The sequence below is a fragment of the Hemitrygon akajei genome, chromosome 10, assembly GCF_048418815.1.
Source record: "Hemitrygon akajei chromosome 10, sHemAka1.3, whole genome shotgun sequence".
In the NCBI taxonomy this organism is placed as follows: domain Eukaryota; kingdom Metazoa; phylum Chordata; class Chondrichthyes; order Myliobatiformes; family Dasyatidae; genus Hemitrygon; species Hemitrygon akajei.
This window is the reverse complement of record NC_133133.1, coordinates 43,949,090-44,525,805: the sequence shown is the minus strand read 5'-3', so window position 1 is coordinate 44,525,805 and position 576,716 is coordinate 43,949,090. Positions and strand designations below refer to the sequence as shown.

The 576,716-nt window shown below is 41.2% G+C and overlaps 1 protein-coding gene and 1 long non-coding RNA gene across 7 annotated transcripts; one reads left to right on the top strand and one right to left on the bottom strand.

Annotated features, from left to right (window-relative positions):
- The first annotated feature begins 186,006 nt into the window (after positions 1–186,006).
- Positions 186,007–211,854, top strand: LOC140734334 (uncharacterized). Its single transcript, XR_012100524.1, has 4 exons — positions 186,007–186,421; positions 204,383–204,524; positions 205,985–206,157; positions 206,583–211,854. It is a non-coding gene; the product is annotated as an uncharacterized lncRNA (long non-coding RNA).
- A 44,111-nt stretch (positions 211,855–255,965) lies between these two features.
- On the bottom strand, positions 255,966–555,612 carry nlgn3a (neuroligin 3a). 6 transcript variants are annotated; one of them, XM_073058140.1, is made up of 8 exons: positions 554,830–555,612; positions 441,542–442,288; positions 437,520–437,579; positions 374,866–374,925; positions 370,611–370,760; positions 314,528–314,713; positions 287,090–287,879; positions 255,966–257,958 (listed from the first exon to the last, which is right to left on the bottom strand). In XM_073058140.1, the coding sequence occupies exons 2-8, from the start codon at positions 442,032–442,034 to the stop codon at positions 257,103–257,105; spliced, it is 2,595 nt and encodes an 864-aa protein (XP_072914241.1). In that variant the 5' UTR covers positions 442,035–442,288; positions 554,830–555,612; the 3' UTR covers positions 255,966–257,102. The 6 variants fall into 6 exon arrangements, with proteins under 6 accessions (XP_072914241.1, XP_072914244.1, XP_072914242.1 ...); XM_073058143.1 differs by lacking the exon at positions 370,611–370,760; XM_073058141.1 differs by lacking the exon at positions 437,520–437,579 and having other exon boundaries at positions 554,830–555,611.
- Positions 555,613–576,716: the final 21,104 nt, after the last annotated feature.

Below are 576,716 nucleotides of genomic sequence, written 5' to 3'. Positions count from 1 at the left end.
TCATTTTCAAGCAGGCATAAAGGAAATGCAACCAAATCAATGAAAGACTGCAATGAATGTGTAAGAGATAAACTGCAAAAACAGAAAAAAGAGAAAAAGAAATAATAATAATAAAAAAAGATAAGCTAAAAATATTGAGAACATGAAGTGAAGCGACCTTGAAAGTGAGTCCATAGGTTGTGGAAACAGTTCAGTGATGGGGCGTGTGAGGGTGAGTGAAGTTATACCCTGTGGTTCAAGAGCCTGATTGTTGAGTTGTTGAACCTGGTGTGTGGTTCCTGAGGCTCCTGTACTTTGCTCCTGATGGCAGCAGTGAGAAGAGAACATGGCCTGGGTGGCGGGAGTCCTTGATAATGGATGCTGCATTCCTGTGATAGTGCTTCATGTAGATGTGCTCAAAGTTGGGGAGGGCTTTACCCATGATGGACTGGCCCATATCCACTACTTTTGTAGGATTTTCCTTTCAAGGGCATACCAGGCTGTGATGCAGCCAGTCAACATAGCTGTCAAAGTTTTAGATGACATGCTGAATGTTGGCAAACTTCTGATGAAGTAGAGGCATTGTGTGCTTTCATCATAATGACACTTACAGATATCTGAAATGATAACATAAATTTAAACTTGCTGACCCACTCCATCTCGGATCTCCTGATGAGGACCTCAGAACCTTTGGTTTCCTTCTCTTGAAGTCTACAATGTACTTCTCTTGGTCTTGCTGGCATTGAATGAGAGGTTGATGTTGTGGCACCACTCAGCCAGATTTTCAATCTCTCTCCGATATGCTGATTCATCACCACCTTTGATTTAGCCTATGGCAGTGGTGTTGTCAGGAAACTTAAGTTTGGCTTTAGAGCAATGCTTACACTCACAGTCATAGTATAAAGTGAAGTTGGACTTCTCAAAATCAGGTTACACCAGAGAAATTCATAGATTTGTTGTATACAGAACTTACTGTTGAGGAATTACAGGCCTAAGCCAATTTTCACAGCAAAATTTTTCAGATTGCACTGTCAGCACAGAGAAGGAGATAAAAGTTTTTGTTTTGCTGACATTACATTTGGCAAGTTCCTACGCTTTGTGTGCATCTCTAGGTACTACCTTCTAGGATCAGTTTGCATGTGGACTTCAGTGCAAAGCTATCACAAACGCCCATTGTCACAAGAGTATTTGTCATTTCAGCCAGCCTGTGACATTGCTCTGACATTGAAAATTATCAAAATATTAGCATCCCATTTTGACCAAACTAGAGCACCATTAAGAGGCACCAAGAGCTGATACAAGTTTCAAAACACTAAGTGAGCCCTCTCCACTTCATCAGCAAACACAGGCTTCTTAAAAACATGCATATCCAACAATTGCCGTGTAACGCAAACATGTGTGTTACCATTGTGCTGGAATTTCCCGCAGACTTTATCAGCAAGATGAACAATTATAATCAGAACAGACCTTGCAGTGAATAATCTAAAGAGCACAATGTACTGTTCATGCACAGAATATGATCAACTGCAAATAAACATTGAACCTGAGGGAAAATAGCTCAGGTAATGTCCGAACAATATGAATGAGGGGAGACAGAAATTATCACAAGATGGACTTGACACGAAAAATCATGTGCATGCAGCTGGACACTAAGCCATCTGAGTCAATGGTGAACATCCGATTGCACATCCAAAGAGAAGATTATAAGAGGTCACTTGCTGCCATTACATATTCGTCTCTTCCTAGGAGGCAGAATTCTGTTTGGGAGAGATTCAAGTTCTAGTGAAGCAGTAGAGAAAAGATACTCAACCTCCAAAACCAAGGAAATGTTCCACAACTTTCAGTACAGGAAGTCTGATAGGTGTGCTCCTATGTTTACGGAGGCTTATTAGTAGTAAGTAAGTGGCACTAGAAGTTTTCGCAGATCTGGGTGACTTCTTCAAGTACATCCATGAAATAACTTAAATCTCCTGTTCTCATGTCTGTTTTTCTTTTCCTTTTTAAGTTGGCTGGGTCCCTGTGGCAGTCCATGATCTACAGCTACTCTCAAACAGAAATCTTCATGGATGGCGGGTTTTAGCTCCTCGGAACCCGTTGAGTGGGCTGCATTTCAGTATCAAGATTGGCGCCTTCGGGATGTGGCCTTGTGCGACCCTGTGGATGACCTGATTCCTTGCCAGTGTCGCTGACTGAAGCGTCACGGGAGATTGGAACCAAGAGAGCGAGAGAGAGACAGAAATTTCTGCTGATTCTCGAGTGGGGAGAAATTGAAGTTAGCAACGCTGCAGGCTATAATGTGGCAACAGCTGTTGCAGGAGCGATCTCTCTGTCCCCCTTGTTAGTGAGAGACAGGGCCTGTGGGACGTCGAGGTGTTGGGATGAGCAGTAGTTTTTGATGGACTATATATTATGGTCTCTGGGGACTTGCTATTGCTTGCATGGTGGGTGGTGGTGGAGCTGATGCTTTCTGCTGGAACAAATGAGGGTAAGTTTGATGCTTTGCTGCTGCTTGAGCGTGGGACTGAGGAGGGAGGCTTTGGGGTTTCAACACTTTTCTGTCATTCATTCTTCAGGTGTTTTTTCTCCCTGTTTTGTGGATGTCTGCAAAGAGAAAGGATTTCAGTCTGTATCCTGCATACATTCTCTGACATTAAACTGAACCATTGAATATACACATGGAAATAGAAGCCACACCCAGTTTTCTTAATCATCAACATATGTAGAAGGTGGCTGAAAGTAAACTGCATTGTTTGGAGTGTCATGTGTCGTGTCACAAATAAAGAAGAATGACTTGACAGTGTCTATTGTAGCCCATATTGAAGCAAGATGGTGAAGCAAACACTAAGCCATGGTAAATGGCAGTATGAAAGGTGAATCATGTCATTATTTGCTGCCTTGTTTGGAAGGAAATTCTTCAGTAAACTGGATTTATCCTTCATATACCAGCAGTTGGTTTAGATATAGAATCAAGAAAAACCACAAAGGCTGCACAAACATCATCACTTACCTACAGAACTTCAAAAATACTAGGCAATGGAATACCTTGACAATCAAGTTGATACTCATGGTCTGCCCCGACCCAAAGCAAAGTACTGCTATTGTTAACATAACTGGACCAACTAAAATGGCAGAACTCAGATCATTGTTGGATTTGTTGAAATAATCATTCAACTATGTCTGGACAAATAACAGTTGAGGCCAAAAATATATTAATGATGAAAGCATACCATCACTTAATTTCATATTTATGGTCAATGGTTCTCAGCCAATGAATTTACTTCTGAGGAATGGTTGGTGCTATATAATATGAAATATAATGGTTGATTAGAGACAGAACAGTGTCATTTTATTTATTTTTGCCACTGTAAAGTGTACTCGGTGAATAACTGGCAAATACATGATAGAAAAGGAAACTGAAAAGGAAAAAAGATGATGAGGGAAAAAAGATGAAGAGGGAAAAAAGAAGGTATTAAAACTCCCAAACCCATTTAGCCTTTTAACAACAGTTACTGACACAGTAACACTGATTTGGCAAGTTAAATTTCCTCTAAATGACATTAAATATTTGGATATTTGATCAATGTTTTCATCTCAACTGGCAAGATTATTTTATTCTGTATATGCTTTTTGCTGGATCTCATAGTAAAATAATTTCACCTCACATTACTTAAAAAAAAATTGACCACTTTTCAGAAGTATACTCATTGGCTGTAAACACCTTGAGAAATCCTGAGGAATCATAACATTCTACATAAATATAGATATTATCTTTGTTTGCAACACGAGTGAATCTGCAGATGCTGGAAATAAATAAAAACACAAAATGCTGGCAGAACTCAGCAGGCCAGACAGCATCTATGGGAGGAGGTAGTGACGACATTTCGGGCCGAAATCCTTCATCGGGGTGAAGTAACATGGAATGGTCAAGGGGGGATAAGAAGTGGGGGGAGGGATAAAGTAGAGAGCTAGGAATCTATGGGAGGAGGTAGTGACGACGTTTTGGGCCGAAACCCTATGGGAGGAGGTAGTGACGACGTTTCGGGCCGAAACCTAGCTTTATCCCTCCCCCCACTTCTTATCCCCCTTCGACCATCCCATGTTACTTCACTCCTGATGAAGGGTTTCGGCCCGAAACGTCGTCACTACCTCCTACCATAGATGCTGTCTGACCTGCTGAGTTCTGCCAGCATTTTGTGTTTTTATTATCTTTGTTTGTTTTCTTTACATGTGGGTGTGTGTGCTTATTTGACCAATGTATGTTTAATGACAGGAGTCAGGCAAGGCTGTGTGATGTCGATGATAGTTCTTAACCTGGTGATTGACTGGGTTATGAGGCAAACAATGAAAGATAAGCAGAGAGGCATGGCTGGAGTCTATTCTCTACTTTAGAAGACATTAACTTTGTTGATGACCTCATATTCCTGTCACATACACACGAGCACATGCAAGAGAAAACTCCACATCCGTGAGCCGCTGGGGTGGACAGGTTAGTCTCAGAATCAGCCAGAGAAAGACTGAGACCGTGACCCTCAATGTAGTCTCCTCCTCCTGTCAAGGCATATGGCATTGACTCACCCAACACCGACAGATTCACCTACCTGGGCAGCATCATTGGCAAGATGGAGGGACCAAGGACAATATTGAGTGCAGACTCAGAAAAGCTAGAGATGGCTTCAGATCAATGAGCATCGAATGGGGATCAGCCAAGTACAACAAGCACACGAAGGTGAAGCTGTACCAGTGCAGTGATCTGTCCAAACTCTTGCTCAGAGGAGGTTTACAAGGATGATTTGGGAATGAAAGGGTTATCATACAAGGAACACTTGATAGCTCTGGGTCTGCACTTGCTGGAATTTAGAGGGACAAAGGGGGATCTCATTGAAACCTTTCGAAAGTTGAAAGGCCTAAACAGAGTAGATGTGGAAAGAATAGAAACATAGAAAACCTACAGCACAATACAGGCCCTTCGGCCCACGAAGTTGTGTCAAACATGCCCCTACCTTAGAAATTACTAGGCTTACCTATAGCCCTCTATTTTCCTAAGCTCTATATATCTATCCAAAAGTCTCTTAAAAAACCCTATCGTATCCGTCTCCACCACCATTGCCGGCAGCCCATTCCATACACTCACCACTCTCTGAGTAAAAAATTTACCCTGACATCTCCTCTATACCTACTTTCAAGCACCTTAAACCTGTGTCCTCTTGTGGCAACCATCTCAGCCCTGGGAAAAAGCCTCTAACTATCCACACGATCAATGCCTCTCATCATCTTATACACCTCTATTAGGTCACCTCTCATCCTCTGTCACTCCAAGGATAAAAGGCCGAGTTCACTCAACCTGTTCTCATAAGGCATGCTCCCCAATCCAGGCAACATCCTTGTAAATCTCCTCTGGACCCTTTCTATGGCTTCCACATCTTTCCTGTAGTGAGGCGACTAGAACTGAGCACAGTACTCAAAGTGGGGTCTGACCAGGGTCCTATATAGCTGCAACATTACCTCTTGGCTTCTAAATTCAATTCCATGATTGATGAAGGCCAATGCACTGTACACCTTCTTAACCACAGAGTCAACCTGCGCAGCTGCTTTGAGTGTCCTATGGACTCGGACCCCAAGATCCCTCTGATCCTCTACACTGCCAAGAGTCTTACCATTAATATTATATTCTGCTATCATATTTGAACTACCAAAATGAACCACTTCACACTTAACCTGGGTTGAACTCCATTTGCCACTTCTCAGCCCAATTTTGCATCCTATCAATGTCCCGCTATAACCTCTGACAGCCCTCCACACTATCCACAACACCTCCATCCTTTTTGTCATCAGCAAACTTACTAACCCTTACTAACCACTTCCTAACCATCTACAAACCATGAGCAAACTTACTAACCACTTCCTCATCCAGGTCATTTATAAAAATCACGAAGAATAAGAGTCCCAGAACAGATCCCTGAGGCGCACCACTGGTGACTAACCTCCAGGCAGAATATGACCCATCTACAACCACTTTTTGCCTTCTATGGGCAAGCCAGTTCTGGATCCACAAAGCAATGTCCCCTTGGATCCCATACCTCTTTACTTTCTCAATAAGCCTTGCATCGGGTACCTTATTAAATGCCTTGCTGAAATCCATATACACCGCATCTACTGCTTTTCCTTCACCAATGTGTTTAGTCACATCCTCAAAAAATTTAATCAAGCTCGTATGGCATGACCTGCCTTCGACAAAGCCATGCTGACTATTCCTAATCATATTATACCTCTCCAAATGTTCATAAATCCTGCCTCTCAGGATCTTCTCCATCAACTTACCAACCACTGAGGTAAGACACATTGGTCTATAATTTCCTGGGCTGTCTCTACTCCCTTTCTTGTATAAAGGAGCAACATCCGCAACCCTCCAATCCTCCGGAACCTCTCCCGTCCCCATTGATGATGCAAAGATCATCGCCAGAGTCTCAGCAATCTCCTCCCTCACCTCCCACAGTAGCCTGGGGTACATCTAATCCGGTCCTGGCAACTTATCCAACTTGATGCTTTCCAAAAGCTCCAGCACATCCTCTTTCTTAATATCTACATGCTCAAGCTTTTCAGTCTGCTGCAAGTCATCACTACAATCACCAAGATTACTGAAGTAAATTATTCATTAAGTACCTCCGTGATTTCCTCCGGTTCCATACTCACTTTCCCACTATCACACTTGTTTGGTCCTATTCTTTCATGTCTTATCCTCTTGCTCTTCACATACTTGTAGAATGCCTTGGGGTTTTTCTTAATCCTGTCTGCCATGGACCCTTCTGGCTCTCCTAATTTCCTTTTTAAGCTCCTTCCTATTAGCTTTATAATCTTTTAGATCTCTAACATTATCTAGCTCCCTGAACCTTTTGTAAGCTTTTCTTTTCTTCTTGACCATATTTATTACAGCCTTTGTACACCACAGTTCCTGCACCCTACCATAACTTCCCTGTCTTATTGGAATGTAGCTATGGATATTTCCTATGGTGGGGGAGTCTAGGACAAACGGCACAACTTCAAAATAGAAGGACATCCATTTAAAACAGATGTGGAGAAATTTCTTGAGCCATAGGGTAGTGAATTTGTGGAATTTGTTACCTCAGGCAGCTGTGGAGATCAGGTTGTTGGGTATATTTAACACAGAGCTTGATAGGCTCTTAATTGGACATATCATCAACAGTTATGGGGAGAAGGCAAGAGAGTGGGGCTGAGGAGGGGAAAAAATGATCAGCCATGATTAAATGGTGAAGCAGGCTCAATGGGCCAAATGGCGTAATACTGTTCAAAGGTTTAAAGGTCAAATTTAATGTTAGAGAATTAATGAATATAATATACATCTTGAAATGCCTTTCTTTGCAGACATCCACAAAAACAGAGAAGTGCCTCAAAGAATGAATGACAGTTAAATGTGAGAATGCCAAAGTACCCCCCAGCTCCCCCCCATGCACATAAGTGGCAGTGAGCAATATCCCCCCACCTCCCATTGGCAAAACAAAAAGCTCGCATTGGTACCATCACCGGCCCCAGGCGTGTGCTAAGCAATAGCAAAGACACAGACCAAAAGTACCCCAAAGGCTTCGCATTTTATCCAACATTCGACAACCCACAGGTTCTCTCTTTCCCTAGCAAGGGAGAGGGAGGTGTCTCCCATTTTCACAGCGAGCCAGAGACATAACAACAACCCGCTGGTTTATGATGTTAAAAGTCAGTTTCATCGCTTTTTTCCAGCTCTGTGTCCAAAGATCGCAAAGACCTTGGGTCTACGGGCCCACAGTGAAAGATTATCTGGCCTCCCTGATGACGCACGAGTCTCCAGCCGTGACACTGACCCTCGATCCGCCCGTCTCCAGAGCCCCAAGATCTTTGGTTTCCGAACATGATCGAGACTCTGAGGCCAAACCCTTGGCAGTTCGAATAATGGCCAGTCATGGAACCCCGAGAACGGGTCCCATTCCCGCAAAGAACCAAAGCCTGTGTGTAACTCCAGGTCAAGGTCTTCCAAAGAACCCTGAAAGGGAAAAATAAAGATATTAAAGGTAGAAATAGAGGTGTTTCCAAAGATGCAAGCAAAGGAGTCACTATTAGGCATCATCATTCCTCCTAAGGAATGATGCTCTTATGGTCTAAACATTTGTTCATTACCAGCATATTTAATATATTATAAGAGAGTAAGTAAGTTTCACCAAAGAAAAACAAGTTGTTTTACTAAGAACTTTGACTCAGTAAAACAATTAATATGAATTGCAATTTTATGGGCCAAGGTTAGTAAATTTTACAGATATTAGCAGAACACAACCTATGACAATTAGTTAATTCTTCCCAGCCTACACAGCCCGAAGCAACAGACAGTGATCCTGGTACCATGTTTACCAATTTGCTTTCTCTTTCACCTTTTATTGACCATTTTCTTCAATATATTCCCAGTCAGCTGAAAATAGCAGTTGTTTTGCTTTCATTACATTATCCCTGAATGGAAATTCTTCAAATACAAATTACAACAGCAGACATCAGCAAGCTATACACTTAGACTTATCACAGTGGGAGGGCTCCATCCAATCCTATCCTAACTCAGCATCAACACAAAGCTCTCTTTCAGTTTGTGTTCCAGGGACAAAATACTGCTGATTTCCCCTTCCTAAGAATGAAAAACTTAAGACTTTACTTTTTGTCTCAATCTTCAGCAGAGATCTGATCAGACAAGCTTTCTACCTGCTAGCAGCAAGTTCTTTGCCTTTGATGCCAATAAGCAGATTCCTGAATCAGAATCAGAATCAGGCACTAGCATATGTCATGAAATGTATTATTTTGTGGCAGTGTACAATGCAATACGTAAAAGTAAAAAAGTTATAAACTATAAAATGAAATATATATTTTTTAAAATTAAATTAAATGAGATGTGCAAAAGGAGAGCCACATAAGAAAAAAATAGTAAGGTAGTGTTCATGGGCTCATTGTCCATTCAGAAATCTGAAGACGGAGGGGAAGAAGCTGTTTCTGAAACACTGAGTGTGTATCTTGAGGCTCCAGTACCTCCTCCTTGATGGCAGCAATAAGAAGAGGGTATGTTCTGGGTGATGAGGACCTCAGTGATGGAAGCCACCTCTTCGAGGCAACAGCTTTAGAAGATGTTCTCGATGCTGGGGAGGCCAGTGCACATAATGAAGCTGACTGAGTTTGCAACTTTCTGCAGCTTTTCCTGAAAACTCCTTAATTTTTTTTTAAGATTTTCAAGTTGTATTTGCTCAAGAGCTTTCCACTAGATTAAATAAATGTTCTCTTGGAGTCAGATACCAGAAAGAACATTACTGAAAATTCCAATAAACTAAATATACAGTACAAGACATAGAACTTTTGCTTTCCCTTCTCTTCATCAATTGCAGTCCTTTGTGGCCTTGAAATTATTGTTGTTCTTATATCTTCCTGGTCCTCTGAAATCATGTTCTGTTCTTGCATATTGAGTATGCATATTGATTAGGTGATCACTCACTCATAGTGCCTATTTAAATATCTTAGATTTGATGTCTGAAAATCTGAATGATTATGGAAGGATTCCCGTCCCATATTTGAAACTTGCTCTTCCCAGTAGTTTTTTGAGAGATACAGCATGGTAACAGGCCCACCAGCCCAATGAACACATGGCTCCCAGTTACACCCATGTGACCAATTAACCTACCAATCTGTACCTCTTTGGAACGCAGGAGGATAGTGGAGCACCCGGAGGAAACGCACACAGCCACAGGCAAATGTGCAAACTATTTACAGATAGCAGTGGGAATTGAACCCTGGTTGCTGCGGTTGTAATAGCATATGCTGACCATGTTGCCCCAGTTATGACAGAAGGTTGGAAAGGTGCAAAGAAATTTCATGATAATAGAGTAGAGACACAAGAGACTGCAGATGCTGGAATTTGGAGTAAAAAACAAACTGCAGGAGAGATGCAGTAAGTTAGGCAACATCTGAATTATCTACATTTTGGGTTAAGACTCTGCATCAGGACTGAAGATGGCGAAGGATGACTGCAGGTATAGAGATGAGAGGGAGAGTGATACAGGGCTGGTAGGTGATAGGTGGACTGAGGAGGGGCAAAGGTTAATAGGCAGGAAGAACCAGTTAGGAGAAGGGAAGAAATGGAGTTGGGAGACAGGGATTATAGGTGGAAGCAGACAAAGGGAAATAATGCAGGTGGGGTGGGTAAAGTAGGGACAGAGGCTGGCAAATCAGAGATGAGAGATTCTACAGATGCTGGAAATCCTGAGCAACACACACAAAATGCTGGCGGAAATCAGCAGGGCAGGGCGAGAGAATAAACAGTTGTGTCATCAGAATTCCGTGGCAGTGAGGGGAAGACAGAAATGAGTGATGGGTCTGGAAGGAAGGAACTATGAGAAAGGAAGCAAAAATGGGTGTTCTGGAGGTGAATTATAAGAGAGAGAGCGGGAGGGGGGGGGATGAACATGGGTTCACTCAAAGGTCAACTATGAGGTGTTCTTCTAGTTTGTGGTGTGCTGGTGTGCCTCACTCTCGCAGTGGAGAGGGCCAAGGATGAACCTAATGCTGAGGCTTTATAAGGCATTGGACAGACTGTGCTTGGAGCATTGTGTGCAGTTTTGGCTCCTTTTCTAAAAATAGATGGAGAAGATCCAGAGGACGTTTACGAGAATGATCCCAGGAATATAAGGGTAAATTCATGAGGAGTATTTGATGACTCTGTCTTGTACTCACTGGAGTTTAGATGTATGAGGGGGGATCTCATTGAAACCTATTGGATATCGAAGGCCCTGGATAGAGTGCACTTGTAAAGGAGGTTTCCTATAGTGGGGGATGATATACTCTATGTCCTCTGGTCCAAGGGTGTCAAAGGTTGCAGGAGAGAAGGCATGAGAATGGTGTTGAGAGGGAGAATAAATCAGCCATATTTATCAGCCAATAAATGAGCAAACTTGATGGGCTGAATGGCCTAATTCTGCTCCGAGGTCTTAATGTTTTATGGTCTAAGGATGGACAGGTTGGTGTAGGCATGGGAAGATGAGATGAAGTGGCATGCAGCCAAGTGAATCTACATGACTTACCTCGTTAAGTTATGTTATAAAATATCTTTGGTCTTTTAGGTTATAAAGCGTCTTTGATCTGCTATCAAGGTTTCAATGTGGTCATCCTCCTTGTTGGTAATACACTCAGACTTCAAAATGCTTCATCTTAAATTTACATGTGGTGATACTAGAAGCTGTTACAACAACAATGCTGGATATTACATCTTTCCAATTCCTACCTTTCTCCATGAAGATCTGTGTAGTTCATACTGTTCATGTACTGCCATTCCTCTGTCTTTCCCTGGACAGAGTGTCACTTGGTGACAGTGCCCCTCCTTTTATAATAAGTCCATAACATATAGGAAACAGTGAGCAATGATAGAGTCAGCAAGTTTTCCGCAATATTGGCTTGATTTAGGTAATGCTAGAAACAATTTATCTTCAATATTGCCAATGGATCCATGAGGATGGTACACTGTGAGCCCAACACCTGAATTCAGACCAGCGTTTTGCAGTAGAAACCGAAGACAAAATCTGTCAGCAACTACAAAGATATGTTATGCAGTTGCAATATGCTGGGTGCATAAATACCCATTCATCACCACAAGTAGACTTAATACTGAACTTACAGAGGAAATCTCGTGATCTAAGGCTGGGGTTTGTTGTGGAGGGAAACCTAGGGATGGCTGGAGGGTTGGTAATTTGATTGCTGAAGGTGAAGGGGCAAAGACAATGAAGGGAGTAGAGGGTAGTATTGCAATTGGAATGGAATGTTAATTGAGTTACAGCATTGCAAAACAGTACAAAATAAAGAGTCATGACATCAAAAGTCAACTGTTTATTTCCCTTCATTGGTGCTGCCTGACCTGTTAAGTTCATCCAGCATTTTATTTACAGTGTAATCTTTAGTCAGGGAGAGTTTTCAAGTTAAAGCCCACAATCATTTTTTTTCTGGCTGGGTGCTTGCTTTAGGAGGGAAATCAGAAGTAGCTGTGTGGGTATCATTGATGTTTGCATTGGTATCTTAGTTGTCGGGATTAAATGTCTTATTGCAACAGGTGCAATTTTGGGGTTTGGTCAAATACTGTACATTTGGAGGCTGGGTGGATTTTGCTACTATGGGCTGGGACCCTCTGAAGTAATTCCCCTGAAGTCATGTAGCAATAGTTTCTCAAGCAGAAGTGAAAATGCTGGAACTACGCATTCAGACATATCATTGAACTTCTCGTGTCCAGAATCTTGGACTATTAGATGATTGGTGGAGCCTGAAAGGAAAACCACAGATTTTGTGATCTATGTATAACATTCATGATTATTATTCATGCTTTACTTTTCATAGAAATTGCATTGACTAAAGCTCAGAGTCTTGATATTTTATAATCTAATTTCTATGCAAATGTGAGTAAAATTGGTGAATTCAAGACACAAATGGACAAAGATATGGTTCAGGTTGGAGTCTGAACTAAACATTCCTTGTTACAAATATTCAGAAGAGATAAAATAAGAGAATAAAGGCACCAATGGCAAAGTTAATTGAATATTCTGTTATAGTGTTGGATCATAAAGGGATTTGTGTAAAACCTGTTTATTTGGAAATATGGAAGAATAGTTATTCTATTGGGAGTATATATGCAGCCAAATAATGAAAATGAGATAGAGGAAGAGATATATAACCAATTTAAAGTAATTCCATGAAGAAAAGAACTACAATGTGATGTGATTTTAATTATACACAGATAAACTATGTACAAGCAATATAAATGCCGAAGTAAAGAAGTTGCCCATAGTACTACTACTTCTGTTTTCTTGATTCATTCTTCTTGCCTTTCTAATATTCTTAGATGTGGAAGAAATGTAAGAGGACTGGAAGATTGCCAAGAGGATAAAACAAGTGACTACGGGCTAGTATATCAGCATAAAATCAGTAACGGCAGAAAAGAACAGGAGGTCATAATACAGGATATGATTAATACTCAGCGAGATAGATGGGTTAAGTGAAGGAAGCCACAAAGAGTTCTCCAAAGAAATACAAAAGCATATTAAAGGCAATGCAATACATTTCATGTGCATGATATTTCAAGTCATTTCCTAAGGTGCCACATAGGAGGTGTATTTGTTAATTTTATGGGCACAGTGTTTCATTGTAGATAGTAGTCAGTGAAAGATTAAAAAGCAACCTGGTGTATATTAACCGTAACTTACCCGAGGCTGATGCTGGTATCAATGCTCTTTCAATATATATATATAGTCTGCAGTTTGGGTGTTTCACAACATGCAGATATAAAGATGACACGTGTTTGTAAAGAAATCAGAATGCACATAAACTCAGGTACACTACCTCATTATTTTCCCCATTTTGCACTACTTTTTAAATTTAATTTTGATATATATTTCTTATTGTAAATTATAATTTTTTCACGATTATGTTTTGTGATGTACTGTCGCCGCAAAACAACAAATTTCGTGACCTGTGCCAGCGATGGTAAACCTAATTCTGATTCTACAGCTGAAATGACATCTATGACTTTGCTGATGATTTAACTATTGTTGGCAGAGGTTAAAAGGCTTTGGTGTTCTAACGCTTTCTGTCATTCATTCTTTGCGTTTTTTTTCTGTTTTGTGGACGTCTGTGAAGAGTAAGGATTTCAGGTTGTATGCTGTAAACATTCTCTTATATTAAATTGAACTATTGAAGCATTGGTATTAAGCACAGTATTAAGGGGCTACATGGACTACATGGGCTACATCAGAGAAAGAGAAAGTGAAAATTGGGATGTTGGACATAGGATGCTTAAAGACCTTGGCCTTGATGCATTTTATGCTATCTTTGAGCTGACCATTAGGACTGCAATGTTTTAAACCACCATAAGTATTCAACTGGAAGATAGTGGGAAACTTTGTACACTATGATATTCAACAGTAATGATATTGAAATCAGAAGTCTGACTCACTGAATTCCATAAGTAAAATGTGAATCATACCTCAGGCATATTCTGGGTTGACGAGGTCCCCTGAGAAGGATACAGCTACATAAATTAAAGATGAAACTGAAATTTTCAGTGTCAGCTTTCAGTTGTCCTGTTTCTTCTTCCTCATCGTTACCAATACAGGTTTGCTGACATGCTCAGGTCTGAGGAAATCTACCTCCATCAATTCTACTTGATTGGGGAGGCAATAACAGAGTTGTTTGAAAAGAGTGCAAATAGTAATTAATGTTCCCATAGCAGTGAATGGTGATTCTTCAGGCCCATTTCCAATTTCCACTAGGCATCAGCCTTTTCAGGTAGCCTGCATTCTGTAAAGTGCATCAAATGAATCAATGCCATACTTTTCACAATAATAGATCACCTGTTCACTTTCATAATTAAACCAACATTTGAACCAGGCCGTTAAATGTTAGTTTGATCAGATTCTCAACATTTCAGGTGTTATTATTTTAAACACATAGGCAACAGGACTCTCCAAACAATCACACTACCCTACGAACCACAAGATTTTAAAATTAATTTAATTATCAGGTGAGCAACTATAACAACAAAATATTAAATAGATCACAATTAGATCTACAGGCAATATCATAATGCTCATAATTGAGTCAAATAAGTTACCAAATTTCACATCACATTCTGGTGATAATAAACCTGATTCTGATTCTGATTCACTCAAGCTGCCCAGATGTAAAGGTAGTAAAGATGTAATGATGGAATTTAGGTGATTCAACCTAACTTTTTTTTACAAACTTTTATAGAACTCTGTCTATCCTAAACCTTCCATATTTTTCATTTCACCAAGTATTATTAAGAATTCTATTAAGCTTCTATTTTTGACCTTCCAAGCACTGTTTAAAAGTGCAAACATTGAAATTAGGACAGGACCAGAGATGGTCTGAATGGGTGTCAAGTTTCATGCTCTTTTTTATTCAGACTAATAGTTAGAACCTGGAAATCTGAAGGCAGCATTTTGGCTACAATAACATTTCCCCAATTTTTCTCCATCAGAGAATATGCATCCATTGTGAACTATCAGAAATTGTACATGTCCTCAAATTGTACTTTCAGGAAACGGTTACAAAATTTGACACAAACCTACATTCAGACTGGATTGCCAGTTCCCCAAGGGTCCTCCGCTATATTATATGAAGTATAATGAAGTGTAATATTTATTTAGAGTATATTTTGGCTGCTGTATTCTGATGCAATGCTTACATTTTATTTTACAAATTGGTAACATTTTGCCACTATGCTCTGTTGCCAGATCAGTACCTGCTGTTTCCTTCGCTCTATCTGACTTCAGTCATTGTTTTGTTGTTCCTTCTTGCACATTGTGATGCATCAGGTGGCACTTTTGCTGTTTCTGTAACACTTCACCCTTTATTACGAGGCTGAGTTGCTAGCTTGACACTCAACCCAGCATGGATGGAAAGCTGGCAAGGAGCCTGCTGGATTTGAACATGGGACTGTTCCCCTCGAATTCTAGTGCTGAATCCACTGGCCAGTCCAATCATCGATTTATTTAGGGTTAAGTGACTCCCATCTGTTGCATTTCAGATAGTATGTAACAGAGTCCTTGAGTCATAGAACTCATTGCTCCAATCAGTAATTTTTATCATGCACAGGACTATCATTGGAAAGCCAAACACAGAGTCTAAGTCCAATATAATAATCAGACTAAATAATCATACTTCATAATGAAAGACATCACCCACCCTGAGCATTCTCTCGTCTCCTCTCTCCCAGTAGGCAGAAGTTACAAAAGCCTGAAGCACGTACCACCACGTTCACAGACAGTTTCAACCCACTGTTATCGCTCTTGAACAGGCTTATTGTTTGATAAGATGTACTTCAGCCTCACAATCTACCTTGTTATTATAACATATTTAAAATTTCAGTAATTTTGAGTAATATTGTAAATATGTTGTATGATTAAGTATTCTTTGTTTGTTTACATAATTCATTACAGGTTATTTGTAAGAAGTACATGAATGGCATACGTCATTATGTCACCACATCATATGTGAGCTCCTTACTAAAAAAAGTGGGGGGGGGGAACAAAACATATACTAGACAAGTGTCCTGGCTCCTGTGTTTTTCTTTCAATTGATTTCTAGAGTTAGAAAACGTAACAGTGGCAATGAGGATGTTCTAAGATGAACCCAAGATGACTACCTACCTGTAGAAGCACAGCAGGTTTTTCTTTAGAAGGGGAAGAGACATTCGAGTTAAATAAAAAAGGCAGAAAATGGACAAAATTAACAAGCAACGAGTATGAACATGGGTTCATAAAGAGTGAGTACTGGGCAATAATAATAATAAATTAAAAAAAAGCAGAAATGGAAGGCTACATTGGAGTGAGAGATATTTGATTGGACAACAGATAACATATAGTTTGCTTAAAATTTTAACTGCTCCAACCAAACCAGCTGAAATGAGCTTTGCTGATATCATGAATTTAATACAGGAACATTTTGAAAAAAAACAATTGTTGATTGCAGAATTGAAAGCAAAAGGAAGAGAGTCAATTTCAGCTTATGTGACTGAATTGAAGAAATTACCCAAGCATTGTCAGTTCAGTGATGAGCTTAATAATGCACTGAGAATTAATTTAGTTTGTGGAAACTTACAGGAAAGCATTTACATTTAAAAGTGCTTTCTAACTGAAGCACAATTCAAACTTAAGAGAGCAGTTGAAATCTCTGTATCAATGGAAACAGCAGATGATGATGTAATTGAGTTGCAGTCGAGAACAAAAGTGAACATGAACAAAATTAGAATGTCTAAACAGAAACTGGCTGGTTGAACAAATTGTGCTACCATTGTGTCATGGGCTAAAATGCACCAGAACGATGTAAGTTTAAAGGCAAATCTTGCAGAAAGCAACATAAAGTAGACACATAGAAAGAGCATGTTGAGCAGACACAAATAAATGGGCTGCTCATGGAAGAGAAAAAGATAAAAAGTCAAGTTGCAGTTTCAAAAAGAGCTCTAATCTGCATGTTGTTGATGTGAAATCTGATAATGATGAGAGTGATACGGGTCAGTGTAGCCTTGAGATTTACAATATGAAAACTGAAAACACAAGCAATATAGCTTATACCAGAAATGAATGGCAAATTAAGTAAAATGGAATTGGACACTGGCTCAGCTGTTCCAGTCATTCAACAGAATGCATATGAATAGCATCTCAAAGGTACTGAACTGAAGCTTGCAGATATCCAATTCAGAGCATATATTGGAGAAAAGATAACTCCTATGGGAATGACTTCCTTTACAGTGAAATGCAACAGCCAACAAGTTACATTGAGCTTGTATGTGGCAAAGAAACAGGAGGGCCAAAACTATGGGACTGTGATTGGCTAAGACAACTAAAACTTGATTGGCGATCCATTCACCATTTGCATGCCACATCCCCAGCAATAGAGTCAACTGATAGCGAATTAGGGAAGATACTGGATGACGCCACATCAGTGTTCAAGGATGGCATTGGAAACTCAAACATATCAAAGGTAAAATAGTGTTAAATTTTACAAGGCTCATCCTGTTCCTTATGCCTTTGTGGTTAAGAAAGCATACGGTGCATTGTCCTTCATCAATCGTGGGACTGAGTTTAGGATCCGAGAGAGAGGTAATGTTGCAACTGTATAGGACCCTGGTCAGACCCCACTTGGAGTACTGTGCTCAGTTCTGGTCACCTCACTAGTGGAAGGATGTGGAAACCATAGGAAGGGTGCAGAGGAGACTTACAAGGACATTGCCTGGATTGGGGAACGTGCCTTATGAGAATAAGTTGAGTGAACTCTGCCTTTTCTCCTTGGAGGGATGGAGGATGAGAGGTGACCTGATAGAGGTGTATAAGATGATGAGAAGCATTGATTGTGTGGATAGTCAGAGGCTTTTTCCCAGGGCTGAAATGGCTAACACAAGAGGGCACAGTTTTAAGGTGTTTGGAAGTAGGTACAGAGGAGATGTAAGGGTTAAGTTTTTTTACTCAGAGAGTGGTGAATTCGTGGAATGGGCTCCCGGCAATGGTGGTGGGAGCAGATATGATAGGATCTTTTAAGAGACTCCTGGACAGGTATATAGAGATAAGAAAAACAGGGATATGGGTAACACTAGGTAATTTCTCAGGTAAGGACATGTTCAGTGCAGCTTTGTGGGTTGAAGGGCCTGTATTGTGCTGTAGGTTTTTTGTTTCTATGTTCTATGTTTCTAGGATCCGTAGTGACATTAAGGTCACCGTCAACCCAATACTTAAAGTCGATCAATACACTCTGCCCAAAATAGAGGTTATTTTGTAAACTTTTCTGGAGGGAAACACTTCAGCAAAGTGGACTTAGCTGAGGCCTACCTACAGATGGAGATGGAAGAAGAGTGCAACCTGTTTCTCACCATAAACACTCACAAAGGGCTTATTTTTGGAGTAGCATCTGCACCTGCACTCTGGCAGAAAGATCTGGACCAGGTGCTGCAAGGCTGCTCAAGCACTCAGTGTTACTTGGTTGACATTATTGTTACCAGTGAGGAAGACAAGGAACATCTCCAACATCTTAAGACAGTGTTAAAAAGATTAGAAGACTGTGTGCTCAGTGTGAAATCTTTAAATGAAGCATCACCTGCTGTAGTCACAACATTGATGCACCAGGATTATACAAGTGTGCTGAGAAAATTCAAGCAGTGGTGGATGTCTGATGGACACATCACAGCTGTGGCCCTTTATAGGATTTGTCAATTTGTCAATTACTGTAAAATGTTCCTGCCAAACCTGGCTACTGTGCTTCACCCCTTGAACTCATTTCTACAGATCAGGAAGAAATGGCAATAAAAAAGCAGTGTGACGTGGCTTTCCAAAAGACAAAGAGAACAATGACATCAGGCACCGTACTCACACAATATGATCCACATCGTCCAGTGAAGCTTGGCTGTGATGCCTCTCTTTATGGTGTAGGTGCATTCATGTCACATGTTATGAATGATGGAAGTGAACATCCATAGCTTATGCCTAGATTGACAGAGAGGCCTTGAGTCTGGTTGGTGGGGTGGAGAGGAGGGTAAAACATTTTAACCAGTTATTTGTACGGGAGAGTTTACCATCATTACTGATCATCAACCGCTGGTGTCCATTTCCAATCCGCAGAAGGGTGTTCCACCAACAGCAGCAGCACAAATGCAGAGATGGGCTCTGTTTCTTGGAGGACACAATGTCAAGATCAAATTCAAGAAGACAGGTAAGCTTGAGAATGCTGATAGATTATTCTGTGTACTCATGGAAAAGGTATGTTAAGAGTATACTCCTCTTGATGTATTCTCCCTAATGCAAATCAGAAGTCTCCCGCTTATGGTAGAGATAATCCAAAGCAAAATCAGAAAAGACACCATATTGTCTCGGGTCTAAAATGGCTGGAATGGACAGTAGAAGTGCCAATTCTCCTATTCTTACCAGTGCCGGGGCGAAATTGCCCTTGACAGGGGTTGCCTCAGGTGGGAGCTGTGACTGTTGTACCATCCAAACTACAGGCTAAGGAGTTGGAGGAGCAACAGTACAGTACCTGCTGAGTAAAAATGGAAGTGATGGCTCAAAGCTTTGTAATGTGACCTGGGACAGATCAGTAGATCCAGCAGCTTGCCATGCACTGTTTGGGATGCCAACACATCCAGATGTCAAGAGCAGCACCTCTCCATCCCTGGGAATGGCTGCATCACCCTGACAGAGGATTCATGTGGATTTTGCCAGACCATTAATTGGCACAAATTTCTTGGTAGTAGCGGATGCAGCTACAGAGTGGCCAGAAATATTCCCAATAGCCTTCACTATAACTTTGCACACTGTTAATGTGTGGAGAAGCCTCCTCTCGAGGACTGGTGTTCCAGAGCACTTAGTCAGTGACACCATGCCACAGAGTGCTGTGAAACAGTTTCAGTCATTCGTGAAAATTAATGTACTAAGACATATTACATCTGTACCGTACCACCAGTTACAAATTGCTTGGCGGAAAGGTATGTCCAGATTTAAACAACATAGCGCGAGCAATGTCAGCAGAACACACTACACTGAATCAGAAGCTCACCAACTTCCTCCTTGTGTATTGCAGTGCAGCACGAACCTCACCCAACAACTCACCAGCTATGCTCTTTCTGGGTCAAGCCTTGCACTCACACTTGAATCTCCTCAAATACAACCTCTGAAGGAGTATTCAGGACAATCAGCTGAGACAAATTGAGGGCTCCTGAAACAAGAAAGTTTGATGTTTCACTTCTGGACAAGCAGTGCTGGTGAGGGACTAGAGAGAGGATCAACAGTGGGGACCTAGAAAGATTAAGGACAGAACTGGACCACTTTCCTACACAGCAGGGCCTGTGTCTGCAGTTGTCTGGAGATGACATATCGATCCATTGAGGAAAGCAGGGTCAATAGTTAGAGAAGAAAGGTGCTCAGAGCTGTCAGCTCCACTTCCTGCAATCCCAGAATCAGTTCTTACAACCACCAGAGAGGAGGCCCCAGAATCTGTGGTTGTTTTACAGCCATGAGTCTCACCTGCCAAGCAGAGTGACCCATCTTGTCTGGAAAGACATTACCCCACAAGAGTTAGAAATCCTCCACAGTGATTCAATCTTTAGACCTGAAAGGGACAATTTAGAATTTACTATGCTGTTGAAGACTATATAGTAGCTGTATTTATATGGTATCGTCATCAGCATCTACATGACTTGAGAGATGATGGTGTGACCCTTTTTCTCGAGCTTCTTGGGGTTATTTGCACTTTCTGTAGTGGCTGTACAGCCATGCTCTAGAGTGACAGTCTCTTTCACAGCAGCTGCAGGTGAAGGAGGAAGCTGCTCTGGCTTTTCTTCTGGCTCTCTTGTTGATGAGCATGTTGGTCCTTGCCACCTCAGCACGTTGTGCACCGCTTTTGACTGCAGCCCTCCATGCTGTCCGGTCTTCATCTGTTTTCTCCCGTGTGCTGAGGTCGATGCTGCCAGCTCATGTCAAGCTTGCAGACTTCCCTGTAGCGGAGGCATGGTCTTCCTCAATCAGCTTGCAATGCAGCATGTCCCTGGTCCATCCGTTTGACATGGCCCAACCATCTGAGGCATCTGTGGCTGTGTAGAGCGTGGATGCTGGAGGTGACAGCCTGCTACAGAACCTCTGTGCTGGTGATTCTGTCCTGCCAGGGGATACACAAGATGCACCTGAGGCAGCGTGGCTGGAATGAGTTTAACCTCTTCTCTTGACTGGTATATGGTGTCCAAGCCTCGCTGGCGTAGAGGAGTGTGCTGAACACACACACGCCTGGTACACACTCTTCTTTGTCAGCTGTCTGTTGTCTCACACTCTCTTGTTCAGTCTGGCCATGACAGCTCAAGTCAAGTCAAGTCAACTTTTATTGTCATTTCGACCATAACTGCTGGTACAGTGCATAGTAAAAATGAGACAACGTTTTTCAGGACCATGGTGTTACATGACACAGTACAAAAACTAGACTGAACTACATAATAAAAAAAACCACAGAGAAAGCTGTACTACAGACCTACACTGGACTGCATAAAGCGCACAAAAACAGTGCAGACATTACAATAAATAATAAACAGGACAGTAGGGCAAGGTGTCAGTCCAGGCTTCGGGTATTGAGGAGTCTGATAGCTTGGGGGAAGAAACTGTTATATAGTCTGGTCGTAAGAGCCCGAATGCTTCGGAGACTTTTCCCAGATGGCAAGAAGGAGAAGAGATTGTATGAGGGGTGCATGGGGTCCTTCATAATGATTTTTCCTTTGCAGATGCAGCTTGTAATGTAAATGTCCATGATGGCGGGAAGAGAGACCCCAATGATCTTCTCAGCTGACCTCACTATCCGCTGCAGGGTCTTGCGATCTGAGATGGTACAATTTCCGAACCAGGCAGTGATGCAGTTGCTCAGGACGCTCTCGATACAACCCCTGTAGAATGTGATGAGGATGGGGGGTGGGAGATGGACTCTCCTCAGCCTTTGCAGAAAGTAGAGACGCTGCTGGGCTTTCTTTGCTATGGAGCTGGTGTTGAGGGACCAGGTGAGATTCTCCGTCAGGTGAACACCAAGAAATTTGGTACTCTTTACAATCTCTACTGAGGAGCCGTCGATGTTCAGCAGGGAGTAATTGCTCCATGCCCTCCTGAAGTCATCAACCACCTCTTTTGTTTTGTTCACATTAAGAGACAGGTTGTTGGCTCTGCACCAGTCCGTTAGCCACTGCACCTCCTCTCTGTAAGCTGACTCGTCATTCTTGCTGATGAGACCCACCACGGTTGTGTCATTGGCGAACTTGATGATATGGTTCGAGCTGTGTGTTGCAGCACAGTCGTGGGTCAGCAGAGTGAACAGCAGTGGACTGAGCACACAGCCCTGGGGGGCCCCCGTGCTCAGTGCGATGGTGTTGGAGATGCTGCTCCTGATCCGGACTGACTGAGATCTCCCAGTCAGGAAGTCTAGGATCCAGTTGCAGAGGGAGGTGTTCAGTCCCAGTAGGCTCAGCCTTCCAATCAGTTTCTGAGGGATGATTGTGTTGAATGCTGAACTAAAGTCTATGAACAGCATCCGAACGTATGTGTCTTTTTTGTCCAGGTGAGTTAGGGCCAGGTGGAGGGTGGTGGCAATGGCATCACCTGTTGAGCGGTTGGGACGGTATCCAAACTGCAGGAGGTCCAGTGAGGGGGGCAGCAGGGTCTTTATGTGTCTCATGACGAGCCTCTGGAAACACTTCATGATGATGGATGTGAGTGCAACGGGACGGTAGTCACTTAGGCAGGACACTGAAGACTTCTTCAGCACGGGGACGATGGTGGCGGCCTTGAAGCACGTTGGAACAGTGGCGCTACTCAGGGAGATGTTGAAGATATCAGTGAGATCATCTGCTAGCTGGTCTGCACATCCTCTGAGCACTCTACCAGGGATGTTGTCTGGTCCTGCAGCCCTCCGTGGGTTGACCCTGCACAGGGTTCTTCTCACGTCGGCCACGGAGAGACACAGCACCTGGTCATTCGCAGGAGGAGTGGACTTCCTCACCGCCACGTCATTTTCCGCCTTAAACCGGGCGTAGAAGTTATTCAGCGCATTTGGGAGGGAGGCGTCACCTGCACAGTCAGGTGATGTCGTCTTGTAATTGGTGATGCCAATTTATTTTTTTTTCAATTAGTTTTCAGACACCAGGTCTGAAAGGCCGCTGCTGCCGTGCCGTGCCGCCTCGTGCTGCAGCTTTGGCCACCTCGCTGTTCACCTCTGCTTCAAGGGACAGCGATGGAGCTGGCTATAACAGGAGAGCAATCATCAATGGTGATGTTTGGGGGAGATTCTGCACCCTGGGTCAGGACGTTTGTCTTCTTCAGACTGATGGCTAACCCAGATGTTGGAGTCCACCTTCAGTGTGGGATGTCAATGCTGCATCATCTGCAGACAGCATCTCCCGGAGAAGGGCTGTCGTAACTTTAGTCTTGGAGCGCAGGCCAGTGGCATTAAATAGCTGTTGTGTGAAGGTCCTCGGTGCAGTCTGCGAAAGCATAGTGAAGGAGCATGGAGAAGAAGATTCCAAAGAGCGTCGTTGACAGGGCACAACCTTGTTTCACTCTGCTGCTCACGGGAAAGGCATCAGAAGTTGCTCCATTGAAGCAGACAGTGCTGTGCATGTCCTTACGGAAGGATGGTATGATGCTGCACAGTCTTGGGGGGCGGGGCAGCCGATCTCTGGCAGGAGTTTGAAGAGTCCACTTCTCATGATGAGGTTGACTGCCTTGGTCAGATCAATGAAGGCGTGTACAGTGCCTTCTGCTGCTCTCAACACTTCTCCTGCAGCTGGCATGGCGAGAAGTTCATCTCCACTGTAGACCTGCCTGCTCTGAACCCACACTGGGACTCTGGGTAGACTCCGATGCAAGGCTCAGAAGTGGTGCCCAAGACAGGCAGGCTGCTGCCCCTTGTTTCTAGCAGCTCTGAGGGAGTTGCATGTGCTGTGCAGGGGTAGGCCAGCAGAGCTTTTCTCTTGGCCTCAGGCGCTTGCTCCACTCCTTCCCACTCTGCTTTGTAGCAGTCTGCATTCTTGTGCTCCTTGTTTCCAAATGCTGTAATAGCTGAGGCTGTAGATGGCATCACTGAGTTGGAGTCAATAGAGGTACTGTCACCAGGACTGTTTTTCAAAGGCATCTGCGAACTGCTGTGCTCTGTCAGAGTACGCTGTACAGCAGGTGTTGATGTGAGATCAGCCCTTGGTCTCGGAACGATGGAGTCTCTTTGGCTTCTGTCCCACTCTACTGACAACAAGGGAGTGGTCTCTATCAGAGTCTGTACTGTGGCAACTGCGAGTGCCAAGAGCACTGCTCAGGTCCCTACTCCTGCTGATGGCAAGGTTGAGTTGATGCCAGTGGTGGGTCCCTGGTTGTCTCCAGGAGACCTTGGGCTGTTCCTTACACTGAAAATCCATGTTGGTGATGCACAGTCCATGATGGCAGCACACTCTAGTAGTCTCTGCCCTTTCTTGTTCATCTGGCCGATGCCATGATGACCAGGGCAAGAAGGCCATGCCTTGTGGTCAGCTTGTACTCTAGCATTGATGTCTCCCAGTGGGTACAATCCTTCTGTGCTTGGGATCCTGGATATTGCCTCATCCAGAGCCTTGGAGGACTGGTCTTTGGACTCTCGTTAAAAACAAGGTGTTGAGGCCATAGATGCTCAGGAGGTATATGGGGCCAGAAAGCGTTGATGAACTGAGAGCAAGGATCTTTTTGGCTCCACCTGTTGCTAGTTCCACGATGGCCAAGAGAGAGTTCTTCACTACAAAACCAAGCCCATACTGTCTTGGGTCTTCATGAGAGAGACCCTGCCATTAAAAGTGTCACCGGACTCTCTGACGGAATCTTATCAACCAAACGTGTCTCCTGGAGGCAGGCGATGTTAACGTTCATCCGAGTGAGCTTCCTGTCAGTGGCTGGTGTTTTGTGGGCATTGTCGATCTGTTGGATTTCGTCAGTCAGTCCAGGACACAAGATCTGGATGTTCCAGCTTGTGAGACAAAGAGCTGGCGTCTTCCTAGTTTTAATCCTTCTACCTGGTGCAGACTCACAGCTTGCTTGCTGAGTTGAACTCTGAGCCCCACAGACTCAGTGAAGCAGGCAGGCAGTGGAGGGACAGCACCTTACTGGCTGGGGGCTGCCCAACTTGAGGCGGGCGGTAGCTGCCCAGTGAGATGCAATGACCATCAGGTGGCCCCCAGTGCTCGTTTACTACGCCAATCAGATGCGCTTGTAACCGATAACCGCCATGTCCCGTGTTGTGCTGATAACTTGCGACATTGATGGAGTGTCCTCTCCATTGTGACATGGGCTTGGGTGAGGAGATATGGGGGTCTTGGGCTGCTCTGATGTCAAGACCACCCCTCTCGGGGTCGCTGGCAGAGTCCAAAGGAAAGGAAGAGCCAGCCTGTCTGCAGGAATTATTGGAAGGTGACGTAGTAAACCATCCATCCAACTTAAGACTCTACTCTGGATCTATAGTATATTGTGTGTATACATACAGTACTGCACAAAGGTCTTATCCATACATACATATTGTTAGAGCGAGTTTGTAAATCTGGCAGGCAGAAATGATGTTGGAGATGGCAAGGGAGGAATGCTGCAGGATGGGTGTGTTACTGGTGGCACAGAAGGAATTCCAAGGGTCAGGGGGTGGCATAGGTACAGAAACACCCAGGAAAAGCCATTTGATTCTAAACAATTGGTTTATTGATCATTACAGAATTTCTCTCTGATACTTCCTGCTCTCTCCCCTCACCCTTCCCCTTTTCCCAACCATGATTCTGCTCTCCTTGCTCCCTTCCCACTCTTAGTCTACAATAGAGACCCATATCTGAATCTAATTTATCATCACTCACATTATGTCATGAAATTTGCTTTTTTTTGTAGCAGCAGTGCAGTGCAATACATAAAATTATTATAAGGGCTATGCAAAAGTCTTAGGCAGCCTATGTGTGTGTGTGTATATATACACACACACACACACACATATGTAAGTATGGATGTATGGATAGGTATACGGACAGGAAAGGAATGGAGGATTATGGGCTGAGTGCAGGTAGGTGGGACTAGGTGAGAGTAAGCGTTCGGCACGGACTAGAAGGGCCGAGATGGTCTGTTTCTGTGCTGTAATTGTTATATGGTTATATGTTTTATGGTATATGTACACACATGTATATATGCACATGTGCTTAATACATTATTATAGCACTGTACATATATAGTGTAAGATGACTAGAGAGCTATACATTACATATTTGAGTTGAGACACATTCTATATGGAGCTGGAGTTTATAATGAGTAGGGAGGAGTGTAGTGTATTTAATATTCCAGTAATATTTGAGTAATATTGTAAATATATTGTTTGAATTTTTTGTTTACATAAATAATTCTGGGTTATATTATTATGCCACCACATCATATGTGAGTGTCTCACTGAAAAAAAGGGGAAAAAAGAAACTAGGGTATCCCAGGTATCCCAGCTCCTGTCTTTCTCTTCTGATACATTTCTGCAGTAATAAAACAAAACAGATCTGATCTTGCACATTATCATTTATCTGCACTGCACTTTTTTGGTATCTTTTACACTTCATTTTGAATTATTATTGTTTTACCTTATTCTAGCTCAATGTATTGTGTAATAACTTGATCTGTATGAATAGTATGCAAGACAGGCTTCTCACTGTATCATGGTACATGTAACAATAAAAAACCAATACCAATACCAATGTCATATTTTCTGATTTTAATGCAGTTTCACACACATAGCTTCATTCTTGAAGAGTGGAATCAAGCATAATCCACGTCTTTAGCATGTCTGTGTTTTTCTCATTTAGTTCCTCTCTCTCATCTAATCCTGAAAAAAATTCAAGATGCCAGTCTAAAAAATGTATGACATTACCTTGCTTGTTGTGTTTTTTTCTGTGCCATGGAATCTTTTGACCTCTTTTCGGACCTTGTCTTCTTGAAACCTATCTCTTTGTAAACTTGTTTTCTATTTGTCATTAATTTCCAAAGTTTTTCAAAAAAGAACATCAATGTTACCATGATGAATTTAAGTCAGAAAATGCTGTCTGCATATTTTCTAGAAGCTTTCAAGCTTCTGGAAGTAAACTTCAAAGCTAGCTTCGAAGTAAGACATAAAATTGTTATAACTGTGAATCACAAGTGAGAGCTCAGTTAGATTTCACTGTGAATGATGTTGGTACTGACACACATCATGTTGGCAGATCCAGAACTAATTAAAGTAAAGCATGGCTAGTGCATGTAATGCCAGCTAAGATGGTTCTGACTGTATGAAATTTGTACAGTATCCATATGTCTATAAGGGTAGCCTTTCGACTCTGGCTTCCTCATGCATCCTAAAAAAGTGTGGGTTGATTAATTGGCCATTGCAAATTGCCTTCTTCTGCAAATGAGTGGTGGAATCTGGTTGTAGTTGATGTGAATGTGGGAAAATAAAATGGGTGAGGATAGAATTAGTGTAAAAATGAGCACTTGAAGTCTGGTACAGGCAGGCCTTTTTCCATGCTGTATCTCTTTATGGCTGCACGACACCAAAATTGGTAGCGGTTCCTGTTAAAAACTTCTTTCTTAATACTGAAGAACTTATAGTCCTGAGTCGTTTTCTCTGCTTCTTTGATGAACGTGCATTGTGTAAACTCTTTGTTAGGACCAAATCAGATATATTTTGTACACTTAACTCCACAAGACCAATCCAAATGTTGCTGTTGCTATGGAAATATAAAGTGAAAGAAATATACAATATTTCAGGAATCCATGTTGCTATGGAGATCAAATCAATGGGGGTACTGGATTGTGTTAGAAGTTTGAATCTGCCACAACTGCAGTGAGTCATGTCCCTTGAATTTCTATTTTGAGTCATTGCTACAGAGAACTGCCACTAGAAACCAAAACGCTGATGTTTTGTTTCTGGTGGAAAGTCACAATTGTAGATGGAGATTGAAAATCATCATCTCTCTTCCAGTAGAACTGGTTAAAATGAAAACAATTAACTCAGCCTTTCCACTGACTAGTGTGAAATTTAGGCACAAAAATCTTTGGTCACAAAATATAAAATAATTACAAACTTTTTTTGAGGATCATAAGCATGATCTAAACTCTTTAATAACCGAATGGGAATGGACAGCATTACTTGTAATTGCACAAATCATTAACAACTTATCAATAGCTATGAAATCTATGAACTATGAAGGCTTTCACCATATGAAAACTTCACATCTCCGAAATTGCATTTTCTAAAGTCCTCTGCAGCCTGTCTGTATCCCCAATTGTCAATACCTTTTTGCTGAGAATTATTCTTTGCAACAATACTTGTTTTATGTTGTTTTGTTGCAGTATCAAATACATTCCAAATTAAACTTTACTGTTACTGGACTTGAATGCCTTGAAGGCCAGCTATACACATAATTATAGAATATAGGTCTATTGAATCTATAAACAAGTTTACAAACTCATGCATCCAATAACATTTATTGCCCTTCAAGAATAGTTGCTAGGAAACATAAAAGCAGTCCATTTTGCAGGAGACAAAAGAGCTGGCAGATGATGGAATATTGAAGAAAAAAGAGAATGCTGGAAGAATTGAGTGAGTCAAGCAAGTTGATGAAGGTGATGAGATAGAGGCTGGTAGGTAATGTAGAACCAGATAGCAGATAATAGGTGGGTGGAACCAGGTGGGGGAGGTGTGGGAAAAGTGAACAAAGGGAAAAGAAAACTGGATGGACAGATGAGTGTGTATGGGACAAGAGCAACATGGATGTGGGATACCTGAAATTGGAAAATTCAAAGTTCATGCTATCTATCATGCCATCTATAAGTGGGCTGATGTCACAACTATTGTTGGCAGAATTTCAGATGGTGATGAGAAGGTGTACAGGAGCGAGATATATCTGATAGCTGAGTGACATTGCAGCAACAACATTGCACTCAATGTCAGTAAGACCAAAGAATTGATTGTGGTCTTCAGAAAGGGTAAGATGGAACACACACCTGTCCAACATATTGATGCAGCTACAAAGAAGGTATGACAGTGGCTATATTTCATTAGGAGTTTGAGGAGATTTGGTATGTCACCAAAGACGCCCGCAAATTTGTACAGATGTAGCATAGAGAGCGTTCTATCTGGCTGTATCATTGTCTGGTATGGGGGTGGGGGGAGGTGGAATGCTCAGGATCAAAATAAGCTGCAGAAAGTTGTGAACTCATTCAGCTCCATTATGGGCACAGGCCTCCCCAGCATCCTTGACGTCTTCAAGGAGCAATACCTCAAGAAGGTGGCATCCATCATTAATGCCCCCATCACCCAGGACATGTCCTCTTCTCATTAGTACCAGTAGGAAGGAGGTACAGAAGCCTGAAGGCACACAGTCTGATTCAGGAACAGCTTCTTCCTCTCTGTCAACATTCTGTTAATGCCCCTCCTCCCCTTCTTACCCCATCCCTGACATATTTAGTTGTTTGTTTTTTTCTCTCTCTCTGTCCATCACTGTCTGTTCTCCATCTCCCTCAGGTGCTCCTCTCTCCCCCTTTCCTTCTCCCAAGGCCTCCCGTCCCATGATCCTTTCCCTTCTCCAGCTCTGTATCACCTTTCCAGCTCTTAGCTTCATCCCACCCCCTCCGGTCTTCCCCTATCATTTCACATTTCCCCCTCCCCCCCACTACTTTCAAATTATATGATGTGCCTGTTTTGTGACAATACCGACTGGAATAAGTAAGGTGCATTCTTACATGGAGAAAGGCCTGACATGTCTTTCCTAATCTCCTTGAAGCTCCTTCTTGACTCTGGTGATTTATTTACACAGCAGAACTAAGACAAGGATGACAAGGTGAATGAGGAAATAAAGAGAAGCTAATGCCAGACACTAGGAGCTCAATGCTGCAGAAAGCCTAAAAATGTACGAAGTATAGAGGTGAAATTACAAGGCAGCATGACAAATTAGTTTCAAACAAAATCAAAAAAGGTCTAAAGATATTTTATAATTTATCAAGTGAAATTATATCAGAAACAATAGGGCTGATTAAGGATTAAAACTGAAATCTATGTGAGGAGGCAGAGGTTCTGGGAAAAAATTTCAGTGAAAACTTTGTGGTTATTTGTATAAAATGGAAGAGATATGTCAACTGTGAAAGTAGTAAAAGAAAGAAAAGCATATAGAAAACATGTTAAAAGAGGAAAAATTAAAGGGTGGAGCATCTTTGGATAAATCTATACCAGGCAATGAAAAGAAGAAATCACAGAGTCTGACCCTTATTTTTCAATTATTACTTGTGATAGGATTGCTGCCAAAAGTGATTGGAGGAATGCTAACATAATACTATTCTTAATAAATAATGCTAAGTAATTTACTGGCTCATTAGTTTAACTTCGGTGAAGGTCAAGTTATTGGAATCAAATCTGGGTTACAAAGACTTTCACTTGGCAAGGTAGAGATTAATGAAAGAGAGTGAAAATGGATTTATTAAGGGAGAGTTCAGTCTGACTACCATTATTGATTTTTTTTATGAGGAGGTGACAAGGTTAGGAGATAAGAGTGGTGTATTTGATGTAGTTTACATGGATCTTGAATGTCGGTTACAAAATCTCACATGGCATGCTAGCCAAACAAGCATAAATCCATGGGATTCAAAGGAAAGTGGAAAAATGCCTCAGTGGCAGAATAGAAACTATAAGAGTTGTAGAATGTGTTGGTGCCTGGTGCCTGGAAAGCTACTTCCATTGGATTTCCCAGGGTTTATTTGCACTTGTCTTTTATCTGTGTTAGCAAATTTCTCTACCTTTTTATTCATCTCTCTTTTGCTTGTATCATTTACATGTTGTGGCCTTTTTAGCATCACTCAGACTTCACAATATTAGCTACACATTACACTTACAACAAAGCTTAAATGGCCATTCAATGGCTACATCATTTTAATGTATTACCAATCATCCCATTTCCCTTCTCTCCCCTCTCTGCTACTTAGACTAACCTGCTTTGTCTGCTTATCCATTGTCATGGTCTTCAACCTGAAACATTAACTGCTTCTCTCTCTGCAGATGCTGCTTGACCTGCCGAGCTTTCGCACCATTTTCTGTTTTTATTTCATATTTCCAGCATCGCTGTCTTTTTATTTTCAATACTCAGCCCATATTCCAGCAGTGTCTGTATTTACCCATCACATTCTTATATGTCATTGCCGGCCAGAATGTACTGTCGGACACCATGGTATCTCCAGCTTGTTATATTGGGAACATCGGCATATGTGAATGAGCTGAAGAATCATTCCTAGCAATATAACGGAGGGGCAAATGAAGATAATATTGAGAAAACCTAAAATAATGTGGCAAACAGTACACTTAAGTAATTCTTATGATTCTTAAATAACGAAAGGTGAGAGATATGCAGAATTACATCTATCTAAGCTACAGTATATGTTTAGGACAAAGAACCAGACACAAATTGAAATAATTAATGAGTGAATTGCTTCATTAAAGGATTTATACTCATATTACCATTTTGCTACCTTTTTAGACTGCACCTTCATCAACAGGTTTGTGTGTGGACTAGTAGATGAATGAATTTAATCAAAGCTATTGAGCACACAAAACACGACACTTAAATTTGCATGATTATTTTCTGAGTCAATGGAACTACACTGAATAATGCAACAAAATGTTGTTTTCTACTGCTATGATTGCATTGAGAGATCCAAAGAAATACTGAAGGCGGCAGAACGGTGTCTGAGGTCTAGTGGTGAGACAATTTCCGTCAGTTGCTATCACTATAATAGATATCACTCTCCATAACCTTGTCAATTTAGAATAGTCAAGTATTTCAGTTCTCCAAAAACTGATCCATTTTGACAGGTTACATTGACCTTATCTATGCCCCTAATGATATTATATATTTCCATAAAATTACCCCTCATTCTCTTACACACCACGGAAAAAGTCCCAACCTGCTCAATCTCTCTCAATAGCTCATCCCCTTAAGTCCCAGCAACAACGTTGTAAATCTCCTTCGTACTCTTTTCAGTTAATGACATCTTTTTTATACCAGGATGACCAAACCTGATCACAATATTCTAAATGTGGCCTCACCAATGTCTTGTACAAATGCAACATAACACATCAACTTCTATACCGGAGGTCCCCACCCTGGGGTCCACGCCCCCCTTGCTTAATGGTATTGGTCCATGGCATAAAAAAGTTTGGGAACACCTGCTTTATATTCAGTGGCTTGATTGATGAAAGTCATTGAGTCAAAAGCCTTCTTTCTCATCCTGTCTACTTGCAATATTACTTTCAAGGAACCATGCACTTGAATTCCAAGATCCCTTTGTTCTATGATGCTCCCCAGGGTACTACCAATGATTTTTAATCTCTGACCCTGATCTGTTTTCCCAAATGCAACACCTTTCACTTATTTGGATTGAACTCCATTTGCTATTTGTCGACCCACTCATCCAGCTGTAATCCTGATAACATCAATAACATCACCCATTTTAATGTCATCTGCAAAATTACTATCCATTCCTTGTGCATTCCCATCTAAGTAATTGATACAGATGACAAATAGTAATGGGTCTAGCACTGACTGCTGGGAAAAACCACTAGCCACAGACACCCACAATCCAAAACAAAACTGCCATTGTCCTCTGATTTCTACCATCAAAGCAATCCTGTATCCAATGAGCCAGCCCTTCCCGGATTCCATGTGACCTAACTTTCCTGAACAGCCTACCCTCTGGAACCTTATCAAAGGCCTTACTAAAATCCAAATAGTATACACCTACTGCCTTGTTCTATTTGACCTTCTTGGTTCCTTCTTCAACAAAAACTCAGTCAAAAAATTCATGAGACATGATCGCCTATGCACAAAGCTGAGCTGAATATCCCTAATCGATCTGTCTTTCCAAATGCATGTATATCTTATCCCTCAGAATCTCCTCCAGTATCTTACGTAACCTTAGATGCTATGTGTCTTGGTCTATAGTTTCAAAGTTTCAGTAAAATAATTGTCCAGAGGAAGAGTTTTAACCTGAAATTTCAACTGTCCATTTCTTTCCATTGATGCTGTATGATCTGCCGAGTTCCTCCGGCACTTTGCTCAAGATACAAATGGACTAAGCTTTAGAGACACATTATAGTTGAGAATTAAGGTACCTGGCACCACTATAGCATAGATATAACAAAAGGGTCCCTTTGTCTCAAATTTATGTGCAGTAGCACAAAGCTACCTGAACGGCAGCATCACTAAAGACAGCCAGGGTCAGATCTGATGGGCTGACAGTCATATTTCCATCTTGTCTTTATATCAAAAATGTGGAAAACATAGTGGATTTTTATTTCAAGGGAGAATCTCATTACTGATCTCTTCCACATGGGTAATTGTATTCAGATTGAATAAAGAGTCACTGGATCCATTCTCTGACTGGTTTTACATCCATAACAGTACAGTATGTGTAGCACCTTTCAAAAAAAAAGTGTTGATTATCATCCAGTGCATTGACAAGTGAACTGATATTTCTGCAGGCTGTTAGATGATAAGCCATGACACTCCTCCAAGTTCAGATGGATACTGTCGATGAGAAACGACAGCAGAGTGTAAACCTTCCTGTCTACATACATGCCATTAACACCGCGTTACTGTCAAAGAAAATTAGACGGTGATAAAAAAAATCAATACCTCTCTGAACTGATTATTGCTTGCACAGGAAAAGCATTGGTGATTCTAGCAGCAAACAAACTTTCAACATCAGTGATGGTTCAGCAAATTTGAGTTTCCATCCACATGAATGGGGCCAGAACTCGGAATTAAATGTGGTAAAGCCAATGTCTATTCTTTTCCCATTAGAAGCAGGAGAGGAGGAGAAAGTTTCATGCCTTCAATTTCTTGATACAAACATTAATCAAAGTACTGGGATTAACAATGTGGCCAAGCACCTCCTCAGAAAGGGAAGTGAGGAAAATTAACTGTCTGTTTTTAGACATGTATAATATTCAAATGCCAGAGTTAGCTCGGCTAGACCTTCGGCCTGAGCTACCAGGTCGTAATACTATGGACATCAATTAGTTATGGAATATTTAACTTAAGTATCAGTCCACAGAAAGAGAAACAATAGAAAGGCAGACTAAATGAAGACTTAGTTTTCATCTCTTTATACCCGTCCGCCACCTCATCTGGAAGGTTGTATTAAAGCTCCCCCCCCCAAATTAATTATTCTTTGAAGGGACTGGTAATTGTCCTCACACCTCACCATCCAATTGATCAAGGCAAGAGGGCTTTCTGGAATTTTGCAGCAGAGTTAGAATGACCTCTTCCCTCTCTCACCATCAGCAAGCTATATCATTGATAACTCCACCCTGAGACTCTTTGACTGCAGTCAGTGAAGCCATTGAGGATTACAGCCATTGAGGGATTGAAGGCTCCAAACAATACCAACACCATCTGAGGAAGATCAACCTTTGTGATCAGCAGAGAACTGGACCCTGGTGAAACCTGTTCTGTCCCTCAGGATCTGAATTGATAGATAGTACACCGAACTTCATCAATAAGGGTATTGAATATAGGAGTTAGGACACTATGTTGCAGATGTATAAGTGAGGCTGCAGTATCCCAGCTGAAGTGATGTCCTAATCATTTACTTAGATCAGTGAAGGTGGATCGTGTCTCTGTGCTGTCAGCTTGCTTTCCCATAAGCACCATGTTGTATAGAGGATAACCTGTGGAGACTGCCACAAGGACTACATCAGAGAGATTGTCACTTGTTTTCGGGAACACAGACTGGCAGTCTGGAGACATGATCCACTGACGCTGATCTTGGTACATGTAGACTGAGAAGAACATCACAGAGGTTCTGGCACAAACAAACATGAAGCAAGTATGGGAATTTGTAGAAGTGTGGTTCTCTTCTAATAAACCTGTAAGCAAACGTATTGAAATAGACGCCATCTATGAACCCCTTAGAGACAAAGGAATGCGAGCCAATAGAATTCCAAGGTCAACTGAACCAAGGTAGCCGATCATGACCGAGGCAAAAGAATGGGTGCCTGTATAAACGTGAGCACACCCAGAGAGAAATACCAACAATTGTGCACTGAGGATGTCACCTTGATTGGTGATTACACATCTCTAAACTAATTGCCAAGCACGGTGAACACCACAACATCAAATGCCTCAACCCGCGCTACCAATATTCACCACCAATATAGGGGGCATATATTTAATGTGAGAGTGGAAGACTTAGAAGGGACTTGTGGGGTAACTTTTTCCACACAGAGGGTGGTGAGTATATGGAATGAGCTGCCAGAGGAAATGATTAAGGCAGATATGATAGTATCAATTCAGAAGCACTTGAAAAAGTATATGGATAGACAGTGCATTTAAGGATATGGGTCTAATGCAGTAAATTGAAACAAGCTGAGGGAGCAATCTGCCTAGCATGGACCAGTTGGGACAAAGGACCTGTACCTATGCTGTATTGCTCTATAGATTTATACTCTCCAAGACAAAGGTGTGTGTGTGTGTGTGTGTGTGTGTGTGTGTGTGTGTGTGTGTGTGTGTGTGTGTGTGTGTGTGTGTGTGTGTGTGTGTGTGTGTGTGTGTGTGCGTGCGCGCGCGCGCGTGCGTGCGGTGCAGTTGCTTTTGCACTGGGGTCTGACTCTGACTTGTATCCTTCTGCTTTCCTCAGGAGTATTTGATATCTGGGTAAAACACACCTAAATGGATATTAGACCAAGTAGGAGCCATAGCAATATTGTATCCCATGGTACATCTGCACAGAACTGTCATACTTGTATGCAAGAATCCTAGCTTCATGAAAGTCTTACCAGCAAAAATTAAAAGACTGCTTTTCACATTGCAGCCTGTTTTGGAGACAGGTCTCGATGAGAACCAGGTGTGCCGCCATCAAAGGGGATTAGGAGAAAATAGGAAATTAACTGTCGGGACTGTGACACAATCAAAGGGAATTAGGAGAAAATGGGGTATTAACAGTTGGGACCATGACAATACCTTTCCCGCCCCCCCCAACCGGAGTCTCCAGGTAAACCACCAGGCTTGTCCAGATTGTCACTATGGAAATCTCTGATGAGGAAGGGGTCTAAGATGAAGGAGCGGGGGATCTAGGTGCACTCCTCAGGACCGTATCCCTCCCATTCGACCAGGTACTGGAGACCCTTGCCTCGGCGGCGCACATCCAGAATTTGCTGGACAGTGTAAGCTGGGTAATCGTCAATTACCTGGGCGGGTGGAGGAGGTTCAGCAGGAGGGCACAAAGAGCTGACAGACACGGGTTTAAGTTGAGAGATGTGGAAGGTGAGATGAATGTGCATAGGTCTGGGCAGTTTGAGTTTGACCACCGAAGGGTTGACGTTGCTCTCAATTTCCAATGGTCTGAGGTAATGAAGAGCGAGTTTCTTGGATACATTCTTGAGGGGGATGACCCTTAAAGAGAGCCAAGCCTTCTGACCAGGCTGATAGCTGGGTGCAGGAATTCGGTGGCAATCGGCAATCCTCCGGTTGCGGTCAGCAGAGTGGAGCAGGGCATGTGTGCATCCTCCCAGACCTCGCAGCACCAGCGGAGATGGGCCTGAACTGAAGGCACAGTGATGTCATCTTTGTGGGCAGGAAACAGAGGGGGTTGATAGCCGAGGGAGCATTCAAAAGGAGACGTACTGGTGGTGGCGTTGACCAGGGAGTTGTGGGCATACTCAACACAAGTGAGATGGGTGCTGCAGGATGAAGGGTTACTGGTGAAAATGCAGTGCAGTGCTGCTTCCAAATCCTGATTTGCTCACTCCGTTTGACCGTTAGTCTGTGGATGGAAACCAGAAGACAGACTTGCTGAGACTTTGAGGGCTTGACAGAAGGATTTCCAGACTTGGGAGATGAACCGGGACCCCGTTCAGAAACAACGTCAGAAGGAATTCCATGAAGGTGGAAGACGTGTTGGACAAAGCGGTCAGCTGTTTCACGGGCTGTAGGGAGTTTGGGAAGGGCTATGAAGTGCACAGCTTTGGAGAAGCTGTCCACCGCGGTGAGTACAGCAGTGTTACCATGTGAAGGGGGTAGTCCAGTGACAAAATCCAGAACAATGTGGGACCAAGGGCGGCCAGGGACAGGCAGGGGATGAAGCAGCCCAGCAGGTGGCTGATGGGAGGCTTTTCTGCGGGCACACACAGTACAGGCAGAGACGAAAGAGCGAATGTCAGCATTCATGGTGGGCCACCAGAAATGTCACTTCAAAAGAGACAGAATTTGACCGATTCCAGGATGACAAGTGAACCGGGAAGACTGCCCCCACTGGAGAACCTGAGACCAGACAGAGTCAGGCACGAAGAGGCGATTGGGGGGTCCATCGCCTGGGTCAGGTTGAGTCCGTTGGGCCTCTTTAACTATGGACTCGATCTCCCAGGTGAGGGCTGCTACAACACAGGATGGTGGAAGGTTGGTATCAGGGTTGGAGGGGTCATCCTCAGAGACGTACTGACAAGAGAGAGCATCTGGCTTCCCGTTCTTGGAACCAGGAGAGTACGTGAGGGTGAAATTGAAGCGGCCAAAAAGCAGTGCCCAACGGGTTTGGCGGGAGTTAAGGCGTTTATCTGTCTGGATGTATGCCAGTTTCTTATGGTCTGTCCAGATGATGAATGGGTGTTCTGCTCCCTCCAGCCAGTGCCTCCACTCCTCCAAGGCAAGTTTGACGGCCAGTAACTCCCGGTTCCCAACGTCGTAGTTCCGTTCAGCGGGGAATAGATGACGAGAGGAGAAGGCGCAGGGATGGAGCTTTTGGTTGGGGACGGAGCGTTGAGAGAGGACCGCTCTCACCCCAGAGTCAGAGGCGTCGACTTCCACAATGAATAGGCGAGAGGGGTCAGTTTGGACCAGGATGGGAGTGGAGCTGAAACGCCTCTTCAGCTCTGAGAAGGCTGAGTCCGCTTCGGGGGTCCAGTGGAAGGGGGTCGCAGGAGAGGTGAGCTGAGTAAGAGGCGCTGACACCCGGCTGTAGTCCCTGATGAAGCGACGGTAGAAGATGGTGAACCCCAGAAATCGCTGGAGTTGTTTGAGTGTTGTGGGTCTTAGCCATGCCACCACCGCCCAGATCTTCTCAGGATCTGCCCTCACCTGCCCGCTCTCAATGATGTACCCCAGGAAACTGATGGAACGGGCATGGAACTCACACTTCTCTGCCTTAATGAACGGTTTGCTCTCCAAAAGCCGCTGAAGGACCTGACGGACTTGATGGGTGTGCTCCCGAAGATTCCGGGAGAAGATTAAGATGTCGTCCAAATAAATGAAAGTGAAGTGGTTAATAAAGTCTCTAAGGATGTCATTTATCAGAGCTTAGAAGACTGCAGGGGCATTGGTGAGACTGAATGGCATGACCAGATATTCAAAATGGCCAAGAGGGGTGTTAAAAGCTGTTTTCCATTCATCTCCCTCCCTTATCCTGACTAGGTGGTGGGCATTCCGCAAGTCCAACTTAGAGAAAATTGTGGCTCTGTGAAGGGGCTTGAATGCTGAGTTGATAAGGGGTAGGGGATCCTTATTCTTTATGCTGATGCTGTTCAGGCCCCGGTAGTCAATGCAGGGGCGCAGTGAGCTGTCTTTCTTCCCCATAAAGAAGAAACCCGCGCCTACAAGGGAAGATGAGGGTCGGATAATGCCAGCCACGAGGGAGTCATTTACATAAGTTTCCATGGCTTCTCTTTCTGGTTGGGACAGGTTGTACAGTCGACTGGTGGGTAGTGAGGCTCCAGGGAGAAGGTCAATTGCGCAATCGTAAAGTCGATGTGGAGGCAGAGAAAGAGCCCGTTGCTTGCTAAACACTTCTCCCAGATCGTGATGCTGTACGGGAACCTTGGACAAGTCAGGGGGCTCAGAGGTGGACGAGGTCGCAGTGACCTCCACTGGGGAAAGGGCTGATTGCAGACATGTGGAATGGCAGAACGAACTCCAGCTGACTATCTTCCCAGTGGACCAGTCGATGTGGGGGTTATGACGGCTTAACCAGGGGTAGCCAAAAACTACAGGGGCTTGAGGAGAGAAAATTAAATGGAATCGTACCTGTTCCCGATGGTTTTCGGAGAGAAGGAGGAGCAGGGGTTCTGTCCAGTGTGTGACTCAGGCCAGGAGTCTACCGTCCAGTGCCCGGGCTTCCAAGGGGGTGCACGATGGCTCACAAGGAATTCCAGGTTGGAAGGCTAAGTTTTTATCCATCAAGCTTCCCTCTGCGCCAGAGTCCACTATTGCTAGCAGAGGCAAGGACTGTTGGTTGTAACACAAAGTGGCTTGAAGCTGCATCCGGGGTCAGGGGATGAAAGGGAATGTTGTCTGGCTCACCAGGATCCCCCTGCTACTTCCTTTTGGCCAAAGGGGGCAGGTGGCAAGGAAGTGACCGGACTGGCCACAATATAGACACTCACCCGCTCTCAGTCTCCGTAATTGTTCAGCGGGAGAAAGGCAGTTCTGTCCCAGCTGCATGGGTTCTGCTCCCGGGGTGGTGGAAACGACAGGACTGGAGCTACTTGGGGTGCAGAAGGAGGAGAGAGGCTTGTTCAGGCGGGAGGCGGTAATGAGTGCCGTGGAGTGACCAAAGGTGGTGGACGACCAGTTCTTTCTCTTTGGCGTTCTCGGAGGCAATTGTCCAACTTGGTGGCCAGGGAGATCAGGGGATCCAGGCTGTCGGTGTCATCTCTGGCTGTCAACTCGTCCTTCACCAGGTCGCTGAGTCCATTGTGAAAAACCCCTGGGGTGACTCATCATTCCACCCCGAGTCGGCCACTAATATTTGGAACTCCACGGAATATTCTGCAACACTGTGGAACCCCTGGCGGAGAGTGAGTAGACGCTTGGCTGCATCTTTCCCACGGACGGGGTGGTCAAAGATCTTTCTAATTTCTGTGATAAAAGTGGTGAAAGAAGAGCAGATATGTGGTTGGCTAAAGCACTTCCCCATAGCAACCCCATTATATAAGCAATCTTTGACTTATCTGTGGAGTACGTGGACGACTGCTGTTAAAACACCAGGGAGCAGTGAAGGAGGAAAGCCCGGCACTTCCCCAAATCCCCAGCACAGTGCTCCGGTTCAGGTACGGGAGGCTCTCTGGGCGGGGGTGTTGGTGACCCGCGGGAGGTTCCTGCTACAGGCTGTCTGGGCTGGCTTGGCTGGGTTCCAAGAGTGGGTTGAATGAAATGAGTGGGGACTCAGTCCGCCTGATCACCGACCTGCGTGACGTGAGCAGACAGGGAACGGACATTCTCCATGACCTCTCAGAGGGGTTGGTCGTGCTGTCCCAGTATAGTACCCTGGCTGGCGAGGGTTTGTTGAAGGGTGTTTGTGTCCGCTGGGTCCATGATGGCCCGGTCGTTCTGTTCTGGAGAACAGAGCAAACCCAAACGCAGGACACTGGCATGGAAATTGAGTCAGGGTGCAGACGAGGGTGTGGGAGTGGCTGGAGCTGAACGGCAAACAGGAGGGAATGCAGGAGAGCAGGAGGGAGGCAGAACTTACCTTGACACGGAACGTAGAAAGGCAAGCGGTAGACACGGAGAGAGAGAGTTACACAGGTAAACCTCGGTACTGAAGTAAAACTTAGTATACACAATCCTAAGCGGCTGGGAACGTTAATTACCAAACTGGCTGAAACAATGATCTGGCAATGAGTGGATGCTAAACTGGAGTTTTTATGCTGCAGGTCTTGATGAGAACCAGGTGTTAGAAGAAAATGGGAAATTAACGGTCAGGACCATCACACAATCAAAGGGAATTAGGAGAAAATAGGGAATGAATGGTTGGGACCGTGACATTAAACTTTAGCCTTTATTCCACCCTTATCCCAGACTGATTTCTATCCCACTGTGTCCTTAGACCTTCCTCACAATCCACAACTCCACCAATTTTTGTATTATTGCAAACTTATCTCCTTTGTATCCTTCCATTAGGAAGATAATGAAATGTCAGGTCATACCTGCACTTCTAGAAAATACATACCATGAAATAAAATCTCTCTGGATTTGTACAGTCTGCAGAAGATATTCAATCTGAAAATGAAGTAAAATGCATAAGATTATACTCAGCCCTGTGACTTCTTCATGGCCAGAAAATTGACAGCTCATTAAATAAGAGCAGGCTACAGGAAGGTGCCAGTGAGTATTTTTTCAGACCTGCCATTGTAATATCCATCAGTGTTAAATGTTTACTATAAGTGGTGGAAGATTTGATTGACTTGGTGCTCATGTTCACTCAGAGTGTCAATAACCACAACCTTCCATTTGTCTGAAAGGATATTGAAAATTTACAAGAGTGGGTGAGGATATAGCAGATGGAATATCATATGGAAAACTGTGAAGTCATCACTCTGAATCCAGCTTAATTTCACCAAAATACTCCGGCAGAATATTTGTTATCTGTCGCAACAGTTCAGTGCAATACATAAAAATGCTACAAATTACAATTAGGGGAAAAATATATATAATTAATTAAATAGTGCAAAAAGAGAGCAAAGTAGTTCTACTTTGCTCTCTTTACTCCGGCAGAACAACCTGGGAGAAGTCTGGAGTGGGATGAGGACCATCACTGGGTTCCGGCAAACCAACAACAGAGGAGCTGAAGGCAGTGTGGACAGGGCCAACAAACTTAACCTGTTCTTCAATAGATTTGACACTGTGGCCCCTGCCCATCCCCCACATGATTCATCTGTTGTCAGCCCCCAACCAACACATACTCCACTCTCCCCTCCTACCCCTCCTCACAGCCCCCCACCCTGCTCTCGTGACTACACCCCTCCCTCACCTGTTACCACCACAGTGGGCTTCACAGCTGAACAGGTGAGAAGACAGCTGAAACGTCTCCATCCAAGAAAGGCTGCAGGACCGGATGGTGTCAGCCCCACGGTGCTCAAAGCCTGTGCCCCCCAGCTATGTGGAGTACTTCACCATGTCTTCAATCTGAGCCTGAGTCTCCAGAGGATTCCTGTGATATGGAAGACGTCCTGCCTCGTCCCTGTACCGAAGACACCGCGCCCCAGTGGCTCCAATGACTACAGACCGGTGGCATTGACCTCCCACATCATGAAGACCCTGGAGAAACTTGTTCTAGAGCAGCTCTGGCCTATGGTTAGGCCACACTTAGACACCCTCCAGTTTGCCTATCAGCCCCGACTAGGAGTTGAGGATGCCATCGTCTGTGAGGGTCATGCTTTTTGACTTCTCCAGTGCGTTCAACACCATCCGCTCTGCTCTGCTGGGTGAGAAGCTGACAGTGATGCAGGTGGATGCTTCCCTGGTGTCATGGATTATTGATTACCTGACTGGCAGACCACAGTACATGCGCTTGCAACACTGTGTCTCAGACAGAGTGGTCAGCAGCACTGGGGCTCCACAGGGGACTGTCCTGTCTCCCTTTCTCTTCACCATCTACATCTCAGACTTCAACTATAACACAGAGTCTTGCCATCTTCAGAAGTTTTCTGATGACTCTGCCATAGTTGGATGCATCAGTAAGGGAGATGAGGCTGAATACAGGGCTATGGTGGGAAACTTTGTCACATGGAGCGAGCAGACTCATCTGCAGCTTAATGTGAAAAAGACTAAGGAGCTGGTGGTGGACCTGAGGAGGTCTAAGGCACCGGTGACCCCTGTTTCCATTCAAGGGGTCAGTGTGGACATAGTGGAGGATTACAAATACCTGGGGATACGAATTGACAATAAACTGGACTGGTCAAAGAATTCTGAGGCTGTCTACAAGAAGGGTCAGAGCTGTCTCTATTTCCTGAGGAGACTGAAGTCCTTTAACATCTGCCGGACAATGCTGAGGATGTTCTATGAGGCTGTGGTGGCCAGTGCTATCATGTTTGCTGTTGTGTGCTGGGGCAGTAGGCTGAGGGTAGCAGACACCAACAGAATCAACAAACTCATTCGTAAGGCCAGTGATGTTGTGGGGGTGGAACTGGACTCTCTGATGGTGGTGTCTGAAAAGAGGATGCCATCCAAGTTGCATGCCATCTTGGACAATGACTCCCATTCACTCCATAATGTACTGGTTAGGCACAGGAGTACATTCAGCCAGAGACTCATTCCACCGAGATGCAACACTGAGCATCATAGGAAGTCATTCCTGCCTGTGGCCATCAAACTTTACAACTCCTCCCTTGGAGTGTCAGGCACCCTGAGCCAATAGGCTGGTCCTGGACTTATTTCCACTTGGCATGATTAACATTATTATTTAATTATTTATGGTTTTATATTGCTATATTTCTTCACTATTCTTGGTTGGTGCAGCTGTAACGAAACCCAATTTCCCTCGGGATCGATAAAGTATGTCTGTCTGTCTGTCTGTCTGTCTGTCTGTCTGTTCTATTCTATTTAGAGATACAACCTGTTACAGGCACTTACAGCCCTTCGAGTTGCACCACCAGCAACCCATTGATTTCACTCTAGACTAATTACTTGACAGTTTTTTACAATGACCAATTAACCTACTAGATGATACATCTTTGGATTGTGGGAGGATACCGGTGCACCTGGAGAAAACTCATGCATCCACAGGGAGGATGTTTAAACTGCTTACAACCGATATTGGAATTGAACTCAGAACTTCAACACCCCAAGCTGTAATAGTGTTGTGCAACTTCTCTGCTACCGTGGGGCCCTAGTGAGGTGTTTTCATGGCCTGGTTCATTGTCCGTTCAGAAATCTAACAGTGGAGGGCAAGAAGCTATTACTAAAATATTGCATATGAGTCTTCTGGCTCCTGTACCTCTTCTCTAATGGTAATAAAAAAGAAGAGAGTGGGTGATAGGGTTCCTTAATGATGGATACCTCATTTTTCAGGCATTGCCTTTTGAAGATTCCTCACTGTTGGGGTAGTTAGTGGCCATGATGGAGCTGGCTGTGTTTGCAGTTCTCTGCTGCTTTTTCTGATGCTGTGCAGTGGCCTCTCCATATCAGATAGTGATGCAACCAGTTCGAATGCTCTCCGTGGTATATCTGTAGAAATTTGTTTGTCATTGGTGACATACCAAATCTACTCAAACTTCTAATCAAATATAGCCACTGACATGCCTCTGTTGTAACTGCATCAATATGTTAGGTCCAGGATAGGTCTTCAGAGACGTTAACATCCAAAAGCATATTAGATGTTACTTTCCAGGCCTGAGAGTCTTATAGCCTACCTCAGCTCTCTGACACAGCAGCATGACCTTTCCAGAGAATCTAAGTTGTTTTTCACAAAGTTAAATTTCTAATCAATATTCCTTACTTAGATTCTTATTGTAAACAGGTAATCAATGAGGTCTCGTAGGCCCATGTTTAATCAACGTAAGACAAGGGTCATGTTAATTGGGGTGGATCAAAGCAGACAGCACTGGCTAAATTATTTGCACCATTGTGACAGAGTCTAAGGAAGCTTGCAAACTAGACAGGTTTTGCTACTTAGTACGTCAAACATCATCAAAGGTATAGTTGATCAATTTATAATTGGGATATTTGTGTACTGAAAGAGCATTCAATTTGAGTGAATGGGATCCCTTTCTGTAGAAGCCTCTAGACCATCAGTGTAAATTACTGTGTCCCAGGAAATGTATCTAAAAAGCATCATAGAACCATAGAACTATAGAACACTACAGCACAGTACAGGCCCTTCAGCCCTCCATGTTGTGCCGACTCATATAATCCTTTAAGAAAAAGAACTAAACCAAACTACCCCATAACCCCCTATTTTTCTTTCATCCATGTGCCTGCCCAAGAGGCTCTAAAATACCCCTGATGTCTCCCCTAAACTTCCCTCCCTTAATTTTGTACATATGCCCTCTGGTGTTTGCTATTGTTGCCCTGGGAAACAGGTACTGACTATCCACCCTATCTTTGCCTCTCATAATCTTGTAGACCTCGATCAAGTCCCCTCTCATTCGTCTACGCTCCAAAGAGAAAAGTCCCAGCTCTGCTAACCTTGCTTGATATGACTTGTTCTCCAAACCAGGCAACATCCTGGTAAATTCCTCTGCACCCTCTCCATAGTCCGTATATTATCATATACAGATAATATTAATTAGAAGCAAAACTGTATAAATGTTAGAAAACATTGGGGATTGTTAGGAATGACATTTTTTAAGAAAGGAGAGAGAGAGAAAACAGGGAATTATAGACCAGTTAGCCTGACATCAGTGGTGGGGAAGATGCTGGAGTCAATTATAAAAGATGAAATAGCAGCATATTTGGATAGCAGTAACAAGATCGGTCCGAGTCAGCGAGGATTTACAAAGGGGAAATCATGCTTGACTAATCTTCTGGAATTGTTTGAGGGTGTAACTAGGAAAATGGACAAGGGAGAGCCAGTGGATGTAGTGTACCTGGACTTTCAGAAAGCCTTTGATAAGGTCCCACATGTGAGATTAGTGGGCAAAATTAGAGCACATGGTATTGGGGGTAGGGTACTGACATAGATAGAAAATTGGTTGGCAGACAGGAAACAAAGAGTAGGGATTAACAGGTTCCTTTCAGAATGGCAGGCAGTGACTACTGGGGTACCGCAAAGCTCGGTGCTGGGACCGCAGCTGTTTACAATATACATTAATGATTTAGATGAAGGGATTAAAGGTAACATTAGCAAATTTGCAGATGACACAAAGCTGGGTGGCAGTGTGAAATGTGAGGAGGATGTTATGAGAATGCAGGGCAACTTGGACAAGTTGGGTGAGTGGGCAGATGCAGTTTGATGTCCATAAATGTGAGGTTATCCACTTTGGTGGAAAGAACAGATTACTATTTGAATGGTGTCAAGTTAGGAAAAGGGGAAGTACAACGAGATCTAGGTGTCCTTGTTCATCAGTCACTGAAAGTAAGCATGCAGGTACAGCAGGCAGTGAAGAAAGCTAATGGCATGTTGGCCTGCATAACAAAGGGAGTTGAGTATAGGAGCAAAGAGGTCCTTCTGCAGTTGTACAGGGCCCTGGTGAGACCACACCTGGAGTATTGTGTGCAGTTTTGGTCTCCAAATTTGAGAAAGGACATTCTTGCTATTGAGGGAGTGCAGCGTAGGTTCATGAGGTTAATTCCCAGGATGGCAGTACTGTCATATGTTGAAAGACTGGAGGGACTGGGCTTGTATACACTGGAATTTAGAAGGATGAGAGAGGATCTGATTGAAACATATAAGATTATTGAGGGATTGGACACGCTAGAGGCAGGAAATATTTTCCCAATGTTGGGGGAGTCCAGAAGTTTAAGAATAAAGGATAGGCCATTTAGAACGAAGGAAAAACTTTTTCTCCTAGAGAGTTGTGGATCTGTGGAATGCTCTGCCTCAGAATGCAGTGGAGGCCCCTTCTCTGGATGCTTTCAAGAAAGAGTTAGATAGAGCTCTTAAAGATAGTGGAGTCAAGGGATATGGGGAGAAGGCAGGAAAGGGGTACTGATTGTGTATGATGAGCCATGATCACAGTGAATGGTAGAGCTGGCTCAAAGGCTCCTGCACCTATTGTCTGTTGTCTATTGACAAGGAGAATGACAGAAAATGGGTGACAGAAAAAATTACTGGAACTCATTGCTCAGTCTTTGTTTTCTGTGATGGATGACTCATTCATCTCCAACTCATTGGTATGTTCTTTTAGTTCATGAGAATTGTACCTGTGTTTGTAGTTTATAAATCATTCGTAGTTCAGAAATTTTCTCTATAAATCTGAAATTCTTTTGCATTTTAAATGTGTGTTAAGAGCTATTTTCTAAAATTAAACACATAGCCTTTAAAATAAAATAAACTGTTTTTAAACTACTTTGTCAACTGAAAGTATGTCCTCCTTGGTAGGCAGGGAGCACCCACCACTCAAACAGTGGGTTTTGGCATCTAGACTTTGCCACAGAGACTAGACAAGGAATTAAGCTGGTAAAGTAGGTTGATACAGTATAACTTCCCTATAGTGAGGTTACCCGTTGATACCTATTTGGATAGGGCTTAATATCTCCTTTTGAGTTTAGTGCTTTGTGGACAGTGAACCCATACCACCACATGTGATCGTCTCACCCTTTCCACTAGTAACTCCTCAATGAGGACTGGTACATGTTCCCTTGACTTCCTCCTCCTTATATCCACAATCAGTTCTTTTGTCTTACTGGCATTGAGTGCAATTTTGTTGTTGCAACATATCTCAACTAGCCGGGAGAAAACATTTCTGCACCCAAAGAGTGAAGAATCTTTGAAATTCCCTATCTAAGTATGCTGTAAAGACTGAATTGCTGAGTGTATTCCAGATAGAAATGGGTAGAATTTATGATCTTAAAGGAATCAAGTGAAATGTGGCAAGTTCAAAAAAGTGATACTGAAGTAAATTGCCAACAATAATCTTACTGAATTGTGGAGCAGCATAAGAGACCAAATGGCCTATTCCTACATGTGTACTGTATACATCTGATCTCCTTATATTTCCAGAAAATAAAACTGGAATAACCTAAATGAATAAGAATAAGCACAGGGGACAAGGTGATTCCATACTACTTTCGCAGATCCTGGCTTGTCAGGCTGGATCCTGGCTGTGGACCAAGCTAGTGAACCATTACATTACAAAATCTTCCCTTTCTCATGTGTGATAGAGGCGGAAATACTGTTTTCATTTCAGTTTTCAACAACAGCTATTTCTATTTGATTTGTTTTTCCACTTATATTGTGCTATTTGATCAAAGGAAAATAGCTTGGCAATGCTGAATTTATATCTGAAGTAGCTGCCTTTCTGGAAAAGCCTCTCAGTCAGTGTCCCTACTGAGTTCCAAGATCAGCAGAAGCCTTATGTTGTATCTCAAGAGCAGCTGGGGAAGCAGCAAAGAGTTAACGTAATTGGAAGGACAGAGAGGAGGGCAGATGGCTGCTTCCAGAAATTCTTGATGCACTTTTCAAAGGAACTATTTTAGTTAAGAAACAGGTTTGGTTGTGAATATTTTATGGTCTCCACAATTGTGTAAAAGGCTCATGAAATATGCATTGTGGACCCATTAAAGAACTAAAGAAAGATGGGATATTTTGTGCTGGTGTTGAAATAGCACTTGGTTCATGCAGGGATGGGGATACCAGTTACTCACTACCCCTATTTCATGGAAAATGTATGCAAAATAATACACTTCTAGCTCACTTGCCTCATTTCAACAACTTGACCCCAGCCAAAGGAAGGCAAATTAACCTCCTGATCCAAAAAGGGAGAGAGGACTGTCAAAGACAACAATTCACTATGAGACACCGGACATTTATTTTTTAAATCTAATTGGTGTCAAAAATCTACTCTGAGATATTGACTCTGCTGAGGCAACAAAGAGACCATGCTACTCTGCTAGAGGGAGCAAAAAGCATTTTATGTGCAAGCCTCATAAAGGTTAGAGGGCAGATAGCACTAGTGTCTCAGGTATGGTACATAGGAGCGCTCTGTTCTTTGCCTTGACCTCTATTCTAGGATTCTGTAATCTGCTGGCCCTGCCACGGTTCCAAGACAATTCAAGCCTCTCACCAAAGCATTCACCTGTCTTTCACATGGTACCCTCTCCTCCTCAGTTTTCCTTTGGTAATCTGCTAACAAATTGTGGTGAAGAATAAGCAGGCATCCAGCCAAAGTATGTGCTCCTGCATTGTTCCAAACATTTTGGAAACTCTTAAAGCTCAGCAACCAATCTTTATCCATTTTCTTTTTTTAAAACAATACTTAATTATAGATCAGACTTTTATATATGTTGGGGTATTGGGCAAAGTAATTCCTCTCATGCAACCCCAACTTTTCACCATTTCCTGTTATTAGAATCCACTCATCGCTCTGGGTCTCGTGTTACTAATAGATAGATTGCCTTTTTCTCTTTCTATCCATCTATCTTCGTTAGATTTTTGCTGTCTAACTGCTGTAAGTATCGATCTGTTTTACTTTTGTTTCTGTTTCTTTTCTTCAGAGATTTATATTGGTTTCCTGCAAGTTTCTGAGTCTGTGTGCTTAATTATGTCCATTCTTTGCTTATTTTATTCCTTCTTTAACTTCCTTTAATTCACCATTTCTCTTTACCTTGCCATACTTCCCCTTGCATTTTGTTTTGATTTTCTTACTTTCTTATCTCTGTTTAGATGTCCTTCACTTCCTTTTGCATCAGATATTTGTGCCTCATGATCTATGAGCGCATGCATAACTATCTGAAATTTTTTCCTTTTTGAATAGCTAGGTGTCATGAATATCTGTTGCGTCTTCTGGGGTCTGAGCCTTTTACTTTTTATAAGGCATGTGTTTATTAGTATTCAGGTGTTTGTTTGTGAGCGTGTGCACTTGCATATGATGTTCATGCTAGCTTGTGCAATAATGTGTATTCAATCTTCAATGCTTTATTTTGTATGACAAGACACACAACCTACTCTACCTACCCATACGGTAGGTGGGAATTGAAATATTTATTACTGGCTGTCTGATCCAGGGATATAACAAAACAGAATATCTTATTCTGTGTTGATCTATTTCTTTACTTGAATTGATAAATCATGGTACCTTAATGTAATGGCTGATGTTATCCCCTCTCTCTAAGTTATGCCCACACTATAAATTCATGACTAGCTTGTGTACCAATCCACCAGTGATCTGGTGATGCTTATCTTTTGATGATTGGCTTGGCCACCCTTTCATGACTTCTCAGTTGAGAAGTTGCTCCTTTAAGGACAGTATTTATTTTCTGTCTCTCCAACTTCCCATTCTCCAAACTTGTTGGAGCAAAGGTTTTCAGTTCCTCTAGCATTTCATTCATCTTCATTCCTGATCCTTAAACGTTCATCACAGAGTCTTTTGATTGCTAATGGAATGAGATATGTGTGAAAGCCTTTATGTCGCAGCTGACTTTCCCCTTAATGTAACTATATTCATTCTTGTAATGTATTTGGAATAGCTTTACTTTCTCAATTGTTTCTCTCAATCACTTTGATCCAGAAATTTTCTAATACATGGACATTTCAAGGTCACCATTTTTATTGTTGGTATATTGCAGACGAATTCAGTAGCAAGGGTATCAAGTTCAACTATGAGGCCCTTGCACATTATCTTTCATGTGTCTGAGGGTGGGATTGAGGTGGGGTGGAGATGGGTGCAGGGTGCTGAGTTGGTGGTATTCTGATTTGAGAGAAGATGCAGCTGGGAGATGACCAGTGGATTCTGGTCAGATCTGATTAGAAATCTTGAAGGCACAAGAGACTGCAGATGCTGGAATAAACTACTGGAAGAGCTCAACAGGTCAAGCAGCAACCGTGGAGGCTAAGGCATGATCAATATCTCGGGCTGAGTCCCTTGTATCAGGACAAAGCTGGACATTTGAAGTTCAATCATAGTTTAGGATTACGGGGAGGTGGGGAGAGTGTGATGGTAGGTTTATAACATCAATATAGTCTGGAGAAGGGAGACATTGTGAAGAGGGAAAAGAGGGAACCTGGAGTCTGATTGTGGTTGGATGGACTGTGGGCTGTTGATTGGGGCCTGAGGCTCACGAGAGTTTGCTGACTGGGACCTGAAGATGGGTAGGTGGTAAAAGACCAGGCATGTCCGTGTCATCATCCAAGGATCATCATGTATGGGTTGTTGTAGACATAGGGCATTCCTATGAGATCCAGTAAATGATTAACTTAAATGCCTAACTCCGATTCCCTGCATCTGTCAAGGATCTAGCCGGGTATGCTGACTTTTAAATATTGCTGCAACAGAGGCAGAAGTTTAATTAAAAGCTAATTGCTCTGGAATGGTTCCAATTCTGAAGGAATACTGCATGGAGAATGACAGCATTCTGCAGGGACCTGATCGGGAAATCACGTCTTTGCGGCAAGTGTGATTTGCAACCAGAAGCGCATGGTTAAGTTTCTGAAACAGTGAAATATTTCTTATTATATTTCACTTCTGAGAAAATTGATGTTTTATTCACATAAGTTCATGTAAAAACTGTACTCTGCACCTGAATTCTCAGGCCACAAAGTTCCCATCCCCTACTCACGACTGCCAGGACTGATCTTTGGCTAGTGAATTTGGTTTTGCACTGACCTTTGTTCGGGTACTCCTGGTCACTTTTGTTTTGACTTCCAAGTCAAAGTTCCATGTTGATATATTGGGAAAAGTAGTACTGTATCCCAGAAGTATGTGGAACAGGAAGGTCATAACATCAATCAGTGTGTAAGTTTCATCTGAAGTCAACATGAAACTCAGAGATGCAGTGAACACCATGTATTGAACTCACACAGAAGATTCAGTGTTCAGCAAGATGGAGAACCTCCCCTCAACTTATTCCCCCCCTCCACCTCTTACTTCATACCCTGCTCCACCATATCTATTTCCTGTCACTCATGATTTTTAAAGGTATCATTAGTTACCTGCGGATTTCCTGCTGATTGGTTCATGGTGTGTTCATTGGAGTAAGTCGGCTGTTAGCTTTTCTCCAGACTTTCTAGTCTAGCAGCTCCAATGACAAGACTGGTTTTGCAGATAAAAGTGAACCTCCTGGGCGGTCTTCAGCAGGATGCTATCGGTCACAGATAAGGTTGCCCTGGTATTAATTCCATTGGGAGTGCAGTGTTAGAGGGGATGAAGAAAGGCATGTGGAGTACTAAGACTATAAGATGACGGGCTCACAACACAAAATGGTACCCATCAAGAGTGCTTGTAGGGACGTTTTTTAAGTGCTATCGTATATGCCTGGAAAATTTCTGCCCTCAGTAGGTAGAGGAGTTCCTTCCTCCTCTTCGTCTCCCACAGAGGTCTACAGTGCTGGAACTGGATGTCTGTTTACCCACCGTCAACCTTGTGCAGTCATGACATACAGAAAGCTGCTTCTAACTGTCGGTTCACTTACAATGCATCTCCCTATTTAAAAAGTCTGGCTTTAATCAGTGCAAGTTTGATCTCCCTCTAGCTGTTATTAAAGCTGATTAACATGGCAATAAATAACATTGTGTGTGCTGGGTGTTCTCTGGCATCATGATACTGTCCCGCCAACATAAATTTTGTACTGGTCAAACTGACACAGGGTTAATCACATTTTGTGATCTAAGCACTTGCTCTCAATCCCCTTTTGGTAGTAGACTCCATAAGATTTGCATTCCTCTTTTTTATTAATTTTCCTTAGATGTTGCATTCCACTGTCTCTCTGCTCTGTATCAATTATTATTTTCTACCTGTACTACCCTTGTGGTCTCTCCCCTTTATCTCTTTCTTTATCATTCTAGTTTACCATCATCTTCTCTGTCTTGTTCTGTTAGAAGCTGTTTCAGCTGATTGTTTTGTTCCACTTTATCTTTCCTGAATATGTATTTTTTTGTTCTCCATTTTTCTTTCTCATTCCGTGATTGCAGCTCCTTTGTTTGAGAAAGGTAATGAGGATAAACCAGGAAACTATAGGCCAGTGAACCTGATATCAGTGTTAGGAAAATTAAGGGAGAAGATTCTTTTGGACAAGATTTTCTTGTACGTGGAAAAGTATTAACATTAGGCAAAGCCAGCATGGCTTTGTGCAGGGTGGTCCTGTTTACAAAGTTGACTGAGCATTTTGAGCAAATAATGAATACGACTGCAGAGTGTTGGGCCGTGTCAGCAAAAAGTCCCCCAAATTTCTACTGACCAGTTGCATCGCCATCTGGTATGGAAGCATCAATGTACAGGACCAAAAAAATTTCAGAGGACTGCAAACTTAACCAGCTCCTTCATGGGCACTGTCTTCCCCACTATCGAGAAATCTCATCACCCATCCGATCAAGCCGGTGCTTATGAACAATGCCCCTTCGGTTGACATCTTCTGGATAGATTATGAAACCAGATATTTCCCTTCTTTTATGCCTTTTACATTTGTTTTTCATCTAGGATGTGCTTCTGGAACTGTTAAAATCTGTGAATGCTGTTTGGAGATCATCTTTGTGCTCCAGTGCTCTGCAGTCTCTGGGAGGCTGAGGCAGCATGTGCGACCCTCAAAGCAGGCAGGCCGTGCCGGATGCCAGCCGGTGTTCAACTCCACTTCGTCAATTAACGCTTCCGTTAATGGCGATCAAAGCAACAAGGGAGATTGAAGCATCAAGGCGAATGTGGAAGTTTGGAAATCGTTTGGGTGCTTCAGCGCTCCGCAGTGTCCGAAAGGATTCCAGGAAACAGAGGTAGTATGCGTGAACCTCATGGAGGGCAAGTATTAGGACAGGATGCAAGCTGATGTTTGACTCCATTTTACTAAATAAAGCTACCATTGTTCAGTAATTAAAGCAATGAGAAAGACTGAAACATCAGGGCAAGTGTGGAGGGTGAGTGCCAACTGCCTATCCTGTGATTGCTGAGGATCACTCTGCTGCGCTATCAGAGACAGGAGAGCCTGCTGCTCTGCCCAGAGAATGTTACCCAGATTTTCTGCGTTTTAGATATGGACCTGGACTATAGACTTTTTATTTGGTTTTATATGTGTTTGAATTCACCCGATCTTTCTTGTTTTTTTTTGTGTGGAGGTTGGGAGGGAAGGATTTGGGTTTAGCGTGCCTGATCTGTTTTTCAGATTGTATACTTCGATAATAAATGAACCTTTGAACCTTTGATCTTCAAAAGGCATTGCCTCAAGTAGTCAGCATCCACATTAAGGACCCTCACCATCCAGGGCATTCCCTCTGCTCTTTGCGACCATCAGGGGGGAGGTAAAAGAGTCTTGATACACGCACTCAACATTTTAGGAACAGTTTCTTCCCCTCTGCCATCATATTTGTGAACAGTCCATGAACCCATGAACACGTCCTTACCACTTTGCTTTCTTTTGCACTACTTATTTATTTTTTATATTTCATGTTGTGGTTATAATACACGTTTGTATATATTTTACGCATTTCACTGTACTACTGCTGCTAAGCAATAAATTTCATGACATATGTCAGTGATAATAAAGCTAATTCTGATTCTTCTTCAGTGGATGTTGCCTGCATCAACTTTAGCAGAACATTTGGCAAGATCTCATCATAGTCTGGCCCAGAAAATTAAGTCACATGGATTTCTCTGCAAATTGGTAAATTGGAAATAAAATTGGCTTGGTCATTGAAGACAGAGTAGTGGTGGAGTGTTGTTTCTCTGACTGGTGTTCTGCTGACTCTTCTGTTGTTTGTGATGTATATAATATGTTATGATATGGTAACAATTAATATAGAATTGAGACAATTTTTTCTTTATAAACAAATTAAACATTTATTTAAACTCTGCTCAACAACAAATGAAAAGTAAACAAACGACTAACTTAACCGGAAGTTAGCTGCTATACAGCAACTTGAACAGTTCTTAAAGCGATAAATGCAAACACAGTTCTTAAAGGTGGTAAATGCAAAAATCCAAATTATTTACAGTCAACTAGGAGAGGCTTTACTGAAGTAATGAATTCCTCGACGATGTGACGTTACTGCTGATCCTAGATGAAATATGCCTTGCTCAAAGGATTTACGATGAAGGAAATTAAAACAGCTTAAAAGAACTGACCTTCTCCTTGACGAATAACGCTGCACCCAGCCCTTTCTGCTTTCACAATGCAGGGGCTATATCGGCTGCAGCTTAATACCTTCTGAACGAGGATTAAACAAGGTCAATCCCGTATTACTGCCAACGACACCAACTTTACTCGATCCTTCAGGTTTCCGCACTTCGACAAATCTTCACTCTCCAATACTTAGATTTTAAAATTAAATCAAAGATACATCGAACGTAACTGGCAGTGATTTTACAAACTGCTGGTACAGCTTACAATAGAAAGTAAAACTCTATTTTAAAACAAAACTATGTCATGAGATGAATACGCAGCATAATGGAGTCTGACAGATTAAACTATGAACTGACCTGCATCACAGCAAGACTTTCCCCTTTTATACCTGTTGAAACAGGCCATCACATGACCTCACACTGGCAGGAAAATTACATCATGTGACCTCACACTGGCAGGAAATTACATCACCCTACCATCACAAGACCATTACATCATGCTCACCAGATACTCAATTACATCATGGTCATAAGACAGTCACAAGATACCCACAGGGTATGTAACAAATATGCATATATAAATAGGCCAAAGGACCTGTTGTGTGCAGTAATGTTCTGTTCTATGTCTCTCTCTCTGTTTTTCTTTGCATCTCGTTTTCTTCTCTGTTTTGATGTGGTAGTTGACTAGCTTTTATTGATGCTTTGCCTGACAGGATATGGTGTGCTGCCTGAAAATGTGAAACAAATCAATCAAACAACACAGCAATTAGCCAATGATGGAGTAACTGGCCTTACAGATGGAGAAGGCTTATTGCCAATATTAGTTACACTCTCTACAGTTCAGGTAATATTGCACAGCATCATGTGTATGTGTATATATCAAGGAAATTAGAGATATTATTTGTGAGATATACAACCGCAAGCAATATAAAACAAAGAACTCATTGAACGTTTTCTTTACAGTAATAGGTATCCTGTGGCAATTCGGCACTGGCTGCTTATTACAGTATCAATCAAATGGTATCAAGTATGTTATTAAAGTATCATGCACTGACATGGTTAGCATGTACAATTAATACAATCAGGGTTTATGCTGCAGAAATATTCAGAGTAACTCTTAATGATATGTGATGCTGAGCAGACTGAGCTTGGTTTTGCTGGATTGTGAACAAACCACATGCTATTTGCATTCTGCTCAGTCCATATATAAAATGGGGTTAACACGTGGTGAAGATATGGGCTGGTTCAGCTCGCTGATCCATGGCGTTCACTCAGCTTTGTGCTGAACTTTGTGGACTGCAGTTCAGAACTCTATTTTCTTGCATTTATTGTTTTCATGATTTGATTTTTTTCTCTCTGTAGATTGGCATTTGACAGTATTCTTTTTTTAATGTTTTCTTTTGGTGTCAGTTTTGTGACTGCCTGTAAGGACGTGGACCTCAAGGTTGTATAACGTATACATACTTTGATAACAAATGAATTTTGAGCTTTAAATTGCAGTTAGGATTGACGTAAATTATACTAAACTCGTAAATAAGGTTATGCTGCAGAAAGGGAAGATGATTTTGAACAAGATGATTTTTAAGAGCAAATTACTATTAGTAAAGAGCAAATAGTAATTTGCTGTTCTAACTGGTGATAAATAATGTGTTTACCTAAACTTCCAAAAAAAATCTAACAAACCTCATTAGAAAATATCATTACATTATGTAGAGTGATGAAATTAAAAATATTTATAGTTGTATGCTGAAAATAGGGAAACAATGGATAACTGCGAGGTGAATGTGATGAAATGTATATTGACTGCTCCAGTCATTGTTATTTTCAATTTCTTGAAAGTTTCAGTGCAGAAGGTAATTTGGTTCAAATTGGAATTGTTAGAGTTGGATGTTGAAATTTGTGTGAGAAAATAACCTATGATCAAAAATAAAGTTTAACTAAGATCTACAAATAGGCAGAAAAAGAGAACATGTAATAAAAAAGACTAAAATGATTCATAATGAAAGGAAAACACTTATATTCACAAATGATACATAAATAGCTAAAAGTGAAGTTGACAGATTTAAGGTGTTTGCTGAATGATAAGGAATTCAATACTCCTGATTTCCTAATGAATATTGCATGATTTGGGCAATGATCAGCTGAGCAGAGACGAGAGCTGGGCTAGGGAGTGACTTTCTGCCATTACATTTGGTGGACAGCAAATCTTCAGCTCAGTACTAAACCTGTGATGTATGCAATTTTTTTCTGTCAGTTCTGCTGTACATGCAACAATTATGCACTTATAAAGTAGCTGCTGACATTGCTAAGAATGCAGGAAGCATAGAGGTAAATAAGAGGAAGAACAATATATCTTAAGGATTGACCAGAAGCTTATTTTCCAAGTTTTTCAAGTTTATCTTTTACTCCTGACATTTGTTTCAGTTTGGTACCTTTTGTTGTGGGACTTCCATTTAACTCTGCTTTCCCAATCCTAAATGGTCGAAACTCCTCACATTTGCAACTGAGATACCTAATGTCCATGGCAATTTTATCCCTTATTTATTAGCTTGCAGCATGGTTCATAGGAAATCGGAAACCACTTTGCATTAACTTACTGCCACTGGAGGAAGGGAACTTCATCACAAGTGCATGGATCTATATCAGGCATGACTGCAAAGCTGCATTGAGCCTGGTTCAGTTTCAGACATTGGCATGGAAACTAACGGATTAGATAATGCAAAAGTGGATTAAATGGAGGTATGACTCTGTTCTCCCCTCTGAACAGAAGTTTTGTTTGTACAGTGCTAAATGTCAGTCTGCATTTCAAGCCTTTTTCTCGTAAAGTCATCAGCACCAACTGTTATCTGATGAAGACGGTCTTCACCTGCTGGGACTTAGTTGCAAAGTAAATCCTTTTCTTTTGCACTAGAATGAATTTTGTTTCGATTCAATTCACAGCAAGGATAATCACTGATTAAGCAGAGAACATCTCTGCTTCTCTGCTCCTGCTAGATAGGTTATAAGGAGCTGAATGATCAGCACAAGTCAAATATGTAGCATACATCTGGATGGATAACAGTTTTGTGTAAGACCAATGAATCAGGAGATATTAGTTCTGGTAAGAACATTTTTGATCTATATTCTCAAAACTATTTTGAACTTCATGAAATGAATGTAAAAGAAAACTAATGAATAATTAATTTTTTTGTTATTTCCTTAAACATTAACAATAGAAGTTAAATCCATAACTTTATGTAAACAGGCTTTACAAACTCTCTGTTATATTTCTTAATTATGTTGTTATTGATTCTCAGACTCTTGAGCTTTCTAGTTCAAAGTAAATTTATTATTGAAGTACATATTCAACCCAGGGATTCATTTTCTTGTGGGTATACTCAATAAATCTATAGAATAATAGCTATACCTGAAACAATGAATGATCCCCCAACTTGGGTGTTCAACCAGAGAGCAGAAGACAACAAACTGTTCAAATATAAAAACAAACAAAAAAATAATAATAATAATAAATAAGCAATAAGTACTGTATCAAGAACATGAAATGAAGAGTCCTTGAAAGTGAGTCTATTAGATATGGGAACATTTCAAAGATAGGGCAAGTGATGGTCAGTGAAGTTATCCCCTTTGGTTCAAGAGCATGATGGTCGAGGGGTAGTAACTGTTTCTGAGCCTGGTGGCATGAGTCCTGAATCTCCAGTACCACCCTTCTGATGGCAACAGTGAAAAGAGAACATGGTGGTTGGGGTCCCTGATGATGGACGCTTCTTTCCTGTGATAACATTTCATGTGGATGTGGTCAATGCTTGGGAGGGCTTTACCTGTGATTGACTGAGCCATATCCATTACTGTTTGTATGAAGACATACAAAAAAGCTGGATGATCTCAGCAGGTCGGGCAGCATCCATTGAAAGAAGCAGTCAATGTTTTGGGTTGCGTCCCTTTGTCAGGACTAAAGAAGGAGGGGGAAGGGGCCCTATAAAGAAGGTGGGAGGAGGGTGGAAAACCAATCAGAGGAAAGATCAAGGGGTGGGGGAGGGGAAGCAGGGAGGGGATAGGCAGGAGAGGTGAAGAAGGAATCTAAGGGGAAAGCACTATGGGTAGTAGAAGAAGACAGAGTCATGAGAGGTGATAGGCAGCTAGAAGAGGAGACAGAGTGAAAGTGGGATGGGGGAAGGGAGAGGGAGGGAATTACCAGAAGTTGGAGAATTTGATGTTCATACCAAGGGGCTGGAGACTACCCAGACAGTATATGAGATGTTGTTCCTCCAACCAAAGTTTGGTCTCATCATGGCAGTAGAGGAGGCCATGTATGGACGTATCCAAATGGGAAAGTGAAAGAGAGTTGAAGTGAGTGGCAACCGGGAGATCATGTCTGTTGTGGCGGATGGAGCGTAGGTGCTCGACGAAGCAGTCCCCCAATCTGCGTCGGGTCTCGCCGATGTAGAGGAGGCCGCACCGGGAGCACCAGATGCAATAGATTACTGCAACAGACTCACAAGTGAAGTGTTGCCTCACCTGGAAGGACTGTTTGGGGCCCTGAATGGTGGTAAGAGATGAGGTGTAGGGACAGGTGTAGCACTTACGCTTGCAGGGATAAATGCCAGGTGGGAGATCTGTGGGGAGGGACGTGTGGACCAGGCAGTTGCGGAGGGAACGATCCCTGTGAAAAGCAGAGGGGAGTAGAGAGGGAAAGATGTCCTTAACGGTGGGGTCCTGTTGAAGGTGGCGGAAGTTGCGGAGGATAATATGTTGGATCCGGAGGCTGGTGGGGTGATATGTGAGGAAAAGGGGGACACGGTCCCTGTTGTGGTGACGGGAGGATGGGGCTGAAGTGTGGGAAATGGAGGAGATGCGGGTGAGGGCATCATTGATGATGGCAGAAGGGAAACCACGATTCTTAAAGAAAGAGGACATTTGGGATGTCCTGGAACGGAAAGCCTCATCCTTGGAGCAGATGCGGTGGAGACGGAGGAACTGGGAATAGGGAATAGAATTTTTGCATTTGGCAGGGTGGGAAGAGGTATAATCAAGGTAGTTATGGGAGTCAGTGGGTTTATAGAAGATGTCAGTGGACAGTCTATCTCCAGAGATGGAGAATGAGAGATCGAGAAAGGGGAGAGAAGTGTCCGAGATGGACCAAGTGAATTTGAGGGCTGGGTGAAAGTTAGAGGCAAAGTCAATGAGATTGACGAGCTCAGCGTCGAATTCTCCAACTTCCGGTAATTCCCTCCCTCTCCCTTCCCCCATCCCACTTTCACTCTGTCTCCTCTTCTAGCTGCCTATCACCTCTCATGACTCTGCCTTCTTCTACTACCCATAGTGCTTTCCCCTTAGATTCCTTCTTCACCTCTCCTGCCTATCCCCTCCCTGCTTCCCCTCCCCCACCCCTTGATCTTTCCTCTGATTGGTTTTCCACCCTCCTCCCCACCTTCTTTATAGGGCCCCTGCCCCCTCCTTCTTTAGTCCTGATGAAGGGTCTCGACCTGAAACGTTGACTGCTTCTTTCAACGGATGCTGCCCGACTTGCTGAGTTCATCCAGCATTTTTGTACGTCTTGATTTGACCACAGCATCTGGTGTACTTTGTGTTTACTATCTGTATGATATTCTGGTCAAGGACATTAGTGCTTCCATATCAGGCTGTGATGTAGCCAGTCACTATACTCTCTCCTACACAGCTATAGAAGTTTGACAACGTTTTACATGTCATGCCAAATCTATGCAAACTCCTAAGAAAGTAGAGATGCTGCTGTGTTTCTTCATGCTGAGTCTAGGATGGGTCCTCTGAAATAAAAACAAAGAGGAATTTAAAGTTTCTGACATTCTCCACCTCTGATACTCCAATGAAAACTAGCTCATGGACCTCTGGTTTCCTTCACTTAAAGTCGATAATCAGATCCTTGGTCTTGCTGATGTTGAGTAAGAGGTCATTGTTATGGCACCCCTCAGGCAGATTTCCAATCTGCCTCCTATATGCTGATACATTCCCTCTTTTGATTTGGCCTGCGACTGTGGCGTCCTCAGAAAACTTGAGTATGGCATTAGAGCTGCGCTTAGCCACACAATCTCAGTGTAAAGCAAGTAGAGCAGGGGGCTAAGCACACAGCCTTGTGGTGCACCTGTGCTGATGGAGATCATGGAGGAGATGTTGTTGCCAATCCAAAATGACTGGGTTCTGGAAGTGAGGAAATCTGGGATCCAATTGCACAAGGAATTATTGAGGCCAAAGTCTTGGAGCTTCTTGATTAGTTTTGAGGGGATGATGATATTAAATGCTGAGCTGTGATCAATAAGAAGCTTCCTGATGTGTGTATCTTTGCTGTCCAGATGCTCCAGGGTTGTGTGAAGAGCCAATGAAATGGCATCTGCTGTGGACCTGTTGCTCCAGTAGGCAAAGTGGAGTGGATCTAAGTCTCTTCTCGGGCAGGAATTGATATGTTAGATCACCAGCCTCTCAAAACACTTCATCACTGTAGATGCACTGTAAGTGCTACTGGGCATCGAGGAATGGCACCGCACTCTTCTTGGGCACCAGTGTAACTAAAGCCTGCTTGAAGCAGGTGAGTACCTCAAACTGACAAAGCGAGAGGTCAAAAATCTCAGTGAACTTTCCAGTCAGTTGATCAGCACAGGTCTTTAGTACTTGGCCTATCTTACCTCATCTGGGCTGGATGTTTTTCATGGGTTTACCCTACTGAAGGCTGCTTGCATGTCAGTGTCAGAAAATAAATCCCAGGATAACCGGGAGCTGTGGGAGCTTGTGATGGATCCTCCATCTTCTGACATTCAAAGTGAGCACAGAAGTCATTAAACTCATCTGGAAGCGAAGGCCTGCTGTTGCTTATGTAGCTTGATTTAACTTTATAAGAGGTTAAAGTTACAACTCTCTTATAGCATCCTGTATTCCAGAATAATTTTAATATAAAAGTTTTAAATCTTTTTATTGGTATAGTTGGAAGTTGTCTAAAGTTTCAGTATTCCTCTGGAGGATATTGCTGCATGCAAAAACTCAGCTTTACCTTGAGTTTTATTTGCACAAAAGATTGCCTAGATGTTCATCTAGATTGCCTGATGAATTTTAAGGTACTGGCAGAATCTAAAGCAACCAGGACCCTTGTTTGGTAGCTGGAAAAGTGGATGTGGGCAACATGTGGACAAATGTGCAAGCATCTCCCTTCAAGGAGCTCCTAACCAACATACAGCAGGTAGTCAGGCCCAAAGTTACTCTTTGGAATTAGAAATGAAATTAGCATTGGTTTAATGTTACGTTTGGAGTTAGAACTGGAATTGGAATTGTTGTGTTATTGTCACAAGTGCCATGCTACAGTGAAAAGCTTGTCTTGCATATCATTCATACAGGTCAATTTGAGGTAGTACAAGGTAAATTAATACAGAATAAAGTGCAACAGCTACAGAGCAAGTGTAGTGCAGGTAGACAATAAGGTGCAAGGTCATAAGGAAATAGGTTGTCAGGTCAATAGTCCGTCTTATTGTACAAGAGAACTGTTCAGTAATCTTATCATAGCAGGATAGAAGCTGTCTTTGTGCCTGGTGGCACATACTTTCAGACTTCTGTATCTACTGCCTGATAGGAGAGGGGAAAAAGGCGAATGTCCAAGCTGGATGAATGTTTGATGATGCTCACTGCTTTACTGAAGCAGTGAGAAGTATAGACAGAATCCAGAGAGGGGAAGCTGGTTTCCATGATGTGCTGAGCTATGTCCACAACTCTCTGCAGTTTATTTTGGTCATGGACAGAGTAGATGCCGAACCAAGCAGTGATGTATCTGAGTAGAATGCTTTCTCAGGCGCATCAATGCAAATTGGTAAGGATCAAAGGGGACATGACAAATTTTGTTAGCCTCATTAGGAAGTACAGGCACTGATGAGCTCTATTGGCTGTGCTTTATTGACCATATATCATTTTTAACATATTCTATATGATGTATATGGTTTGGAAACAGAAGAAAATGGCACAATCAATACCTGTCAGGTGTGTGAAGACTGAAGCTCCATTTCTGAATTCTGGGTTGAAACCAAGCTCTTTGCACGTCATGTAGGATGTTTCATCTCAATGGCTGCTGTCAATGTAGCCAGAATTGGTCTGAAAATTTCTTGATTACTTTATAGTGTTACGAACCCCGTAACTGGGTCACTTACCAGCAAAGATAGAGAGGTCCGTTGAAGTCTGATGGTACTATTTTTAACAGTATTTATTGGTAAAAATACACAAAAATAATATCAATGCAAACATACAGATACTATACGTCATCAATACTAGATCTAAAAGTGCGGGTATAATAATAATCAATAAGAAATAGCTCTATCGTTGTCTAGGGGATAATGTATTGTCCAATGGAAATATAAAAGTCACTCAGTTCATTCAGTTCATACAGGCTTCAGCCTTTGGGGACCACTGGGTTTTCAATTGTTGGAGAGAGTGAGAGATTTTGAGAATAGAAACTTGCCAGCTTTCCTTTATCTGCTCTTGATCCGTATTTGTCCTTTAGCGAGGCCGTTCCGTGGAGGACTTGTCATCCGGGCAAGGATGTACACACACACAAGCCTCCACCGGTCTCATACGTTTCTCCTGGTGTGTCTAAAGGGGTTGTTCCCCAGACCCTCTTTTATCCTTACTCACGGGGTCTCAGATGTCAATCAGGTTGGGATGATGCAATCCCTCAACCAGCCCACTCTGGTCATCCCCTGAGGGCTTCAATGAATAGTACAGTACTCAATACACAATTCAGTCTCCAAGAGACAATGGCCATTATCAATGGTTCCGCCTTGCGGAGGCCAGGACACATTCCAAAAACCTGTGTATTCTGGACGTCTCTCTCTCATTTCCTGGGTTCCAGGCCTGAATTAATAGCGATCTTGCGATTCTCAAAAAGGAGGGGGCTACTTTGTACCCTTCGGCCCCTCAGAGTTGTGACACATTCTTAACAATAGCATCCACCAAAAAATAAAATGCTCATGAAACTAGAGGAACACCACTCCATTTTTCAGGTATATCAATGCCATTGAAAGGAAGTCAAGATTTTCCACATGTACCAGAAGTATAATTCGAGAATTACACCATCATATTCTATCCATTAGTTTTTCAAATAGAGAAACACTCATCTTCACTGTATTGTTCAACAATTCTCAAATGTCAAACCATATGGAATGTTAATTGTATCTCAGAATGATAATGCTACATTCATCAACAGGGGTATATTCAATGGATTATTGTTGATGAAGTCAGTGTGATGGTAAGATGGCAGTGAAAATATGATGAAGATGAGATGTTCAGAATTAAATTAATGAAGTCATAGAGGTATCTGGGATATAATTGTACCAATCAGTATGATATAGCGATGATGTTCAGTCACATAGGTTCAACACAGAGGTTCACTGGACAGTGCACATTTGGGAATTGGTAAAAACATTCAAATTATAAGTCATGGAGGAAAGGACAGTAAAAGTAAATTCTCAAGATGATGAAGATTTCAACTAGAATTGGTGTTGAAACCTTGAATGAAGATTTTGTAAGCTGTAAAAGAAGACTTGCTAGAAATGATATATATGAAGAGTGTGTGTGGGGGAGGGGAATTGCAATTGAGGGTCATGTAGTTCTCAAAGGCTGTGAAGCTCCTGAATTAGGCTCCACTGGGAAGAAGAAGAAACAGAGAGAAGAAACAGAGAAAACCTACGGCACAATAGAGGCCCTACAGCCCACAAAACTGTGAACAAAAAATGTATTCAAAGTTTTCAACATAACTTTATTATCAAAGTACATAAATGTCACTTTATACAACCCTGAGATTCATCTTCTTGCAGGCATACTCAATAAATACAAGAAACACAATAGAATCTTTGAAAGACTGCACTAATCAGGGCAGACAACAACCACTATACAAAAGACAGCAAATTGGGCAAATAAAAAAAGAGAAAAATACTAATAATGAATAAATAAGCAAGAAGTATTGAGAGCATGAGATGAAGAGTCCTTGAAAGTGTGTGACAACACTCTATATGGATGTGCTCAATGAAGGGGAGGGCTTTATGTGTGATAGACTGAGCTGTGTGCACTACTTTTTGTAAGATTTTTGCAGACTGTTAGCAGACCGTCAACATACTCTCCACCACTCATCTATAGAAGTTTAGATGTCACGCCAGATCTTTGCAAAATTCTAAGAAAGTAGAGGTGCTGCTGTGCTTTCTTCATAATTACACCTATGTACCGAGTCTTGCCTTACTCACTCATTAATGTTGTACACCATTGAAATGTAAGAAGTTGAGCAGTAAAACTGGGTGTCAGTTTAATACATTTCTCTCAGTATGTTACACTACAGAATGTTGAGACACTTTGAGGAAGATCTGTCCATTCCACAACTTCCTGTCATAGTAGCTTGATGGAATCCTAACCTGACTCATAGTATATATGTTATGATTGATTTATAGTGACAGTTTGTATTGGTAAAATAGACCAAGGTGTGCAAGGCTTGCTATCATGTGCTGTGCATTCAATTGATGTTGATATTTTTGTAATGTTTCCTAATATGAGAGATGACAGTTCTATCAAATGAAAGATTTTCTGTGGTTTTATTTAGTAACAGCTGTGGTATCTAATCAGAGCCATAGCCTCAAAGACTGACACTTTTTTAGACATCTTCACTCATGATTGTTGCCAAACAGGAAGTTACATAAGGGGTAACATTTGACTTTGAAAGTTGTGCAAAACAGTCTCTAGAGAATAGGTTGATATGTTTACACTCTGCCCAATCTTTCTCCAATGAAATTAAAGTCAAGGCAGCAGTAAAATGGGTTGTTATAGCCTGTTTTATACAACTGTTGAAATTGAATTTCACTCCTGTTCAGTAGAGTATAATTTAATTCAAAGGTTTGCAATGACCTCAAACCCCAACAATGCATTGTATACTAGCCTTCACACTGAAGAGTGTGTCAAATAAACTTACAAGCTGAAGTAAGAAAGGTCAACAAATTCCTCCCCAGCAGCTCTGTTGCTGTCAGAGTGAATCAAAAATTCCACCTAATTGACAATCATGCCACTGACCCCAAGTATATTTGTCTCAGTTATACTAATTAGAGTATTTCTAATACTTTTGCTCCTAGTAGAGATTTTCACAGCATTTCTGTGGGACTGTGACATTATTAGAAATACATAGGATTTAATTGAATATTGCTTCAAATATTTTATGAGAACATGATGCACGATTGACCCATGCCTTTTTGAATCAGTGTAGGACAAACGTAAAAGTTATGCTTCTTCCTAATTGTTATCATAATATTTAACTGGTGCAAAATCAATGATTGTAAACCTTACAGCCTTTTCTCAGGGCTCAATTTTGTGAGGACTACAATCAATTCAAGCTAGCTGCCATTGGTTGATGGCTTGCTTACACTGCATTGAGACCCATTTATACAACTGCTGCTGGAAGTCATTGGAAAGATTTGAGAAACACGATAAAAGCTGTGATGGGATACAAGGCAAATGCAGCTAACTCAATTCTCCATCAGAGCTCTACATATCATAGTAAATAAGGTGAAACTGAGAGCAGAACTGCTTTAATTGGAGGGGCATGGGAAGCCATTCAATTCATCGGTGCAAAACTGAAAACCCCATCTTTTCCATTTCAGATGATTTTAATGCAAAGAATGAACTTTTAATTACTTAATATTCTGAGCAATGTTCACTCGAATTTGTAATGACAAGTGTGTGCAAAAATCTTGTGCTGTGCAATTTTTTGCCCAGTGACAACAACATGTGCGCACTGAATTTTATATGAAGGATTTTCTTGCCAGAGCTTTTGCACACCGTCCATATGTGATTTGCTTGCTAAATGATGCTTTAAAAAGTCAAGTTTCAAAATATCACTCCTCACTTGCAAATTCTCCAGCAATTTTTACATTGCATAAATACATGCTGCTAACACCAGATTCTGTATTGTACATAAATATTTCTCATAGCTGCACGTTCCTGACCCCATGAACTTTCAGTGTAGCAGTTTCTACTGTTTCATTATGCTATTCGCTTGAAATGAACTGGCAGTTCTTTTGTGCTTCACGCCCTTTGCTTCTTTTTGAATTTGACTTTGTGAATCAATAATGTCTTCAATAAATACAGTATACTGTAAATTTGCCAGTTCTAAAATCTGCAGACCAATCATCACAAACTTCACATTGTCAACACTGTCCATATCAGAAACGGCAAAAGGAAATGTGATTGTGTACAATTATGAAATATACTTAACTTGCTAAAGAAGTAGAGGGTGACAACCTTTTGTATGCAGTTTAAATTCCATTGTGTGTAAATAGCAAAAGATGTGTACGCGCACACCCGAGAGGGAACATTGACCCAGAGGCATCCTCAGCCTTTCATAAGCAATGAAATATTTTTGATGCATTGTGAGTGTTGCAATATACAGAAACACAGCAATCAATTTTCAGTTAACATAGTTCAGAAAATAAAAACGTGAGAATTTGGAACTTGTCTATATGGTAAAGCACAAACTAAAATCTTAGAAAGAGGCAGCACTAGCAGAGCAAGAAGTCATCTTCATTTTGCCATCAATTATTTTACATCAGAATTGAATCAGAATGGTTCATGCAAGCTTAAGTACTAAATTTATGGTAAAAAAAAATTTCCTTAGCTACTGATGTACCTGTAACATGCTGAAAAGTGCAGAAATTTTCTCCTAGATTCCCTTAAGTTTTGCTTATCAGCCAGTTGAAAATAAGAGTTGTTTCTTGTGTGGATTGGTGTCTGTGTAACCATTAATCTTTGCTGGTATCTTAAAGTATCCAGAAACCTATCTGATCCCCTAGTTTCTTCAAGCAATGCCAAGCTGGCAATGAAATGGGCCTGGATTATGGGACTGTGCTGTGGGGAGACAGTCAACACTTTGAACTTTACTATGTAAATCTGAAAGCCAACCCCACACTCAGAGTTAAAGGGCAGAATCTGGAAACAGCTGTTACTAATTTCCTGCATAGGGTAATGTAATTGGGTGAAATGCACATAATTCACAACCACCGATATTCAGTTGGGGTTTCACTTTCAGACGCTGGTCTGATGTGATGATGTGATTACATAAAGATTTTTAACACATTTTTGTGTTTAGGTTTTGGAGTTCAATAAAATGTGTTACGGATTTCATGACACATAAAACGCTTCGTTTTATTTGCGAAAGCCTACATTAGTGACCCCAAGGCTCTAGGACAATTCCAGAGTTTTTCAACGTGTCGGCCAATGCAGACACCTTGAAACAGCCAGAGTTTGGGGAGCAAAATGCCACTGCTTGGGTCATGCAAGCTGAGGCTCAATTCACGCTTCGAGAGATCCCTGCTGACAGCACCAAATTCTACGATATGGTAGCATTGCTCAGCAATACTATGGCTGTGAGAGTGGTGAGTCTACTAGAACACCCACCTGAAGGCGATAAATACTGATTGTTGAAAACTCACCTTTTACAGACTTTTGGACTACTGGAGTCTGAGTGCGCCAAACAGTTGCTCTCTTTAGCGGGTCTCAGCAATGCTAAGTCATCAGAGCTAATGGACCACACGCTGTCTCTCCTGGGAAATTACCATCCTTGTTTTATTTTTAAATAACTTCTCACGCAGCAAATGCCTGATCAAGTTTGCATAGCCTGCGCTAATGCACTCATGAAGGAGCATAGGGAGCCTGCTAAAATGGCTGATCGCCTATACTCAGTTGGGCAGCAGAACACCATTTCTCCTCCTTTCTCTACCTCAATAAGCTTAGTCAGCAAGGTCCTGTTGGGGCTCAGAACAGCTCCAAATGAGGAGCTGCAATCATCCATGGCAGAGTTGGTATGCAGGCAGCTGATTTCATTTCTGATGCCATGACCACCTGGTAGGCCTCTCGACAGCATTCCACCCTCCTCACTAACTTCAATCCCTTTGCACCTGTTCCTACCTCCCATCATGGCGTACAGCACTCTTAGGTTCTCGTTAACTTACATCCCGCCTCATTTGTTTTTGGCCACCATGATGCACATTAATAACCCCCTAGGCCTCCTTATGATGGCCTGTTCCATGCTTTGGAATGGGGAGGAAAGACTTTTATCATAGATAAGAGGGGTAGATCTGAATGTATTTTGGTAGATCACCTTAAGCCGGCCCACCAAGATTTGGAGTATTCTGCTGCCATGCCCCTGGTATCACAACATGACCATGAGTGTGTCAGTGCACCTCTGGAAGAGCCAGAGGCACCTGCTTTTACTCCACCAATGGAACACGAGGCCCAAGTTGGTTGGCTCATCCAAGCTCCAGACTGGCTTGCAATGCCAGATTTGGTGAATTCTGGGAAGGTTGGGGGCTCTGTACGGTAATGCATTTGGGAGAAATGTACATAATTCACAAACACTGACATTCAGTTGAGGTTTTACTTCCAGAGGCTGGTCTGACGTGGTGACATGATTACATCAAGATTTTTAGTGTACTTTTATGTTTAGATTTTAGAACTCAATAAAATGTATTACGGGTTTCATTAAACATACAACAGCTCACTTCACTTTATTTGTGAAAACCTAGACCTGTTCCACCGTTGTTGCAGCTTTCTCAGATAAAATGACTACTTTGTTGTGAGCTTCAACTAACAACACACTATTTTTAATAAAAATATTAAACCCTGTTAAATCAATATTAGCTAAGCTTGCAATGCGGTACTGAGCTGCAATCACAGCTGAACACACTCTTTGAAGACATGGTCGTGGTTCTGCTAGTCTTCTATTTCTAACCAGAAATCTATAACAAAATACAGGCTTCATTTAGAGTCAATATAGTAACTGAGTCTAAATGTAGCCAATAGTCTGTCAAATGATTGTTGCACAGATTACCAATTGATCCAATGATTTAAAGCTTAGAAGGTGTCTTGTGAAGTATTTATTTATTTATGCATGGGATATAAACAATGGTTGGCGTGATCATCTCCAATCGTCCCCGCTAAGGTAGTCTGCCATAATCATAACACGTTACATGTGTTGAATGCTTAGTGCTGAAAGAAGCTACACAATCTAATTTCTAAGCTTCGATTAAAAAAAATTAAAAACTCAGCATATTGAATATTTTCGGAAAGAAAAGATAACAGCGACAACAATCCTAAGTTACTGAAATACTTTGGAAATGGAAGTTATAAAATCAACAACCAGCCTTTAGTGTGGTGACTCTATAGGAAAGCTGGCAAAAAAAATATTTTGAATCTGTGATAGAAGAAGATAATAGGACCAGTGATCAGAAGCTTGGTTAAAGAGGTTCTGTAAGTTCTATAAATATTGCAGTTAAACTGCAACAAATGCTGCAAAAGTGCTGAAGAAGAAGGACAGGGGCAAGGCACAAATTATAGGTCAGTTAGGCTTAGACTGGTTGGAATAATACATTTCAACCAGTCTACGACTAATATTTACTGAATCTAGTGACCGCTTTAAAACTACATGAGTTAATCAGAGAGCGAGTCAGAATAGATTTGCAAAGGGAAGCTTGTGCCTGGCCAATTAATTGAATTCTTTGAGGAAATCTATAATGAGTGGCTAAATTGAATAGAAAATGTATTGCACACATGAATTTTCAGAAAGAATTTGTTAAAGTGACATAGAAACGATGTTCCTGGAATGTATGCAAATTGTATTGGAGGGAATGTAGCTACATGGATGGAGAAGCAATGACGATAGAAAAAGGGGTGTAAGTAAATTATTTTTTTCATATTGCTGTGATATGCTTAGGAATATGCCTCATAATACTGCAGTCTTTCAGTTTGCCCTTCTTTTAATGACTGATGTTACCAAATTGTGAGTTATCAGGAAAGTGAAAGGATGGAAGACCTACAGAATTATCAAATGGTTGGCAAGTGCATTGAGATATGCAATGAAGAAAGAATTTGATTTTATTAAGTGCCTCTGTGAATCACCTCAGGGTTTTTTTTGTTACATGGAACAGAAGTGGATGTTATCAATATTAAATTTTTACACTAATGTCAAGCTCTTCTTTAAATACAAAAGCCATGTAGAATATCATTCACTTATTAAGAAATCAGTTCTTCTATTACTGAATGATCCTTCTTGCCAATAAATCTGATGATCTGGGTTTGCATGTACCCTCCCTGTATGTTCCACTGCTATATCTAAAATGCATGCCACTGCTGCAGTGATAATTGGCAAATTACTTGAATACTTACTGTTGTTCAAAGGATACAATGGCAAAATAATTTAAGCTGGTGGTTTTGGGAGTGCCAGATTGATTGCAGATTCCCCTGCAGAAGGGCAGCTCGCTGAACAATCATTGCTCTTTTGTTAACTAGAGGAACATTTTGCAAGACTAGAAGATTCATCAAAGAATATAAGGTTCTTCATCTGCAAACATATCTTGGTACCTGACGTTGGAAGTACACCTGACTTCACTCTTTTCCTTTTCAACCCTGTTGTGACTGTGATCGAAGTCACCAGGGAGACATTGAAGCTTTTGATATAGAAGCTTTTATTCATCACAACCAATATTCTTTTATGGTAGAGTCTCACAGACTCATAAATACACCACTTTTTCACACCCTGTACCTATTGAACCTTAATATCAAAGGTACAAGCATAACTTTACTGTAACTCTCTTATCTTCAGTTGGAAATTTGCTATCTCTATCTTCTATCAAACCTGATGTCGCAGGCATATGAGGTATCTTTAAATATGTTACAGAGTAGCAGTATAAAGAACAGCGCCAACACAAAGGCCTGTTTAACTCCACTGGTACCTGTGAATAGTTTAGATGACTTGTCTGTTGACAACAATGTGAGTGAGCCTGACAAATCAATGGCTTTCTTAAAATTCTGCTATGACTTTCTATGGTCCCTCAAATGCTTTTCTCATTTCAATGAAAGTCGTAGAATGTTTTCTGAAGCTGAGGCAGCGCAACTACCATGTCCTTTCTAGGAGCCATACTGATTCTTAGGCACTAATCGATTTAATGTATTTCACATGGTGATTCAGCAGAATTCTGGCTAGAATGTTACTGGCTTTGTATCTGTTGCAGGATTTTGGTTGTTTTTCTGGCTTGTATGATAGGTTGACAATGATACCTTTTATTGCTTCAGATTATTCACAATGACCAGACATATTTAGCCCGTTTCAATGCCATAGTCTTCAAACTTTTACTATTGTTACAGCAACTTCTAATGCTTTGAAATTTGACAAAATGTCAGTTTTATTTATACGTACACAATGCTGGAAGAACTCAGCAGGCCAGGCAGCATCTGTGAGAAAAGAGTAGCCAATGTTTCGGGCCGAGACCCTTCATCAGGAATGGGGGGGAAGAGAGGGCCGAAGCCCAGTAATAGAGATAGGGGAGGGGGTAGGGCCTAGAGGCGCCAGGTGGAGAACCAATCAGAGGAAAGATAAAGAGGGGAGGGGGAGGGGATAAGCATGAAAGAACTGTAGAGATAAAGAAGCAGAAAGTTGAAAGGGGAGAGAGGCAGAGAGGAACCTAGGATAGGGGGAGGGAATTACCAGAAATTGGAGAATTCAATGTTCATACCACCAGGCTGGAGGCTACCCAGACGGTAGATGAGGTGTTGCTCCTCCAACCTGAGTTTGGCCTCATCATGGCAGTAGAGGAGGCCATGTATGGACATATCTAGATGGGAATGAGAAGCAGAGTTGAAGTGGGTGGCAACCGGGAGATCCTGTCTATTGTGGTGGACGGAGCGGAGGTGCTCAACGAAGCAGTCTCCCAGTCTGCGTCGGATCTCGCTGATGTAGAGGAGGCCACACCGGGAGCACCGGATGCAATGGACAACTCCAGCAGACTCGTAGGTGAAGTGTTGCCTCACCTGGAAGGACTGTCTGGGGCCCGGAATGGTGGTAAGGGGGGAGGTGTGGGGACAGGACTTCTCAAATGTCCTCTTTCTTTCAGGATCGTGGTTTCCCTTCTGGCGCCATCAAAGATGCCCTCACCCGCATCTCCTCCACTTCCCGCACTTCAGCCCTTAACCCATCCTCCTGTCACCACAACAGGGACAGGGTTCCCCTTGTCCTCACCTACCACCCCACCAGCCTCCGGATCCAGCATATTATCCTCTGCAACTTCTGCCACCTTCAACAGGATCCCACCACCAAGCACATCTTTCCCTCCCTACCCCTCTCAGCTTTTCGCAGGGATCGTTCCCTCCGTGACTACCTGGTCCACACGTCCCTCCCCACAGAACTCCCACCCGGCACTTATCCCTGCAAGCGCAAATGCTACACCTGTCCCCACACCTCCCCTCTTACCACCATTCCGGGCCCCAGACAGTCCTTCCAGGTGAGGCAACACTTCATCTGCAAGTCTGCTGGAGTCGTCTATTGCATCCGGTGCTCCCGGTGCGGCCTCCTCTACATCAGCGAGATCCGACGCAGACTGGGGGACCGCTTCGTTGAGCACCTCTGCTCCGTCCGTCACAACAGACAAGATCTCCCGGTTGCCACCCACTTCAACTCTACCTCTCATTCCCATCTAGATATGTCCATACATGGCCTCCTCTACTGCCATGATGAGGCCAAATTCAGGTTGGAGGAACAACACCTCTTCTACCGTCTGGGTAGCCTCCAGCCTGGTGGTATGAACATTGAATTCTCCAATTTCTGGTAATTCCCTCCCCCTATCCCAGGTCCCTCTCTGCCTCTCTCCCCTTTCAACTTTCTGCTTCTTTATCTCTACAGTTCTTTCATGCTTATCCCCTCCCCCTCCCCCCTTTATCTTTCCTCTGATTGGTTCTCCACCTGGTGCCTCTAGGCCCTACCCCCTCCCCTATCTCTATTATTGGGCTTCTGGGCTTCGGCCCTCTCTTCCCCCCCCCCCCCCCCCCCCCCCCAATCCTGATGAAGGGTCTCGGCCCGAAACATTGGCTACTCTTTTCTCACGGATACTGCCTGACCTACTGAGTTCTTCCAGCATTGTGTATGTATTCTTTGATCCACAGCATCTGCAGTTGTATTTTTGTGTCAGTTTTATTTCTGTTTCACTCGGTGTTGGAGAATTAATATTATGGAGGATACTTTTATGCCTCCTCAACTACCTTGTTGCTTAACTAGGGGTTTTGCAGTCGACAGTTCTTCTGATGTAATTGAGGGATCTCCCACCTGAGCTGTGTGTTGGATAATGGATCTCCCACCTGGCAGTGTGTGTTGGGTGAGGGATCTTCTGCCTGGGTGATCTGTATTGATTGAGGGATCTCCTGACTGAACTGTCTCTATTGGGTAGTATATGGTGTCATATACATATTTTTCTAATAAATTTACTTTGAAATTCATGTCCACCTGCCCCTCTTAATCTCTACCGATAACCTTCCTTACTACTTGGAGTATTGCAGTTGGAGTTTTGTGAGCAGTTTTAGGTCCCTTATTAAAGAAAATGTGTGCTGGCATTGGAGATGGTCCAGAGGAGGTTCCCAAGAATGATCTCTGAAATGAAAGGGTTAACATATGGGGAACATTTGACGGCTCTGATTTAAGGCAGAGGTGACAGATCCTTGATTAACCAGGACATGAAGAGATAAGGGGAGAAGGCAGGAGATTGGAGCTGAGAGACAAAATGGATCAGCCATGATGAAATGGCAGAGCATAGTCGATGGGCTAAATGGCCTAATTTTGCTTCTATGTTTTCTGGTCTTAATTGTAGCCTACCTTCTTACGTGCTGACTTCTAAATAGAGCTTATTATTTATTATTTACCATGTCTCACCAGGTCAGTTCCTGGCTTGTGTAAGGGTTCTGTTTCTGAGAACGGCTGATAAGTCGATTTCTCTGTAAGTCAGTAATGTTCACCATCTATTTTTATCCATATACACTTGCTATAGTTCTTTCATTTCAGTGAATGTTCATCTTAACTCTGCCCATGATGAACTATATATTGTATTCACTATCAATGAATATCACAAAACATTTTATGATGATAATGATGATATTATTACTAACAACTTGAACAGCGCTTTACACTTGAATGGGAGAAATAGCATGGAGTTGGATTTCCAAGTCAGGACATTTGTATGCAAGGAGGCCTAGTATTACTTTTGTTAAACAGTTCTTGATGACTATGTGTGGTAGAATCAAAAATATTGGAAACAGCTCATTTCAGAGAAAATGTTGGTCTCATAATCAGTGTCAAGATCAAATGGTTGTATTAACACCACCAGCAAAGTCTTAAATAGAGTTTATCATCACTGTGGATGGCCAGATACTGTAGCATATGGACCTTGGCTGACTGCTGCCACATACATGTCACACTGTTAATAAAATCATTACCACAATTGCCAAAGAGTTGTAGGCTTTGGAAAAACATAGAAAATCATGCAGGTGACAATAAACACAGCATAATTTTATTGCAAGGAGTATCATGAACAAAGCAGATGAGCTTAGAGCGTGGATCAGTACTCGGAGCTATGATGACGTGGCCATTACAACGACTTGGATGGCTCAGGGGCTGGAATGGTTACTTTGAGTGTCTGGCTATAGATGTTTCAGAAAGGACAGGGAGGGAGACAAAAGAGGTGGGGGTGTGGCACTGCTGATCAGGGGTAGAGTCACGGGTGCAGAAAAGGAGGAAATCATGGAGGGATCATCTACGGAGTCTGTGTGTGTGGAGGTTAGGAACAGGAAGGGGTCAATAACTTAACTGGGTGTTTATCATAGACCACCCAATAGTAACAGGGACATCGAGGAGCAGATAGGGAGACAGATTCTGGAAAGGTGTATTAATAATAGGGTTGTCGTGGTGGCAGATTTCTATTTCCCCAATATTGATTGGCAACTCCCTAGAGCAAGGGGTTTAGATCGAGTGGAGTTTGTTAGTTGTGTTCAGAAAGGTTTCTTGACACAATATGTAGATAAGCCTACAAGAGGAGAGGCTATTCTTGATCTGGCATTGGGAAGTGAACCTGGTCAGGTGTCAGATCTCTCAGTGGGAGAACATTTTGGAGTTAGCGATCACAATTCTATCTCCTTTACCATAGCATTGGAGAGAGATAGGAACAGACAAGTTAGGAAAGCTTTTAACTGGAATAAGGGGAAATTGGAGTAAGAGGCTATCAGGCAGGAATTTGGAAGCATAAATTGGGAACAGATGTTCTCAGGGAAATGTACGGAAGAAATGTAGCAAATGTTCAGGGGATACTTGTGTGGAGTTCTGCATAGGTACATTCCAATCAGACATGGAAAGGATGGTAGGGTGCAGGAACTGTGCTGCACAAAGGCTGTTGTAAATCTAGTCAGGAAAAAAGGAAAAGCTTACAAAAGGTTCAAAAAACTTGGTAATGATAGAGATCTAGATGATTATAAGGCTAGCAGGAAGGAGCTTAAGAATGAAATTAGGAGAGCCAGAAGGGGCCATGAGAAGGCCTTGGCGGACAGGATTAAGGAAAACCCAAAGGCATTCTACAAGTATGTGAAGAGCAAGAGGATAAGACGTGAGAGAATAGGACCTATCAAGTGTGACAGTGGAAAAGTGTGTCTGGAACCGGAGGAGATAGCAGAGGTACTTAATGAATACTTTGCTTCAGTATTCACGACGGAAAAGGATCCTGGCAATTGTAGGGATGACTTACAGCAGATTGAAAAGCTTGAGCATGTAGATATTAAGAAGGAAGATGTGCAGGAGCTTTTGGAAAGCATCAAGTTGGATAAGTCATCGGGACCGGATGAGATGTACCCCAGGCTACTGTGGGAGGTGAGGGAGGAGATTGCTGAGCCTCTGGTGATGATCTTTGCATCATCAATGGGGACAGGAGAGGTTACAGAGGATGGGAGGGTTGTGGATATTGTTCCCTTATTCAAGAAAGGGAGTAGAGATAGCCCAGGAAATTATAGACTAGTCAGTCTTGCTTCAGTGGTTGGTAAGTTGATGGAGAAGATCCTGAGGGGCAGGATTTATGAACATTTGGAGAGGGATAATATGATTAGGAATAGTCAGCATGGCTTTGTCAAAGGCAGTTTGTGCCTTACGAGTCTGACTGAATTTTTTTAAGGATGTGACTAAACAGATTGAGGTAGGGTAATAGATGTAGTGTATATGGATTTCAGCAAGGCATTTGATAAGGTACACCATGCAAGGCTTATTGAGAAAGTAAGGAGGCATGGGATCCAAGGGGACATTACTTTGTGGATCCAGAACTGGCTTGCCCACAGAAGGCAAAGAGTGGTCTATCTATCTATCTAGACGGGTCATATTCTGCACAGAGGTTGGTGACCCCTGGTGTGCCTCAAAGATGTGTTCTGGGACCCCCTACTCTTTGTGAATTTTATAAATGACCTGGATGAGGAAGTGGAGAGATGGGTTAGTAAATTTGCTGATGATACAAAGGTTGGGGTTGTTGTGGATAGTGTGGAAGGCTGTCAGAGGTTACAGCAGGACATTGATAGAATGCAAAACTGGGCTGAGAAGTGGCAGATGGCGTTCAACCCAGTTAAGTGTGAAGTGGTTCATTTTGGTAGGTGAAATATGATGGCAGAATATAGTATTAATGGTCAGACTCTTGGCAGTGTGGAGGATCAAAGGGATCTTAGGGTCCGAGCCCATGGACACTCAAAGCTGCTGCGCAGGTTGACTCTGTGGTTAAGAAGGTGTATGGTGCATTGGCCTTCATCAATGGTGGGATTGAGTTTAAGAGCTGAGAGGTAATGTTGCAGCTATTTAGGACCCTGGTCAGACCCCACTTGGAGTACTGTGCTCAGTTCTGGTTGCCTCACTACAGGAATGACATGGAAACCATAGAAAGGGTGCAGAGGAGATTTACAAGGATGTTGCCTGGATTGGGGAGCATACTTTATGAGAATAGGTTGAATGAACTCAGCCTTTTCTTCTTGGAGCAACGAAGGATGAGAGGTGACCTGATAGAGGTGTATAAGATGATGAGAGGCAATGATCGCATGGATAGTCAGAGGCATTTCCCCAGGGCTGAAATGGCTATCACAAGAGGGCACAGTTTTAAGGTGCTTGGAAGGAGGTACAGAGGAGATGTCAAGGGAATTTTTTTTTTTACACAGAGAGTGGTGAATGCGTGGAATGGGCTGCCGGTGACAGTGGTGGAGGCAGATACAATAGGGTCTTTTAAGAGGCTTTTTTGACAGGTACATGGAGCTTAGAAAAATAGAGGGCTATGGGTAACCCTCGGTAATTTCTAAGGTAAGGACATGTTCAGCACAGCTTTGTGGGCTGAATGGCCTGTATTGTGCTGTAGGGTTTCTATGTTTCTGTAAAGTCTAGAAAACCATTATGCTGTCATCCTTGATGTGTGCTTGTAAAATAAAATAAAAACACTGCAGGTCCAACAACAACAGTGGAAAGAGTAACCGAGTTAAAGTTTCTGGTCAAAGACTCTTCATTAGATCTGGAAAAGAGTGAGAACGCAAGTTTGTTTTAAGTTGCAGAGAAAGTGGAAGGATGGATAGGAGAAAGGGGTAAAGTTAGGATTATCATGGGGATAAGCTGTTGATGAAGTGATCTAGTTGCTGAGTTATTAAGGGTAGTTACATAGAAATAAAATGAACAAAGAAACTTAAGAGATGTGCGATGATGAAAGGGAAACAGAACTAAGTAATGGCTTGGAAAAGCACTGCTGCAGAGAATGCAGGTCAGACCGTGTTAATGCAGAGAAACTGAACCATTAATATAGCTGGAAGACCATGGGAAAAACTGGCTAGTTCTGACAAAAAGAGAGTCCATAAGGCTGCACATGTGCATGTGAAAACTTGTTGGTGGACAGATGCCATGCTATAAGCCAAACAAACTTCATAAAACTGATGGTAGGGAAATGATAAAGATAAGATGATAAGAGAAGGTCCAGGGTGAATTTTTCAAGGAGTCTCTCAAGTCATTCTTGAAGTAATTCAACATTGATGTAGTGCCAGGGAAGGTTTTGCTCGTGATTTTTCCACCTGGAATTCCTTCATCCATTCCAGAGCTACAGTCAATGATGTTTGCCGAGCTGAGCCAACTTAAAGTGAATATCAAAACCTTTCTTAAATGACAGCTAGGGAAATAGTAAGGCAATTCAGGGACCAAAGGGGAAGTATCTGTGGAACCAGGGTGGATTTGTGGTCTCCTGAATGAATACATCATGTTATAGAATATAGAACAAGGGTTTCAGCCCATGATATCTATACCGAACATGATGCCAAATTCAACTAATCAGCTCAGCCTGCAGATGATCCATATCCCTCCATTCTCTACAGGCTCATGTGTCTGAAGGGTGCTATTGTACCTGGCAGTACATTTCAGACACTTACAACTCTCTATATAAAAAACCTTCCTCCCAAAACTCATTTAAACTTTCTCACTCTCATGTTAAAGCTATGCCCTCCAGTATTACACACTTATACCTTGAGAGAAAGGTTCTGGCTGTCTAGATGGTATGTCTCTCACAATTTTATAAAGTTCTACCGTTCTCAGCCTTAACATTCCATAGTGAAACTATGGAGTGAACCATTGGAGCTGTGGACTTTGTTAAGGATCCTGCCATTAACTGTATACATTCCCCTTATATTCCACCTCACAAAGGGCAAATCTCATATTTGTCTAGGCACAACTTGATCTGCTGTTTCTCCTCCCGTATCAGTAATATTCTTCCTGCCGAATCCTTCAACAACCTTCTTTACTGTCTGCAACTCCACAATTTTTATACTGCCTGCTAACTTACTAACCAATACAATTACATATTCATTCAAGTCATTTACACAAACACGAGAGTTTCAGCACCAATCCCTGTGGACCATCACTGGTCACAGGCCTCCAGTCAGGATAACATCCTTCCACCACTCCCCTCTGTTTTTGCTAGGTAATCTAATTCTGAAACCAAAGTATCAAGTCACCATAGGATGCATGTATCTTAAGCTTCCTGATCAACTTACAATGAGGGATATTTTCAAACACCTTACATGTAGACATAATTCCATGCCCTATCCTGATCATTCACTTTGGTCATCCACTCAAAAAAACAATCAAATTTGAAAGACATGACCAGCACTACATCAAGCCATGATGGCTGTCCCTAATTAGACTATCTTCTTCCAAATAGTAATAAGTCTTATCTCTAAGAATCCTGCAAGATGGGCAATATAAGATGGCTCTAGTGAGCCATAGCGACATTCTGTGGGCTGCATACAATACCTCTAAATATATCTCTTTTGAATTACTCTCTCTGCAATCTGCAGCAGTGTACTTTTAAATTGACTAAATGAACTACAGATTTCCCCATCTTCAAAAGAACTCAGTAGACTTAAGCAGGTATGGCACTTTAAGCGGATGAAGGTTCATCGTCATGGCCAAAGCATGGCAGAAGCGGGGACTGCAAGCCAGGCTGATGTACAGAGGAATGAGGCTCCCTCTACCCAGTACCTTGTTAGAAAATGAGCAGTTGCTGGAGAACAAAAGTGATGACCTGAGGGCAAGATTGGTGTATTGAAGGGAAATGAAAAACTTCTGTGTTTTGAGTTTTACTGCAACATTTTACCACCAGCAGCTGACTGTAAGTGGCACTTTCATCTGCTTAAAGATGCTGTACCTGTTTGCTTGAGTTAAGTCTGCCAATTTCTTCTGAAGATGGTGAAATCTGTACTTCATTAAGTCAATTTAAAATTACTTTGCTTAAAGGGAAATTACGTGCTTGAGAAACTGCATGATGCCTTCTCCAAAACGAAACAATCCATACTGACACATTTCCTATCATAGTCAGGGATTTCACTCAGGCTTGTTTGAAGAAATCCCTGCCATTTACCATCAGTATGCCTACTGTTCCATACCCAGACCACATTTTGGGAAATCTGATATTGGTTCCCCTCCAATTCAGGTGCCTCCTGTGCCACTTGTCCAGGTTCCACCTGCCCTGATCCATATATCTGAATCATCTCCTTTTTCCAATAACACACACAAAATGTGGAGGAACTCAAAAGTCCAGGCAGCATCTATGGAAAGGAGTACAGTTAACGATTCAATCCACGACCCTTCCGCAGGACTGGAGAAGAAAAAGCTGAGGAGTAGAATTAAAAGGTGGGCTACTGAGTCCCTCCAGCATTTTGTGTGTGTTGCTTGGATTTCCAGCATCTGCTGATTTTCCCTCCTTTCTCCACCAATTCCTTAGCCACATTTGGAACTGCACTGGTTTTCTATTACTTGCCTCTCTATGCTTCACTAACAGACCTTTGAAAGGTGACCACACTTGCAGATACTCTCTTAACTTTCAAAGCTCTTTTGATTTGGGGACCAATACTTTAGATCAGATTTAGATCCACATGTTATTCTGCTATTTCTGAAATGTAAGAGGGGGAGATCTCTCTTGGTGAAATTGTTAACCTACAACATGTTGTAGGGAATTTAAGGGCGACTTCAAATTTACCACTTTTTTCCCAGGGCGGAAATGGCTAATATGAGAAGCCATAATTTTAAGGTGAGTGGAGTAAAGTATAGAGGGATGTCAGAGGTAAGTTTTTTTACACAGAGAGTGGTGGGTGTGTGGATTACCCTGCCAGGGGAAGTGGTAGTGGCAGATACATGAGGGGCATTTAAGAAACTCTTAGATAGGCACATGGATGATAGAAAAAAAGAGGGGCTATGTAAGAGAGAAGGGTTAGATTGATCTTAGGGTAGGTTAACAGTTTGACACAATGTGGAGGGCTGTACTGAGCTGCAGTACTCTATTTTCTATGTTCTATTTTCAGCCGATCAGAGAAGGCAGGAATGGTTTGTAAAGGACAAGTCATAGGCAAGGAAGCAAGATACATATTAAGAAAAGGCAACCAAGGTACCAGAAAGAGGATTTTCTATGGATATTATTAATATGCACTTCCAGAAAGCATTTGATCAGATCTCTCAGAAGAGATTGCTAGTTAATTGAAATGAAGGCAAATGTTTGACCTGGATTTGGTTGGCTGTATGACAGGAGACAGATACACTTGATATTTCTGAGAATTACATTCTATTTGCCACTTTTCTGCTTTATTGACCAAACCATTTACATCTTGCTGAATCTAAATTGTTCTCGGCTCTTTGTCAATCACACAGATAATTTTTGCAACACTTGGAAACATTATTTACCATGCTTCCTTACTTCCATTATAGAAAGAAGGAACTGACTGTGGAACTATATGGAACTCTACTGGTTTAGACCATAAGACCATTAGACATAGGAGCAGAATTAGGCCATTTGGCCCATCAAATTTGCTCTGTTATTCAAACATGGCTGATCCTTTTTTCTCCTCCTCAGCCCCACTCCCTCGCCTTCTCCCCATGATTGGTTTTCCAATCATGATAGCTCTCATCAACCATTACTTGGCCATTGAGCTAAGTTAGGGTCTAATTTGCCGAATTCTTTGGATCTCATAGGTTTTCATTCTCTGAGCATCCTGCCACATGGGATCTTATCAATTAGAGGTAAAATCCATGTAAATTACATCAAATGGCTCTCCACATTACATCCTCAAAAATTCAATTGTTAGTCAGGCACAACATCTCTTGAACAAATCAATTCTGACTGTTCCTGTGCTTTTGCAAATGAACATCTCTTGTAATGGATTCCAATAATTTGCCCACAGCTAAAGGTAAACTAACTGCATGCAATTACTTGGTTTACCTCTACCTCCCTTTTTAAGCAATGGTGCAACATTGGCAGGACTCCAAACCTGTAACTCCTGTAAACAGCGATGATTGAAAAATTGTAATCAGAACTTCTGTAATTTCTTCACTTGTTTTTATTGATTAAGGCTTGGACATATTCCAGTTGAGTGTTACAGGTTTTGCATTTTCAAAGATGTTAACGATTGCAATACTTCTTATTTATTGTCCTATCCAATATTTCATAACTGCTCATTGGAATTACAATAGCAGTATCATTTTCCTCTTTTCTAAAGACAGTAAAATATCAATTAAAAACCTTACTTGCCTCTACACCTGTATACCATCTTAATTCCTTACCCTTGTTTCTTTGTTATCCCTTTCCTTTCAACTACAGTACTTATAAAAAAATCTTTTGATTTTCCTTGTCACTGCTTTTCCCAAGTCACTTTACTTTCCTAATTCAAATCCTATAGTTTACATGTTCTTTTAGTCTTCCTACATATTAAACTCTGTTTTTCACATAAACATCTTTATTTTGCTTTAGTCTACTCTCAAAGGCTCTCTAAATACAACAGTCTCACATATGTTTTGTGGGAGTACATTTATCCAGGATTCTTTCAATTTCTTTTGTAACTGAAAAACTCTTCTCGGGCTTCCATCTGGGTTACTAATATCAATTTTAACTGACATTTCATTGACAATCTCCGCCATCTTTATCAGGGATGTCATCCCTAATTCTTGAACCCTGATGAAGATGGCAGAGTTTGTCATTGATGCATTGGATAAAATTGTTCCCTGCACCTGGTTGGAAGCTCGAGAAAAATTTATTCATCACGTACGCCGGGGAAGTACTAGATCCTTTTACCTTTATAAATGTTTTCCATTCCTCCAAGACTGCCTTACATTTAAGTAGTTAAAGTAACAGAACATGGCCTTTATAGACAGAGGATTAGAGTGCCAAGTATTCTAATTTTTGTTATGACTTTGTGGTTCCTATTACCATAGGAATGGCCTAATGGAGAACAACAGATTCTACATGACTTCTGGGATTAGGTTATGAGGATAGATGAGACAAATGCTTTCTCTGAAATCCTTCAGGTTAAGAAGTGACATAAGGAAAACGTTTTCAAAGAATTAAGATAATCTGTTTACGTAGATGGACAGTAACTATTTCTGCTCATTGAAGATTTGAGAGTTGTAGTATCAAGGCAAATGATTAGGCTAGGCTTATGAGGAATGAAGTTACAAAAAATTCTGCACTCAAGGACTGATAAAAGTTTGCAACCCTCTTAACGCTATTTCATAAAGCTTATTTTTCATCATGTCAATTTTAAAAAAGGTTTCAGGCTATGAAAAATAAAACAACTCTTCATTCCATAATATTGAAAGATGAAAGATTTAGAGTCCAAGATTGGAGTTATCCCTTATCTTTCCTGTGGTTTACTTTGAATGAAAAAACTTAATAAATAGGAGTAACAGTAAACCAAATGGTTCTGCTATTCTTTGACATCATAGTTGATTTTCTGCCTTAACATCATTTTCTGATACTTAGCCATTATCCTTTGATTCCATTAATATCCAGAAATATATTGATCTTCTGTCTGTTTTGAATGAACTCAAATAATTGGACTCACACAGCATCCAGCATGATGAATTTCAAAAATTCATGATTCTCATGAAAGGTAATCCCTCCCTGCCTAAGTGTCTACCCCTAGTTCTGTGACCTTGTTGCTGAATTCCAGATCCTTCAACTAGAAGAAACACCCTTCTCTCACTTTTCTAAACTAGGCAATGCACGCTTAGGCCATTCAATCTCTCCTCATGTGGCAAAACCAGCATTTCTGGAGGTAGTCTCCAGTCTCTATAGCATGCAGATTCTTTATAGGACAGGAATTATACAGCTCTCGTTACATGCACGTGCAGTTCAACTCTTTGAGTGATTATGCAGGAAGCTTGAAGTTAATAACTCATTTCCTTCTACCTTAGGCCATGAAATTATTTATCACTCCTGCTGTCGACCACTTCTGGAGGTCCAAAATGCTGACTTCTACAAACAAGGGAGCGTATGCTCCACGACTGCTGGGCTATGTGTGTAAATGTAGGAGGGGACTATGCTGAAAAATAAATGCGCTACGTTTTCTAAAATTGAGTCCTTCTACCTTAGGCCACAAACTTATCAATCACCCCTTGTATTACACAATCTAACATTGTTTTAAAAATGCAAAATGCACAAAATGCTGGAAGAACTCAGCTGGCCAGGTAGCCTCTAGGAAGAGTACAGTCGACGTTTTGGGCTGAAACCCTACACAGGGCTCTTGTTTGTTTTAAAATACTATTTTTTTCTGTTTTGAGTACAAAGTGGATAAGTGAATAACATTATGTAGTATACCATATTAACCAACTACTACATAGACATGCACAGCATAATAAATTTTAAGTTGGCCCATTCAGGCCTAAATATTCAATCACTGTTGTGGTTTTCTTACTATTGTGACTGTGAAACAATGTCAGATTCTGGGGACTCTTCCATGGTGGTTGTAGGAGTTGACTCTTGGTCTGCAGGAAGTGTTTCTGCAAACTTCTGACTCAGCATTATTACAGTGTGTTCTGTTGACATTGCTCACAGAGTGTTCTGTAGACTCTGGACAAACCTTTCCACCAAGTCATTTTGTAACTGGGTGTAGATGCAATATGTCTTACTCCATTCAGTTTCAGAAATGTCTGAAACTGTTCCACAACTGCAGTCCATTGTGACCAATAAGTGATTTGGAAATCCGATGCATGTGAAGAGGCTTCTCAACACATCAACAGTGTGGGAGGTTGCAGTGGAGGCTATTGGGAACTCCTCTGGCCACACTGTAGCTGTATCCGCTACTACCAAGAAATCTAAGCCAATGAATGGTCTGGGAAAATCCACATGAGTCCTCTAACCAGGGAAATGCAGGCCATTCCCAGCGATGGAGAGACACTGCTCTTGGTCTCTTCTGGACATGTTGGCATATCAATCAGTGCATGACAAGCTGCTCAATCTGTTGATCTATCCCAGGCCACCAGACTGAGCTTTGAAACAACAATTTCATTTTGACCATGCCTAGATGACTGGCATGTAGCTCCTCCAACACTTTAGCTCTCAGCTTGGATGGTTCAATAACTCTCAATCTCCATATACGGCAATTTCCATCAAGGGCTGTTAAAAATAAGGGAACTGGAGTTTCTGTTGCACATTTCAGCCATTTTGAATGGCCATCTAGACCTGAGACAATGTGGGGGTGTTTCTGGTTTCCCTTTGGATCATCTCTGCTGTTATAGGGCAACTTTCGGTTTGCATTAGGGAGAATATGTCAAGAGGAGCATCCTCTTTGAAAAATTTTCAGGCATTTCCTTTTCCGAGGGTAAACAGGAAAATCTATCAGCATTTCCATGATTAATCGTCCTCTTGAATTTGATCTTGTAACTGTGTCCTTCAAGGAACAGAGCCTATCTCTGCATTTGTGCTGCTGCTCATAGAACGTGTCTGTGAATTGAAAATGGACATTAGTAGTTGATGATAAGTAACAAAGGTAAACTCTCTCCCATTTAAGTACTGGTTCAAACATATTATTGTCATGGTCCTGATTGGTGATTCCCTGGTTCCTTTAAATTTCCTTGGTTTGTGTCACGATCGGGACCATTGACTCCTTGTTTCCCTTTATTCTTTGTGTTTCTTAGGTTCTTTAATTAAAGGCACTTGAGTCTTATCTGAACTGGCGGTATTTAGTTTCCAGCTTATAGCTACTCAGCGCGAGATCATCACTGGACATCACCTTACGTCACGGAAGCAAGTGCGAGCAAGTCACCTTGTCGGAACAACCCAAGTCACAGATCCAGAGCAAGTCAAGTCTTCTCCCTGAAGCAAGTGCCAGTAAGTTGCCTCTCCTCGCCGGGGCCAGCCCGTTAAGTTACCTAGCCTGAATGAGCCGCTAAGCTACTTCGCTGGAGCGGGTCCGTCAAATTAACCCGTCGGAGTGAGACAAGGGCTGCTGTCTGTAGTTCCTGGGCTGCATCGAGAGCTTGCCGCTACTTTCAGCCATTTTGTGTCAAGATAAAGAACTGTCTATCATTGCGTGGTTTTGTCTCTTTGTGTTCTTGTCTCCACTGAGTAGGTCTGCCCGTTTGCTGCTACTCTGAGTGGAGGATAGGCTCTTCATGTTCAGTGTTCTGTGTCCTGCATCCAGGAAGAGTCCCGGCTCTGTGTCCTGTATCCAAGAAGAGTCCTGGCTCTGTGTCCTGTGTCCAAGAAGAGTCCCGGCTCTGTGTCCTGTATCCAAGGAAGAGTCCCGGCTCTGTGTCCTGTATCCAAGGAAGAGTCCCGGCTCTGTGTCCTGTGTCCAAGAAGAGTCCCGGCTCTGTGTCCTGTGTCCAAGGAAGAGTCCCGGCTCTGTGTCCTGTGTCCAAGGAGAGTCCCGGCTCTGTGTCCTGTGTCCAAGAAGAGTCCCGGCTCTGTGTCCTGTGTCCAAGGAGAGTCCCGGCTCTGTGTCCTGTGTCCAAGAAGAGTCCCGGCTCTGTGTCCTGTGTCCAAGAAGAGTCCCGGCTCTGTGTCCTGTGTCCAAGAAGGGTCCCGGCTCTGTGTCCTGTGTCCAAGAAGAGTCCCGGCTCTGTGTCCTGTGTCCAAGGAAGAGTCCCGGCTCTGCGTCCGGTGTCCAAGGAAGAGTCCCGGCTCTGTGTCCTGTGTCCAAGGAAGAGTCCCGGCTCTGTGTCCTGTGTCCAAGAAGAGTCCCGGCTCTGTGTCCTGTGTCCAAGGAGAGTCCCGGCTCTGTGTCCTGTGTCCAAGAAGAGTCCCGGCTCTGTGTCCTGTGTCCAAGAAGAGTCCCGGCTCTGTGTCCTGTGTCCAAGAAGAGTCCCGGCTCTGTGTCCTGTGTCCAAGAAGAGTCCCGGCTCTGTGTCCTGTATCCAAGAAGAGTCCCGGCTCTGTGTCCTGTGTCCAAGGAAGAGTCCCGGCTCTGTGTCCTGTGTCCAAGAAGAGTCCCGGCTCTGTGTCCTGTGTCCAAGGAAGAGTCCCGGCTCTGTGTCCTGTATCCAAGAAGAGTCCTGGCTCTGTGTCCTGTGTCCAAGAAGAGTCCTGGCTCTGTGTCCTGTGTCCAAGAGGAGTCCCGGCTCTGTGTCCTGTGTCCAAGAAGAGTCCTGGCTCTGTGTCCTGTATCCAAGAAGAGTCCTGGCTCTGTGTCCTGTGTCCAAGAGGAGTCCCGGCTCTGTGTCCTGTGTCCAAGAAGAGTCCTGACTCTGTGTCCTGTGTCCAAGAAGAGTCCCGGCTCTGTGTCCTGTATCCAAGAAGAGTCCTGGCTCTGTGTCCTGTATCCAAGAAGAGTCCTGGCTCTGTGTCCTGTGTCCAAGAAGAGTCCTGGCTCTGTGTCCTGTGTCCAAGAGGAGTCCTGGCTCTGTGTCCTGTGTCCAAGAAGAGTCCCGGCTCTGTGTCCTGTGTCCAAGAAGAGTCCTGGCTCTGTGTCCTGTATCCAAGGAAGAGTCCCGGCTCTGTGTCCTGTGTCCAAGAAGAGTCCTGACTCTGTGTCCTGTGTCCAAGAAGAGTCCCGGCTCTGTGTCCTGTATCCAAGAAGAGTCCTGGCTCTGTGTCCTGTATCCAAGAAGAGTCCTGGCTCTGTGTCCTGTGTCCAAGAAGAGACCTGGCTCTGTACCCTGTGTTCTGGGTTCAAAGACCAGGCTCCGAGTTCCGGGTTCCAAATCCAGGTTCCGAGTTCCGAGTTTCAAGTCCGGGTCCCGAGTTCCTAGTCCAAGCCCAAGCCCTGAGTCCCATTCTGAGGCTATGCCCACACTAGACCGGATAAATCCATAACCAAAGCTTTTTCTCTTTGTTTTGACCCTCCGTCCACACTGAAATGACGTTTTCCTCCCCCGAAAATGGAGCTTTCCTAAAATGCCCTCCAGAGTAAATTTGAAAACACTGCTTGGGCAAGAGTAGTGTGGATGGGGTAACCGGAGATCTTTAGAAGTGCTGTCATGACAGATAGCGGCATTTCATTGTTTTCCTGAACGCAACCCCCACACAACCTAACAATTTCAGAACAGATGGCAACAAGACTGAAGTCAGAAGAGTTAGAAATGTACTCACCAAATACTTTGACCCCTGATTTAGTGAATAAATAAGTATACTCACTTTGCCCTGTTTTCTGTCCTTGCTCGTATGAAGGTGGTTTACCTATTTATGCAAGAACTTCTCTGACAATAGGTGTGCAACAGCCTAATGTAACATTATATGGAAATACAAGATACCACTGATGCAGACATGTTTTATACATTTAACAAGATGCTTTATTAATGCAACAGAGTTAGTCAGTTTTTCAATGTTCATCGTCAGCCAGGTCATACTGTCCGTGAACTCCCTGTCAGTTGCCTCCATACACTCCAGTATTTGTTCTTTTTTAGTTTTAAGTCTGATGCACCATCAATAACTCTCGGAGACGGGAGGTGAACGATAGGCTTTTATTAGCAGCAAAAGGGAGCACGGCATCTCGGAGACTGAGGGAGGAGCAGTGCCTCCAATCGCCTTTATACAGGGGTCTGTGGGAGGAGCCACAAGAGCAGTCAGCAGAGGGGCGTGTCCAGACAGGTATATGTAGTTCACCACATTCACCCCCCCTTTGTTTTAAAAGGGAGTCCCCACGGGGCAAAGTTTCTTACAAGTATATTTACAGGTTAAGTCTATCAGGCGGTTGAGTCTGTCACTGCGATCTACGTAGCACCGGTGGTGATTGCACTGGTGATGGTGGTTGTGCTGGCTCCGGTCTGACTGGAGGTGCCAGCCCGTTAGGCGTCAGTAATCCCTCATGCGTGTGCGTGGCGCCCGGTACGGGAGTGTCGTGAGGAGTCGGTGTAGGGCTTGGTGTGCGCGGTGTCTCATGGGTATGTACATTGATGGGTACAGGGTTCATAGTCACCATGGAGTGTTCGGGGTAGTGGTCTGCTGCTCCTGCGGGCGCCAAGTCGCGGACGGAGACCGTGTCCTCCCACCCATCAGGTAAGACCACGTAGGCATACTGGGGGTTCGCATGAAGTAGGTGAACCCTCTCGACCATCGGGGAGTATTTATTGCTCCTCGCATGTTTCTGGAGCAGCACTGGCCTGGGGACGTCAGCCAAGCCGGTAGGGTGGTCCCAGTGGCAGACTTCCTGGGAAAAGAAAAGAGTCGCTCACGAGGGGTGGCATTGGTGGACGTGCATAACAGGGAGCAGATGGAGTGGAGTGCCTCGGGGGGGGGGCCTCCTGCCATCGAGAGACCGGCAATCCTTTTCACCTAAGGGCTAAGAATGTGGCCTTCCACACAGTGGCATTCTCCCTCTCCACCTGTCCATTCCCCCGGGGATTATAGCTCGTGGTCCTACTAGTAGCAATACCCCTAGCCAGCTACCCCTGGCTCAGCTCGTACTCATAAACGAGGTCCCTCTATCACTATGGATATAGCAGGGATATCTGAGCAGGGTGAAGAGTTGGCACAGGGCTTTTATGACGGACGTGGCAGTGGTATTGGGGCAGGGGATGGCAAAGGGGAACCGTGAGTACTCGTCGATGACGTTGAGAAAGTAGACATTGCGGTCAGTGGAGGGATGGGGGCCCTTAAAGTTGACACTCAGTCGCTCAAAGGGGCGGGTGGCCTTGATAAGTTGCGCCTTTTCAGGACAGTAGAAGTGCGGTTTGCACTCAGCGCAGACTTGACAGTCCCTGGTCATCGTCCTGATGTCCTCAAGGGAGTACGGCAGGTTCCGGGCTTTCACAAAATGGTAAAGTCGGGTGACCCCCGGGTGGCAAAGATCTGCATGGAGGGCGTATAGCTGGTCGAGCTGTGTGCTGGCACACGCTCCCCGGGATAGGGCATCAGGGGGCTCATTGAGCCTTCCAGGCCGGTACAGGATATCATAGTTGTAGGTGGAGAGTTCTATTCTCCACCACAAAATTTTATCATTTTTGATTTTGCCCCGCTGTTGGTTGCTAAACATGAACACAACTGAGCGCTGGTCGGTCAGCAAGGTGAACCTTTTGCCGGCTAGATAGTGCCTCCAGTGCCTAATAGCTTCCACTATGGCCTGGGCTTCTTTCTCCACCGCGGAGTGCCGAATTTCAGGGCCTTGAAGGGTATGAGAAAAGAACGCTACCGGCCTTCCTGCCTGATTGAGGGTAGCAGCCAGCGTGAAATCGGAGGTGTCACTCTCTACTTGGAAGGGAATGGTCTCGTCCACCGCATGCATCGTTGCTTTGGCAATGTCCCCTTTAATGCAGCTGAAGGCCGCGCGGGCCTCGGCTGAGAGGGGAAATGCGGTGGACTTGACCAGGGGGCGGGCCTTGTCTGCGTAGTGAGGGACCCATTGGGCGTAATAGGAAAAGAAGCCCAGGCACCGTTTGAGGGCTCTGAGGGTGGTGGGGAGAGGGAGTTCCAATAGGGGGCGTATACAGTCGGGGTCAGGGCCAATGACCCCATTCTCCATGACATACCCAAGGATAGCAAGTCGGGTGGTTCCAAACACACACTTGTCCCTGTTATAGGTAAGGTTAAGAGCTTTGGCCGCTTGGAAAGATCGTTGGAGGTTGGTGTCGTGATCCTGCCAGTCGTGGCCGCAGATGGTGATGTTATCCAGATATGGGAACCTAGCCTTCAGTTGGCACTGGTCCACCATCCGGTCCATTTCCCTCTGGAAGACAGAGACACCATTCGTGACACCGAAGGGGACATGCAGGAAGTGATAGAGCCTGCCACCCACCTCGAAGGCGGTGTAGGGGCGGACCTCCGGGCGGATGGGGAGCTGGTGGTAAGCGGATTTCAGGTCTATGGTTGAGTACACCTTGTACTGAGCTATCTGATTGACCATATCCGCGATGCGGGGTAGGGGGTACGCTTCAAGCTGCGTGAACCTATTGATGGTCTGGCTATAGTCCACGACCATCCTATTTTTCTGCCCGGTCCGAACAACAACCACCTGGGCCCTCCAAGGACTTGTGCTTGGCTCAATGATCCCCTCCCTGAGCAGCCACTGCACCTCCGACTGAATGAAGGCCCTGTCCCCCGTGCTGTACCTCCTGCTTTTAGTTGCCACAGGTTTACAGTCGGGGGTCAGGTTGGCGAACAGCGGTGGGGGAGGGATCTTGAGGGTGGAGAGGCTGCAAGTGGTGTCAGTAGCGCGGCTGTTGGCATGGTGTTGGGTGGGATGTGTGGGTCGGTGTGTGTGTGTGGTCAGTAGTGGGGTATGTGACGAATTCCCACAGAACTGGGGATTTCTGACAGTGATTGGTGGGAGGGGCCTGTCATACTCCATAGTCACACTTTCGAGGTGGCTCTGGAAGTCCAGCCCCAATAGCACAGGCGCACACAGTTGAGGCATGACCAGTAACGCAAAGTTCCGATATTCTGTGCCCTGCACCACCAATGTCGCTACACAACCCCCCCAGATGTCTGTGGAATGCGATTCAGAAGCCATGGTGACCTTCTGGCTTACCGGCCGTGTCATGAGTCCACAGCGTTGCACTGTGTCCGGGTGAATAAAACTCTCAGTGCTGCCCGTGTCAAACAGGCAGCTAGTCCTGTGCCCCTCCACCAGGATGTCCATCATTGACCTTGCGAGCTGGTGTGGAGCGCTTTGGTCGAGGGTCACGGAGGCCAGAGTTGAATCGCTGTCTTGGTGCCCGGTAAGCACCGGTGGGTTGGGGGCAGGGCGAGGTGGCGCCAACAAAGATGGCCGACCCCATGCCTCGCAAGCGGCAGGCAGGCAAGATGGCAACCCCCATGCCTCGCACGCGGCGCTGCTCGACCCTGCTCGCGGTTTGGACTTACAGGCCTTGGCGAAGTGGCCCTTCTTTCCGCAGTTGGAGCAGGTAGCTTCTCGGGCCGGGCAGCATTTTCGGGGGTGCTTCTCGAGTCCACAGAAGTAACACTGCACGGACTTGCGACTGGCAGCAGCCATGGTCGACTCGCTGGCGGGTTGTGGGGACTTCACGGCCTCACGACTGGCAGCAGCCAAGGTCGATTCAACAGCGGGTTGCGGGGTCTTCAGCGTCCATGGGGCCGGCGGGAGATCGCGCGCCTGGACAGTGTCAGCGTTGTGCAGAGCAGCCTCCAGCGTGTCGGCCAGCTCGATTGCCGAATGTAAGGTAAAATCAGCCTGTTCCAGCAGCCGCTGGCGCACGTACACTGACCTGATCCCTGTAACAAAGGCATCTCTTACTAGCAGCTCCGCATGCTGTTCCGCCGTCAGTCCCCTGCAGTCGCAGGCCTGCACGAGTGTCTGTAGGGCCCGGACAAACTCAACGCTCAACTCTCCGGCCTGCTGCCGTTGCGTCGCTAAGCGATGTCTGGCGTAGATTGTATTCACCGGCCGCCAGTCTTGTCTTTTGAGGGCATCCATCGCACCCTGGTAGTCTGTTTGGTCCCTGATCATGGAGTAGACCCTTGCACTGACGCTGGAGAGGAGAATCCTGCGCATCGTGGCAGGATCGGTCACATGAGTCTCCTCCAGGTACGATTCGAAGCATGCTAGCCAGAGTTCGAAAGCGTCGCCGGCTTCCTGGGATTGTGGGTTGAGATCCAATCTGTCTGGTCATAAAATGCTCTCCATGTTTTAAAATTGCTGCTGATAAAATTGATGCACCATCAATAACTCTCGGAGACGGGAGGTGAACGATGGGCTCTTATTAGCAGCAAAACGGAGCATCTTGGAGACTGAGGGAGGAGCAGTGCCTCCGATCGCCTTTATACAGGGGTCTGTGGGAGGAGCAACAGGAGCAGTCAGCAGAGGGGCATGTCCAGACAGGTATACATAGTTTACCACAAAGTCCTCCTGTGCGAGAGCCAACAGCTGTCCATTGTTTGGCAATTTCCTTTTAAGTTTTTCTAGTCTGTTACTGCACAAACGCGCACTTTCACTGTGAGATTCAACACCAAACATGTCGCTTGTTTTCTGTAGATGTATCCTGCGCATGCCCAGTAGGAGGAGATTCGCCCAAATACCTGTTTTAATGTGGATGGAGGTATTTTCAAAAACGCTTGGTGTGGACGCCTATCGTTTTTACGCAAAACAGGCGTTTTCAAAATTATCCTGTCTAGTGTGGACGTAGCTTAAGTCCTGGGCCTGAGTCTGAGTCCAGCCACGCTTATTCCCGCTTCTGCTTTGCTTATGCCTTGATTTCCCCCGAACAATCCTTGCTTCTCGGCTTTCCTCGTAACCATTAACAAACTCTATTTTGTTAACGCTACAAAACATGTTTGTGTTCTGCATTTGGGTCCACTCATGCTCCTCACGTGTGAGAATTATATTCCAAACCAGACTCAAGGCCTCTCTGTCAATCTCAGCATAATGTCTCTCTGCCGTGTTGAGGGAACATAATGCAAAGGCAGCGGGGACACTCACTCCCATCACTCATAACTTGTGACAAGATTGTGCCTATACCATGCAAGGTGTCACAGGCAAGCTTCAATGAATGAAGTGGATCATAATGTGTCAGTATAGTGTCTAACATCACCATTTCCTTTACCTCTTTGAAAGCTATCTCATGTCCGTTGCCATTTCTTCCTGATCTGTAGTAGTGAGTTTGAGGGGTGGAGCACAGTCGCCAGATTTGGCAAGAACCTGCTATACTAATTGACAAATACTAAAAAGGATTGCAGCTGTGACATGTCCTTTGGTCTTGGGGCATACACTGCTGCTTGAATTTTCTCAGCACAATTGTGTCATTCTTGTACGTCAAGGGTGTGATCACAGTAAGTAATACTTCATGCTCTGAGCCCATAATCTTCCAATGGTTATTACACAGTATTGAGACTTTGGAGTTGTCCCTTGTCATCTTCACTGGTTACAATGATATAATTCAGGTGCCTTGTAGCACCTGATCCATAGCTTTCTGTCAGAGTGCAGGTGCAGATACTATTCCAAAAATAAGCCTATTATAGGGATAAAGACCTTTGTGAGCATTTATGGTGAGAAACACTTTAGACTCTTACATCTCCATTTGTAGGTAGAACTTAGCTAAGTTCACTTTACTGAAGTGTTTCCTTCCAGAAAGGTTTGCAAAGATGTCCTCTACCTTGGGCAGAGGATATTGATCCACTTCCAGTACTGGGTTGGTGGTGACTTTAAAATCACCACAGATCATGTCAGACTCACCCTTCCTGGGACCACTGCTATTGCCTATGGGCTCCAATTTACCTTGGAAAAAATTCCTTCAGCCTCCATGCGATCTAATTCACTGACTAATTTTTTTCAATGATGATATCAGGAACCAGGCTGCCTTTGTAAAACTTGGGTGTGGCATGTTCATTTTGCACTATTTTACCCTTGATATGTTTGAGATTTCCAATGCCGTTCTTGAACACTGCTGTGGTATCATCCAGTACCTTTCTTAATTCACTTTTAGTAGACTCTATTACAGGGGAGATGGCATGCAAATGATGGAGGGATGCCCAGTCAAGTTGTCATTGTCTCAATCAATCATAGTTCCACAATGCTGGCTGTCATGTTTTTACCAGATACAAGCCCAACTTGGCTTGTTGGTTGTTGTATTTCACTTTTACAAATGTCATTCCCACAGAAGTTCTCTTTTTGCTGGCCATGAAGGAATTAAAATATAGAAGAAAACATTGAACTCAAATGAGTCAAGGTCAGTGGAAGTAGACAAAACAAATGTCTTTGTCCTCGTTGTGTGCTTGAAAGAATGGAGGCTGCCATTTTGTGAAGGTGCTCTTTAACCTCTATTATGATATGGCAACAATGAATATAGAATTGAAAGAGTTTTTTTTATAAACAAATAAACATTTATTTAAACCCTGCTCAATAAAAATGAAAAAATAAACAAACAACTAACTTAACTGGAAGTTAACTGCTATACGGCAACTCGAACAGTTCTTAAAGCGATAAATGCAAACACAGTTCTTAAAGTGATAAATGCGCAAGTCCAGATGATTTATACAGTCAATTAGGAGAGACTTTCCTGAAATAACGAATTCCTTGATGACATGATGTTACTGCTGATCCCAGCCGAAGTATGCCTTACCCAAAGGATTCACGATGAAGGAAATAAAAACGGCTTGAAGGAACTGACCTTTTCCTAAACGAATAACGCTGCGCCCAACCCTTTCTGCCCTTACAAGACAGGGTGCAGGTTACTCGGATGCAGGTTACTATCTCCGGAATGAAGATCCAATAAGGTCGATCCTGTATTACCGTCGACGATACCAACTTTACTCGATCCTCCGGGTTTCCGTACCTTGATAAATCTTCACTCTCCAATACTTAGACTTTAAAATTAAATTGAAGATACATCAAACATAACTGGCAGTGATTTTCAAAACTGCTGGCATAATGACAATGTACCGTACAGTAAGAATCAAAACTCCACTTTAAAACAAAGCTGCGTCATGAAACCAAATACACAGCATAACAGAGTTTCGGGCATCTTAAACGACATCCCAACAAAAACTCCTGTGTCACAGCAGCCTTTTCCCGCTTTATGCCTGTTGAAAACAGGCCATCACATGACCTCACACTGGCGGGAAAATACATCACCCCACCATCACAAGACCATTACATCATGCTCACCAGATACTCAATTACATCATAGTCATGAGACAGTCACAAGATACCCACACGGTACGTAACACCTCCATGTTGAGAAATGTTTGATGAACTAATTCTTGCTCTGGGATAACTTGATAAATTGATTAAACAAATAAATTTAACATGGACGAAAGGAATATCTGCTATTGACTGGCTGAACCTGAGATCAGTCTCAGATAAGATCTTTATTGTGTGCAGCTTATAAACAGCTGTATACAAGCTGTTTTGCAGGTTATCTCATTATCTCAGTCCAGAGTCTGAGTGGCCTGATTTGACTGATCTGAACCAGAGTTGAATAGAAGTCACCTAAGGCATGAATTTCTGTAGCCCTTCGTTACATCCAATGAGAATCTGATACAGGTCAGTCAGATGAGCTCGAGCCAATCAGATTGAAACACAACATTTGAACTGATGAGGAAAGTCTCTAAGAATGAAGGGCTTCAAACACAAAAGGGCGTATTTCTGGAGACTGACTATTGCAAGAAAGAACTCCATGCAAGGGCCTGGGGGAAGAAAGGATTGATTGTTTGGCCAATGGGAGATTTCTATTTCAGTGTTATAAATTGGCGAAATGGTCCGAGTGAGTATTGGCACAAGAGAAACAGTAGAATTCATGTTTTAAGTTGATGGCCTGGGGTCAACATCGTTGTTTGGGCAGAGACAATAAAGTGTAAGCTTCAGTTAATTAAGAGTTGCATAGTGAATTACCTAACCTAGACCTATTGTTGTGTAGTCAACAATTTTCCACTGGAGTTATATTTTCTCCAGTTTAAGTTCTTAGTTGGATATCTGGAGGCTTCAGTTCAGTATCTTTGATATGCTGCTCAAGCTCATTTTGTGGAACAACTGAAACAGCTGAGCCTGTGTCCAATTCTTTTTTAATTAATTTGCCATTCACATCCTGTGTAAGTTATATTGCTTGTTTATTGTATGTTATCACATTGTAAATCTCAAAGCTACTCAGTCCTGTGTCATTTTCATCAGTATCAGATTTTTCATCAACAACATACAGTTTAATACTCTTTTTGAAACTGCAACTTGACTTTTTATCTTTTTCTCTTCCCTGTGCAGTACATTTATTTTTGTCTGCCCGCCCGACATACTCTTTGTCTATGTCCTACTTTGTTGCATTTTCTGCAAGTTTTGCCTTTAAACCTGCATTGGACAAGTGTATGTGAGCTCCTGCCACAATGGTAACACAGTTGAGGGAAGCAGGTTTCTGTTTGGACGCTGCAAGTTTGTTCATGCTCTCTTTTACTCCTAAATGCAACACAATTGCTACTCTGTCTGCTGTTTCCATTTGAAAGAGCAATTTCAACTGTTCTTTTAGATGTGAGTTGTGTTTCAGTAAGGAGCCATTTTTGAATGCATTTTTGTAAAATTCCACAAACTAAGTGATCTCTCTGTGCATCATTAAGCCCATTATTGAACTGACAATGCTTAGGCAATCTCTTCAATTCAGCCACGTACTCTGAAATGAACTCTCCCTTCTTAAGATTCTGCTTATGAAACTTAAAGTGTTCTTCAATCAACATTGGTTTAGATTCTGTATGTTCATCATAATAGCAAACACTCATTTCAGTTGGTTTGGTTGGAGCAATCAAACTTCAAAGCAAATTGCATAAATTTTCACCTAATGTGCTCAGCACAACTGGTACTCTTTTCTCATTGGTTATTTCACTTGCTTTAAAATACTGCTGAATTTGTTCATTATACATAACAGTTATTTTTTGTGTAATCAAGCACATCTATTTTTCCAAAGTAGCAAGCCATTTCTGCTTTATTTATTTTTTATTATTATTAGCTGGTACTCACTATTTTTGAAACTTAATTTTGTTCATGTTGCTGCCTTTTAAAACTTAAATGTCTGTCCCTGTCCAAAGAAACATTTGCTGCACTTTTTTTTAACACGAATGTCTTGCTGAGCTTCACCACTGTTATGTTCTGTAACTCCAAAACATAAAGCTAATCAAATGGAAGACACAGTAGACTGGTGATAAACGTATGTACTGCATTTCTAGTTCTAGCATGGCAAGCATATATGACATGGTGGCGTCATGACATATGCCATTCACAGACTTTTACATATAACTGATAATGAATTATGTAAACAACTAAGAATGCCTATTCAAACAATATATTTACAGTATTACTCCAATAATTCTGAAGCATTAAATACACAACAGGTATCACCTCAAATGAATAACTGCTGTTACCTGTCCTCACATCTTGTTAGCTGCTGAAGCTTTTTTTTTCACTCAAGTGAAATGTGAAACAAATAAGCAAACTGAATTTAAAAGAAATCAAAAACAAACTGAAGTAGGTGTCAGAGAACTTTAAGAGGTAGAAGTAGCAGTAAGTCATTTGACCCTTTGTCTTTTGATAAGATCACAACCGATCCTTTACTTCAAGACTACCTTTTCACAAGTACAAGCAGAAAATTAATTGGAAATTCAAATAGCAGAAAAATACATCATCCATTTATTTGCAACTACTTGTCTCTTTAAATGGAGCTTCAGTGGTTTTTGGAGAGTAATCCAAGTAGATATTACTAAGATAGGTGCTGGATAGGATTCTGTGTTCCCAGGCAAAAGCAGCATTGGAAACCTGACGAAGTTTTAGAACTATAGTCTGCATAGGTTCAGAATGTTTCTGTCTGTTCCTGCCTCTGTCTACTTGTAAAATTGTATAGTAAAGGTGTCAGTAGGTGGAAGATAAACCATATTCTATTAGTAATTTAGTTTCTCACTTGTCTCATTCACATAAGGCACAGTAACTAACATCATGTACCATTTCTCATTTCAGACATCAGTTTTCCTGGAGTATCTTCAAACGAAAATGCCACTCTAGGTCGAGGTACAGCATTCATTCTAAACAGCAAAACTTAGAAGGCTGACAGTTCAAAAAAATTACAAACAGCAGAAAAGCGATCCTGAATATAATCTATGGACCATTACCATTCCTTCAAGATTACTGAGTAAGTAAATACCCTTTTCAATTTCAGAACTTGCTCCAGAGATTACAATTTGCAATGGCATTCTGCATTTCAGTTTGTTTTCTTCGTGTAAACTGAAATGGCTCTGGGGACATACAATGAAAGCAACAGTTACAACAGAGGGCTATGGGCAGCAGCTATATAAATATTCCTTCAGATCTTTTATAGGAATAGGCAGCTTTGTTGTGACCTGTGTACTTTGAAAATGTCAAGACTGGTTCAATATAGCAGGAGTCATCCAACCCAAGGGAGATTCAAATACTGGGTAAGTAGAATTGGGAAGATTTTAGGAATGTGGAAAAAGAACCTGAGACAGCTGTAGATTAAACTATTTTTGTGACATTCATAAATACACGCCTATGTCTTCTAACCTCAGACAAGTACATTTCTTTCTTGCTTCTGAAACTACAGCTCCTTGGATGGAAATGGTGTTGGCTCATATTCATATGATCACTTCACTTAGCTCCCGCAGAACTGGGTTGAAGGAGCTTTTGAGCAAGTTATGCAGTGAACAGAAGAGTTGTAACTTGACCTTGACCTCTGTTGCACACATTTTTGATTGGGTCGAGGGGAGATGAAAGTATGAGGACCCAGCCATCAAGTCCAGAGAAGCACTCTGTCATGGGTTTAATTGGCTTTCAAGGTGAAAACACAAAGGTATAGAACCTTGATTTCTACTTCTATTTCTTTCCTTGTTTCTCAGAGGAGAATCGGGTTTTCCCAGAATGAAACACTATAGTCTCCATTTCCAGATCATTTCGAGTAAATCTAGAAATCCAACCTTATAGGTCCTGGAGTAATGCAGACTTTCACACCTAACTCAATGTTTATGTTGGCAATGAATATGATTGGACATTATACACATTATAAGGGTTTGGAATGGAAATCTGTGAAAACCACAATTTGCCTAGCTTGAATTCAACGAGTTGGTGATTTGCATAGATGGATTGAATATGCTTTGCATGAAAGTTTTCATCTGAAACATTCACTGTTGACAAAGATGCTACAGGTCAATACCATTCTGAAGAAACTTCAGATCTTCACTGCCTAGTAGAGAAATTAGCCTGAATGGGAAGATTATCAAAGCTTCAGGTCTAGGTCTCTGCTAAAGGTATACAGTGCCTATAAAAAGTATTCACCCCCCCCCCCCCCCGGAAGTTTTCATATTTTATTGTTTTACATCATTGAATCACAATGGATTTAATTTGGCTTTATTGACACATTGACAAAAAAAGATACTTTTGTGTCGAAGTGAAAGTAGATTTCTACAAAGTAATCTAAATTAATTACAAATATAAAACACAAAATAATTGATTGCTTAAGTAATCACCCTCCTTTAATATGACATACCAAATCATCACTGCTGAAGTCACAGAAATAGTTAAATGGAGATCTGTTTTTGGAGACCTGTGTGCAGTCAAAATGTTTCAGTTGATTGTAGTAACAAAAATACACCTGTAGCTGGAAGGATCAACTACTGGTGAGTCAGTATCCTGGCAAAAACTACACTATGAAAACAAAAGACTTCTAACAGCTTCACAGAAAGGTTATTGAAAAGCACAAGTCAGGAGATGTATACAAGAAAATTTCCAAGTCACTGAATACCCCTTGGAGAACAGTCATGTCAATCATCAAGAAATGGAAAAATGTGGCACAGCTGTAAATCTGCCTAGAGCAGGCCAACCTCAAAAACGGAGTGACCGTGCAAGAAGGGGACTAGTGAGGGAGACCACCAAGAGACCAATGCCATCTCTGAAGGAGTTACAAGCTTCAGCACATGCATCAACTGTTGCCCAGGTGCTTCACCAGTCACAGCTTTATGAGAGAGTGACAAAGAGAAAGCCACTGTTGGGGAAAAAAGCCCACATGAAATCTCAGCTATGGTTTGCCAGAAGGCTTGTGGGAGACTCTGAAGTCATCTGGAAGAAGGTTCTATGGCCTGACAAAACCAAAATTGAGCTTTTTGGCCATCAGTCTAAATGTTATGTTTTTCAAAAGCCAAGCACCGCACAGCATCAAAAACACGCCATCCCTACCGTGAAGCACAGTAGTGGCTGCATTATGCTGTGGCTTGCTTCACTGTAGCAGGCCCTGGAAACCTTGTGAAGGTAGAGGGTAAAATGAATGCAGCAAAATACAGGGAAATCCTGATGCAATCTGCAAGAGAACTGCCACTTGGGAGAAGATTTGTTTTCCAGCAAGACAATGACCCTAAGCATCAAAGTCCAGACCTCGATCCAATTGAGAATTTGTGGCTGGACTTGAAAAGTGCTGTTTACTCCTGACCTCCATGCAATCTGACGGAGCTTGAAACACAAAATTACAACTGCAGATGCTGTGGATATAAGAATACGTACACGAGGTTGGAAGAATTCAACAGGTCAGGCAGCATCCATGAGAAAAGAATAGCCAACGTTTTGGGCTGAGACCCTTTATGACGGAGCTTGAGCAGATTGGTAAAGAAGAATGGGGAAAAATTACTGTGTTCAGATATGCAAAGCTGATAGACCTATCCACACAGACTGAAGATTGTAATTTCTTCCAAAGGTGCATCTACTAAATACTGGCTTGAATTGGCTGAGTACTTATGCTATCAATTATTTGTGTTTTATGTTTGTATTTAGATAACTGTATAGAGATGTTTTCACTTTGACATGAAAGAGTCTTTTTCTATTGATCAGTGTCAAAAAAGCCAAACTAAATCCACTGTGATCCAATGTGGTAAAACAATAAAATATGAAAACTTACAAGTTGAATACTTCTTATAGGCACTGTAGGTCCTACTTAAGAACTTAATGGGATACATCACCTTTCAGCTAGCATGAATTCTGTTCTTGTCCAATTCTGCTTATTAAAAGCTTGATTAAGACTTTTCCCCTTAAATTGGGATAGACTCAGCTGTGTTTTTGTGTCTGAGCAAAGATGCAGCATACTGAATGCAGCTAATTAGATACAGAAGTTGGTAGGCACTCTGTGTAGTAGAGTGAACACAGTGGGTTATCATCTACTTAAATACACACTGGCAATTACTGCTGTCTTCAAGGGCCTTGTGGAACATAAATAAATTTTACACATTTTATTTTCAAAGGCAGTTTGAATTTCCTTTCATAAGCAATAATATTCTTGTTTTAATCTACTTTATATTTGAAGCTTTAAAAAGTTCTTTATAACTAAAGATTTATAAGTTAGAACATAAAGCAAAGCAAGGAAATAATAGGGCCTGTTAGCAGACAGAAAGGTCCTTTCTGTGAAAAAGCAAAGAATGCAGATAAAATTATTCATGAACATTTGAGGTGCCTTCACAATAGAGGGGCTTAAACCAATATTGCAGTTAACGAGGAGGAATATAGAATACTGCATTGTGAAAATGCAGTTCAAGAAGAAGAATTAACCATTTTTGCATCATTGGAAGGAGATAAGCCCCCAAGTCTGTTAAAAGAAACTCAAAGGAGGAAATTATGGTGCTTTGACAATCATTTTTAATCTTCCCCTGCCATGGGACTGGTGGCGGAGGATTGCTGATGTTGCACAGTTGTTTAAGAAATAACAGGGATAAACTAAATTCTTTCTGGCCAGCTGGTTTAACCTGTGGCAGGCAAATTATTGGAATCAATTCGAAGGGTTTAAAAAATTTGTCATTTGGAAAACTGAAGATAAACCGAGAACAGTCTGCATGGGTTATTATGGTAAGGTCCTGTATGATTAACTTGATTTAATTTTAAAGGTGGTAATAGAGACATTAAAGCAGTTCACTTTGTGTAATCTGCTTGGATTTCAGCAAGACTTGCAACTGGTTTTGACGTGACAAGCTGACCAAACTTGTAAACGCCAATGGCTTCAAGAAAAAATGGAAAAGTGGATTTTAAACTCAGCTGGAATTGCTAGTGAGTTTCATTTTGTATTTCCATAAGATCATAAGATATAGGAGCATAATTAGGCCATTTGGTCCATCAAGTCTGCTCTGCCATTTGATCACAGCTGGTCCATTTCCCTCTCAACCTCATTTTCCTTTCTTCTCCCAGTGTCATTTCATGCCCTTACTTGTCAAGATTCTATCAACCACCGTCTTAAGTACACCCAAAGACGTGGTCTCCAGAGGCACCTGTGGCAAAGGATTCCACAGATTCACCATTCTCTAGCTAAAGAAATTCCTCCACATCTCCATTCTAAATGGGCGTCCTTAATTCTGAGATTGTGTCCTCTGGTCCTAGACACCCCCATGACAGGAAACAACCTCCCCACATCCACTCTATCTAGGTCTTTCAACATTCAATAGGTTTCAATGAGACACCCCCCTCACTTTTCTAAATTCCAGCAAGTATAGGCCCAGAGCTATCAAATGTTCCTCATATGATAAGCCTTTAATTCTCAGAGTAATTTTTGTGAACCTCCTTTGAACCCTATGGAATGTCAACACATTAGTTCTTAGATATGGGGCCCAAAACTGTCCACAATACTCCATGAGGCCTCATCAGTGCTTTATAAAGCCTTAGCATTACATTGTTTCAATTGACAGTGACTTGCTACAATCACACTACTACAAAGAATGCCAACCCTCTGTCTCAAATCAATTCCGTTCAGTGGCAGGTTAATGGGTGCTTTTCTATCCAGAGGTGTTCCCAAGTGCTCACAACTCAGCCTCTTGCTCCTGTGCTTTGTTGGAAATGCCAGTATTTGCTGCCCATCCCTAAATGCCGATGACAAGATGATAATGGGCAGCAGTCTTCAATTGCTGCTTCCTTCTGGTCAACCCACACTCACCATTCCATGAAATAGAAAGTTCCAAGATGTAAACCCAGCAACAATGAGGTGCAGAGAGATGACAAGGAAACACAGCAGAATAGTAGTGAGTGTAACAGCAAGTTAACGGTGAAAGAGAAACAGAAATTATGGCAGATATATTTAAATATGACTAAAATTATCAGTGCCTAGTTACGTGACGAGTGAATAAAACATGCCTGTGTAAGTGATTGGTGGCATGGTTTGCATTGTACATTTGCCTTCGCTGCAGGTGTGCTACATGCCAGTGATACAGATAGTCTGCTCAGCTGGGCAGAAATGTGATAAATGGAATGCAGTCTGGAGAAGTGCAATATAGTGCATTTGTGGACGTAATACAAATCGAGGGAGTATACAACAAATGAGAAGATATCGGTTGGTGTAAAGAAATAATGGAGCCAATCAGACTGTTAAAATGCATGCAGGCTGCTTTCTTTATTAGCTCAGGTACAAAAAGTAAACTCAGCAAGATAAGGTGTGGCAAGAAATCGAACGGCTATAAGACCTCAACAGTTCAGCTGGCACGTAGAGGGAAAAGGGCAATCAGCAGTTTGGGCAGAGACCCTTCGTCATCTGTTTGCCCATTTCTCCCCAGAGTTGCCGCTTAACTCACCTTGACCTTTCAGCAGTTTGGTTTCTTTTAGCTCTGGATTCCAGCATCTGCATTCTCTTATGTCACGAGATTGTGTGTGACCAGTGTAGAATCCAAGTTAGATCACAGTTTACATATAGTGCACATTTCTGGTGATCAGATTACAGGACTAATGAGCTTGTTTTGGAGAGAGTGTAGGGAGCATTAATAAGAATGCTAGCAAAACTGGAAAAATTTAGAATAAGGAAAGATTGGTACCATGGGGCTATTTTCTTTGGAACAGAGGAAACTGAGGAGAGAAAATTGAGATGTACAGAATTATTAGGGGCAGTTTTCTTTAAGTTGGACAATCAATGTCAGGGCTGCGTAAAAAGAGCTACCTTTTAATCAGGATGGCGATTGAGATTTCAAAGGCAGAATTTTGAGGCAGTTTCTCTGAGTTGAGGAATAACCAATCAACAACAGGGATTCATCAGAAAGGTCCAACAAAATAACTCAAGTGCAAGCAGAACAGCCATTCTTTTGTGTGTGTCAGTCTTTAGAATAGTTTTGGCTCATCAGGGTTAGGCAGGATCAGGCTTGGTAAACTATCTGGCAACTTCCGCTTTTTGCTCTTATTTCTATATTCCTCATCTGTTAGGGCATTGTGGTTTAGTGAGAATGGCCCCAGGGGCAATGTCTTGTACAGTGTGTGGGGTGTGGGACGTCTGGGAGACCTCTTGTCGCCCAGGTAAACACATCTGCACCAGGTGCAATGAGTTGCAACTCCTGAGAGAATGTATTAAGGAACAGAAGCTGCAGCTCTATGACCTTCAACTCAGATGGGAGAATGAAGAGGTGATAGACAAGAACTACAAGGAGGTAGTCACCCCTAGATTGCAGGAGACGGATAATTGGGTGACTGTCAGGAGGAGGAGGGGAAATACACGGCCAGTTCACCTGTGGCCACTCCCCTCAATAATAATCATACAACTTTAGATAATAGTGAGGGGGAGCCACAGTGACCAGATATCTGGCACTGAGTCCGGTGCTGTGAATCAGAAGAGCAGAGAGGTGAAGAGGAGTGCAGTGTTGATAGGAGATTCCTCAGTCGGAGGAACAGAGACGAGGTTCTGTAGGTGTGATAGAGACACCCGGATGGTATGTTGCCTCCCTGGTGCCTGGATCAGGGGTGTCTCAGAATGAGTACATGGCATTCTCAAGGGGGAGAGCAAACAGCCAGAAGTCTTGGTACGTTTTGGAACCAATGTCATAGGTAGGCAAGGTGAGGATGTCCTGAAGAGAGACTTTAGACAGCCAGGTATAAAGCTGAGAAACCTTCAGGGTAGTAACCTCTGGATTGCTGCACGTGCCATTTGCCAGTGAGGGTAAGAATGGGATGATTTTACAGATAAATGCATGCTGAGGAACTGGTGCAGGGGGCATGGGTTCAAATTTATGGATCAGTGGAATATTTTTGGGGAAGGTATGACCTGTACAAAAGGGATGGGTTGCACTTCAGCCTGAGGAGGTCAAATATCCTTGCGGGCAGGTAGGCTGGAGTTGTTCAGGTGGGTTTAAACTAATTTGGCAAGGGGATGGGAACAGGAGTAATAGTGCTCAGGACAGGGTAGTTGGTTTACAATCAGAGGCACTGTGTTATGAGACCCATAGCAAGGAGAGGCTGATGATAGGGCAGAATTACAGTCAACAGGATGAGTTGCAGTATAAAAGCTGGACAAAATTGAAAAGGTTGAACACAGGACAGAAGGTGTTATATTTGAATACATGCAGTATATGGAGTAAGGTAGATGAACTTGTAGCAGTTACAAATTGGCATGTACAATATTGCAGGCATCACTGATTCATGGCTGAAAGAAGATTAAGCTGGGAGCTTAATGTCCATGGATAAACATTGGATTGAAAGGACAGGCGGGAAGGCAGAGTGGATGGTGTTACTCTTGGTGTGGGATTCCAAGAGAGGGAATTTCTTGAATACCTTGATTGGCCTTATCTTAAATAATAACAGGGCAGCCTACAGAGAAGAAGTCATCACCCTGACAGTGTTGTCAAGAAAACAACCTCTCCTTCAATGTTGCAAAAACAAAGGAGCTGGTTGTGGACTACAGGAGGAATGGAGACAGGCTAACCCCTATAGACATCAATAGATCTGGGGTTGAGAGGGTGAACAGCTTTAAGTTCCTCGGCATAAACATCACCAAGGATCTCACATGGCCTGTACATACTGGCTGTGTGGAAGGACTTCTCTGTATAACTGAGAGCATCCTGATTGGCTGCAATCTGCCAGGTATGGAAACTGTATTTCATTCAATCGCAGGACTCTGCAGAGAGTGGTGCAGACAGTCCAGCGTATCTGTAGATGCGAACTTCCCAGTATTCAGGATATTTACAGAGACTGGTGAGTAAAAAAGGGTCACTGGGGACCCAAGTCACCCCAACAACAAATTGTTCCAGCTGATACCATCCGGGAAATGGTACCACAGCAAAAAAAAAAAAGGACCAACAGGCTCCAGGACAGCTTCTTCCACCAGGCCATTAGACTGCTTAATTCACACTGATTCTATTATATTTCTATGCTATATTGACTGTCCTGTTGTATAAATGATTACAAATTACTATAAACTGCACATTGCCCATTTAGACTGAGATGCAATGTGAGGATTTTTACTCCTTATGTACGTGAAGGGTGCAAGAAATAAAGTCAATTCAATTCGATACCTTTTGAGTTTTTTTTAGAGCAGCTCTTGGTTGAACACATTGGGGATCAGCTGTTCTGGATTAGGTGTTATGCAATGAACCGGAATTGATTAGAGAGCTTTAGGCAAATGAACCCTTAGGGGAAAGTGATCATACTATGATCGAATTCAGCCTGAAATTTAAGGAGAAGGTGAGGTCAAAAGTATTGGTATCACAGTGGAGTAAAGGGAATTACAGAGGTTGAGAGATGAGTTGGCCAGAATTGATTGGAAAAGAACACTGACAGAGATGACGGCAGAGCAGCAATGGCTGGAATTTTTGGAAGCAATTCTGAAGTCACAGGATATACTCTATACTGTACATCCCAAAGAGGAAGAAGTATTCTAAAGGCAACATGACGCAACAATGGCTAACAAAGAAAGTATAAAAGCCAAAGAGAGGGCATATAAAAGAGCACAAATTAGTGGGAAGTTAGATGACTGCGAAGCTTTTAAAAACCAACAATAGGCAACTAAAAATGTCATCATAAAGGTAAAGATAAAATATGAAAATAAGCAAGCCAATAATATTGATGAGGATACCAAAATTTTCTTCAGATACATAAAGTGTAAAAGAGAGGTGAGCGTGGATACTGGACTGCTGGAAATTGATGCTGGAGAGATAGTAATAGGGGACAAGGAAATGGTAGACGAACTAAATAAGCAGTTTGCATTTGTCTTCACTGTGGAAGACACTAGCAGTATGGTGGACGGTCCAGGTGTCAGGGGTCATTACTAGGGCGAAGGTTCTAGGGAAACTGAAAGTTCTGAAGTCAGATACATCACTTGGACAAGATAGTGTATAGCAGAGAGCTCTGAAAGAGGTGGCTGAAGAGATTGTGGAGGCATTAGTCATGATCTTTCAAGAATCATTAGATTCTGGAATCTAGTGATTCTTGGGGGAGTCCAGAACCAGAGGCCACAGTTTAAGAATAGGGGGTAGGCCATTTAGAACAGAGTTCAGGAAAAACTTTTTCACCCAGAGAGTTGTGGATCTATGGAATGCTCTGCCTCAGAAGGCAGTGGAGGCCAATTCTCTGGGTGCTTTCAAGAAAGAGTTAGATAGAGCTCTTAAAGATAGTGGAGTCAACGGATATGGGGAGAAGGCAGGAACGGGGTACTGATTGTGGATGATCAACCATGATCACATTGAATGGCGGTGCTGGCTCGAAGGGTTGAATGGCCTTCTCCTGCACCTATTGTCTGTTGGAATGATTCCGGAAGGCTGAAAAATTGCAAATGTCACTCTACTCTTCAATAAGGGAGAGAGGCAGAAGAAAGGAAATTATAGTCTGTCCTCAGTGTTTGGGATGATGTTGGAGTCGATTGCTAAGGATGAGGTTTCCGGGTACTTGGAGGCACATGATAAAATAGGCTGTTGTCAACACGATTTCCTCAAGGGAAAATCTTGCCTGATAATTCTGTTGGAATGTTTTGAAGAAGTGACAAGCAGAATGGACAAAGGAGAATTCGTTGGTGTTGTGTACTTGGACTTTCAAAAGGCCTTTAACAAGGTGCTGCACATGAGGCTACTTTACAAGCTATGAGCCCATGGTATCACAGTAAAGATTCCAGCATGGAAAAGCAGTGGCTGATTGGCAGGAGTGTGGGAATAAAGGGAGCCTTTTCTGGTTGGCTGCCAGTGACTAGTGGTGTTGGGATTGATTCATTTTAAATGTCAATGATTGGATGATGAAATTGATGGCTTTGTTGTAAAGTTTGCAAATGATACAAAAATAGGTGGAGAGGGCTGATAGTTTCAAGGAAGTAGAGTAGCTATGAAAAGACATAGATAGACTACGAGAATGGGCAAAGAAATTGCAGACAAAATACAGTAGGTATATGGGAATTATATGGTCGTGCACTTTGGTAGAAGAAACAAAAGGGTTGACTGTTTTGTAAATGGAGAGACAGTACAAAAATCTGAGGTGCAAAGGGACTTGGGAGTCCTCCTGTAAGATTTCCAAAAGGTTAATTTGCAGGTTGAGTCTGTGGTACGGAAGACAAATGTGATGTTAACATTCATTTCAAGAGGACTAGAATATAAAAACCAATATGTAATGTTGATACTTTATCAAGCGCTGGTGAGGCTTCATTTAGAGCATCGTGAGCAGTTTTTTGCTCCTTATCCAAGAAAGAATATGCTGAAACTGGAGATGGTTCAAAGGAGGTTCACAAAAATGATTCCAGGATTGAGTAGCTTGTCATGTGATGAACCTTTGAAGGCTCTGGGTCTGTATTCACTAGAATTCAGAAGAATGAGGGGGACCGAATTAAAACTATCAAATGGTGAAAGGCTTTGATAGAGTGGATGTTGCATATGGTGGGAGAATCTAATTCTCCCACCATAGGAAATCCTCAGAATAGAGGGATGTCCTTTTAGAATGGAGATGAGGAGGAAGTTTTTTAGCCAGAAATTGGTAAATCTGTGGAATTCTTTGCCAAAGGCAGGTGTTAAGGCCAAGTCTTTTTGCATATTTAAGGCAGAGGTTGATGGATTCTTGATTGGTCAGGGCATGAGGGGATACAAGAAGAAGGGAGGAGATTAGAGCTGAGAGGGAAAATGGATCAGCCATGATGAAATGGCAAAGCAGACTTGATGGGCCAAATGGCCTAATTCTGCTCTGATATCTCGTGGTCTTCTGGTCTTATGGAATCAGAGATAGGAGAGATCTATCGCTCTTAATAGGTGAATCAAGAACTAGTGGGCATGGATTTAAAGATGAGATAGGGGAATATTTTGTTTATCCACAGGATGATAGAAGTCTAAATCTTCTGCTGAGAAATGGCAGAGCCTGGAACCTTAATTATATTTAAATGAAGTTGAATGAGTTTGAAGATTCATGACTTGCAAGGACATACAGCTAGCTGATTAAAAGTGTGGCTGTTTTTCATTGGACATGAATATGATGGGCTGAAGGGCTTCCAGAATCAGAATCAGATATCACTGGCATGCGTCATGAAATTTGTTGTTGTGTAGCAGCAATACATTACAATACATAATAAATTACAGTAAAAAGTGTATGTGTGTGTGTGTGTGTGTGTGTGTGTATATGTGTGTGTGTGTGTGTGCGTATATATATATATATATGTGTGTGTGTGTGTATATATATGTGTGTGTGTGTGTGTGTGTGTGCGTATATATATATATGTGTGTGTGTGTGTGTATATATATATATATATATATATATATGTATATAAAGTAAGAGAAAATAAAAGTCATGAGATCGTGTTCTAGGGTTCAGCGTCCATTCAGAAATCTGATGGCAGAGGGGAAGAAGCTGTTCCTGGACTGTTGAGTGTGTGCCTTCGATCTCCTGTACCTCCTCCCTGACAGTAGCAATGAGAAGAGCGCATGTCCTGGGTGATGTGGGTCCTTAATGATGGATGCTGTGCTTTGTGAGGCATCGCTCCTTGAAGATGCCCTGGATGCTGGGGAGGCTAGTGCCCATGATGGAGCTGACTGAATTTACAACTTTCTGCAGCTTATTTCAATCCTGTGCAGTGCTCCCTCCCGCCCACCCCCATATCAGATAGTGATGCAGCCAGTTAGAATGCTTTCCATGGTACGTCTGTAGAAATTTGCGAGTGTCTTTAGTGACATACCAAACCTCCTTAAACTCCTAATGAAGTGTATACTGTCATGCCTTCTTTGTAATGGCATCAATATGGTGGGTCCGGGGTAGATCCTCAAAGGTTGACACCAGGAACTTGAAATTGCTCACCCTTTCCACTTCTGATCCCTCGATAAGGACGGGTGTGTTTTCCCTCCTCTTACCCTTTCTGAAGTCCACAATCAATTCTTTGGTCTTTACTGACATTGAATTCAAGGTTGTTGCTGCGACACCACTCAACGGGCTGATCTATCTCTCTCCTGTATGCTTTCAGATCACGATCTGAAATTCTGCCAACAACAGCTGTGTCATCAGCAAATTTATAGATGGCATTTGAGATGGGCCTAGCCACACAGTCGTGGGTGTACAGAGAGTAAAGCACACATCCCTGAGGTGTGACAGTGTTGATTTTTAGTGAGGTGAGCATGTTATTTCTGACCTGTGCAAACTGTAGACTTCTGGTGAGGAAGTCACGGATATAGTTGCGGATTGTAAAACAGAGGTCCAGGTTTTTGAGCTTTTTGAATAGAACTGAGGCAATGATTGCATTATACACTGTAGTCAATAAACTGCATCCTGACTTGAGTATTAGTATTGTCCAGGTGATCCAAGGCCACATGAAGAGTCAATGAGATCCCATCCACTGTAGACCTATTACGGTGAAAGGAAAATTGCAGTGTGTCCATGTCCTTGTATAGGCAGGAGTTGATTTTAGCCACAACTAACCTCTCAAAGCACTTCATCACCGTAGCTGAGAGCGCTATTGGATGATAGTTGTTAAGGCAGCTCACCCAGCTCTTCTTTGACACTGGTATGATTGTTGCCACTTTGAAACAGGTAAGAACTTCCGTCTGTAGCAATGAGAGATTGAAACTGTCTTTGAACACATTTACCAATTGGTTAGTATGAGTTTTCTGAGTCCTACCTAGTACACCATTAGGTCCTGTCACCCTGAAAGGATTCACCCTCCTGGAAGACATTCTGTCTTTCTGTGTGGTAAATTTTCTTTGATTTTTGTGATGCTACCTCAGTCTTTATTGTTTTGGGGGAAAGAATTTGATTTGTATATGTGGTTTACTTAATTAATTGCAGGACATTTTTACTGATAACTCTTTGAGATACAGTGCCTATAAAAAGTATTCACCCCCCCCTTAGAAGTTTTTTTTTGCTTTATTGTTTTACAATATTGAATCACAGTGGACTTAATTTGTTTTTTTGACACTGATCAAAAGCAAAAGACTTTCGTGTTAAAGCGAAAACAGATCTCTACAAACTGATCTAAATTAATTACAGATATAAATCACAAAATAATTGACTGCATCAGTATTATACTCTCTTTAATCACTGGTGCAGCCACTTGGTTTCGGAAGACACATAATTGGTTAAATGGAGATCATCTGTGTGTTTCAATAGGTTGTAGTAAAAATACACCTGTATCTAGAAACATGCTGCTGAGTCAGTATCCTGGCAAAAATGAAACCAGAAAGACAAAAGAACACTCCAAGCAACTCTGTGAAAAGCTTATTGAAAAGCACAAGTCAGCAGATGGATACAAGAAAATTTCCAAGTCACTGAATATCCCTTGGAGTACAATTATGGCAATCATCAAGAAATGCAAAGAATATGGCACAGCTGTAAATCTGCCTAAAGCAGGCTGTCCTCAAAAACTGAGTGACTGTGCAAGAAGGGGATTAGAGACGGAAGCCACCAAAAGACTTATTACAATACTGGAGGAGTTGTAAGCTCCAGTGGCTGAGATGGGAGAGACTGCACATGCAACAACTGTTGCCCGGGTGCTTCAGCGGTCGTAGATTTATGGGAGAGTGGCAAAGAGAAAGAGAAAGCCACTATAGACCAAAACCCATCTGAAATCACGGCTAGAGTTTGTCAGATGGCATGTGGGAGACTCTGAAGTTAGCTGGAAGAAGGTTCTATGGTCTGATGAAACCAAAACTGAGCATTTTGGCCATCAGACTATATGCTATGTTTGGCGTAAGCATCCCTACCCTGAAGCATGGTGGTGGCTGCATCATGTTATGGGGATGCTTCACTGCAGCAGGCCCTGGAAGGCTTGTGAAGGCGGAGGGTAAAATGAATGCAGCAAAGTACAGGGAAATCCTGGAGGAAAACCTGATGCAGTTTGCATGAGAACTGCGACTTGGGAGAAGATTTATTTTCCAGCAAGATATTGACTCTAAGCACAAAGCCAAAGCTACACAAGAATGGCTTAAAAAAACAAAATTAATTCCTGGAGTGGCTAAGTCAGAGTCCAGATCTCAATCCAACTGAGAATTTTTGGCTGGACTTGAAAAGGACCCCATGCAATCCCCCTGCAATCTGACAGAACTTGAGCAGTTCTGTAAAGAAGAATGGGGAAAAGTTGCAGTGTCTAGATGTGAAAGCTGATAGAGACCTATTCACACAGCTGTAATTTGCTGCCAAAGGTGCATTTACTAAAAACTGACTTGAAGGAGTGTTTAATAATTGTAATGAATTTGGATCAATTTGTAGAAATTTGTTTTCACTCTGACATGACTGAGTCTTTTCTGTTGATCAGTGTCAAAGAAGTCAAAATACATCTATTGTGATTCAATGGTTGTAAAACAATAAAGCATGAAAACTTCCGGGGGCGGGGGGGGGGTGAATACTTTTTATAAGCATTGTAAAAAAACTAATTTGCATGAAATACTCATAGCAACTATTGTTCCAATACTATGTAGAAATGACCATTTGTGGGTTAAACCTAGAGTTGGTTGGTTTTTAAGCATCATTGTGTGCTTTCTGTTTTCTGGAGCAGAAATAAACATGTGGTATAATAATCATGATTTAATAGCCTAATTACTAATGTTGAACAGTGTGTGCTAAATGCCCTAACCAGCTGCCTTGAACTCTTCAACAATTGTGTGCAATGAGAGGCACCTGTATTTTTTAGGACAAGATCATAACACTGCATTGTGAAAGAACAGAAAGCTATCTTCTGGTGTTGAAAATATTAATGTAAACATTAGAAGAGAGAAACAAGATGAGGAAATTTCTGGAATGATGGTTGTATAAATTGGAGTAAAGCATCAGGGCAGAATTTGTGAGGTGAAAAAGAAAATAATCTCACATTATGTAATACCATTCAGGTCCCTTTCAGAACATCCAGAAACACTTTACAGTGAGTTACTTTGAAGTGAAATTGTAGTAGTTGTGCAGAGTAGTTAACAGTAACCAAAATGTGATAATAACCTGATAATCTGTTTTAACAGAGATGATTGAGGGATTATTATTGGCCAGAAGGCTGAGGAGAATTCTTGAGCTCACTTTCAAGATAATGCCATGAGAACTTTAATGTCTACCCAAACTGTACAATCTATATTTGAAATGTTTGAAGAAAAATATCAGACCAGTAGCAATTGGCTAAAGTTGTTCAGCAGTGATGCTATCCAAACAAACATCTGCCACAAGTAGACAGCAATAAGCTATGGCATTTTGCCCTGGCATTCAAAAAATGCTTTCCTGTTGAGTCATTCTGATTAGGAACAGAAGGTCAAACATTGCAGCTTCAGTGTGAGAGAATCAGACAAATCAATGTTTTGATGAATGGGGTTTTTTTGTGTGGAAGAGATAGAATGGACAAATGTGTTTGTCAACCCATGGGATAATAGCAATTGTTAGCTAGGGTCTGTGTAAAAAAAAACGTAAATATTACATACATTATGATTTCAGCAAACTTCTAACTTGACCAACTCGACTTTAATTAGGCTGGATGACCTTGAAACTGTTTGGCTATCTAACATGGTATATGATCTTTTACTTAATAAAATCTGACAACTATATTTTTCTGTTTTCTAGACAATCTCTAATCAAAATGAGGAGAGCCATTCTAGTGAATTAATCAATTATAATTTTACTCTATTATAACCCTCCCTCCTATTTGCCAGACCACCTTCACCCATTTTGTCCCCAACCCCCTTGAAATTCCACCCACCCACCATACACAAGATCCACACAGTCTTCTGGCTCCAAACACTGCTCACCTTTCCTCTAATAGATTCCATTTTCACCCCCTTTACTAATCAGAATCCAACACTGGTGGTGCTTTTGTTTCCTCTTATCTCCCACCACCTGATGTCACCTACCCTCAACCTCTTCATCTCCATCTTGGTCTATCTGTCCTTCTGCCACCCCTCTTTTTTTCTATCTCCTTGTCTGGCTCCATCCCTCACTGACTTGCCACTGTCACCCAACTCAATCTCCACTCACCCTGCCCCTTACCTGTCTCTCATCTTACACCCCTCCTCAGTCCACCAATTGCCTCAGACTCCTTTCTCACCACTTCCCTTCTCTTCATTATGCTGGCCGTCTTGACACTCTGCTCTCAGTCTCAGTGCAGGGTTTTGGCCTGAACCATCAACAATCCCTTTCCTCCTACAAATACTACTCAACCAGCTGAGTCCTTCTAGCAGGTTGCTTGGTGCTCCCAATTCCAGATCTGTAGTCACCTGTATCTCCACTCAATTATATAGTAACCTAACCTTCATTACTTTGGGCTATCGATTATATCTATGAAAAAGAGTGGGAAATAGGCAAGTAGGAAGTTAGCCTGGGACCATAAAAACTAATACCAATTTGCAAATGAATTTCCAAGTCCTAGTCTTTCCTACAGAATGACATGAAAGACATTTCGTAATAACCAGATGCTTTAGTGATCGCCTCAGGCTCCTCATTCTAGGCAGTTACTCCCAGGTTGCATAGTTCATTACTTTCTTCTCTGGGGTGTAAGTCCCACTCCAGTGGCTTAAGCACAAAACTCTTAGCTGATATTCTCATGCAATAAAGTGAACCCCATGTTATGGAGGGGTTGTGTTCCTAGGAAATGATCCATATAATGATTTTCTGTAAAGTGAGCCTTTAGATCCCTTTGAATACTGTACCTTGTTGTGTGGAGGTGCATTCCTATCATAAGTTTTGCCCTCAACAATAATGGCCCCACAAATGTCCAGGGGATTCTGATGGTATTGTATGTAGAAGCGAAATATATGCAGAAATGAAAGAGAAGAGAATAAACTGGAAATGGATGTTACATTCTTTGATAAAGCATTAGTTTAGGATTATCAATAGAAGAGATTGCTTCCAAGTTTCCAAGGCAAAATCATTAAGGGGCCTCCCACTGTGAACAGATGGCCTGTGATTTTTGGAAACTTACACAGTTCACTGTATGCATATTATGCTTATTTATTTACTCACCAATTCTCTAAGAGTGAATCTCATAGTTTTGGCAGTATGTTGTGAATCCGGTAAGGGTGAATTTCTGTTCCCTAAGCAGCCATGAGGTACTAAAAAGAAGGTGTCCATCGTAGACGGAGGACCAGCTATGGGATTGGTTCGAATTGGTGGAGTGACCCACGTTCAGGAACTCATCAGTGGATCGGAACAAATATGCCACTGTTTTCAGAGACATTATAAAGACACTCGTGGACAAATGTGTTCCAACAAAATCAATCACAGCCTTCTCCAATTAAAAGCCCTGGATGAACCAAGGGATCCACAATCTGCTGAGAGCTAGATCAGGGACACTCAAGTCTGGCGTCTAAAAAAAAAGCACAGGAGGTCGAGGTATGACCTCCAGAAAGTCATCTCATATAGAAAGTGGCAATTCTGGACCATACTTAAATCACAGAAGAATGCTTGACAGCAGTGGCAGGGCTCGAATGCTGTAACCTCCCACAAAGTGGAAACCAAGTAACATACGTGACAAAAATGTTTTTCTCCCAGATGAGCTCAATACATTTTATGCTGGCTTTGACCAACAAAACACAGAGGCACATTCACAAACACCCACAGCCCCCAAAGACCTTGTGCTTTTAGTCTCTGAGGTAGATGTAAGAGCAACATTCAAGAGGGTGACCCACGGAAAGGGTCTGGCCCATATGGTGTACCTGGCTGACTACTCAAAACCTGTACTTCTCAACTGGCTGGAGTGTTCACCTTAACCTTAACCTTAACCTCCCGCGTCAGCAGTCTGAGATACCCACTTGCTTCAAGCAGACTTCAATTACACCGGTGCGCAAGAAAAATGAGGTGACCTACCTCAGTAACTATTGTCCAGTAGCACTTACATACATCCAGTGGTGAAGTGCTTTGAGAAGTTAGTGATGAAACATATCAATTTCTGCCTGAGGAGTGATATGGATTCACTTCAATTTGCCTACCTTCACCATAGGTCTTAACAGGAGATGCATTTCATTGGCTCTTCAACTCAACCCAAGGACACCAGGACAGTGAAGATGCATATATCAGGATGCTTTTCGTGGACTACAGCTTCAACACTATTATTCACTCAAAACTAATCGATAAGCTGGCAAAACCTAGGCCTCATTAACTCCATGATAACTGGGTTCTTGATTTCCTCAGACGGATTCCATCAGTTTGGATTGATCTCCTCCACAAGCACCATCAGCACAGGTGCAGCACAAAGCTGTGTGTTTAGCACTTTATACTTATGACTGTGAGGCTAAATACAGCTCCAATGCCATATATACGTTTGCTGATGACACCACTGTCATTGGCCAAATCAAATGTGGTGATGAATCAGCATATTGGAAAGAGACTGAAGATCTGGCTGCATGGTGCCACAATGACAACCTATCACTCAAGGTCAGCAAAATTAAAGAGTTAATTATTAACTAAGGGAAGAGGAAACCAAAGGTCCATGAACCAGTCCTCATCAGGGGTGGAGAAGGTCAGTCCCCAGTGTTATCATTTCAGACGATCTGATCTGGGTCCAGAACATATCTGCCATTGTAAAAGTGGCACAGCAGCATCTCTAGTTTCTTAGAACTTTGCAAAGATATGGCATGCAATTTAAAACTTTGACAAACTTCTGTACAGGTAGGTGCCAGGCCGGTACAGCAGGCTCCTCCAAGTATCTACCCCGCTAATGGGAGCCGCCTGCCACTTGTTCCCAACATCTTCACCTGCACCCTATTTAGACTGGGCTCTCATCCACAATCCTTGTTCACTCATACGAGCCATCCAGCCTCAACCAGTTGCTCCTAGCCTTCAGTTACCGTGCTGCCTTATTGTGTTCGGGACCTCGAGAACTAGAACCGCAAAGTCCTACTGCACGAACCTGTTCCCGCCAACAGACCTGACAATCACATACATGTGTCAGAGGCTGTGAGATATGAGGCACTTCAGTGGGCCCACTCCTCACCCTTCTCTGGCCATCCAGGCATGTGATGGACTCTGGATTTTCTGCAAAGTTGGTTCTGGGATTGCAGATGTATGTAAATTTGTCTCTACCTGCATTCAGTGTGCCCAGTCCAATTCCTCCAACCAGTGGCCCTCTGGGCTCCTGTGGACCCTACTGGTCCCTTGATGGCTGTGTTCCCACATCACCATGGATTCCATCATGGGTTTACCACCTTCTGATAGAGCCACGGTGATCATGACAGTGGTGGTCTGGTTCTTCAACATGTAGTTCACCTTCATAGCTTCCCTCAGGACATTGTATTGGACCAGGGGCCACAATTTATCTCCTGCTTCTGGTGAACCTTCTATTCCCTCTCCCACACACCTCAGTGAGCTTATCTTCTGGCTACCATCTCCAGTCCAATGGACAGTCAGAAAGAGTCAATCATCAAGTGCAGATGTTTCTGTAATGCTTTGCTGCCACTAATCTTTCCACATGGAAGAAGTATCTGCTCTGGACTGAGCTGTTCCACAGTCTACACACCTCGTCTGTCATGATTGTGTGACCCTTTGAAGTGCCTTATGGCTAACAACTCCCATTGTTCCCCACAAAAGAGTCAACAGTGGAGGGCTCGTTCATCAGGGCCTGGTTCGCTTTAGCCGGAATGCTTGAAGAGGGCATGGAGGACCATCCTAAATGCCAACCATGCCTACTACTGCCAGGATAACTGCCATTGGCCCCCAGACAGACTAGTTTGGCTCAGTCCATCATGGGTAAAGCCCTCCTCACTATTGAGCATATCTACACGAAATGCTGTCGCAGGAAAGCAGCATCCATCATCAGGGACCCCCACTACCCTGGACATGCTCTCTTCTCACTGCTTCTCAGGAAGAAGGTACAGGAGCCTGAGGATTCCCAACACCAGGTTCAGGAACAGTTATTACTCCTCAACCATCAAGCTCTTGAACAAAAGGGGCTAACTTCACTCAATTTCACTTGCCCCGTCATTGAAATGTTCCCACAACCTACAGACTCATTTTCAAGGACTCTTCATCTCATGTTCTCGAGAGTTATTGCTTACTTACTAATTCTTAGTAATTCTTTCTTTCTTTCTTGTATTAGCACAGTTTGTTGTCTTTTGTACACTGGTTGAATGCCCAAGTTGTTATGGTCTTGCTTTGGTTCTGTTACAGATGTTGTTGTATTTTGGATTTATTGAATATGTCTGTGAGACAATGAATCTCAGGATTGTATATGGTCACATACATGTTCTTCAATCATAACTTTACTTTTAACTTTGAATGTTGAACCCACCTGATCCTGTACTTCCAGAACTTAGGATGATGGCAGGTGGTCCAGGATGGTTCAATGGCATTGGAGATGGGGTGGGATGTGCAGTTTTCTTTAACGGTGTGATTTTCGGCTGATTGAGTGATCTGGTGCTTTGCTGCCTCCAAGGGAGTTTGGTGAGGATGCAAACGGAGTGTGCAGCCTGGAGGCCTAGAAGCCTGGATATGAGGTGCAAGCCTACGATTGAATCCATTTCTTACCAATCTTGCTGATTAAAGTGTCAAGCCAGATTGAAATTAATGAGAATGAGAGCAGAAGTTGAGCTGGTGTTCAGCACCATCTGCCAGCATTGGACCGGTCTCCTGTTCATTTCAGCTGGAGGATGGTCCCTGCATTTGAAAGGTGTCTCTCTCCCTCTTGCTTGGTGCTGCTGGAGTTTTATGTCCTGGGCAAGGTTTAATTAACACAGTTTGTGATTTGGACTCTGTAGATCATGTTATGATGTGTTTGTGGTTCCTGGTTACTCCTTTTTTTAAATTGCCATTTTGTCTATTTTAATTGAGCTGGACTGGCTCTGCAGCCTACAGTTGACAAATGACACAGTGCTAAATTGTACTGAACTGAAATAAACTGAACATCCCTGTTTGAATGACTTTGTGGTTTGATGTTTTATATTCTGTGTTTTTTGCTCTATTTTCCTGTTCGCAAAGTTTATTCTTTTCTTTCTGTGTTGGGTGTTTGGTGTTTTCTTTGAATGTGTTTCATGGTGTTTCGTGGCCTTCCGTGCGAAGACAAATCTCAGGGTTGTATGCAGCATACGTACTTTGCTAATAAATGTACTTTGAATCTTTGGTCAGCTGGGAAGGGTACAGCCCAGAGGAGAGATCTTGGGTGTGTTTCAAGTTACATCTTGGATCCATCGCTCATTGAGAAATTCCACCAGTCCTATCCGGATCACCCTGCGATGGTGGGAGCTGTCTGTATGGGTGGGGGTGGTGTCCTGACAGGCCTGCACATACCTCCTCCCAGTCTCCACCAGCTACAAGGAGTTACCTGCCACTCATTCTCAAATTCATCTCCTGCAGCCTAGTGAAACCCGGCTCTCATCCACAATCCTTGTTCACTCGTATGAATCTGCCAGCTTCATCCAGTTACTCCTAGCCTTCAGTTACCTTGTTGCCTTGTTATGTTAAGTTACTATTCTCTCTTGTTTTGTGGCCACTCGTGACTTGTTATTTATCGGTTCATTGTTAAAGTTATCACTCACTGCTTAATCGTCTCTGCCACTCTGCTTTTTGGTCAAGTCTCCTTTACATTTAACAATAGATGCACGGTGTGGAGTATACTGACTTGTTGCATCATGATCTGGAATGGAAACCCCAATATCCTTGAATGGAAAAGCCTACAAAAGGTTGTGGATCCAACCTAGCCCATCACAGGTAAAGACCTCCCACCATTGAGCACATCTATAAGAAGCAATGCCACAGGAAAACTGCATTCATCATCAATGATCCCCACCATCTATCAGGAAAGAGGTACAGGACCCTCAGGACCCACACTACCAAGTTCAGGAACAGGTATAACCCCTCAACCATTAGACTCCTGAACCAGAGGGGATAACCACTCACTTTCAAGGACTCTACAACTCAACCTCTCAATTTTTATTCCTTAGTTATTTATTACTATTTTTGTTTTTTTTGTGTTTCCACAATTCATTGTATTTTGCACATTGGTTGCTTGCCTATCCATCTTTGTGTGCAGTTTTTCATTGGGTCGATTGCATTTCTTTGTAATTACTGTGAAAACCCACAAGAAAATGACTATATGTACTTTTGATAATAAATTTGCTGTAAAAGTTCTCACTGGCAATAATGCTGTCTTTGAATGCAATATTACACCGGGGCCTCTTCTGCTCTATCAAGAAGGTATAATCAATTCCGGTAGACTGGTTTAAAAAAGATTCCCTACAATTGCGTCTGAAACTTCTTGCCAATATTTATTCTTAATTACAAAGAAACGAATTACTTGGCTGTTAATACACTGCTGTTTCTGGGAGTTTGTTGACACAATTGGCTACTGTATTTTCTCTGCTATTATAGTGATACACTTTAAAAAGGACTTTATTAGCTGTAAAATGCTTTGATAAATGCTGTTGTAATGCAAGTTTTCCTTTACTTTCCAATTCTGCTCTCAGTAGATATGTTGAGCAGGTACAGAGCAATTCCTGACTATTAGTGTTCAAATAGATATTTTAGTTTTAAGTGTGGACTGGTAAATATTCCTATGAAAGGAAAATTAGAGAAGGCAGAAAGGATCAGCCACTATGATCACACAAAATTTTACTGAATTACAATGAAGTTAACTATTTCATATATAAAATCGAGAGGCCACAAAATCTGAGCAGGTTTGCACTGAGACAACCAAAATATAAAGGAAATTTATGATTTGCATAAGGAATTGTTTAGTTAAAGATACTAGTTTGAATACTGTATGACACATTGACCACTAACACAAAAGAAAGACTCAATCCCAAAGCACCAGTCAAAGATGACACGGTTAATTGGTCAATATACTAGATTCACTTTAATAGAGTGGAAATCTACTCAGGATGAACTCTTCTCCTCTTAGTTTGCATGCATTTATGTCTCAACATTGAGTCTCTCACAGCTTTTCTCTGACAGTAGAGAAAAACAAAATCGCTCTCTGCTTCTCAGATTAATTCTGTTGCATGTTTACAGATTTCATTAAAGATTTGCCAGCCTATTCTCTAGCTCTGAGTCTGTCATCCTTCATCAAAATTGCTACCTGGAATGCGGAGTCTCCCCACCATAGTGTATAGATTTTCAGATACGCTATCTCAGGACTCCATAAAGAAGCTGTTTTCTCTGGGAGGTGTAGCAGTATGTAGACTCCCCGTCTCAGCCTGAGATGGATAACAATCTTGATAGCTAATTCATTTCCTCTGAGAAGCCTCACCAAATTATGATCAACTCTTTGTTTCAGTGGCTCCAGGCTTTTTATATCAAACCAGAAAACCATGCTGGCTCTTTGGGAATTAATCCATCCTATCCTGAGGCAAATTTTATATTAAAGGCATATTATATCTTAAATCAAATAAACCCTGCAGAAATCTTAGACTATAACATGGACCAATTATACAGCAACTGTCAACTAGCACAATTTGCATTTATAGAACACCTTAAGTATAGTAAAAACATTTAAAGTTATTCCACAGGAGCATAAGAAATTTTGTGATAAGATAAAACTATTTATCCTGAGAAAATTATTGTTGCTAGGTTGCTCAGTCAAGAATATATACTTTAAAATACAAAATGCGCATTAAAAAGTGATAGTGCTAAATACATATGTATAATAAAACCATATACTTACGTACTTAAGCAGGAGAAGTTGGAGAGTCTTATAGTCACAGGGAGAAAGGGTCTCTGTGATGGTCAGTGGTGCACCTCAGTGGAATCAGTCGGTTACTGAAGATGCTCCTCAGTTTGTTCAGTACGTCATGGAGGGGGTGAGGGGGATTGTCCGAAATGCTCCGTTGCTTCTAGCATGACTCCAAGTTGTCATGCAATGAAGGCTATGGGTAACCCTAAGTAACTTCTAAGGTAAGGACATGTTCGGCACATCTTTGTGGGCCAAAGGGCCTGTACTGTGCTGAAGGTTTTCTATGTTTCTATCTGAATCATTGATGTACAGCATAAAAAGAAGCAGTCCCAACACCAACCTCTGTGTTACACCACTAGTCACTGATTGCCAATCAGAAAAGGATCCTTTTATTCCCACTCGCGCCCTCCTACCAAGCAGTAACTTTCCTGTAATACTATGTGTTCTTAACTTGGTAAGCAGCCTCACGTGTGGGACCTTATCAAAGGCCTTCTGTAATTGCAAATATACAACATCCACTTCATGCCCTATATCTATCCTACTGCAATCTATTCAAAGAATTTCAACAGGTTTGTCAGGCAAGATTTTCCCTTAAGGAAACTATGCTGTCTTTGTCCTATCTTGTGCAGTGTCACCAAGTTCTCCATAACTTCATCCTTAACAATCAACTCCAATATCTTCCTAACCACTAAGATTAGTTTAACTGGTCTATAATTTCCTTTCTGCTGCCTCCTTCCTTTCTTAAAGAGTGGAGTGGCATTTGTAATTTACCAGTCCTCTGGCACCATACCAGATTCCAATAATTTTTGAAAGACGTTTGTGGTCCCTTGTGTGTATCATGTGAAATCCCTGTCACAACATGAATTAGTTAAACTGGTTATCACTGAGACTGAATGTTTCTTTGGTGTTATTTTCCTCTTGTATGGAGGGATGAAGTAGGACAGAGAATTCCAACAGCAAAGATGCCTATTTACTTAGACCATAAGACCAAAAGATACAGGAGTAGAATTAGGCCATTTGGCCCACTGTGTCTGATCTGCCATTTCATCATGGCTGATCCATTTTTCCTTTTAGATCCACTCTCCCCCTATTCCCCTCACCCCACCATATCCTTTCATGACCAAACAAGAATCTATCAACCTCTGCCTTAAATATTCAAAAAGACTTGGACTCCACAGCTGCCCATGGCAACAAATTCCGCCGCAGATTCACTAATCTCTGGCTGAAGAAATTCTTCCTCATCTCCATCCTAAAGGGACGCCCCTCTATTCTGAGGCTGTGTCCTTTGGTCCTAGACTCTCCCACCATAGGAAACATCCTCTCCACATCCACTCTATCAAGGCCTTTCACCATTCAATAGGTTTCAAACGGGTCACCCACCCTCCCCACCCCCACCATTCTTCAAAATTCCTCAACCCTCAGAATTCAAAAGCAAAGCCACCATTCTGGAAAAAGAACTGGATAAAATTAGTGGTGAAACAATGGTATCCATACAGTAGTGCTCCAGAGCAGAATGCCCTTGACTTTATCCTGCAGTAAAAGTCATGGTACCTGTGCCATGAGTGAGACAGGGTATTACCGGGCAGCTCTGTAAACATGACCAATCGGATAAAACATGTTCAAAGGGAAGCGAGAAAGCTGACAAAAACCTCCTTTGCCCACCCTGTGTGAATGAGCTGCACGTTGGTTGAGATCCTTGAGAAATTCCCTTGTGTAAGGGTTAATTTGATTTTGAATAATTATTGTCATCCTATATGGTGCAGCCCTAATGCATATTCTCACCCTGCACCACCCAGGGTGGAAAAAGGCAGTTTGAAAGCCATGGTATGGTACTATGCAAAAAACATGCTGTGCATGTTTAGGCTTTTATGTTTCTCCAGGTGTCTGATAAGTTTAACATTAACTCCTAACAGGTTTTGGAATTTTTGTGCACCTAATAAAGGAGTGCCTTGGTGGAAGTATGTTGGGATCTTGTAGGGGTGATCTGGCCATGGAGAGCAAGCCAGTGTGCAGGAATGAGTTAGGGGCACAGCTGTATGTAGGGGTGTGCTCATGTAAGGCTTCAAGCTGATCGGACAGGTCAAATCCACACCAATAAAAGGGACCATTCATGGATGACAGCTCCAAGCTCGTAAACCAATGAGGCGAAAGGGGAGTGCCAACTTCGCGTATGAACAGACGAGTGCATTTTGCATGTTGTTAGTTTTTTGACCAAGAAAGACACAGAATGATCTAAAAAGTGTAACCGTACTCATTGGTGCTAAATAAAAGTTTTGACATCTCTACCACTGGACTCTAGCGCTTGATATAACAGCAGACCTAACAATCTGACACCGAGCCATATATGAGGTTTTAGAGCAGATGACCAAAAGCTTGGTAAGAATTGTAGATTTGAAGGGGTATCCCAGAGAAGGAAAGGCAATGCCTGAAGAAGGGAGCATTCATGATTCAGCAGCCTCACCAGCTGGACATGACTTCTTCTCATTACTACCACTGGGGAGGAGATACAGGAGCCCAAAGAACCACTGGCTTGTTCTAGTCATTCTATATCCACAACAAGCAGATCTCTAAAGAAGTGGAGAAGAGCAGGGGGCTGGGGGAGAGGAATTCCAGTGTTTTAAGATTTCAATAGCACAGCTACCTATTGCGTTGCATTTACCATGTGAAACACACAAGAGAACAAAATTATAGGAATGCATTAAAAAATTACAAAAGGAAGGATCTGAGAATAAAGATTAGAATTTTATAATTAGAACACAGCAGCTTGTTAGTGAAAAGCAAAATCTTCAGTGAGTTCAGGTTTATAAGGACTGGATTTCTTTGATGCCACCAATTATCAGAATGCTGTCAAGTGGAAATAAAGAGTAGGGTTATCCTCTGCAGGTGAGCAGAGGCACAGGCAGAGTAGAGGGAGACAGAAATAAACAGTCATGGTGATGTTACAGGCATATTGTGAGGAGCACATTTCAGAATCAGATATGGAATCAAGGATCCATTCTGGTTCAACTCTCTGAGAGTTTGCATAGAGAAGAATGGGTCCTTCACTGGAGAATGGAGAGTTCTGGTGAAGGGTTTAGACTCAAAACATCAACTGTTTATTCATTTCCATTGATGCTGCCAGACCTGCTGAGTTCCTCCGGCATTTTGCGTGTTACATTGAATGGAGTTTCTGTTGGGAGCTGAAAGCAACTCAAGAAGCAAAGTTGAAATTTAAAAAAAATATTACATTCAAATTGGTCAATCATCCACCAAAATGTTTGAGGCAGTTCAGGGGGAAAAAATTGTGTTCCCTGCAGTGACCTGATATAAAATAGAATTGACCTAAATAATAAAAATCTGGCTCTATAGGACAGATTGTTTGAGGTCAGGTAAATGCTGAGGAGCTTTGACCATCTGCCGCCAGTAATACAATCATAAATGATCATGTACAATTTTCAATCCATTAACTTTATGGACAATTTCTCAACAGCTTTCCTTCACTAAGTAGTGTGATTTTATAAAACTACCCCCAGTTAATAATTCCGTTTTGATACATTCAGAGTGAAGTCCAAGAGGTTTTGATGCCCACATGCTGATCCTCATTCTGTTAGACCATCTTCCTCAAAGGTCTACTGATAGCAATCTATTACTACTGCGCCATTCATAAAAATAAATTTGTTGGATTTGACAAGAGGTAAAGCTGGTACTGGAGAGTCACCTTCTGTCAAAGCTGTGTGATAATTCAACAATCAATAAATGTCGCTGACATTAAAAAAATTATTAAAGGTGATGTAAATTATTTAAAAAGTGAAAACTACTATTTTTAAATGCAATAATAGATAATTAAAACACACTTATATTATAAAACCATAAGGCATAGGAACAGAATCAGTCCATTTGGCCCATTCTCTGCCCTGCCATTTCATCATGGCTGAGCTATTTTCTCTCTTCACCTCATTCTCCTGCCTTCTTCCTATACTGTTTGATGCCTTTACAAATTAAGAACCTATCAACATCTGCTTTAAATATACCCAATGATTTGGCATCCACAGCTGACTGTGAGTCCACAGATTCACTACCCTCTGGCTAAAGAAATTCTTTCTCATCCTTGTTCTAAAGTGATGTCCTTCCATTCTGAGTCTGTACCCTCTGGCCCTGGACTCTCCCACTATGGGAAACATCCTCTATATGCTCTACATGTCCACTTTATATGGGCCTTTTAATGTTCAGTATGTGTCAATAAGATACCCCTCATTCTTCTGATCTCCAGCGAGTACTAGCCCAGAGCTACCAAATGGCCCATATATGTTAATCCTTTCATTCCCACGATCATACTCATAAAAACTTAAATATTGAAAAATAATTAAGAGGAATAATGTTATGTAAAATAATAATATATTTTCCCTATAAACGCCATTGACATTAATGACACCCCTTTACCTGTAGCTTTCATTGGCATGGCTGGGTGGCGATGGTTTCCTATGTAACTGCTGGCCACTTTTGGGAAGACTTGCCTTGTTATTAGTTGGTCTCTTAATGTAGTAGCTTGCCTTCTAGCATGACAGCTAGTGAATTAATTTACAATCAATTCAACATTTCTGGAATAAATTCTAATATTAGTGAAAGCACCTTTGGCATCATCAAATTGTCAAAATACCCACCTGGTTCACCTGTCTTATTTATTTATTTAGAGATCGCGTGTGGAACAGACTCAAAAACCACAACATCCAACAACCCACTTATTTAATACAAATCAATTTACAATTAACCTACTAACTGGTAGGTCTTTGGTCTGTGGAGAGAAACCAAAGCATTCAGGGGAAACCCATACAGTCCTGGAGAGAGCATTCAAACTCCTTAGAGACAGCGCCAGAGCTGAACTCCAAACTCGGGAATGCTGGAGTCTCGCTAACCGATATGCTACCGGGGTGTCTCAAAGGAAACCAGCTGCCTCAATTTGGTCAAGATTGTCAGTTAATTTGGATCCACAACAATGTGCTTGGGTTTTATAAGGCTGAAGAAATGACCTAGCAAACATTCAGTTTTATCAAAACCACCAGTCACTTTCACCATGCAGTTACACAGTTTGCATTGCTCAAAGCAAATGGGGCACCTCCACTAAGTCTCTAAAGCAATTAAAGCTGGGCAATAAATGCTAGTCTTGCCAGTGATGGCCATGCTCTGTGTATGAATTAAAAAATCCATCCAAATGTTCTAGTTATCAGGGGCATAAGAAGTTTATATAGATTGATTTAAAGTAAATTTGCAAGAATCTACAATTTCTGCCCAAAGCATTGGTAATAATGGTGGAAGCTATCATATTGGATCTGTGAGAGGTGTGCATCTGCTAAATTAATCAATTTTATTTCCGTACTTGATTGAGTTAGTAAAAGAATAATATATCCTCAAAGTCTTCAGTAGCTGCCAATATTTTAAAGCACAGATTGAGGCAACACCATAGGTGTTAGAGACTGAATAGCACAGTTATACTTCCTTGCTAATATCTGCTAGCCCAGCTGAGTGATAAAGTAATTCCTCCACAATCTCCATCCATCACAATATTCAGGAAGACAAGAAAGGTTCACAAATGAATAGATGAACCTGACAGTGACACTGAGCCTTGCTCATCAGTAAGACATCATTCTTTGACTGGAAGCACCAGTACAACAAACATAATGTCAGCAAATACTTTATCAATGTATGTAAGTCTTGATGTACTTATGTTTCAGGCGGAATCCATTACTAAAGATAAGCAGGAAGGTCACCCTTTCAGAAAGGCCTTGTTTTTGTTCTGTTACTTATAGACACTGTTATTTGAAACCATAGGAACAAGAATGACACTATTAGTTTTTGAAATAGCATTCTCTTCTTGAAAATTGTTTGGCAACTTTTCATTATCTTTGGAGGAATATGATTCAAAAGAGCTGTGTGTATACTGTAAGTATATCTTTCAGTATGCTTCCCTGTCTTTGTGCCTGCCTCTGTTGCAGGTAGAATGAGGGTAATAGGATTAACATGATTAGTATTACACATTTTGTGTAATTATGAACTATTTCCTGGCTTCAGGAGGTGCCCTCATTGCTAACGATCAGTAATTGCTGGATTTTGGCAGAACTACCTGAAAGTGCTACTAATAAAATTATACGATATGCTTCTAACTCAGTTATTCCATGTCATAACCATCAAACTTAAATTGTTAAAGCAGCCACAAATCACCACTTTTACCACTCACATCAGGCTTCTGGATATTTTATAGTCATATTCCAAGGCCATTAGGATGGCCTGAAGTGCTGGGCATTTATATTAATAAAATCAATTATGGGGGATTTTGCAATTTGGCAGATGTTAACTTTGAGTGAATGAGAACTGGTGGGATTGCAACTAGTGGTGCACTTTATGAATTTAGTCAATGGCTAATCAATAAGTAGGTTAGAGCTGTTTAGTGAGGTTGAATCTATACAATGACTTCAAGTGAAACTTCCTGAGTGAATGTTGTGTCATTACTTGTTATAGAATCATGATATGATTCATAATCTAAAATGCATAGCTGCCATCACAGCTGGAAGGTGTTTGTATTTTCAATTTGTGTAACAAATGGCTGCTTTCCCCTGGCTCTTTTGAAATGGTTCTGAGGGTTTAAAACCCAGCAGTGAAATTAAAAAAACAGGAAATGCTGGAAGCACTTATCAGGTTAGGCAGCATCTGTAAAAAGAGATAGAGAGTTAAAATGACAGAGCATTTCTCAGGGACACTGAAATCAAGCATGTGTTCCCCTCATGTTACACATTGAAACCCAAGTGATTGCCTAGAAGAAATTTTAAACAGAAATCAAAACAGCATTAGCAATAGAGCCCAGGTTTCTGCACTTTGATGAGATGGAGGATCAAACACCATGGGCAGAAGTTTCATAACAAAGATACAATAATCCTTAAGGAGGAACAAGCAATGGCATTCAGAAGTAGAGCATTGAGCAACAGAGATGCATTATGCATAAATTGTGGAGATACTGTCATCTTTGGTGTGGGGATGTTTCCTCAGCAATCGCACAGGAAAACTGTACGATGATCAGAGCGACAAAGCAGTCAGCAGTGATCTAACACTGCCTCCTCTATTGAACAATATGTTATTTGTTATGGTCTTTGCTTACAGGAGATCTTCAAGTGTTGCATCCTGCTTCATTCTAGTTGTCCGTGTGTGCACATCTTTCATTAGCCATAACTGCTCTGACTTGAGATCAATGGCTTGCTTCAGGAGGACATTAAATGTTGCTAAAGTGTCACTGGTTACTTATATAGCACGATCTTGGCATAGAGGTATCCATCAAGTATTCCCTTAATAGAATTAATTATGTGGTACTAGGTATATTCTCTGAATTTGATGTCATCTCTGTCCCTGAACAGTTGATCTTCTGCACTACTTTTTGATGTTTTGATGAATACTTTCAATGTGCATTATTAAAGCAATGATTTTCCAGTCAACATAATGTGCACTTTTCTCAAACGGTATTTCTTTACCAGCCACTGAAGTTGCTTTTTAGAACATTTGCAGCATTTTCATTTTCTTGGCAGTGTATTTCCTTTTTGTCTGTTTCAGTGTTTTATTGCGTGTACTTCCTTCATGGTCCAACATTCCAAGCCTATCTCTGGACAGTTTAAGAGATTTGCATGTATACAAGCACAAGCAGACAGGAAGCAAAGAGTGGGAATAAACGGGACCTTTTCAGAATGGCAGGCAGTGACTAGTGGGGTACCGCAAGGCTCAGTGCTGGGACCCCAGTTGTTTACAATATATATTAATGATTTAGACAAGGGAATTAAATGCAGCATCTCCAAGTTTGTGGATGACACGAAGCTGGGCGGCAGTGTTAGCTGTGAGGAGGATGCTAAGAGGATGCAGGGTGTCTTGGATAGGTTAGGTGAGTGGGCAAATTCATGGCAGATGCAATTTAATGTGGATAAATGTGAGGTTATCCACTTTGGTGGCAAGAACAGGAAAACAGATTATTATCTGAATGGTGGCCGATTAGGAAAAGGGAAGGTGCAACGAGACCTGGGTGTCATTGTACACCAGTCATTGAAAGTGGGCATGCAGGTACAGCAGGCAGTGAAAAAGGCAAATGGTATGTTGGCATTCATAGCAAGAGGATTCGAGTACAGAAGCAGGGAGGTTCTACTGCAGTTGTACAAGGCCTTAGTGAGACCACACCTGGAGTATTGTGTGCAGTCTTGGTCCCCTAATCTGAGGAAAGACATTCTTGCCATAGAGGGAGTACAAAGAAGGTTCACCAGATTGATTCCTGGGATGGCAGGACTTTCATATGAAGAAAGACTGGATCGACTGGCCTTATACTCGCTGGAATTTTGAAGATTGAGGGAGGATCTTATTGAAACGTATAAAATTCTAAAGGGATTGGACAGGTTAGATGCAGGAAGATTGTTCCCGATGTTGGGGAAGTCCAGAACGAGGGGTCACAGTTTAAAGATAAAGGGGAAGACTTTTAAGACCGAGATAAGGAAAAACTTCTTCACACAGAGAGTGGTGAATCTGTGGAATTCTCTGCTACAGGAAACAGTTGAGGCCAGTTCATTGGCTATATTTAAGAGGGAGTTAGATACGGCCCTTGTGGTTAAAGGGATCAGGGGGTATGGAGAGAAAGCAGGTACAGGGTTCTGAGTTGGATGATCAGCCATGATCATACTGAATGGCGGTGCAGGCTTGAAGGGCCGAATGGCCTACTCCTGCACCTATTTTCTATGTCTTCTGGAGTTAACTTCGTCTCACGGAGTAGCTATTTGTTCTATTTGTGGAGACCCACATCCCACAAATAACCGTTTTTTTCCTGATGAATTCAAGATTCAAGTTTGTTTATCGTTATTCTTCAGTACACAAGTGTAAAAGAGAGTGGATGTTACTCCAGATCTGATCCAGCATTTATTCTGGTTTATCTACCACAGCCAGTTCAGTATTGAATGTGTACCAATCCTTCCGTCCTGAAGAAGAGGCTTGGCCCAAAACAGTGACTGTTTCCTCTGTTTCCATAGATGCTGCCCGACCTGCTGAGTTCCTCTAGTATTTTATGTGTGTTTCTGTTTCTTTATTGTCCCATTTCCTTAAACATCTTACTAACTGAGAAGTCCAGCAGTATGGGTATTTATGTTTTGTCCACAGTGCTTGAACTTGATAGAATTACAGTTTCCTATCTATCAGCATGCGCACGTAATACTTCAGTTTGAAGTATTATGTATCCAATGTTTAGTATTCTGATTGTAGCATGGAATCTGCATTTTATAATTTCATCAACAGCACTTCTGATAACAGTCAAAATTCAATATTCAAGATTCAAGATGGTATAATGTCATTTCCAGTACACAAATGTAAGGGAAAGCAAAACAGTTGTTACTCTTGATCTGACACAGCCAAAAAAACACAGTAAGATGAAGACATAATGAATATAAATATGTAAGATAGCTTATTTACATAGATTGATTGTATATCCATAAAGTGAGACTTGGCGCATGAGTGTCTATATAAGGTGACTGACAGGAAATGATAAGGTAGTAGTGTTGGAGGTGTGGTGGGATGGGTTAGTGGGTGGAGGTGTTGATCAGCTTTACTATTTTGGGGAAGTGGTTTGAGTCTGGTCGTACAGGCATGGATGGTACATAGTCTCCTCTCTGATGGGGGTGGGACCAGCAGTCCACGAGTGGAGTGGGTGAGATTTTTCAAGAATTTACTGGATCTTTTACAGCACTTTTCCATATATATGTCCTTGAAGATGGGTAGGCTGGAGCTGGTAATGCGTTGGGCAATTTTGACTGCACATTTTAGAGCCTTCCTGTCTGTCATGGTGCAGTTTCTGTGTCATGGTGCAGTTTCTGTATCATGCAGAGATGCTGCTTGTGAGGATGTTCTCTACTGCTCATCTGGAGAATGACATGAAGTATAGATGTGGATAGATCATCTCACTTCAGCCTCCTCAGAAAGTAGAGGAGGTGATCAGCTTCTCTGATTTCATATAATGTGTTTCTGGGACCATGAGAGATTGTGTGAGATGTGCACTTCCAGGAGTTTGAAACTGCTTGCAGTTTCCACTGCTGTGTTGCCGAAGTAAAGGGTAGAGTCAGAGTGCTGTGAGCTCTCCTGAAGTCAATAACAATCTCCTTTGTCTTCTTGACGTTGAAGAAGAGGTTATTTGCCTAACACCAGCTCTTCTACCTCCTCTCTACAGGCCATCACATCATTGTTGGTGATAAGCCCCACCACTGTTGTGTCATCGGTGAACGTGACAATGTGATTGCTCGGGTGTCTGGCTGTGCAGTCAAGTGTGAGCAGAATGTATAGCAATGGGCTCAGCATACGGCCCTAGGAGGTATCCCTGTTGAAGACAATGGGGAGGGAGGAGCGGTTGTGCATCCTGAATATTTGAGGTCTGTTAGTTGGGAAGTCCAACCCCCAATTGCAGAGTTGTGTATTTAGACCGAAGAGTCAGAGTTTGTTCACCAAGATCTGTGGGACAATAGTGTTGAATGCTGAATTCAATTCCAGAAACAGCATTCTGACATAAGTGTCCTTGTTTTCTCGCAGTGTCTGGACCAGGTGCATGACAGATACTATTGCATCTGTGGTAGTACAATTCTGTCGGTAGGCATATTGGTGAATGTCTAATGTGACAGGAACAGAGTTCTGATAAGTGCTGTTACCAGCCTTTCAAAGCACTTCACAATGATTGGCATCGTGTCATCAGGCAGTAGTATAGTGTTGAAGTTGTAGACTTCTTTGGTACAGGGACGATTGTGGATGAATTGAAGGACATGGGGACAGCAAACTGGATGAGTGAAGTTTTGAAGATGTCTATGAACTCGTCAGTGAGCTGGTCCACACACTCCGAGCACTCAACCCGGAATGTTGTCAAGTCCAGCAATCTTAAAGGGGTTGACTCTCTACAGAGTCCTTCTCACGTCTGATGCTGTTACAGATAATGGCTGCTCATCTGGAAGATGGCTACCTTTCGTGGCTGATGTTTTGTTGCATGCCTTGAAGTGTGCATAAAAGTTGTCAAGGAGGGAGACGTCCTTGGTACAATTGGCCTTATTTTTCCTTGAGTAGTCAGTAATGCCTTCGATGCTCAGCCACATATAGTAAGCTGGGGATCATTATCGGACAGGTATTCTTGAACTTTTGAGCATAGACAGTCTTAGCACTCTTGATGTCTAAAATGAGGTTGCTTCTGGCTGCTCTAAGAGCTGGTCAGTCACCAGACTTGAAGGCAGCATCCCAGGCTTTTAGTAGGGAGTGCCCCTCAGTGTTTGACCAGGGCTACTCTGGTTGGTCTGTGGGATGACCATTCTTGAGGTACCAATGTCGTCTACACACTTACTGATGTAATTAATGACAAGTGAGGCATATTTCTCCATGTTTGTGTCTTCTCCTTTTGTGGCAGCCTCCTCAAATATCTGCCAATTAGTCCGCAAACAGTCCTGAAGCTTAGAGATTGTCTCATTAGTCCATACAGTGATGGTCCTCTTGACTGGTCTCCCCATTTTCAGCAGTGGTTGGTATACTGGGATTAACATTATGGAGATGTGGTCAGAGAGGCCACGATGAGGGCATAGGATGGCTTTGTAAATCGCCCATTCACTTCATAATATGTTAGTAAAAACTTATTAAAGTAACAGGTAAGATACTTCATTAAGCAAACTTCAGAGGGCTAAGAAAGTGTTTTTATTGTGTGCCAACTTGCATGCAGACAGACAACTTCAGTCAAATTCTACACTGAAACAGTGCACTAATAACATCAGAAAGCAATTGGTCACATGTTACAGTTTTTAATGTGGTACAACCAACATTACTATGTCACAGAATGAAAGTGCTAAATTTCTTCCTAATACTTCAATAATTTTCAAAATATATGGAGCACTAGTCTATAAAGAAAAGCAATTACAGGGCCCAGTTTTACAGGCTCCAGCTCATCAGTGACTTTGCAAAGATTCTGATCAAAGCACAGTTCTCTCTAAACCTCTGTGTTGCAGCTTGAGTAGGAACAAATGAATATAAACAGACACATCTCATAGATAAATAAAATTGTCAGTCTCAATTGAATTCATAAGTTTAGAACATGTGAAACAAGTGATGTTGATCTAATGCTCACACCCACATGATGAATACAGTGAATGGTTGTCTGTCTTCTTGATTCCTGAGCAATCCCAAATGATTAGTCTGACTTGTCAATCTTATTTATTTTTGCTACTTGGTGAACTATGTGTCCAACACTTATATGAAGTCCAATTAAAAAGAAGCTGACTGCTACTACCAAGTGTCTTTGATGCCCTGATGTGGTAGTTGACACATAAATAGAATGGAGGAAGCCATGTATTCCTTCTGAGAGGGCAGTTAAATGCCAAAGCCAAAATAGAGATGGCAATGTAAAAGTCTTCAATATTATTCCCATGTAACTGTCACATATAGTATCCAAGACATCTTCAAGGAGTGGTGCATCAGAAAGGTGATGTCCATTATTAAGGACCCCCAACACCCAGGACAAGTCTTCCTCATTGTTGCCATCAGAAAGGAGGTACAGAAATATAAATGCACACACTAAGTGATTCAGGAACAGTTTCTTCCCTTCTGCCATATGATTCCTAAATGGATATTGAACCCATAAACATTACCTCAACTTCTTATATCTGTTTTGCACTATTTTTAATTTAACAATTTAATATAATCTATACTTACTGTAATTGATTTATTTATTTGTTCTTTCTGTATAATCATATATTGCATTGTACTGTTGCTGCTAAGTTACGAAATCTTACGACATATGCAGGTGTGTTACCACGTTTGGATATGGCCCAAGTGCAGAGTGAGAGACACTGAAGCAGGTCGATAGTCCACAGGCTTTAATATGAACAGTGTTAAAGGGAAAATAAACAATAAACACTAGGCCAAACTGGGCCGTTAACTAAAACTCTCAAAAGGAACACAAAGCCTACACTGTGACTGACAAGAACATCTAAACATTAAACGAATACCGCTGGTCTTCAGAGTCAGTTGACTTGAAAGTCCAACATCTCAGGGAAGGCCGAATGCAAAACAGCAGCGAAGTGTTGCTATGCTCTGTTCAAATCTCGACAAGCACGACGACAACAAGTACGGAGTTAAATACTATCACGATTAAATAATAATTAGCTGACACGTGCAAATTCACAAGTATAATTGCCGTATCTACTGCGCTTTCGAATCCATGGTTGTGACAGGGCCCCCTTCTCTAGACACAGCCCCTGAGGCGCCACAGACCTGTGTCCGCTGGAAGTCCCGGATCAGTGTCTTGTCCAAGATGTAATTCGCTGGGATCCAAGCACATTCTTCTGGGCCATACTCTTCCCAGTCCACAAGGTACTGGACCTTACCGCGTACCTGGCGAGATGCCAGGAGGCGCCACACAGTATAGACAAGGGAACCATCTGCCAGGCAGGGAGGAGGGGGAGGTGGGGTGACAGGGGCCAGGGGAGAGGTAGCAACCGGCTTGAGCTGGGAAACACGGAATACTGGGTGGATCTTCAGTGATGCTGGTAGACGCAATCTATAAAACATCTTCTTACAGCCTTTTCCACTACAAATGGTTCCATGTAGTGCGGTGCCAATTTCCGGTTCTCGATTTTCAGGGGAAGATCCGTTGATGCCAACCAGACCTCCTCTCCTGGCTTGAATGGCCTTACCTGTTGACGGCGCCAATCAGCTGCTGGGAATGCTGTTTCTGGGCACGCAGCAGAGAAGCCCTGGCTCATCTCCAGCTGCGCTTGTAGCGCTGGATTAACTGTTCAGCAGCAGAAACTCCTACACTGATCTCCTGATCAGGGAAGAGCGGGGCTGGAATCCCTTCTGGCATTCAAAGGGGGACATACCGGTGGAGGACGACTGGAGGTTATTGTGGGTGATATCTGCCAAACCAGTTGGGAGCTCCAGGACGTGGGGTTGGAAGAGGCAAGACAGCAAAGGGTTGTCTCCAACTCCTGGTTCACTCTCTCAGCCTGGCCATTAGATTGGGGGTGGAAGTCAGACGAGAGGCTGGCTGTGGCTCATACGAGAGAGCAGAAAGCCTTCCAAAAGCGGGAAGTGAACTGTGGTCCATGATCAGATACTACGTCTTGAGGAAAGCCATGGAGCCTGAACGCATGTTGAACTATGAGTGTGGCAGTCTCATGAGCCGATGGGAGCTTGGGGAGGGCAATGAAGTGGGCAGCCTTGGAAAATCGATCCACAACAACCAAAATGGGGTTGTTTCCATTAGACAGGGCAGACCAGTGATGAAATCTACTGAGAGGTGGGACCAGGGGTGGTGGGATACAGACAGTGGACTTAACAGACCCGCAGGACACTGGTGTGATGTCTTGTTCCGAGCGCAGGTGGGACAGGCAGATACAAAGTCATGGACATCCTGGGACATAGATGGCCACCAAAATTGTCTCTTTATAAACTCCTGACTCCATTGAATTCCCAGATGTCCAGCCAGACGGGAGGAGTGACCCCATTCCAACACTTTAGAATGCACTGCAGCAGGGACAAACAGCCGGTTGGGAGGTCCCCCATCCGGGCCTGGATCTGATTGTTGGGTGGCCCTCACCTCTGCTTCTATTCCCCAGATCACTGGAGCAGCGATACACAAAGAGGAAGAATGGGCTCTGGATTGGCATTGTCCTCAGATCTGTCGAACTGCCGGGAGAGAGCGTCGGCCTTTGTATTCTTGCTGCCGGGATGATAAGTGAGGATGAAATTCAACCGTGTGAGGAAGATGGCCAACCGGACTTGACGTGAGTTGAGTCTCTTAGCATCCTGAATATAGGAGAGGTTCTTGTGAACTGTCTATGCCAAGAATGGATGCTCTGCCCCCTCTAGCCAGTGTCGCCATTCCTCTAGGGCCTCCTTGACAGCCAGAAGCTCCCGGTTCCCAACGTCATAATTCCTCTCGGATGGAATCAAGGGAGTCGAGGGAAAGAAAGGCACAAGGATGCAGCCGGCTATCACAGACGAGCGCTGAGAGAGGACAGCTCCAATGCCGACATCGGATGCCTCCACCTCGACAATGACTGGCTGAGATGGGTCTGGGTGTTGCAGCAGTGGGGCAGCGGTGAAACGTCACTTTAGCTCTGAAAATGCTTGGTTGGCATCGTCCGTCCAATGGAATCCTGCCGAGGTCTTCTTGGTGAGTGCATTAATTGGAGCCACAACAGAGCCGAAATCCCGGACGAAGCGGTGATAGAAGTTCGCAAACCCCATGAAGCACTGTACCTGTTTGACTGTAGACTGTTTGGGCCAGTCTGCAACTGCCTGAACTTTACTAGGGTCCATTTGAACACTGGATGGGGTAAGTATATAGCCCAAAAACGACACCTGGTCTTTATGGAAATCACATTTTTCAGGCTTGGCATACAGGTTACTTTCAAGAAGGCATCTGACTACTCTCTGGACCTGCTGGACGTGCTCCTGATGAGAGTGGGAATAGACAAGGATGTCATCTAAATATGCAAACACAAACTGGTTCAACATGTTCAACATCCGCCTGGAGCATCTGGAGTTGGCCAGACCAGAAGGTATCACCAGGTATTCATAATGGCCATTCGAGGTGCTGAAAGCCGTTTTCCACTCATCCCCTTCTCTTATGCGAATCAGATTGTAAGCATTGCGCAGATCCATTTTGTTGCTCCCTGGAGATGTTCAAATGCAGACGCCAGCAAGGGAAGTGGGTAGCGATTCTTCACAGTGATGTTGTTCAGGAGCCAATAATCGATGCAGGGACGGAGCTTGCCATCTTTCTTGCTCACAAAAGAGAAGCCCGCTCCTGCTGGCAAGGTTGATGGACAGATAAACCCCAGGCTCAATGCCTCCTTGATGTATTCCTCCATGGCCACCGTTTCAGGATGAGAGAGGGGAGGACGAGTGCCAGGTAGGAGGTCTATGGCACAGTCGTATGGCCGGTATGGGGGCAGGGTGGTGGCCTTACTTTTACAGAAAACCTCAAGGAATGCACATATTCAGCCGGAATCCCAGACTGGTCCACATCCTTAGCTGACACGGGAGGGGATCCATGGAATGGAGCTTCAGCTGGACCCAGACAGGTAGACAGGCATCCCGGTCCCCAATCTTGGCGTACCTTCAGAGACCAATCCAGCCACGGGTTATGTTGGGATAACCAGGGGAGACCAAGTACCAATGGCAGTTCAGGTGAATTAACCAGACAGAAAAATACTTCTTCATGATGGTTGCCTTCGAGCACCAGTTGGAGGGGTTGGGTGGAAAGGTTGATCTGGCCAGTTCCCAGAGGTTGACTGTCCAGCGCCTTTTCTCTTAATTCCTGAGTTGGAACTCCACATCTCTGAGCGAGAGGGATGTCCACAAGATTCCCGGCTGCACCAGAGTCAATAAGTGCCTTAAGTTCATGGGTCTGGGACCTCCACGACAAGGAAGCTGCGAGTATTACAGGATTAGGGGAAGCTGACTGAAGAGAGAACCAACCCATCAGGATTCCCCTCCCCGCTGATGGGTATTCTCTTTCACTGGATGCTTGGAGCATGCCGCCCGGAAATGTCCTGGATCACCACAATAGAGGCAGGAACCTGTTCTCCGATGCTGCTCTCATTCCTCCTGAGACAGGCGCATGCACCCCACTTGTATAGGCTCCTCCGTGGGTTGGGTGCTGGGTGGTGAGGGAGGGGGAGAGGGCGAGGAAAGATGGTGATCTGGTGGCGGGTAGGAAGTTTGAAACATTCTTTCCCTGCGCCACTCAGTTATCCAGTCATCAATACAAATAGCCGGATTAATCAGGTTATCCAGACTATCCTGCTCATCCCAGACAGCGACCTCATGCCGGACCCCTGCATTCAGTCCACGCTGGAAGGTGGTGATGAGAGATCTCTCATTCCATCCTGTCTCTACTGAAAGGGTATGGAATTTGACTGCATAGGCTCTCACCGTTCCTCTGCCTTGGCACAGGTCCAAGAGTTGGTGGGCTGTCTCCTGATCCTGTACTGGAAGATCAAATATCGTCCTTAACTCCGCCACAAGATGTTGGAACAACTGGGCTGCAGGGTATCCTTGCTCCCGTAAAGCACTGAACAGGCTGAATAGAGGTCTGTCAAGAAGATTGACCACGTACGCCAATTTTCGCGCATCATCCCCAAAACAACCAGACAGGGCTTGGAATGTCAGCTCGCATTGGGTAATAAAATTCCTGCAACCATCAGGATCCCCAGTATATCTGCCTGGTGGTGGAATACTCGGTTCCTGAACGGTCATGGGAGTTGGATCTGGTCTGGGCGTGGGATGGGGAGCATTCGTAGCAGAGATTGTCAGGGCAGCAGAAAAGGAGGACCTGTGGGATGCTGGGAATGGGACTGAAGTAGCCTGAAGCTACTGAATTGAGCTGGTGAGAATGTTAATGGCTGTCAGCTGATGCTGGCTTCTCACAGTAAGTTTGTGGATGGCGACCGTGAGTGCAGAAATCCCAGACACCTCAGTCTGATTGTCTGTGGTGAGCTGTTGAACAGTTACAGCTAGGGATGATATCTGTTCATCCAAGTGAGACTGGGCTTGTCGGCATGAGGTTATCTGCCTCATTGCCTCCGTAACTTCACTGAGAACAGATTCCAGTGCCTGTAGCTTGCCTCCTACCTGACCAATGACTCTGATGGCCAAGGTCAGCTGCTCTCTCTCTGCTGGGTCCATCTTTGTGTGTTCGAGACTTGCTGTTGTTACCGCGGTTCGGATATGGCCCAAGTGTGGAGTGAGAGGCACAATGCAGGTTGATAGTCCACAGATTTTAATATGAATAATGTTAAAGCGAAAATAAACAATAAACACTAGACCAAACAGGGCCGTTAACTAAAACGCTCAAAAGGAACACAAAGCCTACACTGCGGCTGAAAAGGACATCTAAACATTAAACAAATGCTGCTGGTCTTCAGAGTCAGTTGACTTGAAAGTCCAACATCTCAGGGAAGGCCGAATGCAAAACAGCAGCGAAGTGTTGCTATGCTCTGTTCAAATCTCGACAAGCACGACGACGACAAGTACGGAGTTAAATACTGTCACAATTAAATAACAATTAGCTGACACCTGTAAATTCACAAGCGTAATGACCATATCTACTGCGCTGCCGATTCTGTGGTTGTAATACGGTGATAATAACCCGATTGTGATATGGTTCAATAATCTCATCACATTGCAAGGCTGAAAATGGTAACTGTTTGGTTATCTTCCCTCATTCCCTGGCACTTCACCTCCATTCCATAACCCCATCCTGCATGTGATTATGAAAATGAAGAGGTTGCTGTCATGGGCAGTTTACTGCACTCCAAAACTGGATTACATGGGGGAGCAGGAAGTTGTTGAAATGTCCTGTATTTTGCATCCATGAAGAATCCTGTGCCAGATAAGAGGAGGTAAACCTACTCTTTTTCCCCTGGTTTGAATGGAAAACAATAGTTGTGAGAGGGTAAATGTTTGCTATTGTAGATTTTAGTCTCAAACCGATTCTCATAGAAAAACATAGAAACATAGAAAACCTACAGCACAATACAGGCCCTTTGGCCCACAAAGTTGTGCCAAACGTGTCCCTACCTTAGAAATTACTAGACTTCCTCATAGCCTTATATTTTTCTAAGCTTCATGTACCTATCCAAAAGACTCTTAAAAGACCCTATCATATCCACCTCCACCACCATTGCTGGCAGCCCATTCCATGCACTTACCACTCTCTGAGTAAAAAACGTACCCCTGACATCTCCTCTGTACCTCCTCCCCAGCACCTTAAACTTGTGTCCTCTTGTGGCTACCATTTCAGCCCTGGGAAAAAGCTTCTGACTATCCACATGATCAATGCCTCTCATCATCTCATACACCTCTATCAGGTCACCTCTCATCCTCTGTTGCTCCAAGGAGAAAAGGCTGAATTCACTCAACCTGTTTTCATTAGGCATGCTCCCCATCCAGGCAACATCCTTGTAAATCTCCTCTGCACCCTTTCTATGGCTTCCACATCCTTCATGTAGTGAGGTGACCAGAACTGAGAACTGAGTGGGGTCTGACCAGGGTCCTATATAGCTGCAACATTACCTCTCGGCTCCTAAATTCAACTCCACGATTCATGAAGGCCAATACACCGTATGCCTTCTCAACCACTGAGTCAACCTGCACAACTGCTTTTAGCGTCCTATGGACTCGGACCCCAAGATCCCTCTGATCCTCCACACTACCAAGAGTCTTACCAGTAATACTATATTCTGCTATCATATTTGACCTACCAAAATGAGTCACTTCATACTTATTGGGGTTGAACTCCATCTGCCACTTCTCAGCCCAGTTTTGCATCCTATCAATGTCCCGCTGTAACCTCTGACAGCCCTCCACACTATCCACAACACATCCAACCTTTGTGTCATCAACAAACTTACTAACCCATCCCTCCACTTCCTCATCCAGGTTATAGATAAAAATCACAAAAAGTAAGGGTCCCAGACAGATCTCTGTGGCACCCCATTGGTGACCAACCTCCATGCAGAGTATGACCCGTCTACAACCACTCTTTGCCTTCTGTGGGCAAGCCAGTTCTGGATCCACAAAACAATGTCCCCTTGGATCCCATGCCTCCTTACTTTCTCAATAAGCCTTGCATGGGGTACTTTATCAAATGTCTTGCTGAAATCCATATACACTACATATACTGCTCTTCCTTCAACAATGTGTTTAGTCACATCCTCAAAAAATTTAATCTGGCTCATAAGGATCTACTCCATCAACTTACCAACCGCTGAAGTAAGACTCACTGGTCTATGATTTCCTGGGCTGTCTCTACTCCCTTTCTTGTATAAAGGAGCAACATCCGCAACCCTCCAATCCTCCTAAACTTCTTCCGTCCTATTGATGATTCAAAGATCATTGCCAGAAGCTCAGCAATCTCTTCCCTCGCCTCCCACACAGCCTGGGGTACATCTCATCCGGTCCTGGTGACTTATCCAACTTGATGCTTTCCAAAAGCTCCAGCATGTCCTCTTTCTTAATATCTACATGCTCAAGCTTTTCAGTCTGCTACACGTCAGCACTACAATCACCAAGATCCTTTTCCATAGTGAATACTGAAGTAAAGTATTCATTAAGTACCTTTGCTATTTCCATATACACTTCCCCACTCTCACACTTGATAGGTCCTATTCTTTCATGTCTTATCCTCTTGCTCTTCACACACTTGTAGAATGACTCGGGAGTTTCCTTAATTCTGCCCACCAAGGCCTTCTCATGGCCCCTTCTGGCTCTCCTAATTTCCTTTTTAAGCTCCTTCCTGTTAGCCTTATAATCTTCTAGATCTCTAACATTACCTAGCTCTTTGAACATTTTGTAAGCTTTTCTTTTCTTTTTGACTAGATATATTCCAGCCTTTGTACACCACGGTTTCTGCACTCTACCATAACTTCCCAGTCTCATTGGAATATACCTATGCAGAACTCCACACAAACATCCCCTGAACATTTGCCAAATTTCTTCTGTACTTTTCCCTGAGAATATCTGTTCCCAATTTAAGCTTCCAATTTCCTGCCTGATAGCCTCATAATTCTCCTTACTCCAATTAAACACCTTTCTAACTTGTCTGTTCCTAACTCTCTCCAACGCCAGTAAAGGAGATAGAATTATGATCACTGAAAAATGCTTGCCCACTGAGAATCTGACACCTGACCAGGTTCATTTCCCAATACCAAATCAAGTACAATCTCTCCTCTTGTAGGTTTATCTACATATTCTGTCAAGAAACCTTCCTGAACACACCTAACAAATTCCATCCCATCTGAACCCCTTGCTCTAGGGAGATGCCAATCGATATTTGGGAAATTAAGATTTCCCATCACGACAGCTCTGTTATCATTAAACCTTTCCAGGATCTGTTTCCCTATCTGCTTCTCGATATCCCTGTTACTATTGGGCAGCCTATAAAAAACACCCAGTAAAGTTATTGACCCCTTCCTGTTCCTAACCTGCATTGGTGCATGGCCAAGTGGTTAATTTTAATTTTAACAGACTTTGGTAGCTATAGCTAAATTGAAAACTTGATTTAGGCCACAGTCCAAACTGCTTTGTTCCTCTTACGAACTTAAGTTAATTTGGCCACCACATACTATATGCTCCCATTATAGTGCAATGACCTCTGGATCTCTCTATTGTGCATGATCTTACTACCAAGGACATCTCCCAGCAAGTCTCCAGAAGTCCTCTTGGGAGGGTTACAAACTTTGGAAGCCAGCAGTCAGCCAGTGGTGCCCACAAAATCTGGCCAGATTTTGCAAACTCCCCTATTTCTCAGTTTATTTCAAAGAAAGTTGCAGATGTACAGTATCCACAGGATTTTGCTTTTGTATTGAAATTCTTTTTGAGATTAATAGCGTTTAAAAATAACCCTTCTAAAACTGCAGCATCGTGATTAAGTTGCTTAATTACAAAGGACCTGTGGTAGTGATACTGAGACATAAATTCAAAATTTAGCTTGCTCTTTGAATAACTCTAGAATTAAAAATAATCCAGTTTCAATTATGGTTGCTATAAAAATTCTATTTTTTAAAAATTTCCTTCATGGAAGAATACTGCTGAATTTATTTGTTCAAGCCCACATAACATTCCAGACACACAGTGATGGAGATGAAGTGCCAGTGGATGAGGGAAGGAAATGACACAGCTAGTATAAGATAAGAAGGTAGCTTTGCAATCTTATGAGATCATTGAACCATTTGTGACACCTACATGGGGATGATATTGCAGAGGTTGACATTGACTGCCAGTTCCATGCCATCACTGGATCATCAGACCATGCAGTTTAGGGACAATTGGCGTGAACAATAAATGTTCAATATACATGTACAACTATATCCTGTAAAATGACATGAAATACTGGATCTGCTGTTTTAATGCCTTTAACTAATTGATTATGGTCTCTTTCAAATGAGGATGTATCCACACTTTGGTGGGAATCTGCTTCGGATGTAAAGGTAACCTGATTAAGAATATGACAAAGCTTAAAGCATTTAATTTCGTACTCTTGAAGTTTTGTCAGTTCAATTGGCAACAACATCACCTCCACAATCTCCATCAGCACAGGTGCACCACAAGGCTGTGTGCTTAGATCCCTGCTCTACTCACTTTTCACATGGTGACTGTGTGGCTAAGCACAGCTCCAATGCCATATTTAAGTTTGCTGATGACACCACTGTCATAGGCTAATACAAAGGTGGTGCCAAATCAGCTTATAGGAGAGAGATTGAAAATCTGGCTGAGTGGTGCCACAACATCAACGTCTTACGCAATGTTAACAAGACCAAGGAGCTGATTATTGACTTTAGGAGAAGGAAACCAGAGGTCCATGACCCAGTCGTCGTTGGAGGATCAGAAGTGGAGAAGGTCAGCAATTTTAAATTCCCCTGTGTTATCATTTCAGAGGATCAGTCCTGGGCCCAGCACATAAGTGCTGTTAGAAGAAAACACAGCAGTACCTCTACTTTCTTAGGAGTTAGTGAAGATTCAGCATGACATCAAAAACTTTGATAAACTTCTATAAATGTGTGGTGGAGAATATATTGACCGGATGCAACACAGCCTGGTATGAAAACACCAATGCCCTTGAATGGAAAATCTTACAATAAGTAGTAGGTACGGCCCAGTCCCTCATGGATAAAGCCCTCCCTACATCTCTATGGAGCATTGTTGCAGGAAAGCTATATCCATCATCAGGGTCCTCCATCACCCAGGCCTTGCTCTCTTGTTGCTACTGCCATCAGGGTGAAAGTACAGGAGCCTCAGGACTCACACCTCCTGGTTCAGGTACAGTGATTACCCCTCAACCATCATGCTCTTAAACCAAAAGGGATAACTTCACTCAACTTCACTTGCTCGTTCACTGAAGTGTTCCCACAACCTATGGACTCATTTTCAAGGACTCCTCATTCCGTGTTCTTAGTATTTATTCCTTATTTATTTATTATTATTATTTCTCTCTTTTTGTATTTGCACACTGGTTGAACACCCAGGTTGGTGAGGTCTTTAATTGATTCTATGATGGCTATTATTCAGTTACGAATTTATTGAGTATATCCATAAGAAAACAAATTTTAGGGTTGGATATGGTGACATATAAGTACTTTGATAATAAATGTACTTTGAACTTTATAAACTTATTTTTAAGTTTGCCTGCCTGAACTTTCTTGGATATTCTTTTCTTTCCCACACCTCAGCTTTGTCAGAGTATTCCAATCTTTCCATTTCAATGTAGCTAGAATTAACTCCTGCCTGAGCAAGTACCAGGACCTGTTGCAATTTGCTTACTGCCACAAGAGGTCAACAATGGATGCAATTTCACTGGTTCTCCACTCTGCTTTAGAGCATCTAGACAACCCCAAAACATATGCTGCTGTTTATCGATTGCAGCTCAGCTTGCAACACTATTGTCCCCTCAGCACTAATCACCAAGTTTCAAAACATGGATCTCTGTACCCCAGCTCTGGAACTCGATCCTCAACCTCTTATGAGGAGACCAGTCAGTGCAGATCAGTAATAACTTCCGTTCCTCCCTCAACACAGACACACTTCAAGAATACATGCTTAGCCTAATGCTCCACTCTCTACACTCATGATTATTTGGCTCAAATGCCATCTTTTAATTTGCTGATAACACCACTATGACTGGGTGTTGTGCTTTTGGTCAAGTCTCAGCAAGACTGAAATGAGAGGAGGGGAGTTAAATACCATCACAGCAGAACATTAATTGGCTGGAACATGCATACTTAACAAGCGTGATTGCTGAAACCATACTGGAGCCTGGCTGAGAGGGTGCACAGACCCTGGCAGAGTCCGTGTTTGTTACAGGGACCCCTCCCTAGATGCAGCTCCCAAGGTGCCTGAGACCTGTGCTTCTCCTCTCCCCACCTTCTTATTCTGACTTTTCCTCTTCCTTTCCAGTCCCGATGAAAGGTCTTGGTGCAAAATGTTGACTGTTCACTCTTTTTCATAGGTGCTGCCTAGCCTATTGAGTTCCTCCAGCATTTTGTGTGTGTTGCTTTGGATTTCCAGCATCTGCAGAATTTCTCATGTTTGGGACATAAACTGTGGTGCTTGATCAGACACTGTGCCCTGAAGGAAACCTGTGCAGCCTCAACATGAGGGTGGAAGACTCTTGAGCTGATGAGAGCTTAGGGCGAGCAATGAAGTTAGCAGCCTTGGAGAATCGGTCCACAACTACTGGAATGGTAGTGTTTCCATCAGATGAGGGTAGACAGGTGACGAAATCCATAAAGAGGTGGGAGCAGGGGTGGTGAGGCACAGGCAGCAGACATGGTAGACTGGCAGGATACTGGCATGATGTTCTGTTCTAGATATAAGTGGGACAGGCAGAGGCAAAGTAATGGATGTCTGGGACGTACAGATGGCTACCAAAATTGTCCCTTGATAAATTCCTCAGTATGTTGTATTTCTGGGTATCCAACCAGATGGGAGTGACCTTATTCCAACACTTTGTGGCACCCTGTGGTAGGGAAAACAGCTGGTTGGGAAGTTCCCCACCCTGGACTGTTGGGTGGTCCTCACCACCACCTCTATTCCCCAAACCACCAGAAAAGCACAAGTGAGGAAGGATGGGCTCTGGATTGACATTGTCCTCAGATACATTGAACTGCCGGGACAAAGCATCAGCCTTGGTATTCTTGCTGCTGGAATGGTAGTGAGGGTGAAATTAAACTGGGTGAAGAAGAAGAAGACAAAGAAGAAGAGAATAGACTTAATGGGAGTTGAGCCTCTTGGTGTCCTCAGCCCCCTCCAGCCGGCGTGTCACTATGCTTCCAGGGCCTCCTTGACAGCCAGAAATTCTCAGTTCCCAACATCATAGTTTAATTCGGCAGGAGTTAAGCAACAGCAAAGAAAGGAAAAGGGGTGCAGTCAGTTATCCGCAAAAGTGCACTGGCAAAGTATGGCTCCAATGCCAACATCTGGTGCACCCACCTCAACAATGAATGAATGGGATGGTCTGGCACCACGGCACCACGGCAAAGGTGAAGGGTCACGCTAATTCCAAGAATGTTTGGACTGCTTCACTAGTTCAAAGGTATCCTACAGAGGTTTTCTTGGTGAATGCATTCATGGCGACCACAATGGAAGTGAATTTCTTGATGAAGCACCAATAAAAGTTTGCAAACTCCATGAAGCGCCACTCCAGTTTGACATTAGATGGTTCTGTGACAGCTTGAACTAACCAGGGGAACATTGGAAATGGTTAAGATACAGTGCAAAACACCTGCTCTTTATGGAACTCACCTCTGGCTTGGTGTGAACATCGTTCTTGAGGAGCCATCTGAGAACTCTGCAGACATGCTGGACGTGTTCCTGGAGATACTGGGAATAGGTCAGAATGTCGTCCAGAGGCATGAAAACAAACTTGTCCCAGAGCACATTGTTGATCAGAGCCTGATTAACAATAGGTGTGTCGCTCAGACCGAATGATATCACAAGGTAATCACAGAGGAGGTGTTGAAGGCTGTCTTCCACTCAGTCCCCTTCTCAGATGTTAAATAGGTTGTAAGCAGTGCGCAGATCCGCCTTACAAAATGTGATTTTGAATGTGATTCTGGAGATGTTTGAACACAGCAGCAAGCAAGGATAGATTCTTCACTGTGATATTGTTAAGGTGCCAATAATCATTGCAGCGATGGAGTTTGCCAGTTGAGTAGTGTTGCAACTGCAACCTTGCACTCAGCACCAGCAAGACTGAGGAATTGATTTTGGACTTCAGAAAATTCAGGAAAACATTGACAGTCCTCATGGAGGGGTCAGCAGTAGAACGAGCGAACAGCTTCAAGTTCCTGGCAGCTAACATCTTGGAGGATATTCTGGGACCAACACATTGATGTAATCATGAAGGTGGCACATCAGCAGCTCGACTTTGTTAGGAGTTTAAGGAGATTTATTGTCACCAATGACACTTTCAAATTTCTATAGATGTATGGCAGGGAGTTTTCTGACGGGTATGGGAACATTAAATGCAGAGAATCACAAGAGATTGCAGAGGGCTGTAGACTCAGCCAGTTTCATGGGCGCAACCCTCCCCATCACTGCAGACGTCTTCAAGAAATGGTGCCTCAGGAAGGCAGCATCCATTACTAAGGACTTAACCATTTAGCAAATGCCCCCTTCTCATTACAACCACTGGGAAGGTGATACAGGAGCTAACAGACTCATATTCAACAATTCAGAAACAGTTTCTTCCCCTTTCTGAATGGTCCATGAACACAACTTCGTTATTCCTTTATTTTGCAATATTTTTATTTTTGTTAAAGTAGTTATATCTCTTTGCACTCTACTACTGCCATAAAACAACAAATTCCATATGACTTCTGTTTGTGGTAATAAATATATGTTCTAGTATGTTCCTTAATACTATTGTCTCTGTGATCTATTTCTTCAACATCCCCTCTTTCTAAAGGTGCCTATAGGCAGTGTTACTTTAGCTCCATGCCATCACTTTGTGCCGTCTGCACTGAAGTCACTGTCAGCTCTTGTACACCTCAGGGTGCTCATTAGATTACTGATAGTACTCACATAACTCACTGATCACACTGTTTCTTTTCAAGCCTTTCTCCATGTTTGATTTCCTGGGGGGAGAAGCCAGACTACCAAGCTCCTGGTCCTTAATAACAGTGGGAATTTCTCTGCCTTATCTATCTCATTCTTCTTCTTCCATTTATTTCATAATGTGTATAGATTGTTAGAGAGTTGCTGACTATTTTGTTATCTGCTCATATTATGCAGGACTACATACAAACGTTTGTACTTCCTTAGCTTATTTGCTCCTCCATCTACACAATATTTGATGAATCATAGAAACACCCACCACTCTCCACCCCAGTATATTGCTGTTAATATTCAGATCCACCTTCACCCAAATAGCATTCTAATTATGTTCATCAAATCAGAAACAGCTTATTCCCATCGGCCATTAAATTTCTAAATGATCCATGAGCACTACCTTGATAGTCTTTATTTGCAATGTTTATTTATTTTTGCAATTTATAATAATTGTATGTCTTTGGACTGTTTTGCTGCTGTTAAACAATAAATTTCATGTCATATACATTAGTGATAATAAATCTGATTCATATTCACTATGTTCCTTAATACTACTGTCTTCACACCCATTCATCATGCAAATACTTCTCTGTTTTTCTTTCTAATGTGTCCAACTTTTACTGTAGGCTGATGCATAGCAAACATTATTCTTACTTGGATGGTGGTCATTTACCTGCAACCAGGGATGTGTGCAGGAATTAATGTTACGTTTCTTCTGGAGTGGAAATCTGAACAATTGCATTTTGTGTACACACACACACACACACACACACACACACACACACACACACACACACACACACACACACACACACACACACACACACACACACACACACACACACACACACACACACACACCTTTGTCCTTTCTAACTTTAATGATTATTGGGCTAGATCTACTGCTACCACTCCACCCCACAAAACCCTGGGTATGTTCCTGCAATGACCTGCAATTATTTTTTCCTATTTTTCCACTGTCTCCTTCTCCATTTCTGTTGCTTTTTTTTTGTGGTCCACAATCTCTGTTCTTTAACCTTTTGAAGGGTTTGAGCTTGGAAGTCCTCCACTTGCCCTTGCAGCCTTTTGAATGCATTTCCTGGAGTTGGCACACTGTCCCCGTAGCATTTCCTGTGCTTTCACAGCCTTTTCTGCTTATTCCTTTTCTCACACACTACTCTCTCTCATTTTCAGCTTAACTACTTCATTACTGGATGTCCTTTTGCTTCCTGATTTTGTTCAAATACTCCGACCGCTCCAGCTTTCCACTTAACTCTTTCACTACCTGATGTGCTTTCGGGCAATCCACTACCCTTCTAGTGATCAAATTGCCAGAATTTTGTTTAGTATATAAAGATGCAGGACAAAAAGGGAGACAGAAGATATTCTTATATGTCATAATGTTAATGAAAGGGCTCTGCACAATTAAATGAATAAACTACAGTGTTTTTAGGGTGGATCCTTGGGATCATGGATGATTAGTTTCTATTCAGCTTCTGTGAGTTCTGAGGAGACTGATACAGCCAATGTTTGAGCTACAGGTTTTGCCACGGGTGAATCATTAGGTATTTGAGGGATAGGCAGTTGGCAAGGTGGAATGCGCCTTTCATTGCTTCCGCTGATTGCTTGTTTGCTCATGACACAATCACTCAAAACTCTCAGTGGCATCTGCATGGTCATGAGCAGTCATGGGCTTGGCCTTGCTAGGTCACTGGAAAAATCATGCAATCACCTCCTAGACTTTGTGTCTAGGATGCCAGTGCGGGGTTTTATGCTATTGAACACAGTGCCAAGATGGCATGCTCAAACTCTATCACAGCAACAGGTTTGCAAAATTCTAAAGTGTTATTAGCAAGATCTCAGATTATGCACTGGAGGAGGGAAAGAACTTTTGCAAATCTCCTCTACTGCATTATGTAGCTGACATTATGATTTAAACTGCATTGTCTAATTATTGAACGCTTCTAAACAATAGCTGCCTATCACTTGTTGTATATCAAGATAGCTTGGAGTTGCATGCATAGTCACCATGGAAATCCAAGAAATGCTGCAGGTCAGTTGTTCTTGATTGGTGCTTCCGTCACAGGACTCCACATTGATTCAAGTGATTTGTTGAGAAAAGGATCTGAATGCCTTTCACAACCACAGCTTTAAGCCAGAGAGCACTGGAATACAAATAGTGACCTGTTATATTTAAAAGAGTTACTAACCCCGTGGAAAAGTGCAAATACTGGAAAGTGTTTTAATTATGTTAATTATTAGAGTTTTGATGTGCCTTTACATTTCGTTTTTACTTTTAACAATAAGGCTTATTTTTTCAAATCGGTTGAAAGTAGAGATACTAACAAACTTGTTGAAATGCTTTGAAAACCGATATCTAGATGTGGGGGCCACAGGGTTTTGGGTTCTATTCACGCATCAGAGCCTGTTGTGCTTTGCCTTCAGAGGTCATCTTGCCTGCCTCTCTATATTCAGAAAAGAGACAGGGAAATGGTGGTACTCTGAATTCTGAATCCAGACAGCATGTCGAGTCTAGAAAGGACCAAACCATTTCCTTGGCAACTATTCAGTCTTAAACAATTGTTCCGAAGTTCTATTATGAGCAGAAAAGTGAACAGAGCTATAAACCATGACCTTGGCAACAGCAACAGAACTGAAGGAAAGTCATCTTTTAAACTGCCTCTCATCAGTGCCTGTGGATTAATACTCAGCGTGAGAAAGTCGACTTAATCATTGTCATAGACACATATTTACATTCAATTTACCAGTTAGTTCATGCATTATCTTTAGAAATATATGGACCCTTTAGTGATGAATCTTAATAAACTAGGAGTGGCTCTGAAAATGCTTGGCATTATTTCTGGATTCCTCAAGGCTCCATGGCCTTGGGTGAGTTCAGAAACATGCTGTTGAAAACATGAATTTGGCCTGCTGCCAGATGGAACAGCTCATTGATAATTTTCTCCATTCATAAATCCTCCAAGAATGAGATCAGAGTAGGACTTGGATGCCATTCAGCTTGGGTGATATGTGTAATGTAGCATCCATGCCAGGTAAGTGGCAGGCATTTCCCACAAGTAAAAACCAGCTCCTGTTGACTGTCACAAACAAGAGAAAATTTGCAGGTACTGGAAATCAAAGTAATACACACAAAATGCAGGAGGAACTCAGCAGGCCAGGCAGCATCTATGGAAAAGAGTCAACTGTCGACAATTCAGGCCAAGAACTTTCAACAGGACTGGAAAAAAGAGATTAGAATTCATATATATGAAGTTCTTCTAATCTCTTATTTTTCCAGCCCCGATAAAGGGTCTCAGCCCGTAACATTGACTGTTTACTCTTGTTAACTGTAACTGGCATATGTTGTTTCCATCTTTTCAATCAACACAATCATACACTTTCTTGATTGGTCCAACCACAGCAACGCTTTGTGTGAGAGAAACAGCTAAGAGTCTGGGAGATATGCATCTAACAAGTTCAAATCTGGACAGTGATGGGATACAACTTCGTCTTTCATTTGTAGCGATGATTTGCACTTCAGTAGCACTGCAATCATATCTATCCCATCATTGCTGAACCATTTTTGTGACGTCAAGCTTCAGAATGATATATTATTATAATGTTTGTCTTAGCGTAATAAATTTCATTGAAGCAAGAGAATTTTATTTGGTTCCAGTCATTTGATAATGGGAATATTAATTAGTGATGTTGAATAAATATTATTCAGAAAATGAAAACAAGAAAATAGCTTGAAACGTCCTTAGTCGGACTAACCTTCTCTAATAGTTTCTGTTTCAAATAAGTACATTTCATGAACTCAGAATGTCCTCAAAGCTAGTGAAATACATTTGAAATATGCACTGATAAATATAGAAAAGAGCCAGCCTTCACCAACAAAAGGGAATTAATTAATTAAACTATTTTAGTGCATCTGCCTAGAGGATAAAACAGTTACTCAGATATTTGCAGAAATCTTCTTCCCTTTAGGTCATGCAATGAGTCTTATAATTTACAACAGAGAGCAGTGAGTTTAGTATTTAACTGAACAGAGTAGCACTCCATTTCATCCATTTTAAAACTGTGACTTAAGTTTTGGAAGTAGCGTTTGATCCTTCAAGTTCCAATTTAGAGGGCAGACTTCTATAATTGCAGCCTTGCCGGTGTTATACACAGACTTGATATTTATCAATGGGAAGGGCAGAAATCAATTTGAGAGCCATTGAAATTTTGAATGAAACATATTGGTTTAGAATTTTCATTCAGAAGAAATGCATTACACTCACATTTAATTGTGCTTATATCTAGAAATTTGGTCAGTGTCTTGTTCAGTGCCGCATGTGTGAAAATCATTGTTCCTGGGAGCAAATATACATTTTCCAGGGCAGAAGTTCACCATTCTAGAATTGACATGCCAATTCCTGGGTCAATAAACCATTTTCCCTGATTCTTCTATCACAAAGATGTTTGAGGCCATTCCTAGGGTGTACTAGGTCATGTTGATCCAGACTATGCCTCCCGGAGAACCTGACTGGGATTTCTGTATCGCTTCTGCATTTCAAAGTGACCATCCAAAACAGGACCCAGTCTGGCACTGGGAAGCAAATTCATGTTGCGCCCTCTTAAGTTACAGAACTTTTGGTTTTCCTTTGTCTCACCCCCACAATAAAGTAATGAGTTTACAGATATCCCTGTTCTTATAGTCTTGACTTGGTTCCACTCCCAGCAGTGATCACCTTACACAAGTTGCTTACATCTTCTAAATCCCTTCAGCAATCCCTAGACCCACCCAAGCTTCCCACCGCAAACAGAATTGATCCATCAGGCATAGGCTATCACAGTTAATGAATACCAATCAAGCCTTGCCCCAATTCCTTTTCTGGTCTGTGACACAACTTTCTACCTGGTCTTTCTTTCTCTCTCTCTCTCCATCCCTCTCTCCTTCCCTCTCCCTCCCTCACTTTCTCTCCCCTCTCTCTCTCCCCCTCTCTTCTTCCCTCTCTCCCTCTCTTCTTCCCCTCTCTCCCTCTCCCCTCCCCTTTGCTCTCTCTCTCTTCTTCTTTCCTCTCCCCATCGCCCTCTCTATCCCCCTCCTTCCTTCCCTCTATACCTACTTCTCCCTTCTTCCCTCCCTCTCCCTCTCTCTGAGGTGGTGCTCATGGGATCAATGTGTTCTCTCTCACTCTCTCTCTCCCTCCCTCCCCCCCTTTCTCTGTCTCTCTGTCTCTCTTTCTCTCTTCTTCTTCTCTCTTTCTCTCCCCTATGATTGCCTGGAGCTAGAATGAATTCCAGATTGACATGAAATAGTTTATGAATTTACAATGGTGTAGCACTCAGAAGGAAAAGAATTTGCTAGAGAAAAGTGACATATTAGCTCTTGGCAGCTTGGATCACAGGCAATATTGAATTTACAAGAGATAGTCCCATGATGAAGACTGTCACTAGTCCACTGTGCAACATCCATCTACAGTGCCTCATAACTCCCAGGAAATTTCTGAGCAGAAGACCTTTAGGGTTATCAGTATTTGCATCCGTTCCCGTGCAGGTCCCTCAAAAGATATCTATGACATGCATAACTTTTCAACCAATTAGATTGAAAATTCCTCACTTGGACATGCTGGGGAAGGAATTTGTATTTGGCTGTTAGTACTAAAATTGAAGGAGGGCTGATGCTAATTTCATTTATCTCACTGCAGCTGAGGGAACTGAAACTGCAGAACTAAATGCAAGTGGAAGCTAAATGTCTGAGTGCAATTTAGTACTGATGATCAAAGGTGAATTTTCTCTCAAGTTTAAATCAAAGTCAGATTCTTTCTGAATGATAACCTAATTGGGAGTAGAGGAAGGGGTAGAGGCATTGGATTATCAGGTGGTGATGCCAATAGCTGACTGATATTTGTCTGAATGGGTAACTGAAAAATACCATAGTTTCACACACTTCTGTGGATCTCAATTTTGCGTCTGAAGATACAACTATATGGTTACATTGTCATGTGGAGGAGTGGTGCAAATTAAATAACACCATCTGGATAATTGCATATAACTGTATATGTGGAACCTTCAGAACTTATCTAACCTACGCAATAATACTAGGACAGCCTACTAGATCCACTTTTTAAATTAAATCAAAGTTCAGATCATTTATTAAAAGCCCCAATTTATCAGATGAAAGTCAGATGACCAGTGGATTTTATGTAATAAATAATGGGCTGAGAGATCTGAATGATTCCTTAGCTTTCTTTTCAATAATCTGTGTTTGTTCAAGGATCAACTAAATGATTTACAGCAAGTGGGCAGTGTGTGTACTGTGTGCTCTGCCATTTAGGAATCAGGATCCTACAGCCAATTTTGCATCCTTAAATAGTCTTCAGTTATGTTGGGCTGAAATTACCCATGCAGCTTTATCACGGACAGTTCCAAGCCTGGTTGCAAAAGGAGAGATGAGCACGGGGCTAGCAACACCATCCCATAAAAATCCAGAGCGACAGGAATGGCAACAGAAACTCCAAAGACCTCATCACTGGGAGAGGGTCTTCGCCTAGAAGACTTATAAATAGGCTACACCTGGGGACAACTTGAAAGACTGGCCCAGGACAGACGACTCTGGTGAGTTTCTGTTGGCAGCCTATGCTCCAGTATGGCTCATGGGTTTAAGTAAGTCAGTATGTACTTTTATAAGCTTCTATGAACATTCTTCCAAGGCACCCCCTGGAACTGAGGATGGAGAGTGGTGTTACTAGTGCAATTTCTTAGAACATGAGATAGCCATTGCACACTGGTTACCACATGGACTTGACAGTGAAAATGGGCATTATGACACATGCACATATATACACATGCAGCACACACACAGTCAAAATCATATTGTCCACTCCCCACCTCACAAGGGAAACAGACCCATAATCCTGCACACTCTCTTTTTCATTGGTGTCTCTCTCTTATCTGCTCTTTGAACCACTTTAATCCCCACCTCATTCTTCCCATCTTTGACCCTTTACCCTAACTTCCTTCCTGAGTTCCTCCTAGACCCTCTTCATCTTAGCTTATTTCCCTTTTTCTTCCCTTCCTTTTACTCCTCCTTTCTTCTGCTCTTGATTCTTATGCACCCTCTTTACTCCTATTGCTCAACCGCTTCCAGTTGCTGGCCACTTCATCCATGAGGCTAAGACTGTTCTCTAATTATTGTGGCTTGCTCTCTTTGATGGTAGCTCATTAACAAGGCATCTTTAGCTACAGAACTACCACTTACTCAGTATTTTTTTTTGCATCATCTTCTGTAAACTCTGGAGACAGTTCTGCATGAAAATCCCAGGAGATCAGCAGTTTCTGAGATACTCAAACCACCCCGTCTGGCACCAACAATTATTGTATGGTCAAAGTCACATAGATCACATTTCTTCCCCATTCTGATGTTTGGTCTGAATAACAATTGAACTTCTTGACTACATCTGTATGTTTTTATGCATTGAGTTGCTGCCACATGATTGGCTGATTAGATACTTGAATTAATGAGCAAATGTACAGATGTGCTTAACAAAGTGGCCACTGAGTGTATGTTAAAGAAAGGGGAGAAATTTGTCCTTGTACATTACTGTTATAAGCATTCTGAGAATATATGTCATCATTTGGACTTACTGCTATTTGGTTCAATGTAACTGAATAAGGGAAGTCAAGACCCACACATCTATCATTAGTGTTCAAAGATAAAGCTTGCCTTGTTAAATTTGTATCTGCAAGCTAGATAATTCTGAGCAGCTAAGAGTGACAGGTCAGGAAAACACGAGCTTTGGTTTGTGTACTACTGAACTAAAATCAGAGCTGGAAGCACAGTTGGGAATTGTGTCAGGCATATAGATGTGCAGTTCAGCCTCTTAAATTCCCAGTGTCTCAGGCAAAAGTAAGTGATAAACGAGAAAGCAACATATCTTCCGAGTCCAGGCACAATTCATCAAGTGCCATTGGCTGTCCTTGGAGAAACTCAGAGTGACTTTCAAACTCCACTAAAGGTTAAAGATATCTAAAATCCTATGGGTTTACCACAGGGCTGATTATTATTTTTATTCTTCTGTATTATTTATAGTGACAAAAGCAATAACAGATTCAGCAATCAGACTTTCTTCTCAGTGCTGCCGTTCCCCAAGGACTTATGAGCTTTGTTGCGTGGCACTCATTCCATTTACTCTGGTAATAAATCAGAGCCAGGCTTTTCGACTGCAGATTCACCGTTTGTTGTCTGCCCTGTGTAGAGACATGCTAATCTGGGTCATTAACCCCTTGGAGCCTGCAGTTTTCACATGTGCTTGAAAAGAAATGCTATCTGTAGTCTCAGAGATTGCAGGTATGTAAGGAGGACAGAGACCTTAAAGGGAATGACTGTGCAAACAACCCACAATCACCTCACAGAAACAAGGTCACTGTCAAAATATTAGAGATAATGCCTCCTTCTTGGTCTTAGATCCAACTGCAAGGCAAGTGTCACAGAACATAGAACATTACATTATTTCATAGGTCGTTGAACCCACGATATTGTGCTGACCCTTTAACTACTCTATGATCAATCTAACTCCTTCCACTTACATAGCCCATAACAACCCATGTTTCCTCTTATCCATGTGTCTATCTAAAAGTCCCTAATGTATTAGCTGTAATGTACTGTATCTAATAATGGACCACCACTCCTGACAGTGCAGTCCTGGCACTTAACACTGTCTGTATAAAATCTACCTCTGATACTTCCATTCCAGTCATCTTGAAAGAATGTCGTCTGGTTTTAGCCATTGCTGCCCTGGAAAAAAGGCACTGACTGTCCACTCTCTCAATGCCTCTTATCAAGTCACTTCTCATCCTCCTTCTCTTCAAAGAGTAAAGCCTTAAGCTTGATCAACCTTTTGTGCTGGGTTTTAGTTTGGTTCTGTGTCCATCTCTAGCAATACATCATGGTGGGTGTCAGATTTTTAGGGAATTGTATATCGCACTTTTCAGGAACTAGTAGAATTTTGAATGCCAGTGGAAATGTGTAAAGAGCATGCAAATAGATTTCAATGATCTGAGTAAGCAAGGAATCTTCAAGGATATGTAGATAAGATTAAATGAATAAGCAAAAATGTAGGAAATGGAGTACAATGTGGAAAAATTAAGCTAAAGGAGACAGCCTTCTAAATGGTGAGAGAACATAAGGTTCTGAGTTCCAGAGGAACAGGTAACCAGCTATATGCTCTGTTAGAGGAAATTAATAAGGAAAATTAACAGTTATTATTAGTTGCTTAGGGAATTTAATACGAAAAGATGGAGCTTATATCTCAGTTATAAATGGGATTGGTATGAGCACATTTGGAGTCATGCTTGTGGCTCTCATTATCATGAGAAGAATATTAATGTATTGGAAACAGTTCAGAGACGAATAGCTAGGATGGGCAAGTTCATTTTATGAAGAAAAATTTTATAGGCTATGTTTGTATTAGCTGGTTTAGAAGAGAAAGAGGACACACAATTGAAACATTAGATCTTGAGGGGTCTTTACAGGGCAGACGTGGAGAGAGCTGGTACCTGCCTCCCATGTTGTAAGTTTCTGATTTAGTGATTGGATGTAACCTCTGTTCACAATCTATGAACCATTCAGATACTGGAGGAGTATAAGCAGTGAGAGATAATGATCAATTTGGTAACAGTAAAAACTACTTCCAAATAGGAGTCACTTGGGTAAATTAATATTATACTTATAATGCAGTACTATGAGTGTGATATCTCTGTTCAGATGCCATTGGTCATTTCTCTGCAACTCAGAAATTGGCTCGGGAAATCCAAGTAACATGGAGCAGGGTTCTGCCTTGGAAAATATATAATGCAGAATCTCAAGCCCAGAAGAGAGCACCATGGCAACAGAAAAAGGCACAGAGGGAAATGAATATCACTTGTGTAAATCCAGTGATTGAGGAGTGTACCTCATCAAAGACAGGCCTGTTCACTTTATAAATGAGAGCTCTCATGACTTTGAATGTTAAATAATTACGTTAAACACCACGGATATTTGAATGCAACAGCAGATGCCAGTAAAATTGAGAAACAGAAAACACAAATCGTAGATTACAAAGCAAGCAGTTAAGAGGAGGTTGTTCAGAGAATGAATGACAGCACCACCCAGCCACAAAGTCAGGACAGGTAGTGACAATTAATAATAGTGTACATAACTCTATTCCTCTACTATCACTTTTGAATTATTAGGAATTCATAGGGGTAAATATTCTTGTAGTTTTCAAAGCATCTTCACAATGTACTGCAATGTTTTTCAGCAAAGTAACTTTGGCACAAGTCATTTCTGAGGCCTGCACATTGTAACATGAATCCGAGTGTCAGTTTCCTTGTTCTAAAGCTCCCTTGAGAGGTAACCATGCCATGTGATTAACATCCCAAGTACCTTGATTCTTACAATCAGTTTATCATTAAATCATCTTCTTTGGGCACTCATCGTGATAAATCGATCCATTGGGAAGAACAGTAAGAGACAAAGATGGGTGAGCATCATTCCTTTAGGATTAAGGTAATTCAGATGGTTCTAAGATCTGTGGTGGGGCTGAGTTTGACGTGGATGGTGGGCCAATAGTGCAGTGAGGCTATAAAGACTGGATAAAGTTTTCTCGCCAAGAAGATTGAGCATTAAATCACTGCAACACTTCTTTAATTGATTTAACAAATCTTACTCCCATATAATCCATGCTCAAATTGAACTTGGGAAGCTTGAACAATTGGGTAATTACTCTTGGAATTGAATTTATAAGTGCATGATAAGCTCAGTAATTCCACCTCAAGATTGCTTCCTTCTCTTTGTTGAATTTCATATTGCTTCTCTAGCACTTGTTCGCTTTGCAGAGCGACCTCCCCAATCAAATCATTTTAATTCAGAGAAGCAGGCTTCCTATCTACTCTCTGACACAGGGCACTCCTCCACCAGTACATTCAAAAGATATTTCTTTTTCTTTGCTATGTTTTAGAGTTACAAGTCCTCTTCTGCTTTCTCATCAATGAAACACTTCCCACAGCCATCACATTTCTAAATGGCTATTTCATACCACCATTCAACAAGTGGTTTACTTTCTGTTCCCAGTTTACACAGAAACTATACTCATTTAATCCCCGGTCCATGCTTTATGTTTTCATCCTTGACTGACTGGGATATATTTCTGTTCTTATTCCAAGTGCTCCTGATATGGCATAGCCCTTTGAACTTATATTCCTTGAAATATAAGGGTGATTTGAATAAGGATTTGAGGATTTTGATAGAATAAATGGTTTAATATCAGGAAGCTTTTCTCAGCTGATGTGGAGTCAGGGATAAGACACTTAACCTTGGAATCAGAGCCAACCATTCAGAAGCAAAGATAGGAAACATATTTTAATGCAAAGCACACTGGAAGTTTGGAATTCTTCCATACAATAGCAGTAGATGCTAGCTCAGTTAATCATGTTCTAATCAGAGAGTGTTTTCTTGTGTTTGCCAGTGAAATTGAAAGATTTTGGATAAGTTGCAATGGGTATGTCACACTCCTATACAAGGCACATATCAAATTCAAAGAAAAAGCACTTTCAGAAGAAAAAAGGAAACTTACTGAGAGCTACAAGAGCTGCCACGTCCCCTCTGAAATTTCCCAGCATTTGATGTGCTAATGCACAGAGGAGCTCTAACATGCTCAGTGATGTACAAAGGCATGCAATACATGCGTCCTCGCTTCTTGAGGACATACACTGTACATGACCTTTGATTGACTCAGACCACTCTTCACAATCGGGCTTGCTATGATCTTGTGAGGTGTAGTTCATTGCTGTTTAAAAGGAATTGGCTGAGCAAACCCAAGTCATTCATGGAATACCTGAGGATACTACAGGTAAGGTGTGTGTGTGTGTGTGTGTGTGTGTGTGTGTGTGTGTGTGTGTGTGTGTGTGTGTGTGTGTGTGTGTGTGTGTGTGTGTGTGTGTGTGTGTGTGTGTGTGTGTGTGTGTGTGTGTGTGTGTGTGTGTGTGTAAGATATAATTATACACACACACACACACACACACATCATATTTAATTTTGTGGTGAATTTCACTTGGCTTTAATCCATACCACCCCTCTCCCATTGATGGCATTGTTGCTCACTACTCCACACTAATCACATTCATATTCAAGACTGATTATCAAATGGTCAGCCTAACCAACCTATTTCCCCAGATCACAGTTAATCACCCAAAACTGATCCATTGCCACTCCAACATCCTCTGCTAATCACTTTCCTTCATCTCTGTAATGTTCTTCTGGCCAGATTCCACCCCCAACCTATTTTACAATCTTCTTACCTGACATCACCGCAACTGCTTCTCCATCAGGCCTTCACTGAAGGCCCCTACTGATTTGACCCAACCCTGTCCCCACAGCCCCACCTTACCAATCCACTGTCCGGCTCATGCCCAAACTCCAGCAGTAAATTGGGTCCATCCCTCAATGGGACTTTGCCTGTATGTCAAGGTGTTGACCTCACCACTCCTGCCCACTCATAACAAACCCAGATTCAGCCCTACAAGAGTCTCTTCATTCACTACATGTGCAGGGTGAAAATCCATTCCATAATAGAACACCTTTTGAGTAGCACAACATGTACCAGGCCTTGTGGCTACTGAATTTTGCTGCAGTGGATTCTTGAATGAATTACACGTTGCTGTAATCACCAGACTCTTTTAGGAATCATTTAATTACAAGGTAATGGAATCAAAGGAATAGTGAAGTTAGGATATGGAATATCCGTGACCTCATTGAATTGTAAACAGGCTCGGCCAATTGAAAAGACTGTGCTATTCTAATATTCCTAGCCCTTGGCAATAAATCTTTCCTTTAAGCCTACTTCCTGACCCCAAAAGCACATTCTTCTACACCACTATGATAGGTGTTTTCATAGAATTGCTTCTTCGGTCAAATACTAATTCAAATCATCTCTAACCTGTCAGGTTTACAATGGGGTTTGTTTCATTTGTTCTTGCGTACTTCAATAGTTTTCCTAGTCTAAATTGGAGCTACCCCTTGTGTTGTGTATCATCTATCTATTTATCTGTAATGGATTTCCTATGCTCTCAACTCTACCTACACCCAACAACTATTCTAGCCACATCCTTATTAACAGCGTTTCTCCACTGCTTGAGTTCAAAATGCTCTGAGCTATTTAGTGAGAATTTACTTTATGGGAAAACAAAATCTGTAAATTCACTTACTGCGCACAGAATTGGACAATTAATCTGCTACAAATATGGAGCAAAATCACCAGGTAGAAACTGGATATTGGACTGAAAGTGAGGAGGCACGTTGGCAGCCATAACTGGTCATAACCTGTGGGGCAGTTAGTCATCGGCTACAGTAAATATTCACACTGAAACTACAACAGCTGATTTGCTGCAAAAGTAATGTGTATGTTTACAGTTCATTGTCTGCCTACTCTGCTGGACAGGTCACAATAGCAGGCAGGATTTGCTAGATTGCAGTGTGGGAATTATAACTTCTGCTGCTGCTCCAATTTGAACAGAAAAAAATGAACTGCTTTGTGATTGGATCCTACATGTTACCATGGCATTTCTGATTCTTTTCAAATTGCAGTCTCATGACGGTTTTTGTGTTGTCATGGTGATTTTGTGTTATTTTCATTTCTTTCTACCTGAGCTTCTTATTGAGTACTTTATGGCATTATTATATATATTTCTGAAGGAATACTTCAATTTTCATTTTTCTCTGAAGGAAACTCTTAAAAGCTCATCACAATAACCTGGTGTTAAACTAACTTGTTCCTTGAATTCACTGACCATATCAAACAAGGTTGATGGCGACCAGCAGTGAGACAGGCTGATAATTTCCAAAGTGAATCCTAGTCTGAATAATGCCAGTGGCTAATCTATTTGTGTGATTTAAGCTCTCATGCAAAAGTATTCACTACATCTGGAGAAAGTGTGTTTGTAACTAAAGGATAGCAGCAAGATATATGGGCTTATTATGCAGGAATTGGATTGACAAAATTCTATCTATCTTCTTTATAAAATCACATACATTTAAATGACTGAAAGGAACATTGGCAAAATCAGATTGGTCATCATTAGATATCAATTTACCTACCCTCATCTCTGTCTCTTACTGCTGAATGAATTTATATATCTGTCTTTTAAGTTAATTTATGCTGATCACACACTCCAATAAATCTATTGCCCTTTGAATAAAATAACTTATTTGATTCTTCTTCTGACACCTACCATAATTTTTAACTTTGATCCCTGGTTTCCTTTATTTGCCATTATTTGCTTGAGTCCTCTTGCTTCCCAACAAAATAAATGGTGTCATCTTGCTTCCAATCAAAATCCTAACTTCCCAATCTGTCAAAGAGAAAGAATGCCATTTCCTTACTCAATTTTCATAATGTCAACAAATATAAATGATTATGGAGGTATGGGTATGAGGGATATAGACAGAGTAAATACATCAGACTTTTTCTACTGAGCTTGGATGGGAGAAGAACGAAAGGTTATGGTTAAGGGTGAAATGTAAAATGTTTAAGAGGAAACTTTTTCACTCAGGAGGTGCTGGAAGTGTGGAACAAGCTGCCAGCGAAGTACTAGATACGTTTAAGATAAATTTGGGTAGTTACATGAATGGGAGGCGTATGCCAGGACTATGTTCTGGGTGCAGGTCATTGGGACTTGGCAGAACAATAGATCGGAACAGACCAGATGAGGAACAGCCGAGAGGTAATGTTGCAGCTCTATTGGACCCTGGTCAGACCCCACTTGGAGTACTGTGCTCAGTTCTCATCACCTCACTACAGGAAGGATGTGGAAACTATAGAAAGGGTGCAGAGGAGATTTACAAGGATGTTGCCTGGATTGAGGAGCATGCCTCATGAGAATAGGTTGAGTGAACTCAGCCTTTTCTCCTTGGAGTGACAGAAGATGAGAGGTGACCTGGAGAGGTGTATAAGATGATGAGAAGCATTGATCATGTGGATAGTCAGAGGCTTTTTCATTCTGGTGAAATGGCTAACACAAGAGGGCACAGTTTTAAGGTGCTTGGAAGTAGGTACAGAGGAGATGTCAGGGTAAGTTTTTTACCCAGAGAGTGGTGAGTGTGCGGACTGGGCTGCTGGCAATAGTGGTGGAGGCAGATACAATAGGGTCTTTTAAGAGACTTTAGGATAGGTACATGGAGCTTAGAAAAATAGAGGGCTATGGGTAACCCTAGGTAATTTCTAAAGTAAGTACATTTGGTACAGCATTGTGGGCCGAAGGGACTGCATTGTGCTGTAGGTGTTCTATGTTTCTATTACGTTTTCTTGATCAATTATATATTTTGTATTGTAGACTCTACTAAGCAAAGTTACTGGTAAGAATAAGTTGATCTGAACATTACAATGCTATATATACGAGTATAAATGAAAACAGCTTTATCCATCAAGAAGGGACCATTTAAGCATTCTGAAGGGATGATCCTTTTCATCATTGACTTTTCTTAGGCTTTATGCTTTTAGTGATGCATATGACTTGCCATGACAGTAAGTGTAGGATAATGGTTGTAAATCCCATGAGATATGCATCAGGGAAGAAGATTTGATAAATTATTGAAATAATTCATTAAAAGAGAAATCACAGAGAAGTAAAACGGCTTGCCATAAATTCTTTGTATCAAAAATGACATTAAAATTGATAGGAAAATTATCCAGAGAATGCAAAGTACTACAGAATGTGTTTCTGTTGCAACGGAGCGTAGGGAAGCGGACCCAGGTGCAGGACACAGGCAATGAGAATTGACACGGAGATGGACTTGGACATGAAGCCTGGACTGGACGCGAAGCCTGAACTGGGACTCGGAGCCTGGACTGGGACTTGGAGCCTGGACCTGGACTGAACTTCGACTTCAATCCTGGGTCTGGACTGAACTTGCACTTGGAGCCTGGAACTGGAACTGGAACATGGAGACGCCAACACCAAACAAAGACAGACGATTCATATCTTGGCTAGAAGGAGAGGCAAATGGCCAGCAATCCTCAGCTAGACACGAAGAGACAGAATTCCCAACTCGGAGTAGCGGCAAATGGCCAGACCTACTCAGCTGGGAACGGGACGACAGAAACCAAACGATGGCAGTCCATTTGTATCTAGACACGGAGAAGCTCATGAAGATGGTCCCTTATTCTTGGCAGCCTGGAGTGGCGACAATTGGCCAGAAAATCTCAGCCGAACATGAAAACAACAGAATTCGCACCTTACCTCGGAGTAGTGGCAAAATGGCTGGCAACTCAGCTGGACACGAAAATGACTGAATTTCCTAAGCAGCCACAGGCACTGAAGCAACTTAGAGTCCGTGATTCTCAGCTGCCCCAGGACGAATATAGCTGCACTGGCTACGGTGACGAACCAGTAGTGAGTAGATGTAAGCTGGAGTTTATATGCTGCCAGTTCGAATGAGGACCAGGTGCCCTAATCAAGGAGCCCAGTGGAACACAGGGAGAAGAAAATTAACTGAAATGAGTAATTAACGGACCGGACCATGACAGTTTCATAACTTCAAACTGATGTAATGATGCACACATAGAAGTTCATGCTACTCAGTTAGACAGACCATAACGTTTTGAGGAATGATCCCAACTGAGTTAGTAAATCCTAGAACCATAAATCACAACTTATTAATGATGAGGCTGCTCTCAGGGTAAAGGAGCAACACCTCATACCCCATCTAGATAGCCTCCAACCTGATGGCATGAGCATCGATTTCTCCTTCCGTGAGTTTTTTCTCTTTGTTTTCTTTACCCCCCTTCTCTCTTCTTCCATTCTCTACTCTGGCCTCTTACCTCTTATCCTCATCTGCCTTTCACCCTCCCGCACTACCGCCCAGTGCCCTGTCTTCTTCCCTTTCTCTCATGGTCAAGTCTCCTATCAGATTCCTTCATCTCCAACCCTTTTGCAACCATGTGTCTTCACCCATCACCTAATGGATGTCCTCCTCCCCTTCCCCCTACCTTTTTATTCTGGCATCTTCCCCTTTTCTTTCTAGTCTTGAAGAAGGGACTTGGCACGAAACATTAACTGTTTATTCATTTCCATAGATATTGCCTGACCTGCTGAGTTTCTCCAGCATTTTGTGAGTGTTGCTCTGGATTTCCAGAATCTGCAAAATCTCTTGTGTTTATAGCTTGCCATAATGATTTTTTAAAGAGTTGAATTTTTGTGGCACTAGTCATGACTAGTGCCACATAAAGCACTTCATAACCATTGAAGTAATTCTGAAAGGTGCTCACTGCTGTGCAATGGACAGCTTTTGCACAGGAAGCATCCAGAAACAGCAATATGATTATGACCTGATTAATTTGTCTTTTCCAGACATGACAGATAATTACTGATCCGGGAAACATGGATTATTGCTCCAGACTCCAACATCTGCAGTCGATTGTGACTCCTTGGATAATCTCCTGCTTTTCTTTGAACTATGCCATGGAATCATTTATACCATCTTAAAGAGCAGACAAGGGCTCAATTTAATATCTCATTCCATGACACTACAACACTCTACTACAGACCTTGTCTGAAGGATGTTGGCTGACGGAAGAGCACTTCAGGCTGGGTTTGATTGCACTGGATCATCGCTTAGGGACGTTTGCTGAAAAATAGCACTACTGCCAACTTCCTCACTCCCACGACAGCAAAACAGTCAAAAGAAGTTCAATGTTCTGACTAAGACTGGCAGCAGAGCAACTCACCATGTTTCCCTTTCATCATCGTAGTATTCAGCCTCTGTGATTCATTGGAATCAATCTCACCTCTGGCTGAATGTTGTGTTTCAATTCCCACTCCAATCATTAGCACATAATCCTTGCTGATATCCAGTACAGCATTGAGATAGTGCTGCTTGAAATGTTAAATTGAAGGCCTGTCTACCCGCTCAGGCAGATGTAAAAATCCCATGGCACTATTTTAAAGAGGAGCTCTGGAGGATCTCTGTTGCCCTGTTATAGATTTGTCCTTTAACTCTCCCAAATGTAGATTATCGGATAATTAATGCATACTGCTTTACAGTAACTCCTTGTCAGAGGTACATAAATGTCTGTAAAACATTTTATGATATCCCAAGATTGTATAAGGAATTATGTGAATGCATTTCTTCCTTTGTTTAGTAACATATTAAACTCCTGAAATCTTCATGAATAAGAGTGCAGTCATATTTAATCATGGATTAAAAACAACAGCAATGACCTCTCACTTATGTCAACAAAACAAAGAGCTGATTATTGACCAGGGAGGAAGAAACGGGAGGCCTATGAGCCAGTCCTCAGTAGGGGATTACAGGTGGAGAGGGTCAGAAACTTTAAGTTCCTTGGCATTATCATTTCCAAGGAACTGTCCCATGCCCAGCACACAAGTGTCATTACAAAGAAGACATGGCAGCACCTCTAATTTCTTATAAGTTTACAAAGATTCGGCATGTCATCTAAGAATTGAGAAACTTCTATGGATACATGGCATAGGTGATACGAACTGGTTGCATCCCAGCCTGATATGGAAACACCAAAACCCTTGAGTAAGAAAGCCTACAAAAAACAGTAGATACAGTCTAGTCCATAATGGGTAATACTCTTCGACCATTGAGCACATCTACAAGGAGCACTGTCGCAGTAGACAGCACCCATTATCAAGGATCCCCAACATCTAGGTCTTCTCATTGCTTCATCCATCAGGAAGGATGATGTACAGGTGTCCCAGGGCTTACACCAGCAATTTCAGGAACAGTTTTTACCCCTCAAACTTTAGGCTCTTCAACCAGAGAGCATGCTTAACTTTGTTTTCACTATCCTCCTTTTCCTTCTTCTTGGTAAACATAGACCTAAATTACTCAATTAGTACCTCAACAACTTGCTCTGACTCCAAGCACAAATAGTTTTCTTTATCCTTGAGTGGACCTACTCTTTCCTTAGTTATCCTCTTTTTCTGAGTGATAAAATGCCTTGGGATTCTTCAAGAACATTTCATAGCCCCTTATGGACTTCCCAATTACCTGCTTGAATGCTCTCCTACTAACTTTATATTCCACATGGGCCCAGTGTAATTTTAGCTTCCTGAATTTATACATGCTTCTGTTTACTCCCTGACTAAATTTAAGACCTCTTGGATCATCCAGGATTCTCATTACTTTAACATCCTTATCCTTATTCCATACCAGAGCATTCCAATCCTGAACTCTTTTGGTCCCACTGAAGAAATCTCATCACATCTAAGATTCTTGTAATTAATAAGTTGCAATTGATACTGGGGAATTGAAGTTTCCCACTATGACAACCCTGTTGTTTCGGTGCCTTTCCATAATCTGTCTGTGTACCTGTTTCTCCACCTCTCAGTGGCTATTGGGAGGCCTATAGTATAAACTCATCAATGTAATTTCACTTATCCTATTTTTGAGTTCTACCCAAATTGTCTCTGTGGATGTGGATGCCACTATGTCCTTGTTAAGTACTGCTGTAATATTCCTCCTTATCAGTAGTGCAACCCTTCCACGTCTTTTATGTCCTCCTCATCTATCACACCTAAAAATTGAAACCAGAAATGCTGAGCAGCCACTCTTGCCCGAAATGCACTCAAAGCTCTGTAATGGCAACAGCATTGTAATTTCATGTATTGAACCACATGCTAACTTCATGTTCCTTACCCATTATACATCTAGCAATGAAATAAGTACATTTTAGCCCATCATGTTTATTTGCTTGTCCCCTGCTGTCCTTCCTTTGAATCTTACTTGTCATGTCATTTTTCTTGTCTTCAACCCTATCATCTCCTGCCGTACTTTTAAATGTTGCTATTGTATCTGTTTCAACTGCATTTTCTGGCAGCTCATTTCACGTATTCACCCCCTTCTACATGAAGAAGTTGCCCTTTAGGTCTCTTTTGAATCGCTCCCCTTTCATCTTAAACCTATGCTCTCTAGTTTTAGATACCAATTAAATAAGACATTGCAGGGTCAGCCTCTCAGTACTCCTCATACATACATCTATAATTTCAACCCGCAATTTCCTACATTCCAAGGAATAAAGTCCTAGCCTACACAACTTTTCCCTATAACTCAGGCCCCCAAGTTCTGGCAGCACCCTTGTAAATCTTTTCTGCATTCTTTCCAGTTTAATTAGGCCCTCTCTATAAAGGTCTGCCTAAACTGTGTACAATACTCTAAATGAAGGTTGCAAACTGTTGTAGAACTGCAACATAAAATGATCCTGAAACTGTCAATCTATACAATTGCATAAACACTGCTGAACTCTATGACAATAGCTTCATTAAATGGAGGATGGGTATTAAACTGACGGTATTGCTCTTGATGTCCACATTCAATCTAATGAGCAGAAAGTATTTCTCTTGTCAAACAACTGATATGATCCAGCCCCCATAATGGTCACACACAGAAATTGCTTTGTAAATCTCAAAACCTTTTCTGTTACAGCAATTTTCTATTCACTTTGTCTCTTCCCTGCCATATGCCAAGCATTCTTTGACTACTGGCCACATCTTATTTTCTCCCTTTGCGAGAGAGAATCAGTCACAGAGGAGGCTGGGAGAAGGTTGCTTAAAGACCAGAAGCTGACAGAGCCAAACCTCTTGGGCATTTTCTGGTAAAGAATAATTTTGAAGAATGTCAGTATGTCTGCAGTGAAGGAGGATGAGAGGCAATTTGATAGAGGTGTACAAGATGATAAGAGGCATAGATCAAATGGAAAGCAGGAGACATTTTTCTTGAGCATAAATGGCTAATACAAGGAAGCATAATTTTAAGGTGATTGGAGCAAAGTTTAGGGGAATGTCAGAGGTAAGTATTTTACACAGAAATTGGTGAATGTGTGGAGCACCTTGCCAGGGGTGGTGGCAGATGCAGAAACATTAGGGGCATTTAAAAAACTCTTAGATATGCTCATGAATGATATTAAAATGGGGAGCTATGCAGGAGAGAAGGATTGGATTAATCTTAGAGAATTTTAAAAGGCTGGGACAACATCATGGGCTGAAGGGCCTGTACTGTGCTTTAATGTTCTATGTTTTTAGCCTGTGTTTTCAATGATGTGTGGCATCTAGCCAACTTAGAATAACTGCGAGAACTGCAAGCTCTCCTTTGTGGCAACACTCAAGATATTTTGCTTTCCTTATGGCTCCAATTCAGCTAGTGGCAGCTGGACTGAAATCCACAGCTGGTCAATGTTCCAATAGTGTCTCTGCCCCTGGAAGCATAGACTGCTGGATGGAAGCAATAGAAACAGATTAGAGTGCATTTTCTAGATATCTGCAGCTGAAATGTTCCAGGGCTTTCCAGGATTAAACAATGCCATTGAATCAGCCAGTCCCAATGTGGCTGCAGATCCAGGAACAATAATGGTTGAATTAAAACAGCTATTTCCTATTCTTCATAGGTAGAAGCAGATGTTAGATTTAACATCTGTGTCAAGAGGGTGGCTGGATTGGCCTTATAGATCTATAGTCAGCACTGGCTGCAGGCCAGGACCCAGCTGGCTATCAGACCTCAGTGGGGAGAAATTAAGGATGGGAATGAGAAAGATGAGTCCAGGCTTCTAGGTGGTGATAGAAAAGGGTACGATAATTTCTCATATTAGAATACAATATGTCTTGATGCTCTGCTTTGTAATTCAAGAAGATTACATTCAAACAGATCTCGTTAGTGATATTCTCAAAAGAGAACTATGCTGCCTATAAGTTCTTTACTCTGATTGTAAAAATTTTGTAAACATTCATACTCTGCCTTTACGATTGACCTCTTCAAAAGCTGCTGCATTTCCTCTGCCTCAATATAAGCATAGAAGTACTTAAAATGTACATAAAGTGGCTGAAAATCTTCGAGTAAGATGGTGGCACGCTTGGACACAGCAGCCTCTCTGGGACCAACTAGTTACTATCTATACATGCCTTGTGCTGCAATTGGCTGTTTGTACAGAGTCTTATACCTTGGCCCTGGAGGAACACTGCTTTATTTGGTTGTATTCATGGTTATTCATGTATGACTGAATGATAATTAAACTTGTACTTGAACATTTCGCCCAGCTAGTTAGTAATCTGGTCTCTATTTAACAGCAAACCTGCAACGATGTTGTTGAATTTTGCTTGCTTCCACTCAGTTGGATATTACCAAAGTTCACTGCATGGAATTACGATGCTGCGGCCACTATGGAAACTTGGCTGTCAAGAGGATAGGATTGACTATTTGGTGTTCCGGGGTATAGACCCTTGCTCTTTGTGATTTTTATAAATGACTTGGATGAGGTAGTGGAAGGGTGGGTTTGAATGTTTGCAGATGACATGAAAGTTGGCGATATTGTAGATCGTGTAGATGGTTGTCATAGATAATAAGGGACAAAGACAAGATGCAGAGCTAGGCTGAGAAGGATCAGATGGAATTCAATCCAGAAAAGGACGAGGTGATACACTTTGTAAGGTTGAACTTGAAGGAAGAGCACAAGATTAATGCAGGATTTTTAGCAGTGTGGAGGAACAGGGGGATTGATGGTTGCTGTGCAAACTGATACTAGAGCGTAAAATCATCACAGCGATATTTGATTCTGCGCTTCGCACTCTCTGAAGTACAAATCGAAGTAAATATAATAAAAATTTAAATTATAAATCATAATTAGAAAATAGAAAAGGGAAAGTAAGGTAGTGCAAGTCAGGTTCGGATATTTGGAAGGTACGGCCCAGATCCGGGTCAGGATCCGTTCAGCAGTCTTATCACAGTTGGAAAGAAGCTGTTCCCAAATCTGGCTGTACGAATCTTCAAGCTCCTGAACCTTCTCCCGGAGGGAAGAGGGACAAAAAGTGTGTTGGCTGGGTAGGTCGTTTCCTTGATTATCCTGGCAGCACTGCTCCGACAGCGTGCGGTGTAAAGTGAGTAAAGTGTGGAGTGTAATACCAGGGAACAGCCTGTAATATGAGTGGAGGAAATGTCAGAGGGAGGTTTTTTACATAGAGTGGCAAATGTCTGGAATGTATTGCTGGGGTTGATGGTTGAGGTCTATACATTAGGGAAATTTAAGAGACTTTTGGATAGGTACCTGTACATGGATAAAAGAAAATGAACAGTTTTGGGCTAGCTGATTGTGGAATAGGTTAGAAGATTGGAAAAATATTGTGGGCTGAAGGATCAGTACAGTTTGATGATCTATGTTCTTTGTTCTATGTTCATTATTAAAAGAGAACAAGGATAAACCAGAATGATTACCTGGGATTGATCTAGGCAATCAGTCCATAAACAGCATGGTTGATTATAAGCTAGCCAATCTTGCCAAGTCATGTTCACAAGCATCTGAGGAATGTTGTTGATCATGGGAGAGCCTAAGTAGTTTCCCTGAGCCTCTGCTGGCATTTTTCATCCAAATCCATCTGTAAAATCCCCTTCTTCTTCACACATTTATTTAATCTTCACACAGATGCATTTAAAGTGTTCCTCTCAGCCATTAAGTTCAGTGATAGTTCCAATAAATTCCATATCACATTTTTCTCTCTCATTCTTTAGAGTGGAGATCATGAGATCACAGGGTTGGGTAAAGTGTAGAGAGGGTTGCATGTGACATAGTCTGGAGCAAGACAATTATGTGAGTGGAGAATGGCAAAATAGTAGCAATGGGGCAAAGGTCAGACTAGGCATTACACATTGAGCTGGTGAAGAGTATGGTTGGGACTTCAGAGATGATCATTCGGGAATTTAAGGAGGTAATTATGTGGGGATGGAGACAGGATTGTGCGGAGGAAGAGGGTATACTTTGATAGATGTTCAGGAGTGATCCAGCAGGTGAACATACCAACTAGAAGCAGGAGAAGTCCTCTTGGAACCACTGATATGCTGCTTCATTTAATAAAATTATGGCTGATTTGAATGTACACATGAATTGTTGGAGAAACTCAGCAAGTCAGACAGCATCTATGGAAGGGAACAAACAATCAAAGTTTTAGGCCATGACTCTTTATCAGGACTGGAAAAGAAGGTAGCAGAAGCCAGAATAAGAAGGTGGAGAGGAGGGGAAGGATTACAACTGGTAGATAATAGGTGAGACCAAGTGATGGGGAAGGTGGCTGGATGTGGGAAGGGTGATGAAGTAAGAAGCTGGGAGGTGTTATATAGAAGAGGTAAAGGGCTAAAGAAGGAATCTAATAGGAGGAGGCAGTGAACCATGGAAGAGAGGGAAGGCAGAGGGGCACCAGAGGGGCAGAGATAAGCAGATGAGAAGAAAAGGGTTGGGGGTGAACCAAAATGAGGAATAGAAAAAGAGAGAAAAGGGGAGGAGGTAAATTTATCAGAAGTCAGAGAAATCAATGTTCATGCCATCATGAAGGGTTTCATGCCTGATGATGGGTTTCGGCCCAAAATGTCGTCACTACCTCCTCCCATAGATGCTGTCTAGCCTGCTGAGTTCTGCCAGCATTTTGTGTTTTTATTTTGTTTTCATGCCATCAGGTTGGACTCTCGTCCTGCCTGCCTGCAATAATTTGGTTCCATCAGCCTTTGATGAAGAGAGTTCCACAACTCACATGCCTCTGTGAGAGGAAAAAAAAACTCATTTTAAATGAGTTATGATTTATTTTTCAATAGGGTTATAGATCTTCCTACAAGATGAAATATTCTCTCTGAATCTATCCTGTCCAAACCACTTAGGACTTTATGTGCTTCAATTAAATCACCTCTCCATCTGAGTAGCCTGCCCAAACTTAGCATAAGAAAATATGTCCATTCCAAGTATTGCTTTAGTCAACATTTTCTAAGTGCTTGCAAGAAACTACTCCTCTTCCTTGAACAGAGAAACTCATACTGTACACAGTTTTCCAAATGTGGCTTTCTAATCTCTTATATAACTGAAACATAATCTTTTCTACAAATATATTCAATTCACCTTGCTGTGAACAATAACATGTGATTACCTTTCCCAATTACTTGCTGAACTTGCATATTAACTTTAACAAAATAATGGAAGTAAACTCCCGTACTATATCAATATGTAAATAAATTGTTTCATTTTCCCTGCCAAAATGGATCAATTCCACATTTTCCCTCTTTATTGTCTACATCTTTACCCATTATGTTAATCTGCCCGTACATCACTTTTGCTTCCTTATATCCTCTTCGAAACTTATCTTCCTGCCCATCTTTATATCATCAGCAAATTTAACATTTAGATCATTGATCCTCTAATTAATTTATATATAGTGCCTATAAAAAGTATTAAAACCCCCCCTTTGGAAGTTTTCATGTTTTATTGTCTTACAACTTTGATTCACAGTGGATTTAATTTGGATTCTTTTGACACTGATCAATGGAAAAAGACTCTTTCATGTCAAAGTGAAAACAAATCTCTATAAAGCACAATCTAAATTAATTACAAATATAAAACACAAAATAATTGCATAAATATTCACCCCTTTCAAGTCACTATGTAGTAGATACACTTTTGGCAGCAATTACAGGTGATCTCCATTTAACTAATCATGTAACTTCTAAAACCAATTGGCTGCACCAGTGATGATTTTGTGTGTCATATTAAAGGGGGTGAATACTTATACCGTCAATTACACTGGACAACAAAGATATTGCTTCTTGAATACCTTTAGGTGTATCTTATGAATTTTGGGCAACTGATCATGAAAATCACCATGAAATTTCCCTATCATGCACCATTTTTTGAAATCACTTATGTTTATTATTTCAATTCATAATTCAAGTCAATTAAAATGTTGGCTACAATGTAAGCTGGAGAGTTTCCTATCTTGTCCAGGCATGCTTGGGCATGCTTAGGCAGCATGGCTGCTGCATGATTTTAGTAATAATTATTGGGTTCAGGGCTGTAAGGATGGAATTTGCTATCACCAGGCACAAAAGTTTCTATGAAGGATTTTGATATTTGAGACAGATGCTTCCCAGAATAACTGATGCCAAGATTAAGGAAAGCATTTTTGTTGGTCCACAAATCAAAGAGGTCATCAATGACAGCCAATTTGAATAATTTATAGTGGGACTGGAGAAAATCACATGGAAGGCATTCAAGAAAGTTGTTGAAATTTTTCTCGGCATCTACAGAGCACCACATCTACAGTACGGCATCTACAGAGCATCTACAGTAACCCCCTGGGTCGCCTCAGGCTTGCTCAGCTCATTCTCATCTAGGGGGAGCAGCCTTCGGCCCCGCCAAACTGGGTAATCAGCTGGTGTGGATGCTGTGTGATGTCCCCGCCTCGCCCAAAAACAGACAGTACACCATATGCGATTAAATGAGTACAATTTATAAAGGTTACTATAACTAAGTGATTAATAACGATACAGAATATATATATAAAAAAAGAAAAGGCGCCAAACTTATCAAAGTCCAAACCACTTCGTGCACAACCGTTGGAGCTCAATTACTGAAGTCTTCTGGCCACCATTCGATCCCCTCCGAACTCCTCGACTCGCAGCTTAGGACCATCCGAAGTGGTCAACCAAGCACATCTAGCTTCATCTCCACTCCTCGGAGTACCTCCTGGCCTTGGACCCCCCGCTTGGGGGTCCGTTCCTCACCCAGCTTACAGCATCGCGTCCTCTCTCTCTCAACTCCTCGCGCCGATCTCCCCAAAAGCCCGCCAACAATAGCTTACAGACTCAGAAGAAAGAACAACATTAATCCCAATTGGTTTACAAAGGAATACAATTCTCGTTATCAGTAAATTTTAACCCAAACAAGCTTCCAGCACTCTCTCGCAACAAAGAAGCATTCCTACTTTTAGCAAAACAAAGAAGCCATTTTGATTACATACACAGTAACAAAGAAAAAGAAGAAATCCCCTTACAAAAGCATGCTTCAAGCATATAAAACCATGAAATGCAACATGTCACTAAAGATTCATTTTCTGCATTCCCATTTAGACTTCTTCCCTGCAAATCTTGGTGCTGTTAATGATGAGCATGATGAAAGGTTTCACCAGGGCATTGCAGTCATGGAGAAAAGATACCAGGGCAACTGGAATACATCAATGTTGGTGAATTATTGTTGGACTCTTAAGTGAGAAGCCTCAGCCAGTGAGTACAAATGAAAATCATTAACTAGGTATTTTTAATTTAGTTGAACTATTGCAAAGCATTAGCACCATTATGCGATTAAACACATTATATTCAATAAAAGTTAATTTGTTGTTTCTTCAAATTCCTATGAGATACAAGTAGTCCAAAATTATATTTGTGTTCATCTTCAAGCAGTCTATCATAAACAAAAAAAAAATTCTGAGGAAACAACACTTTTGAAAATATTTGTCGTCCAGTGTTATTTTATGTTTTATATTTCTCATTAAATTAGATGACTTTGTAGAGATCTGTTTTCACTTTGACACAAAAGAGTCTTTTTCTGCTGATCAGTGTCAAAAAAAAGCCAAATGAAATCCACTCAGATTCAATGTAGTAAAACGATAAAACATGAAAACTTCCAAAGGAGGGTTGGCGAATACTTTTTATAGGCATTGTAAATTGTCAGAAGTGAGCCACAATATAGATCTCTGTAGTGCACCAGTGATTAAATCTCGTGAACCTTGATGTGGTTGGGTGCATCAGAGATGGGCAGGAGTTGGAGTACAGAGGAGTGGTGGACAAGTTTGGGGAGTGGTGCAGGAGGAATCATGGGCTCCTGAATGTGGCCAAAATCAGGGAAATGGTGATTGATTTTAGGGGGAAGCGGACTGTGACAAGTCCTGCATATATTCTGGGAGAAGAAGTTGCGGTGGTGGAATACAAATACATGGGTATTCACCTCGACAACAGACTTGATTCGAAAACCAACACCAAGGCTGTTCACAAGAAGGGATTGAGCAGACTCTATTTTCTAAGGAAGCTGAGATCCTTCAATGTGTGCAGTAGGATGTTGGAAATCTTTTGCCAGTCTGTTGTAGTGAGTGCAATCTTCTTTATGGCTTTATGTTGGGGGAGCAGCATTCGAGCTGATGATGTAAAAAGACTAAATAAACTCATCAAAAAAGTCTGGATCCAACCTTGGCTACAACCCGGACTCTCATGAGTTAGTGGTGGAGAGGAGATCCTTAAACAAACTGTTATCCATTACAGATAATCTGGCACATCCTCTCCATGACCTACTGAATAAGCAATGGAGCACCTTTTCGAACAGACTCATTCAGCTCTGTTTTCACAAGGATTGTTACAGAAAATCTTTCCTAGCAAATGCAATGAGCATATACAACAGTTCATCTCTGTGCAACAGGAGAACACACATCTAAGTACAATAGTCTCTGTTTTATTATTTCGTACATTATTATTGCACATTGGTACATTATTATTGTTTATATTATTATTCTGTTTTTAGTTCAGTCTGCACACTGCTAAGTGTGTTTTAAATGTTGCTGCTGTAATGAACGAATTTTCCACTTGGGATCAATAAAGTAATATTATTATTATTATTATTATTGAGTGACATAACCATGCTTTCTCATTTATGCATGTCATTTGACACCTTCTATACCATGAGATTTATTTAGTGCAATATCCTCATCTAATGCTTGCTGGAAATCTAAGATTTCTACAATGGAAAGCATCTGTAACTTCATCAAAGCATGTCAATATACTAGACAAGCAGAGTCGTTTCAACAAAACCATAATCATTTTAAACTTTCTCAGTGACTTGCTTAATGGTGGCTCCCAACATTTTTCTTATGACAGATGTTAGCGTAACTAACACATAGCTTCCTACCTTCTGTCTCCCACACTGCTTTTAAATAAAGGGTCGCTTGTCTAAATGAAAATCAGGAGTGGGCAGGTAAATGACTGAGAGAGTGTCAGGCAAATGAATGAACAGGGTGGTAAATGATGGGAGGATTTGTTCAGATGTTGGGGTTGGGCAGATGGGGTCAGGTTGAAAATAAGACATCAGCAACGGAAGGCCAAGTGATCATTAACACTGGAGACATCTGGTGTCTCTGGCCCTTCAATAGAATGTCAGGTATGTTGAAGTCCTTCATCTAACTAATGACGAAACAGGCCAAAACTTTTTGGTAAATGTCCTCTGCAATATTCATGTGGGCTTTGAGTGTTGTACATACAGTAACTTGTTTTTCACCATGTATATCTACATGCCTTCATACATTAATAAATTATATGTAAGGAATTCTCAAAAGAAATTTTGGCTCAGGATCTGCTACACTCAAACCCAAAGGTTTAGGCATCCTCATTGAAGAGGTACATTATTATTATTATTAGAAGCATAGAAACATAGAATACCTACAGCACAATACAGGCCCTTTGGCCCACAAAGTTGTGCCGAACATGTCCCTACCTTAGAAATTACTGAACTTCCCCATAGCCCTCTATTTTTCTAAACTCCATGTACCTATCTAAAAGTCTCAAAAATCCCTATTTGTATCCACCTCCACCACCATTGCTGGCAGCCCATTCCACGCACTCATCACTCTCTGAGTAAAATACTTAAACCTGACATCTCCTCTGTACCTACTCCTCAGCACCCTAAACCTGTGTTCTCTTGTGGCAACCATTTCAGTCCTGGGAAAAAGCCTCTGACTATCCACATGATCAATGCCTCTCATCATCTTATACACCTCTATCAGGTCACCTCTCATCCTCTGTTGCTCCAAGGAGAAAAGGCTGAGTTCACTCAACCTATTCTCATAAGTCATGCTCCCTAATCCAGGCAACATCCTTGTAAATTTTCTCTGCACCCTTTCTATGGCTTCCACATCCTTTCTGTAGTGAGGCGACCAGTACTGAGCACAGTACTCCAAGTGGGGTCTGACCAGGGTCCTATATAGCTGCAACATTACCTCTTGGCTCCTAAATTCAATTCGATGATTGATGAAGACCAATACACTGTATGCCTCCTTAACCACAGCGTCAACCAATTAATTAAATGAATGAATTATTATTATTCCAGGATCCTGGAATTACAACATCATCATTCTTACTTTTATGGAACCTTCTCCCTAACAAATTTATAGCAATGATTTAACCAAACCTCGAGAAGTACTGATGAACTCCGAGACAACCACTTCCTTCTTCTTAACTGGATCTATTATACCATAAAACCATAAGACAACATTTTCCATCTGGTAGCCTTTAAGCTGATGGCATGAACATCGATTTCTTGAACTGCCACCCAACCCTTCACCATCACCTCCCTCTGGTGCTCCTCTCCCATTTTCTTTCTTCCATGACCTTCTGTCCTCTCCTACCAGACTCATCCTTGTCTGGCTTTGTATTTTTTTCACCAATCACCTTCCCAGCTCGTTACTTCATCCCTCCCCCTCTCAATATCACCTATTCCCTTGAGTTTTTCTCTCCCCTCCCCCACCTTCTTAATCTACTACTCATCTTTCTTTCTCCAGTCCTGCCAAAGGGTCTAGGCCCAAAACGACGACTGTACTTCTTTCCATAGATGCTGTCTGGCCTGCTGAGTTTTTTAAGCATGTTGTTTTTCTGCTTCTCTCCCCTTTTGTAGATTGGAGTGACTTTTTTCAATTTTCCAGTCCTCTGGAACTAGGCCAGTATCTAGTGATTTTTGAGAGATCATTACTAGTACTTCCACAATCTCTTCAGCTATCTCTTTTCTTTCAGAACCCTGGGGTGTACATGATCTGGTCCAGGGGACATCTACCCTCAGACCTTTCAGCTTCACAAGCACCTTCCCCTTGGTAATAGCAGCTGCACTTACTTCTGCCCACTGATAATCTCGAACTTCCGGCATGCTATAGTGTTATCCACATTGAAGACTGATGCAAAATACGTAATTAGTTCATCTACCATTTTCTTGAGCCCCATTACTACCTCTCCAGTGTCTTTTTCCAGTAATCCAATACCTACTCTCACCTCTCTTTTACTCTTTATGTATCTGAAAACACTTTTGGTATCCTCTTCGATATTATTGGCTAGTTACCTTCATGTATCACCTTTTGGCTCCTTATGGCTTTTGTAGTTGACTTCTGTTGGTTTTTAAAAGCTTCCCAATCCTCTAACTTTCCACTAAAGTTAGCTCTGTTAAATGCCTTCTGTTTTGCGTTTATGTTGGTTTTAACTTCCCTTGTCAGCCACAGTTCAGTTATTCTACTTTTGCAAAACTGCTCCTTTGATATGTACCTCTCCTGCACATTCCAAATTGCTCCCAGAAACTCCAGCCATTGCTGCTCTGCCATCAACCCTGCAAGGCTGCCCTTCCAATCACCTTTGGCCAAATCCTTTCTCTTGCCTCTCTAATTCCTTTTACTCCACCATAAAACTGAGATATTTGACTTCAGCTTTTCTTTTTCAAATTGTAGGGTGAATTCTAAGATATTATGAAAATCTGGTGAAGTGGTGTTTAAACAACAACACTCACTCAATGTCAACAAGAGCAAGGAGAAGATTATAGACCTTAGGAGAAGGAAACCAGAGGTCCATGAGCCAGTCCTTATTGAAGGATCAGAGGTGGAGAGGGTCAGCAACTTTAAATTTCTAGGTGTTATAATTTCAGAGGAGTTTGCTGGGTCCAGCACATAAATGCAATTATGAAGAAAGCATGGTAGCACCTCTACTTCCTGGGAGTTTGCAGAGATTTGGCATGACATCTAAAACTTGGACGAACGTCTACAGATGTATAGTGAGAGTATAATGGCTGGCTGCATCACAGTCTGGTATGGAAACACCAATGCCCTGGAATGCAAAATCCTACAAAATGTAATGGATATGGCCCAGTTCATCACAGGTAAACCCCTATCAACAACTGAGTCCACCTACTTGAATGCTATTGCAGAAAAGCAGCATTCATCACCAGGGATCCCCATCACCCAGGCCATGCTATCTTCTTGCTGATGTTATAAGAAGGTACACGAGCCATAGGACTTGCATCAACATGTTCTTGAACCTAAAAAGGATAACTTCACACAACTTCACTTGCCTCATCATTGTGAACTGTTGTTACAATCAATGGACTCACTTTCAAGGACTCTTCATTTCATGTTCTTAATATTCATTGCATATTGTCAGGTACCCCGTGACCGGGTCACCGAACCAGCAGAAATGGAATACACGTTAGAGTCTGGTATTACTGTAACTAATAGTGTTTATTAGTAAACTAAGTAATACAGTACTATAAAATGCAAATATATATAAAACAGGTTAGCAATGATATATACAGAAGTGTGGAAATAGGAATCAAAACCAAGCTCTTTCAAAGTCTAGGGGTAAATGGATAGTTTTATGATGGTGAAGAGTTCAGTTCAGTTTAGGTCGAGGTAGTTCTGGTGTAACGTTGGAGAGAAAGAGAGAGCGAGAGGTGATGCCATTGCTGTCGATCTTCCCGTTGTCTCCCTGTTGCAGTCACTGACTGTGACCATACCAGGCACGACCGTTCTTCAGTGGTAAGCTTGTCACCCAGGCAAGGGTGGACACACAAACAAGACCCCACCGGTTGCACCTTCACACACTGTGAGCCTCTGATCAATTTCCCCGAATCGATCCTCTAAACCCCCACCTTCACGTGGGTGCACAACGCACTTTCAGTGTCCCATGGTGTGTCTGCTTGTGTCTTTGCAGAGCTGCTTCTTATCTCCCCTTGCAGGACACCGGCCGTCCATCACCTGGTCCCGCCTTGCTGTCTCAGCAAGATTCCTCACAAGCAGGCAAAGAAAGTGTCCTTGGAGCAAAGGTAAACAATCAGCCAAGGAGCCATAATAGTAAATCATCTCTCTCTCTCTCTCTCTCTCTCTCTCTCATCTGCACGAGATGCCTCCCCCTTATTCTTCTCTCTCTCTCTCATTAGCAGCATAGTTCACAGGCGGGTCAACACTGGACCCCATCTCAGCTTGGTTTGCTCATCACAATATTTATAAATTATTATTGTTTCTTATTTTTGTATTTGCACATTGTTGTCTTCTGCACTCTGAACCCTTAGTTGGATGGTCTTTCATTGATGCTGTTATTGTTATAATTCTATAGATATGTTGAGTATGCCCACAAGAAAATGAATCTCAGTGTTGTATATACTTTGATAATAAAATTTACTTTGAACTTTGCTCACTGCCTCTTAAGGGCTCCTTTACCTTAAGCTCCCTAATCAAATGTGATTCATTACACAACACCCAATCCAAAATAGCTGATCCCCAAGTGGGCTCAACCACAATCTGCTTTAAAAACAGCTCATTGGCATTCTACAATTTCTCTCTCTTGGGAATATATCAGCACCAACCTGATTTTCCCAATCTACTTGCATATTGAAATCTCCCATGACTGATGTAGCACTGCCCTTTTGACCTGCATTTTCTATCTCCCATTGTAATTTCTAGCCCATATCCTAGGTACTGTTCAGAGGCTTGTATATAATTCCCATCAGGGTCTTTGTACCTTTGCAGTTTCTTAACTCAACCCACAAAGATTCTAGATTTTCTGATCCCATGTCACTATGTCACCTTTTCTAAGGATTTGATTTCATTTTTCATCATAGAACCTTTGCCTGCCTGTCTGTTTTTTTTTAATACAGTGTTTATCTTTGGATGTTAAGCTCCCGACTATAATCAGAGATGCCCACCTAATGGAATCACCTATTACTCTGCAGTCCTTTTCTCCTCCCTTCCCTGCAGAGCTACAGCATCAGACTGAATGCCTAAAACCAGATCACTGTGGCTTCCCCAGGTAGGTTATCCCACCCAACAATATCCAAAACAGAAAAACAGAAAAATACAACTGCAGACTTCCAGGTGAGGCTACACTTCACCTGCGAGTCTGCCTGAGTCGTCTATTGCATCCGGTGCTCCCAGTGCGGCCTCCTCTACATCGGCGAGATCCGACGCAGATTGGGGGACCGCTTCGTCGAGCACCTACGCTCCGTCCGTCACAATAGACAGGACCTCCCGGTTGCCACCCACTTCAACTCTTCCTCTCACTCCCATCTAGATATGTCCATGCATGCCCTCCTCTACTGCCATGATGAGGCCAAACTCAGGTTGGAGGAGCAACACCTCATTTACCGTCTGGGTAGCCTCCAGCCTGGTGGTATGAACATTGAATTCTCCAATTTCCGGTAAATCCCTCCCCCTCCCCCTTCCCCTATCCCAGGTCCCTCTCTGCCTCTCTCCCCTTTCAACTTTCTGTTTCTTTATCTCTACAGTTCTTTCATGCTTATCCCCTCCCCCTCCCCGCTGTATCTTTCCTCTGATTGGTTTTCCACCTGGCGCCTCTAGGCCCTACCCCTTCCCCTATTTCTATTACTGGGCTTTGGCCCTCTCTTCCCCCACATTCCTGATGAAGGGTCTCAGCCTGAAACGACTACTCTTTTCTCACGGATACTGCCTGACCTGCTGAGTTCTTCCAGCGTTGTGTACATATTCTCTAATATCCAAAAGAGTATACTTAAAATTGAGGGAAATGTCCACAAGAGTATTCTGTATTGGCAGCCCATGTCCTCTCCCTTTCCTGCCACGTACCCAAGCACCTGCTTCCTGCAACTTAGGGGTGACTACTTCCCTGTAGCTCCTATCTATCATCTCCTCAGTTTCCCATATGGGCCGAAGCTCATGGAGCTGCAGCTACAGTTCCTTAACATATTCTCTGAGGAGTTGAAGCTCGATGCACCTGGTGCAAATGTGGCCATCCGGGAGGCTGGTGGTCTCCCAGAATTCCCACATCTCACACAATGCAGCCCCTGAAGCTATCCTCACTTCTCTAACTGTGCTCTAACAGATGAAGAATGAAGAACGAAGAAGAAGAAGCTTATTGATGAGAGATCTGTTAAACCCTTTCTTTTTGATGTGACATTTGAAATGGTCTTTTGAGTAAGCAATTTCTAATTTGTTTTCCTAATCTATAGAGATGCTTAGGGCTCTTGATTCCAGAGCGTATAATTATGCACTGGCCTTTTAGAATAAAAATAAATTCAAAAATTGACACTTTCCACTATTAGTGCACATTGATTGTGTTATACAATTTTCATTAATGCTGCAGTAATGTATTTAGCCTTGAAGAGCATCACCCAACTCTGTAGCCTTTGCCATAGAGAGAGCTCAACTAATATAACTTTCAGGAACATAGTAATTTTGCAGCTCCCCTATATGCCATGCATCACTTTGACCTGGTCATTGTCACTGGATCCCAATCCTGGACTTTAGCTGGCCATACTGTGATAGTTCACTTTGTTAGAACAGCTTGGGACAAACACTAAGTGGCACCAAATCCTGGGGTAAAACATGGAATCATCCTCTAAGCTGCAGGATATTTAGTTGTTCAGCAATTTAGTGGAAAAGTAAAGTATAACTCTACCAACAATGTATTAGTCACCAGTTTACATGCTTATGAACAGTAAATTGGCTGATATTGCAGATATTTTGTGAGGAGTTGGATCTGAAATATTAATGCTAAAAGACTTGGTAATCTAGAGTGCTTCTGTCATTGTTAATCTTGTGGTGGAGGATGAAGAAAAATGCACCACACTGCAATTATTTTGTTTCTGAATCTGAGTCTCTGGGGTAATTCTTCTCTATCTCTGTCAAATAACGGAGATTAGCGTATAGTTACGGTTTATAATTTAATGGTCAATTTGGCCAGACCATGTCATCCTTTAAATTCATGGAGTCCATTATTTCTTCATTTTTTCCCCTGAAAATGTTTAAGAAACCCACATAAAATGCTGGAGGAACTTAGCAGGCCAGGCAGCATCTATGGAAAAGAATAAACAATGTTGTTTTGGGCTGAGACTAGCATTTTGTGTGAGTTATTTTAACAGCATCGCTTGTTTAAAGATTTTTTTCATGTGACTAATAGTTCTGTAGATTGGTACAATGTATAGAAGAGGTCTCAAAGGTAATCAACAAAGACCTTGGGAATAAATTAAAGTGCATACACACCCCACCCCCTTGGACGTTTTCATGTATTGTTTTACAACATTGAATCACAGAGCACTTAATTAGGCTTTTTTTTGACACAGATCAACAGAAAAAACACTCTTTCGAGTCAAAGTGAAAACTGATCACTACAAAGTGATCTAAATTAATTACAAATATATAATGCAAAATAATTCATTGCCTAAGTATTCACCCTCTTTAAAATGATGCACCAAATCATCACTGGTGCAGCCAATTGGCTTTGGAAATCACATAATTAGTTAAATCAAGACCACTGTGTGCAGTCAAGTTGCTTCAACAGATTGTAGTGAAAATACACATGTATATGGAAGGTCCAACTGCTGCTGAGTCAGTTTCCTGGCAAAAACTACACCATGAAGACAAAAGAACACTCCAAGCAACTCTGGAAAAAGGTTATTGAAAAGCACGTCAGGAGATGGGTACAATAAAACTTCCAAGTCATTGAATAGTCCTTGGCGTACAGTTAAGTCAATTATCAAGAATGGAAAGAATATAGCACAGCTGTAAATCTGCCTAGAGCAGGCCATCCTCAAAAGCTGCGTGACTGTGCAAGAAGGGGAGCAATGCATAGTCAAACCACACACATCATCAAAAACACACCATCTTGCAAAGGGCTGTTCACTCATGATCCCCATTCAATCTGAGAGTGCCTGAGTAGTTTTGTAAAGAAGAATGGGGAAATGGTACAGTGCACAGATGTGCAAAGCTGATAGAAACCTATTCACACAGAGTCAAGGCTGTAATTGCTGCCAAAAGTGCATCTAGTAAATGCTGTCTTGAAGTGGGTGACTACTTGCACAATCAAATCTTTTGTGTTTTATATTTGTAATTAAATTAGATCACTTTGTAGAAATCTGTTTTCACTTTGACACTAAAGAGTATTTTTCTGTTGGTCAGTGTCAAAAAACGGAAATTAATTTCACTATGATTCAATGTTGCAAAACAACAAAACATGAAAACTTCCAAGGGGAGGGGGGTGAATACTTTTTATAGGCACTGTATATACATTGTGTTTCAACTTCCTGTTTCCCCATGTGTACCAGTCCGTACACTCTGCAATGGACTTTCTTTGAGATTAAAAATTCACTGAGAATACACATCTCAGAGTTATGAAGTGACAATCTAGATTATACATTTGGGTCCAAGAGTGCTACATGGACTCCACATTGTTTCAGAGCCAGGAGTGTTCCTTACTAAGATTGTTTGGCTAAGTTGAAGGCAGATCTAAAGGTTTATTTTTTCTCCAAGAGGATCACAACCTTGTCGTGGTTTGGAGGTTTCTCTGCCTCAGTGACCTGAAGAGCTATGTTGGTTGGAGTTAGGACTTTATGCTTTGGTTCTTGGTAGGATCACAATGCCAAACAGTTCAAAGGGTAGAGGCCAGACTCAGAGTGTTCCACTGGTTCTCCACCTTCAGGGGTTCAGCTCAGGACTAACAACTCTGACAGGTCAAATACGGAAACAGCAATGAAGAATCCTTCTATACCTTTGTGTGATGATATTCCTGAGTCTTCACCCGGGACTTATATGACTGACAGTAGTCAAAACTGAGAGCAAGCTACTGGCAATCTGAGCATCGCCAGAGATGGAGGACCTTCATTATTGCCCAAAACAACAGGGGCATAGCAAGCAGTAAGTTAGTAAAGATTTATTAACCCAAATTAACATCTGATTAATTATAGGTGGGATTATTTGTACTTCCTGAAAATAATAAGCATAATATATGAGAGTCTGGTCTTTTAAAATCTTGCTTTCAAACCTTGTAAATGTTTGCTAACTTATTGAAAAATATTATAATTCCAAAGGAAGGGCAGAACAGAAAAATGTTGGTGATAATTGTAAAAACATGCGTGGAAACCAAAATCCCATTGTCTTTAATCCTGGGATTGTTTGAGGGAAAGTGAAAACCTTAATGTTTCCATTTGGCAGATCGTAATCTTAACTTTAATCAGAAATGCTCAGATCAGCATATCCTACACAGTACGGGGATAGTCGCCAAGGAGAAATTCAAAATAGTAGAGAATAGAGGGGCTGAAGATACAAAATAATAGACTCGTTCTGCAATTATTTTAACAATAACTAAAAGTTCCATCTTTAGAATGAAACATGAAATACCAGTAGACCTCTGTACTGGTCTGAGGAATAGAGCCACTGAAATGTTACATTTGTCGTAGAGCACCAATCTATTTCAACTATCTAGGCCATTGAGATTAACATTAGTCTATTTTAGACCATGGTTTCCATGGAAACATTTATGCCTTCAGCCATGCATGCACTTTCCATTGAGCACTATCAGATATTCTTAAGCAATGCAATCTTCTAACTCACTGATGTCCAGGCCAACGAATACCCCTGATAAACCCCTCCTTTCTGCAGGTGTGATAAGGTGAAGAGCTCCAGCTTTTATCAAGACTTTGTATGTTCTATTGAGACTGCCATTATGAGGAGTTTTATTCTGTATTGTTGACAATAAGGTGGAATCAAAATTATCTCTAAAATGCAAACAAAATTTGCACTAAGATAGAAAAGTGTTCAGCAGCTCTAATTTGCTGCATGTCAAACTTGTGAATAGCAGCAAGGAACAATTTACTACATTCATTTTTTCAGGAATTACTTTTATTATTTCGTGGAGCATAGCTGCTGAATGCAGTTTATGTAAGGGTCTTGGCCCGAAATGTTGGCTGTTTACTCATTTCCATAGATGCTGCCTGACCTGCTGAGTTCCTTCAGCATTTTGTGTGTGTTGCTATAATTTATGTAATGTTGAAATTTAATTTAGTGATGTCATATACATGTACTATATCAGAACAACAAGGATCATCTCTGAAGAGAGTTACTGTGATCAAGGTGGGGGCTGGATTCTGTGTGTGGTCACTAGGAATTTTTTCAGGGAGCCAGTCTAGGACATGGGGAAAATAATCAGAGACAGTATTTAAGGCCTTCATAACCACGTTGAAGTTATTCTAGTAATGCATCTATCCTCTGTTAGTGTCAGGCAGAGCTGGGACATTGTTCTGACACGTCTCTCAGTCCCTCTCGCTGCATTGTTGCACCTCATTGTAATGTTTTGTATCTTCAAAAACTAATCAAAAGAAGAACACAGGAGCCAGGATTCTTACCTACTTAGGTTTATTTTCCTTTCTTAAATGAAGCACTCACATATAGTTGGGTGGTACAGTGCAGAAGTAATACTTCTTCTTTCATTTATTTTCAGGAATGATTGAACCTGTTCCACAATAAACTGTGGTCCATTGCCACTGATTAAGCTCTGGAACATCAGTGCTTGAGATGATGCTTCTCAACACATCAATCATGTGCGAGGCTGTTGGGAAAACTTCTGGCCACTTTTGTACCCATGAATAGTCTGGCAAAAACCACATGAATCCACTGCCAGGCTATTCCCAGGGATGGAAAGGCACTGCAATTGGCAACTACTGGATATGTTGGCATCCCAAACAGTGCATGGCAAGCTGCTCGATCTGTTGATATATCCCAGGAGACCAGTCAAAGCTTCGAGCCAACACTTTCATTTTGACCATGCCTAGGTGACAGGCATGTAGCCCTGCCAACAGCTTAGCTCTCACCTTGGATGGTACAACAACTCTCAATCCCCACATAGGGCAACCCCTGCAAAGGGCAAGTTCATCCTGGTAAAAATGGGGGAGCTGGAATTTCTGCTGCACATTCCAGCCAGTTTAGGTTGTCGTGTAGACCTGAGACTGTGTGGAGTGTTTTCTGTTTTCCCTTTGGATCATCTCTTCTCAAATAGGGAGACTTACCATGTGCTTTAGAAAGAATATGTCACGAGGAATGTCCTCTTTTGTAAATTTTCAGTTTCCCTTTTCCAGCGGTAAAAGGGAAAACTAATTAGCATTTCCATGATTAGTTGTCCTCTTGAATTTGTTGTTGTAATTGTGCCGTCGGAGAAACAGAGCCCATCTCTGCAATCGTGCTGCTGCTGTTAGAGGGACAGCCCTCTCTGGATTGAAAATGGACACTACTGGCTGATGATAAATAATGAGAGTAAAACCTCTGTCATACAGGTACTGGTTTTACATGCCAAATCAGACTCAAGGCCTCGCTGTCAATCTGTGCGTAACTTTTCTCTGCAGTGGTAAGAGAATGCAATGTAAAGGCTATGGGTTATTCATTTCCATCACTCACAAAATTTGACATGACTGTGTCCGTACCATAAGGCAAGGTGTCACAGACAAGCTTCACTGGGCAATATGGATCATAATGTGTGAGTACAGTGTCTGAATTTTCTCAGCACACTTGTGTCATTCTTGTGTGTCAATGATGTGACCACAGTAAGTGATGCTTGGTTTAAAGAATTCACACTTGTCTTGTTGTGCTCTGATCCCATAATCTTCCAATATTTTTAATACTGTCTTGGGATTTGGGAGATGTTCCTTGTGATCCTCGCCGGTAGTAAAGATATCATCCAGGTAACACAGAGTACCAGGGCAGCCTTGCAGCACTTGGTTCATAGCTTTCTACCAGAGTGTAGGTGTAGATGCTACTTCAAAAATAGGCGTATTGTAGCAATGAAGCCCTTTGTGAGTATGTATGGTGCAAAACATTTTGGTCTCTTCTTCCATCTCCATCTGTAATAGGCCTCAGTTAAGTTCACTTTGCTGAAATGTTTCCTTCCAGAAAGGCCTGCAAAAGTCTCCTCTACCCTGGACAGAGGGAATTGATCTACTTTCAGTACTCGATTGATGGTGACCTGAAAATCACCACAGGTCCTGACAGACAGATTCTTCTTTGCTGCTGGGATCACTGGCATTGCCCATGGTCTCCACTAAAACTTGGAAAGAATTTCACGTGATCCAACTCACTGGCTACTTTATCATGGATGGTATAAGGAACTGGATGGGTTTTGTAGAATTTGGGTGTGGCATTTTCATTTATCACTATTTTACCCTTGATATGTTTGTGTTTTTCAGTGCCACCCTTGAACACTGTTGGTGGCCACATCCAGTACCTTTCATAATTTGCATTCAGTTGACTCTGTTGCAGAGGATATGGCAGGCAAATGATGGATGGATCTCCAATCAAGTTGTAATTGCCTCAGCCAATCCTGGGCTCACCATGCTGGCCCTTCTGTTTTTACCATATGCAAGTCCAATGTGGCTTGTTGGTTATTGTAGTTCACTGTCAAGACGTCATTCCCACAGGAGATATCTTTTCTCCAGTACAAGTTCTAGTTGAATATCTACAGACTTCAGTAATGTTCAAACTCATTTTGTGGAATGACTGGAACAGCTGAGCCAGTGTCCGATTCAGTTTTAATTAATTTGCCATTCACTTCTATGTAAGGTGTATTGTTTGTCTCAAGTTCATTTTCAAAATGTAAATCTCAAGGCTACTCAGTCCTTTGATCAGTATCATGCAGATTAGTGCTCTGCTTGAAACTGCAACAGAACATTTTCTCTTCTTCTCTTCCCTGTCCTTTGAAATGACAACACCGAGGAATTTAAAGTTGCTGACTTTATTCACCTGTGATCCTCTGATGTGGATTGGCTCATGGACCTCTGATTTCCTCCTTCTGAAGTCAATAATATCCTCCTTGATCTTGCTGACATTGAGTAAAAGGTGATTGTTGTTGCACTACACAGCCAGATTTTCAAATTTCCCTTCTATATTTTGATTCATCACCACCTTTGATTTGGTCTACAACAGTGGTGTCACCAGCAAACTTGAATATGGCATTGGAGTTGTGCAGTCATAACTGTAAAATGCGTAGAGCAGGGGTCTAAGAACACAGTCTTGTGGTTTACCCGTGCTGATGGAGATCGTGGAGGACGTGATGTTGCCAATCTGAACTAACTGGGGTCTGCAATTACAGAAATCAAGGATCCACTTGCACAAGGAAATATTGAGGCCACGTCTTTGAGCTTAGTGATTAGTTCTGAGGGGATGATGGTATTGAATTGCACTTATCAATCATAAGCATTCTGTAATCAGCAGTGATTTTGGTTCTAAATGTTCCTGTGTTATGTTCACGGTGACATCAAAGCTCCTTTCGGCTTCTTTGGATGGAGTAGTTAATCTTATAAACAAACTGTATGCTTTTCCACCCCTAGCACTCAGCAACACTGGCCCTTGTTTTCATAGCCTTTTTAAATTGCTTCAAAATACTTACCAATTAATTCAGAGTACATCATCCAGTTATCCGTTGTACAATCAAATGCATATATCGTTCCAAAGTAGTCAGCCACTTCTGCTTTATATTTATTGATTGTTATTATCACACATTACTCTCTGTTTATGAAACCATGGCTGTACTCATCACTTAATAATTTTTTCCATTTTCTGCCTTTTTTTTCCAAACCCGAACATCTCTCTCCACTTATGAAGAAAAATGTGCTGTGCTTCAATTGGTAGGTAGTTGTCTTGTGTTCATTTTAAAACTTAATCATCACCACTGTTATTGTTTGTAACTCCAGTAAAACACAGGAGTCAGGATACTTGTCTACTTTGTTTTTCTCCCTCTTTATATTTAGTCAGGCACTTGTATGTAATGTGGTGGCACAATGACATATGCTATTCAAGTACTTCTTACATATAACCCATAATGAATTTTGTAAATAGACAAATAATGTTTAATCAAACAATATATTGACAATATTACTCAAGTATAACTATCTAACAATTACAGCACGGAAACAGGCCATCTTGGCCCTTCTAGTCCGTGCCGAATGCTTACTCTCACCTAGTCCCACCTACCTGCACTTAGCGCATAACCCTCCACTCCTTTCCTGTCCATATATCTATCCAATTTTTTTTAAAAGACAATATCGGACCTGCCTCTACCAATTCTACTGGAAGCTTGTTCCACACAGCTACCACTTTCAGAGTAAAGAATTTCCCCCTTGTGTTACCCCTAAACTTTTGCTTCCTAACTCTCAACTCATGTCCTATTGTTTGAATCTGCCCTACTCTCAGTGGAAAAAGCCTATCCACGTCAACTCTATCTATCCCCTTCATACAGTAATTTTAAATACTTCTATCAAGTCCCCCCTCAACCTTCTACGCTCCAAAGAATAAAGACCTAACTTGTTCAACCTTTCTCTGTAACTTAGGTGCTGAAACCCAGGTAACAATCTAGTAAATCTTCTCTGTACTCTCTCTATTTTGTTGACATCTTTCCTGTAATTCGGTGACCAGAACTGTACACAATACTCCAAATTTGGCCTCACCAATGCCTTGTACAATTTTAACATTACATCCCAACTCCTATACTCAATGCTCTGATTTATAAAGGTCAACATACCAAAAGCTTTCTTCACCACCCTATCCACATGAGATTCCACCTTCAGGGAACTATGCACCATTATTCCTAGATCTCTCTGCTCTATTGCATTCCTCAATGCCCTAGATGTTACTGAAATATTAACTACACTACACCCATATTCAACAAACCTCCCTTAAGAATTTGTCAGAGCTAATGGGGAACTGTTCAACCCACTGCACGTATTTGCACATGGCTGGAGGCTTAACTCCAAGTTATTGCCGACTCATTAAGGAACCATGTGGGAGGATGGGCTTCACACTTATTACTTTCAAGAAAAATGTCCTCTACCAGCCAGCACATGAAAACACACCTTTGCCCTACTAACGATAGAGATTCATGGCAAGACCCTGAAACACACTGAGCACGTCCAAAATCTTGGGATTCAGCTCCTAGCGAAGGCAAAAATTTATGATGAAATTCACCATTGCTTCAATGCACCACCATAGCGTTTTGTCAGTGAGGAAAAGGCAAATTGAAGATCAAGGCCCCAGACTTAATACCCTCAGCCCGTTTCTGAGATCACTTGGCACAGGAATGACTAACTAGATAGATAGATAGATACTTTATTCATCCCCATGGGGAAATTCAACTTTTTTTCTCTGAAGAAAGCTCCAAATGGGAGGATAATTAAGCCAAGCCAAAGTTTTTGACAATTAAACACTCCATAATTTGAATACATCCAACACCAGACCAATGACACAAGACATAGGAGATACTGGAGATGCTGGAATTCGTGAGCAATACACACAAATTGCTGGAGGAACTCAGCAGGTCATGCAACATCCATGGATGGAAATAAACAGTCAATCATTTAGGCTGAGACCAGGGTCTCGGATGCTGCCTGACTTGTCGAGTTCCTCCAGCGTTTTGTGTGCCATACGCAAAAAATTTTGTTCCAAGCTCTATCAGGTTAAAATACTTTAAAGTGGGGGAATTAGGGGAATTAGAGGACAGTCTGGTGTCTTAAGTCACCGCTCCATGTTCAAAGGACAGTGATGCAGTTGTAGGGTATCTGCAGTTCGGGCTGGGATGTCCAGCTGTCAGACCAGCATGAATGAAGTCTGGTGGTCCCTTAGAGTTAACAACTTGTTAGTGGGTTCAGGAGTTGGAGTTCTATGCGAGCTGGAAAAAAACAGATCCAATGGCCCCCTGGGTATGCGAAGTGGTGAGGCTGGTATTTGAGGCCTAATGTTCGTTAATGAGCGGTCAGTACCGAAGGTGAAGGCCCAAGAGTTGAATCAGAAATCCAGAAGTTGAGGTTCATTGGCCGGGTCCTAAGGTCTGAATATCTTTGTGAGTCCACTGGGGTAGAAGACCCAATGTCTGCATGTGCACATCTGAACTCAAGTCCACTGGAGGTTGGAGGCGGAAGAATCTTGGGGTTAGAGGACTTTACATGTGTGTGGGTGGGAGGAAGCAACAAGGGCCTTGTTCTTCTGTTGTTAATTTGCTGCTTGTTGTGTTCTGTGTTGTTCTACCGAGCATCGCGGGCATGCTATGTTGGCACTGCAATACATGGCATCACTTGCGGGCTGCTCCCAGCCCACCCTTAGGTGTGATGGTTGTTAATGCAAATGACGCATTTCACTGTTTCATGATAAATAAACTTGAATTTTGATCCTGAAATCCTAAAGTTAAAGATAAGCTAAGCTTAAATATTTTTCCAGAAAATCCTTCTGCAATTTTGAATAAATAAATACATTTAAGAATTATTACATTGTTGCATGCAATTTCCCTGCACAAATGAGCAAAATGCACAGGGCAGTTCAATTCCACATAAACAGGAAGCAGTGTGGATAATCCCCATTCATTTTTACATTATAATTAAACCATTTTTCAGAATGCGTGGAAGCAATTTTTTAAGCAAGTTTAAATATTAATTTGATCGTACCATTGCAAGCTAAATATCAGTAAGGCAGAATAGATTTTTGTGTAATGCTCCTGTCCCTGCACTCCACTTCCACTCTGAGTTAAACAATCATGTCAGCTGGAAAGTCCACTGCAGTATTGACAATTTGAATGAACACCGATCCCATTATTTTAACAAAGGGCATGGTAGAAATTGAGACATTATGATTTAGTCAGTGTATTAAAAGATACTGGAACTTGTGAGCACTGAGGAGTGTAATATTACACAAGCTGCTGAATGCAGAACAGCATTATCAAGATTAATTAAATAAGATGATGAACAGAAATGTTCATTAATGATGTGATGATGTAACAAAGCTTGTACAGAAGAGCAAAATGATAGAGATAAGGAAAAATGATAAGGATGAAAGGAACGAATCATCGATGTCACTGTGTCTTTTGACTCACATGATAGATATAATTTCCACTTTAGCCATGCTTTTGTTTCAATGGGAATTATACAGTCCTTGCAAAAGGTTTTGTCTGGTATGAAAAACTAAGTCATTAATGGAGAAGTACCGATGTTTTGCTGTTTCCATTTCAATTGGCTGCCGATGGTCTTTATCATTTACATTAGTTTGAAGATTAGCATATCATCTGCTGATCTTTTATTGTTTACAACCAATTAAATGTGTTGGAAATTTGATTCACAGCCTGTTCTTTGCAATTTAACAAGTTCTAGGACTTTGGCATACTCAGGGAGGCCAAGGTGTGTGTTAATTAATTTGTTGTAACCAGTAAGTGACTTGACAAGAGTAAATTTTAACTTTTGTTCAGGGTTGTATGTTAGTAATTAATATTCCTTGATATCCTGATTTGAATGGTTGAATTCAAATGGACCTAATTTCAGAGTAGCCATTAAAGTATGATATTGGGAGCTGTAGATTTCAGGAATGCTCTGCCAGAAATGGCCCAAGTTTAAACAGTAGCTCTGTTTAATTACAATGGCTTTAATATCATCAGTACAAATCTCTGTCCATAAGACACTTGACTGTTACAGTAAACACGAGGAAATCTGCAGATGCTGGAAATTCAAACAACACACACAAAATGCTGGTAGAACACAGCAGGCTAGGCAGCATCTATAGGGAGAAGCGCTGACGACGTTTCGGGACGAGACCCTTCGTCGGGACTGACTGTTAGCGTGTTAGCCAGTCCAACTGTTCTGGCTAAGGTTCCAACAATCAAGGTGATGATCTGGGAATCACTGTAATGTCTTCTATTTGCTTTGCACTGATATTGGGGCAGGTAAGACCCTATACTTCCTCTGCAGAATTATCTACCTTTACAATCCATTACCTCTGCATTAGGATCAGGAACTAAATGTAGCAATGAGCACTAACAGAAAATACTTAAAAATAATTAACAGTTTAGGTAGCATCTGTGGGGAGAGATGAAATAGGGATTCAGGTCTATTTAATCTAAACAGGGGATGGTTAGAGATAAGCAGGTTATAATTTGCAGGAAAATAGTTTGGGAGTTAAATGAGAGCAGCTGCGATGGGATAGAAAGGGTTGAAAAAGAAAAGGCATCCCAGATCTAAAGGGTTTTTCCAACATTCCCTGCTTTCATTTTAGATGTTAAACAGCTGAAGTATTTTACATTTGCAGAATGAAGAATCATGAGCCATATCCCAAACCTCCCAGTTCTTTGCTGCAAGCTGTCAGCACCTCGGCACCTCTCAGTAAAATGCTATTTGCAGTTATTGTCATTGCTTTATTAAAAGTGGCATGGACTTAGCAAGTTAGCATCCCATGCCATTGCATTCTCCTGAACAGAAGCATCCTTTCCGCCCTGAATCTGCCTCTTTGAGAATGCTCTCTGGGAAACTCAATGTTATTCATCATCATTGAATTGTTTTCAGATCCTGAGAATCTGTTGCTGAATCTGCCAATCTCCTGCTCTAAAGAGTTAACGAAGCATTTGCAGAATAAGGTAGCAGCCGTTTTGAGCTTCATGCTAATGACAGCACTGGCTAATTACAATGATGAATGGTTCCCAGATGTAGCAGTGAATCTGCAACCTGGCTAACATTAACCTGGAGTCCATTTACATCACTTGCTTCCCATTGAGTATTATTGATAATAGCTACCAACTATGTGTATGTATTGAGAGAATATGTATGCTCATAGATTATCCATGCAAGTTTATGTATAGCCACAGCTATATTCTCACCAGACATATCTATTCCTAGGATGAAATTAATCTTGGGCATTGGTCAATAATGGGCTGCTGTTTGCTGCAAAAAGCTTTTTAGTTATGACTCCCAGGTTACCTACAGGCCACACTTGAATGGTGAAGGTTGTACCCCTATGTTCTTCATGGTTCTCAACCTACTGAAGCAGCTGTAGCCATCACTGAAAGATGGTGACAAGACCGAGGCAGTGATGATGCCCAAAACTAAAGTGCTACAAGAGTGGCAATATCTTCCTCTAACTTAGGTGAATACCCAAAATACTGACACACAAATCTTGCTTTTGGTCATCACCCAGGCAACTTGTACGTCTGATAGCCCATTGCTCAGAATTCATGTGCTTCCCTATATCATTATCTCTGTATAAGCATATAGAAAGGGTTAACATATGAGGAGTGTTTGGCAGCTTTAGGCCTGTACTCACTGGAATATAGATGAATGTGGGGATTTCATTGAAACCTACTGAATGTTGAAGGGACTAGATAGGGTGGAAATGGAGAGGATGTTTTCTATGGTGGGGGTATTGTGAACTAGAGAGCGCTGCCTCAAAATTGAGGAGTGACATTTTAGAACAGAGGTGAGGAGAAATATTTTTAGCCAGAGAGTAGTGAATCTGTGGAATTCTCTGCCACAGTCTGCAGTGGAGGCCAAGTCCATGGGTATATTTAAGGCAGAGGTTGGTTGTTTCCTGCTTAGTCAGGGCATCAAAGCAGGTGTATGGGATCGAATGGTATCTGGGATCAGCCATGATGGAATGGCAGAGCAGCCACAATAGGCTGAATGGCCTATTTATGCTCCTATGTCCTATGGTCTTATGATCTAAGAGTATCAGAGGAAAATGGATGTAGGAGAATGCAGAGAGCTGATATAATAGAATGGAACCTGTGGAAAGGGAATTGAATTAAGAGAGTATTGCATACTTGTAAATTTTTGAGTCACAGAGAGAAAAAGCAAAGAAACAGACCCTTCAGTCTAACAAGTCAATGTGGGTCATCAACCAGCCATTTATACTACTCCTATATTTTATATTCTCATCAGAATCAGAATCAGGTTTATTATCACCCACTTGTGTTGTGAAATTTGTTAACATAGCAGCATCAGTTCAATGCAATATATGATAATATATTGATAAATAAATAAACACACAAATTGATTGCAGTAAGTATATATATGTATATTAAATAGATTAAGAATAAGGCCAAAACAGAAATAATATATATTTTTTTGAAAAGTGAGGTAGTGTTCATGGGTTCAAAGTCCATTTAGGAATTGGATGGCAGAGGGGAAGAAGCCGTTCCTGAATCGCTGATTATGTGGCTTGAAGCTTCAGTACCTCCCTCCTGACAATAACAATGAGAAGGGGGCATGTCCTGGGTGCTGGTGGTCCTTAATAACAGACATCACCTATCTGAGGCACCAGTCCTTGAAGATGTCTTGGATGCTATGGAAGCCAGCACCCAAGATGGGGCTGACTAATTTTACAACTTTTGTAGCTTCTTTTGATCCTGTGCAGTATCTGCCCCCACACCAGCCTGTCCAAAAGCTCTCCACAGTACATCTGTAGAAGTGTTTGACTGTTTTGGTTGACAGACCAAAACTCCCCAAACTCTTATTGAAATATAACTGCTGACTTGCCTTCTTTATAACTGCATAAAAATATTGGGGCCAGGTTAGATCCTCAGAGATCTTGACACCTAGCAACCTGAACTTGCTCACTCACTCCACTTCTGATCCCTCTACGAGGATTGGTTCGTGTTCCCTCATCTTTCCCTTCCTGAATTCCACAGTCAACTCTTTCATCTTACTGGCATTGAGTTCAAGGTTGTTGCTGTGACACCACTCAACCAGCTGGTATATCTTGCTCCTGTACGCCCTCTCATCTCCATCTGAGATTGTACCAACAATGGTTGCCTCATCAGCAAATTTATAGATGATATTTGAGCTGTACTTCAGATTCATCAGATTGCACCACTCACCCACACACTAGGATCAATTTATAGCAGTCAATAGTGACTAACTTTTGTAATGTGGGAGGAGACCAGGGCACCCAAAGGAAGCCTATGTGGTCACAGGGAAAACATGCAAACTCCACTGGAATGGAGTCCAGGATCAGGATTGAACTGAGGACACAAGTGCTATGAGGCAAGGGTTGTTAGCCGTACCACAGTTTCACCCATTGCGAGGTATATTTTCAATATGACATTCAGATGGAGAAATGAGAGAATTGTGAATGACAATTTCTCCATTTAAAGAAAATACAAGCCATTGACGGAAGCGTAAATGTGAAGTCCACTCTTCTCTTAGCTTGCCTGGTCTTGTCAGTTTAGTGTTCCATCACTTGCTTGCTATTGTGCAATTGAGAGTTCATTTTCTTCACCTGCCTACATTTGGCAGCTTCCTTTCATGATGGAGTCATAGCTTAAAAGCGTTCTGCAGACTGATGTCGAACAGTGGCCAAGAAGATATTCATTTAGTTATAGTTATGTTTGGTGAGTTAATAGATGTGGCTGTACCTAAACTTGCATGTATAATCTGTGAACATACAAATTCTCCAATGCAATACACACATCTGGTAGCTGTTATCAGTAATACTGTAAGGGAAGCAAGTGACATAGATGGTGGAGTGGAGCTGATGGGCAGAATGGCCTAATTTTTCTCCATGTCTCATATGAGTCCAGGCTAAACTCTGGTGAATCTCATGTAGGAGGGTCCATAAATCAGCATCTGAGGAAACAAGAGCTCAGCTCTTTTTGCCTTGATCCCATCAATGCCCAAAGCTGAGCCATACAAAGTCTGGGGGAAATCAGGAAGTTATCCTTTGACAAGAAATTTTTGCAGTGAAGCACTCCAGCTAAAGTTAAGAGATAGAGCACATCCAGTAATGTGAGCCTCCAGAAATGGTGCACTTCAATTTACAGCAGTTTTTAAAACAGTGTATCACCCCTATTCCACTCCTGACAGAGCAATATTTTATTTTACTTGACCACTTCTGACTGCCCATTCAATATGGTAATGAACTGATCCTGTGAATTATGGTGGGGTCAGTAATGCAATACATCAGTGGGCAGAAATCCCTCTCCACTGGTATTACTGAAGTGTCAACAGGTTGATGGATTTTAGGGCCAATTAGGTCAAGCAGAAGGCAATTATAAAGGTTTGCAAAATTTTGGCTGTAAACCAGTAAAACCCATTATGAAATAACTTGATTTTTTTCTTATTTTTACATTTCTTTGAGCTGTGTTCTTTTTCTCAAGTGAATGACTGGACTATTTTAGAGCTATGGATATATAAGACTTTTATTTATACTATATAATAGATTTCAAATGAGTTGCTTTGAAAAATCCTGGCTGCAGTCAGTTCAGATTCTGATGAGTGGTTCTAATCTCATAGACCGAACAGTTCCTGGATCTCTATTCCACCAGTCTTACAGCTGAATCTCTGACTACCTTAACAGCAGGTGAGACCAACCTTAAATTACAGGGTGGGGTCCTTTCCATATTTGCATTGCACTGCATGCAAAGGCACACTTGCTTTTCATGATTGCAATTCACAGGATCAGGGAGTGGTTATGTCACAGGAGGACAGTCATTCCATTAAGCTTGTACAGGCTCTAGCTAAGAGCATCCAGTCAATCCCACTCTGCTGCCCCCCACCTGTATAGTTACATATCCAACTCCCTTTTGAATGTTAGAATTGAACCTGTCAATTGAATTGTATTATTTTCAAATACCAATTCTTCTTGTCAACAGAGATTGAGATTACTTTGTGCTAATAACTGACTTAAAAGGAATGCCTACTAAAAATGTAACAAAATATCCTCAGGACAATATTGGTTAGAACAATGGGAATGAGAAAAGATCAGAATCTGAATCAGGGTCAGAATCAGGTTTATTATCACTGGCATAAGTTGTGAAATTCGTTACCTTAGCAGCAGCAGTTCAATGCCATACATAACCTAGTAGAAAAAAGTAAAAATAAATAAAGAAGTAAATCAATTACAGTATATGTATATTGAATAGATTAAAAATTGTGCAAAAACAGAAATAATATATATTAAAACAGTGAGGTAGTGTTCATGGGTTCAATGTCCATTTAGGAATCAGATGGCAGAGGGGAAGAAGTTGTTCCTGAATTGCTGTGTGTGTGCCTTTAGGCTTCTGTACCTCCTACCTGATGGTAGCAGTGAGAGAAGTGCGTGCTCTGGGTGCTGGGGGTCCTTAATAATGGCCACTGCCTTTCTGAGACATCATTCCTTGAAGATGTCCTGGGTACTTTGTAGGCTAGTACCCAAGATGGAGCCAACTAAATATATGACCCTCTGCAGCTCCTTTCGGTCCTGTGCAGCAGCTCCTACCCCCCAATCCCCCCACACCAGACAATGATTCAGCCTGTCAGAATGCTCTCCACAGTACATCTATCGAAGTTTTTGAGTGTTTTTGTTGACATACCGAATCTCTTCAAACTCCTAATTATGCATAGTAACTGTTTTGCCTTCTTTATAGCTGCATCAATATGTTGGGGCCAGGTTAGGTCTTCAGAGATCTTGACAGCCAGGAACTTGAAGCTGCTCACTCTCTCCACTTCTGAACCCTCTATGAGGATTGGTATATGTTCCTTCATCTTACCCTTCCTGAAGTTCACAATCAGCTCTTTCATCTTACGAATGTTGAGTGCAAGGTTGTTGCTGTGACACCACTCCACTAATTGGTATACCTCACTCCTGTATGCTCTCTGATCTCCACCTGAGATTCTACCAACAATGGTTGTATCATCAGCAAATTTATAGATGGTATTTGAGCTGTGCCTAACCACATAGTCATGGGTATAGAGAGAGTAGAGCAGAGGGCTAAACACACAGATAAAAAAAAATCTCAGATAATTTGAAACTACTAAGATAATTGTTAACTTTCACATCGGAGTATCTGGTCCCAAACTTTCAGATACATTCCCTTTATTCTACCCATCCCTATATTTCTTGTTATCTAAACTTGTTTCCTCTCTTTTCCAGTTCTGATGAAGGGTCCTGGACCTAAAGTGCCAACTATTTCTCTTTCTGTACATGCTGCCTGACCTGATGAGTGTTTCTATTATTTTCTGTCTTTATTTCAGACTTACAGCATTTGCATTTTGTTTTATATATTCCCATTCTGATGGTGCCTTCTCATCCAGCTGATGATGGTCTCTCAGGAGTCCAAATGATTCTTCCGGGTAAAGAAAAATCTTAATTGCACTTGCTTCATTGTAGTTCTCGATCCCCTGCTCATTTGTGATGTAATTGAGAATATTGAATAAAGACTGGATAAGCATTCAGCAGAACTCTTCTATCTCTGGCCGCAATGCTTCATCATTGAATTCAATAATTTCAAGAAGTCAGATATTCCTAGCATTTTATACTTCAGTTGTTTCCACCTACTGATACAATTTCCAGGCAAACCATTTATTGTTTGCTAGCATTTACCACTCAGTTCCTGCGAGCACCACAACTAATTGTGGCATTCAATTTCTCTTGGATTCCATGATATTGTAGCTCTCTACATAACATCTCCACTTCTGTTCAACTTACAACATTTCCATGTCAGCACTTTCCCCGTACAGTTGAAAGGTAATTGACCTAGAAGCTGACTTTTTTCCTTCTCTACACATATAGTTTTTGTATTTCAAACATTTTTGAGTTTGAGTATTTCGAGCACGTTTCATTATTGTTTCAGCTTAACTGAAGGATTCTCTCCCTTTTCTAATGCTACTTTGTTTCTTAAATGGTGCACTTCACAAGTTGAATTTCCCCTTAATATTTGCATTGAATTTAGGAAGCAGTCATTATAGGGCAAAAATAAAGATAGAAGGTTCCTATGGGACGTTGACAGAGAATCCAGAGATGGGAAGGCTTTGGCAGACTTTCCTGGAGTCCAGGAATTTGCACAAACTGATAAAGGACAATTCACTCAGGAGCTGTCCTCTTTGTTTAAGGCCACTTCTGGAAGGAAGTTGCCAGGGATGTATATGAACGCCTGCACATTGAACCACCCAGCCAGATTACCTGCACACCTCTGAATGCTCATATAATACCGCATTAATATCAAAGTTTCCTTCAAAATGCAATACCTCAAAGAGGCTACATCATCATTAAGGACCCCCATCGCCAAGCACATGCCCTCTTTTCATTGCTATTATCAGGAAGGAGGGAGAGGAACCTAAAGATACACACTTAACATTTTCAGAACAGCTCTTCCCCTCCACCATTGGATTTCTGAATGGGCAATGAACCCATGTACATTATCTCACTATTCCTTTTGGCTCTCTTTTTGCAGTAATTATTCAATTTAAGTTTTAGTATTTTTTCCTATTGTAATTTATACTTTTATTATTATGTATTGCAATATACTGCTGCCGCAAAGCAACACATTTCATGACATATGCCAGTGATATTAAACCTGATTCTGATTTGGACTGGTATGTTGTAACAGTGAGTAGTGACATAAATTGTGTACATATAGACTCAGCAGGTAAAAGCACTGACACTTCACTTCTGAAAGAGGGTGATGTTGATTTTTCCTTTTCCTTCACTCACAGTGCAGCTTGAGGTTTATATACCACCTTTCACAACCACAATAATTCTGAAAGGTATTTTCAAATGGAATTCTTTCCTGTGGGCACACATATGAGTTGTGTTTGCCTTATGAAAGCCTGCATAGGTGTGGGTCCTGTACTCTGGCGGAATAATTTGTAATTGGTTTATTATAGACTGAGATACAATGTAAAGCTTCTCTCGCATGCCATCCACACAGGTAGGTGTTCTTCGCTGAGAAAGTACAAGGTAAAACATCGACAGAATACAAAATGTAGTCTTACAGTCAGTGGCGGTAGACAAATAAGGTGCAAGGACAATTACAAGGTAGACTGAGAGATCAAGAATTCATCTTTAATTTATCATTCTTATAACAGCAGGATAGAAGCTGTTCTTGCTGCTGGTTGGCACCCCTGTACTTAATGATCATAACTCCAAGAGACATAGGAGCAGAATTGGCCCATTGAGTCTGCTCTAGCATTTGATCATGGTTGATTTATTATCCCTTTCAACCCCATTCGTTTTCCTGCCTTCTCCCCATAACCTTTGGCACCCTGACTAATCAATATACCACTGAGAAATCGGTGTTCATGCCATCAGGAATATAAGGTGTTGATCCTCCAACCTGACTGTGGCCTCATTGCGACAGTGGAGGAGGCATGGATGGACAAGTCGGAACGGGAATGGGAAGTGGAATTAAAATGGGTGGCGGATGGAGCGTAGGTCCTCAATGAAGCGGTCTCCTAATCTGCGTTGGGTTCACTCTTATACAACAGGGAGCACCAGATACGATAGATAACCCCAACAGACAGTGAACTGTCACCCTGTCACCTCACCTGGAAGGACTGGAATGTTCCCTTCCTTCCCTCTGAATGCCTCCAACCTGATGGCAGGAACATTGATTTCTTGAACTTCCAGTAATGCCCCCACCTTTTCTATTCCCCATCCCCTGTACCCTCTCTCACCTTATCTCCTTACCTCTGGTGTTCCTCCCCCTTTTCCTTTCTTCCATGGCCTCCTGTCCTCTCCTATTAGATTCCCCCTTCTTCAGCCCTGTGTCTCTGTCACCAATCACTTTCCCAGCTCTTTACTTCACCCTTCCCCCTCCCATCTTCACCTATCACCTTGTGTTTCTCCCTCCCCTCGTCCCACATTCTAACTCTGACTCCTCATCTTCTTTTCTCCAGTCCTGCTGAAGGGTCTCAGCCTGAAATGTCGACTGTACTCTTTTCCATAGATGCTGCCCAGCCTGCTGAGCTCCTCCATCAGTCTGTGTGTGTGTGTGTGTGTGTGTGTGAGATGCTCGCATTTCCAGCATCTGCAAATTTTCTCCCGTTTGCAATTAGATCCAACTGATTAGTCATATTGAAAAAAAGTCAGCTACAAATATATCCATTGACTTAGCCTCCACAGCCTTCTGTGACAATGAATTACACAGAATCACTACCCTCTGGCTAAAAAATTGGTTATATGATTTTGGTTGATATGATTCTAATTGATTTCATTTTCTCTCATTTATTACTGGTGAACAAAGAATTACTTTACAGAGCAGTTTTGCCTACTAAATTTTGAAGGTGAACATCCCAATGGCATGATGACTGATCTTATTTGAACATTTTTCTTCAGGTTTGTCTGCTTGAGAGATGCTCTCCCTTTGAATGTAGAAAGATATGCGCCCAGCCCTTTAAATGACACGGCTTTCAAGCCTGCAGCATGGAGAGAAGCTGATTCTTTTGTCATGAATAGCACCAGTTGTTATTTAGACCAGGTAAACAATGTTAGAGAAAAAGAAAATCTCACAACAAAAAGACCACATGTTATTAACAACTGATGGTAACTGCCAAGAACATGAGCAAAATTGCTTAAAACTGAAATAATGCAATACTTTCTTACACATCTGTTTATCTGATGTTACAAAAATAAAATTTTGAGCTCATTATTTTTGGATGAAATATTTTGTTGGCTTCTTGTCCTAGCCCTTTCACATTGATATGATATCCTGTAGGACTGATCCTTCGTTCAAAAAGTGATCCACAGAGAGAACAGAATCAAGTCTGATGCAGTTGGTGATTATTTCCGACATTGGTTTCATTGGTGATAGTTGTGTCATGCTGGGACATGAATATTCAGTCTGAACTTGGCACAGAGTCATTATTCGATTACTTTCAGTAAATAAAGGCAGGATCTTGATTAGCAAAATCCAAGGACAAAGAGAATGATAAAACTTTCAGTGAGATTTGGCAATTGTCATTCTCAGAAGCAGCAATGGGAAAGAAATTAACATACAGAAGATGCCAATAAAGCACTAACCCAAAATTGGCCCTGAAAATGCTCTTAGATCTGGCTTATTCACTCTCTGCAATTACTTAGTAAGCAAATTTATATTGAATATCCTTTAGGATAGTGTACATTTTCAGAAAGGAAGGACTAAATGAATTAAATTGCCTAGTGCTGGGAAATGAAAGCTGTGACCCCCAATGCTGATTGACCCATGCATGTACTTGCTGCATTGATAATTTGTACTGTCTGATCATTATCATGATACCAAAGCACAATTAGATCTAATCGGACATTTGATTGCTTTAGCACTTGACCAAAGGCACAATTTTGTAAGCGGCCATCAGCGGAACCAGCTAGATGGACTGATTAAAGGTGGCCTATACTTCTTAAGGGGAAGGTGCATTGTGACTGGAATAATAGGTGGGTGTCATTCCAGAGATATTGCAGCTTGCTGGAAGTGATGGTAGAGCAACTGATCAGCACAGACTTTACTTGATAAGATGCAGAGGAGAGAGGAGTACTCACCCTTCAGCTGGAGAGTGTCCAATATTGAAGAGCTGCCCTGCTCCATTTCAGCATTTGCAACTAATTATGCAGGATTTGATGTACCAGCTTCCATTCCAACAGTAGTGCGGTGCAGACCCAGACACCTGCCACAGACTGCTCCCATCACAATTTCAGATGCCTGTGTTCAAAAGGACTTAGAAAGGGGGTTCCCAACCTGGTGTCAACAGACCCCCTTGCTTAACGGTATTGGTCCATGACATAATAAAGGTTGGGAACCCCTGGCTTAGAGGATGGTATGTAGAAATCTCTCCTCTGTATTTCTGAAATCTTTTTCCAAGCATGTGACAGTGGTATGTGGAACACAAATCTGTTTTCCTGTTCTAGGATGAAAACATTGATGATCTCCCCATCACCATTGCTCTGGTTTCTTTGATATTGCAGGTTTGTGATTCGGCACACACTGCAGCTTAGTGTGACCTCATTGGTCAGAATCGTTCTGCCCAGCTACCGATGCTTCCATCAACTACTTGTTAACCGTGGTGCATAAAGCAAGAACATTGCCAACTGATGTTCAAAGACATCAAGGAGTACTGATCTCATGTTCTTTAATTCAGGTTGTACTTTGATCCTGGAAATGTTAATTTTTTAACATACATGTTTTTATGTAATATTTGTCAATGGACAATAATTATTCCCACTTATCTGGCTGAACCTGACTGTCATCTTTTACCCCTCCTCGGTCTGCCTATTGTCACTGGCTCCTTTCTCATTGCTCCCCCACTCCACTTGATTCTGGATACCTACTTCCTTAGTCCTGATCCAGGGTTTCAACACAAAACTTCAGTGGTTCTTTCCCCATCCTTACAGAGGGTGCTCAACATGCCATTCCTCCAGCAGATTTGTTTTTTTTTTCCAAATTCCAGCATTTCAGTCATCTGTATTTCCAATTATTCATTTTAGCCACTTAGTCTTAACTAGTTAATCATTTAAAGCTTGTTTCCTGTTATTAATTGATTCAAAATTTGGAATTTTTGTTTAGAGGATGAAAAATTCCAAAAGGATGCTGATGGAAAGAAACCAAATGCAAAGACATCAGTTGGCTCTGTAAGGTGATTTATGAATAAGGTACCTATATTTATAGCTAAATTAATTGACTATTTCCAATACCTTATATAGTGAATGGGAAAAATACTGAAATGGTGTCAGAAGTGCTATTTGATGAAATTTAGAAACTGAGGTTGAATTGGAATGATGATAAACAGATATATCCCATTAGAGAGAATCTGCTATTGTGTACTTTGAGATATTGTGATTCAGTAGAGAGACTGCAAAAGAGACCATTTAAAGCTGTCCAAAAATTTCCAGTCCGAAGAACGAAGAGTGGAGGAAAGATTTTATATGAATGTTGAGATGGCTCTGGCAGAACAATCAGAGCTGATAAAATCAATCATTTTACTACATCTTACAACACCAAGAAGAAAATATTTGTCCATTGGGTGTCATGGTCCAGTCCGTGAAGTCCGCATTCCAGTTCACAGTCCGGTCCGTGGACTCTGGACTCCAGGTCTTCTGGCTGTCCAGTGTTTCAGTTGGGCTTAATCACAGGCACCTGATTCTCATATTGAAGCTGGAATATAGTGGCCCTGGGTTCAAGTGTGGTTGCTGGTTTGTCTTGTTGGTATCCTGTCCTTGCATTTGTGGGGGATGGTCTTGTTGTTACCCTATGGTGGGTTCTGTCCCTTCCTGTCCTTGCCTCTGTTGGGTAAGTCAGGCCGTCTTTGCTGTTACCCTGAGGCTGGACTGTTCCCTTCCTTCCCTCTGAAGCCCTACCGGCAACCTTGCCTGTGTCCTCGCCTCTATCGTCATCAAGTTTAGCTGCTGGAGTGAGACCGGAGCCTTGCCATGCCAACAGAAGGAACTATCTATTGTTGAGCTTGGAACTGTCTCTTTGTGTCCCTGTGTTTAGTGTCTGTGTATGAATCCTGGCCCTATGTCCTGTCCCCAAGGAGGGGTCCTAACTCTGTGTAAAGCTCCCTATGTCCTGTTCCCAAGGAGGGGTCCCAGTTCTGTGTTCTGTGTTCCTGTGCTCCAGTCCAAGGCTCAGTGTTCCTGTGCTCAGGTGCAAGGCTCCGAGGCGGTTCCAGTCCATGTGCAAGGCTCCGAGGGGGTTCCAGTCCAAGTCCATGTTGTAGCCAAGGCCCTGAGTCCTGGTCTCATCCAGGGCTAGTGTCTGAGTCCAGCTACGCCTCTCCCCGCTTCTGCTTTGCTCTACCTCGACCTAGGCTCTGTGTTCCTGCTCTCCCTCGATCAAGACCAAGTCTGAGCTTCATGTCCTCATCCTGCCCTGGAGTCACGCGTCCTGCCCTCACGTCCAGTCCTCGCCTGGATCCGGAGTCCGCACCCGAGTCAAGACCTAGGTCCCGGGTCCCTGTCCAGTCTCTGGCTTGGAGTCCTTGTCCAGGTCCCACTTTCCTGCTCTAGTCCTAGCCCATGCCCTGTCTCCTAGTCTTGTCCAGGGCCTGGGTCTTGTCCAGCGTCGTTTCTTCTCCACTTCCCTTGCTTTTTTGATACACCTAGTCTTTTCCCTAGTACTTCAGTGTCTGTGTCTTGTATTTGGGTCAGTTCCCAACGCCCACCCATGACATTGGGTCTGTACCAGCTCCCATTAGAACAAGGGTTCCCAAGCTTTCTTTAAAGCCATGGACCAAATCCATTAAACAAAAGGTCTGTGGACCTCTAGCTTGGGAACCTCTGCATTTGAGCAATCCCATTCCTCCTCTTTTCTCCCTCACGTACTCATCAGTTCTGCTTGATTCTTTTGAAATTTACTTACAGTAAGTGGTAATCCACGGTAGACTATTAACAAGCTTTTTACACGTGGGAGATAACTGGAGCACTCAGCAGGCTCCCACACAATTAAGAGAAGACCTGCAAACTGAGCATAGGCACTGATTTAAAGATCAAATCCAGGTCTTTGGACATGTGGGCAGCAACACCAACTGTTGCATCATCCTGAAACCCTCATAATTTACAGAGGGATACAATAGTACTGTATAAGAAAGCTATCAAATGACTCCCTGCAGAATGTATAAAATGTATCACAAGTGCATTGCAAACACCCAAGAAATGAAGTAGTTGATTGATATTGACTTTGTTATGTAACCAAAGACAGAAAATATTCTTCGGTACTTTAGTTAATAGAATTAACTAGCTAAAGGAGCTAATTACTAATTTTGCAGATTTGGAAGACTTTCTTTTCAGAAATCGGATCAGGTCCAAGAGACCAGAGTTAACATGGATGTGCAAAGCTGCAGAGCTGTAAAGGTTTGAAATGGTGACTGGCCAACAGAAGGTCGTAAGTATATTGGAACACAAGGTAAATATTGAGACTTGGCTGGCACCAGGGCAGGAATGGATTCTCAATATTCTTGGATTTCAGTATTTTAAAAGGGATAGAGAGGGGGGAAAACGGGGAGGAGGGTGGCATTACTGGTCAGGGATACTATTACAGCTACATAAATGGTGGGTAATGTAGCAGGATCCTCTTGAGTCAGTATGGGTAGAAGTCAGGAACAGGAAGGGAGCAGTTATTCTATTGGGAGTATTCTATAGGCCCCTTGGTAGCAGCAGAGATACCGTGGAGCAGATTGGGAGGCAGATTTTGGAAAGGTGCAAAAATAACAAGGTTGTTATCATGGGTGACTTTACCTTACCTAATATTGATTGGCACCTGATTAGTTCCAATGGTTTAGATGGGGCAGAGTTTATTAAGTGTATCCAGGATGGATTCCTGTCACAGTATGTTGACAGGCCGATTAGGGGGAATGTCATGCTGGATCTAGTATTAGGTAACAAACCAGGTCAGGTCACAGATCTCTCGATGGGTGAGCATCTGGGTGACAGTGACCACCATTCCCTGGCCTTTAGCATTATCATGGAAAAGGATAGAATCAGAGAGGACAGGAAAATTTTTAATTGGGGAAGGGCAAATTATGAGGCTATAAGGCTAGAACTTGCAGGTGTGAATTGGGATGATGTTTTTGCAGGGAAATGTACTATGGACATGTGGTTGATGTTTAGGGATTTCCTGCAGGATGTTAGGGATAAATTTCTCCCAGTGAGGAAGATAAAGAATGGTAGGGTGAAGGAAGCATGGGTGACAACTGAGGTGGAGAATCTAGTCAGATGGAAGAAGGCAGCATACGTGAGGTTTAGGAAGCAAGGATCAGATGGGGCTTTTGGGGAATACAGGGAGGCAGAAAGGAGCTTAAGAAGGGGCTGAGAAGAGCAAGAAGGGGGCATGAGAAGGCCTTGGCGAGTAGGGTAAAGGAAAACGCCAATTTATGGAGGAATTTATGGTGTGCAGGGAATATACGGGAGGCAGGTTTTAAGGGTCACTATTTTCTATGTGAAAGGCTTAAAATGAAGAATATTGCCAAGGTTGTTTAGATATTGGAGATATTGTAGACAGCAAGATGAGTTGCTTAGAAAGTAATTTATTATTGGTAATATTACAAACAGTGCTCAATGAAGACAACATTGAAAGACTATAAGATGAGGCTGGGCAGATATGAAGACAAGGCCAGTGTCAATGTACCAGTTCAACACAGTATATCTGCTAAACAATGTCAACTGGAGAAAGAAACATCTAGAAGAACCTTTGCTAATACATCGGTCCCAGGGTTACTGGTGATATTGCAGCCTGGCTCTGAAGCATCATTACAAAGCAAGCCATCATTGTCAAGGTGCTGCAAATGAAATCAACATATCATGGGCTGTCAATGTACAACATCATTACACAAGCTATCTAAAAATGCTGTCAGGATTTTTGTTCAAGCTCTATCATGTAGTATATGGTATATAAACACACAATAGTATCACATTGACCACATGACTTAGTTTTATAACCATATGCAAATATGCCACACATTTTGTGTTCTTGTTTTTTCTCTTGCATTCCCTGCTGTCCGATGTGTCTCTCTCATACTCTCCCTTATCATCACCGTACTGTCTCACAAACAAACTAGTGCAGCTGCCCTTTGTCCCTCTATTTTTTAATCCGCATTCTCATGGTCACTCCATAACTATACCATGCAATCAGTCAAATCTGTCAGGAGACAGTCCATCATGTGCAGAATATCACCAGGGTCATCTTGAAAGAACAATTGTCTCTCAGAGCCAAGAAGAGGCAGTCTTCCAGTCGCCAGGCAGCAGCCAGAGTGTAGGTTTACAGCATAGTTATAGAGTTTCCAAACTTGCATGGAAAAGCATATTTACTGGAAGTGAGTAAATTTTGATTCATTGTTTCGGTGAGTTTCCTTAGCAACCAGCCATGTTGCTCTATTAAAGTTGCTGATGTTCCATTAGTGCAGCTCTTGTTGAATGAAGCCATTTAATTTAAATGATTGCAGTTTTGCTTTTTGCCATTTTGTCATGTGCTGTGTTGCAGGATATAAAGTCATTTTCTTAGACAAAATTCGCAAGATCCTTCAAAAGATAAGACAGGATCTGGAGGTATATGAAGGCAATCTAGGGTGCCATGCCATAAGACCACATTAAGGTGTCCAGATAACTTTATCACACACCTCCAAGAAAAATCATAGTTATCTGTATGGTACTGACATCTCCACATATTATGTAATATGGAGTCATGGATATAATCCAATGTTTATACTGCTGATCTACTGTGAAGGTTTCTTTCTAATATGTGCACCAGTGCAGAGGGACACCATAATAGCTGTGATCTCCTAGGCAGGAACTACTTTAGCCAGTAAGTTGAGGTTTCAGGCATGAAAGTTGCAGCTGGAGTAGCCTGAATTATATTTTAGAATCCAAATCAGAGTCAGGTTTAATATCACAGGCATATGTCATGAAATTTGTTGTTTAGAGGCTGCAGTACATTACTATTCATAATTAAAAAATATATAAATTACTCTGTGTGTGTGTGTGTGTGTGTGTGTGTGTGTATGTAACACCCTGGGAAAGGTTTCACCGCTAATGTAATGATTTTTTCTGTAGCAGCGGTGTTCACGTCATGCCTAGAGATAACGGGGGCTTTGGAATGTGCGCTGTCAAATGAAAGGAGTTTTTTTTCTTGTGTGCCTGAGAACGAGGTGATCTGGGTCTTTTGTACGGTGAGAGATGAAGAGAGAAGATGCCAGAAAGGAGACGTCGTAGCCAGCAGGACGGAATAGACTTGGAGTGGAGCCAGGAGTTGACGAAGTCCGGGGAAATCGATGGAGGGGAAACCGAGAACTCCAACGCGCACATTAGACTTTCATTAAAATGGGTCCTTTTTGATTTACTTTACTAACCCTTTAGTCAAATTAAGAATTAAAGAGCTTAATTGCACTTGGTGTAGTGTCTGTTATTTTGTGGTACTGATTTGTAATGGGGGAACAGATCATACAGCATCCATACAAACAAGAGGTTTTGCACTTCAGATTTCACATGTTTCACAGGGCCAGACACTGTCTTCCCCAGACTAACGCCGCCGGCTAAACCTGAGGGTTCCAATTGTGGGGGTATTGTTCCAGGACTGATTTAGTTGGATGCTGTGTGATTGCCCTGTGCATTGAACCAGTTGGTTGTGTGTTTAAGTCTGTGCTAGTATGAATGCTTCTGGGGTGGAGCAGTGATGTGCACCCACAGGGCTACCAGTAACGAATGCACGTGTGTGAGTGGGGTAGATATTAGTACTCTAGATGAGTTGTTGATTTGACTTTTAAGTACTGTTAAAGCTGTCAGCAAAGTTATGATTGTGGGGCAGATGTTTGATAAAATGCACAGACCTTGCTTTAGTTCAGACTAGTGCTGACATAACGGCAGTGGAACTGTCTGGTACTATTGGGGCCCCAGGTGGGGGGGGGCATGGGCTGGCCATACTTTCCAGGAGGAGGAGAGTGGGCCAAATCACATTGAGTCTCCTGTAGTCTCAAAGGGTTCTCTCATTTCTGAGTTGTGAGGGGAACGAGTGGTCAGATTTGGAATATCTAATTCGTCCTGTCCCCCAGTGAAGAGTGAGATTTCCAAGTTGGTATCAGTCCTCACCTCTGTGGCGAAAAAATGCCCCAGTGCACAGGCAGAGGGCTCTAGTTATCTCTGGAATATCACCCACCTCCGAAGAGGAAGAGGAGTATGAGACTTGGGCGGAGCAGACCTCTGAGTTGTTAGATGAGTGGCAGTGCTCTGATAAGGTAAAACGACAGCGATTGGTTGACAGTTTGAGGGGGCGGGCTACTGATGTTGTGAGAGCTGTAAGGTCCTAGTACCCCATTGCCACTGCAGTCGCTTAAACACGAGCACTGGAAAATGCATTTGGCATGACAGGAAGCTCAATGGAGCTCATGATGGGGTTTCAGAACATGCATCAGGAGAAGGGGGAGAAGCTTTCTGCCTACATCTTTCATCCAGAGAGGCAGCTAAATTGCTTGTGGTGCAGAGGGGCTATTCAGGCACTTGAGGTGGATCAGTTAAGAATGGATCAAATAGCAAAGGGCGCCCAGTTCCATGACCTGATCACTTGGGGTCACCAACTGTCTCGTAAGACACGCCCCCCCCCTCATTTGTTGAGCAGCTCAGAAGTATGGGAGGAGGAAAACACGTCGGAGACGCGGGAGGGCTCTATCAGCAGCGTACAGTCCTTGGCAGTAGCCTCTTGTGTTGAAGTGACCACGGATAGCCCAACCCGAGGAGTGGTAAAGGAGATCATGGCAGAGTTGAGAACTGAGATGTCCCTGTTGTTATCAGTAGGTGTGATTCCCCCCGTAATCCAACCGATAGAGAGGCAGACCCCCAAAGGGAGTGGACTACGCAGAGGGCTGCAGGTGGCCAGGATTTCGCGAGAAGAGGAACGGCCAGTATTTTTCAGGCAGGAGTGTGAATGATGGGAAACCCCTCGGAGAGGCAGACCCCGGTACCTAAGCAGAGAGAGATGTCGGGAAACTCAGAGGAGACTCAGTGAGGGAACGGCCTGGTGTCTCGGGAGGAACACGTTCCTAGCAATATACCAAGGAACCCTTGAAAGCGAAAGACCCTATTCCTGAAGACTTAGTGTGGCCAAGCTCCAGTGTATCACTATGGATAGGGCGTATTTATGCTAAAGCCATACTCGACACTGGGTCGCAGGTCATGTTGCTGTACCATTCGTTTCTTAACCAGCATCTGTCGCATTTACCATTGACGCCACTCAGTGCACTTAAGATCTGGGGATTAGTGTGGGTGATTATCCATACGATGGTTATTTGTCAGTGAAGCTGGAGTTTTTGGAGGCCGATGTGGGGGTGGCTGAGGTCCTTGATACATTAGTGCTGGTTTGTCCAGACCCTGTTGAGAAGGGTCGTGTTTCAAATCTGGTGACGACCAACACTCCTGTGGAGAAGAGGCTTATGGGAGCCTGAAGGAGAAAGCTGGAGAGAGCTTCCTGAGAACATTGTCCGTTCACCTGGTGTTTCGTGCTGCTTTTGAGGAAGTGCATGGCTGCATTGAGCCAGATACTGAGTTTAGACGAGGGACTGTGTGGTTCGCCCTGTCAAAGCCAATCATGTTACAACCTGGAGAAGTAGTGAGAGTGATGGGGAGCCCCAAATTTCCCGGAATGCCTGAGGGTGAGGCCCTCTATGTGGATGCTCTGGAAGATGATTTGGAGGAGTTGGGATTATCTGCTGGGGTACTGGTGAGGCCTGAACTGCAGAAGCCCTCAGTTGTACAGGCGAACAGGATGGCAGTGTTCGTCAGGAACACTATGAAGAGGGAGGTCACCTTCAAGCGGGGGATGCCCCTGGCGCATTGTTCCCAGTGACGGTAATGTCTGGTGTCCCAGTGAGACAAACCGGGGAGAAGCCCTCTGCAAAATGGGGAAAGATGACTGCTGAGTCATTCAATTTTGGTGACTCCCCAGTACCTGCGGGTCGGAAGAGGAGGTTGATAGAGAAAACGTCAAAGCTGGAAGGTGTCTTTTCCTCTGACAGTTTGATGTGGGTTGTTCCAAGAGCACTCGTCACATTATCCGGGTGACCGAGGACACCCTGTTCAGAGAGCGGTTGCATTGACTGGCCCCTGCGGAGGTGGAAGACGTTCGGCAGCATTTGTGTAAGTTGGAGGAAGCTGGGATCATCACTGAGCCTAGAAGCCCCTATGTGTCTCCAATACCAGTGGCCAGGAAGAAGAATGGGAAGGTAAGGATGTGTGTGGACTATAGTACTCTGAACAGGCGTACCGTCCCCGACCAACGTATGGTCCAAATTTTCGAAGACTCACTGGCCTCTCTGAGTGGTGAGAAGTGGTTCCATGTGCTGGACTTGAGGAGTGGATATTACCGGATCCCCATGAGTGAGGTTGACGAAGAGAAGACGGTGTTTTTATGTCCACTGGGATTCTTTCAGTTTGAAAGGATGCCCCAGGGCATATTGAGAGCCTTTGCGACCTTCCAGCGTGTCATGGAGGAAACAGTGGGGGATATGAACTTGCTTGAGGTATTGGTGTATCTGGATGACCTCATAGTCTTTGGGTCCACCTTGGAGGAACATGAAGCGAGGCTACTGAACGTGCTGGGCTGCCTGAAAGCTGAAGGGTTCAAACTTTCACTGGACAAGTGCCAGTTCTGCAAGATGTCTGTCAGCCATGTTGGACACATAGTCTTATGAGATGGAGTAGCTGAGATCCATCCAAGATAGAGGTGGTGACCATATGGCCAAGGCCCCAGACGGTGAACGCTTTGCGCTTGCTCCTCAAGTTCCGTGGTTACTATCAGAGGTTTGTGTAGGGCTACACAAAGGTGATTCACCCTTTAAATCAGCTTCTGTGTGCTTACCCTCCCTTGGGGAAGAAAGGGAGGAGGACAAAAGGAGAGGAGTGTAAAGAGTATCTTAGCCCTTTGGAGCCTTTTGGACGAAGGTGGAATGCAAAATATGAAGAGGACTTCAGTTGCTGAAGGAGTTGCTGACCCAGGTGACTGTGCTGGCTTTTGCAGATCTCCCGATTGCCATATGTACTGCATATGGAAGCCAACAGAGAGGGCTTAGGGGTTGTCCTGGGGTCTGCTGCCCTCTGAGAGAAACTATCCCATGCACAAGTTGGAGTTTCTGGCATTGATAAGCTGAGTGACTACCTCTATAGTGCCAATTTTGAGGTGAGGACTGACAACAATCCTCTAACTTAAATTCTGGCCTCTGCAAAATTGTATGCCACGTACCATCGGTCTGCATTGTCTGCATATAATTTCAACATGAAGTACTGGCCGGGAAGTAGGAACATTGATGCTGATGCTTAGTCCCAACGTGCGCATGAAGGGCTGGACAGCGACGAAGAGTGGGAGAGTGTTCTTGCCCCAGGAGTGAAAGCCATGTGTCAGTTTGCCATCACGGTGAAGGCAGGGGCAGGATTGAGCGGTAGATCAATTGGGAGCTTCTGATGATGCCATTCCACAAGTTTACTGTAACCTGACTGCTCTGAAGACAAACCAGTTACTGGAATTGAGTCCTGGGGAAGTGGCAACTGCTCAGCGAGATGACCCAGGCATTGGTAGCATTAGGTCAGCAGTCGAAAAGGGATACATGCCCCAAGCGGAGAAGATTAAACATGCGGTGGTGCCTCCATTACTGAGAGAATGGCCCAGACTGGAGTTGAAGAACCAGATCTAATATCGGGACACGTCACCTCCGGACCAACCTCGGCATTCCCAGCTGGTTCTGCCGGAGAAGTATCGGAGGATTGTGTTGATGCCACTTCATGATGATTCTGGACATTTGGGGGTTGAAAAGACCTCTGGATTGCTCAGAGATCAGTTTTACTGGCCCCGAATGAAGCCAGAGGTTGAAGAATACTGCAAGTTGTGTATTCGATGCATATGGAGGAAGATGCTGCCTACGAGGGCCGCTCTGTTGTCCCACTTCCAGAGTGCGGGGCCCCTTGAGCTGGTGTGTATGGATTTCCTGTCAATAGAGCCAGATGCCAGCAACATGGCAAATGTCTTAGTCATCAGGGATCACTACACCAGCTATGTGGAAGCTTTCCCTACCAAGGACCAGAAGGTGTCCACTGTGGCCAAAGTGTTATGGGAGAAGTATTTCATTTATTATGGCCTCCCCAGGTGGATACATAATGATCAGGGACGGGATTTCGAGAGTAGGCTCAGACATGATTTACTGAGCACGCTCGGAATCGAGAAGTCGAGGACTACTCCTTATCACCCGCAGGGTGATTTCCAGCGTGAGCGCTTTAATCAGACCTTGCTAGACATGCTCAGAACCTTGGAGATCAGCAAGAAGAGCAGTTGGAAGCAACATATTGGACATCTAATCCACTGTCACAACTTTGCCAAAAATGAAGATACCAGGTACCTGCCATTCTATCTGATGTTCGGGCGTGAGGCGAGGTTGCCCATAGAGCTTTGTTTTGGGACTGACAAGGATGACCTACCACCGAAGCCTTATCTGAAGTATGTGTCTGATATAAGAAGGCAGCTGAAAAGGGCTTATGAACTAGCTGAGGTCATGGCTGCCAAGCAGAATCAAGGAAATAAGATGAGGTATGATCAAAAGGTGAAGTTCTCCCAGCTCATGCCAGAAGACCGAGTCCTCATAGGGAATTTGGGGCTACCTGGAAAGCATAAGTTGGCTGACTGCTGGGTGGCTACGCCCTAGATAGTGGGAGTCAGATACAAAATGTACCAGTTTTCCGGGTGAAATCAGAGGATGGGAATGGGCCTGTCAAGATACCCCATCAGAACCACCTTCTGCCTCTGGAACAGGAGGAGCAGGTTGACTCAGAGCCTGATCTGGAGCCTACACCTAGTAACAGGACTCTGCGGCGACGTAGGGTGACTGAAGGACCAACAGCAGGAGAGATTAGACCGGCCCCCGCCCCTGAGTGGGATACTGATTCAGAGGATGAGGAAATGGCGGTGTGGTATATGCTGCCTTTTACTAACTCCCCACTGACTGAGGAAGAGATTCCCAACCCTTCTCACACTGAGTCAGGTGAAATCGAGTGGGGGGGGGGGTTCTGCTATCTGTGGACAGCCTGGGTTTCAGTGGGACACTGCAAGGGATGAAGCGGGGCTCAGCCAAAGGACAGAGGTGTTCAAGTTGCAGGAGTGCATGAGGGATAGACTGGGGGTGACCTCATAGGTAGGTCAGAAGTATCCCCAGTAGTGTTGGAACTCAAAGAGGTAGCTGAGGTCTCAAAGAATCAGGAGACTACTGGATAGGCTGGCCTATGTAGCACTGAGGGAACAGCGTGTAGCCCCTACCACTTTAGGGAACTATGTCACTGCCTTTTACACTTGGGTTGGACTTTGTGTTTTGCAGGAAGGGTTGGCAAGTTGTCTCAATGTCTTGAGGATACGACTAAGTTTGGTGGAGGAGAGTGTAGTGCACTGTGAAAAGTTTCACTGCTAATGTAACGGTCTTTCTGTAGAAGATCTGCTAATGTAATGGTTTTTCTGTAGCAGTAGTGTTCGGGTTATGGCTAGCCTTAACGGGGGCTTTGGAATGTGTGCCGTCCAATGAAAGGAGTATTTTTTCTTGTTGTGTGCCTGAGAATGAGGGGATCTGGGTCTTTTATTCGGCAAAAGGTGAAGAGAGAGGACACCAGAAAGCAGAGGTCGGAGTGGATTTGGGGTGGGGCTGGGAATTGATGAAGCCTGGGGAAATCGATGGAGGACCAACAGAAGGGAAATGTGAGCTCCAACATGCACATCAGATGGTTTCATTAAAATGGACCCTTTTTTTTTCTTTACTATTCAGTCAAATTAAGAATTAAAGAGCTGAATCGTTTAATTCCATATGGAGTACCTTCTGTTATTTCGTGGTACTGATTTGTAAAAGGGGTACAGATCACATAGCATCTACATAAACAGGAGGTTTTGTGCCTCAGATTTCACATTATTTCACACATTTTAATATACATATATATTAAATAAGTCATGTGAAAAGAAAGCAAAATACTGCGGTGATGTTCATAGGTTCACTGTCCATTTAGAAATCTGATGGAAGAGGGGAAGTAGCTGTTCCTAAAACATTGAGTATGTGTCTTCAGGCTCCTGCACCTCTTGGATATGTGCATTGGATTGTGGAAGGCTCCTAGTCAATAATGTGAAGGGAAAATTTCTTCAGCCCGCAAGTAGTGGATATTTGGAATTCTCTATCAAAGAAGGCGTTAGAGGTTCCATCGCCAGATGTATTCAAAATGGAGATGGAGAGGTTATTGAATACTAAGTGAGTCAAGGTGTATGGAATTAGTGGAGGAAAGTGGTGTCAAGATAAAAGATAGGTCATGATTTTATTTAATGGCAATGCAGATGGAAGGGAAGTTCTTCTTTGGAATTTCTTCATGCCAAATTGTGAAGTTGAATATTGTGTTTACAGGGAAAAGTAACATTATGCTGACAAACAATTTAGTTTCTATATTAATCTTTCCTCATAGCATCATACCAGAACTAAAACAGTCTGCTGGTTTATTTGTTCCTCAACAAAACAATACTGAAGACTATCTCTTGCTGTCCATGATTTGACCTCTATCGTATTACTGCTACTTTGACTGGGTCAAACTATGTACAGACTGGATTCCTCAGTGATAATTGCTTGTAACTGAAATTTCCTGATTTAAACTACACTTTAGATTGTCACCATTCATTTGATAGACAACAGCTAACAAATATTTCCTGCTCCTTACTCTTTCTTAATTCAACTCTGGCTGTCTCCGAGCTATGCTTTATTGGTATTACCCATCCTCATTTTTTGTTTTAGCCAATTGTATAAAAAAATTACACTGTGGTTTTAAACATTACAAAGGTAAGAAATGAAGTAAATATCAGAAAATGGTGTAGTTAGAGAGTGCAATGGATCATGATGTGTTGCTGTGGTGACTGTGCAGAAAAATGTCAAAAAATATAATGACCTGCACTTTGGCTTCTGAACAGTACAACACAGATGACCTGGTCTCTCACATTCAGATTGCAACAGAGAAAATAATTGAAAAAAATTTACTCTGGATAAGGTTAGTGATCCAAGAGATGTCATTTCAAGTTCAATATTTAATTAACTTAATTCCTCACATAGAATGAAACATGCCATTTTGACCTTAGTTGAACATATTTTAAAGTCTGCACAGTGCCACTAACTTGAATTATTCCATGATTCTAAGTTCTATTTAAATTCAGTTCGTCAGAAATATATGACTTAGGGAGCACATGTACAGTATTTTGGAATATTAATAACACTGCTTATCTCGATATATAAGGGAAATCCCTCTGAAAAATGAAATAAACTAGGCTTGTACAGAGATTGCCATGCATCATTGAGGATGAATTGAACAGTCCTGAAGAAGGGTCTCAGCTCAAAGCATTCATTGCCATAGATGCTGCCCGACCTGCTGAGTTCCTCCAGCATTTTGTGTGTGTTGCTTTGAATTTCCAGCATCTGCAGACTTTCTTATGTTTCAGTGTCTGTTTTAGTTTGGTTATTATATTCCTTCACTGAAGTCTGGGAAAATGGCACATCAGGTAAAGTTACAGAAAGGATAATCACCTTGGTAGGGTTATATTGTAAAACAGCCCTCCCCCCACCCCCATAGTCAAAGGGAACTTGAGGAACAGATGTGTTGAAAAATTAGACATTGCTGTAAGAATAGCAGGGTAGTTCTGGTGAGTGATTTCAAATTTCCAGGTGTCAGTTCAGAGTTTAAAGGGCCTGGATGGGGAGGAATTTGTGCAATGCATCTAAGACAATTTGCACATGCAATATATAGAGGAACATGCTCAGGAAGGAGAAATACTGGACCTTCTCTTAAGTAATGAGGTGGACCAAGTAATTGGTATTTTGAAAGCACTTTGGGTCCAGTGTCCATAATTCTATTAGTCTAAATAGTTATGGAAAAAGATATAACATGTCCACAGTTTAAAGTCCTGAACTAGAGTGGGACCGACTTTGAGGGCATTAGGCAGGAACTAACAGGGGTTGACCGGTGACTCCATTTAAAGGCAAAGGGCAGTTGACAAGTGAGAGCCTTTCAAAAGGGTCATATCAGGAGTCTAGGGGCAACATGTTCTTGTTAGGATGAAAGGTAGACACACAATTCAGTAAAACTAGGCCCTTGAGAGATATCAGGGCTATTGCCATGAAAAAGAAAGGAAGCATACATCGCATTTAGGCAGCTGACAAATAAATCCCTTGACAAATATAAAAAGTTTAAGAGCAGGCTTAAGGACAAAATCAGCAGGGCAATAAGAGAGAATGAGATGGATTTGGCAGACAGGGTTTAAGCATAATCTCAAGAGGTTCTCTGGTTATATAAACACTGAAAGGGTGACAATGGAGAGACGGGATCATTTCGAGGCTGCCAATGTGCGGAGCTTCAGAAGATAGCCAAGAATTTTAATGCTTACTTTTCCTTTGTGTTTACCAAGGAGAATAACAGGGATGTCAATGAAATTAGGGCAGGAAGTAACAGGATCTTAGAACATATGCTTATTACAAAGAAGGAGGCATTTACAGTCTTGAAGCACATTAAGGTGGACAAAAAAAATCCCCAGGGTCTAACCAAGAACATCCTGGACCTTACAGGAGCCAAGGGAAGAAATTCCAGAACCCATGTAGAGATACTTGCTTCATCATTATCCACTGGCAAAGTGCCAGATGACTAAAGGATGGCTAATGTTGTTCCATTGTTCAGAAAGGGTAACAAGAACAGGCCAGGGACTACAGGCTATTGCACCTGACTTACGTTGTAGGGAAGTTACTGGAGAGAATTCTGAAGGACAAGATCTACCATTACTTGGATAGTCAAAGCCTGATGAGGAATGGTCTGCATGGTTTTGTACTTCAGAAACATGTCCGATAAAACATTTTGGAGTGCATGAAGGTGTAAGTAAAGGGATAGATGAACCAAGGGCATTGAATGTTGTCATCATGGACTTTATTAAAGTCTTAGACAGGTCCGACAAGGCAGGCTGCTCAGTAAGATTAGGTCGAAGGGATTCAAAGGAAGCTTGAGTCTTGGATTCAAAATTGGCTTGTTGATAGGAAGCAGAGGATGATGATTGAAGTTTGATTCTCTGCCTGGAAACCTATGACTAGTGAGATGCCCCAAGAGTCCGTGATGGGACGCCTGCAGTTCATTATTTATTAGCAAGTTTGCAGATGATACTTAAATATGGTCTTGTTTATAGTAAATCGCAAAGAAATCCTGATCAGTTGGGGAGGTAGGTGGAGGAATGGCAAATGGATAAGTATAAGATGATGTACTTCAGACATTCAAACTAGTCTAGCACCTGTAGAGTGAATGGCAGGACACTGATGAGTGTTATGGAGAAGAAGTACCTGGGGATAACATTGCACAGTTCACTGAAGCAGTTTGGCAGAGCTAAAGATGGAGGCAGAGGGTGACTTCTCCCAGCCCATTAGAAAACAGTTACATTCTTCCCCTTCTAATGGCTCTATTTTCCTTTTCAAGGTGACTGGGGTCTTGTTGGAGTCTGTGATCTACAGTGGCACTCAAACTGCAGTTCTGCATGGCAGCGTGTTCCCGTTTTCGGAGCTCACTGACTGGCCGCACTTTGATATCTCCAGGTGCTTCCTGAAAGTTTGGCGCCTTCGGAATACAGCCTTGTGTGCCAGGTGGACATGAATTCATGCTGGTGTCAGGAACGGAAGAATTGTGGGGAGCTGGTACATCGGGACAGTGAGAGAGGTGTTGGAGGCCTCTGCACTCGGGCCATCGCTTCCTCTCTCAGTGGTGAGTGCAAGTTTGCTGCCGATTCTCGAGTCGGGGAACTCAGTATAAAAAGCGATATTTCAGGCTCAGACTATAATATTGAAACAATGACTGTTTGTTTCCCCCTTGCTGTGGAAAGAGTGATATCTGTCTCTCCCTTGTTAGTGAGAGAGAGAGCCTGAGGGATGTTGAATTGTTGGAATGAACAGTTAGTTTTTGACGGACTGTAGACCATGGCCTTTTTGGGGCTTGCATGCTGGGTGGTGGGAATGCTGATACTTTCTGCTAGAATGTGGGAGGAGGGGAAGGGGGGTCAGATGCTGCTTGCTGCTGCTTCTGTGTGGGAAGGGGACAGGGAGATTTGGGGTTCTTACTATTTCTTCTGTCATTCTGGGGTTTTTCTTCCGTTTTGAGGGTGTCTGCAGAGAATGAGAACAGCAAATTGCGTACCTTCTCTGATATTAAATGGAACGTTTGAACCATGAACCACAGACTCATTCCTCATGCCCTGTCTAGTTTTGTTACTACGTACTTGTACTTGTATCCTAAGGTCTTTCTGTTCAACAATGTTCCGGTACATGAGTGCATATTTGTTAAAGAATTGAACCTCTGCACTGCTCAGAAAGTGATTCCAATCTCAAATTCCATTACTGCTTAGATTTAGAGTTACCTTTCTCTGTTCAATGATTTTAAAACTTAGGCTACAACAGAACTTGATTACTGTACTACACAGTCACCATTAGACAACAGAGAACAATGAAATCTGTGAATTCACTTCACTGGGCACTGTGATCTCAAGTTCAAGTTTAATTATCATTCAACCATACAGGAATGTAGCCAAACGAAACATTCCTCTCGGGCCAAGGTGAAAAACACATTGCCAACAGCACACAGCACACTGTACATATGGTTACAATTTCAGAAAAAGAGATTGTGCTAAACCATGTATACCTGTCTGGACACGCCCCCCCGCTGACTGCTCCTGTGGCTCCTCCCACAGACCCCTGTATAAAGGTGATTGGGCCACTGCTCTTCTCACAGTCTTCAACATGGTCGTGCTCCGTTTTCGCTGTTAATAAAAGCCAATCGTTCACTTCCAGTCTCCTAGGGTTATTGATGGTGCATCAGAGATACGGTCACAAAGAGAGAAAAAGTAATAAACTGTGTGGCATGACTAGACTGATGGTAAGTTGTCCCGGTTCAGCTTGTTCTTCCACTGAGCAAGCACCAGGAAGTTGCACCGCCTCAGCCTCTTCTCCTTTGGGTTTCTGCCACAGATGACCCAATGGCCTTGGCCTAGGCCTAGTCCTCACAACAACTGAGGCAACACAGCTCCCCTGCCATTGGTCTCACCAATGAACCAGTGAATCTGACTTGCAGTATTCTTTGTTACCAATGTCCAACAGGGTCTTGCGATCACAATAAAAATGCCCAAGACAATCATTGGCACCATGCACCTTCTTGACACAATGAAACACAACAATGGTATTCAATAAGTCCAGATCCAGTACTATCGAGCAACTCGCTGATAGGATAGTTCTGCAGTACTTAATATTCTTAGTATCCAGCAGAGACCTGCGATCGTAAAATAGACATTCAAGATGAACAAAAACACTCTTGATTGGACCCTGAGTGGTTGCTGCATCCAAGCAGGCTGCCATCTTACCATAAGATCTCTGAATTGAAAATGTGACTATTATGTCAAAGTTTTATGACTTTTTTACTTCAGGGGGTTACAAAGGTATATACAATGTTTCAATAAATCTATTAACTGTACTTTTTCAATTTGTTTCTGTCTTTTCGTGATATAAAATTGGCAGAATGATCCTTCTGAAAAAGCCTTTGGAACAGATGTACCTCAATGAAGTATGACCAACGGGCAGAGAAGAATTCTAACATGAGTTCATAGTCTAGTCCTTCTCACTTGTGAAGAAATAAACTTGCCAGGGTTCTTGGATACCATACTGTTGACAATCTTTATGAAAGGGGATGAATCTGATCATTATAATTACAGAAGGATCTCCTTCCCCAGAATCAGAATCAGGTTTATTATCACCTGCATGTGACGTGAAATTTGTTAACTTAGCAGAAGCAGTTCAATGCAATACATAATATAGAACAGAGAAAAAAATAATAATAATAAATAAGTAAATCAATTACAGTATATGTATATTGAATAGATTTAAAAATGTGCAAAAAAACAGAAATACTGTGTCTTAAAAAAGTGAGGTAGTGACCAAGGGTTCAATATCTATTTAGAAATCCTCCACAACCATCTCCTCATCTCGACAACTCATTTTGAGGATTCATCCATCAAGAGGTGTGAAGTGATACTGATATGTGATAATGTCACTATAGTATCTGACCACATGACTTACAGTATTTACATTACTGTAGCAAAAAACCTGTTTCTATATGGTTTGAATAGATAAGCCAGAACTATGCACTTCAGGCAATTTTTAACCAACTGCTTGGTTATAACTTAGCAATAGCTGGTTTCTGCCTTCTCAGAATTTACTGGGCAACAGAAATAGTTCTGAGCAAAACAGGAGTTGGTGATAGGCTTGTGAGAGGTGATTGTTTGAATGTTCATTGACAAACACAAGGTGTTCAATGAAAATGCTATGGGATCTGGAGATAATATTGTCCAGAATGTTCCACAGAAGTCAAAAATGAAGTGCAACTCTTGTGGTTACATTCATTTTATTAATTGTTCATAACAAACAGGTAACAGTAAGTTGCAGCAGAGAACAGCAAGCAAGGAGTAAAGAGAAAAGATAAAGAAGAGAATGAAGGATACCTCATGTTCCCTCTTTACATTACAGACCTGTTCAAGCTGGATAGATAAGGTCAGTTTGTGAAACAGCACAGACAGAAGTACTGAACCAGTTTACAATTCATTGAGAATCTACAGAATGTTTACAGACAAACAAATGATTTTACATATATATAAGCAATCATAAAGGAGGTTAAACTACAGGAAAAATACCAATTTAGATCCTAATTTAATTATGCACATGGTGGAATAGGATCTGCTTTCTGTGATACCTGCACTCCTCTATACTGGCTGACAGTCAACCCTGTCATATCTTATATTACAGAACTTCGGTGCATTTCATTATAAAGCCTGTTTGACCTGTTCTGACCCAAGCTCAAGGACTTACAGTTTTTTGATATCTAACCAGCCCCTGATAGTCAGGTCTCAAAGGGTTCATGTCATGCAGCCAGGTTCTATTTTTGAACCAATTCCATTAATTTCAAAATTTCTCTGGGTTTAATAAATTTATGAGATTTTAGCATAGTTCTTGGAGAGTGCCAAGATTTGACCTTCTTTAATCAGAGCTGTGTTGGAAAAATAATCAGTCTCATTGCTTTTACTTCTACTAATAGCCATACAATTACAGCTGTCATAACGCTGTGGCTTTCACATTAATCATCAGTCTTTGACTTTCCTTAATGAAATCGGCAATTGTCATGATCATCCCTTCATTAATCAACAGTTCTGCTTAAATACTCAACAAGATGATAAACAAAGGCATGGATGTGGCAATTTAGATCACTCTCAGGAATTGGTGCTAGAGGAGACAGTGTCTTTGAGATTCACGTTCATGGGGCTGTCAGTGTTCCTTAGCAAAATATGATGGCAAAAACTTCTTAACATGTTTATATAAAGATGAGCAGATGCTGAGGTCAGTCACAAATCTGCACCTTATCCTGAAATGGAAGTGAATCCATGCCAGAGATAAATCATCTACCTTCTTTTCAATCTGTCATCATTTGTAAGGTGTAATTTATTTATTCTTATGAAGAAGGAATATTATTTGCTCTCCTTACTTGATCCACAGGCAACAGTCACTGTTCTGTTAGATGATGAGGTGAAGAATTAAGATTACCAAAGATAAAACATACTCAATTTGAGCCCAGCGTGTGCTGCTTAACAAACCTTCTTGTCTAGTGTTTCTCCTCACAGCTTGCTTCACTAAGTTTGTATTGAAATGCATAGGTACTTCTAGTTTATGATCAGACCAAATCTTATGCAAAAACCTCAGTCTTAGAAAAGAAACTTCAAACATCCCTCTTAATGAAATTCTATCATCTCCTCTCAAATAAATCAAACTTACTTGGTCCTGTCACTGAGAATCTAACCTTTCGTCTTTATCACTGAAGTATTAAGCATTAACTCTTACCAGTGAAACTCTAAAGAAACTCTTCTGTGAAGTTCTAAATATTAATTCACTAAGCATTCAAACACTAAACATTTATTGGTCAATAAAATAACTATGCAATGCGAAACAAAAACATAATTCACAACTCCGAAGAAAACTAAGTGTTTCCTCCCTTTAAGCACACAGATTTCCTCCAGGTGCCCTGGTTTCCTCGCATATTCCAAAGACGTACCGGTTAGGGGGTTAATTGGTCATTGTACATTGTCCTGTGATTAGGCCAGGGTTAATTAGTGGGTTGCTGGGTGGTGTGGCTCGTTAGGCTGGAAGGGCCTGTTCCGTGCTGTATCTCTAAATAAAAATAAATAAAATAGATAAAAAAAGATAGGAAGCCGTAATGTACTTCTTCATTACCTTAAGTCGCTTGCCTTGAAATTAATAGTATCTACATATACTTCAAAAACTTCCCTGGAGTGTATTTACTTAGGTATCTTTGTGCCTGCTAGCATGTCATTACTTGAGGGCACCTTCCAGTTCCATCATAACAGGTTAAAAATAACAGTTCAATCAATCATAGTATTAAAAAGACAGTTGTATTCAGGAAGGCCTATATCTGAATATGACGATATCAAGAGGTTTATTAATTCTCCAGGGGCTCCCCACCTGGGGTCCATGGACCCATTGGTCAATGGTAGGGGTTCATGGCATAAAACCCCTATGTTCTAGACATTGCTTTCCTTAACAGAATAAAGGTGAGAAATAAAGGTGATTCTTAGTACAGTATCAGAATTTTAAGTTTCAAGTAAAGGTTAACAAAGTTTTTGTTTTAGATTGTAAAGAGCCCTCAACGTGACCAAATTTTAATTTTCAATATTATAAAGGGAATTGTTAAGAATGCCACAAGAAAATTCATCACTTTGGTAGAAGATTCAACTATCTGGGGATAAAAGTTTAAATGGAGGAGTTAGCAGCTTTCTCATCAAATCTGTCATGGGACCCATAACAATTTTCTTTTATAGTGCATTGCTATCTATTGAATGTGTTCTGATTTAGGTTATTCTTCTTGGATAATTTTTGGGGTTTTGATGTTTGCAAGTTTTGTTTCTTTTTTTTTGTCGATATGGAGGGGGTGGAATTGATGTATTTTCTTTCAATCATTCCCATGGTTTTTCTGTATTTCCTGGAGAAGACAAATAGCACAGTTGTATTGTACATGCATACTTTGACACTAAAGTGAATCTTTGAATTCACTAATTTCAATTGTCGATCACTTCTTATCTGAATAGGTTCTTGAAATCTGTAAGAAATTATCAGCTCTGGAAAGTAAACACTGTATCTCTTTCCATAGATACTGCCTGACTTGCTGAGTATTTACAAAAGATTTTTTTTTGTTTTATTTTAGATCTCCAACAGTTGTAATGTTTTGTTTTGCATTATCATTAACACACTGTTAAACCTCAGTTTACTCTAGGGAAGCAGACAGATCAACAGCCAGCTTTCTCAAACGTGCGAAGGAAAGGATTCATTTAGGCTCTCAAGTCTGCTCTACATTTCAGTTGACCTTGTGGTGATCTCCCCAAACCCCTTTCCTGCTGAACCTCCTTTTACTTAGATTAAGCTGAGTTGCAAAAGTCTATTAATCTCAGCTTTCAAAAATCTCAGACATGGTGCATCCACAATCCTATCAGAATAGAATCCCATAATAAAAAAAATTTTTAAAAAAAGAATAGAATCCCATTACATTGTCTACATGAAGTATTCCTCTGCCAACATCTCTTTCTGCAACTCAATCCCCTCGTCCAAGACTCTGCTGATAAAATCTGTCAAATGCTGTTTCCCTTTTATTAAACCATATTTATCATGTCATTGCATTAACCAAATATAAAGCAAGTAATTTGTTAAGCCTAGTTACCATATTCAACTTCATTCTCCTTTGACCCAAGAACACTTAAGTAAAGGCACTAGCATATAATGCTTTGAAAATATTCATGATCATTTGTAGCATCTGCTGCCTATTTTATTTACAGGAGCCGCAAGTGGTTGTACTCTATCAATGTACAGGTGACCAATAACCTCCTGCACAATGACATTTTAGTTCCTTCTAATAATACCACAACACTGCCAAAATAAGTTTAGAAATATTTGGAAGCAATACTTCAATCCATTTGCCAGAGTGGAAGTGGCTTATCTAGTAGGTTGGGAGCTGCTCTATGACCAAGACGTGACATGCCACTAAGTTCCATGCATAATAATCACACAGAGACACCAGAAGCTTTAGATCAAGAGTCTGTAGTTTACTGCAGATTTACAACTAACACATGTAGTTGTGGCATATACACGATGATGTTATTATATTACCTATTTGCATGAATTTTAGATACAATTAAATATACTCCTCTTGGGTGGGGAAGAATAAAATTGCAATACTTTTCACATATATTCAGCAATTGCTGGTTCAGAAAGCTGACAAGCTTTCTCCAACACTTAGACCTTAAAAATATTTTGGCATTCTGTCCTCGTCATTACTCTATCTGAACTCTATAAGATAAACTGCTTCAATTCACTATTGACCTGTGAGGAGTATTGTCCTCTTCTGTAGGTGATTCTATGCCCACTTACTGTACTGATCTCATCGTCCCACATATTTTTAATTTTTTCATATATATTCCACTGCATTTACTAGTTAACATGAAGTGCTTTGGCTTTTTCTCGTTTGTACCAGATATTGTTTTTGACTGCAGACTTATGTATATCATCTCATCGATGTATCATACTTGCTCTTGCTTTATTATATTGTTTGAAATATTTGCCTCTTCCAGATAGTTTATTATGATTCTATTATTTTGTTTCAACTATGCATCCAAGCTAAAATGCACCAAACTTGAACCAGCCCTAAGTACAGAGTAAGTGGAGCGGAGGAACAACGGCAACTTGGGATCTACATTGACAGATTCCTCAAAGTTGTAGTGCAAGTTAATAGGGCAGTTAAGAAGACATATTGGCCTTCATTAGCCAGGGGATTGAGCTTAAGAGCTGTGAGGTTGTTTTACAGCTCGATAAAGCTCCAGTCACACCACACTTGTAATATTGTGATTATTTTTCATTGCTTCATAAGATGAATGTGAAAACTTTAGAAAGAGTGCTGAGAAGATTTACCAGGATACTGCCTGGACAAAAGGGCATGTCTTATGAGGATAGGCTGAGCAAGCTGGGGCCTTTCTCTTATTTATTTATTTTATTTAGAGATACAGTGCAGATTAGGCCCAGAAACTCACCGATTTAACCCCAGCTTTTATCACGGCACTATTGACCAACTAACCAGTCTTTAGACTGTGGGAGGAAACAGGAATACCCAGAGGAAACCCACACACACATGGAAAGGAACATACAAACTTGCTTACAGAGGATGCTGAAATTGAACTCCAAACTCTGATACCCTAAATTGTAATAGCATTGAACTAACTACTACACTATCATAGCATCCTCTCTTTGCAGAGAAGGAGGATGAGAGGTGATTTAATAGAAGTATAAATGATGATAAGATGCATAGAGTGGACAGCCAGAGACTTCTTCCAAGGACGGATCTGGCTAATACGAGGGGGCATAAATTTAAGGTGCTTGGGGGAAAGTATAGGGGGTCTTTCAGAGATAGGTATTTTACACAGAGAGTGGTAGATATATGGAACACGCTGCCAGTGGTGGAGGAACAGGCTGATACATTATGAACATTTAAGCAACTCTTAGATAGGCACATGGATGATAGAAAATAGAGGGCTATGTGAGTCAGAAGAGTTAGATTGATCTTAGAATTCAAATGATTAGTACAACATTGTGGGCTGAAGGGCCTGTACTGTTCTATGTTCTATGTACCTCTATGTTGTGAAATGTGTTGCTGCATACTTGAACAAAATTCCAGCTGGTGGATGATTCATTGCTCAATTGGAACAACCTAAGAAAAATTGTGTCCAATGTTCAGAATACATACAAACCTTTTACTTACACCAGTAAAAGTCAAGATTGCATGGGGGATTTATAAATGCTTGATATAATTTCTTCTGGAAGGCAAACCTCTTTGTTTCTGTAAAAGGACAGGCAATTGATTGAGTACATCCGCCACCACGTCTTTAACCAGAATTCCCACCATGTACATCCACATGTTCCTTATTCTGTTTTCAGATTGGAAAATTCTCTGCCTACTTTTGACTATAGGCTACTGTCACCCCTGACAATGGATGGACTTATTTGACATTTTCTGCAGCCATTTCCATCCGAGTTGTAATCTTATAAGCCAGATCAAACATCAGGCTTTTCACACCCATCAGTTGAGTGGATTTGTTACACCTTTTTAAGCCATGTATAAATCTGTCCTGCACTGCACTGTTCAAATACTTACTGAAAATGCAATGTCCAGAAAGCTCTTTTAACACCAAAATATAGCTAGCAACGATTTCTCCCATTCCCTGCTTCCTCATGCTCAATTTAGCTGCCTGCCAGCTCACTTGGCTGTGGACTGAATTAATCCTCCAATTCTGTGTTCCTTCTCTTAAGAGTCCATCTTTGCCTTTTTATGGAGTGGGCATATTAGAAAGAATGTAAAACAAAAACAAAAATGGAAACAAAGACTAAAAAATGGAAAGACTGGAAATACTCAGCTTCCCCAACCTGAAGCGCTAACTCAGATGCAGCCTGAGTTTCTGAGTATTTTCAGATTTAGTTTCAGATTTACATCATCTGCAGTATTCATATTTTTCCATTATAAAGTATGCAATTGGTTTCAGGGGCAATCTCCTCCTGTATGATAGCATATTTGTGTCTATCAACAGTATTCATTGCCATTTTGTAGGTAGTCCTCTCTTATACCTACGTATTATCTGTGTTTGGTCTGATGAAATAAAACTACTCAAGACTCACAGAGCAGCATAATTCAGAATACATTTTAATAATTTATTTTAATAAATTGAGCAACACTACAAAGAACATGAAACACAAATAATGAAACACAGTCTTACAATAAATTAGAAAATAAATTGTAGGTTATGGGATTAAATGATAAAATAGCTGTGGGCTTTTGAGGTTCTTTGATACCACATCACTGGGTTCAGGAACAGTTATTACCCCTCAACCATCAGGCCCTTGAACCAGATGGGATAAGTTTTCTCAACTTCATTCACCTCAATGTTGAACTGTTCCCACAACCTATGGATTTAATGACAGGGACTCTTCATCTCATGTTCTCAATATTTATTTTTAATTTATTATTATTATTTTATGTTTTTTTTCTTTTTTATTTGCACATTTATTTGTTTGTCTTTTGGACATTGGCTGTTTGTCCATCTTATGATGTATGGTTTTTCATTGATACTATTGTGTTTATTAATACTTACTGTGAATGCTGACAAGAAAATGAATCCCAAGGTAGTATATGGTTACTTTGAACTTTTGAATTTTGTGATCAACACTGCTCAGCAAGAGCACAGAAGAAGTTAATCAAATTACTGCTTTATTTATTGGAATAGAGTTGTGTTCGTGGTCTTCTGCTGTTGCAGCCCATCTCCTTCCAGGTTCAATGTGTTGTGCATTCAGTGATACTCTCTGCACATCACTGTTGATTTGAGTTCTTGTTGCCTTGCTGTCAGCTTGGACCAGTCTGGATATTCTCCTTTGACTGGTCTCATTTATAAGACGTTTTCATCCACAAACATCCTGCTCACTGGATTTTTTTTAGCTTTTGCACAATTCTCTATGAACTCTTGGGACTGTTGTGTGTGAAAACCCAAGGAATTTAGTAATTTCTGAGATACTCAAATCACCCCATCTGGCACCAACAATCATTCCATGTTCAAAGCTACTTAGATCACATTTCTTCTCCATTCTGATGTTTGGTCTGATCAACAACAGAACCTCTTGACTACACCTGCATGCTTTTACAGATTGAGCTTCTGCCTCATGATTGGCCAATTAGATATTTGCATTAATGAGCAGGTTTACAGGTGTACCTAATAATGCAGCCACTGACTATCCATTTGCTATTACTGTCCTCATCACCAGTCATACCTTATTTGGAGGCAGTCTGTGAAGCAGTCTTCTAATACTGGTAAGTTCTAACGATAATAATCTCTTGGAAACACCAGGAGCTTCTGGAGTGTGCTCTTTATAGCAGACCAGGACAACTAATGCTTGTTCACCTCATAATGAAAAGACTACAAGCTTACATTACTTATTGCTGTGTCATATTTTGCAGATTTTCTCAAATTCCATCTTCTTCATCCATTACATGTTCCACGGCATGGTCTTAGTTGGATCAGGACATGAACACTGGCTAAAAGAGAGTTACTAGAAATGTCAATGAAGATATTTATATGAAGTACACACCTAAGGAAATTCTGAGAAATACATACATTTAAGGAAGACACCCGAAAGGCTGGAGGAGCTCAGCAAGTCAGGCAACAGCAATAGAGGGGAAGGAACAGACCATCATCAGGACTGGAAACAAATAGGAAAAGAAGCCAGAATAAGCTGGGGCAGGGGAGAGGAAGAAGTATAAGCTGGAAGATGATAGCTGAGACTGTGTGAAGGGGAAGGTGGGTGGAGGAGAAGGGAGGAAGTAAAAAGCTGGGAAGTGATAGGTAGAAGAGGTAAAGAAGTGAGAGAAGGAATCTTATAGGAGAGGACAGCAGACAACGGAAAAACGGGAAGGAGGAGAGGCTCCAGAGGAAAGAGATGGGCAAGTGAGGTGAAGAGAAGGGGCGAGGAAGGAACCAGAGTGGGGAATAGAAAAAGAGAGAATGGAGAAGGTTGAGAATATACTCAGAAGATAGAGAACTCGATGTTCAGGCCATTAACTTAGAGGCTACATAGACAGAATAGGAGTTACTGCTCTGCTGTCCAGAATATAGCCTCATCATGGCAGTAGAAGAGGCCATGAGAAACATGTCAGAATGGAAATGGGAAGTCAATTTCAAATGGGTGGTCACTGGAAGGCCTTGATTTTATGGCAGACGGAGTGAAGGTGCTTGACGAATCGGCCCCCCAATCTCTGTTGTCTTTCTTTTTTGTGTGTAGTGTGTGCTGCTCAAAATTTCCAGCATCTTCAGAATCTCTTGTGCCTATATTACTGCAACTGTTTTCTCTAAGGGTATGCTTTGAGAACCTGTAATATAGTCCTCTTAAATGCACGTCCTTTCTATCCTCTTGGATAAACTGGGGCTTTTAAAACAAGCTTATAATTCTTCAAAGTAATTCACCTATTGATTGAATATTCATGCTGGAGAGCAGTAAGAATTTTGTGTCGGCAAGTCACGATGCCCTGGATCACTTGCTGTAGATGGAATTGGAACTTATCAATGTATTGACTTACTTATACTTTTTTATCTTCTTACTACTGGATTAAGTTAAGACTTTCTCCATGAGATAGTCAAATGAAGTGGTCATTCTCAATAAATATCATCTTAAAAGAAGCCATGAGACCAATTTTTTTGTTGCTGATACTGGGTGGAGATATTAATCAAGGCACCAATAAAATTTATTTAGGTTTAGGTTCAGACTTGTTCAAAGCCTCCTGATTCTAAGGAACTGGAAGATTCATATATTATCTAACAATCAGCACCTAGTATGCTTATACGTATATAAGTTTGTGCATAGTTTTTAATTGATTCTATTGTATTTCTTCGTTCTACTAGCTGCAAGAAAACGAATCTCAGGGTAGCATATGGTGCCAAACACATACTTTGATAATAAATGTACTTTGAGCTTTGAACCAGAGCCAATGGAGCTTACAAGATAAACTTTTTGTCAAGTTTTGATGTGAAGCACGAAGGGTGGAAATGCTATGCATCAAATCAAGTGGACGAGGTAATATGGTAGCTTGTTTTATTATCCTTGACTCTGACATTTTGTCTGTACAGGAAACCTGATATTAAAAGGTAAATAATAAGACTGACATTTCATTTGCCTCAGCTATATTTTATCTCTTTATATTCAAGTTTATTTTTCATCTTTCATCAGATCCTTTATCATGATTATTGGAGTCAGGAATTATCATTCACCCATTTGAAAATTGAAAAGTGAATTTTCTTCCTGTTTCTCTTTAAACACGTTCCCCTTAAAACATTGCCACAAAGCATTCATGCATTCTTTGTTATAAAATATAATCTGTATGTATTTAGCACTAATCATCTGTGGAGTTTGATTAATTCAGTAGTTATGAGATTTATCAAAAAAAGTAGAGTGAATATTCATAATCTGTGAATAACTCAGTTTTATGAATGGCATATTATTAACAGCCTTGGGCTTAAAAATCACTTTTAAAAGCTGACACTGAAGCCCACAAATAATCATCATAAACTCACAATAGTAATTATTGTAAAGTAGATGTTGGCCACTTTTATCGATGGATCTAATTTAAAAGAATAAGTTGCATTTGAACTCCCCCAGTTTTGTTTTTCTTATTATGATCCAGCCAGATGGGCGAATTGCACCGATCAAAACAAATGAAACAGGATAAACCTCCTGCTTAATTCAATCACAGGCTGCACTGCAATTTTTTTCTCTTTTCTGTTCTGCTCATTTAAAAGAATTGCAAATATTGTGACGTCTAAGAAACAGAGCTAATTAGACCTGATGTTTTGAAAGCTTTTGGTTTCTTAAATAAATATAGTGAATCTCATAACTGTTTTAGATTCTGATAAAGCTGCTTACGTTCAATTCCACTGAAAATTGTGTGTGTTTAAATAACAGGTACAATGATTTCTGCACTGCTCCAATCCTCATGCTGTTCCACTGAAGTAATTACGGAGGAGCAGGGAGTCTCATGTAGCCATCGGTTTAGTTTGGAACAAATCAAGACAAGGTGGCATAGCAGCAAGATATTTGCCCAAGGTTTATGCACAGTTCCAGTATTAGTGAATTCTAATGTTGATGGAAATAAAATAAAGTAATATTCAAGATCATGGTTACTTTATTTGTGCAATTTTTCTAGCATCTATATTCCCAGATCAATGTGATCTGAGCTGTTGCCTCTTCCCTTGTCACAACCACGGATTTGGCAGCGCAGCAGATACGCCAATTGCACTCGTGAATATGCACATGTCAGCTAATTATTATTTAATTGTGATGGTATTTAACTCCATTCTTTTTGTCGTAGTGCTTGTTAAGACTTGAGCAAAGTACAGCAACATTCGCTGCCTGTTTGCATTTGGCCTTGCCTAAGAAATTGGACTGTCAAGTTAACTGACTCTGAAGACTAGCGGTATTTGTTTTATATTTAGTTATTCCTTTCAGCCACAGTGTTGGCTTTGTATTCCATTTGAGAGTTTTAGCTAATGGCCCTGTTTGGCCTAACATTTATTGTTTCCTTTACCCGCTATCTCTGTTCGCATTAAGGTCTGTGAACTATCTACCTGCTTCAGTGTCTCCTGCTCCATACTCAGGAAATATCTAAATGTAATGACATCACTAGGCCAGCAATTTTCATTTCCACTGAATTGGCTTATTCCCAGTGTACATTAAATAATTCTCAGATATGTAGGTATAAGTTGTCACCCATGATCAAGTGTTAACACCTGCAGTGATCAGCAGTTGTGTGTTTCCCCTGCTATCTAAAATATTACTAAATTCATCTAAATACAGTCAATTATTGCATGGGCTGAACAATCCCACTGTGGCTTTAATATAGCATTGCGCAAAGGGTTAGGTTGCCAGAAACCAGGACTGGTGATTTGGTGGCAGCATTGAGAATTTGAAATGCAAGTAGTTAACTAAATAAAACAAGTAGAATTAATAGTGGTGGTCATAAAACCTTCAGGCTGTTGTAGCTTAGTTGACTTGCAATGCAACATTAGTTGGTATGTTAGTTGTTAATGCAAATGACGCATTTCGTCGCATGTTTCGATGTGCATGTGATAAGTAAAGTTGAATCTCAATCCGAATCTGCATCCTCTTACTGGGTTGTTATTATGCTGCATCTCATACACTAGTCTGAATACACCTGTAGCATTGGCCAAAAAATAATATTTTTAAATTTGACATCGTCCATTGAGACACAATGTGATGGCCAGATCTGATTTAAAATTGTTGCCCCAATTATACAACCATTTGTTTAAATTGATATTTTAAAGTCTACAGTCAATCAAAGAAAGATGTGCGCCTGTTAAATTATTCTTTATAGCTCTTGGAATTTCTTTGCAAACAGATGCAGATACAGATCTGTGTATTAGGATATTACTATCTCTCCAGCTGATCCAGTGGCAGGTGAAGCATACACTGAGCCCTAACGTAGCAGCTACGTACCCAGAAGATTCCAAAACAATGTGAAGATATGGGCAGGCAAAGCTCTGGGATGAGGGATGAGGGTCCTGGTTAGATAGTCATGTATCCATTCAGATGTGACTGTCCTTAATTTTTCACAGTTCATGCATTAATGAACTGAGATGAATCAGAATCAGATTTGGGGTCTTCCAATCAGCATGTAAATCAGCATGGGATTAGATCTGGATCCAGGGAGAAATGCATATCCAGAGTGAACCCAGGATCTAATAGTCTCAGTGCTGGAATTGCTCCAAACAGACAGCATGTGTTAAACTAAACCAAGACCCAGCTTTCCATGAAAGGAGTCAAATCAATTTATGTTCACATTGATTGCACGTGTTAAAGATGAACTAACATCTTCAATATAAAGTCTTGCCCGGCTTACATTCTTAAAGGAATGACTTTTTTTTTACAAAGGTCACCACCCCATTTTGAGCTGAATTTGCCTTCCTGTGCCCAGTTGCTTTGATATTGTTGATAGACCCTTCAGATCTAGTAGCAGCTTTCGATTTTTCTTGGTAATTCACACTGCATATCTCTAACTCTCTCTATTTCACTCTCAAAAATCTCCCAGTACCCATTGGCTAAAATTATCGCCCTTTCTCTTCACTGCCCAGCATGTCTTTAGCCTATAATGCTTTGTAAAGTATTTTTTTTTCCTTTTAATGCACATTAAGTATGCCATATATATTGTGGGTGTGTATTACTGTTGTTTCTTTTTCTAATAGAGCCATCAATATCCTTGCTTAATTGACTGCACATTAGTGGTTTTGCTGAGCTTCAATGAAATATGACATATTAGCCTGAATTTAGTTCTGGATTGAATGCTTCTACTGCTTATGTGTTGTGGAATCATAATATTGGGTATGCAAAGGCTCACTCATTTCTTGTCTGTAAATGCTTCTGGGAAGGAGGGACAAGTTGGCACTGAGTTACCCAATAACTGTGTATAATCAAGAAATGTATTTACTTGTGATAAGGATTATATATTTTTGCCTGAGTTATCACCTGTACCAAATACTATATTAATCCTACATTCAATTGAGGATGTCTCCACTGTGCTCATGTGAGCTGCTTTCTAGCTAAACTACCCCTTTGATTAAATGTACAGTATTTTATCTTCAATATTCCATTCATGTTAAAAAGTAGCTGAAAGAGGCTATCAAGTGTGTAATAAGTGTCTTGGATTCTCCATGCTATTATTTAGATCATCAGATATATCACAACCACGTGGGAATGATTGATGGCACTGACTTAGCAAGGAGATAGTGATGCTTTGACATCTAATTGATCAAAACCTCTCGATACAATCAGCAACCATACTGCACTTATTTTGTGCAGACCAATGCCAGCTAGTTTGTCTCCACAGGCTTATCTTGGAAAGCACAATTGTATTATTCAAAAGTTCCAGCAATTTCAGCACTTCTGTCACCGACAGCCAACAACATCACATAAATGCACAAAACAAATCTCATTTTCCAAGTAAGCATCCAACTTCAGAGAACTTCTAGAATCCAATACTCCTGTGGGACGTTGATTGTACCCACTTCATGATTGTAGTATCTCATTGCATGCTATATTTGAAATGTCCAACACATAGCTAACAGGTCAAACCTAGCCTGTCACAACAATTTGTTCATACTATGCTTCTTTTCAAACTGAACATAGAAAATTGATTTCAAGTATGTTCACTTACTGCATTTGAAAACTGGGAGTAAACATAGCTGAATTGGTTTTTCTGCCTTTAATACAAAAAAAAAGGCTTGCATTTAAATAGCTTTTCTCTCAGCCTCAGGTCAATCTAAAACTCTTTATAACCATTTTGAGCTATAACAATGTAATATGGGAGAAGTGGGAAGCAAGCTCTAATAAATAGAGACATGACAATGATGAGGTAGTTTCTTTTAGTATCATTGACTGAATTTGGTCAAGGTAGTGTCAATAACTCTTCTGTTCTCCTTCAAAATACTGTTATGTGACCTTTTGTACCCACCTGGCCTGGTTTAATAACTTCTCTGAAAGAGGTCACCTCTGCCATATTGTATCAGAACATAAACTTTGGAGTAGAATCTGCTCCTAGAATTCTCTTATTCAAGTGCAGGGTTGATATCATTTTAAATACTGTTGACATCCAAAGTATCATTCATACATTACCTAAAAAACTAGCTTGGAGATAGCAGATCCTTTGTTTATTACCTTTCATTTCTCCTTGGATATAAGAATGATCTCAAAGGTCTGGAGGACTACAAATATTGCACATCATTTCAAAAAAGGAGAATAGGTTAAACAATAAGTGAATCCACCAGCGAGAGGAGTGTGTATGGGTATGACAGAAGAAGCAAGGAGTAGGGTGGTGGGAAGAACAAGGATCAGAGTAAAGAGTGAGGGAGCTTGGAGCAGGGATGGAAGAAGGGAGCCAACTAGTATGGGGCAAGAGAGAAGTTGGAAGGAGTAATGTTAAGAGTGAGAAGAGGATAGATGGTGGGAGATGGATTGAGGGAGGATGAGAGAAGTATCAGCCTGAGATGGGGTCTGAAATGGAGGAGGTTTCAAAGCTGAGAAGGACAGAGGCAGTCAAAATTAAGGTGAATGAGTTATGAGGAGACAATAGACAAGCTCACCTGTACTGAATTGAATTGACTTTATTTCTTACATCCTTCACATACATGAGGAGTAAAATTCTTTACATTATGCCTCTCTCTAAATGAGCAATGTTCAATTTATTGTAATTGGTAATAAATAGTATGTACAACAGGACAGATGATATAACATAGAAATACAATTGTATAAGCATGAGTTAATCAGTTTGGTGGCTTGGTGGAAGAAGTTGTCCCAGATTTTGTTGGTCCTGGTTTTTATGCTGTGGTATTGTTTCCCAGATGGTAGCAGCTGGAAAAGTTTGTGGTTGGGGCGAAGCAGGTCTCCAGTGATCCTTTGGGCCCTTTTTACACAGCTGTCTTTGGAAATGTCTTGAATAGTGGGATGTTCACATCTACAGATGCGCTGGGCTGTCTGCACCACTCTCTGCAGAGTCCTGCGATTGAGGGAAATACAGTTCCCATACCAGGCAGTGATGCAGCCAATCAGGATGCTCTCAAGTGTGCCCTTATAGAAAATTCTTAGGATTTGGGGGCCCACACCGAACTTCTCCAACCGTCTGAAGTGAAACAGGCGCTTTTGTGTGTTGTTCAACACACAGCCAGTATGTACAGACTATGTGAGATCATCAGCGATATGAATGCTGAGGAAATTAAAGCTATGTATGTATGTATTTGCATGCAGCCATATGTGTATTCACTAATGATCAAATAACAGAGCATGGACTCCAGTTATCTTGGCCCTCTTGCACTAAGCCATGTCCTCGTTCTATCCAGCCTATGTCATTGCTGGGGTACTAAGGCCATCCCATGTTAAAAGAAGTCATGCACAACTTCCACTTTTCAATATGAAGGAAATCTGTCGACCATTTCCTCAACTACCCACTCACTACTTTCCCATCAAGTACCTTCTGTCTGTACATAGTAGTTTGTAGGTTCATGTTGGCCTCAAAATTCACAGAACTGGAATAGAAACATGTCATCTTAACCTGAAGATAAGAACCTGTGACTAGTTGGATCTTTCACTTATCCTCTATCCACTGTCTAGTCTCTATCCATAAAATGGAACAGCAATCAAAAAGCAAAAAAAAAGCCCTTCTAATATAAAACAAAAAAATAAATATCTGTTTATAAAATGTTTCAGTATTTGTAGAGGCTAGTAATACAGAAGTTAGAAGAAATAGAGATGCTGTTGGAAAAGTCTCAAATTACTGAGGCTTTAATAAATATTTAATTAATTCAATTCAAAACTAAAATTGTAGTTCTCCTACTAAATTGCTTTAGGTTCCACTGCCAATTTATTTCGGTGTCATATCTTCTTTTCTGTTTATGTTACAAAAGATATCCTGTAGTAGCTTCAATGCAGTATACAGAACAGGCAGACAATTAAGATTGCTGAAAACAGGCACCAGTTATATTAAAGCAAGAGACAGAAAGTGTGGGTGAGTGCGTGTAAGCAGCTGAAAGATTGCATGCATGATGAGTTAGTGAGAATGTGAGAGTAAGGATATAAGTAAGTTAATGAACTGAGGGATAAATGAATGGATTGAATCGTTGAATTGAATTGTGCTGACTGTGGCCTTCTGTCTCAAGCATAGACACCAGGAAGGAAGTCAAGCACTTAAATTCTTGTACTGTGAATCTGACACGTATTGAGTCACAATATTCCATTTGTTGCTGAGTTCAGTTTCAATGGGGCTGGGGAATAGGTAGGTCAGATGTGGCTCAGGTGCTGAGTGTTGATTGATTTCAGTGCAGTTGTCAGGTACAAATATTAAAGGCTAAGGGGGAGATGCTTTTTTTATTAATTATTTTGTTTTACTTCAATGTTTAGGATTACTCCTTTGTTTTAGTTTGCCTCTAATTAACCTTTTTATTCTTTAATGGTTTTGATTTTTATTTTCTGATTATTGTAATCAATCTCATAAGCATCTAAAAAAATGTCAAAATCAGAAAGACAAAGCCTTGTACCAAGGTTTGCCCTCTGTATAAGCCTGCTAGGAAGTTTTGACAAGCTACAGAGGAAATTTATGAGAATGTTGTCAAGAATTTGGAGGAGAAACTGACCAGACTGTTCTTGTTTTTGGAACGGAGAACAATCAGGAGATTTAATCTAAGTGTATTAAATTACAAGAGGCACAAATGAGGTGAACAATAAGCATCTATTTCCCTTGGTTACAGAGTTTAGTAACTAGAAATCATAGATTCAAATTAATTTGTAGAAGGATTAGAAGGAAGGTGAGAACAAATTATTTTATTCAGTGAGGGGAATCTAAAGCTTACAAAGGAAGTAAGGAAGCTGAAATCCTCACAATATTTTAAGTAAAAATATGTGAATGCAGTTTGTATGTCCTTGGTAATTTGGACATGTTGGTAAAGAGCCAATAGCAAGGAGGCAGGATTATCAGGAAGTAGGGATGAATATCCACCTTATATATGAGAAGTGTCTATGTTTTATGACATGGAAGTGATTGATTATAAAAGTGCATTTGTCTATATGTGTGAAAGAGAAAGTGAGTGGTTATTAGACCTGTGTGGGTGTGAAGGTGAATGATAAACAGACAGTAAGTGAGTAAGGTTTGATTGATTTCAATGTCAGTGGCTATATATCAGTTCAGTGGTACCTGAGTGTACCATGATACTCATACCGCAGTATGAGCTAATTCAGTGAGCTCATTGACCAAAACTGCCTGCAGCATGCAAGAGTAGATTGCATCTGACAGAAGACAGCTTTGCTATTCTATAGCTGCAGTGCAGAATGAATAAATCACATGACTTTATGTTTTGCCTTCAACTTTGCCATTACATCAGCCTCATGGTCTTCTAGGTCCTAAGAGTAATGCATGGACCTATTTCTTTTAGAGCAATGATACCACCCCCCACTCCCCTAAGCACTACATATTGATCTGTTGTCTGCACACGCGCTGTTGCCTACACATGCGCATTGTTCTCTCTCTCTCTGCAATATGAATATACCAGTTAAAGCCATCTCCCACGTGCATGCTTTTATCTAATATATGTGTAGTTGTGCACAGACACAACAAGTTGCTGACGGCAGTGGGTCCTGAATGTCAGAAAATATCATGAACTGCACCGACAGTTACCGGACTAAACAACGAGAGCTGAACAGCATGAGACAGCTGTCATGGATGTTAACAAAGGATTGAGTAACTGCCTGTATTACAAACAGTGAAAAGGCACACAGAAATTAAAGTGAAAATAACTTAGCAATGGCTCCAGTTGGGAAAGTTAATGAATATGAAGGCTACAAGAACTGGATCACTGATGTACACAGTGGATGTTGGAGATCAGACATGGAGATGTCATGTGGACCAGATGCTAGATGCTCAACTGAACAACATACCTGAATTGATTGCATCCAACAAGATGGACACTTTACAGTCACCGGACTTCTCAGTGATGGTCATGTCACTGACAGCAACGTGACTGGGGAAACCGAGAATGTTGTAGACAAGTCGCCTACCAAACCTGATGCCACTTGGCAGGTCCAGAAGTGCTATCCTGAGAGAAACAGAGCCCTACCCAATTGATTGAACCTTTAGAGCTGCAAAGATAGTTGTGGGCTGTTACTATAAGACCATGCTTATTTGGAATATGGGTTTATGAAAGGGAAATTGAATGTTTTGAGCAAATACAGTTTTATGGTGCAATAATCTAAAGGGGAGGAAGTGTAATGTATGAATCCATTTCTTTTAGAGCTATAACCTCCCCCCTAGAACTATCTATTGATCTGTTGTCTGTTCATGTGCTGCTGTCTATGCATGTATATTGTTTTCTCTCTCTCTCTCACTGCAATTTGAATACACCAGTTAAAGTCATCTCTCACTTGCATGCTTCTATTTAATATATATGTAGTTGTGCACAGTCACAACACTAAGATTCATTTTAAGAACAACTACCCTTCAAGACAAATTATTTCAATTCACTAGAATCTACTTTGAACTTAAAATAGCAATTTCCAGTGTTCCTGATATTTCAAGTAACTTCTGACATAGTTTCTCCATTTGTCAAAAGAGAAATGCAGTTGGTTATCCACCTATTCACCACTTCTTTTAGTTATCTGATCTTTCTATCTATTCATTTATCATGGTCAGAACCACTTGACTGTTATAGTTTATAGATCACTGCCACATCCAAGAATAAGAATCTAATTAATCTAATTAGCTCCACTCTGAATCTTAAACAAGGAATAATTTTAATTCTCCTAGATCTCTTATCTCAGCTACAACCAGCTTGGTGGAATAGAAATCCACAGGTGTCGGTTCTCCTTCCGTTTCTTGCCCAGGTGGCCTTTTCTCTCAGGCTGGAGTGGAACAACAGCTAATTGTAATGGAATGCTGAAAGGCTAGAAACATACTATAACAGGCCTTTACATTGTCTTATCCATTATCACTCGTGTATTTTCCAGCCAGTGTCACTGGATATCATCTGCAAACATGAATTAAGACTGATTTTCTCTTCCCTATACTGGCCTTCCTCCAACTCATTATAATCAGTTCAGCATGAATTTAAGCGGGAGCCGCAGAATTAATCAGATGTATGACTCTGCGATATTCCCACCAGTTATCATGAAATATTAAAGCAGCTTCTACTTGTAAAAGCAGTCTAGATTTTCAGTAAAATCAGTGCTTATTGCAATTAAGTACATGGTTTTGGTCTATCCCTGTTCACTGTAGTCAAACAGATAGGGAAATGGAAGGTGACTCCTGTTCAGTTCAGTGTTTGCTGCAGTATGATGCTCAGATCAGGGATTCCCAACCTTTTGTATGCCATGGACGAGTACCATTAAGAAAAAGGTCCATAACCACAGGTTTGGAACTCCTGCTAGATAGATGTTGCTGAATATTAGTACAGCCAAATACATGTAAATTACAGACAATTAAAATTTGGTGTGGTATTCATTTTACAAAATCAAAAATACTATAGGTTCAGGGAGTAAAAGTTACAATAAGAAAAACAAAAATTATTCTCATGCATATTTTTACAAAGGTGCAGTTATCATTGTTATTCCTGCTGTTGTTCTCAATATAGATGTCTTCTTTGCTTCCAGTTTCCACTCCTTCCTCACTCTTCACCGTCCGATGGTTCATCTCCCCATCCTTTCTTGATTACTGCTTCTCCATTTGTATCCATAAACAGGCACCATGCATTTATCGATTCCCACATCTGACTTGACTAGACTCCCTTCTGATCCATTTCTTGTCATGATATTCCCTCTCTTCCAGTTCCTACTATTATCATTTCTGTTCTGCCAAATCACATGCCATACCATTCTCTTTAACGTTTCTTTTTCAACCAAGAATTCTTCCCTATCTTGGTTTTCAGGATTGTCCATCACTCTCGTTTCATTTTCTGCCCATCTACCATCATTCCTTATCTCTTTTCAGGATAAGAGGACCCATATCTCCAGGATAAGGGTTCTCTTAGCCTTACTTTTGACCCCACCAGACCCTGTATTAAGGAAATCACCCTCCAACATTTTTGCCACCTCCAGGATGATGTCACCACAAAACTTAATTCCCAATGCCACCACTCGCTTTCTATTTCAGTATCCTTTCTATGTGACAGTTGTAGCCCTATCTCTTTCACTTTTCCTTTTCACCATCTAGAAAATTCCTTTCCAGTGCACTCTCTTCACAGCTCATCGCATGAAGTCCTCCACTAAGGGAAAACCAAGGTGGTTATCTTCCATGTGAAACATTAGTGTTCTGTACACTAGTATGACTTACATTCAGTTGAACCTTTATGTTGTAATTCACTCCCAGTTTGAATTCTTTGTACTCTGTATCCTATACATCTCCATTGTAACTCAGTGTAGAATCGCGGAACATGACCTCTTTTTTTGACTGTGCACTATCCCGTACTTTATACTGAGCCCAGATCTTGGTAATTTTAGATAGTGATTCTATTTATGTACATCGACAATAAATTTACTTGAACTTTGAACTTTAATTCTTGGATTTGAACTTCCTCTAGATTTATGTTTTGTTTCTCTCTCCTCGGATCCCTTTTGCTTACTGAAATGTTATCACTTTTGTTGATTAACCTTTCCTGCCTTTTGTTCAGTCACAGATCTTTCCTTTTTCATTTCCTCACCTCCCCTCCCTTTACTCTGCCTTCTGTATTTTTAAAGATAGTCCATATAATTTTTTTCAATAACGATAAAAGATCATTGACCTGCCATGTACCCTGTGTTTCTTCCTCTACAGATGCAGCCTAATCTATTTACAGGACTTATATTTCAATTTTACAGTATCTTCAATATTTTTGGTTTAGTGAAATATTACCTTTTTCATTCTTCACAGCTGTTGCCTGAAATCCTATGCATTTCCAGGATTTTATGTTTTATGTTTTTAATTCAACTCTCACTGTAGTCAGATGCATGCAGTATTGTACAAAAGTCTTAGGTATATTTATAGTTAGGGTGCCCACGCCTTTGCACAGTACTGTATTTGTCAACATGGAGCGGAGAGCGAGATTGTTAATCTGGTGGGAGCAAAGTATGTAGGGAATAGCAAGGGTGGAGCATTGCGGGAGGGGCGTGGGACAAGTGGCAGAGAAGGTGTGGTGATGGTGTGGGTGCAAACACACCCAGCCTTGAGACACCAAGCAAGGTCATTTGATTTCAAACAATTGGTTTATTGATAATTACAACATGTCTCACTGATGCTTCCCTCTTCCTTCCGCTTTTCCTAACCATGATTCCCCTCTCTCGGACCACTTTCCACTTTCAGTTCTCAGCAGAGACCCATATCCAAATTAGGTTTATCATCACTCACATATGTCATGAAATTAGGTTTTTTTCTGAGGCAACATCAGCAGTACAGTGCTATACATAGAATTACCACAGTATTACACACAAGTCTCAGGCACCCTACCTATATGTATGTGCCTACGACTTTTGCACAGTACTGTACGTTGTAGGTGTTACAGTACTGACTACCAAGAGATAAATGGGACCTTTGGATAAGCAATCTCGGATACAGTAGTCCCAGTAATCAGAAATACTGGTGCCAGTTTATCAATCTCTGACACTGTGTTTACTGCAACATGATATGGAAACCGTAAGTGATTGATCCCTGATATAGTGGTTCGAACAGTGAGGTATAAAAGATGCAACAAATTTCCTTATATGGCATTTAAGGCCACTAGCTATACAGAAGCTGCAGATAGATCATTCAATTTGCATCCAGATGATGAGCAACATTTATCTTTTAATATCCTTTGTCTCAAAAATGCATTTCATCTTAAATCATGTGCAGTAGGGAAATTGATTACACAGATACCATTCAAAGTAAATACCGCTGTGGCTTTCTCTACAATGGTGAGACCCAGTGTTGACTGAGGGACCGTTTCATCGAGCACCTCACTCTGTCAGAAAAGACGGGATATCCCAGAGCTCACCCATTTTAATTCGACTTCCCATTCCCTTTCCATGACTGTCCATGCCTTCCTCTTCCTCCATAATGAGGCCACACTCAGGCTGCAGGAGCAACACCTCACATTCTGTCTGGGTAGCCACTAACCTGGTGCCATTGACCTCAATTTCTGAGCAAATTTTCTCCCCCCCCCCCCACCCTTGCTTTCTCCATTCACCTTTCTGGTTCTCCTCTCACCCCTTCTCATCTGCTCCTCTGCACATCACACCTACTGGTGGCCCTCCTCCTTCCCTTTCTTTCATGGTCCACTGTCCTCCCCTATCAAATTCTTTCTTTTCACCTACACCTCTCACCTTCTAGCTTTTTACTTCATCCTCCCTCCCTTCCCTACCCTCCCTTCCCTACCCACCATCCCCCTCACCTGGTTTTAAGTATGACTTGCCAGTTTATACTCCTTCTTCACCCCTTCCTCCTTATTCTGGCTTCTTTCTCCTTCCTTTCCAGTCCTCAAGGAGGGTCTCGGCCCAAAACATTGACTGTTTATTCCCCTCCATCGATCCTACCTGGCTTGTTGAGCTCCTTCAGCATTTTGTGGGTGTTGCTCAAGATTTCCTGCATCTGCAGAATCTTTTGTATTGATGAAGCAAACAGAGTAGGTTAAACAATAGCTTGTTTTTATCCGATAGGAGTTTCAATGTGGTAAAATGTTCTATTTACCTCAAAATACTCTGTGGGACATAGCTGTGAAAAATAGTTGTCAAAATAGCCGTCATTGGACTTCAAAGGCAATTGCATGCAGTTGAATACTCAGAAATAGCTATATTTAAGTGTTATTTGCTTTGAATAGTGTCTGTTTAATCAGTCTCTCCACTACAAACATGATTGGAAGATGAAGTGTAGTTTTTGGAACAAAGGGTATTAACAGGATGTACAACAATTGGATAAGGAAGTACAGACAAAATACAATATCTATTTTATCTATTTTGGTTCACATTTTTTCTGTTATTTTCTAAGTTATATTGACAAAATTTTTGATAAATCAATGTGTATGCAATGAGGTATTTTGCAGCAATTTTGAGAATGGAGCTTTCAATCATTTTATCATCTGGTCTGTCAGATCAGATCTAGTAAGTGCCATTCTTAAAACCCATTAAAATGATTAATCACAATGTTATGAATTAGGACTACACACTGTCAGCATATAGTAGGCAAATGTTGCTTCTAAGGTATATTTTTACAACCAAATTTGATGCGATATTTTTATAAAGTTAAAGGAAGGCATAAAAAAGACCATTTAATCCGTAATATCCATGGTGGTTTTCTTACAAATGTCAACTAATCAGCTGACTACTGAGAGGTCATTGCAGTTGGATAATTATTTAACTAATTATAGAACAGCAACGCCTTCTGCTGAAGTGTCTATTTACTTATGTGATGGTGAAGGCACTGTAACAAAACTGTGGTGGATTGATTGGGATACAGTACAGTGAAGAAATCAACATCATCATACTCTCAATCAAATCTGCTAACTCTGGTTACTGTCAAATGCTAGTGTTGAAGTCCAAGTTAATTTATTATCAATGTATGTAGTGAAATGATTATCACCTAACCTGCTCCCTGTTTTGCAATTCTCAATTTTCAACCTTTCTCCCACCATCAGCCTCTCTCTTTACCCTCCTTCCTTTCGTTCTCCGGGTTTGCCTTTTGCATTCTTCCTGACGCTTTGCTCTCACATCTAACTCAGTTCTTGTCTCACTTGAACTACCCTGCTGCAGCTTCTCTCACTTCTCTCTGCCAGTCTTTCAAGCAGCTCCCTTCGCTCATCAGTAATGGAAGTCTTATTAAAACCATATATTAATATTTACGGAGCATCCGGTAAATGTGTAGCTGAAAGCCGGGCGATGCCTGAGGCAGGCTGAGTTGTTCCCCTTTGATCACATGGCTGTACTCTCTGGCAACCCCAACCTGCTTGAAAAGTTAGCAGCCACCCAGTCAATACTGGCCAGCGATGGGACATGTCACTTTTAGTGCACTGTTGGTGATTATTTAGCTAAGATCTTCTCTCACTGGTCGATGGAGATGGATTCTCCTCACTCCAGGGGAGCAACTCAAGCCAATTAGACACTGAAGTAAAGGAGATTCAGAAACCCAGGGATTTTCAGGGGGCGGAGAAGAAATTAGGGAAAGGTTTCTGTGGGTGGCTATGTCACTGGAAGAACTTAAGAAATGTTGAATATGAAGATAGATCCATTGTAAAAAAAAAATCAGAGAATTGAGGCATATGGGTAACTGGCACAGGAGAGGAGATGAGGCCAAAGTCAATCAACAATTGTTGTACCAAATGGTGCAAGTGGACTGCTTATTCTGTCATTTCCTTGTGTTCTTTATGAGACAGAGAGAGAGTGAGAGAGGGTGAGGGTGTGAGAGGGTGAGAGAGAGAGTGTGTGTGTGTGAGAGAGAGAGGGAGAGAGGGGGAAAGAGAGGAGAGAGAGAGAGAGAGAGAGAGATCAATAATATCCTTAATCTCCAGATGTCTTCCCACTGCCTCAAGTACTCACTCTGTCAAGTTTGAATTAAGCTGGTGTGCAATGGGTATCCTGCCTTTAAAACACCATACCATTGCAACTCCATTCCTTAGTATGAAGCACAGAACCTGGACCATCAGAATTCACATTGCAACTCAATAGTACCATACCTGAACAAATATACCAGTGCAGTAGGCAACAAAAAATAAGCACAAATTCTTGAAGGCAGCAGGACATGTAGATAGTGATGAGGGCATTCAGGAGGCTTGTATTTATTTCATTAGGCATAGAAAATAAGGAATAAAAACAGAACATGCTGTAAATGCTTAGGACGTCGGACAGCATATGTAGAAAAAGAATCAGAATGAATATTTCAAGTTTGGGCACTTCATCAGAACTTCCCATTAACAGATGTTAGGCTATCTGGCCTAATTCTTTCAACTTTCTGTCTCCCTCCCTTTTTGAATTGTAGCATTACATTTATGGCTTTTCATTCTTCTGGGACATCTTCAAAATCCAAGGAATTTTGATAGCTTACAGCCATGAAACAGGTTATCAGATCTAGGGACTTGTCAACCTTTAGCCCCATTAGTTTGTTGAGTACTGTGCATAAGTAACACGCACACCAACGTAGACAGAGTGCTGGAGGAGCTCAGCAGTTCAGGCTGCATCTATGGAAGAAACTAGACAGTTGTGCTGAGTCCCTTCATGAGTTTCTCTAGCACTATGTGTGTATTGCTTCCAGCATCTGCATAACATATATATCTTAAAGTTGTTTCCTGTGTTTGTACAAAACTTACATATTTTACCACCTTTGCTACCAACTTTCACACTGCCCTTTAATTCAACCTTTAATTCATCTGGATTAATTTGACTCTCCTCTTCCTTTTCTGGATTCCTCTGCCTCCATCTCAGAAGACAAGCTAACCTCTGATGTCTACTGTAAAAGCCACAGACTCTCATAGCCACCTCAACTACACTTCCACCCGTTCATTGATGGTGTTGCATCTATTCTCAAGATGAGGCTTACCATTCTAAGACTTCTGAAAAGTCCTCCATCTTTCAGAACCATGGCTTCATCTCCATCCCTGTTAATTGAGCCCCGACATGCATTTCTTCCATTTCCCGTATCTTTGCTTCCCCCCAACTCCTTTCCACACAAAACAAAGATGGAGCTTCCTTAGTCCTCTGCATTAGTCTCTGTATTCAGCATATCAACCTTCACCATCTTTGCCAGTTCTTCAGTGTTTTGTGGAGCACATGTGCTCTGCCTGCATTGCCCATCATGAGCTTTTGGTTTTGCATCATTTCAACCCCTCTTCCTATTCCCACACCAGCCCATCTGTCCTTGGCCTTCACACTACCACTGTGAGGCCATATACAAACTAGAAGAACTTAGTACAAATAGTTCAAACCTCTGTAAGGCAAAGGAGATGGTGATGGACTTTGGGAATGCTAAGCCTGAACTGCTCCCTCTTACTATTGATGGTGAGTACATGGACGATTTGAGGACCTAGAAGTACCTGGGAGTGCATCTGGATGACAAACTTGACTACAGCAGCAACACAGATGCTGTATACAAGAAGGGCCAGAGTTGCCTTTACTTCCTGAGTTGATTGAGGACCTTTGGAGAATGTAGGCTTTTCCCTCACATGTTCTACTAGTCTGTTGTCACCAGTACAACATTCTATGTGCTTCTATGTGGTGGTGTGCTGGGGCAACATGGGTGATGCCAACAGACTCAATAAACTGATTAGAAAGGCTGGTCCTGTTATAGGAGTCAAACTGGACACACTGGAGCTGTGATAGAATAAAGGACCCTATGGGAAATCCTGGCAATTCTGGACAATGTTTCACACCCTCTGCACGACACCTTGGCTGAACAGAGGAGCACTTCTAATAATAGACTAATGACAACTGCACTGCTCCAAAGAGCACCATACGGGGTCATTTTTTACCCTTGGCCATTAGGCTCTATAATGAGTCAATCTATAGCCAGGGAAGTGATGACCCTTCCCGTTAGACAGTTGGAGGTAACTTTTTTTTATTTGTTCTTACTTCTCTTCTAATGTTTGCCAGCTTGTATATCTGTGCACTTGTACTGCTACCGTGACAAAACAATATTCTTTGGGATCTATAAAGAATTTTCCAAGTCCGCGTAACCCACAGTCCCCATTTCCATTTTCCTCTTACATCAATCAACCATGGATTTCTCCCTCTCATTTTGTTCACCTTTTCCACCCTCACCTCCATATTAATAAGACACGCTACCCTTCTCCATCGACTTTCATCTGCCTATCATCCACATACCTATTTAGCTGGGTTTATTCTCCTTCACTTCACCTTTCTTTTCACCTTTTCCTCACCCAGTTCTATCTGCCCATCATCTCTACCTTATGTGCTTCCACCTATCACCTACCAGCCTCTGACACAACACTTTTCACTCCCCCATCTGGATTAATTTGTCCATCATTCTACACACCCCTTCTCATTTGGCTCCATCTCTGCTCACCAATCTCTCTTCATCCCTCCCTCACATTTCAATATACTGACTACCTTTCCTTTACACTCTTGGTCTGAATACAAGGTCTCATCCCAAAGCATTGATCTCACCTTTGCCACCACAGATGATGCCCGACCCATTTGAATTCTTCCTGTAGTTTATCTGTTATACACCTTTCTCATGCCTGATGACAGACACGCTAAACTGGCTTTCTTCTCCTAGCCCTGTTGTGGCAAATATTTATCAGGTGGACAGGGCAAACAATTAATGAACGTTCTCAAATCCTTGCTTTTCTAATTGATATGTCATATAAGACTTTGTCAAACACCTTATTAAATTCCATGTAGATCCTACCAAGCTCACTACCTCATCAACCTTGTCATCTTCTCAAAATATTCAATCATTAGTCAAATGTGACCTTCCCTTGACAGATCCAGGCTGCCTGTTCTTGATTAATTCTGCATGTTTCTAAATGATTGATACTGTCCCTCAGAGCCTCTTCAATAGTTAACCCATTGTCAATGTTAGGCTTAATAGCCTAAACAAATGAATTCCATTTCTTTAATGATTTTCATAATTCTTCACTTTAATAATGCATTAATAAATCCAGAAGAAAAAATAATGGACATACGGGTAGATATTACCCATCAATGAATGCAGATGCTCAGTAAACAAACTGACACTCCCGCATTTTGTTATCATTTTATTTCGATGCAGAAACACTCCACCATCAATCAGAGATTAAAAGAAACATTGCGGTTAAAGGGTAGCGTGGAGAAAAGAAGTATTTAATGTAGAGCACACACTGGGATCAAAGTGAGGTGGAATGCTTACTGGGGCTAGGAATGAGCTTGTAAACTGGAACAAAGTCCCAGCTGGTCCTTATTAAAGTATAACATATAGACTCTGGGCTCTGGTTTAGTGTGCAATTCTGTCACGGCATAGGGAAGGATTCCGATATCTACGTTTGTACTTAAATGTATGGTAATATCCACTCTGGCAGAAAAAAATGTTGCAGGAATCCAACCAGCCTCCTTCATGATATCACAAAAATCTAATACAACATCAGAAATGTTGTGATTTTACAACATGTTCCTGAAGGACAATCTGATATCTGGTGGCTTGTATCCAGCATCTATAAATTGGTTGCAGTCATAAGGCTGGATGACGCATTGAGCAATCCCACCATGACTCATTGTACTTGTACCTTCACTGTACATTTGAAAATATTCTCTCAGACTAATATGGAGTGATTAAGATATTTCAGTGTTATATTTTATCTTATATTCTATATGATTAAAAATTATTACTGGTACTTATATATCTTCAGATAGAAAGATCCAGGAAACACTCTAGACAGGCTTTTGTCTTGTTTTTTTTTTGCTCTCCTGAGTTAGGGTGGCTGTTAACCCTTTGAGTTCTGCAGGGATATTTCTGCATCAAAACAAATCAATTTCCAATATTTTGAGAGTAATATGAATTAAGAAATATTTAGAAGGTCTGCACAAAGACATATTCAAATTAGAAATATAGAGTCAATACAGCGTAAACAGAACAGAGAAGAAATAAAATCTAGATATTTGTGGAATTGGGTACCCTCAGTACTCAAAGGGTTTTCTATGAACACATAATGGAATATTTGACCCTTAACCTATATGATTTCAGATGTACAGGATTTGACAGGTTTTAACATTACAAATAGGTAAAAGCATAATCATCATTGCTCTAAACCCAAATGCTCAGATGTTTTAATGAGGTGCTTTCATTGACACAATAGGGAACCATAATTCAGTCCTACAGCTACCAACAGAACTCCACTTATCAATTCACAGTGGCCCCCAATACTAAATTAAACATTAAAACTGAAAGGTCAGAAAGGTAGATACCACACACCACAAAATGCCTGTTGATGCTGTGCAACATTCTTTAACTCAGCCCAATAAACTCAAGCAGAAACTGCACAAAATCATCTACAGGGAAGTACTTTCTACTTAAAAAAATCATTGATTCTTCATCGATCATGTCCACCACTGGGCTTTTGTAGATCTAAAGAACTATAGGGTTAGTGGGGGGTAGAGCATGGGGCCTGTGGGGGAAGCATTATTATCAGCTGGCTGAAATAACTGATAATTGCAGGAATCTTCCCCCAGCTATAAAATACTTGGATGAAAGCCTAACAAGCAAAAGAAAAATAACCTGATTTTTTTTTGTGGCTGGAAAAAAATTGAATTTAATGTGCAGTTGGTCAGTGGGACTTCTTTAGAGTTTGACTACAATAATTTGCCCCATATAAATAAATAATTGAGAATTATTGTTGCTTGATAAGGTGAAGAACAGCAACACACAAAAGGATTGGATATAGCATGAAAATATGGGTATGGAGTTAATTGAACAGAGGATAAATGAGAGAAAGAGGAATAATACTGCAGGACAGCAAACACAGAACAGAGAGACTTAAGTAGTGCCTTTAACATCCCAAGTGTTTCACAGCCAATTTTGGTAATCATTATTAAATTGTGCACATCAGGCTCCCGGAAACAATTATGTTAATATGATCGAGTTTTGTTGTGGAAACATTGTGCAAAGTGGTGAATATTGGCTAGAGTGCAGTAAAGTGCAATTGCCATGATTAGCTGAGGAAGCAGTAGGGTTTCAATCAACAGCTCCAAAAGTGCATTGCCATACTGCGAGGAAATGCCCACATAGGTTTTTATGCTTCTGGAGTAGGATTTATACTCATAGCCTTCTGACTCAAGAGGCAAGATTGCTAGCAACTAAACCCCAGTTGTCAAACAGGGTAATGTATAGGAAGTCTTTAGGTGAATGACATAGTTAAAAATTGATGATAGAATTATGAAGTTAGGGGAATAAACTTATAGGCAATGAATGAAAACTAATGCTTACATCTTACAAATATGGTCAACTTGAGACGTCTTCCATTTGCATATCTGTGAAGATTGACTATAATCATGGAAATTGAACTTCCATCAATTATTTGCCATGTTACAAACAGAATCTGGAGTTTTAACTAAACAATATCATCTGAACTTTCTGACTTTCAAAAATTGGATAATAGGGTGAGGAACAAGTAAAATGTTATCCAATTCTATTTTCAGGGAATTGAGAGTAATGTGCTGTTACTTAGAATTGGAAATTGGGTTCAACTTTGGGAACTGATTATCTACTTCCTTTCATTCAGTCTAATTCAGTAAGTACTGAAAGGAACCGTGGAGGTGAGGTTTCATATAATGCATTGAGAGTACGCAACCAGTGAAGTTCTCAGTCTGCTTTCTGCATTTCCAAATGGAGCTTGTCCATAGAATGGATAAGAAACTGAAAGAGCTTTTATTGTTGGAGGGCAATGGGAGATGGGTTGATCTCCACAATTACTGGTTTTTGGGAGTGAGGTGGACTCAGGATTATTATTCTTGCTCTGATGGACAAATTTCAAAAATGTAAACTTTTTTTTCTGTTGGGTCAGCTGTGCAGCTTACTGAGCAGAGCGACCTGACCAGTGTACTGCTTGTTACGTTCAATTTAGTTGGCATAAAACAGAGATTTATATATGAAAATGCTTAATGCCTATCTGAAGCAGCTATTAAGGTTGCTAGAAAATTTACTTAATCAAAATGTGGTCCAACATTTGTTAGGAGCCCCTGGGATGTAGGAGATTTTCTTCAGAAAAGAGTACATTTTGCACCTGTTTTTCCAACCACAAAACTGGTATAATGAGGACCAATTTCAGCCCCTTAACACTTTCAATCCAATCCTACTAAACACACATTTACAACATAAAGAAGGGTCCAAAACTCATTAAAAATCTTTGACCAGAATGCAGAGTATGTGTCATTGCTTGGTACGGTGAAGAATTGAGACAATGTAAAAATTCCATTTGAAATTCCCAAGAGATTAATGTGTTTTAGATTTGAATGGAGTCTGGTTGTCATGAGAGAAACTTATGTGGGATTGAAGACAACATTCCATTAACAACATGGTCTTCACCAGTCTCGATCAAGCACATGGATTGAAGCCTAAATCTTATTGAAAACTGTCAGGACATGGAGTGTATCTATGGCACTAAATTGCTTGGCACCCTCTCAATTGCAAACTAGTTTTTCACGAAGTAACATACAGCAACAGATTGCTTATACCAAAATACAAAACAGACACAGTTAAAAACAATCCCCTCCACCCTCCCCCTCCCACCACCCACCACCACCAAGAAATTTTGCTGGTTCTAATTTGGCACGTGTCACAATTCACTGTGTATAAAAATCAAGGGGTGCACACTATCTAAAGCTGTATTATTTGCTTTACTTGAATATTCTTCACACAGCCCAAAGAAAATTAAACAGATCTGTAAAAAGTTTGTTAGATTTTTGTCAAGCCACAAAAATACAAAGAGCTTCACCGATAAGTGGGCTTCAGCTTGTCATACAGAGAGGGCAACTAGTGGGGTAATGGGTGGGCAAAAAATGCTTCCCAGGCTGTCAAGGTAAATGCAATGGCAGTAAAAGAACAGCTTCACTGGCAGCTTGGAGAGCTAAAAATGCTGCACTCCCAGATTAGGTACCCTTTTCAATTCCTTAGCTATTAATACTGTCTGGTATTACAACAGGGCATTCATTGCAGGAAGGTTCTGGACCCACTTCAGAGTTAACTAATTCGAGGACTATTTGAGTAAAAAAGAAATGAACTCAAATAAAATGATAACCAAACCTGAGGAGATGACCTCTCCTTCTGCTCTTGACAGTGCTTAATGTTTAATTAAGAACCAAGCATACCAGGAATTTTCCAGGAGCCTCTCCCGATCTATCACTGCAACCATCCAGTATGTTCATAAATCGCACTGGACGTATGGCAGCTAACTGGGAGAACCACCGTGGAGAATCCAGGTGACGTGCTTTCAGTCTTCGTGTGTGCACACTTCTTCCAATCCCCTTGGTGCTAGTATATTCTAAGCTGCTCTAACAGTGATTAAAAAATGTATGGAACATAGCAGCCTGTGTGGCTAAGGCATGTGAACAATGAGATAACGGTGGGCAGATGTCTGCCGCTGCTTCCCCGCACTGGTAACAAAAGCACTTTCACTTTCCCTCATTTTTGTATTTTTTTTTTAACTTTTTCTTAATTTGATTATTATATAAAATGTCAAGTTGTCCTGTTCAAACAAGAAGGCCCGGTGTGAATGTATGTCTTTGTTCCCAGGGAGAGAGCCTTTTGTAAGGATGGTGCAGTGCACATGTTAATTGGATGGTTGTTAAAATCCAGCAGGCTGGAGTAGTCAATGTAGGAAGGGGTCTCTACCCGGCGGCTCATTCACTCCCGCCTCCTGGAAGATTAATGCCCAGGACTATACCCGAGTGGTGGAGTGTGAATGAGGCAGCCCTGTGCTGTTAAACCCAGCAGCAAAGGTGTTGTAAGGATGCAGGGACTGCATGCCCACCAAGGAATTAGGGATCATAGTGATAGTGTTGGGGGTCATGAGGGGGATGTCGTCCGGTGAGCGGCGGAGAGTCAGGGTGTAATCTGGCAGTGAAGGAAGACGCATGGACTCGGGAGCCTGCATACTCTCACACTCGTGGTGGGTTTGGTTCACTTGCAGTGACATGATCTCTTCCTCCTGCGTATGCGCCATATCGTTGCTGGTGTTGCGCTGTGGGCTTGGTTGCTGGTGGGGGTCATTGCGACGCTTGTCCTTGCGGTAGTAGAGAGCAGCGAATGCCAGAACATTGAGGAAAAGTAGTGAGGCTCCCACTGCAATGGTGACGCTTAGTTCAGTGGAGTAGTCCCGCGGGTTCTCAATCAGCAGGGATCCGCTGTCTTGGTCTGAATCCCAGTTGTCCTTCTGTTGCTCATTGGAGTTGAAAGCCGGACTCAAGCCGGAGCCTGGCCGCTTGGTGGTGAAGGGCCACGCCTTGCCGTTGGGACGCCTGGTCGCGTAGGAGATGGGAGTAGTGTTGGGCTGAGGCACCTTTGTGGTGGTGGATGTGTACTGGAACATGTCGTGCAGGTTGTACAGGTGAGGGACTAAGTGCTTCCAGAAGGCCACCTTGGTAGCACGGTAGTGTTCACGCACTCGTGGCTTCAGACCAATGTGCAGGTAAAGCTGATCTCGTGGGTTGTACTTGGACCAAGCCACTTCTTCAAAGCGGTTTGCTTTCGTGTGGATGAACTTAGTATCCTGTGGTACTGGCTTGTTGGGATCACTGAAAGAAAGAAAATAATTCTGGTTAGATATAGAAAATGTTCTATTATGTTTATCAGGATATTTGTTGAGTTAGTGGTCCAATTCTGTATAAAGTAAGAGCAATTAATGTAACATGCAATATACATCAATATTTATCAGTATCTATGGACAACACAAATCCCCAGATAATGGATCCATGTAGTTTACTTTGAGTGACAGAGATCCACCAGACTGATTCCTAAGATGGCAGAACAGATGCCATGAAGAGAGACTGGGACATTTGAGCAGACTTAATCCTCGTTGAAATTAATAAAATTTTGATAGGACTCAACAAAGTAGATGCAGGAAGATTGTTCCTAAAAGTGGGGAGTCCAGAACTAGGAGTCACATTCTAAAGATATAAGGAAAGCCATTTAGATGGAGATGCGGAGAAATTTCCTCTTGCAGAAAGTGATGAACCTGTGGAATGCTCTGTCACAGAAGAGAAGTAAGGCCAGATCATCAAATGTATCTAGAAAAGAGTTAGACATAGTTCTAATACCACATCAGAGCAAGGGGTATTGGGAGAAAGCAGGAACAGGGACTGTATTTGGATAAACAACTATGAACATATTGAAAACTGGAATGGGCTTCAGGGGCAAATTATCTATTTCTACTTCTATTTTCTATATGTCAATCTAGTCAGAAGGGATCTCTAGGCACCAATTGACTGTCCGCAAAGAAACAGGATAACAAATGTGAGCACATTTATAAAGTTATGTTTATGCAAGACTTTAATGGGTATTAATCAAAATTAGTTATCATGGGGTGAAAGCTGGTTTTGGCCAATGAACATTAGCATTAGTTTGACAAAATACACCACAATCAGAACACCCAAAGTCAGTTAAAATTTGGTCTTGAGTCTCATTAACAATGTTGTGCACACTGTTGGCACCTGTAAGCCTTTACTGATAGCTTTCACGTTATACAGAATCAGATGAATTTAGTTACAGTCCAGATGTCTATATGGTCCTATTGCAAAAGAGATATGTTATAAAATTACGTATCACATAATGATTGAACTAAGATCTCTTAAGTTAAAAAAAGTGTGTCTGGGAAGCTGTTCAATTGTAATTTAGTTCATTCTGATGTAGAAGAATAGTAGTTCACTTGGTTTGCTTAAAATATCCTAAAGGTAAAGTCAAGGAGGCTGATTGAAGCAACGCATTCTTGCTGACTCCAAGTAATGGTAGAAAAATTGAAAACAAAAGCTTTTCTTTTGTGCTGTTTGCAGAGTCAGTGAGAAGTCCCAACTGGCCTGGCTTCACTGCCAAAATGTTACAGCAACAACAGGCCTCAAGTGAACATTGTAAGTTCCCAACAAGCATAAACATTGAAGGCTTGGATTTCAATTACCAGAAGGCTATATAAAGAAGGTGCTGTACAAAGCAAGGCCTGTGGGTTGGTAGGTAGTATATTGGCATCAGAGCCAGTAGATAGGTTGTACTCTTGGGCGTGTTATCACACAACCTTCCACCTTTAACTGCTCCACCTCCACTCAGTGATCACTTTATTAGGAATGTCTGTATGCCTGCTCATAAATGCAAATATCTAATCAGCCAATCATGTGGCAGGAAATCAATGCATAAAAGATGCACACGAGAGGCTCAGTTATTGTTCAGACCAAACATCAGAATGGGGAAGAAACGTGTTCTAAGTGTCTGACTGTGGAATGGTTGTTGCTGCCAGATGGGGTGGTTTGAGTGTTTCAGAAACTGCTGGGATTTTCACACACAACAGTCTCTAGAGTTTACAGTGAAACGTGCGAAAAACAAAAATAAAATATCCAGTGAGTGGCAGTACTGCGTGCAGAAGAGCATCTCTGAACATACAACATGATGAAGTGGATGAAATGCAGCAGCAGAAGACCATATAGACACACTCGGGGGTCTCTTCATTAGGTACAGCAGGAAAATAAGAAATAGGAACAGGAGGTACCTAATAAAGTGGCCACTGGCAGTAGTGCAGCTTGTGATGATAGTAACAACTGCTTTCTGGTGTCCTTGTCCCCCGTGGTTTGCAAGTGTATCCTAGGAATTGAAGTTTAATTCCTATAGACATTGAGTAATCTAAGCCAGAGGTCAACTTCCTCTTCCGGGCGCCTGAAGAATATACAATGAATTTTACAATGCTTTTAGAGGTCAGCCAGTCCCATTGGTAACTGTCAATGTTAAACTGGAAGTGTGTGTGTTGGATGATGGAGGGTGGGGCTGCTTGGGATCAAGGGCAAATGTCTGTCACAGTCTGAGAAGCTTTCCATTTTTCACTCTAATGCATTCTTGTATTTTAAAAATCCATTCTAATAAAACGGAAATGCAGTGCAGGTTTTGGTGAGGAGAAATTAGAATGTTCATATGAATTAATTAACATGATTGATAAATTTGCTAGAGGGTGTAGCAAACAGAATGGATGAGAGGGAACCTGTATTTGGATTTCTGGAATGCCACATAACAGGGTTCTGTACAAGATAAGACTCCATAGGCTTAGGGGCAAATACATGCATACCTGTGTTACAGCAGTTTAGGTGATGAAAATTCATCCTTACGGAATTCACAAATCACTACTAAAAGATTTGAGATACAGATTTAAAGCTTGCTTTTATGGAACTTATGTGTCAATCTCGGTTCATCTTGTACTTCTCGTTAAGAAAAATTGCAATACAGATGGTTTCCTGAGAAGACATCCTCACATAATGTAGTGTTGCTTGTATATTGGCATAGAAACGTGACCTGACTCTATGTTAATTAACAGAAACAGAGAGTCGGGTCACATTTTGATTGGCAATCACCAATGAGCTTAGTGCTTACAGAACATCTATATTATTTACTGGTAAGAATTATTGAACACATTGGAGCCAGATTCGACCATAATATAAACCATAGATTAGTTAGCAAATTGTGAGGAGGAAATAAAGAAGCTGTATAGGGATTTAGATAAAGTGAGTCAGATAATAAGTTGTCAGATGGCATCTAATGTGGGAAACTGCAAGGTCATGCTCTTCAGAAGGAAAGATAATAAAGCAAATTATTATTTTAATGTTGTGAGACTAAAAAGGGATCTGTGGAGCCTTAGCACATAAAACTCAAAATAATTACCATGTAAGTGCAATAAGTATAGGTGATCACTATGTAACCACAGTTTGGGTTATGGGAATTCACCCTTACATACTTATAAATTGCTATTCAAAAATTTGAGATATGAAATAAAACTTATTCTCAATGATCAAGTAACTAAATTAACCTAAAGTTTCGTTTCAACTCACATTTCTTGACATATGCATAGATGACAAGCTTAGAATGCTGAAAATTGCAGTAGATGGTTGTCTAGGAACAAATCTACTTGAACATGAGCAATAAATACAGACTGTCTGTAATTAGGAACATTAAGAAATGTTCATCTTCATTGGGAAGGGATGCTTTGCTGTGACATGATAGGATGTTGGTAGATTGTGGCTGGAGTACTGTGTACAGTTGTGTTCATATTTAAGAAAGCCTGCACTAGTGTTGAGAAAATGCAGAGAATGTTTACTACCTGATTTCTAGGATGAAAGAGTTGATGTGAAAGGATGAGCAGGTAAGCCCTATATCTGTAGGAAGTTTAGAGAATGAGAGATAGCTTCAGTGAAATACATAAGATTCTGAGGAAGATTGACAGGGTGGATGCTGTGGGGCTATTTTCCCCAGTAGTTTATTTAAAACTAGTGGACATATTTTCAAAATAAGGAGTTGTTTGTTTAAGACAGAGGTCAGGATGGTTTCTTTTTCATGACTGTGTCATGACTGTTGTATTTTCTATCTCTGGAAGTAGTGAAAGTAGCAAGGATATAGGAATGTATTTAAGTTTGGATTCTTCAATATTCATCACTAAAAAGAATTCAGTTTCCAGTCACAACAAAATCCAGCTCTCTTCCTACATTCAGAGCACAACTCTGTCCTCATTTATATTCTTCATAACCTTAACTCAATCCCACCATCCATTCCCTCAAGTTCACTCACATCTACGTCCTTACTCCCATCCCTTTTTTCCCCATTCTCTCTTCACTTCTTATCCTTCCTTGCCTAAACACTTATACATTTCTACCTTAATTTCTGGACAGATGCTGCTCCCTATTTGGTTTAGCTCTACCACTTGGGGAATCAGCCTTTTCTAATAATTCAGGTGGTAAGAATACATACTGCAGCTGAGATCTCACTATTCCATATTATTTCCTAATAAGTGCAAAAAAGACTCCATTAATCAAGGTTAGATCAAGGTTCTATTGAAATAATGACATTCTGTGCTAAATCTTCAAAACTTGGTTAAATTGGTTATAGGTTTGATGTAGCATGTGAACTATCTGCTGGCACTTCTGTTCCAGGTTCTGTACCCTGACTTTAAATAGAGTGTTCAAGTGCAGATTGTCAAAGCCAATACCTGGCTGCCCTCAAGAGCACTGGAATTGAAAATTGACCAGAAATGTTAAAGGCCACATATGCCTCAGCTCTTCTAAATGTGATACTGTGTCTAGGTTGAAGCTGGTTTCTGCCAGGATTTCCAGGTGCTGAGAGCAATCTATTGGGAGACAATGCTGGCTGTTTCTTTCTGCATGAAACCATACAAAGAAATATATGACATCCCATGGTTCTTCATGAAACCATGTACATGCAGTTACTGGTGCTGTTTACAAGGGAAACTGATATATGGGGATACAGTACATTGTTGGAATATCCCTTTTATGTTGTTTTGCTTGTCTAGAGGGATTCAAGATAGGATCCCTATTCATTTTTACAGATATTTAAGGATCATTTTCAATTTAATCATAAGATGCACAATACCTACAGTTACATTTTAAGGAAATCACTAAAATAGTAATGCTTTAAAAGCTGTGTGTTAAAATAGGTATCTAGTTTTATAAATTCAAGAAATAGGAATTTTTGCTATAAAACATTTAAAATGCAGACAAAGGAATGGTGGACTGAAATAAACTGGTCAGTTTTGCTTTTCAAATGCAGACAATAAAGGATGAGGCTTTTAATCTATTAGCAAGAGATCTTTTAATGGCATTTTAGCTTCGGAAAGAATACAGTTGACAAGTGTAGAGCCATTGAAGGTAATTTTTTATTCCTCAACAACAAAGAAATTAAAATGTATGGCAGAGTGAAATGGTAATAAATCCATAAGCCAATAGAATTTATCTGGAAAGAAAATTTTGGCTAAATGTGAAATATATTAACTGAATAGCAGTTAAGGTAAAATAAATAGAAGTGATGTGAGGTATCAAAAGATTTGTTTAGATATTCTTGATAAGTGCTGTTTACAAGAATAGGACACAGCTTTATGATAGGAATTGGAATGTAAAGTTTGCAGAGAAAAAGAACTGCTAATATAAAAGGTGTATTCATGCATAAGAAAGGAACAGCTTTTACTGTTTTATAGAGATGGCATCACAGGGATTATTATAACAAAAGAAACTGAGTGTGTGACTGTGAGATGCAGAGATGTATGGTAAAATTTAGTGTAATAGATCACAGAATAACCAAATAATTACAGTTTATAAAACAGTATGCTCTGCAGAGCAGATCACATGAGGGCTTTAGTTTAACACTCTGATCAACCCGCACGGAATAGATGGCTTTGTGGCCAAGTTTGAAGATTATACAAAGAGGTGGAGGGGCAGGTAATTTTGAAGAAATAGAGAGTCTACAGAAGGACTTAGACAGATTGGGAGAATGGGCAAAGAAGTGGAAGATGGAATACATTGTTGGGAAGTGCATGGCCATACACTTTGGTAGAAGGAATAAAGGCATAGACTATTTTGTAGTGAGTTCAGAAATCGGAGGTGTAAATGGTCTTTGGATTCTTAGTGCAGGATTCCCTCAATATTAAGTTGCACGTTCAGTCGGTAGTAAAGAAGGCAAATGCAACGTTAGCATTCACCTTGAGAGGACTAGAAAATAAAAACAAGGATGTAATGCTAAGGCTCCATGAGGCATTTAGTCAGATGTACTTGGAGCTTTGTGAGCAGTTTTGGACTCCTTATTTAAGAAAGGATGTGTTGGCATTGGAGAGAGTCCAGAGGAGGCTTATGAGAATCATCCTTGGAATGAAAGGGTTAATCTATGCTGCATTTTATGACTCTGGGCCTATAGTCAATGGAGTTTTGAAGAATGAGGGGTGATCTCATTGAAACCTATCGAATATTGAAAGTCCTTGATAGAGTGCACGTGAATAGGTTGTTTCCAATAGTGGGTGTGTTTATGACCAGAATGCAAGGAGATCCCTTTAGAACAGAGATAAGGAGGAGTTTCTTTAGGCAATGGGTGGTGAATCTTTGAAATTCATTGCCACAAGTGGCTGAAGAGGCCAAATCATTGGATATATTTAAAGTGGAGGTTCTTGATTATTAAAGGAGTTTAAGATTACAGGAAGAAGGCAGGAGAATGGGATTGGGAGATATGATAATAGTCAGCTGTGACTGAATAGCGGAGCAGACTCAATGGGCTGAATGGGCTAATTCTGCTCCTATGTATTATACTCTTAAGTTTCAAGAAACATGAGGAAGGGACCTGTCCAGGTAACGGTGTATCTGTTTTGACTGTGTGTCATCACATTACATTTAATGCATTATACCTATTTTGGTTTCAAATAAAGGATTTAGACAATATGACCATAAGACATCGAAGCAGAATTAGGCCAGCTGGCCCACTGAGTCTGTTCTGCCATTTGATCATGACTGGGGTTTCCATTCTCCTGCATTTTCCAGGTAACCTTTCACGCTCTGACTTATTAAGAATTTATCAACTTATGCTTTGAATTGAAACTTCTGGCTAAGGTGGCACTAACGGACACATGTGACAATTTTCTGGTAGACAAAAAGTTAAGAAATCTGACTAAAAACATTACTAAAGTACCTTTTCTGAGGTAAGTTGTGTTAGATTATCACTGCAAACAGAGAGAAGGTCGGGGCCCAGGCATAGGAGACTTGTCCGTACAACTGGCTCATGTGCAAGGTTGGATTGCTCTGGGCATTGAGAGGAGAATTTGGGGCCAGGCAGAGGAAATTTGGTGCCAACACAACTGGCCCAGGTATGAGGTTGGATCACTCTGGGCACTGAGCTGATCTGAAGAGCTTGAGAGTGCCTTTGGGCAAGGGTGGGGGTCCAAATCTGGACCAGGAGTGAGTCACTAGGTGGCAAAATCTGGCCCCAGAATGAGTCACTGGGTGGTGTGGTCTAGGCCTTGAGCCTACAGTGGTGCCCAGCTCCTAGTGCGAGGTATTACTATATACTGTTTATAAATCTAAACACTGGCCCAGAATAGAGAAGAGAGCTGGTTTTACTCGCTCTCCACGATGTTCACTCCACTCTCCAGGGTGCTGTAGCCTTTCACTGTTCTGTTGTTTGGTCAATTTGAATGCTAACCCAGATAAACTGAAAAGATAGGGTGTTGGGATCTGAGGCGAGAGCTGATTTTGCTCGTTCTCCACGATGGTTACTCCTCTCTCCATAGGGCTGAGGCCATGAAGACTGCCCAGCTGTTGTGCTCCAAGCCCGGTAATATGATGAACTGATAAGTGAGTCTTTGGGCCTACTCCAGGCTGCTCCGGCATTTGGATCTAAGGATTCAATGTTGATTCAAATTGTTGTTCGCTTAATTTGCATGATTTCTTTTTCCTTTCTCTTGCGCTTTGAATGTTGATCTTTTATTTTTATCCTTTTATTTTTTTTTAAATTGGGTTCTTCCCACTTTCTTAATTTGTGACTACCTGTGAGCAAGCAAATCTCAAGGTTGTATAATTTATACATTCTTGGATAATAAATGTACTTTGAAATACACTCAATGACCTGGTCTCCACAGCTACCTGTGGCAACAAATTCCACAGATTCACCACCCTCTGGCTAAATAAATTCCTTCTCATCTCTATAATAAATCGAGGTTCCTCTTCTCTGAGGTTGTGCCCTCTGGTCTGAGAATTCCCTACTATAAACCATAAGACAATAGGAGATAGGCACAGAATGAGGCCATTCAGCTCATCAAGTTTGCTCCATCATTTCATAATAGCTGATCTCAGATCCCATTCAACCCCATACACCTACCCTCTCACCATATACCTTGATGCCGCGACCAATCGTGAATCTAACAATTTACACTTTCAATATACCCACAGACACAGCTTATCTCCCATGCCTCTGTAATTCCCTTGACTCCACTGTAATACTGATATATCTGACTGTAGCTTCTCCCTCTCAAACTGCAGGGTGAATTCTAGCATATTATGATCAGTGCCTTCTAGGGTTTCTTTCGCTCCCTAATCAAATCCAATTCATTACGCGACACCCAATCCAGAATAGCTGATCCCCTCGTGGGCTCAACCACAAGCAGCTCTGAAAAGCCAACTCATAGGCATTCTCTCTCTGGGGATCTAAAGTCAGTACCAATCTGATCTTCTCCATCTCCTGCATATTGAAAACCCCCACGACTATTGTAACATTGCCTTTTTGACATGTATTTTCTACCCCTCTTTGTAATTTGCAGTCTATATTGTGGTTTCTGTTCAGATGCAACTCCCAACAGGGCCCTTTTATCCTTGCAGTTCCTTAATGCTACCTACAACAATTCCACAACTCGCAATCCTATGTCATCTCTTTCTAAAGATTTGCTTTCATTTTTTTACCAGCAGAGCCACACCACCCCTCTGCCTACCTGCCTGTCCTTTCAATACAATGTGTATCCTTGGATGTTACGCTCCCAAATGTAATTTTCTTTCTGCCGTGACTCAGCAATGTCAACAATGTCATACCTGCCAATCTCTAACTGTGTTACAAGATCATCTATCTTATTCTGTATACTGCGTGCATTCAAATATAACACCTTCAGTCCTGTATTAATCACCCTTTTTGATTTCTTTCCTCAATTACAATGCAACTCATCTCACTGTCTGCAATTTTGCCCTATTATCTGCCTGTTCTTCCTGACAGTATCATTACACACTCCCTCTGCTTGTAGATCAATATCCTTCAGAAATTCTTATGAATCATTTGGATTCTCTCTTAGAATATCATCTAGGATTTATCTCCTATAGCAAATGAGGTAGAGCACTGAGATGCTATAAAACAAAAGTTATTCTGCATAATTGTACAAATCCACCAGATTACCCGACGTATGTAAATTTGTTATGGCGTCAATTAGTCACACAGTCTTCTTGGGACAGAAGCTAGATAAGGTATCAATCTTAAGCAGATGATGGCTCTACAAGAACAGTTCTAATTAAAAATGATCATCTAGATCACGTCAAGTTTCCTTCTAAAGCAGTTCTTACAAAGTCTGCACACATACCTGAGCCACTTGTTGCCCATGTTAGTCAGGCAGTACTTGCTTCCATCAAACCAATTCATTAAGACCTTTTTTCTGAATAGCTAGTTATTCCCATTGTCCAGGTACTTGTAACCCACTTTGAATTCAGTATAAAGTTCATGAGCCAATCCTCATCAGAGGCGAACAGGATCAACAGCTTTAAATTATTCAGCGTTATCATTTCAGAGGATCTGTCCTGGGCCCAGTATATGAGTGGAATTGCAAAGATGGCACAGCAATACCTCTACTATCTTAGAAATTTGAAAAGATTTGGAATGACATCTAAAATTTAGACAATCTCCAGTAGATGTGTGATGGAGATTATATGCATAATGCTCTGACATGGAAACACTGATGCCTTTGAGCAGACAATCCTATGAAAAGTAGAGGATACGGCCCAGACCATCACTGGTAAAGCCTTCCCCACCATTGAGCACATCTACACGGAGTGCTGTTGTAGGAAAGCAGCATCCATCATCAAGGATCCCCACCACCCAGTCCATGCTCTCTTCTCACTGCTGCCATTGGGAAGAAGATACAGGAGTCTCAGGGCCCTCACCACCAGGTTCAGGAGCAATTATTACCCCTCAAACATCAGGCTCTTGAACCAAAGGAGATACTTTCACTCAACTTCATTCACGCCATCACTGAAATGTTTCTACAACCCATGGACTCACTTTCAAAGAATCTTCATATGGTGTTCTCAGTATTTAGTGCTTGCTTGCTTGCTTGTTTGTTTGTTTGTTTGTTTGTTTGTTTGTTTATTTATTTATTATTTATTTACTGTCTTTCGAAATTGTACAGTTTGTTGTCTTTTGCACATTGTTGTTTGTTCATCCTGTTGGGTGTGGTCTTTCACTGATTCTGTTGTGTTTCTAGGATTTACTGAGCATGCCCCCAAGAAAACAGTTCCAGGGTTGCACGTGGTGACAGATATATACATTGACAATAATTTTACTTGAACTTTGAACTTTTTGAACATATATTTTGTATAGCACTGGAGTTGCAGCTATCAGGAATAACCTACAAAGATTTTCCAGTTATTGATTACATAAGGGGCAAAGGAGCAGGAATACATTGTTTTACTGCTCAAGTCTGTTCTGCCATTTATGAGATGTGTGAGCTAACTTCATATATCCACAGCAAATCTCATTCAAAACAATAACTGGCAATTATTTTTGAGCAGGTACATATCCTCACTGATAGTAACTCACTGATTCCACTTCACTTCTACGTTGACTGTTCTATCATAATACAATAAATCTGCTCCTGAATACTTTCAACATGATTCAAGCACTACTTGAACTATTTTATGTCAAGCATTGTTTCTCTGTGTAGTTTAGTTACCGAAGTATCAACTCAGTATTAATCACACAGCTTCTAAACTTAGGCCTCTGTACCTCCATCTGGAACTGAATCCTTGAACTCCTCATCAGGAGACCACAACCATTATGGATTGGTGATAATCAGAGGATACTTGCCTAGCTCACTGCTCTACTCTTTCAACACTCTTGACTGTGTGGCTTAGAACAGCTCAAACGCCATTTATAAATTTGCAGATTGCACTACTATTGTTGGTAAAATCTTCGATGGCAATGAGGAGGCATACAGGAGTGAGATCAGTGGTTGAGTAGCATTACAACAGCAACCTCACACTCACCATCTGCAAGACCAAGGATTTGATTGTGGACTTCAGGAAGGGGAAGTCAGGAGAACAAGCAACTATTCTGATTGAGGGGTCAGTGTTCTAAGGGGTGAACAGCTTGACGTTTCTGGGTATCAACATCTGCAGGATCTGACCAACACATTGATGTAATAATGAAGAAGGCATGCCAGTGTTTCTAATTCATTAGAAGTTTGAAGAAATTTGGTATGTCACCAAAAACCCTTGCAAGTTTCTGTAGATGTATGAAGAGTATTCAGACTGGTTTAATCACAGCCTGTTTTGGAAGCGCCAATGCACAGGGTTGCAAGAGGTTATAGATTTGGCCAGTTCCATCATGGGAACAACCCTCCCTACCAATAAGGGCATCTTGAAAAGGTAGTGTATCAAGAAGGTGGCATCCATCATTAGGACTCTCACCATCTAGGACATGCCCTCTTCTTGTTGCTACCATCAGGAAGGACATACAGCAGCCTAAAGTCCTACACTCAATGTTTCAGGAACAGGTCCTCCATCCTCAGATTTCTAAATGGTCCATGAACCCATGAACACTATCTCATTGTTCCTTATTTTTGCACTATGTATTTACTTCATAATTTATAGTAATTTTATATTTTTTGCACTGTATTGTTGTTGCAAAACCACAAAATTCATTTCATATAAGAAAGTGACAACAAACCTGTTTCTGATTCTTATTCTGAAAGTGCTGCTCAGCTGATGAGTAATAAACTTAGAGAACGACAGCCTTCAACAATTTTGATTTGGTAGCTACAGTACCTCTTTGTTGTAAGATATTTAAGAAAAGTTTTCTGAATGAAGAAAGTTCCTGACGTCTTCTATCAACATCAGACATATTAACTGAAAGGCAATGCCTGATGCAAGTCTGATGCCCAATGCCTGATGGTCTCAATGCACCATTTCTAAATATAAGCTAAAGTGTATCTCTAATGGAGGATGCACATTAATTTCCAACACATTATTTTCCGAAGCAACACACATTATATTCCAGCATGCACATCAGCAATCAGGGCCTGAAATTCTCAGGAGAGAGAGTTAAGTTAGCATGTTCCAACATCCACTGCAATATGGTGCAGGCTCTTAATCCAAACCATATTGGTTTGAGGCTGGAAGCTATAATCCCATTAACTTTTACTAATCATGGAATGACTGGTGATGGTCAATGACCATGCTCAATGTTTTCTGCATTCAAAGACAAATCAATTCCTGAGGCATACAATGTTCTTTTTTCAGCTTCCTGATGTGTAACTATGCACTCAGAACCCTAAATTTGTGCAGTCTGGTCATTTGCATGACTGATAACACTTCAGCTAGAGACACAGGCTCTTTTTCTTCTTAAGCAGTTGCTTAGGATTTTTTAAAAATAAAATTACTTTTGCTTGGAGATACATTACAGAACAGGCCCTTCTAGTCCAATGAGCCACACTGCCTAGTAACCCACCTATTTAACACTAGCCTAATCACAGGACAATTTATAATGACCAATTAAACTACTAAATGGAGCGTGGGTGGAAAGCAGAGCACCAGGAGGAAACCCACATGGTTCACAGGGGGTGTTCTCCTTCTGCTGTTTATGCTGGATTTCTGTGTATTCCTGGTTCTCATGACCAATCCTAGTGACCTTTCTCCATCTTGCTTGATCATGGACCATAGATGTCCAGGAGTAAATGTTGATGCTGTACTTTATCAACAAGGCTTTGTGCACATCCTTGAATACTTTTTTCTGACCCCTGGTAATCTCTTCCCATAACAGAGTTCAGAATAGAGCATTTCGTTCAAGAGTCTGTTTCAAGGAGTCAACTGAATGTATCTAGAAAGTCAATGCTAGGAAATTTGCTATAGGAGAATATATTGATCTTAGTTCACTTACCCTATCAGAAAATTTCGATGTTTTTTCAAGGAGAGCTTGTGTATTATCTGGCCGTTGCCTGCTGGAGGTAGTCTAGATTTCAGGTGCATGTAGGAGAACAAGGATCACTGCTGCTCAGTAGATTGTGAGCTTTGTGCAGGTTCTGAAGTTCTGATCTTCAAAGATACTTTTCTTTAATCAACTACTGTAAATGCTGTACCGATGCAATCAAATTTCATCAATGTTTGTCCTCCCAGAATGGTGGCTTCTACAAACTGAAGAGGACTCCACATTTTCCAGAATCTCACCTGAGCCTTTATTGTTGGAGAGTGACAGTCCACAAAAGTATCAGATTTTTTAAGGCGTTTTGACTTGTGGATAGTAAGGTGGATGAGTCCATGATGGCTCAGAGCTTGGCCTCTGAATCTGTGCAGACACAATAGTGTCAGTACACTGCAGCTCAACTATTATAGTTCAGGTGACCTTATTCTGGAATGTAGTCCAGCTCTGGTTGGACAGTTTCTGATTACCATTGGTGACTTAGCTTTACTTTAAAGAGAAGCTAGTTGGAAGTGAGGTACAGTTTTGCAGTGAGGAAATTTATCAAGTGGAGGGAAAGGGCTGCCTTGCTTAACACCAGTCTTCATTGAGATTTGCTCTTTATATACTTTTAGACCATAAGACTATAAGACATAGGTGCAGAATTAGACCATCTGGCCCATTGAGTCTGCTCTGCCATTCAATCATGACTGAACCCTTTTTTCTATCTCTTCCTCAACCCCAGCTCCCGGTCTTCTCCCCGTAACCTTTGATGCCATGTCCAATCAAGAACCCATCAATCTCTGCCTCAGATACACCCAACATCTTGTCCTCCAAAGCTGCATGTGACAACAAATTCCACAGACTCACCACTCCTCAACCAAAGAAATCTCTCCGCATCTCTGTTTTGAAAGGGTGCCCCTCTATCCCAAGACTGTGCCCTCCTGTCCTAGACTCTCCCACCATGGAAAACATCCCCTCCACATCCACCCTGTCCAGGTCCTTCAACATTTGAAAGGTCCCAATGTGATCCTCCCCATCTCTCTGAATTCCAGCGAGCACAGACCCAGAGCCACCATGACAACCCATTCACTCCCGGAACCTCCTCTGGATTCCCCCCAAGATGAGGGGCCCAAAACTGTTCACAGTACTCAAGGTGAAGCATCACCAGTGCCTTACAAAACCTCAGCATCACCTTTGGGTAGGATCATGGCTTTAAGACCATCAGGAAACAGTCATGAGTTGGAGACGAATGCCTGTAGCCATCTGAATTTTAGGAGTGTTTTTTATTTCATGAGTCAAAAGTTTTAAGTATCCCATCTAAAGAGTGGCTGACAGTGTTTGAATCTAGCCAGAAAGATTGATATACTTGGGCTATAGATTGTGTAATATGGTACCCCTGCCATATTGCTGTTTCTGATACCTCTCTCACCTTTCTGTCTCTATCTCTAACAAAGTTCAAAGTTTAAAGTTCCAAGTATGTTTATTATTAAATTATATATACTATTTGCAACCTTGAACTTTGTCTCCTTACAGGCAGCCACAAAACAAAGAAACCCAATAAAACCCATTAAAAAAAGACAAACACCCAATGTGTGACAAAAGAACAAATTGTACGAACAATAGAAAGTAAACAAATAACATTCAGAACTAAAGTTCATGAAAGCCACAAAGCCAGTTCATTGCTGCAGCTAGACCATTAGTTGCAGGCGACAGCCTCAGTTCAGCACAGAGCTGAGTAAACCTCGCAGAGCCGTGAGCTGAACATCAGCCCATCCTCTGCCTCTAGCCCTGTCACTCCGGCCTTTTCAATCTGGCCGCGTGTTTAAATCAGTCAAACATCCTCGCTCTCGAGCCTGGGCCCTGCTGCCTCCATTCAGCCTGTACCCGCCACGTCGCCACAACCATACTGCACCTTTGAGAATCCAGTTCACCAGGTGCCCCAGAACCCCTCAAAAATGCCAGGTCTTACAGGCAGTTCAAAAGCACAACTCTGAAAGGGATGTTACAGGCTACTGATTACAGTAATCATTGTTTAGTAAAAGCGTGATTAATAGAGTAGTTAGTAGATTTGTTTGCTGCCAATAAAATGTCGCTGTGTCTCACCAACACCATCTTAAACCAGAACTGGAAGAAAAAGACTGTCTACTGATAGCTTTTGTAAACCTACTAACTCTCACAGCTATCTTGACTATACCTCTTCCCATCCTACTTGTAAAAATGCTATTCCCTTTTCTCAGTTCCTCCATTTCCACTACATCTGTTCTCAGGATGGCACCTTCCATTCCAGAACATCAGAGATTTTCTTCTTTAAAGAACAGAGTTTCCCTTCCTGTACCTTCGATGCTGCCCTCACTCGCATCTCCTCCATTTTCTGGACATCTGCCATCTTCAATGGGATCCTACCACTAAACAAATATTTCCCTTCCCCAGCCTCCCCCCACCAATTCTCTGCTTTCTACAGGAATCATTCTCTCTGTGACACTCTTATTTACTCTTCCCTCCCCACTGATCTCCCTCCTTGCACTTACCCTGCAAGCAGGATAAATGCTACACCTGCCCCTTCACCTCCTCCCTCACCGCCATTCAAGTGAGGCAACACAAGTGGGTCATCTACAGTGACAGAATACTGTGTGGACTCCGCTATATCAATGAGAACCAACATAGACTGAGGGACGGTTTTGTCGCGTGTCTTCACACCACAACAGGCAGCATTTCCCTGTGGCCACCCATTTTAATTCCACTTTCCATTCTTATTCTGACATGTCAGTCCATGACCTCCTCTCAGGCTGTAGAAGCAACACGTCATATTCTCTTCGGGTTGCCTCCAACCTGGTGTCATGAAAATGACTATCTCTAACTTCCGGTAATGTCTCCTTCCTCCCCTTTCTCTCTTTTGCAATTCACAATTCTAGCTCCCCCTTACCATTTCTCTTCTCCTCATCTGCCCATCACCTCCCCCTGGTGCCTGTCCTCCTTCCCTTTCTCCCGTGGTCCACTCTCCTCTTCTACCCAATTCCTTCATCTTCAGCCTTTACCTTTTCCACCTACCACCTCCCAGCTTAAGATGAGATCATCCACCAAAGATATTGTTGTGTGACATGGGAAATCATAAAGCACACTGAGGTGTCTTTTCTAAGTCACAGGTGGCACATGATCAGTTTGATTGGATCTATTGAATAAGTCTCACCCTTTTTAGGGGGAAAGGGGAGGGGAGGGGGAGGGAGGAGAATATTGGGAGCAAGAGACAAAGCTGAGAGTTGGGAGAGAGGCAATAGCTAGGAGAGAGGGCAAGGATCTCATTGGGTTTGACTGTGATGTCTTCATTTGAAACTGGCTACTGACAGTGCTAAGGCTTATATATGAAGAATAACAGAGTCTATCTGCCATATCTAACAAGAAATCATGTCTTTTGCAGGCAAATAAACTGAACAAATATATCAGCTTTCCCATCAATTCTTTGCAGTGATTTTGTACACAATTTTCAGCCACTGTCAGCTCAGTGACCTAATCCACTAATCATCATTATTGTTTTTCCATGGTGTTCCTATTTACTTTACCTACCGGAAAGATATCAATACGATTGAAAGAGTACTGAAAAAATTTACAAGGATGTTGCTGGGATATGAGGACCGGAGTTATAGGGCAATTTTTTGAATTATTACTTCTTTACTCCCTAAAGTATAGGAGAATGAGGATAGATTTGGTAAAGATATACAAAATTATAAGGGGTATAGATAGGCAAATGCAAATAGACTTTTTCCACTGAGATTGGATGAGACTAGAACTAGACATCATAGATGAAGGGTGAAAGGTCAAATATTTAAGGGGAACCTGATGGAGAACTTCTTCACCCACAGGGTGGTGAGCGTGTGGAACAAGCTGCCAGCACAAGTGGTGAATGTGGGAGGGATATGGAGGTCAGTCTTCCAGGTCCAGGTTGAATAATAGTTTGGCATAGATTATATGTGGTGAACAGTCTGTTCCTGAGCTGTTCTGTTCTAAGCCTCGATGACTCTGTTTCTGCTTGTGTGTGTAGGTTTGTGTTCCCTATTTAGGCTGTTTAAGCTAGTTCCCAAACAGTCAGTTCTTATTGTGCAAGGTTAATTTTCATGTTCATTTTAGCTCAAGACAATTTATCTAGTTTCGCCATAGCAAAATTAATAACTGATTTAAAAAAACTTGCACCACAGATATTCTGGGTTTCCAAGAATGTAGTACAAACTTTGTTGGAGATTCTAACGTGAATTTTCCTGGCAAACCAGCCCAGATGCAAAGATGAGATTGATCTCTGTACATTGTCCGTAAACAAGTAAAGTTTTTAGTGACATCTATTATACAACTTCTGTGCCAAATTAACTGAGAGGTGTTTGATGTTCCAAGCACATTGTAAAGTCAGAATGAATTATTGGATTACAAGTTTCTCTATAATTATCTATATGACAAATATAAGACAATCTCAAGTTACATAGCTTTATAGATACTGATTGGAGTTTCATTCTTGGTTAAACAGCAACGTACAGTAGATGAGATTCAAAACTATAATGTCTGGTCTTGGATAAGCAACCGAGTCTTTTGATAGATCAAGACCAAGACTTTCTATAGGAGATGCAATTCTGCAGGTGCAGGAAATCCAGAGTAACTCAAACAAAATGCCGGAGGAACTCAGCAGGTCAGGCAGCATCTATGAAAAGGAATAAAGAGTCGACCTTTCGGTCCGAAATGCTTCATCAGTACTTCAGTAGCAGATTAAATCCCACTACATCAAATTTCAGAAGTGTATACAATTATTCCTTTACACTGTTTAAAAATGAGGTAAGATACTCTTTTGATCCACTGTTGTTTGACTCCATTTACTTGTGTGTTAGAATCTGAAATATAAATGTTCCTGCCTTTATTTTAAGTAAGATTTTAATTGTTTCGGTAATGTTCTTTAGTAAAGTGTTGACCTATTGCTACCTACTGGATTGGTCAATAAGTGAGTCTTATCCCAGCACTGCATGATAGTCTTATAAAGCCTTCAGAAACAACTTAATATTACATACCATTTGCTATTGAGATTATTGCTCATGGAAGGACTACTGAAAATCTCTTGGGTTAACTATCAGGTCTTATTTACAGTGTTAAAACATTTTATATAAGAATATGATTTGCTTTGAAAATCTCCATGAGAGGATCTACTAATACTGTGTAATACTTATGGGGTATAGTCATGATCCTGCATTTAATTGTTTCTTTACCCACCTGTTATATTTCAATATTAAAATGATTTAATTATTGATCTCTACATTTACTGGCATTTCCAATCATCTCCAAATGTAAATGACTCATCTTTCATAATAAGAGTATACTTATACTAGCCAATATCTAGTTTTATTGTAACAAATCCCCTTTTGTGTGCTAGATGGTACAATCTTGCAGCAATCCCCTTGAGTCCATCTGCCCACTTGTTCACATTGATGTGATCTATAATAAACGTGGCGCCACCAGAAAATTCAATGGTTTCTAGTTCCTAAATTTAGGTCTGTAGGGAAGTGGCCTGGTCGAGGGAAGTGCCTGGTGTGAAAAGTGCTAGTCTTTGGCTCGAGAGTCTTCGGCGAGAAGACTACGCCAGGCACAATTGCAGAGGGTGAAGACATGACCGCTAAGCTGATTCAGTGTGCTACGTGCATGATGTGGGAGGTCAGGGACACTGATGGTGCCCCTGGCTGCTACAGCTGTGGAAAGTGTGTCCAAATTCAGCTTCTGAAGGAGCATGTTGCAGCACTGAAGAAAGAACTGGATGACCTCCGGTTTATCTGCGAAAATGAGGGTTTTCTGGACAGGACCTACAGTGAGGTTGTTACACCGAGGATACCGGAAGAGAGAAAGGGGGCGACGATGAGGAAGGAAAGGATGCTTGAAGTACAGGAGATCCCAGGGGATGTACCTCTCGTAAACAGGTTCACCTTCTTGGAAGCTGTCAGGACAGAAGAAACTGCCAGTCTGAGAGGCGGACAGGTCTGCGAGCCAATAATTGGTGCAGAAGCAGAGCCGAGGAGTCAGACATCAGGAAGAGCCATGGTAGTAGGGGACTCCATAGTAAGAGGTACGGAAAGGGGTTTCTGCGGAAACAGGCGAGAATTAAGGATGGTATGTTGCCTCCCTGGTGCTAGGATCCAGGACATCACGGACTGATTGCAGGGAATCCTCAAGGGTGAAGGTGAACAGCTGGAAGTGGTAGTGCATGTCGGCACAAATGACATCGGGAAGAAGAGGAAGGACATTCTGCAGCGGGACTTCAGAGAACTCGGAAGAAGGCTGAAAAGCAGGACTTCCAGGGTGGTTATCTCTGGTTTGCTTCCAGTTCCTCGTGCTGGAGAGGACAGGAACAGGGAGATAATGGATCTGAATGTGTGGCTGAGGAACTGGTGCAGGAAGCAAGGATTTACATTCTTGGACCACTGGGATCTGTTTTGGGGTAGGGATGAATTGTACAAAAGGGACGGGTTGCACCTTAATAGGTGGGGGACCAGCATTCTGGCAGACAGGTTTGCCACTGCAACACAGATGTGTTTAAACTAAGTAGTGGGGGGGAGGGGATGAACTGGAAATATAAGGATGGAGTTAAAGGGAAACTGAAAATAAGAAAAATTAAGAAGGACAACAGAATCAATGGAGTAGAAAGCTCAAGAAGAGATCATACAGTATGGCCAAGTGAAATAGGAATTGATATGAAAGGAGAGGGGAGTACCGAATTAAAAGTATTATATATGAATACATGAAGTATAAGGAATAAAGTAGATGAGCTTGAGACTCAGTTGGAAATTGGCAAGTACGATGTTGTGGGAATAACTGAGACATGGCTTCAAGTGGACAGGGCCTGGGAAATGAATATTCAAGGATATACATCTTATTGAAAGGACAGACTGACTGGCAGAGGGGGTGGGGTGGCTCTGTTGGTGAGGAATGATATTCAGTCCCTTGTGAGGGGGGACATAGAATCAGGGGATGTAGAGTCAGTATGGATAGAATTGAGAAATTCTAAGGGTAGAAAGACCCTAATGGGAGTTATCTACAGGCCCCCAAACAGCAGTCTGGATGTAGGGTGTAAGTTGAATGAAGAGTTAAAATTGGCATGTCGCAAAGGTAATGATACAGTTGTCATGGGGGATTTCAACATGCAGGTAGACTGGGAGAATCAGAATGGTACTGGACCCCAAGAAAGGGAGTTTGTGGAGTGCCTCCAAGATGGATTCTTAGAACAGCTTGTACTGGAGCCTACCAGGGAGAAGGCAATTCTAGATTTAGTGTTGTGCAATGAACTGGATTTGATCAGGGACCTCGAGGTAAAGGAACCATTAGGAGGTAGTGACCATAATATATGTTTTAACCTACAATTTGAGAAGGAGAAGGGAAAATCGGATGTGTCAGTATTACAGTTGAACAAAAGGAACTATGGAGCTATGAGGGAGGAGCTGGCCAAAGTTCAATGGAACAATACCCTAGCAGGGAAGACAGTGGAACAAAAATGGCAGGTATTTCTGGGAATAATGCAGAAGGTGCAGGATCGGTTCATTCTAAAGAGGAAGAAAGATCCTAAGGGGAGTAAGAGGCGGCCGTGGCTGACGAGGGAAGTAAAGGGCAGTATAAAAATAAAAGAGAAGAAGTATAACATAGCAAAGATGAGCGGGAAACCGGAGGACTGGGAAGCTTTTAAAGAGCAACAGAAGATAACAAAAAAGGCAATACGTCAAGAAAAAATGAGGTACAAAGGTAAACTAGCCAAGAATATAAAGGAGGATAGTAAAAGCTTCTTTAGGTATGTGAATAGCAAAAAAATAGTTAAGACCAAAATTGGGCCATTGAAGACAGAAACGGGTGAATTTATTATGGGGAACAAGGAAACGGCAGATGAGTTGAACAGGTACTTTGGATCTGTCTTCACTAGGGAAGACACAAACAATCTCCCAGATGTAATAGTGGCCAAAGGAACTAGGGTAAAGGATGAACTGAAGGGAATTTATATCAGGCAAGAAATGGTGTTGGATAGACTGTTGAGTCTGAAGGCTGTTAAGTCCCCGGGACCTGATGGTCTGCATCCCAGGGTACTTAAAGAGGTGGCTCTAGAAATCGTGGATGCATTGGTAATCATTTTCCAATGTTCTATAGATTCAGGAACAGTTCCTGCTGATTGGAGGGTGGCTAATGTTGTCCCACTTTTCAAGAAAGGAGGGAGAGAGAAAACAGTGAATTATAGACTGGTTAGCCTGACGTCAGTGGTGGGAATGATGCTGGAGTCAATTATAAAAGAGGAAATTACAACACATTTGGATAGCAGTAGAAGGATCAGTCCGAGTCAGCATGGATTTATGAAGAGAAAATCATGCTTGACTAATCTTCTGGAGTTTTTTGAGGATGTAACTATGAAAATGGACAAGGGAGAGCCAGTGGATGTAGTGTACCTGGACTTCCAGAAAGCTTTTGATGAAGTCCCACATAGGAGATTAGTGGGCAAAATTAGGGCACATGGTATTGGGGGCAGAGTACTGACATGGATTGAAAATTGGCTGGCTGATAGGAAACAAAGAGTAGTGATTAACGGGTCCCTTTCGGAATGGCAGGCTGTGACCAGTGGGGTACCGCAAGGTTCGGTGCTGGGACCGCAGCTGTTTACAATATACATTAATGATTTAGATGAAGGGATTAAAAGTAACACTAGCAAATTTGCTGATGACACAAAGCTGAGTGGCAGTGTGAAATGTCAGGAGGATGTTATGAGAATGCAGGGTGACTTGGACCGGTTGGGTGAGTGGGCAAATGTATGGCAGATGCAGTTTAATGTGGATAAATGTGAGGTTATCTACTTTGGTGGCAAGAACAGGAAGGCAGATTACTATCTAAATGGAGTCAAGTTAGGAAAAGGGGAAGTACAACGAGATCTAGATGTTCTTGTACATCAGTCAATGAAAGCAAGCATGCAGGTACAGCTGGCAGTGAAGAAAGCTAATGGCATGCTGGCCTTTATAACAAGAGGAATTGAGCATAGGAGTAAAGAGGTCCTTCTGCAGCTGTACAGGGCCCTGGTGAGACCCCACCTGGAGTATTGTGTGCAGTTTTGCTCTCCAAATTTGAGGAAGGACATTCTTGCTATTGAGGGAGTACAGAGTAGGTTCACAAGGTTAATTCCCGGAATGGCAGGACTGTCATATATTGAAAGATTGGAGCGACTAGGCTTGTATACACTGGAATTTAGAAGGATGAGAGGGGACCTGATTGAAACATATAAGATTATTAAGGGATTGGACACGCTGGAGGCAGGAAGCATGTACCCGCTGATGGGTGAGTCCAGAACTAGAGGCCACGGTTTAAGAATAAGGGGTAAGCCATTTAGAACAGAGATGCGGAAAAACTTTTTCACCCAGAGAGTGGTGGATATGTGGAATGCTCTGCCCCAGAAAGCAGTGGAGGCCAAGTCTCTGGATGCATTCAAGAGAGAGTTAGATAGAGCTCTTATAGATAGCGGGGTCAAGGGATATGGGGAGAGGGCAGGAACGGGGTACTGATTGTGTATGATCAGCCATGATCACAGTGAATGGCGGTGCTGGCTAGAAGGGCCGAAAGGCCTACTCCTGCACCTACTGTCTATTATCTATTGTCTTATTTTAGAAAGCTGGTGTGGTTTAGAGAAATAATCCCATGTTAGATATGCATAATAAAAGAAAAACTTTAATTTCCAAAGAAAAATAGTAAAATGTGAAGTATATTATAAATAATTTAAAACTATTTTGCAGCCCTTTATTAACTAAAACACATGAGCTAGACAAAGGTAATTTATAAATAAAGAGGTGCAGAAGCTGAATAAGCATATTTTCCCTACCTAAATACATGATAACATGAATTTAAAAATATATCAATTTGTTGGATATTTCTAATAGGAGAATTAACTGCATAGTGATGCTAATTACTGAAGTTTTTTCAGTATCCTGTTGTTCATTGAGAGCTTTGCTCTAACCTATTTCTGTGGTAGTTAATATTTTAGCTGGTGTTTGCAACTCTTGCTAGCAAGCACAGGTTGTCTAAATTTTGCATGCACATTTGAACTTGGATGATGCACTTTACTAGAATGTTTGGCCCAGCTCTTCTCCACCTGACTGTCATAAGTACTATTTCATCAGATGTTCTAAATTTACCTGATTGAACAGAGGCATCAAAACTATTCTTCCCTGCATGTCTTGCTCAGAGCCAAGAGCTTCCCTTTCATTCAGGATGCAAATAATAGAATCTATATTCTAGGTAGACTGAGACTAAAATCTCTGAGCTTAGAGGGTTTAGCTTAAAAACAAAATTTGGAGCAACATAGACCACATTGTTGCCCATCAAGGCATAACTGGTAAGTGGTCAATGATTGGCCAAATCTCTTACCAATCAGAACTAAGTGTTTGTTGACATCAGAAAGGGTGGCAATAAAAGTGCTTCTTTGGCTATTTTATCCCTAAGTGAAGCTTAAGGACAGAAGTTGAGCTCCTCCTTCTGTAGGTGTAGAGAAGGGACAACATATGACACAGCTTTGGTGTTCAACTAATCTGCTGACCTTCACTCTCTATCTTGAAAATAACTAGTTGGGGTTAAATGCTAATGTGGTCGTTGGAAGCCATTGAACATACCTCAGCACTGTTCCTGTCAGTATTGATGGAAATATAAGAAAAGTGAAAAGCAGAAAGTCAGCTTCAGCAGAAAAAAATAACACTTGCTAGAATTTTAGCTGATCTTTTATGTTTTTCTTGAATGCACCAAAGAGAGAATGACAGCTGCTTTCTCCCATCTAACTGTATCTCTACAGTAGTCTGGGCTTACATTAGTGAATCAGAATACAAACAAAGTGAAAGCTGGGATGGTGGATTGCTTAAATATTTTTTATGGTCTAAAGAGGTTAAATCCTAATCTGGACATCAGTCTGATGCATTAGTCTGACTACTAATGGATAGTACTGTCCATTATTCAGTTTACAGCTACTCAGTAACCCAAAACCAATTCAATTTTGGGCTGATTATTAAAGTTCAATTGAGTTGTATCATCTGCCCCATGCAGGATATTATTAGGATCTGAACAAAAATGTAATTAATTCTGATACCAGCCATAGCCTAGGAAAAGGTCCCAGAAGTGGATATAGGTCTTCAAAAGGAAGCAATTGTTATCCCTGGTACATTCTTAGCAAGGAGACAGGAAGAGTAACCTGGATCAGTTTAGACAGGTTTGAAACTGATAATCAATAGGCTTTGTGGTGAACTACATATACCTGTCTGGAAACTCCCTCTGCTGACTGTTCCTGTGGCTCCTCCCACAGACCCCTGTATAAAGGTGATTGGAGGCACTGCCCCTTTCTCAGTCTCCAGGATGTTGTGGGGTGGTCTCTTGCTGCTAATTGTGGTCTCTTGCAGCTAATAAAAGCCTATCGTTTGCCTCCCGTCTCTCAGAGTTATTGATGGTGCATCAATTTATTAGCTGCAATTTTAAAACATGGAGAGCATTTTATGACCAGATAAATTGGACATTGATCCTCAATCTCCCGAAGCAGCCATTGCCTTTGAACTCTGGCTTGCATGCTTCCAATCGTACCTGGAAGAGATTTGCGTGACTGAGCCTGCTATCATGCACAGAGTTCTCCTCTCCAGAGTCAGTCTGCAGGTATACTCCCTTATCAGACACCTGCCGACCTACCAAGGGGCACTGGATGCCCTCAAAAGACAGTACCTGCGGCTGGTGAACACTGTCTACGCAAGACATCGCTTAGTGACGCAGCGGCAGTGGGCCGGAGAGTCGAGCGCTGAGTTTGTCCGGGCCCGACAGACACTTGTCCGGGCCTGCGACTGCAGGGGACTGATGGCGGAACAGCATGTGGAGCTCCTGGTATGAGACGCCTTTGTTACGGGGATCAGGTCAGTGTACGTGCGCCAGCAGCTGCTGGTAAACGTCGATCTTACCTTACAGTCAGCGATCGAGCTGGCCGACACACTGGAAGCTGCCCTGCACAACGCTGACGCTGTCCAGCTGCGTGATCTCCCGCCGGTCTCATGGACGCTGCAGACCCCGCCACCCGCCGGTGAATTGACCACAGCTGCTGCCACTCACAAGTCCGTGAACTCCCGGCAACCCTCCGGCAAATCGACCATGGCTGCTGCCAGTCGCGAGCCCGTGAAGTCCCTGCAATCGACCACGGCTCCTGCCAGTCGCAAGTCCGCGCAGTGTTACTTCTGTGGACTCGAAAAGCACCCCCAAAAACACTGCCCGGCCCGAGAAGCTACCTGCTCCAGCTGCGGAAAGAAGGGCCACTTCGCTAAGGCCTATAAGTCTAAACCACGAACGGGGTCGAGCAGTGCCACGTGCGAAGCATGGGGGTCGCCATCTTGGTTGCCGCCATCTTGCCTGCCCGCCTCGTGCGAGGCACGGGGGCGGCCATCTTTGTCGGCGCCACCTCGCCCCGCCTCCGACCCACGGGTGCTTACCGGGCACCAAGACGGCGATTCAACTCTAGCCTCCGTAACCCTCGACCAAAGCGCTTCACACCAACTTACAAGGTCAATGATGGGCATCCTGGTGGAAGGGCACAGGACTAGCTGCCTGTTTGACATGGGCAGCACTGAGAGTTTTATTCACACGGACACGGTGCAACGCTGCAGACTCGTGACACAGCCTGTAAGCCAGAGGGTCACCATGGCTTCTGGATCGCATTCCACAGACATCCGGAGGGGGTTGTGTAGCGACATTGGTGGTGCAGGGCACAGAATATCGGGACTTTGCGTAACTGGTCATGCCTCAACTGTGTGCGCCTGTGCTATTGGGGCTGGACTTCCAGAGCCACCTGAAAAGTGTGACAATGGAGTATGACGGGCCCCTCCCACCACTCACTGTCAGGAATCCTCAGTTTTGTGGGACTTCATCATGTACCCCGCTACTGACCACACACACACACCGACCCACACATCCCACCCAACACCATGCCAACAGCCGTTCTACTGACACCACTTGCAGCCTCTCCACCCTCAAGATCCCTCCCCCACCGCTGTTTGCCAACCTGACCCCCGACTGTAAACCTGTGGCAACTAAAAGCAGAAGGTACAACGCAGGGGACAGGGCCTTCATTAAGTTGGAGGTGCAGCAGCTGCTCAGGGAGGGGATCATTGAGCCAAGCACAAGTCCTTGGAGGGCCCAGGTGGTCGTTGTTCGGACCGGGCAGAAAAATAGGATGGTCATGGGCTATAGTCAGACCATCAATAGGTTCACGCAGCTTGAAGCGTACCCCCTACCCCGCATCGTGGATATGGTCAATCAGATAGCTCAGTACAAGGTGTACTCGACCATAGACCTGAAATCCGCTTAACATCAGCTCCCCATCCGCCTGGAGGACCGCTCCTACACCGTCTTTGAGGCGGGCGGCAGGCTCTATCACTTCCTGCGTGTCCCCTTTGGTGTCACAAATGGTGTTTCTGTCTTCCAGAGGGAAATGGACCGGATGGTGGACCAGTGCCAACTGAAGGTCACATTCCCATATCTGGATAACATCACCATCTGTGGTCACGACTGGATGATTTTTCCAAGTGGCCAAAGCTCTTAACCTCACCTATAACAGGGACAAGTGTGTGTTCGGAACCACCCGACTTGCTATCCTTGGGTATGTCGTGGAGAACGGGGTCATTGGCCCTGACCCCGACTGTATGCGCCCCCTGTTGGAACTCCCTCTTCCCACCACCCTCAGAGCCCTCAAATGGTGCCTCGGCTTCTTCTCCTATTATGCCCAATGGGTCCCTCACTACGCAGACAAGGCCCGCCCCCTAGTCAAGTCCACCGCATTTCCCCTCTCAGCCGAGGCCCGCGCGGCCTTCAGCCGCATTAAAGGGGACATTGCCAAAGCAACGATGCATGCGGTGGACGAGACCATTCCCTTCCAAGTAGAGAGTGACGCCTCCGACTTCGCGCTGGCTGCTACCCTCAATCAGGCAGGAAGGCCGGTAGCATTCTTCTCTCGTACCCTTCAAGGCCCTGAAATTCGGCACTCCGCGGTGGAGAAAGAAGCCCAGGCCATAGTGGAAGCTATTAGGCACTGGAGGCACTATCTCGCCGGCAAAAGGTTCACCTTGCTGACCGACCAGCACTCAGTTGTGTTCATGTTTAGCAATCAACAGCGGGGCAAAATCAAAAATGATAAAATGTTGCGGTGGAGAATGGAACTCTCCACCTACAACTATGATATCCTGTACCGGCCTGGAAGGCTCAATGAGCCCCCTGATGCCCTATCCCGGGGAACGTGTGCCAGCGCGCAGCTTGACTGGCTATACGCCCTCCATGCAGATATTTGCCACCCGAGGGTCACCCGACTTTTCCATTTCATGAAAGCCCAGAACCTGCCTTACTCCCTTGAGGAAATCAGTACGATGACCAGGGACTGCCAAGTCTGCGCTGAGTGCAAACCGCACTTCTACCGTCCTGAAAAGGCACAACTTATCAAGGCCACCCGCCCCTTTGAGCGACTGAGTGTCGACTTCAAGGGCCCCCTTCCCTCCACCGACCGCAATGTCTACTTTCTCAACATAATCGACGAGTACTCACGGTTCCCCTTTGCCATCCCCTGCCCCGATACCACTGCCACGTCCGTCATAAAAGCCCTGCGCCAGCTCTTCACTCTGTTCGGATATCCCTGCTATATCCACAGTGATAGAGGGTCCTCCTTTATGAGTGACTAGAAGCGCCAGTACCTGCTGGCTAGAGCCATTGCTACTAGTAGGACTACAAGCTATAATCCCCGGGGGAATGGACAGGTGGAGAGGGAGAATGCCACGGTGTGGAAGGCCACACTTTTAGCCCTTAAGTCAAAGGGATTGCCAGTCTCTCGCTGGCAGGAGGTCCTCCCCGAGGCACTCCACTCCATCCGCTCCCTGTTATGCACGTCCATCAATGCCACCCCTCATGAGCGACTCTTTTCTTTTCCCAGGAAGTCTGCCACTGGGACCACCCTACCGGCTTGGCTGGCATCCCCAGGGCCAGTGCTGCTCCGGAAACATGCGAGGAGCAATAAATACTCCCCGATGGTCGAGAGGGTTCACCTACTTCACGCGAACCCCCAGTATGCCTACGTGGTCTTACCTGATGGGCGGGAGGACACGGTCTCCGTCTGCGACCTGGCGCCCGCAGGAGCACCAGACCCCTACCCCGAACACTCCACGGTGACTGTGAACCCCGTACCCACCGAGGTGTATACCCACGAGACACCGCACTCACCAAACCCTACACAGACTCCTCACGACACTCCCATACCGGGCGCCTCGCACACGCATGAGGGATTACTGACGCCTAATGGGCTGACACCTCCAGTCAGGCCGGAGCCAGCACAACCACCATCACCGGTGCAATCACCACCGGTGCTACGTAGATCGCAGTGACAGACTCAACCGCCTGATAGACTTAACCTGTAAATATACTTGTAAGAAACTTCGCCCCATGGGGACTCTCTTTTAAAACAAAGGGGGGGGTGAATGTGGTAAACTACATATACCTGTCTGGACACGCCCCTCTGCTGACTGCTCCTGTGGCTCCTCCCACAGACCCCTGTATAAAGGCGATTGGAGGCACTGCTCCTCCCTCAGTCTCCAGGATGTTGTGTGGTGGTCTCTTGCTGCTAATCGTGGTCTCTTGCAGCTAATAAAAGCCTATCGTTCGCCTCCCGTCTCTGAGAGTTATTGATGGTGCATCAGGCTTTTCCCATGAATGCTGGCAGACCTTCTACGAGCTGCTAGGTAAACCAATTTAGCGTATGAAAAAGTATTCATGGCTTCACCAAATAGAGATATAAAGTATTTTCAACAATTTTGCAAATGAGTTGGGAGCTAGGCACATGAAAAATAAAACGGAGGAAAATCGCTAAGATCCTAAAACTAATTTCATTAGGAAATGACGCTTCTACAACTTTAAGGAACGTGATATTGTGAAATTGCAATGGTTTTCAGAGCTGCAGATTTTGGTGTATTGTCCTTCTTTATATCTGTATATCTGGTGCACCCAAGGACTTCTCAGCTTTTAGAAATTAATACTACTTCTCATGTTCCCACTCTACCAGAGGAGCAAGGTCTTATAGGGATCTGATGAACCAATTATAACAGATTAATTTCTATATTTTCAGCTGGTTTCCCCCCTCTTTTTTACATAGTTAGCAACACAAGTAAATATGTTTCTTACCCTGTTTTGGCAAAGTTTGTCCAATATGTCATGACGACAGCACTAAGCATCACATCATTTTTTGAAAAGTTGCAGGGGAACAGATCAGTTGCTCCAACCATGGGAATTCCAAAGACATAGGGCATTTCATCACCATGGGAGGCATCGGACCAGGCTGGTTTCATGTCACTCTGACAGTGATGGTAAAAAGCATAGAAATATGTAGGAGAACCATAGCGAGCATGTAGGTCAGCTGTTACTACTGCAGGCTCCACCCACTGATGATCAGTAAACAGAGCCACTAAAGTTTTTCTTCGTGTCTCAGGATTGTCACGGTCCGCCCAGTCTGTGTACATGAACTTGATTGTTTCCCGGAGTGTATCCTTGCCCTCGGGGTAGCCGTAAAGATTATCCACAAACTTAGAGACAGTGAAATCAAAGTCACTTCCAGATATGCCATCCTCCTGATCCACTATCCATTCCACAAATTTGAATCCTTCTCCCTGGTTGACTCCCAACATGATGTCATAATTTAGAAATTCTCCCTGCTCCATCAGGATTTCAGGATCATCTGGTATTACATCTCCATCGATGACTGGGCCAAATGCAACATGGTACTGTGCTGGCTTGATATCCTGCTCCACTAGCTCCTTGTAGGACTTCTGTCTCAGGCAGTCCACCATGTCGAGGGTATCAAGCATGTTGCAGCCCACCTTCTCTGCCAGTAGTCGTGTGTATTTTGCGGGCTGATAATTCACTGCCCAGCTTGATAAGGCGGAACCACTCTGAATAATTGCTCTTTGGAAAAGGCCTGAAGATGAAATGAGAGAACAAGAAATTAAAAGATTACAACTTTAAATAGTGCGACAGGCTATTAGATCCAACAAGTAAATTGTTTATTTTAGTGTTAGTCCCTACTTAGCTGCTACTTATATTCACGGAGAGATGCAGCATAGAAATAAGCTTTTTGGCCCACAGAGTCTACATCAACCATCAACTGCTCATTAAAGAAGTTATCTTTCCCGTTGCTCATAAACCATTGATTTTGGCCATTTCAAAAGCCATTCCATTCACTGCTCCTTTCAAGTGGGACTGCCCATTGATTTGTGGCAGAAACTCTGTGCACTTTCCTAATTCTGCTTCACTGTGCTTCTATTTGACAGATTAATTTCAAAAATGCACCCGTCATGTCTTGATTGACCATGGACTGAATTTTAAACCTCACTTCTACTCTATCAAAATAATTTTCTGTTTACATTTCAGATGCAAACAGTTCCAACCTAATGCATTAATCTGCTGGTGGAACATCAGTGTCCTTCTGATGACACCCCCCCCCCCTTCCACTCGACAAGACCCTGACCTACAGTAGATCAACTGCAACATTTCCAGAACATTGTCAATTCATTTTTTTCTAAACTATCTTCAATCATGCTTGCTTAAAAATCTAATAGTTTTTTTGTATTTACTTACTTCAGTATCCCCATCCTTATTACAATTTCTTTCATTCTACTTCTGCCAGTCCTACATATCAGCTCATGTATCTGAGTCTGAATTACACTGTGCCACTTCCTCATTCTTTCAAGAACTGTGTGCTGTCTGCAGTTGGTATATGGAAGCTCGATTCCTAAAACACATGTCCTCGGCCTCCACAGCCCAATCCCATAGAAGTATCAAGGATATTGTTCCATATATGTTTTACACTATGAATATCTTGTTAATAAAGTTCTTGCCATTCTTTCCACCTGCTCATCTCGCAGCATACAAAATTAAACATATTGATCCTTGTTTTCTTTTCAATTCTACAGAAAATGCTGCTCTTTGTCTCAATTCATATATAATACACTTTCAACTTCATTCTTGTCAGAATTAGTCATAAGCCACCTTGAACTCTGGAAATATCATTTCATATTGGAGAACTGATTTGCTGTAAGGAAATATAACTTGTAGGCTTATAGTGTAAACGTGTAGGGAGGTTTGATGGGACCTTGCATTGACTCAGTGGGCCCAATGGCAGCATGCTGTCATAATCACAGAATTCTGCCACTGCTGTGGTTACAGTCATATGGAAAACCAATAGGCATTCCACATTCACAGTTACCTATGAATAAGAAGATGGTGACTTTTTAGTCCCATTCTGGAGACCTAAGCACAAAATCTAGGCTGGTAATTCAGTGTAACAATGAAGACTTGATGAGGCATGCTGTCCTCGAAGGTGAATGCTTTATATTTCCTGGCGCTTTTTCGAAGAAAGAACTTTTGGCTCTGGTTAAAAAGCAAAACACAGCAGAAGTTGGAAATGTGAAATCTATCAAGAGCTTCGTTGGGTATGCAAACATTTTCACATTTCTGCTAAAGACATTGATTTTTATAATGCAGTTAAAGTAGAGAGAATGCAGAACAGTTCCCAAGGATGTCGAAGGGCTTGAATTGTAAGAAGAGACGGGATAGGGCTGGAATGATTTCTCTGGAGTAAATGTGGCTGAGCGGTGATGTTATAAAGGTTTATAAATTCATGAGGGGCATATATATGGTGGACGGTCTTTATTCTAGGGCAAAAGTTTCAGGTGAGAGGAGAAAGATTTAAAGGAGAAATGAGGGGCAAGCTTTTCACATAGAAGTGAGTGCATGAATCGAACAAGTTGGAACAAGTTGCCAGAAAAAGTGGAAGAGGCAGGTACAATTACAAAGTTTAAAAGACAATTTCACAGGTTCATTGATAAGAAATGCTTCGAGGATGTGGAAGAAAGCAGGCTAATAGGACTAGCTCAGGAAGGAACCTTGCTGGCATGGTCAAATTGTGCCAAAGGACTGATTTTCATTTTGTGTAACTTCTATGTCTCTATGACCCTTTACCTCACAACTGTTCTTATGGATGGTCATCAACCTGGAATATTAAACAGAAATCAAAAAGCAGCAGATATTGGAAATCTGAAATAAAACCAAAGAAGCTGAGAACACTCAGAAGGTCAGGCAGCATCTATGGAAAGAGAAACAGTTGATGCTTCAAGCCAAACACCCTTCATTAAAACCAGGAAAGAGTAAAAACAAGCTGCTTTTATGTTGCAGAAAGGTTGTCCGTTGGTGAAGGATGGTGGTGAATGGAGCAAAAGGATATTTCTGATATGATGGGAACAAAATGCTGTGCTCTTCAAGGTTATTGAGGGCAGTTTGAGAGAGCAAGAGAAAGAGAAGACACACAAAGCTGTGAAATGCAGGTCAGAGCTGCCTATTGGATGCCTATCAGATCAGAGAGTGCCACTGAAAAGAGAAACTAGAGGTAACAATTTTTTGGTATCCACCCTGTCAATGCTCTCAGAACTTAGTACAACTCATTCTCAGAAGGACCAGTGAATATTAGCAAACTTATACAATTTCTCCTCATCCTTTTATTCAAACTAGTGAATCTTTGCTGCACTGGATCCCTTAGGTAAGGATAACAAAATTATACCCATTACTCTAAACAAGGTCTTACTGAAAACCCTGCATGACTTTATTGAGACCTCTTTGCACGCAAATACTCTGCAATATGAAAAAAATATTATTTGCTTTAATCTTTGCATCTTCTTTTCATGTATTCTGAACAAGCACAGTAAGGTTCTCTCAACACTTATATTTACTAGATACCCACTGTTTAAAAAATTTCATTTTATTCTATTCTTCAACAAAACAAATTAAAAACTGGGATGAAGGATTGCCAAAATTGCATAATTTCACTTTTTGTCACATTATATTCCATTTGCCAATTACTTGTCTACATGCAAAAATACAGTATTGATAAATCAACCATTTCATTTATTACTTTCACATGTACAAAAGTACAGTGAAATCTTTGTATTACATGCCATCCATACAGAACATTTCATTACAACAGTACATTGAGGCAGTATGAAGTTAAAAAATTACAGACTGCAGAATGAAGTATTACATTTATAGTACAGTCCAGTGCCATAAAGAGGGAGATTGCGAGGTCAAGTATTCATCTTATTGTAGTAGGGAACCATTCAATAATTTTATGACAGAGGGATAGAAGCTGTCCTTGACCTTGAGGTTACTTGCCTTCAGGCATCTGCATCTCCTGTCTGATGAGAGGGAAGAGAAGAGAAAACGCTCGGGGAGGGTGGAGTCTTTGTTTATGCTGGCTGTCTTACTGAGGCAGCGCGAAGTGTAGAGTCCATGGAGGGGAGGCTGGTTTCTGTGAAGAACTGAGCTGTGCTCACAACTCTCTGCAGTCTCTTGCAGTCATGCACTGATCAATTGCCATACCAGGTAAATGCAACTGGTTGGGATGCTTTCCGTAGTGCGTTGATAAAAATTGGTGAGGATCAAAGGGGACATGCCAAATTTCTTTCATCTCCTCGGATGCAGAGGCACTGGTACACTTTCTTAGTTATGGTGTCTATGTATTGGATCAGGACAGGCTATTGCTGATGTTCACTCCTAGGAACTTAGCTCTCAACCCTGTCAAATGCAGCACCATTGTTGTAAATAGGAGTGTGTGTAATGCCCTTCCTCTTCCTAAAGTCAGTAATGTCAGGCAACTATGTCACTATTCACTTTCCTGCATCCTGACTCATTGTTATTTAAGATTTGGCCCACCACTATGATATCATTTGCAAACTTGTAGATGGAGGCAGAGCCGAATCTGGCCACACAGTCAGGAGTCCACAGGGAATGGTGCAACAGACTGAGGACATAGTCTTCTGGGCACCGGTATTGACAATAATCATGGCGAAGGTGTTGCTACCTCTCCTTACTAATTGTGGTGTGTTGGTCAGGAAATCAAGGATCCACTTGATAAGTTGAATTCCAGGTCTATCAAACACTTCCCAACTCATTTTTCCATGTGGCTTTGAATGATCAGTGAAATGGTATATAATACATTCTGTTTTTCCATCCAAGTTACAGGAATCAGTTCCGATTCCCGTGGCAACTCTCTACAGAGAGTCTGCCAACCAGAAAGCAAACTATCTATTCCTAAACTCTGCTCTCAACCTAAAATCAACATTATTATTTTGCCCAGTATTTCTGGAGCACTTATTTCATGTTGCACGGTGCCTTATTTAATATCCAGCCATACTACTTCCATTGGCTCCCCTTATCTCGCCATTACACTTAACAAAAAATATTAGATTTATGAAAAATGCCCTTCCTTATCATTGTAATATAAAAGCTAGAATATAAAAAACAAGGATATACTGCTAAGGCTTTATAAGGCATTGGTGAGGCTTCACTTGGAGCATTGTGAGCAGTTTTGGGTCCTTTATATATGAAAGAATGTGCTGACATTGGAGATGGTTCATAGAAGGGTGACGAGAATGATTCTGGGAATGAAAGGGTTACCATATGAGGACCAGTTGATGACTCCAGGCCTGTACTCCCTGGAATTCAGAAGTATGAGGGGGGGGATCTCATTGAAACCTATTGAACGTTGAAAGGCCTCAACAGAGTAGATGTGGAGATAATGTTTCCTACGGAGGGTGAGTCTAGGACCAGAGGGCACAGCCTCAAAATAGAGGGATGACCATTTACAATGGAGGTAAGGATTTCTTTTGAATTTCTGTAGCCAGAGGGTGGTGAATCTGTGGAATTCATTGCCACAGGCAAATGGGGAGGCCAAATCATTGGCTACATTGAAGAGAGAGGTTGATAGATTATTGATTAATCAGGGTATGAAGGGATAAAGGGAGAAGGCAGGATATTAAGGCTGAAAGGGAAATGGATCAACCATGTTAGAGTGGTGCAGCAGACTTAGAACATAGAACATTACAGCATAGTACAGACCCTTCGGCCCACAATGCTGTGCTGACCCTTAAACCCTGCCTCCCATATAACCCTCCACCTTAAATTCCTCCATGACTTGATGGGCTTAATGGCCTAATTCTGTTCCTTTATCTTATGGTTTCATGTAACCTCCCCCAATCTACAACCATTTGAAAGATCTGTATTCTACTAATTCTCTATTTGCTCGAACTTGAATTTAAGCATTATACTATTGTCAGGAATGTTATTGATTATCAAAGCCTTAACCTTTGGATGCTATAAAAGCCACTCTGCTTTTCTACCCTTCCTCCTTCCTTTCCATTGGATCTCAAAAACAACATTGCTGGTGAAGCTTTTATCATCTTTCTTGTATCTCCTTAGCTTGGGGTACATTTTTTGTTGCTAAGACTATAATGAAGCACTTTGGGATATATTTGCTACATTACATGGAAGTTGTTCTTGAAGTTTTTATTTTACATTTTAACTTAAATAACAAAGAATTATAACTGGTGCATTAGTAAAGAATTACACATTTGTTGCATAAATGCTGCATTCATAATTAATTGGATTAGAAAAGGTCTAATCCCAATTCCCAACAGTTTCCAATTCCTAATGTTTTATTTAATGAGATTGTCTGTCTCTGCTTTCTGGTACAATGCACTTATAGTTTAAATTTAATCATGTTAACTTTATCTTTATTCAGAAGCATGCCAATAGGTACACTGATATTTTTGTATTATTTATTTATGAGATGCAGGTGTTGTGGCAAGTGCAATTTTGATTGTCCATTCCCAATTCCCTTTGAACTAGGTGTTTTTAATAGTCAGCTACATTGTCGTGAATCTGGAATTGCACGTATAGGGTCAGATCGGGGAAGGATGCCAGATTTTCCTTCCCGAAAGGACATTAATGAACCAGATGGATTTTGATGACAATCTAGTAATTTCATGATTACATTCACTTCATGACATAATATTATCATTTTATGGACACTGATGTTGTCACACTACATATCTAATTAAGCCATTCTTGATGAATAACCACCAAGGATTGCAATGTGACCTTTATGGCCACTTCAAAAAGACTTGCTTTTTAAACTGATGGTATAATGCTAATGTTCGTGTGCTAATTACCATCTGAAATATTCCTCTAATAAATGCCATCCTATCATGACCTGCCACATCACTTCAGCTCTTACTGAAGTGTGTGCTTTGTACCAGTCACAAATTGAAGACGCAAGTTGCCTGGGGCACCACAGTTACTAATTTACTGCATTACACTCAGTGGGGATTGCCAGGAAGCTAGCCACATCAAATTCTCTTCCCCTCTGCTCCCTACCCCTCTTAATCCTCTGTAAAGCCCAACTACTTCCAAAAGATATAAAGCTCATGAAAGAGTTTTCATTCCTTCTTAAACATGTGCAAAGAAAGAAACATGTTTCACATACAGTCACTGATCTTTATTTCATCTATCTCTTTCGAGGCAACAGCCTTTCCTCAGTGTCACATAAATTGATACTACCCACTCCAGTTCTTCTCTAGACTTCCAAATCTATGACTGCAAGCTTCTCTTCCTTTATTGCATTGATCTCAAAGTTCAAGACTGACATCTCTTCCTCCAACTTATTCTTTCATGAAAGTTTCTAAACTGAAAAAAAAGCTTTTTAGTTCAGCATTCTCCCAGAGAGTGGTGGATATGTGGAATGCTCTGCCCCAGAAGGCAGTGGAGGCCAAGTCTCAAGAGAGAGTTAGATAGAGCTCTTATAGATAGCGGGGTCAAGGGATATGGGGAGAGGGCAGGAACGGGGTACTGATTGTGTATGATCAGCCATGATCACAGTGAATGGTGGTGCTGGCTAGAAGGGCCGAATGGCCTACGCCTGCACCTACTGTCTATTGTCTATTGTTCTCTTCCCATCATTATCCAAAGTATTTCAAATATAAGTTATGTCTATTTGAAGATATGTTTTCTACTTCCTAATTCAAAATGTTTTTATTCAATAATGATCTGCATCGTGCAAATTGATATCCACTTCTTTTACTTTTTGTTGTTTTGATGACACAGCACTCTATTAATAACAATGATAACTAGTATGCAAGTCATGCCACCCTTCCCCATTCCATTTGGGAGAGCACTGAGATGGTTGGGAATGGATTTTCTGGCTGTTGCCGGCAGGAGCAGGACATTTCGGTGTGTTTTCTTCCAACTAACCCACTGCCCCCCTCCCGAGCTGCAATAATCAGTGGCTGGTTCAAGTTGAGCAGAGCTGGGAGAGCTGAGCAGATTCACATATTCACAAATTCCATGAGGCCAGCTGGCGGCTGCTCTTTCTGTGCCAGCTCACTCTCCCATCACAGCTGCTTCTGTGATCCTCTCCTAGAATCTGTTTTTTGTTCATTTCTAACTTATGATCAATTCGGTTCACAGGAACTGTTGAAACCCAAGAGCTGTCTGTCCCTCTCAAGTTATGGGGTTATACTCCATAATATGCCAGCAATATCTAGTTCATCATGCTATCAATATTAGAACTCTCGAAGAAGTTACTATAATAATGCTGCTGGGCCACCCCCAGACTAAACTTGACTGATTATAATTCCAGTTATAATCATAATACAGTCTGATTCTCCATATTCCCATTAGTCTTATCAACACTTACTCAGAAGTTGTGCAGAAAGTAGCCTTGAGGTTACATTAAAACTACATCACACTTCCTTTTCTTCTACAGTACATCCTTACACTGCCAGGTCTGGAATATTACTTTACTACAAATATTAGGTCAAATTATATGGGTGGTCCAGATCAGTTTCTAGTTTCAACTTATTACAGGAAAATGGGAACTCAGAACACTTTAAACATGTTCTGCAACATTTCTGCATACAATAAGATGCACAACATCCCTGGTGTTCCTCGGGGGTCAGAATTGGGACTACTACTTCTCACATTGTTTGTCATTGATGTGGAAAATGGAATTGATGGCTTTGTGGCAGAGTTTGTGGATGATACAAAATAGGTAAAGGGGTAAGTGGTGGAGGAGTAGGTAGTGCTGAAGAAGCAATGAGATTTTTAGCAGACAAATTGGAAGAATGGGCAAAAAAAAAGCGGCAGATGGAATACAGTGTTGGGAAATGTATGATGACGCATTTTGGTGAAAGGAACAATAGTGCAGACTATTATCTAAATGAGGAGAGGTTCAAACATCAGAGGTGCAGAGGGGCTTAGGAGTCCTCGTGCAAAACTCCAGAAGGTGATTTTTCAGGTTGAGTCTGTAATAAAGAAGCCAAATGCAATATTGACATCTATTTCAAGGGGAATAGAATATAAAAGCAAAGAGATAATGATGAGGCTTTATAAGACACTAGTCATGTCAAAGTTGGAGTATTTGTCAATAGCTTTGGGCCCCATATCTCAGAAAGGATGTGTTGTCATTGGAGAGAGTCCAGAGGAGGTTGACTAGGATGATTCCAGGAATAAAGTGGTTAACACATGAGAAGTGTTTGGCAACTTTGGGCCTGAATTCACTGGAATTTAGAAGAATGCGTGGGGGTCTCATTGAAACTGACCAAATGTTGAAAGGACTAGATAAGGTGGATGTGGAACAGATATTTCCTATGGTGGGGATATCCAGAACTACAGGGCAATGCCTCAAAATTGAGTGGTGATCTTTTAGAAAAGAGGTAAGGAGTAATTATTTTTAGCCAGAGAGTAGTGACTCTGTGGAATGCTCTGCTACAGTCTGTGGTGGAGGCCAAGTTTGTGAGTACATTTAAGGAGGAAGTTGATTGTTTTCTGATTGGTCAGAGCATCAATGGATATGGCAAGAAAGCAGGTGTATGGGGTTGAGTGGGATCCGGGACTTGATGGGATAATTCACCTCCTATGTGTTATGGCCTTATGGCCTAAGTTAAAAATCCCTGAAATAACGTTAAGAAAACTAATGGCTATTTCTTTCTGAATTAAACATGTCTTGCAAACAATTGAACTCTGATTTTAACCTACTGTAGATTGAATTGGATTACAACTATCACATTGTAAGTCCGGACAGTTGGAATGGTAAGTGACTAGAGAAGGAAAAGAGGTGGTTTGTGGAGGGCAAGGGCAGAATAATCAGAGAGTTACCTTCTTCCCAGCTCAAAAAACTAGCTTAAGTTTAGATTGATGCCCTCTGGGAAATCACACACTTGACCAACCTGTATAGTCTCCACCACTTGGGTAGGGTTAAATATACTCCTGTGATGTCATAAAATGGAAGGTTGGTAGTCTGCATGTTTGTGTACATCATCAGCAGCTACTGATATTTTTAATCACATTTAAATAAAATATGACTTTTCACCTGTATAGAAAATGTCCTATTTTATTGAAGACTTGTCCCTAATAACTCACATGAACTAAACAGTCAATTAGTAACTGTGCTCCTAATTTCAAAAACATTTATGTTTTTGTCAACACGGAACAAATTTATATTAAATGTCCTCCCCTGTTTATCATGTCTGTCCATTCCCTTCATATTTACGTGTCTTTCTAAAAGCCTCTTCAACTTTCCCAAACTCATGGATGCAATGATTATCCTGGAAACCCACTCCATGCAATTACCTCTCTCTGTAAAATAACTGCCCCTCACATTGCCTTTAAACTTGCTCCACTAATCTCTAGAGCACAACCTCTGGTGCTTGATATTTCAATCCTACAGAACAGATTCCCACTCTTTTCACCAGCTCTTGGTTCTGGTTTCTTCTCTTGACACAAATACCCAGTTTCTATCTGTAAAGGAATTCAACTTCCCTTTTTTAAAAAAAAATCTAGGTAATCAAACCTACCTTCTTGAATTTTGTCTACAGCACTTGACTTCTATCTAAAAATCTATGCTAGCTGGCTTCTGTACTCATTTATAAAGACACAGTTGCCACCTGTAAGTTCCATGGCTGTGGAGAACACTACATCAAGAATCTACCAAACATTTATTCTCAGTAAAACTGAATTGCCAGATACTTTCTGTGGGCAACTCTACCTGGAGAGATGGATCCTGGGGCATGAGAGTTACCCTCTGCCTCCCTAGATCCTCACAATTCACTATCCCACAACTGGTAGGCATCATTCATTCCAAGGAAAGAAATACAAGTACCAACATCACATTGGACTACTAGGAACATCATATTACTGCCTCCTTTGGTAAATCTGAGTTTGGTAAAATTGATCTGTGTCTAACACCCAGGGAAAGGTTTCACTGCTAATCTAACGGTTTTTCTGTCACAGCAATGTTTGGGTTATGGCCAGAGATAACGGGGGCTTTGGAATGTGCGCCATCCTATGAAGGGTTTTTTTTTTCCAGTCGTGACGAAGGGTCTCGGCCTGAAACGTTGACTGCTCTTTTCAACGGATGCTGCCCGACCTACTGAGTTCATCCAGCTTGTTTGTACGTGTTGATTTGACCACAGCATCTGCAGTGTACTTTGTGTTTTTTTCTCTTGTTGTGTGCTTGAAGACTAAGTGATCTGGGTCTTTTGTTTGGCAGAAGATAGGGAGAGAAGATACCTGAAAGGAGAGGTCATAGACACTAAAAAGGAGTGGACTTGGAGTGGGGCCAGGAGTCCAGAAAGCCCGGGGAAATCGATGGAGGATCAGCAGAAGGAAAGCCGTGAGCTCCAACTTGTGCACATTAGGCTGTTGCATTAAAATGGGCCCTTTTCTTTTTGTTTTACTTTACTAACCCTTCAGTAAAATTAAGAATGATAAAGCTAAATTGTTTAATTGCATATGGTGTACTCTCTGTCATTTTGTGGTACTAATAAGTAACAGGGTAACACATCACACAGCATCCACCCAAGCAGGAGGTTTGGCACCTCAGTCTTATACGGTTGGTGGGCCAGAGATTGTCTTCCCTAGGCTTGCGCAGCCGACAGAACCTGAGGGTCACATGCGTTACTTAGTTTGTTGGATAATTTTGTGTAGGTGAATATCTACCATGCCCAGGAATTGTGGAGACTCATTTACTGTGTGCTTCAGTTTGCAAAATCTAGCATAGTGAAGAAGGAACAGTATGCATATTTGAAGACTGAGGATAAAGAGAAAGAAGAGCAGATGGAAGGAAGTGTAAGGGACCTGCTGTTTATGGGCCTCCCTTCTTATCATAAGGACCCAACTAAATAATAGGCCTCAATGCGGACAACGTGACCATTACTACAATACAAGAGTAGCCTGACACTTATTAATCCCTCTCACACTCCTTTCAGGATTGCATACACTGATCATAAATTATGGATGAGTGAACACTGATTTGTTTATTTAAATGACTCACTACAGCTGTTTTCAGGACTATGCAGCTCATCCTAAGAAATCTTCCGAGAAAATGAAGTTTACTTCCCCATTCAGTGAATGAGTAGTGAATTTCACATCTGCAGGAGCCAGCACCTCCCTGGCAGATTGCGTGGTCCCACTTGGTACCCAGGTTCTCCCTCCTGTCATTCATCTGCTGAATGAGAATATCAGGTCTCTTTTACCCAGTCTGGAATCACCCACTTTCTCCTCTGCAGTCTCTCTCAACCGTGGCAAGCAAAATAAGAGTTGTCTGTGTGTCAAGGAGAGCATATCTTTCAGGATGGACTCCCCTCATCATGTACATGGTATTGTTCAAAGTTGTGCTCTGTTTAATCTAACCTGTAAGGAACTACAATGTCTGACTTTAGCACAAGACTGTGTGTAAACTACCATGATATTATGTTACAGCTGTATGAGCTTTTTCTCCAAATATCACAAGTAGTATTACATGGAACTAATTGATGCTAAGATTTTGCATGTAGGGAGGTAAATGCAGCTTCACCGATGGTTGAATCTTACATGAAAAGTGGCACCTGTTGCAGACTTTTGTGAGGTGGTAGCATATTGTTCAGGTGAAGTAGCTCTTGTGTTTCTCAGTGTTAATATGTAAGCCTGGTTTATACAGTACATCAGAAACTCATCTCACAGAGCCCTACCTCTCCTGTTCCAATCTACTCATGCTATGAACAGACAATTTCAAAGAGACTAAGAAAACACAAAGCTGAACATTCTAGTCAGTCAATGTTTCAGAATATTTCACCACCTTCAGTAAATTACAGAGGAGTCTTCAACACTACTGTCCTGCTCGTTGATTGATTATTGAATGTTCCACAGATAAAGATAATTTAGGAGGCCTCAGTATTCTACCACTTTGGCCCCAATTTTACCTGTGGGTCAGTTCTGGATAGATGAGATTTATTTTAGTTTGATGGATATTAACATTATTATTACATTAACTCCTGCTACACTGGGCTGCTAAAGGAACTGCCGAGAAAACATCTTACTTCCAGGTCGTCATTCCTTGTGGTTCAAGCAGATCTCCAAACAGTACAAAGCTGTGATTGCATAGGATTATATAGGAAATTTAGACGGCAGATTATGTAGCAGAATAATCAGTCATCCTAGTTCTAATCCTAGTGTGAAGGCAAAAGAGACTGCAGATGCTGGGATCTGGAACAAAAATAGAAAGCCAGAATGTGGAAGAACTCAGCAGCTCGAGCACCTTTTCTGGAGGCAAAATCTATAAGTCAATGTTCTGGGTTCTAAGAACCTGCATTAATCCTAATGCATAGTCTGAACTGAAACATCAGTTTATGCCAATGGAACTCCTTCCATCTTTCCTCATCTCCATTTCCAGTTTCAATAATTTTACTAGAGAAGCAATTCCAGTAAGCATTTATTCTGTCTTCCTATACTGGATAGGTATGGGCCTTCACACTTATCTCCAATTCAGTACCTCACCCAATAACTTTACTTTGTTTCTACTCTCAACACATGATCCTGTCTTTAAAACTCTGAAGGTATATCCATCTTTTTTCCCTTCCTGATGTTTAGATAGATTCATAGAATCTTCATGTTATACAACATGTAAACAGGCCAGTCAAGGTGCCTAACTAAAATAATCAAATTTGTTTGCATTTAGCTCACATGATTCAGGACATTTACAAAGACAGGTGTGAAAAAAGGGCCTGAAGTATCATTGGGAGCCCGAGACACCCCAACCACAAACTGTTCCAGTTGCTACCATCTGGAAAACGGTACCACAGCATAAAAGCCAGGACCAACAGGCTCCGGGACAGCTTCTTCCGCCAGGCCACCAGACTGATTAACTCGCGTTGATTTGAGTGTATTTCTATGTTACATTGACTATTCTATTTATTATAATTTATAATGATTGCACATTGCACATTTAGATGTAACATAAAGATTTTTACTCCTCATATATGTGATGGATATAAGAAATTAGGTCAATTCAATTCAATTCCTGTAAACATTTTCTGTCTATGTAACTGTCCAAATGTATTTTGATTGTTGTACCTCCTCTGTCAGCTTCTTCCACATACCCACAACTTTATATAAAAAAACTTGCCCTCAAACTCCCTTAAATCAACCCATTTCTCCTTAAACCTATACCATCTAGTTTTAGTCTACCATACCCTAGGAAAAAGACTTTGATGATCTATCCAATCTATGGCCCTCATAATTTTATAAAAATTTATAAGCATGCCCCCTCAGTCTCCTTTGCTCTAGGGATTGCCAGATACAGTGCCAACAGCCCCTGGTCGCAAGCACTGTACTTGAGTTCGGGTGGTCATAGGTGCTTGCTGAAGAATGCCAGGGGTTGCCAGCGCCCCTCAATGAGCTGCCCCAGCACCCCACCGACTGCCATGTCGGATGCGTCCACTGTGAGGGCGGTCGGAACGTCCGTTCTGGGGTGCACCAGCATTGTGGCATCTGCCAAGGCTTCCTTGGCTTTAACGAAAGCGGCCGCGGCCTCCTCGTCCCAAGTAATGTCCTTGCCTTTACCCGACATCAGGGTGTACAAAGGGCGCATGATACGGGCTGCTGAGGGGAGGAAACGGTGGTAGAAGTTCACCATACCAACGATCTCCTGCAGGCCTTTGACCGTGTTGGGCCGGGCAAAGTGGCGGATCGCGTCTACCTTGGCGGGCAGAGGTGTTGCCCCCTCTTTGGTAATCCTGTGGCCCAGGAAGTCGATGGTATCAAGACCGAACTGGCATTTGGCCAGGTTGATTGTCAAGCCGAAATCACGCAGGTGGAGGTAGAGCTGGCGGAGGTGGGACAGATGCTCCTGACAACTACTGCTGGCTATAAGGATGTCGTCCAAATAGATGAACGCAAAGTCCAGGTCGAGTCTCACTGCATCCATTAGCCGCTGGAATGTCTGTGCGACATTCTTCAGGCCGAACGGCATTCGGAGGAACTCGAACAGGTCGAACGGGGTGATGAGTGCTGTTTTGGGGATGTCTTCAGGGTGCACCGGGATTTGATGGTATCCCCTGACGAGGTCTACTTTGGAAAAGATTCTTGCCCCGTGCAGGTTTGCTGAAAAGTCCTGTATGTACGGCACGGGGTAGCAGTCCGGAGTTGTAGCCTCGTTCAGTCTGCGGTAGTCGCCGCATGGTCTCCAACCCCCAGCTGCTTTGGGCACCATATGCAGGGGGGAGGCCCATGGGCTGTCGGACCTCCGTACAATCCCCAATTCCTCCATCCTCTTGAACTCCTCCTTCGTCAGGCGGAGCTTTTCCGGGGGGAGCCTTCATGCGCGGGCATGGAGGGGTGGTCCCTGGGTCGGGATGTGGGGCTGTACCCCGTGTCTGGGCATGGCTGCCGTGAATTGCGGTGCCAGAACCGATGGAAAGTCCACCAGGATTCTGGTGAATTTGTTGTCCGACAGCGTGATGGAGTCCAGGTGTGGGGCCGGCAACTTGGCTTCACCCAGGGAGAACGTCTGGAAAGTCTCGGCATGGACCAGTCTTTTCCCTTGCAAGTCGACCAGCAGGCTGTGAGCTCGCAAGAAGTCCGCCCCCAGGAGTGGTTGGGCCACGGCGGCCAGTGTGAAGTCCCACGTGAACCGGCTGGCGCTGAACTGCAGCTGCACTATGCGGGTGCTGTAGGTCCATATCGTGCTGCCGTTTGCCGCCCTCAGGGTGGGTCCTGGCTTCCTGTTGCGGGTGTCGTACCCCGTCGGGGGCAAGACGCTGATCTCCGCTCTGGCGTCGACCAAGAAGCGGCGTCCCGACTGTTTGTCCCAGACGTACAAGAGGCTGTCCTGGTGGCCAGCCGCCATAGTCATTAGTGGCAGCTGGCCCTGGCCCTGGCCCTTGCAGGGCGGGCGACAATGGCGGGCTTTTGTGCCCCACCGCTGGTGGTAGAAACACCACTGTTCACTGGCCTCCTCACTCCTGCCTCTGTGTTGTGTGTGCCCCCCTGCCGGGCCTGGTCTGGTCTGCAGTTGGGCGCGTGGCCTGGTAATCTGACCGACGGACGCCACGCTCTCCCTCTTGGCTTTCCACAGCACATCTGCCCGGGCCGCCACCTTCCGGGGGTCACTGAAATCTGCGTCGGCCAGCAGCAGATGTATGTCCTCGGGCAGTTGTTCTAGGAACGCTTGCTCGAACATGAGGCAGGGCTTGTGTCCGTCAGCCAGGGACAGCATCTCATTCATCAATGCTGATGGCAGTCTGTCTCCCAAACCGTCCAGCTGAAGCAGGCGGGCACCCCGCTCACGCCGTGAGAGGCCAAAGGTCTCAATGAGCAGCGCTTTGAATGCTTCATATTTGCCTTCTTCCAGGGGCGACTGTATGAAATCCGCAACCTGGGCGGCCGTCTCCTGGTCAAGGGCGCTCACCACGTGGTAGTAACATGTGGAATCAGAGGATATCTGCCGAATCTGGAACTGGGCTTCTGCTTGGCTAAACCACACGCGTGGTCGCAGCGTCCAGAAAGTCAGCAGTTTTAGCGAAACTGCGTGGACAGATGAAGAGTTGGGCATCTTTGGTCCAAATCCCATTTGGACCGTCGGGGTCACCAATGTAGCGATGTGCTACACACAGCGCTGAAATAACGACACGCAGTCGATAAGTCGTTTCGAAACTAGTTTATTCAAACCGTGGCTCTGGCATTTAATCCCCAGCACCCACCCTCTCCGGGCGGAAATGGCGTCAGAGGTGCATTACCAAAGTCTCCCCCCGTGCGCTGGCTATTTGTGAGCCGGTTCGCCTGCGCAGAAAGTGGGTCGCCACATAGTTTTATTATTTAAAAATATCATGGAAAGCTGAATTTGAGAAAATTAGACTCCAAAAATATATCGTTCTATTTTTAGATCAAGAGAGGTTTTTGAGTCATGATTATATCTTATGAGCAGTCATAGGCAATTTCATCTAAAACTTTGACAGACTTCTATAGATGTGCGGTGGAGAGTATACTGACTGTTTACGTCACAGCTTGGTATGGAAACATGAATGTTCTTGAACAGAAAAGCATCAGAAAGTTGTGGATATGGTCCAGTCTATCTTGGGTAAAGCCCACCCCACCACTGAGCACATCTACAAGGAGCAGAGTCGCAGGAAAGCAGCATCCATCATCGAGGACCCCCACTATCCAGGCCAGGCTCTCTTCTTGCTGCTGTCATCAGGAGAGAAGTACAGGAGCCTCAGGACCCACACAAGTAGGTTCAGGAACAGTTATTACTGTTGGAAAAAGAGAGAGAGTGGATACCGCTTCTACCTCTTTCAACAATTCTGTGAGGCACAGAGAGATCTGTATTTACTGACAATTACCTTTATTGTTCAAACTTACAAATACGTGAATTCATACACTAAATACCTTGTGCGCACACCTGCTAAGTATCCCTGACTCTCCTGGATAGTCAAAGAATAGCAAAGGTATTACCCGGGCGGAGGAATTTACGCTGGCCAGGTGCTCCTTGTTCCTCATGGTCCCGATTCACTCTCCACGTGCTTCATGCAGGGTTCTTCTCGCTCGTATCTGCGATGGTTATTCTTCAAAGTTACCGCCCCCGGCACACACAAAGCACCCACTTTTATATCCATTGCTTATCAATTCAAATGTCGCTTTCCTGTGTCATTGGCTGCAGGTCATGTGTCTGGCCTTTAACACCTGGTCGTTGGCTCTGGTCCAAGCCAGCATCCATCTATTGTCCTCTTCCCATCAAGGGACAGTTGCTGACTCACGGCTCTTTGTTCTCAGTCAGCAATGAGCTCGAATCGCCTCAGGCATTCACAATCCTGCATGTTACAGCCAACCAAAGAACACCTCACAAATAACTCCTTATTTGGAAATGACCTCCAGTCCAGCAGATTACCTGATCTTTGTGTCTTCTTTAAAACACTAATCAAGTCCAGCATGTCAAGCTCACAAAATGGAGAATCGAGTGTCTTCACAAAATGGCAGCCTCCATCCCCCAAGCAGACGGCAAGAACAAAGACTGCTTCCACTGTCCTTGATTCATTTGAATTCACTGATTTGAAGATTGTCATTCTTTCTGGCCAACATTACCCTCAACCATCAGGCTCTTCAACCAGAGGGGATAACTTCACTTAACTTCACTTGCCCCATGACGGAACTGTTCCCTCAATCTATGAACTTACTCTCAAGAACTCTTCCTCTCAAGTTCTAGATATTTTTTGCTTATTTATTTATTATTATTATTATTTATTTTTTTTCTCAACTCAAGTTGGTAAAACCTGAGGTATGGGCATAGCCAAACACTCTAATTTGTCAATTGCTGGGAACTTTCAGAGTATTCTGGTGGTGTTTGGTATTGTAGCTTTCTGAAGATTTATGTAGATATAACTATGTAGTTCTAATTATTTAATGCTATTGTGTAGTGTCTTTGGGATGATACCAATCGTGGATATTACTATCAGGACAATGTACACCTTGTTCATGTTCCAAAGTCTTTCAATTTCCTCTTTTAATTCAGCATATTTCTGGTATTTTTCATGTACTGATTTCTGTAAGTTATGTGTGTTTGGAATGGCTATATCTATTAAATAAATTGTTCTTGTTTATGTATCCTGTATTATTATGGATTGTCCCAACTGTAATAACTGATCGGTCATAATATAATTTGTGGTATTCTGACTCTAAAACTGGATCAAGCATATATTTTTAGTAAGGTGTGAATTCATTTATGAGATTGTATTTTAAAACGAGCTTTTGATGAATGATATTTGCCACTTGATTGTCCCCGTGTAAGTAATCAGATTGTGTTAAATTGCTAAAGGATCCTATAATGTATTTGATTGTTTCTGTTTTTTTCTTGGCATTTTCTACATTTATTATCTTGAATTTGTTGATCTTTTATGATGTATTTTGATAGTTTTTTTGTGTTAATCACCTGGTCCTGTATTGCCACAAGGAACACTTCTGTTTCCGGGACTCTAAGCCAGGTGTTTGACGCTTCCTTGTTTACATCTAGTCTGCTCAGATTGTGGGGGTGCCTTCCGATGAAGATCATGCTCTTCCATTTTTGCTTTAATAATGACAGTGCCTTCATTTTACTGGGTTGTGACTCATTTAAGTTTAGTGGAGTATACTTCTTATCAGAATTGCTATGCTTATATGCAGTGCTGGTTCCTGTTTTCATGGATGAAAGCATAGAAAACTGAGAAGTTTTATCTCTTTATTATTATTATATATGCAGTTTGTTGTCTTTTGCACATGGGTTGTTTGTCTTTTGTACGATTTTTCAATGAAGCTATGCTGTTTCATTGTATCTACTGTAAACATTCTGAAGAAAATGAATCTCAAGATTGTATGTTATGATATATATACACACTTTGATAATAAATTTACTTCCAACTTTGGAAAACTCAACCACATCTACTCCAAGAAGGGGTAGTACTTCCTGCATGTTTTAAATTAGAATAGCTCATACAGTCTAAGTGCCTCATGAGAAGGTTGCACCAGTACATTAAGAAGGAGCAGAAAACCACTGAGAACAGCTGCAGGATTTTCTCATTTAACCACACAAGTGCACACTCCAGAAGTTCTGTCAGATTTCCTCTATTATAATGGAGACTGCTGACGGCTTTACTGCAATTCCCACTGAAGATTCCAGTCCATTAATTTGAGTAAAATTTTGAACAACAGGCCAATGTGATGCGAATTCACTGAGTGCTCTAAATTCTGGCAGCTGCTTTTAAATGTGCTCGAAGAGGCAGTCTTTCACCAAAGGGGTGTTAAGCAAATGTGTTAACGTCTTCTGCCTTTATTAAGTAATGTATTAGCACACAATTAATTCTCTCACCCCACAACTTCTTGCCAGCTGGCCATACTATATACCAGTGCCACAATGTGGCTGGGAAGAAAATGGGACTCAATGGCAGAATGAAGGAGGGCTCTTCCCAGACCACTTCCCAGCAAAGCAAAGGTTTCCATCAGATGGGGTAAAGGAAAAACACATTCTTAAATATGTTAAGTTAAAAACCAAAGTTATCCAGCCTCTTTACAATCATTACAAGTTGAAGGAGAATATCTGTCCAGAACATTCAGATATAGCCCTGCTAATATCTATCTGCACCTCCTAAAGACACTGATCCTCTGTAGGGAAGTACCTGTTTTGATACATGTTGCTTCACGTCTGCTCAGTATGGTACAGAATCAGTGAAGTGTTCAAATTTTAACTCAAAAGATAATCTAGAGCACATGGCCATTCTAATTTCAGATTAGATTCAATTAAGTTAATAATGCATATTCTATAAAATCAAGTATTTCAGGCTGCTATAGCTATAGGCAATATGGCTGTATTGACAGGCCCCTAATTCTCAAAGATGATTCTGCTATTTTGCAATGTCCATATTAATGGGATTATTCACTCCCAGTTAAACCCCGTACCAGGATAGGAGGCTCCTTACAATGATCCTGAGAGTCAATCACATCAGCACACTCACCACTTGGGTAACTATCACAATGAAATCAAGATTGGAATTCATAAATACTATACCCACTCCACGGGAAAAACTACTGAAAATACACTGGGGTAATGCCTATTACCGAGATTCCACTTGGTTATACCAAGTGTATGAATTCTATTTGCCTATAATCAAGAACAGAACATTACAGAATTTTAAGTGAAATTTACATTGAGGAGAAATCAGATTACTCAATTTTGTGTATTAGCTTAAAATGCACACATGAGGAACCTGCCCACAATATTGAGTCACGTGAGAAAAGGCATGAAAGCAAAGATCTTGGAGCAAAGGTTGGAAGATATAACAAAATGATTTAATGGGAAAAAGAGACAAAGGCCAAAATGCTGTTATTCATTTGCTCATTGTGAAATTAATCACTATTTGGTGCTTCCACTAAAAGTGCTTTTCTGCAAGTTCTGAGGAAAGCACCTAAATTAGTTGAGTTTTGGACTCAAGGAACTAGAAATTGCTGTTTTACTTTAGTATCAATGCAACATTAATGCTGCTTGTGCAAAGCTTTCTGAATGCTACTGCTGGGTTTCCCTGTGCAAAACCATTTATCATTTTCAGCGTGTTGGAAGTGCATCCCTTGAAATTCTGCAGTGTAAGTAAATACTCATGTCTGTTTTTTTTTGGCTCTTTGAGGGAATGTGAAAGCGGTTTTCTCTTTATAATGCGCACCAAATTGTGAACTGCTGAGAACTGTAGCTGAAGCCTGATAGCGACCAAGTTCTTGATCACAATTGGTGAAGCACGTACTCTGGGCTTTTCAGACAGTGAGTTTGTAAATCACACTGGAAATACACTTTACGTGTTGCATTGGGGTAATTTGTGAGAGTTTTATGCTGTAAGAATGTTCCTAAGCTAAATGAAAGTTCTTTGAAAATATTAGCAGCTGAATTTCCCAACAAGGTACTAAGATATCCAGAAATTTATGTACTTTTTTCTACTTCAGGTTAACCAATCTTCAACTACTAAGCCTTTTTAAAAAAAATTTTGATCAGGAATTTCCTGACCATTACTTTTAGAAGTTTTTGAATGTAATTGTCAGCAGCTTGGAATAAACTTTAAAGCTTTTGGGATGTTTTAATTAAATATACATGTTTTTATTTTGAGACAGTCTTCAGCTATATTAATCAAACTGCACTGAATTATTGAATATACCAAGGAATATTCATTGAAAGAAAACTAAAACATAATAAATTTTAAAGTGTGGCCTGATTGTGCTGGTTCAGAGCAAATCTTACAGTCAGTTGTAACTTAAACTAAAGCATGTTGCAAAGCTAATATAAAAGCTTCCCTTTATCTCCAGTGACAGCCATTGCCAACCCTTGACCCATAGTTTCAGCCAAGAGCAATCCCTGAAGCCTGCTTCTTCTCCTCTTACTCCAGACTTTGCAGAACTGACATTGAGGGAAATTGATTCTTGGGGATTTACATATAGAATGTATTACATGGATACTAAGCATTCAAGCATAGTAAACCTGTTAAGAGTCATGAAAATTTCTATCACTTAGAATTCTTTGTGTGACTGCTACTTGACCTTCAAAGATGTGGAGAAATTCAACTTGTTTCTTCTGAAATGGCTGGTGATCCAAAACTTCTCATTTTTTTTCACTGCGTGCTCTCTCAGGTTTCAGAGTAGAATAAAGCCAAGACCCCATCAAATATTTAACATTCTTGATAGCAAGATTACTGCGACTAATGAAAAATCTTCAGGTCTACCCAAAAGCATTTTGGAAATGCTTTCCCCAGCTGAGTGTTGGTACTGTAGGCAACACAAATACAGCACTGGATCAAATTTGGTTTTGCATTTCAAAATATCATATGGTATTTTGTTGGTACAATGGGTAAATTAATGACCAAGAAATTTAAAAACCTGATTTAAAATCAGTCTTCAATTCCACCCAGCAACAGTAAAATTTAAATTCAGCTAATAATTTGAAATTTTGGAACAGCAAGATCTTAGTAATGACGACTGCAAAAACTAATGTACTGTCCCTCAAACCCACCTGGTTCAATAATTTCCTTTGTGGAAGGAAATTTAATTTGATCTCCTGAATTGTTGTGCCACAGGGATTGTACTGGTCTTCTTCATGTCTGGCTGTTTTGACACTGTTCTGCCACTCAGTCACTCTATATCTTATTACTTTTGAACTTAAGTTAGTCTGACCTACCCAGCCAATCAACCTTCTTCTTTTACCAGTAACGCTTCAGGACTGTACCCCAGCACACTGCTGACCTCCCAGTTATACTCTGCAGCTGTACGGGGTCCTGGACAAAACTTTGCCTTGGTTTTCTATATTTTGCTATTGGCTTTTTGGTTAATGTGAAATCTATGCCCATCTTTGCTTTCTAGTAAGACTGTATCCTCCACCAGAACGTTTCCATTCCCACCTATCCTATTTATTTGAAATCTGTTTACTGTTCTCCACTGAAATCTCCTCTTTAGCTTGGCTTGGTTCTTAACTTTTCTTGCTCTACATGTGCATCTCTAGAGTGGAAAGACATTTGCTTATATTCATCATGTTTTTTATGGTCAATCTGGTCTGCTCTGTTTACTCTTCAGAAGTAAAGACCTTTACTGAACTTTCTGATTATGCATCTATATAGCTCTTCCTAAGAAAATCTTACTCGCCTGCACTAACTCTGTGGATTTAGCCCTTGACACAACATGGGAAGGAGATAGAAAGTGTTGTAGCATTGTGGCATAGTGTCAATGCAACAACCTTTGTCTCAGTCTCAGCATAATGAAGGAGCTGGTCATTGAATTCAGGAGATACATAACAACTTCAAGATCCATGGTGTAAGTATTACCAACAATTTGTCTTGATCCAGCACGTGGATGCTAAAGCCATAAAAATACACCAATGTTTTTGCTTCATCAGAAGCTACAGAAGTTTGGCGTGTCCCCACTGACTTAGACCAATCTTTTACAAATGAACCACAGAAAGCAGCTGATCTGGATGCATCACAGTTGGGTATGGCAAATATTCTGTCCAAGACCACAAGAAATTGCAGAGATTTGTGAATGCAGCCCAGTCCATCACACAAACCTGCCTCATCTCCACTGGCTCCATCTATGCTTCTTTGCTTTGGGAAAGCAGCCAGAATATTCAAGGACCCTCCATAGAACCATAGAACACTACAGCACAGTACAGGCCCTTCAGCCCTCCATGTTGTGCCGACCCATATAATCCTTAAAAAAAAGTACTAAACCCACACTACCCCATAACCCCCCATTTTTCTTTCATCCATGTGCCTGTCCAAGAGGTTCTTAAATACCCCTAATGTTTTAGCCTCCACCACCAGCCCTGGCAAGTCATTCCAGGTACTCACAACCCTCTGTGTAAAAAAATTACCCTTGATGTCTCCCCTAAACTTCCCTCCCTTAATTTTGTACATATGCCCATCTTGACAGTAGAGGAGGCCATCACCTCCTCTACTGTCAAGATTCCCATTCTGTTATATCTATCCATGGCCTCCTCTGCTGTCAAGATTCCCATTCTGTTATATCTATCCATGGCCTCCTCTGCTGTCAAGATGAAGCCACACTCAGGTTGGAAGAACACCACCTGATATTCTGTCTGGGTAGCTCCAACCTGCTGGCTTAAACATTGATTTCTCTAACTTCCATTAATGCCCCTCCTCCTCTTCTCACTCTAAACCTTATTTATTTATTTCCTCCCCCTTTTTTTTCTTTCTCTCTCTGCCCATCTCACAATCACTCCTTGCCTGTTCTCCATCTCCCTCTGGTGATCCCTTCCCCCTTTCTTTCTCCCTATGCCTCCTGTCCCATGATCCTTTCCCTTCTCCAGCTGTGTATCCCTTTTGCCAATCAACTTTCCAGCTCTTAACTTTATCCCTCCCCCTCCTGTCTTCTCCTATCATTTCAGATTTCCCCCTCCCCCTCCCACTTTCATATCCCTTACTATCTTTTCTTTCAGTTAGTCCTGACAAAGAGTCTCGGCCTGAAACGTCGACAGTGCTTCTTCCTATAGATGCTGCCTGGCCTGCTGTGTTCCACCAGCATTTTGTGTGTGTTGCTTGAATTACCAGCATCTGCAGATTTTCTCATGATTTCATCTTTAAATTTATACCTTTTGGAAATCAGGTCATCTTTAACTCACTTAGCTATTCACAGTAACAGAAATTTTGGCCAGGGGTGCCCAAACATTTGCATGCCACTATACACTGTGGTAGTAAAGAGAAACACATAATGTAGAAAATAATGTTGTAGTTACAAGGAATGTTCAATGAAGAGAGACAAATTATGTACACAGGCCACAATGAGGTAGACTTGGAGATCAAGAATTCATCTTTAATGCACGAGAGATCTGTTCAAGAGACTTATTACAGTGCAGTAGAAATGTCCTTGATTCTGGTGGTACATGCTTCCAAGCTTTTGTATCTTCCGCCCAACAGGAAAGAGAAGAGAAAATGATTGGGGTGGTTACAAGAGGATATAGACAGGCTGCAGAGTTGGGCAGAAAAATGGCAGATGGAGTTCAATCCGGACAAGTGTGAGGTGATGCATTTTGGAAGGACAAACCAGAAGACTGAGTACAGGATTAACGGTCAGTTACTTAAGAATGTGGATGAACAAAGGGACCTTGGGATTCAAATCCATACATCCCTTAAGGCCGCTGCACAGGTTAATAGGGTAGTTAAGAAGGCCTATGGGATGCTAGGCTTCATTAACAGGGGGATTGAGTTCAAAATTAGAGAGGACATGTTGCAACTCTACAAATCTCTGGTGAGACCACACTTAGAGTATTGTGTTCAATTCTGGTCACCTCATTATAGGAAGGATGTGGAAGCTATAGAAAGGGTGCAGAGGAGATTTACCAGGATGTTGTCTGGTTTGGAGAACAAGTCATATGAAGCAAGGTTAGCAGAGCTGGGACTTTTCTCTTTGGAGTGTAGACGAATGAGAGGGGACTTGATAGAGGTCTACAAGATTATGAGAGGCATAGATAGGGTGGATAGTCAGTACCTGTTTCCCAGGGCACCAATAGCAAACACCAGAGGGCATATGTACAAAATTAAGGGAGGGAAGTTTAGGGGAGACATCACGGGTAAGTTTTTTACACAGAGGGTTGTGAGTACCTGGAATGACTTGCCAGGGATGGTGGTGGAGGCTAAAACATTAGGGGTATTTAAAAGCCTCTTGGACAGGCACATGGATGAAAGAAAAATGGGGGGTTATGGGGTAGTGTGGGTTTAGTACTTTTTTTTAAGGATTATATGGGTCGGCACAACATGGAGGACTGAAGGGCCTGTACTGTGCTGTTGTTTTCTATGGTTCTATGGAGGGTCCTTGAATATTCTGGCTGCTTTCCCAAAGCAAAGAAGCATAGATGGAGCCAGTGGAGATGAGGCAGGTTTGTGTGATGGACTGGGCTGCATTCACAAATCTCTGCAATTTCTTGTGGTCTTGGACAGAACATTTGCCATACCCAACTGTGATGCATCCAGATCGGCTGCTTCCTGTGGTTCATTTGTAAAAGATTGGTCTAAGTCAGTGGGGACACGCCAAATTTCTGTAGCTTCTGATGGAGTCTGAGTGGATGCATTCCACCAGCATTTTGTGTGTGAAGTTAAAGATGACACATTTCTTTAATATTTCAAGCAAGATTAATTTCATTTCCATCTTTTACTGTTTCAAAATAACAAAAAAGAAAAAGGGCCTGAAGCAAAAGTTTGGGCACCCTGCATGGTCAGTACTGAGTAACACTCCCTTTGGCAAGTATCACAGCTTGTATGTGCTTTCTGTAGCCAGCTAAGAGTCTTCCAATTCTTGTTTGAGGGATTTTCACCCATTCTTCCTTGCAAAAGGCTTCTAGTTCTGTGAGATTCTTGGGCCATCTTGCATGCACTGCTCTTTTGAGGTCTCTCCACAGATTTTCGATGATGTTTAGGTCAGGGGACTGTGAGGGCCATGACAAAACCTTCAGCTTGCGCCTCTTGAGGTAGCCCATTGTGGATTTTGAGGTGTGTTTAGGATCATTATCCTGTTGTAGAAGCCATCCTTTTTTCATCTTCAGCTTTTTTACAGACAGTGTGATGTTTGCTTCCAGGATTTGCTGGTATTTAATTGAATTCATTCTTCCTTCTACTAGTGAAATGTTCCCCGTGCCATTGGCTGCAACACAAGCCCAAAGCATGATCAATCCACCCCGTTGGAGAGGTGTTCTTTTCATGAAATTCTGCACCCTTTTTTCTCCAAACATACCTTTGCTCATTGCGGCCAAAAAGTTCTAGTTTAACTTCATCAGTCTACAGAACTTGTTTCCAAAATGCATCAGGCTTGTTTAGGTGTTCCTTTGCAAACTTCTGACGCTGAATTTTGTGGTGAGGACGCAGGAAAGGTTTTCTTCTGATGACTCTTCCATGAAGGTCATATTTGTGCAGGTGTCGCTGCACAGTAGAACAGTGCACCACCACTCCAGAGTCTGCTAAATCTTCCTGAAGCTCCTTTGCAGTCAAACAGGGGTTTTGGTTTGCCTTTCTAGCAATCCTACGAGCAGTTCTCTCGGAAAGTTTTCTTGGTCTTCCAGACCTCAACTTGACCTCCACCGTTCCTGTTAACTGCTATTTCTTAATTACATTATGAACTGAGGAAACGGCTACTGAAAACGCTTCGCTATCTTCTTATAGCCTTAAACTATGCTGGAAGTTTTATGGCTAGCCAGATTTCTCATTAGCTGCCATCCTCAAACCAATGTGCTGCTGATATCATTGTTTCCTCTCCTGCTCTATTTGCATACCTTTTCCTACTCTCTCACCTATTCGTTAAAAAGCTTCTTTGTTTGTCACCAACCCTAATCTATTCCTTATCAACTTGATCTCTAATCGTATGTTTTTTTTTCCCTTAGAAATCCTTCATAATTTCTGGAAGTAATCGGCTAAGGATATGACTTACCTTCTGAATGATGAGACAGAGTGAGAAGACTGACACATGACCCGCCAATTCCAGATCCAAAAACTGTAATCCGTAAAGGATCCCCTCCAAAGAAGGCTACATTTTCACTGATCCAGCGTAGGGCCTGGATCTGATCCAGAAGTCCATAATTGCCTTTTGCAGCTTGATCACCAGTGCTTAGGAAACCTGTAATGAACAGACAGCGTTGAAGAGAGAATAGTCACAGGCATAGGACACAATTATTTCAGGCACTTACTTTACAAACTGCAACTTAGGTCATTGTCCTTTCTCAATAAAGGGAATAAGAGACTTTTGCATTCATAAAATAACAAAATGCACTGTGCAAAAATCTTTAAATACAGTACAAGTCAGTGCAGATCAGTTTACATGATATGTTAATAACAAATTCATGTGATACAAGTCTGAAAGCAAAGCTTAATTTAACTTTGCTGGAAAGTAGACTAAAATTGTCTCAAGTTGTTTCTGACTGGCCTCAGGCCAGACCATGATCCAGTCCGAGTTACCATTTACATATACTCCGAGCATCTGCTGTGGGAAAGAAATCAGTTTTCATCTACACAGATTTGAAGTTCCAATTAACTTTTATGGGAATTGCCACTGTGACTAAGGTTAGACTATTTAATTGGCCAAAATCTCTTTCAGATGCACCTGCCCATTGCTATCATTTTAACTATGCAAGCAATGCATTGTAAATATTGACTACTTGGTACATTTGGATGTTTCTGTCTCAGCAGGGAATATAGCATGAGTGGACTATGCTCTCCATGATGCTCCTTATATGATGATATCTACATTAAAAAATCAAATAAAAGAATACATGTTACAACCTGGTAGCAATATTGAATTCTGAAAATTATAAGTAACTTATGTTTTTTGTCTGAATCAGTCTTCTATCTGTGATGTTGACCCAGCTTGTCTGTTTTTTTTTTCTCATTTTTTGTCTGGAAGATGAAGACTTGCTCAGCATTTTACAATTCCTAAATTCATTTCTCTATGTTCTTTTGTCTAGTGTATAACAAAGGGTTATGAGGAGCGTTTACAGGCTCTGAGCCTGTACTTGCTAGAATTTAGAAGAATGACGGGGGATCTCATTAAAACAGATCAAATACTGAAAGACCTAGATGGAGTAGATGTGGAAAGGATGCTTACTATCTGTGGGGGAGTCTAGGACCAGAAGATACTACCTCTGAATAGAGAGATGAGGAGGAATTTCTTTAGCCAGGGAGTGGTAAATCTGTGGAATTCGTTCCCACAGATGGGTGTGGAGGCCAAATCATTGTGAATATTTAAAGTGGAGGTTGATAGATTCTTGATTAATCAGGGTGTCAAAGGATTCAAGATTTCAAAGAGAGAAGGCAGGAAAAAGGGTTGAGAGGGATAATAAATCAGCCATGATAGAATGGAGGAGCTGATTTAATGGGCCAAATGGCCTAATTCTGCTCCTATGCCTTCTGTATTCTGTTGTTAACTGTCGAGGGCATTAAAAAATAGTAGCACAAAAATATTGCTAATATTCATGTTGTCCATCTGGAATTTTAATCCATGTGCAGAACACTGGGTAAAAATAAATGATTGCAGCTCAGTATTGGGAAACAGGATCTCTGTTTAAGAAATGTGTCTTACACTTCATTGCAATAATTGGCTATGATTTTCTTGCCTTTATTCCTTGACAAAATGAAAGTATATCAAATGGAAACAGTTCCCACAAGTACAGGTGCTTCATTTATTTGATAGTCACATTCTTTTTTTAAAGGCTTCGGAAAAGTTCTCATTTACACACTTCTCAAACCTACATAATTCACAGAGTGTCTAATAGAAGTCGTCAATTAAAATTTATCAGCTGACAGCCTCATTTATAGTTGTTCGAGATTTTACCGAATCTTATCCCTGTCACTAAAATTTGTTCAACATCAGAGCTCATCTTTATGGATGTCTATAATATGAAGGGAGTTAAATGTTGTCATAATAGATTTTGAAGGCTCAGTTGAGAAGTCACAGGAGCCTTATGGATATATAGAGAGAAAATCAGGAGGAGAGAACATTTCAAATGATGTTCATTGTTTATTCAATAAGAATTCGACTGTTAATTACTGACTTTTCTTTAAGCTAGACGAATTATTCCCATGTCCAATTTTCACTATTTTCTGTGCACACTCCCTGTTGGAGAGTCTTCTTCATCATCGTTTTCACCCTTCGCATGATTTTAGTTACCTTCTCTGTATATCATTTATTGAAAAAAGAAACTACAATGATTTTGCTCTTGCCCAGGTTGCATTGTAAGGCTTCAGCATTTTCATTCAGGCTCCTGAAAGACTGAGTTCTTTACAACCAATTTTATAGTTCCTAGGGCCTACATGTCATATTTATTCTCCCTTTCTGTCCACGGATAGCATAATGGAATTAAAAGTTGGTAACTTCAGCCAATAATCCTGATGGCCAATTAATCATCCTGATACATTGTTCTGAATTATCAAGAGTGCTTCGATGAATCTACTGTGTGATGGAAAAACTATGAAAGTATCCAGTCTAGAGGACATTAAGACACAGTGTTGAGGATGCAGCTGCATATTGATCACTAAAACTCCTTTCTGAAAATTAAATTTAAGTAGTTTTTAGCATAACTTCAGTTGCTTCTAGTATCAGTGTGTCATTCATTCATTATATGCCTTGTTGTATGACATGGGTGATCATGGTCTTGATCATGTTTGCTCTTGACACATTTTTCTACATGAGTGGTTTGCCATTGCCTTCTTCTGGGCAGTGCCTTTACGAGATGATAACCCCAGCTATTATCAATACTCTGCAGAGATTGACTGCCTGGTGTCAATGGTCACGTAACCAGGACTTGTGATATGCACCAGCTGCTCATACGACCATTCACTAGCTGCTCCTGTAGCTTCATTTGACCCTGGTTGGGGGCTAAACAGGTGCTACACCTTGCCTAAGGGTGACCTGCAGGCTAGCGGAGGGAAGGAGAGCCTTACATCTCCTTTGGTAGAGATGTACTTCCACCTGCCAGCCACTGATGGAAACCTGAGCAACACACACAAAATGCTGGTGGAACGCAGCAGGTCAGGCAGCATCTATAGGGAGAATCATTGTCGATGTTTAGGGCTGAGACCCTTCGTCCTGACAGCGCTTCTCCCTATAGATGCTGCCTGGCCTGCTGTGTTCCACCAGCATTTTGTGTGTGTTGCTTGAATTTCCAGCATCTGCAGATTTCCTCGTGTTTGACCAATGGGAACCTGCTGGTTTCTGGAATTTAAATATTCATTCCTTAATTCATTGTTTTATGGAGAAAGGTGGTAACCAGAGTAGTCAACCTGAATAGAGTGTCAGTAACTCCAAGATTAATCTAACCCTTCCCTCCCAAATTGTCCTCCATTTTTCTTTCATCCATGTGCCCATCTAAGAGTTTCTTAAATGTCCTTAATGCATCTGCCTCTTCTGACCTGGCAGTATGTTCTATGTCTAAAAAAAACTACCTTTGGCATCCCCCCCTATACTTTCCTCCCATCACTTTAAACTTATGCTGGCTTGTATTAGTAATTTCTACCTTGAGAACAAGTCTTTGGCTGTCCACTCAATCTATACCTCTTATCATCTTGTACATTAGCACTGAATTTGTTGTGTTCAAGTGGTCTGAAAGTCTTCTGTCAGCAACTGTCATCTCTCCAGTGGTAACCCAGGGATTTTGTTGTACTGAGGCATCACGAAGATTACATAAAGATCTTCTTGAACAGTTATCTCTGTGCTTAAGAGCACAGTATCTTAATTCTAAATTCCTATCACCTGGTCAGTTCTATATCTCATCTATTACAGTGTAATAGATAACAGTAGATGGTTCATAAGAGTAGGGGAGATGCTGTAAATGTAAAATAGCCATTCTACCTTTCCAGAAATACGAGGTGGAAGGGTGAGCAGCTTTCAGTTTCTGGAACTCAACATCTCAGAAGATCGACCTTGGGCTCAATACATTGAAGAAATCATGAAGAAGATGTGCCAGCAGCTTCATTAGGAGTTTGAGGACATTTGGTATATCATCAAAGACCCCAGCAAATTTCTACAGATGTACCACGGAGATTATTCTGATTGGTTGCACCACCACCTGATATGGAGGTTAATGCACAGGCTCACAAAAGCCACAAAGGTGGCATCTGTCATTAAAGATCCTCAGCATCCAATACATGCCCTCTTCTCATTACTACCATCAAGGAGGAGGTACAGAAGCATGAAGATGCACTTTCAACATTTTAGGAACAGCCTGTTCCCTTACACTATCAGCCCATGAATCAATGAACACTACCTCACTATTTTGCTTTCATATTGCACTTTTTAATTTTTTTAATATTTCTTATTGTAACATTGAATTTTTTAATGTATTGCACAGTACTGCAGCTGTAAAATGACAAGTTTCATGACATACCATATGTTGGTGATCATAAACCTAATTCTGATTTTAATTCTGAAGGTCCAAGTTCTAGGAAGTCAAATTAACACACCTGGGAAGAGCTTCTTATAAAAGAGAAGAGATAAAAATTCACAAGTGAGTGGCTGCACAGTGGAAAGCACACCTGTTCTATTTCAGAAGTATAAATAGAGTTCAGTGGTGGCATTCATGCTTTTAAATCAGAAAGGCGTGAATTCAAGTCTCTATTCCAAGTCTTGGTACAAAATCTAGGTTGCCGTTGACACATAAATTGATTGCTGTGTTTCTGACATTATAACATTGTTTAAGCTTCAGAATACAATTCAATGATTGTAGAGCTCTTTAGCACATTGAAGTTACGAAGAATATTTTTCTTATTTTAAATGAAGCATTCTAGTTACTATATACAGAAGTGCTATTGGTCGAAAGCAGTACTAATATTATCTGGAAAAAGGAAAACGTAACTTTAAAAGGATATACTGTATTTCATGACCCCTGAATGACCAAAGTACCGTACATGAATCATCTTTTCAATCATGAATCATTGCAGGCATTTAGTGGGCTCAAGACTCTCCTCCCAATCATCAATGTGGGAATGACCAAATAATCTGAACTGATGATATTTATTGAGAGATCTGTGTTGTCCAAATCACATAGATTGTTATTCCTCCCTGTGCCTTGTGGTGCATCAGAGAACAACCCTGCTACTTCATTAACATTTTTCTGTTTTTACAAGGCCAGGTTGCTAGCTCGACACTCAGCCCAGCACAGATGGAAAGCCTGTAAGGGGCCAGCGACATTCAAACCCAGGATCACTCACCTGAAAGTCTGGTGCGGATGCCACAACCCCACTAGCTGGCTAAGTCACATAGATACATCAACTTCACTATTTTTCGAGAGTGCTAAGGGTGCTTTAATGCTAATTATGGAAGGAAGATGAAACCTTAAAATAACTTCATCCACCAGAAGGCGTGCCTGGTACTGAAGCACCCCTTAATGCAGTATCAGGGTAGATTATTCTGACTCATTTTTGGAGTGGAGCCTTCTGCATCAGGTGCAAAACTGAGCTGCAGGTGACACAATGGACCAATAATATTCCCAATCTATTGAGATGTTCAGTCAAGTGACACAGACTTTGAACTTTGCAGACTGAGTTGCAATCATGCTAACTCCACCCCACTTTTCCTTTTCTCTTCAGCACACCTTCTCCATTTTCATAACAAATAAAATTTAAAGCTGCCAAGCTTACCGATCCTTTCTCTCTGATAGGCTCAGTACTTGTGGGGCTGTGACTACATATAGTGTTCTGTAAACACTTCCTATTTAGCACAAGTTTTGAATTTAGATTCATTGCTGTAATATGTTTTCTAACTTTACTTGCAAAGGCAATTTCAGAAAGGCCTGCAGCTATTCGCAATTATTTCTCCCTTCAGTCCCTTCTGAAATCTGTTGCCTATATGCACATAACAAGATGTCACAAACAAAAATGTGGCAATTGCCTGATAATTGACAATAGCATTCTGTGTTGGGAAATAAAATATTCCCCAGTATACTAGGGATATTCCTGTCTATTATTTTTCAAAACAGTTCCAAGGGATTTTTGTTTCTTGCTGACTTTTGAGCAAAGATGGGGAGCTAATTAAATCCAAAAGGCATGATTCCTGTTACCACAGCATTGCCGTAATGCTGAGATTGGGTGTCAGCCTGGATGTTTCTACCTTGTTTCTAGAATGGGACTTGAACTACAGTGGCTGGGTTGGAATTTCCTATCTATAACTTCCCACAAATCTGTACAAAACGTATTTAAACCTTTTCTATTAGCATCATTTTTGAAGTTAGCAGCATTGCAATACTTGTTTTCATAACTTAGTCAGAAAGGCAATTTCAGAAAGGCCTGAAGCTATTGGCAATTACATCTTTCTCAGTTCCTTTAGCAATTTGTTGACACCCATGGATACCATAGAAACATGCAGCTGCACCAAATTTCCTGCTACTCATCTCAAAAAAACACATGAAATAATTTTTACTTCATGCTGTTATATGAATTAGCCATTTTTCTTGATGGTAATTTTCAATGACCGGCAGAAATTAGACCTGGGAGAGGTAAATAATTCTCAGCTGATGTATTTTGCACTCTTACCCAATGTCAAAATCAAGCCATTTATATGCCTGATCCATCCTCCTGCTCTAAGAAATCTTGTCCAGTACAGACCCAGGAAAACATGGTACCAATAAAACAAGAATTGGTCTGAAAAGCTGCAGGCTTAGTTCCAAAGTTTTTAACTACTTGGCCTCATAAATTTCATTTAATGATATTGTTTTGATAATGATACATTAACATTGTTGTCCATTCTATTTACCTAGGGAGTTATCCTGCATAATCCTGACCACAGTTTACATACCACCAGCAGTCAACGATAATCAAGTGCTTGAAATACTGCATGATGCCATCTCCACACATGAAACAGTCCATCCTAATGCATTTCAAATCATAGTCGGGTAATTCAACCAGGCTTGTGTGAAAAAAACCCTGCTCAATTACCTTCAGCATATAACCTATAGCACCTGTGGTCCCAACATACTAGAACACAGTTACACTAAGATAAAGAATGCCAACTGTTCCATGCCTAGACCACATTTTGGTAAATTGGATCTACCTGAAAAAAAGTGGAGACGAAAGAGCAAAACTCCAGAGACTAGGACAACAAAGAGGCGGTTGCAGGAGGAAGAGCAGCAGCTAAGGATTTGCTTTCTGTTAGTGGACCGGACTGTGTTCAAGGACTCATCTGTGGGTCTGAATAAATACACCATGGTTGTAACAGATTTTTAAAAACAGTTGTAGATGACTGTTCCTTCACAAAATCATTCAGAGTCTTCTCCAGCCTGAAGCCCTGGATGTACCATGAGATCCACAATCTGCTGAGAGCCAGATCAGAGGCGTACAAGGCTGGTGACCAAGAAAGCTCCAAGAGGTCCAGGTACATTCTCCAGAAAGCCATCTCACAGGTGATGTGGCAGTTCCAGGTTAAACTTGAATCAATGAAGGATGCTCGACAGTTGTGCTGGGTCCTGAATACTACTGCCTCGTATAAAGTTAAATAAAGTGACAAAGGAGACAGCAGTGCTTCACTTCCAGAAGAGCTCAATACCCCCTGTGCTTGCTTTGACCATCAAAACATGGATGAACCATCACAAACTCCCACAGCTCTCGATTGTCCTATGATTTCAGTCTCTGAGGCTGATGAGTAAGCAGTGTTCAGGAGGGTGAACCCACGAAAAGCATCTAGCCCAGATGGGGTACCTGGCTAAGTACCAGAGATCTGTGCTGAACAACTGGCTGGAGCTTTCACCAAAATCTTTAATCTCCTGCTTCAGCAGTCTGAAATACCCACCTTCTTCAAGCAGGCTTCAATTCTACCATGCCTAGGAAGAGTATGGTGACCTGCTTCAATGAATATCACCCAGTATCAGCACTTAGATCACAGTGATGAAGTGTTTTGAGATGTTGTTGATGAAACAAATCAACTCCTGCCTAAGAAGTGACTTAGGTCCACTCCAATTTGCCTACCAGAGCTAAAGGTCCACAGTAGCTGCCATCTCATTGTCTCTTCACTCAAACCTGGAACTTCTGGATAGCAAAGGTGCAAAATCAAGATGCTCTTTATTGACTACAGCTCAGCATTCCCTCAGAACTAATCAATGAGCTTCAAGACCTTGGTGTCAATACCTCCTTGTACAATTGGATCCTCAATTTTCTCACTGGCAGGCCCCAGTCAGTTCAAATCGGCAACAACATCTTGTCCAAGATCACCATCGGAACAGGTGCACCAGAAGGCTGTGTTCTTAGTCCCCTGTTCTACTCACTTTATTCTTATGACTGTGTGGTTAAGGACATTTCCAAAGCCATATTCAAATTTGTTGATGCCACCACTGTCATAGGCCAAAACCAAGGTGGTGATGAATCATCACATAGGAAGGAAATTGAAAATCTAGCTGTGTGGAGCCATAACAACAACCTCTTACTCGATGTCAGCAAGACTAAAGAGCTGACTATTGACTTCAGGAGAAGGAAACCAGAGGTCCATGAGCCAGTCCTCACTGAGCATCAGAAGTGCAGAGGGTCAGCAAATTTAAATTCTTTGGTGTTATTATTTCAGAGTACCTGTCCTGAGCTCAGCACAAAAGTGCAATTACAAAGAGAGCATGGTAGTGCCTCCACTTCCTTAGGAGTTTGTGGAGTATCTACATGACATCTAAAACTTTGACAAACAGCTGTCGATGTATTGTGGAAAGTATATTCCTGGTGGAAAGCATCACAACCTGGTATGGAAACTCCAATGCCCTTGAATAGAAACCATACAAAAAGTAGTGGATACCACCCAGTTCATCATGGGTAAATCCCTCCCCACCACTGAGCACATCTACATGAAGCATTGTTGCAGGCAAGCAGCATCTATCATCAGGGACCACCACCACCCAGGACATGTTTTCATCTTGCTGCTGTCATCAGAAAGAAGGTACAGGAGCCTCAGGATTCACACCACCAAGTTCAAGAACAGTCTGTACCCATCAACCATCAGGCTCTTGAACCAAAGGGGATAACTACACTCAGCTTCACTTGTCCTATTGTTGAAATGTTCCCACAACCTTTGGACTCACTTTCAAGGACCCTTCACCTCATGTTCATGATATTTATTGCTTATTTACTTATTAATTATTATTATTATTATTTATTTTAGTATTTGCACAGTTTGTTGTCATCTGCACTCTGGTTGAAGCCCAAGATGGGTGGTCTTCCATTGATTCTGCTATTGTTATCATTCTACAGATTTATTGAGTATGCCCACAAGAAAATGAATCTTACAGTTATAAATGGTGGCATATATGTACTTTGCTAAAAAAACTTACTTTGACTTAGAACTATGATTTACAATGCATTAGCCGAAGAAGCGGTCAATCTATTTCTCTCACAATTTCAAAATATGGTTGTCTTCAACAGAAATGAAAAATAATTTGTTTTTGTACAGAATCCGAAAGTCTTAAATGGACTAGGTTTAAAGTTAAATTCTTGCCTATCTTAAGCTTAGAAGTTTTTCAAAAAAAAGGAGAAAATAGGGGTGTAGAGGCATGGTGTGTCAAGCATCCACCTTCAGCGTACATTATGCTCCCCTCTTTATGGAATCTGAGAGCAGCAGTGGTATTGTTGGAGGCATCAGCATCTTGTGACTGATCATCAGCTCACAACTAATGTCAATAATCTAGAGAAGCAGAATTTTGGACCACCTTACACAGAATAATTAAATGATCTTCAGTTTTAGACATCCTATAATGGTTAAATCCTAGAGACCATTCTATCAAGGGAAAAACAGAGGAATGAAATAATGATCTAAAAGATGAATGGAAATGCACATCTAATTATCGGCTGTGTATATGAATTTAATATTGGCAAGCTAAGAAGGACTCAGATGGTTATGATCAAGGTCAGTCTCCATTGGCTGGATCCAATGCACTTGACTGATAAGGGTGCATCAAATTAAATCAAGAGCATCCTCTTCAGATGTTTAGATGCACACACACAGTACATTTATTTGATGAGAGTTTCAAAAGAGTTCTTGAAGAAAATTTCAAATGATGCATCAAAAAGATACTTTCCATTTGCTCAGAAGCACAGATTGACTTTTCTGACATTCTGGGAAAACATGAAAATGAGTACTGCAGTACGAGGCCTTCTCATTTTGATGCATAACTGTTTCTGCCCACCATTCAATCCAGTCTATTTGTTGTTTCCTGGGGCACCATGCCAAAATATGTGTGATCTATCATGATTGAACAAAATTCATTATATGCAATGGCAATCACAATGAATGTAAATTATTTCATAAATTGGCTTCATCTAAAATTATCAACTGAGAAATAGTCGTATCTGTTTATGCTTATTGAAAACTGTAATGATGTGTTAAAACTGGTTTGCCCGGAAAAGGGGACACGGTAGTGTAGCGGTTAGCGCAGTACTATTACTGCTCTGGGTGTCAGAGTTCAGAGTTCAATTCTGGAGTTCTTCATAAGAATTTCATACGCTCTTTTGTGAATGCATAGGTTTCCTCCAGGTGCCCCAGTTTCCTTCTACAGCCCAAAGATGTAAAATCAATAGGTTAACTGGTCTTTGTAAATTTTCCTGTGATTAGCTGGGGTTGAATCAGTGGGTTGCTGGTTTGTGCAGCTCAGTGGGCATTCCACACTGTATCTCTGAATAAAATTTTAAAAATTGAAATAAACCTGCTAAGAGAAACTTAAAAATAAATGCCTTCAAAGTATTATAAAGTAGATAAAGTGAAGTCATTCACTAGGAGCTGTAAAAGGCATTGGAAGATGTTTTTAAAGAAATCGACAGATATCTTCATTTCATTAATCTCCATATATTGTGCTTACAACTGTTGGTGATGGGCAGGGTGTGATACCAAGCCATCCAATTGTCTTGGTGATGTGGTGCATTACCTTTAATTTGAGCTTGTTTAAAATTCACTGGAGCTGCATACATTTCCCAGGGTCTGGGAACAACTCAGATCCCAATTCCAGAGATGAGAAAGGAAGCTGGCCCCTCAAATATGTTTTACTATATTCCTTGTGAGCCAAGATAAGCAGCATTGGTGGGATCTGTACCCCTAAGAAGGAGGTTTTTGGCCTTTTCTCTACTAGACCCTCACCTCTATGTGAAAATGAATGTTGTCCCTGATTTCCCCTTTCAATCAATTGCTTTAATACTCTTCCTATCAGAATCATAATTAAGTATGATTTCATTGAAAATGTTCTATGTCATATGATAGCAATACTACAAAAACCTATTGATCTCAGAACTGCTAAACTTCCAGATTGTGAAGCAGTGTTTCCTGAGTTCACTCTTAAATATCCTGACTCAATCAAACTTATGCAGTCCTTTTGCACCAAATAAATTTTATCTAACTAGTTTAAACATTTCCCTGCAATAGCTGAATTGGGTACATACAGTGTAGTAGTCATTTTCCTAGATGTTGATCTGGTGTAGTCTTATATTTTTGAATAAAATTCTTCTTACAGAGAACCAAAAGCAGTACAGCCAGTAGTGAATTGTGTGAATGACATAATTTATAGTTATGATGATATCTGCTGAATGCAGCAGCAATGTATTATCAGCACCTTTTCATTACCTAGATTGCATTATGAACTATACTTCCACATACCAAAATGTAATTAAACCTACTTCTTTGTGGGTGGCTCCAGCTCAGCCATTATCTCTGTAAATGAATCTTTGTAGTTAGTGGCTCAGTTGATAATCCCTTTCATCTGTAATTTTTCTTGGTGACAAAAATACGTTTTTCAGGTTTGCCAGTTGGAATCTTTCCAAATTGTATATCTTGCTAATTTATCTTTCAAAACACTGCTGCAAATCACTGTTGTAGCAGAGAGGTACCATCCAGCAACACAAGTGCAAAGATTTGTTAATGGGCCTCACATCTCACAGAACTATATATATATATATATATGTATACACACAGAGACACACTAGTATGCAAAAGCCTATTTTACCCATACTCGATAGCAAATAATTCCTGATAAAATTATCACCACTTTAAAACTGCACTAAGCATTTGTACCATAGTCTATGTCAGCAGATCTAACATTGATGGAATATTAGATAGAAATTTGGAACCACAACTATTTCACCCATTGACCAAAATTGGACCTCCCAATTGAAAGAACGTTTGTTTCTTCTTTGTCTTAAAAAGACAATGACTTACGGCTGCTTCGCAAACTATGAGAATTTTTGCTGGATTCGAAATTTTGCTCTTTAACCACATTGTTCTTCAAGCTGCCAAAGACTGATGGTACAATGAAGGTAATGGGGAATTTTGTCACTGGCTTCTTCCTATACCGTGAGGCGGCTCTCCAGTCGGGGAAATAGTTCACATTTTCCAGCATCACATTGTGGACCTTCATTATCGGGGATGAGAGAAAGGTGGTGTAATACAGCGGGGACAGCTTGGTAGAGGTCTGAACCATTTGTGTTTGCTTAGTAGAAGGTCCACTGTCTGTATACCTCAGTAACCAAGTCATTGATAGTCTAGATTTAGGCTCTAAGTCTGCACCTATGCAAACAATGACCATAGTGATTCAGTGGTTCTGGAGTTGAGGTCTTGTAGGTAAAACAACCTCTCATTATTCTTGTAGGTTTGTTCCAGTCAGCATGAAGCTTGTTTTATGTAAGGTGGAGTACTTCAGTGTGAAAGTTTGAGGGAAATATTAAGGTGTTGATGTGATCTAGGTTGATGAGGATTTGTATGGACCTAATGGTTAAGATCAAGTTTGAGCAGGGAACTCCATAATCCATCTTAAGAGGCTAAATCAAAGGCTTTTGTGAGGTTGGTGTTGTCCATGTGCAATGGCTGATTCAACTCCATGCATTTCCCTTCGAGTCATCACTCAGTAAAGACTGGATCCAGTGTGCCCCTAGGTGAATGGAATACACACTGTGATTCAGGGAGCAACTCTCTGGCCACTAGAGGATAAGGACCCTTGTAGTGGCTTTCTTTGTGATGAAGATCAAGAAGATTCTCAGTAATTATCACCACTGGATTGGTCACTTTTCTGGAAGATGTCATGAACACAGAGAATCTGAGATCCTCTGGTATGATATCTACTTTCCACAGTGGGAGATGGTATGATGAATTTATCCCAGAAGTTCCTATCTGCCTAGAATTTCAACAAGGATAATGTCTGCTCAAGCTGCAGGGTCACTTGTTTTCCATCTGCTGGAGCAGAGAACTCCAAGCCATTGTGCTCTACCGGGAGCGGTGTAGCACAGTTGTGGTGACTGAAGATTGAAAATGGAGTGGGGGTTCTGGACTATATACACATAGATTTGTCTGTTGTTCTTTTACTAATATTCTATATGTATATGCGAGGACTGGGCCTCAAAGCCACGGATTCGCCTAACAGGCATCAGGGGCCAGTTGACAGATGGTATCGGTGGGCTAGTGGGTATGGACTACATATATTCATACATATTCTGTGTCGTTGTATTTTTACTGATATTCTATATGAGTTTGTTGACTCATATGGATCAAGCCGCAGAGTCATGGGGAGGAGGGTGGTGGTCCTTGGGACTCTTATTCCGTGATTGTGACCTTGTGCGTGCTTACTGTGACTCTGTGAGTGACTGTTGGTAATGGATCTTTGCATGTTGACTCGGTAGTGCTGCTATCTCGTTTGGCTGTATTTATCGGTATTCATATATGGTTAAATGACAATTAAACCTGAATTGTATTGAATTGAATTATTCCCAGGACCTTACTGTTCAATGGCTAACATACAGCATTAACAAGAGCGAAGGAATGGACAGGGATATCCCTGTGGCAGGGATAGAATTAGAGCTGAGAAGTTCAAATCAGTGAGTGCCAATTTTCCCTTAATCTTTCTAACCTCTCTCACATTCATGGCTCTAGATGTATGAGCTATCTGGTGTTTGGACCAAGAGTAGTCCTGATGGCACTGAAGGTGTAAGAGGGCTGATGCACCCCTGTGCTGTTTCTACCTACTCTCTGTTCCTTAGGTCACAGGTTTACTTTGGGACCAGCTGTAGATATGTTGCTTTTCCACTGCAGCATGATGGTGTTTCCATTCTAGGAACACCTTATGTTTTCAATTAATGAGCTCCCGGACCTCCAGCTCATTCTTATCCAATCAGTCCTGGTTTCTTTTGATAGCAAAGCTAAGAGTCTCTTCACTGGCTCAAATTATGTTAAGTTCAGCACTACCCAATGCTGTGGACACTGTAACTCTCATAGGTTGGCAGTTCAGAGGCTGTGAGTGAGATGTTGAGTGATTTTTTGTAAAGTCTTGAGACATATGGCATTGATTTTCTTCTAGCAGTGTTTTTATGCCACCATTGTTGTGAGGCCAGCTTGGTGGACATAAAGAATCATTAATTTTCTTATAGGTTTACTTTCCTGTACTTGTTTGTTTTATATAATCACCTAAATATGCTCAATGAATCTTCCAGTAATTGTAGTATAGCTGCTTCCTTATTTTTCTTGAAACTTTCTGGTTTTTCTGAAGCAGGTGTCAAACCACTTTAATCTGGCTATTTTTAGGTTAATTGTTATCATTGGAATGTTGTTATATTTTAGTCAGACTTAGTGATTTTGATAACCGTGACGTTTTAATTTTTGTTTTTCTTCTTTGTTCTTTTTCTTGTAACACTTAACAAAGTTGCAGAGCAGCTTTGATGGACTGAAGGGCCTAATTCTGCTCCAGTGTATTATGGTCTTAATAAAGTGGCCACAAGCAATAAGATTTTTACCTCATTCTTAATCTCTGGATGCCAAAAACACCAGGATCCAAGACTTGTAACAGGGCAGATTAGGCAGCAGACAGTTCCACAGACTATAGTTTGTTTCTGCACAAATCATGCAGACATCCTACTGTCTCTCACTCAGATAATTACTTATTCTAACAGGTGTCTGTGCTTGGATTGGAGCTGAAACTAGAAACCCTATGCTGAGAGAACAAATGCAGTATGAAACTCAAAGACAAACGAGCAAATCTCACTGATGATCACCATTGATATCGACACTCACATTGAAACCATCAGGAGGATATTTGTCTTCCTTTGTCAATTAGGGCATAGTTTATTCATGTTTGTAGTAGAATCCTTCCTTGCTCTCATGCGTAGTTAGAATGTACATGCTGATGACTGTAATGTGTTGGTTCCATGTTAGAATGAGGGAGAGCTGTTAAGTCACAGGCTAGTATGAACTTATGCAAAGGCAATGCAATGTTTAGTTCTGTTGTTGGAGGAACTGTCTGTAACAACCCTGACACCTTATGTCCCAAAATAGATATTGAAGAGTGAAGTTGCTAAAGTGAATTCTTTTAATGTGGGTGGCTATTGCACCCCAGTTACCACAAGTGCTCAAACACCATCACATACCTGGCAATACTCACCCCGTAGCCCTCTCACTACATAATCAACACACATGCACTTCCTTTGCAACCTACAACCCCCAATAATGGGAGGAGGTAGGAAGGGGTTTGTTTTGCCTATGTCGCATCTGTCTTGTTGTATGTTGGCTGCATGTTTTTCTCATGAACATCACGGTCATGCTACACTGGCATTGGAAGCATGGTCACACTTGCAGCCGCCCCTAGCACATCCTCAAATTGGGTTGGTTCTTGATATTTCACTGTATCTTTCAGTGGACATGTGATTAATAAATCATATTTAATTTCATTTAATCTAACTTGATTCTTTCCCTCCTGCAATTTGCCTATCACTACAATAGATCAACGGCAGATGCAATCTCAATGGCTCTTCACACGGCCTTAGACCACCTGGACAATACAAACACTGTTCATCGACTATAGCTCAGCATTTAACACCATCATTACCACAATTCTGATTGCGAAGTTACAGAACCTGGGCCTCTGTACCTCCCTCTGCAATTGGATCCTTGACCGCCTAACCAGAAGACCACAATCTGTGTGGATTGGTAATAATATCTCCTCCTTGTTGATGATCAACACTGATACACCTAAAGGCTGTGTGCTTAGTCCACTGCTCTACTCTCTCTATACCCATGACTGTGTGGGTAGGCATAGCTCAAATACCGTCTAAAGATTTCTGATGATACAACCATTCTTGGTAGAATCTCAGATGAAGACAAGAGGGTATACAGGAGCGAGATACGCCAACTACTGCAAAAACCTTGCACTCAACGTCAGTAAGATGAAAGAGCTGATTGTGAACTCTGGGAAGAGTAAGATGAAGGAACACACACCAATCCTCATAAAGGGATCAGAAGTGGAAAGAGTGAGCAGTTTCAAGTTCCTGGGTGTTAAGATCTCTGAGGACCTAACCTGGTCCCAACATATCGATGTAGCTATAAAGAAGGCAAGACAGCAACTATACTTCATTAGGAGTTTGAAGAGATTTGGTATGTCAACAAATGCACTCAAAAACTTCTATAGATGTACCATGGAGAGCATTCTGATAGGCTGCATCACTGTCTGGTATGGGGGGGTTGGTGCAGAGGGTTAGAAATTTAGTCAGCTCCATCTTGGATATTAGCTTACAAAGTACCCAGGACATCTTCAAGGTGCAGTGTCTCAGAAAGGCAGCGTCCATTATTAAGGACCTCCAGCACCCTGGGCATGCCCTTTTCTCACTGTTACCATCAGGTAGGAGGTATAGAAGCCTGAAGGCAAACACTCAGTGATTCAGGAACAGCTTCTTCCCCTTTGCCATTTGATTCCTAAATGGAGATTGAATCAGTGAACACTACCTCACTTTTTAATTGATACTATTTCTGCTTTTTGCATGATTTTTAATCTATTCAATATACGTATACTATAATCGATTTACTTATTTTTATAAATTTTTCTTCTTTTTCTATATTATGAATTACATTAACTGTGGCTGCTGCTAAGTTAACAAATTTCATGACACATGCCAGTGATAATAAACCTGATTCTTATTCTGATTCTGTTTAATTCCCCCTCATCCAGCCACCCTGTCTATGATCCCTACCCCTTTCTGCCTCCCTCCCTTTGTCCTCTTCCATCCAGTTCTCACCTTTTACAGTCATCCCACATCAGCCCATATTTTCCCTTCTTGATCCTTCAGTTCTTGACATCTCCACAACACCAGCACCCCATCAAGACTCTCTGCACTTTTTGTGTATTTTCCTGCCAAAGGCAGGTGTGCAAAAGACAAGTGTGCATTTTCTGCCAAAGACAGCATATCTCTCAAACACGGCCTCTAATCCTCTGTAGGTTCCATTTGAGGTTAGCAGGCCATTACTTCCTACAATGTGAAACCTAACACCAAGAACAGTTGCGATGCTTCACTCTCAGATGAACTCAACCTCCTTTATGATCCCTTTAAAAGGGAGAATAAAACTACACCTGTGTGAATCTCTGTAGCATCTGGTGACCCTGTGATCTCTGTCTTGGAGGCTGATGTTAGAACATTTTTCAAGAAGGTGCACCCTTGCAAAGCATCAGGCCCTGATGATGTACCTGGTAGGGCTCTGAAAATCTGTGATAATCAGCTGGCAGGAGTGTGCAAAGACATCTTCAATCTCTCATTCATGCAGTCAGAGGTTCCCATTGCTTCAAAAGAACAATAATCATACCAGTGCCCAAGGAGAGTGGGGTGAGCTGCCTCAATGACTATTGCCCAGTGGCACTCACTTCAACTGTGGTGAAGTGTTTAGAAAGTTTGGTCATAACTATAATCAACTCCTGCCTAAGCAATGACTTGGACCAGCTGCAATTTGCCTATTGACGCAACAGGTCCACAGCAGATGCTATCTCACTGGCTCTCCACTCGGCCTTGAGTCATCTGGACCACAGCAATACCTATGTCAGGCTGCTGTTATCTGATTACAGCTCAGTGTTCAGCACAATCATACCCCTAGTTCTAATCAACATCTCTAAAACCTGGGCCACTGTACCTCCCTCTGGAACTGGATCCTTGACTACCTCATCGAGAGACTCTAGTCTGTGCACATCAAAATGACAGCATGGATTTACGAAGGGGAAATCATGCTTGACTAATCTTCTGGAATTTTTTGAGGATGTAACTATGAAAATGGACAAGGGAGAGCCAGTGGATGTAGTGTACCTGGACTTTCAGAAAGCCTTTGATAAGGTCCCACATAGGAGATTAGTGGGCAAAAATTAGAGCACATGGTATTAGGGGAAGAGTACTAACATGAATAGAAAATTGGTTGGCAGACAGGAAACAAAGAGTAGGGATTAATGGGTCCCTTTCAGAATGGCAGGCAGTGACTAGTGGGGTACCGCAAGGCTCGGTGCTGGGACCGCAGCTGTTTACAATATACATTAATGATTTAGATGAAAGGATTAAAAGTAACATTAGCAAATTTGCGGATGACACAAAGCTGGGTGACAGTGTGAAATGTCAGGAGGATGTTATGAGAATGCAAGGTGGCTTGGACAGGTTGTGTGAGTGGGCAGGTGCAGTTTAATGTGGATAAATATGAGGTTATCCACTTTGCTGGCAAAAACAGGAAGGCAGATTACTATCTGAATGGTGTCAAGTTAGGAAAAGGGGAAGTACAACGAGATCTAGGTGTTCTTGTACATCAGTCATTGAAAGTAAGCATGCAGGTACAGCAGGCAGTGAAGAAAGCTAATGGCATGTTGGCCTTCATAACAAGAGGAGTTGAGTATAGGAACAAAGAGGTCCTTTTGCAGTTGTACAGGACCCTAGTGAGACCGCACCTGGAGTATTGTGTTCAGTTTTGGTCTCCAAATTTGAGGAAGGACATTCTTACTATTGAGGGAGTGCAGTGTAGGTTCATGAGGTTGATTCCTGGGATGGCGGGACTGTCATATGTTGAAAGATTGGAGTGACTGGGCTTGTATACACTGGAATTTAGAAGGATGAGAGGGGATCTGATTGAAACATATAAGATTATTAAGGGATTGGATACACTAGAGGCAGGAAACATGTTCCTGATGTTGGGGAAGTCCAGAACCAGAGGCCACAGTTTAAGAATAAGGGGTAGGCCATTTAGAACAGAGCTCAGGAAAAACTTTTTCACCCTGCGAGTTGTGGATCTATGGAATTCTTTGCATCAGAAGGCAGTGGAGGCCAATTCTCTGGATGCTTTTAAGAAAGAGTTAGATAGAGCTCTTAAAGATAGCAGAGTCAAGGGATATGGGGAGAAGGCAGGAACGGGGTACTGATTGTGGATGATCAGCCATGATCACATTAAATGGCGGTGCTGGCTCAAAGGGCCGAATGGCCTACTCCTGCACCTATTGTCTATTTCTTCCTCAGTGACAATCAATACTGGTGCACCTCAAGGATGCCTATTTAGCACACTGCTCTACTCTCTCTACACCCACGATTGTCTAACTAGGCACTGTACAAATACCATTTATAAATTTGATGACGACACAACTATTGTTGGCAGAATTTCGGATGGTGATGTGGAGGCACAGGAGTGAGATAGATCAGCTGGTTAAGTAGTGTTTTAGCAACAACCTCGCACTCATTGTCAGTAAGAGAAAGGGATTGATTGTGGACTTCAGAAAGGGGAAGTTGAGGATATACACACCAGTCCTCTTCAAGGGATCAGCAGTGGAAAGGGTGAGCAGTTCTCTGAAGGTTTGATGTTGTGGTGCTGGCCGTGTTTGCCAATTAGCTTGCAGACATTTCATCACCAGCCGAGGGGACATCACAGTTGTTGGTGTTTCTCTCTGGGAGGATTTGCATTTATAAATGCCCCCATTCACTTGAATGTCACCTTGTCTGGTGATGAAACATTTGCAAGCTAATTGCCAAGCTTGGCGAACACCACAATGTCAAACGCCTCAACCCGAGCTACCAATATTCACACCATCCTGAACAACTCTGGGCGAGCAAATCTGAAAGAAGCTCGACTCTGGGAGCCCTTTGCCTGACATTAAAATTTCACGCAAGTGCAGCTGTATGTTCTTCATGACACTTCGTGTAACAATGTGCTTCGTAATAGCATCAGCCATATCAAAGTAACGGGCCTTTATAAATGTGAGCACGCCAAGAGCTCTAACTGCATATTCTAGGACACCAACAACTAAGAACTGAGGACGTCACCTCGACTGCAAGCTAACTGCCAAACTTGGTGGACACCGCAACATCAAACACTTCAACCAAAGTAACCAATATTCACCACCATCCTGTCTCTGAAGATCTACACTGGGTCCAACATATTGATGCAGTTACAAAGAAGGCATGACATTAGAATCTTGAGGGGACTTCGTATACCACCAAAGACACTCACAAATTTCTACAGCTGTACCATGGAGAGCATTCTAGCTGGTCGCATCATCACCTGGTATGGAGGGGCCACTACTCAGAATCAGAAAAAACTGCAGGAAGTAGTAAACTCAGCCTGTTCCATCATGGTCTCTTGCCTCCCCAGAATTGAGGACACCTTCAAAAGGCAATGCCTTAGAAAGGGGGTATCCATCAGTAAATACCCCCATCACCCAGGACATGACCTATTTTCATTGCCTCCATCGAGGAGGAGGTAAAGGGGCCTGAAGACACACATTCAACATTCCAGGAACATTTCTCCACCACTATCAGATTTCTGAATGGACAATGAATTAATGAATACTACCTCACTGTTTTTCCATTCTCTTTTTGCGCTACTTATTTAATTTAATTTTTATATACACTTATAATAGTTTTTTAATGTATTGCAATGTACTGCTGCTACAAAACAACAAATTTCACGATATATGCCAGTGATATTAAACCTGATTCTGATTCTGAAATGCTTCCCAGGTCACAAACACCTTTTCTCAAGCTCCCAGTGGCTTTGCCATCCAAGGCTGGACCAGGCAACTGAGCCTCTTTTAAAAAATCCTAGGGCAATCTTCAGGTATCTGCCCAATGTCAGCAGATAGTTCTCCTGGTACTTTGCAAGTAGCTTGGTAAATCCTGGCAGCTGACTTCTTACTTATCATATGGGGATTTAACCTTCAGGGCCACATCAGTCCATTCACAAACAATAATGGCGCCACATACTCTAGTCCACGCCAACTGTAATTAGAAACTTTTTGCTGAGAACACATTTATTGTATGAAATTCATAATAAATGAAAGAGGAAATCCCACTGATGATTGCTTATGAAACATAAATGTAAGGATTTTTCACTTTGTCACTGATACACACAATATCTCCGCTACTCAAGATATTAGCAGCCATTCCATTCTTCACCCCAAGAAAAAATAAATCCTCTTTATGTTATACGTAGTGCAAAACACTGCAATTTCTACCTTATGGTTCATCCTCTCCCTCAGTGGTCTGAGAGTACTTACTTCCTGGGAACCGATCAAAGTGAAAATTCATACCAAATACATACAAGCATTAGATTGCTTGTTCCCTTGCTTCATCTTTTCCCTCTCCTCTGTACCTGCCTTTTATGCAGCTGGCCTGTGTCGACAAACCTTCCCAACAATCAGTGTGACTACCACACGTAGTTCCTAGATTGTGTAGGAAATTGTACGGCTTTGTATTTTAGCTTCCTTCAAAGAAAACAAAAACAGGACAGTGTGTTTTCAAACAGCTTCTTATCCAGTTTATCAATTTCTTAAGAGGAGTTTAGAATTGGCACCAAAGTTGCACACCCCAATATTTTAGCTCATCTAAATGGGACCAATGTAATTTTTTAGCACCCATTCTTTTTCTCCTTCATTTGTTTTAACTATCTCCAAGTTTCAAATGAAAATACTGACATTCTATGATATGTTTGCAGAAAGCCCGCATGGACTTGAAGGGCCAAGTGGATTGTTGTGCTGTTTCCATCCTATGATTTTATAGCTGGAAAGCATTTTGAATGATTAGTTATGGAAGCTTAAGAAGAAACAAATAAATTGGACAGTGCAAAGGATGTACGTACCCCACCTGCTCTTCCTCGGATATGGAACTTCAAGCAGCACTGTTCAAAGAGCAAAGGAGTTTGGATTCATTACTAATGCCACCTCTCTGCAACTGGCATTAGCATGAATGCAAACTTGAGACATTTAGTGGCATCCATATGCATATCTTGTCTTTAATGTCTCCTAGCAGGTCTAATGATGTGTAGGAAGCAGTTGTGCCTTCTTTATTATTGGCTTGGTTCTTCCATTTGGGGACAGATGGCATTTTAATATTCATAATTCTGCAATAAGATATTGGCAAGGCTTGCAGCAAAACAAGTTAAGAGGGAAAAAAAAGGACCAGTGTTCTCGCCAAATCTTCTTATTCACACTGCCCTGTCTAAAAGGCTGCTTTCACTTTTCTGCTGGCTCCATTGTTGGCCAGATTTAAACCAATGCTTCAAAAATATATATACAAAAAACTCCACCAAGGAAATTGTCTGAAACTATTTATGAAAGGCTATGGCAAATAAGTTTTAATTCATTACAACAGCAGTTCCCAAACTTTTTTGTGTCTCTGCCCCCCTTAGATCCATGCCCACATCCCCAGGACCCCACTCTCCCTTTCTGGCCATTACATCAAAACTATAAGGAATTTTGATTTACAATGCACTGCTATGTTTTGTAACTCCAGAAACTGATCAAAAGAGAAAAAACAAGATCTGGAAATGCATGTCTACTTATTTTGTTTTTAGTAGGCTCTCACAAATGATGTAGTGGTGTATGCCATCCATGTACTTCTTACATATAACCCAGAATGAATTATGTAAACAAGCAAAGAATGTATTACTGAAATATTAAATACACTGTTCTCCTCCCTGCTTAGCTATTAACTCCAACTCAATGTAGAATGCATCACAACTCACATATGTAACATTCATAGAACATAGAATAGTACAGCACATTACAGGCCCTTCGGCCCACAATGTTGTGCCAACCTTCAAACCCTGCCTCCCATATAACCCCCCACCTTAAATTCCTCCATATACCTGTCTAGTAGTCTCTTAAACTTCACTAGTGTATCTGCCTCCACCACTGACTCAGGCAGTGCATTCCACACACCAACCACTCTCTGAGTGAAAAACCTTCCTCTAATATCCCCCTTGAACTTCCCTCCCCTTACCTTAAAGCCATGTCCTCTTGTACTGAGCAGTGGTGCCCTGGGGAAGAGGTGCTGGCTGTCCACTCTGTCTATTCCTCTTAATATCTTGCACACCTCTATCATGTCTCCTCTCATCCTCCTTCTCTCCAAAGACTAAAGCCCTAGCTCCCTTAATCTCTGATCATAATCCATACTCTCTAAACCAGGCAGCATCCTGGTAAATCTCCTCTGTACCCTTTCCAATGCTTCCACATCCTTCCTATAGTGAGGCGACCAGAACTGGACACAGTACTCTAATTGTGTGGCCTAATTAGAGTTTTATACAGCTGCATCATTACATCGCGACTCTTAAACTCTATCCCTCGACTTATGAAAGCTAACACCCCATAAGCTTTCTTAACTACCCTATCTACCTGTGAGGCAACTTTCAGGGATCTGTGGACATGTACCCCCAGAGCCCTCTGCTCCTCCACACTACCAAGTATCCTGCCATTTACTTTGAACTCTGCCTTGGAGTTTGTCCTTCCAAAGTGTACCACCTCACACTTCTTTGGGTTGAACTCCATCTGCCACTTCTCAGCCCACTTCTGCATCCTATCAATGTCTCTCTGCAATCTTCGACAATCCTCTACACTATCTACAACACCACCAACCTTTGTGTCGTCTGCAAACTTGCCAACCCACCCTTCTACCCCCACATCCAGGTCGTTAATAAAAATCATAAAAAGTAGAGGTCCCAGAACAGATCCTTGTGGGACACCACTAGTCACAACCCTAAAATCTGAATGTACTCCCTCTACCACGACCCTCTGCCTTCTGCTGGCAAGCCAATTCTGAATCTACCTGGCCAAACTTCCCTGGATCCCATGCCTTCTGACTTTCTGAATAAGCCTACCATGTGGAACTTTGTCAAATGCCTTACTAAAATCCATGTAGATCACATCCACTGTACTACCCTCATCTATATGCCTGGTCACCCCCTCAAAGAACTCTATCAGGCTTGTTAGGCACAATCTGCCCTTCACAAAGCCATGCTGACTGTCCCTGATCAGACCATGATTCTCTAAATGCCCACAGATCCTATCTCTAAGAATCTTTTCCAACAGCTTTCCCACCACTGACGTAAGGCTCACTGGTCTATAATTACCTAGACTATCCCTACTACCTTTTTTGAACAAGGGGACAACATTCGCCTCCCTCCAATCCTCCGGTACCATTCCTGTGGACAACGAGGACATAAAGATCCTAGCCAGAGGTTCAGCAATCTCTTACCTTGCCTCGTGGAGCAGCCTGGGGAATATTCTGTCAAGCCCCAGGGACTTATCCGTCCTAATGTGTTTTAACAACTCCAACACCTCCTCTCCCTTAATATGAACATGCTCCAGAACATCAACCTCACTCACATTGTCCTCACCGTCATCAAGTTCCCTCTCAGTGGTGAATACCGAAGACAAGTATTCATTGAGGACCTCGCTCACTTCCACAGCCTCCAGGCACATCTTCCCACTTTTATCTCTAATCGGTCCTACCTTCACTCCTGTCATCCTTTTGTTCTTCACATAATTGAAGAATGCCTTGGGGTTTTCCTTTACCCTACTCGCCAAGGCCTTCTCATGTCCCCTTCTTGCTCTTCTCAGCCCCTTCTTAAGCTCCTTTCTTGCTACCCTATATTCCTTAATAGACCCATCTAATCCTTGCTTCCTAAACCTCATGTATGCTGCCTTCTTCCACCCGACTAGATTTTCCACTTCACTTATCACCCATGGTTCCTTCACCCTACTCTTCTTTATCTTCCTCACCGGAACAAATTTATCCCTAACATCCTGCAAGATATCCCTAAACATCGACCACATGTCCATAGTACATTTCCCTGCAAAAACATCATCCCAATTCACACCCACAAGTTCTAGCCTTATAGCCTCATAATTTGCCCTTCCCCAATTAAAAATGTTCCTGTCCTCTCTGATTCTATCTTTTTCCATGATAATGCTAAAGGTCAGGGAGTGGTGATCACTGTCCCCCAGATGCTTACCCACTGACAGATTTGTGACCTGACCTGGTTCGTTACCTAATACTAGATCTAGTATGGCATTCCCCCTAGTCGGCCTGTCAACATACTGTGACAGGAATCCATCCTGGACACACTTAATAAACTCTGCCCCATCTAAAGCCTTGGAACTAATCAAGTGCCAATCAATATTAGGGAAGTTAAAGTCACCCATGATAACAACCTTGTTATTTTTGCACCTTTCCAAAATCTGCCTCCCAATCTGCTCCTCAGTATCTCTACTGCTACCAGGGGCCTATAGAATACCCCCAGTAGAGTAACTGCTCCCTTCCTGTTCCTGACTTCCACTCATACTGACTCAAAAGAGGATCCTGCTACATTACCCACCCTTTCTGCAGCTGTAATAGTATCCCTGACCAGTAATGCCACCCCTCCTCCCCTTTTCCCTCCTCTCTATCCCTTTTAAAACACTGAAATCCAGGAATATTGAGAATCCATTCCTTCCCTGGTGCCAGCCAAGTCTCCGTAATGGCCACTACATCATAATTCCATGTATGTATCCAAGCTCTCAGTTCATTACCTTTGTTCCTGATGCTTCTTGCATTGAAGTACACACACTTTAGCCCTTCTACCTTACTACCTTTACACCCTTTATTCTGCTTCTCTTTCCTCAAAGCCTCTCTATATGTTAGATCTGGCTTTACTCCATGCACTTCTTTCACTGCTCTATCACTCCGGGTCCCATCCCCCTTGCAAATTAGTTTAAACCCTTCCGAACCATGCTAGCAAACCTACCAGCAAGGATGTTGCTCCCCCTCGAGTTCAGGTGCAACCCATCCAATCTGCACAGGTCCACCTTCCCCAGAAGAGATCCCAATGGTCCAAAAATCTAAAACCCTGCCCCCTGCACCAACTCCTCAGCCACGCATTCAACTGCCATCTCCTCCAATTCTTACCATCACTATCACGTAGTACTGGCAGCAATCCTGAGAATGCCACCCTTGAGGTCCTGTTCTTCAGCCTTCTGCCTAGTTCCCGAAACTCACACTTCAGGACCTCATCCCTCTAGCTGCCTATGTCATTGGTCCCAACATGTATCACGACTTCTGGTTGCTTTCCCTCTCGTACCAGGATGTCATGCACCCGGTCAGAGGCATCCCGGACCCTGGCACCCAGGAGGCAACAAACCATGCGGGTTTCCTTCTCACGTCCACAAAATCTCCTGTCTGCTCCTCTGACTATAGAGTCTCCAATGATGTCAGCTCTCCTCTTCTCCGTCCCATCCTTCTGCACCACAGGGTCAGACTCAGTGCTAGAGGCCCTGCCACCGTGGCTCACACCTGGTCGGTCGCCCTCACCAACAGTATCCAGGACGGTAAACTTATTATTCAGGGGAATGGCTACAGGGGTGTTCTGAACTACCTGTCTACTCTCCTTCACTTTCCCCCCTCGGACTGTCACCCAACGACCTGCTTCCAGCAGCCTAGGTGTGACTACCTCCCTGTAGCTCTCACCTATGACTGCCTCGTTCTCCCTTATGAGTCGAAGGTCATCCAGCTGCTGCTCCAGATTCCTCACATGGTCTTCCAGCTCGCCCAGTTGCAAGCACTTCTGGCAGATGTGACTCTGCAGGAGAGGGGAGCTCCCCCGAGACTGCCACATCTCACAGGAGAGGCACATCACCGTCTCAGGAGGCATTGTAAAGACTAACTGGGAACAAGCTCGTCCTCCGCCTCTTCTCATCGAAGCCTCTTGAGTCAAAGCCTCAAATCTCCACTCCTTCACTGGCCGCTTTCCACAGGCCGCTCCGCTTGAGGTCACCCTCTATTTATTTGTTTGAGCTTTTCAAACTGCTTGGTCACCTGACCTCGATTGCCCAGTCAGCTGCTTTCTGCTGAGTCTGAGCTATTCAAATCTTGATTGTCTAATCAACAGCTTTCTGCTGAGCTATTCAAATCTTGATTGACTTGATTGCACAGTCCAACTGCCAAAACTGCCAGAATCTCTTGAGTCAAAGCCTCAAATCTCCACTCCTTCACTGGCCCACTCACTCACTGGCTGCTTTCCACAGGATTTTCAGTATTGCTCTCTAGTGATCATATATATATGAATTGAGAGTAGATATTGGACCACTGGAAAATGATGCTGGAGAGGTAGTAATGGAGGGACAGGGAAATGGCGGACAAACTGAATAATTATTTTGCATCAGTCTTCATTGCAGAAGATGCAAGCAATATGTCAGAAGTTCAAGAGTGTCAGGGTGAAGAAGTGAGTGAAGCTGCTGTTACTAGGGAGAAGGTGCATGGGAAAGAGAAAAGTCTGAAGATAGATAAGTCATGTGGACCAGATAGACTTACACCACAGATTTCTGAAAGAGGTGGGTGAAGAGATTGTGACGGCATTAGTAATGATCTTTAAAGAATCACCAGAATGTGGCATGGTTCTGGAGGAATGGAAAATTGCATCATTCCACTCTTCAAGAAGGGAGAGAGGCAGAAGAAAGGAAATTATAGGTCAGTTAGTCTGACCTCAGAGATCAAGAAGGTGTTGGAGTTGATTGTTAAGGATGAAGTCTCAATGTACTTGGAGGCACTTGATAAAACAGGCTAAAGTCAGCATGGTTTCTTTAAGGGAAAATCATGCCTGACAAATCTGTTGGAATTCTTTGAGGAAATAACAAGAATCGGTGGATGTTGTGTACTTGGGTTTTCAGAAGGCCTTTGACAACATGCCACACGTGAGGATGCTTAACAAGATAAGAGCTCAAGGTATTACAGGAAAGATACTAGCATGGAGAGAAAATTGGCTGATTGACAGGAGACAAAGAGTGGGAATAAAGGAAGTCTTCTTGGCTTGGCTGCTGGTGACTAGTGGTGTTCCGCAGGGGTCAGTGTTGAGACCGCTTCTTTTTAGGATTTATGCTGATGATTTGGATGTTGGAATTGATGGCTTTGTGGCCAAGTTTGTGGACAATACAAAGATAGGTGGAGGGGCAGCTAGTGTTGAGGAAATAGGAACATGGAAAGATTAGGAGAATGGGCAAAGAAGTGACAGATGGAATACAGTGGCAGGAATCTATGGTTGTGCATTTTGGTAAAAGGAGTAAAAACATAAACATGGAAAATATTCAAAAATCCAAGGTGCTAAGGGACTTGGGAGTCCTTGTACGGCATTCCTGATAGGTTAACTTACAGGTTGAGTCAGTGGTGAGGAAGGCAAATGCAATGTTAACATTAGTTTTGAGAGTACTAGAATATAAAAGCAAGGATGTAATTTTGAGAACAATAAAAACACAAAATGCTGGCAGAACTCAGCAGGCCAGACAGCATCTATGGAAGGAGGTAGTGATGACGTTTCGGGCTGAAACCCTTCATCAGGAGTGAAGTAACATGGGATGGTGGAGAGGGGATAAGAAGTGGGGGGAGAGATGAAGTAGAGAGCAGGGAAGTGATAGGCTGGAGGGAAATGGGCTAGGGGGAAGGTGGAGAATTATGGGAAATAAAAGAGAAAGAAAGGTAGGGCTGGGGGGAGATTATAGTGAGGGGGGGAAGAGAGAGAAAGAGAACCAGACTAAAATAATAGATAGGGATGGGGATAAGGGTGGGGGATAAGGGTGGGGGGCAAGGGTATCAACGGAGGTCAGTGAGTTGGATGTTCATGCCGGCAGGAAGGAGGCTACCTAGGCGGGAGATAAGGTATTGCTCCATTGACCTGCGTGTGGCCTCATCTTGATGGTAGAGGAGGCCATGGACAGACATGTCGGAGTGGGAATGGTCTGTGGAATTGAAGTGTGTGACCACAGGGAGATCCCGCCACTGCTGGAGGACTGAGCGCCAGTGTTTGGCGAAACGGTCTCCTAGTCTGCGGCGGGTCTCCCCAATGTATAAATGGCCACATCGGGAGCACCGGATACAGTATATCACCCCAGTTGACTCGCAGGTGAAGTGGTGCCTCACCTGAAAGGACTGTCGGGGGCCTGGGATGGTGGTGAGGGAAGAAGTGTGGGGGCAGGTGTAGCACTTCTTCCGTTTGCAGGGATGAGTGCCCGGAGGGAGGTCGGTGGGGAGGGATGGGGGGGGATGAATGGACAAGGGAGTCGCGTAGGGAGCGATCCCTGAGGAAAGCCGAGAGTGGGGGGGGGGGGGGGGGGGGAGGGGAAGATGTGGCTGGTGGTGGGATCACGTAGGAGGTGGCGGAAGTTACGGAGGATTATACGTTGGATTTTGAGGCTTAGTAGAGCACTAGTGATGCCTGATTTGGAGCAACGTGAGCAGATTTGGACCTCATATCTAAGAAAGCTGAAACTGGAGACGGTCCTGAGGAGGTTCATGAGAATTATTCTGGGAATGAAAGGGTTATCGTACACTCTCTGGAATTTAGAAGAATGGGGGAGGATCTCATTGAGCCCTATCAAATGTAGAAACGCCTAGTCAGAGTGGATATGAAATGGATGTTCCCTGTGAAATGGGGACTTTGGGACTGTAGAGCACAGCCTCAGAATAGAGGGGTGTCCATTTAGAACGAAGTTGAGGAGGAATTTCTTTAGCCATAGGGTGGCGAGTCTGTGGAAATTGTTGCCACGGGTGGCTGTGGAGGCCATGTCATCGGGTGTATTTAAGGTGGAGGTTGATAAACTCTTGATTAGTCAGCGCATGACAGATCACAAGGAGAATGGAGTTGAAAAGGAGAAATGCTGAAATGCAGAGCATGAAGTACTGTGGACTTGAAGGGCTGAATGGCCTATTTCTGCTCCAATATCTTATGGTCTTATATACAACTACGGTGTATATATAGGCATTTACAATGGAGTAATTTTAAATGATCCCATTCAGGCCAAATTGGAGGAATTATCTCTCGAGGGTTAATGTCTTTCCTGACCAGGGGTGGGGATCACTTTGCTTGCCAGGTGAGACTTGTGGGAGTGAGATAATCTTGGGTTCTGGGCCCTCCTCCATGGTTTTGTATGAGTTGACTCAGGGACTGCAGGAAGTGGTCCAGTTTTGTCCTTAATCTTCCCATTTTTGTTCACCTTGTAGTTGCTCACCAGGACTGCTTGCTCAGGAGTGAACCATCAAACCTTCTTATTTGAGGATCCCTCAATTTGTCTCACCTGTTTGTCTTGAATACTTGATCTGAGATTGGGTTTGAGGAGATACAAGCACGAGCACAAGGGAGAACCCAGGAACAGTATCTTCTGGATGTGTTGGCATCTCAATCAGTGCATGACAAGCTGCTCAATCTGCTGATCAATCCCAGGCCACCAGACAAAACTTTGAACAAAAGCTTTAATTTTGACCATGCCTAGATGACCAGCATTTAGCTCTTCCAACACCTTAGCTCTCAACTTGAGCTCTCAACCCCTATCAAGGGCAAGTTCATCCCGGTGCTGGGTAAAATGGGGGAACTGGAATTGAACTTCTGCTTCACACTCCAGCCATGCTGTGTAACCATGTAGACCTGAGGCACTGTGGTGTCTTTTCTGGTTTCACCTTGGAACATCTCTGCCATAATAGGGAGAATTTGGATTTGCAATAGGGAGAATACATCAAAATGCATGTCCTCTTTTGTAAATTTTCAGTAATTTCCTTTTTCAAGAGTAAATGGGACTATTCATCAGCATTTCCATCATTAATTCTCTTCTTGAATTCAATCTTGTAATTGTGTCCTCTGAGAAACAGCTCATCTCTGCATTCGCGCTGCTGCTGTTAGTGGATCACCCTTCTGTGGAATGAAAATGGACATCAGTTGTTGATGGTTAGTAATGAGAATAAACTCCTTCCCAACGTTTTACACTTCAAACCAGACTCAAGTCCTCTCTGTCAATCTGTGCGCAAGTTTTCTCTGCAGTGGTAATGGAACGTGATGCAGAGGCCAAGGGCTATTCACTTCCATCACTCATAACATGTGACAAGACTACACCTATACCATAAATCGGGGTGCCACCGGGAAGCTTCTCTGGACGATCTGTATCATGTGTGAGTACAATGTCTGATGTCACCATTTCCTTTGCCTTTTGGAAAGCCAGCTCACACTGCTCTGTCCATCGCCATTTCTTGTCGATCAGTGGTAATGAGTTCCAGGGGTGGATCACAGTAGCCAAGGCGGGCAAGAGCCTTTTATAGTAGTTGACAAATTCTAAAAAAGGACTGCGACTGTGACACGTCCTTTGGCCTTGGGCATCCACCACTGCTTGAATTTTCTCAGCATACTTGTGTCATTCTTGAGTGTCAATGGTGTGAACAAGTATGTGATGTTTGTTTTAAACAATTCACACTTGTTGCATCATACATGGAGCCCATAATCTTCTAATCTCTGTAACACGGTCCTGAATTTTTTGAGGTATTCCTCGTCATCCTCACTGGTAACAATGATATCATCCCGGAAACATAGAGTACCAGGGCAGCCTTGCAGCAGCTGGTACATAGCTTTCTGCCAGAGTGTAGGTGCATATGCTAGTCCAAAAATAAGCCTATAATAGCATTGAAGCTGTAAGTATGTACGGTGTGAAACACATTGGTATCTACTTTCATCTCCATCTGTAGAAGGCTTCAGCTAAGATCACTTTGCTGAAATGTTTCCTTTCAGAAAGGCCTGCAGGAGTCTCCTCTATCCTGGACAGAGGGTATTGATCTCACCACAGGTCCTGACAGATCCATCCTTTTTGGCTATTGGGATCACTGGCATTGCCCGTGGGTTCCACTCAACCTTGGAAGGAGTACCTTCAGCTTCCATGCGATCTAGCTCACTGGCTACATTTTCATGGATGGTATAAGGAACCAGACAGTGTTTGTAAAATGTGGGTGTGGCATTTTCATTTAACACTATTTTACCCTTGATATGTTTGAGTTTTCCAGTGCAATCCTTAAACACTGCTGTAGCATCATCCAGTAGCTTGTTAAATTCTATTTCAGTTGACTCTATTGCGGGGGATCTGGCATGCAAATGGTGGATGGATCTCCAAACAAGTTGTAGTTCTCTCATCCAAACACAGCCCCACAATGCTGGCCCTCCTATTTTTACCACATACAATCCCAATGTGGCTTGTTGATTGTTATATTTCATTGATACAAATGATATTCCCACAGAAGTTTACTTTTCTCCAGTATAGTTGGATATCTACAGGCTTCAGTTCAGTATCTTTGAAATACCATTCAAAGACACTTTGTGGAACAACTGAAACTGCCAAGGCAGTGTCCAATTCCATTTTAGTTAATCGGCCATTCGTTTCTGGTGTTTGTCTCTTATTAGTTTTCATATTGTACATCTCAAGTCTACTCAGTCCTGTGTCACTCTGCTCACTGTCAGATTTTTCATCAACAGTATGCAGATTAGTGCTCTATTTGAAGCTGCAACTTAACTTTTTATCTTTTTTCCTTCGCTGTGCAATCCATTTATTTTTGTCTACCTGGCACGCACTTTCTATGTCTTCTATTTTGTTGCATTCTCTGCGAGTTTTGCCTTTAAACTTGCATTGGTCTGGTTTATATGCGCTCCTGTCAAAATGGTAAACAATTTATTCAGCCAAGCAGGTTTCTATTTAGACATTGCAATTTTGCTCATTCCTGACTGCAACTCAATTGTGTCTCAGGTTGCTGTTTCCATTAATATAGCGATTTCAACTGCTCTTTTAAATGTGTCTTCTGCTTCAGTTAGGAGCCATTTTTGATTGCTTTTTTGTAAGATTCCATAAAATAAATGATCTCTCTGTGAATCACTAAGCCCATCACTGAAATGACAATGATCAGACAAATTCTTCAATTCAACCACGTAAGCTGAAATTGACTCCCCTTCCTTTTGATTCCACTGATGAAACACAAAGCATTTTGCAAGCAACAATGGCTTTGGTTGTAAATGTTCCTGCATTACGTTCATGATATCACCAAAGCTCATTTTGGCTAGTTCATTTGGAACGGTTAAACTTCGAAGCAGACTATACACCGATTGTACTCAGTAACACTGTACTCACTTTTCATTGACTATTTCATTTGCTTCAAAATACCGCTGAATTTGTTCAGTGTAAGTGTATATCATCCAGTTATATGTCATGCATTTGAAAGCATTTTTCTTTCCAATGTAGCCAGCCATTTCTGCTATTTTTTAAATTTGTGATTATTATCACCTGGTACTCATTGTTTAGAAACACATGGCTACACACATTGCTTGTTAATTTTGTCTGCTTTCTGCATTTTTAACTTGACCAACTCTCTCTCCTTCTGCAGAAACAAATGCTGCACCTTTTTTTAACTTGAATGTCTCCCCTTCTGAAGAAAGAACGTACTGCGCTTCAACAAGTAGGTAGTCATCTCAGGTTCATTTCAAAAACTTCCTCATCGCCACTGTTACGGTTTTTTACTCCAGAAACTAATTGAAAGAAAAACACAGGAGCTGGGAAATTGTGTCTACTTACTTTTCCTTTAGTAAGAGCTCACATATGATGTGGTGGTATAATGATGTATGCCATTCACGTTCTTCTTATATGTAACCCGTAATGAATCATGTAAACAAAGAATGCTTAATCAAACAATATATTTACAATATTACTCAATTATTACTGAGATATTAAATACACTAGATGCACAGTGAAAGAAAATAGAAACTGCAAATTCAATGCCTTGACAAATAATTGAAAAATTATTTGCCTATTTAAAGCTATAAACAAAATCAATTCTTTATTTAATTACAGTATAAACAATTTTCATCAACAGTTTTAGAACATACATTAGTAGTCCAACTATTTACTACTTCGTTGCTTTTTGGCCTTTCAGTGAGATGAATGGGCTTGGTGCAGTGATATCAGTTTCATAACATCAGGCCGGACCGTCACTCAGAAGGAATCTCAGATCCCCACATTCAGTAATTTGCAGTCCATTTCATTACTTTGAGATAAGTTGAGTGACTGCACTGAAACTGCGCTCCACTAAGTATGATGTTGGAAAGGCAATAAAGACCTTTTTCTGCAGTGCAGGATAGCGTTCAGTGATTTCATTCTGCAATTAAAAGTCTTGAATTTTTGAATCTCGGCTTCAACTCAAAGTCATTTTCTAGTGAGATCAGTTCTTCCTGCATCCTTCCTGTTCATTCTTCATTACAGGTGTTCTGGAATTGATTTATTACCCAATCTGGAATGTGGATTGAGAAGGCCCTGAAATCTCCCTGACATGTCATTATGCCGCTCACCCAGGTGGACACAGTATACTTGAAGATCATCATCTGGTATCCTTTCTTTTTCTTTCAACTCAGAGAGGCTCAGAAATTAGAAAAGGTCATGATGCTCAATGCAGCAAGTACTTTAAATAGAGTTAACTTGGATAGAAATGTGGAGACTTCAATAAGCTTCACATCATTTCCTTGCAATTGAGGATTGATTTCATTAAACTTTGCAAATAATTCTGACAAAAAAGCAATGTCATGCCTCATATTCTTGAATTGATTCCTGAATGAGGAATTTGAGTCTTTGAAGAATCTTATCACAGTTTCCAAAAACATATTGATGTGTCTCAGACAGTTGCCTTTTGTGAGCCATCTGACTTCTGTTTAGAACAGCAAGAATTAAATTGTTCATCACTTTCAATACAAAGCTCTTGAAATAAACAAGAACTAAGAGCATGGGACTTGGTTTTATTTACTGTTGTGATAACAGTATTTAATGATTTGTGCAGCTGAACATTTAGGTTTTACGTGACAAAATTTTGTTAGGGAAACGTTTTTCAAGAAAGCAATAAACCCATGGTGGCATTCTGTCATTGATGGTGCCTCAAATGTTGCACAAACAAGGATGTTGGTGAATGGAATGCCTTTCATTTTGAAAAATTGCTCAATAATCTGAAAATATTGACTCCCCGTTCATATCTGTTCCAAGTCCCCTTACAAATAACAACTCTTGAACCTTGCTTTCAGATGCTCAAGGAGTCTTGATGTTTCATTGAGTTGTTTGAAAAAAACTTTTTCACATAACAGAGTTGGTTGCTTTGCGCTGATATAAACCATATTTCAGATACTCCACACTATACTGCCTGTACTTCTTATACATTTGGTCTGCTTCTGCCATTTTCATTATGGATTAATGATCAAGCACCCATTGTTTAAGTCCAGCCTCAAGCACTGTGATCGATAACAGGGAGAGATAAGACATCAAAATAGCTCAGGCAAAACCTGATTCTCATAAAGTGGGGCAGCGATATCACTGTTGGGCTGTGGGCTAAAGAAATGCTGTCAAGACCATTCAAAAGGGCAGATTCTGAACTTTATCCTATTGAACGTCATACCATAATTCAAAGGAATTGCGTCACTGTGTGATTAGAGTGTGGAAATCGTACTGGCTAATACTTTACTACAGTAGTAAATGTCAATAATGCATGGCCTGCATCCAGAAATAACACAATGTCTTCAGTCTAGATTCCTCATGACATGCCAAATATAGAAATGTCATTGCTTTTCATCAACTATAACATGCTTTGAGCAAAGTCTAGGAGAATGGGGTTAGCATGAGATGAGGTGATTATGTGATCATTGTAATCAATTATGAGGCATTGAGGATCAAATGCTTATAATGAGTAATTTGTTTCTTAAATTAGGCCCGTTAATTCCTCAGCTGCCTCTCTTGCTACCAAGTCTTCTCCCACTGCTTCCTTGATAGTTATCACCCCCTTAGAAACTCCCACCAGCCCTGCGGCAGGCGGAAGCGATATTGTCCATTCAGGGAACCACTGTATTACAATATGGGTGCAAATCACATTTAGGAATCTCTAGGCCAAAAGTTTAGTATTACATTAACTAAACTGTTTAGTAACATGGAACAAGAGTGCACCAACAAAGAGAATCGGAATGCAAATAATACAGAAATACTCAGATAAAATGACAAATACAACAATGCGTCATAATGCAAGATTACCTTAGAAGTGCATTGGTTATCAAAACATAAAACCATAAGATATACTTTCAGGTTTTTATCCAGAATTTTTTGATATGAAGAGGCAATATAAACCAGGAGGGTTACTACAGAGAGATCAGGAGGTATAGATAAACCGGTTATTGCATAGAAACATGCAACCATAGAAAACCTACAGCACAATACAGGCCCTTCGGCCCACAAAGTTGTGCCAAACATGTCCCTACCTTAGAAATTACTAGGCTTACCTATAGCCCTCTATTTTACTAAGCTCCATGTACCTGTCGAAAAGTCTCTTAAAAGACCCTATTGTATTCGCCTCCACCACCATTGCCGGCAGCCCATTCTATGCACTCACCACTCTCTGAGTAAAAAACTTACCCCTGACATCTCCTCTGTACCTACTCCCCAGCACCTTAAAACTGTATCCTCTTGTGGTAACCATTTCAGCCCTGGGAAAAAACCTCTAACTATCCACATGATCAATGCCTCTCATCATCTTGTACACCTCTATCAGGTCACCTCTCATCCTCCTTCGCTCCAAGGAGAAAAGGCTGAGTTCACTCAACCTATTCTCATAAAGCATGCTCCCCAATCCAGGCAACATCCTTGTAAATTTCCTCTGCACCCTTTCTATGGCTTCCACGTCCTTCCTGCAGTGAAGCGACCAGAACAGAGCACAATACTCCAAGTGGGGTCTGATCAGGGTCCTGCAACATTACCTCTCGGCTCCTAAATTCAATTCCACAATTAATGAAGGCCAATACACCATACGCCTTCTTAACCACAGAGTCAACCTGTGCAGCTGCTTTGAGCGTCTTATGGACTCAGACCCCAAGAACTCTCTGATCCTCCACACTGCCAAAAGTCTTATCATTAATACTGTATTCTGCCATCATATTTGACCTACCAAAATGAACCACTTCACACTTACCTGGGTTGAACTCCATCTGCCACTTCTCAGCCTAGTTTTGCATCCTATCAATGTCCCGCTGTAACCTCTGACAGCCCTCCACACCATCGACAACACCTCCAACCTTTGTGTCATCAGCAAACTTACTAACCCATCCCTCCACTTCCTCATCCAGGTCATTTATAAAAATCACAAAGAGTAAGGGTCCCAGAACAGATCCCTGAGGCACTCCACTGGTGACCGACCTCCATGCAGAATATGACCTGTCTACAACCATTCTATGCCTTCTGTGGGCAAGCAATGTCCCCTTGGATCCCATGCCTCGTACTTTCTCAATAAGCCTTGCATGGGCTACCTTATCAAATGCCTTGCTGAAATCCATATACACTACATCTACTGCTCTTCCTTCATCAATGTGTTTAGACACATCCTCAAAGAATTCAATCAGGCTCGTAAGGCATGACCTGCCATTTATGAAGCCATGCTGACTACTCCTAATCATATTATACCTCTCCAAATGTTCATAAATCCTGCTTCTTAGGATCATCTCCATCAACTTACCAACCACTGAGTTAAGACCCTTTAGTCTATAATTTCCTGGGCTATCTCTACTCCCTTTCTTGAATAAAAGAACAACATCCACAACCCTCCAATCCTCCGGAACCTCTCCCATCCCCATTGATGGTGCAAAGATCATTGCCAGAGGCCCTCCTCCCTCACCTCCCACAGTAGCCGAGGGTACACTTCATCCGGTCCCAGTGACTTATCCAACTTGATGCTTTCCAAAAGCTCCACTACATCCTTTTTCTTAATATCTACATGCACAAGCTTTTCAGTCTACTGCAAGTTGTCACTGCAATCACTAAGATCTTTTTCCATAATAAATACTGAAGTAAAGTATTCATTAAGTACCTCTGCTATTTCCTCTGGTTCCATACACACTTTCCCACTGTCACACTTGATAGGTCCTATTCTTTCATGTCTTATGGCCACCACATCATATCGCCAAGTACTGATCCATGCTCAAAGCTCATCTGCTTTGTTCACAACACTCCTTGCATTAAAATAGACACATCTCAAGCCTTCAGTCTGAGCATATCCCTTCTCTATCACCTGCCTCTCCTCCTCCTCGCACCGTCTGCTAGCTTTCTCTATTTGTAAGCCAACCTCCTCTTCCCCAGTCTCTTGTTGCACAGCAGGCTGAAAAACCAATTTAAAAACATAAGGGTTCTTAGACCTTATAAGTAGTGGTATAGATTGCAAAAGCAGAGAAAGAAGTTATGATGAACCTCTGTAATAAATGCTAGTTTGTGACAACTAGTCAACAATCATGGGTGCACCAGATTCTCAACAATCTAATCAGCATTCTGGATGCCACACGTTAGGGAAGATGCAGAAGTTTTACAGATTACAAAGGATACAGATGAAGATTACAGTCATGAGAATCAAAATTAACATGAGAAATAACTTCTTATTTAAACAGTGAGTGGTTAAGGTTTGGAATGCATTGATCGTAGTGGAAGCAAATTTAGTCATAGCATTCAAAAGGCAGCTGGATACATTCCTGAATATAAAGTACATAAAGGGGTATGGAAAGAGGACAGTCGAACTGGACTCACTGAATTGTTCTTACATAGAGCCAATACAAAATGATGAATCAAAGTGGTTCTTTACTGCATAATCATTCAGTGAATATGAGAAACTTGAGGGGAAGAAGAAACAATGGAAGTATCTGTGGTCAGGTGGAGACTGAATAATGGAAGTGCTGTTGGTAACAGTTGAACGAAAGTGGTAAAGGTAGTGTATAACAAAATACATGACTTGAACAAGTGCGAAGAGGAAGAGCTAAATGAAATCTGAAATTACTAGGAAAGAAGGGAGAAAAATTGCTGAATGTGTGTTATTGGACTGAAATGGCTTATTATCTGAGATTGTTGACTTTACTGTTAAGTGTGGAAGGCTGAAGATCTGTAGCTGATCCTTGAATTTGCATTGAGCTTTGCTATTACGGTGTAGGAATTCATTGCAACATAGAACAACTGTGTAACACAGTACAATACAAACTAATACTTAGAAACATTGAAACATAGAAAACCTACAGTATAATACAGGCCCTTCGGTCTACAAAGCTGTGCCGAACATGTCCTTAACTTAAAACTACATAGGCTTACCAATAGCCCTCTATTTTTCTAAGCTTCGTGTATCCATCCAAGAGTCTCTTAAAAGACCCTATCATTTCTGCCTCCACCACCGCTGCAGGAAGCCCATTCCACTCACCCACCACTCTCTGCATGAAAAACTTAACCCTGACATCTCCTCTGTACCTACTTCTAAGCACCTTAAAACTATGCCCTCTCGTGCTAGCCATTTCAGCCCTGGGCAAAAGCCTCTGACTATCCACATGATCAATGCCTCTCATTATCTTGTACACCTCTATCAGGTCACCTCTCATCCTCTGTCGCTCCAAGGAGAAGAGGCTGAGTTCACTCAAACTATTCTCATAAGGCATGCTCCCCAATCCAGGCAACATCCTTGTAAATCTCCTCTGCACCCTTTCTATGGCTTCCATGCCCTTCCTGTAGTGAGGTGACTAGGATTGAGCACTGTACTCCAAGTGGGGTCTGACCTGGGTCCTACATAGCTGCAACATTACCTCTCAGCTCTTAAACTCAATCTCAGGATTGATGAAGGCCAATGCACCATATGCCTTCTTAACCACAGAGTCAACCTGTGCAGCAGTTTTGAGTGTCCTATAGACTTAGACCCCAAGATCCCTCTGATCCTCCACACTGCCAAGAGTCTTACTATTAATACTATATTCTGTCATCATATCTGACCTACCAAAATGAACCACCTCACACTTATCTGGGTTGAACTGCATCTGCCACTTCTCAGCCCAGCTTTGCATCCTATCAATGTCCCGCTGTAACCTCTGATAGCCCTCCACACTATCCACAACACCCACAACCGTTGTGTCATCAGCAAGTTTACTAATCCATCCCTTCACTTCCTCATTCAGGTCATTTATAAAAAACACAAAGAATAAGGGTCCCAGAACAGATCTCTGAGGCACACCACTAGTCACAGGCCTCCATGTAGAATATGACCCATCTACAACCACTCTTTGCCTTCTGTGGGCAAACCAGTTCTAGATCCACAAAGCAATGTCCCCTTGGATCTCATGCCTCCTTACTTTCTCAACAAGCCTTGCATGGGGTACCTTATCAAATACCTTGCTAAAATCCATATACACTACATCTGCGGCTCTACCTTCATCAATGTGTTTAGTCACATCCTCAAAAAATTCAATAAGGCTTGTAACCCTTGACAAAGCCTTGCTGACTAGTCCTAATCATATTATGCCTCTCCAAATGTTCATAAATCCTGCCTCTCAGGATCCTTTCCATCTACTTACCAACCACTGAAGTAAGACTCACTGGTCTATAATTTCCTGGGCTATCTCTACTCCCTTTCCTGAACAAGGGACCAACATCCGCAAACCTCCAATCCTCCTGAACCTCCCCTGTCCTCATTGATGATGCACAGTTCATTGCCAGAGGCTCAGCAATCTCCTCCCTCACTTTCCACAGTAGCCTGGGATACATCCCATCCAGTCCCGGTGACTTATCCAACTTGATGCTTTTCAAAAGCTCCAGCACATCCTCTTCCTTCCTACTTACATGCTCAAGCTCTTCAGTCCACTGCAAGTCATCCATACAATCACCAAGAACTATTTAGCATTGTCATTGCATACCAATATACCCTAGAGTGCAAGAATTCCCAACAGTATGACTATAGGCCAGTACTATCAATCTGCAAGATTCCCTGGAAATACTTCAAGGATACCATTGAAACAGAGTAAAATGGTAAATTTTTACCATTTTTATCATGGTAATGATGCACCACTGGTATTGGTCTTCTTCAGACATTGATTAAATGTTTATAAAATATCTACTGTGTAAATTCTTAACAATAGGGAGGAACACTTACATAGCATATTCTATCCAATTTATATACAGTGTAAAGATTTAACATAAAGTATCAATTGTGCAACAGTGCAGTGCGCTGCCATGTAACAAAGTGGCTACAATACAATTGGACTAACATGTAAAGCATACATATTGCAATTTAACTTAAAATTTGATAGTGTACTGTATGTTCAAGCCATAAGAGTGATGATTTTGCACAAGTATTTAATGCCATTAACTACCCATGCAGTATACTAATATTTAAACATTTCCTATTGCCATAACTAGTTTAGTAAATTTTGACATTACAGTCATATCAGTGAAAATCACAAGGCAGAAAAGCTAGATCACATTGTAGTCTCCTGTCTGGTCTATGGTGCTGAATTCAAACAATATCCACCATATAAATCAAAGCAAAAGAAAATCCTGAAATACGTTCATGTGCGCAGTTTATGTATTGCAAAAGCAATTAATTTTTAGAGTACTTTCATTAGCTACCACTTCCCAAACACTATTACATGATAACAAAGATCAAAGTTCAGAAGTTCAAAGTAAGTTTATTATCAAAGAACATATATGCTACCATATACAACCCTGAGATTCAACCTCACCAATATACATAAAGAATACAGAATGTACAGAGCTGCCAAGAATTTCAAGATGTAATCTTGGGATTCAAGCTGCCACTACATCATTGCAGTTGGTTTAATCTGGGGTACAGACCCTGAAATTGAAGTGCAGGCTACTGAGTCACCAACTGCAAGATAGTAATTTGTGCAATACATCCCAGTATGATAATAAGACAATAAAATATAGGAGCAGTAGGCCATTCAGCCCATCGAGTCTGCTCCGCCATTCAACCACGGGCTGATCTAATTCTTCCAGTCATCCTCGCTTCCCTGCTTTCACCCCATACCCTTTGATGCCCTGGCTAATCAAGTCACTGAATGACTTGGCCTCCACAGGTGGCGCCAAGTTTCTGGAAGCAAAACCAATCTTGTTATGCTCTATTTTACCCTGCCCTAGATTGGAATTCATGGGAAAAACATTCTGATTTCATTTACCAGACACTCCTGGATCTAAAGTCCAGCACAGAGATGAAAGGAGTTGTCATAATTTTTTTTCAGATGTTCAGCATTTATAGTCTTCCCTATGCTGATGCACTGAGTTGCCTTTCTGTGATGATGGGATTAATTCGAATGCTCCCCACAGCAGTACAGCAGGCTGTGACTTTTCAGAACTCTGTGTGAGTAAACAAGTCATTGCTTCCTCTCTGGGTAATGAATAGTGAACAGTGTATATTGTGCCCTTGAACATTCTCCTCTACTTGCCAGATGTGCTGGATTAATAGTTATTCGTCCAAGTAGATTTGTGCTGTCATTTCCGCTCATTAGTGCTTACACAGAGACTCCAAAGAAACACTATTAATCCTCTTTATTTATCACAATAACACCCCCTTCCCTGATACAGCCCACATTTGGTCCAACATGAGAAATCATTTTGGTTTTATTCCTGGCTTAGGGAAGGATTTCAAAAATGAATAATTAGCTGCACTGCTTTTAAAATATTTGTTGTTCTCCTTTTTATTGAATTCTTTTCAAGTCTATAACTACAATTTTGATTTAATATGAAAGTAGAATACCATAAAAAGTGCTGCCTGAAATTCAGTGACATGGAGCTGTTTTTTCTCAATTTTTCCATCCCAGTCTGATCCTCATTAATCTGCAGAAAAAAAAGCAGGAAGACATGACTCCCACTTCATTTCCTGTGCTTTAGCAGACCATGCACAACACCCAAGCTATTTCTAAATCATTATCAAATATATCCAATCACTAATTTATTCCCTAGCTGTCACAGCCCATGTCTCCCTCCAGTTTTTTTTTTAATTAAACCTAATCCAATCCACTGTTTAGCACATATTAGCATATCCATCAGCAATTTCTTCCAAACCCATGTAAATGCTCCAATTCTTATTACTTCCTAAGAAGATCATACTGTATATAAACAAACATAATAATCATTTCCTAAATATTTCAATCTGAATTCATTAGCCGCCCTTGTCACTCTTGCTGTCACAAAACAGCATAATCAGAGTGAACGTGAGGCTGGGTGACAATGCTTTGAAAATTGATCATGACACCAAGACAGAGTACATCACTTTTTAGTAGCAACTTATTTGAGCTTCCAACTAAATGTACAAATTGGATGCATGCCAGCTCTGGCAGGGCTTGCAGACAATTACTTCCCACAAACTGAAAGCTAATATCATGAATGGCCGTGATGCTTCACTCCCAGATGAGCTCAATGCTTTTAATGCTTGCTTTGAAAGGAAGAATAAAACTACACCTGTGTGAATCCCTGCAGTATCTGGTGACCATCTCGGAGACCAACATCAGAGCATCGTTCAAGAGAGTGAACCCTTGCAAACTGTCAGGCCTTGATGATGTACCTGGTAGGGCTCTGAAAACCTGTGCCAATCAACTGGTGGGTGTGTTCCAAGACATCTTGAATCTCTCACTGATGCAGTTAGAGGTTCCCAACTGATTCAAAAGGGCAACAATCATACCAGTGCCCATGAAGAACAGGGTGAGCTGCTCCAACAACTATCACCTAGTGGCACTCATATCGACCGTGATGAAGTGCTTTGAGTGGTTGGTCATGGTAAGAAACAACTCCTGCCTAAGCCTGGACCTGGACCCCCTGCAATTTGGCTATCACCACAGTAAGTCTACAGTGGATGCAATTTCACTGGCTCTCCCCTTGGCCTTGGATCACTCATACAATATTAGTACCTAAGTCAGGCTGCTGGTTATTGACTGCAACTCAGCGTTCAACACAAAGTTACCCTAAGTTCTAATCAACGAGGTCCAACACCTGAGCCTCTATACCTCCGTTTGCAAAAGAATCCTTGATTTTCTCACCAGGAGACCACAGTCGATGTAGATCTGAAATAACATCTCCTCACTAACAATCAACACTGGCTTACCTCAAGAACATGTGCTCAGCCCACTGCTCTACTCTCTCTATGCGATGATGTGGCCAGGCACAGCCCAAATGCCATCTATAAATTTGCTGATGACACAACTATTGTTGGCAGAATTTCAGAGGGTGACAAGAAGGCATACAGGAGTGAGACAGAACAACTGATTGTTTTCACAGTAAAAGTACTCAGCATCAGTAAGACCAATGAATTGAGTGTGGACTTCAGAAGGGGAGATCAAGGGAACACACACCAGTCCTCATTGTGGGATCAGAAGTGTCAAGAGTGCGTAGTTTCAAGTTTATGGATATCAACATCTCTGATGATCTATACTGGACCTGAAATATTAATGTAATTATAAAGAAATAATGATAGGGGCTATATTTCATTAGGAGTTTGAGGAAAATTGGTATGTCACTAAAGGCACTCAGAAATTTCTACAGATATACCATGGAGAGCATTCTAACTGGTTGCATCACTGTCTGGCATGGAGGGGCCAGTGATCAGGATCGGATAAAAAAACTGCAGGAAGTTGTAAACTCAGCCGGCTCCGTTTCCCCACCAGTCTCCCCAGCATCCAGGACATCTTCAAAAGGGTAAAAAGGGGGCATCCATTATTAAGAGCCACCATCACCCATGAGAAGAAGCTAATGGCTAGCCTGGTCCAAGCAGACAGGAAGGCAACAGTAACTCAAATAACCACACATTACCAAAGCAGTGTGCAGAAGAGCATCTCTGAATGCACAACACATCGAGCTTAGAAGTGGATGGACTACAGCAGGGCTGGACCTCAAACATACACAGTGTAGTCTTTATTAGGTATAGATATGATGTATTTGGGCTTCCAAAAGACATTCAACAAAGTGCCACCAAAATGGTGGAGCACAATTTAGGAGTACTGGAGGAAGTGTGTAAGAATGGGTTGAATATTAGTAAGAATGCAAAATAAAGAATTGCAATCAGTTGAGTGGCATGGTAGCAGAGTGGTAGCATTACGTTAATACAGTGCCAGCAACCCAGGTTCAGCTACGCTGTCTGTAAGGAGATTATACGTTCCCCTCATGATCGCGTGGATTTCCTTCGGATGCTCCAGTTCCGGGGACATACGAGGTAGGGTTAATAAGTCATGGCATGCTATGTTGGCACTGGAAGCATGGTGACACTTGTGAGCTGCCCCCAGCACATCCTTGGACTGTGTTGGTCATTGACATAAACGATGCAATTCACTCATCATTTTGATATTTCAGTGTACATGTGACAAATAAAGCTAATCTTTAATTTTTAATTTTTTTCAAATTTCAGGTGAACAATGGAGTACTCCAGGAATCAGTTCTGGCCCTCAATTATTTATTTATTTTATTAATAACCTAGATGAAGGGGGAGAATGTAAGGTATCCAAGTTTGCCTAAGACATGAAAATAGAAAGGAGCACATGCTATGAAGAAGATGCCTTGACTCTGCAACATGATATAGATAGACTGAGTGAATGGGTGAAAACCTGACAAATGGAATACAATGTATCAGATCATATTAATGAAGACTGAAAAGGTAGATTATTATCTGAATAGTCAATGGCTACAAAAGACTGAAGCATAGAGGGAGCTGCGTGTTCTTAAGTATGAATCACAGAACTTGACTGAAAGGCAGAAACTTGAACCCCCAGAAAGTTGTGGAGGCTCTTTCATTTGAAATATTTAACATGAAAGTAGATAACTCATTGAAAGGATTTCTGTCTCCACCACATCTGCTCTCAGGATGAGGCTTTTCATTCCAGAATGAAGGAGATGTCCTCCTTCTTCAAAGAAAGGGGCTTCCATCAACACTGCCCTCAACCGCATCTCTTTCATTTTGTACGTCTGCTCTCACCCCATCCTCCTGCCAGCCTACCAGGGATAGGGACCCTTGTCCTCACCTACCACTCCACAAGCTTCTGTGTCCAGCACATAATTCTCTGTAACTTCCACCATGTCCAATGAGATCCCGACACCAAACATTATCTTACCCTTGCCCAACTTTCTGCTTTCCGCAAGGATCACTCCCTATGTGGCTCCTGTATCCATTTGTCCCTCCCAACTGATCTTCCTCCAGGCACTTATCCTTGCACTGGAACAAGTGCTACACCTGCCCCTACACCTCCTCCCTCACTACCATTCAGGGCCCCAAACAGTCCTTCCAAGTGAGGTGACACTTCACCTGTGAGTCAATTGGTGGTCATATACTGTGTCTGGGGCTCCCGGTGTGGTCTCCTGTATATTGGAGAGACCCGCCGTAGATTGGGAGACCACTTCACTGAGCACATACACTCTATCTGCCTGAAAAAGTGGGATCTCCCAGTAACCATCCATTTTAATTCCACTTCCATTTATGTCAATCCATGGCCTCCTCTACTGTCACAATGAGGCTGTACTCAGGTTGGAAGAAAAATACCTGATATTCTGTCTGGGTAGCCTCCAACCGATGGCATGAACATCGATTTCTTGAACTTCCAGTAACAGCCAACCCCTAACTCTCCACTACTATTCCCCATTCACTTTTCCCTCTCTCACCTTGCCTACCCATCACCTCCCTCTAGTGCTCCTCCCCTGTTTCTTTCTTCCATGGTTTTCTATCCTCTTCTATTAGATTCCCCCCTTCTCCAGCCCTGTATCTCTTTCACCCAGCTCTTTACTTCACCTTTCTCCCTCCAGGTTTCATCTATCACTTTGTGTTTCTCCCTCCCCTCCCTCCAACCTTTAACTCCGACTTATCAGTTTTTTTCTCCAGTCCTGCTGAAGGATCTCAGCCTGAAACGTCAACTATACTCTTTTCTATAGATGCTGCCTGGCCTGCTGAGTTCCTTTAGCATTTTGTGTGTGTTGCTTGGATTTCCAGCATCTGCTGATTTTCTCTTGTTTGTGATTGGATAACTCATTGAAAGATTGATGGATTGAGGGCTCTACATGATGGGGTAGGCTTGAAGAAATATGTGCTCAATTTCTGTTTATATTGTCTTATGCTCTTAGGAACCACAATTCTGGTCCACACATTAGCCCACATTTTCATCCGTTTAATATGTTTTACTGTTAAGTTGTAACTTTCTCCAAAATCTGTGCTCCACAAATGATGTACACATTCCCCTATTGAAACAATCCGTCCACACTAATCTAGTCACTGGAGCCCATTTGAACTCCACACGCCTGTTCACAGCAAATTTCTCAACTGTGTCTCGATGTAGGCTGCCTGCTGACATAGTTATTACACGTGGCTCATTTATGTCACTGATGTAAATTGCTCAGATGTATAAATGAGCCTGACAATTTGTCCACTGTCATATAACCACCCTCTGCTTTCTTGCCCATCCAGGCAGTGGTTCAGCAGCATCTGAGCACAGTTCATTCAGATTGATTCACACCCACATTTGGCTGAAGTAGCTGAAAATTCACTTGAAATACACATTATGTACATACTTCCTTGCATTTGCCACAAGGCACAGAAATTTAAAAGAGGTTGCTTTCAGGACCTGTTGGTAAGTTTCACTTAACAGTACTCTAAAGATTCAAGATCGGTTATTTGCATTCTTCAGTACGGAGTGTAAAGGAGAACTAAATGATCATTACTCCAGATCTGATGCAGCGCAGAAAAACACAGTAAGCATAAAAACTACAATAAAAGAATATACAATATAAATATAATATCAATCCTATAAAACACAATGTAACGGTTATATGCTGTACATGGACTGATTGTATGAAAATAAAGTACATAAAGAGGCCCATTTTCAAATTGTTAGCTAATAGTTGATTTGCAAATTAGCTAATTAACAGTAGCCAATAAAAAGAAGGGTCAAGTCAAGTGGCCATATTGACGGTGGAAACAGGAGAGTGGCCCAGGTGTGGAAAGTGACTGCAGCTCTTTAAAATGGCTTCAGTGAGAAGGCAGTAGTGAAGTTTTATTTTGTTGTTCTTAGTCCTTGATTCACTGTAGTTTGGGTAATGGAATGTTCCTCCTGCAAGATGTGGGAAGTTAGGGAACCCCACTCGCCCTGATAAGTACATCTGCGGGAAGTACGTCTAGATATATTTCCTGGCAGACTGGGTGAAGAAACAGAAGATGGATCATAAGGTACTTGGGATCACCTGTGAAGCTGCGGGTTTCATATATTAGACTCTTACGAGGTGCAGGCTTCAGGTCGACGGGTAGAAGTAAGGTGTGTAGGCAGTGTGTGCAGGGTTCTGCTCTGGCTATTCCTTTCAGCAGCAAGTATACCTCTCTGGATACTGTTGAGGGGGATGTCCTTTCAGGGGCTAGCAGCTGGACATAACCTCTGGCTCTGAGGCTCAGTGGGAAAGGGTGCAGTGAGGCAGGGTGATGGTAGTGGGAAACCTGACTTCGGTAGAACATGGGATGAGGCTCTGCAGAATGAGTGTTAGGGGTTGGAGGGAAAAAATTAAGATGCAGGACCTCAAGGGTAGGAACCTCCAGATTACCCCTAGTGCAGCTTCCAAAGAGTGTGTGCCTATCAATCAGTTAACCGTGTTCACAGTAAAACATCGGAAAAAAAACACTTCTTTAAATTGCATCTATATCCATACATATAGCTTAATAGATGAGGCGAGTAAACTAAGGGTGTGGATTACTATGGGGACTGGGATATTGTGACTATAACTGGAACTTGTCTGAGAGAAAGGCAGGACCGTTAGTTCCAGGGAATTGCTGCTTTAGGAACAGGTAAGAGTGGAAGAAGTGTTGCCCTTTTGAAAAGGGAGTACATAAGAGCAGTGAAGGAGAAGAACAACCCTTAGCTTGGCAGCGGCTTGGATTCGAACTCGGGAACCTTCGCTCCAGAGTCCAGCGCTGATATTATTGCACCACCAAGCGGGACATATAACAGCACTGCTTAGAGGGTATTCAAAATAAGGACTGGTCACCTTGATAGGGCTATATCCCCCTCCCTGAATGATCAGCAGATATATTGAGAAATTGCATGTAGTGAGAATAATAGAGATGGGAGATTTCAATTTCAATTTCAATTTTCCTATTGTTGACAGGGGCAATCAGAGTTCCGAGATTCGGGATGGGGCAATATTACTGGAGAGAATTCTGGAAAAAAAAGTCTACCATCACTTGGATAGTCAAGACCTGATCAGGAATAGTCAGCAACACACACAAAATGCTGGTGGAACACAGCAGGCCAGGCAGCATCTATAGGGAGAAGCACTGTCGACATTTCGGGCCAAGACCCTTCGTCAGGACTAACTGAAAAAAACGATAGTAAGAGATTTGAAAGTAGGAGGGGGAGGAGGAAATGCGAAATGATAGGAGAAGACCTGAGGGGGTGGGATGAAGCTAAGAGCTGGAAAGGTGATTGGCTAAAGGGATACAGAGCTGGAGAAGGGAAAGGATCATGGGACAGGAGGCCTAGGGAGAAAGAAAGGGCGAGGGGGAGCACCAGAGGGAGATGGAGAACAGGCAGAGTGATGGGCAGAGAAAAAAAAACCTAAATGTGTCAGGGATGGGGTAAGAAGGGGATGAGGAGCATTAACAGGAGTTAGAGAAGTCAATGTTCATGCCATCAGGTTGGAGGCTACCCAGCCGGTATATAAGGTGTTGTTCCTCCAACCCGAATGTGGCTTCATCTTGACAGCAGAGGAGGCCATGGATAGACATATCAGAATGGGAATGGGACGTGGAATTAAATTGTGTGGCCTCTGGGAGATCCTGCTTTCTCTGGCGGACAGAGCGTAGGTGTTCAGTGAAACGGTCTCCCAGTCTGCGTCGGGTCTCACCAATATATAAAAGGCCGCACCGGGAACACCGGACGCAGTATACCACACCGGCCGACTCACAGCTGAAGTGTCGCCTCACCTGGAAGGACTGTCTGGGGCCCTGAATGGTGGTGAGGGAGGAGGTGTAATGGCAGGTGTAGCACTTGTTCTGCTTACAAGGATAAGTGCCAGGAGGGAGATCGTTGGGAAGGGATGGGGGTTACAAATGGACAAGGGAGTCGCGTAGGGAGCGATCCCTGCGCAAAGCAGAAAGAGGGAAGGAGGGAAAGATGTGTTTGGTAGTGGGATCCCGTAGGAGGTGACGGAAGTTACGGAGAATAGTCAGCATGTTTTTGTATGTGGGAGTTCATGAATCTTTTGAAGAGGTAACTAAGGGGATTGATGAAGTTCAGCAAGTAGATGTCATCTATGGACTTTAGTAAGGCCTTTGACAAGGTCCTGCATGGTTTTCTGATCTGGAAGCAGGAGTTAATGATGGTATCAAGCAGAGAATGATTGTTGAAGGTTAATTTTCTGAGTGCAGGCCTGTGACTAATGGGGTACTCCAGAGGTCAGTATTGAGATCTGTTATTCATTATTTATGTAAATGATTGTACATGGCACATTAAGCAAGTTTGTTGATGATACAGAGTCGGGGGTCTTGTTGATAGTGAAGCAGATTGCAATGAATTGCAAAAATATCTTGTTCAGTTAGGGAGAGGGGCTGAGAAATGGCAAATGGATTTCAACTTAGACAGCTGTGAGGTGATGCATTTTGGACAATCAAACCAGGGAAGGATCTACATAGTACCCTGCGATTCCCTGACAAATACTGTGGAATTAGGACTTGGGCATAAAAATGCACAATCTGCTGAAAGTGGCTGTGCAAGTAGATGGGGAGTGAAGAAGGCATTTAGCATATTGACCTTCATCAGTCAGGGCATCAAGTTTTGGCATATGGATATTAAGTAAGTTGCTAGTAAGGTGTACTTGGAGTACTGTGAACAGTTTTGGTTAACTGTTATAGAAAAGACATCAACAAGCTGGAGAACATGCAGAAGAGATTTGAGTATGCTTCCAGGACTAGAGGTCCTGAGTTATTGGGAGAGGTTGGCTATGCTAGATCTTTATCACTTGGAGTGCAGGTGACCTCAACTGTTTATAACATCATAAGGGGTGTGGGTAAGGTGGACGGTCATAGCCTTTCCCCAGGGTTACAGTCCAAAATAAGAGGATACAGATACAAGGTAAATGGAGAGAGATTTAAGAGGTCTTGGAGGTAACTTCATAGTTAGTGAAGTAGTGAATACCTGGGTTGAACTGCCGGAAGAAGTGGTTGAGGTAGGTACAACTGCAACATTTAAGAGGCATTTTGATAAGAATGTGGAGACGAGGTGGCTCCGGCTCTAGCTGGGAGGATGCTGTGGTCAGCATGGAGCAGTTGGATCGAACAGCCTGATCCTGCGCTGCATTGCTCTGATTCCGTAACTTGCAGCCCACTTTCATTTACATGAAAGAATAAATTAATACTTACGGCATCATAACATTATATAATGCAAGTTCATAGAACTTCACAGCACAGTTTCACGTCCTGGCTAGTCAGAGTTACTTATGCTAAGCCTACTTTCCAGCTCTCAATCAAAACCCGTAGCCTATAGCACGTTTATCATTCACATTGCTGCTTTTTCAATGTGATGAGGTTTCTGCCTTTTGGGTAAGTTCTTCACTCCCATCATTCCTTGGTTGAAATAGAATTCCTAAAATATTCTCTAATACTTCTACCAAAAACCTGAAATTCATGTGACCTTTCTATTAAGTGAAACATGTTCTCACTTTTATCCTCTCTAGGTTTCACAATTTAATGCATCTTGATTAACTCTTGCTTCAGGCTTCTTAGTTCCAATGGAAAAAAAAAACAGTGTAATCACATTCTCCTCATCGTCAACATTCTCCAGCCTAGTAATGCTGTCACAGGTTTCCTCTGCAACCTCTCTGGTCCTGTTCTATCTATCCTGCAATACCGTCACCAGGAGTGGACATGGCTGCGCCCCAATTGCTGCCTTAACAATCTCAGGCCTTTCACCCATGCTCTTATATTTTATGCCTTGTCTAATTAAGACGAGTCTCCCATGTGTGCCTATCTGACCGTTTTATCCCAGTCCAACCCCACCTTCAGCTATTTGTGGATTTATTGCTCGGCGCTCAGTATCCTAATACTCAATAGAAACATAGAAAACCTACAGCACAATACAGGCCCTTCGGCCCCCAAAGTTGTGTTGAACATGTCTCTACCTTAGAAATTACTAGGCTTACCTATAGCCCTCTATTTTCCTAAGCTCTATATATCTATCCAAAAGTCTCTTAAAAAACCCTATCGTATCCGCCTCCACCACCGTTGCCGGCAGCCCATTTCACGAACTCACCACTCTTTGAGTAAAATACTTACCTCTGACATCTCCTCTGTACCTACTCCCCAGCACCTTAAACCTGTGTCCTCTTGTGCCAACCACTTCAGCCCTGGGGAAAAAGCCTCTGACACAATCAATGCCTCTCATCATCTTGTACACCTCTATCCGGTCACCTCTCATCCTCCTTCACTCCAAGGAGAAAAGGCCAAATTCACTCAACCTGTTCTCATAAAGCATGCTCCCCAATCCAGGCAACATTCTTGTAAATCTCCTCTGCACTGTTTCTATGTATATATTAATTATATACTCTTGTTTGATTTACGACACTATTAAGAAAGCAGCATTCCAAAAAGAGAATAGTTTCTTCATTTCATGCCTCATTCTCTTGTTTGCATGCCATTTACCCCTCATACCACTGCCCCTTCTGTTTTCCAAGCTTCAGGTAGTTTAATCATACTCTTCTACCTATTCTTCCTCTCTGCACTGCAACTCTGCCCTCGGGTCTTATTCATTTTATAGAGCAACTAACTCTAAGCTGGACAGTTATTTATGAAAATCTAATGGTAAGATGGTGGTGTGTTCGGACACAGCAGCTGCAGGGCCAAACAAAGGTGCCATTGATTTGTTTAACGTATTTTTTATGGTCACTCTGGTGGACATTTAAGAACTCAGAGTACTGCAGGTCTACCCTATCAGCGAGTTTCCTGTTGACGGAGGAATTGAAAGAACAGGACTTGGTGTGGACTGTGACGCTGCCTGCGACAGAGAGGAGTTAGTCCACAAAGGAACTGACCAGTCTAACAGTGAATAATCATCTCAGTCACTTTTCCTATGATCACGAGACCCTGCTGGACATTGCTGGTTTGGAATAGTGCAAGTCCAGTTCATCAGTTTATTGGCGAACGGTGTGAGGAGCCGCGTGGCCTTGGACCTAATGAGGACTAGGCCTCAGACCATGGTGTAACTTGTTTACAGCCCCCAGAGAGAAGTTTGGAGTCGGGCACTTAATTGGAGTGCCGGAGGTCATATGGAGCAATGTCCTACTGGAGTCCGTGCTGCTGCCCAGAGTTCACTTGGCAGAAGACAAGCTATATTGTGTTTGACTTCAGGCTGCTGCAACATTCCTGGACTCAGGGACTTGGGCTATATATATTTTTTGTGTCATGGTATTTTACAGCTATTTTACATGTGCCCTATGTGTGTTTTGCTGTGTATGACTAATGCTACTGTGTTTTGCACCTCAACCCCAGAGTAATGTCTCATTTGACTGTATTGATGGACATTCATGTCTGGTTGAATGACAATTAAACTTCAATTTGAACTTGAAAAGAGTATGGATAGAAGATTAAGCAGTGATGAAGAAACAACGTTTCACAAACTCAAACTAAAAATGTAGATAATTTGGATGAATTTCTAAATTCCAGCAAAGTGTTCGACAGCCAGGGCAGCAGGAAGGATTAGGCTTGGCTTTACCCGTGGAAGTGCCGTCAAGTTTGGCTACAGAATTGTGCATGCAAATAGTGCAGATTACAGAATAGTGTTGACAGGAATATGCAAAGAAATGCTTGTGGTATTTGTAAAATTGGTACAAAGTCAAGTGGCACAGAGGAGCTCAACACCAATTTTGTCAGAGTAGTGTGCAGAGCTTGGAATGCATCTCTTTCAGCAAGAAGCTGGTGGGTAACTCCATTAGCACATGTTCTCCCAACCATGATGCATGTTCTGCCGCCAGTTTCTCACCCTTCAATGTGCAGTTTCTGATTACCTTCTGATCCCATCTGCGGATCGTGTTGATATACTGCATAAGCTGATATTCTAGTCATGGAAGGTGTGTTTGCTACTGTGCTAGCACAGCTCCTTCTCATCCAAGCTGAACCATGTTGGCGACCGAAAGCAGGGTGTTTAACCATATTTGCAGGGTGTCACAACAGCCCGGCAACCCAGCCGAAGATTGCTCATGTTGTTGAGGTGCATCATGGGAAGGTGTCAGCAGTTCAATGCACCACTCAGGAAGACAGCATTCATGAGTGCATCTCCAAACATCACTAAACCCCTTGATGTTCCTTGTCACCTTTGCAAAATGTTGCTGTCTGACACCACTGAAATAGCATTGGACTGAGGCATGTCACAGCCGGAGATATACAAGTTAAGAAAAAAGGAACACAAAAATAGAGGTTCATTGACATTTCAATGAGATAAGCCATGAGTTATAACTTTGCTTTGGAATATTAGTTTATGTTGACTTTTACTTCCGGATTAAGAGCACTCTGATAGTAATGGGAATTTTTAAGTCATAGAGTCATGGAAAGAGATACAGCATGGCCCACCAAGTCCATGCTAATTATCACCACCCATCTACACTAAACCTTCACTTCGTATTTTCCCAACCCCACCCCCTCTTCACTGAGCTACAAACAACCTACAATGGCCAATTGATCCAGCAACCCACACGTCTTTGGGATGTGAGAGGAAACTCAAATGGTCACAGGGAAAGTGTGCACACTCCACACTGAGAGTGGTGACACTTTTACCGTGTGGCCTGGTATGGCAATTTCAAAGTGCAGGAATGTAAGGAGCTGCAGAAAATAGTGGACTTAGCCTAATGCTCCAGATGCACATCCCTCCCCATAATTGATAGTATTTACAGGAGGCATTGCCTCAAGAAGGCAACAAACAACATCAAAGATCCCTGTGATTTGTGCAATATGATCACAGTTATCATTAGTCAAGAAATGCAGAAACCTAAAGACCTGCAGCACCAGGTTCAAGAAACAGTTATTGTACTTGACTTCTACCATTTAGTTCTTGAAACAACCTCTACAAACCTAAACATTACCTCAGTACAGCAACACTATCGCTATTTTGACCACTTTGCACGAGCATGAACTTCTTTTTGTTCTAACTGTTCTTCCTTGTATAATTTATATTTTTCTTATGAATATTGTGTCTCGAACGCTATGTGCTTGTGATGCTGCTGTAAGTAAGTTTGCTTCCTATCACGGCAACAGTGGCATAACTAAACTTAGAAAATATACAGCTTGTCTTAATGCTGATAATTAATAATAACAAATGGTCATAAGTTCTTCAAGGAAGGAAAACTGCTCATCCTTATTTAGTTTAACATTTGTATGACTGGATTCAAATATATTGCTGACCCGTAACTGCCCCCCTTGGTGACAATCAATTAAGGATGGACACAGCTCACGAATAGTTTTAAAAATTATGTTGTTAATGGATATGCTTTGTTGACCTGCAGCTTTCCTCTGTTTTCTCTGGTGACTCAACATCCAAGCGGACTGTCACAGAACGAGGTCAATGAGATAGCAGCTGAGAAACTGGGATGGGTGACTATGTTTCACTGCCAATAGTCAAACAGCAGGTGAACATCGATTTTGGGTTTCAGTACATCCCAGTGCTAACATGTGGTGTTCACAAAGTTTCCTGCTGGGGCCTGCCTCATTTTCAATTTTCAATTTGGGAATATCGTAGCTTTCAGCAGCCAGAATCCTTCAGTAACTCACTTTTTCCGTTTGCATCAGAACTGACCAGATATGTGAAATTATCCATCTGTAATGTTGACTCAGTGTTTCAAGTATAATATGCCTTGGGTAGGGAGGGCAATTGCTGAATTAAATTTGAAATAATTGCATTCACTCCTTTCTAATTATATTACTCAATAATAAAAAAAATCAGTTTGTTTTCAATCAGCTTGTAGTCTCTATTCCAGACAACTTTACTAAGAGGCAAAGGTGGTGCTCTGAAACACTAGCATTCTACTCATGCAAGAATCTGTCCATTCCTAGACATTCTCTTAGATGACATCCAGTAGGAATTGGTTTCTGAGCACCCATAATTATTTAATAACTACAGTATAATTTCAGCCGGACTCAGTAAAATTCCACATTGCAACTGATTATGAAAATCAGTTTCCCAGATAACAAATCAATTTTTAAAAAACCTATACTTTCAGAACGGGTTACCAATTTCTATATCTGTAATACTCTTGAGGCAATAATGGTTTCATTTGTTTTTGCATGCAAAGGATTATCTTGGAGGCAAACACTTCATGGTGCCGCATCATTCATGTCAACATTTCATCTTTATTGCCTGAAGTTAACAGTGAAGAAACTGATTAGCTTTTTCTTACCCAGGACACCAACACGGTAGTTGAGTGTGATAACAATGACATTGCCATAGCTTGCCAATATGCTGCCATCAATCATATTTCCTGTTCCTTCCATGTATGAGCCTCCATGAATATATACCATTACTGGTTTGGGCCCACTGTCACGAATATCTGCAAGAAAAGGACAACAGAGAAGCGAAGTGACACTGCGCTCAGGTTTCGGCCATGATGAAAACAAGTGTGGTTTGAATAATGGATATGAACACATTCTGATCACTGGAAACCTGCAAAGTTTTGATAAAAGGCACCAACATATTGCCTAATACCAATATGCTGTAAGCACTGGGCACTAGGTGACTGTAATTATGAGGCACCAACTCACCAGAACATGACAGTGATTGGGTGCTCAAAACTGCAATCACCAGGCGTAAATGTGCCACAGTGGGAGCCAGTGCATGATAGGCACTGGACAATAGTACATCTCAATCAACAGGCATAAGTAAATGTGCCAGCAGACATACTACAGACACCAGGTTTTAAGTTTTGGGCTAACAGGGTAGTGTGGTGAAACATTTATATTTAAAAAATACTCAAATATCGCAGGTGAATACAGATAGTATTAAGTCACAATTTAAAAGAAGATTAAATTTATATTTTACATAGCTCACTCTCATTGATAGTTCCCTGTTCAGTGGGTAATCAGAGGATATGAATGAACAGGTCATCACTCTTCCAAATCTGACTGGAGCAGTTACTTTCAGTATTTCATTTGGCTTTTAAAGTTTTCTTTGAGTTTAAAGGTGGCATTTAGCAATACAGAATATTGATACTCCAATTCTGCAGCTTTGTTAGAATACTCACCAACAATTCCAAATGTACTTCTCATTTAGAATTGTTCTAAGATTTAAAATTCCTTAGTTTCAGTCAACAGGTGTGTATGCTGTAACTGGCAATTTAAAACCAATTCTGTGAGAAAATACTGTAAGTATAGCCACAGACAGATTTCATTATTCAAAACTTTAACAATTTTATCACTGTCATTACATAACCACATTGTGCTGCAGTTACTTGCTGAAGGGCAGTATTCAGCAGCATTATGCCTATTTTTGTCAAGAACAAAAGTCTCAGCTGGGCAAGGAAATACCAAAATATATCAAGGGTGGTAGCTCTTGCCTAGAGGAGAGGACCCACGCAAAAGACTGGAAAAAGTCAAGTTATCCTGAAATAGATTACAGACAAGGATATAATAATGGTTTTCTAAGGGTGTGTCGCAGGAGGAAAAATGGAAAGATCTTTTTCTGTAAAGAATAAACCAATTTATTTTTTTGCTTTTGTCGACGGGCAATATTTATGTCTGTTTGGTCTGACGGGAACAAAATCCAGTTACCCTTCAATATAGCAGTGAACTGGTGTTTGTGTTTTCAATTTGAATTATTCAAGAATTACTGCCCCTCCTTTCCCTCACTTAGGTACCTGGTTGTCTGTAAATACTGTTAGTCTGCAGTATTTTTACATGCACAACAGATATTGAACACCAAAGTGTGGACGCATAGAACATAGGCAAGGGTAGAGGGGGTTTGCACAGAGATGAGGGTTAGGAAACCTCTATGGATATCAAATAACAGACAACAGCCAATGTTGAAACGGAATGAATGATGGAGCGGACATGAAATTCCATTATTGGCTGCCTCTTTTGTCGTTCACAGACGCAGTCTGTTACTTACCTGGGAAATATTCTGTTTCATATACCGTTCTTTCATAGCCCACCTTGCTTTATCATTCTGACAAAGATACCTAAGAGCTTGGCCTTTTCACATTGTGGACTAAAGCTCAGTCTGCCTCAAAATCATCCTGCGAAAGTCTTTAGAATCAGCAGTGAAGATGGCACAGAGTTAGGAAACTAGGAATTCCTTCTGACAATGAAGGAAGTTTTTCGTACCAGTGGCCATGTATTTTGCTGAAGTATTTCATACTGTAACATTGAATTTATCAGGATTTAATATATTGTTTATCAAGTGAAACAAAGTCAAAATTATAAGGAAACTAACTCTGTATCTGATATCTTTCTTCATGAGTGACCATACTAATCAGCAGCTATGCTGAAGTCCACATAAAGCAGAATAAAGCAAGTAGTGAGGTCTAACCAGGATATTAATTGATAGATAATGAAGACACAACATTTATTAATTGACTTAAGACTTCCATTACGCTGGGTGGGGACTCTGCCGAATGCACATGCAATGCTATAGTTTGAGTTTCAAAGCAAGGACATATGCAAAAAAGGAGGTGAAGATTGACTGATAGCAACGGTGCAGTTTTCAGACCAATGTTCCTGAACATCCTTCCTTTATTCCCTTTTGTAGAACTAAACAGCATTTTCCCAACAATAATTTGTAATGCAATTAACCAATACGAAGGTTACGCCATACGGCAGGTAATTTACACCTTCAAAGTGTGGGAGGAGTGATCCACTCTCCCTTTTAGCACCCAATCTGTGAAGGTGAAAATTATCCCTGAAGGTTACAGCAACATAAAATGTCTCTTCTCCCACAAGCTGAGCAATGAGAGAAGCTGAAACTACATCATCACATTGAGAACACCCAGAACTCACCATGACCAGCAGAACATGCCTCTTATCTTCAATATTTACACATGGATTACCACTGATACACTTTTCAAAGATTCATATTTACACATGTAATTTCCTTAGGGGCCTTTACATTCTTATGATTGACAATATGATGTTATAGTCATCTCTTTCTCTTTCCTCTCCTACATCTTTTGGTCCAATTGCATGTTGAGATTTATTGCCTGTCACAACAACTTTTTCCCCTGAGATAAATGGTTATGCTTTTTAGCCACTGCAGTCTGCTCAAGCAGTTTTCACTCAGCCAGGTTACAAAACCTTTAAAACATACTTTAGGTGTTTTTCTCTATTTGTGTATTTTATTATTAACTTCAGGTAGTAGCTGATGCCCACACAGTATTTTCAAGGATCTCTACAAGAGGCCATCAATTGCTTTTTTTAATGCTGCGTGCATGATCAAAACCAGCATGCAGTGTCAAGTGACATGCACGATTAATCCCAGCAGTTCAGTGCCAAACAAATCATTAAAGGAGGCAGCATGGTACACTGTTTAATTACATTGCTCTGGAAGTTTGGAGTGCTGGAGTGGCAGACAAACATTATATCAACAGCGTCCTAATCATGAGGCAAATACTATCAGCACTGTATTGTTGTTTATTGGATCTTCAGGTTATACCACAGAAACACACACACTCACACTCCCACACACCATCTCTGCTCTCTCTCTTTCTAACATGTACACACAGACAGATTTCTTGAGACACTAAATATTTAAATTCAAATTAAACACTTAACTAACCCAAATTTATAGTTGAGAAAAGGTCCTACAGTATATGGCCTTGAGCTTTATGATGAAGGATTCAAAGAGGGTGAGACAATTATCTTTTAATTACACACCATTCTTGTGCAAATGAAATATCATGCAATTCAAATGTTTACAATGTCATTATACTTAAGAGTTATTTTTGTGGATACACTTTGGGCATGAGAAAGGATCTGGTATGTTGAGGCGTATTAGATAAGAACAAATTTTGTTTTCAATTTCTCCCTAGGTTATTGAAAGAAACAAGTGAGGGAACCCTATTAAATCAGTGTAGCAACTGTATTTTATTGAGAACATGAGGCTGTACACTCTAAGTCTCCAGTTTTATAAAGACAGCCAACACAAGCTGGAGTGCTCTGTTTAGAACCAGGGAGCTTCTTTACACTGTCTAATACTTTTGAGTGTCAAAGGATTTTTATCTGCCCAGCCTCCCAGGAGGGTAATGGTCTGTACATTGGATAGTTTTAGAAAGAAGGGAAAAGATGCTTTTACTGAAGCTTATGCAAGAGAAAACCGCAAATAACTTCATAGTTTAAAACACAACTGAAGCAGAGGGGTGTCTTCAGCTCTCCAGACAGTGAGACAGCCAGACTGTTTTCAAATCTTGCTAAATGCTGTAGCTTTCATTTCATGGTGATGTAACTTTTGTTTCAGCCACATGGATACATATATGAATCAATAAATCTTTCAATTTTTAAGACATTTATTGCATGGAAAAATGTGCTGAAGGATTAAGAAAAGAAAGTGCAAGGATACATGCACACTGTCATCTTAAACATCTCCCCAAAAAAGAAACTTAAAATCAAGAAATTTTAAAAAAGATTCTGTTCTGCAAACATGCACCACTTTCGAGCACCGTAAAATACCTTCATCTTCATCGCCATCATTATCAGCAAGATCATCGCCCTGTTTCTTTGCGTTGGCTCCTAGAATCGAAATGAGGAAAGACAAGGTGAAAGGAAACAAAAGAATTCAAAAATATACGTCTGTGAACACCATTCTCTCAAAGATTATTCCAGAAACAATCGGTAATGTTCGCTTAACTAAATGTATCCCTCATCCCAGAAATATCAACTTTTATGAAAACAGTCTGAATGCACGTAATCAAATAGAAAACTTAATGTGTAATATCAATCTACTGGTCCAAGAGAACAGCAGGCCCAGCTCTCTGCCTGAGAACTCTGATAGCCCTTTACACACTTGCTATCTGGCAGTGCACTCAATAAACTTATGACAAGACAACTGTTTACTCAGAAATTGTACAGCAAAAATACCATAGGCGTTAGAAATCTGAAATAAAACAGAAAATACAAGTGATACTCAGAAAGTCAGGAAGCATTTGCAAAGGGAGAAACAGAGTTAAACTGAACTGTAAACAATGTTTCTCTCTCTTCAGAAATGTTGTCGGCCTTGTTGAAAAGCTCAAGTATTTTCTGTTTTTATATCTGTTAACTCAGTCCTAATTACAATCAATCCAACTATAGATCCTAGCCAAGTAATAGCATCTGGTAAAGCTGGACATTATGTCAGCTGCAAGCCCCTGTTAGAGCACCAGTTCACATCTTTCTATTCATGTGAAATAATACTGCATACCCTCATTTCCAAGCCATGACCTCACCCTGTATTTAGTTGATAATCAGAGATTTGGGTAACATTTCTGACATGGCATTCGATTTCCATTCATGATTCTAATAACAATCAGAGGTTGTTAAGGGGGTGAATACAGGATACTGCTATTAACCAGAAACAACTGTAGCAGTCACATAAATAAATGTTCAGAAGGACTGTTCGAATTCTGCATTTAATCACTCACCTATTGCCTCTGCAAAGTCGGTCCTTCATCTACAAGGTACACGTTAGAAAAGGGATTGAATATTCCAAAAATACTCAGGTAACTCGATACCATCTAGAATCAAACAATGCACTTGATAGGGTCTCAATTCAACACCTAAGTATTTACTTCCTCCATCACTGATGCACATTGATGACAGTTTGAACTAACTGCAGAATGAATTATTGCAACTGGTCAAAACTTGCTCAATGTTTCATGTTTATTTTTAAAAAACCTGTAAATTTAGCACCTGGAAAGAATAGGGACGCTGATGTGCATAAATTGACCATATGAAAATTGCTTTCCAAATCACACGTAGTCAAGACATGGAAACATATGGCTGCATTTTTACTGAGGAAAAAAATTGGAACTTTTTATATCCTCAGTGGATCTGTGTAAACATATTTTACCACAAGAGCTGTAATGGCTCAAAAAAGCATTCACAATCACCTCAAGTGTAATTATAGATTGGCAATAGATTCTGAACTTGACCACCTAAGTTCATATTCACTGCATGAAAGTATTATTTTTCTAACATACCTTGGCCCTGTCTGTCCTTATCTCATAGTCAGACCTGCAAATTCTCCAAACTTAATCTGAGGTCTCTAGTAATATGAAATTTCTTAGCCTCCAGGATATCTGGGTAAACTCCAGGTCTGAGGCTCTAACTGTCTCCTCTAACCTCTTGCCAGCAAATTCACCTCCAGAGCATCAGGTACAGTACAAAGGCAGTACGCCAACCACTACTCATCGACGGTGGCGGGGGGGGGGGGGGTGGTGAGGAGCAGAAACTGTAGGTGGGGAGGTGGTAATTGTAGAAGGCTGTGCCAGAAGATGGTGGGCTCAACTGATAACATTTTCCTGATAACCTGTGCTGGACTCATGTCACGGTGGTTTACTGCAATTCCATAATTTGATTCCATTAGAATCAACTGAACCAAATTTCTGAAGTGGAGTATAATGATAGATAGATAGATAGATAGATAGATAGATACTTTATTCATCCCCATGGGGAAATTCAACTTTTTTCCAATGTCCCATACACTTGTTGTAGCAAAACTAATTACATACAATACTTAACTCAGTAAAAATATGATATGCATCTAAATCACTCTCTCAAAAAGCATTAATAATAGCTTTTAAAAAGCTCTTAAGTAGTTTACTTAAATACATTAAATACAATCAACCCCGGCACTTTAACATATCTTACTCCTGGCGGTTGAATTGTAAAGCCTAATGGCATTGGGGAGTATTGACCTCTTCATCCTGTCTGAGGAGCATTGCATCGATAGTAACCTGTCGCTGAAACTGCTTCTCTGTCTCTGGATGGTGCTATGTAGAGGATGTTCAGGGTTTTCCATAATTGACCGTAGCCTACTCAGCGCCCTTCGCTCAGCTACCGATGTTATACTCTCCAGTACTTTGCCCACGACAGAGCCCGCCTTCCTTACCAGCTTATTAAGACGTGAGGCGTCCCTCTTCTTAATGCTGCCTCCCCAACACGCCACCACAAAGAAGAGGGCGCTCACCACAACTGACCTATAGAACATCTTCAGCATCTCACTGCAGACATTGAATGACGCCAACCTTCTAAGGAAGTACAGTCGAGTCTGTGCCTTCCTGCACAAGGCATCTGTGTTGGCAGTCCAGTCTAGCTTCTCGTCTAACTGTACTCCCAGATACTTGTAGGTCTTAACCTGCTCCACACATTCTCCATTAATGATCACTGGCTCCATATGAGGCCTAGATCTCCTAAAGTCCACCACCATCTCCTTGGTCTTGGTGATATTGAGACGCAGGTAGTTTGAGTTGCACCATATCACAAAGTCCTGTATCAGTTTCCTATACTCCTCCTCCTGTCCATTCCTGACACACCCCACTATGGCCGTGTCGTCAGCGAACTTCTGCACATGGCAGGACTCCGAGTTATATTGGAAGTCTGATGTGTACAGGGTGAACAGGACCAGAGAGAGCACGGTCCCCTGCGGCGCTCCTGTGCTGCTGACCACCGTGTCAGACCTACAGTCTCCCAACCGCACATACTGAGGTCTATCTGTCAAGTAGTGCACAACTTAAGCTCAGCAGCATTTATGGAGACTGCAGAGATCAACATGTTTTGTGTGGAGAGAAAAAAAATCAGAGCTTCAGATATAAAAAGTATTTCCAAGTGTTTGTGAGTTCTGTCACGGCCCTTTCATAAAATGCTAGTCGTTAGCTAGTTTGGAGCAGCATGTTAGCTTATTGGTGAGGGTAACACCATTACAAAGCCAGTGAACAAGGTTCAGTTCTGCCACTGTCTGAGGAGTTTGTACGTTCTCACCGTGACTCTGTGGCTTTCCTCCAGATGCTCTGGTTTCCTCCCACATTCCAAAGATGTACTAGTTAGTAGGTTAATTAGTTGAGTGGGTATAATTTTGTGGCATGGGCTCATGGGGTCAGAAAGACTTTTTACCGTGCTGAACCTCAAAATTAAAAAAAATGCTTGCTTGGGAGCTCTACAGATTAGAAGTGTTCAGGAAGCAAGACACATGGAATTGTTTGTTTTTGATTTAAATGGAGTTTGTGGCCTGGGTCAGTGAAATGCAAATGTTCACAGGTGTGCTCTTAGTTCCGATAAATGAGCACTTGCACTTGTTTTGATGTTGACAGCCATTGATGGAATTATTCTGAAATGAAAGCAGAATATCAGGAGTGGAGAAGAGGTTACAAATGCTTCCTCAACTTTTCAGTAACAACTGAATCAGCTGTGAGCATCTGGCTGCTTCTATTTCCACATACAGCCATAATAATGCTCACAGCTAAGTGCACACTGCACAGTATCTTATCTTCATTCTCAATCGTGATTCTCTGCCTTGGGTCCAGCAATGTGGTTAGACTGCTGTAGTGTATTTTGCTTGGAATGCTATATTCTGCAAGATGATATCACTGTGCCTGACTTATGCTCTACAGCTATTTCACCGTATTCAGAACAAATCCTCCTGCATACATAATTTCCTCTTAAGTGCCAGACTTAGTGAAAATTCCTACAATGATTCAGAAGATAATGATGCATGGAATCCTGTGTGAATTGCTGGTTTGGACTGGCTTGATTATAAAAGATGAGAGGAAGGGAAGAAGGTTGTTACTCCTGCTGGAGGTCCGTGGCTGCTGGTGTTTTGCAAAGATCAGTACTGGGACCTCTGGTATTTGTGATCTAGATATCAATGATTTGAATGAAAATGTTGATGGATGAATTAGTGAGTTTGTGAATGACACCAAGATTGGTGAAGTTATGGAAGGTACAAAGGGCTATCAAACATGACAGCAGAATTTAGATCAGTTACAGTTATGGACAGAGAGATGGCAGATGGAGTTTAAACAGGGCAAGTGTACAATTCCATTGTGGGAGGACAAATGGAATTAGGAAGTATACAGTTAATGGTAGGTCCTTTAATAGCATTGAGGTACAGAGAGAATTTGGGGTAAAAGTCCATAGCTGAAATTGGCTATGCAAGTGCATAAGGTAGTAAAGAAGGCATGTAGCATGCTTGCCTTCATTCGTAGGGGAGTTGAGAATAAGTTGGAGAAAATCGTGCTGCGATTACACAAAACTTTAATCAGACCACACTTGGAGTATTAGGTACAGTTCTGGTGGCCTCAGTTTGGGAAGGTTGTCGAGATCGTGTCAGTGGGTATTGATGGTGTAGAAGGAGTTGCTGTCTGGATTAGGAGGTATGATCTATAAGGAAAGGTTGGACAAACTGATGTTGTTCTCCCTAGATGATTGGAGGATGTAAGGAAACCTGATAAAGATGTTTTTAAATTATGAGAGGCATAGATGGGATCTTTTGGCCTGGAATAGGTCACCGGGGGTAATATTGGAAGCAGGTCATTTGGCGGCGTTTCAAAGGTTTTTTGATAAATACATGGATATGAAGGAAGTGGAGGGACATGTGGACGATCCACAGGACGAAGACATTTATTGTAAGTTGGCATCAAGTTTGGCACAAAATCATGGGCTGAATGGCCTGATCAGTGCTGGATTGTTATATTCTATGAAAATAAACATTAAGGTTATTGCAGGGAGAATAATTTGCAAACAAGAGAATTAACAATAATAATTTTCCCCACCGAGCTTCAAAAAGCAGTGCTTGGCTCAACTGCAACTACAATGTGGCTCAACTTTTGCAGACGTACGTTATCTCTGAATAAAATATTAAAGATGAACTTTTATGTTGATGTTAAGTAAAGTATTAAAAAATATAGTTTCTTTTCCTGAAGAAGGGTTGAAATACAAAACTACATACTGTTCCCATGGTATCTTAACCCTGGAAGAAATAACATAGTTAACAAAAATAACATGTTACCCAATAGTAATGTGAGTGGTTTCAAAAATTCTAAGGGGTCCAATCTTGGAGGTAGCACAGCTAATTCAACATATTCTAACAATGCTTCAGAGATCAGGAATAGCAATAAATGGTGTCTGTTATAGCCTCACAGCAGCAGCAAGCATAATAATGTTCTGACTGCCACTTTAGCAGAATGGGGAAGTGAAAAGCTGGAATGACATTCACTAAATCTTCCTCTGCACCAAGGGATGCATTTCCATCTGCAGAAATGTGTGGTTGGTGTTAATTCCAAAGATAATAATAGCATAGGGGACAGCTGCTAAAACCCATCAACGTACACACAATAACGACATGACTATGTGTTGACCCCATTCAGGAGGAGCAGGTTGTCAATCTCAAAATGTTAATCAGCCAACACAACAACAATAATAGTTTTTGATTTGTTTTCCCCAGTCTTCCTAGAACTTACTAGTGAAAGCAAGGCGTGACAGCTAATAAGGAGCAGGTATGACAAAGGTCAGTCAGTATGAAATCTTAGCAACGTTTGCATAGCCCGAGTCCACAGAAACTTGGCTCACAGTACTTGTGCTGTATGATTTTTCTTCTGACAACTTAAAGGTTTGCACATTTGATCTGCACAACAGAATGCTGATCAACCATATCAGGATGGTGCACTGACGTATTGTGTTACTTTCAACTTCAGATGTGAACCAAAATGGCCAACAGCAGAAGCAGCGTTAACATCATCTCCATCAGCACAAGAGGATAGTGTCTGGACCAGAAAAAGCATGAACAGTTGCTGCTTTTAGATCCTGAAGTATGCAGGAGAGAGGAAGATAACAGCAAGGTACATACGCAAGAAACCATCTCAAATAAACTTGGAAATAAATTGTAAGCTCTCAAATGGTTTGGATCAGGATATGCCAGCAGCTGTAAATTCTTTCAAAGTAAATACACTCACCTTTAAAGATGGGGCATACATAAGAATCAGGGCTCTATGTCAGGTAGCAAATGCTTTCTCTGACAATGGAATATAATTTTTGGAAGGTTCAAGTGAGGAAAGGAAAAGAGATGTGAGGAACTCTTTTCATTACTTGATTTATTATCCCTAAGGGTATGGAAATAGAACCAATTAATGCCTTCACCGGGGAAATTAATGTGCCTCAACAGAGAATAATTTGCAAAACTATAGTAAAGACTATAGCAGACTCAATGGGCCGAATGGCCTAGTTCTGCTCCTGTGTCTTGTGATCTTATGGAAAAGAAAGAGAAATAATGATATAAACAGGATTGTTTTACTGGGAATCAACATAGAATTGGACAAAATTTTCTTCCTTACTGTGACATAACTGCAGAAAACTAGAAAATAGAAAATATGGTTCAAAATTTCATCAAAACCAATGTTAAATCATACAGTGATTCTATCTGCACTGTGTGATATAATGGGATGAATGCAGACATATAGCGTATGTCCATTTCTCATTTGTTGTTCGTACTGCACAAGTTATCTCATGCCCCAAAGATTGTATCTGCCTCTGGACAGCTATAGATAGAGCAATCACTTGCTGTGGTTCTTATGGATAGGCTGTCAATCTATAAGGATAATAGCCAAGAGCCTGTCAGTGGTGAGACCATGGATCTGAAGAGCCTTCATTTACCCTAGTTGAAGCCAAAATAAAAGGAAAAATAAGGATTCATATTTGCATATTTGTGTAAGGCAGTATGTATATATATATATTTATAGTATATGTTTTATACTGTTTTTGATGAAATTTTGAACCATATTTTGAGTACATTTTTGCCTTGCCAATCTTTGTCTTTGGTTTTTGGCTGATGGTCTTTTTGGCAACTGCCCTAAATTCCGCATGCTGAATATTATGGTTTCTGCTGAAGCAAATCAACCAGTATCTGTGAAAAGTTGGATAGATCTGAAGGGAAGTGGATTGTTGGAATCTGTGTGAAATTTTCTGGGCAGCAAAGTGGTCTATTGGTGGTCCAATAGCTACACAATGTTTCATTTAAATCCGAGGACGTGAACGAGAATAAATTTGCACTCACGTTTGGAGCAATGAATGTTTGAGATCATTGCAGGAGTTTCTCTGGGGAGTGCACATAACTCACTAGTCTATGACTGCTTTGTCTCCGGCCAGATTAAGTGCATCTTTTGATCCAGCATTAGGGGTCATGACTCCTGTGCCTATTTGTCCCCACCTGTAAAGCATAATTCTCAACTCTACAGGGCAAATGTGTTTATTGAAACAGCTTACCATTGCATGGTCCAGCCTGAACCTGATGTAATATTTATACTTTAAGACCATAAGGTATAGGAGAAGAATTAGGCTATTAGGCCCATCAAGTCTATTGTTTACTTTCTAAACTCATCATGGCTGATCCATTTCCCTCTCAGCCCCAATCTTCTGCCTTCTCCCCATATCCCTTCATCCTGACTATTCAAGAATCCATCAACCTCTGCCTTAAGTATACTCAATGACTTGGCCTCCACAGCCGCCTGTGGCAACGAATTCCACAGATTCGCCACCCTCTGGCTAAAGAAATTCCTTCTCATCTCTGTTCTAAAAGGTTTCCCCTCTATTCTGACCGTGTGTTCTCTGGTCTGAGACTCCTCAATCATAGGAAGCATCCTCTCCACATCCACTCTATCGAGCCCTTTCAACATTCAATAGGTTTCAATGACATTCCTCTTCATTCTTCTGAATTCCAGTGGGTACAGGCCCAGAGCCACCAAACACTCTTCATATAAAGAGCAAACACGAGGAAATGAGGAACTCTTCATATAATAAGCATTTCAATCCTGGAATCATTTTTGTGAAGCTCTCCAATATCAACACATCCTTTCTTAGATAAGGGACACAAAACTGCTCACAATACTCTAAGTGAGGCCTCATCAGTGTCTTAAAAAGCCTCAAGGTTACATCCCTGCTTTTAGGTTCTAGTCCTCTCAAAATGAATGTGAACATTGCATTTACCTTCCTCACCACTGACTCAACCTGCAAATTAATCTTTAGGAAATGCTGCATGAAGACTCCCACCCCATTGCACCTCAGATTTTTGAATTGCCTCTCCATTTAGTAAATAGTCCACATGATTTTCCACGCTTTGTAGTTTGTTTCTTTTTCAACTGCACATTCCAATTGAATTCCACTCTTCTGTGTCCCGCTGGTCCTTGAACTATCTGCTAATGTAAAGAGCTGTATTTATCACATTTAAGGCAACCATGACCTTGTTCACCTCTACTAAATCTTCTCTCAACCTTTTTTGGTCCAAAGAGAACAGCTTCTCCAGTCTAATCTAAAAGCTGAAATCTTTCAAACCTGGAATCAGTCTAGTGTTTCTTTTCCTCACCCTTTCATGAATCTTCACATCCTGTCTGAAATCTGGTGAGCAGAATTAGATGACTGCACTCAGTTATGTCTTAAACAGTGTTTTATAAAACTTCAACATGACTCTAATTACCTTTATGAACCCCAGGATTTCAAATACTTTAGTTATTTTCTTAAAATGTAATTCCACTTTTGAAGGTGTATGTACACATTTACCCAAGCTCCTCTTTTCTTAGTTACCCTTTAGAACCATGCAATTTTGCCCATGTTGTCATTGATATTATTTCAGGCAAATTGCATTCTATCATAGTTCTACATAAAAACTATGCTTATTCAGCCAGCAATGGTGTGAAATATAACCCTGACTAGCCAAGAGCCTACTTCGAGTCATACAAAACCTCTTAGCAGTAAACTAGGTCTGCGAATTTATTTTATTAATGAGGCTGCAGTCCTTAAGCAGAAGTTATTTTAATTACAGTGGACTTGGTTCCCCATGCTTGGAAACCAAGGGAGCTGAAGGGTGCTGAATGCTGCCAGATCCAACAAGTTCTCCCTTTGGCAAACAACATTGTTTCCACAATTCATCACAGGCAGTGCTGGCACTCTGAAGGTCTGGGGATTTTCATTATTGTATATGGATCTTCACATCCTCTCTGAAATCTGGTGAGCAGAATTAGACTACTGCACTCAGCTATGTCTTAAAAAGCTATTGAAAGTGACAACACATGTAGATAGGATGGTGAAGAAGCCATTTGGCATTCTTGGCTTCGTCACTTGGGGTTTTGAGTATAAAAGTCAAGAAGTCCTGTTGCAGCTGTATAAAACGTTGGTTACACCATTTCTGAAGATATGTGTGTAGTTATTGTTGTTACATTGCAGGAAGAATTCAGAGGCTTTGGGATATTGCCTCATCCACAAGGTGAGGTTAAGTAAACCTGGATTCTCCTTATCGGAGCACTGGGGACTGAGGGAAGACCTAAGAGGGGTATTTAAAATTATGAGAGGCATAGGTCAGGCAGGTAGTTAGGAGTTTTACTCAAGATGGAAATGTTTAATACTAGAGGGAATAGCTTTAAGGTGAGAGGGGAAGGTTTTAAAGGAGATGTGCAAGATAAGTGTTTATGTACACAGAAAGTGAAAGATGACTACGATGGGCAGCTCAGGAGTGCTGGTGGAAACAGATGCAAAGCGGTGCTTAAGAGGCATTTAGACAGGTGCATGTGGTGTGTGGCCAAGTGGTTAAGGTGTTGGACTAGCGATCTGAAGGTCATGAGTTCGAGCCCCAGCCGAGGCAGTGTGTTGTGTCCTTGAGCAAGACAATTAACCACACACTGCTCCAGTCCACCCAGCTGAAAATGGGTACCGGCAAAATGCTGGGGGTTAATCTTGCGATAGACTGGCGTCCTATCCGGGGGTGAGTCTCGTACTCTCAGTTGCTTCATCTCCACTGGCCTGATGAGCCTATAAGGCTCGGGACAGACTCTTTCTTTAACTTTAGAGAGGCACATGAACATGCAGGGAATAGAGGAACATGGATCATGTGCATGCAAATGAGATTATCTTAATTGGGCATCATAGTCAGCACAGAGGGCTGTTCAAAAGCTTGTATAGTTCTATATCCTAGGTGGTGGCTCCTATGAGAGGCAGTCAATGTTTTCAGTGACAATGAGACTGGGAAATTTAGTCCTGCAAATATTAATGCTTCAGTGAATGAATCGACAATGATTGTAATCATAGCTTCTGTGATGATAGGTAGCTTATCCTGCTACTTTTTTGTGTTGGATTGTTCATTTTATTTTACCCTAACGATGGCAAAATCTCACCAGAGCAGGTTTTCAGTTTAATGATGCTTTTGAATGATGATATATGGCTGATCAAGCTAGAGTACAGAATCCAAGTCGCAAGCAGCACACACACAAGCATTCAAGTAGAGATGTTGATTAACAGTCAGAGTACTGACATGTGAATTAATGCTGTTGTAGACTATTCAATAATGAACAAAGCCACTTTATATGGCAAGTACAACCATATCCCATTGACGGAAAGCACTGCTGAGGTATTACAAAAATGGAAACAAGAGTGTAACACAAAGGATAGCTAACCATCATCATAGCAAACCAGGAAAGCAGATGACTTCAATTGCAAAGGACAACTCAAGATAACTCAAACTAGTCTGGAAGAATGTTTTTAGTGTTGATGCTTCGATAGTGCGCTTATAGAATTAATATACATTGATGGAAAAATGTAATTATTTCCTTTGACACAACTCCACTAGCTCAGCTCAGCATAATTCACATCAGACCATGTGCAAAGCTGGTCCTGTCATGTTTTACCCGACGATTTCATTTCTGACAATGGCCTTCGTGGTCTTCATTTATAATATACTTTACTTGCATACTTTAAGGAATCAGAATACTGCACTGATGTTCCTCAGGTCAAAGTGAGCATTCAGAAATCATTAGGAATAGCTAAGGAAAAGTCTAAGGAAACAAGTATTGAAAGGCTATTCAATACTCAGTATGAAGCACCACTTGGCTAAATTCCTGTTGAAGTACAGAACACTTCTACATAATAGCACAGGGTAAACATCTGTAGAATTCCTGTTGAGGGAAAGATTAAAAGCATGTATAAGCCTTATACAACTAGATTTGGCTCCCAAAGTTGAACAGAAGCAGTTGAGCCACAAACGATACAATGACACTACACAAAGAAACCGCAGAAGCTGAAAACATCATAATGAAAATGTACCTTGCTCTATCATCAATTTAACAAATCACATTTAAAAAATGCAAATAAAAGCAAATCTTTCTTCCAGCATTTATCTCAAATATCAATTGAATTCTGAATGAATTTGCCTTGTGTTAACAGCATTTAAACATTGCAGCTCTCACAGAACAGTTCAGCTCAGCAGCTGAATAATACTTGCATTAAGCAGGCTAATCCCTCGTCCTCATAAAATGGTGTGTAATTGATTTCCACATTCCATGTCATAGACTTGAAATCAAGTGTGCTCCAGTTTTCCTTGTCACAATAATCCCTGCAATATTCCACATTAGCATCATATTTGCTCGAATCATATGTTTATAAAATACTGACAAGTTAGGGTTACTGTAATGAATGAGAAAAACCTATTCCAAAATTGTAATTGCAGACCAAATTTGTTTTTTATGGTAAAAAAAATTGATAGTAATAATTATGGAAAATTAGTTAATCAAAAGACTTAAAAATATCATCACCCTTCCTTCTCAGTCCTAAAGGATCTTGACCCAAACCATTGACTGTTTATTTCTCTACATAGATGCTGCCTGACCTGCTGAAATCCTTAGCATTTTGTGTGGATTGCTATAAATCTCATTTCTTATTTTTTGCAAATGCATTTTCAGTGTGTATTTCCAATTTTGAAGTTTCCAAAACAGTGGATTCCAGCTAACCAGGCCATTGGTTAATTGGGACAGCCACTTATTTGGGACAACTCTTAAAGAACAAAAACTAATCAAGAAAATAGCTAGGATTCCCTTCATTTATTTGGGACACTATGCAGCTTAAATAGGGTTGGAGACTATTGTCGAACAGTTTCTAACTAGCCTTAGACGTGTGCACTTGTGTGACCATGTTTAGAGCAAACGGTTTTTAAATAACATCAGAGCCATGTGCTTGAGACAACTCAGAACCGTTTTTCTCACTGTGGTTTCAAGCATTCAGGCTTGCAGATGCCAGAAATGGCTGTAAGTGAAAATGAAACAACTTCACTACTTCAACAAGTAAGGAACTATGAAGAATTTGAAGATATTGACAATCATCTTGAATGTTAAATGAAAATGAAAATTTGGAGGATACAATTGTCAATAGCATCATATGAAGCCAGTCCATTATTGACTGGGCTGATTTTGTTCATTTTCAGTCAATCAAAAGAACAGGCAGAGTACACTGAATGAATTCCTCCGTCGATAACTATTAGTAACTAATACACCGTTTTAAAGCACTACAGTATAGTGTTCCATTTTGTTCTGTATTTCAATTAAATGCATAATTTGTTACTCAGTTAAACGGAAGTTTGCATTTTTATACCTTTTTAACTATTTCCATTAAACTTCAGCTAATTGGAGCAGCCACTTAATTGGGCCAAAACGTACTGGTCCCAATTAATCGGAATTCACTGTATTTGGTGATTTTGTTGCTACAGACACTGCAAAAAAAAAGGTTTCTTAAGAATACAAACAAGAGAAAATCTGCAGATGCTGGAAATCCAAGCAACACACACAAAACGCTGGAGGAACTCAGCAGGTCAGGCAATGTGTACGGAAAAGAGTACAGTCAACATTTGGGGACAAGACCCTTCATCAAGACCTTCCATTCTTAATAATAAGCTGACTTTCTCTTTATGGTATTACCTCAGGCTGATAATGATCAATAATTTTGTTGGAATTCTCAACTTCCATAGCTGACCATGAAAAGCGCCACTGTGATAATACTATATCAAGGAAGACTAATCGCAAAAGCTAAATAAGTCTTGTGCCAAACACCTTGATGACAGCGTCATGCCCCAAATACACCTGAAATGAATTGCACTGATTAACTGAAGTTCTAAAGGTGCCAGCCAGCTTAGAAATTACACTCTCATGCAAAAAGTTATGGGGTCAAGACCTGCTTCCAAGATTTGAGCTCATAATCTATGACGATGTTTTAAACTATGACTGCGGTTGACCTCTGACTGACCCCTCAGATTCCATGGAACTATTTTGAAAAGAAGCAGGCAAGCTTTCTCTGATTTCCTGGCTAATATTTATTCTCTCAAACAACATCACTGGAACAGCTTAATTGACCACAATCTCACTGCTCACGGGAGCTTGCTCTATATTTACTATGTTAGCACACAGATTACACTTAAGACAAAATTGATGTTCTAAGGTTGTGACGGGCACTGGATGAATGCAAATGCTTTCCTTAACTGCTACTTCTGACAGAGTTGAGCAGCAGAGTAGTGCAGCAGTTACCAAGGCCTCAAAAGCCTTGGTTTATCCTGACTTCAGATGGTGTGTGTAGCTCGCAAATCCTCTCTGCGACCTGGCTGCACTAGCTCTCAATCTCAGTCTCAGAAAATTGCTCCTTGTGTAGGTAGATGGCAGGAGAATGGTGCTGGTGCTGGTGGGGTTGGAGGGGGGAGATGGAGTTGACAGACATAAATGAGAGAACAGATTATAGGGCAAATAACTGAAGAAATTAGGCTGACCGGCATGCTCTGCAGTCCAGCACTAGTAGAATAGGCTGAATGATTTCATAAGCGAAAAATACTGATTAAAGTTAACTATAGAAATGATTTTCATGAACATGAGTACACAGTGAAGATTTCATTTAAATGTCAGGGACTGAAGCTGATACATACTATTTCAAGATAGTATTTACACTATCAGCAGTTTTAAGGATGTGGCAGATTTAATGCAAGCAGGAGAAAGATTTTAATTTAACACATGCTAAAGATTATAAAAAAAAGTTATAGTGCTCCTGAAATTTGTGGCAAGACGGTGATGAAATAAGGGGAAGATTTATCAGTAAGCAAATTTGGAAATATAGGTCTCCTTCATTTTTGGACTCTGTCTCCTACCTAGTGTTGTGAGGTGAGGTGACTGTCATGTAGACAGGTAACAGATTACTGCTGAGGAATATAGAAGAGGCGAGGGGAAGATTAAAGATCTTGGGAAGTATCAGTGGGATGTCCTGAGCCATTACAGGGCTATGTTAGAATATGTAGGCTGTCTGTCATGATTGTGGACCAGGGATCCAAAATGTTAGAGTGAACTACAATCCGAGTATCTGATGCTATTTGGGAATCAGGTGTCCAATCTTTTCAGTGGATTTGAGACTGGTGGAAAACACTCATGTTCCTCCTTCCCTTTCTCATTCAGCAGCCTCAGATTTTCACAACCCAGAAAACATAAGGAGCCATTATTAAATATTTATCTTTCAATATTTTCAAGTCAGAAGTATGCCATTTAGCCCATCGCATCAAAGCTGTTTGACAGAGCAGTTTCACTGCATCACTATTTCTTCTGTAACCAATTCTGCTCCACATTCCCATCAATTTCCCCTGAATTCTACCACGAGCTACCACGAGCTACATTAGAATGACTAATTAACTGTGCAATCCTCACTTTGGGATGTGTGGGAGGCACTTGGAGAATACCCACACGGTCAAACGGGGATGTATGAATTTCACACAGATGACTGGAGATCTGGATTGTATCTGGGTCTCTGGAGCCATGAACAGCAGCTATGAGGCTGAGTTGTGCCATAGTGCCACACCAAAATAATTCCCAGCGGCAAGGGGATTTGATGTGTCAGGTTCAGCTTAAAATTTATAATGTTTTTTTATTTCTGGGTGGAGTTAAATTTATTTTTTTGTGTTTATTTTATCATATAATTTCACTCACTTAGTTATTAATGGATTATGAAACTTTAAATCAGGTTAGGTTTTGTAGGAATACTACCTTTAAAGGTTTATTTGATATTTATTAGACAAGCTGGATTTTACTGATAGAGAATATGAGAGAGGGGGAAAGAGAGAGGAGTGAGAAGGAGAGAGAGCACCCACTGTCTGTCTATTAATGCAGCAAATTCAAAAATAACCATTCAAGTGAAAATAATTAATTAAGCAACTCAAACACAGAAAGACAATTGGGGTGAAATTCAGCTAGTGCCAAAATAAAATGGGCAATGTGTGGAATATACGTGTGTGATGATGTAAACTGGAGGGATGAGCCACTGTGAACAAGCTGTTTTCGGTACATGAAGCATGCCAATTAAGATACAGGAAATGGAGTGTGACTCATCTAAAGGCAATCAACACCTCTTAATGGTTTAGTGCATTTTGTTATTTCAGCCATAGCCCTTAGATGCTGCTGTCAAGTGAAGATAGTAAGTTACTAACAGATACTTAGACAATAACTTTGGATGTCTCAAGATTGAAACATCCTTGCCCTTTAAAGGAAGGTTTTATTTTTTCTTTCTGGAAAATGGGTGAAGACATTGCAGACAAATAGCCCAGCACAGGGTAACAAGGGGGGGAGGGAGGGAGAGAGAGAGAGAGGGAGAGAGAGAGAGAGAGAGAGAGAGCGAGAGAGAGAGAGAGAGAGAGAGAGAGAGAGAGAGAGAGAGAGAGAGGGAGAGAGGGAGAGAGGGAGAGAGGGAGAGAGGGAGAGAGAGAGAGAGAGAGAGAGAGAGAGAGTAGTATATGTATATGTAGGCATGATAAATTCTCAACTTTATGAAAACCTTTTGAATTTGAGTATGTTTTCTATCTTTTAAGTCTTTTGTAAATTACCTGTATCAAAAGAATCTGGAAAATGCTGGGTGCTGACTAGGATTTCATTTTTAATTGCCTGGTATGCTGGAGTGTCCTCCAGTATTTGTTTCATTCAAAAAAACTATATATGACAATATTAATACCAATTTATTTTCCAAATATATATGTTCCTTCCATACTTTGTTTTTAAAGATGTCTATAAATCCAGTTTAAAACAAAAAAAACCTTTACATTTAAAAGTTGGCTTATTTTGCAAAAGGGCAACATTCCTAGTCTAAGCACACTGCAGATTATTTGGCCACTGAATTTCACTAAAAAACATAGTTCCAGCGGTAAACTTCCTCAAATGATATCAACAATTGCGCAACACCAAGAACCTATCTCCAGCAAGATTTGAAAGTCAATAGGGTGGGAAATGTAGATTCACAATAGATAGCAACATATCTAGATGCACCATAGCTTACATGGCGACTGCTCTGCCTAAGACTTCAAGAAATTGCACAGTTGTGAATGCAGCCCAATCCATCAAGCAAACCAAACTCCCCTCCATTGACTGTCCCTATAGTCCCTGCTGCCCTAAGAAAGCAGGCATTAACTATTTCTCCCACCCCAGCCATTCTTTCTTCTTCCCTCTCCCACCGGGCAGAAGATACAAGAACTTGAGAATGCAAACTACCATACTCAAGGACAGCTTCTGTTCCACTGTTTTGAAACTCTTGAACAAACCTCCCATGAGGTAAAGATGGACTCTTTATCTCCCAATCTACCTCATTGTGGTCCTTGCACTTCATTTGTCAATCTGCAGTGCATCTTATCTGAGCTGTAGTACTTCATTATGCATTCTGTTTTCTTCATTCTGCCTTGATGTAGTTATGAATGCCATGATCTGACTGGATAACATGCAAACAATAGCTTAGTACATGTTACAATAATAAGCCAATAAGTAAATATTTCTTATTTACTCACAGAACAATTCAGCACTTGCTAATTCTATGAAACTGTGCTAACAAAAGGACAATATAGAACCTAGAACATAGAAATCTACAGCACATGACAGGCCCTTCAGCCCACAATGTAGTGCCATGTAACCTACTCTAGGAGCGGCCTAGAATTACTCTACTGCATCGGCCTCAATTTTTCTAAGCTCCGTATACCTATCTAGGAGTCTCTTAAAAGACCCTATTGTATCCACCTCTACCACCGTTGTTGGAAGTACATTCCACGCACCCACTGCTCTCTGTGTGAAAATTTACCCTGATAACCCCACTGTATCTACTTCCAAACACCTTAAAACTATGTCCCCTCGTGTTGGCCTGAGAAAAAGCCTCTGGCCATCCACACAAACCATGACTCTCATCATCATGCAGACTCTATTCTTTGCTGGGCTGCTCAACAGCACTTTGCAGCCTCATTGCTTGTTTTACACACCACTAGAACTTCACTCTAAGCCTTTGTCAAAAATCCAAATGCTTTCTGCTTTCAAAGTGGACTTCTTGTGGAGATCTGCCTTCCTCTAACATCTCTCATGGTAGGTGGCATGGAGATAGGCATCAAGTAAAGTCAAGTTTATTGTCATTTTGACCATAAACTGCTCGTACAGTACACAGTAAAAATGAAACAACATTTCTCCTGGACCCTGGTGCTACAGGAAACAACACAAAACTACACTAGACTATGTGAGACAGCACAAGGCTACACTTGACTATGTAAAGAAACATAAAAACTGTACTAGACTACAGACCTGCACAGGACTACATAAAGTGCACAAAACAGTGCAGGGCAGTACAATAATTAATAAACAAGACAATAGGCACAGTAGAGGACAAATTACAATATAATAATAAATGATGTAGATGTCAGTCTAGACTCTGAGTATTGAGGAGTCTGATGGCTTGGGGGAAGAAACTGTTGCACAGTCTGGTCGTGACAGCCTGAATGCTTTGGTACCTTTTGTCAGATGGCAGGAGGGAGAAGAGTTTGTATGAGGGATCTTTCACAATGCTCTTAGCTTTGTTGGTGCAGCGTGTGGTGTAAATATCTGTAATAGTGGGAAGAGAGACCCCGATAATCTTCCCAGCTGACCTCACTATCCGCTGCAGGGTCTTGCGATCCGAGATGGTGCAATTCCCGAACCAGGCAGTGATGCAGCTGCTCAGGATGCTCTCGATACATCATCCTCTGTAGAATATGGTGAAGATAGGTGGTGGGAGATGGACTTTTCTCAGCCTTTGCAGAAAGTAGAGATGCTGCTGGGCTTTCTTGGATATGGAGCTGGTGTTGAGGGACCAGGTGAGATTCTCCACCAAGAAGTTCGGTGCTTTTAATGACCTCGACAGAGGAGCCGTCGATATTCAGCGGAGAGTGGTCACTCCGTGCTCCCCTGAAGTCAGCAACCATCTCTTTTGTTTTGTTTACATTCAGAGACAGGTTGTTGGCTCTGCAGCAGTCTGTTAGCCACTGCAGCTCCTCTCTGTTTGCTGACTTGTCGTTCTTGCTGATGAGACCCACTATGGTCGTGTCATCAGCGAACGATGATGTGATTCGAGCTGTGTGTTGCTGCATAGTCAGAGATAATATGGACACCGTGTGGCTCACACACAAAGAGATACACTGTAGATAGCCCAACATGTAATCCACTCATCATTTTAGTAAACTGTGCTCACAGCTAGACTTCTTCAAGGAGTAATGTCAGTGCAAGCTAAGCTGCACCAAGACAACTTTCAGTGAGTTTGTGACTTTGAATGTAGACTCACTCACAGCCTTCACTGCTTTTCCTGTAGAGGTCCAGTGCATTCTTACCATCCTAGTCACAGAATTATTCCAGGTTGCTGTTACTGGTCATTGGCACTTGGCAATTTGCTATTATTGTATCCCAGGAAGTAATTGAAAGAAAATACACCTTAGCTACTTTTCCTTCTGCGCACAAGAGTAGACAGAGATGGCATGGGATTTGCTACTAAATATGCAAATTTCCCAAAGTGCCGTGATTCATAGATTGCACTCTTGTAGTATTAATTCTTATAGAGACACTGAAAACTCCTGCTGGACGCACCTGGTTATAGCTTGGGATGATGTCAAGGCATCTTGGACAAATCTGCTGGTGCTATTCTCACTTGCCTGCCAAGTTTCTTCTCTCCATTTTCTCTCCATTCTCTGCATCATCCATTTTACATTCTACAGGAGATGGAAGAGTGCACCTTGATCTGTTCTATTAGCAACTGGCTGCTGACATGGTAGCTATGAAGCTAGGTATTGAAGACTATGGTATCTTTAAAGTAGCATGTGGTGAAACTGGCACAGCATAGCATTACATAATCAAAGATGGTTCTTGTAAAAACAGTGTTAGGATGACATAAACTGTTGTGCTAACAGTATTAAATTTGAGTAATTTTCGCTTTCTTTTAATGCATTCAGTGGATGTGGGCAATCAGGATCAGGCACATCCCGAATAGACCTGGTAAGCCGCTGCTTCGGACCACTATATGGTAAATTCCCTTCTGCGATGCTGTTGTGCAAGAGCGAGAATTTGGCCCATGAGTGACAAAGAATCAATAGTATGTTTCCTAGCTAGAATGGTGGATGAATGGGAGGGAAATGTAGTTCCCGTATATTTGCTATCCTAGCCATGCAAAATGGTTGAGCTTGCAGCTTTGGGTGCAGCCGGTGCAGAGGCTTTGCTGAGTAACCATGACACATTTTTCAAGTGGTACACATTAGGTACAGGGTGGAAAGTTGAAAGTAGTGGACTCGGTGCTAATCAAATGGTCTTATTAGTCTCATTTAAATAAATGCCTCACCTGCTGACTAGAGCCGTGGGTAGGAGTAGGATTTGAAGAGTCAGCAGGTGAATCATCCCTGCTGGGGAGCCTGACTCTGACTTATTCTTGTAGCCAAAGTATTCCTGCCTAGTATATTCTTCAGTATATACCTTACCAAATGCATAATTAAAATTGTCCTTCTGCTACTCTATAATTTTATTGGCTAATGTTCCCAGTTGGTTAAATTGAGCTAGATTTCTGCTTGGTCTAAGGTTTGCTCTTTTTTGGTTCAAAACCATTAATTTATTCCAACTGTGAAGAAGGAATTTACACTTAAGTAATGCTGAAAACAAATTATTACTTTTGAAATGTTTACACTACATAACCAAACAGGGCAGTTATTTTGAACACACTATGACTTTTAGAAGAACAAAGACCAGTTAATCTGTTTAGTGTTATCGGATATATAATGAATTCTGGGTACGACAATGGAAAATAATGCCCTGGAGTCCTTCAGGTATACAGGACTAGGTTTAATGTCTTGGGGAAGAACTTACACAAGCTTGCTAGTACAAATCTGAACAAATTATAAATCTAAATTACTACAAGTCTGAAGACACGTTGATCATTTTTGCAGATCCATATAATGGGGATGATAAATTTTAAGGATGATGAACCCATTGCACTTAGTGCCATTCAAATAGTCTTTGCAATGTAACCTTTTGTTGTAAAGCACATCCGTGAATCCATATTCTTGAAGCTATTTTTTCAAATAAGCTCACAAATGGGGAACTGGAAACAGCTAAAAAATACCCTGATTTTTGCAATAACCCATTTTCAGCTCCAACAGTAGTTGGAGTTAACAATTGTATCACAATTCTTGATTACGTTGGCTTTAGACAGGCGTTTAATAATGACTGCATAAGCATTTCTGCAGAATCTAATAAGTCAATTATTCTTTATTTCATTCACACACACAAAATGCTGGAGGAGCTCAGCAGGCCAGGCAGCATCTATGGAAAAGAGCATTTTGTGTGTGTTGCTTGGATTTCCAGCATCTGCAGATTTTCTCTTGTTCTTTATCTCATCATCAGAAAGAAAGCTGCTTCAATAATGCAGCATTTTGATATTGTAATTTCATTTATTTGCACTGATCGCTGTATTTTTGCATTTTCTATTCTGTTATTTTTATTCACTTTATTATTTTTTGCATTTATTATTTGCACTAATCTATTTTCTAAACTAAGCCTTTGCTTATTAGCTTTTCCCAACATATTAATTTAGAATACAACCTACATTGTAACCCTATTCAGACTCTAATTTCCAAAGTTTCCTAGTGGAAAAGAGGTTTGCTTAACTCAGACTGAGTGGAAAGGTGTTCACTCAGTTCACACTAAATGGTGGAATGGCTCACTTAGTTTACATTGAATATGAAAGGGCTAACTTTCACTCATAATATATAAGAGGAAGATTAATTTATCTCAGACCAAATGGGTGAATATTCATCGGATAACATTGAACGGTGAAAGGCACACCAACTCATTTGAATGTTAAATAGATTAATTCAGCACATGTGGATTTCAAATAATCTCAATGACAGAATGTTGACATATGAAATTAAACTGGATTTTGGTGAAGTATTTCAAAATACTATTTTATTATCGGTGCACTCTCTAGGGAAAAGATGTTACAAAACTTGGGCTCTCGTCAACCCATGTAGACTCCCTAAAATGAGCAGTTCACAATGAACTTGGTAATTTATTACACCATAAGACATAGGTGCAGGATTAGGCTAATCAGCCACTGAGTCTGCTCCACCATTTCATCATGGCTGACATTATCTCTCTCAACCCCATTCTTCTGCCTTCTCCCCATAACTTTTGATGCCCTGATTAGTCAAGAACCTCTGCCTCAAATATACCCAATGACTTGGCCTGCATAGCAATCTGTGGCAATGAATTCCACAGATTCACCACTCTCTGGCTAAAGAAAAAAATCCTCATCTCTATTCTAAATGGACATCCCTTAGTTCTGAGGCTATGCTCTCTGATCCCAGACTGGACGTTCCTCAATTCTGAGGCCATGCTGTCTGGTCCTAGACTCCCCCACTATAGGAAATATCCACTCCATCTCCACTTTATTCAGGCCTTTCAATTTTTGATAGGTAGCAATGAGATTCTCCCTCATTCTTCTAAACTCCAGTGAGTACAGGCCCAGAGCAATCAAATGCTCCTCATATGTTAACTCTTTCATTTCTGGGATCATTCTCGTGACCCTGCTCTGGACCCTCTCTGAAGCCAGCATAGCTTTTCTTAGATAATGGGCCCAAAACTGTTCACAATACTTCAAGTGCAGTCTGACCATTGCCTTACAAGGCCTCAGCATTATACCCTTGCTTTTGTATACTAATCCTCTCGAAATGAATGCTAACATTGCATTTGTCTTCCTTACCATCAACTCAAACTGAAAGTTAACATTTAGGAAATCATGTACAAGGACTCACAAGTCTCTCTGCAACTCTGAGTTTTGAATTTTCTCCCCATTTAGAAAATAGTCCACACTTTTATTCCTTCTGTTGAAGTGCAAGACTATGCACTACCCTCCATTATATTCCATCTGCCACTTCTTTGTCCATTCCCCCAATCTGTCTAAGTCCTTCTGCAGACTGCCTGTTTCCTCAACACTACCTGCTCCCTCCACCTATCTATGTATCATCCACAAAGTCTTCAATTCCTTCATCGAAATTATTGGCATACCATGTAAAAGGAAGCAGTCTTAACACTGATCCCTGCATCACACCAGCAGAAAAGGCCCCCTTTATTCCCACACTTTGCCTCCTGCCGGTCAGTCAATCTTTTATCCATGATAGTATCTTTCCTGTAATAACATGGGTTATCTTGCTAAGCAACCTCATGTAAGACACCTTGTCAAAGGCCTTCTGAAATTCCAAATAAACAACATCTGCTTTCTCTTGACTATTCTGGCAGTTATTTCCTCAATGAACTCCAACAGATTTGTTGGGCAAGATTTTCCCTTAAAGGCAACCATACTGACTTTGACTTTTTTTTGTCATGTTCCTCCAAATAACCCAAAATCTCATCCTTAACAATTGACTCCAACATCTTCCCAATCACTGAGGTCACACTATCAGACCTACAACCTCTTTTCTTTTGCCTCCCTCTCTTCTTAAAGAGTGGAGTGCTATTTTCTGGTCTTCAGGAACCATTCTAGTGATTCTTGAAAGATCATTACTAATGCCTCCACAATCTCTTTAGCTATCTCTTTCAGAACTCAGGGTGTAGTGCATTTGGTTCAGGTAACTTATCTGTCTTCTAGCTTTTCAGCTCCCCAAGCACCTTCTCCTTAGAGAAGCAAACATAATTCACTTCTGCCCGCTGATATTCCCGTATTTCTGGCATTGTGCTAGTGTCTTCCACAGTGAAGAGTGACATGAAATACTTATTGAGTTCATTCACCATTCATTTGTCCCCATTACTATCTCTCTATCATCATTTTCCAGCAGTCTGACATCTCTTTTACACTTGCTTCTCTTTCACTCTTTAAATATCTGAACAATCTTTTTGTATCCTCTTTTCTAGTATTGGCTGGATTGCCTTCAAATTACATCTTTCTTTATGGCTTTTTTAGTTGCTTTCTGTTGGTCACTAAAAGCTCCCTGATCCTTTAACTTCCAACTATTTTTTTTTGCTACTTAAATATGACCTCTCTTTTGTTTTTATGCTGTCTTTGACTTTCCTTGTCAGCCACCATTGCCTCACCCTTCCTTTAGAATATTGCTTCAGCTTTGGGATGTTTCTTTCCTGCGCCTTCCAAACTTCCCCCATAAACACCAGTCATTGATCTTCCTCCATCATCCTTACTAGTGTCCCCTTCCAATCAACTTTGGCCAGATCCTCTCTCATGCCTCAGTAGTTCTCTTTACTCAATTGTAATACTGATGCGTGTGATTTTAGCTTCTCCTTCTCAAACTGCAGTGTGAATTAGACCACAAGACATAGGAGTGGAATTAGGCCATTTGGTCCATTGAGTGTGTTGTGCCATTTTATCATGGCTGATCCATTTTCCCTCTCAGCCCCAATCTCCTGATTTCCCTCGTACCCTCTCATGCCTTGACCAATCAAGAATCTATCAACCTCTGCCTTAAATATACATAAAGACTTGGTCCCCATAGTTGCCCGTGGCAAGGAATTCCACAGATTCTTCACTCTTTAGCTAAAGAAATCCCTCATCTCCCTTTTAAAAGGATGCTCTTCTATTCTCAGGCAGTGTTCTCTAGCCTTAGACTCTCCTACCATAGGAAACATGCCCTCCACATCCAGTCCATCAAGGTCTTTCACCATTTGATAAATTTCAATTAGGTCATTTCTCATTCTTTTGAATTCACTGCCTCCTAAGGATTACTTTATCTTAAATTTCTTAATCAAATCTCAGTCAGGACATAACACCCAATTTACATTTGTTCTAGTAAAACTAGTACTAGTACTAGTCTCCTAGTAAGCTCAACCACAAACTGATCTAAAAAAAACATCTCATAAGCATTCTGCAAATTCCCTCTCTCAGGATACAGCACCAAATGTATTTTTCCAAACCACCTGCATATTAAAATCCCCCATGATTATCGCAACATTGTCCTTTTTACATGCCATTTCTATTTCCCATTTTAATTTGTAGTACACATCCTGGCTCCTGTTTGGAGGCCTGTGTATAACTCCTACCCTGGTTTTTTTTACTGTTACAGTTGCCCACGAGGATGCTACATCTTCTGAACCTATGTCACCTATTTCCAAGGAGTTGATTTCTTTTTTTTTACAAACAGAGCCATGCCTTCCCCTCTGCTTACCTACCTGTCCTTTCAATACAATGTGTGTCCTTGGATGCTGAGCTCCCAATTATGATCTTCTTTCAGCTATGACACAGGAATGTCCACATCATACCTGCCAATCTCTAACTGAACCACAAGATCATCTACCTATTTCATACACTGATGCATTCAAATATAACACCTTCAGTCCAGTATTCATCACCCTTTTTGATTTTGGACCCCTATTACACTTCAGCTAATCCCACTGACTGCAATTTTGCTCTATCATCTGCCTGTCATTCCTCACAGCCTCACTAACTGCTGCATCTAGTGGTACACCAAATTGTCCATCTTCATCTCTATCACTCAGGTTCCCATACCCTGGCCAAATTATTTTAACCCCCCCCCCCCCCCGCCCAACAGTTCAATCAAAACTGCTCGTAAAGATATTGGTCCCACTTGGGGTCAGGTTTAAACTATTCCTTTCATACAGGCCATACCTCTCCCAGAAGAGATTCCAATGGTCCAGAAATCTGAAATCCTGTTCTTTGCACTAATTTGTCAGCCACACATTCATCTGCCAAATCCACCTATTCTAACTTTCGCTGGCACAATGCACAGGCAGCAATCCAGAGATTACTCCTCAGGAGGTTTTGTTTTTCAGCTTTCTGCCTAACTCCCCACATTTCCTCTTCAGGACCTCCTCCCTTTCCCTACTTATGACAGTGGTACCAATATGTGCCAAGAATTTCAGAAGTTCACCCTCCTCTTTTAGAATACTGTGGACCTGATCGGGGACATACCTGTCCCTGGCACCTGGGAGGTAACATAACATCTAGTTATCTCTTCCATGTCCATAGAATCTGCTTTCTGCTCTTCTAATTATGAAATCCCCTATCACTACTGCACTCCTCTTTTCCCCTTTTCCCTTTTGAACACCAGAGCCAGACTCAATGCCAGAGACCTGGTCACTGGCGCTTTCCCCAGGTAGGGTCACCACCCCAGCCCCCCCCCCCCCACAAAAGTATCCAAAGCGATGTAATTATTATTGAGGGGAATGACCATAGGGGTATCTGCACTGGATGCCTATTCATTTTCCCTCTCCTGACAGTCACCCAAGTACCTGCCTCCTGTATCTTCATGAACTCATTGTAGTTCCTATCTATCTCCTCCTCATTTTCCTGTATAAGGCGAAGGTCATGCAGCTGCAGCTCCAGATCTCCAAAGATCTGTAGCTCGATGCATTTTCTGCAGATGCACTTATCAGGGAGACTGAAGATCTCACACAAGGAACATACCACTACCTCCAGATCCATTCTCAATGCACTCATCCTACATTAATCCAATAATTTAATGTGTGTAAACAATCCTATTTCTTTAATGAGCCTCTATGATCCACTTTTCCTATAATCAACTCACACTTTGATTAACACTCCCCATTAGCACAATGCCTCTTTAACCAACCCATGCCATCACTGCCCCTTGAACCAATCTATATTACATCAGTTTTTATTTGCTGTCATTAAATTTGTCAGCCATATACCTTGAGACATAGAAAGGAAAAGATGATATATACCGCGATTAACCTGAGATGAAGTCAGAAACAATTCTGTTACAGCATCAGCTGCAATCCCTGGAAAGGTTGCACCTTCAGCTGGGGAATGTATAATGGCAATGCCAGAACCACCTGAGGTTTGCCAGCACTGGCTCGCAAAGGCACACTGGCAGAGATTTCAGTCCTCCAGAACTAAAAGACACATGGCATTATTTAGGAGGAATACCCAAATGGTGGGAGCTCTGGAGAGAGTTTTGAGCACTTGGTGATTACTTGCACTGGCAATATGTGGGGAGTGCCGCCTCATAATCTCAAAGGACTAGGGGAAGAACCATAGGATCTAGCAGCATGGAAAACAATCCAACCTTCGGGATTTGCCATTACTAGCTGTTGCCCGCGATACTGGAAGAGCATAGAAATAGCAATGGGCTGCTCAACCCCTTAAGTTCTTTGCCCCATTATTTAACATGATCATGTAACAGCCCAGCACAAGGTCAGGCCTTTCAACCCACCATCTTTATGTCAACCATGATTCCAATCTAATTAATTCCATCTGTCTGCACATGGTCTGTAGTCCTCAACCTCCTGCCTTGTTCAAGTGATTGTTTAAATGCCAATTAAACATTGAAATCATGTCTGCTTTTATTTCCTCTTCTAGCAGCTGTTCTAGGCATCTATCACTCTTTGTATAAAGAACCTGCCTAGCAAATCTCCTTTAAATATTCCCTACTTACTTTAAACCTAGATCCTCTAGTATTTGACATTTGCACCCTGGGAAAAAGTCCGTGACCACCTGCCCTATCTATGACTCTCATAATTTTATATACTTATATCAGATTCAGAGAAAACAATCCAAGTTTGTCCAGCCTCTCCTTACATTTAATACTCTCCAAACCAGACACCATAATGCCCAAACTAATGAAAGCAATTATGCTACATGCCATTGTTACTATCCTATCTATGTACTAGTGTTGCCACTTTCAGGGAACTACGGACTTGCAACCAAAGATTCCTCTGTACAGCAATGCTCTTTAGGGTCCTGTTATGACTGATCTGACACATGCCCTACTTGCCTTCTTGTTCCAGTTTCCCATCACCCTCATTCTCTGATTTAAAACAAAATTATCAACTTCCTCTCTAAATGCTCCAATGATCTAGTTTCCATAACCTTCAGGATAGAGAATTCCAGAGATTCACTACATGCCTCAACTTTAAAATGCCACTCCTTAATCTTCTAATTGTGTCCTTTCACTCAAGATTATTCCACTGGTGGAAACATCTCAACCTGTATCTTGTTGTGCACACTGCAAATGTTTCAATAAGATCACCTCTCATTCTTCAGCATTCCAACAAATATAGATTTAATTTTGTTAGCCATTCATAATAGGACAATCCTCTATTCCCTGGAATTAGCCTCCTGAGTCTCTCGTGAAGCCTCCAATGGCTGCCTGTTCCTAGACTGACATTAACCTGATCTGAGGTTGCTTTGCACTGGTGCTTAAGGCTTGTATTGCTTTGATCAATATTTCCTTGAACCTTGCTATAGGCGACTTTCTTAAATTCCAGAGAAATTCATCCATGATTGGCCAAATGCAAAAGCCATCCAAAAGCAATTGGAAATCATCATACACAATCAAGAGGTAAAATAAAGTGAGGAACACTTCAGTACACAACAGGGATTGTTATGATTACAATTTGGGGTTGACAAAATTTTTGCCCGCTCAGGAAGTTACATTCTCTCCTTGTATTAGGTTGTAGCTGTGTTGATGAAATAGATAGGATTTCAGTAGGTTTAACATAAAAGAGTTAACTGTACAAATTACGTGGACATTTGTATCTGGTCATGTATCAGCATAAAACCTCGACAAACCTTCTCAAAAATTGAAATAGTTATGCTGAAAATATCCTGGCCGTTAGTGAGCTCAATGCTTCAATATCCTGTTGCTAATATTAACATCGTTATCCTTGAAGAAAACAAAAATATTTAACATTGAAATATTTATAAAAGCATTTTCTGTTTTCATCTGTCAGGAACAATGTTTTCTACAGAAATTTAAAAGTGAAACCTGTTCTCTGAATAATATACATCAAGCAAGGCCATAAATAGACTGTCAAGAGCATGGTTGTTTTGTAAGTTTAACTGACTACTTCACACTGATATAGAATGGAAACAGAAGAATCTAAGAATTAAATCCAGGAGTACACTAAAAGTCCCAAGAGCTTAACCCACAGTACAATATTATCACCATTTTCATTCTCTCAACCAAGTCTCATGCTCTTTAACTTTCTTAATATTCCCCTATCTATTGGGCTCAATTCTGATTCTACAAAGTGACAGAACATTCACAGCCTACTGAGAGAAAGAATTGATAGATGATAACACTTTGGATGAAGAATTTTCTCCTTATCACAGAACTAATGATGTCAATCACTTATCCTGGAATGACCTTGTTGAAGTCAATCAAGAAATTCCTCTTCAGCTCTGTTCTAATGAGATATCCCTCTATTTGGAGGCTATGCATTCCGGTCCTAGACTCCCCCACAATATAAAATTGCTCACAATATTCCAGACACAGTATGACCAATGCCTTATAAAGCCTCAACATTACAACCTTACTTTTATATTCTAGTCCTCTTGAAATTAATTTTAACATTTCATTTGCCTTTCTAACCATCATCTCAACCTGCATGTTAACCTTCAGGAAGTCCTACACGAGGACTCCCAAGTCCCCTTGCAACTCCGAATACTGAATTTTCTTTCAGTTTAGAAAATAGTCTACACCTTTTTCCTCTATCAAAGTGCATGACCATACACTTTCCTACACTATATTCTGCCTGCCACTTCTTTGCCCATTCTCCTAATCTGTCTAAGTTCTTCTGCAGATTCTCTGTTTCCTTAACATTAACTCCACATATTTTTGTATTATCATCAAACTTGGACACTAAGCACTCAATTCCATTGCCCAAATTATTTTCATATAATGTAAAGTGAAGCAATGCTAACACCAAGCCCTGTGGAACACCACTAGTCACTGGCAGCCAACCAGAAAAGGTCCCCTTTATTCTTTCTCTTTGCATTATGCTAGTTAAATTTCTATCCATGCTAGTATCTTGTGTGTAATACCATGGGCTCTTATCTTGTTAAGCAGCCTTATGTGTGGCACCTTTACAAAGGCTTTCTGAAGATCCAAGTAAACAACATCCACAGACTCTCCTTTGTCTATCCTGTCTGTTACTTCCTGTCTTTTATCTCACTCTTTTCTTAAAGAGTGAAATTTGCAATTTGCCGGTTTTCAGGAACCATTCCAGATTCTAGTGATTCTTGAAAGATCTACCTCCAGACAAATCAACTTCCCAAGCACTTTCTCCTTAGTAATAGCAACTACACTCACTTGGAAGCTTCCCAATCTTCCAACTTTCCACTGTTTCTTTTTTTAATATATGTCCTCTCTTTTGCTTTTATGCGGTCTTTGATGTCCTCGTCAGCAATGGTTGCCTCATCTATCCATTAGAATACTTATTTGTGATGTATCTATCTCGTGTCTTCTATATAGTTCTCGGAATTTCCAGCCATTATTATTCTACCTTCATCCCTGTTGGAGTTCCTTTCAATTAACTTCGGCCAGCTCCTCTCTCATGCCTCTGTAATGCACTTTACTCCACTGTAATACTGCTTCCTCTCAAACTGCAGGGTGAACTCTATCACATTATTACCAGTGTCTTCCAAGGGTTCCTTTATCTTAAGCTCCCTAATAAAATCTAGTTCATTACACAACGCCCAATCCAAAATCACCTGATCCAATGATGCAGAAATCTGAAGCCCTGCCCACTGCACCATATCCTCAGCCATGTATTACAATGCCTAATCAATTACACCCTCTCAAAATTTTATAGGTTTAAATGAGATGATCTTGTAGTTTTCTAAATTCCAGGTCTATTATACAAAACATACTTAATACAACAGTCTTCTTATTCCTCAGGAATCAACCAAGTGCACCTGGCAAGGATGTCCTTCCTAGGGTGAATAAACCATACCTCTACTCTAGACAAAGTCCCACTGAAGTGTGCAGGGTGAGCGCTGGGTGCTTGTTTTTTGATAACTCTGTATCGGAGAAGGAAGGGTGTGCTGCTACAGGGACCGGAGAGTGTAACCCAGGTTTCTGCACTTCGGATGTGGACTTGGACTATAGACTTTTTCTCAGTCTTATAATTTTTTTAATATTCTGTGTTTTTCACCTGATCTTGGTTTTGTTTTGCAGGGTTGATGTACCAGTTCTATTCTTGTTCATTTTTTTGCAGGGAGGTGGGATTTGGGGGTTGATGATCGTGCTGCCATTCTTTTCTTTCTTGGTTTCATGGCTACCCAAAGAAGAATTTAAGTTGTATACTTTGATAATAAATGAACATTTGAACCTTTTTTTGAATTTTGTATATTGTAGCAAAACTTATTTGTGTAGAAATTTGATCAGGTAGATCAAAGACTTTGTACATTTTCTCCCCCTACCTAAACTTGATCCTCATGGCATGCGCCTCAAATAGCCTCTGACAACCAAGTTCAACTCCTGGCCTTCTCATGTGGCTTAGCCTCTAAGCCCGGCGGAACTGTTTCTACTGACAGGAGAAGGGGTGAAGGTGGGTCCTGGCGCCTTAAAACCAGTGCTTCGGGTAGATGGAGCTTGACAGCCTAGGAAGGCAGTCCATCTAAGAGAGGGAAAGCTCTGATTTCAAACCTCCGCTGCCTTGCGGCCATACCCACTCATGGGAAAGGCTTCGGGAGTAAACCCTGAGGACAAATCCAGAGCTGGAGCCCCTAAGGCAGTCTGATGTTGTCCTCAACCTTGTTCTGGCAACTCCTGCAACGACACTGGTACCAGGCTGTATCGGTCCTTGTCCTTCCCTTGGACAACATCGGTGTTGTGGAGAGGGGAGACTTGCTGCATGGGCAACTGCCGGTCTTCTATACAACCTTGCCCAGGCCTGCACCCTGGAAACCATTCCAGGTGCAGATCCATGGTCTCGTGAGACTAACGAACCCACCATATATATGATCTTATATATGTGTGTACACACATATATGTATATATATTGTTACGAATGTGCCACAACTCCGAGGGGCCGAAGGGTGCAAAGTCGCCCCCTCCTTTTTGAGAATCGCAAGATCGCTATTAATTCGGGTCTGGGACCCAGGAAATGAGAGAGAATCCACAAGGTTTGGAATGTGTCCTGGCCTCAGCAAAACAAAACCATTGATAACGGCTATTGTCTCTTGGAGACGGAATTGTGTATTGAGTACTGTATTATTCATTGAAGCTCTCAGGGGACGAACAGAGTGGGCTGGTTGAGGGATTGCATCATCCCAAGCTGATTGACATCTGAGACCCCGTGAGTAAGGATAAAAGAGGGTCTGGGGAACAACCCCTTTAGATGCACCAGGAGAAACGCTGGAAATCCAGTGACAGTGTTTGATAGCCAAAGCCGGTGGGGCCCGTGTGCGTCCTCCCTTGCCTGGGTTGGCTGGCTCACCACGGAAGAATGGCTTAGCTAAAGGAGAGGCCACAAGTGAATGGCCACACCAACGGGACTCCTGACGGATCGAAATCATAAAGGTTGGAAAACCCGTAGCGGTAACTGTTCCCATTCTATTCCTATTTCTCTTTCTCTCCAACAAAGTGCAACACAGCGACAACCAAAAGACGGCAGCCTGCATGAACTGAGTGACTTTTATATTTCCATCGGACAATACAGTATCCCCTAGACAACGATAGAGCTATTTCTTATTATTATTATTATACCCGCACTTTTAGATTTAGTATTGACGACGTATATTATCTGTATGTTTGCATTGATATTATTTTTGTGTATTTTTACTAATAAATACTGTTAAAAATAGTACCATCAGACTTCAACAGACCTCTCTATCTTTGCTGGTAAGTGACCCAGTTACGGGGTTCGTAACAAAGTGGGGGCTCGTCTCGAGATTTGATACCAAATTGGAGGGCCAGTGAATCGGGCTTTTAAGTCCAAATGTGGGTCTGGTTGCGCTGGTAACCAGACGGGAAACCAGCAAAGATGGACATTGACGAATTTATAGAAAACCCGACTCTGGAGGCGCTAGAGGCTGCCACAAAGTCGGACTTGATAAATATTGCGAAAGGACTAAACCTCGCAGAGGTGAGGTTGTCAATGAAAAAGCGGGAGGTGCGGAGGGCCATAACTCAGTACCATATTGTGAAGAACGTGTTTTCAGCTGAGGTATTGGAAAATATCCCTGAAAAGGCACCAGCTAGTGGGACGGCTCAGTTAGAGTTGGAGAAATTAAGGTTGGAACATGAAATTAAGTTAAAACAGCTGGAAGCAGCTGAAAAGGAAAAAGAAAGGGCCGAAAAGGAAAAAGAGCAGGAAAGAGCTGAGAAACAAAGGAAGCATGAAATTCAGTTAAAACAGCTGGAAGCAGCTGAAAAGCAGAAGGAAAGGGCTGAGAAAGAGAAGGAGAGAGCCGAGAAGGAGAGGGAGTATGAGGAGAAAGAGAAACAGAGGCAACATGACTTGGACATGGAGAAGTTAAGGCAAGAGCGAAGAGCTCAAGGGTCAGACTGAGAGGAGCGGTTTAATGTTAGTCAGGAGTTCAGGTTAGTACCTTCGTTCGAGGAGACGGATGTTGATAGTTATTACTTGCATTTTGAAAAGGTGGCAGTGAGTCAGAAGAGGCCCAAAGAGCAGTGGGTGGCGTTGTTACAAAGTGTGTTAAAAGGGAAGGCACAACGGGCATATGCGGCGTTGTCCATGCAGGAGGAGGAGTCTGAGAATTATGAGAAAGTAAAGGAGGCCATTCTTCTGACCTATGAATTGGTACCTGAAGCATATAGACAAAATTTCAGAAATTTAAAGACAGGGTGGAATCAGATGTATGCAGAGTTTGCCTATGAGAAGGGTGTGCTCTTGGATCATTGGTGTGCAGCAGAAATAGTGGAAGAAGATTTTTGGCGTCTCAGTGAGTTAATTCTGATTGAGGAATTTAAAGGTTGTGTTTCGGATGATATCCGGATGTATTTGAATGAGAAGCCGAATAAGTCCATCTCCGAATTTGCTAGGTTCGCAGATGAATATGCCCTAACCCACAAGACAAAGTTTTCCTCGAATAAAAGTTACCAGAGAGACCGTGGGAACGGTAGAGAAAGCCCGCCGGCTGAGGCAGAGATCCCGCCGGGAGCTAGTGGTAAAATTAAGGAGGAGGAAAGGCAAGACGGCAGGAGAGGTCCTGGCTTGACCTGTTTTAATTGTGGAAAGGTGGGTCATATTGCATCTAAGTGCCTTGCTCTGAGGAAGGAGACAGGAAAATTGAGAGCAGCAGTCCCTACATGATGTATTGTGGTGATCAGTAAATCGACGAGAAAGCCCCAGGTAGACAGAATACGAGAGGGGTCTGAGAAATGTATTTCAGAAGGAACCGTGTCTGTGAAAGAGGGAGACACACCAGTTCCAGTGCAGATCTGGAGAGAGACGGGAGCTGAACTGTCATTGATTCGCAGTAAGATACTAGGTTTTGGTCGCAAGACTGGAGAGGTAGCTCTGAGAGGCATAGGAAAAGGGACAGAAGCTGTGCCTTTGCATAGGATCAGTATAAATTGTGAGCTGGTATCTGGACCAGTTGAAATAGGGGTGCGATCAGAATTTCCGAGAACTGACGTAGACCTCCTTCTGGGTAACGATTTAGCTGGTGGTGAAGTCTGGTCGGCCATGGAGCTGACGAGCCAGCCTGTAAGTGTTGAGGTCCCGCCCCTAGATTCCAAGATCTACCCCGCATGCGCGATCACTCGCAGCATGTCGAGAAAGGCAGCCGAGAATGAGACCAGTTTAAATCAGGCCAGTATCAATTTGGCCGAGACGTTTTTACCGACCCTGTACCAAGAGGGGTTAGAGGGTGGTAAAACGGAGAATAAGAAAGTGAAAGAGAGTAAGGGAGAGGAGGTAGACCTGCCCTTAGCCAGGAGGAAATTTATAGAGGCACAGAGTAAAGATGAGAAACAGATAAGGCTGTTAAAAGGTCCAGGTTTGGACACGGATTATCTGTCTGGTTTGGCAGAACTGTTTGAAGAAGTAGAAAATTTTAAATGTGTTCCCGATAATGAAATGAGGGCAGTCCTAGATGAAAAGGATGCTATTACCTTGAAGAAGTCTGCTGGGTTGGCAGATTAGGTTGTTTCAGCCCACGGGGTTGAGTTTACTCCAGAAGGGAGTTGCCCAGAGAGTAACTGGGAGAATCAGGGGAATTTAGAGTTTGAAAAGGGTACGGGTATCGAAAGCCTGGAAGAGGCAGATGTCCTGTTTGAGTGTGTTCAAGATGTGGATGCACGTGGTACTGATCCTAGTAATGGAGCTCAGAAAAAGTCTGAGGTATTTGATTCAGTTGAAAAGGAATGCAGTCCTTGTGGGTCAGATGGACTTGGTTCAGTGAAGAAAGGGTTAACCTTGGTAATAGTGGGAAGTGAGAATTCCCAGTTGTTTGTGTTCAAAGGTGTGTTAAAAGTTAGTGAGGAGATAAAAGGTGGTGAGGTGAATATTATTATTGAAGGAAAAGGGAAAAGTGTAGTTCCTAAATTGAATGAAGAAAATTTAAAGTCTGGATTGATGTCAGAAGCAGCAACTAGGCTACAGAGACAATGGCTTGGTAACATGGTGCCTGCGAATCAATTACAGGTTGATTTAGAATGTAAAGGTGCCTCACACGCTATTGTTATTCAAGAGAGTGCTGTGAAGAGGCAGAATTTGAAATGCTGTTTGGACAAAGAGTTTAAACTGAAAACTAATAGCATGAAGGGTTCTGAAGATAAAACCAACAACTTGCTTAAAATTAAAGAATTGTGTGGAAATTCGGAAAATGGTCTAAGTTTGGAACACATTGTTGATAAAATAACTCCTATGAAAGGAGCATGCGAAAGCCTATTCCACACTAGTATACAAGTTAACCATGTGGGAGTTAACTGGAAAAGGGGCGAGGGTTGACGGGATGCCATTTTAACTAACAGGATCCGGTTTTAAGGGATTTTGACAAAGCATGTGAATAATAAAGACAACCCCATGGAAGATCGACTGTTAAGTTTGAAAGTAAAATAAAGATTAGTATTTGCATGAACTTTTGTAGTATACACGTAAGCTAAGATCACAACTCTTTAGTTGTTGTTTGCTGAAGAAAAGGAATAAAAATAGGTGGTTATTAAATTGGAGTCTGATGCTACAAGAACTTATTAAGGTACTAGATATTACGATATTAAAGGAAGTGACAATGTAATCGCTAACTGTTTAGATGCTGAATTGAATGTATAACTGTATTACTCTGTAGTGAAAAAAAACTCTTTTGTATTGTGTTAGACTCTGAAATCCTGTAAGACTCTGTATTAATTCATTTTTACCGGTGGTAAAAATCTTAGAAGGAAGGGGGTGTTATGAATGTGCCACAACTCTGAGGGGCCGAAGGGTACAAAGTCGTCCCCTCCTTTTTAAGAATCGCAAGATCACTATTAATTTGGGTCTGGGACCCAGGAAATCAGAGAGAATCCACAAGGTTTGGAATGTGTCCTGGCCTCAGTGAAACAAAACCATTGATAACGGCTATTGTCTCTTGGAGACGGAATTGTGTATTGAGTACTGTATTATTCATTGAAGCCCTCAGGGGACGACCAGAGTGGGCTGGTTGAGGGATTGCATCATCCCAAGCTGATTGACATCTGAGACCCCGTGAGTAAGGATAAAAGAGGGTCTGGGGAACAACCCCTTTAGACGCACCAGGAGAAACGCTGGAAATCCAGTGACAGCGTTTGATAGCCAAAGCCGGTGGGGCCCATGTGCGTCCTCCCTTGCCTGGGTTGGCGGGCTCACCACGGAAGAACGGCTTAGCTAAAGGAGAGGCCACAAGTGAACGGCCACACCAACGGGACTCCTGACGGATCGAAATCATAAAGGTTGGAAAACCCATAGTGGTAACTGTTCCCATTCTATTCCTATTTCTCTTTCTCTCCAACAAAGTGCAACACAGCGACAACCAAAAGACGGCAGCCTGCATGAACTGAGTGACTTTTATATTTCCATCGGACAATACATTATCCCCTAGACAACGATAGAGCTATTTCTTATTGATCATTATTATACCCGCACTTTTAGATTTAGTATTGACGACGTATATTATCTGTATGTTTGCATTGATATTATTTTTGTGTATTTTTACTAATAAATACTGTTAAAAATAGTACCATCAGACTTCAACGGACCTCTCTATCTTTGCTGGTAAGTGACCCAGTTACGGGGTTTGTAACTATATATACATATATGCATACATACACACACATACACACATATATAAAACAGTCTATATATATATATATAAACGGTAGGTATATTTTTTGAATTAAATAAACATTGGAGTTTAACCTTCATACATTGTTCATTTGTAGTTATTGCTTTTAATAAAAGATATTCAGATTTTTAGCTCTGTCTCTGTTATTTGCCTAGGTGGCAAACAGCATAACTTGCACTCAATGTCAGTGAGACCAAGGAATTGATTGTGAACTTCAAGAAGGGAAAGTTGATGGAACAGACACCAGTTCTCATCAAGAAATCAGCAGTGGAAAGGGTGAGCAATTTCAGGTTTCTGGGTGTCAATATCACTGAAGATCTATTGTGGGCCCAAACATATTGATGCAATTACAAAGAAGGCATGATAGCTGCTTTATTTCATTAAGGGTTTGAGGAGATTTGGTACGCCTAGTACATTGTAATGTGGAGAGCAAACTAACTCTACACAAGTTTGGAAAAAGCTGCAGAAAGTGGCATATTCAGCCAGTTCCATCATGGACACTGCCCTCTCCAGTGTCAAGTACATCTTCAATAGGCAATACCTCAAAAAGATGGCATTTATCTTTAAGGACTCCCATCACCCAAGGCATGCCCACTTCTCATTGCTAGCATCGGGGATGAGGTACAGGAGCCTAAAGACAGGGAACAATGGTGATGGGAACATTATAATGGGAAAATGGTGGAAAAAGAGTGATTGTTCTGTCACAGCATAGGACAAAAATGCTAAAAATATCAATAATGAAGAGCCTAATGATCACAAGGAAATAAGGATTGATCAAAAAAGTATGAGTAAGCCTGATAAGACTAAAATCTGATTAATTCTAAGAAACATATACACTAGATTTACAAAAGAGGTACCTAGGTTTTGAGATAGTGAATGCTGTGGTAATCACTTCATAAAATTCTATAGATTTTGAAGTTGTTCCTATTAAATTATAGGTAGCAAATGTGATCCAACTATTTAAGAAAAGAGGAAGAAGGAAAACAGTGAGTTCTCAAAGGGTTCACCAAATAGCTGTAATGTACAGAAAGTTATTGTATATAAAACCAGAGGCAATACAAATAGGGATAGGAGATTAAGCCTCACAAGTCTGCTCTGACTTTCAAAAGGATCATGGTTGATCTTATATTCTTCAAGTTCACTCTCCATCCCTTTCCCCATAACTGTGGATTACCTTACCGATCAGAAATTAGTCTTAACTAAACTCAACCCATACAACTCTCTGTGGTAAGAAGCTTCTAATACTCAGAACCCTGTGAAAGGAGAAATTCTTCCTCATCTCATTCTGAAACTGGTACTCCATTATTCTGACATGATGATCTGTGCTTCTGTACTCTTCCACAGGAGGAAACATCCTTCCACATTTGCCCTGTTTTGATTCTCAGGAATTACATATTTCCAAAAGATGCTTCTTCTAAAATCGAATGAGTGGAATCTTCATTCCTCATGGGACAATTTCTCCAAGCCCTTTCTGAACTCCCTCCAATAAAATACCTTTACTTAAATAGGGCAACCAAAATTGTTCCCAGTACTCATGATGTTATCTCATGCTTGCTTTATACAAACAGTTGTACAATTGCAGTCAGATTTCTGTATTGGTTTTACTTCAAATTTCTTCAAGTCAGGCACAATATTAAATTAGCTTTCCTTATTAATTTTGACATCTGTGCACTAGCTATCTCTGCTTCATGCACAATGTCTCCTCAGTCCCCTAGTACTGTACCTTTTAGAGTATCACTCCATTGAAATAGTACTCTGCTCTTTTGTTCTTCCTTCCACCAGATCAGTTTATATTCACACATTATACTCCACTTGCTATCTTAATGCTCAGTCACCTAGCCTATCAGTATTTTTCTGCAAATATTCCACCTCGCCTGTTCCACAATCTGGTCCCCATAAATTAATTTTCTTCCTCCAAGTCATTAATATATGCTGTAAACAGTTACAATCCTATCACTGAGACATCACACTGATCACAGAGTGTCAACCTGAAAAAATGAATTCTTTATTCTTACTTGCAGCTTCCTGCCTGTTAGACGTTAATTAGTATTAATATTTTATCTCCAACATCATGGGCTGTATCTTGCAACTTAACTTTTGCTGAATATCTTCTGGTCCAAATACAATGCATCTGTAGGTTCCCCACTCTGGTTAAAACTTCATTAATTTTTCAGACACAATTTCCCCTTCATGAAGTTTGATTGCATTATGATCTTCCAAACATATTGTGACTATTTCTAATATTTGTTCAGTAAAACGTGTTAGGTTAGTAAGGCTAATGATAGCCACTTTTTGCTTCCCTCCTCTTTTTGAATTGGATGGAGGATGTAAGAAAAGAATACCATGGAGAAAATCAGTATAAACTCAAAGGAAAATTATATTTTACTAATTGTCTCTAATTCTTTGCAGATGTGGCTAGATAAAGGGGAATCAAAGGCCATGGTATATTTGACAAAAAAGAGAAAATCAGATACTGGAAATCCCAGGCAACACACACAAAATACTAGAGGCCAGGCAGGATTAAGGGGAAAGAGTAAACAGTTGAGATTTTGGGCCGAGACCCTTCATCAGGGCTGGAAAAAAAAGGTAAGGTCAGAGCAAGAAGGTGGTGAAAAGGGCAGAAGATGTACAAAGTGGTAGGTTGGAGGAGCAACATCTAAATTCCGCTTGGATAGTCTCCAACCTGATGGCATGAACATTGATTTCTCGAACTTCTAGTAATTGTCCTCCCTTCATTATTCCCCATTCCCATTTCCCTCTCTCACCTTATCTTCTAACTTGCCTATCACCTCCCTCTAGTTCTCCTTCCCCTTCCCTTTCTTCCATGGTCTCATATCAGATTCCCCTTTCTTCAGCCCTTTATCTCTTTCATCAATCAGTTCAATGTCTCCCATCCACTCCATAATGTACTGGTTAGGCACAGGAGTACATTCAGCCAGAGACTCATTCCACCGAGATGCAACACTGAGCGTCATAGGAAGTCATTCCTGCCTGTGGCAATCAAACTTTACAACTCCTCCCTCAGAGTGTCAGACACCCTGAGACAATAGTCTGGTCCTGGACTTATTTCCACTTGGCATTATTTACTTATTATTTAATTATTTATGGTTTTATATTGCTATATTTCTACACTATTCTTGGTTGGTGCGACTGTAATGAAACCCAATTTCCCTCGGGATCAATAAAGTATGTCTATCTGTCTTTACTTCACCCCTCCTTCCTCCCAGTTTCATCTATTACCTAGCACCTTGTACTTCTTCCTCCCCTCCCCCCATCTTTTTGCTTTGACTTCTCATCCTTTTTTTCCAATCCTGAAGAAAGGTCTTGGCCCAAACCTTTGACTGTTTACTCTTTTCCAGGGATGCTAAGTTCCTCCAGAGTTTGTGTGTGTTGCATGGTATATTTGAACTTTTAGAAGACTTTCAATAAGGCCCACACAAGAAGTTTATGAACTAGGTTGGAGCACACAGCACAGGGGTAATTACTGACATGGATTGAAAATGATATGAAAGTAAAGGATGTGGATAAATGGTGCCTTCTTAGTTTGGCAGGATGTGAAGAGTTGGGATCAATGCTTAGCTCCACGACATTGACAACCTACATCATCATTTTACAGAGCTTGCCAGTGATACAAAACTAGACAGAATTGTGAAGAAGGGGAGAATGCAAAGGGGTCAACATACCACATACAAAGCCAATTTCATACATGAAGATAAACAAGATAGTAGTTGGAATTCTTATGTATTCACCTGGAGCAGTAATGGATAAACAAATGATTTTTATGGTGATAACTAGTCCCAAGCCTAGAATATGTAGCATCACTGTAAAGCAGCCTTATGGGTCTCAGCCCACATCTTTCAAGAACCTTGAAGGCATACTACAATTCAACACAATTATTACACACAATTTAACAATAGTCTGCCTGTTCATTCACATCAAAGGCAAATGGGGATGGACAATAAATGTTGGGTTTGCCAAGAATGCACGCATCCCATGTGCATAGAAAATAAAGGTGCACTGAAAACCAAATCACAAAATTTCTCTCACATAGCACATAAGAATATTGTACTGAGTGATAGAATATCAATGCCCCTGTATTTCTATTGAAGGAGATGCAGCTCCACATACTATACCTTGACATCCTTCATGTGAGGTGAGTGGAGGTAAACTCTGTAGTTACAGGAGAACACTGAGCAGATCAGTATAGCAACCAGTCATCACATCATGTACCAAATTATTGCTTTGAATTAATTGCCAGTTTCTGACATAATTGCAATGTTAGGATCTAATTATCATGAATTAAAACTGATCACTGGAATATTTGTTGCAACATAACTTCTAAATCAAAATGTTCTTATATCACATTGAGAATATCCAGATCAATTCACTTTGTAGATTAGTTCAGTTCCAGGTATTTGCATAGTAATAGAAATAAAAAGCACATCACTCTTGTACTGCAGCTGTTCTCTTCAACATGAATTACCTCCCTTCTTTAGAGTCAACTGCCTCTACTAAATACTCGTGCATAGTTCTTGTTTCTCAAGACCTGTGCTATAATGTAAAAATGGATCTTTATTACATAAAATCTTCCTTTTGTTGGCACTTGAACTGTAAAAGATTGTCTAAACAGATACTTGCACCACTGATTCATCTTCCTGTTTGCCTACAGAGTTAGGAAGCAGTAAGATTAGTCAATGCTGCCAAGAAAGGCACTGGTGTGAACAGGTAAGAAGCTCAATTTCATGAAACTGCTAGATTTTAAATGTTATTAGATGAATTAACATCATTTCCAAGATCAACAGTAAGGAGCAATATGAGGTAACATGTTCCTCAATTTACCAGGAGAGAGGTGCACATTATCCATTGTTACGAGCCATGTTTATTTGCTTATGAGCAATTAGAATTAAGAAAGTACTACCCACACCGTATGCCCAAATGATCAATATACACCCAGTGGCCACTTTATTAGGCACAGGAGTGTGCCTAATGGCCACAGGAGTAGAATCTAGTGAGGCCTTTTGCTGCTGTCACCCATCCACTTTAAGGAACATTCAGAGATGCTCTTCTGCAGACCATTGTTGTGACATGTGGTTATTTGAGTGACTGTCACTTTCTGTCAGCTTGGTCCAGTCTGGCCATTCTCCTCTGACCTCTCTCATTAACAAAGTGTTTTGTCCACAGAACTGCAGCTCACTGGATGTTTTTCAATTTTCACACCATTCTCCCTAAACTGTAGAGATTGCTGTGCATGAAAATCCCAGGAGACCAGCTGTTTCTGAAATACTCCAACCACCCGGTCTGGTACTAATAGTCGTTTCATGGTCAAAGTCACTTAGATCATATTTCATCCCCAATCTGATGACAACAGGTACTGAACTTCTTGACCATGTCTGCAAGCTGTTATGCATTGATTTGCTGCCACATGATTGGCTGATTAGATATTTACATTGATGTACCTAATAAAGTGGTCACTGAGTGTAAATCTTAACTCAGTGTAGATTTAAACTACAAAATACAGATAACAAAGAAAATCTTTAAGTATATCAGCATTGCTGCTAACTACAGACATGCAGTATTTGTGTTCCAACACCTCAGATGGACTATTAGCTTGTATGCACTGTTTATGGGTGCTGGTTTTAAGACCAGCATTGAGATGGTGGAGATTGTTATTTTCTTTAAAATAACCGCAATTTGTGTGATCAAGATAATACAACCCTACTATTGGCAAGAGGTTCCAAGATTTTAACCTAGCAATGACAAAAATACTGCATCATTCCATCACTATCTGGTATGGAGGGGCTATTGCACAGGATCGAAAGAAGTTGCAGAAGGTTGTAAATCTAGTCAGCTCCATCTTGGGTACTAGCCCACAAAGTAGCTAGGACATCTTTAGGGAGCAGTGTCTCAGAAAGGCAGCATCCATTATTAAAGACCTCCAGCACCCAGGGCATGCCCTTTTCTCACTGTTACCATCAGGTAGGAGATACAGAACAGCTTCTTCCCCTCTGCCATCCGATTCCTAAATGGACATTGAAGCTTTGGACACTACCTCACTTTTTAATACACAGTATTTCTGTTTTTGCACATTAAAAAAATCTATTCAATATATGTAATTGATTTACTTGTTTATTATGTTTTATTTTATTTATTATTATTATTTTTCTTCTGTCTCTGCTGGATTATGTATTGCATTGAACTGCTGCTGCTCAGTTAACACATTTCACGTCACATGTTGGTATAATAAAACTGATTCTGATTTATGCCCTTATCAGGTTGGTGTCATAGCATCATAAAGCTGATTTAGAGAGTAACCTGGAGTAATTATTAGTTAACGGTATTAGTTCTACCTTTTCTTCATAGCAGCTGATGAGTTGCTATTAAAACAATTCATTTGAAGTTTGCTGGTTCTAGATCAAGCACGAGAGCCAGGAGGTATTATTGTGATCTCAGAACTTTTTTGTACATAATGCACTATCTCCTTCCTGCTCTACTGTGCCATAACCTAAACTAATGTAAGATTGGTTTATAGAACGATGGTGCCCACCGAAAGAGTCACCTTGCTGTTCAGTTCTTCAACATAATATACCGTTTGGGTTATTGTGAAAATTGAACGGTTGATAATTTCCAACAACGATATTGTGTATTTTATACTTTAAGAATATATAATCCTCAAACTGACAGACTGGCACTTGAAGTCATGGTCTTTAAAATTTTAGCTGAGTAGCACATTATCCACAAATCATCATAAGTTAGACAGAGCTAACGTCCTTCATTGGGACCTCATTGCTTACTGACTTATAAAGATTAATTGCTTAAGCTAACTGACAAAATGCCTATCTTAGCTTCATGGTAGCAATTTAGCTGAGTCTGGAGATTAAGGGTTTAAACCTCCATCTAGAGTACAATACATCCAAGGGGATGCAACAGTGCACTACTGAAGGATTATTGCTGTTAGCGTGTGAGGATGTGTTACCTTTCAGGTGAAGAATCTAACTGAGGTCCTGCATCCACATGATACAAAAGAGTCCAATGTACTGAGTGAAAGGCAGCATGGGATTTCCCTGCTGTCTTGACCAATATTATCTGTCAATCAGAATCATTCAAGTAGATCATTTGGTGATTTATCTAATTGCTGCAAGGAGCATCTTTTCTGTGTGATGTGTTTCACAATATTCCAGTGACAGTGTTGGCTGTGTAGTGCTAAAGGGTTTTAACTGTGAAAGCTGATAACCATACAGGAATCATACAATCTTCACCATTCCCAGAACTTTACATGCTGCTACCAGTGGACCTTCTTATTATGCACATATTTCTTGATGTCTTTTTTTTTGAAGTGTAGTGATTTTTAAGCCTTTGCCACACAACAGCAAATGTTAAGTCATGTACTTAAGTCAGCGATAATAAGCCTGATTTTGATCTTGATTCTGATTTCTCCATTTGGCACAGTTCATAGTCTGCTTAATATAACATGACTCTTTTCAGTCTGAGTTTAATTACCTCTATTGAGTGAAGACAATTGGCAGCAATGTGAATATCATGACGCCAGACTAACTGTACTCACACCTGTTGCACCTCAGCTCCTCTTGCGATATTTTGCCCAGCTGGCTTTCTGGCACTATTGTTGGGATCAGTCAATGGGGTATGACCAGAACAGACATGTTGTCATCTTCAGAAAGAGCAATATGTGCTACTTGCACTGCATCATCATCTCTCCTGCTGGACTGTGGTTTGTCAATCCCAATGATCAGCAGAACAGCAGCTTGTAAGAGAACTCAGATTAAAATTTAGATTAATAGCACAAGTCAAAGCATCAGTCAGGCCTGCCAGAGCTGCTAATGCAGGCTCCTGCAGTGCTGCAGGTGCAGCCAATATGGCTCTGAACTTGGGAGAAGGCTGCAAACTGTGCAAATCTGAAGAGCTCTTATCATGAAGCTCCCAGTTATTCACAAAAGCCAATTCATTAACAAATTTAGATTTGACATTTTTCTTTAGTTTTGAGAGCAGTCTGGTTGGAACAATGGCAATAAAATCCAAGGTTGTAGTGACAATATCTGCAGCAGCTGATGTGGCTGGCAGCTGAGGTTATGAGCTACAAATCTTTTTGTAGTAAGTAGGACAATTAGTTTTGACAATCTACCTAGATTGCCACAGCCTCCTGATTGTTCCTCTGAGATATGAAGCTATGTATTTGAAGGAAAAATATACCTGGGACCATATCATCTCTAGATCTAGATCCATGTGCTTCTCTTCCTCTAGCTAAAATGGGATATCTTGAAGAATATCTTGGAAAGGTCTTGACCCAAAACGTCGACTATTTACCCTTTTCCATAGGTGCTACCTGGCCTGCTGAGTTCCTCTAGTGTCTTGTGTGTATACCTTGAAGAATGTTTATTTTGAAAACCCTTGGTTGTCTGTGAATTTGAGGTGATTTCACAGTCACAACAACCACTTATTTTTTGTATAATCAAATAACTTGCTTAAAACCACAGCAGTCTACCATAAAATTACAATCGCACTGTTTCAAGTAACAATGGATCCACATAATTTTGAATAGTGCTGAAATGATCATCTGCCAATCCTTCAGTATTTGATTGAGGGTGAATTGAGGAAATGGCAACTTCAGCACTGGTTGACATGAAAGTGACTGAATGACCTGACCATAATTTCAAATTCATGTTCAAGTTCAAGTTGTTTTTATTGTCATTTCAACCATAAACTGCTGATACAGTACACAGTAAAAATGAAACAACATTCTTCCAGGACCCTGGTGCTACATCAAACAACACAAAACTCACTACGTGAGACAACTCAAGGCTACACTAGACTACGTAAAACAACATAAAAACTGCAGTAGGCTACAGACCTGCACAGGACTACATAAAGTGCACAAAACAGTGCAGGGCAGTACAATAATTAATAAACAAGACGATAGGCACAGTAGAGGACAAATTACAGTGTCAGTCTAGACTCTGAGTTTTGAGGAGTCTAATGGCTTGGGAGAAGAAACTGTCACACAGTCTGGTCATGAGAGCCTGAATGCTTCGGTACCTTTTGCCAGATGGCAAGAGGGAGAAGAGGGGTGCGTAGGGCCCTTCACAATGCTGTTGGCTTTGCAGGTGCAGCGCAAAGTGTAAATAGGAATTTTTATGTTCCAGGCAGAATTCCAAATTCTCCCCATCAGGATGGGGGCAGCACTGAATCATTCCATTTCCTTTTTGTACAGTTGTCCTGCTACGCACTTTGTTTACAAAGGAGAAAAAGGAGAGTGACAAGATGGAAAACTAGCCTCCTAGTCAATTACTACAGAGCTTCAAAAGTGCCAATTCACTTTTCAGAATAGTTGCTTAACCAACATAAGGATATCAAAGCCAATAAGACAACTATGTAGTGATAGCCCCAATGATTCAGCAGTGATTCGACAAAGCTAACTTCTATGTCACAGATATAGAGTTTCAGTTGTATTCTAAACTGCACGTACAAGATAAGTTTTTAGAGCCACAGGAATAACTGCTTGAATCCTGTTAATTCTACAGGCGAAGTAAGACAGAAGATAGAACAGTGCAGCTGCAGGTAATTTGGGCCATGATGTTGTATTGATAAATATTGCTGTTGTATTAAACTAGTAATTAAATGCTTACTTAAGCTAATCCATTATGACTACTAATCCATTATGCCTACACAATATATATTTCCCTCCATTTTATGCACTTTCACATTGCCTATCCAACAGCCTCTTCAATTCCTGTTATTGAATCTGCCTCTAGTATCAACCCTAACAATGCACCCAGCACTCTCTGATTAAAAAAATGTGTGCCCCACACATTTCCTTTGAGCATAGCCTTTAGCATTAGACATTTTGACTCCGGGTAAAAGTTATTGGCTGGCTACTCTATCGATGCCTCTCATAATCTTATAAACTCAGTCTCTGCTGTTCCAGAGAAAACAATATTTGTTTGTCCAACTTATCTCCATCACTCATACCCTGGTAAACCTCTGCGCCTTCCTCGAAGCTTTCACATACTTCCTACAACAGAAATGGATGTAATACTCATTTCTGGACTAATTTGAGTTTCATATATTTCATTAGAGTTCCAATATAACATATAACTTTTAACCCTGAATGTCACAACTAATAAAGGCACACATACGTTAAGCCACCTTTACCACCTTATCAATCTGTGCAGTCACTTTCAAGGAGCCATGGACATGGATCCCAAGATTCTTCTGTACATTAACACACTAGGTGTCTTGCCATTAACAGTGTACTGTTCCTTTACATATGATTTTTCAAAGCGTAGGACCTCACATTTGGTCAGATTAAACTCCATCTGCCATTTTCCTGTCCTTATCTACAACAGATCTTTGTATATCTTGCCGTATCCTTTGGCAATCTTTTACAGTAGCCACAATACCACATATCATTGTATCAGCTGCAAATTTACTAACTCACTTATCCACAGTCCCGTTCAGGTCATTTATACATATATATCATGAACAATAGAAGTCCCTGTACAGTGACAAAATGAATCTCAGGGTTGTATATGATGACATATATTGATAATAAAATTATTCTACTTTACTTTATTTGACATTAGAATACCACTAGCCACAGACCTCCAATCAGAATAAGTCCAATCAACGGCTACCCTCTTTCTTCTATGGACAAGCCAGTTCTGGATCTAAATGGCCAAGTCACCATAGATCGCACACAACATCAAGACGAAACAGAAAAAAAAGGAAAATTAAGTTTGACAAAGAGATGGAGTACCGGCAAAATAAGTGGCATGGATCTGCGGATAGAACCTAGGTAACTCAATGGCAAAACAATAGCAACTAGGTAGATTGTTGACACACTGAGTGAAAATTGAAGATTTCTTTGTAAGGAAAAAGGAAAACAATAGTTTCAGAATTCATAATGAAATAGTTCATAAAGTTCCAATGAAGGACAAATCATTCAACTTAGCTTATTTATTCTGCCAAACAGACACATGACCTAAATACTGTGTTATTAGGTAGTTTATGTAATATACCAACCTCTGTTTCAGTCAAGGACCTGATGTTCCAACTACATCTGGACCTGAAAGGATTTGAGTGGTATTGTTGCAGACTTTTCTTCCTCTGCTGTAAACATATCTGGTGTTTGGTGCTGATGTCTCGTTCAGAAGTAAGAGAATCTCCGTGGCTGGGCACTCAAATGGAACCTGATGGTTGAAAGCTGGATGTCGTTGTACTACCAGGCCCGGCATAGCATTCCTAGTCATGAGTGTGGTTGACGGGAATCACAGGTTAGTGGGTTGTCAGAAAGTGGGGGCCTTAAAAACTATTGAATCTATAGGGTTTATTAGGAAGTCAGAGCCTTCGGGGTCCAGACTGAGGCAGGTGGTATCTATGGGATGCAATTATGGGAGGGAAATGTTATTTTTTGGAAGGAGTAGGTGTGAAGTGAAGGGAATGTTAATTGCACATTTGACGGAGGTCCCATATAAGAGTACCACTATTAATCCTGGGAGTGTTCAATGATAGAATCATGTCACTAAATACTCGGGCAATTTTCCATAAGGAGTACTGCGTAAGGAATGACACCATTCAATTCAAATCTAAAGAAAGGCTGATTTGCAGCTGAAAATGACCGGTCAAATAATTGGAGTGGAGTAATTCAATTCAATAGTGATTTGAATTGTATAATACTTCACAGAGAAAAATAATTAAATATGCAGCACTGATAAGTAATACCATTCACCCAAATTTATGGGCTATTATGTTCATTGCACAATAGCACCCTTTCCCATGGTTTGTTATATAATTCCACGGATTTTGATTCCATTGCTCTTTATGAATATGAATTTCATTTGTTTCCTTATGAGGAACTTTGGAATTTATGTTTACCAGTTCACCTCTTAGTCTATGCTTGATATTGCCTTTTTAATTCTCAGAAGTCTTTCATATATAATACTATGCAGAGAGGGCTTAACTGTATAGAATGGCAGCCAGTGAACAAGTAAAGTTCCTTTTTAAAGATATATTAAGTTTATTTTGTCTGTATGGAAACGAGGAGGAGCTATACACATTCTCAGAAAGAGAAGAAAGGCACTCCTCTAAAATCACTGTCATTAAGCTAAATCACAAAGTTTGACACCACACAATACTGGAATAACTATCCATATGACCAAACACATTGAACAATTGATCACTCTTGAAGGTAAGATGGCAGAGACTGAGAGTTTGGAAGTGTTTACCTCGTTCACTGTCTAGTAATAAAAATGTGAGTACTGTAATTTTAAAATCAAAGTATATTATAACCCTTAATTCACTACTGAAGAGTTAATACAGTGCAGTGTTTTAGAGCAAGTCCAAAAACTCAATAGCCATTGCTATCTCCCAATGCCTGTTGCCTGAATAACCTTTATTATCTCTGATGATAGCTTCAGTTTAGCAAGCTCTTGTAGCATCTCTCAAGAATACTTCCACTGGGATAATGAAAATTTTCTAATTAAAACATAACTGAATCATGGTCAGTTCTCCTTAGGGTGATATTGTAAAACATCATATGGTGGGGATTGGGGATAGGGACAAGAAATTCAGATAACCAACTTGTTCTTTCTTCACAAATCTGAGCATATTTTATACATATGCTATTCAAAAGTCACTCAAATCACACTGGCGCACAAATGGATTCAACCATGCTGCAGACAGATGAACTCAGAATTATTACATCACTTGACAATAATACACAGATGCATGTCTGTCAGATTAGTCACAAAGTTAACACGCTTGATTTATCTTTTTATATGTTCTTTCAACTGTAGCATGTTTCATTCCAGATGAGTAACTGATACTGAAAGATAAGGCTGCAGTTGCTAGAAAGCTGAAACCGAAACAGAACGTGCTGGAAACGACAGTAAATCAACCAGTATCTGCGGGAAGAGAAACAGTCAGTATTTCAGGTCAATGGTCCTGTGTCAGGCCTGGAAAAGTGAGAAGATTTTTTACTTTAATTTGCATAAAGGGGACGGGTGGAAAGCACAGAGGAAATGTCTGCGATAAAAAAAAACCAGATGCATATTGAGTGACTATTTTGCAGACCATCTCTGACCCTCCAACTCCATTCCTCTACCACGATTTCTCAGTCTCTGGCCTCCTACACTATTTTAGCAAAGCCCAACGTAAGCTCAAAGAACACCACCTCAGTTTCTGTCTGGGTGGGATGCAGCCCATGGGACTCAATACTGAGTTGAATTATTTCAGGTCACAAGTATTTCTCGTTTGTGTTTGAACTGTCCAGCTCTGATGCAAGATAACCACCTGGAATACTAATTCAGTTTTCCTCTCTCCACAGATGCCACTTGACCTTCTGAGTTTGTCCAAAACTTTCCATTTTTATTTGATTATAACATGCCATACATTTCAAATTTAATCCAATTCACACATCTTAATAATATCTCTAAACAGAAAACTAAACCTCATTTGTCTAAAGCTGAATTGCACATGATTCTCCGAAAAATCTAAATCGGAAAAGCAAAGAACATTTTTCTCATTACACATTTCCACAAACGAATATCAGTGGGCTTGTCTACACTTTCTGGGGAGATTGAGGCGTGCAAGGCTCCCTACCCCGATTCTAAGAGCTTTCTACAGGAACACCATCAAGAGTGTCCCGTCTGGCTGCATCATTGTGTGGCATGGGAGCTGCAAGGCACTGGGCCACTAGACCCTGCAGAGAACAGTGAAACCTGCTGAGAGGATCACTGGGATCTCCCTCCCCTTTATATGTGACATTCACTGGAAGCGTTGTACATGATGATCCTGAAGCATTGTTGAGGGTCCCTACCATCCATCCCCCAATCTCTTTGACTCACTACCACACTGAAGAAGGTACAGGAGCATCAGGAGTAGGACTTACACACTGGGTAACAGCTTCTTCCCTCAGCCTGTGAGACTTATGAGTACCTTAACAACACCACGGTCCCCTCACCAGGACAGCAAGCTATTTACTGTTTACCATACAACATGCATCTAGAATTACATTTTATTAACTTATTTGTGGTAATATTTTGATTTTTGTGCTGTGTGATATTAGTTTTGTAGCTGCACTGTAGACTGGGGAAGGTTGTTTTGTATACTGTACGTGCAGTCAGATGACAATAAACTTGAATTTGATTAAACAGAGACAAATGATAATTTCCTTACTATCTCACCTCATAGAATGAACTAACTATTCAAACATTATTAGTTTTATTGCTTTGCCCACAGAATTTTCAGCAGTAACCTGCAGCTCCCTTCTGTTCGAGTAACACTTGGTGTTTGCGTGGTTATGCAAGGCTTCAAAAAATGTTTAAAGCAAGTGATGATCTTATACGTGGGATGTTCTGACTGTGCATCGCAGAAGTTTGTGTGGCATTGTAAGGTTCAGTGGTGTCTTCACAGTCATTGCTAAAGCAGTGGCAGGGGGCATGACTGGCTATCTTTGAGCTGGTTTCCCAGCTGATTATAAACAAATTATCCGACTGGATAAGCCTCAGTCCTAAGCTCGTGGTATCAGACTGACTTCTTAGCTTATTTTGCTTTGTAAGGCCATAACACATATGAGCCGTACTAGGTCATTTTATCATGTAAGTAGTGCTAATCACAGCAGTGATAATCACTCCTCCCATAATCACAGCATAAAATAGAATCAGAATCAGGTTTATCATCACCGGCATGTGGTATGAAATTTGTAAACTTAGCCACAGCAGTTCAATGCAATACATAACCTAGCAGAGAAAATAATAATAAACAAAATAAAACATAATAATAATAAATAAACAAGTAAATCAATTATGTACATTGAATAGATTTTTTAAAACGTGCAACAACAGAAACACTGTATATTAAAAAAAATGAGGTAGTGTCCCAAGATTCAATGTCCATTTAGGAATTGGGTGGCAGAGGGGAAGAAGTGTGCGCCTTCAGGCTTCTGTACTTCCTAAGTGATGGTAATAGTGAGAAAAGAGCATGCCCTGGGTGCTGGAGGTCCTCAACAATGGACACTGCCTTTCTGAGACACCACTCCCTACAGATGCCCTGGGTACTTGTAGACTAGCACCCAAGATGAAGCTGATAAGATGGAACAGCCAACAAGAACTCCTATATATACCTTGCCTTCTATTCTTACTTTCTCTGATTTGGTCATTGTAGCCCTGTGGCACTTGCTTTTAACTTTTGACCACCAGGCTAAGCACAACACCAATGCGCTATTTAAGCTGTTGATGACAGTGCTGTCATTGGCCGAATCAAAGGTGATGATGAATCAGCGTACATAGGAGGGAGACTGAGAACCTGGTTGAGAGGTACCGCAACAACAACCTCTCACTCAATGTCAGCAATGAATCTGAAGGTCCATGAGACAGCCTGAATCGGCAGATCCGAGGTGGAGAGTGTTTGTAACTTTAAGTTCCTTGGTGTTATCATTATAGAGGGTCTGTCCTGGGTCCAGCATGTAGGTACTATTATGGAGAAAGCAGCACACTACCTCTACTTTCAGCATGTCATCTAAATCTTTGACAAACTTCTATCAATGTGCAATGAAGAGTACATTGACTAGTTGCATCATGGCCTGGTATGGAAACACCAATGCCCTAGAATGGAAAAGCCTATCAAACATAGTGTATACAGCCCAATCCATCACGATAAAGCCCTCCCCACCAATGAGCTCATCTACATGGAGCGCTGTCTCAGAAAAGCCTCAGAACCCACACCACCAAGTCCAGGAACAGTTATTACCCCACAACCAACAGGTTCTTGAACCAGGGGGGATCACTCAAAGTCATTCAAAGTTCAACCCACTTCACCCCATCACTGAATTGTTCCCACAACCTATAGACTCATTTTCAAGTACTCTTCATCTCATGTTCTCGATATTTATTGCTTATTTATTATTATTATTGTATTTTTAGCTTTTTTCTCAGGTCAAGTTGGTAAAACCCAAGGTAGAGGCATAGCCAAGCATACTAATTTCTCAATTACTAGTAACCTTTAGACTATTCTAGTGGTTTTTAGTATTGTTGCTTTCTAGAGATTTAAACAAATATTGCAGGGTAGGCCTAATTGTTTAATGCTATTGGGTAGTGACTTTGGGATGATATCATTTGTAGTTATTGCTATCAGGACAATATGTTCCATAGTCTTTCAATTTCCTCTTTTAATTCAGCATATTTTTGGTGTTTTTCATGTACTGATTTCTGTACATTGTGTCTGTTTGGAATGGCTCTATCTATTATGTAAGGAGCTCTTGCTTATTTATCTTGTAATAGTGATCACAGTATGATTGAATTTCACATACAGATGGAGGATAAAATAGTTAGATCTAAAACTACTGTGTTATGCTTAAACAAGGGAGACTACAACGGGATGAGGGAGGAGTTGGCTAATGTGGATTGGGAGCACAGGCTATTTGGTAGGACAGTTGAGGAAAAGTGGAATACTTTCAAAGAGATTTTTCATAGTGCTCAACAAAAGTATATTCCAGTCAAAAGTAAGGACAGCAAGTGTGGGGAGAGCCAGCCTAAGGAAATAAAAGATAGTATCAAATTAAAAGCTCATGTGTACAAAGTCACAAAGAGTAGTGGGAGGCTGGAGGATTGGGAAAACTTTAAAAAACAACAAAGAACAACAAAACAAGAAATAAGGAAAGGGAAGGTACAGTATGAAAGTAAATTAGCACAAAATATAAAAACAGATAGCAAAAGTTTTTTCAAATATATAAAATGGAAGAGGGTGGCTAAAGTCAATGCAAGTCCCTTGGAAGATGAGAAGGGGAAATTGATATTGGGTGATAAGGAAATGGCTGAGGCATTGAACGACTATTTTGTGTCAGTCTTCACGCTGGAGGTCACGTCTAATATGCCAAAAAAGGATGTTATGGAATAAATGGAAGGTGAGGACCTCAATAAAATCACTGTCACTAAAGAGATAGTGATAAGCAAACTAGAGGGCCTGAAGGTAGATAAGTCCCCTGGTCTTGATGGGATGTATTCCGGGGTGCTGAGGGAATTGGCGGAGGTTATAGTAGATGCATTGGTAATCATTTATCAAAACTCTCTAAACTCTGGGCAGGTCCTGGCGGATTGGAAGGTAACAAATTTCACGCCACTTTTTAAAAAAGGATGTAGGCAAAAGATCGGCAATCATAGGCCAGATAGCTTAACATCTTTAGTCAGGAAAGTGCTTGAAGCTGTCATTAAGGAAGAAATAGTGAAACATTTCGAAAGGAGTGGTTTCATTAGACAGATGCTGCATGGATTCAGAAAGGGCAGGTCCTGTTTGTCAAACTTACTGGAGTTCTTTGAGGACGTAATGAGTGCAGTGGACAGAGGGGAACAGGTGGATGTCATACACTTGGATTTCCAGAATGCATTCGATAAGGTGCCGCATAAGAGACTTATAAATAAGATACGGATGCATGGAGTCGGAGGAAGTGTATTGGCATGGATAGTGGATTGGTTAACCAGTAGAAGGCAGAGAGTTGGTATAAATGGGTGTTTCTCTGGTTGGCAGTCAGTGGTGAGTGGGGTGCCACAGGGGTCGGTGCTGGGCCCGCAGCTGTTTACCATTTACATTGATGATCTGGAAGAGGGGACTGAGTGTAGCGTAGCAAAATTTGCTGATGACGCTAAACTGAGTGGAAAAGCAAATTGTACAGAGGATGTGGAGAGTCTGCAGAGGGATATAGATAGGTTTAGTGAGTGGGCCAAGGTCTGACAGATGGAATACAATGTTGGTAAATACAAGATCATCCACTTTGGAAGGAATAATAGAAGAGCAGATTATTATTTAAATGGTCAAAGATAGCAGCATGCTGTTGTGCAGAGGGACTTGGGAGTGCTTGTGCACAAATCGCAAAAAGTTGGCTTGCAGGTACAACAGGTTATTAAGAAGGCAAATGGAATGTTGGCCTTCATTGCTAGAGGGATTGAATTCAAGAGCAGGGAGGTCATGCTGCAACTATACAGGGTACTGGTGAGGCCACACCTGGAATACTGTGTGCAGTTCTAGTCTCCATACTTGAGGAAGGATATACTGGCTTTGGAGGCAGTGCAGATGATGTTCACCAGGTTGATTCCAAGGATGAAGGGGTTAACCTATGAGGAGAGATTGAGTCGCCTGGGACTATACTCTCTGGACTTCAGAAGAATGAGAGGGGATCTTATACAAAATTGTGAAAGGGATAGATAAGATAGAAGTAGGAAAGTTGTTTCCATTGGTAGGTGAGACTAGAACTAGGGGGCATTGCCTCAAGATTCAGGGGACAAGATTTAGGACGGAGATGAGGAAAAACTGTTTTTCCCAGAGAGTGGTGAATCTGTGGAATTCTCTGCCCAGGGAAGCAGTTGAGGCTTCATCACTAAATATATTTAAGAAACAGTTAGATATATTTTTACATAGTAGGTGAATTAAGGGTTATGTAGAAAAGGCAGGTAGATGGAACTGAGTTTATGGACAGATCAGCCATGATATTGAATAGTGGGGCAGACTCGATGGGCCGGTTGGCCTACTCCTGCTCCTATTTCTCAATTGCAGCCTGTAACTTTCCTTTTAAGAATATATTTTTGGGCCAACTGATGAACTGGCACTTCTGTAATCTTCATGGGGACTTAGTGTGGAGTGTAGCTATGGCCATTTGCTGTGGGTGTACACTGCGTTCATTCCCAATGGCAAAATACAAATCTGTGGCCGCCTCCGTTACTCCACACCAATTGAAGCATCAAGCAAGATTGAAGTCAACAAGACGAGACTGGGAAATGAATGGGTGTCCAGGGCCATCTGCCAGCATTTGCCTAGTCTCCCTCTCACTGCTGCTGGCAGAAGGTGCAGGAACCTTGGGTCCCATGCTGCAAAGTTCAATTGCCTCGGTGGCTTGTGGCTGCGGACTCACTTTCGGCTGTAGTTTGATATTTAATGTCCTCAGTGCTGAACGTGCTTTACTATTTGTGTGATTTGATTGAGGCCCTTCAGCACAGAACTGGATCTTTGACAGTGGACGTGGCCATGACCATCGACTCCTGGACTGGCTTTACTCACCTCGGGGTCTCATGGCTGTTTCCAGACTGTTTACTATATACATACTTTGATAATAAATGTACTTTGAATGTTGTTTATCTATTTTCTTTGCAAACACGAGGAAATCTGCAGATGCTGGAAATTCAAACAACAACACACACAAAATGCTGGTGAAACACAGCAAGCCAGGCAGCATCTATAAGGAGAAGCACTGTCGACGTTTCGGGCCGAGACCCTTTGTCAGGACTAACTGAAGGGAAAGATAGTAAGAGATTTGAAAGTAGTGGGGGGAGGGGGAAATGCGAAATGATAGGAGAAGACCAGAGGGGGTGGGATGAAGCTAAGAGCTGGAAAGGTGATTGGCAAAACTGATACAGAGCTGGAGAAGGGAAAGGATCATGGGACGGGAGGCCTTGGGAGAAAGAAAAGGGGGGGGGGGGGACACCAGAGGGAGATAGAGAACAGGCAAACAACTAAATATGTCAGGGATGGGGTAAGAAGGGGAGGAGGGGCATTAACAGAAGTTAGAGAAGTCAATGTTCATGCCATCAGGTTGGAGGCTACCCAGCCAGTATATAAGGTGTTGTTCCTCCAACCTGAGTTTGGATTCATTCTGACAATAGAGGAGGCCACGGATAGACATATCAGAATGGCAGTGGGATGTGGAATTAAAATGTGTGGACACTGGGAGATCCTGCTTTTTCTGGCGGACCGAGCGTAGGTGTTCAGCGAAACGGTCTCCCAGTCTGCGTCGGGTCTCAGCAATATATAAAAGGCCACACCAGGAGCACCGGATGCAGTATACCACACTAGCCGACTCACAGGTGAAGTGTCGCCTCACCTGGAAGGACTGTCTGGGGCCCTGAATGGTGGTGAGGGAGGAAGTGTAAGGGCAGGTGTAGCACTTGTTCCGTTTACAAGGATAAGTGCCAGGAGGGAGATCAGTGGGAAGGGATGGGGGGGACAAGTGGACAAGGGAGTCGCGTAGGGAGCGATCCCTGCAGAAAGCAGAAGGGGGGGGAGGGAAAGAGGTGCTTGGTAGTGGGATCCCGTTGGAGGTGGCAGAAGTTACGGAGAATTATACGTTGGACCTGGAGACTGGTGGAGTGGTAGGTAAGGACAAGGGGAACCCTATCCCGAGTGGGGTGGCGGGTGGATGGGGTGAGGGGAGATGTGCGGGAAATGGGAGAGATGCGTTTGAGAGCAGAGTTGATGGTGGACGAAGGGAAGCCCCTTTGTTTAAAAAAGGAAGACATCTCCTTCGTCCTGGAATGAAAAGCCTCATCCTGAGAGCAGATGCGGCGGAGTTGGAGAAATTGTGAGAAGGGGATAGCATTTTTGCAAGAGACAGGGTGGGAAGAGGAATAGTCCAGGTAGCTGTGAGAGTCTGTAGGCTTATAGTAGATATCAGTAGATAGGCCGTCTCCAGAGATGGAGACAGAAAGATCAAGAAAGGGGAGGGAGGTGTCGGAAATGGACCACGTAAATTTGAGGGCAGGGTGAAAGTCAAAATGAATCCAAACTCAGGTTGGAGGAACAACACCTTATATACTGGCTGGGTAGCCTCCAACCTGATGGCATGAACATTGACATCTCTAACTTCCGTTAATGCCCCTCCACCCCTTCGTACCCCATCCCTGACATATTTAGTTGTTTGCCTGTTCTCCATCTCCCTCTGGTGTTTCCCCCCTTTTCTTTCTCCTGAGGACCCCTGTCCCATGATCCTTTCCCTTCTCCAGCTCTGTATCACTTTCGCCAATCACCTTTCCAGCTCTTAGCTTCATCCCACCCCCTCCGGTCTTCTCCTATCATTTCGCATTTCCCCCTCCCCCCACTACTTTCAAATCTCTTACTATCTTTCCTTTCGGTTAGTCCTGATGAAGGGTCTTGGCCCGAAACATCGACAGCATTTCTCCCTATAGATGCTGCCTGGCCTGCTGTGTTCCACCAGCATTTTGTGTGTGTTGTTATCTATTTTCTTTGTTTGTTGATATTCCAGATACATATAAATTTCAAATTCATTCATCGGTTGTATTGTATCCTGCTGCTCTGTTTTATATTCTACGAGCTCTATTGCATTTTTCCTTATGTTTAATGTTCTCTACTTATCTAGTCCAAAGTTCATATTCATGTCTTTAGAATATAGTTTTACTATTTGAATTAATTGCTTTATGTTTACTGCTGAAGGAGCATATAACTGCATATCATCCATCTATAGAAGGTGTGTTACAGTATAATTCTTTTGGTTGGCTCTGAGTTGATACCCGATTTTCATCTGATTCAGTAAGTTAGAGAGTGAGTTCATTATTATTGCTAGTTCCTTTTTCTCTTTGTATTTGCCCAGCTGATGCCTTTTGCACATTGGCTGTCTGTCTATCCTGTTGGGTGCAGTCTTTCATTGATTCTATTGTGTTCCTTCTATTTACTGTGAATGCCTGCAAAAAACTGAATCTCAGGGTGGTATTTGGTGATATAAACTGTATGTACTTTAATAATAAATTTACTTTGAACTTTAATTCTTCCAAATCATACCATTCCACTGTCTCAGGAGCATTAATTCTCTAATCATTTATATGGCAATTACATGTGAAAAATTGGGGATTGTTTTCTAAAAACAATTGTCTCCTTTAAAAATGTAATTATTCATAGCGATGTTTTTAACATCTTTCTGCACAGAAACTACTCTTTTTATTGGATATGTCTGATATAAGCATATGAAAACATTTTCCACTAAGTCTTCAACATTGCATTTTATCGAGGGAATGTGACAAGTGACTTTATTAGAATTTGCAAAACCAACTACTGCTAATCTTGAATATTAAGCATTATTTTATTAATGTTTCCCTACAAAGAATCTGTACAACAGGACACAGGAATCTCACTTATCAACCCGGGACACAATACCTGAGAAGAAGCTCAAGTTAATCCATTATTGTCATCTGCAACACCTTTTAACATTTCAGTGCTAATTTCAAGGTTTCAAGATAGCAACTTAATTCCCTTCCTTTCCTCACATGCATTTACATTTGGTGCTACTCTCCGTCAGACGCCAGGCAAAGGTACAATTAGGAAACTCATGGCAGTTAAAAATACTTATGGGACTCATTACCATCCAAACAATGTCAGTCAAGTGGTATAAATCTTTAAGTTCAATTGAGAGTGAGATAACAGTGCACGTACGAATGGCTGCAGTACTACAATTTGAAAGTGGCTTCAGAATACAACACTCTTGTAGCAAATCCAACTTTAAGGTAAAAATGAGCATGTAACTCTTAGGGATTAACGTGACTGCAGTTACTCACATGCTGCCAAATGAATCAAATGATTTCTTGAAATCAAAGTGAGTTTAGTAAATCTGTGAACAGCCTGATAGCACTAAGACTATAACATTGGAATCCTGCCCAGGATCTCTGCGTTCCAAATCTCTGCTTTACTGGGAGAATTATAAAAATGTTATGTCTGGTATTTTTTTTGTATTTGAGATTACCGTATACAAGTTAAATCTCTGTAATCAAGTGAAATCTGCAAATGTGGATTTTTCCCCCTGCAGTCTAGCTTTTTAAAAGCTGAATATTTTTGTTCATGGGCTTAGTCAACGAAGAGCATTCTTCCACCATTCAAATGCTGGATGCACACAAACCATTGGCTTAGTGAGTTAATTAAAGTGGTATTTCACATTGCTAAAAATTCCACATGCCTAGAGACTATTATACACTAGTTTGTGCGGAAATGAGGATTCCATAATGGCATTGTTTTCAGTGCCATCCATTATGGAAATAACTGGTGAATTCTACACAACATAAAACCCATAAACTACAGCCTCAATAAATGTGGTAAAGCAGTGCAGACCTCTGGGAAGAAAACCTATCTTCAATGCAAGTCACACAATTTTTCTTTGTTTACCTTTTTTAGGTTCCCAGACATATATCTATCCACATCAGAAAATAATTTATTCTCGCCCCACCCAGTCCAATCATGTTACCATTGATAAATACTCTTTCTTACATTCCTTTAGATTTCCTTTAAGTTATAAAATTTTCTTTTGATCTCCTCACTTTAACAACAAAGTCAAGGTGAAATCCCCCTCATGTGGACAAATTGGTAACCTAGCACCTGCATTGGAACGCTGACTAAATGCTCCAGCCACTCTCCTTCAATATTGAGCAAATGCTGAATGTTGAACCCAGAGTCAAAGGCACAAGGGTTTCAAATACAGTGGAAACCTTCAAGGTGTATTGGTTATAACTGTACTCACACAACATTGTTACTTCAAAGGGATTTTCTTTTAGCATAAAATTATTTACAACTAGATTGAAAATATTAATAGTATTAATTTTAATAAACTGTAGTTCATTGTAAAATTATTAACACTTGCATGCATTGAATTACATCACTTAAATGTTATCAGCTGCTAAAATTAACAGTGTATACTGAGAGTCATAGAGTCTTACAGCATGGAAACAGTCCCGTTGCCCCTACTGGTGCATACCAAACAAGATTCCCATCTAAGCTTGTCCCATCTGATTTTCCCATGTTTGGCCATTTTCCTCTAAACCTTTCCTATCCATGTTCCTGTACAAGTATCTTTTGTTAATGTACTAGCATTAACCACTTCTTCTGGCAGCTTAGTCTGACCACTCTCGGGATGCAAAAGTTGCTTCTCACGCTCCTATTAAATGTCCCCTCTCACATTAAGCCTATGACTTCTAGTTCTTAATTCTCTAACCCTGGGGAAAAACACTTCTCGCATTCTCTCTATCATTGACTGCCATTATTTTATATACCTCCATAAGATCACCTCTCATTTTCCTATTGTTCTTTGAAAAAAGTCCCAGGCTGCTCACGCTCTCTCTGTAACTCAGTCGCTCGAGACCCAGCAACAACCTTATACATGTCTTTCCGGATTAATTGCATCTTTTTTTTAACAGGGTGGCAAAAACTGAACACAGTATTTCAAATGCAGCCTTGCCAACATCTAAAACTGAAACAGAGCACCTCAAATTCTATTCTCAATCTAATTTTCCTTCTGTGTCCAATAAAAAGTAAAGATATGCTGTTGCAGTTATGAATATTTCAGTGTGTGTTAGTCTAGCTGTCTTGGACACTATTTATAATATTTTGTATGCTAAGAAATGGCATTTTCCTTGTACCTTTAAAACTGTAAACAAGCAATGGAGTGAAATGATCATTGTACAGTAGAAAGAAAAGAATTACATTGATAATCAAAGGTTTTTAAGGGTTTTTAACATAGGATGGATTTTGCCAAGAAAGGGCTTACGAAAGTACTCAAGGACACAGATGCATTTATCTCAATATTGAAATAAAAGAGGAGGGATAATATAAGAGGTATGGAGGGTTATAAAAATATATGAATGACATGATAGGTATGTGAGGATGGATAGTGATCTAATGTAGTAGGGGAAAGGGAAAACAATGCAAAATAAACTTTGTCACGCTGAGGAAGATGAACAGAATGAACAGAATTAAATGTGTCCATCAGCTGTTTTGGTGCAACAGGTCCAAGAGGACAGGAATAGATAACACACCATGGTTGCAATATCAGAACTACAGTTCCTCAGCTGTCTTGAGATGCAAACCAGAATAATGGAATTTGAACATGAAATAGAGAAGATTTGAGTACAGAGGTGAGATGTACTTGAGCAAGGAGAGGTCAGGTTGCTTTTTCTGATCAACGGTTGATAATAGTTGCATCAATGGAAAGGGAACTGTCAAAGGAAAAAAAAGCTGATTGCTCAACCACTTGACAATAAAAAATTACTGCAGATGCTGGAAATATGGAAATAACAACAAAAATGTGGAAACGAGTCAGGCAGCATTTGTGGAAAAAGAAGCAAATGTTTCAGGTCTGAGATCCTTTGTCAGAATTGAAAAGTTGTCTGTATTTCTCTTTCCACAACTGCTTCCTGACCTACTTTAATTTTCTTACTGTGAATACCTGCAAGAAAATTAACCTCAGGGTAGTATATTGTGACATATACATACATAGGTAATATATCTACTTTGAACTTTGAAATGTTTCCGGCCTATTCTGCTTTTATTTCTCTATTTTCCCTACCTGACAGGATACACACCAGGCTCCTGGCAATGGATTCTAATGGGGGGAGGTTGGTTACTTGCTGCATTGCACATGCAACACAGGCCCAAAGAAGTAGCCAAAGAATGATTACACTTTGATTCTTAGGCCTTTGATGTGAAACTAGCACTCAGCACTGTGCTGGAATTTTTTACCAATGGTTTCTCAGTTATATTCAAGGCAAGATCTGACACCTGCAGTGATGACATTAGCTCTCATCTTGAGCTCTGGTAGAAAAGAACAAATGGCTAGCAGCAACTGCTTGCTTTTTTACTTCTTTACTCCTGTCACCAGATACGGTAACTGGAAAAGAGATCTACTCACCTTGAATTCTACAGTCTTCAGAGACTGCCCCAAAAACCCAAGGTTAGGCATTACAGATTCTGAAAAGTTGGCAAGACCTCACATAGTCTGATTGATTAACCAATCTCAGACAAAATTTCTTAATTAATCTTCAGCACTAATTGGCTTTTCTCCTGAATCAATCTACTTGAGGCTCCATCAAGGTATTGGATATAGGTCCATTAAAATGTAGTCTTAATAACTAATCTAATTACTTCCTGAATTTCTGAATGTTTGAACCAAGAGAGTCAGAAACTGATCCCTAGGAATGCATCTCCAGTTTTTTTGCTGTAAGTGTGCTATCGTGTGCCTCTGTAACTCAATCTCCTCAAAAGCAATGAAACTGAGCACAACTTGCTGCCAGTACCTTATAGCACATTTAGGCCTAATAACTGGGGATGAAGTTCTGTGTGTATTTCTGTTGTACCACACATAAAAACACACAAATCTACATCTTCACAATGGTTAACCAATACACTCTCTCTCTCTTGCTGTCTATAGATATTCTGGCTGTTTTCAGCGTGCTCATTAGATTCTCCAAAGGGCCATTCCCTGCTACATAATTGCAGCTGTCAAGCTGATAAGGTTAATGAACAAAATGCATGAAATCAGTGTAAAATGCATCAAACTCTCATCAAAAGGCATCCACACATGTTGAGTTTCTTGGTGTTTTCATTTGGATAATTGCGGTTTGATGTCGATGCTTGTTGCTTGCGTTGACAATGCATGCTGGCTCCTCCCCAGATACCAGGTTTCTACCTACCTCCTTTTCTACATATTTTCTTGTTGGGTTTTCTTGTGCATTCCTTCGATATTCTTTTTACTGTAAAATGAATAAAATACTACAAAATAACATGAGGCTCCATCAAACACAGGGGGAGCATGCAATCACAACCGTTTGACCCCTCTTTCAGACACATACACTTGCACACATACACACACACACACACACACACACACACACACACACACACACACACACACACACGCGCACACACACATACACGCACACACTCACACTTGTACAAGTACATGCGCACATACACACACGCATACAGACACCTTTGAGACCTGTTTTGCAGAAATATTCAACCATCCCAGGGCACAGCTGGCCCATGCTGTTGGAGCTGCCAATCCAGCACCACTCCGACCATAGAGAAGAGACAATTTAAATGAGCTCGCAACACCACTCCATCTCCTTTGCTCACATGATGAGGTAGATCAAATGTAAACACTTTAATAAAGAAATTCATGTATATGCTGCTTCAAATAAAGTGAACTCACCTCTCAGATTTCCACATCTGAAAGAGCAAGCTCCTAATGCCCCTAAAACGTCCAATGAAGGGACTTATCTGTAATGCTAATCTGACTTTTATCTTTTCCTCCCATTAATGGCTTGCTATGCATTTACACAATTCCTTATTTTTAGTTCCAATTTCCAATGTTGAGTGGATTTTCTCATCTAGTTCCTTGGGGAAGAACACCACTGGTTGTTCTCTCTTTACAAGATAGATGCATTTATTATTTGCTCCAGAGAAGAATGACAACTTTGGAAGTAAATCAAATAGACGAAGCCTTTACAAGTGGCTTTATGAAACTGCTTCATTAAAAGACCAAAGCAACTCTTCTTCTTCATTGGTTACATTGTGTGATAGTCTCAAATATGTTGACTTACCGATTGTTATTTTGGTGGTAGGGTATGGGGCTAACTGGTGTAGGATTGCTGCTGTATTACAGTCACCTGCTCAATGTCATGTTGCTAGTTACCTTGCAGAGGAAAATGATGACTAGAAATCTCAAAATTGATTTTTATCAATTAACTTGTTCTCTTCTATATTCTGAGAAAGGCAGAAGCCAAGTCAGGTTCTGTGCGACAGATTCAGAATCCACTTTTCTCCCAAACTCATTGACAATTTGCTGAGGCATAGTTCCTCAGTTGTTGGCTATTATCTAAAACCTCTTCCAAGAAGCCATTCTTCAATTGTTAGCCTGCACAGGGTAAGAGATAATTAACTTTGTTGGAGATATATCACACCAGATTCCTCTTTCATGTCTGAATAGCCGCTAACCTTAACCAATGATAGTGATGATTTAATCGATGTCGGTACTTTCTAAAGGGATGATCAGGATCTGGATCCTCACTGATCTTTCTCCTTTCATGGTTGAATAAATTGAAGGCAAATGTAATGTCCACACAGCTGTCGCTGTTGCTATAATTATATAGAAATTTAAACATGGTAATAGGCTGCTCTATTCAACCAGTCCAGGTAAATATTCATCGTCATTCTAGATACACACCACTGAAATAGCCTGTCTCTACCTACTCTTCCCAACCATTCAATGTTTTAAATGTCTTTATTGGATACTTCAACAACTTCCATTGATTAGACAAAAACAACCCTGAGTTTTCCGCATTGAGCTATGAGCAATTAACTTAGTAACTCTCAGGCCGTTCAGGGCTCTAGCACATGCGCGTGGTAATGTACAAGTCTGTGACTTCCTCACAGCTGTCTAATCTCCCTGCGCTAGGAGGTCTGCATTAATTCAGACTTCATAGCTAGATGGGAGAGAGGCAGGTTAAAAGGAAGTACAACTTGTAAAATTCACTCTCTTTACAGATTTAATTTGTTCTTATTGTTTCAAATAATTTTAGCACTTTAACATTTTTGAAGTTAAAAGATGCTAAAGCTTTGATCAAATTAAAAAATGTTACAGGTTTTGGATGTTTGGAAACACCAGCTACATCCACTAATGAATAATTTACACATCAAATAAGACAGTGATAATCTTGTTTAGATTTTAATTTTTTTCACTGTTTATTAAGTTTGGGGACATAGGCTTAGTTGTCCATCAAAACAGTTTCGTCAGAGTGGGTTGTTGAGATCCTACCATGTGATTTTCAACGGGAAGGCCCTTTGTGTAGTATAGCACTTCATTAACCAGGTCAGTGTTGGATTCGTGGATATGGCTGCTGAGTGAAGTTTCATATAAGGACAGACCTAGTGGCCAGATGAATAGCAAGAAAAGGTTACTCCTGCTGCCAGAAAGGTACGGTCAAGTGTACACTTCTTGCAATCTTAGTACCATGTAGAAGTTTGGGAAAAAAATTACTCCTGCTGCTGTAATCAAGTCATTGATCACAGAAGTGGTCACTGCTACCTCTTCCAATCTTGTGGAAAACTGTTCTTAACTAGTTCTTTATATTTCATTGTTTTTTAAAAAAAACTTAATCCAATTTTAAACCTCTTCCCTAATTCCATACTCCTCACATCCTTGTATACAATTATTAGATTGAAGATGTTTATACAAGTCCTCATCATTTAACTTTCCTAATAGTCCCCTGCACTGCTGTTGCTAAAGGTTTTTAGGAAATCCATGTACATTTCTCACATACATTGAGATGTTAGTTACATCCTCAAAAATTGCCCTTGCAGTTTGTTGAGTGTGAGTCTTTTTCTGAAATACAGGCTAGCTGCTTCTGGTAGTTTTATCAATTTTGATATTTTGTAATTTTGGAGTTAAAAATTCTAAATATTTCCACATTAATTATGCTAAGATGTAAGTTCCTACATTAGTAGTCTTCCTTGATGCAGTGGGCATTCTCCAGTACTCTGACAAACATGCTCAGTAACACCCTGATGCATAAACCTTCATCACATCTGTCTGTCCAGTAAGCAGTGTTTCCAGTTACCGGATCTCATTTAATCCAACTTTAGCCCTGAAATTAACAGCCTTGGATGGATCCGAATGCAGTTTATGGCAGTATGGAAAAGGTGGTAAAACACCCATAGCACAAGTTGAAACAGCAATAAGGTATTATTGGGATGAATTAGATGAGAAATGGATACGTTATGCAGATGCACTGGAAATCATCTGAGTCTGGATAAAGTGGAATTGGATGAATTTAACATGTCAGAATAGCACTTGATCAGTGATTTCATTCACACTGATCGGTAAGAAGTATTAGCAAGCTGCACCAATACCACTGAGACCTATGAGTGGCAGTTTATCCCAAATTAATACATTATAATAGTCACATTGCATTTGGGAGAACATCCCTGGCCATAGTGGGGTATGCCTTTCAGCAAATATTTAGCACTGATCCCAAGACTTCAACAGGATAATTTTGCTGAAAATGTTTATAATATAAAACTGGGTTAGATCCCAGAGTCTGATTGGCTGCCATTAGTCATGGAATATTCACAATAATTCATCATAAGTAACTTGCACTTATTGATGGATAATCTGTTTTGATTACTGGGTAATTGTTTTTAGGATCTTAGTGAATACACCATCTGCCCCCTTCATTTTACAAATCCAAAAGAGTAAATTGAAGTAAAAGCCAAATGACATTTCAGTCCTCTGGATGTGGGAGTGATCTTGCATCAGACATTCAGTCACAATCCAATCATGTCCTGGGAGAATATTTCTGCAATACTTCTTTATAAGTCTTCCCTCCCACTTCTGCCCTCATATATTAAAGTGTGAATCACAAAATCTGAGGATTAATCCTGCGGACAATGCACCTGGCTTCAGATTTTCTGCAGTGACACTTAGCTTTTGGCTGTCAAACTGTGCCACAGAAACAAAAGAGGAACCTTAACAGTGTCGGAGATAGTAAGAAATGGAAAGATCAAGGCAAGGAGAAGCCCGACATGAGCCACATGACATCTGCATGCAGGAGCAGGTAATAGGGAATCACTTCATGCTAAACAACAACACACAGACAAAACAACAACAGAGAACCAGACAAAAGAAGCATTGGTTTGTCCCCCACTGACTCACCATCCTCTGTGGGGACAAAGATGTTTAGATACAAGCAGTCTTCATTTTGATCCTGGATGTAAGTTGCAACTACATCCAAATTAGCCGTGAACCAGATTGGTAACATGATTTCCGGTACCATACCAAGAATGTTCTGTGGGCAGACAGGGGAAAAGTGAGTAACATTGCGTATCCCAGACCAGGAAGGTGGAGGTTCAGGTGGCTGGAACCGTTTCTCCCCAACAGGAGCAGCAGCATATGGAACTCCCAGGTACTGATCCACGGGCCCAAGAATCTCACTTGGCAAGGGAATTCGAATCCCCCGCAGTTTTCCATAATGCGTATTCACAGTTGGGTAATTGATTTGACCTTCCAACACTATGACCCTGATGGCAAAGCTAAATATCCAGAGAGCAACACTGCAATCTACATTTAAGCAAATGGTGGGAACACGTCGCAAAAGTGATGCAGGACAACTCCATCTTGAGTAAAGAAGCATTGTACACGATGACATCACCCGATCTTCACCAGGGTAAGTTCCAAAAGCCCTTGGTGCTGTTCTATACCAGTGATAAATCCAAAGCTCATAGGGAGGGAGCTTCTTCTCTTGGTACACTATTTGCTGTTCTGCTAGCAATCCACAGGAGATAGACACAGCCAAGTAACCATACTGCAGCTTAATCACAGGGCTGTAGTTTCAGGTCTGAACAGTGCTCTTCTCATTCTCCAAATAAGTCTCCACTTCCATTTCTGTTTTCAAGCCAATTCCTGTAATGAAGAGAAGCAAAATTGTGAATATGGACACCATTTTTAAAAAGAACACCTGAAAAATGTCAAATGAATAAACATCACTAACTCCTCTGTCCAGGGGCACCACTTTATTCAGTAAAAGAACAAGGTAAGTTGTCCGTCTGTCCTTGTATTTCAAACTGGAATATATGGAGAGCTTGTAAGCCATCACAAAAATTTCTCCCTCTGTGCCCATGAAATGCATTGCGGAATCTCACAACATTTAAGACCTGGCATCTGTCCCAAACCCATATTAGAAAATGGCAATTGATCTAGTTTGCTTTTAATTATTTTGAATATTTTGAGCATTGTGAAACCGCAAATGGAGCACAAAGACAAAAAAGAATATGTGGTCTCTATGAGACTTGGACTTTATCTTAGATGGGTAAATTGGGCAAGGTCACTTCCAATTCCCAACATTTCAGTATGATCAATAGGGTTTGTAGAACAATAAATAATGGTTCAATCTTGCCATATTCATTCACATGCAGCAAGGCTCCAGGACTTTTCAAGCAACACACACAAAATGCTGGAGAAACTTAGCAGGCCAGGGAGCATCTATGGAAATGAATAAACAGTCAAACTCAGAGTAAGAAGGTAGGGAGAGGGGAGGAAGAAATACAAGGTGGTAGGTGAACATGGGAGGGGGAAGGGATGAAGTAAAGAACTGGGAAATTGATTGGTGAAAGAGATAAAGAGCTGGAGAAGGGGGAATCTGATAGGAAAGGGTGGAAGACCATGGAAGAAAGGGAAGGAGGATGAGCACCAGAGAGAGGTGATGGGCAAGTAAGGAGATAAGGTAAGAGAGGGAAACAGGAATGAGGAATGGTGAAGGGGGTGAGGTGGGATACAATTACCAGAAGTTTGAGAAATCGGTGCTCATGCCATTAGGTTGGAGGACACCCAGGCTATTCCAAACTATTTAAAAATGCAATGTACCACAAAAAATGTAAAAATTTGAAATAGCATGTTGAGATTGAAATGAAAATGTAACTGAAATGGAAGCTGGCCCATAATACAAAAATACTGAAGCTGATGCAGGAAATTGCAACAGAAATACAAATATTTTTGATGTGGATGGGAATTAGAAATATATTTGTAATGACATGAATAGAAATGTGATTTATTTTCATCTAACTTTCCAAGGTCAAAATATTATCAGAATTAAACATAGCTACTGATGGAGAGTTGGATATGTGATGGAAGTAGAACGTTACATATGTTAAATAGTTAATATATTTAACTAATAAGTTAAATAAATGGGGAGAATTAATGGAAGAGCTGCCTCTGTTTGCAGTCTGACTGGACAGCATGTAACTTGTGTCAAATTATCATCAAATACACTAACTAGATCCTGTACAAAGGTTACTAGTATCCTTGCAGCAGACACCACTGTCTCTGAGGACCAATACTTTGCATAGATTGCCACCAACAGACAGATATACCACTTCCTTCTTCAAATTATTATGCCTTGTTAAGCATTAGCAGTATATTTCTGTGGACCTGTTTAAGCAGTTCCAGTGAAAGGATGATAAGCCATTGTTTTATATCTAGAATTTGAATTTATAGTTATAACCAATAAATCTGACAAAACACCCACAAAGACTTATTTGGAAAAATCCTGTTTCACAAATTAAATTGTGTCTCAGCATTAAACATCAATCATGGAGTACTGTCACCTTCAAAATGTGCATATAGTCTCCTGATCAATCTCTTCTGGGGATGTAATAGTCATTGGCCCAGCAGTAGTGATATATAGTGTGCAGAAAAATGAAAAGACAGCCTGAGCAAGAGGGCAATGCCATTTATTAATCTGGGCAAAGACGCAATTGAGGAACACTCTTCATTCATTTCTACCAGCCATAACTTGACACTAACTTTCTTTTTTTGCTTTCATTCCCTATTCACCTTTCTTTGTCTTCGAATGCTTAAAATACATTACATCTGTTGAACAGTCATCACTTTCCCTGCGTTAAATCTGACATTATCTTTTTCCTGTCACCAGAGATGTTGCTTGACTTATTAAGCAATTTTTGTTTAAACATTTGTCCAGTCTAAAGATGGAGCTGTGTGAGTGACAGTGGCTGTGAGGGAGATTGAAAATCTGGCTGAATGGTGTCACAGCAACAACCTCTCACTCAATGTCAGCAAAACCAAAGAGCTGATTATTGACTACAGGAGGAGGAAATCGAAGGTCCATGAGCCAGTCCTCATCAGGGGATCAGAGGTAGAAAGAGTCAGCAACTTTAAATTCTTGGCATTACCATTTCAGAAGATCAGTCTGGGTGGAGCACGTTACAAATCAGCCAAAAGGCAGTGGCCTAATTTTCTTAGAACCTTGCACAGATTTGGCATGTCATCTAAAATATTGACAAACTTCTATAGATACACAGTGGAGAGTATACTGACTAGATGCATCAACACTTGGTATGGAAGCACCAATGCCCCTAAATGGAAAAACCTACAAAAAAGTATGAATACATCCAGTTCATCATGAGTAAAGCCCTCCCCACCATTGAACACATTTACAATGAGTGTTTCCACAGGAAAGTAGCATCCATCATCAAAGATCCCCACCATCCAAGCCATGCTCTCTTCTCACTGCTGCCATCAGGAAGGTACAGGAACTTCAAATCCCACACCAGCAGGTTCGGGAACAGTTATTACTCCTTAACCATCAGGCTCTTGAACCAGAGGAGATACCTTCACTCATTCCAACAGTGAACTGATTCTGAAATCTATAGATTAACTCTTAAGGATTCTATTTATTGCTTATTTATTGACTTATTTATTCTTTTTTTTGTATTTGCACAGTTTGTTCTCTTTTGCACATTGCTTGTTTGTCCATCTTTCTTGCATCAGTTTATCATTAATTCTATTGTGTTTCTTTGTATTTACTGTGAATGCCTGCATGAAAATGAATGGCAGGGTAGTATACGGTGACATATATGTACTCTGATAATAAATTTATTTTGAACTTTAAACTTTGAGCTTTTAACACTTTTCAGCCAACCTCCTTGTTAATAACAATTCTTATTTCAAGCACTTCAAGCTCAAGATCAAAAATACAAAAAAAAGTAAAGACAGCTGTGCTTAAAGATGATACTCTGATTACCTGTGATAACTGTTTCCATTACACATGGTAAGTACATAGCATTGCCTGGATTGTTGCAGCCCAATTTGGCACGGTTGGTGTCAAATTAGTGCTGCACAAGATTTGTTGTCTTCAGCTGTCTACTCTGTATACAACCAGCATACACGAGGTGCAAATCTTACTTTGTTCTCCAGTTTGTCACATAATGTGACTAACAGCATAAACTGCCCTCATGATTCATGATTGAAAATGAATGCCAACTGTCATCCATAACAACAAAGGAAATTGGTACCATCCAGGAATATTTAGCTGCTGATGATTCAGGAACTAAATAGGGCTAACACACTTGGAGAATGTACTATTTTTAAATAGTTCCCCAGAATCCTTTGAAAGCACTTTCATGAGCAGATAAAGCACTGATCATCAAAAATTCAGTAGCATAGACTTCACCCTTTCTTGTATCCACTAAACATATTATGCAGTTATATACAGCTATTAAATTCCATGTGAAATCGCTTCTGTTGATATCAATTTCAGAAGCAACATTAAACACATTTTTAGCATAAATAAGAGAACAAGCATTCACCTCATTATGTTCATCAGTACACATCAGATGACCAAATGAGTTATTTTAAATCATAGCATCACAAATTGTAGCCAGGAAATGATTGGCTTTTCACAAAAAGAAATGCATCTGGTTCATTAAAATCCTTCAGAGAAGGAATTTTCTATCCTTACCTAGTCTGGCCCATGTGAGGCTCCAAACCCACCATTGTCGTTGATTTTTAAATGCTTTCTCAGTCAGGGCAACTAACAATAAACTCTAGTATCTTATCAGCACCCTGTGAACCCAATAGATACAAATATCTTTGCAGCGATTTGGTACAGTGAAAGATTCAAATGAAATGATCTGGAGTCAGATGTAAGAATGGTAAAACAGAGCCATGACTGACACTTATCTGTAATTTCCTGAAAGAAGATCAAGCCATTACAAAGCTAGATCTCCTGAGGCAGCAATGAATATGAAGAACAAAATTATAAGATGACTTTTTCAATGCTCAGGTCCACAAAGATTAATCCCTCCACTGAAAAAGTCTAGGGAAACAAATGTAACTGCGAGAAATTTTGAACTATCCTTATCTGGAGAGTTTCTGCTGCAAATTCTTTCAGAGCTGACACATACACCAAAGGTGACTGCTTCTTCTAAACACAGTCATTATGGTGCTTCAGGTATAAGCAGTGCAGTCTTCAACTGAACCATTTTCTGAAGTACACCCTGTGCCACTACACCCAGTGCTTCAAAACTCAGCAATATCTTTCTGTTAAATAGTAGGCCTCTTCAATAGAGTTTCCCAGGTTCCTTATTGAGATAAAAAGCATAACATGTTGGAAGTACTCAACAGGTCAGTCAAAGGGTCTTTGACCTGACACATAGCTGCTCTTACAACAGATGCAGTTTAACCTGCTGAATATTTCAGCATTTTAAAAAAAAAAATATTTTAGATTTCCAGCTTCTGTGGTGATTTTGATTTTTATTTCTTCATGAAAACATTCTTCTTTCTACATCACTGACCTGGCATCTTATGCTCCCACTCTTCAATGCCACTTTCATGAATCATCTCAAATAATTTCCTCTACCTGCCCATAGCCCCTATATTGTCTCTGACTGAGAAGAGAAGATGTTATACATATGGAGGAATTGGAAAATGGCAGAACTAATTTATGTACTTAATTTCATATCAGATTTTTGACTGTTAAAGAGTTCAGCTGGAAGTTGCGCCACCCACAATGCCATGAAATGACACAATGATATGACAGTGATTTGTGGATGGAACGATAAAGTTTCCCATGATATAAAGATGAAATTAAAAACAGATGGGAGCTTTTGTATATTTTTAAGTAGACAAAGAAGAGTTGCACTTATCGAGTTTTCTACTTAATCATAGTGCTTTTGTCAAGTTCTTTGGTAAATTGGTTTATTATTGTCACATGAACCAAGGTACAGTGATTATTTTGTTAAACAGTACACTTTATTAGTACAAGGTAAAACAAGAATCAAGTCTTGCAGTTACAGTGACCACATTTAAGAGGCATCTGGCAGGTACTTCAACAAGAAAAGCTTAGGAGGATATGGGATTAATGTGGGCAAGTGAGATTTGTATAGATAAAAACAATGGTTGGCATAGACATGTTGGCCAAAAGGCTTTTTTTCACTCTATATGGTTCAATGAACTATCCAGCTACGACCCACACCTTACACTTCTAAAATACAATGAATTTCATTCTGGCAGACACTTGTACTAATGAAGATTTCTTTTCACAAAAGTAACTGTGTCTGTAATATAACCATGAAGAGCCATGGTTGAGCAATAGAGCTATAAGATTAATTATGGCTTTTCACCTCAGTACATCATATTTATGATTCCACCAATTGAGGAAAGTCCTGCCGGCTGATCACGATACACTGTTGCTTTTATGGACACAGCTGCACAGAAACCATCAACCATTTACGCATATCTTGACAATTCTATTGAAGGAAAATGATGGCAATCAGACCGTTCACATCTCAGGTGCTAGGACATTTTTTTTCTATCCAAATGGAAGCTTGTTTAATGTCCAAACTACAGATCCTACAACAATGCAAGTGTTTTAGTCTCAGAAAGCAGGAGAAAATTTCACACCTGCTTATTCCACCAAGCACATTTCAATCCATATTATCAAATTTAAAGGATAGATAATTCAAATCCATGATTTTTCAGATTCAGATATGATTATGTTGGATCAGAGTCACTGAATTAAGATGCCTACCATCTAATTTACTGATCATTAATACTAGCCCTGGGAATCAAGAACTACCATAAAAAGCTACAATAAAGAAGTCCATGAAGAGAGATTGATAAATCATGTGCTCTGACTCTGACATATTTTCTGTCAGAATCCTATGTGTAACAATATGAGAAACAAAACATTGATAAATAATTGTTAATAATAAATGTTCTATCAGTCTGTTGCTGGTAGTACAATCTTCGATATGGTGGTGTGCCTGGTCAAAGGTATCAACATGGGTGATGCCAACAGGCTAAATAAAATGATTAGAAAAGCTGCCTGTGTTTTAGGAGTCAAACTGGACACACTGATGCTGTGGTATAACAGAGGACCTTATGGAAAATCCTGGCAGTTCTGGACAATGTTTCTCACCTCTACATGTCACCTTGGCTGAACAGAGAAGTGCACTTTTAGTAATAGACTAAGACAACTGCACTGCTCCAAAAGAGCGCTATATGAGGTCATTCTTACCCTCGGCCACTGGGCTCTATAAGGAGTCATCCTATAGCTGGGGGAGTGATGACCCACCCCATCCTGTTAGTTAGACTGTTTGAGGTAACTTATTTTTTATTCTTTCTACTTCTCTTCTAATATTTATATCTGTGCATTTGTAATGCTATTGTGACACTGTAATTTCCTTTGGGATCTACCTAAAACAACTATCTATCAAGCTTCTCCCAAAGTTACACACAATTGTTTTATAGCAGATTAAAGGAGGAGCAGCTGAGTTTTATACCTGTGCCTCCTTGGTGAAGTGAAGACTACAAATCACGAGTTAAATTATTAACCGCTGACTCCTGTGCGTTGAACCACCTGTAATTAATGGGACCATTGTGGACGTTGATATGCTGATTTATTATGTATTGTGGTGATGGTTACACTCGTTCCTGAAATCATGTTTGCTTGAACTTTGCCAGTGATCAAGCAGGAACAGCAGGCTCGTGATAAAAAATCACCATCAAGCATGGTCAGTTTAGTTAACAGATGACATTTGTTCCAACACTCCTCTCACCTGCAGGTTACAGACATAGTCTTTAGAGATTAATTGCAGCTACTGACAGCAAAATCCTTCACAACTGAGCAGGAAGGAGTGTTATAAACTGGTAAAGATAGGATTTGAGAAAGTAGCTGGGATACTGGAAGGTAGTTTTAAGACTGAAGCCCAACCTCAATCATGAGCTCAGGAGGAAAGCAGTGTTATCAGATTTAAAAAGGGTCCCACAAAAATGGGGTAAAATCTTTACCCATCAATTGAAAGAAAAGAGCATCTAGGTAAATTATTGTTTGTGCTCTGACAAGAAATTAATTTTGTTTTGTGACCATTATAAAGCATACAACTACAGGCTTTTCCTTTCTTGAAGATGTAATATTTGACTGCTTTGGTATTGACACAGCAAGGTGGAAAATAGACGATGTAACCCCCTTGTGCTCAGCAAGAATACCAAGAGCCACTTTCAGCCATTTTAAAATGCCTTTGAAATCAGAATCAGATTATGACAATTTGGCAGGAAACAAAACCACTCATGGACAGAGGCTCATAGTCACAAATGAATGGAGCAAAGACATACATTGTAGAATGGGAAGATTTCAGAATGTCTATTTTAATAGACTTGCTATAAAAATATCTAAAAGATGACTGGATTCTCTGCAATTTACAGGTCATAAATATAATCAGAATCACAGTGGATATGAAAAACAAATAAAATAAGCTTTAAGGGTTATTAGTATGCCCTCAAGGCATCGACTTTCTCTGCTAGAGTGGTTGCATTCCACAAAGATTAATTTTAGAATTAAAGGAATCAGACATGCCAAAGATCATTCCCAGAAACAAATTGTGTCCAACAGAAGGCACACTCCATTTGGAGCTATTCAGTTACTTGTGAGGTAAAATTAGGAAAGCAATCAGAGAACAGATTGAAGTGAATTTATACAGGGTGCACACAAAAGGTCAACTGGAAAGCAGGTTAAGTGGAAGGGGCAAGGAAATAAGAGATACACATTAATAAAAACTGAAGTAACTATATAAGAAAATGAAGAGCTGATGGAGAAAAACAAAAGGAGTGTAATTTGTTTTTGATGGGAAGATTGCCCAATGTTCTCCATGTTTAATAAATCAACTAAAAGATAAATAAGCTGCTTATTAATTAACAGACCTGAAACAATAGTTTTATAGAAGTCTAGGAACTATCATAGACTGAATTAAATAGGAGAAATGTTATTAGGAATTGTTGAATCATAGGGAGATATAGCACAGAAATGGGTTCTCAGTTCACTTCTCTGTGTCAATCATCAAATACCAATTTTTACACTAATCCTGCACTAACCAATTTCCATCTCCTCACAACACACACAAAATTCTGGAGGAACTCAGCAAGCCAGGCAGCATCAATGGAAGGAAATAAACACTCAATGTTTTTGGCTGAAACTCTTCATCTTCACTGGAAAGGTTGGGGCAGAAGCCAGAATAAGAAGGGGGGGAGGGGAAAGAGTTCAAGCTGGCAAGTGATTGGTGGACCAGATGAGCAGAAGGATGGGTGCATGAGGAAAGGGAGTGAAATAAGAAGCTGGGAGGGAATAGATGGAAGATATGAAGGACTGAAGAAGGAGGAATCTGATAGTAGAGGCTAGTGGACCCTGGAAAAAAAGGAAGGAGGAGTGGAACAAGAGGGAGATGATAGGCAGGTGAGGAGATGAGAAAAGATGGGTGGTAACCAGAATGTAGAATAGAAAAAGAGAGAAGCTTGGAGAGGGAGATCCTGCAATTTACATGTATCCATCAACCTACAATCAATTTACATACTTTTGAGATACACAGGGAAACCAGAACATTCAAAGGAAACCAACCCAGTCACTGGAAGCATGTAGCCAGCTCTGGGGGCTTAGCATTGAATCTGGGGACAGCACTGGAGCTATGAGGTAGCAGCACTACTAGTTACGCCACTGGAGTTCAAGATCTGGAAAATAAGGCAAAGATTTGGAGCAAGTGTGTTGAATAAATGAGGTGAGATTGGCAAAACTAGTAATAAACGAAAGCCTGGAATATTATATAAAGAAAGGACTTCCAGTTTTTAGAAGGACTTTATATTTATGGAACCAAAGCTATTGCTAAATGGCAATGGTTAGATTAAAGTTCAAGTTCTCCACCCCTTTCTGAGTAACAAAGAGGGGTGAAAAGAGGAAGCAAAATTAGCTGTGAGCTGAATGTACAGGTTGTCAGAAGATCATAGTAGACATTTCAGTCAGGAAAACGAAATCTAATATGCAAAGTTGCAGAATGTTATAAGACTGATTGTCCAAGGAGTACATAGTATTCATGTTATTTGATTCAATCATGACAAAAATAGCTGTGCACACTTTTTAATACAGTTGGCCCTATTTCTAGTTGAGATCACCAGGAACACAAACCTGAACCATTCTATCAGTACATTTCCATGAGTTATGACATCATTATCAAGTGTGCCACTCAGTTGTCCCATTCCAATATCAGAATTGGACCCAAAATTCACAATTTGCTACCTTCATTTTGACTCGCAATCCTAAAAGTGGCAAAGTAGCATTGGTATCTCTCCTGAAATATCAATATTTTGGCACAATTATTTCTATGTGCTGGATTCTTCAGCATAGGCATCACTGATATAGATTTTTATACCTCTGCTTTATACACCTCCATAAAAAATCCTACACCAAATAGTCCTATCCTGATCCTATATTTCATAGCATAGGCAAGGGAATTGGGTTAGGCAAGGCCACCTTGCAGAGGTTCTCCAATCCCACTGCAAAGCTCCTTTTCTCTGTATCTCCATGGTATTGTAACACACTAGTAAAGGTTTTATTGCTAATTTTGTTGGACATTTCATGCAATGGTCTTTCTGTGGAGCAGTGTTTGGGTTATTTTATGAGATAAGGGATGCTTAGGAATGTGGGCCAGCCGATCAGGAGAGTGGAACGGGGAGAAGGCTGGAGGAGCAGTTTCACGACTGACACCGGTGGTGGGTCTTTGGCTTTGTTCAGTGGGAGATGAAGAGAGATGATGCTAGAGAGAACAAGGCATAGGATTCAATTTGGTGGAGAAACAGGATTCGATGGAGTCCAGGTGCAGAGGTCTGCCGAGGATCAGTGAATATGGCTTTTGGAAGATTTGAACTCCAACCTGTGCACATTTGACTGATTAATTATAATGGGCCCTTTGGTTTATTTTTCTTTCTTTTCTTTACTAACTCTTTGGCTAAGTTAACGTTCACAAGTATATTTCTTTATAATTGTACGCAGTGTGTGTGATCTGTTATTTTATGCTGACTGATTTTTGCAGGGCAGCATTCACACACACCAAGGTTTGGGTGGGCGAGACATCCCAATCTCACAGATCTGTCAGAATCAAAGAAGTATACACCTTTGATGTACGAAGCCAGAGAAAGGTGGGTTTATTGCCCCGGAAACCAGTCGCTGTTAGCAAGGGGCTAACAGCCTCATTTCCAGAGATGCCCAGTAAAGGGGGGAAGGTTCAGTACCTTGTCTAGTACTGTTCTGTGGCTTCCATGGAGAGTAAGACTCTGAAACACTTCCCAGTGGACAGAGTAGGAACACTGCAGCAGCTGCAAGCACAACCCAGGCTGCAATCAGACAGCATGCAGCAAGAGCTTAATGAAGCAAAAAGGATACAAATCATTCTAAACATTCTTTAAAGGTGAACTTCAGTGAAATTTGGCAACACTCAGAATGGGTGAAATCAAACTTCAGGGCACATAAATCCAGAGTATTAATTGCAAATAAATTTTGAAGGTCAGTCAGATTCATAAATCAAACCAGTAAAAGGCAAATTTAGAAATGATGAAGCATTCTTTCTTCACTTAATCACTCATAATGTGGCAAAAAAATTACAAAATTGGTGAAGTGACATTTGTAGCAATCAAGTAATAATGCACAAGAGAATTTAAGAAAGAATGGAATGATGTATAAGTAAAATATAGTGTTCTTCTTCTGAATGAATGATGACTGGCTGAAATGCCCCCTTATTGAAATTGTTTTGCACTTGTTAATGTTTAATGTCAAGGATATTTTGTGCAATAATCATTTAATGAAAGTTTATGTGGTGTGCTGTGCACACTGGATGATATCTGGCAAGTAATCTACTTTGATTTACCATTGTTCTAACTATATATATATATAACTTTGCAATATGACACAACATATTCGTTCTCCTAACGCTGTTAGTGCTTTCGGCCCTCTGAAATCTTATAACCTCTACGTACATAAAATAGCACTAAGCAGGAGACTGCAGAAGGACATGGTGGAAGACATAGGGAAAATAGCCCGACTTCCATCAACAAGTTGACCAGCAACAATTGAACTGCAGTCCAGAGTGAGAGTAGATAGTACCAAAATTGAGGCACCCTATGCTTACAGCCATTTTTTTATTACAAATGTATCAAATAATTCTGTATAACTGAATGCCAGTGGTATACTGACATTCTTCCATGTACTCATAAATACTCTACAAGTTAATTCAGACTGCAATGTGTTTTAGTCAGAATTTTTTTTTGCTTCACTGGAATCCTGGAGTAAGATAAATAGAGTTTGAGATCAAACCCCTCAAAGTATATTGCTGCTGATCTCAAGAAATATTCTCAAGGCTGTCTCAGTTTAGGAATTGAGGCTGCCCCATCTGCTGCAGGGATTTTTTCTCATGGGAATGATGAAAGTAGATGTTTCTAGAATTTAAAATTCTATATATTAACATGTGTCTGAAAATGAGCATAAAATAAGTCATTCAGTCACCATGTGTTCCAATAGATTTTCTTTGGATGTGCAGGAAGGGGAGCAGGCATTTTTTACACTCAATATTTGAATGCATTTTGTCCAGCAGTCCAGTGTTTATCTACTCCAGCTTTCTATTTTTTAATAGCATTAGCAAAAGGACATACTGTATACAATAAGTATTTTAGCAAAATTTGTTATTTAAATACAATGGGCCTTATCAAGATAATGCAATCATAACTCTTACGATGTGGCTGTTGGCCAGAAAGAAGCCATAAAATGACTACTAATTCAATACACAACTTGCAAAATATATAGTAATTCATAACAAAAATCTTGGATTAAATTCTAAGTGTCTTGTCATGTTTTGTAACTCCAAAAAATTAAATTAACTGAAAGGAAAAAGAAGGGAGCCCAGGAGAACTTGTCTTAGTTTTCACATTTTATACTTTAAGTGAGGGATGCATATCATGTGGTAGGGTGATAATGTGTGCCCTTTATGTACTTTTACAGATAACTCACAATGCATTATGCAAAGAACAAAGAATGATTAATCAAACAATACACTTACAATATTACTGAAATATTAAATACACAACACTCCTCCTATTCAGACCTAAAGATTTAATCACTGTGGCGGATTTCTTACACTGGTGGGATAACATCTTTCCTGACAAAGGTCGCTGCTTGGCAGGTGGGACTTGTGGCTGTGAAAACAATCTCAGGTTCTGGGCCTCCTCTGTGGCAGCTTTAGGAGTTGACTCTGAGGCTACTGAAAGTGGTTCTGACAGCTCTGGACACCTTTCTTCTTTTTCTTCTTTTAAGGATGTGCATCTTAATCTTGGGAGGGCCCACTTAGATCACTGGAGTATTCTCTTATTAATCCTACTATTCCTCCCTTGATGATCTGATCTTGGTTTTCTCTCTTTTTCCAATATTTTTATTAAGTTTCATATACACAAATACAGAATTCATAAGGATACTTACTATAAATCAAAACAAAATAGCACAAAATGCACTGTATATAAATCACACTGATACAATCACGGTATCCCAGAATGATGATCAATCAAATAAAATAAATTGAATGTTGAAATACAATAGTATGGTTAATCATATTATTAAAAAAATCTATACCCCCTACCAAGACAAAGCTGGTTAGTAAAAAAAAAGAGAAAAAAGAGTACTTTGCCATATAGTGTTTTATAATAATAGCCTAGATCTGTATTATAATAACAATTCAAAGATTTTTAAAATAGTTCAGAAAGGGTCCCTATAATGTTTGAAAATCTTGGTTAGAATCAGAAATCGAACAGCGATTTAAACATGACATAACATCACATAACCATTGAGCATGTGTGGGGGGGGGGGGCAACCTCCTTCCATTTAAGCAAGATTGCCCTCCTAGCCATAAGGGAAATAAAAGCCAGTACCCACGAATGAGAAGGCTTTAAAATTATAACTCTCTCCTCAAAAATACCAAATAAGGCAGTCAAAGGATTGGGCTTAAAACTAACTTTAAAAAGTACAGAAAAAGTTTGGAATACATCTTTCCAATATTTTTCAAGCCTCGAACATGACCAAAACATATGAATTAATGAAGGCTCTCCATTATTACATCTGTCACAGTAAGGAGATATATCTGCAATCTAATGAGTGAACTTGTCTTTAGACATATGAGCCCTATGTACTACTTTAAATTGTAGAAGGAGTGACCAACACATAATGATGAAGAATTAACCATTTTGAAAATAACTCTCCAGGTCTCATCAGATAATGAAGTCTGTAGATCCTTTTCCCAATCTTTTTTTAATTTTATCTAAAGGAGCCATTCTCAATCCCGACAACAGACCATATATATATGATATTCAGCTATTTTCAAAAGGTTTCAAATTAAAAATTACATCTATGATGTTATTATCCGGGATAGTAGGGAATGTATGTAGCTTAGCTATTAAAAAATCTCTAATCTGTAGATATCGAAAAAAGTGGATATTTGATAGGTTATATTTCACTGAAAGCTGCTCAAAAAAAGAAAGTTTCCCTCCAACAAACAAATCCTGAAATTGTTGAATGCCTAATCTATCCCATTCTCTAAAAAACAGATTGGTCGTAGATGGTATAAAAAAAATTAGAAAAAATAGGACTAGAAAGAGAGAAAGAGCCAGATCCTCAAAGTGTGCTTAACCAACAATCTGTCAGTTAATTTATTTACAGATAAAGGAAGAGAGGATCCAAGAAGAGAAATAATAGAAAATTTTGTGACAGAATTAGCTTTCAAAAAGACCCATATTGGACAATCCTCACGATTAATATAATATAAACAGAACGTAAGATTTCGTATGTTAATTGCCCAATAATATAACCTAAAATCAGGTAAAGCAAGGCCACAACACACACAAAATGCTGGTGGAACACAGCAGGCCAGGCAGCATCTATAAGGAGAAGCACTGTCGACGTTTCGGGCCGAGACCCTTCGTCAGGACTAACTGAAGGGAAAGATACTAAGAGATTTGAAAGTAGTTGGGGGAGGGGAAAATGCAAAATGATAGGAGAAGACCGGAGGGGGTGGGATGAAGCTAAGAGCTGGAAAGGTGATTGGCAAAAGTGATATAGAGCTGGAGAAGGGAAAGGATCATGGGACGGGAGGTCTCGGGAGAAAGAAAGGAGGGGGGCAGCACCAGAGGGAGATGGAGAACAGGCAGAGTGATGGGCAGAGAGAGAGAAAAAAACAAACAACTAAATATGTCAGGGATGGGGTAAGAAGGGGAGGAGGGGCATTAACAAAAGTTAGAGAAGTCACCATTCTTTTTGCTTTTTGAAGGTGGGCTTTATTTAATTGAGGTTTTCTGTTCTTCCGCATATAGGAAGAAAGAATTGAATCTAGAGAATCAAAAAAAGATTTAGGAATAAAAACAGGTACAGCTTGAAAGAGGTATATAAATTTAGGTAAAATATTCATTTTGATGGAATTAATTCGACCAATTAATGATAAAGAGAGAGGTGACCAATTAGAAAGTGTCTTTTTCACATAATTCATTAAGATTAAAAAATTTCCTTTGAATAGATCTTTGTAATTCTTAGTGATTGTTACACCCAAGTATGTAAATTGTTTTCTTACAATTTTAAAAGGAAGGTTAATATTGGTTAGTATCAAATTGTTTAAAGGAAACAATTCACTCTTATGTAAATTAAATTTATATCCTGAAAACTGACTACAGTTACTCAGTAAATGAAGCATTGAGGGTAAAGAAGTTGTAACATTAGATATAAAAAGCAATAGGTCAGCAGCATAAAGCAAAACTTTATGAATAGTACCCTTCCTTAAGATACCGGTGATAACTTTAGACTCTTGAAAGACAATTGCTAAAGGTTCTAATACCAAATCAAAAAGCAAAGGACTCAGCAGACATCCTTGTCTGGTTCCACATTGGAGTTTAATTGGCTTAGAAATCTAAAAATTAGTAAGGACCCAAGCAAAGGGAGATAAATAATTTAATCCAATGGATAAAATTGGGCCCAAAAATTAAATTTTTCTAATGTTTAGATAGGTAATTCCATTCAACTCGATCAAAAGCCTTCTCCCCATCTAGAGAAATCACACATTCCAATATTTCCTTGGATGGAGAATAGATAACATTTAGCAGCAGCTGTATATTAAAATGGGAATATTGATTTTTAATAAATCCTGTCTGATCATCAGATATTATAGAAGTGTTATGACCCCAGCCCCCTCCTTTGTGAGAATCGCGAGAGAGAGAGAGAGAGAGAGAGAAGCCTTACGGTTTGGAATGTGGGCTGGCCTCTCAGCCAGACAAAAGCCACGGACATGGCCATTGTCTTGGGAGACACCTTTGTGGAATAAGGGACTGGACTACGTGCAAACCCTCAGGGCAACGTGGGCTGGGTGATGGGGGAAAGATTGCCTCACCCCCACCCTGATTGACATCTACAACCCTGCCAGTCCAGATAAAAGGTGGGCTGCCGAGGCGGGGTCTCAGACGCACCAAGGAGACACACGAAGAAGACATGATAGCGCTTCCCATCGGAGTGGGAAGCCATTTTGAAGGAAGCCACGTGCGTTAGATTCTGGATCGGGAGTCTGTGGCTGAACCCAAAGGAAAACCGTTTTAACTAGCAACAGGGATTTGCTTCGCAAAGACGACGGGCAAGTGTTCCTTCTTTCTCACCACTCTCTCTCTCCAACACGTGAAATGCCAGCGGTTCCCAAAACGGGAAAGCATACAGATTTTGAGTGACTCTTATATTCCATTGGACTCAGTATTATCCCCTAGACAACGATAGAGTTTATTTCTGATTGATTATTACTATACCTGTGCTTTAGATTGAGTTTTGACGATGTATATGATCTGAATGTTTTGTATTAACCATACGTTTGTGCCCCTTTATAAATAAAAATGTTTGAAAATAGTACCATCAGACTTCAGCGGACCTCTCTATCTTTGCTGGTAAGTCACCCGGTTACTGGGAACGTAACAGAAGGTATAATATTTTTGAGTCTACAGGCCAAAACTCTTGGTTTCCTTATCCACATCATCTGACAAAGCTTCTGTTCTGTATCCGCATCGACTCTTTTGTTTTTGGCCTTCTGTTCATCCATGGTTTTGGTCTTTGCATCTGCTTTGACAAGCTGCTTTTTGTCTCTCACTTGAAGTCCATGCACTAACTTTAATGCACGCAGAGTAGATTCTGGATCTCCATACTCACAAAAACTGAATGTTTGCAACTTACCTGAAGATCCTTGAACTCACATTTCGCAAGTAACTGTCTGATTAATACATCGGAAGCTTTCTCAGATATTTTGTTTACAAAAGCTGTTGTGTTCAGTGTTGTGGTAGTTAATAACATTTTTCCTTTGCCACTCAGTTAGCCAGTCCCACAAGGGAAGAGGTCACATATTGTACAAGCAGCATTATCAAGAATGTTCAGTTGAATATCTGGCATGCTGGCCTCCTGCTATGTGCTCTGCACTATCCCTCAATATCAAACACATCAGGAGTGGTTGATTATCGATGACTTGGTACTACAGACCAGGTGACATCCAGAGGCTAATCAACCTAAACTGCCTATCCTAGCTTGCTAACCATGAGGCAGGAGTTGAGAACGGGCCAGGGTTGCTAGGCAACACTTTCAAGGTATAACCTAAAGTGGATACATTACAATAATCCCCACTGGGGAAGTGCACGAAGACAAAGACACAGCAGAGAAATCAGAGAAGTCAGTCAAACTCTCAGGGAGAGAAAAGAAGACAATTGGAGTCCAAATAAATAAAATAATAAACCAAACAAATGGGAAAATGGAGCTAATACCTGCAGTACCTACATCCACTCACCTAATAAAGCCTCCTGAGACATCTGATGTCTCTAAATCAGAGGACTTTGAGCGATGGCTCAGACACTTTGAGAGATTTAGGAGCAAGCGATCTCACCCAGGCTTCAGAAGAGCATCAAGGAGGCATACTGATATACAGCAAGGGGGACAAAGCAGAAGACATCATGAGACTGACAGATGCTCAAAAAAGTACAAAAGTGTGCAGGACAGATTCAAAGAAAGCAAATTGTGATATATGAGAGGGCAAAGTTCAACTCCAGAAAACACGAGCCAGATGAAAGTGGTCAATGACTTCATCACAGCATTGTATGCCCTGTCAGATAACTGTGCATTTGGAAATCTGAGAGATGAGCTCATTAGAGACAGGGCTGTTGTTGGGATACCAGACACCAAATTGTCACAGAGACATCAGTTGCAGGCAAATCTCACACTAAAGAAAGGTATTACTCTGGTCAGGCAGAGTGAAAGTGTCCTTCAGCACCAGGCAGAGCTCAGGCACATAAACAATGCTGAGGTAAAGCTAGAAACTATACAAAAAGAAGGAACAAACAAGGTGCAGTCAGAAAGACCACAGAAAGAGATGACAGTAGAGCTCAGCTCAAATAAAACAAAGAGAAGGTAAAGTGTCCAATTGCAGGAGATGTAAGTCTCCATTCCACATCAAAGGCTCTGTCCAGCAAAAGAAGTGAAATCCCACAAATGCAATAGAGCTGGCCATTATAAAAACCAGTTTCACTCAAAAATAGTTCTTCAGGTCAAAGGAGACCTTGATTCAGACAAAGATAAAGCTTTCTTTGGGGCTTTAGGTTCAAATAGACAAGGCTGGTGTACTATGGTTCAGTTGCAAAATGAGGCAGGGATGTTCATAATGGACACTGGGCCAGATGTCACAGCCACCCATGAATATGTGTTAAAAAATGATGAAGGAGATAGGCATTACACTAAACCCAACAAAGAATGTGCTCATGGAGCCAGGGAGACAAAGCTTAGAGTGAAAGGTCTGTTTACTATTTCCATCTGTAAAAATAAGAAACAGTTGAAAGAGAATGTCTATGGTATTCAGTATCTCTTCGCACTGCTATTGGGATGACTTGCCATCGAGAAGCTGAACCACATTGCAAGGCTGGATTCACTAAACAATGTTCAGTGGCCGGAGGAATACCGGAGTTGTTCACAGGCCTGGTGGTATTGAAAGAAGAATATCTTCTCCAACTGAGGCCAAGAGTGATAGCCTACTTGCTGACCACAGCATGGCACATTCCAGTCCCATTGATGAACCAAGTCAAAGCTGAACTTAAAAGAAAGTAGGTGCTTAACATCATAATGAGAGTGAATGGACCTAATGACTGACGTGCAGGTATTGTTCCTGTTCCCAAGCCAGATGGAACAGTGAGGATCTGCACTGATCTAACAAAATTGAATAATGCAGTGAAGAGGGAGAAGTTTATTATACCTATTCTGTTGAAGACACATTGGGTATGCTGGGTAGAGCAAAGTTCTTCACTAAACTCAGGGTTCTGGCAGATTCGTTTAGATCCTGAGTCACAGAAGCTCAAAACTTTTATCACACCATATGGACACTATACCTTCAAGAGACTCCTTTTTGGCATCTCATCAGCCCCTGAACTCTTTCAGATGAGGATGAACCTAATTTTGTAAGGACAGGAAGGAGTAGTCTGCCAAATGGACAACATACTCATTTTCGGAGGCTCAAGTGAGCGACATGACAAAAGACTAGAAGCTGCCTTGGAAAAACCAAAATAAGTTGGAATCACTTTAAAAAGAAATGTAAATTTACAAAGTTGGAGGTGAAGTTCTTAGGCCACAAACTGTCCTCAGAGGGAGTACAACCTGATTTAGAATACCTGGCCAGAGGTCGGAACATGGAACAACCTACAAAGTATCTTGGGACCTGCAGTTTCCTTGGCATGGTAAATCAGCTGGGAAAGTTCATTCAAGATTTGATAGAGGAAGCAAAGCCACTTTGTGATCTCCTCTCTCAGAGAAACATTTGGACCTGGGACACACCAGAGGAAAAGTCATTCTCATTACTTAAAGTAGAGCTTATCTCTCCACAAATATTGACATTTTTAATCTGAACAAAGAAACCAGGTCTCATAATACCTCTTCATTTGGCCTAGGGGGAGTGCTCATGCAACACAGCAATGGTATTTAGACACCGGTGGCATATGCATCAGGAGCACTTACTCCTACTGATCAGCTTACACCCAAATCGGAAAGAAGACACCTAATCTCATGCGGGTTTGTTAATGCTTCAGCTGCTATTTGATAGGCACTTAATTCCTACTTGAAACAGACCACAAGCCACTTGTCAGCCTCCTCAGCTCCAAACACTTACATAATTTACCTCCACATCTGCAAAGATTCAGTATGATGTTTATGCAATACTATTATGACATTTAACGTGTCACTGGCATATCTTCCACAACACCAGATACTCTATTGAGGATGTCATGCTGACTCCACCCTCATGGAAGATATCAACATCTACTTAGCTCAGGAACGTGAAAGCTTTCCTGCACCACAGTGCAAACTGGACGAAATTCACGCAGTGTTGATAAAGCACCAAATCTGCAGCAAGATGGTGCAATACTGTGAGCATTGATGGCCAGCTGCTCCAAAAGGAACTCATGAACTCAGACCCTGCTGGCTTGAAAGAAACACACTCACCATTCTTAATGGTTTGCTGCTGAAGGGTTCCAGACTCCTGATTCCTGCTTCTATGCACGCCAAAATCATCTGTCAAATCTACCAAGGACATCACGGCATCGAAAAATGTCACCTAAGAGTAAGATAATCCATGTGGAGGCCTGACAGCTGGGGTATTAACTAAAGAAAAGTGAAGCATGAGGAAAACTGCACCAAAACCATGCTGAACAGGTGTGTACTCGCTCGCCTACATAAAAGGTACAGAAAGAAATAGAGTGGCTGATCTTTACGACAAGGACCACTTACCTGAGAATCTCCAAGAATGTTCAAGAATCTCCATTTGCTCCTACACTTCCAGGAACCTATACCACTGTTGTTTATCTGTCCCACCAGAGAGATATGCTCCATAGTCTAACAGATTAGGGCAAGTGACTAAAGAGGCAGACTAATCCTTTCACTTTGCTGGATGCTCTGGTAGCTAATAGTGTTATTCCTATGCCACTCTGTTAGCCACTCTGACATGAGAGTTTACATATTGTACAAGCAGCGTTATAAATAATGGTCAGTTGAATATCTGGCATGCTGGCCTCCTGGTGTGTACTCTGCATGATTCTTCAATATTGAACATAACAGGTTATTGCCTTCATCACTCTCATGCTTTCTCTGAGTAGCATGCTCATTACTGGTCCAATGTGCTTTCCAATCAGAGGCACAGAGGTTGGTACCAACACTTGTTTGTTCTCTGTTTGGCAGTGGTACATGGAGTTCAGCATGGAGACAGTTGTGGCATCATCCAGTGCTTTCTTCATTCACTTTCAGTTGACGCAACTGTAGGGGGTGTGGCATGCAAATCATGGATAGATCTCCCCAACAAGTTGTAGTTGTCTCAGCCAATCACGTCCCCATAATAGTGGCCCCCCTGTTTTTATCACATGGAAGCCCACTGTGGCTTGTGGTTGTTGTATTTCACTGTTATGAATGTCAGTCCCACAGGGGTTATCTTTTCTCCAGTATAAATTCCTAGTTCGATATCTGTAGGCTTCAGTTCAGTATCTTTGAAGTGCCATTCAAACTCATTTTGTGGAATGACTAAAACAGCTGAGCTAGTGTCCAATTCCATTTAAATTAACTTGATGTTCACTTCTGGTTTAAGTCATATTGCTTGTCTATTATTAGTTTTCACACTGTAAATCTCAAGGCTATTCAGTCCTATGTCATTCTCATCATTATCAGATGTTTCATCAACAGCATGCAGATGAGCACGCTTTTTGAAACTGCAAATTGACTTTTTATCTTCCCTGTACAGTCCATTTATTTTTGTCTGCCCAACATGCTCTTTGTATGTGTCCTATCTTAAATCTGCATTTGTCTGGTTTATGTGAGCCCTGCCCACAATGGTAACACAATTTGTTTGGTTAAGCTGGTTTCCATTTAGGCCAGGGGCTCCCAACCTTTTTAAAGCCATAGAGCACTAACATTCTGTTGATGTCCAGTTTTATTTCTGACTACAGCTGAGTTGCATCTCTGTCTGCCGCTTCCCTTAATATAGAGATTTCAACCGCTCATTTAAGTGGGACTAGTGCTTCAGTTTGGAGCCGTTTTTGAATGCTTTCTTGTAAGATTTCACAAAGTAAACAATCTCTCAATGCTTCATTAAGCCCATCACTGAACTGACAATGTTCAGACAATCTCTTCAATTTCAGCCATGAAAACTGAAATATACTCCCCTTCCTTTTGATTCCACTTATGAAACCTAAAGCATTCTGCAATCAACAATGGCTTTGGTTCTAAATGTTCCTGAATTACTTTCACAGTATTGGGAAAGCTCATTTCAACTGGTTTGGCTGGAGCAGTCAAGCTCCTAAGCAAACTGTATGCTTTTAAATCCAAAGCACTCAGCAAAATTGGCACTTACTTCTCATTGGCTGTTCCATTTGTTTTAAAAATACTGCTTCATCCACTCAGTATACAATATCCAGTTATCTGTTGTGTAATAAAATGCATCAATCTTTCTGATGTAGACAGCCATTTCTACTGTTTTTTTATGATTATTATTACCCAGTATTCACTGTTTATGATCCTGAGAATTCTGCTGGCTTCTGCCTTTTTTAAACTTGACCGATTTTCTCTCCGTACAAAGAAGAAAGAAAATGCTGCACTGCTTTGTTTACTCAACTGTTTGTCTCTTACAAAGAAAGCATGTTGCTCCAAAAAAAATGCTGCGCTTTTTAAAAAACTCAACGGTGTCAAGAAAACAACTTCTCCCTCACTGTCACAAAAACAAAGGAGCCGGCTGTGGACTACAGGAGGAATGGAGACAGGCTAACCCCCTATTGACATCAATGGATCTGGAGTTGAGAGAGTGAACAGCTTTAAGTTCCTCAGAATAAACATCACCGAGGACCTTACATGGTCTGTACATACCAGCTGTGTGGCCCCCAAATTTGAAAAACTTTCTACAGGGGCACAATTGAGAGCATCCTGACTGGCTGCATCACTGCCTGGTATGGAAACTGTACTTCCCTCAATCGCAGGACTCTGCAGAGAGTGGTGCAGACAGCCCAGCACATCTGTAGATGTGAACTTCCCACCATTCAGGACATTTCCAGAGACAGGTGTGTAAAAAGGGCCAAAAGGATCATTGGGGACCCAAGTCACCCTAATCACAAACTTTCCAGCTGCTACCATCTGGAAATGGTACCGCAGCATAAATGTCAGGCTCCGGGACAGCTTCTTCCACCAGACAGCTTAATTCATGTTGACGCAACTGTACTTCTATGTTATATCGACTATCCTGTTGGACATAATATTTACTATAAATTACTATAATTGCACATTGCACATTTAGACAGAGACGTAGTGTAAAGATTTTTACTCCTCATGCATATGAAGGATGTAAGTAATAAGGTCAATTCAATTCATTTTTTGCTGCGTTTCAACAGGTAGGTGGTCATCTCAGGTTTATTTTAAAAATACCTCTTCACCACTGTTGGGTTTTGTAACTCCAAAACATTAAACTAATTGAAAGCTAGAAGATGGGAGCCCAGGAGAACTTTTCTTAGTTTACCTCTATTTTACTTGAAGCAAGGCGCCACATATCATGTGGTGACAGATTCCATTTACTTACTTTTACAGATAACTCATAAATAATTTCGTAAGCAACAAAGAATGTTTAATCGAGCAATATATTTACAATGTTACTCAAATATTACTGAGATATTAAATACAGAAGTCTGCTGTTTTTCCTACATGCCTGAGGAATGGAATGTAGCTCTTTCACATGCTCACCAGTAGCTGAGAGTTCAGCGCACTCTGTGAAACAAAAATCCATTCCACTATTCTACAGAGATCTATAAAGTGGAGGATGCAGATAGGTAAGTAAGTGGAGCAGAAGCTGAGTAAATAAACAAAGATGAGAAACGGAAGGTTGGTTGACTGTTCGAATGTGGAGAAGTGTTAGGCACGGAGCCACGCATTGCTTCATCATCTGCAGATTCAGACCAAGCAAGGCCTCTTCAAGACAAAAGAATACAAATTAAGCACCAACAGCTACAAAAATGACTTACCACAGGAAAAGAATTCAACTTCTGTAATCATAGTGGGAATATTATCTTCACTATACCTGCTTTGAAACATGAGCCCCTCTGCTATTTGTAGAACGGGAATAGCTCATTATTGTCCAAACCTCACGTATGGAGGCAATGAAAGCTGTCACGTATATTGCTTTCTTAGCAGGACTTCATATACTTGCTGAGCAAGTTCAGACAATGTCATGGCAAAGATCTATTAATACCACAGATGACTCTGTTCAGCTTACACACAGAAAAGGATGAAGTTGACAGCGTATTTTCCTGCAGGGGTTTATGGATCGTTGACAAGGACTAGATGAATGATTCCCTTAGACCAACATGTTTCCTCATGCAAGAGACAATCAAAGTACCAAAAAGCATTCAGCAAGTGTAAGCTACAGCAATTATCGACGTAATTGCCTCAAGCAGGGCCTTCTTTGCTCACAACCCATGTAAACGCAAGCAGTGTTAATATTCCTCAGCCAACAAGAAAATGTGCTTCTTTCATCCTGGAATGTCAGAGCAACAATTCAGAAGAGTCAGAACACCAGATCTGCACCCAAAGAAAAGCTCTGTTCTTTGTATTCAACAAACTATGCTTCATTACTGATTTTAGCTCCATGCTCACCAGTAGAGATGAAGACCACACCCATGCTAAGCATTTGGTTGAATGCTCTTTCTTCACAATACAATCCATGAGAAATGTATTTAATACTTGCCAGGGAAATGACAACAACGCCTCCTTCTTGAGCATGTTAAAAATCTTTGGTCTATGTGCTGCCCTAAAGATATGTGTGAAGATTCTGATGTAAAACACAGCATTGACATACTGAGTACATCCATCTACCGTGGAGAGCATTTGAACTAGCTGCATCACCGCCTGATATGGAGGGGCCGCTGCTCAGGATCAGAAAAAGCTACAGAGGGTTGAAAACTCAGCCTGCTCCATCATGTGCACTAACCTCCCCACCATCCAGGACATCATCAAAAAGTGATGCCTCAAGAAGGCGGCATCCATCATGCAGGAAATCCCTCTTTTCATTACAACCATCAAGGAGGAGGTACAGGAGCCTGAAGACACACACTCAACAGTTCATGAACACCTCTGCCATCAGATTTCTGAATGGACAATGAACCTACTATCACTACCTCACTGTGTTTGCTCTCCTCTTGCACTGCTTATTAATCTTATTTTTTATATAGATGTATGTCCTGTTATAATTTATTACATATTTTATGTATTGCACTGTACTGTTGTTGCAAAACAACATATTTCATGGGACAAGAAAGTCTGCAGATGCTGGAAATCCAAAGCAACACACGCAAAATGTTGGAGGAACTCAGCAGGTAAGGCCACATCTCTGGAAATGAATAAACAGTTGACATTTTGGGCTGTGACCCATCTTCAGGGAAGAGAAGGAAGGGGAAGACACAAGAAGAAAAAGGTGGGGAAGGGGAAGGAGGCTAGCTATAACATGATAGGTAAAGCCAGGTGGGTGGGAAAGATAAAGGGCCAGAGAAGAAGGAATCTGAGAGGAGAGGAGAGGAGAGTAGAGTGGAGGAAGGGAAAGAAGAGAGAGCCCAGCGAGAAGTGACAGGCAGGCGAGAAGAGGTAAAAGGTCAGAGTGGGGCATAGAGGTATTTCATGACACATGTTAATGTTAATAAACCTGAATCTATTTCTGATATTGATTTTATGGTCCTACAAGGAAGCCATAAAATGTCTCAATATGATACATTATATGAGATGGAATCTTTAGGATGAGAAATTAAACCAAGGCCCAAACTTTGCTGGATGTAAAAAATCCTACGGCATTTTCAAAAAAGTGTTGAGATACTTTTCCTAAAATAGTATCAATAAAATATTAATTGAATGGTAAAGAACTGCAGACGGTGGATTGCTGTCCCAGTTCCGATGATGGATCATTGACCTGTAATGTTAAGACTGTTTCTCTATCCGTAGTGCCTGACCTCCTAATCATTTTCAACATTTTCTATTTTAATTTAGTAGAATATATTTGTTGCTTATAGTATTCAGCTCTGGGAGTTCTTCAATGAAAAAAATGTCTTCAAAATGTACTTCATTAGCTGTAAAGCATTTCAGGATGTTGCCAGTTCATGAATGTTAATGCAAATCTTTCTTTATAAATGGAGCATAACAAATGTCATGCAAACTGTCACAAGGGTAAATACTGTTTATGTGAACTGTGACAACACAGACTTGCCAAAGTAAAAAGAGCACTTTGTAATTGTGTCAAAGCATGCCACAATATTTTGGAGGGAACAGAACTCACTATAACATTACTCCGCTAATTTAATCAGCAGCTTGAGAAGTCCCTATTGACAACAAATCAACCTGTTATCGGCTTTTATTAGTTTTAGCTGGATGAAGAAAGAATGTTTCCTCTTGTGGCAGAATACAGAATGAGGGAGTCACTGTTCAAAAATGGGGTTTGCTAATTTAAACAGATAAGGACTTTATTTTTCCATTAGAATGTTGCAGCTTTGGAAGTCACTTCCTCATAGGGCAGCAGAAGCAGAGGACTCAACTATTTTTATGACAGAAGTGCATTTTTATAAGTACTTATGGGTGGCTGCCAAACATTAAGTAGGAATGCCGAGTTGTCATTGCAATCAGATCGCTTACGATCTTCCTGCAAGAAAAATCAGGGTCAGAGTGTACAGCAATGGGCTCATCTGGAAGGGCATCCATATTGAGAATGATGGGGAGGGAGGAGAGGTTGTGCATCCAGACTATCTGAGATCTGCTTGTTTGGAAGCCCATCGCCCCATTGCACAGTGGAGTATTTAGAATGAGGAGGAGTTTGTTTACCAGGGACTGAGGAACAATAGTGTTGTATGCTGAATTGATATCCAAAAAAAACATGATGATGTACTGTAAGTGTCCTTGTTTTCTGAGTGTGTCAGGCCAGGTGTATGACAGATGCTATAGCATCTGTCATAGAACAGTTCTGTTGGAAAGCATATTGGTGAATGTCCATTGTGGCAGGAATGGAGTTTTTGATATGTGCCATTATCAGCTATTCAATGCACGTCATGATGATTGGCATCAGTGCCACTGGGCAGTAGCTACATACTTTTCAGCATTTAATTTCATCTACCATGTACCCTTCCACTGTACAGCGCTAGCCGATTTAAGTCATTTTCAAGACTATTTCCATTTCTCCCACTTTTTCCATAATTATTATATAATTTGAAAATTAAAAAATTATAGTAAGTAATCCAAACTATTGATATATTAACAAGAATGGTAAATGCAATACTGAAACTAGGGTATGCTAACCGTAAATCTTCGATCAGTGCAAATGAATTCCCAGCATCTATTTTTTAGCCAAATCTGTAACCATACATCACTCATCCAATGAATATCCATGCTGCGAATAAGCCCAATATTGAGCACGTCATCAAACAGATTTTTTTCCCTTTACCTTCTGGAAAATAGGAAAAATGCAATGGGAGCATGTGCAAAAGTTAAATTCAACAACTGTTGTACTATATTATGACCTCCTGATTGTATTATCATAAATCAAGATGGCAGGCAATAAAGGGACTGTGTTTTCTGCAGAAGAGTACTCACACCCAAAATCAGTAACATTTAATCCACCGTCAGGGGTGGAGATTAGTGGCAGCAAGGTTGGATTGCAAAGGGGGATGAAGATCAGTTGGTGTTCATGTTGCTGTTTGCTATGTAGTAACTCCTGGTGGAAAGTGCACATACAAAAACAAGATTGACTACTTACTGACATCCACTGCAGTCTGAAGACATTCACTGCTTGGGTGCACACTTGAAGAACAGTTTACAAAAAGAAGTGACGGAGGAGAGCCAATGTTAATGTATGGCAGGAACAGTCAGAATCAAAGTTCAGTGTAAATTTATTATCAAAATACATACAGTATATGTCACCATACACAACCCTGAGATACATATTCTTGTGGGCATACTCAATAAATCTTATAACTGTAATAGAATCAATGAAAGACAGCACCAGCAGGGCAGACAACTAGTGTGCAAAAGACAACAAACTGTGCAAATAGAAAAAAAAAGAAGAAAAAAATAAATAAATAAGCAATAGGCAAACAAAGAGCTTTGACCAGCAGCCAATCTGGATACCGAAAAATTTCAGAGGAGGGGACTTCAAGCAGGTCCACTGCCAGAGGATAAAAGGCAGCAGCGTGTCAGTACAGTGAAAAAGAGCTTTGACCAGTGACCAATCGGTGTTCAGGATTGATTGGCAAACCAAATTAAAGGAAGGCGGGGTCAGGTGCAGTGGTCATCATCATAGCAGCCATCGTCTGACTGGATCTTGAAGTTTTAGCCTTTCGAGGTTTCAGTCAGAGAAAACAAAGGAACGAAAAGCTGCTATTTTTCATTCTCTTCTTTATATCTGCACAGCTAGGACAGTAAGGATGACAGGTAGGCTGAAGGAATGCTCATATTGTGGGATGTGGGCAGGCAGGGAGACCTCCAGTGTCCCTGATGATTACAACTATGAGAAGTGCATCCAGCTGCAACTTCTAACAAACTGTATTAATGAGTTAGAGCTCGATCTGGATGAACTCTGGATCATTTGGGAGGCTGATAGATAGGACATATAGAGAGGTAGTTACACCCAAGGTGCAGGACCCAGGAAAATGGTTGACAGTCAAGAAGAGGAAAGGGATTTACGAACCAGTGCATAGTACCCCGTGCCATGTTCCTGAACAGCACGCAGGTCACTTTGGATACTGTTGGGAGTGATGTCCTAACAGAGGAAATTTGCAGAGGTCGAGTCTCTGGCACTGAGTCAGCCACTGTGACTCAGAAGGGAAGGGGGAAAGAGGTGAACTGTGGTGATAGTGTATTTATTAGTTACGGGAAAGGACAAGAAGTTCTGTAGGTGAGCACCAGATTCTTGGATGGTATATTGCCACCCGGATGCCGGGGGCCAAGATGTCTCAGATCGAGTCCTCAGCATTCTTAAGTGGGAGGGTGAATAGCCAGAAGTCGTGTACCATGTAGGTACCAATGACATGTATAGGATGAGTGACAAGGGTCTGCACAGGAAATTGAGGGAGTCAGGTGCTAAGTTAAAGGGGAGGACCTCCAGGATTGTTAACTCAGGAGTGCTACCCATGGCACGTGCTAGTGAGGCTAGAACTAGGGAGATTATACATTTTAATATGTGGCTAAGGAGTTGATGCAGGAGGGAGGGCATAAGATTTTTGGATCATTGGGCTCTCTTCCAGGGTAGGTGGGAGCTGCACAGAAGAGGCAGTTTGCACTTGAACTAGAAGGGCAATAAGATCATAGCAGGAAGGTTTGTTAATGCTGCATTGTGGGGATTAAAGTAGAGTTGCAGGGGGATAGGAAACAAAGTGCCAGAACAGTTAGTGGCGAGGTTGTGGAGGTGGATGTTGGTAAGACCTCTGACAATGTTAAGGATCAAAACCTTGAGCATAGTGCAACTAGTGTCCTAAGCTGCATATATTTCAATACAAGAAATATTGCAGGAAAGATGGATAACAGTGCTGAAGATGAGGTTTACAAACAGAGGCAATGTGTATTGGGGAGAGGCTATTGATCGGGCAAAACTACAGTCAACAAGATGAGTTGTAATGTAAAAGGCAAACAAAATTGAAAAGGCTGAATACAGGACTGAAGGTGTTGTATTTAAATGCATGGAGTAAATGGAACAAGGTCGATAAACTAGCAGCATGGGAGCAGATTGGCAGGTATGATGTTGTAGGCATCACTGAATCATGGTTGAAATAAGATTATAGCTCAGAGTATAAAGTCTAAGAATACATATTGTATCAAAAGGACAGGCAGGGAGGCAGAGGGGGTGGCATTGCTTTGTTGGTAAAAAATGAATTCAATCATTACGAAGAGGTGACATAGGGTTGGAAGATGTTGAATCGTTGTGGATAGAGTTAAAGTTCTGCAAGGGTTAAAAGACCCTGATGGGTGTTGTATACAGACCCCTAAAGAGTAGTAAGGATGTGGCCTACAAATTATAAAAGGAGATAGAAAACGCATGCTGAAAGAACAATGTTACAATAGTCATAGGGGATTTTAATATGCAGGTAGCTTGGGAAAATCAGGTTGGTGCTGGATTCTAGGAGAGGGATTGTCTAGAGTGCCTACAAGATGTCTTTTCAATCATTGTTGAGCCTACTATACAGTTATTCTGAATTGGGTGTTGTCCAGTGAACCAGAATTGATTAGAGACTTTAAGGTAAAAGAACCCTGAGGGGCAAGTGATCATAGTATCATTAAATTCAGTCTGAAATTTGAAAAGTAGAAGCTAAAGTCATATGTATCAGTATTACAGTGGAATAAAGAGAATTAAAAAGGCATGAGAGAGGACTTGGCCAGAATTGATTAGAAAAGAACACTGGCAGGGATGATGGCAGAGCAGCAATGGCTGGAATATCTGGAAGCAAGTTGAAAGGCACAGGATACAGTATATGCATCCAAAAGAAGAAGTACTCTAAAAGAAAGATAACACAACTGTGGTTACCAAGAGAAGTTGAAGCCAAAATAAAAGCCAGAGAGAGGTCATATGATAGGGCAAAAATTAATGGGTAGTTGGATGATTGGGAAGTTCTTAAAAACCAACAGAACACAACAACAAAAAAGACTAAATGAAGGCAAAGAAGAAATACAGAAGTAAGCTAGCCAGTGATATTAAAGAAGATACTATAAGTTTCTTCAGATATACCAAGTGTAAAAGAGGGGTGAGAGTGGATATCAGTCTGCTGGAAAATGATGCTGGAGAGGTAGTAGTGGAAGACAATGAAATGACAGACAAACTGATTAAGTATTTTGTGTCAGTCTTCATGGTGGAAGACACTAGCAGGATAGCGGAAGTTATAGGTGTCAGGGGTCATGAAGGTTATGAAGTTACCATAAATAAGAGCTGGTTCTTGGGAAACTGAAAAGTCGGAAGTTGGATAAGTCACCTGGGCCAGATGGTGTACACCCGAGAACTCTGAAAGAGGTGGCTGAAGAGATCATATTGGCATTAGTAATGATCTTTCAAGAATCACTGGATTCTGTAATGGAAAATTGTAAATATCACTCCACCCTTCAAGAAGAATGAGAGGCAGATGAAAGGAAACAATAGGCCAGTTAGTTTGACTTCTGTGGTTGGGAAGATGCTGGAGTTCATTATTAAGGATGAGGCCTCAGGGTACTTAGGGGCATATGATAAAATAGGCCATTGTCAGCATAGTTTCCTCAAGGGAAAAGCTTACCTGACAAATCTGTTGGAATTCTTTGCGGAAATAACAGGATCCCCAAAAGATTAATTTTCGTGTTGAGTTTGTGGTAAGGAAGGCAAATTAACTTTAGCATTTATTTCAAGAAGAGTAGAATATAAAAGCAAGGATGTAATTTACAGACTTTATAAAGCACTGGTGAGGCCTCACTTGGAGTATTGTGAGCAGTTTTTGGCCTCTTTTCTTAGTTAGGATGTTCTAAAACCTCAGAGGGTAAAAAGGAGGTTCACAAAAATGATTCCAGGATTGAATGGCTTGTCAAACAAAGAGCATCTGATGACTCTGGGTCTATATTCACTGAAATTCAGAAGAATGAGGGTTGACCTCATTGAAACCTATTGACTAGTGAAAGGCCTTGGTAAAGTGGATGTGGAGAGGATGTTTCCTTTGGTAGGAGATTCTAAGATCAGAGGACACAGCCTCAGAATACAGGTATGTCCTTTTAGCCACAGATTTGTGAATCTGTGGAATTCTTTGCCACAGGCAGCTGTGGAACCAAAGCTTATATGTATATTTATAGCTGAGGTCGATTGATTCTTGATCAATCAGGGCATGAAGGTATATAGCAGCAGGAGATTGACACTGAGAGGAAAATTTGATTAGTCATGATGAAATGCCAGCGGAGACTTGATGCGCAAATGGCCTAATTCTGCTCCTAAATCTTCAGGTCTTATGTTCTTATATCGAGAACATGAGATGAAAAGTCCTTGAAAGTGAGACCATAGGTTGTTGGAACAGTTCAATGATAGGGCAAGTGAAGATGAGTGAAGTTATCTCTTATGGTTTAAGAGCCTGATGATTGAGGGATAATATCTGTTCCTGAACCTGGCGGTGTGAGTCCTAAGGCTCCTGTACCATTTTCCTGATGGCAACAGTGAGAAGAGAGTATGACTTGGGTGGTGGTAGTCCATGATGATGGATTTCTTGCAACAACACTCCATGTAGATATACTCAATGGTGGGGAGGGCTTTACCTGTGATGGACTGGGGCATATCCAGTACTATTTGCAAGATTTTCCATTCAGAGGCATTGGCGTTTCCATACTAGGCTGTGATGCTGCCAGACAATGTACTCTCCACTACACATCTATAAAAGTTTGTCAAAGTTTTAGATGTCATGCTGAATCTTCAAAATCTTCCAAGGAACTAGAGGCACTTCCTTCATGATTGCACTTAAGTGCTGGGCCTAGGACAGATCCTCTGAAATGATAACATAGAAGTTGCTAACTTACTCCACCTCTGATCCCCTGATGAGGACTCATTTATGGACCTCCGGTTTCCTCTTCCCTTAGTTAATTATCTGCTCTTTGGTCTTGCTGACATTGAGTAAATGTTGCAGGGACATGGCTGGGGACAAACCCAAGTGCAGGACACAGGCACGGAGACAGGGTTGTGAGGCACTAGCACAGCTGCAAACGTGGAACAGGTATCCAGGAGAGTCTTTACACAGGGATAAGGTTTACGTAGATTATCCAGGGAATGGTGTGGACCTTAGAACTGACAGTCCTAAGGAATCAGGAAACGAGGTTTACACACACTAGAATTGACCAACGAACTGGCAGCCCATTGCTGTGACTCCAGGGTTCTTCTCTTGCATTCACTGATGGAAATTAAGTGTGCTGTAATTAATGAAACTGGGTGCTGTAATGAATGGAAACGGAACTGGGAACAATTGGAAATCAGATGAGGGGATTAAAGGAGATAATAGCAAGATGGGGGATTGCTGGACAGGACCATGACAGTAAGAGGTTATCATATCTTTTTTTTCTTGTGGCACCACTCAGCCAGATTTTTCATCTTCCTCCTGTATGCTGATTCATCATCACCTTTGATTTGGCCTATGAGAGGGGTTTCATCCACAAACTTGAAAAGGGCTTTGGAGCAGTGCTTAGCCACATGGCCATAATTGTAAAGTGAATAGAGCACAGTGTAAGCACACAGCCTTATGGTGAACCTGTGTTGCAGGAGATTGTGGAAAAGATGTTGTTGCCAAACAGAACTGACTAGGGTCTGCAAATGAGGAAATTGAGAATCTAATTGCACCAGGGGTTATTGAGGCCATGGTCTTGGCGTATTGACTAGTTTTGAGGGGATGACCGTATTCAATGCTGAGCTATAGTAAATAAAGACCATTCTGAGGTATGCTTTCTTGCAATTGGTTCCTGGATTTCCTCACTTTTAGACCTCAGCCAGTTCAGGTTGGCGACAACATCTCCTCCATGATCTCCATCAGCACAGTACACCCCAGGGCTGTGTGCTTAGCCCTTGCTCTACTCACATTACAGCTGTGTGGCTAATCACAGCTCCAATACCATACTCAAATTTGCTGATGACACCACTGTTATGGGATGAATCAAAAGTGGTGATGAATCAGTATACAAAAAGCAGATTGAAAATTTGGCTGAGTGTTGTCAAAATAACAACTTTTCACAAATGTCACCAAAACCAAGGAACTGATTATAGACGTCAGGAGATGGAAACAAGTGGCCCATGAGCCAATCATCATTAGAGGATCAGAGGTGGAGAGGGTTAGCAACATTAAATTCATGTATGTTACTATTTCAGAGGATGTATCCTGGACCCAGCACGTAACTACAATTGTGAATAAAGCATGGCTACACCTCTATTTCCTTAGGAGTTTGTGGAGATTAGGCATGACATCTAAAGCTTTGACAAAAGACCACAGATGTGTGGTGGAGGAAACATCAATGCCTTTAAACAGAAAATCCTACAAAAAGTGGTGGATTCGACACAGTCCATCGTGGGTAAAGGCCTTCCAACCAGTGAGTACATCTACATGAAATGCTGCCATAGGAACGCACCATCTATCATCAGGGATCTCAACTAAGCCAAGTTCTTTTCTCACTGCTGCTATCAGGTAGAATTTTTATCTGATAGAGCCTCAGGACTTGCACCACAATGTTCAAGAACAGTTACTACCCCTCAAAATCAGGGGATAACTACACTCATTTGCCCATCCATTGAGATGTTTCCACAATCAATTATCTCATTTTAAGACTCTTTATCTTGTTATCTCATATTCTCATTATTTATTACTATTTATTTATATTTGCATTTGCACAGTTTGCTGTTTTCTGCACTCTAATTGATCTTTCATTGATCCTATTATGGTTATTATTCTATAGATTTGCTGAATATGCCCACAGGAAAATGAACTTCAGGGTTGTATATGGTGATGTATATGTACTTTGATAATAAAACTTTGAACTTTGAATTTCTGTTCCAGGGTTGAGTGAAGAGCCAATGAAATAGCAATAACTGTGGACATGTTGTGCTGGTAGGCAAATTAGAGCAGATCCAAATCGCTTCTCAGGCAGGAGTTGATACGTTTCATCACCAACCTCTCAAAGCACTTCATCACTGTGGATGTAAGTGCCACTGGACAATAGTCATTAAGGCAGGTTACCACTTTCTTCTTTGACACTCTATAACTGAAGCCTGCTTGAAGCAGGTGGGTTCCTCAGTTTGCCAAAGGGAGAGGTTAAAGATCTCAGTGAACATTCAAGCCAGTTGATTAGCACAGGCCTTTAGCACTCGGCCAGGTACCCCATACGGACCGGATGTTGTTCATGGGTTCACCCTCCTGAACGATGCTCTCATGTCAGTCTCAGAGACAGGAATCACAGGGTCATCGGGGGTGTGGGAACATGAGATGGTTCCTCCATGTTCTGATAGTCAACGCAAACATAAAATGCGTTGAGCTCATTTGCAAGTGAAGATCTGTTGTCATTTCTGTTGCTTGATTTCACTTTGTAAGAGGAAACAGCATTCAAATCCTACCACAACTGTTGAGCATCCTTCCTTGATTCCATTTTGTTTAGTATATTTAAAATTCAAACTTAATATACTGAATATAAGCAACAGTTTGTAATAATTTTGTATTTCCTGACACAAAGCACAACGATGGATGAATAATCTATAGCCAACAGAGCACCAACTCATGGAGAAACCCTTTGCTTCACTCTTCCATGAGGATTTATTGGAAATGCATCCACTCACAGCCAGCACAGTCCTGTCCACTTCCCTTGACAGTCACACTTGTGTGGGCTCCAACCACGCTAGCTGTAGGCAGATGAAATGAGAGCCACAAAGGTAATAAAATCATTTGGGTAGGTGCCATTGACTACAAACAGTGTGGAAATTCATCATTATCTACTGTGTGTTCTACAAATGTGCCAGTGTAAAATGTATTTTTTTAAGAAAAAAATCAGAAAGTTGGTCCAGAAAACTGAGAGCAATGAGGTAGAGTCATGAGAGCAGCCAAAACTAGAGGAACAGGAGAGAGAAGATGGTCCCTTCTCCATAGTACTGTCAATAACTCCAAAACAGTACACCCAAAATCAGGTGAAGGAGACAACATATAAAGATTCCTCACATCCTTCTGGGTGAGTCTAAATAGTTAGATTCTTTCCACTCTGCATCTATAGAGATTTATCAAAGTATTTTTTTGACATGCTGAATCCATGCAAACTACTAAGAAAATAGAGGCGCTGAATTTGTAATGTTAAGTCCCTCAAGAGATTCCAATTGTGGTTCATTTTAAGCCATTATCGCAATTGACCATTTTGATGTACACAATGGGCCATAACTGATTAAGTATCAACAGCAGAAGCAATGCAATTCACTCAGCCTGCAATGATTGGTTCTGATCAATGTGGTGTCATGCTTTCCTACACAAGCCATTATTTCTCACTAATGCTCTCCCAATAGTCTTGTTCACTTCACTCGACTGTATAACAAGAGCGTGTATTCTGAGGGAGAGGTTCCCTCAAAATCTTCTGCCTCTCATGGGAGCCTCTCAGTCAGAGTTCATCATGATAATGATTGTAGGCATATTAAGTGAGGGAGTAACAGCTGTAGGATAGTATTCCAAAACCTTGAAGGTCAGATGCAATTATTGCCAAGATAACACGGCATAACCTAATTACTTCACAATCACATAGTCTACTGCAATGAGTCTTTAATTTTAAAGCAGAAAACTTAACTCATCTAGCTGCAGTGGAGGATTACCTTGAGCATATTTATTCAAGACAATAGTAATTTTTCTAAGTGAGGTCTGGCAATGCAGGTGACACACTTGTGTGGCTTTTCCTGGCATAATCAAGAATGCCAATTGGACTAAACAAGAATGCAGCTCAACAGCACTTATGACATGAGAATACCTTATTATAATGCCAAATCTTGTGATATATCAATGGAAAATTGTCCCCTGTGAGACAGCCTGAGTGCACTTCAAATCAATGAGAACCTCTTGCTCTGATGGGCCAACTTCAAACTGCTGCCCAGAGCAAATTATGGAAGCAGGCTGATATAGCCCACATGTATACATGAGAGATCTGATGAGGAATGACATCAACATCCTGAACCTAAACAGCAAGTGAACTCTTAGGAAGTGGGGTATTATCCACTGACATGTTAGTACTCAGAACATATTATGTTTGCTTTAAGTTCCAGAAAAGGACCAGAGCAGCTGACAGACTCCACGTTACAGTCTTCACCCTTCCCCTCAGAGTTAGGTCCCTGCACAGTTTGAACAGCGCTCTGCTCATTAGGAAAAAGGGTGAGAGTGGAGCATTGGGTGCTCTTTTGGCAGTAGGAAGGTAAGTTCCTGTTCACCAAAAATCTGCACGGTAGGGGAAAGATTTGCTCATGAATGTCATCATTCAGCTTTCCTCTTATGTATGACATATATACTCCTTTACTCCTGGAGAAATGTAAACTACTTATACATATTAATAATGGATCATCAAGCAGTGAAAATTCTGATTTCCCTGTACGAATGTGTGAGTTAATTTGTTTTTCTTTTGGACAAAAGAGTCATGTGATATTCCTATTTCTCAAACAAAGCAATAGTTTACAACTTGCTTTGTAAATTGTTATTTTGGAAATAAATGTCTCTTTGCAGTATATATGTTTTGGCTCAAATAAACCATTACCAACTGTTAACAAGAACGTTGAAAAATTGTGGGATGAGGGGCCTGTAATGTGCTGTAGAGTTCTATGTTCTGAAAACAGATATGTGGCTTAACAACTACCACCCAGAGGCCCTGTTGTCTACCATCATGAAGTGCTTTGAGAGGCTGGTCAAGCATGCATTAACATAAACCTCCCAGACAGCCATGACCTGCTGTAATTTCCTTACTGTCGAAACAGGTCTTCAGCAAATACTTCTTCCTGGCACTACACTCATCTCTGGCGTAGTTGCACACTAATGTCAGACCATTGTTTATTGACTACAGTTCTACGTTCAATGCTACAATTCAAAGAAAACTCATCATTAAACTATGGATCCTGGGATCAACACCTCCCACTGGAACTGCATCCTTGACTTCCTGAACAACTGACTGCAATCAATAAAGACAGGCTTAAACATCTCAGCTACAATTATTCTAAATATTGCTGCTTCACAGGATTGTTTCCTCAGTCTCCTACACCACTCTTCTCCCAGTACATTCATGACTCCATGGGCAGATTCTCTCAAATTCCATCTACAAATCTGTAGATGATACCACTATAGTAGGCTGTATGCAAAATATTAATGAGCCATATTAGAGGAAAGAGATACAGAGTTTACTAACGTGGTGTCATGACAACAAGCTTTTCGTCAATATTAGCAAAACAACAGAGCTAGTCATTGACTTCAGGAAGGGGCAGTGCACATGTTTCTATCTATATCAACGGTACTGAGGCTGAAAGGGTTGAGAACTTTAAGTACACCAATAGCCCACCCTAGTCCAACCACTTAGATGTCATAGCCAATAAAGCTTACCAATGCCTCTGCTTTCTCAGGAGGTTAAGAAATTTGGCTTGTCCCCATTGACCCTTTTTTTATCAATGCACCATTGATGCACTTCAAGATGGCACTGGTGAGATGCGGTGATGTTCTGCATATTACTTTTTCTGGACTATGATCATTCCAATCTACCGATGGTAATTTTTCTTTCCGCGTTGTCTATTTTGAACAGTCTGTATGACCTTGCATTTTTGCGGTATCTTGAAGGATTAGGTGATCTGAACTCTCGAGAAAGCCGGTAAGGCCACTGCGGCCTTTGCTGAAGTGGACTTTGGAGTCGGATTGAAATTTTGGACCACATTGTACTGGTGTGGCCTGGGCTTGAGAGCGGGAAATGAATCGATGTTTTGCTGATTAAAGTGCTGAGCTAGGTTAAATAGATTAAGGTGTCAAGGCCAAGGGCAAAGAGTGAACCGGTGTTCAGCTCACTACTCCATGAAACCTCAGCACTGAATCTGGCTCCGTGGCTGTGGCCTGCAACCACTGGCACTTACCTCAACACTGACCTGGCTCTGTGGTTGTAGACTCTGCAGTTCATGTTCTGTGTATTACTTGTTTACATTTTTTACTGTTTATACGATTTGTTCTCTTTTCGCACATTGGATATTTGCCGATATTTGTCCATGAGTTTTATAGTGTTTCTTTGTTTTGCAGCTGTCTGCAAGAAGATGAATCTCAAGGTTGTATCTGGTTTACTGTACATAGTTTGATAATAAATGTACTTTGAATTTTGTGCATCCTATCTCAACGCAGAACAGCTTGGGGTATGCAACTGCTCTGCGTGTGACAAAAAGAAATTGCAGAGAGCTGTGGACCTAGCTCAGCACTTCACAAAAACAAACTGCCTATAAGGACTCTGTCTATACTTCCTGTGAAGCAGCCAGCATAATCAAAGACCCCACACATCACAGTTAGTCTGTTTACTCTCCTCTTCCACTAAGCAGAAGATACAAAAGCACATACCACGAGACTCAAGAACAACATCTACCCTGCTGTTATAAGATTGTAAGACAATTAAATGGTTCCCTAGTATGATAAGATGGACTCATCCTCAAAGTCTAACTCATATGATCTTGCACTTTATTATGTACCTGCACTGCACTCTCTAGCTCTGTAGCTGTTACACTTTATACTGTGATATTTTTGTTTTATTTTGTTCCACCTCAATGCACTGTGCAATTATTTAATCCATATGAATAATATGCACGACAAGGTTTTCACTACATCTCAATACATGTGGCAATAATAATAATCATAAACCAATAGTTGAGGTTGAATATTACAACATTATCAAGTTAATCTTCAGCGATTAATTCTCTCCCCTTATCTGTGTGTGTTAAAATTACCCTTCCCCATTTCACTTTCTCATATCCATGCTTCAGTTCTCCTACACTTTGCTGATCTACAGTATATTCCCCCTCCTAAATAACTATCACTACTCTATGCTCCATATCATTGGAATCCTTCCATCCAGTCAGAAGCAAAATCTATTGAATAACAGACCTTCTGCACTTCTGTCCTACACTAGCATTTTCCTTGCCTTTCTTTTCTTCCCTTTTACTCAAACCTTACCCTCTCCTTCATCCTGCCCATTTGTCTTGCTTTTTCCTCTGTACTTTTTGTATCTTTAAGCATCAGAAAATTCCACGCCACCCACAACAAAGCACAGCTGAAGGTCATCAAATATCTCCTAATAAATACACACATGGGGATTTACTGATACACAAGTTTATACTAATTTATCAAATCTTCACCCACAATTTTCTGAGCTTTTATGGCTAAAATCTTACAAGGAATGGATCATAGCTTTTATAGTCAAGGTTATTTGTTAGTTGCCATAAGCATAGAAGCAGAAAACCATCTGATTTTGGAGGAAGTATTCAAAAGATTACATGAGCAAAATATGAAGTAGACACAAAGGTAGGGAAGTCGTGTTCACTGATTTGAGGCTGACACCAATGGCTTATAATAAGTGAAGGATAAAGTTGGACTGTCGCCATGGAAACAAATCATGAAAGCACAATAGAGCTAAGGTGCATCCAGGGAGGGGACAGCATTGTACATAATTCCTTCCACCTCTTGAAACTATGCTTAAACCATAGTGTGCTTGTTGAAAAAGTTTGAAAAATTACAGCAAGGCATAATGAACTGGATATGATGAATACAAGAAAAGTTTAGCAAGTGAATTTTAGCAAATAATTGGCAAATGATGTGCCAAGTTGTGCAGCCTGTGCAATATTAAACTTTATGATTAGCAAGGACAAACCACCCAATTTAATTTGCACATTTGCAAAGAACAAACACACATTCACTAAAACTGAAAAAGAGCACTTGGAATATATTGTAAATAAGAAATTCCATCCGTTTCTAATGAGGCAGATCCTTTACCCTAAGTATAAAGTATATGCCACCACTACAGATAATAGATCCAATTAGCAACACCTACTGAGAAGCATCAAAGATGCAAACATGGACATTCTTAATATATTGCAATCAAGTACATGAGGTTCCAGTAGCACTTCATTCTAGCTGTTCTGTTATGGTGCATACATGAGGATTTTGACCCTGGAAGTGAAATAGGGATCTACATGTGAAATGCAGTCAATGAAGACTCTTTAGTGATTGTGATGAAACCCAGTAAACTCCAGTGTTGAACAGAATCCATGACTAGACGCTGAAAGAATAGGCAGAATTTGATTAGGATTCCAACAAAGAATGTGCCAGCTGGTGGTATAGTGGCACCAGCACCAGACTTTGAGGTGAGTGGTCCCCGGTTCAAATCGGGCCAGCTCCTTACATGCCTTCCATCTGTGCTGGGTTGAGCATTGAGCCAGCAATTCGAATTCGTGAAAAAACAGACAAATGCTGAAGAAATGGCAAGGTTGCCACCCAATGCACCACAAAGTATGGAGAGGAACAACACAAACAAAGAAAATATTCCACAGCCATCATAATGGATGTCATACAGTACTCGGTGAATCAGAATCAGAATGTGGTTTAATATCACTGGCATATGTCATGAAATTTGTTAACAGCAGCAGCACTACATTGCAATACATGACAAATATAAAGAAAAGATAAGTAAAATGATTTCAGTACATTTATATAGTTAAATTAAAAATAGTGCAAAAACAGGAATTATATAAAAAAGTGAGGTAGTGTTCAGAGGTTCAATGTCCGTTTAGGAATCGGATGGCAGAGGGGAAGAAACTGTTCATAAACTGTTGAGTGTGTGCCTTCAGGTTTCTGTACCTTTTTCATGATGGTAGAAATGAGAAGTGAGCATGTCCTAGGCGAAGGGGGTCCTTAATAATGGACACCACCTTCCTGAGGCATCGATCCTTGAAGATGTCTCCGATACTATGGAGCCTAGTACCCAAGATGGCTTCTTTTGATCCTGTGTAGTAACCCCCCCCCCCCATACTAGACAGTAATACAGCCTGTCAGAATGGTCTCCATAGTATAGCTGGAGAAGCTGTCGAGTGTTTTAGGTGATAAACCAAATCTCCTCAAACTCTTAATGTAATATAGCCACTGTCTTACCTTCTTCATAGCAGCATTGATATGTTGGGACTAGGTTGGATCCTCAGAGATCTTTGTACCCCAGGAACTTGAAATTGCTCACTCTCTCCACTTCTGATCCCACTGTGAGGATTGGTTCATGTTCCCTCATCCTACCCTTTCTGAAATCCACAATCAGCTCTTTGGTCTTACTGACGTTGAGTACAAGGTTGTTGCTGTGACACCACTCAACTAGCTGGTATATCTCACTTCTATACACCCTCTCCTCTCTATCTGAGATTCAGCCAACAATGGTTGTATCAACAGCAAATTGATAGATGGAATTTAAGCTATACTTAGCCACACAGTCATGGGTAAAGAGACAGTAGAGAGTAGTAGGCTAAACACTGAGTTGTGCCAGTGTTGATCGTCAACAAGGAGGAAATATTATTAGCAATCCACACAGATTGTGGTCTTCTGGTTAGGAAGTCGAGGATCCAGTTGCAGAGGGAGGTAGAGAGACACAGGTTCTGTGGCTTACTGATCAGGATTGTATGAATGATGGAGTTAATCATCTAGCTATAGTCAATGAACAACATCCTGGCATAGATGTTTGTATTGTCCAGGCGAAGGGCCATTGATATTATGTCGGCCTTAGACCTATTGTGACGATAGGCAAGGTCCAGGTCCTTGCTGAGGCAAGAGTTGATTCTAGCCATGAACAATCTCTCAAAGCATTTCAGTAGTGAGTGCTACTGGAAGACAGTCATTACGGCAGCTCAGGCTACTCTCCTTGGGCACTGGTGCCCTTTTGAAGCAAGTGGAAACTTCTGACCGTAGCAATGAAAGGGTAAATGATAGGACACTGTGATGTACAGTAGAACAAAGGGATCTGGGAATACAGATCCATAATTCTTTAAAAGTTGCATCTCAGGTAGAAAGGATCATAAAAAGAGCTTTGGTACACTGGCCTTCATAAATCAGAGCATTGAGTACAGGAGTTCGAATATTATGTTGAAGATGTAAAAGACATTGGTGAGCCCAAGTTTAGAGGAAATATATCAATAAGCTTGAACGAGTGCAGAGAAAAGTTACATGATGTTGCTGGGTCTTGAGGACCTGAGTTATAGGGAAAAGTTGAATAGGTTAGGAATTTACTCCCTGGAACATAGCAGAATAAGGGGAGATCTTTCAGAGACATACAAAATTATGAGGGGTATAGATAGGGTAAGTGAATGCATGCTTTTTTTTTAACTTAGGATGGGTAAGACTAGAAGTAGATGTCCTAGGTTTCAGGTGAAAGGTGAAACCTAAGGGTAAATTTCTTGATTCAGAGGGTGGTGTAAGTGTAGAATGAGCTGCCAGTGGAGATGGTGTATGTGGGTTCAATTGCAGCATTTAAAAGAAGGGATATGGTAGGTATGGTCTAGATGTGGGTAATTGGGAAGGCAATAAAGTTGATTAGCATTGACTAGATGGGCCAAAGGGCCTGTTTTTGTACTGCAGTACTCTATGACTCCATTATGAGTTGTTGTGTGAGCAGGAAAACATAAAGAGGGATTATAATGTGGTAATACCCTCGCAATTGATAGAATAGACCTTAGCCAAATTTCTTATAGATAAATGAAATTTACAGCAACTGAAAATAGTATAGTTTATCAGTCGATTTAGACAAGAACCTCAGATCACTGTTAATCAAAAGCAGTAATTGCCAATGTTATATGAAAGAGCCACCAAAAACACTTCTGAAATGTCCTATTAGAACTTAAACGGTTGGTGGTGTAGTAGCATCAACGCTGGACTTTGGAGTGAAGGCTCCCAAGTTCAAATCCAGCCGGCTCCAAAAACCTGGAGAGGGACGGGCTCCGCCAGGTTTCAGATGCCCAAGACACGCCGTACGATGAGCAATCACCAAAAAGATCGGTGCAAAAAGCTTGTCGTGACGGCGCCCTGACGACTCCACCAGGAGTTAAGAGCACGCACACACACACACACATTAGAACTTTGCAAAGAATACATGTAAGCCCTTTATGAGAAAGGGAACAACTATGTAAAAGTGGATCAAAATATAAAACATAGGTTCATGCATCACAGCTCATTGAGATCTGTATTTACATGGCATGGTTATCAAATAAAGACACAATGTTTTCAGAAACTTCATGAAACAGAACAGTATAATTCACAGCCCTTTGGCTTCAAATGAAGCAGTGAAAAGGTCAACCAAAATGTTAAGTTCCCAAGAAATAATTGATGCAGCAATATTCAAAATTCTGCATGAAATACCCAGTCCTGATGCAGGATCCAAACACCAACTTTTGCCTTTGCCTTCATAGATGCTGCTAGATCCATTAAGTTCCTCAGCAGTTTGCATTTTTACTCCAGATTCCGGCAGCTCCACCTTCTTATGTCTCCTTGAAATATCATTTGTCTAATTACTTGAAGTCAGAACAGCTCTGCATATAACCACTTTTCCCTTGACAAAGAGAACAGATTTGAGTTTTTTTCAACTAAATTTAGATTCTAGAGTAGAACAGATGTTACCTTGACACAAATTAGAAGAAGTGTGGTTTTAAGCAAAATGAGCATGCTTATGTTCTCAGTTTGAGCAACAAGATGAGGTCATGCAGCTGGGAGAAAGGAACTGTTTTAGAACATGTAGTACCAAGAGACATTTAGTTGAAATTGGTGATAGGATAAGAAGTGCTCAAGCAGATCAAAGTCATTTCTTCTAGAGATGAATCAATTCTAAAAGTTGGATAACTCCACCATGAATTTGTGTCAAAACGGGGAAAGAGAGAAAAACAAATTTGATTCTAGTAGGAGAATGGGTGGGGAAGGATGGATAGAATGCAGGGTAGATCTTTGATAGGGTGAGTATAAATGGGATAGTAGACCAGTTACCCACACATTAAGCTTCTTTGTCTGTACAATGTGTTACTAATAAAGAGGTTGTGGACATGCCTAGCAGGCCAGACTATACGGATAAAAGACTGTATAGGCATTCTGATCCACCTGGAGAGAAAGACTAAGTTGTACAATTGAGAAAGAAGTCAGGTATCCCATCAAACTTCAGGACAATATTCTACTGGCTCGGAAGAGATGTTAGGAACCACAGACCAAATAAGCACAGTGAAGTTAGATTGTATAATTTTTGCTAGAGGTGAACCAAATCTGATGTTACATCACTCCATCATGAAGTTGCGTCAAAACTGGATGCAGTGCAGATTTCAGGAAGTGGAATATCAAATCTAAACAGGTCGGAGAAAAAAACTGAAAAATTCTATACTGAACCCAAAAGTTTGCAATGTGCCCAGATATAAGATGAGCCATTGTCTGATAGCTTGCACTGAGCCTTGTTGTTACAGTGGAGAGTCATGAGAGAGTGAGATAGAGAGTTAAATGACAAACAACCGGGCACGCATGGTCGCTGCAAAGAGATTGGTCAATCTGCATCTGGTTTCTCCAATTTCTCCAAAAGAGAGGACACTACAATGTGAACACTAGTGCTGACCTTAACTAGACTGGTAGTAAACTACTGCTTCATTTAGAAGGACAGCTTAGGTTCCTGAATTATGAGGTAAAAAGGTATCTGAGGTATCTGATGTCTTTCCATGATCACAGTGTAGTGAAGTGTTGACAACTACTTTCAATTGAGACTAGACCTATTGGGAACCTACAGATCCTGTTACTGCGCTTGATTCTGAATGCTAATCACCCTAACACTATTTCAACAGAACTGAGTCCAACTTTACAATGTGTTGTAAAAAAAACAAATGAGCATTTTGTCTAAATGTAAATGTAAAGTCTTAGGCCCATACAGTAAATATAACTAGTGTGCCTAAGACTTTTATACAGTACTGTATGTTTTAATGACATCCCTATAACACTTTTGCACAGTACTGTATGTTTTTACGACTTCCCTATAAAACTTTTGGACAGTACTGTATGTTTTTATGACTTCTCTATAACACTTTTGCACAGTACTGCTGTTGGTGATGTAGAGTGGAGAAAACCAAAATGAGATACAGTAGATATGCCTTCTTGTTCGCTTGACGAATTCCTACTTGCTGAAGAGCACAAATAGGTGCTGTTGTTCAAAGACAACAGATAGGATAAGCAGCTGATGAAGAAAATCAGTGCCAAAATATTGTTACAGGAGTTGAGAGATGGCGAAGCTGACATATGCAGCTTTGTAGCTGGAGCCTAGCCTGCGTATGAACAGATTTATAAATCAGCATAGAACATAAAACAGGACAGCACAGTACAGACCCTTCAGCTCACGATGTGCTGAATTTTTAACCTACTTTAGAGATCATCCTAACACTTCCTTCTCATTTGGAACTCCATTTTTTTCTTTCATCCACGTGTCCCAGAGACTCTGAAATGTCCTTAGTATATTTGCCTCTAGCACCTCCCCTAGCTGCGTGTTCCATGCCTTTACCACTCTCTGTAGAAAAAATACCTCTGACATCCCCCATACACTTTCCCACAATTATCTTAGAATTATGACCACTCATATTAGCCATTTCTACCCTGGGAAAACATCTCTGACTATCCACTCGATCTATGCCTCTTATCATCTTGTATACCTCTATCAAGTCACCTCACAAACTTTGCTCAAAATAGAAAAGCCTAGCTGACTCAACCTGTCCTCATGAGACAAACTCTTTAATACTGGCTGCATTCTGGTAAATCTCTTTTGCATTCTCTCTAAAGCTTCTGAGTCCTTCCTATAATGGCAACCAGAACTAAATACAATATCCCAAGTATGGTCTAGCCAGTGTTTTACAGAGCTGCTACATTAACTTGTAGCTCCTCAACTCAATTCCCCCACTCACGAAGGCCAAGACACAATACAGTACTGTGCAAAAGTCTTCAGCACACATATAAATAGCTAAGGGACCTAAGTCTTTTGCACAGTAGTGAAGTAATTTTAAGTTTTGCACTGTATTGCTGCCGCGAAAAAAAAAACAAATTTCATGACATATGTGAGTGATAATAAACTTGATTCTGACATGAGTCTTTATTGTGGACTGAGAGTGGAAAGAGGGGATGGAGAGGAAAATCATGGTTGGGAGAAGGGATGCACCAGAGAGACATTCTGTCATGATAAATAAACCAATTGTTTGGAATGAAGTGATCTTGTCTGGTATCTCAGAATTGGATATGTTTGAACCCACACCAACACCCCACCCCGGCACTCAACTCTGCCACTTGTCATGCAAATCCCTCCTACGGCACTCCGCCCTCATGATTTCCAACCTTTGCTCCCACCAGATTTTCAAACTCGCTCTCCACTCTATATCACCAACAGCAGTAACAAAAGTGTTATAGGGATGTCATAAAAACTTACAGTACTGTGCAAAAGTCTTAGGCACGCTAGTTATATTTACTGTACGTGCCTAAGACTTTTATACAGTACTGTATGTTTTCAAAACTACCCTATCAACTTGCACAGCAATTTTGAGGACTCTGTGGACATGTAGCTCAAGATTCCTTTGTTCCTCTACATTGCTAAGAATCTGCTATTAACCCTGTACTCTGCCTTCAAGTTTGACCCTCCAAAGTGAATCACTTCACATGTTACCGGATTGAACTGCATCTGCCACATCTCATCCCAGCTCTGCGACCTATCAAAGTCCCTTTGTAACATACACCAAACTTCTACACATTCCAAAACACCACCAACCCTTGTGTCATCCGCAAACTTACTAACCAAATCTTCCATTTCCTCATCAAAATCATTTATAAAAGTAAAAAGTAGCAGGGACTCAGACTGGATCCTCACAGACCACGTCTGGTCACCAGTCTCCAAGCAGAATATGCTCTATCTACTACCATACTCTGCCACTTCTAAGTAAGCAAATACTGTATCCATGCAGCCATGTTTGCCTGGTTCCCATGCCTCTTGACTTTCTGACTGGGTAACTTTGTCAAATGCTTTATTAAAATCTACACACATCGCATCCATTGTTCTACCTTCATCAATTTATTTTATCCCTTTCTCAAAGAATTCAATCACGATCTACACCTTGCAAAGCCATGGTGATTAACCCTAATCGGAGTATGCTTCTCTAAATTCTCATAGTTCCTGTCTCTAAAAATCCTATCCAATTGTTTGCCCACCTCGGGTGTAAGACTTACTAGTCTATAATTCCCAGAATTATCCCTAGAGCCTTTCTTGAACAAAGGAATTACATTTGACACTAATAATCTTCTGGTACTGCTCCTGTGGTCAGTGGGTCATTGCCAACGGCACAGCAATCACTTCCCATAGTAATCTGGGGTATATACCATTTGGCCTTGGTCCCTTATGTGTCCAATATTTTTTAAATGTTCCTCTTTCTTAACCTTGACACAGTCTAGCATATTAGTCTGTTCTATACTGACCTCACATTCATCAAGGTACCTCTCAAAGTACTCATAATGGATGACCCCTACCTCCAACTCCAGTGCATGTTTCTTCTGTGATTACCCCCACTTTAATTACCCTCCTGTTCTTTACATGCTTATAGAATCCCTTGGGGCTTTCTTTAATCCTACCATCCAAGGCCTTCTTGGGTCTCCTTCTAGATCTCCTAAGTCTATTCTTAAGCTTTTCATGGACATTTTATGTCAAGAACTCTATTCAACCCTTGCTTCCCAAACCTCATGCATACTACTTTGTTTTCTTGTCCAGATGCTTCACTTCTCTTGCAATCATGGTTGTTTTCTCCTTCTTCAATGGGACAAACCTATCCAGAGCCCCATGCAAGTGCTCCCTAAACAACCCTATGTGTTGAAATGTACATTTCTATGAGTACACCTGTTCTCAATTTATGCTCCCAAGTTCCTGCCTAATGGTGTCATTATTCCTCCTCCTCCAATCAAATACTTTCCCATACTGTCTGCTCCTGTCCCTTTCCAAGGCTATGGTACATGTCAGGGAGTTGTCATTGCTGTATTTGAAATGCTCAGTGAGGCAGAGGTCTGTCATCTGACCAGGTTTATTGCCAAATACTCAAAGATAAAATGACATTTATTATCAAAGTATGTATACTTTATGCAACCTTGAGATTCATTTCCTTACAGGCAGCTACAAAACAAAGAAACACAATAGCACCCATTAAAATGTAAGAAAACTGTCAGACATTCAATGTGCACAGAGAAAAAAAACAAACATTCAAACAATAAGAGTAAGCAAGTAGCATTCAGAACTGAAATTCATAGAAGTGAGTTATTTTTAGGCCACAGCCTCGGTTCAATGCAGAGATGAGTAAACCTCACAGAGCAATGAGCTGAACACTAGCCTGACACTCGCCTCTGGCCCCGACACCCTAAACTTTTCAATCTGGCCTGGTACTTCACTGTGGAAGAACTAGCAATATGCCAGATGTTGTAGTGTGTGGAGGAAGAGAAGTGAGTGCAGTTACTATTACAAGGGAAAAGGTGCTCAAAAAGCTGAAAGACCTAAAGGTACATAAGTCACCCGGACCAAATGAAAGAGGTAGTGTTAGAGATTGTGGAGACATTAGCAAAGATCTTTCAAAAATCATTGGACTCTAAGAGGACTGGGAAATTGCAAATGTCACTTTACTCTTTAAGAAAAGAGAAAGGCAGCAGAAAGGAAATTATAGACCAGTTAGCCTGACCTCAGTGGTTGGTAGGATGCTGGAGACAATTCTGAAGGATGAGGTTATGGAGTACTTGGTGACACAGGACAAGATAGGACAAAGTCAGCATGGTTTCCTTAAGGGAAAATCTTGCCTGATGAACCTATTGGAATTCTTTGAGGAGATTACATGTAGGATTGTCACAGTCCAGTCCGCTGACTCCTTGTTTCTGTTGATTTCCTTTTCCCCGTGTTCTGCCTGGCTCCGTGATTGAGGCACATGATCCTCATTCGAACCGGCAGCATGAAGACTCCGGCTTACATCTACTCGTGGCAGGTTCATCACCTGAGCAGTGCAGCTATGCTCATTCCGAGCCACCAAGAATAAGGGACCGGCTTCCAAGCCGCCCGCAGTTCCTGGGTCGAGTCAAGAGCCTGTCGTTCGCTGTTCCTGGGTTGAATTGAGAGTCTGCCGTTCGCTGTTTCTGGGTCGAGTTGAGAGCCTTCTGTCCAGCTAAGTTTTGCTGGCCATTTGCCGCTTCCTGTGCTACCTGGAGTCGAGACACGAATGGACTGTCATTATTTGTTTTAGTCGTCTTGTGTCCGGCTGAATATTGCTGGCCATTTGCCGCTGTTCCGAGCCGCGATACGTATTGTCTGTCATTGTTTGTTTTTGTCGTCCTGTTCCCAGCTGAGTAGGTCCGGCTGTTTGCCACTACTCCGAGCTAGAAATTCTGTCTCTTCGTATCTAGCTGGGGATTGTTGGCCGTTTGCCGCTCCTCTGAGCAAGATGCTAATCGTCTGTCTTTGTTTGGTGCTGTCATCTCCAGGTTCCAGTCAAATCCAAGTCCAGGTCTCCGAATCCGTGTTCCACTTCTAGGCTCCGTGCTCCAGCTCCAGGCTCGGTGTCCAAGTCAAGTCCGAGTCCCGGCTCATTGTCGAAGTCAAGTCCCAGGCTCCAAGTTCCAAGTCAAGTCCCAGGCTCCAAGTTCCAAGTCAAGTTCCAAGTTCCGAGTCCAAGTCACGTCCAAATCCGTCTCTGTGTCAAGTCTCCGTGCCTGTGTCCTGCCCTTGGGTCCACCTCCAGTCACTCCAGCCGCCCACTGCAACAAAGATAGATCAAGGAGATGCAGTGGATATTGTATATTTGGACTTTCAGAAGGCCTTTAACAAGATGCCACATATGAGGCTGCTTACCAAGTTAAGAGCCGATGGTATTACAGGAAAGTTACTAACATGGTTAGAACATTGGCTGATTGGTAGGGGTCAGCGAGTGGGAATAAAAGAATCCTTGTCTGGTTGAGTGCCAGTGACTAGTGGTGTTCCACTGGGGTCAATGTTAGGACCGCTTCTTTTTATGCTGTATGTCAATAATTTAGATGATGGAATAGATGGCTTTGTTGCCAAGTTTGTAGATGATACAAAGATTTGTAGAGGGGCCGGTAATATTGAGGAAACAGGTAGGCTGCAGAGGGACTTAGACTGATTAAGAGAATGAGCAAGAAAGTGACAACTAAAATATAATGTTGAAAAATGCATGGTTATGCACTTTTGATAGTGGAAATACATTGGCAGACTCTTTTCTAAACAGGGAGAAAATCCAAAAATCAGAGATGCACGAGGACTTGGGAGTCCTTGTACAGAACACCCTAAAGGTCAACTTGCAGGTTGAGTCAGTGGTGAGGAAGGTAAATGCAATGTTAGCATTCATTTCGAGAGGTCTAGAATATAAGAGCGAGGAGATGATGCTGAGTCTTTATAAGGCACTAGTGAGGCCTCACCTTGAGTATTGTGAACAGTTTCATACTTCTCATCTAAGAAAAGATTAGCTCGCATAGGAAAGGGTCCAGAGGCAGTTCACAAAGATAATTCCGAGAATGAAAGGGTTATCATATGAAGAACGTTTGATAGCTCTGGGTCTGTACTTGCTGGAATTCAGAAAGATGAGGGGAAATCTCATTGAAACCTTTCAAATGTTGAAAGGCCTATTTGCTCTTCAGGACCTCATCCATTTTCTTACATACTGTACATTGTTGGTACCAAGATGTACCATGACTTCTAGCTGCTCACTCTTTCCCTGAAGAATGCTGTGGACCAGATATGAGACATCCCTTACCCTGGCACCTGGGAAGCAATTTACCATCTGGGAGATTCTTTTACATCCGCAGAATCTCCTGTCTCTTCCCCTAACTACTGAGTCCCCTATCACTACTACAATCCTCTTCACCCCTTTCCCTTCTGAGCCACAGAGACTTCGTGTTGGAGACTTTGTGTTTGGTGTTGGAGACTTTGTGTTGCCGATTGCCCCTGGTAGGTCGTTTGCTCTCCTTCTCAAACGGTATCTAATGGGGTATATTTGTTATTAAGGGGAACGGCCATAGGGGTAATCTGCACTGTCTGCCTATTCTCTACAGGACAGACTAAAACAAAAGACCCATCACAATAAACACAACATTCTATAACTATTCTTACTTGGGCAGTGATTAATTCATTCTGACCAGCATGTATTATCTCAGAGATGGTGTATATAGATTATTGGTTCTGAGAAGCACAAATTGTAGCAGTCAGAATGAAATCAAGTGTCCCATCAAGCTCCTGAGGATATTCTGCTGACTAGGAAGAGAAGATATGGTCAATAGCAAATCAGAACATAGCTGAGACAGCTTTACAACTCCCTGAACTATCTCAGTGTGAACATCCCACTGTGAGCTACCTAGAAGAACAAATAAGCAACTGGGGATGTTTCAGGAACTGCTATCTTGCAGAAAGGATGATTTCATAATAAAAGCTCAAACAAACACATGGGCTATTAAAGAACCAAATAATACCAGAGGGCATACATTGAAGGTGAGAGGGGATAGGTTCAAAGGGGATGTGAGGGGTAAGTTTTTTTTTACTCAAAAATTCGTGGATGCCTGGAATGTGCTGCCTAGTATGGTGGTGGAGGCAAATACATTAGAGGCTTTTGAGAGACATTTGGATAGGCATATAGATATCAGGAGGATGGGGGGATATGGACATGGTGCAGGTAGGAGGGTTTAGTGTCTGGGTGTTTTTGATTTACTTTTTAGCTGGTTCAGCACAACACTGTGGGCTGAGTGGCCTGCTCCTGTGCTGTTTTAATAGGTGGAGAAGCGGGTAGAGAGAGCATGCAGAGAGAGAATCCAGGGATTCATCTTCAAACCTGGATGAGTTTGCTGCAGTTGTTACTGACTTCATTAAAACCTGTGTGGATGTGTATGTGTCTACAAAGACTTACTGTAAATTCCCAAACCAAAAGCAGTGCAAGAACCAGGAGGTACGTCGTCTGCTGAAGGCTAGATCTGTGGCATTCAAGTCTGGCAACCCAGGCCTGTACCAAAAAAACAGGTGTGATTTGCGGAGGGATATTTCAAGAGTGAAAAAAACAATTTCGAACAAGGTTGGAGGCGATATCAGGTGCATGGCAACTCTGGCAGGGACTGCAAGACATTACTTCCTACAAAGTGAAATCCAATAGCATGAATGGCAGTGATGCTTCACTACCAGGTGAACTCAATGCCTTCTATGCATGCTTTGAAATGGAGAACACAACTACAGCTGTGAAGATCCCTGCTGCACCTGATGACCCTGTGATCTCTGTCTCAGAGGCCGATGTTAGACTGTCTTTAAAGAGAGTGAACCCTCGCAAGGCAGAAGGTCCCAGTGGAGTACCTGGTAAGGCTCTGAAAACCTGTGACAACCAACTAGTGGGAGTATTCAAGGACATTTTCAACCTCTCAATGCTATGAGCAGAAGTTCCCACTTGCTTCAAAAAGGCAACAATTATACCAGTGCCAAAGAAGAATAATGTGGGTGCCTTAATGACTATCGCCCGGTAGCACTCACATTGACAGTGATGAAATGCTTTGAGAGGTTGGTTATGACTAGACTGAACTCCTCCCTGAGCAAGGACCTGGACCCATTGCATTTTGCCTATTGTCACAATAGGTCAATGGCAGATGCAAACTCCATGGCTCTTCACACGGCTTTAGACAACCTGGACAACACAAACACCTACGTGAGGATGCTGTTTATTGACTATAGCTCAGCATTTAATGCCATCATTCCCACAATCCTAATTGAGAAATTGCAGAACCTGGGTCTCTGTACCTCCCTCTGTAATTGGAATCTTGACTTCCTAACTGGAAGACCACAGTCTGTGCAGATTGGTGATAACATATCCTCCTTGCTGATGATCAACACTGGCACACCTCAGGGGTGTGTGCTTAGCCCACAGCTCTACTCTCTATATACACGTGACTGTGTGGTTAGGCATAGCTCAAATACCATTTACAAATTTGCTGATGATACAATCATTGTTGGTAGAAACTCAGGTGGTGATGAGAGGGCGTACTGGAATGAGATATGCTAACTAGTGGAATGGTGTCACAGCAACAACCTGGCATTCAATGTCAGTAAGACGAAAGCACTGGCTGTGGACTTCAGGAAGGGTAAGATGAAGGAACACATACCAATCCTCATAGAGGGATCAGAAGTGGAGAGAGTGAGCAGCTTCAAGTTCCTGGGTGTCAAGATCTCTGAGGATCTAACCTGGTCCCAACACATTGATGTAGTCATAAAGAAGGCAGGACAGCAGTTATACTTTATTAGGAGTTTGAAGCGATTTGGCATGTCAACAAATACACTCAAAAACTTCTATAGTTGTACTGTGGAAAGCATGCTGACTGGCTGCATCACTGTCTGGTATGGAGGGGCTACTGCACAAGACCGAAAGAAGCTGCAGAAGATTGTAAATCTAGTCAGCTCCATCTTGGACACTGGCCTACAAAGCACCCAGGACATCTTTAGGGAGCGGTGTCTCAGAAAGGCAGCGTCCATTATTAAAGACCTCCAGAACCCTTTTCTCACTGTTACCATCAGGGAGGAGACACAGAAGCCTGAAGGCACACAATCAGAGATTCAGGAACAGCTTCTTCCCCTCTGCCATCCGATTATTGAATGGACTTTGAAGCTTTGGACACTACCTCACTTTTTTTAATATATAGTATTTCTGTTTTTGCACATTTTTTAATAATCTATTCAATATACGTATTTGATTTACTTGTTTATTTATTATTGTTTGATTTTATTTATTATTATTATTTTTCTCTCTCTGCTAGATTATGTATTGCATTGAACTGCTGTTGCTAAGTTAACAAATTTCACGTCACATGCCAATGATACTAAACCTGATTCTGATTCTGAGATAGTTTTGCAGGGGTGTCAAACTCATTTTAGGTCACGGGCCGGATTGAGCAAAATGCAGCTTCATGCGGGCCGGATCAGTCGGACGCGTGCGAACGCAGCTTTCGTTGCCTCCGTTTTTTCAGCCTGCTCTCATGTGTCTCAGTCTCTGCTATAACTACAAAGTGTTTCACTTTACAAATTCCGTTTCTTATGAAGAAGACTGCCGAGCAAGACTGCCGAATAAACACTAAAAACCCTGAAAACCTGGTACCTGAATAAACTCAGCATTAGCCATATCATACGCCATAGGCGCTTCGATTACTGGGGCCAGCTTTAATAGTAATTAGATATTATCTCGTGGGCCAAAGATAATTCCACCACGGGCCGGATTTGGCCCGCGGGCCTTGAGTTTGACATATATGGTTTAGGGGATCAAGCAAAGAGGTGGCAAATGAAATACAATGTTGGAAAGTGTACGGTCATGCACTTTGGTAGAAGGAATAAATGGGCAGACTATTATTTAGATGGGGAGAGAAATCAAAATGTAGAGATGCAGAGGGACTTGGGAGTCCTTGTGCAGGATACCCTAAAGGTTAACCTCCAGATTGAGTCGGTGGTGAAGAAGGTGAATGCAATGTTGGCATTCATTTCTAGAGGTATAGGATATAAGAGCAGGGATGTGATGTTGAGACTCTATAAGGCACTCATGAGACCACACTTGGAGTATTGTGTGCATTTTTGGGCTCCTTATTTTAGAAAGGATATGCTGACATTAGAGGAGGTTCAGAGAATATTCACAAGAATAATTACAGGAACAAAAGGGTTGTTGTATAAGGAACGTCTGGCAGTTCTTAGGCTGTATTCCCTGGAGTTCAGGAGAAAGAGGGGGATCTCATAGAAACATTCCGAATGTTAAAAGTCCTGAACAGATTAGATATGGCAAAGTTATTTCCCATGGTAGGGGCATCTAGGACAAGAGCACACGACTTCAGGATTAAAGGACATCCATTTAGAGCAGAGATGGGGAGAAATTACTTTAGTCAGAGGGTGGTAAATCTGTGGAATTTTTGCCATGAGCGGCTATGGAGGCCAAGACATTGAGTGTATTTAAGGCAGAGATAAATAGGTTCTTGTTTAGCCAGGGCATCAAAGGGTATGGGGAGAAGGCAGGGGAGTGGGGATGACTGGAAGAATTGGAACAGCCCATGATTGAATGGTAGAGCAGACTCGATGGGCCGAATGGCCTGCTTCTGCTCCTATGGTTATATGGTCTAATGTGCTCTTCTATGTTCTATAAATAGTTTTGATTAATTGTGGGATGTCGCCAGAGGGAACTTTGTAGAAGTTACAGAAACATATAGTCTTATGGATAATGATATGAGTTTTAACTATATAGATGATAATAAAGAACAAAGCAGTATTTGGAAGGTATAAGAAGAAATGAATATAAGGGGCACCCTACCAATGAGCAGCAGCAGTGGCTCTGGAAAATAAGATGACACTGAGTCAGGACTCAGAGAATTCACTTATTTGATCAAAATCGATCAAAAATTTCCCCTTAGATTCCTTCTTCACCTCTCCTGCCTATCCCCTCCCTGCTTCCCCTCCCCCACCCCTTGATCTTTCCTCTGATTGGTTTTCCACCCTCCCCCCACCTTCTTTATAGGGCCCCTGCCCCCTCCTTCTTTAGTCCTGATGAAGGGTCTCGACCCAAAATGTTGACTGCTCCTTTCAGCGGATGCTGCCCGACCTGCTGAGTTCATCCAGCTTGTTTGTACAGTGTGCTCCCTTATTGCTGCTGTCATCAGATAGAAGGTACAAGTGCCTCAGGACTCATACCACAGGTTCAAGAACAGTTACTGCCTGTCAAACATCAGGCTCTTGAACAAAAAGGGGTAACTACAATCAACTTCACTTGCTCCATCATTGAAATGTTCCCTCAACAAATTATCTCATTTTCAAGGACTCTTTTATCTCATTATCTCATGTTTTCGTTATTTATTGCTATTTATTTAGATTTGCATGTGCACAGTTTGTGGTCCTCTGCACTCTGGTTGATCTTTTATTGATCCTGTTACTCTATAGTTTAGCTGAGAATGCCCACAAGAAAATGAATCTCAGCGTTGTATATGGTTACATATATGTACTTTGATACTAAAATTTACTTTGAACTTTGAGATAATAAACGTAAGTAGAATCCTTCAAAATGGGAAAACCAAAAATTTGCAGATGTCAAAATTCTGAAATAAGAACTGAAAATGCTGAAAATACTCAGTAGCTTAGGTTGTATCTCTGGAAAGAGGAACAAATTTAATGGTTTAGGCCAAGTGCCTACAGCATATTCTTCAACTGCTGAAATGCACCAGCAGTTAGCGTGACACTATTACAGCTTATGGCCCCACGGTTTAGAGTGCAGTTCAGGCGCTACTTTGAAGGAGTTTGTATGTACTCCCTATGAGCACATGGGTTTCCTTCGAATGCTCTGATTTTGTCGCACAGTCCTAAGGCATACCAGTTAGTATGTTAAATGGCCATTGTAAACTGTCCTGTGATTAGTCTAAAGTCCAGTAGGTGGGCTGCTGGGTGGCATGGTTCATTGGGCTGGGAGGGCCTGTTCCACACTGTATATCTAAATAAAATAAATAAATTCTCTGTACTAACATATCACTTCAAAGATCTTGGCTGCAAGTGTTAGCTTTCTCACTGCCAATACAGAGCGAAGGTTTCACTGTTTGCATTATCTTTCTGTCATAATTAATAATTATTTAAACATGGGTGCAATTCCAGTTTAAGATAGTGCTGGTGAATCACAATGATTACTTGCTGGTTACAAACAAAACCATTAACTACTTTATTAATCACACTTTATCTGTTAAATGATCACTGCAGTCAATAGCTTGTAACTTCCTTTTTGGTGTTGAGTTTTTGAACCACCTGTACGAACTGACATTTGTGTGGTGTGGACTGAAGTTTAGAAGGTGCAGGTCAGTTGTGGTGTGGTGTTAATGGACTGAATTGAGGTGGTGAGGACCAGGCCATCGCTGGAGCAGACTTGCAGGTGATTTGATGTGGCAGAACTGAAGGGAGGCAAGTGGAGGTGGGGCTTGGCCCCTGGCCCAAGGTTTGATCGATTTAACACTGGCTCAGATTGGAAAGGTCGGGTATGGGCCAAATTTAGGTGGTGGGGCTTGGGCCTGAGAGTTTATCAAAGTAGCTGGACCCAGGTCTGAGAGCAAAGAATGACCTGGGGTTTAGACGATTTAAGTGCTGGGCCAGATTGAAAAGGTCATGGTGTTGAGACCAGAGTCAAGTGACAGGCTGATTCAACTCACTACCCCGTGAGGTTTACTCACCTCTGCGCTGAACTGAGGCTGTGGCTTGAAACTTATGGGCTTGTGAATCAGCTGTTGTGGCTGTGAACGTACTTTCTTATTCTTAATTCTGAACATTAGTTGCTTACTTTTATTGTTTACACAGTTTGTGTATTTTTTCTACATATTGACCGCTTTCTTTTGTTAATGGGTTCTATTGTGTCTCCTTGTTTTGTGGCTGCCTGTAAGGAGACTAATCTCCAGGTTGTATTAACATACATATTTTAATAATATATGCACTTTGCATTTCATAAACACTTTGTTATATATCATGTTTTTAAGTAACAGAATTATTTACTAGACAGAACACTTCTTACTTGTGGTTGATGCTGGCAGACTGAATGTCTTGAAATGTTTATATTATTGAGTATCTGGCAGATTGCACATTTTTTTGTGCAACTCAATTTCTTCCCTGTTATTTCCTAGAATTAATGTTAAAGGCCCCATATGCTCTCCCAGGTTAAAAAAAAAATGTACTGTGAAATTTTTCAAAGTGTAAGAAAGTTGTCAAAGACACATGGATATTATTTCTCTTTCAATCAGCACTACTAAACAGAGATTATTTGGTTGTTTTGCTTAGTACTTGTTTATGCTACCGGCTGCACACAAATTGGCCATATTATTTTTCTACATTCCAGCTGTATTCAATAATGTATCTCACAGAGTAAGTGAATATCAGTGCTGTTTGTCTTGCATTGCAGGGGCTTGCATATAAGAGGAAGTTTGCCCTTCTACAATTATATAGGGACTTGGTGAGTCCAAACATGCAGCAAAGTGGACAATTTTTGAGTCCTTATCTGAAAAAGTAGGTACTTGCAATAGAGGGACTGAAGGTTCACAAGATTAGCTCCCAGGATGGTGATCCTATCATAAGAAGCCTGAGCAGGTTGGTCCTCTATCTTCTAAATGAGAGGTGATCAGGCTTGACAGGGTAGATTCAGGGAGGATATCTCCCTTGGACAGAGTCTAGGGCCAGGTATAATCGTCTCAAAGTAACAGTGGGATATTTGGAATGAACTGAAGAGAAATTTCTTCATTCAGAAGATGATAAACATCTGGAATTTTCTGCTTGAAAGGCTTTGTAAGACTCAGTCAGAAATTGCACTTGAAACAGAAATTTATAGATTACTGGATATATTTTAGAGTCAAGGGAAATGGAGATGGGCCTGGAAGATAGTGTTTGATGTAGAAGATCAGGCATAATCTTGTTGAATAATTGAGCAGGAACAATTATTAAATTATCAACTCCTCTTATTTCTTATGTTTTTACATGGAAGATGAAATTTGTCCAAGTATAAAAGACAGGTGTCATCCATTTTACAGCATGGCAGGATAGGTCAATTTAATACATTCCTATTCTTAATAGAATTTTATCAGATTTTAAAAGATCAAATTTTAATAATAAAAATAAATCAAATTTTAATAGATTTTATCATCTCCAAACAACAACACTGTTATTTTCACCATGGTCTCAAATAAGCATTTTTAGAATTCTCAATTTTCTTATTGATGCTTATGAAATACTAGCCACTGTCTGTTCTTCATGCTCACTTCAGTTCATTGGTTAATAAATCCATGCTTCTGATTAATGACCTCTTAGCCTTTGGAAAGAAGTTTGCCTTAGCTATTGTATGTAAGTGTTTCATGATTTTAAACCTCCATCTAATTGCCTCTTTGCTTTTCCTTTTCCTAGAAGAATAATCACTCCTCCTTTCGTACAGTCCCATAATTGAAATCCCTTATCTATGGAAGCATTTCAGTTATTGCTTTTTATAACTTCTTCAAGGATTCATATCCTCCATGGGCTGTGCTGTGCTGAACTGGCCTCTATAGTCCATCTGAAACCAAACTGATAACTTTTATAGCCTAGCATAGCTTTCTGCCTTTTGTATATGAGTGTTTAAAAATCCAAGGATTCACATGCATTATTTACAGCTATGTTAAGAAATCTTGCCACCATAAAAAAATTGCTTATGAATGTTAAGTTTTCAACTTCAGACCAGTATACTACAATGATTTCCAAACATCTACTGATAAAGGTCATCAGCAAACAACAGATTACTTATCAATTACATTGTAAAAACAGTATCAAAGAAGGTTAAAATTTTGCAAAAACTAAGCCATTAGCAGCTTCCAGAATAGAAAATCTCAAGTGAAACTGCTAAATAACAATGTTCAAATAGGTTATCTAAGTTCACTGAGCTTAACCATAGAACCATAGAACACTACAGCACAGTACAGGCCCTTCAGCTCTCCATGTTGTGCCAACCCATATAATCCTTTAAAAAAGTACTAAACCCACACTACCCTATAACCCTCCATTTTTCTTTCATCCATGTGCCTGTCCAAGAGGCTCTTAAATACCCCTAATGTTTTAGCCTCCACCACCATCCCTGGCAAGTATTCCAGGCACTCACAACCCTCTGTGTAAAAAAACTTACCCCGATGTCTCCCCTAAACTTCCCTCCCTTAATTTTGTACATATGCCCTCTGGTGTTTGCTATTGGTGCCCTGGGAAACAGGTACTGACTATCCACCCTATCTATGCCTCTCATAATCTTAAGAAAAAGAAATTGTCAGAGACCTATTTAAAATAATGTGCAATACTATTAGACACCGTACTGGGCTCCTGCCTGCATCTCTGATGTGTACATTCTGTGGGTAAGCATTTGTTCTCTATGTGGAAAAAAAATCACCATTAAATCTCAGCAATTTCTCTCTAAACAATTCATTGTTTTTGTGGCATTGTTGCTTGTGGACAAAAATACTGCAAATTAATTTAAATAGGTTCCATGGTGAATTTGTAGACTTTTTTTTTTGATCTGAAGCTCTATTTGCATCATTCACTAATTTAAAATAATGCTGGCATCTTTTACACTGTTCACTGAGGAATATATCCTTATGTTAATCCTGTTTAGAATGCAGCCTGCTGCTCTTTGATACGCTGAAAACAATTTCAGCACTATATAGTTTAACAGAGAAGATCCCACTAAGTGAAGAAATGAGATACAGCTAGAAAATTCTGGAAATGTTATCCTGATGAAAGGCCAGAATGAGAATCATAATCTGAACCAGATCTAATATCACTGGCATGTGTCATGAAATTTGTTGCTTGGCAGTACCAGTGCATAGCAATACATAATAAAAAACAACTATAAATTACAATTAGTATAGACAGTGCCTATAAAAAGCATTCATCCCCCACCTGGGAATTTTTCATGTTTTATTGTTTTAAAACATTGAATCACAGTGGACATAATTTGGCTTTTTTGATACTGATCAACAGAAAAATACTCTTTTGTATCATAGTGAAAACAAATGTCTACAAAGTGATCTAAATTAATTACAAATATAGAGCACAAAATAATTGATGCCATAAGTATTTTCCCTCTTCAAGAAAGTATTTAGTAGATGTACCTTTGGCAGCAATTGCAGACACAAGTCTGTGTGGATAGGTCTCTATCAGATTTGCACATCTGATCACTGCAATTTTTCCCCATTCTTCTTTACAAAACTGCTTAAGCTCTGTCAGATTGCATGGGGACCGTGAGTGAACAGCTCTTTTCAAGTCCAGCCACAAACTCTAAATTGGATGGAGGTCTGGACTCTGACTTGGCCACTCCAGGTTATTAAATTTGCTGTTTTTAAGCCATTCCTGTGTAGCTTTAGCTTTATGCTTGGGGTCATTGCTTTGCTGAAAAACATATCTTTTCCCAAGTTGCAGTTCTCTTGCAGACTGCATCAGGTTTTACTCCAGGATATCCTCATATTTTGCAGCATTCATTTTACCCTCTACCTTCACAAACCTTCCAGGGCTTGCTACAGTGAAGCATCCCCACAGCATGATGCTGCTATTGCCATGTTTCATGATAGTGAAGGTGTGTTTTTGTTGTTATGCAGTTTTTGGCTTATGCCAAACATAGCGTACAGTCTGAGGCCAAAAAGCTCAATTTTAGTTTCATCAGACCATAGAACCTTCTTCCAGCTGACTTTTAAAGTCTCCCACTTGTCTTCTGACAAATTCTAGCCAAGATTTCATGTGAGTTTTTTCAACAGTGGTTTTCTTTTTATCATTCCCATAATTCTGCGACTGATGAAGCACCCAGGCAACAGTTGTGTGCACAGTCTCTTCCATCTCAGCTCTTGGTAGATTTACAGCTGTGCTATATTCTTTCCATTTCTTGATGATTGACTTAACTGTACTCCAAAGCATATTCAATGACTTGGAAATATTCTTGTATCCATCTCCTGATTTGTGCTTTTCAATAACCTTTTTGCTAAGTTGCTTGGAGTGTTCTTTTGTCTTCATGGTGTAGTTTTTGCCAGAATACTGACTCAGCAGCAGCTGGACTTTACAGATACAGGTGTATTTTTACTCCAATCAGTTGAAACACATTGACTGCACACAGGTCTCCAAAAGCAGATCTCTATTTAACTAATTATGTGACTTCTAAAACCAATTGGCTGCACCAGTGATGATTTGCTGTGTCACATTAAAGGGGGTGAATACCTATGCAATCAGTTATTTAGTGTTTTATATTTGTTCAATTTGTAGAGATCTGTTTTCACTTTGGCGGAAGAGTCTTTTTCTGTTGATCAGTGTCAAAAAATCCAAATTAAATCCACTGTGATTCAATGTTGTAAAACAATAAAACATGAAAACTTCCGGGAGGGGGGAGGGAATATTTTTAAAGGCACTGTATGTAAATGTTTAAAAAAGTAGTGCAAATAGAGAGGAAAAAATAGTGAGGATTCATTGTACATTCACAAATCTGATGGCAAAGGAAAGTAATTGTTCCTGAAACACTGAGTGCATGTCCTCAGCCTCCTGAACATCCTTCTTGAAATGGACTCCAAGGTGCATCTGTAGAAATTTGTGAGTGTCTTTGGTGACATACCAAGTCTCCTAAAGTTCTTAATGAAATATATTTGCTGTAATGCCTTCTTTGTAATTGCATTGATATATTGGGCCCAGGATAGATCTTCAGGAATGTTGACACCCAGGAATTTGAAACTGCTCACGCTTTCCACTGATGATCCCTCAATGAGGATTTGTGTGTGTTCCCTCTACTTCCACTTCCTGATGTCCACAATCAATTCCTTGGTCTTACTGATGTTGGTTGTAAGGTTGTTGTTGCAAAACCATCAACACCAGCTGATCTATCTTGCTTTTGTACGATTCCTCGACACCATCTGAAATTCTGCCAGCAATACTAGTGTCATCAGCAAAATAATAGATGTACCTAGCCACTGTCATGGGTGTAGAGAGAGTAGAGCTCTGGGCTAAGTATGCATCCATGCTGATTGTCAACGATGAGGAGATCCACACTGATGCACACTGACAGTAGGTTCCCAATGAGAAGGTCAATGGTCCTGTTGCAGAGGGAGGTACAGAGGCCTAGGTTTAAGGAGCTTGTTGATTAGAACTGTGGGTATGATTGTTTTAAACGTTGCACCGTAATCCCTAAACAGCAGCGTGACATAGGTATTACTAGTCTCCAAGTGATCCAAGGCCAAATGGAAAGCCAGTGAGATTACATCCATGGTATAGCCATTGTGGCAATTGACACTTTGTAGCGGGTCCTGGTCTTTGCTTAGACAGAGACTGAATCTAGCTATGACCAGCTTCTCAGAGCACTTCATCACAGTAAATGTGAGTGTCACAGGGCCTTAATCCTTGAGGCAGCTCACCCTGTTATTATTGTGTACTGGTAATGATGCTTGTCCTTTTGAAGTAGCAGGGAACCTCTAGCTGCAGCAGTGAGAGATTGAAAATGTTTTTGAACACTTCCACCAGTTGCTTGGCACAGGTTTTCAGAGCCCTAAAAGGTACAGAATCAGGGGCTGATGAATAACGAAGCTTCACCCTCTCGAAAGATGTTCTGACGTTAGCCTCCAAGACAGAGATCACAAGTCACCAACTTCAGCAGTCAATAACCTGAAACATTAACTCTTTCTCTTTCCACAAATGATGCCTATCTGGATTAATGTTTCCAGCAAATTCAGATTTTTTAAATTTCAGAGATTGATGGTATCTGTAGTACTCTCCTCTTATTTTAAAAAGATATACTCAGAGTATACAAAATGCTGTAGAAGTTTTAATGATTTAATAATCGCTGAGATGTCTATGCTCTGCCAAATTCAAAGGGCTAAATTTTAGAGGCGGAGGATGATGTGGATCCAGGAGCAGTGATTTCCCCCAACTAAGTACTGGGAAGCAAGAAGCCATTGAGTGCAGTTCCTATCATGACCCAATTTCCCTGCTATCGATTCCATCACCGACTACTATCTGAAGACAGAACATTTGAAATTTTGAAGCTATAATTGACCCCAAAATGAGCTTCAGATCACCTACCTCTAATCATTACTCAGCATCATCTGTTTCAGTGGGACCATTGAAGAAAGCATGATCTATTGGTTGTTATATCTGGCTATTCCAAAATATTATGATTTCCTTTATTCTACACTCCATGAGTTTAATATTACTCAAAATTCTTGGAACTAAATCCTGTTCACTGGTCATCATTGTTCTTGTCAAATAAATTGGCTCCCCATTATGTAACGATTCACTTTAAAAATGCTCTTCCTTGCTATGGAATCTGCCTATGGTACTGACCCTATCTCTGTAATGTCTAATACTAGCTGACTTTGATATCTACCTTGAAATCTATACTCCTCTGAATTCAATCCTCTTGATCATTTCTGCATTGTGCTACTATGTTGGTAATTCCAACAAATGCTAAAATCTGAATTAATTCCCCGTACCCATCAACTTTTCTCTATGTTTCCATAAGACCAATGGACTATAGGACATTGGAGCAGTATTAAGCCATTTAGCCCATTGAGTCTGCTCCACCATTCCATCATGGCTGAACCTGGATCCCACTGAACCCCATGCCCTTGCCTTCTTACCATATCTTTTAATGCCCTGACCATTCAGGAAACTATCAACTTCCACCTTAAATATACACACAGACTTGGCCTCCATCTGTGGCAGAGCATTCCACAGATTTACTACTCTCTGGCTAAAAAAAATTCCTCCTTGCCTCTGTTCTAAAGGGTTGCCCCTCAATCTTGAGGCAGTGCCCTCTAGTTCTAGATATCCCCACCATAGGAAACATCCTCTCCGCATCCATCCTATCTAGTCCTTTCAACATTTGTTAGGTTTCAATGAGACCCTCCCGCATTCTTCCAATTTCCAGTGAGTACAGGCCCAAAGCTGACAAACACTCCTCATATGTTAATTCCTTCATTCCCAGAACCATCCTCATGAACCTCCTCTGGACTCTCTCCAATGACAACACATCCTTTCTGAGATATGGAACACAAAATTGCTGACAATACTCCAAGTGTGGCCTGACTACTGTCTTATAAAGCCTCAGCATTATCTCCTTGCTTTTATGTTTTGTTCCCCTTGAAATAAATGCCAACATTGTATTTGTCTTCTTTACCACACACTCAGCCTATAAATTAACCTTCTGGGAGTCTTGCACGAGGACTTCTAAGTCCCTCTGCATCTCTGAAGTTTGAACCTTCTCCCCATGTAGATAATAGTTTGCACTATTGTTCGGTTTACCAAAATGCATTATCATACATTTCCCAACACTGTATTCCATCTGCCACTTTTCTGCCCATTCTTCCAATTTGCCTAAGTCCTGCTGCAATTGCATTACTTCCTCAGCACTACCTACCCCTCCACCTATCTTCGTATTATCCACAAACTTTGCCACAAAGCCATCAATTGCATTATCTAAATCTTTGACAAACAATGTGAAAAGCAGCGGTCCCAATATTGCCCTCTGAGGAACACCAATAGTCACTGGCAACCAACCAGAAAAGGCCCTTTTTATTCCCACTCTGCCTCCTGCTTGTCAGCCATTCTGTTATCCATGCCAGTATCTTTCCTGCAGCACCATAGGATTTTATCTTGTTAACCAGCTTCATGTGTGGCACCTTATCAAAAGCCTTCTGAAAGTAAATAACATCCACTGCCTCTCCTTTGTCCACCCTGCTTGTTACTTCATCGAAGAACTCTAACAGATTTGCCAGGCAAGATTTCCATTTATGGAAACCAATCTGTCTTTGACTTATTTTCTCATTCGTCTCTAAGTACCTCAAAACCTTGAAGCATCATCCTTAATATTAGACTCCAACACTTACCCAATCACTGAGATTAGGCTAACTGGACTATAATTTCTTCTCTTTTGTCTTCCTCCATTCTTCAAAGGTACATTTAATGTCAGAGAAATATATACAATATACATCCTGAAATGCTTTTTCTTCACAGCCATCCACGAAAACAGAGGAGTGCCCCAAAGAATGAACGACAGTTAGATGATAGAACCCCAAAGTCCCCTCCAGCTCCCCTCCCTCCCATGCCTAAGCGGCAGCAAGCAACAATACCCCCGCCCCACCAGCAACAAAAAAGCATCGGAATGGAGTGGAGTGACATTTGCAATCTTCCAGTCCAAGTGATTCTTAAAAGATCATGACCAATGCATCCATTCCCTCTTTTGTAATCATTACTAGACCCCACTTTCATGACCAAGCTTTTGCTCATCTATCCTACCACCATCCTTTAAGGTTTACTACCACATGTTGCTTGGTAATACTAATAAATGGCTTGAGACATCTCCTCATGTATATTCATGTTATTACATAGTATAGCTGTGGACTTCTTTACTTGATGTTTTCTGAGCTATTAACCTGGTTTATTCACTAAAACAATTATGTTTCCCTCATTGAACTCCTGGACTGGTTTCACAGCTGTTGGCTCAATTTCGCGAACTTCAGTTCTGAATGTTATCTTAAAAGCAAACACAAGGAAATCTGCAGATGCAGATCTGAATGTTATTTGCCTACTTGTATTGTTTGCACAATTTGTTTATTTTTATGCACATTGGGTGTTTGACGGTCTTCCTTTAATGGGTTCTGTTGAGTTTCATTGTTTTGTGGCTGCTTGAAAGCCGATGAATCTCAAGGTTGTATGCAGTATACATACTTCGATAATAAATGCAGCTTGACCTTTTAACTTCAGAACTGAGGATAAGGATTATTCCTAGTACTTGCTTTATGTTTAAAAATCTCCAGATAGCCTTCTGATTAAAGTAGCCATTTTCTTCATAGAAAGGACAGGAACGTTTGGAAGAAGAAGCTTCATTATTAACACCACTATTAGAGAAGAAGGATGGGATATCATGATGGACTATCAGGCATTGGAATCAGCATGAGCAGAATTGGGAAAGGGCTCCTTGGATGTCAGATGATAGAAAGCTGCCTGATAGGTCTCTTAATAATAATGATCTAAAGAACCATGTACAAGTACAGATATGAGAGAAACACAAAGGTTCATGGAGTAATACAGCATAGAAATAGGTTAATCGGCCCAACTCATCCATGTTTCCAAAAATACCCATCTAAGCTAGTCCTATTTGCCCAATTGGTCCATACCCCTCAACACCTTTCCTGTGCTTCCCAAAGCCTCTACCTCCTGTCAACTCACTTCCTGTGCTCGATTAAAACTCAGCAGGTCACCATAACCCAAGAATCCTGTCAACTCAGCAGGTCACCATAACCCAAGAATCCTGTCAACTCAGCAGGGCCTTTGCTTCCCAAATTCCCTCTAAGTTCACTGTTTTTTCTGGAAAAGTTGTTGCACTAGTGCCTAGCAACTAAAAGAAAGTGAATTAAAGGTGTGGTGGGACAATAAAGGGTTACAATAAACGTAGGCTGGAAAATCTGTCAGTTCAGCATTCCAAAAGCCGAAGCATGCTGGTTTATCAGTAAAGCTCAAAAAAGGTCAATTAATCTCGACACTGAATTTAGAGTCATTTTCCAGAGAAAATGTTCCCAAAAATAACAGAGTCCACTTTAGTTTGAGTAAAAAGTTACAAACTAGAATATGTTACCAATTTGGGGATTTTCCAAATATTGAAGGAATTCAATACCAGATTTGAAAGGCAAGTAGAAAAACATAAACCAGGCTTTAAAATTTATTTGAGAAAATCTTCAAAGGGATGAAAAATAAACTGACGATGACAACCTGTGTTGACTTGTGAATTTGTAAAGAAAGAGGGAATTATTTGAATAATACAAGTCCTTATCCCTAATGAAATGGACAGTTACATTATCATATACATTGTGAATGGAATTCAAATTTGTTGAATCATCGGTGAACAGAATCCAATAGAGATCTAATGACAGAGAATGGATCACAAAACATGAACATGAACAAGTAGATAGAGCCTCTAGCAAATATTATGATGTAACACGTGTACCTAATTAATATTCCAAAAAGCAATGTAAACAGGGTTCATATGACAGGACATTCACCCCAACTGTAATTTCCAAATTTGCTGGACTTGACACTGCAATTTTATCAACCTTGTTAAAATTACACTTGGAGTATTGTACACAGGTCTAGTCTCCTTGCCTAACATTGGATATATTTGTTTTAGAGAGAGTGTGAACATAAAAGATAATGTAGATGCTGGAAATCCAGAGTAACATACACAGAATGCTGGAGAACCTCAGCAGATCAGGCAGCATCTATAGAAAGGAATAAACACTCATGGGAAATGGCAACTCCTTATTCCTTTCCATAGATGTTGCCTGACCTGCTGAGTTCCTCCAGCATTTTGTGTTAGAAACAGTATAGCAAAGATTCACATGACCAGTGATTTGTTGAGAAGAAATAATGTAGATGTAGTCCATATTCTCCGGAGTTTAGAAGAGTGAGATGAGATCTCGTTGAAATTTGTAAAACACTTACATGAACTGACAGGCTAGATACAGAAAGGATGTTTTCTTCAGCTGAGCAGTCTGTAGCTGGGGGAGGGGGGGGGGTTCAGAGATTCAGAATATGAGGTACACCATTTAAGAATGAGAACTCTTCATGAAGAACTTGATGCATTTTAGGAACTCTCTACCCCATAATGCTGTGGAGGTTCAATCATAGACAATTCAAAGCAAAGATTAAATGATTTTTGATATTAAAAAGATCAAACAATATGAGGATGGTTTGGAAAAACAGCACACAAGTTGAATATTAAAGTTTAAATTTCGAAGTGCATTATATCATCAAAATATATATACTATGTACAACCTTGAGATTCGTCTCTTTACAGACAGCCATAAAACAAATAAATTCAATAAAACCCATTAAAAGAAGACCATCAAACACCCAATGTGCAGAAAAAGAAACAAATCATGCAAACAATAAAAGTATACAAATAATATTCAGAAAAGGAGTTCATAAAAATGAGACCAGAGCCACGAAGACAGGCACAGCCGATCCAGGAGCCTGTTAGTTGCAGGTCACATTCTCAGTTCAGCAGAGAGACAAGTAAACCTTGCACAGCAGTGAGCCTCACACCGGCCCACCTCTCTCCTCCTTCCTATCAAAGGGCCCCCAGTTCTAAAGTTCTTTGCAGTTTGTATTCTGTTAAGTTTGACACAGCACCCTGTTGCCACTATAGTATATTTCATATGCTGGAGTACAGGATATACCAATACACAAGTTTTTGCATCAAGCATCAGAGTTGTACAATGCCACAGCTTTACAATGACATTTCTCATCTCCTCATTTTCTGTGCAGAAAAGGATGGTAACAGTCTGTCAAAGGCCAGCAGAATAATAACTATATCAAGCAAGCTAAAAGATTGATGGAATATTTTTGAGACCAAAGTCACTAGAGAAAGTCCTTGGCATTGCACGATAAACATCCTTAACAGAAACCCTAACATGGTCCTGGAGAGGGGAAAGAACAGGTAGATAGATGGATCTGATAAATGGTTAAAGAAAATGGACACACTTCCAGCCCCTTGGCCTTTGCCTGCTGTAACACATTTCCCAGTTCTTTAGCAGAATTAAGTACAATCTCAGGACTGGGTGACCCAGAGGAGACACCTTCACATTCTTATCCATTACTGAGAATTATTTGTTGCTTTCAATCCACGTTCAAACAAATGAGGTCTGACTTCTCAGCACTCTGGGGAGAGGTGAACAATGACAGCAGTCAGAATGTGACAAAAAATGCCATGCATCATATTGAGAGGAGGAGAAAAAACAAACAAACTGTGATGGCAGCAAGTCAAGGAAGTGAAAGCTGAGTTAAACAAGGGCATCAGCATAAAATTGGCAACAGTACACAGTACACGTGCTTCAGGGCCCAGATTTCCCTTAATCTTTCCAATATGAAGAATTCTGTTGACTTTCACACAAAAGATTGAGGACATGGATTAATGTATATGGGGGTATTAAGGGCTTAAGACAAAATTGCTGTGTTAATATGGTTTACATTTTTCATCGCGTACTCTAGCAAGCATGAGAATTTCTGGCTGTAAATAATACAGCATATAGATATAGACCATATTTTATGCAATTTTCACCTTTGTAACTGCCAATACTACATGAGGCATGCTGTTTATGCTGCTGGATTTTCACTTATTGCATGCAAACTTAAAGAACAGAAGGAGTGGGAATTGCAGTCTTTCCAGCATAACTTGCCATTTAACAACATGCATGACTGATCCTACAGTACAGTGCCAACTTCTGATCCAGCTCCATATTCACTGATTCCAACAGGGCCTTGACAGGCCTTGACTCTCTTGAGTTTTAGGAGAATGATAGGCAATTTCATTGAAGAGTTCACAATTTTTATCAAACTTGACAAGATAGGTGCAGGGATGATGCTTCTCCTGACTGGGCTGTCAAGAACCGGAGGTCACTGTATTAAAATATTAGATTGAACATAGAAAACAAAACTGTAAAGAAAGTACTTCACTCAGAGAGTTTTGCATTTGCATGTTTAGGTCAAGGGGATGTGAAGACTATGTATGATAATATATTTGAGAAAGAAAAATGCATGTTTTATATATTATGGAATATAATTGTGGTTAATAGAGGAAAGTGACATAAATGTTGATCAACCATGAGCTTAGAGTATGGTATAGCAGGTATGTGGGCTAATGGCCACTAGTGGACTAATAGCTTTTATTTCTTATACAGTAGTACTATATTCTCAGCTTTGAGGATGTCCAACAAATAGCATATCCAGCTCTCTACAAATGGAGAGTTCCAAATGTTCACAAATTGATAACTCTTCACATCCCAGTTCTAAACAGATAATGACTTAATTTGATACTATGCTGTGAGTAATAGCCTCTTCTTCCAGAAGATCAAATCTTTGCCCTGGAAATGCTCTGGGATTCACTATAATTTACTGAGAACACTACAAAATATCTGAATTCAGTTATTTGCTCAGTATCTCCATAAGGGATAACCTTTTTATATAGGAGTACATTAGTAAATCTACACTGCACTATAAATTTAACCCTCCTTTAGTAAGGAAACCATACATATATATAAAACAACTTACCAGTTCTGCAAGTATAACAACATTCTCCATACCTGTACAGGCAGAACCAGATTATTTTTATAATTTAGCATTTGACCTTGGCTGAGAAGGCCAGCATTTAGTGCATTTGTCCGACTACCCTTTTGAATGCTGTGAGAAGAGTCTCTATTGACTATTTTGTCCTACTGTTCACCACGACAAGTAATAAAACCTTAAGTCCAAAAGACTAACAGACTTAGGTAATTTAGTCCATTGAGTCTGCTTTGCCGTTCCATCATGGCTGATTTTTCCTCTCAACTCTTCTGCCTTCTCCAATAATCTCTGACACCCTTACTAATCAAGAATCTGTCAACCTTCACTTTAAATATACCCAGTGATTTGGCTTCCACAGCAGTCTGTGTCAATTAATTCAACAAATTAAAAAAGTTCCTCCTCATTTCTGTTCTATTCTGAGATGCCTTTCTGTTCTAAGGCTGTGCCCTCTGATCCTAGACTCTTCCACTACAGGAATCCTCTCCACATCCACTCTATCAAGGATTCTCAATATTTGATAGGTTTCAATGAGATTCCCCCTCATTCTTCTAAACTCCAGCAAGTACAGGCCCAGAGCCATCAAATGCTTTTGAAACATTAACCCTTTCATTCCTGGGATCATTCTTGTGAATCTCCTCTGGACCCTCATCAATACCAGCACAACTTTTCTTAGATAAACGGCTCAAAGTGCCTCATAATACTTCAAGTGCAGTCTGATCGATGCCTTATAAAGTCTCAGCATTACATTCTTGCTTTTATATTATATTCCTCTCAAAATGAATGCTAACATTGTATTTGTATTCCTTACTACCAACTCACCTCTAAGTTAACCTTTAGGGAAGCCTGCACAAAGACTCCTAATTCCCTTTACATCTCTGATTTCAGAATTTTTTCTCTGCTTAGAAAATAGACAATGCCTTTATTCCTTCTACTAAAGTGCATGACATACACTTCCCTACACTAGATAATTCATTCTAGTTAAACTTCTAGTCATTGTTGATATATTGGATGGTGAGAATGTGGGAATTAGCAAACAAAACTACACTATTATAGAGGTGGGGTGGAGATATGTCTCTACCAAAGGAGATGTAAGGCCCTCCTTTCTCCACTAGCCTGCAGGTCACCCTGGTGTCGCACCTGCTTAGCACCATTGCACGCACCCCTCCCACCATTCAGGGTCATGTGAAGCCATTGGCACAGGTGGTGGATAGTTGCATGAGCAGCTGAAACATATCACAAGTCCTGGTTATGCAACCACTGGCGCCAGGCAGACAACCTCTGAAGAGTATTGATAATAGATTAACTAAATTGACTTTATTACTTACATCCTTCATATACATGAGGAGTAAAAATCTTTACATTACGTCTCCATTCAAATGTGCAATGTGTAATTATAGTAATTTAAAATAAATATTATGTACAACAGGATAGTCAGTATAACATAGAGATACATTTCTGTTAGCATGAATTAAGCAGTCTGATGGTCTGGCGGAAGAAGCTGTCCTGGAGCCTATTGGTCCTGGCTTTTATGCTGCGGTACCGTTTCCCAGTTGGTAGCAGCTGGAACAGTTTGTGGTTGGGGTGACTCAGGTCTCCACTACTCCTTCAGGCCCGTTTTATAATCTGTCTTTGTAAATGTCCTGAATACTGGGAAGTTCACATCTATAGATGTGCTGGACTGTCCGCACCACTCTCTGCAGAGACCTGCGATTGAGGGAAGTACAGTTCCCATACTGGGCAGTGTTGCAGCCAATCAGGGTGCTCTTAATCGTGCCCTTATAGAAAGATCTTAGAATTTGGAGGCTCATACCAAATGTCTTCAACCGTCTGAGGTGAAAGAGGTGCTGTGGTGCCTTTCTCACCACACAGCCCGTATTTACAGACCACTTGATATCCTCGGTGATGTTTATGCCGAGGAACTTAAAGCTTTTCACCCTCTCAACCCCAGATCAATTGATGTCTATAGGGGCTAGCCTGTCTCTGTTCCTCCTGTAGTCCACAACCAGTTCCTTTGTTTTTGTGATGTTTAGGGAGAGGTTTTCTTGACACCACTGTGTCAGAATGATGACTTCATCACCGATCTTGTGAAGACTCTGCCCAGAAGAAGGCAATGGCAAATCACTTCCATAAAAAATTAGCCAAGAGAAATGATGGTCATGGAGACCATGACTGTCCATGTCATACAACATGGTACATAATGATGATGATAATACTATTATAATGTATTTGTGCATATGACAATAAACTCAAATTTGACTTTCTAGTACGATTGTAAACAAGTGGTACAGTAACATTAATAGTTGTTCACAATTTAGAAATATTACTAATCTTTCCAGTCTTACTTAGAAACTGAGTAACCATGCATCCCCACTTCTAATTTATTTTTCACCTTCTTATTAACATCGTTAATTCATCTGATGCTTGCATCACTTCACAAAATCTCATTCATAGCTTGTGTCATTAGTAAACTCTGCCTTTGGTCTAAATTATAAATATAAAAAGTAAATAACACAGGTCTCAGTACTGTTAAATGTCGCATATCACTTGTGGCAGCCTTTCAACATGAAGGATCTCGGCCCGAAACGTCGACAGTGCTTCTCCCTATAGATGCTGCCTGGCTTGCTGTGTTCCACCAGCATTTTGTGTGTGTTGTTGTCCTTATTTATATTATAGTTTCTGTTCTTCAAAAAAACGCTCCATCATTTCTAGTATTAAGCACAGTTCTATAGCCCTTAATTTTGTGCAACACTGATTTTGTTATTCTATTCTGAGAAACATAGAAACATAGAAAATAGGTGCAGGAGTAGGCCATTCAGCCCTTCGAGCCTGCACCGCCATTCAGTATGATCATGGCTGATCATCCAACTCAGAACCCTGTACCTGCTTTCTCTCCATACCCCCTGATCCCTTTAGCCACAAGGGCCATATCTAACTTCCTCTTAAATATAGCCAATGAACCGGCCTCAACTGTTTCCTGTGGCAAAGAATTCCACAGATTCACCACTCCTTGTGTGAAGAAGTTTTTCCGCATCTCAGTCCTAAAAGGCTTCCCCTTTATCCTTAAACTGTGACCCCTCGTTCTGGACTTCCCCAACATCGGAAACAATCTTCCTGCATCTAGCCTGTCCAATCCCTTTAGAATTTTATATGTTTCAATACGATCCCCCCTCAATCTTCTAAATTCCAGTGAGTATAAGCCTAGTCGATCCAGTCTTTCTTCATATGAAAGTTCTGCCATCCCAGGAATCAATCTGGTGAACCTTCTTTGTACTCCCTCTATGGCAAGAATGTCTTTCCTCAGATTAGGGGACCAAAACTGCACACAATATTCTAGGTGCAGTCTCACCAAGGCCTTGTATAACTGCAGTAGAACCTCCCTGCTCCTGTACTCAAATCCTTTTGCTATGAATGCCAACATACCATTTGCCTTTTTCACCGCCTGCTGTACCTGCATGCCCACCTTCAATGACTGGTGTACAATGACACCCAAATCTCGTTGCATCTCACCTTTTCCTAATCGTTGCTCTCCCCTATCCACTCTACTAGTTACATCTTCAAAAAATTCTATAAGATTCGTCAGACATGATTTTCCTTTCACAAATCCATGCTGACTTTGTTCGGTGATTTCACGTCTTTCCAAATGTGCTGTTATCACATCTTTGATAACCGACTCTAGCATTTTCCCCACCACCGATGTCAGACTAACCGGTCTATAATTCCCCGGTTTCTCTCTCCCTCCTTTTTTAAAAAGTGGGGTTACATTAGCCACTCTCCAATCCTCAGGAACTAATCCAGAATCTAAGGAGTTTTGAAAAATTATCACTAATGCATCCACTATTTCTTGGGCTACTTCCTTAAGCACTCTGGGATGCAGACCATCTGGCCCTAGGGATTTATCTGCCTTTAATCCCTTCAATTTACCTAACACCACTTCTTTACTAACATGTATTTCCCTCAGTTCCTCCATCTCACTAGACCCTCGGTCCCTTACTATTTCCGGAAAGTTATTTATGTCCTCCTTAGTGAAGACAGAACCAAAGTAGTTATTCAATTGGTCTGCCATGTCTTTGTTCCCTATGATCAATTCACCTGTTTCTGACTGTAAAGGACCTACATTTGTCTTGACCAATCTTTTTCTTTTTAAGTATCTATAAAAGCTTTTACAGTCAGTTTTTATGTTCCGTGCCAGCTTTCTCTCATAATCTTTTTTCCCTTCCCTAATTAAGCCCTTTGTCCTCCTCTGCTGGTCTCTGAATTTCTCCCAGTCCTCCCTCAGGTGTGCTGCTTTTTTTTGCTAATTTATATGTTTCTTCTTTGGACTTGATACTATCCCTAATTTCCCTTGTCAGCCATGGGTGCACTACCTTCCCTGGTTTATTCTTTTGCCAAACTGGGGTGAACAATTGTTGTAGTTCATCCATGCAATCTTTAAATGCTTGCCATTGCATATCCACCGTCAACCCTTTAAGTATCATTTGCCAGTCTATCTTAGCTAATTCACATCTCATACCTTCAAAGTTACCCTTCTTTAAGTTCAGAACCTTTGTTTCTGAATTAACTATGTCACTCTTCATCTTAATGAAGAATTCCACCATATTATGGTCACTCTTACCCAAGGGGCCTCGCACGACAAGATTGCTAACTAACCCTTCCTCATTGCTCAATACCCAATCTAGAATGGCCTGCTCTCTAGTTGGTTCCTCGACATGTTGGTTCAGAAAACCATCCCGCATACATTCCAAGGAATCCTCTTCCTCAGCACCCTTACCAATTTGGTTCACCCAATCTATATGTAGATTGAAGTCACCCATTATAACTACTGCTCCTTTATTGCACGCATTTCTAATTTCCTGTTTAATGCCATCCCCAACCTCATTACTACTGTTAGGTGGCCTGTACACAACTCCCACCAGCGTTTTCTGCCCCTTAGTGTTATGCAGCTCTACCCATATCGATTACACATCCTCCAGGCTAATGTCCTTCCTTTCTATTGCGTTAATCTCCTCTCTAACCAGCAATGCTACCCCACCTCCTTTTCTTTCCTGTCTATCCCTCCTGAATATTGAATATCCCTGGATGTTGAGCTCCCATCCTTGGTCACCCTGGAGCCGTGTCTCTGTGATCACAACTATATCATATTCATTAATAACTATCTGCACATTCAATTCATCCACCTTGTTACGAATGCTCCTCGCATTGACACACAAAGCCTTCAGGCTTGTTTTTACAACACTCTTAGCCCTTATACAATTATGTTGAAAAGTGGCTCTTTTTGCTTTTTGCCCTGGATTTGCCTGCCTGCCACTTTTACTTTTCACCTTACTACTTTTTGCTTCTACCCTCATTTTACACCCCTCTGTCTCTCTGCACTTGTTCCCATCCCCCTGCCACATTAGTTTAAAGCCTCCTGAACAGCAGTAGCAAACGCTCCCCCTAGGACATTGGTTCTGGTCCAGCCCAGGTGCAGACCATCCCACCTCCCCCAGAACTGGTTCCAATGCCCCAGAAATTTGAATTCCTCCCCCTTGCACCATTTTTCAAGCCATGTATTCATCTGAAATATCCTCCTCTTTCTACTCTGACTAGCATGTGGCACTGGTAGTAATCCAGAGATTATTACCTTTGTGGTCCTACTTTTTAGTTTATCTCCTAACTCCCTAAATTCACCTTGTAGGACCTCATCCCATTTTTTACCAATATCGTTGGTACCTATGTGCACCACAACCACTGGCTGTTCATCCTCCCATTCCAGAATGTCCTGTAGCCGCTCAGAGACATCCTTGATCCTTGCACCAGGGAGGAAACATACCATCCTGCTTGGATGCTGCTGCTTGGTCTGTTTTCTTACAGTATGTTATCAAGTGTCTTTTGAAAATCCAGATATTCAACACTGACTGGAATTCTTTATCCATTCTGCTAATTACTTCCTCAAGTGAATTTATTTGTAAGATTGTCAACCCGGACATAAAATAATTTATAATTTCATAAAATTATTTTCATAAAATTATTTTGTCTGTGCTTCATTTTATTATGATTTTCAATGTATGCTGTCACCTCACTCTTAATAATTAACTCCAACATTTCCTTACAATTGATGTCAAACTAGCCAGTCTGGAATTCATTAATTTTTCCTTATTCTCCTCTTGAGTAGAATCTATTTATGTATGAAACCATATTCATTGAAGCTGGCTGCTTTTGGTTTCTCTAATCCCTTTTGTACTTTCCTTTTACTAATATATATTAAGATTTTTCTTTCTTGTTATATCTTTCCTCTCATATTTCTGGTAAAATTTATGTGTTTCTATAGTGAAGATAGTTACAAAAAGTCTGTTTACCATCTGTGCCCTTTTCTTTTATGCTATAAATTTTATCTTGCCCCCATATCTAATGGCTTTGATGTTTTTCCATACTTATAAATAATTGGATCTCTTGCTATCTATTTACACTTGCTTATTTACTCTCATTTTTTATGCATGTCTCTTTCATAGGCTTCTAAATTTCTCCCTGTGGTCATTTTCTTCTTGGCATCATGATAAGCCTCCACTTTAAATTAATGGACAGAATTGCTGTGAGCAGTCATCCACTCTTGCCAGTGTCTGACCTCTGCTGATCCATTGTAAATCTGATACGTCTGTCACAATATTCCATCATTGGAGTCTGTATGCAACCCAACACCAGAGTCCTGACCTGGCATGCAAATGGACACCCCATTCCTTTGAAGATTAGCAAGAATAAGCTAGGTTATTTATTTTTCCCCTGAGTTCTTAGTGTCATAAAGAACTTAAGTTTAAAAAAAACAAAAAATTATTTACAGCAATCTTATTAGTTTTTACATGCTTATACTACAGTTCATACATCATGCTATATTGTCTATCATCTCATTTATTATTTTGTGTGTCCTTTCTAAATTCTGAATACCCTGGAAAGCTTAATTTTCATTCTTGGGAATCATGTCTCTATAACGCTTATTAGGTCAACATACATGAATTTTTTCACTTCATGAATCCACAAAGAAATGGAGTGACACATATATAGTGGGGTGGAAAAAGTCAAGAACTTGAATGAGAATTGCTAAATGATTTTTAAAAAAAATAAGAAATAGGAGCAGGAGTAGGCCATCCGGCCCATCAAGCCAGCCCCGCCATTCAATAAGATCATGGCTGATCTGTCTGTGAACTCAGCTCCATCTACCTGCCTTTTCCCCATAACCCTTAATTCCCCTACTGTGTAAAAATCTATCTAACTGTATCTTAAATGTATTTAGTGAAGAAGCCTCAACTGCTTCCCTGGGCAGAGAATTCCACAGATTCATCACTCTCCTCATCTCTGTCCTAAATCTTTGTCCCTGAATCTTGAAACAATGTCCCCTAGTTCTAGTCTCACTTACCAATGGAAACAACTTTTCTACTTCTACCTTATCTATCCCTTTCAAAATTTTGTATGTTTCTATAAGATCCCCTCTCACTCTTCGGAATTCCAGAGACTATAGCCCGAGGCGACTCAATCTCTTCACAGGTTAACCCCTTCATCTCTGGAATCAACCTGGTGAACCTCCTCTGCACTGCCTCCAAAGCCAGTGTATTCTTCCTCAAGTATGGAGACTAGAACTGCACACAGTATTCCAGGTGTGGCCTCACTAGTACCCTGTATAGTTGCAGCATGACCTCCCTGCTCTTGAATTCAATCCCTCTAGCAATAAAAGCCAACATTCTGTTTGCCTTCTTAATAACCTATTGTACCTGCAAGCCAACTTTTTGCGATTCATGAACAAGCACTCCCAAGTCCCTCTGCACAACAGCATGCTGCAATCTTTCACCATTTAAATAATAATCTGTACTTCAATTATTCCTTCCAAAGTGGATGATCTCGCATTTACCAATGTTGTATTCCTTCTGCCAGACCTTGACCCGCTCACTTAACCTATCTATATCCCTCTGCAGACTCTCCACATCCTCTGTACAATTTGCCTTTCCACTCAATTGAGTGTCATCAGAAAATTTTGCTACACTACCCTCAGTCCCCTCTTCCAAATCATCAATGTAAATGGTAAACAGCTGTGGGCCCAGCACCGACCCCTGCGGCACCCCACTCACCACAGACTGCCAACCTGAGAAACACCCATTTATACCAACTCACTGCCTTCTATTGGTTAACCAATCCACTATCCATGCCAATACATTTCCTCCAAATAGATAGATAGATAGATAGATAGATAGATACTTTATTCATCCCCATGGGGAAATTCAACTTTTTTCCAATGTCCCATACACTTGTTGTAGCAAAACTAATTACATACAATACTTAACTCAGTAAAAAATATGATATGCATCTAAATCACTATCTCAAAAAGCATTAATAATAGCTTTTAAAAAAGTTCTTAAGTCCTGGCGGTAGAATTGTAAAGCCTAATGGCATTGGGGAGTATTGACCTCTTCATCCTGTCTGAGGAGCGTTGCATCGATAGTAACCTGTCGCTGAAACTGCTTCTCTGTCTCTGGATGGTGCTATGTAGAGGATGTTCAGAGTTATCCATAATTGACCGTAGCCTACTCAGCGCCCTTCGCTCAGCTACCGATGTTAAACTCTCCAGTACTTTGCCCACGACAGAGCCCGCCTTCCTTACCAGCTTATTAAGACGTGAGGCATCCCTCTTCTTAATGCTTCCTCCCCAACATGCCACCACAAAGAAGAGGGCGCTCTCCACAACTGACCTATAGAACATCTTCAGCATCTCACTACAGACATTGAATGACGCCAACCTTCTAAGGAAGTACAGTCGACTCTGTGCCTTCCTGCACAAGGCATCTGTGTTGGCAGTCCAGTCTAGCTTCTCGTCTAACTGTACTCCCAGATACTTGTAGGTCTTAACCTGCTCCACACATTCTCCATTAATGATCACTGGCTCCATATGAGGCCTAGATCTCCTAAAGTCCACCACCATCTCCTTGGTCTTGGTGATATTGAGACGCAGGTAGTTTGAGTTGCACCATATCACAAAGTCCTGTATCAGTTTCCTATACTCCTCCTCCTGTCCATTCCTGACACACTCCACTATGGCCGTGTCATCAGCGAACTTCTGCACATGGCAGGACTCCGAGTTATATTGGAAGTCTGATGTGTACAGGGTGAACTGGACTGGAGAGAGTACGGTTCCCTGCGGCGCCCCTGTGCTGCTGACCACCGTGTCAGACCTACAGTCTCTCAACCGCACATACTGAGGTCTATCTGTCAAGTAGTCCACTATCCAATCCACCATGTGAGAGTCTACTCCCATCTCCGTTAGTTTGTGCCTTAAGATCTTGGGCTGGATGGTGTTAAAGGCACTAGAGAAGTCAAGGAATCCATGCATCCATATCTTATTTATAAGTTTCTTGTGCGGCACCTTTTTATTTGTCCATAATTTTAAAAGAAGCACTTGGAGAAATTTAGAAAACAATCATGTGGGGCTGACCTAGGAAATGTTCTGCAGAAGGAGAAAGACTACTGAGAAGTAATGCAAATGCAATGAACGAGACACGTTGTTACTAAGAGATGTGAACAGTGATAGAGCTTGTTTGTGTAGCAGGTGGTGGATGAAATCATCCAATATGGAGCAATTTAAATTAAGGGCATCTTACAAGTTCCTTCTTTTGTGTCAGGGAGGTGAGTTCTGTCCAGTCTTGTAAAGGAAAGTGAAGTGGGGTAGCATGCTCAGGATAGGTTGAATCGCCCCCTTTGGTGTCATTAAACTTTCATGCTCATGTGCAAAAGGTGGTGATAAGATTAACGTTGCTTCAGCAGAAGGATGAGACTTGAAGGTGGTTCTGTTTGTGCGAGGTGTGTGTGAGGGATGTACACAGTGATGCAGATAAATGAGAGGGATTGTTGTGACAAACAGCATCACATGAAGATTCAGCCAAGGGGCCTGTGGAGTGTGAGGAGTGGAGCTGAGACTGAAGGGCAGGCTGACTGTGTGCTAATTCTGTGAGAATAGATGTGTGTCAGAGGGGCATGTGTGAACTCACTGTGAATTACAGGAGCAGAGTGTTGAGAGGAACAGTGAAGAGGTTTAGAGCAGATGAAGATAATAGGGGAGTGAATGTGAAAATACCTGGAAATAAGGAGATGCAGATATTCAGCTCAGGAATCCTCCGCTTCACTCTCAGGTCAGCTTTCTTTGTGAGGAAACTGAGTTCAATGGCAAGGAGCCCAAATGGAAGGAGATCCAGGAGTTAGTCAGAGCAGCCGGAGATAGATCTGCCACTGGTCCCAGCAGAGTATCTTACAAGATGTATAAGCACTGCCTTAAGCTCCTCCTGCTACTTCGGAAATTTCTTCAGGTAATCTTGCATAAGGGAAAGGTTGCAGTCCAGTGGAGATGTGCAGAGAGATTCTGGATTCCCAAAGAGCAGAACTCTAAGGACATCGAGCAGTTTGGATCCATCTCGCTGCTCAGTGTGGAAGGGAAGATATTTTTTCAGTCTTGCTTCCCAGTGTTTGACAGAGTTTCTCTTCAAAAATGGCTGTACTGATACATCTCTACAGAAGGAGGGATTCCCCGAGTGCCAGGGTGCCTGGAACACATTGCAGTGGTTTCCCAGCTGATCAGGGAAGCAAGTAAAGGAAATGGAGACCTAGTTGTGCTTTGGCTAGACTTTGCCAATGCATATGGGCCAAATAAGCTGGTGGAGATCATGCTGAACTGACATCATGTTCTGAAGAAGATAAGGGACCTTATCCTGGGCAACTATGGGAATTTCAGATTGGGAGATTCCTCAGGAATGACCATATCAGGCTGGCACCAGCTGAAGAAGGGTGTTATCACTGGGTGTACAATCTCAGCAACCCTCTTTTCCCTAACCATGAACATACTGGTTAAGGCAGCTGAAGTGGAGTGTAGAGGCCCTTTGACTAAGGCAGGTGTGAGGCAGCTCCCAATCACAGCCTTCATGGATGACCCATAGGGATGGCCAGGTGCTGGATCCTCCAGGGGCTAGACATCCTCATCGCTTGGGAAAGGATGAGCTTTAAGCTAGAGGAATCCAAGTCTCTGATGTTAAAGAAAGGCAGACTCATGGACAGGTTCTGTTCCTCCTTGGATGGAATTACTATCCCATTCTTCTCTGGGAAACCAGTCAAGAGCTTGGAGAAGGTCTTTGACTGCAGCCTAAGTGATGTGACTGCCATCTGGAAGACAACCTAGGAGTTAGAAAGTTAGAAGTCTGGTTCGTCAGTGTAGACAAGTCAAGTCTACCTGACAATTTCAAGACCTGGATCTACCAGCATGGCATCCTCCCCCATATCCTCTGACCCATGGGTAGCTAATATATGAGCTACCCAAGTCAACAGTTGAGATTCTTTAGAGAAATCAACGGCTACCTTTGACGATGGCTTGGCCTCCCACCTAGCCAGAGCAGTATTGCTCTGTATGGGAGAAGAATATTCTGCAGCTTCTCTTCAGATGCCTGATCAAGGAGTTTAAGGTTTCCCCTACAAGAGAATTGCTGCTATACAGAGATTCCAGTGACCTCATCTCATTAGCAGGATTGAGGTCCAGTCAGGCAGGAAATGGAAGGCCAGGAGTGCAGTAGAGATGACTGAGTCATGTCTGAGGCACAAGAATCTGGTAGGGACAGTGGTGGCTGATCAGACAGAGCTGGGAAGCTTCCCTTCAGATTGTTTGTACAGGGTCCAGGGCAGGGACAGCCGCAAACTGATCCATGGAAAGGCACGAGCAACTGTCGAGGAACTGCATAACACTAGGATGGTAGGAGTGGAGCGGCAGGGAGCTTGGCCAAGGTGTAAGGGTGCACTGAAGCAGAAGTTCTCATCTCCAGCATCTGGTAGGCAGAACCCCAGCACATCAAGCTCACGATCCAGGTTGTGTACGATGTCCGGCCTGACCAAGGGAATCTTTTTGCTTGCGGAAAAAGTAAGGCACCATCATGTTCTCTCTGTCCTGGCAGAGGGACCCTGGAGCACATCCTCAGAAGCTGCCTAAAAGCCTTGAGAGAAGGGCACCACCTCTGGCGCTGTGACCAGGTGCTGAAGATGGTGGCAGAAAGTATCTCATCAGCCAATGACAACAGCAGGCACATCCGCCAACCCAGAAAGCCCATAGCCTTTGTCAAAGCTGGAGACCATCACAGGCTCAGCTCAGGTCACCAGCAGGCTTGCTCACCAAAGCGTTTGACTGAAAGTTGAACGTGGCAAGCAAATAAAATTCCCTGACTTCATGGCATCATCATCATCATCATCATCACTGAGGCATGACATGGTTATTCTGTCAGAAACCCCGAAGCAGGTGGTCATGTTAGAACTGACAGTGCCTTGGGAAAACTAAATTAAGGGGGCACTTGAGCCACAGAAAGCCAAATACCTGGAGCTAGAAGAGCAGCATCAGAGACAGAGGTGGAGGGCATGATGTGAGCCTACAGAGGTGGGGTGTAGAGGGTTTGCTGGCTGCTCACTGTGTAGAACCTACTCTCTCCTTGGCATTACAGGGGTTGGAAAGAAAGGAGCCATCAGGACTGTCACAGAGGGTGCTGAGCAAACCTCCAGCTGGCTGTGATCAAGAAATGCGATCTGTGGACCAATGCTGCTGGGACACAAGCGAGGACCTGATCACCATTGGCTGGGTCGCCCAGGAGAGGGCAGCTGATGTTGAAACACGCAAAACACCTGATAACCCCAGGTTACATCACTGATGATGTGTCCCAACTCATCCTAGGATGTATCTCTGCAACACTTAATCCACAGAGAAGTTTTGTGATATATTTACTTGAAAAGATGTTTCTTTTTAATACCAGAAAAGTCTTGGAATTCTGATCCAATGTTCAAATGTCAAACATGCTATGTCAGCCAAAAATCAAAATCAGAAATTTTCCAGAAATCTTTTCTTTCTCAAGAGAACAGCGATGCAATTCATGATACATTAGTTTCTTATCAGACTCTAAATTATAGCATCATGTGTCTAAGTCTTAAAATAATCCAGGCCTGCTAAAATCAGATCATCACCTCAGCTCATAAAGCATGTCCTGGTTCTCTCAAAACTCATTCCAATTATTTTCACTTCCTTCCTCTTTTTGCAGTAGAATCCACCAGCCCAGTATTTACCGCATTCCAAATTCTAATCACTCACTGTATACTTGAACATTGCCTAGTTCTCTTCCCAGTCACCTTACATCTGTGTCATTTTGTTACCAACCCTTCAACTACTCTAAATAATATATCTTTATTTACTTCGTTTAAACCCCTCTAGAGTTTTAAATACCATCATCAAAATTCCACTTGGTTTTCCTTGTTCTACGACACCAAGATTGGGAGCGTAGTGGACAGTGAGGAAGGCTATCGCAGCTAGCAGCAGGATCTGGACCAGCTGGAGAAATAGGCTGAAAAATTGCAGGTGGAATTTAATGCAGACAAGAGTGAGGTGTTGCACTTTGGGAGGACAAACCAGGGTAGGACTTGCGCAGTGAGCAGTAGGGTACTGAGGAGTGCTGTTGAACAGAGGGATTTTGGAATACAGATCCATAGTTCCTTGAAAGTGGCATCACAGGGAGAGGGAGTTGCATAAGATGTTGGTGAGACTTAATTTGCAGTATTGTGTTCTCTTCTGATCACCTGCCTACAGGATAGATGTCAATAAGATTGAAAGAATACAGAGAAAATTTACAAGGAAGTTGCCAGAACCTGAGGACCTGAGTTATAGGGAAGGGTTAAATAGGTTAGGACTTTATCTCCTACTGCGTAGGAGAATGAAGGGAGATTTGATAGATTATAAGGGGTATAAATAAGATAACTGCAAGCAGGATTTTCCAGCTGAGGTCATAGGTTAAGGGCGAAAGCTGAAATATCTAAGGGGGATATGAGGAGGAGATTTTTCACTCAGAAGGTGCTAGTGTGGAATAAGCTGCCAGCAGCAGTGGTGTGTACAAGTTCAACTTCAACATTTAAGAGAAATTTGGATAGGCATATGAAAGGGAAGAGTGTGGATGGCTGTTTCAGGTGCAGGTAGATGGGGCTAGGCAGATTAACAGTTCAGCATGGTCTAGATGGGCCAAAGGGTGTGTTTCTGTGCTGCAGCGCTCTACTATATGACTGTGTGAATCTGAGAACAAGCCCAAGACTATCTACAACACATATGCAGAAACAAGCTGGAAAAGGGCTAGTAACACCATGAAGGATCCCACTGCGAGGCTGGGTCTGGCGGCGTCGTGGAAGTCCATAACGGGGGTATTCCCTTCTGCCACCTGCATGGGATTACGTGTCTATTGGGACCCTGAGGACTTGTGGAAACTGTGTGGCGGTTTCTTTCGAACTTATAGTCTTTTAACATCTTTGGACTATTTTTTCTGTGCCCATGGTCTGTTTTTTTTTATCAGTTATGTTACTGTTTGCACTGTTGTAACTATGTGGTTTTGTGTAGGTCTTGTAGCTTTAGTTTGGTTTGTTGGGTGATAGGGTTGGTCTCCTCACTTGGTGTGTCTGGGTAGTCTTGTGTTGTCTGGTGGATTTGGAGCTCCTTTCTGGGGAACGCGCTAAGATGGTAGCGCGATATTAATATGCAGCATCCTCTCTGGACTCTGGATTTAGGGATTGCCTAATGTTATGTGGATTTTCTGGTGTAGTCTGTTTTGTCATGTGCTTTTGTGATATCATTCTGGAGGAACGTTGTTTCATTTTTTATCTGCATTGCAGTTGTAGTTTCTAAATGACAATAAATCGAAATTCATTTCAATTCAATTCACTCTGATAATGGATTTTTTGGCCACTCCCATCTGGGGGGAGATCATGTAATGTCCACAACAGGACCACCAGGCTCAAAAAGTTACTTTCCCCAAGCTGTATGACTGATTGACACCTCCACCTACTACTTTATCATTTTCTGTTAGTCACCTTATGTACAGCCACTCCTGGTGTCACTTTATAGTTATACAATTAATCTACTATATAACATAACAAGTAAATAAATAGATAAATATTTATCATGTTATTTTTATTATCGTGTTCTTATTGTGTTTTTTATCCTGCATCGGATCTGGAATAACAATTATTCCATTGTCCTTTACACTTGTGAGCCCTGGAAATGACATTAAACAATCTGGAACCCTGTAGTCCTTCATCCTCTTAATCATTTCAGTGAATGTCTGATATACCTCATCACTTCTTCATATTCTCATTGACAGTATCAGTAAGTGTGTGGACTCTAAGTACGTCGGCACTAATTATCAGTATACCTGTTCCTAGTTTTGCAAAAGATAGGCCTGGCCCCACTTAGTGCAGTGCCCCAGTCATTTGGACATTGTCACATTACCTAACCATTGTGGAAGACTTCTTCCAAGCAAATACCTTTGACCACATGTCCATCAGGCAATGGCCAGTGCAGAGAGTTCTGCAGATGCTACTGGAGAAGGACACTATGTATTCTGTGGATTTGTTCCCTGAGCAAACGGTCTAAACTCTAGGCAGAATCTGATCACCAGATCTGATCAATAAGCACTAAGACCTTGTTGGGTTGGCAAGGAGAGGTGCCCTCCCAGTCAGGCCTGCCTCTCCAGACAACATATCAGCCCCAATGTATTCTTTCTTCAGGTTGGCAGCGGTGGAGGAGAAACAGTCTCCCACCTCTTTGCAGAGTGCAGATTATCTAAGAGGACGTGGAGACAGTTACAAAGATCTGGGCCCAGCTCATCCTCCGCAGCTGTACAACAGAAGACTCCCTTACCTATGGGCTGTTCTAAGGGTACACACCAAGACAGACATCAAATGCAAGTTGGAAATTCATCAACCCTATGACAGACACCCTTTGATCTGTCTGAAACTTCTTTTATCTTCCAGCACAGTGAGATATCTGTACGGGAATACTGCTAACTGGCACAGTCCAGGCTGCAGGAGTAGTTGCTGAGGGACACGCTGAAGCTCAGTGCAGACAGTGTTAAGGCTCTGTGGGAAAGGACCACAGTATGGGCTGTGGCCCTCCCCATCACAGAGAGGTAAAGTTGTGTGGGAAAGCCCCTTGAACAACGAAAGGGGCAATACCTCAGAGAGGGTGGGTAATGGCAATGGTGCTCTGATCGAGTATTATTTCCTCTCAATCTCTTTAAAGTTTATACGACATCACATACTGACCAAGAATGTAAATGTTTTTGGCATTATTTCTTCCTTTTGTATATTTTTTAAATCATAAATAAAGTCTCTGTTTGAAATTTTAAAAACTATTTCTTATTCTCCTTAATGTATATTGTCTACAAGAATTTTTGAGATGTTACCATTACCCAGTGCTGCCCCCTAACTTTCCAATCATGACCTTTAACAATGGACAACAATTTTTTCTGAAAGTGTCGTATCCTCAGAATATATTTTTATTTATGATAGACCACTTGAATCTAAACACCAATATAATTTCAAGTTACTTGTAACACGTAGGAATTTGGAGAAACAATAAATTAACTTGTAATGAACATCATGCATTTAATTGCACAATGGTGCTGATGTTTTGCCATAGTTCAACTAAGCTAAAAATATTTTGTTGATGATTTTAATTTGTATTCACTGTTTAAGGCTTCTCATGTAAGTGACCAACAATAATCGGCCAACATTGACGGATTCCAGTTGCCCTCATTCCATTTCCCCATGACCACAATGTCCTGGTGAAACCTTTCACCATGTTCATCACTGACAGCACCAAAATTTGAAGGGAAGAACTCTAAATGGGAATGCAGAAAATGAATCTTAGTAACATGTTGCACTTCATGGTTTTGTATGCTTAAAGCATGTTGTCAACCAACTGCATGAAGCTTGGAGCTCCGTAGTTGCCAAGAAAATTTTCAACAACATCCTTGAATGCCTTCTATACATGATGAGGAAATTTCATGGTGATTTTCATGATCAGCAATCCAAAATCAATAAGTTACGCACAAAAGTATTCAGGAAGCAAAATATATGCTGTCCAGTGTAATCAACGGTATTTCTATGTGGTATATTCATAAGGCACACATGCTAGCTGATAGGTTAAGGTGATTGTAAGAAGTGAGTTTATACTGTAGCTGCATTGAATTCAGTCCTATGATTGAGTGTTGAAAAATCTACCACCTTTTCCAATACTGATCCATGAATCAGAATCAGTTTTAATACCGCCAGCATAAGTTGTGAAATTTGTTGTCTTTGTGGCAGCAGTACAATGAAATACAGAATAATAGAGAAAAGAACCTGTGAATTACAGCAAGTATATATTTATTAAGTAGTTAAATTCAATAAGTAGCAGAAAAATAAAAATTTTAAAAATGTAGTGAGGTCGTGTTCATGGTTTCAATGTCCATTCAGAAATTGGATGGCACAGGGGAAGAAACTGTTCCTGAATCATTGAACGTATGCCTTCAGGCTCCTGTACCTCCTTCCTGATGGTAGCATTGAGAACAGGGCATGTCCTGGGTGATGGGGGTCCTTAATGGTGAATGCTGCCTTTTTGAGGCATTGCTCCTTGAAGATGTCCTGGATACTATGGTGGCTATTGCCCATGATGGAGCTGACTAAGTTTATAAATCTTTGCAGTTTACTTTGATCCTGTCCAGTAGCGCCACCTCCCCCACTCCATACCAGAATGTGATGCAGCCAGTTAGAATGCTCTCCACGGTACATTGGTAGAAATTTGCAAGTGTCTTTGGTTACATCCCATATCTCCTCGAGCTCCTAATGAGCCTTCTTTGTAGCTGCATCAATATTTTGAGTGTTGAAGATACTCAATAATCTGTTTAATGTTAGATATTAAAATCCATAAATGTGTGGCCATGAGGCTGCAACAACAGTTTTGTTGTCAGTGGAACACTATACAAACGAATAAACCAATAAATGATACACAGCCAATAAAGAAAAGAATCAGAACATCCACAGAAGCCAAAGAATTGTAGTTATACAAGAGTTATCAGCATTGGCAGCGAAGGAACACTTTTCAATTTTGTACTTTCTTCAATAAAGCATCTACACTAAAACTCTGCAGCTTTCCTGTTTAATTATTGTGATTTGTAAAAAGAAATGCACTTCTATTATAATAGAAGGTATAAATCTGTCTATAAAATCACTGTAGTTTGGAAATCTTAAGGGAACCCATCCGCACATGCTGATTCTTAAAGTTAGCTTTGGGAGAGGATATTAAAATATTTTGCTCATTTTAAAATCTATTAAGATATTCCTGTAAAATCCCCAACCAGCATGAAGCTGCTTTTTGTACTTTGTTCTTGTTTAAGTGAATGATCAAATAACTCTGAATTCTGAATTAAATATATCGCACCCGGGAAAAGATTCTACTGAATTCAATGAAGTATATGGAGTAATCCCATGTACCTCGTGTCTACTGAACACTGTTTTTAAATTAACCAGGTGGAAGACCAGGATCCAATGTGCAGGCTCCATCTAGGTTAAAAAGAGCAGTGTAAAGAGTCCTCATACATGAAATGGGTAGATTTGGGTTTACTTAAGCAAAGAGAGTTATTAACTGGAAAAGAGGGCTTGATGCAAAGGCACAAACTATGGTCTTGGGAAGTTACAGCACACAATTCAATCAAGCTCAAGACTCATGGCAGCCAGTAAGTCTGCAAATGAAAGCATAATACCAGGTCACACCAACTTTCCATGTTCCAGAATATCAATGTGTGACGGAGCAACCATAAAAGATAGTTAAGGTGTAAACGTATTGTTTCAGTTAAATACTTATTTAGAGATAAATTAATTAGAAATTTGCTATTGGTTGTGCTACTCTGTGTATCAGCAAGGCATGCTAACTAGGAAGTACAGATATGATGTTATCTTAATTGAAGCTGTAAGTGTGTTCAATAGTGTACTCTCAGGATATTATTTGGAAACAGACTTAATTTTCATAACAAGAGCAATGTATGGTACTCACCTGCTTCAAGCAGACTTTAATCAATATCAGAGCCAAACAAGAGTGTGCTAACCTCAGTGACTATTACCCAGTAGCACTTACGTCCACAGTGATGAAGTGTTTTGAGAGGCCGGTGTTGCAGCATATCAGCTCCTGTCTGAGTAACGATTTGGAATTGCTCCAATTCGCCTACCAAAGCAACAGGTCTACAGTGGATGCCATCTCATTGGCTCTTCACACAACCCTGGAACATCTGAACAGCAAATACGCATACATCAAGATGTTCTTTATCGATTACAGCTCAGCATTTAATACCGTCATGCCCTCAAAACTAATCAGTAAGCTCTAAGACCTGGACTTCAATCCCCCTTGTGGAATTGGGTCCTGGATTTCCTCACTTACAGAACCCAATCAGTTGAGATTGGCAAAAACATCTCCTTCAGCACAGGAGCACCACAGGAACGTGTGCTTAGTGCCCTGGTCTACTTGCTTTATACCTATGACTATTTGGCTAAGTACAGCTCCAACACCATATACAAGTTTACATGACACCATAGTTATGGGTTGTATCAAAGGAGGTGATGAATCAGAAGGGAGATTGAAAATGTGGCTGAGTGGTGTAATAACAATGTCAACAAGACAAAGGAACTGATTGTAGACTTCAGGAGAGGGAAACCAGAGATCCATCAGCCAATATTCATCGAAGGATTAGAGGTGGAGAGGGTTAGTAACTTTAAATTCCTGGGTGTCACTATCTCAGAGGACCTGTCATGGACCCATCATATAAACAGAATTGCAAAGAAAGCACAATAGTGTCTTTACTTCCTCATGAATCTGTGAAGATTCAGCATGCCATCAAAAACCTTGGCAAACTTCTATAGATGTGTGGTGGAAAGTGTGCTGACTGGCTGCATTACAGCCTGGTATGGGAAAACCAATGCCTTTGAGTGGAAAAATCTGACAAAAGGTAGTGGATTTGGCCCAATACATCAAGGATTAAACTCTCCCAACCATTGAGCACACCTACATGAAATGTTGCCATAGAAAAGCAGCATCCATCAGCAAATATCCTCACTGACCAGGCCATGCTCTTTTCTCACTGTTGCCATCAGGTAGAAGATGCAAGTGTCCCAGGACTTGCAACACCAGGTTCAAGAACAGTTACTACCCCTCGACCATCAGGCCTTTGAACAAAAGTGGATAGCTACACTCATCTATTTTCAGTGCTCCCACAGTTGATGGTCTCACTTTTAGGACTTTTTAGCTTGTTATTTCATGCTCGTTATTTATTGCTATATATCTATATCTGCATTTGCACAGATTGTTATTCATTGATCCTGTTTGCCATTACCAATCTATAGATTTGCTAAATATGCCCACAGACAAAGAATCTCAGAGTTGTATGTGGTGACACGTATGAACTCTGATAATTCTTACTTAGAACTTTGAAGAGCAAAGCACTCTTGAGTTTACATCACATTTGGAGGACTGATCGAAATTAAGCTTCCCAAATATGTTCTCACAACAGGAAGGATTAGGGTAATCTTAATTTCCAAACATCATCCTTACGCTGTGGTCAAGGATCTGTAAATGAGGTTAGAAATCTTTTGCTGGGCTGGGAGAGCAGCTGGTGACAGGAATAATCTCTTAGTTCCAAATTCAATCAGGAGTCAGTTTTACAATACAGCTAAAATGCATGTATATCTGAGTCAAAGGAAAAGAGAAATAAAACATCTAATCATGCTCACTAAGTATTGGCCAACCACTGAACTCACATTTTTACACTAATCCTACTTCCACACATTTTATTCTCCCATATTCCTATCAATTTACCAATCCCCTCTCCACCAACTCACCTTAAAGATTCTATCACTCATCTGCACACGAGAAGCAACTTGCAGTGGCTAATTAACCTACTCCTTGCATGTTCTTCAAAGCTTTCAAACATTTCAAAGTTACATTTAGTGTCAGAGAAATATATACAATACACATCCTAAGATTCTTTTTCTTTGCAAACATCCACAAAAACAGAGAAGTGTCCCAAAGAATGAATCGACAGTTAAATGTTAGAACCCCAAAGTCCCCCCAGCTCCCCCCACCCACGCAAAAGCAGCAGCAAAGCCAAATCTCCCCACCCCATCAAAAAAAAGCATTGTGCCCCCCACCAATCACGCAAGTGTGCAGCAAAGCATCAATAAAGACACAGACTTGCTGTACCCCAAAGACTACTCGTTCACCCGGTAATTCAACATACCACAGGCTCTCTCTTTCCCTAATAAGAGAAAAAGAGGTGTCCCCGTTTCATAGCGAGAGAGGAGACATAACAAACAACTCACTGATTTATGATGTTAAAAGTCTGCTACGTCGCTTTTTTTTCCGAGTTCTGTGCCCAAAGAACTCGGGTCTCTGGACACACCGCCAGTAGCCAGCTCGTTGCTTTTGATACTCCGCTTTCCACAACACACCGGTTTCCTGCAGAGGCACCGACCTCGAGTCTGCCTGCCTCCAGAGCCATGAAATCAAATAACCCTGAAGGCATGCTAGTCTTGTAGGCCGCATCCTTGGCATATCGAATTGCGGCCAGTTGTGAGACCCTGAGAGCAGGTCCCATTCCCACAAAGAACCGAAAAAAAAATAGAGATATTTAAGATAGAACAGAGCTGTATCCAAAGGTGCAAGCAAAGGAGTTCTTGAGGCGTGGGATGAAAGTGGAGTATCTGTGAACTGTGAACACATCTGTGAACACGTGTATGGAGCAGTAATGATATGAATGGAACCCATGGTGCTGGCACTATGAGGCAGCAGCTCGACCAGCCATGCAACTATGGCATCACAATTGATTAAGAGGCAACAATAACTTCTCACTTTATGCATTACGAAATAACAGACTACATACAGTAAGTATTGTCCATAACTGAATTAGATTATGCAGTTTAGCTGAACCTGTTTTAAACCAACAATATGCAATTAATGTAGTAGTCAAACGATGGAAGTTGGCCCAATTGGCTCTGTGCTAGTGAGAGCAAAGTCAATTAAGGTTTCTGTTTCTAATTTGGCCATTGATTCCTGCTGAAAAGTTGAGCTATTGATGCTGGTCAAGTTTTCAGCAGGGAAAGTATAGAGGCAGTAGACATTACAATAACAAAAAGAACTCGCCTTTGCAGAAATTATTCACTGCTTCAGGGGATTAATAAATGTTAAAATCCTTTGTGCTTTTAAGGAGGAATAGAAGAATGACAGTTCCCTCTGTAATTAATGTCCCACTAACAAAATTACAGGAAAATATTTTGAAACATGCAATTTCTAGCAATGCAAATTTGTTACTGGGTAATTAATTATGGAAAATCAATGGGTTTCCTTGGTCTCCATTAAAAGAGAGGTTTTCAGTGTTTTTGCACAGTATATACAGTAAATATCAACAGTTAAGCTTTACTAAAAGCAGAAGCCAGGACTGGATATTATGCTCAGGTCACAGAGATCAATGTCAGGTTGGGTGCATTACATATCTTTCTAGCCACTGAGATTATCCTCTACAATACCCAATCCAGCATTCCCAATCTTTAACTCTCCTGTTTCTTACTCAGTGGAGCCAATTCAAATTTCACACTTCACTGAGAGGCCAAAGCTGCAAATAAAGCAAGGAATTTAACAAAACCATCAAATAAAAGCTGGTAGCACTGTGTCAAGGCAGTTAAGACAGCTGTGGTGGCCCTGAGGATTACAGAATCAACAACCACAAACACATAATTTTATGTACCCTGCGTTCTTGATCATCGACTGGTCATAAAAGCAATAAAGAAGCAGAGATTTTATTTTATATAGGGGAGCAGGTTAGTTATCTTGTATCAAGCAATACTTTGAAATACAGTCTTAATGCAACAAAAATTGAAGAGACGGGCTTCAAGATTAGAGCCTATCTTGACGACCAGTACTCCACTAGGGCAGCAATGGTTCTGAACCCAGGGCGGTAAGCTTCAGGAATGCAAGGCCTTAGGATCGACTCAACATTGCAGCTTCAACTGTGCACACAGACCTGCCATCGAGGACAATGTTGGATCTGCAGTGGATCACTGATCAGTCCAGGAGGCAGATGGGAGTGAGTTGGGTCAACAACCAGAGGAACATGGCCAATACTTGATAGTCAGTGACCAGACTAAAAAGTATAGACTCCAGCCTGGTTCTGGAGGGTCTCAGTGGTTTCAGAATCTGGGCAGGTTTGGGCTGGTGCCAAATGTAAACCAGGACAAGAGCTTGTGCTGAATATTAAAACCATTGAGCTGGAAGGGGTGCCAAATAATATAACCTAATTTTGGGACATCTTGAGAGATGGCATTCTAACAATGCTCTAGTAAAATATGGCTGGCCCAGGAGGATCAATGTAATTGCTCATAGAACAAATTAGATTAATTTCCCCTGCAAGCAAGGGAATGGTTTAATCTGAAATATACAAGACACTGATGTTACATCACATCAGGAAAGCTCTGGTTAAATTTCTGGACGAGGTAAAATTACATGTACATGGCCAATATCACATCTCATTCTGTTCTGCTTTTATTTTTAATTGTATAGCACTGAAATACATTTACTGTGCAGCATTATCTAACTTCTAACCCAGTTTTGTATAAATAGAAACTGCAGCAAGCACTGATGTTTGATCTTTTATTGTGCCATGCCTTAACATATTGGGTAATGAGTGCTTTCCATACACATCTGTGCACAATTCTAGCTGACAATGTTATCTAATTATTAATTCAAACTGTTCAAATGTAGGCATTTGTTCAATCAGTCCATTCTTTGAACTCCTTCACTATATGACATTTACTCTAACATAGCTTGTGTGTCTATCTAATATGGCAAATGAGAAACACTCTCACCCAGAAATGACTGGAAAAAAATCCTGTATTCAACCTTAAATAAACAATCAGCAATTAGTTGAGGAAGGAAGCAAAAAACATATATTTCCCTTTGTGAAATAAAAAAACAACAGCAATTGTAATACATTAAATATTACACAAGATATACTAAACACTAAAATATTACAGCCTCAAGGAAAAACAGAAAATACCGTTTCTCCAAATAATTGATGCTACACAAACAAAATCACAAAAATACAATTTGTTGATACATAGAGGTGTGGTTAAAAGTGGATAAGCAGTGGAACAAGGTTTTTTGACTACATTGAAAGCATCACAACTGTATTAAAATGTTTTTGATTTCACACAAAAATATTGGTCTAATTCTTCCCCAGTACTGGGAAAATCAATGCAAGAACTGAGTTGTACACCTACTGTGGCAACAATATTTACTAAAGGGGTTGTTTCATATCAATGTTGCTTTGATTTCAAGAGGAAATTAATATGGACCTTCAGCATGACCACAATTAGCCTCACAGCCATACCAATGTCCAGATATAATATAATAATAGTATCTAGACAGTACTTTCCATTAATTGTACACCTGGCCATCTGTTTCTCTTCATTTTCAGATTTTTGCTCTATTAATTTATGCATGATGGACATCACTAACAAGGACAGTGTTTATTGTCCATTTCTAATTGCTCTTGAGAAAATGACAGTGAAGCTCCTTCAAAAGATCTGGATTTTTTTGTTAACATATTCCTCCAAAGTTGTTGAGTAAGGAATTTGAAGATTGACCAATGCCAACATATTTCAACATCAGGGCGGCGCCTGACGTGGAAAACATCTTGCAGGTGGTAGTGTTGCAGTTACCCACTGTCTTACCCTTTCTGGTGACAGAAGTTGTGGGTCAGAATAATCATACACTTCAGTCATGATGAACCTGCGTTGGAGGAAGCTGATGTTTAAAATGACACCGAGAGCTTGCTCTAGTTTGTTCTATCTAGTGTCAGCTTCTTGAAGGTGGTTGGAATTCAATCAAGTGGAAAGTACTCCATCAGACTGCTGACTTATGCCTGTAGATGGTAGAAATGCTTTGCAATATCGGGTGGAGTCAGATACCAGAGGATATCATGCCCCTGACTTGTTCTTGTAATCACAGAATTTATCGCTGCTCCAGTAGGAGTGAGTGCGACATATGACAAGCTATGAATTTACAGTTATGATGGAATATAATTCTGCTATGTCTGATATCTCATACAGCAAAATAGATGCTGATTTTTTGACCTGCCAGATGTTAGTTATATCCAACACAGTGGAAGTTGTCCTTGGTCTAGAGTTAGGGCTTTTGCCTTCAGAAGTGCAGTGTACTGGTCACTCCAACTAACATTGTCATAAACATATGCCTCTACCATAGGGGGATTAGTGAACATAAAGCCAAGTAGGTTATCCCTCACCTTGGTTCATTCACTTCCTATTGTGGTCTTTGCAATCTCCAGCAGGTTAGTGCATGATTCTGATATCACACCACATTTGGTGATTGGTATTGAAATCACCCACCCAGAATACACTCAATGCCCTTTCTGCCTAGTTTAAGGGGACAATAGAGTGAAAGTCAAAGTCAAGTCAAAGTACACATACTACCTTCAAATTCATTTTCTTGAAGGCATTTACAGGAAAATTTAAAAAAAAATAATAGAATTTATTTTTTAAAATCTATATATAAATAAAGACTGACAAACAACCAAAGTGCAAAAGAAGACAAACTGTGCAAATAAAAAAAATATTGAGAACAAGAATTGTAAAATATCCCTGAAAATGAGTCTTCAGGTTATAGAATCGGTTCAGAGTTGTGATGAGTGAAGTTATCTTTGCTGGCTTAGGAGCTTGATGGTTGTAGGATAATAACTGTTCCTGAAACTGGTGGTGTGAGACTTAAAGCTCCTGTACCTCCTGTCTGATGGTAGTAGTGAGAAGAGGATATGGTCTGGATGGCGAAGTACTTGATGATAAATGCTGCATTCTTGTGCAGCACTCCATGCAAATATGCCTGTGGCAGACTGGGCAGTATCTGTTACTTTCTGTTCCAGGTTCTTGGTGTTTCTATAGGAGGGCTTGATGTAATTAGTTAGGATACTCCCCACTTTGTATCTATAGAGGGCTATCAAAATACTTGGTGACATGCTAAGTCTATGCAAAGTTCTAAGAAAGTAGAAGTGCCATCATGTCTTCTTTGTGATCACACTTATGTACTGGTCCCACGACAGACCTTCCAATATGATAATCAGCAAGGTCCTTCTTTGCCCATATTGACTTGATGTCATGATATTTTATGAGGTCTGCTGTAATTGTTGAGAACTCCCAGGACCTCTCCAACCATTCATTTGCTACTCTACTGGGTCTTTTCAGGAGGGTAAGCCAGTTCATCAATGCAGGTCTGGAGTCACACAAAGGTCACACCAGCCAAAGATATTTGATTTGCTTTCTTAATCCAGATATGTCATCAACAATTTATAAACTTCTCCATGTGTTAGCATACTGGAATTTCCAAGCCTGTTTAAAGGTATTACTGGCAATTTCCATTTTTTTTAAAGAACTCAGTGTCATCATAATGCTATTGGAGATGCAACTAAATAAATCTTCAAATAACATCACAGCCACATATATTTCCAATCAAGAGCAAAAGGTCTGGTAGAAAGACAGGAAAAAGCAGGAAAACATATTTGATAATATTGACAGAAACACTCGTAATATCAAAGGTCTGAACCAGGGGAGGTGAACATTTATGAGAGTGTGTGCATAAATTGGTGACAATCCTGTAAAAAAATTTCTCCTTGTGGCATGGTAATTTTGAGCAGGGATTATCATTGCTAAATGAATTAGTAACTATAATGTTGGATTTTTAAGGGGAAAAAATGAGTCCAGTTGCTTATTTATCTATATTAATTGTTTTTCTATTAATAAAACAACAAAAGTATAAATAAATGAAGCACTTTAGAAAACCTGTTCAAAATTACTAATATTAATCTTTTTAAAAGACAATTGAAAAATAACATCATTTCTAAATAGTAACTGTTTACCATCCAGTTTCTGATGTTTACAACAGGTCTGTGAAGATTTCAAAAAGTTGCATCCAATATCATCTGTTGCGCAACTGTCTTGCTGGCGTGAGATGTTTCCTATGAAAACATCTCACTGCTTTCAAGCTGTAAAAAGTAATTCACTACTTCATTTAGCAATAAAGATAGTCATTATGTATCTTTTTATTATCAGTGGGGTTGAAATCATGGGGGGGGGGCACTGCATGAAGTGTGCCAACAAATGTTTTGTGAAAATGTATCGCCACCCCTGGCACTAGGGCTGTTTTCGCAAGACTCCATCAGAAATGTCAAAGTGGACCAGGAACGATAGAGTACTTAGCATGACTTTTGGAATATTGTGTTCAATTCTGATTGCCTCATTATTGGAAGGAGGTGTAAGTTTTAGGAAGGGTGCAGAGGAGATTTACTAGGACACTGCCTGAATTACAGAGAATGTCTTATGAGGGAAAGTTGTCCAAGCTACTGCTTTTCTCTTCAGATCAAAGGAGGATGATAGGTGACTTGATAGAGGTGTATAAGATGATAAGAGGCATAGATTAAGTGGACAGCCAGTGCCTTTTTCTCAGGGCAGCAATAGTTAATATGAGAGGGCATAATGTTAAGGTGATTGTAAACTATAGGGGGGATGTCAGAGGTAGGTCAAGGAATGATAAATGCATGCAATGCATTGTCAGGGTGTTGATGGACGTAGATACATCAGGAACATTGAAAGACTCTTAGATAGGCACATGGATGAAAGAAAAATGGAAGGCTAAGTGGGATGGAAGTATTAGATTGATCTTGGTTAAGAGGTCAGCACAACATTATGGGCCTAATGGTGTGTACTGTGTTGTACTGTTCTATGTTCTATGTTCTATTACTTGTTATATGGTGGAAGCAGGCCATCCAAACAGGGCAAGTGAAAGTTTGAAACGTGTTAAATATTTTAAGTTCTGCCACTGGGAAGCTGGGCCTGAAAACCAAAATACAGAATGTATGTGGCTAAATTATGGATGGAATGGCATGCAGGATTGGAGAATACTTAGTGAGGCAAGTATTAAATGTCTGTAGTTCCAAGAGACCAGTAATGACAACTAATATAATGAGAATGATCAATTAAGAACTTTGCAATATTGAGGGAAATTATGATCATGATTTGTAATATTTTATTCCTAAGCATATGCAATAATTAGATTTAGAAATACTACAGTTTGCAATAAAGCTTTAACTTAGACAATGTAATAATGAAAATTCATTGTAGTTCTGAATTTGGATAGTTTCATTGCTCTAGGCCCACCAATGCTACTAGCCTAACTGTGGACAATGTGGACAAAGGTTGGTTAAGGCAGGTTACCTCTTTGCTTTACTTCTGCAATAGTTGCAAAATCTTGGAGCTAATGTTGCAATGTTACAGATGCCACCAAAGGAAACCAAAACAACAAGCCATGGAAGAAAATGAAGTGAAGTGAGTAAAGAGGGAATTAAATGGTTTTTCTGGTGACATCATCATCGAGAATGGCAGCTTAAGTCACTAGCTCCTCCGGAAAAACGCGTATTAAGCCCCATTAACCCATCAAATATAATATTTTTTGAAAAATATTTGAACTGAAAAGAGGGGCAAGAATGGGGAAAAAGAATGGAAATAAAAAAAGCGACACTGCGGAGCCTGCGTCCGAGAGGAGTTCAGCGAGTGGCTCTCCTACCCGACCGCGTACTAGCGAGGCGGCTGCTGGGCCTCGTTCAGACGAAGCGGCGAATATCTTCGAAATCCTGAAAGAAATAATGGAGGTCCAGAAAGATATAAAGCAGCAGCTCTGTGATATTAAGTCAGAGCTCACCAGCATTAATCAAAAAATAGCGGTGGCAGAGACTCGAATTGAGAAGGTAGAAGATCGCGTTCAAAACGTGGAACGGATACTGAGCAAGACAATAAAAATCATGCATCACCAAGAACGTAAACTGCTTGATCTGGAGGGAAGATCACGGCAAAAAAATATCAGAATCTACAACGTTCCCGAAGGAGCGGAGGGCTCTTCCATGACGGAGTTTGTCGGAAAGTTACTGCAGGATGCGCTGGAGCTTCCCCCAGCTATGAAGCTGGAAATCAAAAGAACGCACCGCGCGTTAGTCTCAAAACCTACCCAGGATAGAAAGCCACGCTCAATAATAATTAAATTCCTTCGGTACAGCACCAAGGCGGAGATTCTACGAAGGGCCTGGGGTAAGAAGAGAGTGTTTTACGATGATAAATTAATATATTTCGACCAAGATTACCCCCCCCCCCCCCGTGGTCCTCCAGAAACGCAAAGAATACTTTGAAGTAAAGCGAGTACTAAAGCAAAATAAGATTAGATTTCAAACTCCGTACCCTGCTAAACTTCGAGTGTTTTATGACGACGGGACGCGGTTGTACCAGACAGTGGAAGAGGTGACTATAGACATGAAGGCCAGAGGGTTGCCCGTCAGCATGACCAAAACAAGGGAAAGCCTGACTGAGGAATTATCCCGCTCCGCTTGGGAAATAGTGCGAGAATCAAGAAGGCAGGAGACGGGAGGAGGCCGAGAGAAATATTTCGGGAAGGGACTGCAAGTTTCCCAAAGACAGTCCTCACCCGCTTCAGAAGAGCCATAAGGTTTGGCTAACTTTAAAAATGTTGAGAAGCTAAACAGAAGCAAAAGTACACGGTGATATACCTATCTCAAGAAACACTTATTATAATGTGGATTTTATATTACTTAGTTGTTATTCTTTATTCACTCACTTACTCCTTTTTCCCCACCAAAATGAGAATATATATATGTGTGCATATATGTGTATATATGTAATGTGTGTGTGTGTGTGTGTGTGTATGTATATGTATGTATATATATGTGTGTATATATATTTTGTTTGTGTGTGTGTATATATAGGAGGAGTACACAGGGAAACCTTTTCTGTGTAATGGATTTGTTCACTGACTTTTATGAATACTGCAATGGGGGCCCTCAACTCACAAGTAGGAGGGGTTATCCCCCACAGCTAGACATTTCCTCTAGCTCAACGCAGGGTCATCTACTAGAGACCTCTGCCTTGGAATCACACGTTTGTTGCCATTTTTGTTATTATTTGCGTTTCTTGGTTCTTATTTGTTCAGGGAGTAGATAGATTACGTTTTATTCTAATTTCAATGATACATTGACAGATAAATACAGATGGCTAAGGACAAGGTTAAGTTCATTTCTTTTAATGTCAATGGGTTATTGAAGCCAATCAAACGTAAGAGAATTTTATCCAAAATGAATAAAGAACAAGCCCATGTAGTATATTTACAGGAAACTCATTTAAGTGATAATGAGCATAAAAAACTAAAGAGAATGGGCTTCACTAATCTGTTTTTCTCCTCATATAAATCAGGACATAGGAGAGGAGTTGCTATTCTTTTCTCAAGTAAGCTAAATTTTGAAAAAGTATTTGAAATGGGAGATAAAGAGGGCAGATATATTCTGGTAAGGGGGAATACAGACGGCAATTCAGTTACTCTATTGAATATATATGCACCCCCGGGAAGTGATATTGGTTTCTTTCAGATAATTACTGATATTATGGTAATGGAAACGGAAGGTCTCCTGATATGTGGGGGAGACTTAAATTTACAATTACAACCAAACTTAGACTCTTCCAGTAGAAAAACCTATGAAACAAAATCTTTACACAAGAAAGTTAATACACTTTTTGAGGGTGTTGGTTTAAATGATATATGGAGGGACCTTTTCCCTGACAGAAGGGATTACACTCATTATTCTGCTCCCCATTCTGTATATACAAGAATAGACTATTTCATAACATTTGGAAAAGACAAAGGCAAAATAAACACCTGTGGAATTGGGACAATAGATGTAAATGACCATGCACCTATATATTTATCTGTTGATTTTGACCTACAACCAAAGAATACTATTTGGAAACTAAATTCAGGTCTACTCAATGATCCGTACTTTAAGGAACAAATTAAAAAAGAAATTTGTCTCTACTTAGAATTTAATGATAATGGAGAGGTTTCACCTCCCATGTTATGGGATACTCTGAAGGCGGTCTTAAGAGGGAAAATTATAGTGATATCTTCATATAAGAAAAAAATAAGGAATAAAACATTAGAGGAATTACAAAATAGGCTGAAGGAACTAGAGAAAAAACACAAATTGAATTTGGCACAGGATACATTAGGGGAAATTAAAAGAATTAGGGATGAATAAATAATCTGGCTACGCAAGAAATCAGGAAAAATTTAATGTTTCTGAAACAGAGACATTATGAAAGTGGATCGAAATCTATGAAAATACTGGCATGGAAACTGAAAAAAAAGATAGCAGAAAATACAATTCATAGAATTAGGGACCCAAGAACGAAAATGATAAAAAATAAGCTAAGTGAAATTCAAGAAGCTTTTGAAGTGTTTTACAAAACTCTATATTCCAAAGTTCCAGGGGGAAGCATAACCCAAACTGACACCTTCTTGAATTCTCTAGAGTTACCCACTTTGCGAAGAACAAAATAGAACGATGATTGCTGATATAACTGAAGTTGAATTAAAAGCTGCAATTAATAGGCTTAAATTAAGCAAGTCACCAGGATCAGATGGGTATACGGCAGAGTGGTACAAAGAACTTAAAAATGAGTTAATTCCTGTTTTACTCCCCACACTGAACTGGGCTCTAAAAAAGGCACAAATGCCACCCAGTTGGAAGGAAGCGATAATCTCAGCTATACCAAAAGGAGGCAAGGATAAAATGGAATGCGGGTCATTTAGACCAATATCAGTTTTTCATGTAGATTATAGGCTATTTACCTCCATCATGGCCAAACGATTAGAGGAGTTTCTACCCATACTGATACGTAACGATCAGACAGGTTTTATACGACAACGCCAGACACAAGACAATATATGAAGGACACTCCACATTATGGATCATATACAAAAAAATAAAATCGAAGCAATAGTGATAAGCGTGGACGCTGAAAAAGCATTTGATTCAGTTAATTGGAGTTTTCTTTACAGAGTTTTACATAGATTTGGTTTCCAAGACACAATTATTAAAACTATACAGACATTATATGACAATCCTACTGCTAGGATTAAAATCAATGGATATTTATCAAATAGTCTTAACCTAGAAAGGAGCACAAGACAGGGTTGTGCATGGTCACCACTACTCTTCGCGTTATCTCTGGAACCATTAGCTCAATACATCAGATAAAATGAAGATATCAGGGGAATTACTATTAAAGCGACAGAGCATAAATTGGCTTGTTATGCGGATGACATCTTGATCTATCTAGGGCAACGAACATACCCTTTGCCTAAATTGATGCAATCCTTTGAACAATATGGTCAATTATCAGGATACAAGATCAACATAGATAAAACCCAATTACTTTCATATTACTATAGCCTACCAAGAGAAATTGAAAGTCGATACCCCTGGGCATGGCACACAGAGTCTTTCAAATAGTTGGGCATCATTATGCCAAAAGATTTGGCAAAATTATCAGAATGTAATTATCAGCCTTTATATAAAAAAATTAAGGAAGATGTGGCAAGATGGAACCTGATTCCTTTTCTCAGTCTCAGTTCAAGGATTGAGTCTATTAAAATGAATGTACTGCCCAGACTATTATATCTTTCAGACCCTACCAATAGAGATGAATCAAAATCAATTCAATGAATGGAACAAGATGCTATCAAGGTATATTTGGCAGGGTAAAAGGTCTAGAGTTCGTCTCAAAACTTTGCAATTAGCAAAGGAAGAGGGGGGATGAGGCCTACCTTCTCTTAGAGATAATTATTTTGCAGCCCAGTTGAGAGCTGTGATATGTAGGTGTAACCCATCATATGACGCTCAATGGAAAAACATTGAGGAGCAGGTACTTCCCATCCCCATGCAAGCAATTTTGGCTGATAACAACCTGCAAAGGTACATTAATACTATTGATAACCCATGGGTGAAATTGACTTAAAATATGGAGAACTACTATAAAATAATATAATCTAGAGGGTGATATTGCAATTCTTAAATGGTGTGCATATGACTCTGATTTTACACCAAATAAATTGGATGCTAGATTTAAGGACTGGACAGCTAAAGGAATAACAGTTCTTTGCAACATAATGAAAGAAGGAACACTGTTCAGTTTTGAAATGCTTAAAGAGAAACACTTATTAGAAAAACAAGATTTTTATCGGTATTTACAGATGCGACAATATGTTAATAAGATGTTTAAAAATGTAACCAAGGCAAATACATGCTTGATAGAGCTCTTTAGAAAAGCATATAATTCAGATAACGGTAGTAGAATCATTTCAAGCATGTATAAGTGGTTGTCAAATCTTAAAAAACATTCAACTTCATACATTAAAACAAAATGGGAGAAGGAAAGAGGGATAATTATATCTGAGGAAGAATGGACAACAATATGGAGGTATCAATGGAAGTGTACCAGTTCACATAAATGGAGGGAGTTTGGATCGAAAAACTTGATAAGATATTTTATTACACCCACTCAGAAATCCCATTATGATAGTAACCTCCCTGTTTGCTGGAGAAATTGTGGAAATCAAAATGCAAATCATTATCATATTTTTTGGGACTGCCCTGTTATCAAAAACTATTGGAGGGGGATACACCATGCCCTACAAGACATCTTTAAATGTGAAATACCCTTAGAAAGTAAGACCATATATTTTGGATATATACCTCAAGAATGGTTGAAAAGAGATAAATATTTAATGAATATACTGTTGGTGGCTGGTAAAAAGACTCTTACTAGGAAATGGTTATCACAGGAGAGCCCAACTTTAAATACATGGATGGAAATTACAATGGACATTTACAAAATGGAGAAGATAACAGCATCTGTTAATCATAAGCTGGAACAATTTGATTCATACTGGGAAAAATGGTTTAACTACATAATGCTTCATAGGCCTGATTTTATTCTCACAAATCAATGAATCTGTTGTAAAAAAAGATCACTCCCTACTTGTACATAGTTCTTTCCTTTTGCTTGTTTTTTCTTTCCACTCTTCTCTATAAGTGTATACCTCAGATAAATACTTTGTGGAGATTTGTGATATATATGATTATATCATATATATGTACAATGTCTGAAATACATCTTATGGAAATGTTTGTTTGATGATGAACTTCAATAAAAAATAAATTACTAAGAGGGAATTAAATTTAGAAAATGAGAGAGTTTGGAGGGCAGAGAAGTTTCAGGAATTCCTTAGAATATAGTTTAGACAACTGAAGGTGTGGTTGCTAATGCTGGGATGAAGGAAGTGATGAATTGACAGAAGATCAGCAATAGAAGAACAAATGAGTTTTTCAACAGTTGTAATGTTGGAAAATATTACACAGTAATAAGCAGCCAGAAAATAAAGGGATTTATATATTTGCATGAGAACTTATAATTCAAGCTATAGAGCAAAAATGTTGGTTACCATGAGATATTAAACAGGCCCCAGAACATGCCGCAATTAATCTCTGCTAACATTGTCTACATAAGGAAATTGACGGGTTGGGGATATTGGTGATGACATGGTAGATGAAATTAATCAGTCAGCAGAGCCCCTTCATAATTGAGTACAATCACAGAGCAATGAATTTTCAACATTATATTGGCCAACTAAAGGCTTTAGGCCACATGGTGTTTCTTGCAAAATGTAATAATTCTAATTCAACCTCTAGTTATTACATATGCCTTAGGAATAAAACATTACAAATCATCAACATTATCTTCTTCATTATTACAAACTTAATTAATCGTTCTCGTTATAAAATTTGCTATTACTAGTCTCTTATTACAACAAACTTTTTTATCAGTCCTTATTACAAACAAATGTTATTAGAAACCCCTTCTATAATATCTCTTGTCCCAATCCTCTATGTACAATAGGTTTCCCTCAGCTCTAGCTTATAAATAACCATATTCAGACAAGGAGCTTGGATAAGAAATATACCAATTCTTGCCATGAGTTTCTTTAAGGTTTCCCTATATACAATAACTTTACAAGAAAACTGTCAAATAGACCACAAGCTGTGCAACAAATTACAAATCAGATGAATTTAAATATCCATACTATCTGGCATTCAATTACATAAGACCGAGATACTATGAATACAAGGGTGGAGGGGGTGCATAAAAATTATTGCAGACAGAAGAAACTGCTTGTATTGGGATTATATTCCAAATACTAGGGATATATGGGAGGAATATAAATACCAGGAGGAATTGGGAATACTGCAGCATTGTTGGTTTTATGTCAATGTTGACAAAGCATTAAGTAACGATAATCTGGAAGAAAATTAGCAGTCACTTGAACAAGCATACAAAGATAATTGTCGATCTGTACAGATTAGGTAAAGGAAATTTGTATTTAATGAACATGATTGAAGTTTTTGATGAGGTAACACAGAAGGGATGAGACTAATGCAGTTGATGTTGTGTGCATAGGTGTTCAATAAAGATACACAAAAAAATAAAACAAGTGTGATAAAAGGGGTTGTAGCAAAAATGGTTAAGGAATGGAAATTGTTTCTCCAGTTGAAGAGATTTTTAGACTGGCATTCCCCAAGATTCAGTATCAAGACCACTATTGTTTTTGCATTACACTAATGACATACTGGACTATACATGGAGTAATTTAAAAATCTGTAGTCAACAAGTTACTGACTTCAAGATGACACTGACAGGCTAACAGAATGATAAACTCATGGCAGATGAAATTCAATGCAGAAAAATATGAAGTGATAAATTCTAGTAGGGAGAATGGGGAAAACCTGTTCACAGTGTAATTAAACCAGACTGGTGGGAGAAACAATCAATACTATGAGACTTAGGAGGTTCTTGCACATACCATATTAAGAATATACTCCAAATTCATAGGGCACAGGGAAATTTCTAAATAGTAGAATTTTAAAGAAAAGGATTTTGGAAGAAAGAAAGCTGAGAATGTTAGGTGTACAAATCTTTAAATGTAATTAGATAGATTGACAGGCCTTATGGCATCCTGGTCTTAATAAAGAGAGACATTGTTTTGAAACTTGTCTTTAGTTAATATCATTAATTGTGCAATATGGAAACTTAGTGGTACACTTCCAAAATTTAGTTCTGTTAAATTCGTGAAACCAAATTTCAAAAGCGGGGTACAATATATAGCTGATAATCTATCCATATCAGTGAGTTTTTTTTGCTCAAGTACAAAAGCTTTGAAATTATATTAGATCTATATAATGCATTTGTTCAGCCCATTTGGAGTGACTGATAGAATTCAAAACCATGCCTTTGGAAGAATCAGAATGTTATGGAGAAAGCACAGAATTTACCAGAATTTTTTGAGGGAGAGGGGTTATGGTTGTGTGGACAGTCTGGAGAACCATGGATAGTTTTCATCAGAGCAGAGGTGGTTGATAGGAAATTTGACAGAGATGTTTAAATCAAGGGTATTCAAACATACTGACAATTGAAGGGATGTGCAATAATGTTCAGAAGTTCATGAGCTGCTGGTACATGTTGTTTTGTTACTCCATCATATAAAATTTATCAAAACATTTAAAAAATTGCTATGTTAACCATATAACCATATAACAATTACAGCACTGAAACAGGCCATCTTGGTCCTTCTAGTCCGCGCCGAATGCTTACTCTCACCGCACTCAGCCCATAACCCTCCATTCCTTTCCTGTCCATATACCTATCCAATTTTGCTTTAAATGACAATACCGAACCTGCCTCTACCACTTCTACTGGAAACTCATTCCACACAGCTACCACTCTCTGAGTAAAGAAATTCCCCCTCATGTTACCCTTAAACTTTTGCCCCCTAAGTCTCAACTCATGTCCTCTTGTTTGAATCTCCCCTACTCTCAATGGAAAAAGCCTATCAACGTCAACTCTATCTATCCCCCTCATAATTTTAAATACCTCTATCAAGTCCCCCCTCAACCTTCTACACTCCAAAGAATAAAGACCTAACTGGTTCAATCTTTCCCTGTAACTTAGGTGCTGAAACCCAGGTAACATTCTAGTAAATCTTCTCAGTATCTAATTATTTATCTCTGTATCCAATTCTCTGTATCTGCTGTATCTAATTATTGCTAGAGTCAAAGGCTTGTAAGTCAAAGCTTTTTGGAGGTTGGAACTTGTTTTATTAGTAGTGATTTTTTATGTTAGCTGGATCTAAGATTGCAGCTTATTATGCAAAACACTTTGTAACAAGTTATCCATCAGAATATGAATATTTAGGGAGATCAATATTTCATGAAATAACAAAAATAGCTTCAGTTGTTCCATGAGCTCCATTAATTAACACAGAAATCAGTGTCTGTCAGCTGATTATGCATGATTTTCATATGGTTGTCTTAATTTTTCTTAATTCTTATCTGAAGGATGTACAGTTGAAAGCTTATTGTGATTCACTTGTGGCAAAGCTTCAAGTTGCTCACTTGGTAGTGAGTGAACGATGCACTGCACTTAAGACGAAGTGACTTGGTACCTTTAACAGTGAACACAAATTCTCCTTCCCATTTAGGCTTAAAACCTCTGTCTGAAAACTTTATGTTTCTTACAATTCTATGATGTCATTTTCATGAGCAGAATTAATGTGGGACTACTAACACTTACATCTTATGAATAGTAAGCATAGACTGCAACCCATAAGCAGCAGAAAAATGACAAACAATTCATCACAATGGCTCAACACAATCCAACACAATACAGCCACTTTAAGGCATAATGTAAGCTGCTACAAGCATTGTATATTTTCTGGGGTAGCAAGGTTAGAGAGACCTATACACAGGACATCATAGCCATCTTACACTTCCCCCACCCAGATATATATTTAATGAAATTACATCCAAGAGAGAGTTTAAAAGCCACATCTCAAACTGTTCGGCCAACCTGATAAAAATCATGAAGGATTTAGTTTAAATGTTTCCATTGTCTAAAGGGCACAGGTTGGGGATGGTTGACAAGGAAACCAAAGGCAACATGAGGGAAAACAATCTAAAGTAATTGGCTAGCAGGGTTTGAAATGTACTGCTTGATAGGGTGCTGTCTACAGGTTCTTGGTGGCATTCAAAAAGGAATTGGCTAAGCACTTGAAACAAGTGAAATGCTGTGACTACTCGAATGCCATGTGGTAAACTCGATGGATATATGCTCTTTGTTGATTTACACCCTAGTGGAGAATGCTGTGAATATAAAAAACAAATGGAAGCAAAGCAAATTTCAAAGGCATGAAAACATTTAAAATGCTATGGGTAGGGTCTTTTGACACCAAATAATGGAGGAAAGGAGATTACTATTTCATCTCCCATACAAGCCTTTATGGTAAAGACTTGCCTTCTCCTCAGTTCCATGGGTTTTGGGCATCAGATGAAGCCAATATGGTCTGCAGAAGGAGTAGGGGGTTCTAGGGAACAAAAGTAGGTGGATAGCTTGGAAACTGCTACACTCCTTGCAGCATTTTAGCTGGTCTTCGGTTTGTTCCCAACCCAGGAGTTTCAAGTTCTCAATACCATCTGAATTCAAAGACCATGGATAGCGATAGGAACCGTTATTTTTAAATTTCATTCAAATAAGGTTTATTCCATCTCTGTATAAACAAAATCTGATTCTTTTGATGATTATCAACAATACTTTGGTATGTTGTCTGATGTCTGCTAATATGATGAGCCTGATGAAATAAATGTGAAAAATAAACTGAACTTTTTAGTCTATACCTGAAGATATATTTAATTAAAAACTGGATTATTCTACACTTTATATTCATATGCAGCACAGCTTCTACTTCTTACAGCAAAAATTTCAGCCAAATATTTCTAATGGTTTCCCTGACAGAGGTATGAAAACAGCTGCCAACCAGGGATCACAGTTTTAGTGATCTGAATATTGGGCATCATCAGCAATTTATAAAATTCTTTTTCGTTTGGACCAGTTCTCTTGAGTTTACTGAAAGTTCAAATTATTACTGATATACGCACCCATACAATGTTGGCACACTGCTACCTCGTCCAGAAGATGACTTTTCATATATGAATAAAGACAATATGTTTTAGTGGGCTATTTGGCAACGAGGAATTTCACAGCTGAATTCAACCTAATATCTATCATATACATGCCCCTGCCAGCAGAGGTCACTGAACGGCAATCTCCATCATAAATGCTGATTGATTTTACCCTGCCCTACCCAATGATACCAAGGCCAAATCCCATATTCTTATTGCATCCTGCCTGGATTGCAATAAATCTACACAGACAAGAAGTTGAACCTTGAACTTTGTCTCTTATGTGATTTAAAGTATGAGCATGCTTAATTTTCAAATATATATACTTGATTTTTGAAAGTCAAGTGGTAATTAACATCTATGGCCACCTATTCTAGAAGGAAGACCTGTAATTTTGATCTTGTCACCTTGTCACTTGCACAAACCCAGTTTGGAGATATTTGTCAGTGAGTGGAATGTGGTGTAGCTGAGACTTTGTCTTTTCTGTTTGACTCCAGCAGACTGAAATTCACATAACAGTGGCTGTCACTCATACAGCCACTTCCATCAGTGTACACAATTTTCTATGCAGTACTTATATTAATATTTCAGCGAAAAAGCTGCAGACTGAATCTGCTGACAACTGAATGACATTTGTTGACTAAAGACTTATTCAATTAGCAGAAGCAATTGGATTTTGGGATATCTCAGGCTCTCCCCTCAAAAATGAACTGCACAGAAGTCATTCTGATGTAAATATTAACTTAGTATGTATAGGAAAGAGGCAGATCATTAAGCCTTAAACTTACTCTACCATTCAATTAAATTGTAGCAAATTTGTACCTCAGATCTGTTCACTCTTCTTTGATCCATATCCCTTTTTACCCGCACATACAAAAAGCCAATCTTAATCTTATAATATTCAATTAACTGAGCATCCATAGAATTATGAGAGTGAATCCTAGATTTCCTTTGCCCTCTTTGTGTAATCCTGATTTTACTCCTAAATGACTAGCTTTGATTTTAAAGTGTTGCATGCTTGTTCCAGGATACCCACCAGAGGGAAATGCATTTCTCTACCCCCTCTATTAAATTCACTTAAATAGCTTGATTTTATCACTTCTTTCACTGCAATGTTTTAGTAAAATCATATTCACTGGGAATAAAACATAAAACACTGGAAAATTCCAGCAGGTTGAGTTACAAATGTGGAGGCAAAGGAATGGTTCATGTTTCAGATTTAGACCCTGCAACAGGAACCACTATTCTTCACTAACAATAAAATAGAATTCAGAATCAAAACCAATTAAATACAATTAAAACTAGGTAGGCAGATCCTCACATGTATTCTACCTTGAAAAGCACAGCACTTACACAAAAATGTAAAATACAAGCCTTATGTATATTTGCATATAGAAACACGTACATACAGACTGACACTTATAAACCATTCATGCAAACATTTCTGTGTAATTTTGATAACTAGATAATAAAATAGAATGAAAAATAACTTCTTTTCAATGAAGTTTAAAAGATGCAAAATGAACTTTTCACCCATGTCATGAATGGACTGGGATTGAACAATTTATGAATTATTAGCATTTTCCATTATCAGAGTAAAAGAATACAAACTTAAGATTGGACAGTAGGCAAAGACATTATAAATAATACAATTCAGAATCTGATGGAGAAAGGTCACTGAGCGTAGTGTGTCCAGTGAGCGTAATGCTTCATTTCATAATAAGATCTGGAGGAAGAAAACAGACTTTTTTCTACAAAAATGTCCCTTTTCAAATTCTCACAATGCTCAGCAATGTACAAACCACCACATGACGGACATTTAGGTGCCACATGAAGGAAGCCAGTCTTTTGTTTAATGGAAAGTATGAAGCTGTTTTCAGAGGGAACTGATGCTCCTTCTTTTAAAAAATACATTTCTGTTCTCATCCTCTGATATGCAGCAGAAAGCCCTCCAGTTCTGAAAGGGTTAGTGATTTTGCTGCTCAGATGCAGTGCCTGGATGTTTGGTGGTTTCTGTTGAATGGGATCTGTTTAAAGCAGCAGGGATTCCAGTTAGAGCCAGCCTACGAGACCCGAATATGAATAGGAGAGAACGGTTCACAAATACCACCCTAAACACTTCCAAAAAGAGGGAGAAATTTGCACATCGTGCAAGGTTTTGAAGTGGTGGTGATGAGGGTGTAGAGATGAGGAAGGTTGTGGGGCGGGGGACGTTGCTGAAGGGAGTCTACTGGAGACTAACTAACTGAATGCACTATAATCAACAAATCTTCAACATTCAATATCATTCAGATTATTAGCCTAGCAAAGCTAAAATCAGAAGAGAGTTTAAGCCTATCAAATTCACACCCAACTCAAGCAGAAATAACACACAAACAAGGTAAGCAGCAAACTAAAGAGCTCTGTCTACCTGCAAGCAGAGCTATATATTCAAACAATATTATAAATATTGATCTCAAAGTTTTGTCTATTAAATAAAATAAAACATTAATGCTATCAATAAATGCTCTTCTGCTTTCAACTTACACACACACACACTTGGCTGGACTCAATCTCCATGACAACTAGTGATCCTCTCTCTCTCTCTCTCTCTCTCTCTCTCTCTCCCTCCCTCTCCCTCTCCCTCTCCCTCTCCCTCTCCCTCTCTCTCTCCCTCTCCCTCTCTGTATCTCTCTCCCTTTCTCCCTCTCTCTCTCTTTCCATCTCTCTCTCTTTCTCTCACTCACTCTTTCTATGATGATCACTTATGAAGATACATTCAAACAAATGATATAAAACAATTTTGAGAACTGCAAAAAAGATTATATAAGAGCAAACAGGAAACTCGGAGTAACACAGAAAGATCCCAATTAAGCCTAAGGAAATTCTAAATAGATTTCCATCAACACCGAAGCAGACTTGGTACTAATTCCTTAAAAAAAAATACAGCATCCGAAGAATACAAAGATCATCAACCATCTGTGTTTCTTCCCTCGAAATCTAAACAAATTTCTCGCAGATAACGTTCGATTTTCGGTTGAATAACGAGTAATGTTGTGGTTAGTTTTGTACGTACAAGGGGTACATTAATGCTGAAAGAAGAGATAGCAGACAACTGCAGAGGGGAGAAGATTCTCGGGGACAGGGAGGATGGAAGGGTTGAGCTAAATCACAGAGAGACAGCAGAACTAATATGATGGAGCTCTTGAGTGAGTGCAGGATGGTCCACTCACCGCTCGCATCACCTAAGCTTGCCGATCCACCTCGAGCACTCTTACCTGGGGCTGGGAGGGTCTCATCACTGGCCTGGGGCTGAGCAGCTTCCCCACTGCTCCCGGTCCGTGTCCATATCCCGGGGCTGATGGTGCGCTTCCTGCGCTCCGATGTGACTGTCGAGCCGGTTCGACCGCTGCCTCTCCCTTCGCCGCTGCTCCGTTCCCTGCAAGGGTGGGGGAAGAGAGCGGTGGGGGAAGGGGGAGTGTGTGTGTGTGTGTGTGGTTGTGTGTGAGTGTGTGTGTGTGTGTGGTTGTGTGTGTGTGTGTGTGTGTGTGTGTGTGTGTGTGTGGTTGTGTGTGTGTGTGTGTGTGTGTGTGTGTGTGTGTGTGTGTGTGAGTGTGTGTGTGTGTGTGTGTGTGTGTGCGCGCGTGTATGTGTGTGTGCGCGCGTGTATGTGTGTGTGTGTGTGTGTTGGGGGGGTGGGGGTTTACACAGGAGCGTGCCGCGTACTCGAGCAATGCGCGTCCACGGCCATAGGCGACGTGACCTGAATTATGTCAGGCTGGAAGGAGTTGTGAGAGACGCAGGATAGTGAGGGAGATCTATCCATCTACTGCCTGCCCATCACTCAGCCTCAACGCAAAACTCCAAACAATGCTCGACATTTCGTATTCAAACGGTCAGCTTTCCAAATGATGCATCATCGGTTTCCCGGAGCTTTAACAGGGCAGCAAGGTTAAAAATGAGGGTCAGAATGTGGTGGTGAGGTTAGATGCTGGGAGCAAGATTCCCAGCCTGGAATAACCATGGTCCAGGTGTAAATGGTCTGTGACAATTTGTAGCGTGCCCTGTTAGTTAGATCCTGTCCCGAATCCTTGCCCTTCAGCGCCAAATCTATTTGCCCACAAGTTGTTGGCAGTGCGAACTGTCACCGGCGGTGTGGAAGGCGGCGGAGCGCCAAGAACCATAGTCAATGCAAGAATAGGCAGTCTGTTTCCCTCATTTATTACATGAACAGAATGCACAAAGGGGCAAAGTGATAAATTATTAGCAAATTGGGCATATAATAAATAAAGTAAATGCAAAGAATATTGGACTTGAATACATAACGGAATGGAAAATTGAAATAAAACTATTCAAAATCCGGACAGAAAAAAATACTATAATTTTGGTTCACTTCAACTTCAGGAACAAAAATCCTTAAAAGGAGACTACTCAGAAAAAAAAAATAACTACAGATGCTGAAAAGCTCTTAACTTCATAACTTACTGGGTATGACTTTGCCTCTGATTATTTACTTGCACTGAGTTTCCTCACCATCTGTTACACTTCCTCTCGCTACTACCATCGGGCAGGGTGTACCGAAGCGTCAGAGCATTCGCCATAGTTCCTAACTGATTCTATGACCTGCAAACTCACTTCAAGGACTCTTTACCTCTTATGTTCTCAATATCATGATTTTGTTCTATTTTCACAGTTTGTCTTCTTTTGGTTGTCGTTCGCTGTCAGTTTATGCCTAGTCTTTTGTAATTTCCATTGCATTTCTCCCCCCCCCCCCCCCGCAAATGCCTGTAAGGAAATCAATCTTAACATATGTGTACTTTGATAATAAGTTTACTTTGAACTTTGATCAGCGTTTTTTCCCCAGTGCACTGATGTGAGGAAATGACATGTATGGATGGAATGCAAAACAATTTTATTACTGTACCTCAGTACATGTGACAGTAATGAACCAATTAACCAAATGAAGCTTAAGAAACAAAAATAAGGTGGGGAAGCTGAGCAGGTCAGGCAGCATTTGTGGAGAGAAGGTCATGAGATTCAGAGTCCTTGACCTGAAATGTTATTCTTTGCACAGATGTGAGCTGAACTTTTGAATATTTTCAGCGAGATTTTGTGTTTTACTAAAATGTAGGGCATGCACCATTAAACTTATATCTTGGCTGCAACCCCTGGGTCACTGTCGCTCTTAACAATAATTTATACAGTATTATTCTATCAAACACCACAATTTCTTTGGGTTTTTGCTTTATGACTTTTGAGTCAGTATGAAAATTATCCTTCTATTTCTTTTAGAGAACATAACTAAATATAAAAAATCCTCAGTTTCGACACGTCTTTTCAAAACAAGAGAAGATACGAACAATGAAAACCAGATGTCTTGCTCAACTTGGAATCATCCATATACAATAGCCACTCAATAAAGTTTAATCTTTTGCAGATTTCCAATTATACCGAGAGTAGATGATCCTGCGTTTCCCAGTTCAGTTCTACTCAAATTGATTTTTTTTTACATCACACTGAATCTTTCCAAACCTGCACCAGCAGCAATCAGTCTATCGGCATTAACTTAGCTCAACTCTGGAGTTCGCTGCCTCTCAGTAAGGAAGGTTAAAACCCCGATCCAGAGCCAGAGTATGTTAACTAAGCAGACATTGGCTAAAGGCCTGAAGTGAGTCCTAAGTGGTAACTGGAAAATGGCCCAATCTGGCAAGCTCAACCAGAAAGACTTAATCGGATGAAATTCGATGTCCAGAGTTATTGAGTTGTTCTGTGGAGGAAAGATGATAACCAAAACCTGTACTCACTAAATTTCATAAACATATAAGGTAAATAATTGCCAAAGTCTTGCATCAAATTAAATTTTCAGCTGATTTAGTCAATTGGTTCTATGAAGAGTAGAGTACTATGTAAGCAGGAAGTTCAGACTAAGAGCAGATCTGGCTGGTGTAGATTTTTTCTAGCACCTGGGACATGGATGTGTTTAGTATAAATTGCTATCCAGCTGTGTAAGGAGGATAGTTATCAGTGAATATATGTCAAAATAAATAAAATAATACATTTATAAATGAATTCCCAGAGCACTTCACTGATATGAATTATTTCGCTAACAAAAAAATCACTTTAGTAAATTACTCTGTGTACAGAAAGATATTTCAAACAACTAATTTCAATAACTATTTAACATTTTTGATAGTGTTGACTGAGCCATAAAGTCACACAGATCTTCTGTTCTTCTTCAATTAGAGAAGCAGGGTACTTGACATTTGTTTGTCTGCCATACAGTACCAGGTCCTAATTCAAGTGTATTAGGCAGAGATATTGGAGCTCAGTCTGCACTTACTTCTCAGCTGGAAGGAATAGAAAGAATTCACCAGCAGCCCAATCTGCATTGACTGAAAACTACATTCTGCACAGAATCAATTGATCTAACTGACTTTGATTTATTGCGGACATACCTTAGCCAAAGTCCTTGGCCTGAGATGTAATGAAATAGTTACGAATAAAAGGGTAGCAAGATAAGCCAGGAAATTATGGGCCAGTCAGCCTGACATCAATGGCGGGGAAGTTACTGGAGGGAATTCTGAGGGACAGAATCAACCAGCATATGGATAGACAGAGTCTGTGCATTGGAAGTCATGTTTCAATGTTCAAAGTTTCATGTAAATTTATTATCAAAGTATATATATGTTACCTTATACAACCCTGAGATTCATTCTTGCAGGCATACTCAGTAAATTCATAATAGAATACTAATAATAGAACAGAATCAATGAAAGACCACACCAACATGTGTGTTCAACCAGTGTGCAAAAGACAACAAACTGTGCAAATACAAAAATAAATAATAGTAATAATATACAAATAAGTGATAAACATCTTGAAGGTGAGATGAAGAGTCCTTAAAATTGAAACCATAGGTTGTGGGAAAATTACAGTGATGGGGCAAGTGAAGTTGAGTGGAGTACCGAGATGAGGAGAAACTTCTTCACACAGAGAGTGGTGAGTCTGTGGAATTCTCTGCCACAGGAGACAGTTGAGGCCAGTTCATTGGCTATATTTAAGAGGGAGTTAGATATGGCCCTTGTGGTTAAAGGGATCAGGGGGTATGGAGAGAAAGCAGGTACAGGGTTCTGAGTTGGATGATCAGCCATGATCATGCTGAATGGTGGTGCAGGCTTGAAGGGCTAAATGGCCTACTCCTGCACCTATTTTCTATGTTACTATGTTTATCCCCTTTGGTTCAAGAGCCTGATGGTTATGTGGTAATAGCTGTTTCTGAACCTGGTGGTGTGAGTCATGAGACTCCTGCACCCTCTTTCTGATGGCAACAGTGAGAAGAGAGCAGGTCTTGGGTGGTGAGGGGCTCTGATGATGGATGCTGCTTTTCCCATGACAATGCTTCATGTAGATGTGGTTAATGGTGGGAGGGCTTTATCCGTGAAGAGTGGAATGGGGTTGTATCCAATACTTTTTGTAAAGTTTTCCATTCAAGGACTTCGGTGTTTCCATGCAAAGTTCAAAACAACAAAGTAAAATTTATTAACGGAGTACATACATGTCACCACCTACAACCCCGAGGTTCTTTTCTCTGTGGGCATACTCAGTAAATCTATAGAATAGTAACTGTAAACAGGATCAATGAAAGAGCAAGGGAATAGAAGACAACAAACTGTGCAAGTGCAAATAACAATAAATAACAAGAGCATACAATAATAAGATAAAGACTCTTTAAACTGAGATAATTGGTTATGGAACATCTCAATAGATGAATGTAGTTATCCTCTTCTGTTCAAGAGCCTGATGGCTTGAGAGGTAGAAACTGTTCTTGAACTTGGTGGTGTGAGTTCTGAGGCACTTGTTTCTTATACCTGATGGCATCAGTGTGAAAGGAACATGACCTGGGTGGTGAGGATCTCTGATGATGGATGCTGCCTTTAATTTAGATGAGCTCAATGTTTGGAGAGTTTTACCCATGATGTACTGGGCCAAATCCACTACCTTTTGTGGATTTTCTGCTCTAAGGCATTGGTGTTTCCATACCTGGCTGTAATGCAGATGGTCAATATACTATTCAGTACACATCTGTGTGTTGGCGCGTGGACAAGTGGTTAAGGCATTCATCTAGTGATCTGAAGGTCGCTAGTTCGAGCCTTGGCTGAGCAAGGCACTTACCCACACATTGCTCTGCGATGACACCGGTGCCAAGCTGTATGGGTCCTAATGCCCTTCCCTTGGACAACATCGGTGGAGTGGAGAGGGGAGACTTGCAGCATGGGCAACTGCCGGTCTTCCATACAACCTTCCATACAAACTCCAAGGCGCAAATCCATGGTCTCTCGAGGCCTGCACACACATCTATAGAAGTTTGTGACAGTTTTAGATGTAATGTGGAATCTATGCAAACTCCTGAGGAAGCAGAGGCACTGCTGTGCTTTCTTTGTAATTGTATTTACATGCTGGGACTAAAACAGGTTCTCTGAAATAATAACACTGAGGACTTGAAAGTTGCTGGCACTCTCCACCTCTGATCTTCTGAAGAGGACTGGTTCATGAACATGTGGTTTTCTACACTTGAAGTCAATAATCAGCTCCTTGGTCTTGCTGACTTTGAGTAAGGGGATGTTGTTATGTCACCCCTCGGCCAGATTTTCAATCTCCATTCTAACTGCGAATTTATCACACCTTTGATTCAGCCGATGGCAGCAAACTTGAATATAGCATGGGTGCTTTGCTTAGCCACACAGTCATAAGTGTAAAGAGCGTACAGTAGGGGACTAAGCGCGTAGCCTTGTGGTGCAACTGTGCTGATGGAGATTGTGGAGGAGATTGTTGTTGAAAATCTGAACTGACTGGGGTCTGCAAGTATGGAAAACGAGGATCCACTTGCACAACGAATGTATTGAGGCCAAGGCCGTGAAGCTTTTTGAGTTTTTTGAAGATGTAACCAAAAGGGTAGATCTGGGTAGGGGAGTGGATGTTGTCTATTTGGTCTTTAGCAAGATCTTTACAAAGTCCTGCACAACTGGAAGGTTATATGCCATGGATTCCAGGGAGAGCTAGTTAGGTAGATTCAAAATTGGCCCAGAGGTAGGGGGTGGCTGTTCAAGTTTCTTTCTTGAAATGGAAAACTGTGACTAGTGGTGTGCTTTAGGGATCAGTGTTTGGATCCCTGTTTTTTAATATTAATATAAATTATTTGCCTGTGAGTGCACAAATCTTGATCAGCAAGATTGAAGGTGACATGAAATTAGGAGGTGTTGCTGGTAGTGAAGAAGGTTATTATAAATTATAGGGGGACCTTGATCCATTAATAAAATGGCTGAATAGTGTCAAATAGATTTCAATACAGATACGTGTGAACTAGTGTAGGACTTAGGCTATGAATGGAAGGAACAAAGATACTCAGGTGAATAAATATATAGTTCAATGAAAGTGGCATCACAGATAGGATGGTGAAAACAGCATTTAGCATGTTGGCCGTCATCAGTCAGGTCACTGAATATAGGATGGGGACATTATATTGCAGTTGTACAAGTCACTGGTGAGATTGACTGCACTGTGTATAATTTTGGTCGCCCTGTTATAGTTATAAAAAAGAAGTAGTTAAGTTGGAAAGAATGCAGAAAAAATTACAAGGATGATGTTAGGACTGGAAGAGAGTTTGGTTGGGATGAGTCTTTATTTCTTAGAAAATGGGAGATTGATAAGCTTCCTTACAGAAGTGTTTAAAATGTGAGAGGCATAGATATGGTGAGTAGTAACAGTCCTCTGCCCACAATGAGGAAATATTTAAAAGGGACCTAAGGGGCAACTTTTCACACGCAGTGTGGTGAGTATATGGATTTAGCAGCCTGATCAAATGGTTGATGCGGGTATAAAAGCACTATTTAAGCAGCACTTGGATAGGTACATGGAAGGGAGGGGACTGGAGTGATATGGGCCAAACATCGGAAATTAGGACTAGCTAGGAGGGCGATGTAATCATCATGGACTCATTCGGTGGAATAATCTGTATCCATGCTATATTGCTCTATGACTATAATAGAAATAAATTAGTAAATATAGTATATGCAGAAAGCAATTCCTCAGCTCTCTCAGGATCACAATTCACGATACTCCTCTGGATCTATCAAGGACCATCCTTTCATGAGCATTTACCAGGCACACTTCTAAAATATATCTGATCATGAAAGATCTTTACAGGAAAAATGAGATGGAATAGGAAACTCTAGGAAAAAATGAAAAAACTGAATAACTACTATGGTGTTTGCATTAAAACCAAAGGGAGATGTCCCAATGCATGTCTTACCTAAAGGACAATAAAGTGCTTTTAATATGGAGAAACATCCTAAGATGCTTTCCAAAAATGTTAATCCTAGCAAAACAAAATGATATTAAACTACCGGTATATAAATATAGATACTGTATAAAGAGTGGAAAGGAAGAGACAAGTCTGGGAGCTTCTCAGATGGAAAAAGATTCCAACGGTTCAGATCGAAAAAGCTGAATGCATAGTGATCATAGGTGGAGGAAAGAAATGATTTGGAATGACAATGAAGCACAGAAGAATTCTGAGAATGGTGCAGGGTCACAGGCGAGTCCAGAGATAGGGAGGATACAAGGACACAGAGGAAAACCTCCAGCATAAATATTTTGAACTCAAAATGCCAAATATGAGTATGTTAATGTGAACAGCAGGCTTACTAAATAAAACATTTTCCAGCAATTTTCTGCAGCTTAAGTTAATTTACCACACTAAACAGTAATTTACCACACCCTCCTGGGAATGCCAATAAATATGAATTTTATTTAAAATATAACAATTTTTTTATAAGTGTTGCAATTCTAACAACAAGTTTATTTGTGGTAATTCAAGGTAATTCCTCACAGTGCTGGATATATCAGTTCCTCCTTGGTATTGTTTGTAAATTTAAAACTATTACTATAAAATATGTAAATGATTTGATTTTACTAATTTTTGTTGCTTTACTCATTCATTGGAGATTCAATTGAATAGTGGTTATGAGCATGTTTGCTCATTTTGACTAATGACTAATCTTAACTGTGAGAATGTGTAGCATTTTGGCATGTAGTGTTTTCAGACGTAAAGAGGCAAATGAAAGCCTTTCATGAAAATCAGTATTTTGGATTTTCTTATATCAGGCAATGGGAATTAATTAGAACCCATTGACAAAAAATAAAAAATTCTAAATGTAATTGGTAATTGGCATTCAATATATTAAAATGAAAACTAAGTAAATGAAGGGTTTTTATTGATATGGTTGGATGGTGAAACAAATTAATGGAACTCTCCTTGTATGCAACAAGAATATTGACTTAGATCATTTGAGCCAATTGACAATTAGTTACATGTAAAAATGGGAAAGTGAAGACAATCGTCTCCCTCACCCCCCAGTAACTGTGGCCCAGAAGACTTATATCTAATGGTTATGAATTAATCTGAAATTGAGCAAGCTTGGGCTTTTCTCTTTGGAGAGAAGGAAGATGAGAGGTGATTTGATAGAGGTGTAGAAGAAAATAAGAGGCATAGATCAAGTGGGCCATCAGAGAACAAAGAGCAACATTGTTGGCACAACACTGCGAGCTGAAGAACCTGTACTGTGCTGTACTGTTCTGTGTTCTATGTTCTGAGAGCGTAGTCAGGATAGAAATTTGGTATAGCATTCTGACACTGTGTTTGCTGACCCACTGCATTTATATATTCTCCAAGACCTTAAAAGAAGAGCATTGATCTCATTGTCGACACTTTATACCAGAGTATTAACTGTGCCTTTTCTTATGGAACTGAAATAAGTGTATCAGACAAGTACAAACTTTCAAAAATCTGAATGATTTGTCTGAATTTGGTCTGAGTCACAGTGAGACTGATTCTTGCTTCCATTGCATTGAATGTGAAATCAAGTCTGAATGTGAAATCGAGCATTTTAACTGTTCAAGTGGCCAATAAAAATCTGAACCAGTATTCAAAGTACTGCTTTGTTGACCAATCAGTATCACTGGAAAAATACTTAAATAACATTTATCTGATCTCCACATATCTGACCAGCTTGAGCAAAAAGTGGCTACCATGTACAGCATGCGCTCAATGAGAACAGTCAATATATCACAATGCAATTTATTTTCTATGAAGTATTTTGGGATGTCTCAGTGACATAGCAAGATGCTATATAATGGGATTTCTTTCTTTACCTATCCAAGATCCATTTCCTTTACAACAGAGTCTAATATTTTCCCCATGATCAATGCCAATGATTCTGTACTTTTTCAGAATTCCCAGAATTATGCTCTTGTTCCTTTTTAAAAATTAAAATGGCTAGCCTTGTATTGCAGCCCTCTGGTTACATCAACTGCATCCATAACTCTTTCCTCATTTCTTTCAATATTGTAGAAGCATTCCATCTGGTTTCCATGCTACATGAATTTTTAATGTTCCAATTTGAGCATCTCATTGCTGGCCATTTATTCCTCCGTAAATTCATATCTGTCATTTTCTTTGGAAAAAAGTGAAAAGTGCAAAGTCTAATTATGTTATTCCTAAAGATAGAACATGGGAGCTGTGAATAGAGAACATGTAATTCTGATAAGATTTATAATAGAGATAATCTGCTTACAGAAGAATGCAGAACAGCCCTGTCTGTTCCGGAATAATCAAAAGAAATTGGGCTTCTTCTTTCTATATCCGGGGGCGTCAGATGATTTATCAGCAAAGGACATAAGAAAAAATGGAAAAAAAATGGGGTTGTGGTGGGGTGGGAGGGACACCTACAGTAAGAAGTTGATCTTGGTAAGCCTAAGGATTTTTACTGTTCATAACAGTTCTTAACAGCTAGGTAAAAATGGGTCAATTATTACATGAAATGAAATAGTAAAAGAAATATCTGAACACAACCTGATGCACAATTACTCTTAACTCCTGTCAATTCTACCTGGGTGAAATTGGAAATGACCAATTTCTAGTCAGTGTCAGAGCACCTGTTGCTGTGCTGGCTCCCGGACCGATCTTGAATTCCACAGCAAGTCAAAGTAACCTAATTAATGGCAAACAAATGCAACGTTTGAATTCATGATGTGAAATAATCAACTCTGTACATGCAGTTATATTAGGGAAATTAACAACTGCATCCAAGAAAGAGTGAGGTTCTCCAGCATATTAATATTGTCAGAATTTCAATGCAGAAAGTGATAAGTGATTGCTTTGTGAATTAACAGCTTGGTAGTAAGCGGTTGGATTTGGAACCAAACATTGCCTAGGAAAGATAGGAATCTGTACACAAACTTGGATGTTACATTTTGGACTTAAAACCTATATAATTTAGCCCGGGGTAAACTTACAAATGTGATCAGTTTGTGCTGTTGGTACAGTAGAGGGCGCTCAAAGTGTTAAGTGGATAATGGACCTCATGTAACACCTTTAGAAAAACATTTTATTTCTTAAAGTGACAAATGTTTTATGTATTTGCTTCACCATTTCTCAATGGTACTTGCTCAATTTAATCAATTAAATCAATTAAGCGCGCGCACACACACACACACACACACACACGCACACACGCACACGCACACGCAGATGCACACGCACACACACACACACACACTCACACACACACACACACACGCACACGAACACACACACACACACGCACACGCACACACACGCACACGAACACACACACACACACTCACACACACACACACACGCACACGAACACGCACACGCGCACGCACACACACACACACACACACTCACACACACACACACACACGCACACGAACACACACACACACACACACACGCACACGCACACGCACACGAACACACACACACACACTCACACACACACACACACACGCACACGCACACGCACACGCACACGAACACACACACACACACTCACACACACACACACACACGCACACGAACACACACACACACACACACACACACACACACACACACACACACACACTCACACACACACACACACACACACTTCTTTGTGGACAGTTTTACAGAAATTCATACGTAATAAGAGCAGGAGACAGCCATCTGGCCTGTCAAGCTTGTTTTACCATTCAATATGATTATCAATGACCTGACTATAGAATCAGTTCTACCTATCTCCCTTTTCCCTAAAACCCTTTATTTCTCTACTAATCAAAAAGCTAACTAAGTGTGTTTTATATATACTGTACTTAATGAGGTGGCCTCTGCTGTAACCTTGGGTAGAGAATTCCCATATTCACTACTTTGTGGGAAAAGCATTTCCTCCCCATCTCGGTCTTAAATCTACTCCCCTGAACCTTAAGGTTATATTCCCTAGTTCGAGCCTCACCTACAAGTTGAAACAAATTTCCTGTCTCTATCTGATCTATCCCTTTCATAATTTTATATGTTTCTATAAGAAACCCTCATATTCTTCTGTATTTCAGCAAATATAGACCCAGGCAAATTAATCTCCCCTCATCTCCTGAATCAGTCTAGTAATCCTCCTCTGCACTGCCTCCAAAGCCAATATATCTTCTCAAGTAAGGAGACCAGAACTGCCTCACCAGTACCCTCACAAAATGCTGGTGGAACACAGCAGGCCAGGCAGCATCTATAGGGAGAAGCGCTGTCGACGTTTCGGGCTGAAACGTCTCGACAGCGCTTCTCCCTATAGGTGCTGCCTGGCCTGCTGTGTTCCACCAGCATTTTGTGTGTGTTGTTGTTTGAATTTCCAGCATCTGCAGATTTCCTCGTGTTCAGCAGTACCCTGTACAGTTGTAGCATAATCTTCCAGCTCTTAAATTTAATCCCTCGAGCAATGATGGCCAACATTCCTTTTGCTTTCTTGCAAACTAATCTTTTACCATTTGTGCCCAAGCACTCCCCAGTCTCTCTGCACAATAGCATGCTGCAATTTTTCATCATTTTAATAGTAATCCCATCTTCTATTTTTCCTTTCAAAGTCATATTTACCAGCATTGTACTTCATTTGCCAGACCCTTGCCCATTCACTTCACCTCTCTATATGCTTCAGCAAATTTTTGACATCATCTTCATGACTGATTTTCCACTCTCTGGGTAGTATCATCTCCAAACTTAGGTATATTACACTCAGCCCTCTCTTCCAAATTGCTAATGCATATTACAAACATTTGTAAGCCCAGCTAGAACTCCTGCAGCACCCTGCTTAGCACTGATTGCCAACTAGAGAAACACTCATTCATCCCAAATCTGCCTTCTTTTGGCTAACAAATCCTCTATCCATTAGGATTGCAACAACTAATAGATCTGTTGTACTGTCATTTATGAATCTGAGGATTTGCTAAAGCTTTTCACCTGGAAATTCTATCAGCCCAACTTTCAAGCCATTGATTTTTGGTTCAAAGCCAGAAGTTCAAAATTTGTGAAAAATTGATAATCATTTGACTTGACCATTAGGCATGTTAGCAACTTACTACGGCTCCACAAGCAAGTTGCCTAATAAGTTTCAAACTGCCATCGTCTCTCTGACAGAAAACCAACTTCTACCTTTCTTTTTCTCAGTTCCGACAGAATCACTGATCTAAAATGTTAGCAGTTTCCCTTTCCACAGGTGCTGTCTGACTTTCTGAGTTTTCTATTTTTATTTCAGTTTTTCACTACTTGCAGTGGAAAATTTAAATTCTATTTTAAAATTTTCAGACCACCTGCCTCAACTGCAGTTACCAAGAGTAGGGGATAAGACAATGGAAAACCACCAGCTTCTCCTATGCCACATCAACTAAAAAGTAACTATCTTGTTGGTGCTGGTTGGTGACCAAGCCACATTCACATCTGGAAACAGAAGGAAAATGCTCAGAGTAGGATATCTATCTGATGCACCATCAATAACTCTCGGAGACGGGAGGCAAACAATAGGCTTTTATTAGCTGCAAGAGACCACGACTAGCAGCAAGAGACCACCACACAACATCCTGGAGACTGAGGGAGGAGCAGTGCCTCCAATCGCCTTTATACAGGGGTCTGTGGGAGGAGCCACAGGAGCAGTCAGCAGAGGGCCGTGTCCAGACAGGTATATGTAGTTCACCACACTACCCAACAGGAATAGTAGAAGGGATTTATAAGTGAAGAAGTGATTAAGTTAAGCCTTGACACACCTGTGTTACTTCATTTTGTGAGTCACATGGCAATCAGAAGCTAACATCTTTGTACGTTTGTTGCAGTAAATTCTTACATGAACAGTTTAATTATATTTGCAGTTTGCAGGAACTGAATTTCATCTTCTCTCTCTTCAGTGATGCCAGAAGGAGGTGAGAAGATGACTGTTCAGGTCAGAACTGCATGGCAAATTTCTGCATATTTCCTGGATAATAACTCTTATTAGCAGAAAGCTGTAGATTCTCTTCTTTCTTACCCCTCTCTTGAGCTAAAAAATATGCCCTGATCATCTGCTTGTTTGCATTAAGCTATAGACTTTTCACTTTTAAATCATAACAAACTGAAATTGGAGGAACTTGAACATTGAAGGAACAATGCATCTTAGATTTAAAACACCTAGACTGTCCAAATTCACTTAGTAGGTTCAAACCTTTTATTATAAACATAAATGAAATGAAAAAGATGTGCCATCATCTGGCTTCTGCTCCCTTTCTTCCAGACCTGATGAAGCGTCTGGTCTTGAAACCTTAACTATTTATTCCCCTACATACAGTTGCAAGAAAAAAATTGGTGAACCCTTTATAGTTACCTTGTTTTTGACATTAGTTACTCATAAAATAAGGTCTGACCTTCATCTAAGTCACAATAATAGACAAATACAATCTGCCTAAACTAATAACACACAAACAATTGTACTTCTTCTTGTCAATACTGATTATATCAGTTAAAAATCACAGTCTAGGTTCAAAAAATATGTTAACCTCAGGGTTAATGCCTTCTACAAAAATTATTTTGAGCTGAGATTGGAGGTGTGGGTTCTAGAGGTGTCCTGCTCTATAAAAAAGACACACAAAGTCAGGTTACTGACAGAGCCTGCTCTTCTCAACAAAGATCTGTTTAAGTGCACCATGCCTCGATCAAAACAAATTTCAGAAAACCTTAGAAGAATTGTAGAGATGCTTGAAGCTAGAAAAGGCTACAAAAGTATTTCTAAAAACCCAAGTGTTCATCAGTCCAGAGTAAGAGAAACTGTCTACAAGTAGAGAAAATTCAGTCCTGTTACTGCTCCCTCCTGCAAAGATCACACCAAGGGCACAATGCACAATGCTAACAGAAGTGAAAAGGAACACAAGGGTAACAGCAAAGACCTGAAGAAATATCTAAAACTTGCTAAAGTCTCTGTTCATGAGCCAACAAAAGAAAAACACTGAACAAGAATGGTGTTCATGGAAGGACACCACGGAGGAAACCACTGTTCTCCAAAAAAAAACATTACTGCACATCTCAAGTTTGCAAAAGACCACCTGAATGTTCCACAACACTTCTGGGAAAATCTTCTGTGGACAGGTGAGACTAAAGTTAAAATGCACACCATTATATCTGAAGGAAAAAGGGCACTACTCTCCAAAACCAAAACCTCATCCCAACAGTGAAGCATAGCAGAAGAAGCATCATAGTTTGGGCCTGTTTTGCTGCCTCAGGGCCTGGACAGCTTGCAGTAATTGAGGGAACAATGAATTCAAAATTGTATCACGACATTTTACAGGAGAATGTCAGGGTAGCGGTCCATAACCTGAAACTTAATAGATAATGCAACAAGACAATGATCTGAAACTTAAGAGTAAATCAACAACCGAATGGTTTAAAAAGAAGAAATTTTTTGTTTTGGAATGGTCAAATCAGTCCAGATCCTAACCCAACCGAGATCATGAAGAGGGTTGTTCATGCAAGGTATCCCAGAAATATTGATCAACTGAAACAGTTTTGTATGGAAGAATGGTCTAAAATTCCTCCTCACTATTGCACATCTGATCAGCAGCTACAGGAAACATTTAGTGGAGACTATTGCTGCTAAAGGAGTTTCTACCAGTTATTAAATACAAGGATTCACATACTTTTTTCAACCAGAACCGTGAATCATTAAATGATGTGTTCAATAAAGACATGAGAATTACAATTGTTTGTGTGATATTAGTTTAGGCAGTTTGTGTTTGTCTGTTATTGTGACTTAGATGAAGATCAAACCACATGTTATGAGTAATTCATACAGAAAACCAAGTAATAACAAAGGGTTCACAAACATTTTCTTGCAACTCTAGATGTTGCCTAACTTGCTGAGTTCCTTCTGCATTTTATGTGGGTTGCCATCAATTAAGATGTTCTAATCAAAATTTCAAAGCGCATTCCAGTACTGAATAATGCTGCCCTTCTTGCTCAACTTTAGTCTGTTTTTTCCTATTTACATCTTTTTTCTCTTTCCTTGACAATGACTCTCTTTGAATTTTCCTCTTCATTTGTATATGGATTTTTATGAAACACAGGCTCTAACATTTCACTAGTATTTGGAAGGTGCAGTAAACAGATATAGTAAGGGAGGACCAACAGTGTCATGTCTGGGGACTTGCAGCCTGGAAATTCAGTAACGTAAAATGTCCATGACTTACCCTTCACATGGTCTGTCAGTGAAAAACAGAGACTGGAAATCAACTAACAAACAAGAGAAAATCTGCAGGTGCTGGAAATCCGCAGGGATCGCTCCCTATGCGACTCCCTTGTCCATTTGTCCCTCCCCACTGATCTCCTTCCTGGCACTTAACCTTGCAAGCAGAACAAGTGCTACACCTGTGCCTACACTTCTTCCCTCACTACCAGTCAGGGCCCCAAACAGTCCTTACAGGTGAGGCGACACTTCCCCTGTAAGTCTGTAGGGGTCATATACTGTGTCCGGTGCTCCCAGTGTGGCCTCCTGTATATTGGTGAGACACGATGTAGACTGAGAGACCACTTCGCTGAGCACCTATGCTCTGTATGCTAGTAGAAATGGGATCTCCCAGTGGCTATCCATTTTAATTTCACTGTTGTGATGAGGCCACACTCAGGTTGGAGGAACAACACCTTATATTCTGTCTAGGTAATCTCCAACCTGATGGCATGAATATTGATTTCTCAAACTTTCATAATGCATGCCCCCTCTTTCATCATTTCCCATCCCCTCTTCCCTCTCACCTTACCTCCTTGCTTGCCCGTCGCTTCCCTCTGGTGCTCCTCCCCTGTTTTCTTTCTTCCATGGCTTTCTAACCTCTCCTATTAGAATCCCCCTTCTCCAGCCTTGTATCTCTTTCACTAATCAACTTTCCAGCTATTTACTTCATCCTTCTTCCTCCCAGTTTCACCTATCTTCTTGTGTTTCTCCCTCCCCTCTCTCCACCTTTCAAATCTACCCCTCATCTTTTTCTCTTCAGTCCTGCTGAAGGATGTTTGCCCGAAACATCAACTTTACTCTTTTCGATAGATGTTCCCTGGCCTGCTGAGTTCCTTCAGCATTTTGTGTGGGTTGCTTGGAAATCAACTAAGTCCTTTGAACCACAAAGAAGAAATACAAAATAGGGGAGGAGAGAAGGGTTGATAGATTGGAAGAGGAGTAGGTGTACTGATCAGTTGTAGGAGGTTAATAGTAGAGAAATGGAATGGGATTACTGCAAATCAAATGGAAGAGTATGGAAAACAGAAGAATCTGCAACTATTTAGATGGAATTTACTAAATTAGTGTTAGTGATCATAAATTCAGAGTGAGGATTATTGGTTGTGGTAGTATCTTACTGTAGGTGGTGAATAATAGATTTGGGTGTTCAATTAGTGGAGATGGCTAAGAGAAGATCTTGTGTTTGGAAGTGAAGAACAGAAGGAGCAAGAGGAGGATCTCCAAATATATTGCTTAATAATGCAATTTACTTGGTTAATTTCTTATTTATATTTACGATTTTTTCCGTAAAATTGGATTGCATTGTATTCAAAAAATGAAATGATTTGAGACTTTTAAGACTTAAAAGGCAGTTTTCTGTTCCTCAGCTAAAGACTAGCATGTTCTTTGGAAAAAAAACTTAATAAAATTGAAGAAGAAAATGTGTTTTCCCTGGCTGCGTGTGTATGAAAAGTACACATTTTCTATCTTTGTCAATTGATGAAGCATATCTGTGAATGGGCAAATATTCCCATTTCATTGAGATCAAACTGAAATATAATGGAAATTGAAGTTTATGAGGCTTGATGAACTCATGTTAAAATACCTTAATAGTATATTCACCTTACAACAAATTGCTTGACCTGAGCCAGTACATATTCTGTGGTTTGATTGATATTTGCAATATAACTTCTTAAAATGAGTCTAACATGAGTTATGTTGTTAGTGTGCTCACTCTGGATCATTATACTTAGCTATTCCTCTGTATTTGTGCACAAGATTGGGGGATAATTAAGATCAGCATTTATTGTCCATTCCTAATCACCTTGAGAAGATGGTACTGAGCTGATTTATTGAATCTGCATTTGGTGTTGTTAGGTTGAATGAGTCAAGACTCGATTACCATGACACCTCCCTACTTTGTATCAGGACTGGCCGATTCTGTTGTTGCTTTAACTGCTGACTATTTCCATCTTTTTCTAGGGTTATTTTGAACCTTTGTAACATCGTTGCTGCAGTCTAGGCTAACATCTGTTACACTCATCATTCTGTCTTGTAAGTTCAATGGGCAGTGCCGAAGAAGCAATGACTGATTTGATTCCGGATGTTGCTAATTTACTTATCTGATCCGGAGTGACCCTTCAGTTTGCAGATGGTAGGGGAATCAAGATAGGCAATGCTGAACTATGTGTAGAGGAAGCTGATTATTACATAGTATAAGAGTGGTAGGACTGTTTACTGATACTTATCCCACGCCTGAATATTATCCAGTTCTACTTCATACATGTACCAAAGGATCTCTGAAGGTGACTGTAGGAGGATATTTCATGAGACATATCCAATAAGATGGCAGTGCACTTGGATGCAGGGGCCACTCTGAGTCTTATCAAAGGTGTATTTGCTTGCCCTGTACATCTGACTGTCCCATCGGTAACATGCTCAATAGTGATGGGGTGGATTTATTGTGTACTGTTGTTCTGTTGTCGCCTGGACTTGTTACATACCGTTATGCTGAGATGGTACGTGGTCCAATAAAAAGGTGAGAGTGCGTGACTTGGACATTTTTATTGTGATCGCAGGACCCTGTTGGACATTGGTAATATAGAATACTATAAGCCCAGTTCACTGGTTCTTTGGTGAGATCAACTGTGTTGCTGCAGGTGTTGCCTGGACAAGGACCACATGTCTCAGAGCTGTCTGTTGACAATTGCTGGCAAAGGGATGTCTGTGTGCTGCTGGATTTTGTACTGGGTTGGTGGCTGGGTTTTGTACTGGGTTGTAACCATGTGTGCAGTTTGTGCTCTGTGCTGTGTAGTGTGCTGTGGGCTGTCAGAAATATGTTTTGCACTTTGGCCCCAGAAGAATGCAGTTTCGTTTGAATGGTTCAATGATGATTAAACTTGACATTTGAAATTTTAGCTTATGTGGCCATCTTCAATGATCACTTTTCCAGGTATTTACATATTCATTGACTTCAAACACATAATTTTAGTGAGATTTGAACTTTAAGCTCTACATTGACAGTCCAATATTATGGCCATTAGACCAACACAGAAACAAAACACAAAAACTTCTTAAATGTGAATTCAATGGCTTTGTCTCTTGTAATCCTCCAAGAGGACCACAACCTTGTTGTGGTTTGAAAGTTTGCATGCCTCTATGACCCAGAGAGCTATGTTGACTGGAGTCAGGGCTTTATGCTTAGGTGGCTTAGTAAGGTCACCCATGCCAAACAGGTCAAAGGGCAGAGGCCAAACTAAGAGTGGTCTATTGGTTCTCCAGGTTTGGGGGCTCAGCTTAGGGTTATCAACCCTGACTGGTAAAACAAAACTGCTATAGAAAAAGAAATGAAGAATCCTTAAACATCTGAGTGCAACTGTATTCCTGAGTGTCCACCCAAGATTTGCATGTCTAACAGTAGTGAAAACCGAGAGAAAGCTACTAACACAATGAAGGAAGCCCACAGAGATGAAGGACTTTAAATGCTGCACTAAACACCAGTCGTGTAACAGGCAGTAAGGAAGTAAGTAAGTCCCTATTAATATATGATAAGAAACAGACCTACATAATGCTTCTATTTCATAAAAATAATTGGGTCATTTTATGTGAGTAAACCAGTCTTGATTTTAAAACCATGATACATTATAGACATAAAGACCTTATTTTTGTCATTTCCCTGATTTCTATGAAATTTGTTTTGTTGTTTCCTTCTGTAGTTTCTTTCCATTATACCAACAACTAGTTCATAATTGTAGAAATAAATCAGGCTTAATTAGGTATAATCTTCATTAATAGTTCTACCTTTCAACAGATTGAGCAGAGTTTCCAAGTTGCATGATTATTTCTTTTCCAGTTCTGCGAGAAGATTTACACAGTAACTTGCATTTAATTAAACTTAATTTGCATATACGAATTAAACAAAATTAGTTTTCTATTCCTCATTCAAGTTTGGGAATCTCACACAAATCCATTCAAGATGTTCATGGTTGTAATTATTGAAAGCAGCTCATCTAAGAGTTTCCAAACAGTGAAAAGCACCTGATCGCGAAAGGTCTCAACTTTCAGAAATATTTGCGAAATGCCTGTAATTGTGCTTCTGCTGAAAATTACCTAATTTGTTTCATTCTCTATGGCATGCGCTGTCTGGGATTTGTGGGTATTTTCAGAGGAGAAGTTGCTTTTGCTTCTTTTCTTTAGAATACCCCTGAGACTACGGGAATTCACTTGAATTAACTGAAGTGGATTTGACATGTGCTGTAATTTTTAACTCTCTGTCAGACAATGTGTCCCACTCAGAACGGATTCCAAAATAGCTACAGCTGGCATTCTGAGAAGAACTCCTGTTGTATGTTCCCTGGCTCCATGAAAAAGTACATGACCTGTGCAAGCACTCACATAGGGAAATTCACAACCTTGATTCTAATCTGCATGTTCATAAAATCACACTGAAAGGATTTTCACAGTTGTTATATTCAGTGAAGGGTAAATTAGTCATGGTATACTCTTCCTTTTGTGCTACTGCAGTACCAATAACATGCAAACTTTGCAATTGATTAAAGCCCTGGCCAATCAAGTACCCTGAACAGATCCAATATATCGCTTTATGTTCAGGATATCTTGGATTGAGTCCTAAGCATTCTTAAGTGGGAGGGTGAAGAGCCAGAAGTAGTGGTCCATGTAGGTACCAATGACATGGGTAGGATGAGTGATGAGGTTCTGCATAGGGAGTTCAGGGAGTTAGGTGCCAAGTTAAAGGACAGGACCTCCAGGGTTGTGATCACAGGATCATCACAGCATGCCAGTGATACCAGAACTAGGACGATTATACAGTTAAGTGTGCAGCTAAGGAATTGGTGTAGGAGGGAGGGCATAAGATTTTTGGATCACTGGGGAAGGTAGGACCTGTACAGATGGAACAGTTTGCACCTGAACTGGAGGGGGACTAATATCCTAGTGGGAAGGTTTCTTAATGCTGTATGGTGGGTTTAAACTAGAGTTGCAGGAAGATGGGAACTAGAGTGCCAGAGAGGTTGTGGTGGCCGCTGTTGGTAAGACTTCAGACAAAGTTCGGAATCAAAAGGTTGAGTATGGTGCAACTAGTGCCCTGCGTATATTTCAATGCAAGAAGTATCGTAGGAAAGGTGGATGATAGTGCTGAAGATAAAGTAGCTGGTTTACATAGGACAAAATTGCAGTTAACAGGGTGAGTTGCAATGTAAAAGGTGGACAAAATCAAAAAGGGTGAAAACGGACCGAAGGTGTTATACTTGAATGCGTAGTATACATAATAATGAACTTGTTACACAGTTGCAGATTGGTAGGTAAGACGTTGTAGGCACCACTGAATCATGGCTGAAAGAAAATTATAGCCGGGAGCTTAATGTCCAAGGATACGCATTTTATTGAAAGGACAGGCAGGAAGGCAGAAGGGGTGGCGTTGCTCTGTTGGTAAAAAATGAAGTCAACTCATTAGAAAGAGGTGACAAGGTGTTGAATCATTGTAGATAGAGCTAAAGAACTGCAAATGTAAAAAGAACCTAATGGGAGTTGTATACAGACCCTCAAGCAGTAGTAAGGATGTGGCCTACAAATTACAATGGGAGATAGAAAACACATACCAAAAGGGCAATGTTGCTGTAGTCATGGGGGATTTCTCTATGCATGTAGATTTGGAAAATCATCTTGGTGCTGGACTACAGGAGGGGGAATTTATAGTGTGCCTATGAGATGGTGTCTTAGAGCAGCTTATGGTTAAACTTGCTAGGTGATCGGCTTTTCTGGACTAGCTGTTGTGCAATGAACCAGAATTGACTGGCGATCTTAAGGTAAAAGAATCCTAAGGGATAAATGATCATAATATGATTGAACTCATCCTGAAATTTGAGAAGGAGAAGCTAAAGTCAGAGTAAAGGGAATTACAAAGCAGGTAAGAGCAATTAATTGAAAAAGAATGCTGGCAGGGATGATGGCAGAGCGGCAATGGCTGGAATTTCTGGAAGCCAGTTGAAAGGCATAGGATACATACATCCCAAAGAGGAGGAAGTATTCTAAAGGAAAGAGCACACAACCGTGGCTAACACGAAAATCAAAACCCAACATAAATGCCAAAGAAAGGCCATATAATAGAGCAAATATCAGTGGGAAGTTAGAGGATTCAGAAACTTTTAAAAACCAAAAACAAACAACTAAAAAAGTAATCAAGAAGGTAAATATGGAATATGAAGGAAAGCTAGCCAATAATATTAAAGAGGATACCAAAAGTTTCTTTAGATACATGAAGTGTAAAAAGAGGGGTGAGAGAGGATATTGGACTGCTGGAAAATGATGCTAGGAGGTAGTAATGGGGGACAAGGAAATCGTGGATGAACTGAATGTATTTTGATTTAGTCTTCACTGTGGAAAACACTAGCAGTATTGTGGAAGTTCCAGGTGTCAGGGAAAATGAAGTGTGTGACGTTACCATAACTTGTGAGAAGGTCCTTAGGAAACTGAAAGGTCTGAAGGTAGATAAGTCTCCTGGACCAGAAGGTGTACACCCCAGGGTTCTAAAAGAGGTAGCT

Bases quoted from the DNA above. Each gene is read 5' to 3' on its own strand.
- nlgn3a (XM_073058140.1), bottom strand. From the start codon at position 442,034: ATGTCATCGTGTACAATGCTTCTTTACTCAAGATGGAGTTGTCCTGCA. The intron at 374,926-437,519 runs GTAGGTAGAAAC...TTTCGATTCTAG, and splicing joins GAAAATATGTAGAAAAGGAG to GAGCCAACGCAAAGAAACAG. The intron at 314,714-370,610 runs GTAAGAAAAAGC...TGTTCATTACAG, and splicing joins CTACCGTGTTGGTGTCCTGG to GTTTCCTAAGCACTGGTGAT.